The 538805-nt window shown below is 40.1% G+C and overlaps 24 protein-coding genes across 36 annotated transcripts; 10 read left to right on the forward strand and 14 right to left on the reverse strand.

Annotated features, from left to right (window-relative positions):
* The first annotated feature begins 12377 nt into the window (after nucleotides 1-12377).
* On the forward strand, nucleotides 12378-13177 carry LOC147325936 (ATP-dependent RNA helicase DDX54-like). Its single transcript, XM_086302539.1, has 3 exons — nucleotides 12378-12571; nucleotides 12662-12775; nucleotides 12865-13177. Exons 1-3 carry the CDS (start codon nucleotides 12378-12380, stop codon nucleotides 13094-13096), a joined length of 540 nt encoding a protein of 179 aa, XP_086158665.1. The 3' UTR covers nucleotides 13097-13177.
* A 7158-nt stretch (nucleotides 13178-20335) lies between these two features.
* On the reverse strand, nucleotides 20336-23750 carry LOC147325937 (G2/M phase-specific E3 ubiquitin-protein ligase-like). Its single transcript, XM_086302540.1, has 6 exons — nucleotides 23607-23750; nucleotides 23302-23516; nucleotides 22915-23182; nucleotides 22616-22770; nucleotides 22161-22399; nucleotides 20336-20913 (listed from the first exon to the last, which is right to left on the reverse strand). Exons 1-6 carry the CDS (start codon nucleotides 23730-23732, stop codon nucleotides 20708-20710), a joined length of 1209 nt encoding a protein of 402 aa, XP_086158666.1. The 5' UTR covers nucleotides 23733-23750; the 3' UTR covers nucleotides 20336-20707.
* Nucleotides 23751-24392: 642 nt separating this feature from the next.
* Nucleotides 24393-26570, reverse strand: LOC147325938 (uncharacterized; the record flags this gene model as incomplete). Its single annotated transcript, XM_086297765.1, has 5 exons — nucleotides 24393-24650; nucleotides 24856-24921; nucleotides 25004-25062; nucleotides 25946-26160; nucleotides 26390-26570. Coding segments are annotated over 5 exons (609 nt in total), but the record flags the coding sequence as incomplete, so codon positions are not given.
* A 1982-nt stretch (nucleotides 26571-28552) lies between these two features.
* On the forward strand, nucleotides 28553-31400 carry LOC147325939 (uncharacterized). Its single transcript, XM_086302541.1, has 5 exons — nucleotides 28553-28672; nucleotides 28789-28922; nucleotides 29029-29194; nucleotides 29382-29675; nucleotides 29976-31400. The coding sequence occupies exons 1-5, from the start codon at nucleotides 28563-28565 to the stop codon at nucleotides 30829-30831; spliced, it is 1560 nt and encodes a 519-aa protein (XP_086158667.1). The 5' UTR covers nucleotides 28553-28562; the 3' UTR covers nucleotides 30832-31400.
* A 4043-nt stretch (nucleotides 31401-35443) lies between these two features.
* Nucleotides 35444-41992, forward strand: LOC147325940 (uncharacterized). The gene is made up of 7 exons (XM_086300732.1): nucleotides 35444-35603; nucleotides 35686-35874; nucleotides 38206-38349; nucleotides 38442-39443; nucleotides 40810-40968; nucleotides 41430-41525; nucleotides 41604-41992. The coding sequence occupies exons 3-7, from the start codon at nucleotides 38347-38349 to the stop codon at nucleotides 41922-41924; spliced, it is 1581 nt and encodes a 526-aa protein (XP_086156858.1). The 5' UTR covers nucleotides 35444-35603; nucleotides 35686-35874; nucleotides 38206-38346; the 3' UTR covers nucleotides 41925-41992.
* Nucleotides 41993-43590: 1598 nt separating this feature from the next.
* LOC147325941 (uncharacterized) lies at nucleotides 43591-44799 on the reverse strand. The gene has a single exon (XM_086302543.1). It carries the CDS (start codon nucleotides 44797-44799, stop codon nucleotides 43591-43593), a length of 1209 nt encoding a protein of 402 aa, XP_086158669.1.
* A 5198-nt stretch (nucleotides 44800-49997) lies between these two features.
* On the reverse strand, nucleotides 49998-51327 carry LOC147325942 (uncharacterized). The gene has a single exon (XM_086302544.1). It carries the CDS (start codon nucleotides 51204-51206, stop codon nucleotides 49998-50000), a length of 1209 nt encoding a protein of 402 aa, XP_086158670.1. The 5' UTR covers nucleotides 51207-51327.
* A 12035-nt stretch (nucleotides 51328-63362) lies between these two features.
* On the reverse strand, nucleotides 63363-64661 carry LOC147325943 (uncharacterized). The gene has a single exon (XM_086302545.1). It carries the CDS (start codon nucleotides 64569-64571, stop codon nucleotides 63363-63365), a length of 1209 nt encoding a protein of 402 aa, XP_086158671.1. The 5' UTR covers nucleotides 64572-64661.
* A 4208-nt stretch (nucleotides 64662-68869) lies between these two features.
* Nucleotides 68870-70214, forward strand: LOC147325944 (ATP-dependent RNA helicase DDX54-like). Its single transcript, XM_086302546.1, has 5 exons — nucleotides 68870-69063; nucleotides 69154-69267; nucleotides 69357-69467; nucleotides 69583-69674; nucleotides 69830-70214. Exons 1-5 carry the CDS (start codon nucleotides 68870-68872, stop codon nucleotides 70069-70071), a joined length of 753 nt encoding a protein of 250 aa, XP_086158672.1. The 3' UTR covers nucleotides 70072-70214.
* Nucleotides 70215-76563: 6349 nt separating this feature from the next.
* LOC147325945 (uncharacterized) lies at nucleotides 76564-78122 on the reverse strand. Its single transcript, XM_086302547.1, has one exon. The coding sequence runs from the start codon at nucleotides 78060-78062 to the stop codon at nucleotides 76863-76865; it is 1200 nt and encodes a 399-aa protein (XP_086158673.1). The 5' UTR covers nucleotides 78063-78122; the 3' UTR covers nucleotides 76564-76862.
* An 8374-nt stretch (nucleotides 78123-86496) lies between these two features.
* LOC147325946 (uncharacterized) lies at nucleotides 86497-88066 on the reverse strand. Its single transcript, XM_086302548.1, has one exon. It carries the CDS (start codon nucleotides 88064-88066, stop codon nucleotides 86858-86860), a length of 1209 nt encoding a protein of 402 aa, XP_086158674.1. The 3' UTR covers nucleotides 86497-86857.
* A 6970-nt stretch (nucleotides 88067-95036) lies between these two features.
* Nucleotides 95037-97360, reverse strand: LOC147325947 (uncharacterized). The gene is made up of 3 exons (XM_086302549.1): nucleotides 96902-97360; nucleotides 95896-96862; nucleotides 95037-95829 (listed from the first exon to the last, which is right to left on the reverse strand). The coding sequence occupies exons 1-3, from the start codon at nucleotides 97358-97360 to the stop codon at nucleotides 95111-95113; spliced, it is 2145 nt and encodes a 714-aa protein (XP_086158675.1). The 3' UTR covers nucleotides 95037-95110.
* Nucleotides 97361-100434: 3074 nt separating this feature from the next.
* On the forward strand, nucleotides 100435-111797 carry opn4xa (opsin 4xa). 2 transcript variants are annotated; one of them, XM_086302551.1, is made up of 10 exons: nucleotides 100435-100679; nucleotides 103200-103341; nucleotides 105315-105448; nucleotides 107023-107226; nucleotides 107303-107474; nucleotides 108227-108388; nucleotides 108551-108658; nucleotides 108747-108915; nucleotides 109126-109274; nucleotides 109397-111797. In XM_086302551.1, the coding sequence occupies exons 1-10, from the start codon at nucleotides 100466-100468 to the stop codon at nucleotides 109419-109421; spliced, it is 1479 nt and encodes a 492-aa protein (XP_086158677.1). In that variant the 5' UTR covers nucleotides 100435-100465; the 3' UTR covers nucleotides 109422-111797. The 2 variants fall into 2 exon arrangements, with proteins under 2 accessions (XP_086158677.1, XP_086158678.1); XM_086302552.1 differs by having other exon boundaries at nucleotides 103206-103341.
* A 3011-nt stretch (nucleotides 111798-114808) lies between these two features.
* Nucleotides 114809-149492, forward strand: pdlim5b (PDZ and LIM domain 5b). 4 transcript variants are annotated; one of them, XM_086300735.1, is made up of 14 exons: nucleotides 115766-115941; nucleotides 119007-119112; nucleotides 128961-129112; nucleotides 139506-139542; nucleotides 141160-141182; nucleotides 142123-142149; nucleotides 142461-142615; nucleotides 143420-143447; nucleotides 145748-145911; nucleotides 147147-147327; nucleotides 147513-147693; nucleotides 148061-148181; nucleotides 148255-148370; nucleotides 148484-149492. In XM_086300735.1, coding segments are annotated over exons 1-14 (1383 nt in total). In that variant the 5' UTR covers nucleotides 115766-115939; the 3' UTR covers nucleotides 148574-149492. The 4 variants fall into 4 exon arrangements, with proteins under 4 accessions (XP_086156860.1, XP_086156859.1, XP_086156862.1 ...); XM_086300734.1 differs by lacking the exons at nucleotides 115766-115941; nucleotides 141160-141182; nucleotides 142123-142149 and adding exons at nucleotides 114809-115060; nucleotides 139864-140381; XM_086300733.1 differs by lacking the exons at nucleotides 141160-141182; nucleotides 142123-142149 and adding an exon at nucleotides 139864-140381 and having other exon boundaries at nucleotides 115755-115941.
* Nucleotides 149493-149936: 444 nt separating this feature from the next.
* bmpr1bb (bone morphogenetic protein receptor, type IBb) lies at nucleotides 149937-205006 on the forward strand. Of its 3 annotated transcripts, none has more exons than XM_086300737.1 (16): nucleotides 149962-150058; nucleotides 152306-152387; nucleotides 152625-152686; nucleotides 153248-153317; nucleotides 156623-156776; nucleotides 187190-187518; nucleotides 196332-196491; nucleotides 197339-197441; nucleotides 197698-197800; nucleotides 199041-199131; nucleotides 199212-199356; nucleotides 199665-199857; nucleotides 202278-202575; nucleotides 202672-202847; nucleotides 202935-203065; nucleotides 204024-205006. In XM_086300737.1, exons 6-16 carry the CDS (start codon nucleotides 187431-187433, stop codon nucleotides 204147-204149), a joined length of 1614 nt encoding a protein of 537 aa, XP_086156863.1. In that variant the 5' UTR covers nucleotides 149962-150058; nucleotides 152306-152387; nucleotides 152625-152686; nucleotides 153248-153317; nucleotides 156623-156776; nucleotides 187190-187430; the 3' UTR covers nucleotides 204150-205006. The 3 variants fall into 3 exon arrangements, with proteins under 3 accessions (XP_086156865.1, XP_086156863.1, XP_086156864.1); XM_086300738.1 differs by having other exon boundaries at nucleotides 156626-156776; XM_086300739.1 differs by lacking the exon at nucleotides 152306-152387 and having other exon boundaries at nucleotides 149937-150058.
* A 522-nt stretch (nucleotides 205007-205528) lies between these two features.
* Nucleotides 205529-331399, reverse strand: unc5cb (unc-5 netrin receptor Cb). 3 transcript variants are annotated; one of them, XM_086300740.1, is made up of 17 exons: nucleotides 330855-331399; nucleotides 266699-266929; nucleotides 257935-258078; nucleotides 250063-250166; nucleotides 235439-235619; nucleotides 232604-232771; nucleotides 232214-232378; nucleotides 228264-228320; nucleotides 224968-225159; nucleotides 221225-221587; nucleotides 217653-217740; nucleotides 217357-217528; nucleotides 213033-213266; nucleotides 212222-212371; nucleotides 211953-212117; nucleotides 210575-210753; nucleotides 205529-207340 (listed from the first exon to the last, which is right to left on the reverse strand). In XM_086300740.1, the coding sequence occupies exons 1-17, from the start codon at nucleotides 330970-330972 to the stop codon at nucleotides 207181-207183; spliced, it is 2871 nt and encodes a 956-aa protein (XP_086156866.1). In that variant the 5' UTR covers nucleotides 330973-331399; the 3' UTR covers nucleotides 205529-207180. The 3 variants fall into 3 exon arrangements, with proteins under 3 accessions (XP_086156866.1, XP_086156867.1, XP_086156868.1); XM_086300741.1 differs by lacking the exon at nucleotides 228264-228320; XM_086300742.1 differs by lacking the exons at nucleotides 228264-228320; nucleotides 232214-232378.
* Nucleotides 331400-413685: 82286 nt separating this feature from the next.
* glis3 (GLIS family zinc finger 3) lies at nucleotides 413686-428419 on the forward strand. The gene is made up of 9 exons (XM_086302553.1): nucleotides 413686-414091; nucleotides 414723-414897; nucleotides 414978-416124; nucleotides 423041-423202; nucleotides 423304-423414; nucleotides 424757-424898; nucleotides 425096-425174; nucleotides 426878-427035; nucleotides 427662-428419. Exons 1-9 carry the CDS (start codon nucleotides 413725-413727, stop codon nucleotides 427781-427783), a joined length of 2463 nt encoding a protein of 820 aa, XP_086158679.1. The 5' UTR covers nucleotides 413686-413724; the 3' UTR covers nucleotides 427784-428419.
* A 2686-nt stretch (nucleotides 428420-431105) lies between these two features.
* rfx3 (regulatory factor X, 3 (influences HLA class II expression)) lies at nucleotides 431106-451932 on the forward strand. Of its 2 annotated transcripts, none has more exons than XM_086300744.1 (17): nucleotides 431106-431240; nucleotides 436783-436895; nucleotides 437015-437103; nucleotides 439901-440159; nucleotides 442423-442497; nucleotides 442812-442993; nucleotides 443128-443247; nucleotides 443370-443494; nucleotides 443587-443702; nucleotides 444927-445042; nucleotides 445201-445355; nucleotides 445470-445567; nucleotides 445991-446140; nucleotides 446252-446460; nucleotides 446566-446719; nucleotides 446883-446925; nucleotides 447058-451932. In XM_086300744.1, the coding sequence occupies exons 2-17, from the start codon at nucleotides 436788-436790 to the stop codon at nucleotides 447336-447338; spliced, it is 2280 nt and encodes a 759-aa protein (XP_086156870.1). In that variant the 5' UTR covers nucleotides 431106-431240; nucleotides 436783-436787; the 3' UTR covers nucleotides 447339-451932. The 2 variants fall into 2 exon arrangements, with proteins under 2 accessions (XP_086156870.1, XP_086156871.1); XM_086300745.1 differs by lacking the exon at nucleotides 431106-431240 and adding an exon at nucleotides 435650-435660.
* A 25-nt stretch (nucleotides 451933-451957) lies between these two features.
* Nucleotides 451958-459193, reverse strand: smad4a (SMAD family member 4a). Its single transcript, XM_086300746.1, has 11 exons — nucleotides 458825-459193; nucleotides 457197-457489; nucleotides 456917-457091; nucleotides 456652-456681; nucleotides 456369-456572; nucleotides 456030-456137; nucleotides 455531-455581; nucleotides 455236-455419; nucleotides 454967-455135; nucleotides 454667-454805; nucleotides 451958-453921 (listed from the first exon to the last, which is right to left on the reverse strand). The coding sequence occupies exons 2-11, from the start codon at nucleotides 457434-457436 to the stop codon at nucleotides 453710-453712; spliced, it is 1512 nt and encodes a 503-aa protein (XP_086156872.1). The 5' UTR covers nucleotides 457437-457489; nucleotides 458825-459193; the 3' UTR covers nucleotides 451958-453709.
* Nucleotides 459194-465535: 6342 nt separating this feature from the next.
* On the reverse strand, nucleotides 465536-468098 carry LOC147325955 (bone morphogenetic protein 10-like). The gene is made up of 2 exons (XM_086300747.1): nucleotides 467582-468098; nucleotides 465536-467335 (listed from the first exon to the last, which is right to left on the reverse strand). Exons 1-2 carry the CDS (start codon nucleotides 467907-467909, stop codon nucleotides 466287-466289), a joined length of 1377 nt encoding a protein of 458 aa, XP_086156873.1. The 5' UTR covers nucleotides 467910-468098; the 3' UTR covers nucleotides 465536-466286.
* Nucleotides 468099-469553: 1455 nt separating this feature from the next.
* arvcfa (ARVCF delta catenin family member a) lies at nucleotides 469554-492272 on the reverse strand. 3 transcript variants are annotated; one of them, XM_086300748.1, is made up of 16 exons: nucleotides 492028-492272; nucleotides 483078-483254; nucleotides 481844-482460; nucleotides 480030-480508; nucleotides 479774-479957; nucleotides 479557-479674; nucleotides 477805-477970; nucleotides 476997-477014; nucleotides 476799-476870; nucleotides 475860-475987; nucleotides 474385-474535; nucleotides 474107-474299; nucleotides 473726-473837; nucleotides 473308-473395; nucleotides 472170-472249; nucleotides 469554-470489 (listed from the first exon to the last, which is right to left on the reverse strand). In XM_086300748.1, the coding sequence occupies exons 1-16, from the start codon at nucleotides 492046-492048 to the stop codon at nucleotides 470397-470399; spliced, it is 2697 nt and encodes an 898-aa protein (XP_086156874.1). In that variant the 5' UTR covers nucleotides 492049-492272; the 3' UTR covers nucleotides 469554-470396. The 3 variants fall into 3 exon arrangements, with proteins under 3 accessions (XP_086156874.1, XP_086156876.1, XP_086156875.1); XM_086300750.1 differs by lacking the exon at nucleotides 492028-492272 and adding an exon at nucleotides 491803-492006; XM_086300749.1 differs by lacking the exon at nucleotides 476799-476870 and having other exon boundaries at nucleotides 492028-492271.
* Nucleotides 492273-506654: 14382 nt separating this feature from the next.
* Nucleotides 506655-519288, reverse strand: zdhhc8a (zDHHC palmitoyltransferase 8a). 2 transcript variants are annotated; one of them, XM_086300752.1, is made up of 10 exons: nucleotides 518785-519288; nucleotides 512346-512467; nucleotides 512083-512236; nucleotides 511247-511419; nucleotides 511030-511132; nucleotides 509649-509740; nucleotides 509435-509558; nucleotides 509221-509335; nucleotides 508526-508638; nucleotides 506655-508432 (listed from the first exon to the last, which is right to left on the reverse strand). In XM_086300752.1, the coding sequence occupies exons 2-10, from the start codon at nucleotides 512423-512425 to the stop codon at nucleotides 507128-507130; spliced, it is 2259 nt and encodes a 752-aa protein (XP_086156878.1). In that variant the 5' UTR covers nucleotides 512426-512467; nucleotides 518785-519288; the 3' UTR covers nucleotides 506655-507127. The 2 variants fall into 2 exon arrangements, with proteins under 2 accessions (XP_086156878.1, XP_086156877.1); XM_086300751.1 differs by having other exon boundaries at nucleotides 506656-508432; nucleotides 512083-512240.
* A 1294-nt stretch (nucleotides 519289-520582) lies between these two features.
* ora5 (olfactory receptor class A related 5) lies at nucleotides 520583-521707 on the forward strand. The gene has a single exon (XM_086302555.1). It carries the CDS (start codon nucleotides 520583-520585, stop codon nucleotides 521705-521707), a length of 1125 nt encoding a protein of 374 aa, XP_086158681.1.
* A 745-nt stretch (nucleotides 521708-522452) lies between these two features.
* Nucleotides 522453-536940, reverse strand: nup155 (nucleoporin 155). Its single transcript, XM_086300753.1, has 34 exons — nucleotides 536777-536940; nucleotides 536353-536524; nucleotides 534538-534675; nucleotides 534313-534409; nucleotides 534079-534149; nucleotides 533909-534001; nucleotides 533299-533562; nucleotides 533137-533210; nucleotides 532936-533027; nucleotides 532721-532818; nucleotides 532465-532632; nucleotides 532250-532350; nucleotides 531961-532131; nucleotides 531740-531850; nucleotides 531486-531580; nucleotides 531309-531394; nucleotides 531022-531163; nucleotides 530797-530863; nucleotides 530080-530195; nucleotides 529512-529609; nucleotides 529254-529387; nucleotides 528941-529132; nucleotides 528574-528712; nucleotides 528113-528248; nucleotides 527879-528032; nucleotides 527695-527799; nucleotides 526512-526666; nucleotides 526217-526346; nucleotides 526008-526121; nucleotides 525748-525868; nucleotides 525490-525600; nucleotides 525011-525147; nucleotides 524780-524886; nucleotides 522453-523628 (listed from the first exon to the last, which is right to left on the reverse strand). Exons 2-34 carry the CDS (start codon nucleotides 536492-536494, stop codon nucleotides 523490-523492), a joined length of 4098 nt encoding a protein of 1365 aa, XP_086156879.1. The 5' UTR covers nucleotides 536495-536524; nucleotides 536777-536940; the 3' UTR covers nucleotides 522453-523489.
* Nucleotides 536941-538805: the final 1865 nt, after the last annotated feature.

Here is a 538805-nt window from a genome sequence, read left to right on the forward strand (position 1 = left end):
CTAATGATAAAGATCTCCCTTAAATTAATGTGAATAATAAAAAAATGAGAAGAAGGGTGTTTAACACTGATCATCACAAGCATGAAGTTAAAACAAATAATGTTAAAATAACGCCTGACTCACTGTGTTTTAGACAAATTTATGTTTTCAGTGCATGTTTGACAGATGAAATTTATTATTGGGTTCATGAGAACACTTTGCCAGGATGAACATCAGTATTTGGCAGCTACCCCAGAGACTGAATTACAGCTTTTTCCCCCCTTTTTTTATTGATGCACAGCAAACAGGGAAATATACCCTGAAACAAACAGCGTGTTTAAGAAAGACAGGCTGCAGAGTAGGTGACCAAAATGACCAACTTTAGCTTGCGTTTGAATTCCGTGTTTGTGCAGAAAAATCTGATTTGTAACAGAACTTTCTGCAATTCATTACTGCAAGAGTACAAATGTCTTATGTTCCCTTTTACTGTCGCCGCCCTTTGCACATTAGCTCAGACTGGATATCGTTGTACTTCGGGCTCTTGTGTTGATCTGTATTCCGAATGTAGTGTGCAGAAGTGCCAGTTATCTGCCAGAGTAAGCTTATCTGTCAGCGGGCACAGAGGCCCGGTCACCCTTGGCACAGAGACAGAGAGACAGGGAGCAGGTAGTCAGGGCAGATATGGAGGGATTCGCATGGCTTTTAGCTTATCCATTAGGACATGCTACAATTCCGATATGGCCCCCCGCCAAATACCCAGCCATTGTGGCACTCAGCGCAGTATTTCCATCTGTTTCACTCATTGCTCAAACATTGTACGAGTATTTGTTGGCATCGTTCACAGATAGATTGTATGCATGCAAAAATATGTGCTAGCATGAGTGTGTGTGTGTATGTGAGTGCGTGTGTGTAAATGAGATCACTTGGTACTATCAAAGTGCAAGCAGGCCTATGACACGGTTATAAATAGAAGGGAGGAAGTAAGGAAGGTTAAATCTCTCAGACACAGTTACTAAACGAGGAGCCATTTAAAAACCCGCATGTCCTGTTAGACCTTTTTTTATTTATTTTTATAGCTAAATATTCAGCTAAATAGTCTGGCCACGGCCACACAAGAATCCAGTAAGAGGGAATTTATTGAGCCATGACATAAACAATTAAGTCTAGGTCCTTAGAGTGCAGCAGAGAGCAGTGAAAGTTGTTGATGTGTAAGCATTTACAACACTGCATCCCACAAATCTTTAACCACCTACTCTATTTTTTTCTGCGAGTCAAGGCTGGACAGATGGGGTACATAGATGCACTTCTTGGCTAGGACCCAAACCAATGATACTCGCCAGGAGCATCTGCATTCAGCTGTCTTTGCTACAAATGCAGAAAGGAGAAAGAACTGTGTGTATTATGTATTGTACGATCTGCCATATGTGCAAACATATGGGGCAGCAAGGATGTCTCAGTTAGGCTGATAGAGTTTCTCAGCTCTTTCATTTCTGCCCTCGATCATCCTCCTTTCTTGCTGTAATCCTGATTGCTGATATTTACCTGGCATGACTTTGACCCCTGACTTTCGGCAGCTGTCGGTGGCGCCCCTCTTCGAAGAGGGGGCATGTGGAATACTAGCAGTCCTCCCTAAGGTGGCACGGTGTCAGACTCTATGCTGGCTTTACGGTTTTTAGTATTCAAAGAGCGTCCGCCGGAGCCTCCTCAGACTACATTACTAAATAAACAGGGCAGGCTAAGTGTTGATCATAACCACTGAGCAAACATAAAGCTCCCCGGGGAAGGGACACTATTACATTGCTTGTTGTCCATTTGTTTAATGTGTCTGTATCAGTTTACAGATTCGAACTGAGCTATTTTGTTTATAACCTCAGGCCTCCGTGTCCGCTCCTTTGGCCGCTGTGCTAAAAGTGTGCTGCATGCAACTTGTTCTTGACTTACACGAGACCCACAGACGTATCTCAATGAAACAAGGTCACACTAATTGGAGGAGGAAGTGTTGAAGATGTCTTTGGGAAGTGGCAGCAGGGTTAGAGAATGATACCAGAGAGAGTCAGATCCTGTATCTGCTCTGGTTCCCTGTTCTAATCCAGCCTGGTATGTGTTGAGATCAGAACAGGTCCCTTTCACCGCAGCCATCCGGCGGCTGTGCAGTGGGAGTTGCTACGTCTGCAGTTCCCTTACTGCTGTGCACTAAGTAACAGACAACAGTCTGGTAGACACTTGAACTAACAATCAAGTTTGCTAAAAGAAACTGAGGACTAAGAGACCCAACAGAAACATTCCCACAGTCCATTTCAAGGTACTAAACCCCAGGAAACATGGCACTAGACAGCTGTGTGTTCCCCTTGATGTATTTATATGTCAGCCGCTTACATAAATACTCTGTGTCACACATTCACACTCATACATACAGGCCTGTGTAACTGCACACATTCACAGTGAACACACACCGACACACAGGCATACAGTGAGGCACAGACACTAACACACACACGTATCATGCTCCCTGTCAGTAAAACCTCAAGGATATTATGTCTCTCTAGGCAGACGAGACAGTTGATCACAGCAGCACAACCACATGATCACTTTGATGTAAATCACGCAGCACCGTCAGCTTGAAAACTGCTCAAAACTAAAGCACAAGAGAGAAATCTTGTCCACCATCAGCAGCCATAACATTAAAATCAGGGATGATGGTTAGGACACAGATGACGTGAATAACTGCAAAACCTTACATCCTGAAATTCATTCTGTGGCTGCTACATTGGCACTTTCAAACAAATTTTTTCCTGATGTTACTGCACTTCCCCAGCAGGATAATGCACCACACCACACAGCAAAAACTACTACCTCAGTAACACCTCAGGGAACACATTGGAGAGCCCATTGCACTGACCTAGCATCCAAACTCCCCAGATCCCAAACCAATCAAGAACCTGCAGGATGTGCCCGAACAAGCTAGCCACATAGGTCCCACACCACAACTCAGAAACCATCACAAAGACCCATATCTATGCCTCAGCAGGCCACAGCTGTCAGTAAGGCACAAAGGAGAACTATACAATATTATTATGCATGTAGTTCTATTGATTGTTATTGTCATTTTTAACATGTATGCTTCATGTATGCTACTTAGCACAGTTAAAATGCATGGAAGGATTTCTCTGAGTGAAAATGCCTTGTTGATGCCAGAGTTTGAAGGGAAATGGTTAGATTGCTTAGCTATGATACGAAGGCAACGGTAACTTGAAGCAGGTGAGTTACAACCGCAGAAGACCACACCAGGTGCCACTCCTGTCAGCTAAGAACAGAAATCTGAAGCTGTAGTTCACCCAGGCTCACCATTATTGGACAACAGAAGACTGGAAACATGTTACCTGTTTCTGCTGAAAAATTCAGATAGCAGGTTTCGGAACTTGGTGTACGCAACATGAAAGAGTGTGGGGGATATTTTCTTGAGACACTTTGGGTCACTTAGTAGCAACTAAATGCCACAGCCTACCTGAGTATTGTGGCTGACCATGTCCATACCTTTATGACCGTGCACGTACCCATCTTCTGAAAGCTGCTTCCAGCACCATGTTGAATCTATGCCATGAAGAATTGAGCCAGCTCTGAAGGAGACTCATCTTTTATCACTCTTTTTTTAAACACACTGCTCACGATGCTTTAAAATGAGCCAACGCTCTGCTTTATGACAAGGCAAGTAATGAAAAGAGTTTGAAGTTTTCTCTCATCCTTAGATGACTCACTGCCGTGTATGATCCACCCCATTCTTGGCCTTGAAGTTAAACACTTTAGTGATTACCAAATAAGCCTGACCTTCATATTCTCATTCCAATTTTTATAATTATGCATGATCATCCCAATATGGTAATGGCAAGGTTTAACTAATGGAGCGAAGTAGCCAGTGAGTGTATTTAAAATCAACTTACTAAAAGGGGAAAAAAGCAGAAAAAATATTTTAACATATAAAAACATATGCACAGTAACAAGGCCATAACACAATCAAGCAGATCAGTCAGTGGGCCACCCTGCTGATGTTCTAACTGCTTCTGATTCTGAAAAGAATCATCCATAGTTAAATGTTGCCTTTTTTTGTACATTTAACTGCATATTCTGCAAATACATGCAGACTCCTTCTGCATTTACAGGTTTACCACTTCTCAACTATGTAATACACTTTGTCAGCAAATGATTCTGAGTGACTTCCCATTATATGCATCAATTTGTAAATAACTTTTTTTTTAAAATCACAAATTGTCCCATAACACAATCGGGTCATTTCAATACTGAAAGTCGAAAACTACACCCACACACTGCAAACCTTCACTTAACGAGGCTCTCACACTGCAAATGTTAGAAGTTCAGATTTTAACTGGACCACCCATGTGAACACGTATAAACTCCTGGTGCTGCCAGGCAGTCGAAATCCATTAAGGACACATGCTGGCAAAAAGGAGGTGAACCTTTCCAGACCTAAAAAATATGACTCAGGATCATGCTAAACAGGATGTGGCATTTCCCGGTCCTTTGTATTCTGCTACTATTACATTACATTACCACTTTAACACCTAACAGACGCAACGATAAGGAGAATTAGCAAACGCTGTTACTCACTGTTGTTATTCTTGTGATGATATGAAAGATGAGCGAAATGTGGCAGCAACCTTGAACTTTGCTTCATAACAAGTGGCTTCCAGTAACAAACTAAATGGAGCATACGGAGAGACAAGTGAATATAATGCCATGATAATCTAATCAGATCACTTGGGTGTAGAGATTATGGGAAAGAAGACTTGCAGTGTCAATGTCCTTCCAAGGTTAAATAAATTAGTAATAGCTATGGGCTGCCTGTATGGATCTTTGGATCCTGGACTGAATCAGATGTAAAGTACTACTAAATATCAGAATCAGAATACGTTATTGATCCCTAGGAGAAATTATGTTAGTTGCAGTGCTCGAGTTCAAACAGTAACAAAACAGACAATACAAGAAGTAACAAGTAGCACAATATATACAATATATACATACATGTAAGTCACTTACTAATAAATATCTGAAAAAGAAAGAAGAGCATGTGCAAAAAGGGTGTAGCTATTGCAGTATACAGTGTGTTAGGTGGATGAGTTGTACAGGGAGATGGCCACAGGCAGGAATGATTTCATGTGTTGTTCAGTGGTGCTTTTTGGTAACTCACTCACTGAACGTGCTCCTGTGGCTAGCCAGCATGTCATGAAGTGGGTGGGAGGAATTATCCAACATTGTCTTTATCTTGGACAACATTCGCCTCTCCGTCACCACCCTAAGAGAGTTCAACTCCATCCCCACAACATTGCTGGCCTTGCGGATTAGTTTATTGAGTCTGTTAGCATCAGCAACCCTATGAATTAAAGAGTATGTTGTAACCAACTGGAAAACACTGATCGACAGAGTTTGGCTCAAAGATCTGGAGTGATAATGCATAGTAACAAGAATAGGAATCAGAATATGACAGTCGGGTTTATTTGGTATTATTTACGAAGGTTTCGAGCTTCAAGGCCAAGAATGGGTTGGATCATACAAGACAGTGAGTAATCTAAGGATGAGAGAAAAGTTCAAACTCTTTTCATTAGTAGCTTCGAGTCTACCCGATAGCTGGAGTAGCGGCAGGCTTATCCTTGAGTTCACAGGTCATGCTTCAGGTGTCACATGCTGAATGGCTCTGGGCACAGGTTTGCCTATCATCCAGCTTTCAAAAAGTCAAGTTCGTAAAACACAGCATGGACTCATTTCGAATCATCGTGAACAGTCTGTTGGTAAGTGTGATAAAAAGATCGAAGGTTTGTGGGACACATGACAACTTGTGAACTTTATCATGACTGAAACAAGATAATCTGGCATCGTATCGCACATCGCTCCCATTCCAAGACACTTTATCAGCTTAAGCCCAAATCTGAAAGCGCTACAGCTGTCTCTTTGACCTGTGACAGGTGATCTCACTGCAGGTTAGGATGCTGCGCCGGCTCGTGTTACTAACAATTGGCATGCGCGGGTTTGTGCGTGGAATCACGAGCAACGCCGCTGACACGCTGAAACAGCTGAGAACACTATCGATGAACGACAGCCTCTTTAATGGATGATAGACAGATAAACGTATACAGAGAGAGCCAGGAGGGTGATAGATAGACACACACTACATGCATCTCAAGGCACAAGTAAGATGTTTGAGTAAAAGAAAAAGCTTGCTAGTTGGATCTTTTGTGGTGGATTGTCGTTGAAGCAAAGGATCACTTATCCAGTTCTTGCTGGGGATCAACACACTCATGAATTCCTTTAGAAATGTTTTTCTGTTGTTTAAAAAAAAATTTCACCAAAGGCATAAGAGTGCAAAGGGCAAAGCTTTGAAAAGAGATGACTATCATCTTTCCAATACATTTCTACCGAGAACAGAAGAACTTCGGTACCTGTCGCATGTGCATAACAGAGAGGTGTCAAAACTGAAACGTGATCGGAACGTCTGACAAAGGGGAGGCTGCTATGAGGGATCAGTTCAGAGAGAGACAAGCCAGGGTCTCCACAGCAGATGGGCGCTTTATCGTGACCGCCGCAGGGGGGAAAGAGCCCGAGAAGGGAGAAACGAGACCACAAAAAAGGCTGGAGACATGGCTGGACCGTGACACATGTCCCACTGTGGAGGGGGGATTTTATTCACCTGGCCTTTGGTGTGTCATCGTGTTACCAGTCCTGTCATGAGCCTCCACCCTGTCCGCCTGCGCTGCATTGTTCTGTGCTGCACGTGGACAAGTGAATAAAAGAGGAAAGATAATGAAAAAGAGAGGAGGGTAGGCAGTGGGAGTGAGACACATTTTGGCCCATTGTTAGTGCTGTATTTTTTTTTAACACGACTAAAGTGAGGGATAATTCTGATCAAAGGCGTGTATATGATTGCTCTGGTAGGTTTTGAGGAGAGTGAATACAGTGGAGCGGGGGTGGGGGTGTGCGGCTGAGGTACCGTGGAGGAGTTAAAAAAAAATCATAGTGTAGAAACATTAATGTCATACTTCATCATGTAGCTCTTGAAAAGGCATGCCTGAGGAGAGCTCACTGTGTACCGCACCTGGGGTATGTTTTTAATATCATCCAATGTCTGTCACCATCTGTTTCGCTCAAACTAGGTACGCAGTGTCTCCTGCTTGTATCTGGGACATCAAGACATCTTGTAGCCTTTGTTATAAGTTTTGATGTGCTTTCACACAATCATAAAAAAAGAGAGAGAGAATAAGTCAGTGATGATCTTAGGAGAAGAGAGTGCCTTATTCGTAACACACCCCAGATGTGCTTAATCCCAGAATAAGCAATAGGTAAAGCCAGTTTTGCTGTGCTGAATCCTTTTTGACACTGACGTAAAGACGAACCTTCGCTTGCACTGTTGAGAATCGTCATCCTTGGAATTAAAAAGATCAGACGGCAAAGGTGAAACACGAGTCAGCCGAGCAGATCCGCGCTGCAAACATAAAACAGAGGAAAACCATAATACGCAGAATTTACACAGCACTGCATGTGCTTCAACTTTGAGTCTGACCTTGTTTTGACTGAGATATTTATAATATAAACAAACTCTGTTACAAACATATTACAAGTAATGAGTAAGAACACAGTCCCAGAGAGCTCCATGTCAAATAGCTTTGTAATAGAGCTGTTTTTCTAGGAAGGACCCAAAACACGGACACACACGCACACAGACGCACGCACGCACACACTCACAAACACACACATACACAGGTACTGTACTTGACTGTTTGTGCACAATAAATACACCTAGAGGTTCTTTACGGGGAAACAGAGAGTGAGCTCTGTGCCAGCCTCCTGGAGGTGCTGTGAGATCAAGAACAGCCTACCTCCAGGTGGTAAAGCTAAGCTTTCAGGGGTGAGAGGTCACCAACACTGGAGTGGTCACACACGTGTTGGAACACTATTTACAGCTGCAGAGGCCCACCTCAGACCACCTACAAGTGCTCTTTCACTATAATACTGTAGGTACCGAGGAGGCTATGTACCTCATGGTCCACCAGGTGGTAGTAAAGGTCCGCGCGGAGCATCTTTTTTTATCTGACATCCTAAAACGAATGACTTCCATCAGCCATCAGCCACATGACAGTGTAGCTGTGGTATCTCTGAACTCTGATCCTTGACTATATAAGCAAAAAGCCAGTCAGGACTGCACAGACACTGATTTCCCTGCAAAATGAAACCACAGCGTAGCTGGATGTAACTATAAATGCGTAAATGGGAATGCACGTGTATGCATAACTACGACTTTAATTTTAAACAGGGTCCGTAACCTTTGGGCTCTTGTTCAAGGTCGCTGAGAAGTCCAGGTCAGAGTCAGAGTGTGGCTAACAGTATTGGAATGCCTGCTGGTTGTCTTGAGCAATGAGGCACACTTACTAAATTTATTATTCAAATAGTTAAAATAGAACTAAACTACGCAACATGAGAGCATCATCTCCTGTTCCAGTGCCGTGAATAACCTTCGATCCTTGATCTGTAACCACTGATCATACTCAATTACACTCCTTCAGGTCCTCAAATTCCAGGTTTGATGAAAAGATATGCAATGAATTACATATTAGCTACAGCTAAATGTAGCGCAGATGACACAGAAATTATTTATATGACAAAAAAAAGTACAGTGTGTATTTTAACTGATCCTTTTATCACTTTTTATTTTTTGTTCAATAAAACATATAGCATATAGTAAAGAATGAATCTGTAAACGACAGCTGTTGACATTTTTTAAAAATGAATGAAAAAGCATATTTAAATAATCAACATACATGATTTAAATATAAACACACACGTGACAAGAGACAGAACGTGTAGAAGATATATGCAGAAAGAGCTTTCAGTGGTCAGCTGATAACATGATATCTAAAAAATACATAGCTCATTTTCCTGTCTGTTAGTTGGACATGCTAACCTGTTAACAAGCTCCTATATTCACCCATACAGTTTGTAGATCATTTTGCTAAAATAGGTAAAATCTCCACTCTTTCAGGGCACTAATAGGCTAAAGGCATATTACAAAAGGTCATTCATGTATTCACAGATTCTCTGTAGTTATTCTGCTGCTCATTCACCTGTAAAAACCACACCAATCATTATTTCAACAGCCTTTTTATTTTGGAACAAAAGCATTTGACGATATGACTTACAGGACGTTACCAAATTCATGAAGCTATATTTGTGAGTTTATTTATCAATATCAGTTTAATGTAAACAGACTGATGTAGTAATAGACAGTAAAATGTTGGTGCCTGTGTAATATATGAGCGTTTATGTTTCTCTACATGGGTAAAAGTACTCCATGTCGCCCTCTGGTGGTAGCAACCAACTATGAAAAGAATGGATGTTGGATCTTAACTAAATGATAAAAAGTTTTATTACTTTGTATTACTTTCTTTAGTTTGGTAAAATTTACAGTTTTAATCCCGTAAGAAAATAAATCACTATCATAGAGAGGGATATTAGTAATTCGTTTGTTAATAACACTTTGTTTGTGTTTGCTAATGTTTCGACAGGAAAATGGTTTTCTACAAAGTTGTTTCATGTACAGAGTAACACACACACACACACACACACACACACACACACACACACACACACACACGTATGACTTTGCCGGTTTCAGCTGAAACAATTTCAGTGTTTCAAACCATGTTCCAGGATTTTTCCTTCACCATTTATGAGGTTTCAAGAAGAAGATAAACGACAGATATGAATGTTTGAAAAAGTTATAGATGAAAAGATGAAAAATACTCAAAGGATAAATTCAATTGGTTTATTGTTTTATGAATAAGTTGAAAAAGAAAAAGTTAAACAAGTAAATAATGAAACAAGGTAAAATGAAGTAAGAACAAAACGTTAACAAGTAAATAATGAAACAAGGTAAAATGAAGTAAGAACAAAACGTTAACAAGTAAATAATGAAACAAGGTAAAATGAAGTAAGAACAAAACGTTAACAAGTAAATAATGAAACAAGGTAAAATGAAGTAAGCACAAAAAGTTAAGTAAATAATGAAACAAGGTAAAATGAAGTAAGCACAAAAAGTTAAGTAAATAATGAAACAAGGTAGAGGAGAGAAAACCCCAACAATCCCCTCTGAGCACGCACTAGGCGACAGTGGGGAGGAAAAACTGCCTTTAAACGGGCAGAAACCTCCGGCAGAACCAGGCTCAGGAGGGGACAGTCAACTGCCGGGACTGGTTGGGGAGGTGAACAGAGGTGGAGCAAGACGAGGCTACACCTGCTGAGGAAGCAGTAGAGTTCCTCCTCCAGGGCCAGCGGAAGCGTTTGTTCTTCTTTTTCATGCAGTTTTCTACAAGAGCTTTTTTTTCCAGGATGAGGGTTCTCAACTCATCGATGGTTTCTTTGTTTTGTTTCTCAAGCTTCTTGCACGTTTTCTCCACCTCTTCCAACGTTGCTTGTTTTTCTTCAAGCTTTTCCCTGAGCTCTTTGGATGTTTCCTCCTGCATTATCTTGTCCTTGTGCATGTCTGCGTTTCTCTGTTGTACTTCTTTGTACATGTCTTGTAGCTCCTCATTTCTTTTGTGGATATCTTGGAGCGTACGCTGCAGGTCGTCATGTATGTTGTCTTGTTCTTGCTTTTGCGCCTGCATTTCAGTGTGTTTGCGCTTCAAGTTGTTGTATTCCAACAATATCCCCTTAGTGAGCTCGGCGTTGTTTCTCGCCATTTGCTCCATCCTTTTCTGCATGTGCGAGCATTGTTTGTCCAGTTTTTCTTTTTCCCCTTCTAGTTGCTTTTTCTCGTGAAGGTGGTCTTTATTTTGGCGCAGAGTATCATCCACCTTCTCTTTCAGCATTCTGTATTTTTCCTCCGTGACTTTGAGTTTGTGCTCCATGTCTCTTTGCCTTTTCTCCTGTTCTTCCTTCTGTTGGAGGATTTCTTTATTTTTTTTCACAGCTTCATCGAAGTTTGTTTGGAGCAGCCGATTCATTTGGTCCATATATTGGAGATCCCATTCTGTCTTCTCAACAGTAGCTTTGCTGTCTTTAAGCTGGTTGGACATCTCCTTTAGTTCCACGCTCTTTTGCTTGTTTTCCTTAATTAGGAAGACAATCTGCTCTCGGGCTTGTCCAAACTTGATTCCCCAACCCTCATTAATAATATTTATGTCGGGCTGGCGTTTTTGTCTTTCTTCCAGGTTCTTATTTTGCGCTTCCATCTGTCTACACTTCTCCTCCAGTTGAAGTTTCTCTTCTTCAATCTGTTGAATTTTATTCTGGAGGTGGTAGTTTTCCTTCTTACTGTCATGTAATGCCCTTTGGACGGCTAAGAGGTCATTTGGGGAAATTGGCCGGCCACGACAGGAAGGAGAAGCGGCGTAATCTTTTTGCCTTGGTTGGTGTCTTGTTGGATACATGTTGAAGGTTGTACACGACAACAACGAAAAGGTTTCCAAAAGTTTCTGTGGTGAACGCGTGAAGGCTGCAAACACAAATGCTGCGAAGACACGAACTAAAAAACTGCTGTGTGTCACCCCTGTTTAAGGAAAAACTTCAAAGGATCGTGTAGTGACATCATAACTCCGTGAGCCAATGAGATTGTCATGTGACATTTTGGAATGGGGATATTTTTTTTTAAACCGTTTTCAAATTTAACTTAATATTTGACTGTTTCTTAACTGACCTGTTTAGCTGATTAAGAAATGAATTGAAACGAGCATCACTAACGTTATATAACAGACAACAGAAAAAAAACAGTTTTTTTCTAAGTAATAGAGGTATAATACATTTTTAAAAAAATTTTTTTTAATTATCCTACTTTTTATAAGAGGGAACATTATTTAAAGAATATGTATTTAATTGGAAAACTCTCTATTCGTCTAAAGGCTATAACAAGAAAGGTGAGCTTCCTGCTCAAAAATGAAATGACCAAAATAAATGGAGCATTTCTCTGCAATTACAAACTCTGTGTAAACAATCTTGGTTTCAAAATAAGGCTAATGCTGGTGAGATGTCATCACAGGTGTAAATATTACTGCAGATGTTACTATGTCAAAGTTTCACAACTGTCTTATGTTTATTTATGTAGGCAAGACCTACTTTTCACTTTTTTGCTTTGCTATATGTTCTTGAGTGTATTAGTTTGCCAGCAGCACGAACATGTACTAGTGTCAATAATAATAGTACGGTGGATTAGAAAACCTGCTCACAAGTTGAATAAACACCCAGGATTGTTTCATCATTTTCATTCAAAACCAATATTTGAGTCAAAATGAGAAAGTTGTTTGTGCTGTCTGATGAAGAAGAAGCAAAATAAAGTGCAGTTTTGATGTAGATGATGTTGTATACAAACTAGAAGAGGAAGATAGTAGGATCTCTGTATCATGCTTTGTCACTTTGTACCATGTAATTCTTTCTATTTCCACCAGGGGGTGTTTTCAGAAGTGGTAGGTGGTAAAAGAAGAGGTCAGCAGGAAGATGGCGAAGAGCGACCAAAGACCAAGAAAAAGAGGCAGTCAGGCAAAGATGAAGAGTATTATATCCCTTACAGACCTAAAGACTTTGACTCTGAGAGAGGGTGAGGCATTAAACTGTTGCATCTGTTTCTTTAAAAAATGTGAATGGCTTTGTGTTTTATGCTGTTTTGTCCTGTGTTATGCATCGACAGGTTGAGTCTCGGTGGAGAGGGCAGTGCTTTTGAACAGCAGGCCTCTTCAGCTGTCCTTGATCTCATGGGAGATGAAGGCGATCGCCTTAACCAGCAGAAGAAAATGATGAAATGGTACAAATTTCCCTATGTTTGACTCAGTATCCACCAAATGGTCATTTCAAACTATAATTTAAAGTCTTTTTTCCCCCTTCTTTTTTTAGGGACCGTAAGAGGAAGCGTTTTGTGAGAGAAACGGGAAAAGAAGACCAGAAGAAGAAGATCAAAACAGACAGCGGTCAGGTTATCAGTAACAAGAAGAACAGGAAGAACTTGTATCCTTCCAACAAAAAGCTTCTCTGTGTGCTGCTCTCAATGACTCTCTTCTCTACTCCTATGACAATATTAAGCTGTACTGTGAAGATGTTGTATCACTTGACAACATGTCAGTTATGAGGAGTGAAGGAAAAAATACAAGATTGATGATACAGGATCTGGATCAGATGGAGAAACAGGCGGAGGAGGCAGGAAGCCAGCAAGAGGTAGGAAGGCATCAAAATGAATAGCACAAACATGTCTGCCTGTTAAATATAGAACATCAGCCACCATGTTTTAACTCAACTCTAAAGGTAAATACTTCAAGTCCCTCTTCCAGCCTTGCGAGCTATAACCTCCAACCTCTTTGTTGTGTCGTGCCTCTCCCAGGTCGTGGCCGTGGCCGACGAGGTCCAAACGTACAGAGCTCCGGTGACCACAAAGCACGCTCGGAGCTGAAAACAAAGGATCAGATCATGAAGCAGCGCAAGAAAAAGCAGAAGCACCAGTTCCTGCAGGGCGGAGGGATGAGGAAGCTCCGCTCCAAGAACAAAAAGTGGCTCGGAGAAGTTAAAAAGTCAGGTTTTGGAAGGGGTGGCCATAAGAAAGGCAAGCTGAGGAAGAAACTGTGAGGAGGACAGAGGGTTGATGGTGTGGAGGACATCACGAGGAACTGGGTGATAAGCGTCAGAATCATCTGAGAACATCACCAAAGATTTTCCTGGCGCTTTGTGTGACTGTAGATTAAGGAGAAAATCATTTGTGCATCTTTGCACTGCAGAAATGCACGTCACTTCTTCCTTGATGGCCTGCTGAACTCTGCGTTTGCCACAGAGTTATGTTTAATTATGATCCACTAACCTGGATTTACTACTTGTAAGCATGTTGGCAGTCTAATAAAAGTGTTTTGGAGTACTGAAATATGTCTTATCAAAATGGTAAAATACAGATATTAAATATTGTGTGCTTAATTTGCAGTTAGTTTCAAAAATCGTCTCGCCCATCTTTTCTTAAAATAAGAGGTGCTCTATAAAAATGACATTAAATTCTGTAAACATGCTCTATTTGCAATTATTTATCATTACTGTTGTCCAAGTGGTCTCATTTCAAAGTTGAAAGCGAGCATCGGAACGGGCAAGAAAGGCGACTTTTAATTGACTTTGAATGTGTTGTGGTTACTGATATCAGATGGGCTGGGTTGAGAAACTGGCTTAGAATTCCTCTTGCCTTCAGCATGGCCACGCCCCTCTGACTTCTGCAATCAACAAGGCATTTTTACCCAGGGAAATGTTTATTTCGCTTTTCAGTTTGGACTGTTCTCTGTAAATTCCTGAGAAAATTTGAGAAGATCAGGAGTGTCTGAAAAACGTAAAACAGCCCATCTGTCACCAACAGCAATGCTGCCTTCAAAGTCACTTAAATCACCCTTTTTTTTTTCTGGCATGTGATTGGCTGATTAGATATTTGCATTCACAAGCAGCTGAATAGGTTAGTGCAGGGGTCAGCAACCTGCGGCTCTTTAGTCCTTTTAGTGCGGCTCTGCGTGGTTTGGGAAAATAAATTATTTTTTTAAGTAATTAGCTGAAGTGTATTTTATTTGTGTTAGTTCTTTTTTAACTTGTAGTTCTAAATTGGAAGATTACTGTGATATTGAAATGAAATATAAATATAAAATTATATTCTATTAGTTTTTGAACGCTCAAAATAAGCGTCACACTTGCGGAAGCCGATATACCCGCCGAAACGCCGTGCATTTATCGAGACTTTCAACCCCAGGTAGGCTAATTATCAATCTTCGGATCCACATTATGTCAGCAGCTCCACCGTGAACTATGTTAAAAACAAACACCGCTCACGCCTCACAGATGACAGCTTACAGTCCTGCGTAAAGATGAAAGTGACTTCATACAGCTCCGATTTGCAGACGCTGTGCGCAGAGATTCAGGAGCAGAAGTCCCATTGTAAACATATCACGGCAGACCCAACGATGTTTCCATGAACACGCTTTACAGCTTCTCTTTATTGACCACTTTTCACACACGGTTGCTGTATGCATACAGCCGGTGTTAAAGCTCACAGCCCGACACATACCAACACAACAGCATAGAGAGCACAGACGTTAAGGCGCCGAGGCGTGATCGCGGGTGCCGCTCAGGTGCGTCCGCCTCCCCTGCAGCGGCGCTGCAGACCACGCCCCGCCACACACATTAACCAGGTAAAATACATATTGTCAGGGTTCCTGGGTCGGTGACCCAGTGTTTTCAGTTTTGTTCATGTTCATATATATATATAGCATATAGTAAACAATGAATCTGTAAACGACAGCTGTTGACATTTTTAAAAAATGAATGAAAAAGCATATTTAAATAATCAACATACATGATTTAAATATAAACACACACGTGACAAGAGACAGAACGTGTAGAAGATATATGCAGAAAGAGCTTTCAGTGGTCAGCTGATAACATGATATCTAAAAAATACATAGCTCATTTTCCTGTCTGTTAGTTGGACATGCTAACCTGTTAACAAGCTCCTATATTCACCCATACAGTTTGTAGATCATTTTGCTAAAATAGGTAAAATCTCCACTCTTTCAGGGCACTAATAGGCTAAAGGCATATTACAAAAGGTCATTCATGTATTCACAGATTCTCTGTAGTTATTCTGCTGCTCATTCACCTGTAAAAACCACACCAATCATTATTTCAACAGCCTTTTTATTTTGGAACAAAAGCATTTGACGATATGACTTACAGGACGTTACCAAATTCATGAAGCTATATTTGTGAGTTTATTTATCAATATCAGTTTAATGTAAACAGACTGATGTAGTAATAGACAGTAAAATGTTGGTGCCTGTGTAATATATGAGCGTTTATGTTTCTCTACATGGGTAAAAGTACTCCATGTCGCCCTCTGGTGGTAGCAACCAACTATGAAAAGAATGGATGTTGGATCTTAACTAAATGATAAAAAGTTTTATTACTTTGTATTACTTTCTTTAGTTTGGTAAAATTTACAGTTTTAATCCCGTAAGAAAATAAATCACTATCATAGAGAGGGATATTAGTAATTCGTTTGTTAATAACACTTTGTTTGTGTTTGCTAATGTTTCGACAGGAAAATGGTTTTCTACAAAGTTGTTTCATGTACAGAGTAACACACACACACACACACACACACACACACACACACACACGTATGACTTTGCCGGTTTCAGCTGAAACAATTTCAGTGTTTCAAACCATGTTCCAGGATTTTTCCTTCACCATTTATGAGGTTTCAAGAACACTGTAAAAAATCAAACTTGCAGTTGTTGAGCTTACAGTCATTTCTTTCACAATTCAACAATAAAAGTTCAGTTGGCCCATAAACTCAAATACATTAAGGGTTTCAACTAATCATTTAACGTTTTGGAGCAAAAGTTGGTCTCAGATGAAATTTATTGCTGGCAAAATGAATGAATTCAAGTTTTACATGAGTTGAAGCTGTTGGCGCCTTTCTGTGCCTGAGTACGCATGCGCATCTCATATTTTTGGATGCTACGGGGTCTACTTTGCGCTTTTGCAAGGACTGAAAGCCACCTGCCCGTCTGCCTTAATGAGAACGTGAGGCTAGGAGCTGTTCATCTCAAGTTTCTAAAGGCAAGTAATGTTTCTTTTATTATATCAGACAGTATATGTTTGAACAGTCTCAATTTGTCTGTTAGAAATATCACAACTGAAGTTCTTCGTATTTTTCCGAAACTTAGCATAGCATTACTTTCTTGGCTAAGAAGCCTTGTGGCTTATGGGTATGTGTTTACTATATCATTTAAGATTCCATGTCACAAACTACGTGCCATGTCACAAAACAATGAAAATCCGACAAACTTCGCTACTAAAGAGGCGCGCTCATATCTGACAAGCCTCCGCGACACCCCCTATGCGTATTTCATGAAGTGCAGTCTGTGGCCGCCATACCACCGAACGAAACAAAATAGGCTGGCTCACTCATGACCAACGGCAGCAACCCCCCGCCGCTATTTAAATAAAATAAAATAAAGTTCGGGGGCGCCTGCTGCCATGTCGTTTAATTTGTTCGAATCACATCTAGCCAATAAAATGTGTGCTTTAGTTTCTGTGTGAACGGGGTGGTGGAGTCCTCATGGCCAGCGAGCTCCACTAAATGAACTAAATGAAATATGAGATGTGACAATATAGTTTATATCGATATAGTCTACATTATCATTATACTCGTGGAGCCGCAAGTTTGCCTCTCTTTCGTCCACTTTTGTCTCTACACTGTGTTACTCCGCCTCTCTCCTTCACTGAACACAACTCCCCCTCCCCCATCGCTTCACCTGCAGGCAACGACAAGATGGACACGGCAGCTATCAAAGAGGAGCTGGTCGGTAAAAAGAAAACATTTGAAGATTACTATTTTAGTACTGTCAGCGTAAAGTTAATGCCATAACTGCATTAACGGGGCAAATCTCCGTTAACTAGTTACCGCGGATCACCCCGTGCGTGGGGCTGGGTGGCGTTATATGGCAAGCCATTAGTGCCAAAATTCGCCACTTTCCTAACCCGTTTGGTTAAGAAATGGCGTAAAAAACGCCGTTTAATTTTTCAAAACGCCGAAAAAAACGGCGTTCTGTTCCGACAAACGCCGCTTTTTCCGCCGCTCGGATGGCGCCCTGAACGCACCATCCGAGTGACTAAAAAGCGGCGTTCAAAGACAGACGGAAACGCCGTTTTTTACGCTACTCGGCACAAAACGCCGTTTTTATGCATCTTTGAACGGCGTTTTTTACGGCGTTCTCTGCCAGCTGTAACGGCGTTTAAAACGGCGTTTTATTGAAATTATGCAGGGCACTCCCCATGGTTCCCTCATCCAATTACTTTCAACTCATTTCACCCAATCAAAGAAGAGGAAGTGCAGACCACACTAATGCATCACCGATTCACCTTGCTGCTAAGTGATTGCCTATTCAGTACCAGTGCTTGTCACAGTATTCACTTGTATTATAATCCCACTATGCATTTTGATGTGTTTAAGGCATGATCGAGCAAACAAACGACAGAATACTTTTTCTGAAACCTTAACTGTGTTACCTGTTATGGCAGCTAACAGGTAATGAGCAGAGCTAGCTCTGCTCATTTCTGAGCTTCTTTCTTATTTTCCTCTTTACTTCTCTTAACCTTTAACTTATGTTTTAGCAATCAGATCCTGCCATCTTGCATTACCGCTTCGTGCTAGTTATGTTGACTTTTCTCTTCTTTTGTCTCCACTTTTTTCACCCGTGTTTGGACACTCGGCGCATGGCTCCTTTGTTTACATTAGGGATCAGCTGTTAGCGCTGCGCCCTGCAGCTGCGCTACCGGCAGACAGACCCTACATCCCCAGTGAGGGAAGAAACGGGGGTGATGTCTCCCGAGGACACCTCACACACCATCTCTCCTTCCTGTAATCACTTTAAATGTGAGATCGCTCCCTGATATGATTGAGGAGCTAATGACGCTAACCCGGTCACAGTGGCAGTATCCCGGCACTGCCCGGTACTCCCTCTGTGAGTAGGCTGCCCGGCTTCCAGCTGCTGCGGGCGGACAAGACGAGAGACAGCGGTGAGAGGAAAGGAGGGGGGCTGGCAGTGTTTGTTAAAGACGGTTGTGGTATCTCTGGGCACATCGCTGTGAAAGAACAACTCTGCAACACAGACATTGCGCTATTAGCCGTTAGCATCCGTGGAGGTAGCCTGTGACTCTCTGTGGTCCGCAGACTGCAAACGCAATCTCCGAGAGCTCTTCTTCTAATATCAGGGGACTTTAATCATGTCTCGCTGGACTCCACACTGCCCACCTTCACCCAGTATGTGACCTGCCCCCACCGTAGGCAATAAAACATTGTACTTAATGTATGCCAATGAAAAAGTGGCATACAGTTCATCACCTCCCCCTGCCCAGGGAAGATCCGATCGTAACCGAGTGCGTCTTGTCCCTGTGTGTGCAGCCCTTACTGTGCAGGGAGCCACTAATCACCCACGCAGTGCAGAGATGGTCCGCGGAGGGCATATAAATAAATAATAAAAGCAAGTAAATGACAGTATGCTCTTTCTGAAACAAACGGAGACCTTAACTTTTATCAAAATACCGTTTTACTCAGTTTAAAGTAATACCACTTTTTTCTTTTCGAAATAAGTGGAGACATTAACTTTGATCAAAATTCTTTCCCCCGCCATCTCCCTTAGTGGTTAAACTGTCACACTGCTAGACTGCAACTGCACTCTTTGGTATCAACTTCTGTAATCCTGTAATTTCTGTGTAAAAGAATTAGATTGTGTATTATATTGTTAGTTTATACACCTGTGTGCGTGTGTATTTATGTATGTCCATACACATATATGGATTGTGTTTTACTTTTTTGTGCTTGAAAGACGCCCTCAAATGGAACCAAATTCCTTGTATGTGTTTGCGCATATACTTTTCCAATAAATGCGATTCTGATTGAGATATTTCCCTCTGTATGGCACACACGAGTAAATTAAGTAGAAAAAATGTCATGTGTATAGCCTCTTTTAAAATTGTTTTTAGGCTTGTAGAGATGACAGTAGGCAAGCAGACAAGTTTCCTGAGGTTGGGCTGAATGAACCTATAACACAGAGATAAACCTAAACAAGCAGAAGGAACTTTAGCTAAATATATTTTCACGTACAGCCAAATGACTGTAATAAAGTAGGTAAGCCGTGACCATAGAAAAAGCAAAGCAATCACTGGATATACTGTCCAAATTGCTACACACTTTTTAAGCATCGTTCACCAACAAACTGAGTCTAACAAATCATTTTCTTTACTTTGGTAATTACAGTTATTGCCTTATGTATAAAATATAATTTTAATACCAGTGTTCATTATCTTGATGTGATTTTTTTTTTTTACAAAAAAGCTTTACAGCCTCTTACATAATTCTACCACAATTACATAATTGATTTTTAACCAGGTTATAGTGAAAGGCCAGGTGTCAATCTCAGAGTTAACGCCGGAGCTTAAAGTCAGTTTGTTAAAACTGCTTTGTTCTCGAAACCAGTAAAATTAATTCGTAACTTTTAATTCTGAGTTGAGATTGATTCTTCAGTTCTTGGTTTGAGAACAGATGAGGGTAAATTCATTTAACCTTTTACCTTGACTTAAGCACATAATTGTACTACATAGCCCTCGTCAATGGAACCCAATACCAGTATTTGACAGTAACAGGTAAGCCTCAAATTTAATTTTTAAATAGACAAGACACCATGAGAACTGACATTGAAATATTTTATTTTACAAAAGTCAGTGTCTTTTAGTTCAAAGTTTGTCTGGCATCTCTTGTACATCTTGAAAATAAAACACAAAAACCACTCTATGCAGTGTACTATAATTGAACATAAACAACAATATTTCAAAAGAATATTTCTAGATGAATTGTCATTTGAACTATTTCCTGGAAACTTTCTGAACACCACTTATTTTGCATAGCTTGATGCATGAATACCCTAGTTGTCTTAACTGGACTATAAATATAACTATATACACAATGAACAGTCATTTGTAAAAACACTTTTAAAATGTAAAATCTTTAAGAAGCCTGAGTGCCAGGAGCAATCCCCTTTAAGAACATTTACAATAAGAACTTCATCCCAAAAGCCCACATGTTTTAACCACAGCTTCCCAGCATCAGTTCATGTATGCAGCTACACCTTTCCAAATCCCAGGGATCCTTTTAAGGCATCATTCATAAGATCTTTGAATTGATCTTCATCTGCAACACCTCTTGGGAGATACAGGGATAAGCTGCACGTTGATGTGTACGGGATACGCCGCATCCCTCCTGATCGTAGAAGTCTATGTTGCAGGACTGTGGGAACCCCAGTGGTGGAAGTAAGTCAGCCCCAGTTATAAAGACGAGGAGCTCTTCAAATGTGTGGTCCACCTCTCGCTCTGTTAAAATACATACAAGTGTTAAATAAGGTGCAATGTGTAGATTTATAATCAGTTACACTGACTGCATAGTAGAACAGTTGCGTTAATGACTATTTTGGAGTCAAAAACAGGTTGTTAGGCAAAACAATTATTGCAAAGCATTGCATTAAAAAAAAAAAATTACTCAAAGCAATCCTGCCCTGCTAAGACAGGAAATTAATTTTGTCCTCCGAGTCAGACCTATATGTCAAGGACTGTTTATGCAATGTGTATTTTTTTTTAAAGAAGTTATTCATTCTGTCCTTGCAAGAGTACATTGGCTTTCTAGTGATGTCACATTTGCGTGGGTGTTGTCATTGCACCACTCGATTACTCTAAGACACTAATATACAGGAGGTTTCGTTATAGTCAACGTAATACCTGAAGGTTCTAGTTAGGCAGTGCATCTAATTAACAAATGACCTTTGTCTCAAAGGGAGACGGGTTTCAAATTGTGTTATTCTATCTTAAACACTGCAAAAACACTGGGGGTGATCGTGGCTCAAGAGTCTTGAGTCTTGTAATCGGAAGGTTGCCGGTTCGAGCCCCGGCTCGGACAGTCTCGGTCGTTGTGTCCTTGGGCGAGACACTTCACCCGTTGCCTACTGGTGGTGGTCAGAGGGCCCGGTGGCGCCAGTGCCCGGCAGCCTCACCTCTGTCAGTGTGGCTGTGGCTACAATGTAGCTGCCATCACCAGTGTGTGAATGTGTGGATGACTGCTTTAGTAAAGCGCTATACAAATACAGGCCATTTACCATTTACTTAATTCTCAGATGTGCTAATACAATTGAATCATAAATTTTACCATATTTTAAATACATGTATGTAATATAACTATTTAATATTTTAGTGTTAGAAGTTTTCGGTCATGTAATAAAATTAATGTTTTACCAGAAATCACAATGAAAATCAAATTACATCCTATCTATCAGTCTAAACAAGCAAGATCTGGTAGAGATGACAGAGGATAAAAGAAATAATCTTCCAAAAATATTTGTTGTAGGTGGTTTCCTTTCAAATACCTCACCTAAAAAGGTAAAATAATCAAAAACTTCCTCATATGCTCTAAGAAGGGGTGGATTTTGCAAAGTTCTAAGGTTTTATTGCACCCAAGTGTTGTTTCGATTTAGTTGTCTGTATTTTGTATTGTGGACACTGTATTTAACATGAAATGCCTGAAGCAATTCAAACAGAAACAAGACATGTGTTGTATTCTATGTACTCACCCTGAATGGCCATAAGCCACCATTCCCACTGAAAGATGGTTGCTTCCTCTTCTTCACGTCTGTTACTTCCAGCTGGACTCCATCCAATGGTGAAGAGATCCTGGAAGCTGTTCCTTGTAAGTTTATTTCCTGCATTTGTAAATACAGGAAGGAACTGCTTCCAGCATCTCTTCACCATTTGCCAGAACCGACCACATGAGTCCATACCGGCAACAAACTGCTGAATCATGCTGGCAACCCTGTTGACCACAGATTGTACTCTCAATTCATACAACATAGCAAAATTGTGAAACAAAACAAAAAGTTTTGTCAATTTAAACACCACCTTAACTGCAATACAGATATAAACTCAGCAGATTGATGATTTGTTTAAGTGTTAACTATTAGGGGGGAACACAATGGGAAGACGAGCACTGACCAGGAAAGTACTTTGTAATTTTCTAACAAATTCTCACCTGTGAAACGCAAAATGAGATACAATCTTGCCCCTTATCCTCTTAACATCAAGTAGTGTGGCAGTGTAGATGTCAGGGATACCACAGCCTGCAATCCAGTCCCCAAGGTGACTTTTCAAGTCTGCCAGGTCTTCTGGGGTGCTGCAGCTGGAAACCTTGAAAATTAGGCACCTCCATAAATACATACGTTTAAAGCATTCACTAAGTGTACTTACATTTTGAGACGTTCCACTGATGAGTTAAGCTATGCATTGTGTTTCACTGAATTTAATTACACCTCAGCATGCACACAGTTTTACCTTTTCTATGTTCTGTTTGACGTCTTCGTCCATGAAGACCTCTACATCAAAGTCATCAAGAGATGTCTTCTGGCCACACATCATACAGAACAGGTGTCTGTTGATACACCGTGGCCCTGGCCCATTGTGTGCTATCGACCAAGCAATCAGTTTACCAGCCGTATAAAACTTGTTGCTTGACAGCAACTGCTGGCTATAGCTGAACAACAGACTGCCAGGCTTCCCCTCAAAAATCCCTAGGGAATTCTGAGTTTCGACCATAAGTAATCTGCAGGAAAAGATAGTAAAAAATAAAAAAATTGAGTCAAATTGTGATTTCATCTTTGCAACAACAAAAAACACATTCATGCATTCTATTATTGTGTGGGAGAGATGGGAATGGGTTACCGAAAAAATTCCCGCCTTGGGCCTCCATAATCATCGGCCATTTCACCAACAAATTCAATATTTGGCAATTTATGCCAGGCAAAATATGACTTGGAAAGTGCCATGCAGGCACTATGTAGGATTTTCCTACGTCGGGCTATTATTGCACAATAATTGCTGGTGTCAAGATGCGTTTCCTGGAAATCTTTCATCACAGTCGCAAGGTCCATCTCGTCCTGAAGAAGGGGGGAGGGGGGAGAGAGAAGGGTCATGACTACATGAAACACATACACAGCAGTTCTGGCAGTGTTGTTCATGAGACATACATGAGAGTCATTTTGTTCAGGGGAAGCCAGGACAGCCTCATCCAGGTCTGATACTTCTGACTCTGCAGAGTCGATGTAAAACTCTTCCCTAAACAGAACAAATGCATTTGATTTTTTTAATATCATGTATACATACTGAAATGGAATGACTCATCTGATAAAAGAATCTGATTTCACATTATTTGGTCCTTGATTGCATCTGTTGGAGCCATTTGGATTTAAACAAATTTCAAAATATTAAAATATAAAGTTTGTTGTTAGTTTACTTCTATTTCTGGGTTAATCATTTTTTTATTTGTAGGTTAATGCTCACTTCATTGTTTTGTTGTTTATCTTATCAAGTCAGCCAGGAAGAATTTCAGGGCTATTTTTGATAACTTAAGAGACTGGTATAAGACCAGCATGCACTGAGATGGGCCTTTTGTTTTGTTTGTTTGTTTTTTAATTTGAGAGACAAGCAGCATGAAGGAACAAAAATGGATCTTGTTATTGGTTGCCAAAATGGATCAATAAACTATAAAATGCAACTTTCAAGTTTTGACAGTGCAGTTTTCCTGCGCACAAAAGATTATCACAGGCCAGCAGTGTCTTCTTTTCCTTTTTTTGTGAAACATAAGGAACTGCCCATTTACTGGGAATAGTTTGGGTGATTTGTAGTTCCAAGTGTCTGAATGGTCAGGCTGACTAAAGTGTTATCGATGCATTTTCAGCAATTAAAAATACCTATATCATGACATCAACAAATCTGAAAAACATGAAAAAGCAAAACAGAAACCGAATGAGGCAATTAAACCATTGGTCTATATTCAGAGCACATAAATGTTATCAGTTCAATACATGCAACCTTTCAAATTTTAATATTCGCTGGTCTCACCCCGTATATTGTACTTATTGAGTGTCTATTTACCTATAGTGTGTGCTTTATAAGTTCCAGTTTACACTTAAGTTTTGGCATGTTATTCAACAACTACCACTTGCCTGTTAACCTCTGGTTCCTGGAGACCATGCCTACTAGAATGAGCTGTATGGTTTTCATGCAGACCACTGCAAAGGAATAGCAGAAATATTTCATAGCAGGAAGAGGACCCCAATGCAGATATTTATTGATCTAGACTACACAAAATGATCCAAGTTATAATAATGATATAATTAGTTTGTACCAAACTAGTTTTTACCAAAAAAATAAATGAAATTGTGCAATAGTTTAAGATTAAAATTCCAACTCATAAACAAACAGAGTGCCATTTACCTGATAACCTCTGGCTCCTGTACATTGTGCCTGCTATGGTCAGGTGTCTCGGTGTCATGCAGCACACTGCAATATGGTAAATATTGTTGATGAGAGGGTGTAATGCATTTACAGTGCTACAGTCCAAAGGCAGTTGTCAAAGACTTACATTGCCATCTCAGACTGCACAACTTCTCCACCAGTTGAGTCCTCATTGGCCTCTGTAATCTAAAACACCAGATTATTAAAATATAAAAGAAATGGCACAACAAACAAGAACAGAGGACAACGCGCCAACTGGCAGGGAAACACACAAGGCTTAAATACATACTGAGGTGATTAGGGAATGTGAAACAGGAGGAGAGCACAGCTGGGACTCATCAGACATGACGAGGCAAAACTCAACACATTGACATAGTACACAGACTTTCAAAGTAAAACAGGAAACTGAACAGACGTGGACTAACCTAGGGGATACGGTGACAGAACAAGAGACACACTGACAGAGACGACTGTATACTAACAGAACACAGAACCACGACCTAAGAAGGAGAACACAAGAAATGCCCAGGACCTAGGAAGTTAGGAATACTAGCGACAGAAATCAAACCCAAGAGAATCAAAACACATCATGAAATCAAAGCTAACTAATACAAACAGAAAAACACCGAGTCCACAGACTCAGGACCGTGACACTTTGGGTAGGTAGAACTTAGGATAACTGAGGGGGAAAAAAATAAATAAATAAATAAAGGAAAGGTTAAGGACATTAACAAAAGACAATGAAAAAGCCAGAACCCAGGAAACTAAGATTACAAGAACAAAATGACCCTAACCCTAAAATACTGTTAGACCACAGTTGAAGCTTGCTCTACTGCATTTCTGTTATTAACAGTGAATCAATTGGCGGGGCATTATTTAAGCATAGCCATCTGGCATAGTGATCAGATGAATGTCTCAAATCCTTTGGGGAAAATCACAGCATTTATTATTCTGAGCAGTAACATGTTAAAGATGTCTTATACAATACTAGGGTGACTGGAGCGCCACTGAGTTACAGTAATAGTGACAATTATGCCATATCAGCCACCCGAGTGGAACATTTGAATACCTTTGGACGGATATAAAGATTGGAGCGACCCAGTAGGTTTCTTGCTCTAATTTCTTGGGGCGTCTCCTCTTCAAGAGGAAGAATGAGCCGCTGTCCATTCACTTTGCATAGATCGAACTGCAAGGGTATGTCTGCAATATTGTCCCGTAGTGCCTGCCTGAATTCAGCTGCATTTAGGTTTACAGGAACGACCACCCGAGTAGCAGGAGTGGCATCTGTAATCAAATTTAAACCAAATTAGCTTTCCCTAAAAACGGAAAAGGGTAAATTGTCACATTGTAGTGTCTCAACATCAACTTATTGGTGCAAGGAAATAAAGATTACAAAGGTGCTAAAAATCGAATGCCAAATTCTACAATTTGTAAACAACTGACACCATGATGTAGTTCTCATTTTTCAAACCCATCACTCCAAATAATTAATATTAATATAAATATTGATTACCCCTATGAGATCGGTAGTGTGTCAGTGTGGGATTCCTTAGTACTGACACCTTAAACGTTAACTGGCGATGTCTGGTTCTCCCGCCTCTTGGTCTGCGCACTGGCCCACCTCCGTGCTGTTGGCGGAAAACTCCAAAGCTATCATTAGACCATGAGATAATTTTAGTGAAACTAATCACACAGAGACACCCCCCCCCCCCCCCCCCCCCCAAGAAAAAAAAGAAAAGAAAAAAAAACCACCCAACACACTCAGAGTAAGGAATGAGTGTTCAATCGGTGTTTATTGCATGCATTTTTCGATTGTCTCGCAAATTAAATGCTCCCTGAAAATATGGGATATGCTACATTTATAAACTAAAATCTTTATGCATAAATGCACATAACAGGGATTAAAATGACTGTCATTTGAAGTCGTCAATCTAGGATAGACATTTATGATTACAGAATTTGTTGTTGAATTGTAACAGATAATTAGTAAACGAGCCATTTATTATTTAAAAATGTAAAAGTTATTTCCTTTTGCAAAAACAAAAAAGGCGCAAAGCTAAAAGCTTGCCAATAGAGTAACCACCACCAAAGCATTTCACCTTTGTAGAAGAGATGTCCCCTCTTCACTGTCATGACTGTTCCCAAAAAGTCCGCCAAAAGGCTTGGCAGAAATATATATATAGCATCCCTAAAATTCAAAGTACGGCGGGAGAAGGTACATTGTTTGTGATTGGATAAGCAAGACTGAAGGTTGTGTTTTTTTTTTAATCCACCCCTTACCACAACCTGTGATCAGAATTTGTGTTAACCAATCACAGTCAACCTCATATTTGTGTTGTCTCAATCAAGCTATGTGCGACAAACTACATACAGATGAATGCATGCGAAATCTCTGCGCCAACAAAAAACACCGTAAGTACCCTAGTTAATCTCAATTATTGTTCGTCTTTGCTAACTAAAAGCTAAGCGATGATTCAAAAACATTGCTTTGTCCTTTTAAGCACATGTTATATGTTAGCTTTGTATTGTAGTAAGCGAAAAAAAAGTCATGCTGAGAACCTTCACAGACAAGTCATGCTAACCTTTGTCCGTTAGGAATGTTGCCAACATGCCATTTTAGGTGAGGCATGTTAATAAGGTTTTTAATATGGTACTCCGTTTAGCCACTTTATATTATTTAAAATACGGTTTTATATCACTTGTTACATTAGCCGGATTAGGCTACACGTTACTGCACTGCCATCCCAGATAGCAAGACGACATTGAATTGATGTTGATTTTTTTTCTATAAAGTACCGGAGAACGTAGATTGAATGTTCTTTTGTTATCACTGATTTATGGTCTAGTTACAGTTCACTAGCTATGTCGACGTGCAATTTAGGTATATCTGACCGGTAAATTAAAGCAGCGATCACCTGGACTGTTCCGTATCACCCCTCTCACAGTGGTACATCCCTCCAGGTAACCATTCACAAGTCTTGTACAGTAGAGCGGGAATTAATCTCAGCGGAATTGAGAGGAGAAAGTGGATGCAAGCTGCCGTTAAACTTGACTGAAGAAGAAGAGAGGAGAAAGTAGAGAAATGAATAAAGAACAGTCAGTATATGCAGAAAAGAAATAATAAAGTTAAAAGACAGCATGGTCTTCATGAACCCAGGGTACAATACAAAAATGTCGTTTTATTTAAGTGAGCAAAACAATGTAGACCATGTTCATTTTGGTAATTAGTTGGAAAAAAAAACTAATGACAGCATTTAAAATAAACAAAGATGAATAACATGGATGGGAACATTTGACAATGGAATCGGAACATTATCAAAAATGATTTTTCAGATCTGCTGAGTAGAAGATGCGGAGATTCAAATTTTTAACTTGGGTGTGTGTTTGAAATATGAAAATATTGGTTGACATCATTGACATACTGCTATTAAAGATAGGAATATGTATGAAACGTAGATTCAAAAGCTCTATTAACAGAACTATAACCTGTTAGAATGTGACATTTATTTCAGATGCATTCTGTAACTGTTCACAGTCCCAATACTTAGTGATGACATAGTGTTTCCAAAAGTGCTCAGTCACAATTTTCAGAAGACTAACATGAAATTTTTTGATTTATTTAAATATATAAACCTGTTGAAAGCAATAATTTAAATTTTTGTCTTTGTAGAATCACAGTACAAAGTATGGCCTGGAGGATTTTCATCTCAAGGTGCAAGAACATTCATAATGACTGTACACGGCGGCTGCTGATGGACGATGTTGGGCCAGATGTGCTACAGTTAGCGTTAAGGAGGTATGATGAAAGCATGATGGAAAACATTTAACATTTTAACTTGCATAAAATGTTTAAGGGGAATATGGCCTGAAAATATAACATGAATTAAGAAGTAATTTTTTGATGTCTTTGAGGTTGGAGACAATGCAGAGAAGCCTTCGGTGGGCAAGAGGAAGACTGATCAGTGTAACTGCAGCAGATCAACTTCTGCGTGACTTGGCTGAATTGATTCAGGAGGTCGAACTGTCTACTCAGCATGGCCAACAAGGTAAGCATATATTGTGTCGATTCCTTGACTGATCAAAAGTGTGAAATAAATTATGACTCTGTCTTAACCTATTTTCCAAATACACCAAACGCTTATATATTTTCAGGCTCTTTTGGATACCAGGCACCAGTGGTTTTCAACAGAGGTAGAGGCAGATCCCTTTACCTTATCACTCGGGAACAGCTTTCATTCCTGAAGTCATGTGGATTCACTGCACCTCAGATGGCTGATATTTTGAATGTTTCACTTCGTACAATTCGAAGACGTCTGCGGTCAGTGACTTTTGAAACCAGTGTGACTTTCAGTTCTTTTGTGACACACACCCACTGTTTATTCAAATTAAATGGTATTGTGAAATTGTAAAAATTAGTATATTTGAATGTGCACTAACTAGTCAAGTAATGATGTGTGTTGTTATGGCAGTGATAAAATACTCGTGTTCTTTTTGTCTGATTTCAGACAGTATCATTTCACCCGTGCATCAATGTATGCGGAACTGACTGACAGTGCGCTGGATGAACATGTGCAGGACATTGTCGCTGGCAATGAACAAATTGGTCCTGAGGCTGTCAGAGCCTCCCTGCGAGTACGTGGACTACGTGTACAGCGAAGGAGGGTTCGAGCAAGCATGCTACGGATAAATCCTGGAGCAGCTGCCATAAGAGCAGTTTTGCGGAGACCAGAACGAAGAACATATCAGGTTGCAGGTCCAAACTCATTGTGGCACATTGATGGAAATCACAAGCTGATAAGGTAACCAAGCACACTGATTTGTTGAACACCTATTTTGACCAAAGTGAAATTCAGCATTACATCAAATATAACTGTTGAACAGTAAGACACATCCAATAGAGCCAGGCCCTGTGATGGGCAGTCCTCTAACACAACTGGTTATGTTTAAAGGGGAAAATGAGAGAACACAGACATCGCAAGCAACGTACAGACAAACTTGACATGCAATAGTGCCATGTAAATCAATTAAGAGTGTGTGTTTCCATTGTTTCAATAACAAAGCAGAAATAAGATTTTTCTTCTTATGGACCACTGTTTTAGGTGGAGGATAGTCATTCATGGGGCTATTGATGGATACAGTCGTCTTGTGGTCTTCCTTCATGCCTCAAACAACAACCGTAGCAGTACTGTTTTATCAAGTTTCATCAGAGCCGTGGTATCCTATGGTGTACCCTCGAGGGTCCGGACAGACAGAGGAGGGGAAAACAATGCTGTCTGCCTGATGATGAACATTTTCAGAGGCTTTGATCGTGGAAGTGCCCTAAGAGGAAGGAGTACCCATAATCAGAGAATTGAGAGGCTCTGGGGTGATCTGTGGCGAGGAATGACCAATGTGTACTGTGATTTATTTCACCACCTGGAGGAGGAAGGCATCATTGACATTGACAATGAAATGCACCTTTGGGCTCTCCATTACATCTATCTCCCAAGGATCAACAGAGATTTGAAAGACTTCACTCAACAGTGGAACAATCATGGCTTGCGGACAGAGAGACACTTGAGCCCATTACAGATTTTTGTCCGAGGCAGCCTCCAGCAACAGGGCCGAGCCTCAACTGCCATGCAGGACATCTTTCAGACCAGAGCAGCTGCTGCTGATGGGACTATTGGTGGGACAGCTGATGGTGGTGTGACAGCCACTGAGAGTGAGACGACTGCTGCTCAGGGCTCAGGTGCAGATTCTGGTGGTGGTGCTGCTGCTCATGGTACAGATGAGCTGGGATTGCTGGTCGACTGGCCTGAGAGGATTACTGTGCCAGACATTGAATTTACTCTGGACGGAATGGTGATGGAGCAAGTGGTAGAACTGTTTAATCCACTAAGTGGCACCAGAGGGAGTCATGGTATTGAGCTCATCACTGGCTTAATATACTTTCTGGACTCCACATATCACTGAGACAGTTCAATTAATGACTGAAACATAATAGCAGCAAGTGGAAAGACTTCAAAATATCTAGGTGACTGGATACATATAATGTGAAAAGTTATGATACGTGTTTACTATGTACCATTGAGTAGTGGTGTAAATGCTGTTAAAATGTTCTGTGTGGATTTCATGATGTAGATGACTGATTTATAATAAGTTACATAATATCATGAATATATATATAGTTTGTGTTGAAATGTCTTTATTTGAAATGTACATGTGTAAAGTGTAAGAGCTAGTGTCTCGTGAGAATACCCTTAACGAGAGTACACGAGACTTTGCATGGACTGCGAGGGAGCAGATGTCTCTCATGAAGCGATTTTAAGTTAAAAGTTTACTAAAAGAAAAAGCAACACAAGGACTTAAGGACCTCTTTTCAGGACAAGCAGCCAACGAGGTATTTGTCATTTGAGAAATGTTGTTATTTGTGTTTGGACTTAATATGTGTACTCTAAAGTTGCTAATTGATTTGTACTGTTCGCTTGTGACCAGTTCTCATGGTGTATCGGCGTACTGGTGATGGTGAAGCCAAGGAGAGAAGGCCCAAGTAATAAACGCCCGTTTCAAAGAACCGACCTGTGTCTGTGTTGTTGTGAATTCTGTCATGGAAATCAGTGCATTTCCTGAAAGAAATCTCTCCTTCCGGGTCATCCGTGGATCGAGTTTCCTTCGAGACGTGGGCAGCAATAAGCAGAGTTTTGTATAAGATTAATTATTCAAAGTAAGCTCAGGTATGCCGTTCAGCGGGTTAGTTACAGCGCCGGGAGTAGCCTGGGAGAACAAAATGATACAGAGACTGCTTCAGGTTGCTTTCCCAAAATCAACTCAAAGTTTATTCTTCTGTGCAGGGTTTTTATAGGCAGAAGGGTAAAAGTGTGTCAACAAGTTTCAAGTTACAAGTTACAACCATATAAGGAAGTTCCCCCTAGCTCTGAAAGGGGCCTTCTATAATCTCAACATACTTTTGACAGGTCCATTAAACACTAGACAGTTAGAATCCTTTAGTGATATAAGTTTGCACATGGTAGAATACTGCATGTAGTTATTTGCATTAGGAAATGTTTAACCATATATACCTAAAGGCACATAATCAATGGTGTGTGATCTTTAGCAGGCTGCAAACTTGATGTGCACTCGAGGAATGCACTGTCCCACTATACCACAGCAGGATCAACGCAGCTATGCCTGTTCCAGTTTAAGTGCCTTCTTTACATATAGATGAACTGTTGGATTTTCCAGACCAGCAGGCCAAAGGAAGTTGCCCGTGGGGTCGCAGCAAGAGGAGATGAAGTTCAAACAAAGGGCATTGCAGAAACAGGGTCCTTTGTATAATATCATCAAAAAAGGTATTCAGTACATGCTCCCAAAATACTAAAATATCTAACATTTCCTGTATCCTTTGGGGCAACAGACCTGAGTCACACTTTTAGAGAAGTACCTGGTGAGGTGGATTGAGAGGAATATCCATGATGCATGGCAGTTTGTTCACTCACTTCCTCTCCACCACAGCTTCCGAAGTGCAGCCAATCACAGAGCTTGCTCTCCTGATCCAAGAAGAACACATCAAAGTGCGCTGCACAAGCTTGCTCACAAAAAATAGCCTGCCCATACACTGCTTGTGTACAGCTTCTGTTTTGATCTTCCAGTTCAGCAAATGTATATATGTGGGTGTCCAGGTATTTGTGCTCCTCCACCACATCATATCAGTGGGTTCAGTATCTTATACTTTTGTCAAGATAATGCACACTGCAGCCGACAGTTATCAGAAAGAAGCCATTACCAAGTTACATGGATTCTTTTTTTTTTTTATAACTTCATGTCATATAAACTAGTTATGTTATGTGCAACACTGTCATGTGCCACTCTGGTTTTATGTTTCAAATTCGTGTAAGACATCCACAGTACTCTGATGACATTGACAAGGACATCTCCAGTTTACGTGGGAAACTATTATTTCAGGTTCTTGAGATTACTTATTTACGTCAATTTTGAGAAAACGTACATACAGGTCTGATTCAAAACTGTATATCTATTTTTTTAATGCATGTTGAAAGGGCAAAAATATTCCTGAGATACTGTTAACATTATTAAATTTGAAGGCTATTATACAGTGGTATTACTTTAAACTGAGTAAAACGGTATTTTGATAAAAGTTAAGGTCTCCGTTTGTTTCAGAAAGAGCATACTGTCATTTACTTGCTTTTATTATTTATTTATATGCCCTCCGCGGACCATCTCTGCACTGCGTGGGTGATTAGTGGCTCCCTGCACAGTAAGGGCTGCACACACAGGGACAAGACGCACTCGGTTACGATCGGATCTTCCCTGGGCAGGGGGAGGTGATGAACTGTATGCCACTTTTTCATTGGCATACATTAAGTACAATGTTTTATTGCCTACGGTGGGGGCAGGTCACATACTGGGTGAAGGTGGGCAGTGTGGAGTCCAGCGAGACATGATTAAAGTCCCCTGATATTAGAAGAAGAGCTCTCGGAGATTGCGTTTGCAGTCTGCGGACCACAGAGAGTCACAGGCTACCTCCACGGATGCTAACGGCTAATAGCGCAATGTCTGTGTTGCAGAGTTGTTCTTTCACAGCGATGTGCCCAGAGATACCACAACCGTCTTTAACAAACACTGCCAGCCCCCCTCCTTTCCTCTCACCGCTGTCTCTCGTCTTGTCCGCCCGCAGCAGCTGGAAGCCGGGCAGCCTACTCACAGAGGGAGTACCGGGCAGTGCCGGGATACTGCCACTGTGACCGGGTTAGCGTCATTAGCTCCTCAATCATATCAGGGAGCGATCTCACATTTAAAGTGATTACAGGAAGGAGAGATGGTGTGTGAGGTGTCCTCGGGAGACATCACCCCCGTTTCTTCCCTCACTGGGGATGTAGGGTCTGTCTGCCGGTAGCGCAGCTGCAGGGCGCAGCGCTAACAGCTGATCCCTAATGTAAACAAAGGAGCCATGCGCCGAGTGTCCAAACACGGGTGAAAAAAGTGGAGACAAAAGAAGAGAAAAGTCAACATAACTAGCACGAAGCGGTAATGCAAGATGGCAGGATCTGATTGCTAAAACATAAGTTAAAGGTTAAGAGAAGTAAAGAGGAAAATAAGAAAGAAGCTCAGAAATGAGCAGAGCTAGCTCTGCTCATTACCTGTTAGCTGCCATAACAGGTAACACAGTTAAGGTTTCAGAAAAAGTATTCTGTCGTTTGTTTGCTCGATCATGCCTTAAACACATCAAAATGCATAGTGGGATTATAATACAAGTGAATACTGTGACAAGCACTGGTACTGAATAGGCAATCACTTAGCAGCAAGGTGAATCGGTGATGCATTAGTGTGGTCTGCACTTCCTCTTCTTTGATTGGGTGAAATGAGTTGAAAGTAATTGGATGAGGGAACCATGGGGAGTGCCCTGCATAATTTCAATAAAACGCCGTTTTAAACGCCGTTACAGCTGGCAGAGAACGCCGTAAAAAACGCCGTTCAAAGATGCATAAAAGCGGCGTTTTGTGCCGAGTAGCGTAAAAAACGGCGTTTCCGTCTGTCTTTGAACGCCGCTTTTTACGTCACTCGGATGGTGCGTTCAGGGCGCCATCCGAGCGGCGGAAAAAGCGGCGTTTGTCGGAACAGAACGCCGTTTTTTTCGGCGTTTTGAAAAATTAAACGGCGTTTTTTACGCCATTTCTTAACCAAACGGGTTAGGAAAGTGGCGAATTTTGGCACTAATGGCTTGCCATAGCGTTAGTGAGCTAACCGGGCTAACGCGTTGACGCACGGCCTAAAATCCTTTCATCTCAAAAATCGACAGTCTGCCTTATGTATGAATTCTGGTTGTGCTTACTGACCTCGAACCAATTTTATGTGGTACACAGCTTAAAAAAATATGTCAAAAAATGTTTTGGTACGACTTTGGTAAGCTATGAAGCTGCACTGCTTGATGGATTGTTGGAGCATTACGGCTACCGAGGAGCCTCGCAGAGTGATACGTACTCTGCTTCAACGTAATATTACCATATTATGCGTGTAAGGACCATAAATGGCGCCTGTAAGAGACACGGTTACAAAGAGGATTTCAAACTCCAGGCTGTCAGTTGCGCAGTAGAACTTGGAAACAGAGCAGCTGCAAAATCTGTCTTTGTTATTATGCTCAGCATCTTTTATTTTACATTTTGACTGCACAATTGTGAGCTTTTTGTTATGCACAAAACAACATTGTTTTGGTTTATTTATGGAGCACCATTAATAAATGCACTGATAATTTAAACAGATGCTTCAGGAGTTTTATCCCACTCATACTCTCAATCCAATGTTTGTCATTCTAAGTTGTAAAACCAATCACACAAAATTATCCTTGGCTTACATAATACATCCCAGTATACTGTTGGTGCATTCCATGTAGAATACAATTTGTTAATAATAAATTAAATAAATTAAACATTTGATGTAATGTATGTTTTGTAAATTATTTGTTTTACTGTGTTTCACATGGCATTTTACAAGGCAGAATCAGCTCACTTTAGTGAGCCAAAAAAATTAGGACAGGAGAAAAAAATTCTTAAGTATTGTCAGGAAGCTGGTATTTTATTTTAAAACTAATTGCTATTTTTATTTATTTAGAGAATTAAAAGCCAACTCCAGACCACTGCTTGTCCTGATTTATGAGGGACTGATGAGGAGTTGGTAAGGAGAGGAATCAGAACAGGAGTGCCTGCCCCCCGCCCCAAACGCATTATCAGGTAATGTAACTTTGGTAATTTGAGATTAATTCAGGTTTCTTTTGAATTGTTGACACTGTCCTCTCCTCTCTTCTCATTATAGCTTTTGTATGCAGTGCCAGTTCTGCTCTTTTGTCTGTTCAAGCCAAGAAGTACTCTTAAGACATCACCAGTTACGACATAGAAGAGGATTTCATTTGCCCTGTGTTTACAGTGACTGCGTCTGTTCGTTCAGGACACGAGGGGCATTGAAGTCTCACCTCAGCAGATCACACAACAGGGCTAAGAAAAGGCAGGAGATCTCAACATTTTTTTGTGATTTTTGTGAATTTAAGGAAAACTGCTCACAGCATACATTTATTTCACATATTTTAAGGCACTTAAAAAAAAATCAGACTGTATCCTGTCCTTTCCAAAAATGTGACTATGCTACCAACAATTTAACAACCTTTACGTCACACACAAGCAGAAAGCACAAAAACTCAAAAGATATAAAAAACTGTATTAGACTGATTTCTCATGCAAATGCATGTCCTAGTGAAAGTAGCTCCCCTGATAAATCCTTAAATACCTCTCAGGAGCCAGAGACATTACCAAGTGGTTCAGGTGTAGCATCAAGTGATAAAGAGGACAATGAGTTTGTAGATTACCAATGTCTTGAACATAAAATAGCTAGACTTTTTCTATGCATGCAAACATTGTTACATGTTTCTAAAAGTGCTTTGCAGAGAATTATTGAGGAAATTAGTGACATTTTAAAATTTTCTCAGGTTCATTCATTTCAAAGAATCAAACAGGTGCTTGCTGAACAGAACATTGAGGCAGATGATGATGTAATTAAAAATATAAATGATGCACTTTTCAAAACCAACCCATTAATTATCTCAACAGAACCAAAAGGTGCATTATCTACTGATTACAAGAGAAATATTTATTTCAAGAATAATTTTCATGTAATTGAGCCTACAGAGTACATCTACAAAGCGAGAACTAGAAATACATTTGTTTATGTCTCAGTAAACCAGGTCTTGGAGAACTTATTGAAAGAGAAAAGTTTCTTTGAAAAGTTAGCATTTGATAAAGAAATTAGTGAAGGTTACAGATCATTTAGAGATGGGCAGTATTTCAAAAACAACAAGCTTTTAGGATTGCAAGATACTTGCATTAGTTTAGCTTTGTATATTGACGACTTTGAAATATGCAACCCTTTAGGAACATCTCGAAAAATTCATAAAATAACTGCTGTCTATTGGGTTGTACTCAACTTATCTGCAAGGTTTCGTTCTACATTACACTCAATACAGCTTGCTCTTCTTGGTAAAAGTGTAGACGTTAAACAGTTTGGGTATGATGCTTTTCTTTATCCACTCATTGAGGATTTAAAATGTCTTGAAAGCACAGGGGTGTATGTTGAATCTTTAAATAGTTTTTTAAAGGGAACTGTATTTTGTGTCTGTGCAGATAACCTTGGGGCTCACAGCCTTGCAGGCTTTTTGGAGTCCTTTAATGTCGACAAATTTTGTCGATTTTGTAGTATTGATAAACATCAGATTGCAGCTCTTGATCCTACAGAATTTCCATTAAGAACTGTGGAACAGCATAACATTTTTCTAGAAGAGCTTGAGGATGGTCAAAGACAAAGTGTGTGTGGTGTCAAAGGTTCCTGTGCCTTAAGTGCGTTGTCCTATTTTCATCCAGTCACTGGATTTCCTCCAGATATATTACATGATTTCTTTGAAGGTGTTGTCCCTGTGGAATTGTGTTTGTGTCTTCAAGATTTAATCAGAAAGGGTTTTATTACATTTGAAGGATTAAACAAACGTATAAAATCATTTCCATATAAATTCTCTGATAATCTCAACAAGCCACAACAAATTACAAAAGCCAGTTTTGGAACAGGAAGAGTGAGTGGCAATGGACATGAAAACTGGACACTTTTGCGTTTGCTGCCTTTTATCATTGGGACCCGTATACCAGAACATGAGCCATCATGGGAAGTATTGATGGACCTTAAGGAGCTTGTTGAAATTGTTGTCTCGACAACTCTATCAGAAGAAATATTGTCATACTTGGACACCAAAATATTGGATCATCGACGATTACTGATAGAGACTTTTCCTGGTTTTAATTTGAAGCCAAAACACCACTATATTGAACATTATAGTCATCTTGTGCGTTGTTTTGGTCCCTTAGTTGATTTGTGGACTATTCGATTTGAATCTAAGCACAACTTTTTCAAGAAAACTGTGCATGATGTCCAATGTTTTAAGAATATACTACTAACACTTTCTTCAAAGCATCAACAAATGATGGCATACTTGTTAGATGGTCACAGTCTTTTTAAACCAAGTCTGCATGTTGATAATATTGACACAGTTGACATCTGTTTCTTGAATGAAAATCTTCAGAAGTGCTTGAAACTGAAATATCCACAGGTAAAAGCTGTGTCATTTGCTAAATGTGTTTATCTGTATGGGACCCAGTATGTTAAAGGCATGATCATTTCATCAGGACAACTGAGTGGACTACCTGAATTCTACAAGATACTGAACATTTTGGTAGACTCTGGGAAAGTGTCATTTGTTGCTACAAAGCTCTCCTCTTGGTTTATGGAACACTACAGATCATATCGGCTTGACAGCAGCTACAAAGATCTGGAAATACTTGACCCAGAAGATTTGAATGATTACCACCCTTTAGCTGAATACTGCGTAGATGGACAACTGATGGTGACACCTGTTACGTGCCTCCTGCATTGAAAGTGATGGTATGTATTATTCATAAATAGTTTTCAGTTGATTACTTTGAATTTGTCAATTATTTAGAATTGCGCCCTTTTTTTTTGGTTTGTCTTCACAGGCCCTGTTACTGCGAGTCCACGTCAGTCCAAAACTTATCAGAAAAATCCAACTGTCCACTGTTCCAGAATCTGTGAAGCAGCTTCAAGATGAACTACAAGCAAAGCTTGGACTTGAAGGTGACTTTGCAATACAATATGAAGACCCAGATTTTGGGAACGCACTTTGCAACCTGATGGATATTAAGGAGCTACCTGCTGGACGGGCAGTGTTGCACCTCATTTGGGAGGAAAATGCATCAGCCTCGCCACCACAGACTCCATCTGATCATAGCGCTATCTCATCTATTGATACAGCCAGTGTGAGTTCAGCATCTTCTTTCAGCCCATCCTCATCCACAAAGACCTACATGCGTAGCACTTCACAGTGGCCAAATCCATTTCCTATCCCAACCTTTTCCTATGATGTAGCGTTAAAACTTCGCAAGGGCAATGAGGTATATGAGAAAGCAGGGGCAAATTTAAGTGTAACAAGAGACATCAAGATGGAAATTCTAGACAAGTTGGCACAAGAAATGTTTGCAATCAAAGCGTACCCTGACAAGAATGAAATAACATCTGTTGCACAGGAGCTAGTTTCCAAACATCCCTGCCTCAAAGAGCCTGGCAATGGCACAGGATATGATGGTTGGGCAACAAGCATTAAGTTCAAGCTTGGCAACTACCGTTCCAAGCTAAGTAAAGCTGGATGTAGTGAAGTTGCAGTCAATCGAAAAAGAAGAGGGGAAGAAGATGACAGTGGCTCAAATAGATTTTCCTTAAAGAAACCAAAGCGAGGTGAAGTCAACTTTATCCCTGATGGCCCAGAAAACTACAATGATGAGTCTCTTGAAAATGAAAGATGCATTTTGGAAGATGAAATGAAGAAGAGGGATAAGAACATGGCACTCATCACCCAAAAGATGGACATCACATTCTCTCTCAGGAGGAAAGAAGTTGTGGAGATGCAGCCCTTGGTCAAGGAAATGCAGCTCAGATGGCCAGCTCTCTTCTTGAAAGAACAGGTAAGATAATCTCTTAAATATTTAAAGGAAAACTTCCGTTTTTTTTTTTTTCTTCTTCCCTTTTTCCCCAGTGTGGTCTTATTTCTAAAATGGAAAACGTTCATTTATTCACCCAGAAAAATTTCAAGGCATTTGGAGTTGTTAGAAAGAAATTTTAATCCCAATGTTACGAGTCAGTCGTTTTGCAAGAGAGAGCTGAGCCAAGGTTATGGGGAAAGGATTCACTGAGACAACTAAGAAATGCCTGAATTAAGCCAAAAACCACTCTGGAGGGTTTTTAATCTAAGGAAATAACATTAAAATGTGTTTAAAAGCTCCAAAAAGTTGATTTTACATGATATAGGACCTTTAAAAGCATCTGTTTGTATCACTCCAATATCTTGTAGAAAAGGTTGAAGGCTCGCGATGAGCTAACAATGCTAGTGGTAAAATATAAAAAAAATACTTGGCTCTAAAAATATGAAGCTAATTTTGGTATTACCAACAACTATTGAAGTGAAATCTATTTACTTGTCAACTTGCTGTGTATAATAACGGATTGCTTTTATTTCGCTCTTCTCTGGGCACCCAAAGCGCTTTACAATTCCACTACTCACTCACTCTCACATTCACACATCGGTGCAGGGAAACCACAGTTGTAGCCACAGCTGCCCTGGGGTAGACTGACAGAAGTGACGCTGCCATATCGCGCCTCTGGCCAACACCAGTAAGCGGTAGGGTAAAGGGTCTTGCCCAAGGACACAACGACCAGGACAGAGAGAGCTGGGGATAGAACCAGCATCCTTCCGGTTACAGATGAGCTTCCCAACCCCCTGAACCACGGTCGCCGCAATGACGTGTCTTCACTGGGCATCTAGAATCTTTTGGTGCTGACCCTTAGCAGGCAACAGCCATGAAACTCACAGAACAGGATTGAGAAAGTCACTTACGTGTTATGAAAGTATACAAATTTGACCACAGGATGTTATTCTTACTTCATTCCTACATAACTATAAAATTAATGGAATTTTTTCAATGAATTTAAAATACAATTTATTGATTTCTTTTCTGCAATGAATCCTGTAACAATTGAAACCATTATTTTGTCTTATCAACATTTGATTAGGTATTCTATAGACTTACTGTAAGATCTGCCGATCAGATTTTTCTTGGGTTTTTTTTTTTTTTTTTTTTTAATACGTCAGTTATAATTTGTACCACCACTACCACTAAAGGAAAAAAAAAATCCAATCAAGGCCTGACCAATAGATCAACCGAGACTAAATGTTTTGAAATTAAGCTCTTTTAACCAAATTTGAAAACAATGTGATTTTTATATAATGTACCTTTAAAAGTTTTCTTCTATATTTTTTTTGTTGCTTTGTAGATTTGTGCGGAATTCTCACGCATTACCACCAAGGATCTCATGGGGACCTTCTTGACTGCCCTCGACACTTACTCACTTCGGCTGATTAAGCTGTATCGAATTAGAAAAGCTGCTTTCCGCAATGACATGGATTCCCTGTTGCAGAAGTTTGATGAACAGGTAATATATAAAAATGTATTTGTGTCTGGTTTATGAGGAACCTGAAGTTCCCACTGTAACGAAAGATACTTTATTAAATATTTACTAAATTGATGTAAAAATTGTTAGTTTTCAAAAAGTGTGTCCTGAATGGGATTATAAGCTAACAAGCAGCGCTGTGTTTGGCAGATTGCAGGTCATGACAGACAGTTCAACTCTCATCCCACTCATGGCACTTTTTGTTATAAATGTTGTAATAAGTGTGCTACATTTGTTGCACATCAAAATTACTTAAAAAATAAATAAATAAAAAAAATCTGACAAAAACATGACCAATAATAATAATAATAAAATCTGTAATAACTCATTTCAACATCTTATTTCTTAAGGCTGTATTTTGAGCAACAACACTTAATGTGTTTTAAAAACAAAATGGTAGGTTTATAAATGAGACTGAGTCTTATTTGATTTCCTTGTTTTAGGTCTCAAACATAGTCCAGCATCGACGAACCATCAGTTTGGAAGGGTTACCGATATTTGTTCGCGACGACGAGACCAAACTCTTCTTAACATGTCTGGTGAGTATGCAAATCTACTCAATCTTCAGTTTTGGTTTTCAGAGACTTATATGTACTGTTGTTTTTTATTTTGCATAGGATACAGATCCAGTTGAGAGGGCAACCCGAGGTGTTACGGTGGGCATCCTCACTGTTCTGGAGGACTACGTGGGACCCAACTCGCAGTCCACAGTGGTCAACACTGCCATTGTTTTGGAAGAGGACATTATTCTTGATGATCTGCCAGACCTTCCCACTGCCTTTGCCTACTTGTTTGGCCTACTTTATGGGCTCAACATGGAGTTTCCCAAAGAACTCAAGTACACATTTGAAGCTGTGCAACACATTTTTATGGAGTTGACATCTACCTGTTCCCAGAGGATAAGAAGCTTCAAAACCAAGCTCTTAACCAAAGTCTAACCTATTTGACAACATGTTCAACTCAAATACAACTTGTGTAAAACAGAATGGCAATTTGTTTTGATTTAGTTTTTGGGTTTCGTGGCAAGTTGCTCTGAAAAAAGTTCATTTCTGTCTTTAAGAAAACTAAGGTGCAGAAAGTTCTGAATCAATGTCTTCTGTTCTAACTTTACTTAATGTGGCTTGCATGACTGATTGCAGATTTCATGTATAACATGTTATTATAAAATGTTGAAAGGTTTTATTCTAACTTGAGCTGTTTTAAACAATTTTTATAATCTGGTTTTAGGTACATTTGTACTAGTTTTATAACAAATGTGGCGCGATACTGAACTTCACAGGAAATTGGAGTGTTGATTACTATTAAAAGACAAGTGGTGGAAAAATTTGTTTGAAAGTTGTTTGCTGTATGGAAACCAGATAGAAGTTGTTCACATCCTGCCATCTGATGTTTTGAATCCGTTTGTTAGTGACTATCTATCAAGATAGGTTTGATATTCTGTCTGACAACACCACCTTTAAAATTGGATGAGTAACATTTGTTACAAAAATTTGACTTTTTTTGTGTTTTTGGAAGGACTTTATTTGTGGCTGAATGTTGTCAGTATGTTAAAAATGGCTGATCTCAAAAGTCAACATTGTCAGTGGTGCAGTTGTGTTTGAACACAAAGTTATTTGAAAATCAACTGTGTAAACATTCATTGGTACAACAGGGAGCACCTCATGAAAACTATGAAAGATACTTTTTCTAAACTTTAGGAAATTGATTGGCAAAACAAAAAAAAATATGTTGTGTAAACTTTAGGAAATACGTTGCCGAAACTAAAACTAATACCTTGTGTAAACTTTAGGAAATACGTTGCCGAAACTAAAACTAATACCTTGTGTAAACTTTAGGAAATACGTTGCCGAAACTAAAACTAATACCTTGTGTAAACTTTAGGAAATACGTTGCAAAAACAATAAAATATGAGTTGAGAAAAAGGACAATTATTAATTTTGTCAACACAAAAACATTAGCTAAAGCAACTTATCTCCTAAACTTGAAATTATAAGTTATCCATCAGAACCTAAAAACGTAAATGCAGTCGGTTGCCTTGAGTTTTTAAGTTTTAGCAACGTTTTTTTTTTTACAGTGAAGAAGATAAACGACAGATATGAATGTTTGAAAAAGTTATAGATGAAAAGATGAAAAATACTCAAAGGATAAATTCAATTGGTTTATTGTTTTATGAATAAGTTGAAAAAGAAAAAGTTAAACAAGTAAATAATGAAACAAGGTAAAATGAAGTAAGAACAAAACGTTAACAAGTAAATAATGAAACAAGGTAAAATGAAGTAAGAACAAAACGTTAACAAGTAAATAATGAAACAAGGTAAAATGAAGTAAGAACAAAACGTTAACAAGTAAATAATGAAACAAGGTAAAATGAAGTAAGAACAAAACGTTAACAAGTAAATAATGAAACAAGGTAAAATGAAGTAAGAACAAAAAGTTAAGTAAATAATGAAACAAGGTAAAATGAAGTAAGCACAAAAAGTTAAGTAAATAATGAAACAAGGTAGAGGAGAGAAAACCCCAACAATCCCCTCTGAGCACGCACTAGGCGACAGTGGGGAGGAAAAACTGCCTTTAAACGGGCAGAAACCTCCGGCAGAACCAGGCTCAGGAGGGGACAGTCAACTGCCGGGACTGGTTGGGGAGGTGAACAGAGGTGGAGCAAGACGAGGCTACACCTGCTGAGGAAGCAGTAGAGTTCCTCCTCCAGGGCCAGCGGAAGCGTTTGTTCTTCTTTTTCATGCAGTTTTCTACAAGAGCTTTTTTTTCCAGGATGAGGGTTCTCAACTCATCGATGGTTTCTTTGTTTTGTTTCTCAAGCTTCTTGCACGTTTTCTCCACCTCTTCCAACGTTGCTTGTTTTTCTTCAAGCTTTTCCCTGAGCTCTTTGGATGTTTCCTCCTGCATTATCTTGTCCTTGTGCATGTCTGCGTTTCTTTGTTGTACTTCTTTGTACATGTCTTGTAGCTCCTCATTTCTTTTGTGGATATCTTGGAGCGTACGCTGCAGGTCGTCATGTATGTTGTCTTGTTCTTGCTTTTGCGCCTGCATTTCAGTGTGTTTGCGCTTCAAGTTGTTGTATTCCAACAATATCCCCTTAGTGAGCTCGGAGTTGTTTCTTGCCATTTGCTCCATCCTTTTCTGCATGTGCGAGCATTGTTTGTCCAGTTTTTCTTTTTCCCCTTCTAGTTGCTTTTTCTCGTGAAGAAGGTCTTTGTTTTGGCGCAGAGTATCATCCACCTTCTCTTTCAGCATTCTGTATTTTTCCTCCGTGACTTTGAGTTTGTGCTCCATGTCTCTTTGCCTTTTCTCCTGTTCTTCCTTCTGTTGGAGGATTTCTTTATTTTTTTTCACAGCTTCATCGAAGTTTGTTTGGAGCAGCCGATTCATTTGGTCCATATATTGGAGATCCCATTCTGTCTTCTCAACAGTAGCTTTGCTGTCTTTAAGCTGGTTGGACATCTCCTTTAGTTCCACGCTCTTTTGCTTGTTTTCCTTAATTAGGAAGACAATCTGCTCTCGGGCTTGTCCAAACTTGATTCCCCAACCCTCATTAATAATATTTATGTCGGGCTGGCGTTTTTGTCTTTCTTCCAGGTTCTTATTTTGCGCTTCCATCTGTCTACACTTCTCCTCCAGTTGAAGTTTCTCTTCTTCAATCTGTTGAATTTTATTCTGGAGATGGTAGTTTTCCTTCTTACTGTCATGTAATGCCCTTTGGACGGCTAAGAGGTCATTTGGGGAAATTGGCCGGCCACGACAGGAAGGAGAAGCGGCGTAATCTTTTTGCCTTGGTTGGTGTCTTGTTGGATACATGTTGAAGGTTGTACACGACAACAACGAAAAGGTTTCCAAAAGTTTCTGTGGTGAACGCGTGAAGGCTGCAAACACAAATGCTGCGAAGACACGAACTAAAAAACTGCTGTGTGTCACCCCTGTTTAAGGAAAAACTTCAAAGGATCGTGTAGTGACATCATAACTCCGTGAGCCAATGAGATTGTCATGTGACATTTTGGAATGGGGATATTTTTTTTTAAACCGTTTTCAAATTTAACTTAATATTTGACTGTTTCTTAACTGACCTGTTTAGCTGATTAAGAAATGAATTGAAACGAGCATCACTAACGTTATATAACAGACAACAGAAAAAAAACAGTTTTTTTTTCTAAGTAATAGAGGTATAATACATTTTTTAAAATTTTTTTTTTAATTATCCTACTTTTTATAAGAGGGAACATTATTTAAAGAATATGTATTTAATTGGAAAACTCTCTATTCGTCTAAAGGCTATAACAAGAAAGGTGAGCTTCCTGCTCAAAAATGAAATGACCAAAATAAATGGAGCATTTCTCTGCAATTACAAAGTCTGTGTAAACAATCTTGGTTTCAAAATAAGGCTAATGCTGGTGAGATGTCATCACAGGTGTAAATATTACTGCAGATGTTACTATGTCAAAGTTTCACAACTGTCTTATGTTTATTTATGTAGGCAAGACCTACTTTTCACTTTTTTGCTTTGCTATATGTTCTTGAGTGTATTAGTTTGCCAGCAGCACGAACATGTACTAGTGTCAATAATAATAGTACGGTGGATTAGAAAACCTGCTCACAAGTTGAATAAACACCCAGGATTGTTTCATCATTTTCATTCAAAACCAATATTTGAGTCAAAATGAGAAAGTTGTTTGTGCTGTCTGATGAAGAAGAAGCAAAATAAAGTGCAGTTTTGATGTAGATGATGTTGTATACAAACTAGAAGAGGAAGATAGTAGGATCTCTGTATCATGCTTTGTCACTTTGTACCATGTAATTCTTTCTATTTCCACCAGGGGGTGTTTTCAGAGGTGGTAGGTGGTAAAAGAAGAAGTGTAATATATGAGCGTTTATGTTTCTCTACATGGGTAAAAGTACTCCATGTCGCCCTCTGGTGGTAGCAACCAACTATGAAAAGAATGGATGTTGGATCTTAACTAAATGATAAAAAGTTTTATTACTTTGTATTACTTTCTTTAGTTTGGTAAAATTTACAGTTTTAATCCCGTAAGAAAATAAATCACTATCATAGAGAGGGATATTAGTAATTCGTTTGTTAATAACACTTTGTTTGTGTTTGCTAATGTTTCGACAGGAAAATGGTTTTCTACAAAGTTGTTTCATGTACAGAGTAACACACACACACACACACACACACACACACACACACACACACACACACACACACACACACGTATGACTTTGCCGGTTTCAGCTGAAACAATTTCAGTGTTTCAAACCATGTTCCAGGATTTTTCCTTCACCATTTATGAGGTTTCAAGAAGAAGATAAACGACAGATATGAATGTTTGAAAAAGTTATAGATGAAAAGATGAAAAATACTCAAAGGATAAATTCAATTGGTTTATTGTTTTATGAATAAGTTGAAAAAGAAAAAGTTAAACAAGTAAATAATGAAACAAGGTAAAATGAAGTAAGAACAAAACGTTAACAAGTAAATAATGAAACAAGGTAAAATGAAGTAAGAACAAAACGTTAACAAGTAAATAATGAAACAAGGTAAAATGAAGTAAGAACAAAACGTTAACAAGTAAATAATGAAACAAGGTAAAATGAAGTAAGAACAAAACGTCAACAAGTAAATAATGAAACAAGGTAGAGGAGAGAAAACCCCAACAATCCCCTCTGAGCACGCACTAGGCGACAGTGGGGAGGAAAAACTGCCTTTAAACGGGCAGAAACCTCCGGCAGAACCAGGCTCAGGAGGGGACAGTCAACTGCCGGGACTGGTTGGGGAGGTGAACAGAGGTGGAGCAAGACGAGGCTACACCTGCTGAGGAAGCAGTAGAGTTCCTCCTCCAGGGCCAGCGGAAGCGTTTGTTCTTCTTTTTCATGCAGTTTTCTACAAGAGCTTTTTTTTCCAGGATGAGGGTTCTCAACTCATCGATGGTTTCTTTGTTTTGTTTCTCAAGCTTCTTGCACGTTTTCTCCACCTCTTCCAACGTTGCTTGTTTTTCTTCAAGCTTTTCCCTGAGCTCTTTGGATGTTTCCTCCTGCATTATCTTGTCCTTGTGCATGTCTGCGTTTCTCTGTTGTACTTCTTTGTACATGTCTTGTAGCTCCTCATTTCTTTTGTGGATATCTTGGAGCGTACGCTGCAGGTCGTCATGTATGTTGTCTTGTTCTTGCTTTTGCGCCTGCATTTCAGTGTGTTTGCGCTTCAAGTTGTTGTATTCCAACAATATCCCCTTAGTGAGCTCGGAGTTGTTTCTCGCCATTTGCTCCATCCTTTTCTGCATGTGCGAGCATTGTTTGTCCAGTTTTTCTTTTTCCCCTTCTAGTTGCTTTTTCTCGTGAAGGTGGTCTTTATTTTGGCGCAGAGTATCATCCACCTTCTCTTTCAGCATTCTGTATTTTTCCTCCGTGACTTTGAGTTTGTGCTCCATGTCTCTTTGCCTTTTCTCCTGTTCTTCCTTCTGTTGGAGGATTTCTTTATTTTTTTTCACAGCTTCATCGAAGTTTGTTTGGAGCAGCCGATTCATTTGGTCCATATATTGGAGATCCCATTCTGTCTTCTCAACAGTAGCTTTGCTGTCTTTAAGCTGGTTGGACATCTCCTTTAGTTCCACGCTCTTTTGCTTGTTTTCCTTAATTAGGAAGACAATCTGCTCTCGGGCTTGTCCAAACTTGATTCCCCAACCCTCATTAATAATATTTATGTCGGGCTGGCGTTTTTGTCTTTCTTCCAGGTTCTTATTTTGCGCTTCCATCTGTCTACACTTCTCCTCCAGTTGAAGTTTCTCTTCTTCAATCTGTTGAATTTTATTCTGGAGGTGGTAGTTTTCCTTCTTACTGTCATGTAATGCCCTTTGGACGGCTAAGAGGTCATTTGGGGAAATTGGCCGGCCACGACAGGAAGGAGAAGCGGCGTAATCTTTTTGCCTTGGTTGGTGTCTTGTTGGATACATGTTGAAGGTTGTACACGACAACTCTGAAAAGGTTTCCAAAAGTTTCTGTGGTGAACGTGTGAAGGCTGCAAACACAAATGCTGCGAAGACACGAACTAAAAAACTGCTGTGTGTCACCCCTGTTTAAGGAAAAACTTCAAAGGATCGTGTAGTGACATCATAACTCCGTGAGCCAATGAGATTGTCATGTGACATTTTGGAATGGGGATATTTTTTTTTAAACCGTTTTCAAATTTAACTTAATATTTGACTGTTTCTTAACTGACCTGTTTAGCTGATTAAGAAATGAATTGAAACGAGCATCACTAACGTTATATAACAGACAACAGAAAAAAAACAGTTTTTTTTTCTAAGTAATAGAGGTATAATACATTTTTTAAAATTTTTTTTTTAATTATCCTACTTTTTATAAGAGGGAACATTATTTAAAGAATATGTATTTAATTGGAAAACTCTCTATTCGTCTAAAGGCTATAACAAGAAAGGTGAGCTTCCTGCTCAAAAATGAAATGACCAAAATAAATGGAGCATTTCTCTGCAATTACAAAGTCTGTGTAAACAATCTTGGTTTCAAAATAAGGCTAATGCTGGTGAGATGTCATCACAGGTGTAAATATTACTGCAGATGTTACTATGTCAAAGTTTCACAACTGTCTTATGTTTATTTATGTAGGCAAGACCTACTTTTCACTTTTTTGCTTTGCTATATGTTCTTGAGTGTATTAGTTTGCCAGCAGCACGAACATGTACTAGTGTCAATAATAATAGTACGGTGGATTAGAAAACCTGCTCACAAGTTGAATAAACACCCAGGATTGTTTCATCATTTTCATTCAAAACCAATATTTGAGTCAAAATGAGAAAGTTGTTTGTGCTGTCTGATGAAGAAGAAGCAAAATAAAGTGCAGTTTTGATGTAGATGATGTTGTATACAAACTAGAAGAGGAAGATAGTAGGATCTCTGTATCATGCTTTGTCACTTTGTACCATGTAATTCTTTCTATTTCCACCAGGGGGTGTTTTCAGAGGTGGTAGGTGGTAAAAGAAGAAGTGTAATATATGAGCGTTTATGTTTCTCTACATGGGTAAAAGTACTCCATGTCGCCCTCTGGTGGTAGCAACCAACTATGAAAAGAATGGATGTTGGATCTTAACTAAATGATAAAAAGTTTTATTACTTTGTATTACTTTCTTTAGTTTGGTAAAATTTACAGTTTTAATCCCGTAAGAAAATAAATCACTATCATAGAGAGGGATATTAGTAATTCGTTTGTTAATAACACTTTGTTTGTGTTTGCTAATGTTTCGACAGGAAAATGGTTTTCTACAAAGTTGTTTCATGTACAGAGTAACACACACACACACACACACACACACACACACACACACACACACACACACACACACACACACACACACACACACACACACACGTATGACTTTGCCGGTTTCAGCTGAAACAATTTCAGTGTTTCAAACCATGTTCCAGGATTTTTCCTTCACCATTTATGAGGTTTCAAGAAGAAGATAAACGACAGATATGAATGTTTGAAAAAGTTATAGATGAAAAGATGAAAAATACTCAAAGGATAAATTCAATTGGTTTATTGTTTTATGAATAAGTTGAAAAAGAAAAAGTTAAACAAGTAAATAATGAAACAAGGTAAAATGAAGTAAGAACAAAACGTTAACAAGTAAATAATGAAACAAGGTAAAATGAAGTAAGAACAAAACGTTAACAAGTAAATAATGAAACAAGGTAAAATGAAGTAAGAACAAAACGTTAACAAGTAAATAATGAAACAAGGTAAAATGAAGTAAGAACAAAACGTCAACAAGTAAATAATGAAACAAGGTAAAATGAAGTAAGAACAAAACGTTAACAAGTAAATAATGAAACAAGGTAAAATGAAGTAAGCACAAAAAGTTAAGTAAATATTGAAACAAGGTAGAGGAGAGAAAACCCCAACAATCCCCTCTGAGCACGCACTAGGCGACAGTGGGGAGGAAAAACTGCCTTTAAACGGGCAGAAACCTCCGGCAGAACCAGGCTCAGGAGGGGACAGTCAACTGCCGGGACTGGTTGGGGAGGTGAACAGAGGTGGAGCAAGACGAGGCTACACCTGCTGAGGAAGCAGTAGAGTTCCTCCTCCAGGGCCAGCGGAAGCGTTTGTTCTTCTTTTTCATGCAGTTTTCTACAAGAGCTTTTTTTTCCAGGATGAGGGTTCTCAACTCATCGATGGTTTCTTTGTTTTGTTTCTCAAGCTTCTTGCACGTTTTCTCCACCTCTTCCAACGTTGCTTGTTTTTCTTCAAGCTTTTCCCTGAGCTCTTTGGATGTTTCCTCCTGCATTATCTTGTCCTTGTGCATGTCTGCGTTTCTCTGTTGTACTTCTTTGTACATGTCTTGTAGCTCCTCATTTCTTTTGTGGATATCTTGGAGCGTACGCTGCAGGTCGTCATGTATGTTGTCTTGTTCTTGCTTTTGCGCCTGCATTTCAGTGTGTTTGCGCTTCAAGTTGTTGTATTCCAACAATATCCCCTTAGTGAGCTCGGAGTTGTTTCTCGCCATTTGCTCCATCCTTTTCTGCATGTGCGAGCATTGTTTGTCCAGTTTTTCTTTTTCCCCTTCTAGTTGCTTTTTCTCGTGAAGAAGGTCTTTATTTTGGCGCAGAGTATCATCCACCTTCTCTTTCAGCATTCTGTATTTTTCCTCCGTGACTTTGAGTTTGTGCTCCATGTCTCTTTGCCTTTTCTCCTGTTCTTCCTTCTGTTGGAGGATTTCTTTATTTTTTTTCACAGCTTCATCGAAGTTTGTTTGGAGCAGCCGATTCATTTGGTCCATATATTGGAGATCCCATTCTGTCTTCTCAACAGTAGCTTTGCTGTCTTTAAGCTGGTTGGACATCTCCTTTAGTTCCACGCTCTTTTGCTTGTTTTCCTTAATTAGGAAGACAATCTGCTCTCGGGCTTGTCCAAACTTGATTCCCCAACCCTCATTAATAATATTTATGTCGGGCTGGCGTTTTTGTCTTTCTTCCAGGTTCTTATTTTGCGCTTCCATCTGTCTACACTTCTCCTCCAGTTGAAGTTTCTCTTCTTCAATCTGTTGAATTTTATTCTGGAGGTGGTAGTTTTCCTTCTTACTGTCATGTAATGCCCTTTGGACGGCTAAGAGGTCATTTGGGGAAATTGGCCGGCCACGACAGGAAGGAGAAGCGGCGTAATCTTTTTGCCTTGGTTGGTGTCTTGTTGGATACATGTTGAAGGTTGTACACGACAACTCTGAAAAGGTTTCCAAAAGTTTCTGTGGTGAACGTGTGAAGGCTGCAAACACAAATGCTGCGAAGACACGAACTAAAAAACTGCTGTGTGTCACCCCTGTTTAAGGAAAAACTTCAAAGGATCGTGTAGTGACATCATAACTCCGTGAGCCAATGAGATTGTCATGTGACATTTTGGAATGGGGATATTTTTTTTTAAACCGTTTTCAAATTTAACTTAATATTTGACTGTTTCTTAACTGACCTGTTTAGCTGATTAAGAAATGAATTGAAACGAGCATCACTAACGTTATATAACAGACAACAGAAAAAAAACAGTTTTTTTTTCTAAGTAATAGAGGTATAATACATTTTTAAAAAATTTTTTTTTAATTATCCTACTTTTTATAAGAGGGAACATTATTTAAAGAATATGTATTTAATTGGAAAACTCTCTATTCGTCTAAAGGCTATAACAAGAAAGGTGAGCTTCCTGCTCAAAAATGAAATGACCAAAATAAATGGAGCATTTCTCTGCAATTACAAACTCTGTGTAAACAATCTTGGTTTCAAAATAAGGCTAATGCTGGTGAGATGTCATCACAGGTGTAAATATTACTGCAGATGTTACTATGTCAAAGTTTCACAACTGTCTTATGTTTATTTATGTAGGCAAGACCTACTTTTCACTTTTTTGCTTTGCTATATGTTCTTGAGTGTATTAGTTTGCCAGCAGCACGAACATGTACTAGTGTCAATAATAATAGTACGGTGGATTAGAAAACCTGCTCACAAGTTGAATAAACACCCAGGATTGTTTCATCATTTTCATTCAAAACCAATATTTGAGTCAAAATGAGAAAGTTGTTTGTGCTGTCTGATGAAGAAGAAGCAAAATAAAGTGCAGTTTTGATGTAGATGATGTTGTATACAAACTAGAAGAGGAAGATAGTAGGATCTCTGTATCATGCTTTGTCACTTTGTACCATGTAATTCTTTCTATTTCCACCAGGGGGTGTTTTCAGAGGTGGTAGGTGGTAAAAGAAGAGGTCAGCAGGAAGATGGCGAAGAGCGACCAAAGACCAAGAAAAAGAGGCAGTCAGGCAAAGATGAAGAGTATTATATCCCTTACAGACCTAAAGACTTTGACTCTGAGAGAGGGTGAGGCATTAAACTGTTGCATCTGTTTCTTTAAAAAATGTGAATGGCTTTGTGTTTTATGCTGTTTTGTCCTGTGTTATGCATCGACAGGTTGAGTCTCGGTGGAGAGGGCAGTGCTTTTGAACAGCAGGCCTCTTCAGCTGTCCTTGATCTCATGGGAGATGAAGGCGATCGCCTTAACCAGCAGAAGAAAATGATGAAATGGTACAAATTTCCCTATGTTTGACTCAGTATCCACCAAATGGTCATTTCAAACTATAATTTAAAGTCTTTTTTCCCCCTTCTTTTTTTAGGGACCGTAAGAGGAAGCGTTTTGTGAGAGAAACGGGAAAAGAAGACCAGAAGAAGAAGATCAAAACAGACAGCGGTCAGGTTATCAGTAACAAGAAGAACAGGAAGAACTTGTATCCTTCCAACAAAAAGCTTCTCTGTGTGCTGCTCTCAATGACTCTCTTCTCTACTCCTATGACAATATTAAGCTGTACTGTGAAGATGTTGTATCACTTGACAACATGTCAGTTATGAGGAGTGAAGGAAAAAATACAAGATTGATGATACAGGATCTGGATCAGATGGAGAAACAGGCGGAGGAGGCAGGAAGCCAGCAAGAGGTAGGAAGGCATCAAAATGAATAGCACAAACATGTCTGCCTGTTAAATATAGAACATCAGCCACCATGTTTTAACTCAACTCTAAAGGTAAATACTTCAAGTCCCTCTTCCAGCCTTGCGAGCTATAACCTCCAACCTCTTTGTTGTGTCGTGCCTCTCCCAGGTCGTGGCCGTGGCCGACGAGGTCCAAACGTACAGAGCTCCGGTGACCACAAAGCACGCTCGGAGCTGAAAACAAAGGATCAGATCATGAAGCAGCGCAAGAAAAAGCAGAAGCACCAGTTCCTGCAGGGCGGAGGGATGAGGAAGCTCCGCTCCAAGAACAAAAAGTGGCTCGGAGAAGTTAAAAAGTCAGGTTTTGGAAGGGGTGGCCATAAGAAAGGCAAGCTGAGGAAGAAACTGTGAGGAGGACAGAGGGTTGATGGTGTGGAGGACATCACGAGGAACTGGGTGATAAGCGTCAGAATCATCTGAGAACATCACCAAAGATTTTCCTGGCGCTTTGTGTGACTGTAGATTAAGGAGAAAATCATTTGTGCATCTTTGCACTGCAGAAATGCACGTCACTTCTTCCTTGATGGCCTGCTGAACTCTGCGTTTGCCACAGAGTTATGTTTAATTATGATCCACTAACCTGGATTTACTACTTGTAAGCATGTTGGCAGTCTAATAAAAGTGTTTTGGAGTACTGAAATATGTCTTATCAAAATGGTAAAATACAGATATTAAATATTGTGTGCTTAATTTGCAGTTAGTTTCAAAAATCGTCTCGCCCATCTTTTCTTAAAATAAGAGGTGCTCTATAAAAATGACATTAAATTCTGTAAACGTGCTCTATTTGCAATTATTTATCATTACTGTTGTCCAAGTGGTCTCATTTCAAAGTTGAAAGCGAGCATCGGAACGGGCAAGAAAGGCGACTTTTAATTGACTTTGAATGTGTTGTGGTTACTGATATCAGATGGGCTGGGTTGAGAAACTGGCTTAGAATTCCTCTTGCCTTCAGCATGGCCACGCCCCTCTGACTTCTGCAATCAACAAGGCATTTTTACCCAGGGAAATGTTTATTTCGCTTTTCAGTTTGGACTGTTCTCTGTAAATTCCTGAGAAAATTTGAGAAGATCAGGAGTGTCTGAAAAACGTAAAACAGCCCATCTGTCACCAACAGCAATGCTGCCTTCAAAGTCACTTAAATCACCCTTTTTTTTTTCTGGCATGTGATTGGCTGATTAGATATTTGCATTCACAAGCAGCTGAATAGGTTAGTGCAGGGGTCAGCAACCTGCGGCTCTTTAGTCCTTTTAGTGCGGCTCTGCGTGGTTTGGGAAAATAAATTATTTTTTTAAGTAATTAGCTGAAGTGTATTTTATTTGTGTTAGTTCTTTTTTAACTTGTAGTTCTAAATTGGAAGATTACTGTGATATTGAAATGAAATATAAATATAAAATTATATTCTATTAGTTTTTGAACGCTCAAAATAAGCGTCACACTTGCGGAAGCCGATATACCCGCCGAAACGCCGTGCATTTATCGAGACTTTCAACCCCAGGTAGGCTAATTATCAATCTTCGGATCCACATTATGTCAGCAGCTCCACCGTGAACTATGTTAAAAACAAACACCGCTCACGCCTCACAGATGACAGCTTACAGTCCTGCGTAAAGATGAAAGTGACTTCATACAGCTCCGATTTGCAGACGCTGTGCGCAGAGATTCAGGAGCAGAAGTCCCATTGTAAACATATCACGGCAGACCCAACGATGTTTCCATGAACACGCTTTACAGCTTCTCTTTATTGACCACTTTTCACACACGGTTGCTGTATGCATACAGCCGGTGTTAAAGCTCACAGCCCGACACATACCAACACAACAGCATAGAGAGCACAGACGTTAAGGCGCCGAGGCGTGATCGCGGGTGCCGCTCAGGTGCGTCCGCCTCCCCTGCAGCGGCGCTGCAGACCACGCCCCGCCACACACATTAACCAGGTAAAATACATATTGTCAGGGTTCCTGGGTCGGTGACCCAGTGTTTTCAGTTTTGTTCATGTTCATATATATATATAGCATATAGTAAACAATGAATCTGTAAACGACAGCTGTTGACATTTTTTAAAAATGAATGAAAAAGCATATTTAAATAATCAACATACATGATTTAAATATAAACACACACGTGACAAGAGACAGAACGTGTAGAAGATATATGCAGAAAGAGCTTTCAGTGGTCAGCTGATAACATGATATCTAAAAAATACATAGCTCATTTTCCTGTCTGTTAGTTGGACATGCTAACCTGTTAACAAGCTCCTATATTCACCCATACAGTTTGTAGATCATTTTGCTAAAATAGGTAAAATCTCCACTCTTTCAGGGCACTAATAGGCTAAAGGCATATTACAAAAGGTCATTCATGTATTCACAGATTCTCTGTAGTTATTCTGCTGCTCATTCACCTGTAAAAACCACACCAATCATTATTTCAACAGCCTTTTTATTTTGGAACAAAAGCATTTGACGATATGACTTACAGGACGTTACCAAATTCATGAAGCTATATTTGTGAGTTTATTTATCAATATCAGTTTAATGTAAACAGACTGATGTAGTAATAGACAGTAAAATGTTGGTGCGTGTGTAATATATGAGCGTTTATGTTTCTCTACATGGGTAAAAGTACTCCATGTCGCCCTCTGGTGGTAGCAACCAACTATGAAAAGAATGGATGTTGGATCTTAACTAAATGATAAAAAGTTTTATTACTTTGTATTACTTTCTTTAGTTTGGTAAAATTTACAGTTTTAATCCCGTAAGAAAATAAATCACTATCATAGAGAGGGATATTAGTAATTCGTTTGTTAATAACACTTTGTTTGTGTTTGCTAATGTTTCGACAGGAAAATGGTTTTCTACAAAGTTGTTTCATGTACAGAGTAACACACACACACACACACACACACACACACACACACACACACACACACACACACGTACGTATGACTTTGCCGGTTTCAGCTGAAACAATTTCAGTGTTTCAAACCATGTTCCAGGATTTTTCCTTCACCATTTATGAGGTTTCAAGAAGAAGATAAACGACAGATATGAATGTTTGAAAAAGTTATAGATGAAAAGATGAAAAATACTCAAAGGATAAATTCAATTGGTTTATTGTTTTATGAATAAGTTGAAAAAGAAAAAGTTAAACAAGTAAATAATGAAACAAGGTAAAATGAAGTAAGAACAAAACGTTAACAAGTAAATAATGAAACAAGGTAAAATGAAGTAAGAACAAAACGTTAACAAGTAAATAATGAAACAAGGTAAAATGAAGTAAGAACAAAATGTTAAGAAGTAAATAATGAAACAAGGTAAAATGAAGTAAGAACAAAACGTCAACAAGTAAATAATGAAACAAGGTAAAATGAAGTAAGCACAAAAAGTTAAGTAAATAATGAAACAAGGTAAAATGAAGTAAGAACAAAACGTTAACAAGTAAATAATGAAACAAGGTAAAATGAAGTAAGAACAAAAAGTTAAGTAAATAATGAAACAAGGTAAAATGAAGTAAGAACAAAAAGTTAAGTAAATAATGAAACAAGGTAAAATGAAGTAAGCACAAAAAGTTAAGTAAATAATGAAACAAGGTAGAGGAGAGAAAACCCCAACAATCCCCTCTGAGCACGCACTAGGCGACAGTGGGGAGGAAAAACTGCCTTTAAACGGGCAGAAACCTCCGGCAGAACCAGGCTCAGGAGGGGACAGTCAACTGCCGGGACTGGTTGGGGTGGTGAACAGAGGTGGAGCAAGACGAGGCTACACCTGCTGAGGAAGCAGTAGAGTTCCTCCTCCAGGGCCAGCGGAAGCGTTTGTTCTTCTTTTTCATGCAGTTTTCTACAAGAGCTTTTTTTTCCAGGATGAGGGTTCTCAACTCATCGATGGTTTCTTTGTTTTGTTTCTCAAGCTTCTTGCACGTTTTCTCCACCTCTTCCAACGTTGCTTGTTTTTCTTCAAGCTTTTCCCTGAGCTCTTTGGATGTTTCCTCCTGCATTATCTTGTCCTTGTGCATGTCTGCGTTTCTCTGTTGTACTTCTTTGTACATGTCTTGTAGCTCCTCATTTCTTTTGTGGATATCTTGGAGCGTACGCTGCAGGTCGTCATGTATGTTGTCTTGTTCTTGCTTTTGCGCCTGCATTTCAGTGTGTTTGCGCTTCAAGTTGTTGTATTCCAACAATATCCCCTTAGTGAGCTCGGAGTTGTTTCTCGCCATTTGCTCCATCCTTTTCTGCATGTGCGAGCATTGTTTGTCCAGTTTTTCTTTTTCCCCTTCTAGTTGCTTTTTCTCGTGAAGGTGGTCTTTATTTTGGCGCAGAGTATCATCCACCTTCTCTTTCAGCATTCTGTATTTTTCCTCCGTGACTTTGAGTTTGTGCTCCATGTCTCTTTGCCTTTTCTCCTGTTCTTCCTTCTGTTGGAGGATTTCTTTATTTTTTTTCACAGCTTCATCGAAGTTTGTTTGGAGCAGCCGATTCATTTGGTCCATATATTGGAGATCCCATTCTGTCTTCTCAACAGTAGCTTTGCTGTCTTTAAGCTGGTTGGACATCTCCTTTAGTTCCACGCTCTTTTGCTTGTTTTCCTTAATTAGGAAGACAATCTGCTCTCGGGCTTGTCCAAACTTGATTCCCCAACCCTCATTAATAATATTTATGTCGGGCTGGCGTTTTTGTCTTTCTTCCAGGTTCTTATTTTGCGCTTCCATCTGTCTACACTTCTCCTCCAGTTGAAGTTTCTCTTCTTCAATCTGTTGAATTTTATTCTGGAGGTGGTAGTTTTCCTTCTTACTGTCATGTAATGCCCTTTGGACGGCTAAGAGGTCATTTGGGGAAATTGGCCGGCCACGACAGGAAGGAGAAGCGGCGTAATCTTTTTGCCTTGGTTGGTGTCTTGTTGGATACATGTTGAAGGTTGTACACGACAACTCTGAAAAGGTTTCCAAAAGTTTCTGTGGTGAACGTGTGAAGGCTGCAAACACAAATGCTGCGAAGACACGAACTAAAAAACTGCTGTGTGTCACCCCTGTTTAAGGAAAAACTTCAAAGGATCGTGTAGTGACATCATAACTCCGTGAGCCAATGAGATTGTCATGTGACATTTTGGAATGGGGATATTTTTTTTTAAACCGTTTTCAAATTTAACTTAATATTTGACTGTTTCTTAACTGACCTGTTTAACTGATTAAGAAATGAATTGAAACGAGCATCACTAACGTTATATAACAGACAACAGAAAAAAAACAGTTTTTTTTTCTAAGTAATAGAGGTATAATACATTTTTTAAAATTTTTTTTTTAATTATCCTACTTTTTATAAGAGGGAACATTATTTAAAGAATATGTATTTAATTGGAAAACTCTCTATTCGTCTAAAGGCTATAACAAGAAAGGTGAGCTTCCTGCTCAAAAATGAAATGACCAAAATAAATGGAGCATTTCTCTGCAATTACAAACTCTGTGTAAACAATCTTGGTTTCAAAATAAGGCTAATGCTGGTGAGATGTCATCACAGGTGTAAATATTACTGCAGATGTTACTATGTCAAAGTTTCACAACTGTCTTATGTTTATTTATGTAGGCAAGACCTACTTTTCACTTTTTTGCTTTGCTATATGTTCTTGAGTGTATTAGTTTGCCAGCAGCACGAACATGTACTAGTGTCAATAATAATAGTACGGTGGATTAGAAAACCTGCTCACAAGTTGAATAAACACCCAGGATTGTTTCATCATTTTCATTCAAAACCAATATTTGAGTCAAAATGAGAAAGTTGTTTGTGCTGTCTGATGAAGAAGAAGCAAAATAAAGTGCAGTTTTGATGTAGATGATGTTGTATACAAACTAGAAGAGGAAGATAGTAGGATCTCTGTATCATGCTTTGTCACTTTGTACCATGTAATTCTTTCTATTTCCACCAGGGGGTGTTTTCAGAGGTGGTAGGTGGTAAAAGAAGAGGTCAGCAGGAAGATGGCGAAGAGCGACCAAAGACCAAGAAAAAGAGGCAGTCAGGCAAAGATGAAGAGTATTATATCCCTTACAGACCTAAAGACTTTGACTCTGAGAGAGGGTGAGGCATTAAACTGTTGCATCTGTTTCTTTAAAAAATGTGAATGGCTTTGTGTTTTATGCTGTTTTGTCCTGTGTTATGCATCGACAGGTTGAGTCTCGGTGGAGAGGGCAGTGCTTTTGAACAGCAGGCCTCTTCAGCTGTCCTTGATCTCATGGGAGATGAAGGCGATCGCCTTAACCAGCAGAAGAAAATGATGAAATGGTACAAATTTCCCTATGTTTGACTCAGTATCCACCAAATGGTCATTTCAAACTATAATTTAAAGTCTTTTTTCCCCCTTCTTTTTTTAGGGACCGTAAGAGGAAGCGTTTTGTGAGAGAAACGGGAAAAGAAGACCAGAAGAAGAAGATCAAAACAGACAGCGGTCAGGTTATCAGTAACAAGAAGAACAGGAAGAACTTGTATCCTTCCAACAAAAAGCTTCTCTGTGTGCTGCTCTCAATGACCCTCTTCTCTACTCCTATGACAATATTAAGCTGTACTGTGAAGATGTTGTATCACTTGACAACATGTCAGTTATGAGGAGTGAAGGAAAAAATACAAGATTGATGATACAGGATCTGGATCAGATGGAGAAACAGGCGGAGGAGGCAGGAAGCCAGCAAGAGGTAGGAAGGCATCAAAATGAATAGCACAAACATGTCTGCCTGTTAAATATAGAACATCAGCCACCATGTTTTAACTCAACTCTAAAGGTAAATACTTCAAGTCCCTCTTCCAGCCTTGCGAGCTATAACCTCCAACCTCTTTGTTGTGTCGTGCCTCTCCCAGGTCGTGGCCGTGGCCGACGAGGTCCAAACGTACAGAGCTCCGGTGACCACAAAGCACGCTCGGAGCTGAAAACAAAGGATCAGATCATGAAGCAGCGCAAGAAAAAGCAGAAGCACCAGTTCCTGCAGGGCGGAGGGATGAGGAAGCTCCGCTCCAAGAACAAAAAGTGGCTCGGAGAAGTTAAAAAGTCAGGTTTTGGAAGGGGTGGCCATAAGAAAGGCAAGCTGAGGAAGAAACTGTGAGGAGGACAGAGGGTTGATGGTGTGGAGGACATCACGAGGAACTGGGTGATAAGCGTCAGAATCATCTGAGAACATCACCAAAGATTTTCCTGGCGCTTTGTGTGACTGTAGATTAAGGAGAAAATCATTTGTGCATCTTTGCACTGCAGAAATGCACGTCACTTCTTCCTTGATGGCCTGCTGAACTCTGCGTTTGCCACAGAGTTATGTTTAATTATGATCCACTAACCTGGATTTACTACTTGTAAGCATGTTGGCAGTCTAATAAAAGTGTTTTGGAGTACTGAAATATGTCTTATCAAAATGGTAAAATACAGATATTAAATATTGTGTGCTTAATTTGCAGTTAGTTTCAAAAATCGTCTCGCCCATCTTTTCTTAAAATAAGAGGTGCTCTATAAAAATGACATTAAATTCTGTAAACGTGCTCTATTTGCAATTATTTATCATTACTGTTGTCCAAGTGGTCTCATTTCAAAGTTGAAAGCGAGCATCGGAACGGGCAAGAAAGGCGACTTTTAATTGACTTTGAATGTGTTGTGGTTACTGATATCAGATGGGCTGGGTTGAGAAACTGGCTTAGAATTCCTCTTGCCTTCAGCATGGCCACGCCCCTCTGACTTCTGCAATCAACAAGGCATTTTTACCCAGGGAAATGTTTATTTCGCTTTTCAGTTTGGACTGTTCTCTGTAAATTCCTGAGAAAATTTGAGAAGATCAGGAGTGTCTGAAAAACGTAAAACAGCCCATCTGTCACCAACAGCAATGCTGCCTTCAAAGTCACTTAAATCACCCTTTTTTTTTTCTGGCATGTGATTGGCTGATTAGATATTTGCATTCACAAGCAGCTGAATAGGTTAGTGCAGGGGTCAGCAACCTGCGGCTCTTTAGTCCTTTTAGTGCGGCTCTGCGTGGTTTGGGAAAATAAATTATTTTTTTAAGTAATTAGCTGAAGTGTATTTTATTTGTGTTAGTTCTTTTTTAACTTGTAGTTCTAAATTGGAAGATTACTGTGATATTGAAATGAAATATAAATATAAAATTATATTCTATTAGTTTTTGAACGCTCAAAATAAGCGTCACACTTGCGGAAGCCGATATACCCGCCGAAACGCCGTGCATTTATCGAGACTTTCAACCCCAGGTAGGCTAATTATCAATCTTCGGATCCACATTATGTCAGCAGCTCCACCGTGAACTATGTTAAAAACAAACACCGCTCACGCCTCACAGATGACAGCTTACAGTCCTGCGTAAAGATGAAAGTGACTTCATACAGCTCCGATTTGCAGACGCTGTGCGCAGAGATTCAGGAGCAGAAGTCCCATTGTAAACATATCACGGCAGACCCAACGATGTTTCCATGAACACGCTTTACAGCTTCTCTTTATTGACCACTTTTCACACACGGTTGCTGTATGCATACAGCCGGTGTTAAAGCTCACAGCCCGACACATACCAACACAACAGCATAGAGAGCACAGACGTTAAGGCGCCGAGGCGTGATCGCGGGTGCCGCTCAGGTGCGTCCGCCTCCCCTGCAGCGGCGCTGCAGACCACGCCCCGCCACACACATTAACCAGGTAAAATACATATTGTCAGGGTTCCTGGGTCGGTGACCCAGTGTTTTCAGTTTTGTTCATGTTCATATATATATATAGCATATAGTAAACAATGAATCTGTAAACGACAGCTGTTGACATTTTTTAAAAATGAATGAAAAAGCATATTTAAATAATCAACATACATGATTTAAATATAAACACACACGTGACAAGAGACAGAACGTGTAGAAGATATATGCAGAAAGAGCTTTCAGTGGTCAGCTGATAACATGATATCTAAAAAATACATAGCTCATTTTCCTGTCTGTTAGTTGGACATGCTAACCTGTTAACAAGCTCCTATATTCACCCATACAGTTTGTAGATCATTTTGCTAAAATAGGTAAAATCTCCACTCTTTCAGGGCACTAATAGGCTAAAGGCATATTACAAAAGGTCATTCATGTATTCACAGATTCTCTGTAGTTATTCTGCTGCTCATTCACCTGTAAAAACCACACCAATCATTATTTCAACAGCCTTTTTATTTTGGAACAAAAGCATTTGACGATATGACTTACAGGACGTTACCAAATTCATGAAGCTATATTTGTGAGTTTATTTATCAATATCAGTTTAATGTAAACAGACTGATGTAGTAATAGACAGTAAAATGTTGGTGCGTGTGTAATATATGAGCGTTTATGTTTCTCTACATGGGTAAAAGTACTCCATGTCGCCCTCTGGTGGTAGCAACCAACTATGAAAAGAATGGATGTTGGATCTTAACTAAATGATAAAAAGTTTTATTACTTTGTATTACTTTCTTTAGTTTGGTAAAATTTACAGTTTTAATCCCGTAAGAAAATAAATCACTATCATAGAGAGGGATATTAGTAATTCGTTTGTTAATAACACTTTGTTTGTGTTTGCTAATGTTTCGACAGGAAAATGGTTTTCTACAAAGTTGTTTCATGTACAGAGTAACACACACACACACACACACACACACACACACACACACACACACACACACACACGTACGTATGACTTTGCCGGTTTCAGCTGAAACAATTTCAGTGTTTCAAACCATGTTCCAGGATTTTTCCTTCACCATTTATGAGGTTTCAAGAAGAAGATAAACGACAGATATGAATGTTTGAAAAAGTTATAGATGAAAAGATGAAAAATACTCAAAGGATAAATTCAATTGGTTTATTGTTTTATGAATAAGTTGAAAAAGAAAAAGTTAAACAAGTAAATAATGAAACAAGGTAAAATGAAGTAAGAACAAAACGTTAACAAGTAAATAATGAAACAAGGTAAAATGAAGTAAGAACAAAATGTTAAGAAGTAAATAATGAAACAAGGTAAAATGAAGTAAGAACAAAACGTCAACAAGTAAATAATGAAACAAGGTAAAATGAAGTAAGCACAAAAAGTTAAGTAAATAATGAAACAAGGTAAAATGAAGTAAGAACAAAACGTTAACAAGTAAATAATGAAACAAGGTAAAATGAAGTAAGAACAAAAAGTTAAGTAAATAATGAAACAAGGTAAAATGAAGTAAGCACAAAAAGTTAAGTAAATAATGAAACAAGGTAGAGGAGAGAAAACCCCAACAATCCCCTCTGAGCACGCACTAGGCGACAGTGGGGAGGAAAAACTGCCTTTAAACGGGCAGAAACCTCCGGCAGAACCAGGCTCAGGAGGGGACAGTCAACTGCCGGGACTGGTTGGGGAGGTGAACAGAGGTGGAGCAAGACGAGGCTACACCTGCTGAGGAAGCAGTAGAGTTCCTCCTCCAGGGCCAGCGGAAGCGTTTGTTCTTCTTTTTCATGCAGTTTTCTACAAGAGCTTTTTTTTCCAGGATGAGGGTTCTCAACTCATCGATGGTTTCTTTGTTTTGTTTCTCAAGCTTCTTGCACGTTTTCTCCACCTCTTCCAACGTTGCTTGTTTTTCTTCAAGCTTTTCCCTGAGCTCTTTGGATGTTTCCTCCTGCATTATCTTGTCCTTGTGCATGTCTGCGTTTCTTTGTTGTACTTCTTTGTACATGTCTTGTAGCTCCTCATTTCTTTTGTGGATATCTTGGAGCGTACGCTGCAGGTCGTCATGTATGTTGTCTTGTTCTTGCTTTTGCGCCTGCATTTCAGTGTGTTTGCGCTTCAAGTTGTTGTATTCCAACAATATCCCCTTAGTGAGCTCGGAGTTGTTTCTCGCCATTTGCTCCATCCTTTTCTGCATGTGCGAGCATTGTTTGTCCAGTTTTTCTTTTTCCCCTTCTAGTTGCTTTTTCTCGTGAAGAAGGTCTTTATTTTGGCGCAGAGTATCATCCACCTTCTCTTTCAGCATTCTGTATTTTTCCTCCGTGACTTTGAGTTTGTGCTCCATGTCTCTTTGCCTTTTCTCCTGTTCTTCTTTCTGTTGGAGGATTTCTTTATTTTTTTTCACAGCTTCATCGAAGTTTGTTTGGAGCAGCCGATTCATTTGGTCCATATATTGGAGATCCCATTCTGTCTTCTCAACAGTAGCTTTGCTGTCTTTAAGCTGGTTGGACATCTCCTTTAGTTCCACGCTCTTTTGCTTGTTTTCCTTAATTAGGAAGACAATCTGCTCTCGGGCTTGTCCAAACTTGATTCCCCAACCCTCATTAATAATATTTATGTCGGGCTGGCGTTTTTGTCTTTCTTCCAGGTTCTTATTTTGCGCTTCCATCTGTCTACACTTCTCCTCCAGTTGAAGTTTCTCTTCTTCAATCTGTTGAATTTTATTCTGGAGATGGTAGTTTTCCTTCTTACTGTCATGTAATGCCCTTTGGACGGCTAAGAGGTCATTTGGGGAAATTGGCCGGCCACGACAGGAAGGAGAAGCGGCGTAATCTTTTTGCCTTGGTTGGTGTCTTGTTGGATACATGTTGAAGGTTGTACACGACAACAACGAAAAGGTTTCCAAAAGTTTCTGTGGTGAACGTGTGAAGGCTGCAAACACAAATGCTGCAAGGACACGAACTAAAAAACTGCTGTGTGTCACCCCTGTTTAAGGAAAAACTTCAAAGGATCGTGTAGTGACATCATAACTCCGTGAGCCAATGAGATTGTCATGTGACATTTTGGAATGGAGATATTTTTTTTTAAACCGTTTTCAAATTTAACTTAATATTTGACTGTTTCTTAACTGACCTGTTTAGCTGATTAAGAAATGAATTGAAACGAGCATCACTAACGTTATATAACAGACAACAGAAAAAAAACAGTTTTTTTTCTAAGTAATAGAGGTATAATACATTTTTTAAAAATTTTTTTTAAATTATCCTACTTTTTATAAGAGGGAACATTATTTAAAGAATATGTATTTAATTGGAAAACTCTCTATTCGTCTAAAGGCTATAACAAGAAAGGTGAGCTTCCTGCTCAAAAATGAAATGACCAAAATAAATGGAGCATTTCTCTGCAATTACAAACTCTGTGTAAACAATCTTGGTTTCAAAATAAGGCTAATGCTGGTGAGATGTCATCACAGGTGTAAATATTACTGCAGATGTTACTATGTCAAAGTTTCACAACTGTCTTATGTTTATTTATGTAGGCAAGACCTACTTTTCACTTTTTTGCTTTGCTATATGTTCTTGAGTGTATTAGTTTGCCAGCAGCACGAACATGTACTAGTGTCAATAATAATAGTACGGTGGATTAGAAAACCTGCTCACAAGTTGAATAAACACCCAGGATTGTTTCATCATTTTCATTCAAAACCAATATTTGAGTCAAAATGAGAAAGTTGTTTGTGCTGTCTGATGAAGAAGAAGCAAAATAAAGTGCAGTTTTGATGTAGATGATGTTGTATACAAACTAGAAGAGGAAGATAGTAGGATCTCTGTATCATGCTTTGTCACTTTGTACCATGTAATTCTTTCCATTTCCACCAGGGGGTGTTTTCAGAAGTGGTAGGTGGTAAAAGAAGAAGTGTAATATATGAGCGTTTATGTTTCTCTACATGGGTAAAAGTACTCCATGTCGCCCTCTGGTGGTAGCAACCAACTATGAAAAGAATGGATGTTGGATCTTAACTAAATGATAAAAAGTTTTATTACTTTGTATTACTTTCTTTAGTTTGGTAAAATTTACAGTTTTAATCCCGTAAGAAAATAAATCACTATCATAGAGAGGGATATTAGTAATTCGTTTGTTAATAACACTTTGTTTGTGTTTGCTAATGTTTCGACAGGAAAATGGTTTTCTACAAAGTTGTTTCATGTACAGAGTAACACACACACACACACACACACACACACACACACACACACACACACACACACACACACACACACACACGTACGTATGACTTTGCCGGTTTCAGCTGAAACAATTTCAGTGTTTCAAACCATGTTCCAGGATTTTTCCTTCACCATTTATGAGGTTTCAAGAAGAAGATAAACGACAGATATGAATGTTTGAAAAAGTTATAGATGAAAAGATGAAAAATACTCAAAGGATAAATTCAATTGGTTTATTGTTTTATGAATAAGTTGAAAAAGAAAAAGTTAAACAAGTAAATAATGAAACAAGGTAAAATGAAGTAAGAACAAAACGTTAACAAGTAAATAATGAAACAAGGTAAAATGAAGTAAGAACAAAACGTTAACAAGTAAATAATGAAACAAGGTAAAATGAAGTAAGAACAAAACGTTAACAAGTAAATAATGAAACAAGGTAAAATGAAGTAAGAACAAAATGTTAAGAAGTAAATAATGAAACAAGGTAAAATGAAGTAAGAACAAAACGTCAACAAGTAAATAATGAAACAAGGTAAAATGAAGTAAGAACAAAAAGTTAAGTAAATAATGAAACAAGGTAAAATGAAGTAAGCACAAAAAGTTAAGTAAATAATGAAACAAGGTAAAATGAAGTAAGCACAAAAAGTTAAGTAAATAATGAAACAAGGTAGAGGAGAGAAAACCCCAACAATCCCCTCTGAGCACGCACTAGGCGACAGTGGGGAGGAAAAACTGCCTTTAAACGGGCAGAAACCTCCGGCAGAACCAGGCTCAGGAGGGGACAGTCAACTGCCGGGACTGGTTGGGGAGGTGAACAGAGGTGGAGCAAAACGAGGCTACACCTGCTGAGGAAGCAGTAGAGTTCCTCCTCCAGGGCCAGCGGAAGCGTTTGTTCTTCTTTTTCATGCAGTTTTCTACAAGAGCTTTTTTTTCCAGGATGAGGGTTCTCAACTCATCGATGGTTTCTTTGTTTTGTTTCTCAAGCTTCTTGCACGTTTTCTCCACCTCTTCCAACGTTGCTTGTTTTTCTTCAAGCTTTTCCCTGAGCTCTTTGGATGTTTCCTCCTGCATTATCTTGTCCTTGTGCATGTCTGCGTTTCTTTGTTGTACTTCTTTGTACATGTCTTGTAGCTCCTCATTTCTTTTGTGGATATCTTGGAGCGTACGCTGCAGGTCGTCATGTATGTTGTCTTGTTCTTGCTTTTGCGCCTGCATTTCAGTGTGTTTGCGCTTCAAGTTGTTGTATTCCAACAATATCCCCTTAGTGAGCTCGGAGTTGTTTCTCGCCATTTGCTCCATCCTTTTCTGCATGTGCGAGCATTGTTTGTCCAGTTTTTCTTTTTCCCCTTCTAGTTGCTTTTTCTCGTGAAGAAGGTCTTTATTTTGGCGCAGAGTATCATCCACCTTCTCTTTCAGCATTCTGTATTTTTCCTCCGTGACTTTGAGTTTGTGCTCCATGTCTCTTTGCTTTTTCTCCTGTTCTTCCTTCTGTTGGAGGATTTCTTCATTTTTTTTCACAGCTTCATCGAAGTTTGTTTGGAGCAGCCGATTCATTTGGTCCATATATTGGAGATCCCATTCTGTCTTCTCAACAGTAGCTTTGCTGTCTTTAAGCTGGTTGGACATCTCCTTTAGTTCCACGCTCTTTTGCTTGTTTTCCTTAATTAGGAAGACAATCTGCTCTCGGGCTTGTCCAAACTTGATTCCCCAACCCTCATTAATAATATTTATGTCGGGCTGGCGTTTTTGTCTTTCTTCCAGGTTCTTATTTTGCGCTTCCATCTGTCTACACTTCTCCTCCAGTTGAAGTTTCTCTTCTTCAATCTGTTGAATTTTATTCTGGAGATGGTAGTTTTCCTTCCTACTGTCATGTAATGCCCTTTGGACGGCTAAGAGGTCACTTGGCTGGCCACGACAGGAAGGAGAAGCGGCGTAATCTTTTTGCCTTGGTTGGTGTCTTGTTGGATACATGTTGAAGGTTGTACACGACAACAACGAAAAGGTTTCCAAAAGTTTCTGTGGTGAACGCGTGAAGGCTGCAAACACAAATGCTGCGAAGACACGAACTAAAAAACTGCTGTGTGTCACCCCTGTTTAAGGAAAAACTTCAAAGGATCGTGTGGTGACATCATAACTCCGTGAGCCAATGAGATTGTCATGTGACATTTTGGAATGGAGATATTTTTTTTTAAACCGTTTTCAAATTTAACTTAATATTTGACTGTTTCTTAACTGACCTGTTTAGCTGATTAAGAAATGAATTGAAACGAGCATCACTAACGTTATATAACAGACAACAGAAAAAAAACAGTTTTTTTTCTAAGTAATAGAGGTATAATACATTTTTTTAAATTTTTTTTTAAATTATCCTACTTTTTATAAGAGGGAACATTATTTAAAGAATATGTATTTAATTGGAAAACTCTCTATTCGTCTAAAGGCTATAACAAGAAAGGTGAGCTTCCTGCTCAAAAATGAAATGACCAAAATAAATGGAGCATTTCTCTGCAATTACAAAGTCTGTGTAAACAATCTTGGTTTCAAAATAAGGCTAATGCTGGTGAGATGTCATCACAGGTGTAAATATTACTGCAGATGTTACTATGTCAAAGTTTCACAACTGTCTTATGTTTATTTATGTAGGCAAGACCTACTTTTCACTTTTTTGCTTTGCTATATGTTCTTGAGTGTATTAGTTTGCCAGCAGCACGAACATGTACTAGTGTCAATAATAATCGTACGGTGGATTAGAAAACCTGCTCACAAGTTGAATAAACACCCAGGATTGTTGCAGAATTTTCATTCAAAACCAATATTTGAGTCAAAATGAGAAAGTTGTTTGTGCTGTCTGATGAAGAAGAAGCAAAATAAAGTGCAGTTTTGATGTAGATGATGTTGTATACAAACTAGAAGAGGAAGATAGTAGGATCTCTGTATCATGCTTTGTCACTTTGTACCATGTAATTCTTTCTATTTCCACCAGGGGGTGTTTTCAGAGGTGGTAGGTGGTAAAAGAAGAGGTCAGCAGGAAGATGGCGAAGAGCGACCAAAGACCAAGAAAAAGAGGCAGTCAGGCAAAGATGAAGAGTATTATATCCCTTACAGACCTAAAGACTTTGACTCTGAGAGAGGGTGAGGCATTAAACTGTTGCATCTGTTTCTTTAAAAAATGTGAATGGCTTTGTGTTTTATGCTGTTTTGTCCTGTGTTATGCGTCGACAGGTTGAGTCTCGGTGGAGAGGGCAGTGCTTTTGAACAGCAGGCCTCTTCAGCTGTCCTTGATCTCATGGGAGATGAAGGCGATCGCCTTAACCAGCAGAAGAAAATGATGAAATGGTACAAATTTCCCTATGTTTGACTCAGTATCCACCAAATGGTCATTTCAAACTATAATTTAAAGTCTTTTTTCCCCCTTCTTTTTTTAGGGACCGTAAGAGGAAGCGTTTTGTGAGAGAAACGGGAAAAGAAGACCAGAAGAAGAAGATCAAAACAGACAGCGGTCAGGTTATCAGTAACAAGAAGAACAGGAAGAACTTGTATCCTTCCAACAAAAAGCTTCTCTGTGTGCTGCTCTCAATGACCCTCTTCTCTACTCCTATGACAATATTAAGCTGTACTGTGAAGATGTTGTATCACTTGACAACATGTCAGTTATGAGGAGTGGAAGAAAAAATACAAGATTGATGATACAGGATCTGGATCAGATGGAGAAACAGGCGGAGGAGGCAGGAAGCCAGCAAGAGGTAGGAAGGCATCAAAATGAATAGCACAAACATGTTAAATATAGACCATCAGCCACCATGTTTTAACTCAACTCTAAAGGTAAATACTTCAAGTCCCTCTTCCAGCCTTGCGAGCTATAACCTCCAACCTCTTTGTTGTGTCGTGCCTCTCCCAGGTCGTGGCCGTGGCCGACGAGGTCCAAACGTACAGAGCTCCGGTGACCACAAAGCACGCTCGGAGCTGAAAACAAAGGATCAGATCATGAAGCAGCGCAAGAAAAAGCAGAAGCACCAGTTCCTGCAGGGCGGAGGGATGAGGAAGCTCCGCTCCAAGAACAAAAAGTGGCTCGGAGAAGTTAAAAAGTCAGGTTTTGGAAGGGGTGGCCATAAGAAAGGCAAGCTGAGGAAGAAACTGTGAGGAGGACAGAGGGTTGATGGTGTGGAGGACATCACGAGGAACTGGGTGATAAGCGTCAGAATCATCTGAGAACATCACCAAAGATTTTCCTGGCGCTTTGTGTGACTGTAGATTAAGGAGAAAATCATTTGTGCATCTTTGCACTGCAGAAATGCACGTCACTTCTTCCTTGATGGCCTGCTGAACTCTGCGTTTGCCACAGAGTTATGTTTAATTATGATCCACTAACCTGGATTTACTACTTGTAAGCATGTTGGCAGTCTAATAAAAGTGTTTTGGAGTACTGAAATATGTCTTATCAAAATGGTAAAATACAGATATTAAATATTGTGTGCTTAATTTGCAGTTAGTTTCAAAAATCGTCTCGCCCATCTTTTCTTAAAATAAGAGGTGCTCTATAAAAATGACATTAAATTCTGTAAACGTGCTCTATTTGCAATTATTTATCATTACTGTTGTCCAAGTGGTCTCATTTCAAAGTTGAAAGCGAGCATCGGAACGGGCAAGAAAGGCGACTTTTAATTGACTTTGAATGTGTTGTGGTTACTGATATCAGATGGGCTGGGTTGAGAAACTGGCTTAGAATTCCTCTTGCCTTCAGCATGGCCACGCCCCTCTGACTTCTGCAATCAACAAGGCATTTTTACCCAGGGAAATGTTTATTTCGCTTTTCAGTTTGGACTGTTCTCTGTAAATTCCTGAGAAAATTTGAGAAGATCAGGAGTGTCTGAAAAACGTAAAACAGCCCATCTGTCACCAACAGCAATGCTGCCTTCAAAGTCACTTAAATCACCCTTTTTTTTTTCTGGCATGTGATTGGCTGATTAGATATTTGCATTCACAAGCAGCTGAATAGGTTAGTGCAGGGGTCAGCAACCTGCGGCTCTTTAGTCCTTTTAGTGCGGCTCTGCGTGGTTTGGGAAAATAAATTATTTTTTTAAGTAATTAGCTGAAGTGTATTTTATTTGTGTTAGTTCTTTTTTAACTTGTAGTTCTAAATTGGAAGATTACTGTGATATTGAAATGAAATATAAATATAAAATTATATTCTATTAGTTTTTGAACGCTCAAAATAAGCGTCACACTTGCGGAAGCCGATATACCCGCCGAAACGCCGTGCATTTATCGAGACTTTCAACCCCAGGTAGGCTAATTATCAATCTTCGGATCCACATTATGTCAGCAGCTCCACCGTGAACTATGTTAAAAACAAACACCGCTCACGCCTCACAGATGACAGCTTACAGTCCTGCGTAAAGATGAAAGTGACTTCATACAGCTCCGATTTGCAGACGCTGTGCGCAGAGATTCAGGAGCAGAAGTCCCATTGTAAACATATCACGGCAGACCCAACGATGTTTCCATGAACACGCTTTACAGCTTCTCTTTATTGACCACTTTTCACACACGGTTGCTGTATGCATACAGCCGGTGTTAAAGCTCACAGCCCGACACATACCAACACAACAGCATAGAGAGCACAGACGTTAAGGCGCCGAGGCGTGATCGCGGGTGCCGCTCAGGTGCGTCCGCCTCCCCTGCAGCGGCGCTGCAGACCACGCCCCGCCACACACATTAACCAGGTAAAATACATATTGTCAGGGTTCCTGGGTCGGTGACCCAGTGTTTTCAGTTTTGTTCATGTTCATATATATATATAGCATATAGTAAACAATGAATCTGTAAACGACAGCTGTTGACATTTTTTAAAAATGAATGAAAAAGCATATTTAAATAATCAACATACATGATTTAAATATAAACACACACGTGACAAGAGACAGAACGTGTAGAAGATATATGCAGAAAGAGCTTTCAGTGGTCAGCTGATAACATGATATCTAAAAAATACATAGCTCATTTTCCTGTCTGTTAGTTGGACATGCTAACCTGTTAACAAGCTCCTATATTCACCCATACAGTTTGTAGATCATTTTGCTAAAATAGGTAAAATCTCCACTCTTTCAGGGCACTAATAGGCTAAAGGCATATTACAAAAGGTCATTCATGTATTCACAGATTCTCTGTAGTTATTCTGCTGCTCATTCACCTGTAAAAACCACACCAATCATTATTTCAACAGCCTTTTTATTTTGGAACAAAAGCATTTGACGATATGACTTACAGGACGTTACCAAATTCATGAAGCTATATTTGTGAGTTTATTTATCAATATCAGTTTAATGTAAACAGACTGATGTAGTAATAGACAGTAAAATGTTGGTGCGTGTGTAATATATGAGCGTTTATGTTTCTCTACATGGGTAAAAGTACTCCATGTCGCCCTCTGGTGGTAGCAACCAACTATGAAAAGAATGGATGTTGGATCTTAACTAAATGATAAAAAGTTTTATTACTTTGTATTACTTTCTTTAGTTTGGTAAAATTTACAGTTTTAATCCCGTAAGAAAATAAATCACTATCATAGAGAGGGATATTAGTAATTCGTTTGTTAATAACACTTTGTTTGTGTTTGCTAATGTTTCGACAGGAAAATGGTTTTCTACAAAGTTGTTTCATGTACAGAGTAACACACACACACACACACACACACACACACACACACACACACACACACACACACACACACACACACACACACACACACACGTACGTATGACTTTGCCGGTTTCAGCTGAAACAATTTCAGTGTTTCAAACCATGTTCCAGGATTTTTCCTTCACCATTTATGAGGTTTCAAGAAGAAGATAAACGACAGATATGAATGTTTGAAAAAGTTATAGATGAAAAGATGAAAAATACTCAAAGGATAAATTCAATTGGTTTATTGTTTTATGAATAAGTTGAAAAAGAAAAAGTTAAACAAGTAAATAATGAAACAAGGTAAAATGAAGTAAGAACAAAACGTTAACAAGTAAATAATGAAACAAGGTAAAATGAAGTAAGAACAAAACGTTAACAAGTAAATAATGAAACAAGGTAAAATGAAGTAAGAACAAAATGTTAACAAGTAAATAATGAAACAAGGTAAAATGAAGTAAGAACAAAACGTTAACAAGTAAATAATGAAACAAGGTAAAATGAAGTAAGAACAAAATGTTAAGAAGTAAATAATGAAACAAGGTAAAATGAAGTAAGAACAAAACGTTAACAAGTAAATAATGAAACAAGGTAAAATGAAGTAAGAACAAAATGTTAAGAAGTAAATAATGAAACAAGGTAAAATGAAGTAAGAACAAAACGTCAACAAGTAAATAATGAAACAAGGTAAAATGAAGTAAGCACAAAAAGTTAAGTAAATAATGAAACAAGGTAAAATGAAGTAAGAACAAAACGTTAACAAGTAAATAATGAAACAAGGTAAAATGAAGTAAGCACAAAAAGTTAAGTAAATAATGAAACAAGGTAGAGGAGAGAAAACCCCAACAATCCCCTCTGAGCACGCACTAGGCGACAGTGGGGAGGAAAAACTGCCTTTAAACGGGCAGAAACCTCCGGCAGAACCAGGCTCAGGAGGGGACAGTCAACTGCCGGGACTGGTTGGGGAGGTGAACAGAGGTGGAGCAAGACGAGGCTACACCTGCTGAGGAAGCAGTAGAGTTCCTCCTCCAGGGCCAGCGGAAGCGTTTGTTCTTCTTTTTCATGCAGTTTTCTACAAGAGCTTTTTTTTCCAGGATGAGGGTTCTCAACTCATCGATGGTTTCTTTGTTTTGTTTCTCAAGCTTCTTGCACGTTTTCTCCACCTCTTCCAACGTTGCTTGTTTTTCTTCAAGCTTTTCCCTGAGCTCTTTGGATGTTTCCTCCTGCATTATCTTGTCCTTGTGCATGTCTGCGTTTCTTTGTTGTACTTCTTTGTACATGTCTTGTAGCTCCTCATTTCTTTTGTGGATATCTTGGAGCGTACGCTGCAGGTCGTCATGTATGTTGTCTTGTTCTTGCTTTTGCGCCTGCATTTCAGTGTGTTTGCGCTTCAAGTTGTTGTATTCCAACAATATCCCCTTAGTGAGCTCGAAGTTGTTTCTCGCCATTTGCTCCATCCTTTTCTGCATGTGCGAGCATTGTTTGTCCAGTTTTTCTTTTTCCCCTTCTAGTTGCTTTTTCTCGTGAAGAAGGTCTTTATTTTGGCGCAGAGTATCATCCACCTTCTCTTTCAGCATTCTGTATTTTTCCTCCGTGACTTTGAGTTTGTGCTCCATGTCTCTTTGCTTTTTCTCCTGTTCTTCCTTCTGTTGGAGGATTTCTTCATTTTTTTTCACAGCTTCATCGAAGTTTGTTTGGAGCAGCCGATTCATTTGGTCCATATATTGGAGATCCCATTCTGTCTTCTCAACAGTAGCTTTGCTGTCTTTAAGCTGGTTGGACATCTCCTTTAGTTCCACGCTCTTTTGCTTGTTTTCCTTAATTAGGAAGACAATCTGCTCTCGGGCTTGTCCAAACTTGATTCCCCAACCCTCATTAATAATATTTATGTCGGGCTGGCGTTTTTGTCTTTCTTCCAGGTTCTTATTTTGCGCTTCCATCTGTCTACACTTCTCCTCCAGTTGAAGTTTCTCTTCTTCAATCTGTTGAATTTTATTCTGGAGATGGTAGTTTTCCTTCTTACTGTCATGTAATGCCCTTTGGACGGCTAAGAGGTCATTTGGGGAAATTGGCCGGCCACGACAGGAAGGAGAAGCGGCGTAATCTTTTTGCCTTGGTTGGTGTCTTGTTGGATACATGTTGAAGGTTGTACACGACAACAACGAAAAGGTTTCCAAAAGTTTCTGTGGTGAACGTGTGAAGGCTGCAAACACAAATGCTGCAAGGACACGAACTAAAAAACTGCTGTGTGTCACCCCTGTTTAAGGAAAAACTTCAAAGGATCGTGTAGTGACATCATAACTCCGTGAGCCAATGAGATTGTCATGTGACATTTTGGAATGGGGATATTTTTTTTTAAACCGTTTTCAAATTTAACTTAATATTTGACTGTTTCTTAACTGACCTGTTTAGCTGATTAAGAAATGAATTGAAACGAGCATCACTAACGTTATATAACAGACAACAGAAAAAAAACAGTTTTTTTTCTAAGTAATAGAGGTATAATACATTTTTTAAATTTTTTTTAAAATTATCCTACTTTTTATAAGAGGGAACATTATTTAAAGAATATGTATTTAATTGGAAAACTCTCTATTCGTCTAAAGGCTATAACAAGAAAGGTGAGCTTCCTGCTCAAAAATGAAATGACCAAAATAAATGGAGCATTTCTCTGCAATTACAAACTCTGTGTAAACAATCTTGGTTTCAAAATAAGGCTAATGCTGGTGAGATGTCATCACAGGTGTAAATATTACTGCAGATGTTACTATGTCAAAGTTTCACAACTGTCTTATGTTTATTTATGTAGGCAAGACCTACTTTTCACTTTTTTGCTTTGCTATATGTTCTTGAGTGTATTAGTTTGCCAGCAGCACGAACATGTACTAGTGTCAATAATAATAGTACGGTGGATTAGAAAACCTGCTCACAAGTTGAATAAACACCCAGGATTGTTTCATCATTTTCATTCAAAACCAATATTTGAGTCAAAATGAGAAAGTTGTTTGTGCTGTCTGATGAAGAAGAAGCAAAATAAAGTGCAGTTTTGATGTAGATGATGTTGTATACAAACTAGAAGAGGAAGATAGTAGGATCTCTGTATCATGCTTTGTCACTTTGTACCATGTAATTCTTTCTATTTCCACCAGGGGGTGTTTTCAGAAGTGGTAGGTGGTAAAAGAAGAAGTGTAATATATGAGCGTTTATGTTTCTCTACATGGGTAAAAGTACTCCATGTCGCCCTCTGGTGGTAGCAACCAACTATGAAAAGAATGGATGTTGGATCTTAACTAAATGATAAAAAGTTTTATTACTTTGTATTACTTTCTTTAGTTTGGTAAAATTTACAGTTTTAATCCCGTAAGAAAATAAATCACTATCATAGAGAGGGATATTAGTAATTCGTTTGTTAATAACACTTTGTGTTTGCTAATGTTTCGACAGGAAAATGGTTTTCTACAAAGTTGTTTCATGTACAGAGTAACACACACACACACACACACACACACACACACACACACACACACACACACACACGTACGTATGACTTTGCCGGTTTCAGCTGAAACAATTTCAGTGTTTCAAACCATGTTCCAGGATTTTTCCTTCACCATTTATGAGGTTTCAAGAAGAAGATAAACGACAGATATGAATGTTTGAAAAAGTTATAGATGAAAAGATGAAAAATACTCAAAGGATAAATTCAATTGGTTTATTGTTTTATGAATAAGTTGAAAAAGAAAAAGTTAAACAAGTAAATAATGAAACAAGGTAAAATGAAGTAAGAACAAAACGTTAACAAGTAAATAATGAAACAAGGTAAAATGAAGTAAGAACAAAACGTTAACAAGTAAATAATGAAACAAGGTAAAATGAAGTAAGAACAAAACGTTAACAAGTAAATAATGAAACAAGGTAAAATGAAGTAAGAACAAAATGTTAAGAAGTAAATAATGAAACAAGGTAAAATGAAGTAAGAACAAAACGTTAACAAGTAAATAATGAAACAAGGTAAAATGAAGTAAGAACAAAAAGTTAAGTAAATAATGAAACAAGGTAAAATGAAGTAAGCACAAAAAGTTAAGTAAATAATGAAACAAGGTAAAATGAAGTAAGCACAAAAAGTTAAGTAAATAATGAAACAAGGTAGAGGAGAGAAAACCCCAACAATCCCCTCTGAGCACGCACTAGGCGACAGTGGGGAGGAAAAACTGCCTTTAAACGGGCAGAAACCTCCGGCAGAACCAGGCTCAGGAGGGGACAGTCAACTGCCGGGACTGGTTGGGGAGGTGAACAGAGGTGGAGCAAGACGAGGCTACACCTGCTGAGGAAGCAGTAGAGTTCCTCCTCCAGGGCCAGCGGAAGCGTTTGTTCTTCTTTTTCATGCAGTTTTCTACAAGAGCTTTTTTTTCCAGGATGAGGGTTCTCAACTCATCGATGGTTTCTTTGTTTTGTTTCTCAAGCTTCTTGCACGTTTTCTCCACCTCTTCCAACGTTGCTTGTTTTTCTTCAAGCTTTTCCCTGAGCTCTTTGGATGTTTCCTCCTGCATTATCTTGTCCTTGTGCATGTCTGCGTTTCTTTGTTGTACTTCTTTGTACATGTCTTGTAGCTCCTCATTTCTTTTGTGGATATCTTGGAGCGTACGCTGCAGGTCGTCATGTATGTTGTCTTGTTCTTGCTTTTGCGCCTGCATTTCAGTGTGTTTGCGCTTCAAGTTGTTGTATTCCAACAATATCCCCTTAGTGAGCTCGGAGTTGTTTCTCGCCATTTGCTCCATCCTTTTCTGCATGTGCGAGCATTGTTTGTCCAGTTTTTCTTTTTCCCCTTCTAGTTGCTTTTTCTCGTGAAGAAGGTCTTTATTTTGGCGCAGAGTATCATCCACCTTCTCTTTCAGCATTCTGTATTTTTCCTCCGTGACTTTGAGTTTGTGCTCCATGTCTCTTTGCTTTTTCTCCTGTTCTTCCTTCTGTTGGAGGATTTCTTCATTTTTTTTCACAGCTTCATCGAAGTTTGTTTGGAGCAGCCGATTCATTTGGTCCATATATTGGAGATCCCATTCTGTCTTCTCAACAGTAGCTTTGCTGTCTTTAAGCTGGTTGGACATCTCCTTTAGTTCCACGCTCTTTTGCTTGTTTTCCTTAATTAGGAAGACAATCTGCTCTCGGGCTTGTCCAAACTTGATTCCCCAACCCTCATTAATAATATTTATGTCGGGCTGGCGTTTTTGTCTTTCTTCCAGGTTCTTATTTTGCGCTTCCATCTGTCTACACTTCTCCTCCAGTTGAAGTTTCTCTTCTTCAATCTGTTGAATTTTATTCTGGAGATGGTAGTTTTCCTTCCTACTGTCATGTAATGCCCTTTGGACGGCTAAGAGGTCACTTGGCTGGCCACGACAGGAAGGAGAAGCGGCGTAATCTTTTTGCCTTGGTTGGTGTCTTGTTGGATACATGTTGAAGGTTGTACACGACAACAACGAAAAGGTTTCCAAAAGTTTCTGTGGTGAACGCGTGAAGGCTGCAAACACAAATGCTGCGAAGACACGAACTAAAAAACTGCTGTGTGTCACCCCTGTTTAAGGAAAAACTTCAAAGGATCGTGTAGTGACATCATAACTCCGTGAGCCAATGAGATTGTCATGTGACATTTTGGAATGGGGATATTTTTTTTTAAACCGTTTTCAAATTTAACTTAATATTTGACTGTTTCTTAACTGACCTGTTTAGCTGATTAAGAAATGAATTGAAACGAGCATCACTAACGTTATATAACAGACAACAGAAAAAAAACAGTTTTTTTTCTAAGTAATAGAGGTATAATACATTTTTTAAATTTTTTTTTTAAATTATCCTACTTTTTATAAGAGGGAACATTATTTAAAGAATATGTATTTAATTGGAAAACTCTCTATTCGTCTAAAGGCTATAACAAGAAAGGTGAGCTTCCTGCTCAAAAATGAAATGACCAAAATAAATGGAGCATTTCTCTGCAATTACAAACTCTGTGTAAACAATCTTGGTTTCAAAATAAGGCTAATGCTGGTGAGATGTCATCACAGGTGTAAATATTACTGCAGATGTTACTATGTCAAAGTTTCACAACTGTCTTATGTTTATTTATGTAGGCAAGACCTACTTTTCACTTTTTTGCTTTGCTATATGTTCTTGAGTGTATTAGTTTGCCAGCAGCACGAACATGTACTAGTGTCAATAATAATAGTACGGTGGATTAGAAAACCTGCTCACAAGTTGAATAAACACCCAGGATTGTTTCATCATTTTCATTCAAAACCAATATTTGAGTCAAAATGAGAAAGTTGTTTGTGCTGTCTGATGAAGAAGAAGCAAAATAAAGTGCAGTTTTGATGTAGATGATGTTGTATACAAACTAGAAGAGGAAGATAGTAGGATCTCTGTATCATGCTTTGTCACTTTGTACCATGTAATTCTTTCTATTTCCACCAGGGGGTGTTTTCAGAAGTGGTAGGTGGTAAAAGAAGAAGTGTAATATATGAGCGTTTATGTTTCTCTACATGGGTAAAAGTACTCCATGTCGCCCTCTGGTGGTAGCAACCAACTATGAAAAGAATGGATGTTGGATCTTAACTAAATGATAAAAAGTTTTATTACTTTGTATTACTTTCTTTAGTTTGGTAAAATTTACAGTTTTAATCCCGTAAGAAAATAAATCACTATCATAGAGAGGGATATTAGTAATTCGTTTGTTAATAACACTTTGTTTGTGTTTGCTAATGTTTCGACAGGAAAATGGTTTTCTACAAAGTTGTTTCATGTACAGAGTAACACACACACACACACACACACACACACACACACACACACACACACACACACACACACACACACACACACGTACGTATGACTTTGCCGGTTTCAGCTGAAACAATTTCAGTGTTTCAAACCATGTTCCAGGATTTTTCCTTCACCATTTATGAGGTTTCAAGAAGAAGATAAACGACAGATATGAATGTTTGAAAAAGTTATAGATGAAAAGATGAAAAATACTCAAAGGATAAATTCAATTGGTTTATTGTTTTATGAATAAGTTGAAAAAGAAAAAGTTAAACAAGTAAATAATGAAACAAGGTAAAATGAAGTAAGAACAAAACGTTAACAAGTAAATAATGAAACAAGGTAAAATGAAGTAAGAACAAAACGTTAACAAGTAAATAATGAAACAAGGTAAAATGAAGTAAGAACAAAATGTTAAGAAGTAAATAATGAAACAAGGTAAAATGAAGTAAGAACAAAACGTCAACAAGTAAATAATGAAACAAGGTAAAATGAAGTAAGAACAAAAAGTTAAGTAAATAATGAAACAAGGTAAAATGAAGTAAGCACAAAAAGTTAAGTAAATAATGAAACAAGGTAAAATGAAGTAAGCACAAAAAGTTAAGTAAATAATGAAACAAGGTAGAGGAGAGAAAACCCCAACAATCCCCTCTGAGCACGCACTAGGCGACAGTGGGGAGGAAAAACTGCCTTTAAACGGGCAGAAACCTCCGGCAGAACCAGGCTCAGGAGGGGACAGTCAACTGCCGGGACTGGTTGGGGAGGTGAACAGAGGTGGAGCAAGACGAGGCTACACCTGCTGAGGAAGCAGTAGAGTTCCTCCTCCAGGGCCAGCGGAAGCGTTTGTTCTTCTTTTTCATGCAGTTTTCTACAAGAGCTTTTTTTTCCAGGATGAGGGTTCTCAACTCATCGATGGTTTCTTTGTTTTGTTTCTCAAGCTTCTTGCACGTTTTCTCCACCTCTTCCAACGTTGCTTGTTTTTCTTCAAGCTTTTCCCTGAGCTCTTTGGATGTTTCCTCCTGCATTATCTTGTCCTTGTGCATGTCTGCGTTTCTTTGTTGTACTTCTTTGTACATGTCTTGTAGCTCCTCATTTCTTTTGTGGATATCTTGGAGCGTACGCTGCAGGTCGTCATGTATGTTGTCTTGTTCTTGCTTTTGCGCCTGCATTTCAGTGTGTTTGCGCTTCAAGTTGTTGTATTCCAACAATATCCCCTTAGTGAGCTCGGAGTTGTTTCTCGCCATTTGCTCCATCCTTTTCTGCATGTGCGAGCATTGTTTGTCCAGTTTTTCTTTTTCCCCTTCTAGTTGCTTTTTCTCGTGAAGAAGGTCTTTATTTTGGCGCAGAGTATCATCCACCTTCTCTTTCAGCATTCTGTATTTTTCCTCCGTGACTTTGAGTTTGTGCTCCATGTCTCTTTGCCTTTTCTCCTGTTCTTCCTTCTGTTGGAGGATTTCTTTATTTTTTTTCACAGCTTCATCGAAGTTTGTTTGGAGCAGCCGATTCATTTGGTCCATATATTGGAGATCCCATTCTGTCTTCTCAACAGTAGCTTTGCTGTCTTTAAGCTGGTTGGACATCTCCTTTAGTTCCACGCTCTTTTGCTTGTTTTCCTTAATTAGGAAGACAATCTGCTCTCGGGCTTGTCCAAACTTGATTCCCCAACCCTCATTAATAATATTTATGTCGGGCTGGCGTTTTTGTCTTTCTTCCAGGTTCTTATTTTGCGCTTCCATCTGTCTACACTTCTCCTCCAGTTGAAGTTTCTCTTCTTCAATCTGTTGAATTTTATTCTGGAGATGGTAGTTTTCCTTCCTACTGTCATGTAATGCCCTTTGGACGGCTAAGAGGTCACTTGGCTGGCCACGACAGGAAGGAGAAGCGGCGTAATCTTTTTGCCTTTTTGTTGGATACATGTTGAAGGTTGTACACGACAACAACGAAAAGGTTTCCAAAAGTTTCTGTGGTGAACGCGTGAAGGCTGCAAACACAAATGCTGCGAAGACACGAACTAAAAAACTGCTGTGTGTCACCCCTGTTTAAGGACAAACTTCAAAGGATCAAAGTGTAGTGACATCATAACTCCGTGAGCCAATGAGATTGTCATGTGACATTTTGGAATGGGGATATTTTTTTTTAAACCGTTTTCAAATTTAACTTAATATTTGACTGTTTCTTAACTGACCTGTTTAGCTGATTAAGAAATGAATTGAAACGAGCATCACTAACGTTATATAACAGACAACAGAAAAAAAAACAGTTTTTTTTTCTAAGTAATAGAGGTATAATACATTTTTTTAAATTTTTAAAAATAATTATCCTACTTTTTATAAGAGGGAACATTATTTAAAGAATATGTATTTAATTGGAAAACTCTCTATTCGTCTAAAGGCTATAACAAGAAAGGTGAGCTTCCTGCTCAAAAATGAAATGACCAAAATAAATGGAGCATTTCTCTGCAATTACAAACTCTGTGTAAACAATCTTGGTTTCAAAATAAGGCTAATGCTGGTGAGATGTCATCACAGGTGTAAATATTACTGCAGATGTTACTATGTCAAAGTTTCACAACTGTCTTATGTTTATTTATGTAGGCAAGACCTACTTTTCACTTTTTTGCTTTGCTATATGTTCTTGAGTGTATTAGTTTGCCAGCAGCACGAACATGTACTAGTGTCAATAATAATCGTACGGTGGATTAGAAAACCTGCTCACAAGTTGAATAAACACCCAGGATTGTTGCAGAATTTTCATTCAAAACCAATATTTGAGTCAAAATGAGAAAGTTGTTTGTGCTGTCTGATGAAGAAGAAGCAAAATAAAGTGCAGTTTTGATGTAGATGATGTTGTATACAAACTAGAAGAGGAAGATAGTAGGATCTCTGTATCATGCTTTGTCACTTTGTACCATGTAATTCTTTCTATTTCCACCAGGGGGTGTTTTCAGAGGTGGTAGGTGGTAAAAGAAGAGGTCAGCAGGAAGATGGCGAAGAGCGACCAAAGACCAAGAAAAAGAGGCAGTCAGGCAAAGATGAAGAGTATTATATCCCTTACAGACCTAAAGACTTTGACTCTGAGAGAGGGTGAGGCATTAAACTGTTGCATCTGTTTCTTTAAAAAATGTGAATGGCTTTGTGTTTTATGCTGTTTTGTCCTGTGTTATGCGTCGACAGGTTGAGTCTCGGTGGAGAGGGCAGTGCTTTTGAACAGCAGGCCTCTTCAGCTGTCCTTGATCTCATGGGAGATGAAGGCGATCGCCTTAACCAGCAGAAGAAAATGATGAAATGGTACAAATTTCCCTATGTTTGACTCAGTATCCACCAAATGGTCATTTCAAACTATAATTTAAAGTCTTTTTTCCCCCTTCTTTTTTTAGGGACCGTAAGAGGAAGCGTTTTGTGAGAGAAACGGGAAAGGAAGACCAGAAGAAGAAGATCAAAACAGACAGCGGTCAGGTTATCAGTAACAAGAAGAACAGGAAGAACTTGTATCCTTCCAACAAAAAGCTTCTCTGTGTGCTGCTCTCAATGACCCTCTTCTCTACTCCTATGACAATATTAAGCTGTACTGTGAAGATGTTGTATCACTTGACAACATGTCAGTTATGAGGAGTGAAGGAAAAAATACAAGATTGATGATACAGGATCTGGATCAGATGGAGAAACAGGCGGAGGAGGCAGGAAGCCAGCAAGAGGTAGGAAGGCATCAAAATGAATAGCACAAACATGTTAAATATAGACCATCAGCCACCATGTTTTAACTCAACTCTAAAGGTAAATACTTCAAGTCCCTCTTCCAGCCTTGCGAGCTATAACCTCCAACCTCTTTGTTGTGTCGTGCCTCTCCCAGGTCGTGGCCGTGGCCGACGAGGTCCAAACGTACAGAGCTCCGGTGACCACAAAGCACGCTCGGAGCTGAAAACAAAGGATCAGATCATGAAGCAGCGCAAGAAAAAGCAGAAGCACCAGTTCCTGCAGGGCGGGGGGATGAGGAAGCTCCGCTCCAAGAACAAAAAGTGGCTCGGATAAGTTAAAAAGTCAGGTTTTGGAAGGGGTGGCCATAAGAAAGGCAAGCTGAGGAAGAAACTGTGAGGAGGACAGAGGGTTGATGGTGTGGAGGACATCACGAGGAACTGGGTGATAAGCGTCAGAATCATCTGAGAACATCACCAAAGATTTTCCTGGTGCTTTGTGTGACTGTAGATTAAGGAGAAAATCATTTGTGCATCTTTACACTGCAGAAATGCACGTCACTTCTTCCTTGATGGCCTGCTGAACTCTGCGTTTGCCACAGAGTTATGTTTAATTATGATCCACTAACCTGGATTTACTACTTGTAAGCATGTTGGCAGTCTAATAAAAGTGTTTTGGAGTACTGAAATATGTCTTATCAAAATGGTAAAATACAGATATTAAATATTGTGTGCTTAATTTGCAGTTAGTTTCAAAAATCGTCTCGCCCATCTTTTCTTAAAATAAGAGGTGCTCTATAAAAATGACATTAAATTCTGTAAACGTGCTCTATTTGCAATTATTTATCATTACTGTTGTCCAAGTGGTCTCATTTCAAAGTTGAAAGCGAGCATCGGAACGGGCAAGAAAGGCGACTTTTAATTGACTTTGAATGTGTTGTGGTTACTGATATCAGATGGGCTGGGTTGAGAAACTGGCTTAGAATTCCTCTTGCCTTCAGCATGGCCACGCCCCTCTGACTTCTGCAATCAACAAGGCATTTTTACCCAGGGAAATGTTTATTTCGCTTTTCAGTTTGGACTGTTCTCTGTAAATTCCTGAGAAAATTTGAGAAGATCAGGAGTGTCTGAAAAACGTAAAACAGCCCATCTGTCACCAACAGCAATGCTGCCTTCAAAGTCACTTAAATCACCCTTTTTTTTTTTCTGGCATGTGATTGGCTGATTAGATATTTGCATTCACAAGCAGCTGAATAGGTTAGTGCAGGGGTCAGCAACCTGCGGCTCTTTAGTCCTTTTAGTGCGGCTCTGCGTGGTTTGGGAAAATAAATTATTTTTTTAAGTAATTAGCTGAAGTGTATTTTATTTGTGTTAGTTCTTTTTTAACTTGTAGTTCTAAATTGGAAGATTACTGTGATATTGAAATGAAATATAAATATAAAATTATATTCTATTAGTTTTTGAACGCTCAAAATAAGCGTCACACTTGCGGAAGCCGATATACCCGCCGAAACGCCGTGCATTTATCGAGACTTTCAACCCCAGGTAGGCTAATTATCAATCTTCGGATCCACATTATGTCAGCAGCTCCACCGTGAACTATGTTAAAAACAAACACCGCTCACGCCTCACAGATGACAGCTTACAGTCCTGCGTAAAGATGAAAGTGACTTCATACAGCTCCGATTTGCAGACGCTGTGCGCAGAGATTCAGGAGCAGAAGTCCCATTGTAAACATATCACGGCAGACCCAACGATGTTTCCATGAACACGCTTTACAGCTTCTCTTTATTGACCACTTTTCACACACGGTTGCTGTATGCATACAGCCGGTGTTAAAGCTCACAGCCCGACACATACCAACACAACAGCATAGAGAGCACAGACGTTAAGGCGCCGAGGCGTGATCGCGGGTGCCGCTCAGGTGCGTCCGCCTCCCCTGCAGCGGCGCTGCAGACCACGCCCCGCCACACACATTAACCAGGTAAAATACATATTGTCAGGGTTCGGGTCGGTGACCCAGTGTTTTCAGTTTTGTTCATGTTCATATATATATATAGCATATAGTAAACAATGAATCTGTAAACGACAGCTGTTGACATTTTTTAAAAATGAATGAAAAAGCATATTTAAATAATCAACATACATGATTTAAATATAAACACACACGTGACAAGAGACAGAACGTGTAGAAGATATATGCAGAAAGAGCTTTCAGTGGTCAGCTGATAACATGATATCTAAAAAATACATAGCTCATTTTCCTGTCTGTTAGTTGGACATGCTAACCTGTTAACAAGCTCCTATATTCACCCATACAGTTTGTAGATCATTTTGCTAAAATAGGTAAAATCTCCACTCTTTCAGGGCACTAATAGGCTAAAGGCATATTACAAAAGGTCATTCATGTATTCACAGATTCTCTGTAGTTATTCTGCTGCTCATTCACCTGTAAAAACCACACCAATCATTATTTCAACAGCCTTTTTATTTTGGAACAAAAGCATTTGACGATATGACTTACAGGACGTTACCAAATTCATGAAGCTATATTTGTGAGTTTATTTATCAATATCAGTTTAATGTAAACAGACTGATGTAGTAATAGACAGTAAAATGTTGGTGCGTGTGTAATATATGAGCGTTTATGTTTCTCTACATGGGTAAAAGTACTCCATGTCGCCCTCTGGTGGTAGCAACCAACTATGAAAAGAATGGATGTTGGATCTTAACTAAATGATAAAAAGTTTTATTACTTTGTATTACTTTCTTTAGTTTGGTAAAATTTACAGTTTTAATCCCGTAAGAAAATAAATCACTATCATAGAGAGGGATATTAGTAATTCGTTTGTTAATAACACTTTGTTTGTGTTTGCTAATGTTTCGACAGGAAAATGGTTTTCTACAAAGTTGTTTCATGTACAGAGTAACACACACACACACACACACACACACACACACACACACACACACACACACACACACACACGTACGTATGACTTTGCCGGTTTCAGCTGAAACAATTTCAGTGTTTCAAACCATGTTCCAGGATTTTTCCTTCACCATTTATGAGGTTTCAAGAAGAAGATAAACGACAGATATGAATGTTTGAAAAAGTTATAGATGAAAAGATGAAAAATACTCAAAGGATAAATTCAATTGGTTTATTGTTTTATGAATAAGTTGAAAAAGAAAAAGTTAAACAAGTAAATAATGAAACAAGGTAAAATGAAGTAAGAACAAAACGTTAACAAGTAAATAATGAAACAAGGTAAAATGAAGTAAGAACAAAATGTTAAGAAGTAAATAATGAAACAAGGTAAAATGAAGTAAGAACAAAACGTCAACAAGTAAATAATGAAACAAGGTAAAATGAAGTAAGAACAAAAAGTTAAGTAAATAATGAAACAAGGTAAAATGAAGTAAGCACAAAAAGTTAAGTAAATAATGAAACAAGGTAAAATGAAGTAAGAACAAAACGTTAACAAGTAAATAATGAAACAAGGTAAAATGAAGTAAGAACAAAAAGTTAAGTAAATAATGAAACAAGGTAAAATGAAGTAAGCACAAAAAGTTAAGTAAATAATGAAACAAGGTAAAATGAAGTAAGCACAAAAAGTTAAGTAAATAATGAAACAAGGTAGAGGAGAGAAAACCCCAACAATCCCCTCTGAGCACGCACTAGGCGACAGTGGGGAGGAAAAACTGCCTTTAAACGGGCAGAAACCTCCGGCAGAACCAGGCTCAGGAGGGGACAGTCAACTGCCGGGACTGGTTGGGGAGGTGAACAGAGGTGGAGCAAGACGAGGCTACACCTGCTGAGGAAGCAGTAGAGTTCCTCCTCCAGGGCCAGCGGAAGCGTTTGTTCTTCTTTTTCATGCAGTTTTCTACAAGAGCTTTTTTTTCCAGGATGAGGGTTCTCAACTCATCGATGGTTTCTTTGTTTTGTTTCTCAAGCTTCTTGCACGTTTTCTCCACCTCTTCCAACGTTGCTTGTTTTTCTTCAAGCTTTTCCCTGAGCTCTTTGGATGTTTCCTCCTGCATTATCTTGTCCTTGTGCATGTCTGCGTTTCTTTGTTGTACTTCTTTGTACATGTCTTGTAGCTCCTCATTTCTTTTGTGGATATCTTGGAGCGTACGCTGCAGGTCGTCATGTATGTTGTCTTGTTCTTGCTTTTGCGCCTGCATTTCAGTGTGTTTGCGCTTCAAGTTGTTGTATTCCAACAATATCCCCTTAGTGAGCTCGGAGTTGTTTCTCGCCATTTGCTCCATCCTTTTCTGCATGTGCGAGCATTGTTTGTCCAGTTTTTCTTTTTCCCCTTCTAGTTGCTTTTTCTCGTGAAGAAGGTCTTTATTTTGGCGCAGAGTATCATCCACCTTCTCTTTCAGCATTCTGTATTTTTCCTCCGTGACTTTGAGTTTGTGCTCCATGTCTCTTTGCTTTTTCTCCTGTTCTTCCTTCTGTTGGAGGATTTCTTCATTTTTTTTCACAGCTTCATCGAAGTTTGTTTGGAGCAGCCGATTCATTTGGTCCATATATTGGAGATCCCATTCTGTCTTCTCAACAGTAGCTTTGCTGTCTTTAAGCTGGTTGGACATCTCCTTTAGTTCCACGCTCTTTTGCTTGTTTTCCTTAATTAGGAAGACAATCTGCTCTCGGGCTTGTCCAAACTTGATTCCCCAACCCTCATTAATAATATTTATGTCGGGCTGGCGTTTTTGTCTTTCTTCCAGGTTCTTATTTTGCGCTTCCATCTGTCTACACTTCTCCTCCAGTTGAAGTTTCTCTTCTTCAATCTGTTGAATTTTATTCTGGAGATGGTAGTTTTCCTTCTTACTGTCATGTAATGCCCTTTGGACGGCTAAGAGGTCATTTGGGGAAATTGGCCGGCCACGACAGGAAGGAGAAGCGGCGTAATCTTTTTGCCTTGGTTGGTGTCTTGTTGGATACATGTTGAAGGTTGTACACGACAACAACGAAAAGGTTTCCAAAAGTTTCTGTGGTGAACGTGTGAAGGCTGCAAACACAAATGCTGCGAAGACACGAACTAAAAAACTGCTGTGTGTCACCCCTGTTTAAGGAAAAACTTCAAAGGATCAAAGTGTAGTGACATCATAACTCCGTGAGCCAATGAGATTGTCATGTGACATTTTGGAATGGGGATATTTTTTTTTAAACCGTTTTCAAATTTAACTTAATATTTGACTGTTTCTTAACTGACCTGTTTAGCTGATTAAGAAATGAATTGAAACGAGCATCACTAACGTTATATAACAGACAACAGAAAAAAAACAGTTTTTTTTCTAAGTAATAGAGGTATAATACATTTTTTAAATTTTTTTTTTAAATTATCCTACTTTTTATAAGAGGGAACATTATTTAAAGAATATGTATTTAATTGGAAAACTCTCTATTCGTCTAAAGGCTATAACAAGAAAGGTGAGCTTCCTGCTCAAAAATGAAATGACCAAAATAAATGGAGCATTTCTCTGCAATTACAAACTCTGTGTAAACAATCTTGGTTTCAAAATAAGGCTAATGCTGGTGAGATGTCATCACAGGTGTAAATATTACTGCAGATGTTACTATGTCAAAGTTTCACAACTGTCTTATGTTTATTTATGTAGGCAAGACCTACTTTTCACTTTTTTGCTTTGCTATATGTTCTTGAGTGTATTAGTTTGCCAGCAGCACGAACATGTACTAGTGTCAATAATAATAGTACGGTGGATTAGAAAACCTGCTCACAAGTTGAATAAACACCCAGGATTGTTTCATCATTTTCATTCAAAACCAATATTTGAGTCAAAATGAGAAAGTTGTTTGTGCTGTCTGATGAAGAAGAAGCAAAATAAAGTGCAGTTTTGATGTAGATGATGTTGTATACAAACTAGAAGAGGAAGATAGTAGGATCTCTGTATCATGCTTTGTCACTTTGTACCATGTAATTCTTTCTATTTCCACCAGGGGGTGTTTTCAGAAGTGGTAGGTGGTAAAAGAAGAAGTGTAATATATGAGCGTTTATGTTTCTCTACATGGGTAAAAGTACTCCATGTCGCCCTCTGGTGGTAGCAACCAACTATGAAAAGAATGGATGTTGGATCTTAACTAAATGATAAAAAGTTTTATTACTTTGTATTACTTTCTTTAGTTTGGTAAAATTTACAGTTTTAATCCCGTAAGAAAATAAATCACTATCATAGAGAGGGATATTAGTAATTCGTTTGTTAATAACACTTTGTTTGTGTTTGCTAATGTTTCGACAGGAAAATGGTTTTCTACAAAGTTGTTTCATGTACAGAGTAACACACACACACACACACACACACACACACACACACACACACACACACACACACACACACACACACACACACACACACACACACACGTACGTATGACTTTGCCGGTTTCAGCTGAAACAATTTCAGTGTTTCAAACCATGTTCCAGGATTTTTCCTTCACCATTTATGAGGTTTCAAGAAGAAGATAAACGACAGATATGAATGTTTGAAAAAGTTATAGATGAAAAGATGAAAAATACTCAAAGGATAAATTCAATTGGTTTATTGTTTTATGAATAAGTTGAAAAAGAAAAAGTTAAACAAGTAAATAATGAAACAAGGTAAAATGAAGTAAGAACAAAACGTTAACAAGTAAATAATGAAACAAGGTAAAATGAAGTAAGAACAAAATGTTAAGAAGTAAATAATGAAACAAGGTAAAATGAAGTAAGCACAAAAAGTTAAGTAAATAATGAAACAAGGTAAAATGAAGTAAGCACAAAAAGTTAAGTAAATAATGAAACAAGGTAGAGGAGAGAAAACCCCAACAATCCCCTCTGAGCACGCACTAGGCGACAGTGGGGAGGAAAAACTGCCTTTAAACGGGCAGAAACCTCCGGCAGAACCAGGCTCAGGAGGGGACAGTCAACTGCCGGGACTGGTTGGGGAGGTGAACAGAGGTGGAGCAAGACGAGGCTACACCTGCTGAGGAAGCAGTAGAGTTCCTCCTCCAGGGCCAGCGGAAGCGTTTGTTCTTCTTTTTCATGCAGTTTTCTACAAGAGCTTTTTTTTCCAGGATGAGGGTTCTCAACTCATCGATGGTTTCTTTGTTTTGTTTCTCAAGCTTCTTGCACGTTTTCTCCACCTCTTCCAACGTTGCTTGTTTTTCTTCAAGCTTTTCCCTGAGCTCTTTGGATGTTTCCTCCTGCATTATCTTGTCCTTGTGCATGTCTGCGTTTCTTTGTTGTACTTCTTTGTACATGTCTTGTAGCTCCTCATTTCTTTTGTGGATATCTTGGAGCGTACGCTGCAGGTCGTCATGTATGTTGTCTTGTTCTTGCTTTTGCGCCTGCATTTCAGAGTGTTTGCGCTTCAAGTTGTTGTATTCCAACAATATCCCCTTAGTGAGCTCGGAGTTGTTTCTCGCCATTTGCTCCATCCTTTTCTGCATGTGCGAGCATTGTTTGTCCAGTTTTTCTTTTTCCCCTTCTAGTTGCTTTTTCTCGTGAAGAAGGTCTTTATTTTGGCGCAGAGTATCATCCACCTTCTCTTTCAGCATTCTGTATTTTTCCTCCGTGACTTTGAGTTTGTGCTCCATGTCTCTTTGCTTTTTCTCCTGTTCTTCCTTCTGTTGGAGGATTTCTTCATTTTTTTTCACAGCTTCATCGAAGTTTGTTTGGAGCAGCCGATTCATTTGGTCCATATATTGGAGATCCCATTCTGTCTTCTCAACAGTAGCTTTGCTGTCTTTAAGCTGGTTGGACATCTCCTTTAGTTCCACGCTCTTTTGCTTGTTTTCCTTAATTAGGAAGACAATCTGCTCTCGGGCTTGTCCAAACTTGATTCCCCAACCCTCATTAATAATATTTATGTCGGGCTGGCGTTTTTGTCTTTCTTCCAGGTTCTTATTTTGCGCTTCCATCTGTCTACACTTCTCCTCCAGTTGAAGTTTCTCTTCTTCAATCTGTTGAATTTTATTCTGGAGATGGTAGTTTTCCTTCTTACTGTCATGTAATGCCCTTTGGACGGCTAAGAGGTCATTTGGGGAAATTGGCCGGCCACGACAGGAAGGAGAAGCGGCGTAATCTTTTTGCCTTGGTTGGTGTCTTGTTGGATACATGTTGAAGGTTGTACACGACAACTCTGAAACGGTTTCCAAAAGTTTCTGTGGTGAACGCGTGAAGGCTGCAAACACAAATGCTGCGAGGACACGAACTAAAAAACTGCTGTGTGTCACCCCTGTTTAAGGAAAAACTTCAAAGGATCGTGTAGTGACATCATAACTCCGTGAGCCAATGAGATTGTCATGTGACATTTTGGAATGGGGATATTTTTTTTTAAACCGTTTTCAAATTTAACTTAATATTTGACTGTTTCTTAACTGACCTGTTTAGCTGATTAAGAAATGAATTGAAACGAGCATCACTAACGTTATATAACAGACAACAGAAAAAAACAGGGTTTTTTTCTAAGTAATAGAGGTATAATACATTTTTTAATTTTTTTTTTTTAAATTATCCTACTTTTTATAAGAGGGAACATTATTTAAAGAATATGTATTTAATTGGAAAACTCTATTCATCTAAAGGCTATAACAAGAAAGGTGAACTTCCTGCTCAAAAATGAAATGACCAAAATAAATGGAGCATTTCTCTGCAATTACAAACTCTGTGTAAACAATCTTGGTTTCAAAATAAGGCTAATGCTTGTGAGATCTCATCACAGGTGTAAATATTACTGCAGATGTTACTATGTCAAAGTTTCACAACTGTCTTATGTTTATTTATGTAGGCAAGACCTACTTTTCACTTCTTTCCTTTGCTATATGTTCTTGAGTGTATTAGTTTGCCAGCAGCACGAACATGTACTAGTGTCAATAATAATCGTACGGTGGATTAGAAAACCTGCTCACAAGTTGAATAAACACCCAGGATTGTTGCAGAATTTTCATTCAAAACCAATATTTGAGTCAAAATGAGAAAGTTGTTTGTGCTGTCTGATGAAGAAGAAGCAAAATAAAGTGCAGTTTTGATGTAGATGATGTTGTATACAAACTAGAAGAGGAAGATAGTAGGATCTCTGTATCATGCTTTGTCACTTTGTGCCATGTAATTCTTTCTATTTCCACCAGGGGGTGTTTTCAGAGGTGGTAGGTGGTAAAAGAAGAGGTCAGCAGGAAGATGGCGAAGAGCGACCAAAGACCAAGAAAAAGAGGCAGTCAGGCAAAGATGAAGAGTATTATATCCCTTACAGACCTAAAGACTTTGACTCTGAGAGAGGGTGAGGCATTAAACTGTTGCATCTGTTTCTTTAAAAAATGTGAATGGCTTTGTGTTTTATGCTGTTTTGTCCTGTGTTATGCGTCGACAGGTTGAGTCTCGGTGGAGAGGGCAGTGCTTTTGAACAGCAGGCCTCTTCAGCTGTCCTTGATCTCATGGGAGATGAAGGCGATCGCCTTAACCAGCAGAAGAAAATGATGAAATGGTACAAATTTCCCTATGTTTGACTCAGTATCCACCAAATGGTCATTTCAAACTATAATTTAAAGTCTTTTTTCCCCCTTCTTTTTTTAGGGACCGTAAGAGGAAGCGTTTTGTGAGAGAAACGGGAAAAGAAGACCAGAAGAAGAAGATCAAAACAGACAGCGGTCAGGTTATCAGTAACAAGAAGAACAGGAAGAACTTGTATCCTTCCAACAAAAAGCTTCTCTGTGTGCTGCTCTCAATGACTCTCTTCTCTACTCCTATGACAATATTAAGCTGTACTGTGAAGATGTTGTATCACTTGACAACATGTCAGTTATGAGGAGTGGAAGAAAAAATACAAGATTGATGATACAGGATCTGGATCAGATGGAGAAACAGGCGGAGGAGGCAGGAAGCCAGCAAGAGGTAGGAAGGCATCAAAATGAATAGCACAAACATGTCTGCCTGTTAAATATAGACCATCAGCCACCATGTTTTAACTCAACTCTAAAGGTAAATACTTCAAGTCCCTCTTCCAGCCTTGCGAGCTATAACCTCCAACCTCTTTGTTGTGTCGTGCTTCTCCCAGGTCGTGGCCGTGGCCGACGAGGTCCAAACGTACAGAGCTCCGGTGACCACAAAGCACGCTCGGAGCTGAAAACAAAGGATCAGATCATGAAGCAGCGCAAGAAAAAGCAGAAGCACCAGTTCCTGCAGGGCGGAGGGATGAGGAAGCTCCGCTCCAAGAACAAAAAGTGGCTCGGAGAAGTTAAAAAGTCAGGTTTTGGAAGGGGTGGCCATAAGAAAGGCAAGCTGAGGAAGAAACTGTGAGGAGGACAGAGGGTTGATGGTGTGGAGGACATCACGAGGAACTGGGTGATAAGCGTCAGAATCATCTGAGAACATCACCAAAGATTTTCCTGGTGCTTTGTGTGACTGTAGATTAAGGAGAAAATCATTTGTGCATCTTTGCACTGCAGAAATGCACGTCACTTCTTCCTTGATGGCCTGCTGAACTCTGCGTTTGCCACAGAGTTATGTTTAATTATGATCCACTAACCTGGATTTACTAGTTGTAAGCATGTTGGCTGTCTAATAAAAGTGTTTTGGAGTACTGAAATATGTCTTATCAAAATGGTAAAATACAGATATTAAATATTGTGTGCTTAATTTGCAGTTAGTTTCAAAAATCGTCTCACCTATCTCTCTCTCTCATATATATATATATATATATATATATATATATATATATATATATATATATATATATATTTGATGCAGACACATCGCAGCGCTGCATTATCTGGTAAAAAGTGTTCTAGTAAGCAAAGAAACATATAATTCTCTCCTGAAATAGACCATCTTCGAAATCAATTCCAGTAATTGTTGCAAAAAGTTCTAATACCAATGGATGAAGCAGGCATCAGGAGCGACATGGGAGGCTTTGTATTATCTAGACTGTGACCATCAGCTAACAGGAAGAGAAAGAGGATATGGAGCAAATGCATCACAGCAAGGAAGCAGAAAGTTAAAGCCCCGTTCACACAGGCCTAGAGACTGTTGACCTCCCAGAGAACCTCTGTGCATTCCCAAACGCTGACCAATGAAAACTTTAATTTTAGCACCTTACATATCTTGTGTTTCTAGTAGTTTCAGATAAAATGTCTACAACATATTACATTAAACTATTAATGCGATCTTGATAATACCTCATCGAGACATGGCATTCCCCACATAGTGTCTGGCGTCCTCTATGATAATGTTTACCCCATTAATAGAATTAATTGCTTACTGTATGTTGTTGGCAACCTGCTATGTAAAGAAGTCCAATGCAAACAGCCCCTTCTGAACAAAACATATTATTCTAACTACAGCAGAACTGATTTTAAAATTATTAGTACCATATGTGTCCATGCTTTTTTATCCACATGCTCTCTTGTATAGACAATCTAAAAGCGTGCTATAAAATATCTATAAATACATCATTGTGTTCTCATGAGCTGCATGGTCTTCACTGCAAATGACATTAGGTAAAACAATCAATACCTACAATTTATTGATTTCTCATTGCAGCTCATTAAAGAGTCCTTTGTGCCACTGGGTTTATTAATAACATCTCATTCCTATGAGTTCTTAACAACAGGACTACTGTCACAGTCCGGGGCAGCGGCCGTGTGAAGAGTGGAAAGGAGGACTCAGATGCAGCACTTACTCAGATGTGAAGGTGATTTATTGACAATACTGAACATAAAGTGGAGATGGCAAACAGAACTAAGGATGAACTAAACTGGGAGAAACTACACAAAGGGAGTGGCAAACCTGAACATGAAGGGAGAACAGCAGGGAGAGCACGCAGGGGATTCACGGAGAAATGCAGAGTACGCAGGGTAACACAGAGGATGAACACAGACGACGCGACCAGGAGCAGAGGAAATCACACACTATAAGTACACAAAGAGACACTGGGAAATCACACACAGGTGGGGGAAACAGCTGGACCTGATTAACCTGACGAGACAGGGGAACACTAACACCAGGGACCAACAGAGGGAGCACAAACCCAGAACCCAGTGTCTAAAATCCCAAACACAAACCATCCCAAAACAGCCATGAATAATAATGAAAGTAATAACAATAAAGAACATAAACATAAAGTCACTGAGTCATGGTCGCAGGACCATGACAGTACCCCCCCCTCAAGGGCTGGCCCCCGACAGCCACAGAAACACACCACCAGATCCGGGCGGGCGGCAGGGGGCCCAGGACGGAGGGACCGGGCCAAGACCAAAGACGGAGGCCCCAGAGTCCCAAACAAATGTTCACAAAAAAAAAACCTCACAGGGGAGCAGAGTCCAAAACACAGTTCAGGTGGCCGGCCAGGGGCCCGATAACACAGGAGGCCAGGATGGGACAGTTCAGGAGGCCGGCCACGAAGAAGGCCGTGGAGGCGCACAAAAGGTTCAGGAGGCCGGCCGTGCGGAAGGCAACGGCGGCCGCTCAGGCGAAGAGGGTCCGGGGGCCGGCCGTGCGGAAGGCAACGGCGGCCGCTCAGGCGAAGAGGGTCCGGGGACCGGCCGTGCGGAAGGCAACGGCGGCCGCTCAGGTGACGGCGCCTGGCCAGTAGCCTAGCCAGCGGTCCAGAAAACGGCCGTTTAGCTCCAGACCCAAACGAGGCTGGGCCAGGCGAGGCTGAGGGCACGGAAGCCGGGACCGCAGCAGGCGGAGATGATGATGCAGACACGGAGGCTGGACCAGACGATGATGCAGACACGGAGGCTGGACCAGACGATGATGCAGACACGGAGGCTGGACCAGACGAGGATGCAGACACGGAGGCTGGACCAGACGAGGATGCAGACACGGAGGCTGGACCAGGCGATGCTGAAGCAGAAGCCGAAGCCGGACCAGGCGTGGATGAAGCTGGAGATGAAACCGGGCCAGGCGTGGATGAAACCGGGCCAGGCGTGGATGAAACCGGGCCAGGCGTGGATGAAACCGGGCCAGGCGTGGATGAAACCGGGCCAGGCGATGAAGAAGCTGTAGCTGAAGCCGGGCCGGGCGAGGACGAAGCTGTAGCTGAAGCTGGGCTAGGCGAAGCTGACGCTGTAGCTGAAGCTGGGAAAGGTGAGGATGAAGCTGGACCAGAATCAGGCGAGGATGGAACCGGGCCAGGCGTGGATGAAGCCGGACCAGGCGTGGATGAAACCGGGCCAGGCGAGGATGAAGCCGGACCAGGCGATGAAGAAGCTGTAGCCGAAGCTGGGCCAGGCGAAGCTGACGCTGTAGCTGAAGCTGGGCCAGGCGAGGATGAAGCTGTAGCCGAAGCTGGACCAGACGAGGCTGAAGCTGAAGCTGAAGCTGGGCCAGGTGAGGATGAAGCTGGACCAGAACCAGGCGAGGCTGAAGCTTCAGACTGAGGCGTGGCAGTAGCAGGTGGTAGCGCTGCAGGTGATGATACTGCAGGAGGCGGCGCTGCAGCCACAGGTGGAGAAGCAGCCACAGGTGGCCGGACGGGATCCTCGGGCCCCCCAGCCGACGTGGCAGTCAGTGTGGCATGAGGCTGGACGGGCTCCTCGGGCCCCCCAGCAGGCGAAGCAGGAGGCTGGACGGGCTCCTCGGGCCCCCCAGCGAAAACAGCCGCAGAACCAGTGGGCACCGGGGCCCCCGGCACACATGAAACAAAACCAGTAGGCACGTGGGCCTCTGGCACACATGAAACAAAACCAGTAGGCACGTGGGCCTCTGGCACATATGAAACAAAACCAGTAGGCACGTGGGCCTCTGGCACATATGAAACAAAACCAGTAGGCACGTGGGCCTCCGGCACACATAAGGAGGGCTGCAGCTGCGCAGAGCACTGACCCTGCTCAGGCAGTGACAGCCCGGTGCAGTTCACAGCTGGCATCTTGGCCTCCAGGGGTCCAGAGTAAGCTGAGGGCAGAAACCCAGCCTCTGGGGAAGCCCCGGAGTGAGCAATAGTCTCTAATGTAGCCAGCTTTTGAGGAACAGATCCGTAGTGAAACAGTTTGTCTCCCTGCTCAGAAACAGCGGTGGAAAAACAGTGTGAAAATTGTGGCTTAAGGGAGGCTAATGGTTGAGCTACAGACTGGGAAGCTTGTGGCTGGACACAGAACTGAGCCGGAGAATGGCAATGAAGTCCTGGCTCAGAAGGAGTGGCAGAGACACAGTCTGCCAGTTTTGCAGCGGGTTTGTACACGCCCACTTGGGAAGGATCCGTTACCACGAAGGTAGGTAAGCGATCCATACAGTCTCCCATCCCGCTCTGAATAGCCCCAGAAAACAAAGTCCCGGAAACTGGGGAAAGCAATGCATCCCGCTGACTCACCGCATCGGGCTGCTCGAAAGTGAATGCAGACGGGGGGTGTAGTCCAAGGTCCAAAAGGAGAAACTCCCGCTCCCACGGACATAGCGAGCCTAGAAGCCATGGGAGACCGGTCACCAGACGCTGTAGCCGCCTCTCTATAGGCCCGGGTTTTCCAGCCACAGGTCAATAAGCTCCTGTGTGGCATCGATTAGATTCTCCCGTAGCTCCTTGGACGGGTTAAGCGCTGCTGGGTCCATGTTGTGGTCGCGTCGTACTGTCACGGTCCGGGGCAGCGGCCGTGTGAAGAGTGGAAAGGAGGACTCAGATGCAGCACTTACTCAGATGTGAAGGTGATTTATTGACAATACTGAACATAAAGTGGAGATGGCAAACAGAACTAAGGATGAACTAAACTGGGAGAAACTACACAAAGGGAGTGGCAAACCTGAACATGAAGGGAGAACAGCAGGGAGAGCACGCAGGGGATTCACGGAGAAATGCAGAGTACGCAGGGTAACACAGAGGATGAACACAGACGACGCGACCAGGAGCAGAGGAAATCACACACTATAAGTACACAAAGAGACACTGGGAAATCACACACAGGTGGGGGAAACAGCTGGACCTGATTAACCTGATGAGACAGGGGAACACTAACACCAGGGACCAACAGAGGGAGCACAAACCCAGAACCCAGTGTCTAAAATCCCAAACACAAACCATCCCAAAACAGCCATGAATAATAATGAAAGTAATAACAATAAAGAACATAAACATAAAGTCACTGAGTCATGGTCGCAGGACCATGACAACTACAGAGCTTATCCAAATCTGGAGTAACTCTGACAAGTGTTACGTTATGGGTTCCCAGTGGGAGAACACATTACATCTAGATAACAACTCCCTAATTCAGATTCATACATGTCAAAGTACATGTCAATACTTGTTAGTGTTACTGAATACTAAAGAAAGATACTTGTTCAAAGCAACAGTTAATGGGCAAAGCTGACTACACAGAGTGAAAAAAATAAAATAAAATTCAGCTAAAATTCAGCCTGGTAGAAAATCTAATGCAGTAACAATAGTTCAAGCAATCCTGCAACAACTGCCAGCCATAAAGGCAACATTGAAAAAGTACTGTGAACAGACACCACAGAGTGCACCTTTTAAAAGCATTTATAAGCAGGAGAACTTAAGACTTTTATAGCAATAAATTTAAGGCAATGTTCTCAAGACTGAGAAGCTAGTTTGATTAAACATTTTGACATTATTAGCTTAACTTCATCTTATTATTTAAAAATTTTGATTTTCATGTTAACTTTAACCTATTTGTTACAATCACATTGTAGCTCATTCTAGTTTTAACATTCCATTTGGATCCTGCATGGTCTATTTTCATAGGTTTACTTTGATTTTTGTGATTCTGATTTTTATAAGTGCCATACAACTAAACGGTTCATTGTTATTAAGTGAGTACTTCATTTAATATCTTTTTTAGACCTATTTAAGGAGACCTCTTACACGCACATCTTGAATTTCATTCTACCGCTTATCTCGGGCACATTAAATCTCAAGTACAAGCTACCTCATTGAAGTGTACAGTGCCGGACGTGCTTGTCTTTTTCGCACGTTAGACGGGGTGACGTAGGTGACAGACTGCTTTGACAGTAATTAGATGTTTGATAGTTGTGGCAGGGTGACCAGAGGCAAAAGTGGCAAACAACAGCTATTTCATCAGCTCTTCTAGAATGACTTTGACAAGTGCTTTGTTATTTTTTGGGTTTTTATTTATTTATTTATTATTATTTAATATCAACAATGCAGTTTAACTACTACTACTTCCAATACGGACAGTTTACAGCTATTGCTAATTTCCAACCCTTGACCTCAGTTGGACTCTTACATCCACAGTTCACAGGCAGAATTTTACAGTGTAAGTATGTGTTGGTGTTGGTAAACCAAGGCACTTACTTATGTATAATACTATCCTCCTGGTCTAAACAGTGTTAGTGATCAACACATCTGCTACTCACAAAGTGCAGCGTCTTCCTTGTGCCATAGAGAAGTCGGACAATATGGCAGCACATTAGAGTCTCCCAGCTTAAAATAGTTGTGCTCATGCTCTGGACAAAAATAACCTTAAAACTTTCCAGTTAACAATGAGGTTGTGTTTGCTTCGACGGACTGAATGTTTACACTAAGTTGCCCTCCTGGAAAACCATCTCTTGGAAACATTAATGTTTTCCTTTCTGATTAACAGAACAGAATTGCTGAAAGCTTTCTTTGTCTCATCTACATGCTGAGAACAGTGAAGCCTTGTACCCAAGACGCTAAAAGCATTTCCAGTGAATCAGCTGGTCATCACAACTGTATCGTTTGACCTAGAAAATCATGGAAAAAACGCCAAAGAATGCCCCCAAAACAAATAAATAAATAACAAAAAACCCCAACAAAAGTGCATGAAACAACTAACATCTGCCTCCCTGAGGTATTATGTCAGGGGTTATTATTAGTGAGGCTAAGTGGTTGGAAATTGGCACATATTGCTAGGTTTCGCTAGGAAGTGCAGTGACCCAGAAGTGTGAAAGGCTTAGCCTCCTCTGGCTAGAATGTAACCATACTGAGTCTCAACAGAGAAGAAAAGGGGGTATAGACGAGGATGGGCTACAATTGGCAGCATGAGGTAAACACTGAGAGGCTTTTACCTGAGCATTTTCTCTTTACACAAGGATGAGCAGGAAACATGTATGACACTTTGTAAATGGTCTGCTGCTTTTCAAAAACCCCAATCTGTCTCTCCCTAATTCTCAAAGCACCCAATGGGATGCAGCAGAGAGCTGGGGTGTGTCATTTCCTCACTTCCTCTGAAAGCAGCTTTAGATGTTGTGCTCCAGCAATGGGTATCAGACATGCAGTTATTAATGTGCATAAGAGGAAAACAAAATTTGGAAAAGACACAAAAATCTGTCACGTGTAATGTCTTGACTTGACCGCGCCGGCCACATGAACAGCTGCACATGGACACCCTCATGCACGCATCACACACCAGCTTGATCGATGTGTTTTGCCATAAGAGAGCTGTGTGTGATGGGAAGCTTGCTGGGGAGGTTGGGTCAGTGCGTTGCTTGCTTGCTTTCTGCCCTTCTGAGTATTCTCATCTTCTATCCAGCACTGGCAGCAGCAGAAGCCTGCATTTGGATTTGGGGGGGTTCACTATTATACGCTGTGCAGCTTCACTGCCGCAGAACAAAGGGGCTTTCTGGAGAAAACGGTAAAGTAATGTTCTGTTAATTTAGCAAGTTTTGCATGAGTAGTATGGAGCAAACTCCTCTGAAGTTTATTTAAAGAAATTATTACTGTTATTACAGGGAGACTCTTATTTAGGATTTAAATAAATACTTATGAGCAGTAATTGAATTAGGACAGATGCATACCATGTCAGCAAGGAGCACTACGTGAAGCAGACAATGCAAGTTCAGCAGTGACATTGATTAGATGTGCATGCAATTTATGTGACTTGAGCCTTTCATATGAAACAATGCTTTGATGCCTAATGTGGGGAAGTAAGTGGTCATTTTAAGTTCCTTTGACGCACAAAGGCTTTGCTGAGAGGATAGCAAGAGATCAACCTGTTGGTTTCGTACCGTGAATGTCTATGTGTACTCCACCCACTCTGTGGCATGTCTATGTGTACTCCACCCACTCTGTGGCATGTCTATGTGTATGATCATGGTTAATAGCACAAAAGAAAATTCAGCTCCATCATTTCAAAAACATAAACACATTTAGTGGATTTTAAAAGGTGTGCAAAAAAAAAAACATTGCAAAGACAATTTATGCAATATCAATAAGACTCAGCACAGCTGTGACTGATTAAATATCGTGCTATCACTTAGCTTAATTTTCAATGAGTCAGACTCATTGTTCTTGTTCTTAAACAATCAAATTATTAATGCAGTAAAGTGTCAGATTTACTGGTAGCTAACTTCTTCTTATTCTGAAGATGTAGTTAATATTACATGGTATTAACTCCAACATATTAACAAAACATAACCCTGTTTAATCAGAAATTCCTGGACTTCATCTATGCCATCTGTGTAATAAACATTTCTTATTTACAGAAAAAACTATAATTTGACATTTAAACAAAATGCTGTTATGCTTCCATAAACCTCAGCTCCCAAAGAGACATCAATTTTGAAATATGTGTCTTGAGAATGACCGGATTTATGAAAGCCCTGAACTGTATAGAAGATTTTTGTGGTGCATATATATTAACAGACATGAGTTCTTATTCCACTGCATAGGGAAGCGTGTGCGTCCCAACACTGAGGAGACCCTGAGCTAATGGTCAATTTCTCCTGTCATTAAATCTTAAATCAAAGAAATTAAGAAATTTAAAGAGGATTAAAAAGTTTCAGAATGTACAAAGAAAACAAAATCAGAGCAACCTGAACAAAATAAAGCGAGATGCCAGATGTAAATTTTTAGTGTCTGATTTCTTACCCCATCCAATGATGTCAACCTCAGATCCTTCTATAAACTTGTATACATCTGCTCAGTAACCCTGAGAAAGAAAAGCTCCCCTCACTATTTTTTTTGTTTGTTTTTTGAGCAGCATTGTTGGTAATACACATGGCCCCATGATATACCCATAAGATTAAAAGTGTACAGACATGCTCTCTAAAGTAGTTTTCAAATGTGCTTTCAGCTCTGAGCTTTTCTATAGATTAACTAACAAAGATGCAAGCGGGAAAGGAAATCTCCAAAGCAGCTAGATTATAGAGTTTTTAATCTAGATACTTCCTAGTGCACTGGTTTTACCCAGTGTCACAACACAACGGTGTCCTCTCCTAAACAGTTTTCAGTGGGAATGCAGCTGGTGCTAACTACTCCCTACTGCGTGCTAAATGTAAGAAACGACAGCTATGAACAGGAATTGTGAAAACATTTAAAGCTACCCCCAAATCAGTGTAGCTTTAAGCTATATGCTAACACCTGCTGTTTACAAAATCAACTTGCACATACACTGATGTTCAGCAATTATTGCAGTGATCTTTACCTTACAATATAAAGTGTCTAGAGGCCACTGTTGTTGTGATTTGGTGCTTTATAAATAAAACTGAACTAGACTGAAAAACTGAATTTACCATCACAGTTTACTGCAGTGTTTTTAAAATGAGGGATCTAATTTTAAAAGAAATTAAAAAGGGATTCAAGTTGACTATTATTTTTTAATTGACATAAAACAGTCACTCGAAATCATTCAGGACCATTATAGTCAGAAGAATTATAGTATGTGGAAAACCAAGAGCAGCAGCATATAACAAAGCAGGCAGATGACAGATCGTGTTGTCGAGTTGACTAAATAAGACTCGGCATGAAAGGAAGAGCAGGGTCTGAGGTGAGTCACGAAGCTGGCTGGAGATGCGCAATAGTTTTGAGCAGCCTAAACAGCATGTGAGATGGACGTGGGCTGCCATTGGGATCAGCTGACATGAAGAACTGAGGCTGAGGATGATTTCATGGCCTGATCAAACTCTAAGCTCAATTTGTAAAAGTATGTGGACAATTTAATCCACAAAAATCAAATGCAGTGAACAGAAACAGTAACTAAGTAAAGTGTTGCAGTCTTGCAGTCTGTTTTCAGCCTCTCATGCAGTATTATAGTTGTTGATCATAATATTTTTTGTTGGGGAGTTAAGCAGCTCAAAGCTGAATATTGTGTGTATGTCTGAAAAAAAACGTTGTGCACAAAGATCCACTGATGCTGACGTCTGTGTGGTTGAAGTCACAGAAATGGACGTGGAGCGTGGCTTCTATCAGCTGGTGGAGGTCCAGGACCACATTCACTACATCTTTGCTTTCGTTGTTTCTGTGATTGGAACAGTGGGCGTTACCGGGAACGCCTTGGTCATGTATGCCTTTTACTGGTAAGCCACTCTACACATGGAAATGATCATGGGAACAAATATGCTTATCTTTTAGAGCTGCATCTTTGCGGACCTGAAAATAAGTTTGGAATATTTTAATATTTGATACATTTTTTTGTGTTCTATAAAATATGTGTCTTATTTACTTTTCACACGGCACCCTGAGTGTTTTTAAATTGTGGTTACACAAAAAATGTGATGGACGGATGAATTTTCTGCTATTCATTCGGATTTGATGATGCTCATAACATTTCAAATAATTTCAGTGAGCCATTTGAGGTGGCTCTATTCTGAGCCCTGGCTGACTGACCAAGCTCCTCATTCTGTCTGTAAGGGAGAGGCCAGGCAGAGGAAGGTCATTTCTGTCAATTACGTATATCAGGGTGGGATTGTAGATCAACTGGTATATTTAAGTCTTTGCTTTCAGATTTCTCTTGACCACAGCTGCCCAGTACAGCATTCGCATTACTGCAGATGTAGACTGTACCAATCTGTTAGAATTCAGTTCTATTCAATTCACTTTTATTTATGTAGCCTCAATTTCCAACAACAGTCACATCAAGGTGCTTAATATTGTAAAGCAAAGACCCTAAAATAATATAGACAAACCCCAACAATGATGGGAATCCCCCAGCAGCCTAAATCTATTGCAGCATAACTAAGGGAGGATTCAGTGTCACCTGATCCAGCCCTAACTATAAACTTTGTCAAAAAGGAAAGTTTGAAGCCTAATCTTAAAAGTAATGTGGGAGCTGGTTCAACAGAAGATGGGCCAGAAAACTGAAGGCGCTTCCTGCCATTCTACTTTTAAATATGCTCATTGCACCAGAACCCTACAGACCCTCCTGGAGGCGGTGGATCCACAGGAGGACAAGGCCACAGTGTGCAAATTTTCTCAAGCATCTTCAATCTCCAGTTCTAGCATCCCTGTTTTGAAGTTCACTCAGGCCAGATACTGAGCCTGAAGTACCCTCTGATACGTCCATCTTTATGTGTGTGGGTGTGTGAGCATTAAAAAATATATCTGTGGATGCAGGTTGCAGTGAAAAAAAGACATCGAGATTAAAGTGTTGTTAGATGAGTTATGAGTTAGCCAGTATAACAAATATCTGGGCAGCACAGTGGCGCTTTAGTAACCTTAAAGCAAGTTCTAGATTTGAACCCGTCCAAAGACATGCTTGTCAGGTTTTGATTTTGTGATTACTGTGCAGCTACAGCTATCATTTAAGCACTAGATAACATGTAGCATATAGTCCATTACAATTGTTGTATTTTACTTGAAATAAAGAAGCTGTGGAGAAGTTTTTTAATGTATAAATTTTACTTACTTATAGTCAAAAATCACAAAAATCATGTGGAAAACCTCTGAAATATATACAAGTGGTTGAAATTCTAATGACAAAAGCGAAAATAATATTTTCCATTGAAGAAAAGTTTGTTTTTGTTTGCATATTCTTAGTTTTATAAAGTCAAACTTCTGAATCAGGCAAAATTGTAACTGGTGCATCTCTAGTTATGACAGATAAAATAAAATATAATTACATCCTATTAACATGTAATGTAGTTAACAATAAAATGTATTAATAATAATAATGCAAGTGACTTTTAACGAATACTTACATGTGGTAACTGATTGATTTAGTCCTTAGGCTGTAACAAGGTAGTCATTAAAAAAATCAATTGTTATTGAAGTTGTGCTAGCATTTCATCTAAAATGTATTTGACACTGTTATTTGGTGTTATTAGTACTTTGTAATTCCTTTGTTGAGTGGGACTATAACATACAAACTATTGGATGAACACTGAATTGACCATGTCTACAAACAACTCCAGGGCAAACAAAAGCTCTCATGATGAACACACAATGAGCACTGTGGTGGAGTAATAATGTCCCTGCTGGTCATGTTACAATGAAGAGTAGTGTGACAGTAAAACTGGCTTGTGGGATACTAATCGCTTTTAATGTGTTTCAGCAACAAGAAGCTGCGGACGCCCCCCAACTTCTTCATCATTAACCTGGCAGTCAGTGACTTCCTCATGGCAATTACACAATCACCCATCTTCTTTGTCAATTCCCTTTACAAGGGTTGGATTTTTGGAGAAACAGGTATTTTCCTACATCCAAGGTTTTGCATATCAGAGGATAATACAAATAATTATATCAGGTCTTAGAATGAGATAAATAGAACCTGACAACAAAATGTGAGCCGACATGAAGAAGCAGTGTGTGAAAGGCTATATCCCCGTGACTCAGTAGCTCATGCAACCAACAATAACTTAAAGTAGTAGTTTTCAGTATCAGTGTTTTTCTGTATATCTTTCTGGAGGAATTTTGGCCCACTCTTCTTTACAATGTTGCTTTAGTTCACTGAGGTTTCTGGGCATTTGTTTATGTGCAGCTCTCTTAAGGTCCCACCACAGCATTTCAGGCAGACTGAGGTCTGGGCTTTGACTGGGTCATGGGAACTCCTTGATTCTTTTTTAGGCATGCTGCTGTACATTTAATCATTCACTGATGTGCTCGGGATCATTGTCGGCATGACACAATTTCTGCCAAGCTTTAGCTTCATACTTGACTCTAGAACACTTTGGTTAACAGAGGAGTTCGTGGTTGGCTCAGTGAGTGCAAGGTTCCCAGGTCCTGTGGCTGCAAAACGAGCCCAAATCATCACTTCTCCACCACCACAGCTGGTATGAGGATTATGCTAATTTGCTGTGTTTAGCTTTTACTGATCATTGTGACCAAACACTTTGGTCGTGTCTCTCCAAAGGACATTGTTCCACAAGTTTTGCGGTTTGTTCAGATTCAACAGGGGAAGACACACAGACTTGAAACCAGGAGGCTTGTACTGGCAATCCTTCCGAATAAGTCTCGCTTGTTCAGTCTTTTTCTAATTGTATTGTCATGAACTTTAACATTTAATGTTCTAACTGAGGCCTACATAGTTAGAAATGTAGTTCATGAGATATTTGCGAATTCTGCAAGCATTGCATGGCCTAACCTTGGGGCAATGTCGGGTTCTGGGAAGATTGTGGGAAACCTGAATGCTGCAGACCAGCAAATTATCACAAACTTGTGGTTTTATAGAGGTGCTCACATTAGCTGATGAGCAGCTAATCAAGTTCATGTGATTAACAGTGCCTGGCTGATACTTTCCCTTTTAGTTCATATCGAAGCAACAAGGATGTGCTTAGTATTTCACACACTGCATTTTCTGTTTCAGTTCTGCATTTTGGCTCAGTTTCTTATTAAATAAATGATGTCCTTGCAGCTTATATGAGGTTGTATCTACCTAATGATAAGGACCAGATTGTATTTATTATGTCCTGATATGTAAAACCTTAGAGTTGTGCTTGTCATTTTACTATGACTGTATAAATAATTTACATTTAATATTAAATATCTTTATCCTTTACACATATTTCTACGTAAACGTTGTTCATATTGTAATCATATTGAAATCTCTTATTGAGCTACATACTATAACTTAATTTTAACTGCTGTAACGAAGACATTTCCCAACCAATGGATAAATAAAGTATGCGCTTTCTTACTTTATATAGCACCTTTTTTTAGTTAGAATCTGTTGATGGTGGAACAGTGTTTAGTGGAGATGTGTTCACCAGTCTAACAGAGAACAAAAATAAATAAATGCGTACTTTTTTCCTTTCCCCCTGCAGGATGTAAAATATATGCCTTCTGTGGTGCTTTATTTGGAATCGCCTCAATGATAAACCTTCTGGCCATCTCTATAGACCGCTATGTTGTTATCACCAAACCTCTGCAGGCATTACAATGGACCTCCGCGAGACGCACTTACCTCATTATTGCCCTCGTGTGGCTATATTCATTAGCCTGGAGCCTCGCACCACTCTTAGGATGGAGTAAGTGACTTAATTTTTCCCTCCTTACCAATTTTTAAGTAAGCGTCTACCTTATCATACTTTTTTTTCTCTTAAGGTTCATATATACCAGAAGGTCTGATGACCTCGTGCACATGGGACTATGTGACCTCCACTCCAGCCAATAAAAGTTACACTTTGATGTTGTGCTGCTTCATATTCTTCATCCCTCTTGGCATTATATCCTACTGTTACCTCCGCATGTTCCTAGCAATTCGCCAAGCAAGCAGGTACATCTAGATAAATAGATTTATAATATTCAATATTATAAATATTACTTTTTTTCTGAATATGCATAATTTAATATTGTTTTTAGGAAGTCATTTTAATACATGTTTGCTGGAAGTCCCATTCTGGCCGCTTGCATGTAAGCCAGTAAAAAAAAGGGGAAAAAAATACCTTTTCCAATAAACAGTACTCACCTTTATGGCGGGTACTGCAAGAAGTGATGAAAGTCGGGTTTTTGGATACAACCCAGGGACCAAGCATCAGTTTTTAGTGGACTAAACTCAAGTTTTTAAGTCTGAGGTCATCAGGGCAGGATCATGCATCTCAATGTTTCTGTACATAGTCAATTTGTTCTATAGGACAATTAGTGCAGTTCTACTGCAAGCTCGTGAGACATCTAACTAATAACCTTTCCCTTTGCCTGCCTGGGCTGTAAAGCATTCCAGCACATGCCTGCTTCAGCATAATTTAAAAGGAGATTTGCGGCCATCAACATAATTCAGATCATAGGGTCGGTGCACACTGTAAATGCTCACATGCACCTGGTCAGTTTGGGACTTCAAATTAAACTAAGTGTATGCATGTGCAATGATGTTTAAAAAGGTGGTAAATGTCAAAGTGAGATCCCAGTTTCCCAGTAGATCGCTGTATGTGCTGCTTTTAAAGATCCCCTTACCCACACCTCTGGCCTTCATTTCACCCTCTAAAGTCTTATAATTTGTTACTGACCACAAAATTCTTTGTCTTCTTATAGAGATGTGGAGCAGTTGGGCAATCAAGTGAGAAAGTCAACACCGATCCAACAGCACTCCATCAAAACTGAATGGAAGCTAGCCAAGATTGCTTTTGTGGTCATCATAGTGTTTGTGCTTTCTTGGTCCCCCTATGCATGTGTCACCCTCATAGCATGGGCTGGGTAAATATGATACGTTAGCACTTAATGCTATGATATGTAAAAATAGCTTGGTAGACCCTGGTTTGCAGGGAGTTGCAGGTAGTAGAACACCCTTACTTAAAGCATTTCAAGCTACAGTATAAGTATGATCATCTCTTATCATGTTTCATCTCTGTCCATCAGATATGGAGGCATTCTCAGCCCTTATTCCAAAGCCGTCCCAGCTGTTATAGCCAAGTCATCAGCCATATACAATCCTGTAATCTATGCCATAATTCACTCAAAATACAGGTAACTGTGATCATCTAATTAACTGACAAACTAATCCTGAAATGTAATGGCACAATTTGTTAAAAGATCATGTTTTTTTTTTCAACAGGATCACCCTTGCAGAAAAAGTACCTTGCTTGCACTTCCTAGCCCATGCTCGCAGGAAAGACTGCATATCAGTATCGCTCAGCGAATCCTCCTTAAGGGACTCCGTGCTGAGTAGACAGTCATCAGACTCCAAGCTGCACATAGTTTCCTCCATTACAACAACTGACACGGTGAGTACTGGATGCTGCACTAGTCTTTGAAAGTGAGAAAAATCCTGAGCATGTTAACTGTTTACAGCAGTATACAATTACCGTCCCATTCATATAACGTGGGTTTAGTTAGATATGTCAGTAGTTGTAGTAGTTTTACCATAAGAGCAGTTGCATGTTGTAAATATGCAGATGTAAATTCTTATCTTGATATACATACGTGTCTTGTAGCATGTTTGGAATGATGTGGAGCTGAATCCTATTGATCAGAGTCATACTTTGGGATCCAGCTATTCCCTTGGAACTCTGAGGGATAGAGAGTGTCAGTCATTGACTAAACACACAAAAAGAAAGAAAAGCCGAAGCCAGGAACAGCTAAGGTAGGCCCTAATCATTTGAACTGTTGATTTCCAATTCATATTACTGGCAAGTCAAACGCTTTGAAGATAAAACATGTCTTTCCCACAAAACACTTACATTTATATTTCATTTTAATTCTCAGAGCAAGGTTCAGTGAACAGTTGTGATCACAATCTATTGACTGAGTCAGTTAAAAGACTTCTATTGCATATTGGAAGGAAGAGGAATACGGACAATCTGGAATCAGCCAAAGAAATGTAAAGATGGGTATGATATGAGTTTAGACAAGAAGAAAAAAAAGCACAAAAAATATGAAGTCCTCATCCAGCCACACTTTGGATAAATGTCGAGCAAGAAAAATCCAGTGTAATCTTCACATTCAATTTCAAAGACTGATGTTTGGAGGAAGGCTGTTTTGAGAAAAATAAATGGAGTTACACAAAGCAGACGGAGAGAACTGTGAATTGACTTATGGTTCAGCAACACTAGCGTAAAAATAGGATGTCAACCTTCTTGCAACTAACTTGCAAAACTCAACAGTTACCCAGTAACTGCAAAGCAAAGAAACAATTGCAAGTAGTTACAGTCACTAGCTAGTCAACCAGAGGTTGAGTGCTTAACAGTCTTAACCTCTGGGCAACCAGTTTTGACCACAAGGCGATTACACAGGTCACATTGTAGGAGGAACCTGTCTCCAAACAACTGTGGTCTGACTTGAATTGACTGCAATCGTCAAGGTTTGCAAATAACTGCCGTGTCATTTATAAATGCAAACAGATCGCCAACGTGCTGCAATCAAGTCTGTGCTGATGAGCACAACTTGTATGTGATGCGTTTTTTTGCAACAGTGGACACCAACTAAAATGGGTGCCAAATGGTTGTATTCTGGCTATTTTCCAATAACAAAGTTGCAGAGCACCAAAGACATTTTACAGTTAAATTACAGTCACAATTTTGCAACCATGTTCAGTTAATTAATGTGCGAAGATTTCTTTCAAAAACACTAGCTTGTTAAATGTTAAAGAGATGCACCAATCCAGTGCTTGGATCAGATATTTGTCCGATCACGATTCAAAAAGCTGGAGCAGAAATAAGTGGCACGATTCAATTGATTTGATTTGATTTGATTTGATTCAGTGTTGTACTGCCATAACCATGCCACTACTCAATAGCAGGCCAAAGGTTGCTAGCGGTTGCAGCAACATGTTTTCTTTGTATGTTTGCACTATTTCTTGACAAAATGTGGTCAAGTGAAATACCACAATTGTAGGTCTTTGACATCGTTGCTTTCCCTGTTGGTGTCTCTCTGTCTCTTGCTTTCACATTATATTCAATGTAACACTCGTTGGGTAGCTTTCATTGCAGGCTCAGTCACTTAATATTATCTCAGCCTCTTGCCAGCTCCACTCCACAACTGACACACAAGTGCACAGTTAGAGCAAGAAAATGAGAACCTTGTGCAACTCTGAATAACAGCAGCATATAACAATGCCTCTCACACTAAGCTAAAATAAGACAAGACCATATATGTAAAAACAAACAAACAAACAAACAAAACAAAAAAACTTACTTTGTTTCCCATTGCCATTTAATAAGCTGTTAATATATGCATTACATTACATTTAGAGCCAGGATATATCATTTTAATAAAAAATGTAATAATATTTCTCAATCTCTTTCTCAGAGTGAGTAATACAGCTTGTCAATTTAACATCAGCATCAGATATTTGGTATATTTGGCATCAGTAGATATCCAAAGCCACTGTGCTGGTATTGTATTCAAACTGGGAAAACGCTGGATAGGTGCATAGTTAAGGATCTTCTTTGTCTGCGTGTGTGTGTTTGTGTGTGCGCGTGTATGTGTGTGTGTGTCCGAGGACTTGTTTATTATCGTCTTGTTGTAAGGACGCTGAGAATTCTCTTTTTAAAACAGCACTGAATGAGGAAGCTAATTGTATCCATTTGTTTACATTATAACTAAGGCTACATGTATTTATATGCCTCAGTAAAATATGATCACTGCTGTATTTCATGTAAAAGTCTGTTCTATATTGTATTATTTAGAAGGTTAAATATATTTGTTTATAACGAGTGTTGCTCATCGATGAACTGATTTGATTGCATTAAAGACACTGAATAACAAGAATACATTTTGTATTTGTTGACACGTGCTCTAAGTTTTTGTGATCCCGCAGATTAGGATTTTTACAGCCTAAGACTGGGAAGACAGTGACATGGTTAGTCTGCAACTCAACATTTATCTGAAACAGAAAGCATTCTGATCCAACTTGGATCACAGTCAGATCAAAATGTTTTTGTACCGCTTTTATTCACTGGAAGTATTTTGGGAACTATTTTTATTATGAAGCATTGTGCAAGTCAAAGTATGTGAATTTATGTGCAAAAGACACAACAAACGCACCGTTTTGTCAATACGTGTTCTCGGGCATAGAACTGTCACAATCACTAACATGCATTGAGTCTTTGTTCACATACTTATGTGTGTATTTGCTGCCATAAATAAAGGTTTCCATATGCTCTTTTGCAAATGATTTTCAGTATCTTTATTTTAATCTAAAGCAAAAATACATCCAAAATAAATCAGTTCTACTATTTTACTTTAAAGCGATTTATTACTGAAGAATTTTTCTTTTTCTTTTTGCATATAACAGTCGACACTTTTGCATATAATGCATGAGAGCGAGAGGAAGCAGACATTCAGAGCAGGTAGAAAGGTAATTACTTTTAACAGTTTTCTGCTTCCTCCAGCTGAAAAAAGTAACAACTCCCTGATTCATTCAATTACAGTTAAAGATATAGCGGCGCAGTACACTAGACCTTTTAATCCTCCCAGATATGGCTGACGTGAAGAAATGTAACAGTTAGCGCCCCGGTGTTCAAAAAATTCACACTGCCACAAAAATGACTGATTACAAAATACACTGGATAAAGGTATCACCTGCCCTTTCACCAGGATGCTGGGAAATAAAGGCTACATCCTACATTTATTACATTACTGGACTACTGTCTCAAACTTATCTCCCTAACAGGTTTGTGTCAGTAAATAAATGAGTGGTTTTGTAATTATTGCGTTTTGTGTGATTTTTTTTCCTGTGATGTCATCAGCTGTGTGTTATCCTTAAACTCCTACCCTAAAATCCAAGCATGAGATGACATGCAGTTTCACAGGATGTGAAGATCAAAGCTTTGCCTCTAGAAATGGTAACATAGATGTGTATCTAACTAAATATTACAGTATAAAAATAAAATACTGCAATCTAAATCATATTGTAATCTGTTTCATGCTTATCAAAAGTAAGATTAAGACAATAGGTAATTTTTATTTGTGCTAAAAACGTGAGACACATACAATGATAGACATGCATACTGTAGGCTTGTGAAACAGTAATCGGATCATTGTGGATAACAAAATAAAATACTGGCACACTTCTGTCCTGTCTGAAACTTTAGCTCTGGGTATACTGATACTAACTGCTTAAGGGCCTTTAAGTAACAAACAAGTATAGGTCTAGGCAAATCCCTTCTGCTTTCATTTTCAAATGACATTGCACCCTCTGAAATAGATTTCTACCCTGAGGGCATAAATCACGTGGTATCTTCAGTCAAAGTCCACAGTGCCTGTGGATGTGAAGCATTTTTCTGACCACTAGAGGGCACACTAACACTAAAACCTAAATCACTGCCATATTACAGCAGCCACATGATAACAAAAATCTAATTTATAAATGAGAAAAGGCTTTATTGGTTATACAATCCAAATCAATGCAAAAAGAGGCCTTAAACTCACACAAAGGAATTTGTGTGGGCTTCCTCTGTGAATATTTTACATGTATTTTACATGTATTTTAAATTTTAAACATTAATGCAGTTTTTTTTTAAAATTCCCACCACAAATGCAAAGCAGGGATCAGTGATGTCTCCGCTGATAATTCAAAATGTATTACAGCATGTCTGACCTGCACACTGGTACGCCACACGTTAGTGGAAAACATGATGACATCGCTCAGTGATGCAACAGGGGAAGTCAGTGCCCTGTCAGATGCTTAAATATTTCTTTCATAAGATCATGCAAAAGTATCAGCCTCATACCTTCCAGTAACCACTGACAATCAGCTACTGCTGAATGACTAACTTTCCTTGGCTCAAAAATGCCAGTGAGACTATTTTAACTTCTTCATTTTTACTGCAGGCCTAAATCTACTGCTGTGCGATACTGCAAAGTTTGGCATTAATCTAATACCAAGTAAATACAGGGGCAGTATTGCTGATACCAATACTGATACAGATACAAAGGCAGTTTATAGGGGAGCTTGTCATGACTTGTGACATGACTCACTGTTCATTTGCAATTCCTGACCACATTTTAATGATCATTTTTTAATATTACACAATAATTAGTTAACACAACAAAACACACCTTTTAGCTTTTCATGTATTTTTTTTCTCTGTAATGTAAATGTATCTGTCTCCAAAACACTTTGGATCAACTTCTTTTGTTTAAGTGTGTTACAGGCTATACATAAAATAGACATAACGGTAAACACAAAAAGACATTTCACGATGTGAAAGTTTGAGGTTCTTCTTTTTCATTCCTAAAAAGAAAATTAATTTAACACAATTCAACGGGCTACACACATTACTGAATTTAAATGACAGAAACAAAGTATTGATTCTGTCAATATCAATCTGGTATCGATACTATTGATATTTTGATAGCATTCACTTGTGACTAAATCCACCACAGAGGTAAAATTATTGTTAATTAGACCGTTACATCAGGCAAAATGTTAACAGGTTGTAAATGAACCAATTTAAGAAGCTATGGACACAAATTTAAGTGATACTATTATTTTGGGTCCTTTAAAAAAAAAAAAGAATTCATTTTTTAAGCTTTCATACAACACAAGCTAGATACTGTCTATTTGTCAAAAGTGACTAAAAACAAAACAAACAAACAAAAAAACTGTGAAGATGGAACAGTTTGGGGTTTTTGTGGTTGTAGTAGGCTCTTTCACGAGTTTGAACTCTGTTGTAACTGCAGAGGTGGAGGATTTGATCTAAATATCGTGTCAATACCAGCGTTGGTACTGGTATCGGACAGGATCAATACTTACTTAGGATCGATACTTAGCTTCTAGGAAGTTTCTAGGAAGTTCAGTATGTAGCTCACTGAAAAGTCCAAAACTTTTTGTGTTGACTGTTCTATCTAATTTATTTATAGCCACTTAAACAACAGAAGTTGAGCCAAAGTGCTTTAGAGACAGACACGTTTACATTCCAGGGAGAAAAAAAAGAAACATTTCAAAATACATAAAAAGAAAAACCCCTGAAAAGCCTCTTATCTTAAGTCGTGGTCATTAAAATGTGTTCAGAACTTGTGACGATTCATGTCATAAATCATGACGCACTACATAAGCTGCTTTTTTACGGTATTGGTAATAGTATTGGTGACACCGGCCCTGTATTTACTTGGTATCAGCACCGAGTTTTGCAGTATCGCATACCACCAGTTATCAAGTGTGCACTTGCAGTCTCATCCACTGTGCTTTTTATTCACCACCACTCACCTGCACTGCCCCAGCACTAAACAAGCCCACGCCTGCAGGCAGCCGCGTCGCCCCCAGTGAACCGCCTGGCGCGCTAAAGCCCTCCTACCCGGTAGCCACATAGGTTTGGCTTTAACGCGGAAGTTTCAGTTCCGCTCAGTCCAGTTGTTCAAAACTGAGAAGGGACTAAACACACTGCTGCTTCTCTCTCACCACCAAACCCGGCTCCACACAGCAAGGTGAGTTCTGCGCGGCACATCTCGCCAGTTTTCCTAGTAACAATTCAGAGAAAGTTACGCTCGCTATTTTACAGCTTCATGTTTCCGTTACAAAGCATTTCCAAGAAGAATAACCGTATTTAAATTTTCAGTCCTGCAAACGGAGTAACGCATTTGTTTTACCCAGTTTGCGTGAGAACGGTTTCAAGCAGGCTAAAAGTCCATGTGGAAATATTCACCATTATATTAAACATGTGCTTTATTGTGTCTGAGAGCTGCTAAGAGACTTTTGGTTCGGCTTCATTTCGCTTCTCTTACCTCCTTCAGAGGGGACACATGGGTGCAAACAACCGTAGCTGTTACTACTAGTGCACTCATCGCGCACTGTGAGGCAGCACGCTAAATTAAAAGGGTGCATGTTGAAAAGCAGGCTAGAATGTTGCATGTTTGATAAGAAGTAGCTTTTAATTTTGACATTGTCATTTATTTATGCAAAATGCAATCATTTGAGTATGAACAATTTCATGTGATCACCATTGCCTGGGTGTGACAATGCAAACATACTCAAATTAAGTGAGTCAACATATCTTGCAGTAACTGCACAGGACAAGCGTTTGACGTGCAGACCGTTTAAAGTTTCCTTCTTCAGACCGCGTTACCTGGAGATCACATGTAGGAAACCAGACTTGACACAGCTGTAGTTTGACATGCTGGGAAAGCAGTTTGTGAATGCTATTTACATTCAATGTGTGTGATTCGTAACTGAGACTGCTTTCCTACCATGAATGGAATTTTCATTTTGAGCTTTTTATTTTGAAGCATCTGCCATGTTTTTTTTTTTTTCTTTTTTAAATCTTGCTACAAGCAGGAACTAACGTTTGGAGTTACATATAGATCTAAATGTAAGTCAAAGTGTGATTTGGCTCACAGGTTTTGTGAGGCCACATGTGCAGTAACATACAAGTTTTACTGTTTAATGTAAATCCAGGAACTTTTGAGTTCAGACTGTGTGGTTAAGATCCAGGAAGTTAAATGACATCTAAGTACATTCAATTGCCTGAGCCATAACTTGATAGCGTGATTGTGCTGAAATGTTTATCAGACCGAAAGCAGCATTGTGATAGGAACTTGAACGATTAAAAAAAAAAAAAAAAGGCTCAAATTTGTCCCCTAACCAGTTTAGAGAAGGTTTGACGTTAGTCTTGTTAATACTTTCTCATGCCTAACTCAATTGCTTTTCTATGAAGACATTAAAAGGTGTGTCTGCTCATGTCTATGCATGATATCACTGCAGACTGCAAAACAAGCAGCAACATGAGATGAGCGTAATGTTTGTTCTCTCCATATTAGGTAATGTGACTTCAGTCAGCGTGAACCAGTTTTGCAGTATTTTTGCTTTCTTGAGACTGCTGAAAACTCACACTGAATGAATAAGTTAAACAACTGAGAAACTTCAGGCCTGCGTGTGTGCACGTGTGTTGCCAAGACATCATTTTCTGGGTCAAAGATCTTCCCGTAGCACAGACGGTATTTGTTTGTTGTGTCCTGTCACTATCCATAAAATGATTTCTTTGTCAGCGTTGGAGGTTTAGCGAAGTGAACTCAAGTGGGATAGTAAACAAAGCTTCTGGCAGTGTCAAAGGTGTGGTTGAGTTCCTTATTTTGAGGTTAGGAAGCTAGACGCTTTCATGTTCTTGTTTTTGGAGCTCTGTTGGTTTGTGTAGCTCTGCTGCGTTACAATAAATTGTTAAAGAATAAGACAAACATTTGTATTTGTGCTGAAAGAATGATTTATTAGAATATTTATCAAATATGTTTCTCATGTGATGCTGTACTTTGACAAACTGAATTGGGTGAATGCAGTTTATGGAGTTTATATTTAGGAAGGGATTTTTCATTTTAGCCAAAAATACACTTCCTGGCTCACAACTCAGCCTTAGGTCACCCTGAGCAGGCAGACAGCTGTTTTCAATCAGTTTGAGTCTTAATATAGACTTGCATATTTTTCCTGTTGATTAGTTTGGCGTGATAATATTATGTTCTACAAATAACAGAGCTATGGCCACATACCCAAAAAGTAAGTAGATAGATAGATAGATAGATATAGTAAAACTCAATTCACGTACCTTTAATTTCTCACAGTTGCCACTACAGCAATGACTACGAGTGTGTTTTAATAAGTTCACCAAGTTGACAGTCAATGTTTTTCATTGTCATGTAAAAATGTAGCCTAATGTTTTGTAAAAACACAACCCAGTCATATATTTTAGAAGAAAAATTACATTTAGAATGGCGTTAAAAGAGGTTAAAATGCCGTTTTTTCTTTCAAGTCACCCTGTTTACCTCATGGAGGTTTTGTGACAGCTTGCCTTACCTGTCCTAAATACTGCACACTACTGCTGTGTGTGTGCTTTGTGTTATTCAGGTGTTCACCTTCTCCATATCACTTTCACACATGATTTTAAGGCTCCCACCCCTCCCAAAGGTCTTTTGTGTCCTCTTCTTTTAAGGGCTCGTTCCCCTCTGGGCGTGATGATGAGATGATGTGCGCAGGCCAACACTCTGATCTGATTTATGTCTAGTACAACTAACCAGGTGACGGGTTCTAACAGGTGCTGCTTTGGCCCTTAGGGAACTTGTAATGGTAGCATGAATTATGACACCAAAAAGGCATAGCTCTGGGATGACAAGGCATTATTATTCATGAAATACCCATTGGGGAAAAAATGCAAAAAATGTGAGAATATATATTTTTTTATGCCTCTTTTTCACACCAGGCAATGAAATTGTACACAGTACGAGTTACATTCTCTGATGTGTTTCAGCTGCCAGGTTATGTCCTTAAAGGGAAATCTTCTCCATGAAAACCAGTAATAAAAGAGAAAGTTATTCAAGTACAAAGAATGGTTACGGATCTCATGTCAGACCCTTAGTTGGTTAGAAAACCGTAGCTTTTTGGGTTTAGATGTTTTTGAAGTTATTTGCTAAAAAATGTGCTTCCATATTTCATTTTCTTGTAATTAAAACATACAGTGTGTGACATATAATGGTTGTGGGCTAGGCTTTAATGCCATATTTTTGTGTCAGCCTGTTGGCTCGGGTAGAGATTAAATGTTTCTTACATGATTTGTGGTTTTTCAGACTTGCCCGATCTGACAGGCACAGTGACAGATTCACTGCTGTTGACAGAGTTGCAGTGATTTTGTCTCTCTCACACACACACACACACACACACACACACGCTAGAAAAGCATATTTTGCAAACATTCCAGTTTCCTCAAAAATCAGTCTAATGAATTTTATGAAGCGCTACATCGTAACATGTCACTGGATTTAACCTCAGTCTCACTTCCAATAAATGTTTGCCGCTTCAGTCTTTTAGGGGAAAAGGAATGCATGACAGGCAGGGCTTAAACCAGTGAAACTTAATAGTGCGTGAACTACATGACTTGCACCAAGTAAGTTTTGCTCAATTAAGTCCTACTTTCTTACTAATTTCCATGTACAAAATTCACATAAAATAGCACATTTGGCCCAAACGGTGATGTAGGTGGTGTCTCATTTAGCCAAAAAGGATGGCGGTGCAAAAAAGAAAATCAAACTGTTGCCAGTGAATTGAAGCTGATGTCTAACAAGTCTCTGGCAGTGCAGGGTATGCCTTTTATTAACTCCCTTCGCAGGCTTAGTACACTCATTCTGTTACACACCACACTTGGGATTAAAACAAGTTTTTAGCAAGATGTGAATGCAGATGGGGTATTTCATCCCTCATCTGTCGATCCTTACAGCCCTAAACCCCAGGAATGAAAAATTTGACCAGTCTTTCTATTAGAAAAAGAGTGGTGCATTTATAAAAATGCTTCTTTGTTGGATCATGTGTAGATGAAAGTGTGATTATAATATAACAGCCCCAAAGTGAAGCTTCAGAATATTGATTTGAGATTGGTATGTGTTGTTCTGTTTCTAGGTACATCATGAACACCAACTACAATGTCACCCTGGATGGCCCCGCCCCTTGGGGCTTCAGACTGCAGGGAGGGAAGGACTTCTGTCTGCCCCTCACCATCTCACGGGTGAGTGGGACGGACACACACACACACACACACACACACACACACACACACACACACACACACAAGTTATGCATGCTTCACTTCATGACAGTCACTTCAGAGGAATTCTGGTCATTCCTATTATGCCATTTGCCTTGTCACTGACAAAAGTGTGTGTGTCATTTGTCTCATATGTGGCACTCAGTGCTGCATTTAGACACTTTTGTTAACACTTCATGCCCCTGTCACTCTATCTCCAATGACCTTTACATGCGTCACAGCAAGGTCATGGCTATTGTGAAAATAATGTGACGGGACATTATTTTCACAACATTTGTCAATTGGAAAAAGTCCCTTGAACCTCACGTGGTTGCTCTGGAAAGATTTGGGGGACGCGGCGTATAGGTGTTAACGGCTGATGAGCGATAGTGCTAAGTGTGCTGACCTTTGCTGACCGTCTGCTGTGGACGCATAAGAACCTGTCTTCAAATGTCTTAACTGAGTGAAACTCTAGAAAGCCACAATGGATCTGTAATAACTATTTAGGACTCGAAGTCACATAAATTCAGAAGTTGAGTGGCCGTATCCTTTCAAGTCCTGAGCTGGCTGATGGATGGCCCGCTGTTTAAAAAGTATGATTGTTTATGAGGTCTGGGCCTCAGCCTACACACAGACATACTGTTTAGGTACACAGTGTGAGAGGATTGTGTGCAAATTGCTGTGGTTGCTGCAAAAATTAAAGGAAGCCTTCAGTGCAGCTCACTGTTTGCAAAGTCAGAATCTATTTCTTCCCAAGGACATCTGAGTTGTCTTTATTATAGTAGCCTTTGCTGTTGTAAAGTAGGATGATAAGGAAGCAACTTGTCCTCTGTGTTTTGAGTGCAGCTGTGCTTCTGTGGGCAGTATCATTTAGTCCCCACTATATCCTGTTTTGAAACTGTAATCTCAACTCTATGACAAAGGTCAGTCACTTTGTTTATTTGTTAGTGGCAGGATCAGTTACAGAACTTTGAATATCATGTGAGGAGAGAAATGACTTTTCTTCTGTGTTTGACAATGTAACTCTGAGAGCATTTAAAAGGCCAGCATAGCTTCCCCGTCTATTTTTAGGTTTTGCAGCTATGATAATAACGGCATGCAGGACATAACGGCGTTGTTGTCAGCAAACCTTCTTGTCATCACATCTTATAGTACAAAACGCATCCACACAATAGCATTTTTCTGTCTATCCGCCGGAGAAGCGCCCGATAAGACATCGTGAACGCTTCCTGACCATCCAGCGTAGATGTCAGTGAAACTGTTGGGAAGACAACGTTGGAGAAACGTGAACATTCACACTAGAGCACGTTTGCTGTCGCATTTTATTTGTAGTGTGAACAAGCAGACAAAAAAACGGATTTGATCCAAAAATCGGAATTGAGCATTAAGACCTGCAGTGTGAATGTACCCTTAGTGTCATTCCTGTGACACATTTTTGTCCCACCACATGACCAGTGAATGGCTTAGATTCTTTTTTTTGTTATTTTTAAGGCACCAGGAATAAGCTTAATCCTCTTCTTTGATTATCTTAGTCAGAATCTTGTGGTCACAAATGGCACTGCCTATAAATGATTGTGTGTACGGTAGTAGAGCGGTATGCCATCCGTAAAATTGTCAGAGCTATCAGCTCAGTTTCCAGGTTAGTAAAGGTCACTGTTAAGTTGGTAGGCAGTACATATGTTGAAACATCTGCCAACAGTTTAATCATTACTTCAGTTCCTTCATTAGATGAGTGATGAGAAAATTGCGTTGACCTTGAGCTCATTTTAAGGTTCATTACAGATCCACAATGTTAAACAGACTTAATTTGGAGTGAGACTTACTTTGTTGACATCACATTATAGCGTGCATGTATTTTTGCTTGAATGGATGAGATTGCTGTGGAATAATGATGTAATCACTTTACATATGTTTACCATATGCACATAATTCAAAGATTATACAAAGAAAATGAGGGTGGTCACAAGAACACAGCAGCCTGTTGTTCTGATGCCTTTTTGAAATTTTGCTCTTTGAATGAGTGTTGAAAAGATATATGCTCTACATGAACATTTTCTGTTTTTTAAAAAAGGCAGGATTGATGTGCACCTCAGGTGTTAGAAAAATTTGAGTGAGTGGATATGTAATTGTTTACGTAACCTTCCAACAAGGCTGCGCACTGTGAAGAGTGGATCACTTAATACTGTATGGCTGATTTATGGAGCAGGGATCCAGTTGTGCATATTACTTGTGTGCGTGTCTCTGTTTCTCCATCCATGGCAGTCTGTGTTTGTTCACTTTTTAGGCATATCTTCACAGGCTTTTGAATCTTTAAAAGACAGAAGAAAAGTGCAATTATATCATTACAGTCTAAATGTGTTGAGTCACCACTCATTGCTTTATTCTTTGCTTCCAAGGACCCAGACTTTTTTGTATTTTTTTTTTCAAAGTAGTCTTGATCAATAGTTCTTCAGGCTTTCTGAAGGTTTTTCAAAGGTTTCCTTTGGACATTGGCTGCTTTTTCACCCATTTTCAACTCAGTCCTTGTATCTAAACATTTTTACAGGAATATTTGGGGGTTTTTCCCAATTTGTTGAACCACTTAACACTGACCTATGGAGTGAGGAGTGAATTAATCTTGTGTCTACATATAACAGGCAACTTGGCAGTGCATTTTAAATTGTATCTTTGGGTACTTTATTGCTAGCATCCAGATCATCGGTGTATATACGAAGAGATCTGGAGAGAGGTACAACAGTTAGTGTCTACAGCCATCTGTAAAACACAGTGGAAGTACACATTTTGATCCACAGTGTAATACCATCTGGAAAACATTTGATTGGCAATGGCTTCATTCTTCAGCACGACAAGGATCCCAAACACACTACCAGTGCAGTGAAAGCACACCTGGATAGACAAACACACAGTGGAACACTATCAGTCATTGACTGGCTTCCTCAGTGTGGGATCATCCTGACAGAGAACGGAACGTAAGGCAGCCAATATCCAAAGAAGAGCTTTGAATGTCCTTCAAGAAGCCTGGAGAGCTATTCCTGAAGACTACTTAAAGACATGACAAGGAAGCTTGACTAAGTGAGTTCAGGCTGTGTTGAAGAATATATGACTTTCAAGCTTATTAGAACAATCTCAAATTTTTGCCTCTTATTGTATATTCATGTATGTTTATGTGTGTTTCAATACATTGCTGCACTTATTTCTCATTTTCCTAACAGAATATAAAAAAACAGGAAGGTTGACTCAAGACTTTTGCACAGTACTGTAATTCTGTTATGCATGTCTGCATCTATCATGCCTGCTTGCTGGGTCATTTGAGGGTCACCACAATGATTTTTTTTTCCCCTTTCTTTTTCCTTTCTTTCCCCCCTGACCCCTCACTTCCTCCTCTTGTTTTGCATGTTTTTTGTTATTGTTGTTTTAGTGGGTTGTGATGCTTTAAGGGAAAATAATAGAAACTCATTTTGGCCCTGTGTTTACTTTGAGCGTTTCCACCCCAGCCAAGAGTACGTGTATTGTCAAGCACCACTGGCATATCACATTTATGTTTTTGTTATGGTAATGCTACTTTGACACTGAAAGGAGCAGAATCTGATGGCGTAGTATATCTGGGCAAAAACTTCAACAACACAGTAGGTACATTTTACAGTTTGTGCATTCACGTTAGGGAGGGGAAGTTTTCTTATGGTACGATAATACTGTTCATGTATTAATAGAAAACTCCCCATCGAGTAATATATGAACGTTCGTGTTTTGAGTCTTCAGTAAGAAACTGTTAAACTATTGCTCTTTTTGCAAGTATTGTGAATATTTTTGGTTTCCAGCACCCTTCACTGCGCTCTTTAATTTAACTTTAAACATGTTCTTCACTCGCCAAACATTCCTCTTCACAAACATTTTTCTTAGCCACTTTAAAAATCCAGTGTTTCAAAGGCTAACCAAAACTGCAGTTTAACTGCATCATACTTGTCACACCTCTATAAAACATTGTGAAATGGTGAGCATAAGCTCCAGTGACAAAGAGCTGCTTAAAATGTTTTCTCTGGAGTCAAAAGAAGAAACATTTCTCAACTAAAATGCAGGTGGTTCAGAAAAGACACTTATTTGAGGGTGTTGTATTATTTTTGGCCACATAAGGATCAACTTTAGATATTGTTCTCAAAATGTTCATGTGAACTTGTCATGGCATATTTACAGCAACTGTTGAAGTCCAAGTAACAGGACAAAAAACAATTCTCCTGGTTGCATAGTATGCAACCAGGAGAATTGTTTTTTTTTTTTTGTTATTGCTACACAGTATTTGAATCTTGTTAAGCTCTTTGGATAAAGGATATTCTTGCTGTCTGACTATAAGCCATAATTTATGGCTCAGCCCAGGCCCAGAAAACATAAAAGCAAGCATTTCAGGAAACCATTGAGACCGATAGCTTGTGGCCTTTGTTGCAAAGCACTAAACATTGTTTTGCATTTTTTCTTTGTATAAAATCTCTTGAGCTTTATTACATAGAAACTAAAATGTAGAAAGCAATTAAATCTACCCAATATCGCTCAGTTTCATGATAAATACATGAACCTAAATGCTACAAAGTTCTTTTAACATTATGTGCTATATGCTGTTGTGTTTTCTGTCAGTCCTATTCCAGTGAATGTGAAATCTCTATAATGCCTTGGGGGAATTTCTTCATATTTGGAACTAGTTTCTACTTGAACTTGAAGTTAAATCAGAATTTCGCAGTCAAACCATTTTTCTTGGCCGTCCTTGAAACTTTTATACACTAAAATGCTGAACAGTAAACTGGTAACGTTTTAAAAAGTCCAAGCTTAACTTGCACTGTGGTATTATAGCTCATGCAAAACCACATTTCCTGCCATTACTCAATGTTATGATTCAGCAACAGAGAAGCAGATTGTGACCATATTTCACATTTATTTGGATACTTAATGGGTGACACGAGTCTTTGGTCCCCACATATATACATATAACTGCAAGGTCTTAATTCTGGTTTAAACAGTCTTTCAATATGTGCCTGTTCAGGTTACATATGGGTTTGTTGGAAACCGTTATTTGTAGTATGTGTTTGATCTCTCCGGTGTCTGTCTTGAGTTGTATTGCGAGCATCTGCTTCCAGTCTCCCTAACGTTACATGGCAAAGCTATAAAGGATAACTAAGCTGTCACTTGATTTTGATTTAGATCACTCACACTTTTTTGGATAAAGTATATTTAAAAGTAAATCTACTTCTTTGATTTGACTTGCCAGTTTCCATGAACTAGAATAAGCACATATGCAATAAATGTATTGAAATGTTAGGTGACTACACATTTTTAATTTTTATTTTATTTTTTTGCCAATTCTGCCATTAATGCGTTAATGTAGCAGAGCAGTAGGTAAAAACTGAAAATGACCGTGCCACTTAGTTCAATAAAAGTCCAAAAAAATCCCCTTTTTATTAATTCATGTAAGAGTTGCACAAATCATAGATAAAGGTAGAAACGGGCACTTGGCTTAATCCTCACCATGTCTAAAAGCCTTTTCATATCATCTGGCTCAGCAGTGTTAGTCAGCCGGGTTTGTTTTTGACCTGACTGGAGAGCATTCAGTATTCAGTGCAGGGTTGGTACTGCTTTGTGTGTTTTGTTTGCGTTGCCATGGTGATTTGACTAAGACCTCCTTGTAGGTCTGCTTGGCATCTCGTGCTTTCTAGCAGCCAGACTGATGCAGAGCGAGACCGGGGTCAAACCATGACAACCGCTTTCTACCTCTGTTCAAGTGCCCTTAATTGGGATGTTTGGCTTAAAGGAGAAAGAGTAGCTACAATGTGGTCCCCTCCCAATGTATGCTTCCTCTCCAATGATGCATACTCTTCCGCTTTACTGTTTGAACAGTTTGTGCAAGGTGTTGCAGGTGTGCCATCTTATTAAAGATGACGTCTTGACAATGAGCTGTACTGTACGTGTTAGTTCAGCAGGTTGCTGCACACTGTGCTGTCAAATAGAAGAGACTGTGCTGTAAATATTTACCTTTTGGGGAGCTTTAAAAGTAAAAATTTTTTATGTGGAATTGTTTTCTATCACTCCTATGGACTGTTAACCTTAGGGCTGTATTGTATTTTTGGCATCTTTTCAAATAAAATCTCAAACATGTATTTAGGCTCTTTAAGGTTTTCTATTTGGTGTTCCCAAATCTACAGAAGGAGGTCGACACACTGTATTATTTGCAGGAAAGAATAACACAGGAGTTTGAAAGCATGCTCGTCTAAGGCCACTTTAATAGTAAGTACCAGTAAGAGGAGGTCAGTTTGCTTCATCATGTGCGTTTGTGATGGTATAATTTTAGGTCTCGGTCTTTTCCATATAAGGTACTCTATCTTACACTATCCTATAGAGACGTGACATTCATCTCTCAAGCCTGCCAGCTCTTACCACAAGACACTTCCTCCAACATGACTTCCCAGATGAAAAATGACCGCAACCTTCTTCCTTACTCCATAATTTCCTTAAAGCCAGGAAACTAGACACTGACCAGCCAGGGGGATGATTGCTAACCCCATAAAATTGGAGTGTGATCTTAAATGCGTTGTATTATCATAAACACACCCAGTTTATTCAATTTATTATTGACAGAAGAAGTGCCTTCCTCTTCTTCTAGGAAGAGTTTTGCCTGAACTTAAGAAAAAAAAAAAGGTGGTGTAACAATGAAATCATAAATCAGTGGTATAAAAATACAGCATTGAGTTTAGTAAAGAATCCAAGAGTATTAAGACATTTGGCACCAACAGACTCCAGAGAGGGAACGCATGTGTCATAAATTTAGCTGTAAAAACAGAATCTCTTTTTTTTTTTTTTTTTCCCCCCACCAAAATAAATCTTATAAATGTGTTTTCTTTGTCTTTGTTTGCATATCACTATATTAAGGATACATTAATAATTGTGAACAATTAAATGTGCACTCAATCTTTTAAAAGAAACTTTTTCCCTTTTTTCTTTGTGTCTCTATTTGATTATGACTTTACAATAGATGAAGACACATGGAAGCAATGGACATTTTGGAAACAGTGTTACTTTTTCTTGACTTCTGTTCCACTTGTGAGGTTTCGTAGGTGTCCTTTTTTGGTTTTGGTTTGTTTGAATATAGAGTTCTTAAAATGCTTTTTGTACCAGGAATGAATTTGGCGATCCCTGCACAAATCTGCCATGTATTGGTGAATTTAACTGCAGGCAGGATGTAGTACTGCTGGAGTTAATACATGTTTAGTTGTAGTGTGGAACAACCAGTTATTATCAGTAACTCCACAGCAGTAAAATCACCAGTGTGGGAGGACCGCTGTAGCGCCACAGTCACACCATTATGCGGCTGGAATCCCATTCATGTAAACAAAGTTGGAAAAAGATGTCATTAACTTGGAAAGCACCAAATTTTTCAGATTTTTTTTACTCCAAGTTATGCTGTGTGAAACCCTTTTGGATGATTTTATAGCAACATTTGAAAAGAGGTTTTTGATTCCACACATTATGTAATATGGCCTGGATAATTGGATTTGGCGTAACACTTTGCTAAAACATGTTGATCTTTTGAGAGAACTGGAGAAGCACAGCCAAAGTTCCTGTTCATTACTTATCTCCGTTCCATCACGAGTGTCTCAGGCCTCTCCATTTATATTTATAGACCACACATGCCAGGGATTCTTACTGTGACGCCTATTTGTTTCGTGGCCACATGGGAAAGACGGTGTTTGAGTGAAGGTTATCTCTCTGCTCTCTACAGACTAAAGCCCATCCGACAACGCATTTCTTTTTCTCAGAATATTACAAGAGCCTGTTTCTTCTTGTCTTGAGGTGCTGCATTTCTGAGAGCTTTCCATGTAAAGAGCAGTAGCAATCGCATCCTTACAAGGAGAGAACTTCCGATCTTGTTTTCCACCCTTTCTCTCTGCCTGACACTCACAGGCACAGGAAAAAAGAGACTCTGTTTAGTGGAGAGCAATGTCTCACGGTTGTGTGCATTCACAACCCCTCAGCAGCTCTTTGCTGTTGGCCTCCGGAGCTGTGCAGCAGATTTAGACATAGCTGGCAGATGTCAGTAATCTCTGAACAGTGCTTACATCACTTTTATTGCCCCGAAGAGCTACAAGTTACTTTGCTGAAAGTAAATGTGTCACGGGAGACTCAGAGGCACACCTGCCATCATTTACGTAGTCTGGTCTGTGTCATACATTGAGTCAGTTGAAGCTATGATTGTGTTGTGGCTAGTGTAGTGAGCGCTCTGCCTTTTGTTAGTCGTACTTCGCATGTGACAGCGCTATAGTTTTTCCTGGACGCTGGTATGGGTAGATCCATCTAAGCTGGGCATTTGACACTTCCTGCTATTGAACTAGTGGGAAACATGAGGAATGCACAGCTCCAGAGAAATGTGTCGGTCAATTCAAACCACTGTTGTCATTTCCTCATTCTTTCTGCCCCCCTCTTTCCCACTGTTTCCCCCTCCTTTTGTTACTATGAGAGCTCACACAATGGCACTTTCATTACGTTCAACTGGCTGCTTTTAGTGTTACTGATAACCTAAAGGTATTATCTAGCAGTGGCGAAAGTAAACACCTTGTTTGTCTTTTTCCCTTTTAAATCAGCTTTAAAATGATTAACTTAAAAGATAACTTGATGTTGAGAGATGAAAAACACGTGCATTTGGATACATGTAAATTTTATAGGTTAATACGGAGTTTTATGTACAAAGCTGGTACATTTCATTCAATAATCCACTGAATCGATCGACAAAATCCCTTCCTCAGGCTTCACACCCTCTTCGCTTGCATGTGCTGACACTTTCTGAGTTTTGCTCTTTCACAACATTAAGAGACCTTAGCAAGGCCAGCACAGGATGAGTACGCAGAATCCCTTTTCTGCCTAAACATGGCTGTACAGGTTTTGAGTGTGTTAAGAGTGTGCTGAGTGATTGATGAAGTGTACTCGCCCTTCTAATCACTGATCAGTCACCGCACCAGTCATGTCGTCATCATCATGTTTTTTTGTTTTGTTTTTTTCAATGTTGATTCCAAAAAAGTCCAGCATGATAGCAAGGGATAGAAAACCTAATAAAACTCAATTTAAATAAAAATAAGTGGATACTACATAAACAGCAGTAGCTGTGTTACACAGCAGGTAAACACGCGGATTGTGTGATGCACCCACAATTTTAATGAATGGAAGGTTGAATCAAGCCAAGAAGTGGAACCAAATAAAATTAACTTCTACAAGAGAGAACACAATCTGTGCATCAGCACCTTTTACCATCACAATAACAAATTACGCAAAAGGGAGAAAAAAGGCCTGGAGGGGCTCCAGGAATGCTTCTGGAAGTCCCTGCCTGACCAGGCGGGGACTTTTATTTTTATTTTTTAATTTTTTTTTTATTATTTTTGTTTTTTTTTTAATGATTAAAATGAAAACTTTCAAACCATATGGTTTTGATTTGTGGTCATTTGTCATTTGGTCATGTGAGTCATCTTTGTGGGAAAGTTTTGGCTTTTTTATGGGCAGATGGTTTTGGGTAGATTTAGAGTCCTCTCGCTGATGTTGTGATGTTGATGCTGTGAGGAGAATAAGATGACTATCTTATCTGACAACGGTTACATAACACAGGAAGTGGAAAGGAATTCACAATAGTTAGTGATTACAAGGGGAAAAAATGAGCACAGTATACATGCATCATAATTACTGGTTAACATTCTTTTGCAGAGTTGTTTAAACTTAAATGCTATGTGAATAGCATTAATTTGAGTGCATAATGATCATACTTTTCTTACTGGTATTTTTTTTTTTTTTTTTCTGCGTCTTTGCAGCTGACTGATGGAGGCAAGGCCACCAAAGCCAAGATGAGTGTTGGAGACATCATTCTGTCAATTAATGGGATTTCCACAGACAGCATGAATCACCTCGAGGCCCAGAACAAGATTAAGGCCTGCACAGGCAATCTCAGCCTCACTCTACAGAGGTAACTGCATGAAAATCACATCACTCACACATCTTGGGACTTCTTCAGGACAACCTATGAATTTCACTTACTTATGTGACTAGACAGACTTCCCTGGGACTCCTGTCAACATTTAGATTTTTATTAATATGCTGTTATAGCTGGTTTAACACAGCTTCAAAAGCACTATGAAGTGATTTTTCCTACTTGTGTGTATTGAAGCAAATTAAAAGTATTTTGACAAAAGTTGTAGTAAATATTTTAAGGTACTTTTTGTAGGACAGAAAGGCTGACAACTGCAAGAAGCAGCTTGATTTTTAGAACTTTACTTTATTTGTGCTTTATTTAATTAGACATTTTTATTATTTAAAGCAGATGAAGTCTTGCTGTGCTAATTAAAACAGTTCAGTGTTTTTGCATTGAGCTGCAGTAAAATCAGTGGAAACTGGTTTTATTGGCATAATATTTTATTATATTTTTTATTTTAATCATGTAAAAGCCTTATTTATAGTCAACTATAGCATATAATAAATCATTTTATAGACTAACTTGACCTTGAATGCATTGGTATAAACATAAAATAATATACCTAAATAAATAATAATCAGTAATAAAAAAAAGTATTGTTTTATGGCTGGTTCATTACAGAAAAGTTTGTAAACAATAGTCTACAGATGTTTTTTTTTTTTTTTTTTTTTCTGGCTGGTGTAACGTGTGGCACCAAATCTGCAGGAGGCATCCAGCTTTGTATCTGATCATGCTGAGTTCATCAACTGTTTTTCCACTAATTTCATTAGGAAAGTATAAAATTCTGAGACCCACGAGGATATAAAAGTGTGGTGTTAGTGTTTGTTTTGTTTGCTTTTTTTACCAATATTTTTATTGATTTGTCTCATAAGCTAACAAAAGAAACAGATGAAAACAATATGATCCACAAACTGATAGTTTCCATTCCACACATGGCAAAACACATGACGGTGAAAAAGAAATGCTTAAAAATCACTTAAAAAGCAGCTTTCATGTAGTTCAAAAAGAGTCCATTAATCTTTGAAAACTTCAATTTTTTTGACATTGAGCAACTATTTTCTTTCTTTTTTCCCTCCATATACTTCTTCATTTCTAATGGGTTATCAGTCAGAATGCATGCTGAGGCAGGACGGACACACTATAGACACATTTCCCTGCACAACACATGTTAATCATCCTCTGTTCTCATAGCTGAGAGCAAACAAGCCTAACTCTATGGGAAAACACCCATAAACACACATTTGGAGTAGAAATGTACTGATGTTTAGAGGAATAAACTTATAAATAGAGAAAAATGTGGCTTTTCTGCCAAATGCTTGGCAACCATATCGCCACATCAGTGAGAAAAAGTGGCCTCTATCAGTTTCCTGACTGAACAGTCAAATTTGCTGTTTATCTTAATGGGAGCCATTCAGTTAATCTTCTGGAAGAGGAATGGAGTTGACCAGGGAAAGAATAGAATCCCAGGTTTTATGAAACTACTATGCTAATATAGAAGTGTAGGAACAGCATTAAAATCAATTTGAATTGTTGTAAATATCTCAATGTACTTATTGAACACAGAATTGCATTTAAAATATACAATACAATTTAATGTAGATAAGTACATTTATTGTAATGATCAAGATATTGGTAAATATATTAGATATCAGCAGATATTTTTGCATCCAGTTTGTGATACAGTAGGGAAAAAGAGGAGGGATTAAAATTAGCAATAGTGAAACTCTGTACTATTTTTATTGGCGAGTCTTTTGTCTGAATGAGATGAAGTGGTGAATCTAACAGTGCATACGAATCCAGCGAAGAGCGACTTTACTGTCACATAAACAAAGAGAGCCAAAGCAAGCACGCACACTTTCCAAACTATAAAATTTGTTGACAGAAAACTTAAGCCTGGTTTGCTTGTACTGTCATTCCATCACCACATCAAAGGAGAAAGGAGCCTCTGTGCTTTAATCGTGGGAAAACTGTCTGAAAATAACCCCGTCCTGCAGCTGTATGTAATCTAGTGCGGGTAATGGATGCGCAATGAAACATCAAACATTGCCATTTCAGAGTATACGTAAATGCACTCAATAAACAACAAAAGCCTTCCCTTTGCAAATATTACATTACATTACATATGCTGCTTATTACTTATCTTGTTGAGTGACAGAGTATTTGAAATACTCTGTGCTTAAATACATTATTTATAGTGTACAGGGTGCATTATATTGGTTTGTATAAAAACTCTTAAGAATACTACAGTACATAAACCGATTAGTACTTTTATGTTGCTATTTTCTGAAATGCTTCAAACCCAGTGTGCATAACTGACACTTGGTGTGAAGCTTTACAATCTCCAATTATGTGCTACGATTTGATTGACAGTTTTGATCCTTGCTGATAAGACTGTTTGTGCCATAGCAACATTACAAGACTACCAAGAGATGATTAATATGGCAGTTAAAAGATTCCTATATTATGTCACTCTGAAGAATGTGAGCTATGAAAAACAGTTCACATTGAAGATTTGTGACCATCCAAATAGCATTATTCATCTGACAACATTTAACAGTACATTTTCTAGACGGCATATGTGTATTGATTTTCTATCAGGAGTTTGATATGAAAGAATATTATGGTCATTAATATCAAAGTCTAAAAAAATGACACTTTAAGTACGTTTAATCTTGCATGAAAATGGCGGTAAAGTTACTCTGACACGGTGACGCTGCATAGAAAATAGTTTAGTTTCTATTCTGGTAGGAGTGGTCTCTTCTAGGATGACAATGGCTCCCTTCATAAGACACCAGGTGTTACTGAAAGGTTCAGTGACTATGAAAATGATGTCGGTCATATGTTCTGACTGCTTAGAAGCATTCTCAGTCATTTAAAATGCCAAATTCCAGTCATCCAGTAGAATAACACAGACTTCTAAAACCATTGTCAGTGTCTTTTCTGGAAATGTGTAATGGCCCAACATTGTCTTAAGACACTTGTCAGGTATGGCATGCAAACTAATGATGGTGTTTAAAGACGCCAATTCCAAAAAAAGTTGGGATGTAAATGAATATCAGAATGCAGTGATGAATCTTATGAATCTGTATTTTGCTCAAAGTAGAACACAGAAAATGAATGACATATTTAAACTGAGAATATGTAACATTTTTAAGTTTCAAGTTTGAATTTAATGCCATCACAAATGTTGTGACACAACCAAATTTACCACTGTGTAGCATCTCGTCGTCTTTTAAAGGTCTGGAGACCAGTTGCTGGAGTTTTGAGAAAGGAACGTTGTCTCATTCTTGTCTGATAGTCCCGGGTTGTCTTTGTCATATTTTTTTGTTTCATGATGTTTCAATTGGTTTCAGTTGGTGAAAGGTCTGGTTTGCAGGCAGACACCCAGCACCCAAGTTCTTGTCCTACGAAGCCGAGCCATAAAGCCAATAGATGGAATACGTGGTTTAGCACTGTCTTTCTGAAATACGCAAGACCTTCCCTGAACAAGATGTCTGGGAACATGTGATGCTCTAAAACCTGTATATACCTTTCAGTACTGATGGCGCCTTCCCAGATTTACAAACTGCCAACTCCACATGTACTATACGTGCAATAAATAATGAGATTTTTAATCAACAATTTGTATACAGTTTTTTGCTTTTTCATAAAGTTCTGCCGATATATGGCCATCAAATTCAAACCTAACTAGTATATGACCTTTACTGTTACATTTTCTCAGTGGTACATTTTATATCTTTTCTGTTTTGTGAAGAAAATACTGGTTTATGAAATGTAAAAAATCATTTATTGTCCATTCTTCTTTTATTTACACTTAACGGTGTCCCAACCTTTTTGTATAGCTACCAATGTGGAAAAAATAGGTGATCACTGAAGTGAATTTACATAAGGGCCCGGAGGAATTTGAAGTCAAATTGCACAACTTGCTTCTACCACACATACACCGATTTCAATGCATTAATATTATTTTATTGTTGCTAGGTGAGGATAAACATGTTATCATCAGAAAGGAAATGAACCTTGGAAGTGCCCTTCCTATCCTGTTGTTGCGTTATATAGTAAGTCATAACAAATGACTAGGTGAGGGTGAGCTGTCATGGAGTTTCTGGCAAATGGATAAAACCGGTTTTATTTTCCAAGACTGTAGTATGAGAAAAGAAATTTAAGCATCTCTGTTTGCTCATTGTCAGAATGTCATTAATCCGAGTGGAATATATATTATTTAGTTTTGCGGTTTCGTGTTTTGAATTGGAATCACAACCAGGAAGACTCAGTATAATTATATTTAGTTTGGCTGTTTTTGTGGTGAATCCAGTCGCTTCTATGGTTTAGTTTTACTGGCATGCACATTTACACACAAGACAGCATTTGCTGAAAATGGTCATTTTTAATGACCTCAAAACACTGGCTGTCTAAATGTTTCAGACTGAGATCTTCCACATCATCTTTGTTGATGTGCACAGAGTAAACATGAAGAGTGGGCTTGAGTGAATTTTATCCTTTTTTTTTTTTTTTTTTTTTTTTTTTTTTGTTCCAGTTTCATGGAAATCTTGTTGCTGACCAGCTAACATTGGCAGCTGTGGAAAGAAGTCTTAGGAAAGTATGATAATTGATGTTTATTTATTGTCACTGAAATATGCAGCACGGTGTAATAAAACACCATTTCCGAAAGCTTGTGGCAGGGTGCACCTGGTTCCAAAACCTCAAAGATAATACAGATCAGCACAGCCAGCCCCCGTGAACCACTCTTTTTGGATTTTCTTTTCCACATTTAACACTAACAGCGTGAGAATCCTTTTGAAAGGTGTTAATTGTGCAACTGCTATATTAATGATCCGATACAGAAAGTTTGCTGCCCAGAAGAACCGATCATTGTGCTTTTGATTGTTTTCAAAAAGTCAAAAGAAACCAATAAATGGGAGGGAGAAAGTAGAAAATTGCAAAAATATCCTCTTCTAACCAGAATCCTATGAATTTGGCATCACTTTTGCTATCATTAGATTTGTATCTGCAGCCTGTGCTTTAGCTGCGGTCTGTGTTTTTTAGCTAAACAGTAGTCACCTGCTAGGCTGCTCTGGAGTCTGTCTGCAGACACATCTATATATAGCCAATGTACACCCAACCTGTCTTACGCTGTTTATATCACAGGGAGATACAGAACAATCCAATGCAGTCCAAAGCCCTCACTTACTGCTGGCTTAGTCAGATGTGGTGTGGTGGTTGGAAGAAACGTAAGAAAGGATGAGGGTTTATTAAATTGCTTGGACACTGCTTTCAAAAAATACATTAACTAGAATCTGTTTATTCTGTTGTGGGTTCAGTGATTCATCCTTAAGGAAAATTCATTTTCCAGCATAAATCAACCTGGTCTGGATGTGACTTGGGTTTGCTGAATATAATCAAACTGAAATCTGAATATCTTGTTATGATGCTGTAGTTCACTTTTTTTGCATATTGCAATTTTCTTGCCAAGACAAGCGCACGCGATCAGTGAGTATCACTTTCACGTGTGGAGGAGCTGTAATATTCAGAGTGATGCACGTGCGAATGGTATGAATGTCCTCTATCAATCTAACACACGTGACAGCTGATACGGACAAGAGCGCAGGGTTCTGGCTCGGCAAATATACACACACCGGACGTGCAGAGACAGGAGATTACTATGTTAGTTAGTATCCACGCAACTGACTAGTTACATGCTGATAAGCTTTACCTCAGTGAGCAGCATGTGTGTGTCACCTATTTAAACCTCCGTCCCCACTCTTGTCTGTTGTAACATTCACTATTTCCTCTTCAGAGATGCGCATTCATATTGAAATATGAAGGGGGAGGGCGCATGGACAGACAGGAAAAGCATTGTGCCAAACACATGCCGAGTTTTGCCATTGACCGGATAAGCTGGCTGCATAAAAACACAAATACAAAAAAAATGTTTTTTCCACCACATCCCCTAATGTCTCATATCTGTTGAACTTAGTTGTTTTCTTTCACTTTTTGTTTTTGTTCATCTTCTTTCTTCCATGTCTGACAAAACACATTGTGATTTCCACATCAGCTACAAAGTTCCAACAGTTTTGCACAAGTTAAACATAACAGGGCAGACTTCGTTCAGCAGAGGTTTTGGAATAATGTAACCTTTTGTATGCATGAATTATCCTCAGCCCTATCTTCCCATGTGTCATATCTGAGCTTTAATCAGACAGATGTTGCTATAGATTCTTTCCAACATCAGAAAATGCATGTGAAACGCGTATGGGGAAAATTAACGGCCACTCCTATGTGAGCAGTTTTTCCTCTCCATCAAAAAGTGGGTATGCGGGTCTGCAGGCTGGTAAGGCACATGTCTGTGTTGAGAAAGCTGTGTCTCTCCATCATTCAGTCAAATGCCATATGCCAGACTGTTTCTCTTGGCCCTCAAAGAGACGCAGGCAGAGTGGAAATACGTCACATTGCTTTGCCCTCAGGCTGATTCCTCCTGTTGCCTCCTCATTCTCGTGTTCTGGATCTGTGGGTGTGTTGGTGTGTGACAGAGTGGGCACACTGAGAACTCTATGTTGATGAAAACTATGCTCTGCTTTTTTTCCTCTGAAGAAATCTTTTTGATGTCTAATTTAGAAGTCAACCAGATGTAATATTTATTATTCATCATTTCATTTGGTGCATAATCTAGAATTTTGTGCACATAACACGTAAATCTTTGCCTGTGACACACGATTAGACAAATACTAAAGGTGGAACTATGTCTTCATGAGTATATACAGTAATACAAGTAGTGGTGCTTTGATACAGAAGGAAAACAGTCCAGTAATCTTATATAATATATAAAATAATAGTTAGTTTCCATAAATTATAATGAGAGAATACTTCTCAACAGAAACCAGCTTCATAATGAAAAGTAGAACACAGATAGTTGTCACGATACCCTTGACACTCTTAGGTCTGAATATCTAGTTAAACTGAGCTTAACCAACACATACAGCTGGACTTTGAACCTTAAATACACACTTGTGGGCCCGTTGTGTTACGCAGTGTCTGTCTCTTTGTCGTAGGAGAACAAAAGCAGGTCCAGCTAGGATAGCAGAGGGGCTGAGCGGACCAGATGTTCACGGGACCACCCTGTCAAGTGTTTGTTCAGTTTGCTCTGGGAAAAGGCTGACAGAGTGAATCCGCCCAGCTGCCCCAGTCTGCGACACTGATATCGGATACATGCTGCCTCATTTTAGGCTGGTTTCTGTTTTTCATGGACTGTGCTGTTTGATCTCTAGACCTTTTGCTGTTTTCCTTGGCACAGTGTGGTGTTTCCTTCATAAGCAACTATAGCCTAATGGTGCAATGGAATAGTACACTGGAAAATAAGCATACTGTATATTAACTGTTAAGTGGAAAACCGTCAATGCAAGTAAGGGCACAGATGACATCAACATCTGGTTGAAGGGTGGGGCTCTTTAATAACCTGGTTTTGGCTCAGTTATTGCACTTCAGCACAGTCAGAAAGGAAATGCGTGAATTTGTTGACTATTTTCCTTATAAGGGATGGCAGCGAAAGGAAGCGAGCCAGAGGACATACCATAGCTCCTGGTCCGGAACCAGCCTTGCTGACTCACTGTCTGTCTTTTTTGTTTTATCTTAATGAGGCATAAGAGGCACATTGTCTTCATGTTCAGACCAAATATAGGACACATTGTTAACGAATGCCTCTGTCTGTATTTGAATCTTAAGAGATCACTAAGCGTGTTTTGTGCTTGTCATTATTTATATATGCTGTTACAGTGGTGGTGGCTCAAGATAGCCAAGCATCAAATTATGAAATTAAGAAGGATATGTACAAGTAATCACTTTAGACTGCTCTAAGAGTCTTTGTATGATGTCAGTGAGAGCATATATCCCTCATATGATGATCGCAGCCGTACACCTCTGGTTTATGAGGGACAGCCAATCACAAGAAAGTAATAGAAAGATGCATAAAACAGTTTCTTTCAGACAGAGAATGAGCTGAAGGGCTGCAGCAAGGCTCAGCATAAGATCAGTAAAGACTATTGTGAATTGTAAAACATGCAAGGTTATTGATGTAGACTCTAAAAATGTATATGCGTAAAGAAAAGAGCTTAGTAGGGTCCACTTTTAAAAGCCTTAAATTTACCTAACAAGGGCTTACAATTGGTTAGTTTTGTTTGACGCTAAGAACTGTGCTGGTTATGATATTTGTACATACATGATGCAGATTTCAATGTTTTCCTAAACATCTTGAGAAAAAGAGATTACTCTCTTCTCCCACAGCAGCTAAAATTATGGCAGCTGCTTTGGTCATAAGTACAAATCAAATCTATCCCACACTTCAACAGCAGGCTGCAGAAGAAAACATGCTTTAAATTACAGTGAGTTCACACATACTGCAGGTTTTGCTTGTTGCTTCACTTACACATGATATATATTTGTTGTTAATCACTGTGTTGAATATTTCCTCCTCCAGGCTGCTATTTCTTTGTATCTATTTGAATACATAAAAAGCATGTTTAGGTGCCAAAGACATTATGTTATCACACATTGTGATTATTATCATTAATACCTTTACTCTGAATTGGTGCAAAGTGATCTTTGTTTTTAAAGAATATCGTTTGGGTTTTGAAGAGTTTACAGCTTGGGCAGTAAATTACAAAACTTTTTTTAAATTAAATTTTCCATGCAGCCATTAAGTTTCTACATTTAGGCCTGTATAAAATTCTGTGTAAGCCTTTGTTTAATTAAATTCCCTATGTTATGGTTTATTTGTTTCTCTGCATTAACTCTATTCAGCAGGTACACTTTAACTGCAAACTGTTCTCAAACCGTGTGCTGAAACATGACGTAATCTGATGTGCACTTCCTTAGAAATGTAACAACACACCACATCAACACAGTCTGTTAGAGGGATAAATGTTTGCACTGGCGTCAGCCACGTGCGTAGGCTGCATAATAGGCTCTACATAGAGAAACTCTAAATTAGGGTTTAGCAGTAATCAAATTCAAATTTTATTTGTCACGTACACAGTCATACACAGTACGATATGTAGTGAAATGCTTGGACAACTGCTCGTGACCTAAAGAAAACAAAAAAGGAAAAGGCTATGAATAAGATAGGAAATAAATATGAAAAATTAAAAAGGGTAAATTTAACTAGGAAGGAATAAAATATAAATTAAGGTTAAAAATGAAATAACTGTACAACACAAATTAGAATGAAGGGTAAATTTAACTGGGAAAGAATAAGATAAAATATATAAATTAAAGTTGAAAATAAAATAACTGTACAACAAAATACACAATATACTGTAGAACTATATAAGAATGTATGAAGAAATATAAATAAATATATACACAATAACAGCAGCTGTACAAGTATTAACCGGAAATGAAGAATATAATGTCCAGTGTTGTGCAATCCACATTATGTCTTGTGCAGTGCAAATATGCTTAAAGTGATTTAAGTGATGAAGTGAAAACAATGTCCAGAATGTCCAGTGTGTGTGTGTAAGAACTGTATGTGTGGGTCAGTACTGTGTGGTGGTGTGATTGAGAGACCGTATCGCCTGCGGGAAGAAGCTCCTCCTCGGTCTCTCTGTGTTGGTCTTCAGGGAGCGGAATCGCTTTCCTGACCTCAGCAGAGAGAACAGTCTGTTGTTGGGATGGCTGAGGTCCTTCACGATCTTCCTGGCCTTGGTCCAGCACCGCCTGCTGTAGATTGAGTGCAGGTCAGGGAGCTCGGAGCGGATGGTGCGCTCAGCTGACCGCACAACCCTCTGTAGAGCTCGTCTGTCCTGCATGGTGCTGTTCCCGAACCAGGTTAAGATGTTTCCCGCCAGGATGCTCTCTATGGTGCACGAGTAAAAGTTCCTGAGCACCTTGGAGGGTCATATTCAGCTTGTAAATATTCAGTAGCGGTCATATTCATGCTTGTAAATCGCGCTATTTTTAGTGAACTTTATGGTTGAGAGTTGTACATGAGATGTCTATACCGGATGTGCATTTTGCATTAAATTGAAGCATGTGGATAAAGTGCATATGTCTGTCCTTTGAAGTGATTCTCTTTTCCCACCGTGGCCTTTGTGGAAATTGATATTGATTATGCTTTTACACCTTCTCCAGAAATTCTTAGGAAATCCTCTCTAATCCTAAGAACAGGTCTGAGAATAGGGCCTTTGGAAAAAGACAGAGACGTGAAACATAAGACCGGTGTTCGGCAGCTCATAATGAAACCTATTAATTGTCCACAAACAAATTAAGCCCCGACTTGAACCATGTTTTTCTATTACACATTTAGTAGGTCTAGTGAAACCAAGTCAATTGCAAAATGATGCTGAAAAGATGTTTAATGAGCACTGATTAAATAATCTTCTTTCTGTCTTTTCAGGCCCTCTGCTGCCCCTTCTAAAGATGGAGTACCCAAGGTATGAAGGAAAATATTTGCTATATAAAATAGATTAGCTTAAGCTATTTTCATCTCTATTTATTTATGAAATAGTATAGGTTTACATGCAAGTAAGCATCCTCGCTGTGCCCTTCTGAGATTATGTTGATCCACAGTTTTGGTTTGGCATGTCCAATGGCCCAGAGCACCATTTTTAACCTATATGACACAAACAAAGTGTGTGAAAACAGTTTATTTACATGTTGTGCTGTGCTGTTGGGAATGCTGTTTCAGAGTACATGCATGGGATGTTTTGTTGTGAACTTGTTTGTGCATGTTGTTTGTCTTCACTTTCATGCAGGATGAACCTCAAGAAATCATTAAGCCCGTTCCAATCACTCACCCTTCCCCAAGCACCACATACACCAAGCCAATAAGTCAGGCCACTCCTGCATACAACAAGACCGCTCGTCCATTTGGCGGCAGCAGCAGTGGGGCTTCCTCCTCACCGGCTGCTCCTAAAGTCGCTTCTATACCCTCTGAGTCATCTGCTTTTACACCAGCTGCCCCTTCCCAACTGCCGCAACCTCCGTTTCCGCTCAGGTCGAGCCAAGCTGCCACAGACTCTGCTCCAGCCAGTTCAGTTCCCAAACCCAGCCCTGGTCGCTCCACCTTCACGTCCTCATCCACCTCTTCCTCCTCATCCAACTCCTCCTCTCCTGCCAGAATGACAACCACCTCCTCCCATCCTAACGTCCCACAGCCCTCTGTCTATAACACACCTATTAACCTTTACTCCAATGCCAATGCTTGTGAGGTGGCTGTCGGACAGAGGCGAGGTCTTTTGGAGAGCCAGGGAGTGTCAGAGCATGTTAATGGGTATGTACCATTTATCAATCTAAAAGGAACTAAAGGTGGAAACTATTATTTACAAATATAAACACAATATGTGCTTCAGTAAACCACAGACATCGTAGTGTCTCAAATTTCCTAAAATATTGCCTTGAATGAATATGAAATATCTTAATCTGATTTTCCGCTCTTACCTCACTGGCAGCGGGAGCTCGTTTACACTTTACAGCTGTCGAACAGATACTCTATCTAAACTGCAGTACTTGCATCAACATTTGTTTTTAATTAGCTTAAATCCTTGCAGCTATGTACTTCTAAAGACCACAGAGGAAGCAGTTTGGCTGGATTGGTCTTCATCAGCAGGTTTTTGGATCAGTAGCCGGGCTACAGTAGCCTGATCTACGTTTACCACTCATTATTTTTTTCTGTCAAGTGAAAAAATATGTCATAGCGATGTGATTTATGTTACCAGAGTGCATACATTGGTGAATTTATTTTTTAGTATATAAACTATGGAAAATAACACACATTGAGGGCCATGATACTGAAGTACAAAATCCTTTACATGTAAAACTGCTTTCTTTACCATCTCGTCAGTCTTTTCTTTGCCTGCAATCTTGGACTGTTGGCCTCTAGAAGGTGTGTGTGTGTTAACCTGCATGTCTTCTTGTTGTGGTTTCTGTGGTTTCCTCAATGCACATTCTCTCAGAAGGGTGTTTTGAACTATACTTGTTCTTTCCGACTGGTCTATTTATGTTCCTTATGGGCTTCAATTATTTTCCATATACCCTTTCTTTACCCACAGGAGGAAGAAGAGACAGATACCAAGTTAGTGCAGTGAATGATAAAGTAGCTTTCTAACCATGTGGAATGTGATTATAGCCTTTACATCTCTCTACTTTATGATTACCGAAGGCATGCTGCTTGCACCTCTTTGACCTAATCCTCACAAACCTTATGTTTCTATTCATTAAATTACCATACTTGCTTATTTCAAGGTCCAAGGAACTGTGAAACCCTGTAAATAACCAATCTCTGATTCTAACCCCCACACGACACCCAGCCAGGAGGTCACTTCATACTGTTAATTATTATTTTTTTTAGTAGCATCAGGCTCTGTGCTGGTTAATACCGTGTTTACACCCAGTGAAGTCTGGCCTGTCATCACACTGGGCCTCTTAAGTCACTCAGCTCTGCATCTGTCTGGCTCCATCTGCTACTGTGTTTATTCAAGGCCAATCAAATCACAGCCAGTGTATTGTGTTTTGGTTGAGAATAGCCTGTTTTGTGCGCTTTTTGATCGCACCGTGTCTCCTCTCTCTTGAAACAAACACATAGTGGAGCAGCTTACATAAACTTGGGCTTTTGACATTCAATCGACCCAAAGCTTAGACCAGTACTCGAACACTACACTTATTGTATTCCAGAGTGCGGTAAAATTAGTTTGGGTGGAAAAGACGAGCCCTTAATTCGAGAGCACATCACTCCCATCTTGTGGTGAATTGTGGTCATTGTCGTTTCTCAGTCACTCCCTGCTGTTAACATGCAGCCCGTGTGTTGAATTAAACTGTTTTTGGCTTCTCTTAACTCGTGTCATCAAGCATTAGACATTAAGCAGAGTTTTTAAGGACGTTTCATAGATTTTATTCACTGGCTGACTTTTACTCCAATAGTGAAATGTAGAAAAATCTGGGCAGTGCTTTAACTTTCAGATCATTTCTGTCCTTGTTCCTTTTCTCCTCTGTACATTCTCATTGCTCGCCTGCAGAACTTCACCTCCAGCTAGACCTCGGAGGTAAAAATCGAATAGCTTTTAGGTCACAGTGTGAAACCTGCATCTACAAGCTGCACCTTCTATTGATACTGACTCAGTACTGAGCTTTTTGCACATGTGTGCACAGCGTGTGTGTTGGTTGCCGTGATGGCAAGAGTGTTACACCTCAAGTGTGCATTTAAAATGGTTTGACTGTGTTAAATATTCGAACTTGTACTAAATTCATTATTTGTGTTATGTCGGGCAGAGATTATCCTCCTTGATGCATGTTTAAAGCACAAAAGTTTACCACGTCCTTAATATGATTTCTTCTTATTTGTTTAATTATAAAGGAAAGCCGCTGTGCAGCCTGAGAATCATTCATCCCCACTAAGTGATGCCAGCAAGAAGCGTCTGATTGAGGACACAGAGGACTGGCACCCACGAACAGGCACCTCCCAGTCACGCTCCTTCCGTATCCTGGCCCAGATGACTGGCACTGAGAACGGTGTGTACCAAAATAAAATGCTGAAACTAGCCGGACATTATTTTAGGAACCAGGAAATACTGTAAGGATCAGTTCAGTGTTAAATTCCAGTTTCTAAACCACTGCTTGTAATTGCAATTTAATTAATTGTATTATATTTATATTATATAGTATATTTATACTTTCTTTCAAGCTAACTTCTAGTATAATATTTCAAATAACAGCATTTTTATACTCGGACTTCTATTGCTGGTGTAGATTATAGTGATTTTGCAGCTTCCTCAAATAATAGAAAAAAGCTTTCATCACCATATGATTGATTTATTATTTCATATTACAGTTTTGACTGTAAGTGACATTTGATGTTACATGAGCAGGCTGTGGTTTGGGCTTTTCCTCCAGCTCTAAGGGTAGTGCGTGCAAGTGTTTGTGGATCACTTCAGATGCATGATGACATTTACAGTGGCTCACTTCAGTGAAGTAAGATCAGATGTCTTTTCCCTCTAATTTTGTCAGGCACACTTACCAGACTGGTGTGAAACACATGTGATTTGTTGTGTGTGGTGTGTCTGCAGCTGAGCAACTGGAGAATAGTTCAGGAAGTCTTATCACAAAATGAGCCTAAAATAGGTTCGAGTAGAGGTAAAGCTACAACCTTTAGAAAGCTGAGCGTAAAACCTGGCCTTGCCTTCCTTCAGAAGCTGATAAACTTTATGTCCACAGCCCCTAAATTATAAAAGCATGTGTCTTCATATATGTTCGCTGACTATTTAATCCACATTCAGCTTCATTTTCATTGGTGTTTTTGGTTATTTTCTGTTGCAGAACAAACCCCAGACAACAGTGGAAAGAAGTAAGTACTGTAATCTTATTTGGTGTATGTTTGAGGGTTCCCCCCCCCCCCCTTGTCTGGTTTCATTTTTCTCACTGTCTGGGTGTCTGCGTTTTGAGTACTTTTGCAGGAAGAAATGCATCTGCTTTGGCAGTTGTACTGTTATAAGAAGTTCTTGATCACAGAGGTTTTGGATTCAGAATTGGCCCTCAGAATAATTGTATAAGCATACGGACGAGCCTGTGATTTAAAGTAAAGCACTGATTTCCTGATCTTAACGCTCGAATTATTCTTAATTTGGAGAAGCCAGTTTCAAAGCTCTTGGGGGGGAAGATGGGTGAGTGGAGACAGCCACTGGCTTAGCGTAGGCCGTGATTTCTACGGCTTTTCTCATGTTGAAGTTGAGTTAATCCACAGTAAACACAGTCTGCCCGCTGTACCAGAACCCCAACCAACCAGTGTGTCATTCACTCTGCGCGTTGTGGGTTGTTAAATGGTACGTGGGTAAAAGCACCTCTGCCAAGAAGAGATTCTTGCTCTCCTTCTGTTAGTGACATTTAATTCAGAGAACTTTTCTTAAGGGAGAAGTGACTATTACACATCTGCTTTGTTTAGTTAATAAAAGTTTATAAAGAGTAGGTTTTCTATACTTCCTTAATTCATGCCTTTGCTTCCTTGCTTGCATGTGTTATCTTTACTTAACTTAACCTTTCAACCTTTCCCTGTTCTCTTCTTTTCTTTAATCCTTTCTCGCGGGGCAAATCAGATTGAACAAGTTGGACCCAGAAGTTATAGGACACAAGTACAACAAGCTGAGAGACTGGCATCATGGCGTTTCAGCACGAGTGCTAAATGTGTAGTAGAAAAGGGTTTGTTTTGCTTAATGCTTTATTTAATTTTGATTTTTGATTAAATTTACATTGTCGGCCTTTGCGCAGCAGCATAGTTGCACCTTTCATTTGGCAAACTCTTTTAAAATGTCCAATTCTAAAGTAACACGAAAACACACTATGTTGCAAAAATAGTTTTAAAGTATATTTTTTTCTGGTGACATGTAATTTAAATATGTAAATGATTCATGCATGGAAGTACATGTGTTTGACTGAACATGAAGCACAGCACGATTCTGTAGTGTATAGTATGCGTTTCTGTAGTGAGTTGTTCATATCTGAGCCTCCACTCTTAATCTTATTCCGTATCATTCTGAGCATTTTCTGTGTCTTTTTCATGTATTTTCTATACTAACCTAAGTGATATTTGTCCACCTTGTATGATTTTACCTCAATAAACTTCTTTCTGTATTGCTCTTGATCTTTTTCCACTCTTTTCTTCTTTTATTCTTCTGTGATGGAAAAAGGCACTTTGCCAGTAAGAAATTTCCAGTTTTTGAATGTGTGTGATGTGAAAGAATTTTCTGTACATGAAGAATTTAAATTAAAATTTCCAGTCATGTAATAAAAACTCCACAATTCTGCACCTTGTAGGGCATTAGTTTAAGCACAACACAAATGCTAAATGCTCCAAACCAGTAAAATGACAAAACTTATGCTGCTCACACTCAATCATTTGGAAGTAGCTACGCAGCCTCTTAATTCCTATGGAAGCAGTAAGGATGTTTTGTTTTCTGCAGAACTGTATTGCATTACATTATTCAAAATGGCATCCAGTTTGAAACAGTTAACTATTCTTCATGATGCTTGTCACTAGAAGAACTTCTCGGTGTAGTTTTACTTGGATTGTTTTTTATGAGTTACTGGTCATTCAAACGGTAACACATTACAGACAGCATAAGACGGAGAAAACACATTGGATTATGATCAAAACTACAGATAAACATAAAACCTCAAGTCTGTTGTAACACATAGACCTAGTTGTTTGATAAGATTCAATGTGATCTGGCTGAAAAATAATCCAGATGTACAAATTGTTAACCTGTTGGAGCAAAGCTGGTCTGCCGAGTGATCGCTAACTGGGATCCCTTGCCGTCTGTCACTGTCTCTCCAACGGTTGCAAGTTTTCTTACATCAAGGTAGACGTGGTTAAAATGGTTCCGTACACACATTCATTTTCAGGTCAAAGAAGACGGTTGATTATGCAAATGTGAGCCAGTGACTCATCATACTGCTAGTCATTAAAGCTTAAGGTGAAAACATGGTTCAGGTCTAACTATAGGTTAGGGCCAAACAAGTAGTAGTTATGGGTTTATACTGCATCAAAAAGTCAATGTAATGTCCTCTGAAGTCATGGAGAAATTACCGTGCACACATGCGTGCGTGTGTTTGTGTGTTGCTGAATTATGACATATGTATATCTGTTTTTAGTGAGTCTGTTGAGAAAACCAATCCCACTGTGCACACCTCACCTGCAGCGAAAACATACTCCAAACCTGCAGTGGCACCCACAAATGGCAAGGTTGTCCCTGCTTCCTCATTTAAAAGTCCTGCAGCCCAGAACAAAGCCCCCTATCAGCCTGGAGCTCCATCAGGTAGAGTAACATCCTGTACAGAAATCCTCCCCTTTCTCTTCCTACTTCTGTTGTTTACAGCCACTTACACGGTTCTGCTTCTGCCTTGAACATAGATCACGTGATGTAGTTGTTGCTTCTAGCCTACAGATGGCAGCACCCATTCATCTTATCTGACACCAAGCTATTTAAGATTATGAGATCCATAACAGCCAGAGTTATTCAGTTAATGTGCTTAGATTATTGGCTTTTCCTAAGATCCCCTTAGTCAAATAGATTGTGAAAGTGATGTTTTATAGGTTTTAGAGGTTTTATTCTGCTCTTTAAATACAGAAAACCCTGGCATGAAAACTTTAGGAAGTAATGCAAATTTTCTTTTTGTTGAAAGGAATCAGCCTGTGATCATTATTATCAATCCAGCTGTATGATAAAAGCATGCTGTCGCACATGAACAGATGCACTGTGCATCCAAAAGTATTTCCCTGGAAGCCTTTAAAAACATCTGCTGAAAGGTTCCTCAGAGGGAGAGAGAGCAGGAGGCGACACAGTGAGGTCTTTGTTGACTGTTATTTATCAGATTAACAAGTGCCTGAGTTCAAGTAAACAAGCACATATCTGTGAAAGGGGGCCGAGTATGTGGAATGTGCCATGCATCATTCAGATTTACAGTGTTTATAAGTTAAATTTATCATTTTCACAATTTAAATTTCTGCACATCATCATCATCACATCAGAATCATTTTTCATTGTGTTTGGATTAAAAGCTTTTCTATGCCTGTTTTCTAAAGCTGTGAGGAGGGCAGAGATAAAATCACAGCCACAAAAACAGACTGAGGTGAAAGAGCTGCTGCCTAAAAGGAAAATAGCATTTGCTACACGGGAAAATATTTTCCCCAGCTTTAAAAGTCTCACTGTCCTTTGTGTTTAAAGACCTAAAAATCTCTTCCAGTAAGAATCAGTTTCTGTTAAAAACCGTTCTGTTTTTCCAGGTGTCTTGGAATTTGTTTGCCTCAGTAGGAAAATCACAGTTGGGTGGCTCTGTCCAAGCCTGATCTGTCATGGTTCAGGCACTGAAGTCATTAAAAAATTCCCATTCCTCATCCGACCACACACACCCCTAACCTCTTCTTTTCTGTTAACTGCATCTAGTAACTACTAGTTGTTTGTTCACTTTCATTTTGAAACATAAACCAGGACTTTATCTTTTTTCTTTTCGTTTTCTTCAGTCATCTGACCCATAGCTTTTTCTCATTTAGGTTTTCCTAAGGGTGGAGCACTTCCTTCATTTGGCAAAATCACCAATCCTGCTCCAAAAGGACCAGACCGCCCCACCCCGCGGCCACATCCTGAGGACCTCAACTCTCTGGTACAGCGTGCTGAGCACATCCCAGCTGGTATGCGGACCCCAATGTGCTGCAAGTGCAACAATATCATCAGGTACGTCAGAAAAACTGCATTCGGCAAAGGAGCTTTGGAACAGTAAAACATTCTTCATCAGCTACATTTACATTTAAATAAGTCTAAAGGTCTGTACAGCCTACAGCTTATTATGCAGAATGTTTATGTAAAACTCCTCAAGTGGTGCTTTGCTTATGTTTATGATCTGTGCTCAATCCCACCAGGGGACCATTCCTTGTGGCCATGGGTATGGCATGGCACCCTGAGGAGTTCAACTGCGCTCACTGCCGCTCCTCCCTGGCAGACCATGGATTTGTAGAGGAGGGGAACAAGGTGTACTGTGTGCAGTGCTATGAGCAGTTCTTTGCTCCCACCTGCGCCCGCTGCCAGCAGAAGATTCTGGGGGTGGGTTAAAGTGTCTTTGTCCGCTTTAACTAGAAACTCATATTACCCTCCACTCTATTCCAGGAAATGAAGCAAACACTGATCAAATCCACTAAAGTGTGTGTGATTGCACATTTAAAAATATACAGCACATACTGTGTGTTGACATATATTCAAAAAAAGAGCTGTAATATGATTGTAGCACATATACATATGTAAGCTGTAGCTAACTTTCCTTAATATTGTTAACTGTGTACAATCATGTGTTTATAGCAGGAGCTGCTATCCATCTGCTAACACTGAAATAGTCACTTTATTTTAATTCATTTTGTCGTGATAAATACAAAAATGATTCAAAAGTGTTTAATTTGATATCTTTTCTCCACAGGAGATCATGAATGCCCTGAAACAGACCTGGCACGTGTCCTGTTTCGTCTGCTCGGCCTGCCACCTCCCAATCAGAGGCAACACGTTTCACATGGAGGACGGACAGCCATACTGTGAAAAAGGTTAAGCGATGTTTTGTAAAGAAAATAAAGACAATGTCTCGTTCAAACAGACTAACATTTGCTGTTCACTCAGACTACTACAACCTGTTTGGGACCAACTGTCATGGCTGCGACTTCCCCATTGAGGCAGGGGACAAGTTCTTGGAGGCTCTAGGATTCACCTGGCACGACACCTGTTTTGTGTGCACGGTATGTTCAGGAGATTAATTCTCTGTGCAACAAGAGCTGGAAATCCACATAAGTAAATACTGCCAATGTCGCATTAAGTAAACCAACTATATCATGTTTGTTTCTCTCTACAGGTGTGCTCTACTAACCTGGAGGGTCAGGCATTCTTCTCCAAGAAAGACAAACCTTTGTGCAAGAAACACGCCCACACCGTCAACATCTGAGCTGACCTTCTGTGAATATACATAAGAGAGAGAGGGGGCATCAGTTTGCAGCAAGTTATATTTCAAGCAAATGTTAAATATGTTCTTGATTTAAACAAAAATAAATAAATAAACTGGATTACTGGCATTCTTTAATAATAATAATATTTGGTCAGAGATTCCACTGTAAGCTTCATTCTGTGCTCTAGTATTGGTATTAGCTATTATCATTAGTTATGTCACATAACTTTTAATAGAATATGCAAGAGTAAATTCAGTGCACTGTTGACTTCTTTGTCAGTTCCGTATCTACACCGATGCATTTTTAATACCCGTGTGGTGGTGGTGGTGTGCTGAAGATGAGAAAAAATTAGTTTACAGGGTTTAAAAATTAAGCTTATTTAACTTTAAATAATTATAAAAACAAAGTATATTTTAGACAGGGATCACTCAGTCTGGCAAAACAATGGGAAATATTATTAATAGTAATTTTTAGTAAAATCTTTAAATGATGTGCTGTTTAGTTATCACAGTGAAATGAAAAAACCAGGCAGTAACCTATTAAAATGTGCAATTTATATATTGTGCGTGCATTTTATTATTGATGCATCCAGGAGTATTTTGAAAAGACTTCCTAATGTCAAGTGAATAAAGTAGGGACATCCAGCTGTTTCTGTTCATGTTGTAAAGTCTATACTTCAGTAGTTAAATGTTTGAATGAGCATGCTTCCAGTGGTATTGAACCAGCTCCTGGCATTAAAACGCATTTTATTTTTCCTATTTTGTGCTAAACCATTCAATCACAGTTTTGTGGGATTTTCAGGTTACCAAAAAACAATTTTAAAATATATTTTCAAAAGTGGAGTTCTGCTGTCAGGTTTTGGTTTGTTTGTTTTGCACACCTTCTATGCATTCATTGAAATAAAACAGTCCAACATTGGCTGCCATGCATCATTTCAAAACCATGTTATTCAATTCTTTTGCACCGGACGCTAGATCAAAACTGTTGTTGTTTATGCTCTGTTTATGAGACGTTAGATGGACAGAAAGCATTGAGACGAGTGTGTGATGTATCACTGCTTGATATGTGTCTGCTATAACTATTATTATGAGGGGAAGCTTAAGAGGCAGGCAGACGGGCACCATGCACTTAAACTTCAGTAAGAAATTTAAGTAGCTTACAAATGTCTGTATAAGAATTAAAGAAACTATACTTGGTCTTCTGTCTTGTAACTGCTATAGGCTATAAAGTGTGAGAGATTCAGGAATAACTGAAAACATATCCAGTGATATTCAAATAACTGCAGGAGCTCAGGTTATTGCCATTCTCCAAGACGTCAGAGGTGGGAGCTGTGGGACACGAGATTTAAGCAGCCTCCAAAAACTATCGGTAGCCTACACTTGGAAAACTCCAGACGTAGAGGCGCATGGGCACAAATAAGAGACCAGAGTAGATCTGAAATCAGGACCGGCTGGGATTTTATTGTGCAGCTTTAAGAAGAGACGGTAAGTATACTTTTGTTGTCTCTGTGGGAGCGCAGTTTCAGCTGCACTGGAAAGTACTCGTGCAGTGGATGTCCAGACTTTCGTCAGTGAAACCCGGAGGAGTCCGTGATTTGTTTTCCGTGCTGCTGTTCAAATGAATTCAGCCGAAATGCTTATTTGGCTCCCTACGAGGGGGGTTATTTAGTGGCAGCAGCTGCGGGCGATCTGCGCGACGCCGGACAGCGTTATTGGTGGAGTCTGTGACGGTGCTGATGATGCTTAAATTGATCGCGGCGGTACATCTTTGATGCCTGATCAGATGGACAATGGCCTCGGAGTTGCGTTATGATAAGAGACAGCTGTTTTAATCCACTGAGTAAAGTTGTTATCAAGGTCTCCCCTGTTAAATTCGACAATTTGGCCAATTTTGCGAAAGATATTCAAAGTTGTTTTCATTGCATTGATTATGACGGTCATCTTCATCACCAGATAAGGTTAGCCCAGTAGTTCACTTATAATATATTATTGGTGCTTAATCTGACTTATTAAACTGATTACATATCAAAATCAAATTGGGTCAACTCCATCAGCTGATAAAGATCATATGATATAATCAAAGTCTATGTAATAATGTAATCACTGTGACTGATTTGATTTGCCACTGTTGTACTTATTGATCAGCTGGGATGTAGATAATGCAAGGGGAATAAAATACGTAGATTTACACTGCCTCTATGACTAGAGGTAGATTGAAGGTATTAACAGTTCAATGCAATTTTACTTATATGCCACGAAATCACAACGACAGTTGCCTCAAGGTGCTTGATATTGTAATGTAAAGACCCTTCAATCAGATAACCAGCTATGAGCAAGCACTTGGCGACAGTGGGAAGAAAAAACTCCCTTTCAACAGGAAGAAACCTCAGGCAGAACTAGGCTCAGGGAGGGGCGTCCATCTGTAGCTGAGGGGAGGAAGACAGGACAAATGACGAGCTGTGGAAGAGAGTCAGAGATAAATAATCACTAATGATTAAATGCAGAGTGGTGTATAAAGACCTAATGAGTAAAGAAGAAATACTCATGGGAATCCCCCAGAAGCCTATACCTATTGCAGCATAACTAAAGGATGATTCAGGGGCACTTGATCCAGCCCTAACTATAAGCTTTATTAAAAAGGAAAGTTTTAAGCCTAGCCTTGAGAGTAGAGTAATGAGAGTGGCTGTCTCCTGAATCCAAACTAAGAGCTGGTTCCAGAGAAAAGGGCCCTGAAACCTGAAGGCTGTGCCTCCCATTCTAATTTTAAATATACCATGAACCACAATTAAGCCAGCAAATCTGAGAGTGAAGTGCTGTGTTGGGATGATATGGTACCATGAGGTCTTTAAGACATGATGGGGCCTGATTATTCAGGAGCTTGTATGTGGGGGGCTGTTCTCTCTGTGAGAGTTCAGTGGCATAGGGTTGATGGAAATACTTGACCACTGAACGGATGACACAAAGTAAACTGTCTATGACATCGTCTCATGTTTACACGACTATCTCTGAGCCCGGTGGGAGCAATACACCTCATTCAGGCCTGTGGTGTAGTCTTGGAACACAGCAGCCCCTCTAACTCTCTACAAGACAGAGAGGCTCTTTGAGGCACAACAGAGTGAGTGTTTATTGGTAATATTAAACTCACTGAGAGTGATCAAACCACCGCCCACCACCCGGTTCTTGCCCTGGCTCTGCCCCTGGCAGGAGTCACGCCTGTCCTTAGGCATGATGGCATGTCAAGTGAGGGTGGCTGGCAAGGCAGCCCTTTGTGGTCTACCGCAGACTCCTGCTACAAGTGTTTCAGTGTGGTGGACTCTCTGGCACTGATGACTAACACAGTGTGTGTATATTCTACTTGTTAGGCCTGTTATGCAGCAGCATGAGGGCTGCCCTGTCTGTGAAAAATGTCAGGTGGAGTTCCCACAGAGCTCTGTATGGACTGCAGTGTTGACTAAGAGTAATTAACCAATAGATTTCTTCATCTGGTTGATTGAAACCTTCACGGGTGGAAATGTGTAGCAATGATGAGGAATCACAAGTGATGGATATGTGGCTTTAGACAAATCAGAATTTTAAATCAAATAGCATCATATTTACGTGTGTGGTGCACATAAATGCACAAACACTCCTAATCACTGTGGTTAGATACTGGCCTATGTCTGGATTTGTCCACAGGGCTAAACTTAGCAAGCTGCGACCTTTCACCTCAAGTTTCCTCCCTTATAATTACAGGAAGCAAGGACAGCCAATCCAGGCAGAGATCACTGCCGCATATTAACAAGCTTAATAGGAGCAGTATTTGAGGACCGCACAGGTAATGACCGAATATGTGGGAGGAGGGAGAAGTTTTTACCTATAAAGTTTTGTCAGGACTGCAGAAGAAAAGCAATAATGAAGACTTTAGCTCATCACCTCACACTCATGTAACATGAGCACAGAGACAAATGGAGTATATCGAGATACAAACTTTCAGAGATCCAGTTACAGACAGGCTTTGCTCAATGCCTTTTCCAGCTGCCAGGACTTTATATGTTTTCATCATTTCTTTTAGCTTCTTCTCCTCTGTGTGCACTCCCTGAAGGAAGAGCATCTCACATCAAGAATTTTCCACAGGTATGGCTTTTCCATCTGCCATTCATTCACTCATATTTTGTCCGCTATTGTCTGTCTTCCCATCCTAAAATCTCCGTACTAAGCTTCTCTTTGAAACAGGAACAGTATTTAACATAGGTGGCACCTGGGAAGCTTTTCTCTCAGAAATCTTATCCTGCCTTAGTTAAATTCTTTATTTTAAATGATAAGTTTCTGTCGTCATTACCATTTGTAGATTTTTCCTATTACTCCTCTCTGGATATAATTAACCTGGAAGCACAGGTTACATGTTCCAATCTGAAATAGTCGATCTTGTTTCAGTTAGCTTAGATTCCCCTGGGACTTTGACAATTAATGCTAATTCACAAACACATAAGTACAAATGACCCACTCATCGTTTTATGTAGGGTTGCTGATGAAAGACTAATGAAGATGATGGGAGGTTGCCTGTAAGTTCATATTACTGGAGAAAAATAGGATTGTATTAAAAAAAAAAGAGCTGACCTGAGTTTGAAATTTAGTCTGCAGTTTTATGACAGACATATGAGCTTCTTCCAGTATTTCCACTTTTATTTCTTCCAGAGAAGGACAAGTGCTGAAGCTCTGGCTGGGCATGGTGACAGGATGCTTTCTGATGCCCTGGGTTTGGATGGTGAGTCAAACTCTCATGCACTCTCTATCCATGTGCCTGAGAACATTTCTTATAAATGGAATGACATAGTATCTGTTTATATGCACATGACTGACTGTAAAACCGAGCTCTTTTGTTAAATGGGAACTCACAAATGTAAAGTTGAGTGGTCTCACTTGAAGCTCCACACCGATAATATTGTGAAGAAAATGTAATCCAAAACTAAAAGCTGTATTGATCACGATAGGCTGTTTTCCTGGAGTTAGAGGTAGTATTTGACAAAGCTCATCGTGTGTGTGTGTGTGTGTGTGTGTGTGTGTGTGTGTGTGTGTGTGTGTGTGTGTGTGTGTGTGTGTGTGTGTGTGTGTGTGTGTGTGTGTGTGCAGTTAGCCTCCAAAGTGGCAGGCTAATTGACTTTCTGCTCGGCCTGTTGATAGGCTATGTAAAATAAACCGCTCTGACTATAATAGAATCCTGTTTTCTCCACTCAAGTTTTGGGTCAGGCTCAGACTCCCTCTACTGACCTGTCTAACTGAAATGAAGATCAACATCTGATATAGTGTAGTAAATTTTAGACACTCTCAGAAACACACCTGAGTAAATTACTAGAGCACTGTATTTATGAATGTACCTTCTCATAAAAATAAGACAAACAAAAAAAAAAGAAAGAAATTTAATTATGGTAACGTTAAGACAATGCTGAAACAAGGAAATAGACACAGAAATCCAAAAATGCCAAATGTAAGTATAAATGAATACCAGAAGAATTCATCAAATCCAATTCAAACAAGTGTATGTCATGTTATTTTCACCCTTTGATTCTGTCTTTGTGTAACCTGCTGTAGCCACAGCTGTAGTCTGAGTTCTTTGGCAGTTGTTTGTCTGTATCACAACTGTGAAAGACACAGTCACAAAACCTTACAGGTGGTTAGTAAAAATGAAGGTGTGAAGATAGCCATGGTCTGACTGATGAGACAAGAGGACCCCTTTTCCACATTCCTTTTTAACTGTGAAGTACAATTTTTACCTCCCAGTATGATTTATCTTTATCCGGTTTACATTCAGCAGCCGCTTTGTTAGGTACACCTGTTCAACTGTTCGTTAATAGATAACAGTTTGTTCTCTACGCACTTTGTTCAGTGCATTTAGGCACTGTGTGTGTGCTTAAATGCACTGAGCTGCAGGTCAAGGCAACCTGCAAGCTGAGCATCAGAATGGGGAAGAAAGGTGATTTAAGCGAGTTTGACCATGCATGGCTGTTAGTGCCAGACTGGCTGGTCTAAGTGTTTCAGAAACTGCAGATCTAGTGGGATTTTCCCATCACTAGGGTTTACAGAGAATGTTCCACAAAAAAGAAAATAGTTAGTGTCAGTTCTCTGTGCAAAAGTACCTTGTTCATGCCACAGGTAAGAGGAGAATGTTCAAACTGGAGCAAGCTGATAGGATAGCAAGAGTTGAAATAACCACTCATTACAACCAAGGTTTGCAGAAGATCATCTCTGAATGCACAAAACATCAAACCTTTAAGCAGTTGGGCTACAGCAGCAGAAACCACTCTGGGTGTCACTCACTGAGGTGGTGCCCTCAGTACCAACTGAGAACAATATAAAACCCACAATTTACTTGAGCAGATGCTGACCATGCCCATCCTTTTATTACCACAGTGTACTCATCTTCTGATGGATGCTTCCAGCAGGATAATGTGCCATGTCATCAAGCTCAAATCATCTCAAACTGGTTTCTTGAACACGACAATGACTTCACTGTACTCAAATCTCTCCATCGTCACCAGATCTCAATCTAATAGAGTGCCTTTTGGATGGAACAGGAGATTCACGTCTTGCACGTGCAACTAACAAATCTGCAGCAACTGTGTGATTCTGTCATGTCAATATGGACCAAAATCTCTGATGAATGTTTCCAGCAACATCTTGAATCTATGATGCAAAGAATTTTAGCAGTTCTCAAGACAAAAGGGAGGTGTACCTAATAAAGTGTCCGGTGAGTGTATAAAAACATGTAATACTCTTTCAGGATGGATGCGGTCTGAGAGCTCAGTGGCATTATGGAAGGTCATCTTGTGATTGATACTTCTACATATTTTCCTGCATAAAAAATATTTCTTGCATAGTGCATTTCAGCAATATAAACATATAGTAGCTCATGAATACATTTTTATATCTTTGCATCTTGGTTTCAGCCCTGAGTTGGCTTGTTGCATCGTTTAATTAGCATTCCTTTTACATTAAGCAACATTGAGCGTGCCACTGCAAGACCCGTCATACACAGCAAAATATGCTGATGCAGCTCCAAACCTGGAGTCCTTGTTTCAAGTGGTGTTCAGTCAGGGAGCTGAACCTGTGCAAGACTGTGAAAAATGGACTTCCTGCATGTAGAGAGGTCAATAATAGCCTGTATATGTGGGAAAGGATTGCTTGAACTCCTTCTGCGACAGTGACCTGCTGTCCGGAAAGAAAAGCGTCCTGAAGCCAAACGCCAGTTTGAGTTGGAGAGTAACTCACACCCATAAAGAATGTCAAGAATCTGTGTGTTAAAGTTCACAATGTATCACCATTTGCTGCTGGATCCTGGCAAATAAAAGACAGCTGTGTGAGTCTGCGTGGGTGGAAAAAAAGATGATACTAAAACAAAAAAATTACAGTTATGCAAATATTTTCTCCATTTTTGTGTGTATATGGTTCACATGTAAGTTCACACAGCTGATATGACACTGTCAGCACTTTCACCCACACATACAAGTCTGACACGCTGGCAGCTCGACAGCCTATAATTACACCCTAACTTACTGGTTTATTAAGAAAATACAGGTCAGCCGAGACCACCCAGAAACACAGTACGAGTCACCTGTTTCCATCGTGAGGGAACTTCGCTGTTTCACTTCAGCACCCAGCTGTGGCTCACTGTAATTTTGCTCATACAATATTGTCTCAAGGTCTCTGAAATATGTTTCATGGCGCTTGCCTTCTTTTCCTGAGAAGTTCATATTTCCTTATATGTGTATAAAGAGCGGGCTCTGCCTTTCACCTCGTTCAAAACATGTCACCCTGATCTCATTTGACAGTTTGATCTTTCAACATACTAATCTGAAAAGCTTTGTTCTACGGTCCTCAGCATGTCTGCTCTGCTGTCGACCTTTTTCTGCACCGCGTCTGATTAATAGGAAGCGACAGTGAGTGCCAGTCAGACTGCGAGAGGAGATGGAGAAACACATGAAATCAATTTCTGTCTCGTGCGTATTTTTCCTGCTTCCCAGCCCTTGATGACAGATTGCAAAATGGGTTTTGTGTGTGTCTTTTGTTTTCCAGCAGGTTTGGGAGAGGGCAGAGGGTATTCAGAGTCATACCTGTGAGGCAGTCTGCGAGGAAATGTGCTGACATCAGAGATTTGCATTTTAAAGCCAGGGGATAGAAGAGGAGGATACTTCAGCAGAAGAAGCTGAGTTTGCATAGATCAGATCAGGTGAGTCTGTATTCAGAATGACATCTCATATCAATGCTAATCTGTTAATTAAAGACCCAGTCTCATCCTGGAACATACGGTGAAGAATGAAGCGCTCTGTGTGCCGATGATTAAAAATAGCATTACCTTGAACCACACGAGAAGATCCTGCCAAGATAAAGTGTTCCGCATTTGTCAGTCGCGTTCACAGCGTTTGGAGATTAATTGTTCACTTCACCATGTCGTCAGCTTCTGTTGTGATGTTTGGATCCCAGCTGCTCGCTCTGCTTTATTTGGAAACAAGCACACACATACATTGTCAGACACGACACACGGTGGATTCCCTGACAGGGTTTGGGATTAGTCGTGAGATTAGGGAATGAGCCAAAAGAGGTAACAGGTGACAAACTCGTGTCAACACTTCATGAAAAGCACTATAACCTCAGATTAAATAAACTACTGCAGCAAACAAAAGGTGAGTCAAGTTACTGTATGTTGCATGAGAGCAGGTACAAGCTGCCAAGCCTCGTTTGCTGAATATGTCTCTGGTGGACAGTTACACTTCAATGACACCTGTTGTCCTTTGTTAAAACTGTTTGCATTTGTGTTGAGCTGATATGGTTTTCAAGGCTTTCCCAACTTTTTTTCTTTTTTTTTTTTGTGATCTGTTTTCCAGAAGAGATTATTTGTTCTGTGTGGAAGTTTATCGTGTATCACGTTACTCTGGAAATCTTGAAATTTTAACCGTTAAACCTTTTACAGCTACTCGCTGGCATTCAGCCTAATTTGACTCACCCAGGTAGTGGTGTTTGCAATTGCGATTAAGTTACTTGTTTTCTGTATTTGCGGCAAAGATGACTGATGACATCAGTGAAAGAAAAGCTCCAGGCTCCTCTAAATAAATTAGTTCAAGTTGCGTTGGGTCTGCCCTCAAGTGACGATATGGGAAACAACTAAAGCGACGCCTTTGGAAGACTCGTTGTTTTAAATGTGACTGCTTAGTAATATCAGCATATTTATTTTAGCCACCCAGCCTCACTGGAAACTCTGTGTGTATTTCAGTTCCAACTGTGGTCTAAAAAAAGACTTGATACAGACTCAGTGGAGAGTATGTCCTGCTTTCTAAATTAACGTCCAAGGGAAACACATTTTGGCCACATCAATCTTTCATTATTCTTTCATCTTTACTTACGGTTGTATCCAGACTCAGAAGAGACCGGCCTCTCTGCTTTGCTTTCCAAACCTCTTCTGTAGCTCTGAGAATTTTACGTAGGGCAGAGGCTGGATCAAATGACAATGCAAAGAAAGAGAGGGAGAGCAGAGAAGCTAGCTAACCTGCTACACGCTGGATTGTTATTGCAGGTGTTTAAGAGAAGTTACAGCTGTTAATTTATTCTGTGTGGTGACACATGTGGAGCTGCACGCACCAATGTTGCTGTGCCACAATGCACAGATCACATTTTAAGGATCAGGAGACGGTTACTTGGTTTCTGTACTCTACTGCTTCAACCTTTTTACTGACCTTGTTACTGTATGCATGTAGACGTATAAGGAATTCATGGTTAGTTTCTTTCTTGCTGTCAAATTCACTCATAGGCAAGATACTTTGCATCTGTTTGTAAAGCATTGAAAATGTGCAATCTGGGACATTTTGTGCGGTCTGAAAGCATGTTGGATCCACACACTCGTATGTGGGTCTGATTTTGTTAACTCGATTAACTTTTTTTCTGTTTAAAGAACCTAACATTTATACCTGATCTTTGTCTGATTTCAGCATCAGCTGCTTCAGTTTAGGGTTATGCAAAAGATGAAATAACTAGTTAAGTTTGAGTGACTAACCTGCAAGACTGTATCATGAAACAAGTGCAACAGTTATGTGTTTTAAACAACCACCTACATGATTGGTCATTTTTTCATAGGATCAAACCGAAAGCTCATGTTTTGAGAATAAAACATGAAGAAATTGGAAAGTCAGTAACTTTTTTCTCTCTGATGCCAACGTAAAAGGTAAGCTGAAAATGCCCGATTTTAAAAACGCTAATAATGTAGGCACACACACAGGCCTTTTTACTTCATTACATAAAGTGGTCAAGATGCTGGGTGGTGCCCACTGTTTTTTTTTTTAAAACCTATGTTTGTTTTACTTTTTGGAAGTGCTACAAATTAAGCAGTTAGAAGCTTTGGGTGGACAATTCTATGGGAGTACAAGTGGGTGAGAGGGAAGGCGGAGGTGGGGGAGCTTAAAGAAAAACCTCAAATGTGAAAACGACTGGAACTCCCAGGGTTTTCAAAACAGAACTCAAGATTTCGTTACACATACCTGGACAACTGAGGGCATGGAAAAAAAAAACCCCTTCCATATGCACTCGACAGCTGTGCTGGTCAGAGAAATAAGACGAATAATGTAAACAAAATAGAACAGAGAGGACTCCCGGCCAACAGAGGCAGCACGTGTCAGCTTCAGAAATATGCAGAGCCACGGTCATCAATCACGGACAGGAGTGCCACAGTCACATTGACAGCTTTGGACAGAGAGGAGACAGAGTTTTTTTGGCCACTGTCTGTGTGTGGACTGAACTGTGGTCGCTGTTTCCCAGATCTGCCTCCAGCTTCATGATTCAGGTCTGACTGGGATTCATCCAAAGCACTCAAGACTGACTGATGATGGGGCATCGCGGCAAAACAGTGTCAACAAGCGAATAAAGTTAATGGTCTTAACTTGTCAATAAGGCCTGTTGGCAAAGCTCGTAGAGGTCCTCCTCAGTGTTGTTTTACTAGGTTTCAGTGTTGGTGTAAGCTGCACATCAGGACTGTACTGTGGGAATATTCTCTCGCTCTTGTGGGAATATGGTGGCTTGACAGTGGTAATAGTATAACTGCAAGCAGTAAATTGGCCTAAACCAAGCAAAACAGAGCAAAGGGAGAGAGACAGTCTTTAGGGGCAAAGCTGGAGTTTAGTCCCTAAAATTGAACCTTCCCCAGGGTTTCATCAGAAGGATGAAGGATGTTGGGATAGAAGATGGGGGTTGAGAGATGCTCTGGCAAGGACAAAGCCCTTAGGGTTTTCACTCAGAACAAACTTTGTCTGTTCCAACATGTTTGGAATGGTGCATTCTGTTGTTTGCGTGCATGTTTGTCAAGTTTAGTACAAGGGGTTAGTACAAGTGAAGTCCACTACATGAATAAATTTGAAAAAAAGAAGGAGGATCATCATTGCAACTTAGTGCTGAACATATGTTGCGTTTGCTGCTGCTTTTTTGTAGCATACTAAATGTTTTGTAGCTTCTGTTTGTCCCTTCTATAATAGGTACAGTTTTAATTACCAGGTTGATGATTGAAAGGATCGCTTGCATGTGCATCTGTAGAGATAGCTGTCTAATGGCAGTAGTCATCAATACATTCCAACTACTCTGGTTATGTGATTTAGTGGCAAACTGTAATTCAAACTCAAGATATGAAGCATCATACCTGTCTTTTATCATCTGACAAGGGTTCCCCTTCACCAAAGAAGCGAAAACGCGAAGGAAAAAGAAAACGTGATGCACATCTGGAGAAAATATCATCCTTTTCCTACTCAAGTTAACCCTCATGTCCTGAACTGAAATCATGGCACCGACACACAAAAACATGCATAAACATGCTCATTTGGTCCCAATATTGTAACAGTTACTTCTTGTCAGCAGATTTGACATGCAACCTCCTGTCTGATAGCTGACAGTGAGCTAGCTTAAGATCAACAGCAGAGGGATTTAAGCTAACATTATAATGTTAGGCTTGAGTGTCCAAAAAAATATCTCATGCTCCCTCTGATAAACAATTTCATCATATTCTCCCATCTTATACAAGTTTATTTGCAAATTGTCTGAGCCCAACAATGTTAGGTTCACTATAAATGAAGTTTCACTAATGCCAACATAGCAAGCAGGTCTGGCCCGGATCTGGTATCAAGCCAGCACTGCTGGCTGACTTCTGGCATGATAAGACGTATGTCATCCTGATATGGGCCAGGCCTGGCATAGATGGCACTGTCTATGTGATGGCATGCCACATCTGGCTCGATTGTGGTTTGGTTTATGTGGCCCAGGCCCATAGAAAACAGGTCTGGCGGGATCCGGCATCAAGCTGGCACTTCTGACTGACCGGTGTTATGGCAGAGTGTATGTCAACCAGATGTAGGCCAGGTCTGGCAATGATGCACTATTTATGTTCCTATTTTCCTATTTTAGTTAGAAGACCCAAATGCCATGTTGCAATCCTATACTGCTATGGTAGCCAACGTTTCAAATGCAGGTTTGACGGGTTTGTGAGTTTACACTATATCCAAAACCTAGTGAGGGTTTACTCATCTTTGCCAGTGGGTGGCCGTAGCTCAGGCGTAGAGCAGGTCACCTATTGATTGGAAGGTTAGTGGTTTGATCCCTGGCTTATCCAGTCTGCATGTCAAGAGTGTGAGTATGAATGTAGTTAGAAAGCACTCAGTTAAGAGAAAGTGTGTGATTGGGTGACTGTGGCATGTTGTATAGAGCACTTTGAGTAATCTGGTAGAGTTGAAAAACACTATATAAGAATCAGTCCATTCACTGTCTAAACAGAGTTTTGTCATGTGTGTCTGCAACTGGCCCGTGGCTGCACACAACTTACACGTGGCCCACATACTGCAAAGAATGACGGCCCTTTGGTGGCCCAGACCAGGTTTGCCAGAGATAATCCACACATGGGCCAGCAAAGGACCACCAGTGTGTCTGCAACTGGCCTTGTGCTGGCCCATGTGTGGCCCACCATTGGCAAACCAGATCTGGGCCACCAAAGGGCCGTCATTCTTTGCGGTATGCGGGCCATGTGTAAGCACATTGTGTGGGCCAGATCTGGGCCATACCAATTTTGCTGACTAACAGCAGCTAACAGAGGCTAAGGGCAGGAAAAACAGCAGCGCTTACCATAAGAAAAGTTCAGGATATCCTCAGCAAGCGGACAAGAATTTGTCAGAGCCTTATTAACTCTTCGACTTGTTTTGGACTCTTTTAACTAAGTTTGACAGTCTCCTCCAGAGTAAATAAACACTGACACATACTGATAGGCAGCTGAGGTAAACAGAAGATTGATATCCTACACTAACAGAAACCACCATAGCTACGATTATTCCCTTGAAATGGGAGGGGTAAGAAAACAGATCTCAGATGACCGCACATCTAGTGGTGATATTTTACACAATGTAAATCGAAGCTATTTTTCCAGTCACACCATGATTTAATTCATTCATGTGATGGTAAATTCATACATAATACTTAAAATCAGACTTTGAAGATTAAGTTCTTGCTATAGATCTCTTGTTTCACTTTATATGTTGCTGCAGAAACCTAATCAGGCTGTAATTGTCTTACGCAGATGCGCAAGTTTATATTGGGGACCCAGTACAAATAGAGTTCATGGCCATCTCAGTCCCCTGTGAATTCAAAGGATGGATCACTGCGTCCAATCGTTTCTTTACCCACTGTCTGTCTTCATTAGATACGGAGTGACAGGACAGCTGTTTCTATGTCTGGCATGTATAACTCAGTGTGCCGTCTCCTTGCTTTGACATTGAACCATAAAGAAGAATCATCACCAGTGAATCCGACAGACTTTGATCACAAGCCAGTCCAATGAAGGTGCAGGATTGATGCCTCGTGTGAAGGAGAAAGTATGCCATGCTGAAAACTGTGCAGTGTGTGACACAATTGTACAAAACATATCTGCACAGTGGACTATGAATTGGCTGATGTAAAATAGCTTACAGTATTACAGTAAATTGCCAATCAAAACCAAGGACACTGCTTTTCTGCAGTGACACACACACACACACACACACAAATACAGCAGCAATTATGACTTCATCCTGAAGGCCAACAACCACAGATTAGTGTCATAAACAAACAGAAGCCATAATGAGACTGAAGTTGGTCACCATGATTGTTTACATTCCTTTACACAGAGCCTTCAAATGCAAACTGCAGAGATCATAAGAAAGCCATAACTGCTGATTAGCATCCAATAAACAATGATAACATACTGCAGAGGATCATCGTGACATTTCAGTGACTTTTTACCCACTTCACTCTCAAACAGGATGTAGTTAGTCCTTAAAACAGGCCACCCCAATCTCCATGATGAATACGTTGTTGTCTCCATAGGATTAAGTACATGAGAGCTAGTTATGGGTTGCAGCGCTGAAAAGATTAAATTAGTTGATGGTTGAAAACACTGCAGCAAGCTAATGATATTGATGGAGTAAAGCCCATCAGTTAAGAGTGATATAGTCTGCAGTGGCCTGAGGTTTCATTTTCTGTGTTAGACGGACACTTCAGATGAAAACCCTTGTGGTTGTCACCCTTGGATACCATTAAGCTGAACAGCAGTAGGAGTCCTTTACATAAACTTCTGGAGAAGGCGGAAACTGCCATCCATCATGTGTAGCATGTGATGACATGTTTGACCGTTTGTCCTCTCCCACTCTACACACACACGCACACGCACACACACACTAAAATACTGCCTGTTTGGGTCTCCACTGACATTGCCATGCCTTTCCCCATTTGAAGACATTTATCACTACATCTCAGTGTAAAAAAAAAAAAGAGAAAAAAAAGTATGTGTTTTTATCTGTATTTTCCACTAACCTTTTCATTTTCAGACAAGTGCAGCTCAGAGGCTACTTTCTGGAAGAGGGATTAAATGGAGGGGAATTCTGAAATGAATTTGGACTGATACAAATCAGTGTGACTGTCTGATTTGCTTTACAAAGCATGCATTTGTGTAATATGGAAATTGTTTTTTAAAGTTATTTTCTTTGTATTGGCTCAAACCCAGGCTGGATATAATTATAAAAGAATACCAGACCACTCGCTTAACAATACATTTCTTCATGTTGAGTCATCTGTAGACTCACAGAAACTTTAATCCCCCCTTTTTAAACAAACACGATTTAAATAAGTTAATTCATGCAACCAGTAATTTATTGCAGCAGTAATAAGATACACAGCATGATAGTTATCTGAGTTTCATTCAAGTTATTTCTTTAGGTTCTCTGCTTTAAAATGTATTAAATCTGAAAAATAAGCATAAAGGTTGAAAGTTTCCTTTTAATATGAGTTGGCGTTGTCTTTTTGTAAGGGGTGAGAATAGGTGGGTATGACAGTGAAAAGGTCATGAAGCTAAAAAAAGGAGCAATCAGAGATATATCAGCTAGAAAATGGAAACCAAGACCACGTTAAGGACAAGATATGTGGGTGATAAGAAAGATGTTCATATTGCAAAGGAAACCCTCTATTTGACTGCACAGGAAGTGCAGTGCATGTTTCCATTTACTGTAGGTGTACATGTTTCTATGTTAGCAATCAAGACGAGGTTTTGTGAATGCAACCTCATAAGATGCGAACCATCATCAAGCAGAACAAGCAGAAAGAAAGGACTGCAGTTTCTGAACAAAAATCAAAAAGAAACCAGCAGATTTCTTGATCAAAGATTTATCGACTGATTAAAAAGATTTTAATCATATATATTTAGCATAAAATGACTAATGACTATTAATGACCCAAATCTCTTCACCTCATCTTTTGAAAGTGGTGTTTCAGTTATGGCTTGCAGAAGCAACAAATGAGGCATGAAAGAGAATTTTTTATGCCTGTTTTCAGTCAAAGCTCAAAGACATCATCTCTCTTAAGGATAGCAATCGTAAATATATACCCAAAACTTATCTGGCATTTGACCTTTGCCATTGCTAAACGTGAACCCAATTAGAAGAGAGGTTAAGTTATCAGCTACCACTGTTTAACTAGAATAGCATCCATACACTGTATAGGTACTGTGATAGACTGTATATAAAGGATGGACAGAGGTTCAAATTTAAAATGTGACATGACTTAAACCTGCATTCTCTGTGGTTCTGACAATTCAAATGCACCAGCAAATAGAAAAAATGCTTCAAAAGCTAAAAAAAAAATCACTAAACAAAATGAAATCTTGTCTGGTTTCAGAATACCAAGATGGCAAAAAGCTCAAACTGAGTCTCTAATGCCATCTTTTATATACAGTGTATAATTGTGTTACTAAGACCCAAAACCTGATAATTATGGCAACAACTAATGGATTCAATAATAATAGTATTACTGAATGCCCCCACCAACAATAAATAAATAAAGACAAACAAACTGGTACACAGATTTCTTGGACAGTCTGTGGGTACAGTTAGCTACAGAGAAAACCATTTTATTTTTCAGAAAACTGTATTCAGAAAGACAACAATGCCAGCATAGTATGCTCAAGAAGTCCAGTTCAGGGACTCGTTAGCAAAGGTGAAACCTAGCAGACATCTAGTGGTTCTAGCATGTCCACAGTTTCAGGACCCACTTGTAAGTCAACACCTGACCACGCCAATAAGCAAAAAAGGGGCTTGGCTCATTTTTGGAGCCAGCTTCAAGTGGCTATTTGAAGGTAGTGCATTTTATGTTGTTGCAACAAAGGTTGCCACTAGAGCCAGTGTAGAATTTATAAGTCAGCCAGATTTCGAGAGATTTTGCATGTTGTCACACAGGTACAATACTTTACTGGTGAACCTCTTAATTTCCTACAGCTGCTCCTCTTTAAATACAATTAAACCGAGCAAATGTGTGATGTTGACTTTGGGTTTGGTACACTTTCTCTCTGGTCCTGGTAGCTCGTGCTTTCTGAGGATGACATCATGGGTTTCAGGTTGCCCGTTGTGGCTTTAGTTCCCAGGGGGTTGGGCAGACTGAGTGTAGGCCTGGTGAGCATGCAGTGAATAGACACTCATTCTCTCCTCTCCTTCTGCTCAGTCCACTGACCTTTCTGCTACCTCACTCGGAGCTCAGGGTTTGTTATTGGCTCTGCTGGGATGTGTTGACAGATGAGGCAGATGTGTGTTCCCCTCTTGTTGATAGTTTGGCAGTGTTGCTTTCAAAGTTTAAAAGCTTTCGGAATTAGCTAAGTAAATACAGTAATTTGGCTCAGTGCCATTGTGGTTTGATATGTTTAAAATATCCGTGTTATAATTAAGAAATACTGTTTGGTCTATCATTTGTTTGAAGGGTGGAGAGTGGTTATGTTTTATTTGGGCATACGCAGCATGTGTGGGTCTGCTTTGATTTTTACTTACATGATTTGCATTAAAGCCAGTAGTTCCCTTTAAAAAATGTGATTGTTGTAAGTGGGTAACATTTGCATTTTGTGGATAATCAACAACGTTTTTACAATAGATTTCATTTTAAAACTGCTGGAGTGATGATGTATTTGTTAGTCTTTAAAATGACCAAGCAAGTATAAGTTTTTACTCAAGGTTTTTTTTGTCAGCTGCCACCAGTAACCGGGTTATCAGCGTGATTAATATAAAATATTTTGTAAGTCTGGCTGTTGTATCTCTTATTTCTTTTCATTGATTGGTCTGCTCTCTTTTGGTAAAGAGCTATGTTGATCACATGATTTAGCATCATTAGCCGTGGTACCATTTCTCTCTGCTTCATTTTCATAGTTGCTCTGGTAAGTTGAACACATTTGAACGACGGCTGCAGGTTCAAGTGTTAAATTATCCGCTAACAGTTGATAGCTTGGTTAGTGTGGTGCGTCACACAGACACGGATAGCTTCTAAATATTGCTATAAATATAAAAACAAAATATTAGCCATAAATGCAGTTCATGTAAAATACATTAAACCATAATATTGTTGGTTATTTTCATTAAAAATGCTCCAAAACACAACCCCACGGGATACTAGTACATGTTGGGTAGGTCAGCGACTTAGATAAGATGATCACGCTGCTAATAGTCTGTAAATTTAAATCTTTTTAGAGTTTAAAAAACAGCTTACATAGTTTTAGGGTCAAATTTGACACATTTTGACAATTGAAAGCAATAAAAAATACTATAATTGTCATCTTTTTAGTGCAAAATTGAGATACGTTTTATTTGTATTTTTGGGTTCTAAGTGTTAATTAAATATTTAATTAAAATTTGACAATTATAAATTAATTTATTACAATATAGCAGTGAGCATGGTGTTTAATAGTCGTAATGTTTATACATGATTTATACATCCCAGTTCTAACTTGCAGTAGATATATAAGTAAATAATATATTTAAATCTAAGGAACTTGGAAAGAAAAGCGTCTGGACTTCTTTAAGTTGCTTGAAGACGTTTCACCTCTCATCTGAGAAGCTTCTTCATCATCATGACTGCTTTGATTTCATGTCTTGATACAGTACACAAAAAGTGTCAGATCATTATAGCATTATGATGTGTGATAACATGTGTTTTTCTCCAAATACAACACACTCTTCCTGCTCTATGAAACATTAATTAAGGATTAATCATTCATTCGTTTATTAACCCTTTAAAGCCGGTCTTTTTTTTGCATAACTAATTTTTAAATCCCCGTAGAACCGGAACCATGTAAGCTAGCGCAATAATTTTTTTTGCATATGAAACCGGAGGAGTTGTACTTACATCTTATGCCATGAACTTGGGTCACAGTTTCCTTTCACATATAGCTTTGCAAAAATTGCATTAAAAGCGCTTGCAGGAAGAAAAACATAATATTCCAGAAACAGGCTTTGCCGATCCGATCAGCTGTTCATAACACTTCCTACATTGAAATAGATGTCAGCGGGAACCATCGCACGTTCGCCATTACCTGCCCAAAACCAGAAGTGACATAATTTTCGCGGAAAATTTAGTTTTTTACTTGTAGACCTTATAAGCCTATACTGGTGTTTTTAAAATAGTTTCTGGGATGCTTAGAACTCAAACTGCACTGCTTTAAATAGTTTGATGCACATGCTGTTTTCTTTGCAAATTTGTATTATAGGATTGTTTTTCGTTTCTTCTGCAGTATATAAAAAATGGTGTATCTCAAAAATAAAACTATGAAGACGCTCAAAATAAATTTCCTGTTGTTGTAAACTATGTTTTGCAACTTTTTTGTATTTAAAGTTTTGAGGGATAAACCTCTTAAATTTCTCCAAGTAGAAATATATGTAAAAAAAAACAAAAACGATTTAATGCATACCTATTATTAAAATTTGGGCTATAACGGTTGTATTGATGTATAGCAACTTGAAATGCTCCCAAAAATGGCACTACAGCATGTAAAAATATAAAGTAAGCTCTGGCGGACTGGGTTCTATGGTAGGTTTTAAAGGGTTAATGTCAGTAGATGTGTGTAGTTCAACATTTTGGAAAGACACTTGCTGTGTGTGTGACGGCCTAAAATATGCACAGTGTGTAAGGGATGAACTCATCCCTCTGTGCAGTAGTCACAGATGGGAATGGGGTAATTGAGTGTGTAGACTGACAGTCACTTTAGCGTTTTATTCTTACTTTAAAGGTTAGACATTTTTATAGGAGGAAGCTATGGGTATTGACTTTTGTTTTTGGAGCCAGCCTAAAGTGGACATTTTCAAAACTGCAGTTTTTGGCACTTGTGCAATGGCTTCATTTTACAGCCTCAGAGGGTGATGTTTGCTCAGGATCTGACATTTTTTGTGTACTGTATTAAGTGCTGCCTGACCAGTTGTTATTGGTTGATTTTATGGATATTTTACAGGCAACATAGAACCCAACGTCCTAGTTGATTTCCACGAGTGTCAGTCACTCTGTCAATCATCTGTTTTAGTTATTCATAGAACCCTGCAAAGTGAGCCTCGTCCACTGTGGGGTCAAACAGTGTGAGCCAGCTTTCCTCTGTTTCCTTTTTTCCTCTCCCTGCATGGACACACATGGTGATGGCAATCACACACACACACACACACACACACACACACACACACACACACACACACACGCACACACACACACAGTTATCTTGAGATTTTGTGAAAACGAATATTTTGAAGAAGTTTTCTTGTTTTGTGTAAAATAGAGAAGCAGAAGGCTGATGTAGTTGCCTGTCTGGACAATTCAAGAAGCTTTGCAAGGGAAAACTTAACACTTCACGATTGTGCATAATTGAAATCAAGGTCTGAAGGGAGGGATTTGTCTGTAATCTTGTATTGATCCTTCCTAGACAGCTTGTCTGGTGGACTGACAATCTGCTGTACCTATGGGCACTTAGCCACACAGGCTGCATGCCTTGCCACATCTAACTATAGCAGCAAGTACAAGCTGAGCCCAATTTGTGGTAGATTTAATGGCTCATAGTGGAGTCATTATGTTAGGGCGAAAAAAGGCAAACTTGCGTAGTTTGTTTTCCAGTTTAAATGTCTGTCCCAGAAGTCTTTTCATTATTAGTTGTCGTATGTGCTTTTAATTCTTCATTCCTCCTGACTAACACACTGTGTTCATCTATCCTAATTAAGCTAAAGTGCACTAGAGGGAGTCCGCTCCACTCAAAAAAGTTGCCAGCCAAAGTTCAGGCTTGGAGGAGTCTTAAACCCTGTGCATGTTAGTGAACGAGCAAACAGATAGAATTTGTTGTGTATGATTATTTCTCATTACACAGGAATAATAAAGAGCATTTTTTTAACTCAGCCAAAATCATAAAAATAAAAAAGCTCCAGTTTTATTATGTCAAAATACTTTGTTTAATAATAAAATGTTTTTGTCTCGCAAACAAGCCTGCAGGGCTCAACTATACTCATGTAATTACCAAATATGAGATTATTATCATGCTATTTTTGTTAATATTGTAGTATTTTGATGTAGTAATGTGAAATTAAACCAGTGCCCTGGTTTAACTCCTGCAGCGACCGTGTCTCCTCTCATATTTTTTTCATATTTGAGCTGTTAATTATCAAATGAACTATGTGCATTTGGAGGAAAAACAAGGGACTGACTGCAGAAATGTATATCCTGTTTATACACCACAATAGCTTGTCAGTGTAGGGACCCTTAACCCTGCTCTGTTTAAACATCATCTGTTAAAAACCCCCAAAACAAAACACAAAAACAAAACTTTTTTGCCTGTGGGTATGTGAAAATTTTTTTACCTTTCTAAGACACAAATACTCTGACAGAGCATCGAATAGTCTGACAAATCCCTTCCGCTCTTGTGTAGTAAAGAGATGCAGCTACGAAGGGAGCAGTGTTCAGGTGTGCTTTCAAGAGCTGCTGTCAACACTTCATTGAGAAAATGTCAAAGAGCTTGGAAATATCTATGAATAAGAATTTTAATGAGTCGGATAGAAATCTTTGTTTGAAATTTCTCAGACATTAATGCTGTACGTACACTTCTGGGGAATGAAAGGAATTAAAGTGTCATTGGCAGTAGATCAACTTCAAATGCGCAGAAATGCTGCTAATGATCCACATCTTGCTCTTAGGTCATGATTCTGTCCAAGAAGAACTGATAACAACCATCATTAATAGGAAACAATGATAACTGGTTCACTGAGAGGTCCAGGAGTTTTGTGTAACAGTGTTATAAACTAGCGTCTTGCTGTCGCTCTGATTGGATAAAAATATTCTTTAGTTATTAATCCAATCTTACTCATATTATTTTACAACATATTTTGCATAATTTGTTTTTAAACATTTCTGTGAGACACCTAACTTCATAATTGTACATTATTTAATGCACCCCTCTGTTAATAGGAGCAGCCAGACCACTGTAGATGATAATAGCAGGCATGGCTAAATTGGTAGCTACAGTCTGTCTGATGCGTCTGTCTTTGGGACACTAGTTACTCAAACCCCCCTGATCGGTCAGTTGGAAGAACCCAAGCAGTGGCCTTGGTGACCAACTGGGTGCACCACTGCTTTACAGGATAAGTGTGTGAAGTGGGGGTGAAAGATGTTATATACAGTGAAGTGTGCGAGCATAAAAATACCAGGCGGAGAAATTGCTGATGATAGATTGAAAATGTTAGAAAAATATCCATGCCATCAGTTGACATAAGAAGAGAAGGTAGACAGAAAGAGAGAGAGTGACAGGGACAATGGCTGGAGTGTGACTGAACAGCCAGTCGAACCGTGTGGTTGCATTCTCGCTTTGTTCCATGAAATCACAGTTGTGGCAGATGCAGGATAGACTGGGAGCAGCTGTTTTGCTCTCTGTTCTCCAGTTACAGACGCTGGCACTGCCTGCACTCTGGGGATGGGCAGAGGGGCACATTGTCGAGTCTTAATAGTGTTTGTTCTCTGAGGGTGGGCACAAAGAGTCCTCAGACCAGTACTCCATCAGTATTCTTGGCATCGGAAGAGAGAGATGTGGCTGAAGGTGTCAAACAGATTGGGACTGGTGACAAGACATAACATGCAGCTGGTCCCACTCTCATAGGACCCATGGCGCCATTAATTACTATGACTGGGGAGGCTACAGTGAACTCAAAATATTATTGGAATATGCACTTTTATTGTTGCTGTCAGTGGAAGTTAGATCAGATAAGAAGTGGGTATAAATTACATGACAAACACGGGGAAAGTGTAGAAATTTGTCACAGTTAACTAATTCAGACATACTGAGACAGTAACCTTTATTCCAGTAAAGAGTGACAAATGCACTATAACAAGGGCTTGTTTCCTTGGACAGGGAAATAAAAAATAAAAGCACTAATGAGGTATGAAAAGTGTACCCAGCTGCCTGACTCAGTTTTGAGAACCAAGCCAACAGCAGTGTCAGTGTTTACATTGTAAGGAGATTTTCTTGTTCTGTAGGATTCGCTTGTTTGTGTGCTGTCATTTTAATAGGATTTGGCATCTAGAAGCTCAGTTAACTGTATGTATGTATTACTTTGAACAGATGCCTCCCACATTTGTCATCTTGTTCTCAGTAGCAGGGGCATGTGGTGGTTTTGTTGCCCCTGTAGTCTCCTCTGGTGCCCCCATCAAAGCCACTGCATGAGAGTACTGTTAACAACAACAATCTAGCAACAGTAGATTCATTGGCACTTGAGTATTTTACTGTACCAAAGTACAGGCTCAGTGTATTTCTACTTTAAATATATACTTTAAATATATATACGACTACTTTCAATGATATAGGGAAAAGCAGACAATTAAATGACCCCTTTATGAAAATATTTGGTGAAAGTGGGAAGGAAAAACTCCCTTTTAAAAGGAAGAAACATCCAGCAGAACCAGACAAAGGGAGGAAAACAGCACTATTATATTTAAATTCTTGAGCAGCCACTTTTCATGTAATAAACTTGTCCAATGACATAAGGCAGCCCTCAAGTGCATAAATCACACCCAATGTGTTGTAGGACACTGATTTTCTCTCTGATTAAATATTCCAATGACCTGTGGAACAAAAAAACACCCCAAAGCTCCCAAATCCCAGGAAACACCCCTGCAAAGAGAACTAATAGCTATATTTTTAAGTGTATTCAAATACATTAGATGTAGCTGTATAATTTTTTTGCTCGAAACCTAATAAAAACACCATGTACTGAATTCACAACAGTAATAATACGGTCTGTGGGCAACTCAAGCATTGGGTGATTTGGCCTTGAAATTTTCTTCACACTCTCCACATCTTAATGGTGCCATTTGACATTGCATATACCTTTATGTGTGTAATAGTTTCCCAAGCTTGATGTATCACAATAACCAAAACCAGGTGTATGAATACCTTGTGAAAAATATGGAAAGCAGAAGGTTTTAAAGTGGAACAGTCTAATAAGAAGCTTCTGCCAACAACTTTCCAGTCTTCACAGCCAACACCAAGAGTCAAGAGAGTAGAAAACAACCAGATACAATCATTTGAAGAAATCAACACTTTTCCATGAAGTCAGAGTGGATTTTACTAGTGTGTTCTGACTGCAGACACTTTCTGCTTCTGCAAGAGAAAACGTAGGCCTCATCTTATGGTCCTGTTCACAAGTAAAAAATAGATATTTGGCAGAAACTGCTGCTATATGCCCCCTAAATGCTTTTTAACAATACAAATCAATGTAACCCCATTTGTTAATTTAACCCCCCCCCAAAAATGCAACTATTTAACCCATGTTAAACGGACAATACATCATACGAACAATTTCATCGGCCCATTGAAACCCAGACACAAAAGGGAAAATACTATTGAATGGTCCAGAGACAAGCACAGTTACTTTCATTTCATTTAAATGATAATGAAGAATCCACAATTACAAATATAGTCTAACATGCAAAGATAAAAAAATATACGCGAATATATGAAATTGTGGCCTACTGACTAATCCATCACCATCCTTGGATCTCTGTGCACTGACAGTAGGAGGATCTAGTTTTTCATTTGTATCTAATGCCTTTGCATTTCTCTGACGTTTATTAAGAAACATGTAAACATTATTACTGGATTTTTTACAGCATCCTATCCTCTCTGGAAATGCCGTTATACATCAGCCAGACTGACTTACTAGTTGGTCTTTGCAATCATTATATATCATATCACAAAAAGTTATGTTTGTACCTAATATCAGGAGTTGTTTAGACTCTTTTTTTAGTTGTTTTTTTTTCCTTCATTATTTTATATGGCTCAGTTGCCAGTGTGCAGCAATTATGGATTTTGTTGCCCAGAACTCATAAAAGTCAACATTAAAGCCAAGAAGTATCAAAGGACATAAGAACAGAGCTGCACATTATCATACTCCATTCCCAGCGACGTCTTTTTTAAAGTATCTCTTACTCCTGGAATGATGTGAAATACAGGCTCATATCTTAAAATAAGAGCCCAATTTAGACACGTAGTCTATACACTGCAATTTTAGTAGTAAAAACTATGTCTGTGGTTGCATATGATGATGCTCTGTCATGGCTGGGGCCGCCTGGTGTAGTCTTCCTCCTTGTCAGCACTGTGGGGATGGTGCCCTCTGTGATGTGCACTTACAGTAAGTGAAGGAGTGATGTTTCAAAGATGGGTAGCATTTCCAGTATATATCGACTGATGCGAGACGCGCTGGATGACACTGCATTCAGGTACATTAGTGGTTGAGGGAAGCTTGACGGGCTATCACAGGGAAAGAGAGGTTTGAGAAGTGAGGAAGGCAGCTGTTAAGACATCACCTAGCTTATAGTTGGACACAGAGACATCGATCGCAGGCCCCGCGCTCTCGAGGCTACTTCCTGTGTTTTCATTGTGCTATCATTGGAAGAGAGCAAACAACACTGTCAGGGGGAAAGGGTACTGATAGCTCCGGATCTAATGCACTCAGACCTCAAGGGAGAAAGATTTACATGGAATACAATGCCCAGTAATTTACTGCACGTCTGGACGCCACAAAATAAGCTATTGCTGATGGAGATATATATATATATATGCGTTTCTCATAATTTCTTTAACTAGTTTTCAGAAAAGTTCTCCATGCTTCTTGAAAAATCAAGCCACCGCTAGTCAGGTTCTTTCCATGATTGATCAAAACCTGGCACTTTTTTTGTTTATAATTCTGTAAATTTTGATAAAGTCTCCAACACCTCTGGTTGAAATGCAGCCGAACACCTAGCTGCCACCGTGTTTTACAGATGGCTGTAGATAGTCACTGTTGTACTTCTCTCCTGACTCCCTCCATAAATTAGATGACACACTGGTGAAATATGCAAAGTATCTTTTTAGGAATCACCTTGATGCTGTAAAATATTATTTTATGCCTGTCAAACTGTCATTTATGACATTTTTCATAGCTTCAACAAAAAAAATGAAGCAAAAATAAAAATAACCAACAACAAAAGCTTCTACCCTTGTCCCTCCTTTAATATTTTGGAGATGCAACTACAATGAAATTGCTTAAGTACAATTTTATGACAACTTCTTTTGGGCTTACCAATCTGTTTTCAGTTTCTTCTGAAAGCTGATTTTGCATTTGCACTCCATTTTGTTTGCATTTTGAAGTTGTTGGAATTTTTATAGCTGCGATTCCCCGGCATTCTTAGAAAGTAATATTAAAGTGTGCATTATCAAGTATGGCTTTATTGTTAGGGTTTTTAGTGAAAAATAAAATAATAAATCCCATTGATTGTTAAATAATTGCAGAAGGAGAGGGTTCTTTATGATAATATATCAAATTGTTTGAGACGTACAACTCAGTTATGGCTTCATAATGTCACACAGATGTTAGATATTCAAAGAAACTAGTGAGTCTCTGATGTGGCTCTCTCTCACAGACGGTCCATCATGAACATCTCACATGTCTTTTATTACTCCCACACTGAGGATATGAATATTTCTCTGTGTATTAGACTTGTAGTGTACTGCATATTTGTCTAAAAACAAATGGGATGCCTAAAATTATAAATATGCTACATTTTTTTGTGAAATTACACTATGTGTGTGTGTATATATATATATATATATATATATATATATATATATATATATATATATATATACGTGTGTGTGTGTGTGTGTGTGTGTGTGTGTGTGTGTGTGTGTGTAAAATAAAATGATTCAGTGTGTTTTGTTTTTTTTCATTTTCATCTAAAGCTGCTGAAATCTGTTTTTCATAAGACAAAAAACAGGTGTCCATATTTTCCACCATGTGTAGGGACTGACAGATTTGAGGGAACGCAGACTATGAAGAAGAGTATTATAAAGCAAATTACCTTTCCCACTGAAATAAGTCTTTCAGTGGCGCCTCAATCTAAGCTGATGGACTGTTTCTTCTAATTAAGGCCAAAGTTGTCTGATTGATAAATGAACTGTGGGTCAACCAGGCAACCAGAGACAGGATTTTGCTGCCAAGACTGCAAAGCCCCTGGGTTTCCCATCAGCCACAGGAGCAGATGGTTTAACACTCACTCAAAACTTCCTGGAGGAAAACAGGAATGTCTCATCTGCTTTTGTTAGAGCACGGGGATTATTATGGGCAGCCCCTTGAGTGCAAGGAGGCGAAGCCAGTGACATTAGAATAAATAAATGGAAAAGTGTGTTTTGTGGTTGTTGTATTGGACACTATAATTTGTTGTTGTTCGCCAAGTGGATAAGAATTTGATTTTGGAGTCAAATTAAACTTCATACTTGACCTTCAGTGACTTCAAATTTAACCCCTGAATGCTGACATATTTACATGTGTTTGTAATTGGATTGCATGGCTGCAGAATTTGCATATTGGATTGTTTTGGGGGTTTTTTGTGCTCCCTAACTATGTCACAAACAGCAGGGATTACCTATGGCTTTACTATTTTATGATAACAGAGTAAAATTGAGACTTTGTTGATGGAGTTTGGTAATTAAGGAAATTTAATATGTTGATGTGTAAATAAATGGGAAAAATTGGCATGGCATATTTTACCAGCAGTTTAGTCTGACAGACAAGAATAAATGATGTAACTCAGTACTATCTTCTAAATTCTGACTTATCAAAAAAAAGGTTGTAGGTTTTTAAGTTTAGTAAGAGCCATATCAAAAATACCTTTGATCTTGAAGTGTGTTTTAGCACGCTAAAACTCCAGTGCACCACCCGTAACTTTACTGCTCTTTTAGGCATTACCAAACTGCCTCTGATGGAAAAAAAATCTACTTTAGCAAAAGGTCAGTGTCCTTGATTTGCTCCAGCATGGAAGTGAGAATTTTACTGAGTAAGTCCAGCTGTGAGATTCACACATTTCAGCTACTGTGTGTCCTTGTCTGGTCAGAAAACGTACACCTTATTCCATTTACTCATTTAGTTAATTTAATTAGGCAGCCATGTGCTCAGGGAGGAATCACGGTAACTGAATCTTTTCATCTCTTCTTCCATTCAGTGTCTTTGCTATGTTAGTGAACGGATAGCCTCTCAGTCTTATATTTGCTGATTTCGTGCTTATTTGATGTTAGAGAATCGAAATGTTTTAAAGAGTTAAGAGTTTGTTTGTTTGTCTTTTAAATAAAAGGACTTTTTTTTTTAAAAAGGACTTTTAAAGCCTCACCTTAATTTGCAATGACAAAGAAGCTACTAAGTTAAGCACAAATTTAATATTAAAAGTTGCTAGTGACCGTGCACGTTAAACTTCTGTGGTGAATACTTTATCACTGTAGCCTTCACACCACTCACAAACACACAAAAGAGCTTTCAGCACCGCAGTCGAGGGAGGGGTGTGGCCGCACATGGAAAATATGTGCTGAAGACTCCCTCCCTCTCTCTCCCTCCTGCTCTCACCCCGCAGCCCGTCTCAATCACACTCCAACAACACAGAGCAGGTAGTTTGAGCAGAGGCAGCGGGCCGGCTCCTTCTGTTAATTCCCTCTGATTTATATAAAGCTGTAAAACGAAAATTTGTCCAGACACCATTAATCACAAAGGCTCAGAGCGTCTAGGCGTAGTGAAGAGATTCTTTCTGGGGGCATCTACGGGCAGTTAATTTGCCATTTAAACCCCACCTGTCTGTGTCAACTAGTCCGTAGAGAGGTGCATGAATGAAGCCCAATAACTGTTCCAAGGGTTGGGCTGTATCCTTTCCTTCTTGCGTTACCGCAGCCAGGGGCAGGGACCACGTAAAAGGGGATTCAGTGGGCAAATAAATAACACAGGCTTGTTGTTTGTCTAAATAGGCTGTCAGCACAGGGGCCAATTGTTCTGAAAATTTCTTGTGCAGTCTTTGTATTAAGACTGTTGCTTAAAAAAAAAAAGAAAAGAAAGAAAAAAATATTTAAGGTTCAAAAAATAGAGAGGAAAAACATCAATATTATAATAATTTAATAATTTAGACAATTCTTCCAACTGTGTTATGTTTTCTTAAATAAATCTGTGTTATCCTGACAGCTTTGTTTGCTCTGAATTACAGCAGACCGTATCCTCTGGCAGCTGAAAATGGAACAAGATTAAAGACATTTGTTTGTTTACCAACTAAAATGTTAATTGGCTTTTGTTTTATTTCACAGTGTGGTAGTTTGGGCTCACACTTTCCACTTCTTATTATTCTTGACAGATTTGACACATTATATGTTGCCCGAGCTGGTCTCTCTATTAAATGTCCCCCTGCTGCTTAGGAATGACATTCAGTGGGCACACACTCTATTAGAGCTCGTTAAAGAGCACGCGATATGGGAAACATTACATATTCACAGCATCACAGTCTTGGGTGAACCTTAAAGGAAGCAGGTGCTTTGGTTGACTCGTTTCACCTTGCCCTTTGCTGCTTTTTAAAGTAAAACTGAAAGACAACTACTGTGTCTTTTCATCCTTTGTTTTCCCTACACAAATGGACATGTAGTTATGTTTCACGCTGGCTACATTTTCTTTAGTTTTTTTTTGAGGGGGGGGGGGGGCTTTTCAGTTTCTTCGGCCCTATTTTGCAATATGTCTCTGCAGTGGCTGGAACAACTAATTGGAGTGAGAGACAGGTGGAGCCACTGTGTAACAATCAGTCCTATTAGTGGCAGAGCCTTAGCTCACACTAGGCAGTCTTTTTGTTTTTCCAGGGTGTACACTGAAAAGAGGGCATGAACTTTTGACGCTCTCGCCTACGGGGGCCCTAGAAGCTTGTAAGACTTCACTTACTGCGGTTAATATTAAAGTATCTATATTATAGGGCTAGTTGGTCAAAGCACCTCTTTGCACACATATAGGAAGGGAAACAGATTACACAGATGCCTCTGATACTCTGAAAAGATGATCTTCATTATAACTCCTTTGATGTTTCAGATTTGTGTGTGTGCAAATACAGACCTCAGGATTATACTTCTCTGCACTGATCAACACTTCCATGGCTGGATTTTTTTTCCTAAATTCATCATCACACATTTAAGTGTAATTACTTACCTATAGGTCTGGTTAGCTCTTGCCTCATTCTAAAATTTTGTCTCAGCTTGTGTGTGTGTGTGTGTGTGTGTGTGTGTGTGTGTGTGTGTGTGTGTGTGGGTGGGTGGGTGGGTGGTTTGTATGAGTACCAGTTCCATAGTGATGTGTCGGTAGGAGCCTGTCCAATGTGTGCAGGCATGTTGCAGTGTAATGGAAGCAGGCAGGTGTGAGGGTCACGGCCAGTTTGTGAGCCAGCGTCTTAACCCCTGCTGTCTGCTTTGTCTGACCGTCAGAGGAACCCCTTAATTAGACCCTTTAGTTAGTAACGTCCGCCCGATGCAGCCCAGCAGACATGCTGCAACAATCCTTTCATTAAATGCTCCTGGATGACTTGACAAGGAGAGATTTGGTTTCCCAGTTTCTGCTGCACAAAGGCCATGTTAAGGAAATTTCCTCTCATTTCTCAGTTTGAGAAATGAGAGCACTTTTTGTTCCCTTTACTGAAAAACGAGCATGTGTAAGCCTTAGTTTGTAGACTATTTATATTCATCTAGTTGCTAGGTAAAAAGACCCCCCCCCCCCCCCCCCCCCGTCCTTTTTGCAAAGGAAAATAGTTACAAAGCAATAAGATTCACAACATACCTTGGGTGATAGTGACATTATGTGCCTAACTGTTTATTAGTCTATTTCAAAGCTGTAAAATCTTGCTTTTTTGTCATGAGCCATTAATTATAGGTTTACACACTGCTGCATAGTGTTATTTCAGCAAACTGCTGCTTTTGGTCAGTGTATGTTTGCAATATGAGTTATGTAACTTGCCAAACTAAAGAGATCCAAGTGGCCAGAAAATGATTGGAAACAGAGCTGTGAGGGAATTAGCTAAAGTGTGGCTCAGTGGCAGCCAAGTTCGCTGACAAAGACAACAGGTCTCACTCTGTAGAGATCCAGGACCACAACCTGGTCCAGTGACCTTCAGAGGCAGACACAGAGAACGAGAGTGAGGCAAAGGATTTTATTCTGCTGTTCTTGGCCAGTCTGCGTTGTTGCCTTGGCCATGAAAAATCACCTTCCTAATGGCACCTTCAGAGCCAGATGGACATCTCGGAGTGTTGTGCAGCTGTTTGTGCCAGTGCTTGAAATCTGAGCCACAGGTGTGTTTCAGGTGCAGCTACCAGTTTGTCAACAGAAAGGACCTTGTGCTTTGTTGTAACTGTAGGCTGAGCTGGACTCCAGTGCTGGTGGTTATTTCTAAAGAGATTACGACATTGCTGAAGCTTTAATAAGGTTCTCACGAAGAAGCTACATACACAAAGAAAAGTATATATTTTAGTAGGAAATCTGATCATGTTGACATGCACTGCAGCTGTAGATTTTGAGTAGCAGATTGAGAATAAAGAAAAAAAAATCCCCTCACAGGTATATCAGTTAACATCTCAGAACAGGAGGATGTAGAGTTTGCATGTTAGTTGTGAAATGAACGGTATTAGATAAACTGGATTACAGAAATATATATATATATATATATATATATATATATATATATATATATATATATATATATATATATATATGAATGTTGCAATTATTAAATTAAAATTAATATATTTGCCATCTTGGGTGGCACAGTGGTTAGCACACTCACCTCACAGCAAGAAGATACTGGGCTCGAATCCAGATTCTTCCAGCTGACGCCTTCCTGTGTGGAGTTTGGAACTTGTGCCTACATGTGCTCTTTGACTTCCTGCTACAGCCCAGACTTTAAAACCAGACCTTAGTAAGCCAATGACGGACTGATGTGCTTCTTTGCCAGAAAGTTTAACAATCGCCAGTCTAAAAGCTTCCAAAATTAAACAACAATGTAGTGTAGTTATAGTTAGCTTTATCCTGAAGCTACTGCTTCATCCCATCATTTGACTCTTAATAAACAAATCATATTAATTATTGAATATTTCTGTTTTTATAGAAGATAATGTAGTCTAGTGGAGCGGGGTCAAAGACAGGCAGGCTGCCTTAGCATGCATTCTAAAAATACAAAGTCCATGAGGCCAAAGCAAAATACTTTCCAACAAAACTTTAACCAGACAGGAACAACTAAGGGGAGATTAACAGAAACACTGAGAAAGAACACAGGAGAGACACACTGAGGGTTAATCAGGGGAATAAGACAAGGTACAGGTAAAACCAATCAATTAGATGGAGGACAGAAAAGCAGCGCAAAGGTAAAACAGACAAAAGACTACTAAAAAAAAACAAGTAGTAACAGGAAAGCAGACACCAACTTAACAAAAAAAAAAAATGCAAGCAGACACAATGTGGGCCAAACTAAAGAAATACAAAAATAAAATGCCCAAGCCTGAATGAAATCAAAACAGAATAATCCCTCTAACCAAATTCAGAAAACTAGAATAATCATAAAAACCAAAAGACAGCAAAATGTATTCCTAAACAAAACTAGGGCTCAAAAGTAACAAAATATGCAGATTAGCTAGGAAATCCAAAATAACCCCAAAAAAACCATGACCCTCAGTGGCTAAACATGTAATTGAATTAAAACCACAGCCAAAGAACAAAAACTGAATGTTGTCACAAAATAAGCTGCATGGCCATGATGAAAAGGGACAAGCATACAAATTAAAAAGAAAAAAAAGTTTAACTCTGCCTTGTATCAACAGTTCAAGCTGGGCTGGTGATGTAATGGTGAGGGCGGTATGTTGTCGGCACACCATCATTAAAATACAACAGTCCCTGAGTGTTGTTGCTGACCATGTCTATTATGACCACATTGTCTCTCATTATCTCTCATTATTATTAAATGTTTATTTACTTTAAATGAAAGAAACAAGGAAAGAACTTCAGATAGCCCTGATGTGTAGCATAATCAGAGGTGTAAATTAGAGCATGCTTGAAGAAATTTAGTGTGTAATGTTGTTTAGTGCAAAATAAAAGGGCAACAAGAAAAGAACATTGTGTAAAAAAAAAAAAAGAAGAAGAAGAAAACAGGTGTCTGAGGGAAGAGAGCCACACAGGAGCTGAGCTCTGAGGGCTTTTATTGAGCTGGCACACTGGTCCCAAGTGCTGCTGGTGTCACTGGAAACGAGCCACACCAGCCCAATAAGGGCCGCAGATGAGACACAAACAGGGCTAAAGAAGCTAGAGTGGAGTGGGTATTCACCTTATTTATGTCATAAAAACAGGCAGAACTGGATTACATTTTAAGATTTTAATTTGATTACACAGGCAATTAAGCAAGTACTGGGTTTCGTAAGATCTCAGATTGTGGGAATTTGCATTTTACAATTGAAATATATGTAGGGGTATGACATTAAAAAATGTTTCCGTCATGATAAAATAACTTATTCACAATGCACTATAAAATGCAAATACAGCTTTACATGTCCTCTCTGCATTCATTTTACTTGACTAGCTGGAGGCAGTGTGCAGTGAAAAGTTTATGAGGTTCACAAACTTTTGACATTTATAGTCTGATGAAGAAAGTGCACGGTTGCGACAGACTTAATTATTACTTGCGAACCGTGCATTTAATGGTCGTCTTGATGCCGTAAATGCTAGTACGTGGATACGTGTTCCCAGAGAATTTCAGAGGAGTTTACAAGCATTGTTATTTTCCATCAGACAGGTCAGATCCCGAATCAAACATAATTGCATTACATATTCTATCACAAGCTTTTTAGTTTCAGTTTGAAACTTCAGATGAGCATTTAACAGCCAGCACGAACCCTCCAGCGTTTTGTCATTAACAACAATAATATTGGCTGAGAAAAGTGATTCAACAGAAGTGTGATCATGTTTCAGTGCTCTCCGTTGTCACGTCGTAGTGTCATGAAGAAAGAGACGGTGAGACGGACTGAGTGAGAGAATGAGACAGCATGACAGACAGAGGGAGGGGAAGGAGGGAGAATCTGGCTGTGACAGCCTTTTCACTCTTTATGAATGGAGTTTTTCTTCCCACTCAGCATTCTAAAAAGTATTCGTCAATCTCAGCGCAGTGATTTGGCCCTACTATTGTGGGAATCTTTAATATTCATGAAGATCTTTCTTTTACTTGAAGGTTGAGGCTTTGCTGGGGATATTCACATTCTCCCAATATAGTTACTGTATATATTTATATTCTGAATTATCCTTAGAGATTCAGTAGAGAAGGTGTCCTGTCTACACATGGGCATTGTTAAGTCTTAGCATTGTAGGCCTATTTGGAAATAAAAAAAAATCCAAAACAAATACATATAAAACAATAGAATGGAACATGGTCTTCGCATTATTTTAATGCCTCACGCAGGAGTAAAGTGACGGAGAGTTAAGGTGCAGATGAGACACCAAAAGAGTGACCAAGGTTCTGTTCTATTCAGTTTAGATTTAGTTATGCAGCACTAATCAAAAGCTGCCCCAAGGTGCTTTAGACCTCCTACAATATAGTATTCTGGAGAAAACCCCAACAATCAAATGAACCCCTATGAGCGAGCACTACGCAATGGTGGCAAGGAAAAAACATTTCTATGCTGATGACATTCAGTTGTATGTCTTTTAATCCTCACCAGCTGGATAGGCTGTTTAACCTTGATTTGTGCTTGGCCCTTCAGTTACCTTGACCTGAGCTTGAACAAAACTGAGGCCAAGATCATAGCGCCTCCCGATTTACATTCTGAAATCAGTCAGACTCTTACTGCTTTTTGTTCAGCTGCTAAATCCAGTGTTCAGAATCTTAATGCAATATTTGATTCCTTCCTCTTGCATGTAAAGTCTCTTTTTATCTCAGCTTCTTACCAAATGCACTGCTGCGCGCAGTGTTCAATCACATGCTCAGAATCTGCTGTTCCACCTACAAAACTGAAGACCAGGCGATAGAGCTTGTCAGTCTGGGCACCAAGGCTTTGAAAGAGTCTGCCACTAAAATTACATTTAGCTGACTCTGTGGAGTCTTTTGAAAACCAGTTAAAAACCTTTTTGTTTAACCAGGTACCTTCATTAATTTTTAATTAATTACATATCTTAACTTGTTTTTGTAATTTTTATGGCATTAAATTTTCTTATTTATTTTACACTTTTTTGCGTACATTACTTATCTATATTAAAATACACACAGGCAGGCACGCACACGCACACACACACCTACACACACACACACACACACACACTCAACATATTGAATGCTTGTTTGATGAAGACTGTCAGATTGATAGAGTTTGTGAGTATTGTTAAGTTGCTAATTCTCATCTTCACGTTTATATAAGACCACTAATTTCACTGTTGATTAGACAAAAGCTGTGATCTCAGCGATGTCACCTGGATCTCTGAAAACTAAAAGACAGAGCAGTAGTTCAGCTCCATTGTATCAAATGTGGTTAATAATCTTTTCTTATAACTCAATGAAGAAAGGAAGCTAATCTTTGTCCTGCTGGATGATGAAGATAGTGTCACGCTTTCCTGACTCTCGCACCCCGATTGGACCATTTGGTCTAGACAGCTGTGTTGTCACGGTAATAAAGTGCTTTCCAGGATTCGGTGACAGCCGTTTTAACGCTGAGCTGCTGAAAATCCTCCTAATTTCACAGAGCTGAGGGTCAGTTTGGCCCCAGCTGAAAAATCGTTCAAGACACGCATTCCATCTTCTGAGAGTAATTTCATCATCTGTGTTCTGCCATGGCTTTTTGTTTCACAGGTTAGCGGTGATTTTTCACAGTCATCTATCCCGTTCCTCTTGCTGTGTGATGAAATGCGTGCCCGCTTCTTTAAAGTCACTTTCTGAAACAAAAAACATGGCTCATTTTCATGGTGCATTGCAATGCTAGTGCGGGTATTAAAGTAGGGTCTCTGTTTCAAAAGAAAATGTTTACTTTATGAAATGGAGACAGATTATTACAAACAATGCAATAATTGATCTCTGACTGCTAGAGGGCAGAATGTGAAGCACATAAAATCTGCAAAACGAAGTGACAATAATCTCTGAGCTAATCTACTCTCCACACAAGCCCTCCAAGTAGCACAGCACCCAGTTTACTAAGCCAGAGCTATGGTAGAGCAGCACCAAAGAAGTTACTGTACCTAAAATGGCAAGTGAAAGGGGCTCATACAAGTATGTGGTTTATAGAAGAAACAAAAAACAAGAATTTTTTTATTTTATTCAGGTAAAAGCAGTAATTTGTTCTTTTCAAATAGCTTAGTGTAGTGCAATTTCCCTCATGTCATTTTGCTATTTTACCCATGCTATTGTACTGCTATTTTACTGCTCCTTTTCATGCTTACTGGAATCATTTGGGATTTATTGGAACTGTCCTGAATTTTTTAAGTTACAGCATACAGCAATAAAGCAACAATATTGTCAGAAAAGAGCAGTGAGAAGAGGGTTTTTGCAATGCATCGATGAGCTCTAATCAGAACCAACAGGGAGAAGGAAAAATCTTTAGTCTGATGAAGAAATTTTGAGCAGACATAAAAATAAAATGAGGTTATAAAAAGATATGTCCCAGGATGGTCACCCAACCATTCTAATAAAAGTGTCTCACTGGGGACATGTGCATGCACGCTTTTTTGGCTATGTATTTTTTGGCCCATGAAAGCCCTTCTTCGGCTTTGTGACCTTTTGATAACTCTGCATAATATTGTGCACAGGAAAGTACATCTGAATCAGTGGGTGTCTTTTGACCTAAACCCACCCTGTGGTCAGAGCATATTTCATCGCAAACAAACTAGACAGTAATAGTTGTTGCACATTATATTTCACACTGTAAGCAATAGTCATTAAATGAGTTCTTCATTTATTTAGGTCTGCAGCTTCTTAAAGGTGCAAGGCTGCAAGGCCTGCAAGAGAACAATTTATTAAGGAAAGATCAAGCCAGTACAAGCTGAAATATTCAATCCGTGATATTGACCAAGGTGTAATTCATACATTTAGAACAAAAAAATGGTTAAGATTATCATAGATTTTATTTTCCTAGAAAGACAGAGCCACGTAGGGAATTCCCATTTATTTTGAATTGATGATTGATCCTACAGCTGACTATGAGACAAACAATTTCTCAAGCAGTATAAATCATCTCTAAATATGTGTGATAGCAGATGTGCTATCACACAGGAAAGGAAGAATTAATTTAACTGAAAATAGCTCTTGCAACCAGTCTGCCCCACTTTGAACCCCTTTGTTTGGTGGAGTGACGCCCACCTACGGAGCTGCTTACTCCACTGGGCCCCCCATCACTGGCCTTTGGGCCCAAGTAGGCTGTGTGAGAGTCCAGAGAGGCTCCACGCTGGGCATTTGATGGAGCGCAGTAGGGTGTGTAAGGTGCAATGACCCATTCACATTGCTCCCCACGCGTTCATGCTCCAGAATAGTCTGACTTATCACATGTAATACACAGAGATGCACAAATCAGGAGTGACAGCTTTAAGGCTGGAGCACTAAAAAGACGAAGAGGCTTCTGGGAGCCGATGTTCCCACCCAGTGAGACTTTCGGAGGGGACAGTTGTGGGTGGAGAAGCCCATTTGGCTGTTGTTGTTTTTGCCTTCTTTTAGCACCACATTTGCTTTTGTTTGTGTCCCCTTGAACCATTTGGAATGAATGAAACTCCACCCAGAAGACCCATACATACGGCATGTGATTGTGGAAATTCTTCCCTCTCGGAAATGTTTATGATTTCTATAGGCGCTCTTGTAGAGTTGACGCAATTTGGCACACGGCTTAGTCAATCCTCTTGACTTTTGCTGTGCAGTGTGTCCCTATTATTATTCATGTTTCTTCTGTTCGGTTGTAAGTTTGCAAGTGTGCTGGATTAGTGTGAAGTTGCAAAGTTGTGGCGGTGCCTGGAGGTGTGAGCTCTAATCGCCTCTAATCACCTGACGTGTGATGGGCTGATCCCTGCTGAAGCTCTTCGCGTGGTTGTGTTTTCACCCCTTTAACACACAGGCTCACTGGAGCAACTGAACAAGATTGAGCCTTCATCTGCACTTTAATACCATACTGTTAGTTACAGATTAATGCCTGCGCGATTTTTGCCATTCACACAACACCTGCGTCTGCAGCTGTAGCTCAACACACTTTAGGTCAAGATGGGGTTGTGGAAAGGTCGGTTTCTTTTCCTTTTTCCCTCTGATGATTATTGTGGAATGCGTCGCCTTTCTTCTTCAACTATCAAACAAATGAAAGGTGCAGATGAAAGCCTTTTATTTTATAATCTTTCTTAAGATTTTCTAATTGTTAAGTGGGAGACTTAGATGCCATTAAATAACCTCTGCGGTGAGAAAGACGTAAATGTCATGTCTGGAGCACTGGTGCCGAGCCAAGATGGATAACCTGCAATAACCTATTTGTATTAACAACAAATGCAAATTTTCCTCTAGATTCTTGCTTTAGTTGTTCATACTCTCTCTGCCTTGCATGATTTGATATCAGTTTGCTTTACCATAGTATATATACACATGTCCTCTGTAAGTTTATAGTCTTGAGTTCACTCTGTAGCTTCTGTGTCTCTCTTGGCATGCTGTGTGTTTGCACCAGTTCATAATGGCTTCACTGCTACCTTTCACACCTCACGGAGCCTCATGCTTGCATCCATCGCCCCGGTTCACCCCCGAATGCCCCCTCTGCACTGCTGTCTTTTCTGGGTATGAGGGATGAGAAAATTTGCACCGTGTGCCTGTGTTGTAGCAGCACCTCGGGGATGTGTAGATATACTCAGCTGTTCCCTCTGCGGTGGACATCGAAAGGGCTGGACAAATAGCACAGTGAGAGAGCAACAAAGTAACACCCTCCTCCCTCTCTTTTGCTCCCCCCCCCCCCCCCCCCCCCCCCTCTTTTCTCAGTGTCTGTCTCTCCCAGGCTGTCAGTGTGGAGTAGTGCTGGAGGCTGCAAGGCGACTGTGCTGTGGGAAGTTGCTGAGAGTGCTGAGGGGGAAGTCACTCACAGAGAAACACTTGTACAGAAAAAAGCACTGAGCCTCTTTCACCAGAAGGATATAAAGTGCACTCTCGCACCTCCTCCTTGTTGCGCGGGGTGTGTTCGCTGTGCCAGGACCTCAGGGGCTTGAGGAAAGTTAATGCTGGCATGATGGTGGTGTTGCTGCCTCAGGAGTGGGCCTGGCAGGCTGTTCTCCTGGTGACTGGACTAGCATCACTGAGGCCTGGGTCTGATGGTGAGTGTTTTGATGTTTCTGCTGTCCTGCTGTCTTTATGTTTTGATTAACCATTTGGCTTATATCATAGGCATGTTTTCTTCCTGTGTATGTTGAGACTAGACTGGTTATGCACTTCTTTTACTGGTTGAGTTAGAAGCAAGTTTTCACATGTTTTATAGGCGATATCATACGCTGACAGGTTGATCGTGCTAGCTGTGCACTAGTCGGTCTATTTTTTGCCCTGGGGTATTTATGATGAAAAGCTATTATGATCTCCACAGGGGCTGCCATGAAAACCGGTGTGCATTTATCTCCGCTGTCCTGTCCACCCCCCCACCCCCCCCAACCCTCATGTCCCCAAATCCCCGTTCATGTTTTGAATTGTTTGAAGATGGACAGCCAGTTGTCTTTTATTATGAATGCCAGCAATGTCACAGTGCCCCGTAAGGTTGTGACAAGCTGAACTCCCAGTCTCAAGAAAATGACGCTTGGTTGGAGTAGGTCAGTATGGGTATTACCATGTTTAGGTGGTTTTCAGTTTTTATTGCTATTTGCAGATATTATGACACATAAATCAACACTTAAATTATTTGTTTAAAATCTAAAAATTTCAAAATTAATCAATGAATTCTGCAATTTTTCATGTTGCATTTTCTTTTTCTTAAAACCTTTTACACCAACTATTACAGATAATTAAAAAAAAAAAAGTTAGTCCTAATATTAAAAAACAGAAACATTAAAAAAATCATTAGTTGCACCTTGACTTTCATACTTCGTAACAACAGAGTTTGGTGTCAAGCTATAAAACCAGCATCTGCTTGCACACAGTAACATGCAGTGTTTATAAATTCTGCCATAAAGAGATGGTCTGGAAAATTTCAGCATGACTCTTAGCTGTGAGTGGATTTCCCTTAAGTGATAGATGGCATGCCACTTCTCTCATTTGTTCACCCAGTGCTGTGTTGGCCTCATCTTGCTCTCCGTTAGTTAAATTGTTTTCTTAGTATAGGATAGGGGCTCATTGGAAAACGGAAGGCTTCAGAAAAAAAGTTGCTCTTGCTGATGAATCCTTTTTAGTGAATTAGCCCAACTCAGATCTAAACTATGCGGGTTACTGGAGCAAAACTCATCAAAAATGCCTCCGAAGAGCAACATTGATTTTCACTCTTCCAAAACTGCAGCGTTAACTAACTGGAGGCAAAGTGTCTGCTTATTCCTGTCAGCACAGACTGATAAATACTTCCCGAAATGAAGCTGAAGAGCTTCTTGGAAAAGTTTTATACTAAGGTTATTCTTGAGCTTCCTTAGTTTCACTCCCCTATGCTCAGCCTTTTCCCCCACTAACTTTTATCAATACCTTTTCTGTTTCCCCTGTGATTTGATCTTTTAAAGGTCACCCAAATGAGTTTAACATGTGGGAGGTAGCCCATAAATCTAAGTAGCACAGCCAGTTTGCCACCTGTTTCCCTAGGCTGGTAAGGTTCACAGAGAATAGATGAGTCCAAACACTGTTCATCCTGTGGCAATGCAGTGGAAATATAAAAAATATGGTCGGTTATATCATAATAAGTTAGGCTTTTTTGAAACTGATACATTGATATGTGTTAATTTCCTCCTAGCTATATTTTGGGTTAGGTTTTCCCCATGTTTGTCACTGATCGATAAAATATCTGTGGTATCGCTGCTGTTTCAGCTACTACCATTCAAGGAAAAAATGAACAAAAGTTGACGCGGGAGAAGTTGACATGGTATGTGTTTGGCTTAGTGACGTGAAAATATAAAAGGTCTGAAAGCTTGCTTGAGTACACTGGAGGAATTCTCTTGAAAGATGTTTATAATCAGGAGTCTTCACTGAAGAGCTGCTACTAAAGTAACTTGCCATTTATATTTTACTTCCAGCGATCTTCACATATTTGAAAAATGTGCATTGAACATGCAGTGGTTTAGACAGCCTGCAGGAAAACCTGAATAAGTTTAATGTTCTGTAGGTAGTGTTACATTTTTACTGCAATTAATAATTATGTTATTTATACGAGACAAAAGTCTTGACTAATGCACGTACTGCATACATTATTTGAAGTTATCTTAAATGGAGATCGAGCGTTCTTGGATGCTCAAGGAGGATGATGCCTAACTCAAAATCTTCCAGACAAACATGCAGAGGTTTTTGCTCAGTACTTTGCAAGGACAAAAATTATATGCAACAATAATATACCTTTCCTTTGGAACATGTTTGTGAAGCTAAGCGATGCACAGTAAGGTCAGAGTGTAGCGTGGTGTAGCGGTCCAGCAGTACAAAACAGCAGCAGTTGGTCCTCAGCAGGACCGAGCTCCTTCAGCGTTCTGTGTGCTGCTTCCTGTCAGGATGTGGATACGGTTCCCCCACACAGAATTTGATCCCCAGGCAGATGTGCTGCTCTAGCGGTCAAGCCTGGGAATAAAAACTCTATATGTGTGTGTCTGTGTGTGTGTGTCTATTAGTCCTTCATGTGAACCATGTTAATATATCTGCTTTGTGAGGTTTGGAAACTTGGGACTATTTTTGTGAGTTTTAAGAACGTACTGAAGGGACTACTAAACCCTAGTTGAATCCTTTTGAAATATGAAATTATATAAAAAGGCCCTGTTGTCTAACAATTAGTTAACAAAGTTAACTATGTTTGCAGGCTTCAGCTGGGATTCTTACTAGACTTTAGAGGTGGCAGCAGGTGGATTTTGTGATTGTGCAAAAGTCCTTAGTCAAAGGCAAACATACTTGAAAATGGAATATATAAGGCAAAAAGAGAGTTTGTGTAATTTTAATGAGCTTCAAATTTAGAATTGGGTATGAGCACCTTTATTATTCCCCACAGCCTAAACTATATTAGCCAAGCTTTCTTTAGGTATCCTTCAGTAATAGTTGTCCAGGGTTTTTGGAGGACATTCAAAGCTCTTCTTTAGGTGCTGCGTGCTTCTTCTTTTTTTTTCATTTTCTGCCAAGATGATTCCACACTGTTTTTGTCTATCCGGTTATGCTTTTAGCACACAGACAGTGTGTTTGAGAACATTGTCACTGCTGAAAAATAAAGCTGTTGCAACCAGATGTTGTCTAGATGGTATTACATGGTTGATCAAAATATGATTTGATAAGATCCCATCAACACTGTCTGAAATGTAGTTTTTGACAGCCACCCTTCCACTGAGTGCTACTGAGGCTTCAGTGAACGGTAGACTGATGAACTGAACGGTCAGATTTATCTCTCAGGTCCTGCATCAGGTGCATTTGGTGGATTTTTTCCTATGTCTTATCAACATGATTTTCAGATATCTGCTGGAGATGGTTTCTTAAGACTGCCACTTTTCCCCTCAACTAGACCAGTTTGCTCAATTTTCTTAAGGACACTCTGTACAGGATACTGAGAAGTTTTTAGCTAATAGCTCTTTGGGAATCATGTTGTTGGTGCAAAAATACTTTTTATACTGTCAAACTGTGTTATTTTTGTCATTTTCCATAGAGTCAACTAAAGAAATGGGAAGAAACTATGTTTTTTAGACATGCTGCTAGTAACAAAGAGCCTAAAGATGCATTTTAAAATTGGTTCCTGTAATGTCTAGACACAACACTGATTCATCCCTTCATTAAGGTGTCCTTTTATGCTTGACTGCACTGAACTGGGCTGAAAAAGCATCCAATGTTCATAGAAAAACTTTGAAAGACCTTCAAAAAGCTTGGAGAGCTATTGTTGAAGACCCCTTTAAAACTTTACATGGAAGTCTGTAAAGCTCCTTGAAAGCAAAACATACGTAATGTAGGGGTGGCTCAAGATTTTTGCGCTATCCTGTATGTCTTCAAGTTTTTCACCCTAAGATACTACTCTCCTGGCTGTACTTTCATATTTAACATATAGACATGTGAGTGTACTATGCTATACTTACAATATACAGTACTTACATAGATTAAACAACCTTAAGTACAAAAGAGAAGCGTCTGCCCACATTTCCTTTTTTTGGGGGGTGCAGAATGGCTAAGGTGACATATTGTGGTGGCGCTATGGCTGCAGTCTGTAATGAACCCCAGAATTTTTCAGTCGCTTGTGGCTTTTTCCAGTAAGTCCAGACCACATGAATAGATAGACGAGCAGTGAGACGCGTTGATGGGAATTGTGGGCAGATAATGTTAAAAAAAAAAAAAGAGAAAATGGGTTTGAGATGAGACAGATACACTTGTGGTGTCAGCACCTACACCTGTTTCTTGTCTATCAATGTGTGTGTTCGTCAGCCAGTGTGTGTCTGTCTGCAAACATTTTGCAAGATTCATACAATTATATGCAAGATTAAGAAGTTTAGTGCATCTGCGCACCCTATATATAGGCCTCTGTGTCTCTGTCTCTTTATGTTGCCGGCATCTGTTGTGAATAGAGCAGTTATTTCGTCTGTCTGTGTGTACATCTGCCTGTGTTTGAGTATTTGCATGTGGATATAGCAGCTCTTTGCTGTATTCACACCCATATGTAGAATTTAGTTTCTGACAGTGGAGCTATTTTTTTTTTTCGAGGGTGGGATTTGAGAAAAATGCAGGGCAGGGTCAACTCCATAAATTTGTCGTGGCATTATTGCTCTGTCTGGTGGGAGCCCCTGTCAGTCCTTCAGAAAGGCAGCCGATAAAGAGAAAACAGGTTGGTGGAAGCTGTGCGCTGGAAACCGATGACCTGATGTGGGTGTAGCAGCAGCAGAGAAGAAGAAGCGAAGAGTGTGGAATGTGCTCCTCGGACACTTTCTTGTGTGTGCGTGTCTCATGTGGCACAGGCCTTTGAAGCCTGTAGGGGGTTAAGAGGAATGAGAGTGCAGTGGCAGGGTGGAGGAGGATGTATGGGCCCTTTGCAGGTTGGTTGTGACCCCCTCAGGGTCAGAGTGCACCCGGCAGACAAGGGGGAAGATGCCTCTTTTTGAGAAGGTGATTTATCATGGCCACCTGGAGTAACTTATCCTCCTCTGCACCCATGACGAACAGTTAACAGTCTGTGCAGTGGTCACAGCTCACAGATTCAATGCCTGTTGTCTAGTCTGTGAAGTCTGCTCCTGTTATACAGCTCTGTTAATTGGAGTGCTTATTTTTCAAGGCATGCAAACCCCGTCACATCCCATTGTTGTTACTGTTTTTATTAAAATCTTTTATTTGTAATAAAGAAAAAGGAAAGTAAAAAAAGTTCAATGAAACAACAATGTAGCACCTCAAACTGACTCAACTTAAAACAATCAGTAAAAGTCGAACATTTGGTTAGAATAAGGAAAAATGGAAGCACGTCTTCCATTAGAACTGGCAAAAATAAAGACGTTCATTTAAAAAAATGCATGTCTTAAAAAACGTTTAAAAAAAACACACCCAAAAAACCTAACAAACAGAACATGTTATCAAGTGGGAATTTCCATGATTCTTCCATGATGGCTCCCATTTGTCATTGCTGCCATTATAAGATTGTTACAGAGGTCATAGTCATGCTTCGCTTAGCACTATAAAAAAGGAAGGAGGTTGTGTCACAAACAAGGCCAATATTGCTCAGTCACAGCCTTCAGAAATGAACAGAAATGAGAAACATGGTCATAAAGGTGGCAGATAAACTACCGTCAATAATGCAGACATGTTTGGAAAAGTTCAATCCAGTGTGGAAGCGCTCGCATTTACAGTGCCACTGATGGTGATGAGCTGTGACTGAAGGCTCTCCAGCTGGAGTAATTCACCATAATTACACTTCGCTTGCTCAGAGGGTGTGTGTGTGTGTAATATTGTGTCAGAGACAGAGGAGCTGCCTGTGGAATGTGTGAGGGATGCAGATCAGGTTTCTGGGTGACCTTCAGCGTGCTACGTCGCTGACAATGCAAGTTTGTGTGAGGGTCCATGTAAGCTTATGCATCTCCAAGACGAGAGTAAATATAAGGAGGAAACGAAACGAAAGGTGGGCAGTATATATATGTGCATACATGGGTGACAGTGCACTGGTGTAGTAGTTTAAAGTAGTTCATAGTAATGAGTCAAACTTAATGTGATTTCCAGTCACATTAAGTTATAGGACACAGAATATTAGTAGAATTTGATGCCACTCTCCTGCAAATACAAATAATGAGGCGATAATGAGTAAATAAATAAACCTCCAGGGTCTGCAGATGGAAGTTGGGATGTTGAAAGGCTGGAAACAGCAGGAAATGATGAAAGGTGGTATTGGCAGTGAGATGTAAGAGAGTGAGGGATGAGACATTCTGCAGCTAGACCACCTAATTGGGAGAATGCATGTGACACATTATGTGAGAGTCAGTGTGAAGAAAATGTCACATCTTGGTTATTTTCCTGTCTTTAGTTTAAGAGAGGTAGTTTCTCTTTGATTTTTTTCTTCCCATCATTGAGGCTTTTTAGTAATTTGTTGAACATCAGTGACTGTGCAGTAAAATTACTCATATGTACAGCAGGCTTTAAAACTTGTTGGATAAATACTTTCATTATGACTTCCATAACAGACAGTTTGTATTGTAGTGAGGTTGAGGGCCCATCCAATAGTGATTTTTGGCCTTATCTATATCCTCAATTTCAAATTGATGGCAGCAACATAACTATATTTTTAATGAGATACCACAATGTCTCTGTTTAAACACTTGATACATTTTCTGTGTTCTACTGTGAATAAAATGTGAGTTTATAGAGCTTGCAGATCATGTTCTGTTGTTTAAAATTTTTACACAGCCTCCCAACATTTGTTTAATTGGAATTATATATTGGTCCATCAGTCAATGAACTGGCGGATACGATAGAATCTGCATACTTTGTACAGCAAGCTATAAAACTTATTGCCTTCATGTCAAACAATATGTGTAATCAAGCAAGTTTATTTATAAGTACAAATTGTTTGAGACTAATCTGTTCATAGCCAAATGAACTGTTTAGAAAATATGTAATCCATGTGCTGCTCTACGTAATGCTCATTTTTGTGTTTATGTCATTGCAGTTAAGTGCTGTCATGGTACAACGTGCACCTTGTTTACCAAAAGATTAAGTGACTCAGAGCTCTTCAAGACAGAAAGTTCCTTACAGACTCGTGAAACATTCCATTCTTGTGTCCTTGTTTTGAATATTTGCAAAACAGATGTGATAAAGAGACCAAGGCCACTGTGAGGGAGGATCTGAACACCTCCACAAACTTCCCCTCTGACAGAAACCGCAACACAGAGTGAAAGGACACAGTCCCACTTAAAGAATAGTCACTGTATTTGGTATTGCAATCTGATTTAGCCTTTTCATCACGTACTCCTCTGGAGGATTAATCATGTCTCCCTTTTGATGCCTGGTTGGCTTTCTGGCTGTTTCTGCCCTTTAGATCTTGTTGCATCTATCAGGGGGAAACTTTTCTTGGATTTGACTAACACTGAGCGCTAACATGGAAATGGGCATTCTTGATGTCTTGAAAGCCTTGACTTTGGCTTCACTGTGTATAATCTGTTAAACAGGTTAATTTTTTTAATATATATATATACATACATACATACATACAAGGAAAATAATGTGAAGGTAAAAGGAAAAGTGAGAATCGGACAGAGAGCAAGAGAAAGACATCCATCTAGTGTGGCACAATGCTGTTCCGCTCTTTGACCACAGTGGTCTTTGGGGATTATCTGCTGTCATGACTGATTTTACACTGAAAGACTTTATGCAGCTTCAGCTACTTTACAGTAAGAGTGAAAAAAAAGCGCATAAGCTGCACAGTTACTTTTAATTGAAAAATGTTTCTATACCAATGAGCAGGGTTATTATAGTGTGTCATACTGGTTTAAATAATTATACGTCTTTTGGAGATTTCAGCTTGCATTCTTTTTTAGCCCAAATATTTGTTACACGTGTTTTATTAATTTTACAATGTACGATTACAGGTCATATATCTGGCATTATTCACAGTCTAAAAACAATTAAATAACTCCTTTCCATCCATGTTTTCCAAAAAAGGATTTCAAATTTTGATTTGTTGGACCACAGAATAGTTTTCCAGTTTCAGGCCAGAGAGGACAGCAGCCTTTCTGGATCTTGCTCATTTGTGGCTGCTTCTTAGCATGGTAAAGATTTAACCTGCATTTGTGGCTGGCAAGCTGAACTGTGTTCACCCACAAAGATTTCTGGTCTGGTTCTGGTGTTTCTGATGTCCATGACAGAGCCATGCTTGTTTTGAGTTCGGTGAGGATGAGAGGAACATCGAATACTGATTTTCTGACAAAGCTAAAAATACTGATTTCCAGCTTTGTCCCTTGCACACAGAGCTTTTTCCAGATTCTTTGAAATTTTGATGCTATTATGTACTGTAGATGATGATATATTCAAAGTCAATTAAACAATTTTGCATTACAGAACATTATTCCTAAATTGTTCTGCAATTTATAGACACAGTTTGTTTGCAGGTTGCTAAACCTCTCCCCTTTGTTTCTGAAAACTCTTCCCCAGCTGTTTCCTTTTAGTACCGCTTCCTTTTTTCACTCTTTTCCTCCCCTCCCCTATGAGTTTATGAAGTTTGCAAATCGGTCCATTGATCAGTGACGTGGGAGATGCAATAGATCCGCATACTTCATATTATGTTTTCACTTGTTTCCTTAATCAGCTCCTTTATCAGCTCTGCTAAACTCTGACCACTTGGAGTTAAATTCAGAACAGCAGGGTTTCTTTCAGCAGCACACTGTTAAACTCCAAACAATGCTAAGCTAGGAAGACAATTGACAGGCTTTGAAAAAGGGGATGTGTTATTATTATTGATCACTGATCACTGATTTTCCTGAGGTGCAGTGTACTAAAGTTTTCTGTCTCCTGTGTCTTCACTGTACAGCTAATATGTTGGACACTATGCTCCTGAAGAACGGGGGGAAGGGGGCATCGGATCGAAGGGTGGAGGAGAGCAGCAGCGCAGCCACAGTTTTAGCTCAGAACATGCTTTGGTGCCACTGCTACCATCACTGTCCTGAAGACTCTGTCAACAACACTTGCATGTATGCTGGACTACACACTTGCATGCTCACAAAACAGACACATACAAACTTTTAAAAAACACTGTGTTAAGCTCATTAAAAGACAACGCAAACATTTACCCGGTGTAATTAGCCAAAAGACTCATAATTGCGTGATTAGATCAGAAGCACACAAATGTTTTAATTCAGCTCCATTCTTCTGAAACCCCTGAAGCTTCGTGAGGCACAGCTTATTTCTACTCTCATTATCCATTTCAGTTGTTTGTTTCTTTGTTTCTTTGTTTTGTTTCAGAGATTACATTTTAATACTTAGTGGTACAAGGTCTATATGTGCTTAGATGCAGTTATTTAATATATAAGGATATGAATGTACTATTTGTCATCTTTGCTATCTATTTGTTTTGTGTCATTATTACTTCATCTCAATTTTTTGACTATATTTAAAGGTAAAAAATGTACTCATAAATACACGTCATTTAGTGTGTAATTACATCTTCCTACAAATTGATGGATTCTCATAAGCTTAGACTGAATCCATTAAAAATATATAGACGTTAATTTGTGGAAGCCACCATGTTGCGCTTCCACGAATACAGCGGCCACGATCACCACCGCTCTCTGTCCTTCCTCATTTCCATTTCATCCTCATCGTCCTCACCTCAAGCCTCATCTCCTGAACTGAAGTCAGGGCTCTTTCACATTCAAAACATTCATAAATGTGCTAGTGTATTCCTGGTATTGTCACAATTACTCATGCCACTAGATTAGACACGCGACTAACATGCTGACAGTCAATAAAAATGATCTTCAGATCTAAATATTTATTTGGATTTCTGTGATGGTGAAATTGTGTGCATATTCTTTGTAGGACTGATGGTTACTGCTTCACTATGGTGGAGGAGGAGGAGGGGGGGATTGCTGTACTCACTGCAGGTTGCCTGGGACTGGCTGGCTCTGAGTTTCAATGCAGAGTAAGTCTGCTGCATGTGAATGCTGCATGTGAATGTGCGTGTGTCACCCGTGAAATCTTTTTAAACCTTTATAAGCTTTACTTGACTTACTGAAGCTGTTGATGAGACCCATTTGAATAAGAATTGTCCAGTCCATTGTGTTTACTTTATACACAGTAGAAGAGCTTTTGTTATATTACAAAATGCTAACTAGCCCCCTCTCATTAGTGTTACATAGACATGCACAGTTCTGACATTTTGTTTGTGTACATGAAAGGACACGTGGAACGCACGTTCAAGGAGAGCTCTCGAGTGTTGCACGGATCAAGACTTCTGCAACAGAGACTTGCGTCCCACCCTTCCTCCACTGATGACATCAAGTAAGACAAACACACACACACATCCACTCTTTCACACATTTTTTTTTTCACATAATGAAATCCGGCCCCCTTTAAAGTGTGAGTGGCTTTCAAAACTGGCTCTTTTAGGCCACGCTGGGTTGGTGATGGGTAGTGACAGTTTAAGCTGTTACAAACCACAGTGTGGTGCTGGAGTGAAGTGGCACATAGAGAGACAGAGAGAGAGAAGGAGAGAGAGATGAAACGGAGCCTGCAGATTTGGCTTGTTCTCTCACCCTCTAATGAAAAGGACAGCCTCTCCCCAGGGCCTGCTTGAGTTTCTTGCCTCAGGACGGATGTGAGATATCTGTCCATCTGTCATGCCACAACCCACTAACTAACACACACATACACACACTTTCTCTCTCCCTCTGGCACATACACTAACCTATGTGTATTTTTTATACATTCAAGCTACCTCTGCTGTTTTGTTATTTGACTCTTTTTTTCGTAGTTTGAGCTTCATTCTTATCAGTTTTAATAACAAGGAACAGTTCTTACTATGATCTGAGGATAGGATAGAACAAAATCTCAATGGGCCAGAAAGGAGTGTTAAAAAAAAGTTGCAACGCGGCTTTATCACCAAGTGAAAGATTAGCACAAGAAAACAGCAAGCGCTGCTCTCACGTCTGAGGATGAAGTCAGTTTTTAAACAGTAACAATGGACAGTTATGGTAGTAATTTACTCTATGCATTATGTTTTCCTTTAAATGTAGGTTCATTTGAAACATTACTTATCATCAGTTAATTTGCAGTGACCTTATAAGAAGTTCTTTCTCCACGAATTCTTATTGTGTTTGTGTGTGTTATTTTTTCCCCACCATGAAGTATCACTGTTCAGCCATTCGTGTTTCTGTGCTTCTGATTGACAGTGCAGAAAGTCTAGAGCCCCAGAGCTGCTTCAGACCTCTGGGGTTTCTGTAGATGTCCGTGTGACATCTGATATGTGAGATTTGGGAGCGGGATGTGATCGATAAGGCAGTAGGAAAAGGGGGTGCAGGGAAGAAATAGAGAGATGGAAGGGGGAAAACTTGTCCCTGCCAATGAGAGATATTTGGAATGACGCCCATGAACAACTGACTGTCACCTCCATTTATCAGTAGTTGTTCTGTTGACTTTCCATCTTGACCAGACCAGGATTTTTTTTTTTGTTGTTTCAAAATCGCTAAATTAAAAAAAATTAAAAACTCTAATTTACATCTTCTCATCATTACATTTTTAGATTACCACAGTATCCAGTACATGGCTCTCTTAATTTCAGTCACAGTTTGCAGCATCATCCTTGGCATCATCCTCATATTTTGTTACCTAAGGTAAGAAGGTCGTCTCATACACACATAATTTAAACACTTTCACACCTCTGGATGTTCACTCAGCAAACTTTCTGCGCCAGATATAAACGACAGGAGTCACGGCCACGCTACAGTATCGATCTGGAGCAGGATGAGACCTACATTCCCCCTGGGGAATCTCTGAAGGACTTGATAGAGCATTCCCGTAGCATTGGGTCTGGCTCTGGGTCAGGACTCCCTCTACTGGTAAGCAAAACTCTCTACACCTCTGCGTCACCTCAAGGTGAGATTAACTGTGATAAAATAATCACTGTGTCACTCCATTGTTTATAAATATATGCAGAATATGCAGAAGAAAATGTCACACAATGATTTTTAGTGCAGTAAAATATCTGAATTACATCAACCTGTTCGCTCGTATAAAACTTAAACAGAGCAAGATGCTCAGAAGGAAGTTTTTCTATATTTATAATGAAAAAAATGGATTTTAAAGAGACTTGTCTTTGTAAAAATGGAATTTATTTTGTTTTGTTGTTTCAATAATTTGTTTCCAGGTGCAGCGCACCATCGCCAAGCAGATTCAGATGGTTAAGCAGATTGGAAAAGGACGATATGGAGAAGTCTGGATGGGCAAGTGGAGAGGAGAGAGAGTGGCTGTCAAAGTCTTCTTCACCACTGAGGAAGAAAGCTGGTTCAGAGAGACTGAAATCTATCAGACCTTCCTGATGAGACACGACAACATACTGGGTAAGGTCCTGAAAACTGCGAAGTGAGTGTAAAAGAATGAATGCACTTAGTTAACAGTGAGCAGCGGTTGCAATCAGCACAATTAAGGTTTGTTTTTGTTTTTCTTCTCAGAGGTCAGTTAGGGTCAGGAAAGTAGTTACTCTGCAGAATGTGTTAATGTTGCAAATGTAATGGTAAAGACAAAAATCCAAGAAAGAACAGTCAGTTGCTGTATTAAATGTATGAAAGTTAATTTAAGAAGAAAAAGGTGAACTTCCAAATGGTACATCCATGAATACAGGAATAAGGCCATAAAATAACTAATACCAAAAGGAAACCTAAAGTCCAAGTTTGATATGCAATTTTATGCAAGTGCATAAAAGGATCGACAGTTCCAAAAATAATTTCCCATTCCAAGTTGGTGTCCCATGGAGCCCTGGCACCCCCATCTGTTGCCATCCTGGGCAGGCGTACCACGTGACTTCCACAGACGACCATTCTAACATTTCCATCGCTATCAAAGTCGTTTTTTTGGTGGGTTATTTTGGAGTTTTGATAGGGGACCATCTTGTTTGTGCCACACATTTGTTTTTCTCGAAGTATCTTGATGCATGTCCTCAGATTCAGCAAAGACTGATTTATATCACCTGCTTCAGGTATACTAGTGCCTTCTGCTCCTGTCCTGCCAGGTCGCTCACTTCATGCCAAGTCCACCAGGCACAGCTGCCTGACACTTATCTGGTTCTTATCCTGGAGAACATTCTTGCCTTTTGCATCAAGAGGGGCCTGAGCCAGTTTAATAATGAACACACTGTGGGAGCGATTGGACTTTCTGTTCAGCCAAGTGTTTGCAACCTTCCTCTTTTTTTTAACCTCTCCAGAACACTTGAAAAGCCTCCTCTGCAGATTTGACTTCCACCTCCAGACAACCAGCCACGTACATGATGTGGGCTTGATTGCATCTTTCCTCCAGGAGATCGTAGATGTTGTAGTTGTAGATTTCTACATAGGAGATGAAGCTGCTGTAGCTGCTGTCATCATCCACGCCATCTGATTTAGAGGCCTCATGGCAGCAATTTCAGGATCAACCTTATAGGAACAGACAAGTTGTTGTCCCGTCTTTGGCGCTCCAACAAAGCATCTACTTCAGTCTGAATCTCCATACCATTTTTATCATCAGTCTTAAATACATATCTCTTGGCCTAGTAAGGACCTAAACTGTTCAAGATCATGTCAACGAATAGTAATATAAGAAAAAAAAGAAAAATCTCCACAGTTCTTTCACATGTTAGAGGAATGCTGCTGTAATGAATGAAAGGAATCTGTCAGCATGACTCTTTGGCAAATGTGTAAAATTACTTTAATAGTTATTGTATAATCATATTTTCTTTTCTTTCTTTTTTTTATGTGGATCTATTGTTAAAAAAAACAGAAATTTCTGCAGTAGTGAGTGATAAAATATGATCTCTTCTGGTATTTATTTGCTTTTTATTACTTCATTACTTTGGTATGGTATGAATAGCCACAGGGGAGGACTTTATCAGAAGGAAAAGCTGTAACACTTTTGAAAATTCAGGTAAAAGTCCAAAATTTATGCTGTCATTCCAATATAGAGGGCTGGATTGGAGTGTCTCAAGCCAATTCTGGCCCCCAGGCCTTAATTTTGACACCCCTGGTTTAGGCTCTTCTTGGAACTCATTGACTGGACTGCTGACTTAGCCTCTGGGGTTAACGACTAATTTCTGGAGTTTCAGAGGGCTCTGGAAGTTTTGATAACTGAGTGCCAATGTCAAAAGCCCGGGAATGATTGATGGTTGCACATTTAGTATTTATGCATCTGCTCAAAGGGCTATATTTATATTTATGTAGGTTTTATAGGTTTTTCAGGTTTATTAACATTTGATTTCTATGTTAATGTTAAGACGATTTAGATTTAAAACTAAAAAGGTCTCATTTTGTTCTGCTTCCACACTCTGACATTAACTGTGGATGCCAGTTGCATGCGGGTCAGACTTTGAAATCTCTAGATTTAGAGGAAAGGAGTGTTGGGTTTCTCAGAACTCATTGTTAACAAGTGTAGCAATTAAAGTCTGAACAGCAAGCTGTCATAGACAAAGACAAAAAAAATATGAAATATCTGTAAAGATACACATTTTTTCAACATGTTTCCAGGGAGATATAGCGATACACTGGGTTTTGCATTTCAAAAGCAGAGGTAATAGCTGACTAACAAATGGAAAATGAGTATTAGAAAGAAAAAATACAGTGCATGGTTCCTACTTCCATGCACTATGTTTGATTGTTTTGGAAGTTACACACACAAATGGATGTTCAGTGACTGAGCACAAGTTGGTGAAATGTCCCCAAAAGTGAATGAAACCATGCGCATTGATTTCTGTGTGTATATTTTAATCCCCTCACACCAGCTATCTAATCCCCAGGATTCATTGCAGCCGACATCAAAGGAACCGGCTCGTGGACTCAGCTGTACTTAATTACAGACTACCACGAGAATGGCTCTTTATACGACTACCTCAAGTCCAACAGCTTAGACGTCAAGGCTCTTCTGAAGCTTTCGTATTCCTCCATATCAGGCCTTTGTCATCTCCACACTGAGATCTACGGCACACAGGGCAAACCAGCTATTGCACACAGAGACCTGAAGAGCAAAAACATCTTGGTTAAAAAGAATGGATCCTGCTGTATTGCAGACCTCGGTCTGGCTGTCAAGTTTAATAGGTACACAAGACATTTTGAGTCTTTTGAGCGTTTACATTAATACTGGACGATGCTAAAAATTCTTTGACTCGTTCCTTTTTTTCCTCCCTGTCTCAGTGACACCAATGAAGTGGATATCCCTCCTAACCTACGCGTTGGAACAAAGCGCTACATGCCACCTGAAGTACTGGATGAGACCCTCAACAGGAGCCACTTCCAGTCTTTTATAACAGCTGACATGTATAGTTTTGGCCTTATTATCTGGGAGATGGCCCGGCGATGCATCTCTGGAGGTGAGGAAGATGTGTTTATTTTGACTTGAAGTGTCTTAATATTTTATTAATGATAATTAATGGACATTTTCTTTCATTAAACTCCAGGTATTGTGGAGGAACATCAGCTTCCCTATTATGACCTCGTCCCGTCCGATCCTTCATATGAGGACATGAGAGAAGTGGTTTGCATAAAAAAACAAAGACCTTCTTTTGCTAATCGATGGAGCAATGATGAGGTACTCTTATCTTTATCCATTTTTAAAACTTAAACTTAATGGCGTTTATGTGTGAACGTCATTACATCAACATGGTTACTTACATTAAAATAAATCCATGTAAATATGCATTAATCTGCATTCTAAGTGGAGATTTCTGCCTCATAGTATGAGAGAAATGATGCATTGAAACAGCTGTTATTGGCACAACAGCTGTTAATCATACACTTTTCCAGAGTATTCTTTAGTGCGTATCATTCTTCCTGTCTGTAAACATGATGCCTCGAAATGTCTTGAATGGATTCTGATGAATCTTTGTAGCAGTGTAGATCATCCACAAAGGTCATTCAAGGTCAAGTTTATGATTTATTGGTCGGAAATTGAGAAAAAGGCTTATAACTTAGAAACTATGATGAAGTGTGGTGTGTATTGTCAAAATATAGAAAGCTTTGTATAAGGATTTAAAATAGCATTTCATATTTCACCTTTGAAGTGATTCTACATTGGCCTTTTTAAACTATGTTATTTCTACAACATATAGAGGGAGCATACAGGGAATGATATATGGGGTTTCTTAATATCACTTTTTTTTATTTCTGTGTTATGTGCATTACAGTTATTGATTATAACCGCTTTTTCTAATTGATATTTATTATTAAATGCTACCCATTTATTATATCCACATAAAAAAAAAAAAAAATTATACTCAAAATGATATCAAGTATATTAAAATGGGTTTCAGCTTGGCAAATAATAAAAAGCCTGCACTTTGCACATAAACACAACGCTATTCCCTTTAAAAAAACAAAGTACAGCCCTGTTTCTAAGTTATAGGTTGACCTTGTAGGTCTCGGTGGATGTAAGGTACATTTTTGCTAAACATGTTTTTGCATGCCCATAAATAATTAGTAATCATGGATTAAACCATTTGCCTAAAATGTGCTTGTATTCTTATGCATATGGTCGTGTGTGTCTTTAGTGTCTACGACAGATGGGGAAACTCATGTCGGAGTGCTGGGCTCACAATCCAACTTGTCGTCTCACAGCCCTAAGGGTGAAGAAGACTCTTGCAAAGATGTTAGAGTCCCAAGATATCAAACTGTGACAGAGAGTCCACAGAAAAGATATCATCTCCCAGAGTCTCATCATTACCACTGGCACAGGCCACTCAAGCTGGCCAGAAGAAAGGGAAGAAGAAAAGAGAGACTGTGAATAATAGAACAAATATAACTGACAGGGAGGATGAGTGATAGAGATAATGGTCACCGTAGGGCCAGAATAATGATATATACCAAAAAATTTATTATATCAGGGGACATCTGCTCTACCATTGTCTGAGGCGCCTCTCCCTCAGTGTTCAGACTGTGCTTTCTGTGAAAGCTAAGTGGTTTCTGGTTCCAGACTGTTCAGGGGACCTTGCAGGACTAAAATCTGGAGGATGCTCTTGCGCTGCTCCTCTAAAGCCATATAGCAGTATTCTACGGGCAGTCTTTTGTACTGTCAAAGCTGCTTTGTGTGTGTGTGTTTTGCTGTTTTGTTTTTTTCTGAGTCAGCCGCTGCATGCTGTGATATCACAGTGGACTTATGACGATGATAGTCATCCATTGACCTCAGTGTAGAAGATGTGGATTCATACCATTATTATTATTGCTGAACAAACAGAAACATGATTAATATATATATATATATATATATATAGATATATTAAACAAATATACATGCATACACACACACACACACTCAAGGTGAATCAAAAAAGAATCATCTGATTTCTGATTTCAGTGTGCTTTAATTCAACAGCCGGAGACAACAGAGACAATTTGTGAGGTTCATGTGGTTGTTTTTGTAGTTTGACTATCGTATGGATATATACCATCCGTCCATATTTAGCCTTTTAGTTTAAAATGTACAGGATGGCTTTTGAAACCAGATGATTCTTTATAACCTGTGTGTGTGTGTGTGTGTGTGTGTATATATATATATATATATATATATATATATATATATATATATATATATATATATATATATATATATATAGATATATATATATATATAGATATATATATATATATATACACACACACATTTGTGTGTGTGTGTGTATGTATGTGCATATATATATACATACAACCTCTTTTTAGATCTGGGCTTTGCTATCCTGCATCGTCTCATCTTTCTGGTCACGTTTTTTTTTTTTTTTATCCATATGAAGCTGATCTGAAATCTATGTATTATTGCCTTGTTGGATGGTAAAATGCATTTTTGATCAGTGTCTATACATATATATATGTGTGTCTCATCCACTCTGCCACTGTAGCACGTGCCTTATTTAATCTGTACATATGCAAGTAATGAAGGTGTATGAGTGGATCTGCAGAACATTCCCTATTAAAAAAAATATTTGAAAAATATATCTTGAAAGCCCATAAGGTTTTTTTTTTTTTTTAAACACAGTCTCACAAGTCAAATGGTCGCACTCCATTTTCAATGTTGCATATAAATATAATTTATTATTAGTCTTAAAAATTCTTTCTTACAGTTTGTACAATAACTTGACAGATGAAATGCAAGCCGTTGCGAGGAACATCATGAGTGCAAGAAACAGACAGGCTACATTCTCACTATACACAATATTAATCATGAAGCTGAAGAACAACTAGGGAATGCAAAGGCTAGCCCACTGAGAATGTAGAGATTGTTTCAAAGGGATGCAAAGTTTGCATAGACGGCTTCAAGAAAACTGGGACAACTGCCATTCAAAAAAACAAAACCAACCAAGAACACTTGTATGGGCGCAACTGCTGCTCCATCAAAGGAATGTCACATTTACAGATCATTTTTATGCACAGAATCAGTGTCATCGTGATATTGATGGCTTCTGTAGTGAATGTACAAACATCGTTGTCTGAGTTAAAATCTCTTATCCTCCAAAAGTACGCATGAACGTCGGTTGATTGAGACAATATTTAGATGATCACCTTACATGTCAGGTATTTGGTAAAAAGCAGTTGTTTTCAGTTGGACTGGTCCTACAAAAATATACTGGTTTGATTTCCCTTTCTGCACCATCTCCCTCTTCGCTCTGCCTGGTATCTTATGTGAACGCGACATCATCATGAACGTCACACAAATTTGCATCACTCATGACTTTTTTTTCAGTCTGGCTAATTTCCCATATCCTTTTGTTAACAGGATATACGATATGTAGAGATATGTAGTTAGCCAAATGATCCTGCTAAAAAAAGAAAAGAAAAAGAAAAGCAAAAGCAAAATAATCACCAATGCAACTCAAAAATATCACCCATAATAGAAAAGCAATAATTATACATAACATGACTAAAAGTATTAATAGTAGTTATAACAACACTTAAAAAACGGTGTAATGATTATGATCGTTGAGTTCCCTCTGTGTTATAAATGTGGCCGACAGAAAGAATAGTTACAGCGCCAGGTGTCCACCAGGTGGTGCTGTAATACAGTCAAACGCAATGAAAGAAGAAACGAAATACGGTTCAGTAACAGACAGCATAAGATACAAAAAAAGACATGTATAAATAGGCATATCATTAAATACTATGTTGTCACAGAACACATACTTTTCCATGGAGTTGCCATGGAGACTGATTTTTGGAGAATGAGACGTTCTTTCGCCGATCTTCCTCCTTTGATCCATTGACCTGTCACTGTTGTGAGGGCATCATCCACATCTGCACAGTCCATCCGAATAAACCGGAAACATGTTTCCAAGGAAACCATAGCCAAAAATATCAAATCATTCTTACAAGAGAGGGAGAGAGAGAGAGAAAGAACGAGGAGAGAAACAGCCTGAAAATGACTGGCAGAGATTCTTGTTTACTCTCCAAGTTTTCACAACCTTTGTTGCCAATATTTAACTGGGTCATGGCAGGGTAGACCTGGCTGTGACTATCTCCTTACTTCTTTGAGTGTACACACAGGCAGCTTCTGTGAGTGTGTGTGCGTGCATTTGTCATCGAGAATGACTTTTCCTGCTTTTTTTTGTTGTTGTTTTTTGGGGTGTGTGTGGGGTGTGTTTGAGGGGGTCCACCCTCTTTTCATATTCACTTTGTGTCTTCTTCCTCCCTGGAATGTCACTTGTCCCTGGCAGGCAGATGTCAGTGTTCAGTCACCGCGGGAACAAGGCTGTCATGGCGTCCCATCTCCTCCAGTACTTGGGCAAGGCGACTGAGGTTGCCGTCAGGAAAATGCTGGGCCTCCCACAAGTCCAGGATCACTCCAGTGGGGCTGGATTTGGTGGCAAAGTAGTTAAGATACCTAAAAGAGTGATCATGTGAAACCAGAGAGAGGTAGGTTAGAAAAGCAGACAAATGGTTAATAGAGAGGAATGAGTTTGCTTATTAGTAATAAAAAACTCGTTGGTGTGCTGCAATAATCTTTTCATCATCAAATACTTTAATTCTTACTTTCTATTTTTTCCTTCTATACACAGTAACCTTTCTGGTCAGTAATGAGATACTGTGGGCATGAGAGGAAAGCAAAGTGAGCACTGATATACATCCTTAAATGTATTTGCAGTCTATGCAGAACTAATGATCGCTTTGTTTTCTTTTAATGACTTTTGCTTTGGCTTTGAATTGATATATATATATATATATATATATATATATATATATATTCATTCATTCATTCGAGTCTCTCGCCTTCACCCTTTGTCCTTCATGCCAAAGTCTGCCAGTGGTCTCGTCAATCTGCAGCTGCTGTCTGTGATAAGGCTGCCCTGCTGAGCTGGGACCTTAAAAATGGGTGCGCATTGTACGTCCATCACAAACAGAAGACTATCAAAGACACGGGGATGATGTTTTAAAAAGAGGAACGTCACTCTGTCTCCATTGTTTCTTTCATCTTTCCTCAGCTCTGATGTTTATCAGAATGAGTCACATTCCCACAGATCACTCACAATCAAATTAAAAATAGATCACTTATCAACAGTTTGAGTCCCCATGGACTCTTAATGTTTACTTCTAATGAAAAAACAGCCGTTCTTTCTTTACTGGTACCACGCTATAAAAACCACTATGAATAAACAGAAAATTGACAGTTAATTAAACTGTAGTTAGAAGCTATTTAGGTGTTAGAGCCACTTAGACCCTATCCTAGGACACATTGGGTGAGGGGTGCGGTACACTGCAGACAGTTGGCCAGTCCCATCACAGCAACTAACACAGCAACTCAGACGATTCATGCTCACATATGCATCTAAGGACAATGTGGAATCATTAATTAACCCAAGGGATTCCATGCAGCCACAAGGAAAACACACAACCTTCATGACAAAAGGCCCAAGCTGTGAAATGACAAATAAATATGTTGATAACTGGTTTTTTAAACCAACCGATGAACATTATCAGTGTGGCTATTTTAAAGTTGCATCTGATATTTCTAATACTTGTGTTTCAGCGGACAGTCCAGGTCCCAGTAGGAGAAAAAAAACCTTTAAACCTGGAGCTGCGGTTTATGTTCTGTTCATTATGTATGTGTTCACTGGTTGTTTAGTTAGGTTAATAAATCAAAACTATGCCTGTTCAAAACATTAATCTTGCAGGCTGAAAAGTGACACTTAATGTTTTCCAAGTGAGACCACAGATCAGTAATTAAACCTGTATGACTAAACAACAACCTCTAGTAATATGAATGAATGCATAATGTAATATATAAAAGGCTTATGGGTCATCTCCTCTTGTTAGCTATGATTCAATACATAATATGTAATACAGGGAGTGCAGAATTATTAGGCAAATGAGTATTTTGTCCACATCATCCTCTTCATGCATGTTGTCTTACTCCAAGCTGTATAGTCTTGAAAGCCTACTACCAATTAAGCATATTAGGTGATGTGCATCTCTGTAATGAGAAGGGGTGTGGTCTAATGACATCAACACCCTATATCAGGTGTGCATAATTATTAGGCAACGTCCTTTCCTTTGGCAAAATGGGTCAAAAGAAGGACTTGACAGGCTCAGAAAAGTCAAAAATAGTGAGATATCTTGCAGAGGGATGCAGCAGTCTCAAAATTGCAAAGCTTCTGAAGCGTGATCATCGAACAATCAAGCGTTTCATTCAAAATAGTCAACAGGGTCGCAAGAAGCGTGTGGAAAAACCAAGGCGCCAAATAACTGCCCATGAACTGAGAAAAGTCAAGCGTGCAGCTGCCAACATGCCACTTGCCACCAGTTTGGCCATATTTCAGAGCTGCAACATCACTGGAATGCCCAAAAGCACAAGGTGTGCAATACTCAGAGACATGGCCAAGGTAAGAAAGGCTGAAAGACGACCACCACTGAACAAGACACACAAGCTGAAACGTCAAGACTGGGCATAGAAATATCTCAAGACTGGTTTTTCTAAGGTTTTATGGACTGATGAAATGAGAGTGAGTCTTGATGGGCCAGATGGATGGGCCCGTGGCTGGATTGGTAAAGGGCAGAGAGCTCCAGTCCGACTCAGACGCCAGCAAGGTGGAGGTGGAGTACTGGTTTGGGCTGGTATCATCAAAGATGAGCTTGTGGGGCCTTTTCGGGTTGAGGATGGAGACAAGCTCAACTCCCAGTCCTACTGCCAGTTTCTGGAAGACACCTTCTTCAAGCAGTGGTACAGGAAGAAGTCTGCATCCTTCAAGAAAAACATGATTTTCATGCAGGACAATGCTCCATCACACGCGTCCAAGTACTCCACAGCGTGGCTGGCAAGAAAGGGTATAAAAGAAGAAAAACTAATGACATGGCCACCTTGTTCACCTGATCTGAACCCCATTGAGAACCTGTGGTCCATCATCAAATGTGAGATTTACAAGGAGGGAAAACAGTACACCTCTCTGAACAGTGTCTGGGAGGCTGTGGTTGCTGCTGCACGCAATGTTGATGGTGAACAGATCAAAACACTGACAGAATCCATGGATGGCAGGCTTTTGAGTGTCCTTGCAAAGAAAGGTGGCTATATTGGTCGCTGATTTGTTTTTGTTTTGTTTTTGAATGTCAGAAATGTATATTTGTGAATGTGGAGATGTTATATTGGTTTCACTGGTAAAAATAAATAATTGAAATGGGTATATATTTGTTTTTTGTTAAGTTGCCTAATAATTATGCACAGTAATAGTCACCTGCACACACAGATATCCCCCTAAAATAGCTCAAACTAAAAACTACTTCCAAAAACATTCAGCTTTGATATTAATGAGTTTTTTGGGTTCATTGAGAACATGGTTGTTGTTCAATAATAAAATGATTCCTCAAAAATACAACTTGCCTAATAATTCTGCACTCCCTGTATATAAGATGTACAGATGGCTGGCCTGCTGGATGGATAAATGAATAATTACTTTTTAAAAACAAATTCTAATATATTTCATTTTAGTTGTCTATATTAACAGAAAAATAGTTTTGTTTAAACTATTTAACTTTAAAGTAAAGGCTGTTTCTGTGGCCAGACTGTGATCCCAGAGGTCCTAAATGTAAGTTACCATTTCACCCTTTTCATTGTTTGTCAACCCACCTGTCAAGATTGAGTTTGTGGGCCAACATCCTCCAGTCATTGCCTCTGGTCTGCGGTGCGTCCAGGCTGCCGCACAGCTTCTGACGGATAGAAACAGGGATGCGAAAGGCATTTGGCCCTACCAGTGTCGTGATGTTGCTGGCAGGATCCAGCAGAGATGTGTCAATACTCTGGGAATCCTGTAAAGAGAGAATGAGAGGGATTAAAGCAGAGACACAGACTGTAGCTGTGGTTTTTTCCCCCCTAGTTTGCAGACTGCCTGGACATAATTCAACACCTCGCAAAATGAAACATAATGTAGTTCAAATGGATTTGTAGCACAGGAAATTTCTTTTTCCAGGTGCCATAAAAAAAATTGAAAACCCTTCGTTGCGTCGCCATCCATTTACTGATGCAAGCTGAGTGATTTTCTTTTAAATATACTGCATCTGGAGGATTAAGCACTGGATGTCTGGCTACAGAAACCAGATCAAGACCCAGAGACAAATGAACCAAGGCCAGGCAGTAACACAGCTCTGCACTGTATGTACTGTAATTTATCTCATTACTGAGCACAAAGCATGAGTGCTCCTCCATCCCTCAAGCTCTATTCTCCTAGCCAGATGGCCTTTGTAAAGCAAGTGCAGCATGACTGGGGGGGGGGGGGGGGGGGACACAGGCTTATTATACCCTCCTGTGCTCCTCTCTTGTCGTAAGCAAGACTCTATGTAGGCGGCATGGTTGAAACTCCCCTGTCTCACACCTTGCCAGTTTTTGTGAACGTTGCAAAAAGTGGGAAGAGGAAATGGAAACGAGGTTAAATTCATTCTGAGCGTCTGGCTCGGTGGAAGGACAATGAGGGCGAGGTGGAGGGGAAGAGTCAAAACAGCTCTGGATGCAAAATTCATGTGAAAGCAGAGCACAAAAGTCGCACAGACCTTTGAGGTTTCCATTATAATTTCGAAGGCTATGCCCCGTATCCAGTCAAGGTGAATAATTACTTTAAGCCTTTATAAATCAAGTGAAAGCATTAGGAGGGAAACAGTTCATTACAAAATCAAATACAAGCATTTTTCCTCAGCCTGTAGTGCTAGTCGTGTAGTGCTCTTTTATGTGAATATAATGAAATCAGATGGTATTTAATTTGTTATACTTAAAGGTCTGGCATCCAACTTGAGCCTGACTGTCCTACACATTTACATGCTTCACTCTCCTCGTGTCATACACCGTCCCCACCCAATTTATTGTTATTTTTAGGCTCCAAAATCTCCAATCTCCCTCTGACAAGTCAGTGGTGCTGATGCCCTGCATCACTGCCTGCTGCTTCAACCCCTCCACCGGCCCAGCATCCACCTGCAGGGGCCGGGGGGGGATGTTTACTCCAAGTATCAAACGCTACCTCCGACAGTGTAGTGTCCAGCTGAAAAATCTGTCCTTCTCCTTCCACTTGGCGCACACATATTTTGCAGGTCAGGTCCACCGTGCTGGAAGAGAAGCGCTCCAGGGTAAAGCAGCAGTGGAGGTTCCTTTGTGAGCCGCTCCACACCTGCTGAAAGGAAAGCTCCTGCAGAGAAGTGGAAAGTGTAGAGGAGTTACATCGGTGGGAGAAACCATGTGGCACACTGTGCATGGCCTTTTACTGAAAAAGGAGTAAAATGAGCAGTTTACCTGGTACTTGGCTAGCAGTTTGCTCTTCCATAATGTGTGGGGAACATCATGGATGGAAAGCCTCAGGTTGTGGGTGCTGTCCTTAAAGATGAGAGTCTTTGGTTCATCCAACAGTTTCCCACCCATCTGCTTCTCCATTTGAAGGACTTCCTAAATAAACAAAAGCAAGCTTGATTAGCAAGGACACCATCTATACCGACCTCAAAAAGCTTCTTCTTTATACCAGTTGAAAAGCAGACAAACTGCTGCTATATTCCTGTGATAATAGTCTCTGAGGAATTCTCACAAGTACATTTACAAATGATTAGTTTTTAATAAAATATTACGTTATAATCATCCGCAGGGCTTTACAAACTTAAATCTAGACATGCAAACCTGAAATCAACTTCTGTGTCCTTGCAGCAGGATCACTATCACTTCTCATTACTCATTCCCAAACTTAATAACTGTGTTCAATATCCCTCCTCAGTACAATAATCCTTCCTTATCTTTCCTTCATGCAGGCGCATGAAGGTATTAAACAGAATTGAGGTGATGAGACAACAGTAGAGAAGGAGGGATATATGTGGCTTATTTTGTGTTGTTGCAGCAGCTACGTTATTCAAATACAGGCGCTTGTATCTCCTTATTGTGACACACCAACACAAAGATTTCTCATTCTGCCTCCCACACATCATCTGCTGGCTGTGCTTGCGCATAAACAATTCAGTTACAGTGGGGAAAAAAAAAATCACAATTATATTCATTTCAGTGATACAAATAATGAGACAAAGGCTATGCACACATTCAGTACAGCGTGCTGCGCATTTACCTTGAGTGCGTCCTGTGTGTCGTCCAGGCAGTAGACTCTGATGTGATACTCCATGGCTGGGCAGGTGACGGGGCCAAAGATGGCTAGTTTGAGGCGCTTAGTGGTGGCAGCGCTGAGAGATTGACCCACGAGGCAGTAGGTGCCCAGCGTCTCTGTCAGGATGTGGCAAGCCTCGTCATCCATTTGGATATAGCAAGGTGTGGTGAAATTCTCTTCTCCTACTACCACTATATCCTAGAGCGTGGACAAGGAGAAAGGGGGTAAAAAGAGGAATGTTGAAGAATAAGCCTGGGTTTTGTTATGTATGTATCAAGCAAAAAATAGAAGTGGGGCATGGTTAATACGATTTTTGACTAGAGCAAAATATGCCATATCCAATTTTCCCTACATATCTCCATTTGCTCGCACAATACTGCTACAGCTGTCAGTTCTATTTGGTTGTATTGATCTGTTTCGTGAAGCAGATAACTTCACATTGCAGCAAAAATGTAGATAGATACAAGTACCAAAACTGGCATGTATGCTCTCTTTTGATTACTTTTTTGATCGAGCCCATTAGCCATTTGAAAACTGCAGTCATTTTCGTGATGGCTGATGAGAAAGGCGGAAAATATAAATTTTCTTTACATAAAGTAAGCAAGACTTGCATTTATGAATGATTTTAGTGTCAAATTGTGCATGTTCAACTATTTAGAAGTCGACTTTAGTACTCTGAAGTTGCTTTTTCATTTGCACAGGTAATGCTTCTTGTTTCAATTACATTTCATAGATGGACCTGCACATTGCTCAGTGGTTACCCATGACCTCCCAAAAACCTTGTTGTTTTTAATGGCATAGGGCTGATTGTGGTCGGTGGTTTAATCCCCAACTCCTGCATACAATGCTGAAGTGTCCTTGGATAATTCAAGATATTAAACCCCAAGTAGCCTGTAGTGCTGCGTTTGCATACGCGCATAAACCTTAACATTGTGTCCATGTTGCAGTGTAGAAAGTGCTATAGATGTCACAGTTCTGTTTATATATATGCATATGCATATGTATATATACACGCACATGACAGGGCGTGCCAGCATGACATGCATCATGGATCAAATATATGAAATTCACTGAACTGAGGAATACATTGGCAAAGGAAGAATGTTGAATGCCTGAGCCTACAGTGCTATGAGAGGGATAAATCCCTCGACCTGCACAGCACTGTGTAGCTACATTTGTCATTGGACCACTGGAGCAAAATATAAGATTGACGTAATTTGAATTATTTTCTTTCACGTGAAATGAAGAAGCTCACATGAAGTTTTGAAGTCATAAATTTGACTTACTCAGTCAAAAGCATATAAATCAAGAGTAAAGCCTCTGAAATGCATCCAGTGGTTGAAATAATTCCCCAGCTGTTTCCCAAGATAGAAATGACCCAGAGTAGACCTCAACAAACATCACCCCGATTACCTCAAACACAGCATGAAAAGGAGGTGACGGTACAGAGGAGGGTTGCAAAGGGGCTTTCAGGAGAACAGCAACTGTAAACGGTTTAATGCATGTTGTCCAGGGAAACTTATGTGAGAACCATATTCTTGCATTATTTGTACATCTGCAGAAAAACTGGAAAATATGCAGCAATTTTATCAAAAGAATAGAAAATGTCACAGCTTGTTGCTGAATTCCATGTTTGAAACCGATTAGATAAATAATCGGTACAGTGTCTTCTTTTTCTTTCAGCTGCCTCTTTATTAAAGGGTCACCACAGATTTTTCTTGTGGATGCACTTCCTGTTACAGCCCTTCCTGGGATTTGTGTCTGCTCCTGGTCTTGAACTACTGTGTGATCTTTTACATGTTATTGTTAACCGCTAGACTACAGAGTTACTGTATAGTATATTGCGTGGAGTTATGGATATATTAACTGGCCTACAGTAGTGAGTCTGTGTATTTAAAAGAGTATATTTAAAAGCCTCAAGTGTGGATTTGTAAACGTTAAATTGGATTGGCTAATTAGTGAAAACCACATATTTTTACATGAAGTCTTTGCCACTGGGTAATTAATAGCTAAACTTGTACATGTGTTGCTTTTTTGCCACACAGAAATGTGCTCAGTCACATTTAACTGAAACAGAATGAATTTAAATTGCATTTTAATGTAGAAAGCACAATTAATGTCCTGACCTTTTCACAGAAGCCGTGTACTCTCGAAGTAACAGTTAGTGTGTGTGTGTATTACTAATATTTGAGACTGTCTCACGCGGAAAATGGAAGCATAAGTATCCCGACTATTTGCAGTTGACCCCTGTAACGACACCAATGCCAGGACACATTTCTCTTTCATTAGGATTGCAAGGTCTGAGGAGCCTCCTGCGACTCTCCCTCTTTTTCTTTAACCCTCTCTTCATTTCTCTTCATCTCGCTTATTCTTTCTCTTCCTCTCTCCGTCGTTCTCGCTCTAATCCAAACACTCTCACAGAGTGGCACACTGGTATTAATTCAGCCTATTATGAGAGACAGAAGAGGAATTACAGCATTTTATTGTGAGCTAGGCCGTTTAACAGCAGTATTATGGCAGATCATTAGACTCTTAACTGCTCCTGTGGGATGGCACTAGGGATCCTTATTGGGGGATAATTGGAACGCACAGTGAAAAAGTGGCCCTGCTTCATATGTAGTACTGTGTGCAGGCAGAAACAATTAAACATACAAACATACAAACGTTAATTTAGTCAAAAATTCATCAGCCGGCTTTTTTCCCCCTCCCATGTAGACGTGGGAGGATTTTAAGTAGGAGAGTTACTGAAGCAGAAATCCCCACATGTTCCTCATTATATGACACGCCATCTTCATCATCATCACAACACCATGAGATTGTGTGTGAATCGGTGTGTGCGTGCGTGCATCAACTGGGGAGGGCTGCGGGCTCCCAGACGCCAACGGAACTGATTATTCTCAATATAAATATCCGTGAAAAACTCCTTTGGAGGAGCTCATCTCTCCTGTATCCACTGCAGTGATGAAAACACATTTTGACAGAGCATGTCATATAAAGCAATATTTCACTCATGCAGCGCCGAGGCTGGCCTCAGAGGGAAAAGGAAACTCATACGAAGGAAGCCGCCGTCACATCACATATTACCATCTGCGTTTGTGGCAGGACGGAGATGTAATCAGGAATCATTTCTTCTTTAAAAATCCTCAGTTTACACTGAGCTTTATTGGTTGTGTCCAAGTAATTCATCAATGTCACGAAGGCATGTGGGGGCCAGTTGGGCAGTTTTTCCTCGGCTCTGTAAGTAATGCCATCGCATCAGCAAGAGGAAATTATGCAAGGGCTTGCTGAAAATTACATTATTTAAGTCACTTTTTAATGATGATCTGACAGAAGGCCTTATTATTGGGTATAAACTGATGCTATATATTTGGACATGGCCTTCCTGAGAGTAATGTGCATTTTGATTATCATCTTATCATTTATGCAATAAGCCTGGATAGACTGGAGTCGTGTTACGTATCACTAAAGCATTGCCTTTCATTATGCTTCCTGTACTGCGCCCTGCTCCTGCTAACCTTTATTAAATGCTTTTATCTTTAAGGGAGCCTTTCTCCTTAAAAAGGTTTGAGTAGAAAGTTAATTAAAAACCACAAGGAAGGAAGACTTTTTTTCTTTTGACAGCTAAGAAAAAGATGCTGATAGCTGCCCGCAAGAAGGTCGGCCACGTCAGGTGAGGTGCTGAGAGATATGTTTTGGAGGTAAGCTGACCACCTGGCACATTTCTAACAAAGTTCCCTCCTAACAAGCAGATTTGTTTCAAGTTTCTCTGCAAATGATCCCTTGGTAATTGGTCCATTTCTGCATCAGTGTGTGTGACAAAAACAGCAAAAGGGAAGACTTGAAAAAAAAAGCAACACGAACAGAAAAACCCCCATACATGTTCACACCTGATGAAAAACCTGCCGTTATAAAGGTACAAGGAAACAGCCTGGGCAAGAAAACAGTCCCAGTCCATTCCCTGCTATTAGAGATGTACTATTTCAGCTCCTAGGTGCAGCAGGGGTTTACTTTGAGTACTACTATGAGTTGGACAAACAATGCAGGGGACGTTGATCCCTTTCACCTCCTCCATCCTATCAGTTCTCCCATGCCATATCATGGATTTATTTCTCACAGCATCTTTTCTTTTTTACTGCTCGCTGACACACTGAGCAGAGATTCGCTTGTAAACACATAATTTCAATTCTTGTGTGCATGCGACCGTCAGAAACCCATTTTTGAAACTCGAGCGCAGTCGATAGATACAGCCTACTGTAGCACAAATTTCTCTGTGAATCTCACATCTCACCTCCCACTGATTCTGCGGCGACTGGCTTTTGAGCTGGATCAGCCAGTCCTGCTGGCCATCGCACACGGCACAGTGATGCATGGTGATGATGACCGGACGAGTCAACAGGGTCCCCGGGGGTCCGCAGCTCACCATGGGGCTGAGCACCGTTTGGCCATCTTCCACCGAGGGCCTGGAGGCGCACAGGGATAGCATACATACAATATTTAGCCACAATCTGATGGCACTCTCAGTATGTATGTGTGACACGGAGCGGTTGACAGCAGCAAATAAGGTTCTGGGGCGTCGTCGCATACCTCATGTTGTCCTTCCTGTGAACTGTCACATACATCTCATACACTCTGCCCTGAGGAATAGCCCCTGCAGGAATTAGCAGACTAACCCCTGGGAAGCAAAAAGCAAAAAAAAAAGATAAGTTGACAGAGGTGTCTTTATACTGTCAGTGCTTGTTATGAGACTTTTGTAAGAATGTGAGAGTATAGAGAGTGAGACCAACAGGCTGGTGAATCCTGGCTACTCCAAATATAGAAAGGTAAATTATAATTTTACATTTAACTAGTGTGTCTTCATGCAGTGCTGCACAACTACAGAGATATGAATCGATTTTTTTTTTCATTTTATTCAAATGAATATTTTTCCTGGATAAACACAATAATAATTGCACTGCCGTTCAGTCCCACACACAGCAACTATGTAATTTTACCACCTTCTTTTATGGTATCAGGAAATGATGTGGAATTTCATTTCTAAAAATCAATGATCTCTTTGCTCGTCACAGCCTTGGCATATTGCTGCAGCAGGCGCGATTTACATTTTTCCATCTCAGATTTATTCGATAAGATGTCCTATCCGATACGCGCGTGTGCGTTTTTTAGAAGCCTAACCCCCAATTTCCATCATGCATACGCACACACAAACACACACATGGCTTCTCTCTGGAGTGGTGGTGGGGGAGGGATCTCAGATAGCTCATTGATTTCCCATGTCCTTGTACTGAACTTTTCAAAAGGTGACAGACAGCTTCTCCAGCTAGCTAGCGAGGCAATCACAACTCTGCCAAGGGAACGTCTCGCGCGCTGCTACTCTGCCTCACAGCAAAGCTTCAAAGAGATGAGAAATGCATTTTAAGATGCAAAATACCAAACAGCCACAGTGACAGCACCACAAAATATTTCATTACCCAGACTCACAAACAGATCAAATATCAAATGTGCTCTTTCCTCTCCCTATTCCTATGTAACATGATGAGGTGGCTGAGCGCAGCCAACGGCTGAGAACATTTTACAGTTATCAAAATGAAAAAAAAGAGAGAAATTTAAGAAATGTGAGAAGTCTGCGTATCCTTTAATGTCACTGCTAGTTTGCTTCTGCCTGTCAGCATGCATCTGCGGCGCGTTACAAACAGTCTGCATGTGTTTGAAGTGAGGACAGCATGGCTAATGTAAGCTGCCTGAAACGGGACACCTCCAGCACTTCTGGTGCACACACCTTGGGTATCCATCAACTCTTGTCATACTACGTGCAGTCAATATGCTGATGGGCTGCACATGGCTTAGCTTATTTCAAAGTCGCAGATCATCAGGGATATACTGCTACAGACAGCAAAGTATTGAATGATACTGCACATGCTTTAAAAAGAATTCTTTTATTTTTACTGAGAGGTTTGCTTGGGGTTTGCAAAGATTAACAATTCTTAAGTTAACATTTATGGTTGATTTGAACTGCCGTGTCTACTGAGAGCTGCAATGGTTTTGTATTTTTCACTTTACTGAAGAGCTCTTTATATTTAAGCTCTCACATACTGAAATCTTCATATTGCACTGACAGCGAGAGCAAGTGTAACAAGTTTGGAAGCTTGTTTGAGCCCCAGAAAAAAATAAAATAAAATTTGCCATTAAAATCCAATTTTGAGGTTTTTTTCCTCTTGCTTCTTGCTTAAGTCAGAAAGTCACAATTTTGAGATACCCAACTTGAAATCTAGAGATAATAAACTGAAAATTTGACTTATGGGTGGCAAGTCTTTTTTCCAGGGGAGAAAACGAGCTTCTATTAACAACTGAAATGAAGCTAAGCTTTGAGTAAAAGCAATCTCTAAACAGGAAGCACTCAGGGAGCATAAACCTTCACCGAGGCATACATTCTTATATAGTTCCATACTGTGTATTGTGTATTTTGTTGTACAGTTATTTTATTTTCAACTTTAATTTATATATTTTATCTTATTCTTTCCCAGTTAAATTTACCCTTCATTCTAATTTGTGTTGTACAGTTATTTCATTTTTAACCTTAATTCTTTTTATATTTTATTCTTTCCTAGTTAAATTTACCCTTTTTAATTTTTCATATTTATTTCCTATCTTATTCATAGCCTTTTCCTTTTTTTTTCTTTAGGTCACGAGCAGTTGTCTAAGCATTTCACTGCATATCGTACTGTGTATGACTGTGTACGTGACAAATAAAATTTGAATTTGAATTTGAATTCATTCTCTTTCTCTTGACAATACTTTCTTTAAAGATGTCACACATTTTGGGGTCAATTTGAAAAAGTGAGGGCAGAGGTCACATGTCATATGAAGTTTGGATGCAAACTATAACGTGATATTTAGAATCCCCATATATCATTCGCTATATGCTTATACGATGTCAATACCAACCATGGTGGTAAGGAACATAGTTTTAAATAGCTCTATATAGCATTATTATCACTTTGACCTTTCAAATCAGTCTATTGACCTTGAAGGAGAGGTCAGAGGTCAAATATGCCATAATATTTGAAATCTTTCTAGAGGTTGACAGTACACACCGGATTTGTAAGAATCAGTTTATAGTTAAAAGGCTTTCTGTCAATTTTGAACCAATAAATCATGAAGTTGACTTTGAAGACCTTGGCACACGTAAGCCAAATTTGAATGGATTGCTAAGTTGACCCCACTATACACTCCTGCAAAGTTTTATCAGAATTCAGACAGAATGACACGCATGCATGCAAACCCTACCAAAAACATAACCTCCTTGGTGGAGGTAGCAACTTTCTGAAATGTATTTTCTTGCAGAGAGTTGATGGCAAGATTGATATCACTATCAAACATGTTAACTAAATCTAAATCAAAGAAAATCTGCAGCCAGTAAACTTTTCCCAGCATAAAGACAGGAGGAGACGGCCAGCCTGGCTCTACCACAACCTCTAATGTTCACTAATCAAAATAAATAATGTAAACTTGCACTTTTATGAGGAGGGTATTATGTGCCAGATCATTTCCTGGTCAGACATAGTGACTTCCCGGAGTCTTGTCATCACTATGAGACTGGCAGAAATCCAGTGGAGACACCAGCAAGTTTTGTGTTTGAAGTTTCTTTTAATGTTTTTTTAAAATGGGATCTTTAAGGGAAACGTGGGCCGAGATCATCATCACCAGCACATTATTAAGTGAAACAAGAGTAGAGATTTAAGGACACGATGAGAAAAGCTGATGGTATATTTCATTTCCTATCAGGCTATACAATGAGAGGAGTTTCCTTTCAGTATGTGCACACATATAGACATTCACACATGCACATCCACACAAGTGGAGGTGCTATTACTAAATGCTGATGTGCCACTGAGTGAATGAAAAACGTGGCTCCAATCATAACTCACAAAAGACAGCTAATGAGTTTTAAGACGAACACTGATAGAATCTGCTGGAAGTAGCAGATGCTGCTTTTCATGAACCTAAGCTCGTTTATTCATTTTTTAAACTATTTCTTTTTTACATTCCTGCATACTTTGAAATATGCAACATTTTTTCTTGATATCCAACTGAATCACCTATAAAATAAAAATATATAAATATGGAAAATCACTACCTATCTTTGGCTAGTATAGTACCTGAGTTGGGCACAATAAGCTGTCCTCCCTGGGAGCTGAACGAGCCCAGAGCAGTGCATGATGGATCCCTGGTGCGGAGCAACGTCTGGGTCTGTGTGCGCCGGCCCATTGTGTTGTCACCGTTGTCCAGTAGGCAGTGCGGCAGCTTAGGTGACAGTTTAGAGGAAAATTCTCCTCCTAGGTCATCCTGTGGAGTCACTAAGCCTGAAGAATTGTACACCTTAATCTTCAAGTTAGGGAGCGGGTCAAGCAGAGGAGAATTGGTCATGGGTATTTTGTCACCCACGTCATGGAGAGCGTAAACTGGGCCGCGGTACATGGCAGCTGCTGAGGTCAGGTCAGGGGGTGCTGATAGGAGATCAGCTGAAAAGGAAAGAAAACAACATGGGTAAAGCAGAATAAATGTCTTAACACATGTATTGGGAAAGGAATCAGGAAGAAACTAACTTGAAGCCTATATATCCATGAGGAAATGAACTGCTGGCAGCAATCAGTGAGACTGGAGCACGGCTTTTTTGTTTTTTACTCATTAGGGAGGTCCACTTCACCACCAAGAAACATTACTCAGTCAGAGAAGTTATAGGTGCAGCTGTGATTTATGAGTAACAGATGGCATCGTGAATGTTCGGTTTACCCAGTAGGATAAATGTTCAATAGCTGGACTGAGTGGGTGGAGCGAGGGTCAGTGGGGGCCTCTCTGTCCTCCAGCTTCTCCACTGTCTCCACCCCCTCACAAGTTTCTAAATGATGCAAATGTTAATGAGAGTCAGAAAAGTTGTTCCAGTAATAAACTAGAAGTAGTGCAAGTACTAGTGTGTCACTGGAGGGCATGTTTTGCAACATCCATCTCCAAGAATGTATGGCCCATATTTTCACAATCTGTATTAGGAAATTAAACAAAATATGCTTCAGCTCTCATTCATATAAAACTGTATATTTTCCTCAGGTTTCCCCCAAAACCAGGTTTCAGATAACCCCCCTCCCCCCTCTTTTGTTAATTAGATTGCACAGGTGCCACGGACTGCAGGATGAAACTGAGACCTACTTAACAAGGGATAATCTCAGCTAAGTGTCGCATTAACGTGGCTTGCAGGCTTAAGCTCAAGTCAAAATGTCATGACCAGCAAACAAGATTTGAGCAAAATATCACAGAAACTCAAATTGCACCACTTCTTGGTAATTAAAGCTAACACAATCATCTCCTAGCACATCATTAATGCCTGTGTCTAGCACCATAAAACGCAAAATCTCAATGATTCCCTTAACTGGTTCTTCTATTCAAACACCAGTTCCTACACCATCTTTCCTACTGTGTATTTGACACAGAGACATGAGAATTTGTTACACACTGCCACATTTCAGAGCAGAGAGCTGTCAGCGGAGATCAGACCTTGTTATAGTTCACATACTCTGTCAAATTAGATCAATCACGCTAATTTTTCTTTGCATGTAGGGATATTTCCCCTGTCACTGTTGCTCCTGCACACAGCACGCGCACCGATGGCAACACTGAAATAAGAGACCCCCCCCCCCCAACATTACAAATTCCAATTTAACCCTTGTTTGCACTGAGCACTGTGGTGGATGTGACATTTCCACCCATGAATTATCTTCTTCACAGCAAATTGTGTGTGATGTGCTTTATGCATGCTTCATACAGTATATAGAACATAAATTACAGCTTTTAGTAGGCTACTTTAGGAAAGACAGAGATAAGGTGGAAGTAAAGTGGATCAGCTTATATGATTCCTCCAACACCACTGTTTTTTAAATCACCACCAATTGTTTCTGTCATGATCAGGTGGTTCAAACATATGAAATATGAATAACCCCACAGTAACATCGATCTATATTATAATACTTAATATATTAACTATATCTGTAAAGGTGAAGGATAATGTTAAGGATATATAATCAACAGAAAGTAAAATGATTTAAATATAATGTTATTCATATAAATTCAGCTTCATTATACAGTTTCAGAGTTTGGATTTCTTTTAGAAAATAATAAATAAATGAAAAAGCTTGAATATTGGTAGATTCTTTAACCAAAGTGCCTTCTGCTCGGGAGCTGTTTTAAATAGGCTTGGCTTCAAATTATCCTTTACTTTATAAGAGCGGTGACAGAAGCAGCACCTTTAACAAGGGTTGTTGTTCGATGGTGTTTATCTTTTTGAATTGTCCCACATTAAAAAGCTTCGTCTCTAGTCTCTTCATTGTATTTTTATCTCTTCTGCTTTTATTTATTTATTTATTTCCTCTTTCCAAAAGCTCACACTAATCATTTACAACACAGTTACATATTTCTGTCTCTCTCCCTGCTGTCTTTTTGGCCAGTTCACAGTGACCTGTCCTCATGCATGTAACTTACTTTAAGTCCTGCATCAACAGTCCAAATCTAATTACACAGAGACTGGCCTTATTGTGCTTTAATGACTGGGCATAATGTGGCCTCCCATCACAACAGCAAGCATTTTAATAGTTTCACCACGGCTGACGCACGTGCCTCCAGAGTCAGACGTGTCTCAGTGGGTTAAGGTAATGTTTTGAAGATAATGAAGCTATTATTAATGCCAGCACTAATGAAAGTCATTCCATATGCCTGACAACACAGGTGTGTCTAAGGTCGAGTATTACATTTCTTTTAATCTGCTGAACTGAGTCTGTACCATTAAGTAGCAACACCTTTACTATAAGAGGATTGAATTGTGCTTAAGCTTCAACAATACACGGAGCCACTTTCTGTATCTTAATTTTATGGAAACAAAATATTCAGTTTTTAACACGGTTTTTGGGCAGGTTTTGAGGAAACATTTGGCACATTAGGTTCTTTCAAAACTTTGTGCATTTAAGTTTTGCCTCATTTGTTAAATTTATTACACTTCTTGGTAAAATAATAGCTATTTCCATGTGTGGGAACAGCTGCCACAGCAAAAGCAGACTGTCTGATGCAAAAAAGAAGTCATCAAGGAATGCTTGAAAACTTGATCCCATGATTTGTGGGTTTATTTTGCAACTGTTGGGATGCAAGTGCTTGAATATACAACCAAAAAATCTTAAAATCTGACGTGCATGAGAGGCGTTCCAGGAAAAAGTTGAAAAGTTGTCCAAAAAGAACATTAGAGCAAAATCACAGCTGGCCAGTGAACATACAGGTACGAACCAGACGTCTTGGAATAATGTGATGTAGACAGGCAAATCGAGGGCAGAACTGTTTGGTCAGAATACATAAAAATGTTTGGCGCAGACCAAAAACAGCTCACCAAATGTAATGGATTAGGGTTAGCTGCATCTGGGACCGGGCAGCTTGCAGTGACTGATTTAACAATTAATTCTTCATGATATCAAAGAGCAAATGAAGATATTGTGAGACAATTTGCCCAAAAGCTGAAACTAACAGGATAATTATACTAGCGACAAAAGGAAATCCACTAATAATGGGCTCAAAAAGAACAAATGGAGGGCTATAGAATCCCATTCAAATGGCCTTTTCTTCAAATATCTTGCAACTGAAGGGATTTTTACTTGGAAAAAATGGTAACATTTTTAAGCCAGTGACACAGTTACGGATCTAAAAGTTCCTTGGATTAAAGGGGGCAACTCTAGGACAGCAAAGGTGCACTTACCTTTCACACAGAAGAAAGTTTAATCTATTTATGTACCGATTTGAGATGCAGTTACATTTTGATATATAGAAAAACCAACGCTCAAACACTCACACACGCCTCTCTCGTATAACTCACCTTTGCGAGCGGTCTTAATGCTGACCGGCTGGAACCCTCCGTTGAGGGCAGAGGAATCAATGATGTCAGAGCTGAAGTCCCGGTGGTTCTTCCTGTAGATGAAGAGTGCCACGACGACGGAGATAACCAGGCACATGATCACTGCTATCACAATACCCACATAAAGAGCTACATCATCAGTAGTGGGGGCCACTGGAGAAGGAGTTTGGGGACGAAAGACAAAAAACACAGACAGAAAAAAAAAATAGTCTTTTAAGATCTCGTAATGCTTCCATTTATGACATAAAGCCTTTTTCTCTCAGTATGCAGGACTTGTGATGAAGCCATTATCAGCAGGGTAATATCCTGGTTTACGATTGAGCCGGATATTAATAACTATCTACTGAGAAATAAATGCACGAAGTATAGCTCCAGTCTTTTTTGATTAATGCTGACCTGCTGTGGGAAACACAGTTCATGAAAAAAAACACGAGGCTCTCTTGATTGTTAAAACTGAGGCGAGATAATGATGCAGGCAACTTAGTTTGACACACATCATCTGGCCTTTTTTCACTGTTTGCTTGGACATGTGCGACACACTAAAAGGCACGCCAACATCTGTTCACTATCTTGTATGCGAATGTTAAAAATGGCCTCAGAATTCTTGAAATAATACATACTGCACTGTGTCATGTGCAAGACCTTGATAAAATAACAATGTAATAACCATATAATAAAGTAAATGGTGACAAAAATTCATTTAAACAGCACAATTAATAAAGAAGGCTGTTCCACCGCGGTCCAGTGACACAAAGATTTCTGCTCAGAACCAAGATCAAAAGTTCTGAAGACAGAGATGTCGATGTTTTCATCTTCAAATTACCATGCTCTGTGCTGAAGTTCAGAGTCTGTCTCTGTTTTTGTTCTTACACACTGCAGATAAGATCTAGACATGGCTCACATTTCTCAAATTGTCTTTCATCTCCGTCTCCCTCCCAGAGACTTTCTGTCCACTATCCAGCTGGAGAAGCCTCAGTGATTAGTAGGCCTGGCATGGATATATGTGCCTTTTAGAAATACAGACTCAGACGGGCTCTCATTAAAGATCAAACCTTTTAATGGATGCCTACTGACAGTCTGAACTCTCTTTGGTGTTTGATAAGGAATGTCCTTCACTGTCACCAAGTTGACAAATGGGGGTGAAGCTCTTATGTGGAGGACACGAAATGTCAAAAAGGCATGTATGAGCATGTATGCACGTATTGTTCAACACATGCATGGACATTGCACAAGTGAAGTCATTGTCCAAAGAAAGACAAACGCCAAAGCAAATGCTTACAAACACACTCTTATCAACAGGAGAACAAAAAGGTGTTGTGATCGGGCAGACACAACAATTTTTGAGATGATGTGTGTGTTGAAATTGCACAATATCTGCACCAGTAGATGGCAGTGTCACCCATAAATCCATACAGGGCGCTTTGAAGACGTGCATGATGGCCGAGCATTTGTGTCTCAGGGATACAGAAGGCACTCAGTCTGTGTCTCTTGTGTTCTCGCGCACAAAGGAGGATAAAGGAGCGGAGCGAAAGGAAACCAAGAGCAGAGTGCTTTCGTGACAAGTGAAAGTCACGCGTTGTGTCATTTTAATCACATACTTCCTTTCTGGCTTCATTTCCAGTAACTTATGGTTTGATTTTTATTCCATAAAAAGGATTTCAATGTAATTAAATAAGTCCACTATTCAACACTTATTTAAATCATATTACATTTAATTTCTTGATGAATCCCTATTGAATAATATTTAGAGTGACCTCCATTTCAATTAAAGATCATTTCTGTAATTTTTATTGAAAGACTACAATTTAAGTGGGGAAAAAGGGTATTAATATTGTAGTGCTCCCATAGATGTTTTCTGTGAGGAAGGACATGCATGTCCCAGCCATGACTTTTCAGCCTGGAGTGAGACATCGCATTAAAGATACATCCTCTAATCCTTCTTCTAGCACAGACACAAACAGAAAACAGAGCAGGGAGTCAGTGATGAAAGTTTGAAAATGTAATTTCACTGCGTTCCCTCTGCCAAGCTTCCCCGCAGTTATTTAACATATATCCCCTCAGTCGAATAATCTTCTATTCATGCTTTGATGATAAAGGCAGCAACCTGCTAAGTGTACGCATTAAAACGTATCACTTAGATTAATACATCGCTTTGAACATGAGCCATTGTTGGAAAGTACAAGAAATGAAACTGAAAGGGATTATTTGAACACTTCATTCTCAGCGAGGTTGCAAAAATTTACAAAGGGATGGGTGAGAGATGGAAAATAATACCCCCACCCCCCAAAGAAAATCAGCATAGATGTGCAAATTCTTAACCATAGCACATACCAACAAATGGGCTCTTTGAAAAGGTCACATTTAAACTAACAACAACCCAAAAACAGACAGATTTACAAAGACCTTTAAAACCAAGAAGCAACAGTCTTACAGAGCCTCGCCCCTCACTCCGACCAGAACATTGAGTCAGCCCTAAATTATACATGAAGAGACAAAAATCTTAAAGCAGCCGAAATCCACAGAAGAACTGTGCAAGAACAACCTACAAAAATTCTTCTAGCTGAGAATTTTGAAATATATATATATATATATATATATATATGATATGCACACACACATACTGAGGATATTTCTATGAGAACTGGTGATATTTTAAAGCAAATGGAGGTCACAGCAAATATTATTTTGAGTTTATGCTCTTGCCTGGTAACTGATCAATAAACAATGTTCATTTCCGAAAGCTTTACTATCTGGTAGGTTAAAATGTCTGCTTGACACAGTGCATGAGCTGCTGGTGAGGCAAAGTTCGGCAGGGTAAAGAGCAGGGTCAGCTCTTACTTCGAGAATAGTAGCGTGGCTGTAAACAAGCAGCCTGCTAGCACAGACACATTACGAGGAAAGGGTTAGGGCGATCAAAACGGATCATATCCTGAGGTGGTTATGAAGTAAAAAACAGAAGAGCAACAATAACTCGCTGGTGGACACAGAAGAACATTCGCAAACATTGTTTTTCATTTTACTTATGGACACGTTGTTGTGTTTTGTTTTATGCTTTTAGTGCAAAATGGCTATTTCTGAAATGTTGCTTTTTGCTAAAAAGGAAAATCTGTATGTAAGACTGCAAATTCAGGTCGTGCACATTAAAGCATTAAAGATGCCTTAAAAAAAAACAAAACAAAGGCAGACGTGACAAGAATGCAGAAATAATGAAAAAAGAACTAAATGGGGGGAAAAAACAAAACAAAACAATAACTCACATGAATTTCCAATATCACTCTTGTCTTTTGCCTCAGAGGACTTCTGATATAAGGAACCTTGAAGAGAGAAGCGGATATGGATAGTAGAGCGAGAGGTATGGAGAAGGGGAGGGAAGAGAGAAAGATGAGGGTGGGGGGGAGGAGAGGGATGATGAAAATCAAATTTCCAACAGAAAAACAAACTCAACAAATGAGACAGCAACAAACTCATGAGTAGGAGTGATGGCACGGGGAAGCGATCTTTCTTGATTTGGCCCCTCCTCTCTATATCTGTGTATGGAGATGGATGAGGAGAGCAGGGGAAACATGGAGGTTCTGTAAGAGAGTGGCGCGATCCATCAACTGGGCTTAGTGCCTTAGCAGCAGCAGGACTGATGCTGGCAGGTGAGGGGGATGGTGGGGCTGATAAAGTGTGGGCTCCAGCCGAGTCGGCAGAACCTACAGCCTTTCATCTGTCACTGGAAGGTGGATGGAGAGGGTAGTGCGCGAGATAAAAGGAATGATTATGTTAGGGAAGCAGGAAGTGGAAAAGGGCTGAAGGACAGTGATGTGGAAAGTTGAAGACATGCGATTGAGAGATTAGAAAAATCTTCAGCTAAGATAGGTTGTTGTTTTTTATGTGTGTATGTGTGTGTGTGTGTGTTTTTTGGCCCAAACTGGGGTCTTGGTTGTTTTTTGTTGTGGCCAGGTTTTTTACTGAAATGAAGTGCAAAGCAGGCTAGAAAGACAGAGCCAGGAATAGTGCACAAGCACACATAATATTCAGTCTCCCTGGGACATCCATAAACAACTATACAAACAATGAAGTCCTTATTGGAAAAGGGAGAGAGCCACAGGCAGACAAGTGGACTGACAGGAAAATCAATGGCCTGATAGATGGGATTGGTGTGTACATGTAATCAGGCAACCGGGATGCCGGGACGGAGCAGGGGGAGGTCGGCTGTTGCATTCAGTCTAACTGATGGCCCATTTGAACCCATCCTGTGGAGTTTCTATTCAGCCCAACCGAGTCTACAGCACAGCCGACATAAAGGCATGCTTCAGTGGGTGGGCTCATAAGGAAACGTCAGATCGCCGAAGTTTATTCTTTATTGGCAACACAGAGCTGGGAGAGGAAGAGGGAAGCATAGTACAGGAAATCATTGTCTGTGTTTTAACAATTACTCCTTTGAATGTGACAGATTTCCAATCTCTGGGAAATACACTGTCATTTGGGGAAGAGAAAGTCATTTGTCACGTTATTTAAAGGCTCCTTACTCTTCTATGTTTAATGAAATTGCTAATTACATGACAAATAATATTTATTGACATTTTAACTAATCTTTGAAACCGCATATAAAACACAGAGGATATAACTTTATGGTGTTTGGAGGCTGAACTGAAACTTAAGAGTCTGAACTGAAGCTTAGGAGTCACGGCTGTCCTGCCTCTGGTGTTCGATAGCAATGAAGCGTGTCCCCTTGCTGGAGTTGGTGTTCCCCTCTCTCTAGATCAATATGTCAGAGAAAATGTCATGTCAGAGAGCAGGGTTACCAAAGGCTTGAAAAACAACATCAGTATCAAGAGCTGCAGACCACAGGGAGAGTGCAAAAAAGAGATTTAGACAGGTCAGGCTAAGTGAACAGTGAAAACTCTACATGTGTAAGAGTTGGGAACTTCTCTCTAAACACGCAGAGTGCAACCTTTCTAGATCAATTTAAAGACACATAACTTTGTTAAATCCAACCCCTCCCACCCAGAAAACTCCCTGACAGTCTAAATGTGATAAACAAGCTGCAAAGTTAATTATAACAACTCTTTTTGATGCGAGTCAGTTGTATTTCTGCAGGAGGCAGTGATGGAGCTGAGCACCACGTTCTATTTCAAGGTCTGGTCTATCAAATTCCTTCGGTGGATTTTGGTGATGGACTGCAATTGAAATGATTTAAATAAATTCAAACAACAGAAAATAAGATCAAGCTGCAATGGAATCCACAGACACGTGTTTGCTCAGATCACGGCCCTGCACTAGAGGGAGCAGACCAGCGGTCCAAGGTGAGTTCAGATTGCACACAACTTCCATTCCCAATCATATTTGCCATAACATGAGCTTTCAGATAATGGGCCGTTCTCCTAAATGCTTGTGGAAATGGTCATTAGCATTGACATAAGTGGCTTCACCCTTTTAGCTTCCCCAAAAAAAAGAAAAGAAAGAAAATCAATCTCTGAAATGATCCTAAATCTATATCATTATGGCTTTATATTCTCTGAAAACTAGCCATCAATCTACCAAGAACTAATGCTTTTGGTGTAGGCTGAGTTGCAAAGGGTGTACAGAAGGGCAGGGAAGTGTGGGGTGAACATATGTTGTGTTGCAGAGGGAAATAAAACAAGACGAAGAGAGACAAATAACAGCACATCTGTCACGGCCTTCTTATTGATTTTTTTTCTCTCTCTCTCTCGTGCTTCTATATGCCGTTTACATATGTGCTCCCTCTCGTAATGAGCTAATGCAACCTCTCTCTGATGTTAAAACGTTTCCTGAACACCGTCCTTAGCACATATAGAACATGCGTGTGACGGCAGGCATCTACTTCAGAGGCATACAGATCCACCAGCCATCTGCATCTGAAGATGTAACCTACGCTACACCACATCAACAGGTAGCAGTTTACAACCTTATGGTGCAGCAAAAACTCAGATCTGCTGCACACAGCAGTCGCTAGCTGTCTCAAATTTTATACATCTAGCAGCTGAGCTGCTCTTATATTATTAGTGTCACATCACCATCTGTAATAGGTTATACACACGACAGAGGCATTTGTGACAGCGATTGGGTCCTACACCTACAGAGATGTTTATTAAATAGGAATTTTATGCAACTAGACACAGAGTTTAATTCACTTACTCTGCGATGCTCTCTCCCTTTCACAGACTCTCTCTTTTTATTAAAGGCACAGAATCACTACTAGCACTTTTGGTTTAGTTTTGATGTTTTAGGATGTAGGTGTTTCACCCTGTAACAACATAATACTGCGGCACGCATGCAAACACATACACACAAACGTGCATCAAAGCAACTGCGGCTCGATTCTAATCTGTGAATGTGTTATAAGGCAGAGGAAGCAGGATTGTTGGCTTCACTGGAGTGCGTGGCTGTTTTTAACTTCACTGGAACAAAGAGGAGAAGAAAACAATTCTCTGCCTGCAGAAAAATATCTGGCTGCACCACAAACTGGCTTTAGTTTGCTACTTGAAAGACAAAGTAAAAGCAAAGAAAAAAAAAATGCTGGTGCATCTGGATGTCTTTTGTGTTTTTTTTTTAATTTATTGTAATACCAAATGATATGTATTTGTTCACTTTACAGTGAACATAAAGGCCAGCTCGGAAAAGAGGGCGAGTCCAAACACGTGCTACTTTGTGGCCTTGTGTTTCCTATCGTTGGACGCAGGAATCCAGAGTTTTTCAGTAAAGGTAGTAATCAAAGCAGTTTAGTCGTTGTGCCCCCTCCCCTTTGTGTAATTAGTGCATAATGACTTATTATTTTCAAATATACCTCCCAAATTCTTAGCTTATGACAAGGATAATTAGTTAGATTGCTTCCTCTTGCGGCCAAGTACTTTTTTTTTTTAAACGTGTACTTATGCTTGCAATAGAACTGACACAGGAAGATGTGTGGTGGTTTTTGATTTTATGTTGCTTTGATCAAAAACGCTTTTGTCTGTTGTGTACATAAAAATAAAGAGAAACAGATCAAGTGCAGAGGACAGAGAGGCGTTTCGGCTTGTCTTATTGTTTATGTATGAGCGAAGTGAAACAGACTGGGTGAGGACAGGGTGAGCGTGTTATGTGAGGATGTGAAACACAGCGCGCAGTGATGAAAGAGCACAGTGAAAGTCCCGGTCAAAGGGTGAAGAGATTTCTTTTGTTGGCAGGTCAGACAGTCGCAGAGGATTAATCGGGTACTCACTCTGCATGCACAGCCCATCGGTGCAGTTCTTAGACTGGAGCACCATGCCCTCACAGTCCTTTCCCCCGTTTTTGGGTGCTGGGTCGCTGCATTCTCTCCTCCTCCAGTGGGTGCACTCTGTCCCACAGGTGGACCACTTACTCCACTCTGTCCACAGGCCATCCACTATCACATAATAGACAGGACAGATGAGGGTCGAGCGAACGAGATGACAAATGAGAAGATGAAGATGAATTTAGCGCGCGAGCAGGTGGAGTGGGTGCGGTGGACGCACGAACTGGGCGGAATTTGTGCAAACGTACAGAGTCGCATCAAATTGAATGCATTTCGTTTATGTGCACCTGAACTCAACACGCCCACGTACACATGGGCGTGTTATCATTTTAATACCTGGGCAGAGAGGATTACACGGTAGCTTCTGGATGCCTTGCCCTTCACAGATGGCACCGCCATTGAGTGGCGCTGGGTTAGTACAGCTCCGTGTGCGTTTCTGGTAACCACGGCCACAGCGGCTGTTACACACTGACCACTCTGTCCATGTCGACCATCCACCATTCACTGGAAACACACGGTGGTAAAACATGTTAAGTATAACTTGATTATGGTCTGTGAAACTGTTAAATTGAATAATAAAATAAAACACAAATGTGTGTGAATTAGAGTGAAAGAACTAAACCCATGAAATTAAAAACTCTGCATGTTTGTTTTCAGTGACCAGCTCATTAATTTGACTGTCTAAGAAAGCCCAGCTCAGAGGTTCAAGTGATTTGCCTACTATATAATGTACCAATATTGTTCATTTTGTTTTGCATTTTGACCTTAAACTATCGGGCAATTACTTTGCACTGCAGACAGACAGTAAATTCTGGTCAGACTGCTGCATTTTCCATTCACTGATTCCCTCTAATGCCTCTCTTCCCTCTCTCATCCATCTCTGTCAGCGACTAAATCCAGCACGGAGTGACATCAGGGCTTGTGGCTGAGAACAAGTCTGTGGCATTTCAGATGGTGGAACCAGGCCCCTTGGAGTCTCAGACCTTCAAATGTGACATGCTTATGAGTGAAGCCCAAAATATTGGACTCTGGGGGAAGACCCACATTTATTTACTGTCTGCTTTGTCTCCTCCATGATTAAAGGCTCTATCTTCTGTCTTTCGCGCCTCTTTTCTTCTTCTCTCCCTGCCATTTTCTTCTTATCAACTTACTGTTTCTAGTATCTTTGTCTGGGATTTTGCTGGAAACCTCTGGGATATAAACATGCTCCCTTTCCTTCTAATTTATATATCACTAGTATTAGGCATAGCCCTTATTCTCTAGGTTTTCTCACACTTCTTTGCAGGGAAATGTGTATACTTTCATGTACAGTAATATTGTACAATAGCACTGTCAACTTATGCTTCCCCTTTCCAAAAGAGACTTATTTCCAAAACAGCTGAACGACTGTGTAAAATGCAAAAGATTTGCAAAACTATTTTTGTTTCACATTGAAACAAATGTTTCCAACAGGTCTGAACCAAAGGCAGGCCAGTTTAGCACCTGGACTACAGACTTACTACAGACCCATATCCAAAACATGTACATACTGTTTAGCATCAACAATGCAGGTCACATATACCATGTGCACTAATGTTCCCCCCATACCATTTCTGATACTGATACTCTTAAGCTGTGCACCGGCCACAAGACCACCATCCTTCTCACCTTCAGCTCATCGCCCACAGGATGAGGCAGAGAGAAATCTGCAGCGTTTCTGGATCTTATTTTTATACCATTTGTTTTTATTTGCAGAGGTTTTCAGAAGTGTTTCTGAACTCAAGCTGTGTTTTCCACTTTTCCACTACAGAATCATATCTGGTGCCACATGAGCAGCCAAAGGACACAGCCATTCGATAACAATTTGCAGACTTTACCCTGGTGTGCTGAGATTTATCCAAATTCTCTGAATCCTTTAATGATATTACAGTATATACAACAAATGATACAATCCCCAAACTGAAACACTGCAGATTAACTGAACAGATTGTAAGAGGTTACTCCAGGGGGTCCTGATTCTCTTTTTAGCAGCATTAAACAACTGTTTTTTGTTGGCCTATCCAATATTTTGACATGTTCAGCTTTTTCTTTTAGATGAATATAGTGTTTAACTGATTTATAGGTCAGTGCAATCTCTTTCACACTTAAGACAGAGTCCCAGCCTTTTTAGGAAATCAGGGTATACACGAATGCTTGTGTAGTCCTCTTTGGAAAGGAAAAGGACAGGCTGACATCAAAGTGCTTTTTTGACACTTGGCTCTAATATACTCTGCTAGTAACATGAAATTCTTGAGGAGACACTTGTCTCACTGCCTTCCTATTATAATACTAACCATGCAGTAAGTCCAGGGAAGAGATAAGGGAACAGGATGAGAAAATTCTGGCTTTGAAGCTAAACTCTGATAATGGTATCAGACATCTGGTCACCTTTATGGTATGTGCACTATATGCACATCTGTATTTATACGCCACCTTCATTTAGAAATATGCATTACACTGTTCGTGCAAAGTGAATAAAATCTGTAAGCACTTCTGCACCTGAAAGAGGGCAGTTGTTTTATTATTCCCTTTTAGAGTTAAATTGGCAAAGCCATGAAAAGTTCTATCAAGCACAGGATGAACTCTGCTGGCCTCAGTTAAATGAGCTATCAAGCCAGTAGTCATTTCTACAGAAAAAAAGAACAATGTCTGAGGTTCAAAGGAACATTTGCTTCACGTGTCATTTGTTCTGTCTTAAGTAGGCTCCAGCAGCTGTTGAAGTTTAACGTCAGAACCGTGCTGTGCAATAACAGTCATGTTAGCTGATGTTAGAGAGACAGTGCGCGAGGCTGCGTGAAACCACAGCAGGGGTCTCTTTAAGTACAGCTCAGCCACATCAGCACCTCTGCAGATCAAAAAAGAGAAAAAAAAACAAATCTTCCATTCCTTGCACACCTTCTGGCAGGAACAAAATGAGTGAATGTTACACGCTGCAGGAGAGAGAGAGGGGGAGATTTAAAGTATGCAGAGTGACTTTGAAATTTGTTTTTACTTTGAGCCGAGCTGAACTTCATAAAGGAAGTTTCCTCAACACCAGTGTCTCACTTTACTAATCAGCCGTGTGGTTGGTAAGAACAATGAGCTGGTCAGACACATGTAAACTACTTTGAATCGAATTGTATTAACGTGTAGAAAGGTAAGACTGTAGGTTACCATAGACAATAACTGTGGCAGTTGTGCTGCGTCTTTTCGCCACAATGTTCTTTGCCACACAGGTGTAGTTGGCCGTGTCAGAGAGGCGAGCCTGTTTAATAATGAGGTTGTGGTCGATGGTGATGTAGAAGTTTCTGTCGTCTGCAGGGTCGATAACCTCCTCGTTCTTAAGCCACTCCACCTACAAAAAAAACCAAACAAAGGAAATCAGGAATGTGAAAGTGAGAAAGAAAACTGCGAGCTTGGAGGCAACAGAAATGCATTTTTTTTTTAAAAAAAAAGGAGGATGTGAAAGGAGATATAAGACAGTTTGACCTCATTAAATTGTACCAAAAATCAAAGTGAAGTGTTTAAACAGTGATGGTTTTTGTGTAGTTTCTGTCTAACCTCTCAAATAACTGTGAGTGCCAGGATTACTATGTTTACTCTGAGGTCCTGCTACAAAAAGTCAATAGCTATCATGCTCTTTTTATTCTCCCCCTAGAACAAAGCTTAAAGCTGTCAGACAACAGAGACAAGAAAACTCTCCAGAATTCCTCAGGCTGAGAAGCTCTCTGACCTTTTCTTTTGAGTTTCATTTTTCCAAATGAAACTGATATTGCACTCCAGGCACTATCGCGGAACAGAAGATCATTTGGAGGCTTTATTTGCTGTAATTCACCGAGATCCCTTTTCTCTCTTCAAGAAGAGAGAAAAGAAAAACATGTGCCGCCTCACAGTCCGCAGCCAGTTTGATTCAAAATATTTCCTGGTTCTCTGGTTTTCTTCAAAGAAACTGTCCAGTGATGAAGAGGCCTGGCAAACAGCTAACTTCCTGTGCATTGTGATAGCCCATGAGTAACAGGGCCTGATAAGAGATAAGACACCAAGGAGGACTACAGAGAAAGATAAGCAGGATGTTTATAAAGGGGCTTTCTCATGAGAGATAGAATATCGCAAAAAGTAGGGCAATAACCTGATATGAGACTGGCCAAGACAAAACAGTCACTGTTGTTTTTGAATTTCTTAGGCAACAACACAGAAACAGCATTTTGTGCTGTGAAAACGTAGAATACACTGGCCATTGTTGTAAGACCGGCATTGTTAGGAGTTTCTCAAAAGAGAATACAGACCCACTATGACATGCACTGGGATATCAGCATCACCGGCATCGCACCTCAGCAAGACTACCTGCTCTTTCTTTTTCTAGTTTTTGCTATGTAAAGTTTATCTTATCTTAAAATACAGACTTTAAATACTTCCTTTCACAGTTAATTCTCAGTAAACAAGTCCCAAATTGTTGCATACAACACATCAACAGGCACTTATCCCCATCACACACTTACATCGGAAAAAAGACGGGGTTTAAAACACAATATCAACTGAGCATTTCAGTGAACCACTGTAAGCTTAATGTATATTCACTGTTCATTTGGTGCTTATGAATTTCTTCCTCTATAAACACGTATCAGTCGAATCAATCTCACAGAGCCACGAGGGACGCAGTTCCATCACTTGCCGTCTATTAAATATAACTAAACATTTCTCTCCCTTGAGAACAAAGTGCAGCATGACAGACTGTATATTGCAATATATAGGAGATAGATCATTCACAGATACATCATTATTTAAAAAATAATAATTTCTGCAAGGAACTCATGCAAAAAGAAATGTTTTATGTTAACCTAGTTCATTAGACTTCTGTCTAGATCATTAATAAAAACAGAGTTTACATATAGATATACACACGCACACACGCAGAGTAACACATCATGTCATTCAGATCCATTCATGTGTTCACTCTATTCAAATGTCCTTTACAATCACCAGATCTCAATCCAATAGATCACCTTTGCAATGTGGTAGAACAGCAGATTTACATCATGGATGTACAGCTGCTGAATCTGCAGGAACTGTGCAAGAATTAGGACAGATTGAGGGTAAAAAGGGGTCCAATCTGGTACTAGCAAGGTGTACCTAATCAAGTGGCTGGTGAGTGTTTATAGTTAGTTGTTTCCTGCTATTGAGCTGTCTTCTTTAAATTATTTTGACAGCAGCTCAGGTGTCAGTCAGACATCTTCTACAAAGTTTCTCTTATTTTATACCGACACAACTAAGTCACATATGCTGTGTACATTACCACGATTTCACTACAAAGAAGGCAATAACAAACTGTAACTGTAAAAATATAACAAGAAGGTTTATATTCTATACATATGTATAGAATTCTACGTATATTTATATATGTAGAACTGACTAATTTAAGTGCAGGCATCAGGAGAGTTACTGAGTACGGGTCCCATACATTTTCTGTACATGTGTGTGTCACCCTCAGTCTTTAATAATGAATAAAACATTTCGAGCACTACCAGAAAGAAGGACCCCTATGTTCAGAGAACAAAGATTTGACAGTGATCTGATTGCCACTTTTTGTCTTTTGTTCCCACACACAAGCAATACCAAAAGCAAACAATCTAATGATGCAAACAGGAGAAACAATGGCTGGTTTTTTTTTCGTTGTTGTTGTTGTTGTTTTTGACATAAATATTTTCTCTTTTGGTGCCTGCATCAGTGTGTGTTGGGCACAGGGAATTAAAAAGTGAAAGGTCTCTTCTTAGAATAGAGATTGACAGTTGATACAAAGAGGTGGTTATCCAATTTTGCACCAATCACAGAGGCTGCCTCTTCAAATTTGCTGTGTTCAGATGTCAAGAGCACTTTTATATGAGAAGGTAATTAAAAATTGAACAAAAGCGCTTTTCAGTGCAGATGGAGGGGTGGGAGGGAGACAGAGTGACAAGAAATATAAAGTGGTAGAAACTCATGTCAAAAGGGGGAAACGTGTGAGAGAGCTAAACTGAGCAATGGTTCACCGATTATTTTGTACTGACTATATTTAGGACTCATTTATAAAAGGTTGTTTGGCTACAGGGCTGTGACTGATGGTTTCTTTGTCAGGCAACTGATAATGCTCCGGACATTCGAAACGATCACAAAAGTTTTAGACTTGGCTGAAAATGCATGTTTAATGTTGTTGGTTTTTTGGTTTTTTTTTAATTGAGGTTTGCTGCTGACAGGTAGCTTAAGCAGGTTTTATTATCAAACTTCTTAAAAGTAAAAGCAGCAAATTTGCACATTTAAAGGATGAAACCATTATTTTTTGGCATGTTCCTTCATGTGATAGGGTTTCTTTGTACAATATCACATATGCTCCGTTAATTTGAAACGTACTTTGAACAGGTAAAGCTACATGTTGCAGAAGAAGATTAGGGCCACTGAAATTCATACACACACACAGTCACACACACACACACACACACACACACACACACACACACACACACACACACACACACACACACACACACATAAATTTTGTAAAATTCAAAGTGCAACATGCAAGCATCAAAAACGGTAATATTGTGTATGTATATGTATAGTGTGTATTGTGTAATATTGTGTGTAAGTTGTATATGTCGTGAAAGAATACTTTTAGCATGACCTGTGCTTTTTCAGGTGGAAGTGTTTTTACAGACTCTTCTTTGCAGACTGTCTGTTTATGCATATGTGGTGTAATAAGTGTGGCGTATCAGGTGACCCTGAATCCTTCCTCAGTTATGTTACAATAGGCGTAGGCTGCTGGGGGCTTCTCATCATGCACTGGGTGTTTCTCCTTCACTCACCTTTTTTCACTTACTATGTGTTTGTTTATATGTATATCATTAGTTATTATTAATCTCTGGCTCAGCTCAACAGTGCATCTTTTGTCCTGTGTCCCTCTTTTCCTTCCCACTGGTGACAAGTTCTTGCTCATAGGGTGTCATCTGATTGTTGGAGATTTCTCTGTATCATTATAGGTTCTTTACCTTACAATAATACAGTGCCTTGAGGCAACTACTGTTGTGAATTGGCGTTATATAGATAAACCTGAACTGAACAGAATCCCAATCACAGCACGGCATACTTCTGTATGATCTAATCTAGTACCAGTCTTTAAAGGAACTAAGCTACACAGTCTGTATACTAATTGCATATGTGCAGAAAACTTCATGTCACATTGAACTTGTTCAGGTTTCTTTCATGCCAACAGATTCAAAAGACATAAACACAGATACACAAAGTTATACACACACATCCAAATGCTCATGCTCACAGCTCGTTAGCGTCTGATTGGCAGTAAAACATCCGGAGAGGTAATTGGCACATTTCTTGTCATTAACGAAAGGAAATTGCCACATGTCAGCTGCCATAAAGAAAAAGCCTGTCTGGCTGAAGACAGCCAAGTGACACACAGTGAGAGAGTGAGCGAGAGAGGGAAAGTGAGTGTAGGGTGGGGGGGGCACGTAGAACTAGGAATGGAGGGGGACAGGTAAATGAGAGATGGTAAGACAAAGAGGAGAAAGACAGATGAGTGAGAAGGAGAGCAGGTGCACATCCAGGAGGGCAGTCACTAGTGTTCCAAAATATATCTAATACATCATCACCGAGAGGCAAGGACGGACAAGAAAGAAGAAAGATGGACGATTGGGGGGAAAATGTTACAAACAAGTGACTTTGGCTTGAAGAAAGGAAGATTTAAGATGAACGAGAAGGGACAAAGTCTAAAGCATGAGGTTAACAAAGAAAAATCACATCGATATTCACAGATCAACATACTGAATTGTATTTACACAAATAATACGGATCGATTAAGAAAATTAAAGACATTGAAGCCAATAAAAGTCCATTGACTTCTTGTGCACGGACTAGACTAAATTATTTCAGAGGTGGGATCATCTGAAGTTTGCAAATCTCGTGCAAATATAAAATGCTGGGTTATTCCACTGGAAAGACAAATTTGTTCAAGAAATTTAGCTTGTAGAAATTTGCATGGAACAAATGAAATGGTGAATTGGTCAGTTTTTGATTAATTTAATGTATTTTTTAGCCTTTACTTAAGACAGATAGAGGAGAGAAGACGGTAAAGCAGGCCAAAGGCATGCAGTAAATGGCCTTGGAGCAGATTTGAACCAAGGCCTCAGCAACTGCTTTAAAGTACATGGGTTACCTGTTCAATCAGATGAATTATACCAGAACCCTTTATTTCATTTTTAAATGAAAATCGCAGAAAACGTATTTATAAACCACACCGTGATAATGTCACATGAAGATGCAAACACAAAAAGCTAGGTTTGTATACTAACGTTTGTTCCCATTATTACTGAAAAATAAAGAGTTCATGGAAGGTTTTTTACGCAATAAGTTGTTTGGGGCAGAGTATTAGACATTGAGAACCAAAAGTTTGTTGCACTGGTAAACACTGGAGGATGAGCTCATGCTGAGCTGCTCTTGGTATCAAAGCATGCAAATGTTTGAGAAGTTTCGTGAACCACAGTGCCACCTTATGGCATTAAGAAAGTGCAGTCAGTGGTAGTGGGGCATGGCAGAGCACATGGTGTGACTAGCTTGTTCTGCTATGGATGATGGGTTTATGTTGTTGCCTTGGAAACTGTCCGTGAGTATTCTCAGTTATTGTGTTTTAAATGTTGGTACAATGACATTTTAAGTTTGGTCAAATTTAACTGAAGCCAAATAACTGATTTTGGTATGGAGTGACTCTATATCCTTTTGCATTCCTGTCAGTGTTAGGGCTTTACACAAAGTGGAGTCACAGTAATGTTAGTATGGGTTTATGCTTTTCTGCAGTTTTACTCATGAAAAGCTTTAATAAAGTCAAGAAAAGTTACACCTTGTTTTATATTGGAAAGGTTCATGAGCTTTGAAGATGGAGTCTCATCACAAGGAGGGACTGAAGGGTGTACTCCCCTCAGATAGGCTACAGCCCCTAATTTTGATAGAGTAAGATAAGCAGCTAAAGAATAATGAGTGGAATTTGATGTGATAAAACAGACAGCAGTATTCTTCACAGAATCGGTGAGAATCTACTCAACACGTGAAGTCTCCACTAAAGATGCAGTTCTCCAGGAAGGAACATACCTGATGTTTAATTTCTGCTTTTGTACATCCATCCATCCATCCAACCACCCACTTATCCATCCATCATTGAAACATCTATCCATCCATCCACTCATCCATGCATCCAACATAATTTGTTTTTTTAGCACGACCACTTGGGGTCAGCAGACATGAGCGCTAAACAAGACTGACATATTGAGATCTCATGGAGTTCATAAGGTAAACCTTTACAGTGTTTTATAGCTGCTAAATGCATTGATATGTTGCGTTATTTTATTTTACATGTAACTCCACGACCTTAGCCTGAATGTCTAAAATCAAAACTTAATAAATGGAGCTGTAGCCCCTCGGTGCACCATTAGTTTTGCTCTCAGTGAGGCATAGCTCTATTTTGAATGACTACCCAGGTGGCCTACGTCCTTTAAACCACCCAGCTTTCAAATAAGAGTGCAGCTTCGGTGCGCCTCCACTGTCACTTCTTCTCCCACTAGCAAACATTACTGGCTGAAGACCTGGTTAGAGCAGCAATGTAGGAGTAGCCACTGAGTGTGATGTTTCTGCCTGGGTGTGCCAGCAAAACACTAATTAGCCCAATAGACAGAACACACTGTATACAATCCTCTCACTTGTTAAGAACCACTGCAAAGCAAAACCATTCATTACTCATCGCTGTTGTGTCAGAAATAGAGTGTACAGAAGAGTGTGGGGGTGGAAAGGGGTGTGAAAATAAAGAACGGGGAGAGAAAAAAAATATTCCACAGCAAAGTGCAAGACTTCTACGGAGAAGTCATTATGAGCTCTTCTGCTTTTCCACATGCACTATAACTATCTATCAGATGTAATTTATTCATTTCCCTTTTTTCACAGTATATATCCGCTCCAGGCTTGAATGACACACCTGGAGAATGAGCCACTAAAGGTTATAAACTGATTATTCAATCATTCACTTACAGACAACAAGCCATATGCTCTGCATCTGCCTGCATGACAAGTATGGAAATGTGAGCTGTATAAATATTAACAAGCCCAAATGCTCAAACGTGTGATATCTTGAGATGTGATGGGAAAAATGTTAGTGTGAGCGTTAATGCCGGTATTGCTTGTTGTAGCCGAACCAGTATATTTGTCTGTGAGGGTGTTTGTGGAGGAGCTGGAATGGGACAGGTTAGGGAGGAGGAGGAGAGAGGGCAAATTTAGATAACAGTAGTGGAGTTGGAGCGGTTACTACTGTAGGTGTCCATAGAGGAGATGGATCGCTAAGACTCGAGCCAGGAATAATGACCTCTCCCAGTTCATTTCCACCTTTAGTTCACCTCTACAGTCTGCTGAGGGAACACAGGCATTTCTTAAACTGGCTCCAAGGATAGCGAGGCACTGCTTACTCTGTTTTCCCCTTTCCCAGTACATTTACCTCATACGTGTGGCAAAACGATACTCTTTTACCAATGTGTGTTTGTTGGGAAACTACCTTAAGAATCCATAGTTTAAAAATGTCTCTATAAATCCTCCTTCTGTCACTAAATGGATGATTAAATTCTGACAGTGATGATGTGATTATGGGATTTCTGCCAATACTTTTTTTTTTTTAATAAATTCACCACATGTGGGTGGATAAGTGCAAGTTGGCTATTGAGAGGCATGGCACACATGTTATTTCATTAGAATTTTTAAATAACAACCTAACACAAACCATTACTGAGGCTCTGGCTTTCCCAGTCAGAGAACTGTTTAATACACTCTCTGCATTCAGTGCTTGGTTTCCCTGAGACTGCCCTGACTTTTAACAAAGCTTAGATGATAACTCCATCAAGGGAGAGGGTTTCTTTGCTGCTCAAGAGGTCAGATCTCACTTGGTATACAGAATGCAACCTTCAGGAATATGAATAAACTGAAACAGCACAAGCCCAGTGCAAACAGCTTAAAAGCGGTAAGGAGGTTTTTGGGTTTTTTTAGGTGATACAGAAATAATTTTCCCACCAAATAAAAACAGTCGCACTATGTTGTATTCTTTGCTTGGGAAAATGTGTGGTTTTAGTTATTCTTTTACTATATGATCTGTAACAAACGTTATTTGTTTGCTAAAAAAGGGCTTGTGAAAAATATGCTTCCAGATGGCCAAAGTTTCAAAATCTTACAAATGGCGAGTGGGACTTTAATACATAATGTTGGTTTGGTTTTGTCTTCCAGAATCAGTTTCTTGCATGCAGATTAAAGTAAACAATGTCTTAAGGGGCGTTCACACAGGAAGCGATTTGATTCGCTCGTCATGTTTTGCTTTTTTGTTTGGTTGTTTGTTTATGGTCAGTTGCTCGCGGACATGGCCATAGCAATTCTCTGATTCATTTGCCATCCAGTCATACCACTTGTAGCCTTTATTCTTACCAGCAGCTGCTTCAGTTGCTCGCAAGTCGAGAAGAGTTTAACTCGGGACTCACCCACTTCATGTTGGCAGTGGTTATTTCACCTGTCATCATAATGTTGCTAAATGTCACTTTCTATGATCTCTGGTAAGAACGTTGCTGCAAATTGCTTCCGGTGGACGAGATGCTGGACTGCTAGGATATCAGCTGACACAAGCACGGTTGGTTACCGAAGAGCACTTATAGACTTTAAAAGTGCATCAGAGAGACACATGGGCACCTGCTAATTATTTCAAGAAAGTAATATCCAAATAGAGTTCCCCCACAAAAACTGGAGCACAGTCCCTTTGGATGAGCTGTTAATACAATTAAGCAATCCACTTAGTGATTCAAATGAGCAACTACTGGCTACAGCTGCTGTGTCAGCATCCACCTGTCACTAAAAGCAGCCACAACTATAATAATGTATAACTAATCTTTAATATAAGTGGGTGAGTTGTAGAATACATTCATGGATGGATGCTGTTCATTTAATTATGGAAGTCTATGGGGTCAGTGATTCTACAAGTTCTTCTGTCTTTACTATACAGATAGATTCCACATGCTGTTGCTTGTTATGAAACTGTACTTTATGATCCACATCATTTTTAGAATTAACTTACTCGGTGACCTCTTATACCGCAAAAAGAGACACAGAAATATTTTCTGATAGAATAAAGTCACTCACAACACCTTTATATTGATCAGAGACCCAAAATACTTCCCTCACTGTAACACAACCACCACACACTGTTACTATAGGGAGCAGGGATTCAATTTTTTTTTCTACAACAGTTTCTTTCCTTTCTCAGCAGAAGTCTGACTTAATATATGCAGGGAAAATCATCTTCAGAATGAAATACATTTGACAAATAAACCTTACCCACCCAACAGTAGAAAGGGCTGTGCGGGCAGCAGACCTCACAAATGCGGGGCTACTAGGATTAATCGCAGTCTTTTCACGGGAAACCTGCAATGATTGACAGGTGAGTGCCTGAAGGGCAATCTTTAGTTGGTTGCCACAGGGATTTAGACTGGCCTTGTGACTCTTTCTTCCCATGGGTTACCTTAATGAAAATGCCCTCCCTGTTCCACTGGGCACTAAAGTGTTTTTCTCTTGACATTCTTGGCACTCTCATAACGCAACTATGCAGCATTTTTACAGCAGTAAAAGCACTCAGCTATTTTCTGACAAGGTGAACATATGGGCAACCGGTCGCAGCATGCCTTCATATCACTAATTAAGTAAAAGTGGGCTAAAAAAAACACTAATCGCTTACATGCTCTATGTGTAAAATGGGGTTGATGATGAAGCTTGATAAGTGCCAGATATAAGAACTATACTGGATTTTATATAATAATGAAGCATTTTGAACATATTTTTAAATTAGCAATGACATCTGTCATGAACTGAAACGGATTGAATTTTGTGTCTCAGCTGTTTTAATTCATCTGCATTAGTTTTCTCCCCTCTCTGGATGAGAAAGTGTGAAGTAAAGATCTTTGTGTTTCCCATCTTTCTTCTTACTAAGCCAATGGACTTAATCATGGCAGCAGGGCCCATACCCTGCAGAGCATCAATGACTCGTTACCCGTGATAACACGGCAGGACCCCGACCGACTGAGGAGATGCCTGAATTAAAATCCTGCTTCCATGGAAATAGGCACAGTGCCTCCCGGTCCTGCGTAACCTCTGAACTCTTGTCTTTGTCTCAGGACTGTGACAAGCGCTCCGAAATGGAGACGGAGGGAATGGGCGAAGAAAAGAAACAATTCTTTTTGCTGTCGAGTTTATAAGGCTGCCACATATTAAGTATAAAAAGAGGCCGCTGCTGCTTGTCGAGAGGTCCTTTAGATGTGGATGAAAGAGCCTCCTGAGGGTTTTCAAAGGGAAGGATCTGCATTGAGCTGGTGAGAAGCTCTCAGTTCCCATCTTTACCTTTATTACTATAACTACGGATAGCACTCAGCCACTAAGCTGATATAACAGTGAAACAGTGCACAGAGCCTTTGTGCCAAATCACTCCGATTCTACTGTTCCTAGAATAGCCTCAACAGTTAGATTTTCCTTCTGCTCTTCATTAAGTACATATCAAATATTCATGGCTATGGAAAGGTGTAACAATGGCTTTAAGGGAGCCTGTTGAGTGTCTAATTTATTCAGACCATACAAGACATTCAGATGACTTAATCCCTGTGCTATTCCAGAAACCCAACTCGCTGTATTTCAGCTCTCAAAGGCCAAAGTTCCATTGGTAATGGTCACAGGGAGAGCCAAGATAAATGCCTGCTGCTTGTTTTCTTTGTGTGTGCAAAACTGCGTGTGTGTGTGTGTGTGTGTGTGTGTGTGTGTGTGTGTGTGTGTGTGTGTGTGTGTGTGTGTGTGTGTGTGTGTGTGTGTTCCACAACTAATTGTGCTTCAGTAAAAATAAGTTAAGTAAACATGAAAATGGCTTAGATTGAACTTCAAGTACCAAAACCTCTGAGATGTTTCATGTGTTTTTTTATGAAAACTTGCTGCATCATCACAGAAGCAATCCAAGCTATTCAGCATAATGTTTAGTTTTCAGGGCAACAGCCCACGCAGAAAGCCAAGAAAAACTCAAAACCACTTAAAAAGAATCACAGGATGTCATTACTATGGTAAACCATCATGACAGCTTATAATGTAAATCATCTGAAGAAGTGGGAAGACAAAGACGAACCAGGAGATAGATAATAGCTCGCATCAAACAGTGCAGTTCTTTGTAATCTGAGATCAAAACTAATTAGGATTGACTTACTTTGATTCTGCAAAATGTGGGCTTCTTTCTTCTTTGAATGTGCAAGTATGTATTTGGTTGGGAGGACGCTGAAATACTTTGGTAACTAACCGTTTCAAACAGCTGAAACACTTTTGGCATTATAGCTGATCTCGACAGAACGCCTTTTTGAAAGCTTAACTAAAACTATTCACCTTGAAGTAACACAAACTATCAGTGCTTTCAGTTCTAATGACAGCTCAGAATCTTTTCTAAAGCGAAACAACAGAGCAATATGTTACTACCTGTGGAACAATGTTTTTAGACACCAATCAACAGTAGCAATAGACAAGGTTATTACAGTTAAGTAAAAGTTAACCGGTAAAAAAACTACACACAGAAAATAACAAAATCTAGCAAGAACAATATTATGCACTTAAGATAATAATATACTACATTGACAAAGTTACTGTTTTATCTACACATTAAACATAGAGAAGCTGCTGGGTCATCGAAACCCATGTCACAAAGCTCCCGGTGAACAGTTTTTGTGCTGATGTTAATGCAAGAGGAGGTTTGGAGCAGTTATTGAGTCAGCAGACTGTTGGTGAATCACGCATTATGTTCCTCAACACTCGGCAATCCTGCTCTGTAACTTTAAATGGTCTTCCATCTTGTGACTGTGGTTCCTAAATGCTTCCACTTCCACTAGCAGGTAAGACATTTCCAAACCTGACCTGTTGCAATGGTAGCATCCCATAACAGCAAAATCTTCAGTGACCTCTTTATAGAATGACCCATTATTTTTTAAAAGGAAGACTGCTTACCTAGTTACTTGATTTTACACACCTGTGGTAATGGGACTGAAAACACCCCAATCTGTAGACCAGTGCTTGTTTGTATATTGTATATGTATGTGTAGGAAATGTCCCACTTTGTTAGTTTTAGTCTGTTAACACAACCAGCTTTGGGTGGCTTTACTTCATCTTACGTGAAACTGGGGTGTCTACGTGAGTGTGATCTAAGTGTTTATACTGTAATGCCTCCTGTGTGTGTCTTAAATTTCCCTCTGAAATAAATCCATCTATGCTCTTTCTCTACTACTTTTGGAGGCTGTGGCTTATCCCAGTAGTCATTGGATGAAGGAAACTAGCAGAAACTAACACTGAAAAAAATAAGTAGATAAACTAAAGCCGAACACTTTTGAGCAGTCAAAACTGAAACATGCAAATATTTAAAATGAAACCAAACTGTAAAAGAAAAACTGCTAAATAAAACAAATATGCAGAGCCATGTATACAGAAGAAACTGAAAGTAGATTAAAAACTATTTAAAAATCAAGACAATAAGAAGATGATAAGTGTATTTTGTAATACATAATGAATGAAATGCTAGATTTTCTTTAATATATATATATATATACTCAACTGAAAAGAGGAAGCACAGAATTCAGATTCTTCCTTGTCATTTATTAGTGGTGAATCTATTTTGCAGTCCATGTGAATTAATTTTGGCTGGTGAGCCAGGAATCACACCGGTAATTACATGGAACGGACGAACAGTCTTTTGGCAGCAAGTTCTCTGTATGCAGGCAAATTAATGTCCTTGCTGGTACACTGTCATGGGAACATGTCAGTGGAAGTTAAAACATATGACAATGCAGTACATGGACAGTCAGCAGATGTGCATGCCTTACTTGTACTTTTTTATGACAGAGAAGCCACACGGCACATGATTTAAAAAAAAAAAGTGCTGTGAGAGTATGGGGTTTTTATGGCTCCGCCACAGCTCTGCCATCCTGCCAGCCTCTTGCTCTCTGGGCAAAGGCCTGCAAAGGAACCACAGAGTGAGCTGACAGCTCATTGGAGGCCTGACAACAACTCAGTGGATCCAATCCCCGACAAACCTTAACAGCTCTCCTCCTTCTGCCTTCATCCTCTCTATATTTTTTTGTGTCTTGAGCCGGTGAAATATGACAGATCTTTCTCTCAACAGCGGCTGCTACATATTTCTCCAGATTCATATGTAACCACAGACTTAGCCCATCTGCTTTTTCCAAGGTTTTTTCTCTGGCGAGCTTATGTGAGAAGAGGCCTGACAAACACAGATGAAAAAGCAGCATTCGGTTTTGTCCTTTTTCCCTCCGAGGCAGCTGAGTTTGAGTTCAGAAGAAAAGGGTGGGGGAACTATCTAGTAAAATGGGACTGTTGTCTTTTTTAGCAGCCATGAGGTAAGAGGGACTAGTTAAAAGAGCTGGAAGTGTGCCTCTGTACACACACTGAAAAGTCAGGTAGATCATGGAAAGAAAAGTAAATAGAAAGCAATTACTGACTTTAGTCTGAATACAAGTGAAGGGAAATCTGAAAAGACTATAATGTTTTTAAAAGAGGTCAATTACTACAATAGCTAAACATCGTATGAGTGCTCTGTTTTCTCAATTGATGGTATCTACACTAAAACAACAGCGGCTCCTTTACTCCAGGCGAACAGAATCTCCTGTTTACTCTTCACTGTACATCTGGATTGCCACAGCAATTCAGAAGGATGTGGTATGATTGTAATCAAGCTAGGTCTTTGATCGCTACACTGAGCTAATCCAGGGCTTACAGTAACCTCAGACAGGCTGTAGAAATCACCATTACTATACAGCTGTTACAGGAAAACTATCTGACTAAAGCCTGGCTTGTATGAGGAGAGTCTGCGGAGTGCTACTCCTAAACTTTCGTCCATTGAGCTTGTCAGCACTTTCAGCAGGGATAAATGCTGTGCAGTTCCACTCACTTAACTCAGCTTTTCCAGGTCATTCATAAGCTTTTACAGAGTTCAGTCCCTACAACTCACAACTGGTCCTGCAATCTCAACTGAGCCTTTTCAAATACAGTCCTAATAGGGTTCTACTGTCGGGCAGGGAGAAAGAACGGCAGGGAGGAGATACTGGCCAAGCTAAGGTAGCAAAGTCACACAACTGAATGTATTTTTTTTTTTATCCCTCGGCAGATAATTACAATTTTCTCTCCTCCAAATTGCAGTGACAGGCCGATGTTCAGGAAATACCCAAAGAACTTTAATAACCCGGGCAGTGGTGAAAAATGTCCTTATCTGCGCAGTGTGGCGTGTCAGATTTATTCAGTGTTATTTTATTTGAAACCTCTGAAATAGGCAAGTTTAAAACTGAGGCAAATTCTGTAATCAACACACAGTTTCTACCTGAATTATTTAGAGAATAGAAGAACAGAATCAGTGACTGACACTACCAAAATTACAATATATGCTAAAAAATGCATGAGCTCACTATGCAGTACAATATTGTAGGTGATATTTTAACATTTTATATACTTAACAAAAAATAATGCCAAGAATAATGATGGCATATCTCCAAAAACCCATCCCAAAAGTCAGTGAAAATTACCTCTTTTTAAAGAAGTCAGTTGGGTGGATTTGAGGTGAGAGCATTTTGCCTTCATTTCCCTGAAAAGTACTTACCTGTTCAAACATATTATCCTAACAACAAACGTGCACTGGCTTCATGAAACACCCTTTTGGACCTTACCTCAGCAGCTGGGATGCCTTCGGGTGGGCGACATTGAAGTAACACTTCCTGTTCAAGTGACACTTCTTTTCCAAGAGGTTCCTGGTCAAATGTCTTTCTCAAGTCTGAAAAAACACATAAAAGACATTGTGTATTAGTGCTAAATGAAAGTGTATCATACTGGAAGATCGACAGTATATCCTGAAATATGTTTAAGATTAAACACAAAGCCGACCAGTGTTAATGTCACAAACTATAAAAACAATTAAAAGAAAAGAAAGGTTAAGTTGTCAATAAGACCTGCCTATGTAAAAGCAGTATATATAAAACAGACTATAGGTGAGTGTTATGTCTCCAAGCTCATCTTCAACACACACACACACACACACACACACACACACACACACACACACACACACACACACACACACACACAGATTGCTTGAAATAGATGGATGGAAAATATGGAGAAGGGGCTCACTTGCGCTCCATCAGAAAACCAACATTTTCTTGGCGTGAGAGCCCTTATGGATTAGTGCAGGGAAGGTATAGTGGAGCTGACAGGCTAGGATTACTGAAGGTGTCATGCTACACTGGAACCTGAAGCCCATTAGACATATATCATGCTGCACAGACTGAGACAGTAGCAGTGGGCATCAACTGACGAGAAGGGGCGAGGAGAGGAGAGGAGGTACAGTAGTACTTAGCAACGTTAGAGGCACTGAAGCATCATGTCTACAATCAATCCTCCAAACCCCAGTGATACCATTTTCACAAGCATTGCAAAATTCTCGTCATACACACTTTTATTGACACATTCGGTTTGGGGGTGAATAACTTCATTCAGCAAAGCACAAAAACATATTTTATTCCAGACAACAATTCTACATAACTTTGTTCCCTTTCCTGAGGAGACAAATGTACAAAATGTGGCACCTATACTGTATGTGGATGAGGAAACGCGCACAGTCAAGAATGACTGAAGGGTAAAACAAACCAAAAGGCTCTATCACCAGCTGTCTCTTTCTTTGTGTGCGTCCGTGCGTCCGTGTGTGTGTGTGTGTGTGTGTGTGTGTGTGTGTGTGTGTGTGTGTGAGTGAGAGAGAGAGAGAGAGTGTGAGTGTTTGTGTGCATGCGTGCGTGCCATCACAGCAAACTGCAGCAAGAAGTACCACAAAGGTGGCCTTGAGTAGTTGGTAGATATTTATACATCTGTCAGTCAATCGGAAATATGACAACTTACCAATGTCGAGAATGCAAGCTTTATAATCTAACAGATGTCACTGGTTATTCTACCAAAAATGCATTTTGAAATGTAATGTAATGTAATGTATTGTAATGTATGTTAATTTTTCATCAAAATATTGAAAAATAATGTCATCTACTGTATTTTATTTTACCAGGAAGTCTAACTGAGATGAGCTGCTCAGAGGAGAGACTTGGACATGATTGCACCCATTAGAGCTCTTTTCTCTAGAAAAACAACCACATGCCACATGTTACTTACTACATTTAATTCGTTTTACATTGCGCTTCAAAAAAAAACAAAAAACCCAGTTATAAAACTGTATTTTGCATTACACCAACTTCCTGTAGCTTTTGATGTTGGCAGCACTGAACTATACAAGCTATAGAATGAAGGCTGACCTGAAGATCCTATTTTTGATAAGCCAACATGGGCTCTTAATTAACATTAAAAAAAGTTCACCCATCCCTTCTCTATTTTTTTAAATGCTTAACCAACCAGAGTTGTGACACTGGGGACAGAGAAGCGGGGCAGAGACAGAAGAGGTTGCCTGTCCATCACACAGCTAACAAACACACAGAGATTTGCATGATGACATCCACCCTTATGGCCAATTTAGAAAGTCCGGCTAACCTAACCTGCATGTCATTGGACTGTTGAAGCCGAAGTACCTGAAGGAACCCTAAAAGCAGAGGGACCACATGGAAAGTCCACAGCAAGCAGATATATTAGTTTCTTCTTCAACCCACACCTAACTGTGTCCATGAAAACAAATCCTGCAGTGACCTTCATTCAGGGACTCGATCTTTTAAAAGGATACAGCTGTTCTTCTTCAGAGAACGCTGCTAATACAGAAATGTACAGCTACTGACATTGTGTACCAACATAAGGCACAGATTTATTATATTTTATAGTCCTAGAATAGCACATGGACTTTAGATGTGGGCATACAGTCTGAAGTGACACAGATCGTATGGCAGGATTTGCACTTGAAAAGTCAAAGCAAACTGCGTGTAAATCTCTAAAGACTCTCAAGACTCTTAGGCACAGTGTGTAACAGGATACACTTTCCTTATCTATCATAGTAAAGAAATGCTTTTCAGTGTCTGGGGAGATGGTGTATGAATGGATACAGAATGAAAAGAGCATTACCACCTGTAATAAAACGAGAGATCTCCAAAGACTGATCACAACAGATTTTTTTTTTTTTGTTTCTTCATTTGCTTTCATTTCATTCAATAGCTATTAGGTTTAGAGACATTATTTTAAAATAGACATGTTTCACTGTTTAGAATGAACTGGTCTGCATCCCCGAAGGGAAGAAGACAGATCATGTTCCTATTACAGAATACATGATGATGCAGCACCTGGAAACACTAAAGAATACCTATAGTCATTTTACGGTTAATTTTTTATTTGGAAAAATGATCCTTAAAATAACAAATTCATGAGGTATCCTTGTTCCAGTTCAACCCGTGAGTACCCGTGTCTTCAGGGGAATATGTTATAATTCAGCACATTTCAATGTATTGTAATGGCTGAAAGGGTGACTGCTGAATTGAAAGTAATTTCCGTAAAAGTCTGGTATGAAATTAAAAGAAAGAATGACTGCAGGGGTATATTCTTTGACAGAGGTTTTTCCAATTCAATCCAAGGACACACAAGCTGTTTGGTTTCCTTAAGATAAAGTGGGCAGGAGGAAAGGAAAGGAGATACATCAGAACTATTCTATAGCGATGGATGCTACCTTAACGATAAAATAATTAGAAGTCACGGTATGACAGGTACACACTGATAACTTTATGATTTATAAAATTTGCACTACAGTCAAATCTAACAAATTAAATTATCTGTCCAGGTACTCTGGCTTCCCCCACAGTCCAAAAACATGCATGTGTCAGGTTAACTAACAGCTGGCCATAGGTGTGAATGTGAGCGTGAATGGTTTCTGTCTAAACTCTGCATTGGACGGGCGACCTGTCCGAGGTGTTTTGGCACCCCCGCCCCTGATCCTGAATAAAGTGAAAACACCCAAAAAAGAGAAAATATCTATTGAGCAACAGTTTCTGAAATACCAGACTTGCTGATGCCAGGTGTCAGAGGAGAATGGCTAGACTGCTTTATGTTGAAAGGAACGGAAAAGTAACTCAAATAACCGTTTGACATGTCAAACCTTGAAGCAGATGGGCTAAAGCAGCCACGCGAGGCGCCACTGCTATCAGCTAAGAATAGGAAACTGCAGCTAAAGCTCGCATGGGCTCAGAAGATTGGAAAAATGCTGCCTGGTCTGACAAGTCTTGATTTCTGCTGTGACATTCAGATGGTAGGGTCAGAATTTTGCATAAACAAAACTCAAATCATCTCCAGCTGGTTTCATGAATATGACAGTAAGTTCACTGTATACAAAGAACTCCCATGGCCACAACATCTCATCTCACATCATGTACATGCAGGCGATGAATGGGCTACAAATGTGTCAATATGGACCAAAATCTCTCACGAATGTTTCCAGCACCTTGTTGAATCTGTGCCATGAAGAACTGAGGCAGTTCTGAATGCAAAAAAAAAGTCCAACCTGCTATTAGCAAATTGTTCCTAATGAAGTGGCCGGTGGGTTCCTATTACATATTTTATTCTCTTTTTGTTTGGAACAAAACCCAATTCTTTTTCTTCCTTTCATTTCATAGCTCTTCTTAGTTAAATTATGCATTTACTATTCAGAGCATAAATTCGCTTAACAGGCAACACTGTTACTATCAGTGGCAAAGGCCAGTGTTTGTGTGTTTATGTGGAATATTCACACTTTTAGTCCTCAGCCTTCTTATTCAACTAAAAATTGAACACCCGCTGCTTTTGTAGTTCACTAATCAAAATGTACCTGTGATGAAACAGTAAGTAGCATACGAGCGATTATTTTGCAATATAGATTTTTATTGGATGTCGGTTTAAATTACACCTCCCTGCTGGAGTCTCTCCTTTCCTCACTTCTCGTAACCCTGAGCGGTACTGCGGAATAGAGGGTGTGGGAGCAGCTGAGTAGACATTCCTGCGGGAGACACACCATTCTCCCCTCAGCAAGCAAACACTTCCAGCCTCGCAGGCCCACAGAAAGATACACATATGACAACCATTACCTTAAGTGGCTACTTGTCAGGCAAAATTACACCAGCACTGCGGACTTCAGAAATTATTACTTTTCTTGCTTAGTAAATCATTAGCTACTGGTGCAATCCGATATCAGGAGGCCTACTCTGAGAGTTTTAATCCCGAGGAAAGTCACATGCAATGCTGCTTTGGTTTTACCTGCTCCAAAAGTCCACAAACAGACAAGAAAATCAATTTGCTCTCTCTGTGTATGATTCCCCTCCGCCAGTCCTGAAAGCCATTTCTTCTGATTTGATTAATTTATTAGTGTGAATGCTTGAAAAGCATTCACAGTATTGTTCTTCTAATCTTTATTATTATATTTTATTCTGTATTCCGTACGTTTTTTGAAAGCCTACTCCTTCAAAACCGTTCAACTTAGAAAAACCATTCAAACATCGTTAGATTCCTATTATTTTGGACAACATTGCTTCTATTTTTCTCATTTTTAACATTTATATTTTTAATTTTATTCAACTTTATTCAACAAAAATTTCCCATGTATTTCAATGGGGAGACCCTTCAAATTCTCATTCAACTTACTCATTTTTAAACTCTTACTACTTCCACATACGTTGACATAGAGCCACCATTCAAACTTTAAAACGAAGACAAGACATTCAACTATTCAACTTGTATTTATCTTTTCAATATCTATTATACTTTTTCTTCAGTTCCAGTTTAAGTTTCATGATGTTTTTTCACCCGTTTCAGAGTTTATAATGGGTGTGTATGGGACGGAATGTTGGGGCTAGAGTGAGGCAGCTCAACTGCTAGAGTGAGAGGAGCAAAAAAATTAATCTTAAAATATTTTTTAAAACTGCTGCTGTGTCCGCAGCGTTTGCTCTACAGGTATGATTTTACCCTCAAAACGTAGCCATCGTTGTCCTCTTTCATCCAATGTGTTTACTATTGTCCTAGGTGTTATGGTTCTTTCATAAATGTCACCAATGCACAGCCTCCTCCCTCCAACTCTTCCATAGACTCTAATGTTAAAATGGCTCAGAAGGTTCGTTTGAAAATCAGAAGAGCATGGTGTCTTTCCACTGTCACCACGTCCATATAATAAGCTCCACAGGCATGAAAACTGAGAATTAGGTAGACTAGACATTGCTGTCGCTCACGGTGAAAGAATTTTGTCAATACGACTTTTACTTTTCATTTGGGAGCGATTTGTTTCGGCCTGACTTTTCTGTTCATTTTAAGCAGCAAAAGTGAGGCGCATGTCTGTGTACGTGTGTATGGAGCCATTGGGTGCGGTCACTATAGCAACCAGGCTCACACCTGCCTGCTTAACGAGCTCTGCCTGCCACTGTACCAAGATTCATCTTAAGCACTTCTCTTTCAACTGCTGCTGTGTCCACAGTGTTACAGCCATCATTTTACCCTCAAATTGTCGCCATTATTGTTCTCTTTCCAACACCGTATCTTTCAAAGCTCAGGCATTTAAACTTTTTAAACTGTGTGGATCAAAGTGGAGGGATCACATTTGAGTCATTCAGTGATTCAAAGAATATGACCTTTTAATATTCATTCAGATGTTTTCTGACTCTAAATGTTCTTTTCTCATTTCTTAGGGTTTTCTAATTTACATTTAAAACATTTTCAGTTTTTTTCCAACTCCTTCTTCTGTGTAACCTTCAGCTTTTAGCAGTTCAGCACCTTTGTTTTCAGGTTAAATTCGTTTTTTTTTTTTTTTTGGTTTTTTTTATCTCATTCAATATTTTTAACTCAAAATTCAGCAATTAATTCATTTCAGTGCATACATTCAGATTCAAGCATTCACACTGCAGTTTCTTCAGAAAATGCACTTTCTAGTTTAATTTGCTTCTGTGAAAATACTTTCATTACCCCTCGGTGGCAAGCAATAACTGCACCCCAAAAATAGAGGCCAATTAAAACGGTTCTGTGGAGGTCACATGAAGGGAAGGACACACAAGAAATGCACACGTTCTCTCTTCCTCTGACAGGCTCTCACAATAATTTCAGCCGAACTTCCAGCAAGTCTGAAAGCTCCTTCTTCAACACGGCAGCCTCTTAACTCATCTGCGCTAGATGTGACTCACCGTCTGATTAAACAGTATATGTTTAGATGATGGGAGAGGAGAGGAAAACAACCCCAGTTTCCATTAGCCTAACGGGATAGAGTCTGGCTCTGACAAGAAGCATGCCTGGAGAGAAAGCCCAGTAGAGGAGCTAATCCATTCAGCAGAAGCTAATGGGAGGGGAAGAGGGGTCCATTGTGATTTGAGGGATAGGTTAGTGCTGGCAGGCTGCTCATCACGGGTGATTATAGGAGGTGGAGCAGCGGGAGTGGACTCAGTGGGAGACTGAGAGGCGTGATTCGGATTCACCAGGCTAGTATAATAGAAGCAGTAATAGGAAGAGATACTGGTGTTGGAAATAAAGGGGAATGCACTAAATTCAGAGACAAACTGTGCAGAATATGGAGCAAATACAGAGTTAGTAATACAAAGAAGTGGAGATGATCGAATAAAAATAGGGAGAGACAGCTCCATCACTGCTAAGTTGCTTTTAATTGAGCGGTTCAGGTGAAATCCTGGATATTGACTTTGCGAGGTGCTTTCTGATGCACTGTATAGCAAAGATGAAATCATTCTGACAGTTCCCCACCAAACATCAACAGCTCAAGTCATATCCTTATCCAGTTTTGACAATATATTTGACATAAACTACAATACACTCTCCAAGTGTGTATTGCAGGGTTTTTTTTCCCCAGTTTGCCACAAGTCTAAAGAGAAACAGTGAAGATGGGAAAGATGCATCAGTCACGGTGCCTTGAAACTACTTGACAGGAGGTGGAAGTGCAATGATCTAGCCGATACTATAATAGGATTTCCTTCAGGTGGAATTTTGACAAAAACGTGTAAGTAGTTGTGTCACGTAATAGCTGTGTTGCAAAAATGTTGCCTTGATGTCACAGTCAGACTTAAGCAGCTCTTGCTTTCTGCATCATGTCTTCTGGGGTTTCATTACCCTTTTTTTCAGATTTTCTTTGCCACATCCTTTGGGGAAAACTGTTAAAAAATGAGCCCAAACTTTAGATCCAGTACAGAATGTTTCTCATTATTTAGAAACAATTGCGTGGTGCTTTTTCAGCAGGACGACAAACCGAGAACAAAGGAGGACCATACACAAATGAAGTCATAAACATGCACCACAGCTCTCCTAGTGCACAGACGCCACTTCAGCTCTTTTTCTCCCCCTCTGTGCTTCTTCTTCAGGTCTGTGCTGCCCGCAAGGAAACCACTGTACTGGCTTTTTACCAACTCAAGTTCAAAGGGACGCTTGAATCTCATGTTAGCAAAACCTCCTTTTCACTGCTACTATCTCCAGAATCTGTGAAGATACACAAGTCCATCGCTGAGATGCGTTTTCTTGGCAACCGAGAGGTTTTGTTTGGAGAGAAATACAAAGATGAGAGAGATGATAAGTGAATAATGGCCTGAAGAGAGGGATGAAAGGAGGGGGAGTATACTCACAGGCGATGCGGACATGAGCTTTGCGGCTCTTGGTGGTCCCAGCGGAGCTCCAGGCCACACACTGACACCAGAAGTCCTCTGGCCCAAACAATTCCTCCACTTGCTGCCGAGTGATCTCTATGCTGGCCTCCCTCACGACCAAACCTGGGAAAAAGAACATAAAGGATTTTTTTTTTAAATCACGGAGACGTGAAACAGTAAACAGAACAAAAAACAAAGAATTGACCGTGCAGGAAAATGACATTAATTTGAACACCAGAAAATATAAACAGATGGACAGCTGAAATGGTTAAAATAATGTGACATCATACACACCAAACTCAAACAACACATATCAAATCAAATCAAATCAAATCACTTTTATTGTCACATCACATGTGCAGGCACACTGGCACAGCACATGCGAGTGAAATTCTTGTGTCAGTCTGTCCTGATTCTAGAGCCAGAGCACTGAGCTGCTTGGGTCTGGGCCTTGTGGGGGAGGATTCTCAGCGTCATGGCTAACACAATCCTGTTTGCTAACTCCTCTGATTACTGCTCATCTGGGTGCCAGGGCCCAAACAAACAAATCATCCCCAAAACAAATGCCTCTACCCACAGCTGCCCCTCTAGAGCAGATTATGCTGCTACCATAGCGTGTGCACATCTCTGCATGTCTGTAAATGCCTATTTGTTGGAGCATTTGAGTTATGTACATGCAACCTAGGAACAGTCTATGTGTGCGTTATGTGACACACCGACGTTTATTGAAGTACAGTGCTTATTTCATTTCTCAATCCATAATATTTTTTCTGACAGGATGGGACATTTAAGAGGACAATGATGCATTCAAAAAGGCTAGGTTGAGAAAAAAATGCATTTGCAACAGACTGCGTTTTGCAGACATCATGAGAATCTCAACAAGTATCCGAACTAAACCGAGAGCACGCTTGTAACTAATAGAAGTAAAGTATTCCATATGTATGGAGATGGTCCCTATAACTGCATTTGGATGCTGCTGGGCACTGGAACATCTCGCATTTTGCATGCAGTCCTGCAACATTTGTGCAGATTTTTTAAAAAGAACTTTCACGCTGTGAATATCCCATGCCACCTCATCCCAACAGTGCTGCCCCATTAGGCTTAGATAAGGGGTTTGTGTATCCTACTGGAAAGAAATTAAGCTGATGTCATTTTCCTGGAACTCTCATGCTCATGTACCTGGTCAGCAATGATGTGAAAGTGGGACTATCAAATCGCTGCCAGTTGTTCTTGAATCGCCTTTTTGTATGCATTCCCCGCACCATTACACCATCAGCAGCTGCCTGTGCCATCAGCACCATGTTGTTTGTATACCAAATTCAGGCCCTGACATCAGTTCCAAAACACTGCCTGTCATTTGCTTCCCCCCCAGTCATTAGTCATCGAGTTTTAGTGCCTTGCCCTGTAGAAAGGTTTGTTGTTAGCTGAGACGATGACTAACTGTTTGTTGAATTGGTAACAAATCTATTTTAACTCAGCACTTATAGAGTGGTGCAAACTTTTTTTCTATTTTTTTCTGCAAAAATGTTCAAATCTTTGGGTCATTTTAATCCTATTGTTGAACATTAGGTTGTCTGCAACAACCCCCTATCATTGTCTGTTAATTCAAAAAGAATAGTGTGGCTGGGGTCTCTTGACAGGGCACAAATTAAAAGGGCTGTACAGAGTGCACGCTAATTTAAACAGTGGGCTGTGGTGGAATTAATGATTAATGCCTGTGTTGACAAAAGACTACAACTGTAAGGGAGTTTTTTTCTTCTTCAAAGTTAGAGTTACTGTATTAAATGAATAAATTACCTATTTGCAACTTTAAGGGTAGGTATTGATAGGTACCAGTTTTGAATTTTGCACTTTTTGTTTTTCTACTGTACCATTCTCCAAGTCATAGCTGTCAAAATCATTTTACATCTTGGGTCGGACCAGTGAAGCTGCCCTTTCTTTCAATGTAAAGAAGTTTAACAACATCCCGAATGAATCTCTGAGGTATCTTATTATAAGATAAAGAAGAGCAATTTCAACAGTACGTCTCAGGTTTCATACAAGATGAAGAAATGCTGCTCAAGTAAATGAAAAATCTGTCAGCACGACTCTTTGGACTTAAATTGTGAGAATTAATGTACAAAATAACTGAATGTTTTCTGGTATCTCATTGCTCAGAGTGTTTTGTAATAATAAAACAGACCTTTTTTTTTTTTAAACCAAAGACCCATATAAAAAAATAAATAAGTATTTCTATAGCAGATGGTGAAAAAAATGTTCCTGTCATGTCACTGTTTATCTCTATTACTTTGGTGCAGTGCGAATGGCCAGTGGGGGAGGTCTTATGAAAACAGTAAAAAATGTATGCCCTCCTTCACTTTTTCCACAGCCTGACTGGGCCGATTCTGGCCCATGGGCATTATGTTCGACACCCCTGCTCTAGATAATCAAGTTTGGAAATTTCCACAAAAAAAATAAAAAATAAATCACAAAGCAACAAAGCTTACAGTGTTTGGGCTAAGCCAATAAAGCAGAAAATATCATTATGTAGGTCTTACTGTATGTGTGCCTTATAGCAACCGCTGACAGTAGTACTGACCATTCTGTCAAATCATCATTGGTTTGTATTAGATGTGTTGACAGATCTCCAAAAACAGCTCTGTGGCATCTAAATCCAACATCAGCCAGAGCTCTAAACTGTATATCTGGGTGTTTCTAACTTAGCCATTATGCTAAAAATATCTTTTTAACTAAGCTTACCTAAGAGACACCATGTGCTGTCAATGTGGCATCGCTATTATGTACAGTCTCAAAACTGTGTCATAGATCATTGACTCATCTGTGCCGCAATGTGCATTTAATCAGTAATCTAATCTCTGACTGACATCCAGCTCTTTGCAGCGTGAATCACTGCCAACTGATTCAGATGATAAGCTAATTTGCAACAATTTGTTAATTTAGTTTGTGATGTGAAAACCGGAGAAGAAAAGAAAGAAGTAATCTGAATCAAGGCTCCTGGCTCAAATCAAACGTTGTGCCGGCTCAGTGTTACTTTAGTTTTACATATGTGCAGTCATCTCTGCCACTCATGTTAATGTAACAGCAGACTTTCTATCACTAATTATTATGTGAGAGATTATTGCCTGATAACTGCCTGAGACAGCATCTCAGGAGTGAATACTAATCCTGCTCTGCTGGTATGCCCATTAAAAACCATTATCTCTGTGTAAATCCTGAACCTTTTTCCTTAGATTATTAGAGCACAGCTCTGATTGGTTTATATGGTAGCTGTGTGACATTCTGGTTGAATGGAAAATGCAAAAGAAATTGGATGGTTAAAAAACGAACATGCCAATTTATTTCAGGTTCAGTGAATTCACACAGCCTCCTTGTTCTGGCACAGAGCAAGCATAGTGACATCCCACACACTAGCTTACCTCTCATGTAAAATTTACACAGTGTGCCAGCAGGCAGGGGTACAGCCACGTCTATTGTGTCACCGTTTGCTTCGGCGTGTATGGCTTTCAACACATATGTGCGAGTGCCAAAGAGTGCGCCTCTGGTCGTCGCTACTTGATGCCAGTATGCTCGCCTGAGAGGATGTTTTGTTAGTTTGAGAATGTGATGATGGATGTGCTTTTGTGGGAGCATCACATCCAGTCTAGCAGAGGGAAAATCAATAGTGGAAACAGTAAGTAGATTCTCATAATTCTCAGAAGGTCTAAAACGTGCGCAAGAATCAGTCATTTGTTTTTTTTCTGTCAGCGCTGCAGACATAAAGGGCTCTACAGTGATCAATTATCCGCCTGATGTTGTTAGCATACTCTATACCATTAGAGAATCGAAAATGATGACGATGCCTGCAGTGGTTATCAGTCTCCTTTAAGAGTCATTCATGACTTCACGGGGATTACTAAACCTGGATTAAACTCTTCCTTTCCTGTGTTGCACTTCAAACACATCTGAAGAATCACCCTGATGGAAAAATCAGAGCTCTGAAACGAGCCCGCTGACCTCATCCAGTGACTTCATGTGTGCTCAGCTAGAATTTCTAAGTGTGCTTTATATCAATACAATGATAACAAAATAAAACCGGCCATTCAATTTAAAATCAAGGTGTGTAAACTGTGTCAGGGCCAGTGAGGCGGGGCTACTATCTTCCTAAGCCATTAATAACTGGCTAAATTAGGGGCTTCATTTTGAGAGGATTCATTATTTATGTGGTTTTTAACATGAGCTAGCCTAGCAGCCTATTGTTAGCACCAGGAAACATTATTGATCAAACCAGTCAAGCAAAAACAGGCGCCATTGGTCACTGAAGGAGAGATGGAGGAGGTGGGAGGCATAAGTGCCCTGATATTCTTGTGAGATGAAGAGTGCATCTGTTAGATCTTTTAACGTATATCTCAGAGAAAGTGACAGGCTGTCTCCGGTGTACGTTACACTACCTGCACCTACATATAATTAATTTGCTACTCATTTGCACAGATCAATGCACTCTCCACTCACAGAGACTATGAAGTGCCTTTAAAAATGCTACAATGTTTTTGGGCCACGTTAAGCACCTACAAAATCTTCAAAAAGGTTTTGCATTCAATACCCAGTTATTTTGCTTGGGTGTTGTATCTGTCCAGGCTTACTTGCATGTCCTTTCTAGTTCTTTTTATACCCAACAAACAAAATTAAGTCCTATAGAAGCAGTAAAGGTGCACTTACTTTGTCACAGGACTGCACAAAATGCTCTGTTCTGTAAAAATGTTCTTTTCACATGATTGTAGATGCGCACATGAGCCAATTTCCTTTGACCTCATATTCAAGGTGGGTAGATTACAATCTAGTATTGCATTTATTCAACCATTTCCTAGTTGACATCCCTCGTTTGATCATTTTACACAATACCACAGGAAAGTTTTAACATAATCAGCAGAACATCACTCAGATATATTTATTGAAGCCATAATGTGCAATGATATTTTAGTAATGCAAGCTGGGTAGCTAATGCCTTGTTCTTACCTTTAAAATTATGAATGTTTTCTCAGTGGCTTTGGTTCTAAATGACCTGCCTTTCTTTGTGAAACACCTGCACATAAAGTGAAGCTCACAGTGATAAAAACATTTCAGACAGTACTTTTTAATTCGCTTCTTCTAATGCACCTTTATCTACCAGATTGTCAGAAGAGTTTGTCGTCACATACGGCAGACAACTGAATAACCAATCACAGCAAAGCAGCCCTCCTGCTGATCCAATCTAGCACCAACCAATTTGAAATGGTTTATGGCCACATGTCAGAATGACGCTTCCTTCTGGAAACTGTGTAAATATAAGTTCCCTTTTTCTTTTGGACTATTTTTCCTTTGCACAGGCAAATGCACATGCTGTTTTACTTTTATAACTGGCTGCTGATCAAAAGAAACTCTTCAAATGGCCCCTTTACTCTGCATGTAATCACCGGCTCCTTACAAAAAGATCATGTACAATCATGCCACTTGTTGAGGTGTTAATCGTTTTTATGCAGTGTATTTTTTTTTAATGCTCATGTGCTACTTGTGGTTTACAGCACCTTAGATTCATGGGAATAAAAAAACCTTTAGACATTACATATACCTGAAGCCACTTCAGCACCAGTGATGTAAGGCAGCAGGTAAGTTGGTTCATGCTGTGTACAGTGAATCAAGTCCTGTATTGCTGATTGCATTCCAGCTACTGATGACGCACACATTGTGCTTTCAGCCGGTAGGATTTCATGACGCAAACATCTTAAATTTTAAAATGAATGTCATTTGCGTCATTCAGTGCCTTTAAAAAGTATTCGCAACATTTACATTTATATGTTTTACTGCCTCACAGGATTGAGTCAAAGCTGATTTGTAGCCTTTTTAACAGAAGAAAAGTCCTTTTTGTAAGTAAAAAAAGAGAGAGAGAAAGAGAGATGTGTTTTTGAGGAAAGCTTTTAGTTGGCAGAATTACAGCTGTGTAATTCTCTTTCCATTTCTTAGAGGCTGATGTTCCTGTACTCCAAAGCATGTTCAGTGACAGGAAAATTGTGTCTTTTCCCTGACATGTGCTCATCAATCACATTTTCCCAAGTTTTTTTCTGGGATGTCCCTGTGTTTTTATTGTATGGTTTATGCTACAATACTGATCGAAGAAGGTGAAATCTTTTAAATAGAACCTAGTTTTATCTTTTTAACTATGTGCCCTTTAAAACCTTTGCACTATGTCTCTTCCCTTTGTTTGTGTATATTTGGGATAAAAGTCAAATATGTATACAGTGTTCCCCTGTATGTATAGCACTGTGCAAAAGTGCAAGGAGTAAAGAGTAAAAAATTTTAAGTTTTAACAATTTAATTGATTGTATTTAAAAGAAAAGTTGAATGGAATTTCTATCCTTTGTCTCATAAACATTTTTGATCTCGCAATCTCTTATTTTATGATCAGAACACCTTAACAGAGGTAAGACGAGAGAAAAAGAGAAAATGGGCTCAAGATTTACTCGTACAGAGGAAGATATCAGATTTCTTTAGGCTACACTGTCAGTGTTATTGACCATGCTGGCCGTATTCTATTGGTGCTTCTTTTTTGTCAATCTGTGGAAATCAGAGCGCAGTGGAGTGGGATGAGAAGGGCTACACACATCCACTGAGCTCTTGTGGTGTTGTGTGTGTTTGTGCTGGGTGCAAGAGCATAAATGAATGAATGTCTTTGCAGTAAATAGCCTGTGGATATGGCTATGTAGAGTGGGTGCGTGTATGATGTGTGGGTTGTTTTCCGTGTTGATGCTTTTAGCTAAAAACCTTCTGACATAAAGGCTAAGAGCCACTGATACCTCACCCTCTTCTTTGTCATAATCATAACTACGAAACACAAGCTCAGATCGGTGTATTCTACCTAAAGTACACTAGGTCACAAAATAAAAGTATTTCAGGTTGGAAAGCGTGTTGTTTTTCTTGTTTTTTTCCCCAATAACTCCTTTCATGTTTGTGCTCACTGCAAGAATCCTTTTGTCTGTGTATCTGCTTTTGTATCTTGTACCACTGCTGTAACACTTCTTTTGTATATGCTCTGGCTGTCATCTTTAACACTGCTATTTTTTCCCCCATACTGTATATTGCAGTAAAATGGAACTTCAGAGGTATTTTATATTAAATGCCAAAGTTAAAACACGCTTTCCGATGTTCAAAGTGTATGCATATGTGTGTGAATTCACGTTTAAGTAAAGGAGAAACTGTGTGTGTGTGTGTGTGTGTGTGTGTGTGTGTGTGTGTGTGTGTGTGTGTGTGTGTGTGTGTGTGTGTGTGTGTGTGTGTGTGTGTGTCAAAACAGTGGAATGAAAAGGGTAAATGCGATGTGATTGGTACCTGTGGGTGACAGAACGAACTCAATTTCCAATACAGCGGCTGAATGCAGCCAATCAGTGCTGGGCTGTTGTGTGTAATGGCTCTGGTGCCTTTGGGGACTGAATTCTTAAAAACAACCGTACCGGAGCTTCACTACCATCACTTCCTCTTGATGCTCAACAAAACAGGTACGTAAACAGACATATCCCAAAAAGTTGATTCTGTTCATCTATGCGCAACGTTTTCAGTGGAAGAAACGTTTCATCACTCACCCAAATGAACTCTTCAGTCTCAGCTGCATAATGACGGAAACTGGAACCACTGACTAACAACGAGGCACGAGCTCAGTTTAAAATGTAAATTGACAAGAACACTGATCCACAGTCAGGAATACTATTCACAGAAAATTGGGAAATGACTGCAATCACAGCACTGAAAGATCTACCCTTTTCTTAGTTCAGAGATGGCCGTTCTCTTTTCACATACGCAGCTTCCTTGACTTTCCCGCTCAAACCACCTTTTCTCCCCCGACAAGGATGTGACAACATCATCGCTAAAGGAGTGACATCTGGTCTGTAGGGGTTCAGGCCCAACAAGGCAGCTCTTCTGTGTTGTGCCAAAAGTTGCTTGGTATCCCCAAATTACGGCAATCTCCTCAGCACTTAATCGCGTACATCGTTTTGCTCTTGTGCCAGAGGACCCGATCCTCGGGGCAGAACAATTTTTGGTGTACTGTAGGGTGTTTTCAGGTTTGAAAGCCAGAAAAACATTGTGTTTTTGAGAAAAAAATGCATCTCAGCTGTTGCTAAAACTCCTGACACATAAAGGATCACTAATCTGTGTTGTTTATGAAGTTGAGGAAACCTGCAGAAACTGAAGAGGTCAGTTGAATGAGCGGCAAACTCTTTCTCCACTCCACAAACACTGTTTGAAAAACTTTCTGGAATATCCTTATCTGGATTATTGAGCAGGCACTGAAACAAAATATACACACTCAAATGCATAAACGTATGATTGTGATGGAAATGATGGTGCCAAATGAAAGATACCTCACCTACAGTCTGAGTGGCAAGGTCAGCAGTTAAATATGCTGGACAATAAGATTTATAAGCAGAGATTCACATTGAGCGTATGTTTGTAAAGACACTTTTGTCAGAACTCATACTCATACACTTGCTTTTGGGAAAATATGAAAACATCATATTGTGATTCAAGGTTACGTTTCCAACTTTTTATCAGAACAACAATCTTCTGCGAACCTTAACCAACTGCTTTGATTTTCTTAAACGATAATATAAAACCAAATCATGTTTTAGCTGTCAGGATGCATTTCTGTGAAGAAAACAATTTTTATTAATGCTCTGTGCAGCATGATGTCTTCTAAAACAGAGTTGCTAGTCAGCACGTAGCCGATCTTTCTACTGACCAGAGTTCTCGTCAACCCTCTCCTCCACAGTGTGCTCCTTCTGGTGAACCCACTCGCTGTTGCACTTGAAGTAGATTTGGGTGGCAGGTGTGGCCTTGCAGTACAGGTTAACAGGCTTGTTCTTGACTATGTAGGCCTCCTCTGGTTCCATTAAAAACACGGGCAGCGGCTCTGGGGGGTCTGAGGGGAACGTTTCTGGCAGCTCACCGAGACCAATGAAGTCATCCTCAACTGTGAAGAGAGAAACAAACGAAGAATGGTTAGAAGGAAAGAGAGGACGAAGTGGAGAACAGAAGCCAAAATCCCAAGACATAAAGTGGGAGGACGGGATGGAAGAGCGGAAAGCAGACAAGAGACAGTGGGACAGTATTATAACCACAGCCTTTGCATGGGATTATCCATGTGCACAGCACACAGTGAAATCCCTATCATTTGATATTTTGGAATGTTTACACAAGTGTATTTTAGAGCGCAGGAAATTCTGTGATTCCTCTCCGGCAATAAGACTGCCTCCTCGGTCTAACCACAATCAGCTACTGCTGAGAAGCAAGCACGGCAGAGCCAATAATGAGAAGCAGAGTTCAGAGGTCGACTCCGAGGAACTGAAATTATAAGCTGATCTATCCGTGTCTCCCATTTTCTCTCGCGCACACACGCTCTTTGCTTTTGTCACTTTCTCGCACACGGGCATGCGAGCACGCACACATGCTCCAGATCTAATGACCTCAGGCTTCTGGCCCATTTTATGCCATTCCTCGGATACTTCTGCAGTAGACAGATATGCTTCCCTGTAATTACAAGTCCCTTTCATCTCCCTGTCTTAAATCACATACACACAACTGCATGTGCATGCACACACAAACATGGAGGGAAGAAAAAAAAAAAGTGGCACAAATATATGGGTGTACACGCCCACCAAATGAGCCCAGCTAACTTTGTAACTCTTTGAAGAAGGAAGGATGAAGCCTATTGGCCATCCCATTTGTCACCTCCAGATCTGTTCTATTATTACCATCGAACCGGTAGACATTAATTATTCACAAGCGCGAAAGAAAGAAGGCAAAGTAATAGAGACAGAGTTACAGTGGGAAACATAAGGTGAGAGAGGGAGGAACACTGGGAGACACTCAAAGTAACTCAGCCAGACAGACATGGATTGAGTCATTGAAAGAGAGTTGCAGCAGACAGACAGTAACATAGCACAGGAGGACAGAAACAGGAAGGCAGACTGTTCAGATAACAAAATACTTTATCAGCCCATCAGTAATTCTTCCATGTCCTTCTATCTACCTATTTCTCTGTCCTGTGTGGACATGCTGGAGCCTGGTTGTCTGACAGAGGTTGCCTCTTGGATGCTTTGAGAGCACTAAATAATGTCTTGGCTGAGCAGATATCTCCCCATGATGTCTCCCTAATGTTATCTCTCCCTCCATACCTGCCACAGATTGAAGCTGATTGCTAGGAAATGAAAGGGCAGGAGGAGTCAACCAGAAAATGGCCAAAGCCACCTTCAGCAAGGCGGAGGAGGGGTCTGTCTCTGTCCTGTTATGATGCAGGTGAGGTCTTATAAGAACCTGTCCATTTACCATTTGCACATCCTGTTTTGTAGGTGTGTGATTGCATTTCATCAAAAAAGAGTAAGCTTGGATGTGTTTTTTATGGACTTCTAAGCTCCTGCTAATTGAATATAAGCTATAAGTGACCTTTGACCTTTGGGGTTTGTGTTTGTGTACGTGCAATAAAGAGCCACAACAAGACCATTAGTTGTTTTGATTAACTTCCATCATTCGCTATCAATTCAAGAAATAAGCTAAACATTGCGTGGCCTTTCCTCCCATGCATCTTTATGTACTGTAGGTGATGACTCTATAATGTACAAGTCTATTCAAGCAGACCTTGGCTTACACTGTTCTTTTCTGCTCTATCGTCCTCAGTCCACCCACATCCTCAGCCAGGGGACCCTGACCCAGAAACAGGCAAAGAGAGCCAAGGAAACTCATTAAAGACTGTGTTAGCCTTCTTTCACCCTCCATTCCTATTATCTCTCCATCTCTCCCTCTCGCTTCTGGCTCCGTCGCTCTGTCGAACTCTGAGGCAGCGAGATCTGAAACAGCCATGAAAGCGTGGCTCCCTTACACATAAAGAGACGCGTGTCTCATCTCCTCGCACACATACACCCAGCACAAGCGTTAATGTGCGCGAAGGCACGCACAAACTCGCTTACAGACATTGGACTTCATCAGCTTCCTCAGTGCAAGAAATAATAAATTCAAGTGAATGGAACTAGCCCTGCAGTGAAAAATCAGCCCAGAAATGGGGAAAAAAGAAACATGACAAAATGAAAGACCCTGACTCTTACCAATCATTCTGCTCCCCCTCAACACCCTGCATTAGTAGTTTTATGTTTGTGGCGTACATTTCCCGTATAAGAAACCTATACTCACATTCACTTCCCTGGACAGATTTGTTATTTTCGTTCTTTGAAATGTGACTGGAAAGCTTCTTCCTTGTCACCTACAGCCAGTGAAAGCTGGAAAGCAATGTGAGGCACCGTGCTGTAAGGCGCAAGTGGCTGGAAACTAGCATAGACCGAATGTACAGGTCTACAATGAGCAACCAGGGAAATTAAGAGGACGCATCCAGCGTCGGCCGAGTGCATAAACAAACTATGCACCTCAGTTCACAAAAAGTAGAAAATAAACAGACTGAACTGCAGGAACATTAATCAGGAACACTTGCTTTCTCTGATGTGCAAGGTTTGTTAAAAGGCAACATACAAGGGTCTATTTAAGCAACAACCTGTGTTGGGAGCAATCTGAAATTATATATAAGTGATAAAATTCTTCCTTTCATAAATGTGGGAGGACTTAGTTGGGTTGGGATTAGTCTGACTTGACAGTGTGGACTGATGCTAATTTGTTTTCATGCTTGCATAGTGGTGTGATGATTAGCACTGGTCACCTTGCAGCAAGAAGATCCTGGGTTTAAATCCAGTCTGGGGTCTTTCTATGTGGGCTTCTTCCCCAATTCCAAAGACATTCATTGGTCATTTTGGCTGTGTGTCTTTTTGTGTTAGTCCAGAAAGTGACCTGTCCAGGATGCATCTGCTTATGACAGCTGGGATGGGCATCCACCCACTATAACCCTGAATTGAAGAAGTGCAAGAAAATGGATAGATGGATTGTACTTGGAAGTTAGCCAGTTAATACGCCAGGTTTATTAACACCTCTAACCTGTTCATAGACACGATATGCTTGTGTGTTGATGTAAATTGTCCGTAATCTCTTTAAATACACTTTTTGAATCACGACTGTTTCATGATATAGCCAATTACTGATCCCTGTGTATCGCATTTTGTCAATCACTGCTTAACATCTCAGTACGTTCCACCTTTGCTCCCTCACCGAAACAATGCAGAGGGCAACAAAAGCTCAGACTTTTTCTTTTCCAGTTGGTGATAAAATAGTTTAGATGTTTAGGCACTGGCTTATTAAAAATAATGAGTGCTCGTGACAATGCACAGTTATGTTGTGTAATGGCAAATTGCATATTGCTTCTAAAGACCAAACATGCATTATGAAATACATTTTTAGTGTCACTGTCCTTTTAACAGGAACATTAATATGGCATGCCTCCAGTGTTTGATATGCAATATGGACTTTTCGAAGCATCTGCGATTCTGTAACTTGACTTTAATCAGAAAAAATCGAAATTGCTTTCATATCGAGTGTTTAAAATTTAATGAAATATGTCCTTGCAGCACTTTTATTCAAATTGTATTTTGCTCTGTAATTGGGGTAAGTTTTCCTAATGCATACTGTAACTCTTATTAGTGAATATTTTAAGACTCAAATTGAATATTACTTGAATTTTAGAACAATTTCACAACACAAGAACAAAAAGAATTTTGAAGACAAATGAGCTGCTAAAGAAAAAGAAAACCCTTAAAAATAAGTTTACTGGATGAATGGATACTGCCATTTTGCATCGTCAATGAATTTATTAGGTAGAAGGCACGCTGGTCTGGAAAATGGAAAGACAGATCAGAATTAATCGAATTAATCCGAGATTAGTGAGTGGGAGTGAAGCAAGATAAGAGAAGGTCTTGGCAGTGACTCTCTATTTTGGCTTGAGTTCACTCCAGTAACTGTGGGAGTGCAGCAATATTAAGGGATGTTTACATTTTGGACATGAACAAATCATAGTCAAAACAGGCTCATAGCACTGGCACAACAACATATATTAAGACAGAGTCCCTGAGATAAGAGGTACACTAAAAAAAGAAGTGTTGCATAAATAAATCACAGTTGCACAGAAAAGTGGGAAACCCACATCAGAGAAGAAAGAAAGAAATTCATAATAAATATGAGATCATATTTCGCAACTTCAATGTGGTCAACACTGAGATTTTGCAAACATGTGAGCACTAACCACGTGAAGTTGACCATTTTGGACATGTGATAATCACAATAACAATGTAGGATCAAGTGAATGCTTCAGTTACACAGGCCTAGAAAGCAGTTTACGACTTTATTCTTAGAACCATATCAGGTCCAATATGGCAAATGGTTCTAATGTAATAGAAGCACAACATAACAGGAGAAACCTCTATGCAGTAAGCGCTAAACAGATTGCAAAACCAGCTAAACCAAGAGTGACCAGTTTAATTAGCCAGTGTTTACTTTGCTGGTTATTATTTTGGCGAGTTGATACCGATATTGCCAATATTTTCTTTAACATTTTTTGGCTTAAAATCATGTTACATGAACATCAGTTGCTCATCCATTGCCCCTTTGACACACACGCACACAGACACACACACTGCAGGCACGTCATGGATTGACAGTTATATTGCAATGCTGCTATCAAACGTTGATGGATGCACTGGAAATGAGTTGGGGTCCAATATCTTGGGCAAGGGCAGTTAGCCATGGATCGAACCACCGACCTGACAGTGGATGACCTGCTCTCTCTCTCTTAAGCCACTGAAGTCACAAAAACTTGTAAAAGCTCTTGTTCTTTTAAATTTTGTGTTTAGGTGCCAGATGTAGCCAAAGTCAGTTCTTCGCAACAGACACTCTGGATATGTCCAAATCTGGAACCAGGGAGATTTGTGTGGATTTTCTACAGTGAGTAGAAGTAAATGGGATTTCAAAGTAAAACATTGAAACACAATATTACTACAAAATTTCTAGACTAGATGATAGGGCTTCAGTTTTCAAAAACCATTTCTGAAATGCTGAAAATACACTGAAAGGTGTTGTTTACTGATACAGGTGATACTTTTGAGTTTTACATAAAATAAATTCTCATTATACATCTAGAAAATAGCCTGTATTATGTACACTATGTTTGCTGCACATACTATAGAATGAACCGTTTTCCTGCACCGCATGCCTGGTGTGAATATTTGTAAGACCGTATATCTTATATCATATATTGCATGTGAGTGCTTCTGATAACAGCATTTCAATGCTGGGCTGTGACATCACCGTGCAAGATAAGCTGTCTCCATTTTATCTGTACTCAAGCTGATTTATTGTCCCAAAGAAAGCACTGTATCAGTTGGACAATGTTTCCCTTCCATCAGCGGTGAGTCAAGCATGAAAAAGAATGAACACCAACATAAACCTCCTCTCTGTTCATCCCCGTTTTATTCAGATTTGTCCACTCTGCTCTCCTCTCATTCCCTCTTGCCTTCTTCCTTTCACCTTCTTTTCACTCAGCCCTGTCATTCATGTATACATCCCTCGTCCAGATATAGAAAAAAGCTGGTTGGCTTGATCGCTGGACAAGGGTGGAGTTTTACTCGGCGGTGTTTTGCTACTTCGCTATGGGGAAGGACAAGAGGTGCTTTGCATCTGGGTGGTCAAGCAGAATAATAAACCATCCAGCTGTCAAGTCAAGTGAAGCAGGATAAGTAGACTGTCAATCAGATCTCCCAATAAATGTACTTTAAGCACACCTACCCATTATATTGAGTGAACATAAATCTATGGTAATGACTTTCCCCAGTCAATACTTGTTAGTATTGGATTAAGTAAAGACCCATACATCCCACTGGCTCAAAATCGATATGTATGGCTGTTGGTTTAAAAGCAAAATCCTTTAGAAGCTCCATGAGAAATGGGCAGAATAAGTACAGGCTTCCTTCCACTCTGATGTCTCTTTCCAGCTGAGTGCTTTATATACACTCGTGTGTCTACACACATTGTCTGCAGGGTCCCGTCTCACACTTGGCTGCGGCAGGTATTTATTGATTACTGTTAAGGGCCAGTGACCTCTCCCTCGCCCCGTCCTATCGGAGCCTCTCTGCTGAGGCATGCAAAGCACACTCATATATCATCTCTAGGGAATCCTACCATCACACAAACTAGCAGGGGAGGAGAAATGAAAAAAAAGAAAAAGAAAAACAACAACAAGAGATTCCCTAAAAGTCAGCATTGAGCTCAATCAGTTCACTGCACATAGTCATGTCACTGCAGGCTGAAATCACAGCGACCTGGAGGCAGAGTTCACGTATACCAAATAAACAGAATGAATAATTAAATGTGCTCAGTATAGCAAACCCCAATTCATGGGTTTTATCTTTACCGGCGCATGTGATGTAATTGGAAAAATTAATGCGCAAACTGAGTTCGGCCACTGTGGTAAAGTACAAACACGCAGCTGAAAAATACCGGAATATTAAAGAATGGGAGAAAAAGAGATGCACATGTAAAGTTTGCACAATAATCAGCTTCCTAAACTTTTCCACAGCTTCCTCTGTGACTTATAAGTGGCCAGATAGGTGGAGAATAAAAAAACAATATTAAAAAATGCAAAAAATAAATCAGCAAATGCTGATTGTGGTTTTTTTTTTTGTTGTTTGTTTGTTTTGTTTTTTGGGAGGACAGACCCACTTCTGTCTTTGTGACTTTGCACATGCAATCATGTCTTTCTCACTGTTGGCGTTTACATGTTCTCTCTGATCATTATCCCCGACCTTCACTTGGTTCTCTCTGGCTGCACTCTGGCAGGAAGCAGCTGGCGGTTGCCAGGGTCATGCTAGGCCTTGGTCACTGCCTGTCCAGTTGCATGATGGTGCCAGAAAAGACTAGGTCAAAGCATCATAATTATCAAGGTTCACCATTTCATTTTTTAAAGACATTTTCACTGCCCCAAAAACTATATTTTGATGGAATAGAAGACTAAATTGAAATTTTTAGATCAACACATTTTTAAATATTACTGCCTGTGGTTGAAAACACACTGTGTGCCAGTCAAGCAGTTAATCTGGTCAGACTAGCTGGTAATAGAAATGAAATGATGGATTGAAGACTAGAAACTGCTCTATGTTTCTCAAACCAAATGTAATTCTATTAATTAATAATTATTCAGTTACGTGATAGGAGACACTAAAGAGGTGAGAAGAAGCACGAGAGAAGCCAGAGACCTCGACAAACGAGATAGGTGAGCGATCTTTTTAAACTAAAGAAAGCAGTTTATTCAGTGTTCATCCAACGTCTGCTTATGAGATTTTTCCCTTTACAAGTGGGAACATGAACACTGAAAAGTAACTAGGAAAAAACAAGGAAAAAAACAAGACAATTAAAATTTATGTGTAAAGACCAATAGTTTCAATTCAGTGAGCAAGTGGTTGAATTGCTTTGATGCATAAACGAGTACGACTATTGGCAATTAAAGCCCATTTAGATGATTTATGTTTCTCCTCTTTATTCTTTTATAATGTTTGAGAATGTGTTTGCATTCACACTTGTTGTCTTACAACCTTAAAGTTGCCATTAACTTAATGCATGACCAACATTTTACATATTTAATTTCATTTTGGGGTGTTATTTTAGCTCCCCTATCCTTATGTGTCACATTCTCTGTTTTTCTATTGCTTTTTCTAAATGTTTTTTTCTCCTCAGTCTCCTGCAGTTACGATTACCTTCTCATTGGATACAATATGCTCCCCATCCACCCCCCTTTCCCTCCCGCATGTGCTCATGGATGAAAAGTCATTTCGGTGCTTGATTGGAGAATGATGCTGCTACTTAGAGAGTCAGTCCATCAGCACTGAGGGAGGAGAGCGCAAGGAGACAGAGAAAAGCTCTGGAGGAGAAGTGGCTCCCTGGGGCGTTGTAGCTGTGATGGGTGAGCTGTCAAACGCCCCATTGTCCAAATTACCCAGCAAGCACCATGCCGCCACCCAGGACTAATTTATGGTGCAGCAAGGCACGGCACATACATTGCTTTCTGAGTTTACGGGAGAGAAAAAGAGAGGAAAAAGGTGTAAGGAACAAGTGGGCTGTTCAACCTAACCCATTCCAAAGAGGTACAGCGGGGGTTCAAACACAGACAGTACAACACAAACCCCAATTAACTTCACACAGGATGGGTATTTGCCATCTTTATGCTTCAAGTCCTCAATGACAGGTGTCAATATGAATATGTGTCATGCTCCCGCACCTCCATGCCCACCCACAACTCGAGCACTTGCATTCACTGATGCACAAACACTTAAATGATGTTTTAAAGCAGCCATTGCATACATAAGCCCCATTGCTTGGCTTCACTTGCAGACATAACGACTGGTCCTTTTATCACAAAAATGGCAAGCCTATTCACTTGTCACATGTCACACCCCTGGGTGCCCGAAACCAGACAGGGCCATCACCCTACCCCATACTGACCAGCGGGCCATGGAGTGGAGCTGTGCTTGTCAGAAGGAGACGCGCTGCACTCTCTGACCCCTCACTGTGCCCAACGCCTTGATGCGATGCCTCTACTTGGCTAATTGGCCCATAGCAGTAGGCAGCCTGTTTCTGCCACTAGCAAAAGGCCAAAAGGGCAGACATACAAACAAAAGATGACAACAGATGCACAGGATCATCTCATTAAAAAAAAAAAACTATGATCAGAATAAGCTACACAACTTATCAACAACATAAACTCTGGAGAAATTAATTGTGCATGCAAGAAAGTGTCAGCAAAATAATCTCATTTACATTTGTTTTTGCATTTGACATTTGGGCATTTGTTTTAAACGTAGCCATAAAGCGGTTCAGAGGATTTCTCAAATACCTCACATCAGCTTTAGAAGTGGTTTACCAATGTACCCGTGTCTTCAGAAAGACAGTGAGAGAAATCTTACGCCTTTCACCACCAGTGTAGACTGTCTTCACACTGGAGAAGAGCTGCTCATCAAAGAAAATTAACAGTAACAAACTCATTTTCAGCACTAAATTAGACTCCTGAAAAGACATGAGTACCGACAAGTAGAAGCTGCCAATCTGCTCATGAGCTACACTTCAATATTTGTCCTGTGTATATCAAAACATACATACATCTGCTATACATGAATTAATTACTCTTATGGCCTTTTGTTACTTGCATGTAAAGCTCAAGAATTGTCCATTTTTCAAACTCCTTCAACCTTGCCTTAGTGTAAAGCCATTGATAATTTGGACATATGCATACAAAGAGATTAGTGTGATTTCAGCAGATTTTTGAAAGCAGAGTGTTTATTATACCATGTCTTTCTGCTTTGAATTACACCGCTCCTCTACTGTGCAGCAATCAGCCGAAGATGACACGTGACACTGCAAATACATTCAAAAGTTCTGAGTGGAGGACTTCTAAATGTAAATCATTTGTATTATATTATATAGACATTAAGACTCAAATTGAATTTTTGTGTATTTTTCTATGGATTCACAAAGCAATAGCGGTACCATTGATACAAGACAGCAAGGTTAGAGAAGACATAACAGCGATATACAGGTGTAGCGATGAGGATCGTAACTGCGTAACTACATAGAATCAAGACAAGGCAACCATCTCATCATTTCTCAGTGATGTGTTCTCATTTTATATGCCTTCCTCACACATATATTCTAAAGCACTCGAATGTCCAACCTCACAAAAATCCCTAGCAGCACTTTATCTGAAGGACATTACAGACTGGAAGTGTGTCAGAAAGTGTGAGACACCATCCCCAGAGCATAGTCTATTCTGCACGTCTGTCACAGAATCTGGCTGCCTGCTTATTCCTCTGAGATGCACGGGCACATAGAGCCCTCATGCCCACATCAACCTAAATCTTATTCTCACCATCTCGTCAATCAAACTGCAAAGTGAGAAACCATAAAGAGACATACGGTGCCTTGAAAAGTTCTCTCTCTCTCTTTTTTAATGTTCTCTCCACAATTGTGCCTTCTACTGTGTTCCCAGGCCTACCGCTGAGCTGAGGATTTGTGTATTTTGACCTGCAGCCATCTACTAAAGACCTCAGATATGATGGGAAATGAGAAGATCAGGATTTGTTATGCGCCGTAATATACCAAACATGGGTGTATGCTCTAATGCGGGCTTTGATAGTCTAACCATGGGTGTGTATGTGGGTGTGTTTGTGTGTGGAGGGGTGAAGTATGCGTTTGCATGTGTGTACATGTGTCTTTGTGTGATGGCTGAATTAATGTGACAAGGCAGATGTAATGCAGAATCATAAATCTTAGCCCCGGGATCACTAGAGGGAGAGCAGGAGGTGATATATTAAAGGGCAGAAACGCGCACACACCCACACGCACAAATGCCGCCGTTATGATGCTGATAATAAAAACAAGAAGCCGACCGCAATAGCCAGCTAATAGACATGACTCCGCATCTAGGCCTAAGGGCGATGACATGCACACACACATGCAAGTGACACCAGATACACACCGAGAGCACAAAACACAAACTCTATCCGCTTTTCCAGCAATTTATTATGCCGCTTTGGGCCTAACAGCTCAAGTGTTAGATATGGCTGTAATACTGTTAAAATCTTAATACTGTTACACAAGCTCGCTGTTGTACAACATGCTAATTCTTTATTTACAGTGCAGAGAGCATTAGATGGCAGTAAAAAAAAAAAATTGCAACAGTGCTTCTGTCGAGAAAACTGCAACCACTCACTTTATCAAAAACACAGATGAAGCCAGCAAGTGTTACTATAAGTTCTAAAAAGCCTCAGTCGCAAAAGAAGACTGACCAGCTGATCAGTTATCAGAGTGTGTCCCAACAGTCTGCTCAACAAAATCTGACAGCTGTCACCATCGACTCACTTGCTTTTATGCTGTAAAAAAGTATTAGCCACTACAAATCCATCTTGTGCTTCCAGATACATGACTGCCTGATCCAAAGACAATAAATGTCATTCACTTATAATATAAAGGCTGATTTTTCTATGTTTCAAGCTTTATTCCTATAGAAATATCTATAAACTATATAGATAAACTATCTATATTATGCACACATACAGTAGGCTGGTTTAGCTACGAACACAATCCCCCTCTGAATTTAAGCAATAATTAATGCATTTCTACTTTTCTTCAGCATTTCTGACAACAATTCATATTCAACTTGAATTTACAGTCAAAAACTTACATCTCAGCAGGCCTGCAGCATATTTGCTCTTCCACGTAGATTAAGCGTGTTATTTTAAAAATGCTGAATTCGTTCGAACAAGAGGAGCTGCACAGCAACACAGTCAGAATTGCAGCTTGTTTGGCTGCTTTACAAATAGTTCTGCGGTGCAGAATTTTTCCATTGTATTTCCGTACCGCTAGTGTGTCCTCCTGCATGCTTATTTAAGGGTAGCCAGGACGCTTGCTGGGCTTACGCCTAAAAAGAAAAGGGCTTTGTAAGCATTCGAGGGTAATTGCACCACGCTGGTTTCTGCACACAGGCTACATTACATACATGTGTAATTACTGTAGGATTGGTGACTGTGTAGTTTTTGGGTGTGCCAACACCCATTAGCTCACATGCACTTAGATCCATTTGGACTCCCTTACATGCAAAGCCCTGGCAAAATTGGTTTAAACAGCCCATGATGATTATGAAAATGAATCAGCCCATTTCATACTGTTCCATTCCCTTGCAATAACATCTTGAATGATCCTCTGTATCCTTGCTTACTCAAATATCAAGTAATGAATCATTTCTATACAATCCCTGCCTTATGATCCAATGAATGCTTCTATAGGTGGTAGAGCAGGCTTAAAGATGGAGTGACAGTGAGGAATCTGCAGTAATTATGGCGCTACTTCATTGTATAACAGACACAGACAAAAGTGGACATGTGATGCCAGTGCTGCACACTCATAAACCATGCCACTATGCTGCTATGACCCTGACCAAACCTGGTATCACAGGATCATATCCTGACTGCTTCCATATCCGGCTGAGATAGATTGCAGTTCACATCTGGAAACAGAGTGCATCTGAAATATATCTTGACTGACTACTTCAGATCAGATTCTGCTGCCCTGGTCAATTTTCATTTTGATTTATTTATTTATTTCACTGTGAGAAGAGAAACTGCATACGGATTCAAACCAACCCAGACAAGTTTCCATAAAGCCAGAAGGGAAAGTTTGAGGGAGAAATATGAGATTTCAAATCAAGATGTGAAAATAGAGAATGAAAAAAAGCTAACTAAACGCTAAGACTTTAGTTTCTCTGCTTGGGAACTATGTCTAATCACACAAATGTGACAAGACATCTCACAGAGATGAGACCCATCTCCATATGGTGGTCCCATGCACCTTCAACTATATGAGACTACATGTCGTATCTTGACAAGTATGCTTGTGTTTAGAGTCGTCCACTTTTGACTCGAGCTACAGATACAAACCCACAAGCGCGGAGACACATGTAAGTAAAACAAGAATAACGGCCAGAGGCTCACAGGTATTCGATACATGAAAATATTATGAGGCATTTGCTATTGCCTTCGGTTCTGAACCCAGTTGAACATCTATGGGGAATTTTGGACTGGCTTGTTAGCTTCGTCCTCCGCCGCCATCTAAACACCAAGCAGTACTTCACTAGAGCTCCAAAGACTGAAAGTGTTCTGCTGGCAGCAGAATAAGAAATGATCTATTCCACTGAAACACTGTACATAAACAAGAACACGTAACAGAAATAACACACTGCCCAGCAACCTGTGTTTCACACACGCGCGTGCACGCATACACACACACACATACACACACTCACTCACGCACAGACATCACACCTGTTAATGGATGTGTTAAGAGGAAAAGACAGTTGGTAGGAGGGCAGGCAGATATTTGGTGCGTGTTTGTTTCGTGTGAGTGTGTGTGTTTGCGTACGTGTATGTGTGTGCGATGGGTGGCGGTGATGGAGGTGGGGGGGTGACTCCATTAGGCAATCACACACCCTGCTCCGCTCACCAGGGGACTACTGTCAGCCTGTGATTTTGCCCTGTACCCCTCCCAGCTCTCTGCTGCTCACTGCTGAAATAGGTCAACCACATATAATGGAGGGGCAATGAGGAGTAAGTATGCACTCCCCCAAGCCTCCATCTCCCCATGTCCCTTTACACTACCCCACCCGTTGCTTCTGCCATGCCCGCAATAGAAAAGCAAGCCATGGCACCCCACAGACAAGCAGAAACCAGCTGGGGAGAGAAAGCCAAAGACAGCCACAACATGCCGACCTCGCAGCCACAACACTCGTTTACACAGCCACGCTTGAGCAGAGCAGATTCCTGGCATCTCATGTGGAATACGCACATTTACGAGACAAATCTGTAGCATTGGCTTAAAAAGTTAATCTCTGCAAAATTAAATGAGAACGGGGAGGGGAAATGGGGAAAAATCTAATAATGGATATTGTGTGTATTGTGTGGAAATGTTTGCAAACACAAGACGGTTCATCACTGTCACTCCCCAAGGAAGCACGAGACTGAAAAATATCTTTACAGGGACTGCATTATTTCAACATTAAGTTGGCAGTGAATTTAATGGTCATGGGGAGCTTGTGAAAAAGAAAACTTGAATAATGTCTTCTGTGGCTCTGGGGAGATTTTAGCCAAGTCTGAAAAAATAAATCAAGTGGAAGCATCCAGGTATCACAGCCTGGAAATTTACAGATAATGTCATTCAACATATGAGTTGAATTATGTGTTGAATTCATAGACTGTAGATAAAAGATGGATGTAGGCACTCTAAAGTCACTGACTGGATCTTGAAGTCTTTAAGCTGAGCATTTGGAAGCGTCTGCCCAAAGCATGTGGACTAAAACTGGTCAAATAATGCATCTCTAAGGCACCTCTGTACTGGCTTTACTTTTCAGATCAGGAAGCTACATCAGTCTTCTAATTCTTTATTACCAAACTCTCATTTGCAGATCTATTTCAAAAATGCTGGTAAAATTGAAACCAAATAAGTTAGAGCAATAATCCTTTTTACCATGCAAAACTGGATGAGTATATCACACATTCAATGTGTCCCAGACTGTTGTTTTCTTCTACTAACACAGAAATTTTGCAGAACTCAAGCGAAAAGTGAGAGCAACAACAAAAACTTCATAATCCAATTATAGGTGCTTTATTGATCTAATCAGCTGTTCACAGCAGATAAATTATACATCATCAGGTTGTCAGGATAGACCATCACGTGTTTTTGTGCGTACAACTAACTGTAACAACAGAAAAGTGATGTAATTTTCCCAGTAAAGTAATATTTAACTTTATACCTTTCAGTAAATACAGTTCCTGGGACACTATCAAAAATTGTACACAATATGCATTCTTCTTGCCATTTATAAAAACGAGAGTATGTCAAAAATGAAGCCATGCACATACTCAAAAAACAATTTCTGTGCTTTGAAGTGATTTTGTGCCATGTCCATTTACAATTTTGAGGGATACAACTTTGACATTTCTGTATCTAGAAGATATGTACAAAAGGAATTTTTCAATTTCTTTGAGGCTTTTTGCACTTTTCAGCAATATATTTAGTTACTATGGACGTATTACAGATGTACATGACTAACATTTGGGATACAAAGGTTGCATCGATGTATCGCAAGCTTTTTTTTAGAAAAGGATACTGAAGCAAGTAAAAATGTAAAGATAAGCTTTGGCAGACTTGGTATTTTGTAGGCTTAAATATCTATCCTGACACTTGTCACCTTGGCTTTTTAAAGCTGAACGTGATGAGTGAGAACCTGAGGACAATGCATGGCCCTACACGAGCAGGCTATGCAGTGACTTTGCACTGCTGTTAGTGAAATGGCATTTAAAAGAGAAGTTGGAGAGTCCAATTTTTAATGCATTATTGAATGTATTAAAAACAGACACGTATTAGTACAGTATACACTTGTGTCAAACTGAGACGTGGTGTGTGCTATTCCAGCCTGATAATGCATGCCAAATATCTCTTCGGGGAAAACATGTCAATGTGTGTTTTCCATTGTTATGCCATTAAAAACTACTCTCAAGTACAAACTTCCTCAGTGTTTATGTTTTTCCCCCTTTGGGAATGTTTTTGCATGCTTCACCATTAGAATCCACTCTGATGTAGACATAAAAGGAACTGCTTAAAACATTGTGTCTTTTGTGCAAAATCGTATTAAATGTGAGGATTTGCAGCTGAATACTGGAGTGGTGGGAAAAATCCCTGATAAGTAATCATAGCCTTCATATTGACAACCCAAGAAACCAGATTTATTAAAAACTGCCATGTTTAGACTAAATTCAATAATTTCCTTCTGCTGTACATATAAAATATAGCTATTGATTCAAAGGCAAATCAGATATACTGGGATCGCTTATCATAAAACATGCATGCATGCACAGGTAGTACAGTGTATGGACAAACCTGGATAAGTACACATACATTCATACATATATACAGTCAAACATAATACTGCCACACTAAGAATTCTTCTGCATGCTCTGGTTTTCTAGCCTCCTTCTCTTCTACCCCTTCTCTACCTCCCTTCTTACTTTGCATCTCCCTGCACCCTCAACTCATGTTGTCTTTCCTCTGCAGTCTCCATTGGCTGTGACCTTTTCTCCAGTGGAACAAGATACTGCCCATCTCCATCGCCCTCATGCATTAATGATCTGTGGTAAGCTGAGGGCATCTGTCTGACTCCCAGCCTGTCCGCTGCTCACCCCACTTCCAAGGACGGAGCTCAGCCAGAGCCGAGCTCAGCCACGTTCCCTGTCACCCGCAGGAGTATGCAAATAAATAGCCACAGATAGCAACAGCACAGTGGACTAAAAAGTAGGGGCTGCCTCTTCTCATCTCTACTGCATACATCTCTTTGACACTCCCCAATGGCAGATATCTAAAATACTAAAGGCAAGAAATGACAGTACACAGCAGACATAAAGAAACAGCCAATTATCCTGGTTTCAGACTGAACCTCACTGCAGACACAAGCAGCTGAGGTTCCTCCACAGGGCAGCGATGCAGAGTGTTGCAGTTCTTTAACTTTATTTGGCGGAACTTAAGAAACACGATGTAATAAATAATGAGAGCTAAAATATATGAAGATGCCCTTTTTTCAGTCTGGCCTCATGTCCCGTTTCTCAAACAACTCCCTGCAGCTTTTTGCTAAAAGATCCCTAAAGTGCTTTTTTGGCAAAAGCTGAGTCTTGTCAAGTTAACGGTGGCCTAAAAAAAACAAGAAAGAGGTAAATTGATTACGTAGAACAAGATGCGGCCCATTCAGCTGGCTGTACATTTGGAAGTGGTACCAGTGATCATTTCTCGTTTCCTCTAATGTGATTTAATTGGTCACAAATTCCCTCATAAAGCATGGACATTAACATTAAAATATTCATATGCAACATCTCCTTCGTGAATCCAGTAAACAAAGCAGGACTTTTTTCAGATGCTACAGTGAACTCCAGATCATTTGTAGTTCCTTCACTGTAATAATCTTCTCATACGGCTGCTGTGAGTACACTAATCCCGGGTTCCTCCCCGTCTCCGATGAATAAGACATCAAGATTCCTGAACTTGCCACTTCAGACACTAACAGTTAAAAGTGGTGCCTTACAGCGATGATACTGTTATTCCTTTACGGTGTGGTATTCAGTTCGTAGGTATCGTATGTTTCATTGCTTTTAAATTGTCTACACTAAAGGAAATTGCACCGCAGTCTCGTGGTGAAAATGTAAGTGCTTTTGCTCTCCCCTCTCAACGTTTTAGAGACAAAAAAAAAAAAAACTGCTGCCATGCCCTCGGGTGGACATTACAGAACTCTCGTATTCACTTTCATCAGGAAACTGGTGCTCCAGCAACAATAGATTGTGTGCCACTAAAAGTAACAATAGCAAAAATAATAAGTAAAAAAAAAAATCAGATAATAGATATTATTAAAGGTATCATTAAATAATACCATTGTCAAAATAAACACCTGGTTTCTACGTACCATAGGTGTTCTGCCAGTGTTTTTCCCATTTTACTCTGTTTTTCTAGTCAGTATTTCTCGGTCTAGCATTATTGTCTGCAGTAGCCAATCATGGCCTCTCTGGTACCAACAGAAGGAAGAGAGGTAAATCTTTGTTGACACAGACCAACGGTGGGATATACTGAAAGTATACCATACCATAAATTTAGCAATTTTGGGGGGGAATTCCAACAATAATGGTGAGCCACTTGTCATAACACAGCCATACTGCAATCACTAATCAGCTCACCCTGTCACCTGCCAGGACTCATTCCCCAAAACCCTCAGATGCATTCTGACAGCTGCAGAAATCCTCATCTGGGGGGAAGGGATGAAAAGATTTCTTCTATGCACCTCCCAGACACTCCATAGCCAAATATTTGACTTTGCCTGTGATCCACAGCCCTTGAAGGCTTCTGTTGGGCTTTTCCACGCGACTGATCTCTGTTTTCAAAGCAGGTGTTTAATGCACGTCAGACACAGAAGCCTCGCTCGCGAACCAGGACATAAAATAATATGGAGGGAGAAACAAAGAGTAATGAAGAAAGCTAAAAGTTAGATTTTTTTAAAAATGTGACAAACAAGCAATACGCATTTACGGACATGTATGGTCTTTGATTATGTGACTCAGACTAAGCTCAGAGGTTAAATTAGATGACACGCTTTAGATAGCTGTGAGCCTGCCTGTCGTGCTGATTCAACTCTCCGGGGTTTCTGTCCATGGCACGTCCTTGATGTCACTGCTAAAAACACACACGGCCTTCAGTCAAAAAAAAATACTAACTGGCATACTGCAAATGCATGTCCAACAAGGAGCATGCATTCAATGGAGACACACAGCATAAAGGGAGAAACCTCTCGGGGAAATCGTGCTGACAGATCAAAGAGTAGACATACAGGGATGAACCTTTAAGAATGTTTGAAAGTCTACCACAGAATGTTTTCCTTAAAGAAACCAATTATCCCCGCGGTTGTGTTAAAGGAATGACCACTGCTGCTTCCAGTTCATATCAAGACTTTGCAGATCAGAGGCTCTACCTTTTTTTTTTTTTTTGTTAAATTCCAGGCCTACGTGAGCTACACGCAGTGCACTTGACATTTAAAACCAAGTCAGAATGACAACGTTTCTAAAAAGTGTTTATTTAATGTTTTCAGTTGTCAGAAGGCGTAAGCGTTTATGTGACAACAAGTCGTGACTGACACGAGCTGTAATTTACAGTCTTGTTTTTAGCTTGATGACCATGGGTTTTGGGGGGTTTTATCTAATTGGTTTTGAAATGCTTTCGTGAATCATGGGCCTCTACAAATTTGTCATCCTATTAAGAAGCGTGCAATCCTTGGACTGAATTTAAAACATCAAAGGCTCGGCTGTGATGAAGAGGAGCTACAACGACATTTACTCTCAAATCATATTAGTCAGTAATCACAAAAAAAAGCTCCACACCTGACTACAGGGTGAACTTAATGCAACTGAGCTACAAGTGATGTCTTTACAGCATACCAACATTGGAAAGACACATTACTTTTTTATGTTATTATGATTCGATGGTCATTGGAACTCTAAATGCAACACTGAACACATATCTGTTAGTGAATAGGAAAAAGCACCCCTAAAATTTTGCCCCAAGTCAATCATTCATCTGCCATTGCTCTGTAAAGTTCTTCACTTTACCCGTATTCATCTGGCAACCGACACGCCACAAGGAGCCACAAATAAGTGACTGTGCAGGATCCACATAGAGAGGTTGCATGTTTAAAAAGTAAATGTATAAATTGTTGGTATATGCTTATTAGTTTATGTCAGCCCATGTACCTACAAAATACTGGGACATGCAAGTCTGGATGATATAGGCAAAAAACAAAACAAAAACAGGCATCTATTCAGTTCTGTTCAATTTTATTTAAACAGTGCCAAGTCACAACAACACTCTTTTCAAAGGTAAAGACCTCACACTTAATTTTGAAATCCTTTTTATCTGTTGAATAGTAGAAATGAAAATAATAATGGGTGTTTTGGTTGTCCAGGGTCAAAATGCCAACTATTAAACTGAGTTTTGTGGCATTTGAATAAACATCAGTGGTCCCCAGAGGTAATGAACCTGACGACTCCAATGATTCCCTAACCTAAATGTTGTAACTCACAGATCAAAATATATCATTTGTTGAGTAAAACTGAAGAGCTTGGATTTGTATCCAGTGCCAGCCTCAGAGCGAGATTTCTATCAGCACCAGTTTGATCATTTTGGATCACTGCACTTTACACATACAGAATAGAGAATACACTGTGTTAGTAATACTGCTCCCACGTTTAAAGCGTTACACACCCACATTTATGAACTCACACTCCGTGAACTCAATATATCCTATCACCATGTGATATGTGGGGCCTAGCACTCACAGCGCGTGAGTGACATTCGGGCCCAGGAGATACACACCGGGGGGTAAACACAGTGCCTTAATAGAGGGAATGAAAATGTGGCTGGTAAGATAGAAGAAGGTGACAGAGAAAAAGAGAGCGGAAGCTACTGAGGGAGAGATGGTGTGATATCGGGGGAGATTGAAGGGAGGGGGACTTCTCCGGCTCACATCACCTTGCCAAACTGTCACTGCCCCTCACACCCCACCCTTACAAACCACCCCGACCCCTCGCCCCGTGGCCCAGGCTCCCTCCCTCCTCGACAGAATGATTAATGGCGTATCTGGTCATGCGAGCACCCCTGTCCCCGACTACACTAAACAATATAACATAATATAAACATCATAACTTGTTTTTCTTTTCTTTGATCACAGAGACTACGTTAGATCCCAGGGTTCTCCATAAAACAGCGAATGGGACATCCTTACCAGAGACTTTTATTTAATCCATTTCTCTGCCGTTGTGTTAATAATAGGTGGAATAAACAATGCACACTCAGATTAATGGCACTGTTCAGTGGAGGAGACTGATAAAATCAGCATCATTTCACATCCTATCTCCAAAACAGCTGAATAATTTCAAACCATTAAAATCCCCCCCAAAAATGATCTTCCATCTACTTGCAAAGAAGGGGCTTGGTTCAGCAATCCACCTATCCCCGTGAGTGGGTCATATTATTTTAATGTCTTTTTAATATAGCCATGTCATAATCCTGCTGTTCCTCTAAACATTCTTGCCCATCATGCACCATACACAGAGTCAACCACACAATATTAAAGGCAATATACCACAAGAGTGGCCTACAAGTTTCATATCAGCTCTGTATTCCCGCTGGATCCATTACGGTTTATAGGACTGTACATTAGCCTCTGTCTAGTACCATTATCTCCTGGTGCTGGTGACACACTAGGATAACACACTTCACAGAGTGAGATTTTTACACTTTTCAGACATGCAAGCAAAAACACACAATACATCATCTAAAGAGGTATGAATTCGCACAGATACGTATGCACAGAGAATAGTGTATGGCACGCGCACACACAACAAAATCTCATTCCATACGGTGACAGTCCTCTCAGCATTCAGAGCACAAAAGTGGTGTGAAGTGTGTTCAGCTGCAATGTGTTGTGCAGTAAAAATGCAATTTGAATGTGTAGCCTTTCCAGACAGCCTGCAGAGATTTCTGCCTCTTTGGAGGAATCTGAGTTTGATCCCTGATGAGATTCGGTTTGGAGTTTTCATTCCTCCAGGAAGACAACGCACACGCACATGAGAAAGCCATGATTCTGAATTCTGTTTTTATTTATTGATTTACTTATAATTGTCCATTTGGTGCCACAATTCACTTTTACTAAATAGTGAAGTGACTGAATGAAAGTGAAACTGAGCTTTCATTTCTTGAAAGCACTAGTTAATAACACTAATTTGATGTTCACTCTATAATACAGCGTGGTAGGAAGAACTGAAAAGAGAAAGATGGAAAATATTTATAATATATAAATAAAAAGTATTATAATAATGACTGATACAAAAAAAACCAAGGAAAAAATTGTCCATATTATAACAATATACTGAAGATCATGCAAAGTAACATTATAATAATGTGACTCCATCTGAACATTTAAATGCAAAGACATCACTGCAGATAAATGTTATACTTGGACACGACATGTCTTTTTGTTCCGAATACCTTAAAGTTGATTTATTTCTGTGCTCCACACTGACAAAGGAGGCCATGTCATCTGCTGAGCTGTGACCTGCTCAAACACAACCTCAACACCCAGCACATTTCAGTGGCCTCCCAGGGTCTGATGCTAGAAGGCAAGTGCTAAAAGCTGCACACATAGAAAAGAGAAAAGAAGAAAAAGTGGGATCTACTGGACAAGTCTAAACACACACACAAATCAAGTCCTCAGTGCTCAATCACATCCACCGCAAATGCAAAAAACATCTGGTCTAAGGGAGGCGTTGTTACTGCATTAATACTAAATAATAATAATAGAAATTTTCAAATTTGAATAAAAGGCAACATGAAGTCTGAATTTGTTTATAGTCACAGCAATAACCTGACTAAAAAACGATGCCCTCTGATTAGAAACTCTTTAACAGCACCTGACCCAGCATGTGTTTACAGGCCATCCTGGTGAAGCCCAAGGCTTATTGCACTGAGCTCTGAGGTCGCTGCCTTCACCGAAGCCTTCAGGCATCACCACAGAGGGTCACGTAGAAGGTCAGCAAGCATGTCACCACTCTTCCTCTAGCAACAACAGATCCACCCCAATTTCTCACTAAAAACATCATCTTCTTCTTAACCTTTCCATGTATTTTTTATACAGGCTGGAACACACCCATATCAGTTACTCTTTATGCTTCCCGTGCTGAACCAAGCACACAGCGTAGGGCTCCTCTTTCCTTTTTTTCCCCTTCTTCTTGGAAAACTTGGCAGCTCTCTAACTGTGAAAGGGACATGCTCAAGATGCTGCATGTACGCCAAATGAAAAACAACAATTTTCCTCCTCAGCTCGCGCAGATGATGTACTCCACAACTTATAATTGTGCTACTGATTAGGCTCATCCCAGTGCATATCTCTGCCACTTCACAAAGCTCATCAGGCACATCTGTTCCCAACAGCACCAAACAAGAGGCACATTAACAAACAAATAGATAACAATTAGTCACGTTTGAAGTCTTCTGTTCCATTAGACACAAAGCCAGGACTGCTGGCTACAAGGAAGCACAAACGCCATGCTACAGTAGGGGGCTTCCTGGAGATAAACTTTCAGCATTTTGCATCATGGTGTCAATGCATGTGAAATCATTAGACTATGAAAAAACAAAAAACAGGTAGAATTTAGCAGCTATTTACAACCTAGCCATTGCAACTTTGGGTTTTTATTTATTTATTTTTCAGCAATCTGAGCTTTTCTTCTCTCCGCTGAGACACAAGAATGTGAAAAGGCTGCCAAGGTATCACTCATGCTACATTAAGAGACAACTCATGACACGGCGCAGGGTCATAGGTTAAAGTCATTACGAGCTGGGTGGCTACACTTTTTGACCTTTGACCCTCTATTCATAACGCCCTGTCTATCTATTCTGCTCAGTGCTTCAGGTTAAAACTGACCCACCATGAAAGCAGGTGTTACAAAAGCTGCTGAAACGCATACCTTCGTCTGCACTACCAAACCTTACTTTCATAATATGTTAACAGGGCTTTTAGTTTCATAATTGCCTTCATCTTTTATTTTGACAATTAATTTGCTTGTTTTTCGCTCATGCACTCGACCCTGCTACACACACACACACACACACACACACACACACACACACACACACACACACACACACACACACACACACACACAAACACCCCTAGCTGCTGTAAAACCCTCTCATCTCCCCCACTTCTTTTTCCATTTTTTAAAATACTTTGCTGTCCTTTTATTTTTGATGAGAAAGGGGAACAGAAGGTCTACCCCAGTGCACTCCCAGCCTTGTGTTTTAATTTTTAATGGGGTTGTGCAGCAATACTAGCACAAACACACACACGCATACACGCACACGCTCACACTGGTGGCTGGTTGCAAGCAGGTGTCGTTGGCAAATGCTAATTGAACTGATCCATGGGTCAGTGAGCCTTCCTGTTTTCCCTGTGCGCGGACACACTCAGGCAAAGCAGAAACGGTTGTTTCTGGAGGGCACTTCTGCCTCCCGCTGTATGACAACTGAGACACTCTCTGCGCTTTACGGTCAGCTAGAGAGGAGCCACTGAGCCCTACGATGGGGAGGATTACGGAGAGTAGCAACTTGATATTTTCTTTCAGCGGTGGATAAGAATGAGCTGGTGAAAAGACAGACGTCCACCTGAGGCACTCTAATCTGCTGTCTCGTTGTCATATCACAAGACCTACATAGGATCATTTATGTCTCATTCAGCCTGAGCAAACAAGGAAACTGAACAAAAAAATAAATAAATAAAAAAGGAAAGCTGATCCGTTTCACCTTCAAATGTGATTTGATTTGCAGTTAAGCACACATATACACACACACACACACACACACACACACACACACACACACACACACACACACACACACACACACACACACACAAGCACACATGTAAACAAGTTGCAGCCAACACAGCTATTCCTCTGAATAGAAGCACTGTGAATGGAACTGACTTAGTAATATAAATGAAAAAGTGCAGTAATGCAGAGTGACACATGCCGTGCAGGGGCAGGTTCATGTGGCTGATCCCTTTGGCCCATTAACTAAGTAGCCAGCCAGTGCTGATTAGTCTGGAATTACAGTTATGTAAGTTCATACGATAAGCATGCAAAAGCATTCTTAGACCACGCTTGTATAATTCGCACAAGCAAACTTTGAATCATTTGTAGCAATTCATAAAGTATTCAGATGAAAAGATAATAATGTGGTGGATTTTGTTTTTTTTCCTTACCTATATGCAGCAGAATCAGCAGGCACGGGGAAACGTGGACCGACAGGGGAGAGGGGAAAAAGAGAGAGAGAGAAAGAGAGAAACACATGAGTGCAGGAATACTTTTTTCAAGGGGCACAGAAATACACCGCAGTGCATTAAAACATTATTAAAGCATTACACAATCGCTTTTCACTCGCTGGTATCTCGGTTATATGCGAATTGGTCAAAATGTAAAGAAGCCGCGGTGCAGCCATACCCTGCCCCCTGTGCAGCCACACATGGCTCTGTTTCAGAGATGGAGGAATTCGGGAGGAACACATGTTTCCGGGAGCACTGTCAAGTATGTAGAACACAGCAGAATTCAGAGAGTAGGGGAACCGGCTTTAATTAGAGTTAAGCCGACCTGGCTCTATTTGTTTTCATTTGCGTGATTTATCCCCTTTGATTTGGCAGCTGGCTAACATGTCCCAGATCATCGGACCAACCCCGCCTGAGGTAAAAGGATACTGCTGGCCTTCGGAAAGGAGGGGCAGAAAGAAAAAAGGAAGCTAAACAGGCTTTCGGAGTTTATTGGGCCACAACTGAGGCCACCTTTTGTGTGGAGATGCTTGCATGCATACCAGCGGAGATGTCATGAGCCACATTTCCCTCAGCCAGGGCTTTCAAATGAAAACAGAGACACAAAAACTATTTGTGTCTCTGTATTACAAATAGTCAAGGAACACAAAGTGAGCATCTGTGAGGAGCTCTGTGGCAAGAAGGAAATCAATCAAAAGCTAACATCTGCCTCAGAAAATACGTTCTTTACTGCAGTAGAATCTACAAACCATAAACTCCAATATGGAAGGTGAAATGATCCGAGACGTATGATCTAGATGCCTGTCATTGTTCACTTACAACCGGCACTCTTACACACTTTTCTCTCTCTTCTCATTTTTTTTTCCCCATTTAACTTTCACTTATATTGCTGGAAATGGGCCTTGTAAGATTACAGCTAATGTGTATACATCTTAGCTTTGTGATCAGATTACCCATTGCCACTGAGGCTGATCCATTTGATGTAGAGACACATCTTACTTACAAGAGCTGAAGTCACCGATAACTTGTCACTGCCAGCTTGTCGTTGTGCGCACGCACGTACAAAAAACAAGCAAAAAGAAGCCTCGAGCTAAATTAGAGTCAGATATAGGAGTGCACCAGCTGAGTTGAGAACTTTTTCCTTGTTTTAACCGCCGTGTCACTGCGTAAATTGGCAAGCCACATAATGTTCAGCATGTCCCATCTCAAGTGGCAGCAGACACCAGAAGGCAACAGCCTTAAAGCAGAACTAAAGGCTCGCAGAGGAAACACACATATCACTGTTTAGTTTTTGACGAATGGCCATACTTAATTTTTTTTCTCCCCTTTTTGTCTAATGACCAAGTCTGCATTTACTCAAAGTCTCCCCGCGAGCAGGTGATCAAGCCCAGGTTGTAGATTTACAGGCTGGCCAGCCTGCAGGCAGCCGAGGGGTCTGGGAACATCAATAAAGGGTTAACCAGCACCGTAAAGATTTAAAGAGGCAGTAAGTGGCTCTATTAGCCCGGCTGACTGTAGCAGCCGTAGGGGTTGAGGTGGAGGTACAGTGGATGAAGGAGTGAGGGAGAGACAGGAGATGAGGTGCCCCTGAGACATCAGTCCAGGGTGGAGAAAGGAAAAGAACTGGAGGGCAAAGCTAAAGACCGCTGCACAGGCACCAAATCAAAGCTACTGCTTTACCTTCCAGCCCCAAGACAGAGGCAGTACAGTCATTGTAAGAAAAGAGCAGGAACTAGCACAGGAAAGGAGACGAGATGAAGAAGCGGTTTTATATATCGCTGGGCCTACACCAGTTTCAAAGGCTGCACATTCGAGTCTCATCAAAAGAATCAGTGTAGTCACTGTTCAAATTCTGGCAAATCTGTATTCAGATTTCATTAATCAGGAGCATTTCCTGCTCTACTGCCTCTCTAAACTTTGACACTGATGCATTTTAGTGGGGAGCTACTGAGCGATGCAATCACCAATGAAGGAATGTTTATAATGTTGGTTGTTGCCACTTATTTAATGCTCTGTCAAGGACGTTATTAACTAGCGGCCAGGGTGCCCAATGATTTAAACCTGCCCATGGCGTTTGAGCTTGTTCACCCTTCTTTTATGCAGGCAGTTTCTGTGGAATAGCTACATCCATTTACTTCACTTTAGCAAATGCCCCCCAACCTGTCAAAAGGCTAACATGCACATTCAACACGCTCAAGCATGATGGATTTGTTATCAGCGTCCCAAAATCTGCTAAAATTTGCAAGGACGTGCCAGCTTCAAATATACTCAACCGTCAAGTAGCTAGGGACAGCACAAAACAGCAAAACACACCTAAAGCATAGACACAACTTTAAGATGAAACCTTTTCTGTACCCTCAAACACCCTGATGTTAAACTCATTTTACATTGTGGGCCACGTACAGCCCACTTTGATCTTAAGTATTGGTATTACTTAAGTATTACTCTTATCTCATCTGATAAACATGTGAAATTACAGAAAAAAAGCAGAAGTGTCCTGTAATTACAAAGAAATTAAATTTGACCTTTTATAAAAATTATAAAATATAAAGTTCCTAATTCACATAGTTTTTTTTCTCCCTAATATCTATAGATAGAAAAGCCCCATTTTTATTGCTATCATGTAATTATATATCTATTACTTTACTTAATTTATTTATGTGTATTAATGGTTTAACTTTATTTTCATAAAATTTAAAGTTTAAAATCTTTGTACTCCCTAACATTTTCCAAAACCTTCCAGTGGCCTGGACTGGCTTCCTGAGCCTTATATTTGACACCCATGCTCTAACGTGTGCTTTTTTCCAATTTTCTCTGAAGTGACAAATCACACACGCTTCGTGTGTAACTGCAAAAATCTTGCAATAAACTACATAAAGAGAAATGGTCAAAGGCTATTAGATATTATCTCACAATGAGACTGCATCAGCCAGTCAGGTCTCGGACCACAGCAGTCATGTAAAAACACAATATGTTATTATGCTGGATGAAAATACTATACGAGGCAAACTGAATTAAAATGAGCTCATTGCAAATGTATAACTATGAAAATACAAACACTGTTTCTGTTGCTGTGCTCATTCCAATTATCTCTCTGGCCCTTGGTATAAATACACAGATGATAGGAGTGATGGTGCCACCTTTTAATTTTCCATCCTTTTAATTCAGCATTCATTTCAATTTGTGCTTGTACAAAAACACATAACACACAATCCCCGCTCAGCAGTTCTGCCCCGTAATAAGTGGAGGTCTCAACCCAGCACTTTAATAAATGTGTTAATTCAGAGCTCACCAGGCAGAAACAATGCCAGGATGGGAGATAAATTCCCCAGCGTTCATTTCCTCTGTCTGTCTTATGGCTGGTGCAGAGCTGGAGATGGCCCATAGGGGGGGGGGGGGGGGGGGGGAAATGAAGATCATACATCACACTGAGGCATTCCTGCAACTCTAACATGGCTCCTTCTCTCTCTGTCTATGCATCTGTTTGTGTATATTCCACGCTGTAATGATACCATTTGGACATTTGTAGTGCAAGATGTCGTTTAAAATCAAGGGATTTTCTAAACGAGAGTTGATCTTAGGTATACATCAAAGCCCAAGATACGACTGTGCCATTTAAAGACCGTGTGGGCATGAGTGTCCACTGCATGCTGACGGGTAGGGGGGCTTTTTATTTCTAAACAAAGCCCCTGTGGAAATGCTGCTTTTACTCAGCCTGAACGTGTCTATTATTAACTCTCGGTGCTACAAAATCCCCAAGGCGAGTGTTCTGCTGGTCTGTAAGGGAGAAAAAAAACCCGTCTTCGCAGGATAATAGCCCTCCATCTAATTACAATACGAGCAATCATGAAGACAGACAGACAGCCACAGCATAAAGGAGGCGGAAGAACAAGGTGATATGCACCACATATACAATTCGGTGAAGGTCTATGTGTATGGACCTTGTTAAGCTTAGCTTAATAATCGCTGTTGCAAATTCTGTGACTGCATCAAAAATAGCATGGTAAATGAAAATTAGTAGGCAGATTAGTGCGTGCACAGTATCAAGAAATATACTCATCCAGTGACTTGGGAGCAGAGACAAACTGCCTGATGAACTGGGTATGAGTGAAGCTGAATCATCAAGCTAAATGGAGTTAATAATAAAGCTGTGCCCTGAGCCCTTCCCTTAGGTATGTTTAGCTATCTATTTGACCCTTCTAAATTCTCTCCATCCTTTCTTTTAAGAACTCGTGCTTGCGACTTCTAATTAGACTCCATACGCAGGGGTCAACAGTTAAGTTGCTCACATCTGGGATTTCTCAGAAGCTTCTCATTCCTGACTAACCCGCGCTGTAAACACGGCGCTCCATAATCTTGTCTCCCATCACATAAACGCATACAGAGAGAAAAGACTCAGGTTCCTGGCCGTCAATAAACTGCGCAGCACCTCTTTTGTGTCACTTATCCCCCCCTCCCTGCTCCACTTTAATGGCTTTTTTGAAGACTGAAAGCTTTTCTCCTGACTCCCCCTCCCACTTTGTTTAAACAAGTTAATTAGTGCAGTTGATCTGATGGGACTCTGGTGCCTCTCAGATCTGTCACAGAGTCCGAGGTTCCAGTCAGTGGGACAAAGGGACACTAATCCTTTCTCAACTCGCTGGCTGGAGGTAAGTGGGGCAGCAGACAACTTGACGAAGCATACTTTCAAACTAAGAGAGGAACTAGATGGCTGAAAAGTACAAATCAAAGTTGAAAAGATCTGGGCAATAAAAGTCCAATTAGCACTGTTGGACTAACTTTGATAACTAATAAAGAAAAGTTATGATACAGCCTGCCCGACGAACATGGAAAAACAACCTTAAAATCTGCTTTTGAGCTGTGCCTCATGTCTTAATCAGGCTGCTCGATACCGGATCAATACTGAGATCTTTATTGTAAAACCGACTTTAAAGCTCTTCTTTTATGGATCAGAAGACTCATTAGTATGCATGAACTACTAGCTCAAATCAATGCATCACCAATGGAAACTATCTTCGCTTGTTGAGAGCACTAGTCATTGATCACAGCAGCAGTAAATATGGATTTGTAAGTCTGCTTCTTTGCTAAAGAACAGCGCTACTCCAGACTCAGGTTTTGAGTGGGCCAAGCGATGGGATCTGCAGGAATAAATGATAAAGGTTTTAAGGTTAAATTCATTTGCTGGAGGGCTGCTTGGGTGTTGTGTGCCATGTGCGCCGCACTCAGCCACAATGTAAAATTCATAGCCTTCCTTGTTAAGAGCGTCTCACTAATCAAAGTAGTCAAACAATAGACGTTTACCGTTTCTTGCAAGAGGCGAGAGGCTCACATGACCACAGAATTTCTTTGTTAATGAGCTCCTAAGTGACTCAGCTGAGAAGTGCAGGTACAAGAGCAATGAAGAGACACCATAGGGAGGGAGGGGAAAGAAAGAAGTACGCCGAGAGGTCACGTCTCTGGAGTGATGGAGCTGAATGAAAATGGCTCCATATGAGGAAAGGCTGTCTGACATCCTCTTCAAAGTAGAAGTGAGATACAGGGAGCCGGAGGAAATGCAGAATGCTGAGAAGCAGCTAGGGGGGTTATTGATTAAGAGACCACGAATGCGTGAGAGGAGACAGCCCAGCGAGGGAGGGGGGAAGAAAAAGGTAGGGATGAGAAGGTGGAATAAAAGGATATCTAAAATAGTAAGAGGAAGGGGAAACAAGGGGAGTTTAAAGCAGGTTCAGACTCAATCACCAGGTAAAGAGGACAGAGAGAGAGAAGAAGTGGGTATTGTGAGTAAGACACAATTATACCCTCACATCTCCCAAGTAAGCCTCTGGTGGCTGATGAGCGGATGAAAGTGGAGTAGAAGAGCAACCAAGAGAGATAGCGATACCGAGATAGTTAACATGTTCCCAGCTATCCCCAGCACCCCTGCTGTCCCTGCCAGTCAGCAGGCATTCTGCTCCCTGCCTAATGATTTGTTTACATCCAGAAGCAGAAGATCAAAACCTCACCTCCAAGTCATGGTTGGCAGCATCCTAAGATACATTAAGAATCTTTGGATTTTTGCAGCGACTCCTTATTTGAAAAACAGGGGCAAACACATCATTACAGTTATAAGCACTTCTTTTCCCGCAGTTCATCCCTAATTCCTATGACTCAGATGCCTGGGGATTGTGTATGAGTCTTCTTTAATGACCAAGATTAATGTTAAGTGGCATTATGGTAATGGAGGTACCAGGCCTATTCCACTTTATTAAATAAAGCTGCTTGAAAATGAATACGATTATGGATTCTGCTGTTGTTAATGGAGCGTGGCAGAGAACAATGTTGACTTTTCTCCTCATTATTGTTTTGATATGATGATCAGGGTGCATTCTGCTGTGCCGTATTCTGCTTCATGCGCACAAACTCATATACGCGAGGAGACACAGACATAGGTTTCAATCAGCATCTTGTAGCATACAATCTCACATCACAGCAGGGACTTGCTGTGCCTTATGTATGTGTGCGCCTGTGTGTGTGTGCTGGAGTGCACAGCAAGAGACAAAGCAAGAGGCAGCAAGAGCTACTGTGTGCTCTACTGCATCCCCAGCACTCCCTTCAAATTTCAGCAACAATAGAGTCATACGGCACTTTGAGATAAATCCAGTTGTGTAGTAATACCCCATGAAGATCTGCATTAGCCCAGATATCAAAACCACTGCTGTGCGAATTTTCTAAAAAAAAAAAAAAAAACAAACCCTAAAAACTTCATTGACAGTAACTGGAATATTATGCCTCCATCCTCTTCGGAGGGGAATAAGAGGATTTTTACAGAAAGAAACTCGTCCAGCTGCCTACTGAAAGCAAATGTTTCAAATCATTAGAGGAAGATTCAGCCCTGATTCTTTGAGTTGAGCATTTATTTTGTGGCAACTGGCGAGAGAACTTGAAATCAAAAGTTGAACGTTACTCTTGTTACTGACCCGATCTCCTCTTGAAAGAAACATCTGTGTTGGTGAGCAGTGGGTGATGTACTATTCTATTTATTTCTTCATATTTTGCTAGGAAAATTCAGATACTATATTTCTGTGTTTTTCTAAGGCAAAAACTGAGTTTTCATCATGCTAACAAGCTTGAAAATCAATATTTGGTGTGACTGCTTTTATTCAGTTTAGTTTTATCTAGATAGTGCCAAATCACAACAACATTTGTCTTAGGGTGCTTTATATTGTAAGGTAAAAACCCCTACAAGAAGACAGTTAAAACACCAGCAATCATATGACCCGCTATGAGCAAGTGCTTTGGTGACAGTGGGAAGGAAAAGGTCCTAGGACAGAACCCAGTGGAACTCCATAATTAACCTCTGTGTGTGAAGAGGACTCTCCATTTACATAAAGAAATTACAGTCTATTAGATAGATATGATTCAAATAAGCACTACAGTGCCGTGTTTATTCTTCAACACAGCCTGAATACTCTTTGACAAGCCTTCTTGTCAGTTCTTTAAGTAGTCTTCGGGAATAGTTCTCCCGGCTTCCTGAAGGACATTCAAGGCTCTACTTTGGATATTGACTGCCTTTTGTTCTGTTCACTATCAAGACCATCCCACACTGCCTCAGTAATGTTGAGATCTGAGCTCTGGGGAGGCCAATCCATGACAGATAGTTTTCCATTGTGTGTTTTATTATGCAGGTATGTTTTCACTACATTGGCAGTGTGTTTGAGATCATTATCATGCTGACAAAAGATGCAGTTGTCAATCAGATGCTTTCCAGATGGTACTGCATGGTGTATCAAAATCTGATGGCACTTTTCTGCATTTATAATTCCATCAGTTTTGACAAGATCTCCACCACCACTGGCATGACAGACCTAACGGAGTTTTACGGATGGTTGTAGAAATTCACTGTTGTACCTCTCTCCTAAACTTTTCATATTAACAATGATTTGAACCAACAATTTAAAAAAAATAGCATTCATCACTCCATACTTATTTATTTCCTGTAGCCTGGAAATAAAGAAATAAAGGAAATGACCACATTCCAACATGGAGTTGGTTCATATATTAAAGGTTATTAGCTTAAAAGTAACGTGATAATAAGATACAACAGCATTTTGAACTTGTAGGAGCCTTACAACTTAGATGCATCCAGTGTAAGCAAGAACTAGCATCATATTCAAGGTGAAACTTCCAGGAATAAAGCCAAAAACTGCAGTTCACAATATGGCCACTTGAGGTTAAAAATGACTCAACTTTAGAGGAGAAGTAAACATGTTTTTGGTCTCTGTAACCATTCCTCCAATTTCATAGGTTGGCTGTAGCTCAGAAGATAGAGCAGGTACTGCACCACAAGTTGCACTCCGATACATTCATTGGAGTGTGAATGCTAGATAGAAAGCACTTAGAAAAAAGTGCTTGGCAAATGAGGCAAGCTGTATAAAGCACTTTGAGTACTGGAGTGATTTTTTGCACGGCCTCTGGTATCATAACAACAACTTGAAATAGTAAGATATCAGTTAAATTTACCCGCTACAAAATAACTGGCATCTTACTATGTTAGTTGTCAATGAAATCCAGCTTCTCTTGCATACTTTTAAATCGCTTTAAAGAAAGTCCAAATGTACCGCCATAAAAAATAAAGCTATGAAATCACATTGTTTAAACTGATTAAAAATACACTGGAGAAGCTTGATTTAACTATATAAACAAGTATGTGTTGACCTGTGTAACATGTCTTATTTTAGCCAGACTTTAGAAAAATGAATGAATATTTGAATTGTTATAGTGAGCATTAAATATGAATGGACTCACAGAATTTTGGGGGCAGGGGTTGAAACATGAGAGCGGCCTGGATTAGGTGATCATTTGTTTCAGGCTCACCAGCTGTACGTCTGCTTGTCTGTATATGTCTGTGTAAGAACGCACAAGCTTCGAGTCTAAACTCATAAAATCTCACCCTAACTTTGAGGTCTCCCCTCATGGGATGATGTTCCCGTTGTTTTCCGCAACCCTTTTCTCTCACCTTCAGTTTCCCTCAAACTACACCCCTCCCTCTTTCTTCTCTTCATGTCCCCCAAGTCACAGACACCAGAGCACTTAACCTCAACAGGCCCTCCCCTCCTACTTAGACGGCCTCTGACACAGACGCAGTGTCACATCAACTCGGCTCATATTTAGCCCTGGATATAAAAGATTAATGGGAAGAGAGCGGGGGGGAAATCAGCATTTGGGCCTGCCAAATGCTCTCTGCTCATCCAGACAGGGAGCTCTCTCTTGTGTTATGGTGGAACTGTAGAGGGTCTGTAGTTTGAGCTGAAGCACTGAAAGGAAGACGGCATCATGCCGAGCCTTCCACCCTGGTGTCACTTTCAGTTTACCTTCCCCTGCTGAGAATCCTCCGCCAATTATTTGGGCTACAGCGCACACCGCTCTCCTTCCTGCAACAAACAATGACATCAAATACTGCGTCTTCTGGGATCTTTGAAAGTTAGAAAAATTTATATATATATATATATATATATATATATATATATATATATATATATATATATATATATATATATATATATATATATATATATGTGTGTGTGTGTGTGTGTGTGTGTGTGTGTGTGTGTGTGTGTGTGTATATATCTTTGGATTTTTAACAACTTTCCATGAAAAGAGGAAGCCCCAGCAGCAAATTCAAACACAGCAAGCGATGAAATTTATGTGATACCCACACTACAGAACCTACTGACTGCTTATTGAATATGCAGGGACTGTCGATAAACATTTCAGCGGGTGCAGCTTCATACTATGAAGAGATATAGCCCAGAGTAAGGTTACAAAAGGAAACACAATTGGATAAAAAGATAAATCAATGATATAAGTAGGTTACATAGCACCATCTGTTTCCTTAAGCATTCTAATGTCTCTTTACAATCGCTTACCTGAGACACCATGAGAGAGGCAGACTAAACGAAACAGCGATTGAAACACACGCCAAGCTCCTCTGAGTATCTCAAATATTAAAAGCTAAATTTTAACCCTATCTTTGTCATCCTATTGCCATTAACACCCTCGTGAGAGCCTGTGTGTGCGCTTCTGTGTCTATGTGTTTTTTCTTGTGTTACGAAGCAAAAGTAATGGGTACAGAAGCATTTGTGAGAGCAGCAGCTGTGAAAAAGGAGAGGTCATCCATAGGGCGTTGCTTTAACAAAACAAAAAAACAGAAAGAAGGAAAAAAAGAAAAAAGCTACTCCCACATTTTTGGGGTTGAGAGGTTTTTAAAATGCATATTTGTAGTGGCTAGGACATCGCTTAAGGAACTGACTTCATCCAGTACAGCGACATGATCCTACTGATGCATACGTTTTCACATATACTTTCTCCCCTCCCTCGCCAGAGTGATCTGTTAAATTTCACTTGCATGACTCAACGTGCAACATTTTTTCATTTTTTTAACCCACATGTCAATAAAGGATCCAAGCAAAACATCCCCTAAAAGCCAGCCAAGTGCAGTGGTGACAGGAAAACACTCTCAGAGGTTCAGAGTCACTTAATGGCAAGTATTTTGGGGGCTGCAAAATAACTTCTTGGTCTTTCAGCAGCAACAGTTAAGGTTACAGAGCGCTGCAAAGTTGTTTTGAGCTCACTCTCCCCGAGGACCTCGGTTCTCTTGTTTAGCACTTCCCCTTCTCCCCTCGCCAACACAACTGCTTCCATCAACCCCCGAGACCCCTCGAACACACTTTTCACAGAATGAAACAGAATATAAAATTACTGGGAGTACTAGCTGTTACTGGAGCAGCTAAAGCGGGGTTAGATAATGCAGAAAGTGAAGCAGCAATGTGGGATTCGCTCAGTGCAGGGTAGCATTAACTAAAGGTTGGGGGTTTGGCATGGGGCTAAGAGGTGTGGACCGCAATAACTGAAGTGCTGCAATATGCTACTCCCTGAAGTACTGTGCTAGGGAGGTCACATCATCCCGATTACAGCGACGAAGGCATGAGGCAGTCTTGGCCTATTTAAAGCAAATATCTTTTTTTAATCCATGCTACAGATATGTGCTGACACATACTGGATGAAATGAATTCTGGATGATTTTTGGTAATACTAAAATTCTTTCAAAACAAACCACAATCAGCTGCATTTATGTTACTTTGAGCTAATTTTTAGAATCAAGGCAGAGAATCACTAAACACAGGACAACTTCCACTCTCAAAACTTCCACTTTTACTAGGGGATATTTGCGAGCTAGGCCAGAATGAATCAGGCTCTCAGCCACATGAGCCACTTTATGGCATTTGCCATTTTGATTTCTCACAAAATCAAACGAGGAGCTGCAGAAAATTTCCAGCCGATAGCAGTCACCACCGAATCCATCCGCTTCCTCTCATACACACAAACAGCTTCTGTCTTGATTTATTAATATTCCTAACATTGGCTGTAGTTATTGTTATAAAACCGGTGCAATCAAGGGAGTGCGTCTTCTTGTAAATCCTTAACGGATCAATCAGCATACATTAGCGCTAATGTTTTATGGGCAGTTCTCTATAAGAAAAACAAAAGGGACATTAGTTTAATTCATATAATATTACCATAACATATAATCGATACCATATTTGTGAAAGCTAAAATAAAAGTTGGCCTTTTGTCTAAAAGTAAGTGTAATAACTTTTCTTTTGCCATTTATTGCCTATTTATTTAGGACTATCTCGCAAGAGCACTACTTGAAAAACAGCCAAGCTCAGTACAATGAGATTAATAGCAAGACAAATAGGTGGACAGGCTCTTAATTTGTATATAAGATTTAGAATATAGACCCGATTTTATCTTTAACAAAGTGGTGCTTATAGTCACATTCGCTAGAATCTTATTATAAGCACAAAAGTAAGCAGTTCAGGCCCAAACAAATTTCCATCTCTTCTTCTTCTGTCCACTTATAGCCCTTTAACCCAGGGACACAGCACCTTATTCATTATTCAGGTAACACGGGACCAAATCGATTTCCTGCCCTCACATCTCGCCTCTCACCTGCCTCCTCTTCCTCTTAGATCAACATTCCACGCTGAGTGCAAAGGGCCCAGCCACACGAGTGAGCATTCGGGGGTATTTGGCAGAATAGCCGGCATTTGAGCTGGTTTAGGGTTTCACATAAACACACCTTGATCCCTAAATCTCTGCTAAGCCTGTTTCAGTTTCAAACAGCAGGAAAGGAGCCTGTTCAAACACTTAGGCAGGCAGGCTGCTGAAATGATCATGTACAGTAAAAAGACTACATCTGGCTCAAAAGACCAACTGAATGTAAATGGACAGTGCCTTTTTTAAAGAAACATCCAAGTCTCTTTTTGTGCACTATTTGCGTGCCCGTGTGCGCAAATGCATGCATGCATGTGTGTTTGTGTATGCATGTGTGTGTTCATAACCCCATGCATGTATGCAGCTGCTCTCCCCGCAGGGATCTGCTCCTTCAGACACATTTTCACCTCATCTGCGTTTAAGAGCATTAATATTGCACCAGTCATGGTGGCAGGGTTAAATGGATGACTAGCGGGAAAGAGGGGGGCTGAATGTCAAATGCAGTCCCTCCGCCTCGGTTCCTTCCTCTTTCCACTTCTTTTCGCTCTTATCTGGTATGACATGATGAGTGCAGGGGGATGCTGTAGCTAGTTCTCCGCAGAGAGATGCTCCACAGGCCACAGCACCAGCATGTGTTCTCTGTTTAGGGAAATATATTGTCCTTTTCATCTACATTTACATTTGCACCGCCCGCTGTTCTAGCGCTTTCCCTCGTTGTTGCTCTTAAGCTCCCTATGCATTTGAAAAATCCAGCGCCAAGAAAAAAAGCGACAGAATATTAATGGGATGTGACGCACACTTTCAAAGGTAACTATTGCAATTTCAAATCCAACTTAATCACTGTTTATTATACATGTTATATTGTCTAATTAAGAAAATCCATTTACCAGCTTGTTAACGTCTTAAAAGGTGACCCTACAGCCCAGTATAGTACGCACAGTTTAATACATTATCTAAACCATCCTCATCAGCCCTGCTGGGACTACGGTGCTATGCAACCACCAAAGTCTTTTATGTTGGTTCTGTAATTAAGTCCCAATCCTACCATTGAATTAATCTCTGAGACATTTTGCGGGCTGGTTTAAAAGAAGAAGAAGAAAAAAAAAGAAAAGAAAGAAAGGGGCGAGGCATGGCAACCCAAGGAGACTGACATCAGCGAGGTCACTCTAAGGTTAAGTTAACAAGCATGAGCTTCTGAAAAATTAAAAGCCTGAGCTCACAAAAGCTTTGCTCCGAGCACAAGTGGCATGACCTGGAGGAGTTGTGAAAAGACTACAGTGAGAGACGGGCAGGCAGAGACCCCCCCACCCCACCATCCCAACCACCTCAAACACGTGTGTTAATTCATTCAGCGTGTTGATCTGCTTCCACATGGGTAACCTTGCAACACATGTATTGACACACACTCATTCCTCTGGCACAAAATTCACGCAGACCAGCCCCAGTGATTGAGTGCTCAGTGGAGTGAGCAGCCCCAGATACGCACCTACAGGACAGATGCACTGATAAAGGAGCTGACGGACAGATCGTATCTCCTTCTCTCTCTATTTCTTTCTTTTCTTCCTGTCTTTGTCCACACACACACACACACACACACAGACAAAGACACACACAGTGGATGCGCTTAGTGGAGTGTGATGTATAAGCGTTGCTATGCACGGTCACATGGGGCAAGGCGCTGGTACTTCATCTCTGAGGTGTTATAATGGCAATTACTAAGTGTTAGAATGCCAATATCTGAAGGTCTTAGTCCGCATCGCTGCAGAGTCACGCCCGAAGGTCAGGTGTCGGAGAAAAGAAGTAGTGGCATGGATATCTATTCCATAAAATAAAAAATAAAGAAATAAGTAATCTTTGATAAATCTTACTGCCAATATCAGCAGATAACATATTATAGATAGCACATTACAGTCCTTCTCTTCCATTTAGGTTTGCCAAATAGGAGAAAATCGCTTAAAACAAGATTTAAAACCTAAATCCTCCCCTTACCTTTAACGGCTCATTGTTAATCTGGTATGTTAAAGCTACATTAAACACTTCCAATGTTTCTCGCTTTATCCTCGATGGAAAATTGTGACTGCTATATTGCTTATTAAATGCCTTTCACATCTGTCAGCAGTGGCTCGTCTGTACACAAACATGTTTTGACAGCAGAGATTCAATGAGTTGATACAGAATAATGAGTCAGTTAGTCAGTTAGCAGGAAAAAAACAAAACTGCCGAGCCTGCGTTATTGACTGTCTGCTTGCACTGACAATAGAAGCACTTTTGTCCATCTCTAGACTGCACTTAGAAACAATTAGTTAATATAAAATTTGCTCTATAGAATCTCAGAGCGAATTTGTCTGAGACTTCTAAAGAAAATGAAAAATGCATCATCCCCACCACAAGAAAGCTTTATTTTCAAGTTCCAGGTATGGTGCATGCAGAATGTCCTTGGGGGCACACACTGAAAATGTTCAAAATCCAGCTTTTTCCAGACACGTTGAGCACTGGAGGATAAAAAGTGGCATTCATCACTCAAAACTAAAACCACGCTTCTCTTCTCCCAAACCGTATGCCACTTCATTTGGTTTCATGAGTCTTGTTAAAATGAATTAGATGCTACAGATATTCATCTCTTGTCACGCTATTTTTAGATTTTCAATAAAGCGCTTGTCGTCGTTGCTGAGGTTTGGAATTCTGCAGTGAGAGCCGAATCCCGCGTGGGTTCAGCGAGCACTGCAGTTTATGCGGCCAGATGTGACTGCGCACTGTCCCTTTTTCCGAATGCATGACACATTCGCAGACAGGCGCATCTACGCTGATGAACAGATGAAGATTTGACATGCACTGCTACAGATGCGGCACAAAGCATACCTAACACAGAGCAAATGAGGGCGAAAAGCCTATATTCATTTGTTTGATTCACTGAACTGGATGAAGCAAGCTTTTTTATGTCTGCTTTCATCAAGGTGCAAAATATGAGAGGAAAACAGTCCAGACAAGGAAATAGAAAGAGGGAGAACCCTATTTTTATTAGGACTTTATTGTATTAGGGTCACAGTGTTAGATTTTCATGACACAGTTAGAGTGGTAAAATGATTCATGATAATGATAATATCACAATGTGTTAAACAAAACACTGCTATCAGTTAAATTCCTCTTAAAATGTATTAATTGTAGTCTTGCATGCAAATGTGGCTGGTGAAAACTGTTACCAGTGTTTAATTCAGAAAGGCAGGTAGTAAAAAAATGATTTAGCTAAACTGGGATGATGAAATGTCACTGGTATGTGCAGTACTCAGCCTGTATTATATAAAAAAAAGACCCCAAAACAAAAAAACAGTAAGAAAGTAATACAGAGCACAAACCTGCAGTAACTCAATTAGACCAGCAACAAACTGCAGCTGAGAGCACTCGAAAAGCAGACAGGAACAGATGAGCAGACAACAGGACGGTAATGAAATGAAGAATTGAGTCCTCATCAGTTCACCTGTCTCCACTGCTTCACTCAACAAGGTAACAACAGCCTTGCTACACCTGTGCAAGCGACTCGGCATAACTTGGCACATTTGCCGTGGGGAAGCGAGTCTCTTCCGGTTTGCGACAATAAGTAACTGCTGCAATAGAAAAGAGGATCCTCTTGGAGGTGACCAGCGTACTTTAGTCGGTCACCAAGTGAAAGTCAGTCCACAAGCACACCTGCACATGTGCTTGACTGTTTGTGATTTTATCATATTTGTGTTAAAATACAACGGCGCTTGTTTAAAGACACCAAAAATCATAATAAACATTAAGTTGGTCGATAATCTTACCGAACTGAACACATCCATTCATTAACAAACATTGTGCATTTATTGAATTTAATAAAATCATGTCTTTATTTTATTTTTATTTTTTTTAAACGGGATTTTCTTGAACTTTAAATACTGTTCATATAATACTAAGAAAAGAGGTGAGCGTGGTGGGCACGCGGGATCATCCGACAGGGAGTTGGCTGCGGCTTTGACAGTAAAGCCTGTTCTCACAAGAGCACTGACAGGCTGGCAGGGAGGCAGTCTGCCTCCATTCTGCGGGGGCAGAGGGGGGCAGAGAGAGGCCCAGGCAGCAGCGGACTTATGTGCTTTGGGAGATGTTCACAGCAGGCACAGGATGTGTGACAGAAAATGGAAAACCAACAGGCACCTGTTAATATTCCTTCCACTCGTTCACCTACAGAAACCTTGTGATTTTACTTGGACTTTTTAGTAAGATGCAAAATCGAACTACTGTCAAAGGAAAGGGCTGCACTGGATTTACAATAACAACAAACAAAAAAGGAGAGAGAAAGCCTCATTTCTATTATGGCTGGGAGCCAAAATCGTAACAGAAAATTTAGTTTAATCACCCACATCCGTTTCTCATTTTTAGATAATACGGGTATTATCAATAGCGGTACATTCAATCGTGTAAAACAACAAAAAACTGCTTGGCTTTTTTTGTTTGGTTTTAAAGGAATTATACTTCATATAAGTTTTACTGTATTTTGCATGCTGTGACTTAACAAAAAAAAAGATCAGGGCTTTAAGTGAAATACAGCTCACTACGATTACAAGAATCTGAGGTTTTTGCCACTTTGCACATCATGACGGAATCAAAGAAAAGCAGACAGTTCAGCGGGGAAGAGCAACCTTGAAATTATCAGCAAAGTCAAATTTAAATACCTCCTGATTTTCAAAAACATACATCAGCCTCTCCCTCGCTCGGCTTTGCATTCATTTGGAAGCGGAAGAAAACAGGAGCCATGGTGAAACGGTGAAGGAGACAAGTGTGTCATTTATCCTTCCAGCTCCAGGTTAATTGACAAGATAATTACGAGACTGAGGCAAAGGATGAAAACTGACAGTGGTGCCTGTAAGTGCATTTTTAAGACTGAAGCATAGATGGGCTCTTGAACATGTGCACATGTTTTGAAGTACATTTCATTATGCCGGCAGCTGTATTTGTTTATTTGTAATGAGCAAGTACATTGCTAATTTTTTTTCATGGGAAACTTGGCTGCAGTAAAGCTACTCTTGTTATTTTCCCCTCAAAAACATTCCGGCAGTCTTTCACACAGTAGCCTCGCTAGCCAAATTGTTAAAAAGAAAAAAAAACACTGTACAAACATAATATGACAACAAGACCAGAAACCAAGCAGAAAAGTGAAACTTCTTACTTATCTTATGGATCGTGTTCAATCCATTGGAATGGAAAAAAAAAACTATTGTTCAAGATGCACTATAGTGATTATTTTCAGAAAGAGCTACTTAGAACTTTTTTTTTTGCTTTGTTAACAGACGTTCAGTCAGTAAAGACCAGTGTAGTCAAAAGATGATTGTTATTTCCATCCAAGCAGTTCAGATTTGGCGCTATGAGTCTCTTCTGAGACCTGTTTGAGCTTCCACATGCACATGAAAGCCAGAGGCATTGAGAGCAGCAGCACAACCCCTAAGAACAGAGCATTCAGTGATAACAGAGATTACATTGATTGAGTACAACATAGCATGAAAGGAATAGCACAAAAAAAGGTTGGTTGCAAAGCGGCTAGCAGATACTGATCCACCAACATTTCAGGCTAACCCTAAGTTTATATCCAATTCAGGACCAGAAGAGGCCAGGTACACCCTGGACAGATCTCCAGTCTGTTGCAGGATTAACATTGTAGCCTGATTGAACTAATGCTTTGCTCAATTTTGGCTGCATATAGAAGCAACAAAGCTATTAAGCTCTTCAAGGGAAAACAAATGGCAACAATGGGCTCAATCACTGGCTCAGTCCTCTCAAAGTAGGCCTTAAATAATATACATGTGGCAAAAAATGAACCTCAGTAATTACTATTCCATAGCAACACTCTTCAGCCACGCCTTATGAAAGCTTATTTCACAAATTGTAACATCATTTTTGTTGCGGCTGCAGTCGGTGAGCTATTACTGTAGCCCAGGTAATATAGAAGGAAGCCCTCAGAGAGTTAGTTTAACACAAATAACTGAATGATGAATGTGGCAATAAATGTCGTGGATTTTAACGTTTTCTTTTTCTAGCATTGTTCAGAAGGACTCGACATCGAAGGCAAGCCAAGCGGATGTCAGTGAGTCATTCATTTTGCCCTGGGGACTATGGTTTCTCACCTCTGGTGTCCATTCTCTCTGTGTCCCTCTGTTTCTGGTGCTGCAGCTTTCTTTTTTCTCTTGTTCAGCAGCTGTGGAGAAGGGTTAGGGTCGAGGGAATCTCATGCACACAAGGATGTGCTACTGTTAGGCTTGAATGCAGCTGAGGGTGTGGAGGCACTGGGCTGGGTTTTCCCATGCCAATAGTTAACTGTTGGCTGTATTGGAAACTGTGGGGAGACTTTCACTGCCCTCTGGATCCCTGCACTGGCCCCTGGCCCAGAGGCTGTGTCTTCTCTCCTGCTGGGACACTCAATGGACTCTGTGTGTGTGTGTTGTGTGTGTTACTGGCCAATCTCAGGAGGGGGTTCTGTTATTCAGTCATAAGCCATTCAGCCACCAGCCTCAACATCGCAGGCCGCCAGGCAAGTCATCTATCTTTAAAAGACAACAAACTAGAGCCTTTCCCATTCACACTTTAAACTATCCTCATTTTCCCCATCGCTTTTCTCTTCAAAAAACCCCCCTATTCATTTTCAGAGAACCATTTTTTCTTCCCCCATTTTGGATGACAAAATTACTGTTTGCCTTTGTCCCTCCCTCCTTCCGTCATCCATCTAGTTTTAGGGTTTGTGTAAGACATCTCCTGCAGAGGAAGTTGAAAGCATTCCTCTGCCTCCCCTGTCATCATGGCTTATTTAATAACTATCCCAATAAAGTCAACGATAAACCCCCACCTCTTTTGTATGTGAGACCCCCACCCCTCACCCGCAGGTCTGATGAATGGGGCCATCAGGCATGCCAGCTGCCCCGGAGGTGAGCAGGCTGCCCCCGCCGGGCAGCCAGGCCACCGAGCCAGGGGGAGGAAGTGGAGCAGAGTAGAAGAGGAGGCCAGGGCAGGGCCAGCATGCCAGAACTCACACCAGGCAAAGCTTGGACAGAAAGAACTAGTGGAAATATGGAGAAGCGTAGGGAGGGCTGTGAAGCAGAGGGGTACAGGATGCACACGCAAACAGGAGGCCAGCCTGGACGCCAGCAACGCAGTGGGCAGAATGGATACACTCACAACATGGTTTTGCTCACAGCTTGCTCATGACTTTCCACTTCTCTTGACAACAGTTGTTCCATATTTTACTAAGCATTACATTGACTTGGCAGCGTCTGAAAAAGACACATTTGCATTTGTCCAGTGATTTTTGCGTTAATTAGACAAAATGTAAATCTTTTAACTGATCGAGGTTACAGCTCGGGGTCACAGCGTATACCAAAACCTGCTACAGGAGCTCATTCTATGCAACGCAGTGCTTCCATCCATCCATCCATCCATCCATCCATGCATAAATTACAGAATGTTTAGTATATATTTTTTGCATTTAAAATAAGATGTTTAAGGTGTGCCTGTATGTGTGCTTGTGTAAGACAGCAACAGGGAAAATGGGGCATGGGTAAACAGCACTGTATGGATCCTAATTTGGGGAAACTGGACATGCTTGCATGTGAATAAATCTCCAAGGACACTCTCTCATGAATGAAAAATAGGTCAATAATTAGAGAAGGCTAAGCATGGTCAGAGAGCATAAACACATATGAGTGACAACTGCTCCACAGCTGGCTGTTTAATTCCAAACCAGAATTGTTCATTAAACATGATGAACGTCAGTTATTGGCAAGCCAAAGCTGTTTCCGTACTACCTGCCATATTTCTTGACTCTGCCCACTTATGTGACCCCCTCCCATCCACTTGGACTGCCAAATAGCCATGCCCTCTATTCATTACACCACAGTTTCTCTCTGTTCCACTCACACTGATGCTGCCAGCCTTGGGTCTGTTGTGCAGACACACAGAGATGGTAAATTGGACAAAGTAAAAAACTGGGTAAGAGAAATTTTGACTCAGTGAATAAAGAGGAGAGGCCAAATGTTTACCCAACACAAATCCTGAATCTCCAGATGAAATGCCCATGATGTGGGACTCATATTCAATGGAGGAATGTACATTAACCCTGCATAAGGCAAGGCCGACGCAAAAAAAACAACAACCCAAAAACCATCCAGTAAATGACATTCACACAAGCATTTTTCTTAATCCAACCTTCTAGGGAGAGACTGGCTAGATTTACTCAGGGAGAAATTGCCAGCTTGAACCCTCAGCCTACCTTTGATTTGCTGAGAAGTTGCTAGTATATTCCCTAGCAGCTGCTGGGTTAGCTGATTTGCTACCTGTTAAAAAAAATCTTTTATCTCCATCCAGCTCGCTTTCTCTCTTTACGTTCCCATCCCTTGCCACTGGGGAAATCTTCATTTTCATATCCAAGCAAACATTTTTATAAATGCAAACAGGCTCTCTAAAGACAGCTTCAGAGGCGAGACCTGCCCAGTACCTGAAAGCATAGCAGCACGTCTCTCCTGGCCCCTGCCCCCAGAGTAAGCACAGCTGTGTTGAATATTTCCCTCACTCTTCAGTTCATTTGAGGGTGATCTGAGCTCGGTTAGCCCCCAGGACATGGAGCGGTAAACAGGCCTGACTATCAAAGCAAACCACCTCTGTCAGAAAGACTTGAATATGAGCCTCTGACCACTGAAGCTGTGGATGCAGGCGCAGAGGCAACAGCGGGGTAAAGCTCAAAGGCTCCTTGACAGCAGCTGGTTTGACCTGGCGCTATACAGGCTGAAAAAACAAGATTCCCTAAACCATCAGTGGGCAGCAGGATTGTACATCTACTGTAGCCATTATGGTGATTACTGCAGTCTAAATCACGAGTGGCTCTAAACTAACTTAATAACCAGACACATTAAACTGGTCGGTTTCTTTTTCTGAGCTCTACAAGCTTAAGCTACAATTTCGTTTTGTACGGGTGGTTAAAACTGAACCAAGAAGAAGTAAAAATTCACACGATTCCTCTGAAATCTTCATATGCCTCCATACCCATTTTCAGGTTAGGCGTGTGGCTGAGCTTTCAGTAAAGAAATAAAAAAGACGAAAACAACAGATTTAATGGCCAATGTCCACGTGGCAGACCGGCAGGCAGTAAGGCACCAAAGCAGCCATACTGTGACTACCCACATCCTCAGGACGTCCCGTCACCTAAACACAGGCTCGTGCTCCAGGGGAAATGACTGGATGCATTTAGCCCGGCTCATCACAGAGTAGCATTCATCTTCAGGAAATAGCATGCTCTGTGAGATGTGTTTAACTGGAGACAGTCAGAGGAGAGAGAGAGAGAGCTAATGTCCTAACCGCTGGCCTGTTGTTGCTTTCTGCAGTAACATAAAACTAGGAAAGTGCTTCTTTCTTTTTGGATTTGGGGTATGCAACAACTTCTTGAAGAGTATCTACACTCAGTGAACTAAATCATACACTAGTCATTATTTCTCTCATTACTCTCATGTTATTATGGTGCGCAGAAGGCCACAGCCCAAAGGGCTGATCTTCACCTCTGTCAAGTTTTGTCAACCTCCATAAATTTCTTTTTACCCACAGCTGCACACTTTGGCAGTGTTACTGCAGAATTAATGCTAATTAATGCTAACAAGTCCATCACAGCCTGCCCAGAGTAAACACAGATTAACTTTAGAGAATTTATGCTCCTCTAGCCCAACACACATCTGAAAACATCATCTGCTGGGGCAATCACAGTCAATTCTTTTCACACATTGAGCATTAAAGAAACACATGTTTGATATAACCGTCTGCCTTTGTAAGCTGCTGAAAAGTATGGAGTAATAAAATCACATGGAAACACTGAGTTGATGTGTTTCTTTTACACACAGCTGGGCATGTTTTGCCGAACGTGTCACCGAAATTAGCAGAGATGTCAATGATGGATGTCCCCCGGCAGAGTGAACTTCAGAACCTCTTTTCAGAGGACTCTGAGTGTTTCAACATTTACCTGGAACAAACTCTTTAACCACAGCCATTGTGAGACAGCACTGAAATCCCTTTAATGCCAAAGGAATGACACGACTGGTAAAGGAGAAGACGGAACTGTTTTAAAGGGATGAGGAGGAAGGGGGAAAAAAAACACTGTGAGGGGGCACTTAAGAAATCCACTGCGATATAATGTGTCCCTCTGGCCCTGACCAATTCCACTGTTCACTCTTCCTCAATATCCTTTCATTTCTCTGGTGTTTACCATGTAATTTCTGCAGAGGACTTAACAAGATCTCTGAGCCTCATTGGTTCTGCTGGGGAATTTGCAGAATGACCATTTCTCACTGAGTCCAATGCTCTCTATTATTTACAGGGCTCATGTAAATACTTCCACCCCATTCCTTGGAATATTTTCTTTCTAGCTATTCCCTTGTGAACTACAAAAAAATAAACAAACAAAAAAACTAAATGGGAGAGTGACACAGAAAGAAAGACTCTGTACGTGTGTGTTCTTGGTAAGCTCCTCAGAGGTGGGTGGGGGCTGTGAAAGGCCACATTGTTGATGTCAAGGCCAGTCAGCATCAAAGGGCTGATTCAGGTTGCGAGAGGAGTCTCTCTTGCTCTCTTTCTCCTCCTCTCTACACGCACACATACCCTCACATGCTGTTCCACTCAGACCCCTGAAGACCCCAAAAGAAACATCATAGTTTACTGTTCCTGCTCGCAGTCAAAGAACAATATTTGGAGTTGACGTATAAATTTAGAGTGAGGGCGACAAGAGGGACTAACGTGCCTGAGTGAAAAATAAAGTGGATCTCTCTTTATTCCCCATCCGTCCACTTGACCAAAATGCCTTCCAAGGCTCAAGCACATCTTTCAATTGGATGCCTACCTGCTCACTCTTTCAGGGCTTGGACCATTTTTGAATTTCTATTATAAATGTTTATTTCTTTGATAATCCTTAGTTTTTTTTTAATGTCCAAGGTAAATGTTCCACAAAGTGCACCACATTGGGTAGTAATAACAACAATAAATAGAAGAAATAATAAGGTGGTTGAGTTTGGATTTTATTTTTCACCGAACCTGTGTTGTGTCACTTCTCTGTTTCTGTTCAAACTAAGCAGCTGGGAAAGCCACAGGGCTTACTGAGAGCTTTAATTACACTGAACAAAGTGCATTAGACCGGTGTGTGCAAGTGTGCAAATCTGTAACTGTTACTTCGTGTGTGTGTGTGTGTGTGTCTGTGTGTGTGTGTGTGTGTTGTAAGGGGTAGGGGTGGAGGGCATGTTTCTGTATGAATTTGTAAAGTTAGGCACCAGTAGCGGCGCTACCATGTCAGGATGAGATTTAACGAGCTTTAATAACAAGCTTTAATGAGCTTAATTAGGAATCCATGCGATCCCCATGGAAACGTCTCAACCCCACAGAACCCAGCTCAGGGTCTGAGGAGCTTTCAATTGGATTACTGTGGATAATGTCACTGGGACACAACAGTGGAAACAAACAGAGCCCAGTGGGGGTGTCAGTTTGGGAGGGGTGGCAGGTGACCTGAATGGCAATAAACATGGGATGGATGTCAGCGAGGGACTTTGGCAGTGGAGAAATACCTGCTGAGGGATCCAGGGGAGACCAAGGAGAAGAGATAACCAGAAGACCGAGCGGGATTAGTGTTGCTCAGAGATTTCGCTTCTGCACAGTAGGCACAGGAGAATGATTAGCTTCCTCGGCCTATAGACTCAAATTTATTTATTTCACCATTCATTCTCAGTATTTTCCATTCTTTATCACAATTTTCGAAAAAAAAACAACAACAATCGACTTTGTTGTGCTCGCAGAATTTGTTGACTACTCCGTGACGAGAAGTAGTAAAAATATGTAATTATTATACATACTTAAAAAGAAATAATGATTAAAAAAAAAAAAAACAAGGTCATAATATTGTTGCTTTTTATTAGTGCGTTGCAAAGGAGCGGAGGAGTAGGGCAGAGGCACTCATTTTAAAAAGACTGTGAGAGGATTTAAAGAGTGACTGAGCCTATACAAAGATATCACACATTTCATGACCTAACTGTTCCTGTTAATGCTGTCTATAAACTATTTACACAAAAAATACATACAATAAATAAGATGAAGAGACATCTGTTCCCATGTGAAAAAGAAACACAAAAACTTTTATGCTTCATCTGTTTTGCATGCCTCATGCGATTTACTCGTGAAAGGGGCATCTTTTGTATTTTTCCTCTTACGACGTGACTGTAAGACTAAATATGGACCAATAAAACTTTATACTGCATGAGAAAAATATGAAAGGAGAAGTAAAAGTAGAGGAATGAAAGAGGGGGGAAATTACTTTTAGGACATCCGACAATGTTGTGGGAACTCCTTTTTGCTTATTTTTGTTGTTTAATCTGTTTAATTTTAGATGAGAAGGAGCTGCTATTACCATTCATCATCACTACATACCAGCAATGTAACAGGACTATAATCTTGTTGTCCTGAACATAAGTGATGGGAATGCACATTCTTTCAAAGTGGTGCAACATTTCAAGGAACAGGCTGCGTCTTTCAGTCTTCTTCTGTCTCTCCCAGATCAGTTTGCCTTGCGGTGACCACGAGAAGGTTTTGTGAAGCGCGCTCCGACAATGACAGAGTGACCTTTCAGATAAGCATGATAAAGCTGCCCATCCCAGCTCTTACCTCTTCCTCCCATGTGTGTGTGTGCACAAAGAAATGTGAACGTGCACAGACGCAGAGGTGAACACACACAGGCATATCTGATGACCTACGCTCTAAGTAGATGAAAAGTCCTCCCTAAGGGATTTTTCCACAGGAGCACACATGGACACACACACACAACAGCTAGACTTCTTCCCAGACACAAGATCATGGGATGTCATCTGGCAACTAGGGTATCACTAGGCCCTGGGAGCTGTGCAGGTCACAGAAGTCTCACGGACAACAACGGGCATCTATACTCTGTCAGCCTCGACTTGGGCTGTGTGGCTCATCTTTCACTATCTGTCTGCTGAATTCTCTTGCGCCTGTAGTCCCTTCGTGGTAGCTCTATATATAGTCCCAATGCTTCCCAGGATTCTTTGTGATGTCCTGCTGTGGTGGAAAGAGTCTGGGACTCATCATTATAAATCAGCCTGTTAGAAGGAATAAAATTTTAAAGAGCTTCTCCTTGGATTCGAGCTGAACTCTCCATTAGTGGGACCAGAGCAAATGGTTGCTTGCATGACAACACGTAGCAAATCAACACAACAACCCCTTTAATCACCCTCTGAGTCCTTTTGTTCTGCTCCCTATCTTATTCTGCTCTCTGGGCTCCCAGCGATAAAGTCTAGCGACCTCTGTGAGGAGGATAATCATCACAGGTACGCATATACTGTACCACTGAGATCAAATATATGGTTTATTACATCTGCATCTCCTTAGTTCTTAGCCCTTATCTGCTGCATAATATAAAAATACTTCAGGAGATATATTTTTCTAACCTTGCATAGGTCCACATAAGGGGGATTAGTAGGGAGGAGAGTTTAAGCTCATCTTATCATGCTGTATTCTCTGGCAAGGGGTAGGACTGCTGACAGTATACAGATATCAGGCTTTAGGGATATAGGAATGCCAGAAACAGAAACAGGGCCACACAGCAGGAGTGCCCAAAAAGACAGTGATTAGAAGGCAGAGAAGCAGATACAACGAGTATGACAAAAGAGCAATAAAAACAAAAGAACATGCAGTGCAATATACCAGCTTCAGAGCACAAATGCACACAAACCCGCTCACACACACACACACACACACACACACACACACACACACACACACACACACACACACACACACAAACACTATGATTTCATGATTTCATTTCATGTCAGCCTTGAGGGAGAGCTGAACTCCTCGCCTCATCATCATCCCCCTTCCCGATCGCTCTGTTCTTGGCCTGCTGCACGCCTCCAGGGCCAGCGAAGGCAGCGATTAACGACAACAACGAGAGTGTGTATGAGTGTGTAAGTGTGTGTAAGGCCCGATCGTTAGAGCGGCCAACTTGTGTAATACAATTACAGAGGCTGCAGAGAAACTGCTAATGTGCACGCAGGCAGCTCCGTCAGATGGATCAGGTATTGAGTTTTCTATGCTTAATTCACTTTCCAGCACACACATGGGTGCATTAGTTAGATTAGAGTAGCGGGAGGGGACGGGAGCTGGGGTTGGTCTACCGCCGGGCCGAGCAGATTTGTTTAGTGGTGGCTGTCAATTACAACCCTGACCCTTGCACTAAATGGCTGCTCGTCCAGTGGAAAGTAGACAAAAGCCAGACAAGATTGGTCAAGACATGGCCATTTGCTGCAGACGATAACAAGTGGCATGTTGTGGAGTAAACAACGGTCAAAACACTGCGAATAATGCTCCGCCAATAAAACAGAGTGCTGGGGGCCCGAGCAGGCAATGTAACCATCAGTAAGATTAGTGGGGCAATGTTATCACTAGGACGTGGCAGTAATGGGACAATGCAAGGCCAGGGGTGGATGGGTACTTAAAAATATGAAATGGAAAACAAATTATTTAATTCACTCTTTTCAAAAGTCTCCTGCAATTTAAGAGACCGATTGTAGAGGCAATCACTTAAAAAATTTTAATCCAATTATTTATTCTCTTTGGTTTCATATTATGTTGTTATAATTTCTTTGGAACTTTATATTATTAAAAAATAGATTAAAAAAAAAACATTTTCGAGAATAAAACATCTCATTACTGATATTTTAATCTGCATATGCCTACAGAGCCGCATATGGCCTGTATATCCATTATATTATAATGCAACAAGAAACAAGCAAATGTGGGCACAGGCTGCATGAGCCGATGCTATAGATCCCCACGCACAAACATATGTTGTTTGAGGGGCCTTCTGTCTAATTAGAGGAATTAAATGTACAATGTACACATCAACTTCTTTCTTTTTTTTTTTACAGTAAAGCTGGAGCGGCTCATCTCAAGGGAATGTTACTCAGGAATATACAATCACAATGTTTGTCAGGAAATCATAACTCTCTTCACGTGATGATAAATATCATTAAATCTCACAGAAGCTCTTTTTTTTCTCTCCGGTAGCTAAATGAGCGTTGGCGGGTGGGTGGACAAAGTTTCCGCAGTAAACACCTCCTTCCCATGTAAACATATATAATCACAACAAGATGGGCAATGCAGAACAGCTCGTAATTGTATCAACGAAGTGAGATGATGAGTGAGTTTCGCAGAGGGGGGGGAGCGGAGGGAGGGGGGAGCATTGCAACTGATTGAATTTAAATGTCTGCTTCACTCCCAAGAGACCACCCCAATTCAAAGGACAGAGATTGTCTGCATGTAACTGGGGCCACGCAGTAACAAATAATCCTGTAAGCCTTCACAAAAACTCTCTTTGTGGGCACTGACAGTATTTTTTTTTCCCCTCGTCTTGACACGAAGCTTCTTCTAACAGAGCGCGAGAAGAGAGCCAACGGGAAAAAAGAAAAGAAATGAAATGAGTAAAGTTGGATGTGACAGGCTGAGCAGAGAAAACCTTTATCCACTGATAGATGTTAGACAGCTACATCCCCTCATTGTGACACATCCATCAAAGCGCTGATCACTTTTGTCCTCCCACATGTCCAACCCTTGTGTGTCAGAGCTGCTTTGATCAATCCAATTTGACTCCACGACTTCAGACAAAACAGTGTTAAAGGAGTGACCGCTGACACTCCTTGGATTCGACATGCCTGGTTTAAATTCCTTCAACAGTGTACTGCATTCTGTCAAGCTCTTATTAAAGCAAACTACAGTAACAGAAAGAGAATGGAAGCTACTGTGTAAATATTCCAGCGTGAGTTTGCATGCCCTTGTCCCCTAAATTCAATCTCTGTGTGAGCAACTGCCAACTAGAAAAATGGCAGTCAAAACCAAAAACAGGTTGCGCTGGTATCTGGTGTTCCACAGAGAAGAAACACAATAAGGTTCAGATTACTCAGCCAAATTTCCCAAGAAACTGCAGGGGAATGGAAATATGCAAGTGAGCTGGTAACGCTCAGAGCTGCCCAATCCTTACAAAACATTGGTTTGTTCGACACTGTTGTATTTGTTTACTAGATTTTTGCTTCTCTTCCACGAACAAAAAGCCACACAAAACAGCCCAGAATAGCTGAGGGTTAATGTGTCTGAATCCTGGATGCTCGCAGGCTGTTCATCCTGTGGGTAAAAGCCATGCAGCTTACGAGTGGCTCTTCTATTCCTGGCTCTGAGATCCTTGTATCCACCTCACCTCTTTTCTTTTTCCCTACTCTTCCTCTGGCCACATATTGTTACCTGGGTGTCATAATGAGCTGCTAAATAAAATATCTGGTAGAGAAAAGAAGTGATAATAAAAAAAAGTGGCTACCAGAAAGCAAGTTAGGCCTTCGTAGACTTCTAAAAAACAAAAATACTGTGATTTAGTAATGTGCAGCTTTCTAAATGCAAGAAGTAACGAACCCGGGCAACGACTACCGAGGAAACTCATCAGCAGGGATAATTTACTACGGTATTGCTCCTTCTTTTACACAGCAGAGGTTACCCCGCTCGCCCCCACCACATCTCCCCAGTGTAAACCTTTTTGCTTTTACCTGAAAGGATCAGCTTACCTCACGTCAGCCTAAAAACCATGGGAACCCCTATGCGTGGTGTGTCACCACTGAATTATCGGTTTCCGCTGCACATGCTCCTGCATATCTACAGCAAGCCATTATGGTGTATCGGTTTACAGTTAGTGTGCTGACTCCAGTGCAGCTGGTGTACTGTATGGAGTCATAGTTTATGGATGTCTGGAATTAGAGAAACAAGCCTGTTATCTTACTAAGCTCTGCCATTTTTTTCCCCCCCCTAACCGAGATTGCGCTTCTCCATCGATTTAACTCAAGGGAGAGCAGCTCTACAAACCCTTCAAGTGTGTTATGAGCAATTATCTTTAAAAAGTGATGGGTAGGTTGACAAACCCCTGATACCAGAGGGGCACTCCTGTGCCTTGGTGGTTAAAATGCTGACCATAAACCACATCATCCACTCCAGGCCAGAGGGAGAGCTTTGGTCCACGTCTCTCTCTCCCCCTCTCATTTCCTATATGCTTGTGTGTGACTAGAAGTATAAATGTTGCTAACCTTCCTAGTCAGCTAGAAATACTAGTCAGTAAAATGTATTCCCATTTTATTTTACTTAAAAACTGATAGTTACCAGATCAGAGATGGTAACTATAACAGACCCAGGTTTTACCATTATCTGCACTGGGCTATAGCAGCTAGCATGAAAGAGACCGAGGCTACTGTTACGAGCACTACTGAGGTTAGCAAAACAAACAAACTAATCTGACACTGTGCGTGCTTGCAAGGTTAGACACAGCCAAATGTTTCAACATGCTAACTAAAACATCATTTGACTCAAGAAGAAATTTTGATATAGCTCATAAAATACACACAAGATATTGGTTTTGGCCAATGGTAAACTTTGTCTGTTTCAAGCATGCTTAAATGTTCTCCATCTTTCAGTAAGTGCAACTAGTCCAGTTTTTTTTTCTTTTGTTTAAAAACCTAGCAAACTAGTTACCAGGAGCAATCCTATTCAAAATGGAAAATCGAATAGAATGTGTGATGTTCCAAAAATTCTACATTTAATACAATATTAAGGTATTATTGCCAATATTATAACTACCAGTAAAACTAAAGGCCTGACAGCGGGAAACTTTTTGCTACTTTTTGCTTGTCAAGTGAACGACTACACTATGAAGCCACAATGACATGCTAATGGTAAGCACTATTTGGCCATTATTGCACTGTACATCTTTTATAATGTATTATTGTAGGGCCTTGACCTTATAATATGAAGCATCTTAGGGCAACTGTTCTGATTTGGTGCTATATAAATAAAGCTGAACTGAATTGAACTGCATTGAATTGAAAGTACAGATGACTGATTGCAGAGCAGCTAGCTTTGTAAATAGGCAGTCAAATGCCATGATGTGAAACAAGTTCTAGCAAATAACTTTATACTGGTGGTAAAGGAAAGCTGCATCTATCCTTCTGGAAACACCGTAAACACATTTTAAAAACAGGTTGTCAAAGACCACACAGCAATCACCCAACTGACAGCTTCAGAACCACCAAGTTTAACTTTGAGCTATTCATGCATATTTCTAAACTGCAGAAAATTATCCTTTCAAAATGGAACAGTACTGGCGCTCCAATATGCATGTATCCCTAAGTCTGTAAAATGTACCAGCAGCATTTAAAACACAATAAACGTCTATTTTGTGTTCAAGCCTGGATGGACTAGGAGCTTGTGAAGGTTACACATCAAACAAGAGTTGTGTTGAATGCAGTAAAGCTCATCCTGTATACAAAATATATCCATTTCAGACATTTGACCTGGTTTGGGGGGAGGGGGCTGCCAACCCCCCTCGTATTTCTGAGAAATCATCACAACAACATCCATTATTCAATTTCTGCCTACTCTTTGGTTAAGTTCTTGAAAGGGGCAAAGGCAAAGCTGCAAGCTCTCCTCTACCACCAATTTATTATTGCACCGTACAACTTTTATACTGTATTAAAGTAAGCGCATTTAAACCAATGAATATATGAATGCAATGCCCTGCAGGAAAATATTGTGCTGCTTTTTTCAATCCTTTTGTCTTAGAGCATAATGTAATTCTGACATTTAGCTACAGAAGTGAACTTTCAGATTTGCTCATTTGCCTTCTGTTATTAGCAACCTCATCTCAATATCATTCATTAAAATAGGAATGCATACAAATCAAAAGACAACAGAGTAACTTATTAGCACCGCCTTTTGGTTTCCTGACAGATTCCAGAAGAACAACAATACAGTACATTTTGCCTGCTCTGGCAAGCCCACAAATTGCAGCAGCTTCAACGGTGTGCTTTACATGTTAGGAGTCATAAAATAACCTTTCACCGTGGGGCTTCTGTCTGGGCCCCCTTTAAATGAGACCCATTGAGCCTGCCCCAGTTAAACACTGTCTGCCATTACTTAAAACACCAGGGTCTGATCGTGGAGATATGGCACGCACACACACACAAACACACAGGAAAGTGCTGACACCCAAGTGCAACCTCAAACTATTACTGGACTTGCAGCAATAAAGCCTGAAATGCTGAAAACAGGTCAGGCACAAGGCTGTTTGAGCCTGTGGTGGTAGACATGATGGTGGTAGAGTGTGTAGTTAACGCTGCTTTTAAAGTCGTCTTCTTTTTTTACATTAAACCTGATGAATTCCGCAGTGTTTGCTGAGACACGCACAGTGTAATTACAGAAAAAAAAGACAAGACGAGCATGATTTCAAGAGACGTGTGTTTTTTTTAAATATCCCTCTCTTGCATTTTGACTCAACAGGAGTGTATGGAAGGTTGGGCGGGGGGATCAATCATCCAGCAGTACATAACAATTGTGAAGCTTTAATTTAGCACCTCATTTAACTCAGTAAAAACAACAACTTTACAGGCTGGCATTCTGACACACATTTAATTCTGCCCCCTGGTAATGGTCTGCTCTGTTTAAAAGTCTGTTTGGCAGCTCTGTAGATAACAGATGGAAGAAAAATGAGGGGAATTATGAGAAAGATTGATTTCCTAGGGATGAATGGTCTGGTATTCGCACAGATTTATCTGAAACAGACTTTCTCGGACTCTGTTATTATTGAATAAACATACACGTGCGCATGCACACACACTCTGTCACCATATGCAGGCAAACAACAATGTGCGCACACAAAGAGACGCACAGCACACAAAACACCATAGTCATGCAAGAAGGCTAAGAAAACAGAAGCACGGTGAATTTATGAGTGTACAGTACATGAACATTTCTAAAATGGTAAAAGAGTAGAGCGCAAAGGACATAGCTAGGAGTTAGGATTTTCAAAATATTACCAATTTTCACTGCCCAGATCTAAAGGATGCCAAATAATCTGTAGGTAGAAACAGATATATTTAACACAGTCAGCACAAATGTGGCTTTCCAGACAAAAAATACAACTTTTCCTAAGTCTCTTCCCCAATGTCTAGCAAAAATTTACTCTTTTTGAAGAACAAGAGCTCCCATTGTCCTTTTAGATGTCCCAAGCCTATCTTTAAGGAACCATAATATAAACCAGAGACTATAACTTCTCTTGTGGCATCTCAAAAGCAGACAGGAATGAGGCAAAAAAAGAGAGAGAGAGAATGAAGGAGGGGGACGGGCGGGTAAAGTACCTCATTTGAGCCCCATAAAAAAAACAAGACGGCACAAACATTTATCTGTGGTCGGGCTTTCATCAGATGCTTTAAGAGTGCAGGAATAACAAGAGAGCCGGATGCTGATAAAGTAAAGACAGGAAATGGGGAGCGTGGGTCTCCTACTCTCATGTTTCACACGGGACAAGGGGTCCTATAACCTCCACCCCCTTCCTCTCTGCTCTGCTGACATACGTAGACCACAGCCCTCCCCAACCAGACGTTAGCGCAGCAACTGGAAACCACCACCCCTCTAACAAATGCAGAGATGAGACAACAAAATGAGGAAAACGTTGAAGTCTGCAGGTATATAAAATGTGCGGCTGTTTCCACTTGATGGTTTAAGTCAATATAAGCCGGCTTCTCAAATCATTTATTACAGATGAGTGTTCTTCCTTTTCATTGTATATATCTGCTTTTGTCTCATTCCACGAGTGAGGCTCTGCCTCTGAGCACAAGACGGGGCAAAGCCGGGATTAAGGGTTTAGCTTTGTCAATCAGAGTCAGAACTGAGGGAGGGATAGCAGCTGCATCTCCATTCTGAGAGGAAGAGACTGAATTTCTATAGAAACACCAAAACCTGAGTGATTCTGTGCTATATTTGTGACTCAGGTCAGGTGTTATGAGTCACCACTGACATCATCTCGCTCATTACCGATTTCCTCATCAGAACTAAGCATTTAGTCTGGTTTTAGCAGAAATGATGGTAATGTGATGGTAACAGAGTAGAGCACTGAAAGAGTATGAAAGGATGATATCTGTGTTCAAGACTGTTTGTAGAGTCCCAATTATTTATCAATCAGCTACAATACGTTTGTTTTTGGGGAATTTCTTACATCTAACCAGGAATATTTAGTATGCATGTATGTAGGAGATACAAGCACACTAATGACAGTGTTAGGGTTCAAAAGTTGGTTGTCAACAATTTCCAATGACTGGTGAACATCAGTATTTTAAGCTACAATTATCGGCTGGCTAGCTGACTGAATATGTTATCCCTGCAACAGCATAGTGACCTGTCCAGGGTGTACCCTAAATTGGATAGGCATGAGAAAATAGAATATGGATTGATGATGGATTATTTTACCTTTAAACTTCCTACCACCCATCTTTGGCCTAGATTATTGAGCTATGCCACATCAGACCAGTGCTTGCTCTGTAGCAGTTACCGAGGCTGTTCATACTCCATGCTGGGCCAGGAAACTAAGACTACAGGGAACAACGTTAAAGGACATCAGGGAAATAACTGCATTCTGTCAGCCAGCACATTTTGCTTTTTATAGCGTCTGTGCGACTACATAAGATTAGCCACGTTCTAGGAGCTTCTCAAATCCCCCCTAATTCTGTTTATTTTGTATCCTAATCAACTTTACAAGAGTAAATAGCATGTCTGGAAACAGCAACAGCTCAATTATAGTAAAATGCAAATGGTTATTAAACAATTGTATTAAAAAAACACATCAGAAATATGGGATAAGAGTTAGTTTACTGTATAAAAAATATAATTTGTTATTGTGCATCTTTAACAAATCTTTAAGAAACACGTATTGATTAATTAATTGGTCTTCAGGCCTTTCTGTGTGGACTTTGCATTTTCTCCCTGTGCCTGCATGCCTGGCTTCCTCCCAAAGTCCAAACATGTGCACGTCGGGTTAATTGGTTATTCTAAATTGGCCACAGGTGTGGATGCAAGATAGATAAAGTGCTTAAGTCCATAAAACACAAGTGCTCTATGGATGTGTTTGAAAAGGTGCAGTGTAAGACTAGAAAAGCCCTACGTAAATGCCAGGCCGTTCCTTCCATTTTAAAAAACATGACGCACAAATACAGTGAGACTTCCTTTGAGTTCCTTCCACATATTTTTCCCCTCATTTACCTGCCTGTCCTTGGCTGATATCCTGTTAGGAACACAAAAATGCAGGAGGACATTAGTGGTTGAACATCAGGGGGGAGGCCATGATGCCAAATTAAAGGGCAGGAGTGGAGTGTGTACTTATACTCACTCATGATGTGCTCTGTCAGCCCTGCTGCTTATAATGGCATGAGAAGGGCCACTTAACTCATAATCACTTCTCTCTCTCCCTTTGGCTCTGTCCTCCTCTGTACCCCACCTCAACCCCTGATTTTCTGACTGCCGGCTCTGATCTTTAATCATAAATGAACTGTAGATCAAGAGCAGGGACAGTGGTCCACACCCCCTTCCCTCCCTTGCCGAGGCTCCTGTAATCACAGGGCTCTTGGCTAGTAAGAGGCCAACAAGCCTTTGAATGAGAAATGACTGTACCTCTAATGCATCAGCCATCTCAACTTTGGAGAGCCGCTTTCTGGCAAAGGGTGTACAGCAGGTAGGAAATCAGGTCACCACTATCGTCGTCTTCACAATCATTATCTCCGATCTCATCCAGCAGCGTAATTGAAAGTGGGACCTTTTATACAATTATTTTCATTTGCTGTCCGTAGCCTACAGTATGCGAGTAATTTCTGCCTTGTGGTGCACTCCAACTTACTGTACCCTAAAAAGAAAAATCATGCACGCCCGCAATCTAGGTGGTGCAGCATGCATTGTATTGAGACACAAGTCACCCTCCCTGGCAAAGGCCTGCTTGTCAAGTGCTGCTACTTGTGCCGAGTTCTGCTAATGGACTGCTAATAGGAGTGAATGTTGCACTGTGAAGCTCCCCTGTAGTTGAGAGTGTCACACAGGGTGATTAATGACACACTCTCTTCTCCTTCCAAGCCTGTCCCTGTCCTCACTCCATATCTTGCTTTCACCCTTTTCTCTCACCCACCCTCTCCTGCCTCGAGGTCCCTCTCCTCCTCCTCACCTCTAATCTTTCTGTCCCTCTCTGAAGTCCCCCCTCCCCAAATCTCTTTTCATTTACTTCAAGATTTTAGCACACGGCAATCTGAGAACATTATTATTCACCCCACAAATCAAGTATACTCGCAATGCTAAATTGTAAATTGCTTTAAAGGCATGCAGTATGAGCACAACACATCAAAACTGCATGGAAGCATTAACACAAAACTCAGTAGGAAAAAGAAAACGTTTAGGTTTAGTTTACAAGGAGCTTCAACTTTCTATTATGCTGATGATCAGGGATTACATTTTAACATAAGTTGAGAAAAACAAGGCAGAATTTATAGGAAATTTTAAGTTTTTAACTCTCTGATAAGGAATTTACATTCTAGTGGTTTTGAGGGGAGATTATGGTGGTCTTAATATGCTCATTTCCAGGTCCACAGTTTATCCAAGGATTCTACTGGAGCAGCTTTGCATGATTCAATCACATATTACTTATTAATCTTATAGCGTGCCTCGGTTTATCCACCGTCGGAAACAAAGCCGTATTAACTCCTCTCACATTCTTCAGATTGGCTGTCTCTAACAAACAGAAGGTTTGAATAGAAGGTGGGTGGGGCAGAGCTAAATATCCACTAACTGGGATTACTGTGTGTTGAACTTGTACAGTTTAAAGAGGTAATCCCAGTGAGCCATTATATATACACATTATTTGAAACATTAGCCAGTTTAATGTTTTTAGGCCCATTAGGAGGGAGAGAAAGAAAAATCCCAGTGGTCCCCTTGAGTTTAGGGATTTTAGGCTTAGTGTTACTCAAAATGTCGACTGGCTTGACTCTTGATGATGGAAGGCTAGCAAGCTGGCTAATGAGTATATAGCAGCAGGAATGGTTCCCCACACCCTAAGAGATGTGAGTGGTTTCATGAGAAACTGACATGATGTATCACAATGTCAGAGTTTCTTTTGGCTTTATTTTGATAATGGGGGAGGGAGTAATGGACACAATATTTTTGGTTGGCATAATATTTTTTGTTGACATAAATGGTCACCGACTGATCACATGCAGTTTTTAATGATATAGAACACTTCAGTTATTTATAGAAAATTATCCTTGGATATGGGTCACGTTCCCCGGGGGTCCCCAGACCCCACTTTGTGAACCATCTATAAAAATGTGACTGATTTAGACATCATTTGGTACTCTGCCATATTTGCATCATCAAACTGAGGTAAAAGTAACAGTTCAAGTGCTGTGGTAAGATTGGAAAAGAAAAGAAAAGGCACAAAATAATCAAACCGAGGCATTCTGATGAACTGGCCAAAAAATTCTTAGATAGAAGACTTGAACTAAAGGGGAATGTGAACACATAACCAAAGTAAATTAAAAAAATCTTCACGACAGGCCTGAGTGCAATGACAGACAGTATTCGTGTCCGCCGCCACAGCTGTTCCCGGCCCCAAAATAGCAACAGAGTATATTTTTTGCGTTCATAACAATAGCATATGACATCAAGTAGAGCAAGGAAGCAAACTCAGCAGCTACTTTTCACAGTAATTATCACTCACTACCAGGCTCCGTCTGGCTTAAATCGCAACCAGCATGCAACTGTGACCTCACACAGCCATACTGTGTACACACTTTTTTTTTTTTTTACTTTGCTCTCTTCGTTCACCTGTGCATATCACAGCTCAATCTTAATTTCCTTCACTTACACAAAATCCTTCAGTTACATAAATTTGCTTTAAATATCACGTACTGCGAGCTTGCATTGATGGCAAAGGCTATCACAGGAGGTCATTTATATGTACTGCTTCTTCGCACAATGCTCTCATTGTGCATGTAGACCCAGTTTATATAATGACCTCTATGGTTGTAATGTTAGCAGCCCCAGGGGAAGCCTCTTAGAATAATAATAGGCAGGGAAAAAAACAAAAAAAACAACATTCACATTTACCTGCATTCTTTACGAAGCACACAGAAGTAGCCTAAAAGCTGAACGAGTGTGTCGTACGAGGAAAACAAAGAAGCCTCACTGTGTATGAGTTACAATATATCTGAAACCATAGCTGTCCTTTAACCTTTTCTCTCCATAAACAATCCTCAGAGGACACATCATCAGAAAGTGGAGAGGCAGGAGAGACAGAAACATGGTGTGAGAGGCAGCACGAGAACAGCGCTGTGGAAAAACTGAACTAATCCCAGGAATGCCAGCGCCCATGTATCCACTGCCTAACACAAGAGGTACACTATATAAATGCCAGCGTTAAGGTCAGCCATGGAAATGAAAGGAAATCGAGAAAAAGGAAACACCTTAAAAAAGTGATTTTCCCTCCCTTATCATGCATGTAGCACAACACATGCATGTTACCCACTAAAGACTATTGAGCAGCATATATGGTTAATATGCATTTATTGATTTTTTTTTATTTTAATAAACCTGGATAAATAAATGTGAACTGGACTAAAATGAGCCACAGCCCAATGGTGAGGGAGTTTGGACTTTTAGGGCGGGGCAGAATGTGACGGAAAAGAGAAGATCCACTGCTAAATTGAATGCGGCACAATAACTGTTTAATCTCAGATGTCTTGGTTTTTTTCCAAGATTTAAAAAAATAATAATAATAATTAAAAATACAACCTGATTGCACACCTGCCAATAAATCTTTTATCAGAGCAGCTATTCCATATGTTCCCTGTAAGAACTTGACATCCTCCATCAGCTTTAACAGTACGGTGGAGCTCTGACACCTCCATGGAAAAAACTGAATTGTATCTTTTCTTGCACCAAGGGTTTCAAATCAAGCTGCTGTCAGAGCCCTCAGCTACTTTCCTGGCAGCTCATTGCATATATCTGTCTCAACTTGTCTCCTTTCTGAAGAGTCCAGCAGGTTAATGAGAAGGATCACTTCCCGGTGCTCGCCTCTGTCTAGAGGATTAGAAAGCACTCTCAAAAAATAAATAAAAACTGTAAACACATATTTACAGCCACAGAAAGTAGGTCTGAAGAGCTGCGAGTAGAAGCACAGCGTTACAGAGAGCGCCCGGGTAAGTGAGCCACTTTGATCACCAGTAGTTTTACACTGAAGAAGTGACTCTCCAGCGATTAGAAAATGTGTAGAGCTCATCAGTGCCCCAAAATAGCGAGGCCCATTAATTAGGCTCAAACAATGTTCTCCTAGTGTATCGACTTCTTAATGGACAGATAAGAACCTTGTTCGTATTCCCATCCAGTCAATGGCACAGGGCTCTCTGGGGTTTTGGAATGGGTATTATGTCATCTCACCATGCCCTTCAGAAACTGGACCTGTGCTGGGGTTTTTTCCCTCTCTCTTTCTTCCTCTTCCTCTTCTTGCTCATTAACTATGTAGGAGTGAGATGAAGGTCTGGAGCAGCTAGATAAGGTTGCTCACAGACCCTCTTCCCCTGTCTGGGATATGTGCTTAGACTTCAATTTGAGCTTGTAACACTTTTGCATGAACACTGAAGCCTCACAAAAAAAAACCCCTAACTGTTCATGATGTCACTGCAGAAGGGAGTATATCTGAAATGGTCAAACCTCCCCTCCCATCCCCTCCCCTCCATCTCATCATGTTATTCAGACAACAGTAGATTCCAGACAAGACAGACCACCTACCTTAATTCCACAGACATACACTCTTGGCGTCTGATACACATGCACAAACACATAGTGAACACTAAATCCTAACACAGATGGCTTTTTCTCAGCTCCCTTTGTTTGACAATCTTGCACGGTAGAAAGAAGATTAAGTAAATGGCTTCAGGTGTTGTGGCATTATCTCCAAGATTTCTGTGACTGACAGCCACTCTGCAGTTTACAGAAACATCTTTCACCAGGCAATTCTTTGAAGGAGAGGTTTTGTAAATCTGCTTACTGATTGAAACCAAGCATAATGACAAATTAAAGCTCGCTGCCGAGATATGTGTGTGTGTGTGGGGGGGGAAGGGGGGGGGTGTTGAAGATTTTCTTGGCAAACTTCACTTCACGACTGAAACTTCCTTATTTAATTAGACATTCTCCTGAGCAAAAAGTCAAGATCATTTAAGCATTACTAGCTTCACTGGGCTTTGAGATCATTCTTCATTCTTAGATGATCTGATTGTTTTCAAATAGTGGACCTCTAATTTGGGGATTACAGCAGTCATCAATCAACACTGAGTAAGATTGAATAATATGAGAATGAATGGAAGTTCAGCTTTCTTGATTTGATTAATAGCAGCCCGAACAGGAATATTCTAATATGACTGCAGGTAATGGTCTACATGTTATATTTTACCTGTAATAACTTGCTGTGATTCAGGGTTCTTGTGGCTAATTACAGTTTTCTAACACGTTTTTTTTATGTGTAATGCTATTTTTTTGTGTGCCTACACTAAAATCTTTAACGGTTTAGGAAGATTTAAAGCAACAGCCACAATATTAAGGGCATCTCTTGAGCTTCAAAGCAACACTTCTCCATTTCTTTCCTCGGAGAAACAGATGCAGGGCTGTGATGCTTTGGTTTCCAAGTGCAAAGCGTAGTTAATATAAATTATTGAATAAAAACTTTTTCCCCCCAGTGAAGGCTTCTTTGGATGTAGTATCTTCATATTTACCTCACATAAAACTGCTTAGCAGTAGGCAGCCTGCTTTAATGAAGGCTACAGCTTATTATTTCTAGTACAGCCGAACTTCGGGGGCATGAAGTGGCACACTGTATTCTTCTATTAGGAGTGTGACTAATTATGATTCCGTTTTGTCTTGCCCACCACAACAGCGCCACGAGAGTTCATAAAAGTTTTCCTGAGAGCAAAGCCAAAAGGTTCACTGGTGAAGAATACACTTTAAAGTTTACCTTGAGCTACACCGATGTCAACCAGAAGGAAAAGCAAAAGCCAGGATACGGTCGGCATCTCTGGACAGGATCTCGGCGATCTTCCTCCTTCTCTGTCAGTCCGCGCAGAGTACCCCATGATGAGGAGTCAAACTACGCTCTAAGGCGAGTCCCAGTCACTGAGAAATTGATATGAAATGCGCGCTGGTGTCCCTCGTTACGCTGCGCAGCACTCCACAAACCCTCACAACCCGGGCGTAAAAGAAAGAAAAAATAGCTTTCGACAAAATATATCCAGCGCAGTGTTTTTGCAAACATGTGACACTTTATGAAACAAGAGGTGGGTGCATCGCCCTCTGTCACAGAGGATGTTGCATTAAAATCTGTATCCGCTTGCTTTTCCCTCTAAAGGTTCACTTGCTAGAGGTGTGGATCGATGTTCTGACGGCAAATTCATGCTCCCACATGAAAGCAAAGTCCGTCCAGCAGAGTCCGAGTCTGTGCAGAACCCTTTTTCACTCGTGCAGTGAGAGAGCAGTGTGTGTGCGTGCACCGCGTCTCCAGCGCTCCACTGACGGCACTGAACGAACCAGGGCAAGGAGCCGTCTCTGCGGGCTACCTTGCTCCTTCAGCCAATCCAAGTGCTCCGGCAAGTGGCGGCGCTGCATCAAAACCTGGCCCGGACAGCAGCGAGGAATGGATGCTGATTTTTTTTTTTCAGCTGAGAATTTTAATCACGCATTCATCCAGGTTAGACTACGAGACAGAAATTAGATTAACAGAAATATGAGTGTATGCAGTGGAATCCGTTATGTAACGCTTGTACTTGCGCGTAAATTCCTGCATCCAAAACTAAAGTATCATTAGGGGAAATCCTTTTAAGCTGTTTAAGCCCATTTCAATATTGTTTTTTAAAAACGATTTTAAATACTCATTTATGTGTAGTAAGGCTTAGAGATGCGCAGTGAAAATGTTTTTACCTCCATTTGAACTTTAGAAATACAGATCAGCACCATAACATCAACAAACTCCCCCCTACATATATGATATAAGTCGTTAATTTAAGAGTACTTTGCAAAAATATTTAGTCACCCTTAATTTCTTTATATTTTGCAAGGAAAATGGGAAGGTTTACTGAAATGTGCAAACATACGTGGAAATACAGTATATAAGCTTAAAAGTCAATATGTTGATGCCAAACAGCTTCAGTAATGCTGAGGTCCGGGCTCTGGGGAGGACAATCCATGAGTGATAGTGTTCCATTGGGTGTTTTTCTAACCAGGTATGCTTTTACTGCCAGTGCGTTTGGGATCATTGTATTGCTAAAAAAAAAAAATAAAGCACTGGCCAATCAGACACTATAAGGTGGCTCAAAATCTCACTGTACTTTCTGCATTCATAATTCCATCAATATTGACAAGATCTCCAACACCACTGGCTGAAACGCAGCCCCAAACAATGACAGAGCCTCCACTGTGTTTTACAGATGCCTGTAGACACTCACCGTTGTACCTCTCTTCCATTCAAACTGACGATAAACTTCATACTGACCATATACTTCAAATTTCAATTCATCATTCCATCAGACATATCGCCATTGATTTTCACACCAGTTTTGGTGTAATTTGGAATACCTCAGTTTTTTCTCCCTGTTGCCCTTTCTTAAAAATGGCTTCTTGACAGCTACTTATCCTGCAAGACCACATCTGTCAGGTCCCGTGACAGCTCTGTGATCTGGATTTTTTCCTATTTCAGTTTCCTCAGGCTTTTGTTTTTTTTGTAAGGAAAAAAAAACAAAAAACAACACACCATGCTGAGATATGCTAATTCATAGGTGTCCTTATAGGTCAGTTTTAAGTTGTTGAACAAACAAACACATTGCTCTGAAAATAGTATGGTACAAGGACTGGACTGAAAATATGTGAAAAAGCAGCCAATGACCAAAGAAATTATTCAAGACTTTTAAAATAAATACAAGAACTTCTGGCTCCTTAAAAACAAAATATTTCCCCTGGTCTTCCACCGCACATTAAGAAAAACCTGAATACCCACTCCCTTATCCCCACTGCTCTCTGGCAAAGGGTCACAAAATAAGTACAAGCGGCTATGAGATGATTAACTGGAGAGGAAAGAAGAAAAAACAAAATAATTTTTTTCATACATCTAAATTTTGTTTGGTTTTCAGCGGGGAATGAGGATAACCACTTGAGAATTTAAAGTATCGCAGAAGTTGGTAAAAGGTTTGAGGGTTTTTGTTGATTAAAAGGAGACAACAACTCAGACATCTAAAACATGAAAATGATCCCCACATAGATACGGCCACTTTTTAGTCACAAGCATCCATCACCTATAACTGCACATTTCCTTGTTTACACAGCTACAACATAAAGTAGCAGAATAAATCAGAATAATTTTTTCCTGCACAGTAGAGCACAAAATGTTTCTTATATTCCCTACCAGTATAGTGCAAATAGGTGCTTCCATTTTCTGCTTTATTTAGAAGTAATAATAGCATGTCACAAAACCTGATCGATGATGAGCTCAGCCTCGCAGACTTTCAAACCCACACACAGAGACACACAGACATATACATGACTTTTGCTTTGCAGGGGGAAATTTGTTTCAGTCATTTCAATAAAAGCTGATAAGTAATTGCATATGCATCAGAGATGCCTAGGCAATGCTCCCGGCACTGTGATTAATGTGGCATGTGAACTTGACACTATCTCTGTACCAAAATTAAACTTTTCAAATATGAATCTAATTCAAGAAACACAGTATTCCCCCCTTCTCTGTAATCCTTTTTATGCACAGTGCTGTGAAAAAAGTATTTGTCCGCATCCTGAATTCTTAAGTTTTTGCACATTTGTCAGACTTAAATGTTTCACATCATCTAACAAACTGTAATATTAGATCAGGAAAACCCAAGTAAATACAAAATGCAGCTTTTAAATGATGATTTCATTTATTAAGGCAAAAAGCTATCCAACCCTACCTGGCTAAGTAATTGTCCCCCTTGTTAAATCAAAAATGAATTGTAATTAAGCACACTTTTTGGAAAGGTGAGGGTGAACTTCACTGGCCACACCCAGGCCTGATTACTGCCAGAGCTGCTGAATCAAGAAATCACTTAAGAAGAACCTGTCTGAAAAAGTAAAGTAGGCTAAAAGATCTCAAAAACCAACACATGTTACAATTTAAAGAAACTCAAAAACAGATGAGAAACAAAGTCATTGACATCTATCAGTTTAAAAAGGGCTACAACGCCATTTCTAAGGCTTTGGGACTCAAGTGAACCACAGATAGAGACATTATCCACAGATGGAGAAAACTTGGAACAGTGGCGAACCTTCCCAGGAGTGGCCAGCCTCATAAAACTACTCCAAGAGCACATCAACAACTCATCTAGGAGGTCACAAAAGAAAAATCCATGGGAGAGTTTCAAGGTGAAAAACTCTGCTGACCACACAGAACACAATCTTAAGCAGGTCTTTCATGCTCAACATGTTTCTGTGTGGCTGAATTAAACAACTATGCAAAGAAGATTGGGGCTCTTCTTCACTTAAATCATCATCATTTTAAAAAATCCCTTTTTAAAGTTTATTCAGGTTATGTTTGTTTATTAATAAAATGCATTTGATGACCTGATACATGTAAGTTTGACTAATATGCAAAAAATAAGAAATCAGGAAGGTGCTACATACTTTTTCACAGGACTGTATGGTGATGTCCACACGCACACACACACACACACACACACACACACACACATATATATATATATATATATATATATATATATATATATATATATATATATATACATATACATATACATATATACATATATATATATATATATATATGTATATGCATTTGAGTAATTCAGTCTTCTGAAAGGAATGATAGGTATATAGACGCGACCCTAAGCGACGGCCTCGAGGTAAAAGAGCCGGCATCAGGAACAGGCTACGGGCTCGCGCACACCGCGCACCCATGCCCAGTATCCTGCTAGCCAATGTTCAATCCATCGAGAACAAGCTTGATGACCTCAGAGCCAGAATCAAGTTCCAGAGAGACATTCGGGACTGCAACCTCCTCTGCTTCACCGAGACTTGGCTGAACCCAGCGATACCAGACCACGCCGTGCAGCCGACGGGGTTCTTTTCGGTTTACCGCATGGACAGGACAATGGAGTCGGGGAAGAAAAGAGGTGGTGGAGTGTGTTTGATGGTGAACAACAGATGGTGCGACAGCACAAACATCTCCCCACTCACACGCTCTTGCTCGCCCAATCTGGAGCTTTTGATCGTTAAGTGTCGCCCTTTCTATCTCCCTCGGGAATTCACTGCGGTCATTGCCTGCACTGTTTACATTCCGCCTCACGCGGACTCGGACACTGCCTTATGTGAGCTACATGAGGCTCTCACACATCAACAAACACTTCACCGAGATGCCGCACTCATTGTTATGGGAGATTTTAACAGAGTGAATCTCAAACGGACATTTCACAACCTTCACCAGCACATCAACTGTCCCACGCGGGGCACGAGGACATTAGACCACTGCTACACCCCGTTCAAGAACTGTTACAAGGCTCAGCCCCTGCCGGCATTTGGAAAATCGGACCATTCCGCCATCTTCCTCATACCTGCTTACAAACAAAGGCTAAAGCAGCAACCACCAATCAGGAGGGAGGTCGCTCGCTGGACGGACCAATCGGTGGCCGCGCTGCAGGACGCACTGGATGACGCAGACTGGGACATGTTTCGGCGCAGCTCTGATGACATCAACATGTTTACGGAAGCGGTTGTGGGATTTATCGGGAAACTAGCGGACGACACAGCAGAAAGAACTATCATCCGAACGTTTCCCAACCAGAAGCCGTGGGTGGATAAAAACATCCGCGACGCTCTGAGATCACGCACCGCTGCCTACAATGAAGGGCTCGTCTCCGGTAATATGGACCTATACAAGGCTGCGTCCTACAACGTGCGCAGCGCGGTCCGAAAGGCAAAGCAGAGCTACGGGGAAAAACTAGAGTCACAGCTACGACAGTGCGACTCTAGGAGCCTGTGGAAAGGACTGCGGACTATAACGGACTATAAACGACCAGCTTCTTCAATGATGAATGCCGATGCTTCACTGGCTGATGAGCTGAACACGTTTTATGCTCGCTTCGACGCCGCAGCAATTAAAACAACAAACGGCTGACTTCAATTGTGATGAAGTGTTTTGAAAGACTGATGAGAGATCACATCACTTCTTCACTTCCTCCCACCATCGACTCACTTCAGTTTGCTTACCGGACTAATCGTTCCACAGACGATGCCATATCTCACCTGCTCCACACATCCCTGAGTCACCTGGACACTGGCAGAGGGAATTATGTTAGGATGCTATTCGTGGACTACAGTTCAGCATTCAACACAATAATTCCCTCTAAGCTTTTCACCAAGTTGACGGATCTAGGACTCAGCTCATCACTGTGTCAGTGGATCCTCAACTTCCTCACAGACAGACCCCAATCAGTGAGGGTGGGAAAACAAGTCTCCCCCTCCATCTCACTCAGCACTGGAGTGCCTCAGGGCTGTGTTTTAAGCCCCCTGCTGTACTCACTGTACACTTATGACTGTGTAGCCACATCCGACACCACCTCCATTGTCAAGTTTGCTGACGACACTGCTGTTGTGGGCCTGATCTCCGACAACATCGAGACGGCCTACCTGGAGGAGATTAGGAACCTGGAGACCTGGTGCCAGGAGAATAACCTCCTCCTAAACATCAGCAAGACTAAGGAGCTGATCGTGGACTTCACTACAAAGCAGGCGAGGAATTACAAACCCCTCATCATCAGTGGCACGCCAGTGGAGAGAGTGGACAGTTTCCGATACCTGGGTGTCCACATCACTCAGGACCTGTCATGGTCCTGTCACATCAACACCCTGGTTAAGAAAGCCCGTCAGCGTCTTTTCTTCCTCAGAAGACTTAGAGACTTCCATCTGCCACTGAAGGTGCTCAAGAACTTCTACTCCTGCACCATCGAGAGCGTCCTGACGTCAAACATCTGCACCTGGTTTGGGAACAGCACCAAGCAGGACAGACGAGATCTGCAAAGGGTGGTGCGCTCGGCAGAACGCATCATTCAATCAGAGCTCCCTGACCTGCTGTCCATCTACACCAAGCGGTGCAAGTCCAAAGCTAGGAAGATTATGATGGACCTCTCCCATCCCAACAATGGACTCTTCTCACTGTTGAGGTCTGGGAAGCGCTTCCGCTCCCTTAAGGCCAAAACAGAGAGAATGAAGAGGAGCTTCTTCCCCCAGGCTATTCAGGGCCTGAACCAGGTGTAGGACTGGACTCTCCCAAACACGTCACTATAAGACTGGACTCTCACACACGTCACCACACGCACCACCACACATTTCCTATAATCCTATAATTCCTATAATTTATAATCCTTATCTTTATAATCTCTTCTGCTATTTGCACATTCTTTACTGTAAATTCCTAAGTTAATTTGTAAATTTTTGTAGTAAATTGTAAATATTGTAGAACTTTTCTTCTGTCATTTAATGGTCGGGCATTGTACAGCTACAAGCATTTCACCCCCATGTCATACTGTGTATGGTTGCGTGTGTGTGACAAATAAAATTTGAATTTGAATTTGAATAATCCGTTGAGTGTATTTGTTTTATTGAAAATCACTAAAGTGAATCAGAGGGGCTTTGAGGTTTTTGAATATAGACCTGAATATGTGGACTCTTTCCAACAACCTTTTGTCAATAGCATGGTTATATTAAGGCTAGGTGTTGCCCACTTTTAGCCTGAACATTATCACATACTCACCAAAACAAGTACAAGTGTTACACTTTGCGCAATATGAACTTATGAAATGGCAGATTGTTCTAAATTTTGACTGTGGTTAACGAAATAGATTATAAGCAAGATGAGACCTAGGAATAGACAAAACTCACTTCCTCACTTTTCAACCTGAAATTCAGGAAGGACAGGGCAGTTTCTTCTTTCACCTGTCAAAAGAGGACCAGCTAAACCAAGTCCAAGCAGTCTGCGTGTGTTTTGTAGAAATGTCTTATGACCTCAAGAAGTTTTGTAGGGGGCTACTAAGAAGCTGCAGCTGTATCTGTATTCTTGGCAGGAAGTGGCACTCCTAGTTGGTGTCAGCCTCCACCGGCGTCCTCCTTTATCACAGATTCTGTTTGTGATTTTCATGGACAAGCTTTAAAGGTGCAGCTGGGGAGGAATGGTGTGGTCTGATTTAGGAATATGTTGGCTTTATCACACACTGGAACGAGTTTTGAATAAAATGTGAAGCAACCAGTACCTTCAAGTTTTTGCCAATTGTTTTTATTTTGGTTGTGAGTTAGGGTAAAATGCAGGGTGAACCCTGTGGTGCTAAGAAAGCTGTGGATGTACCTGTTTGTTCTGGTTCCACCTATGGAGATGAAATATTGATAGTGAGCAAAAGAATGAAATTGCACATATAAGCAGATGATGCTACTTTAGGTGTTGTCATCCTCCGATATATCGAAGGGTGCTGCTCAGACAGTCGAGGTGGCGTCCAGTTGGTATCTAATCAGGATTCGCTGGAAGCTTTCCAGGCACATCCAACTGGTAGGAGGCACAGGGGAAGACCTAGAACATGCTGGAGAGATTATGTGTCTCATCTGGTCATGTATATCTCATGAACCCCCAGAAGGAGCTGAAAAAAACATTTGGAGAGGGACTTAAGTCCAATGCCGCTACAAAATAACTCAGAGTGAGCACTATAAAATAAATGAGTGCCAGTAAGCATTTCACAACAGCTTAGATTCAACAAGGTGATTTCTCATGTGGGGGGTGGTCCACGGTGACTTCTCAGTAATATATTCCTGTTGTTATCAACACCTTTCACATTGTCTCAAAGGTGGTCTGTATGCTTGAGATATGAAGAGTGAGCGAGTAATGTGAAGAAAACTGAGGCCACGGCCACATTCTTTAAATAATCTTGATTCAACGTGTGCACAAGAATGGCGTGTTATCTTGCCATGTATGTCCATTTGGGGGGGCGGTGCACTGTGACCATGAGGGCCATATCCCAAACCACTCATCAGTGTGTTAAAGTACAGGGTGGGCCATTTATATGGATACACTGTAATAAAATGGGAATGGTTGGTGATATTAAAGTCCTGTTTGTGGCACATTAGTATATGTGAGGGGGCAAACTCCTCAAGATGGGTGGTGACCATGGTGGCCATTTAGAAGTCGGCCATCTTGGATACAACTTTTGTTTTTTCAATAGGAAGAGGACCATGTGACACATCAAACTTATTGGTAATGTCACAAGAAAAACAATGGTGTGCTTGGTTTCAACGTAACTTTATTCTTTCATGAGTTATTTACAAGTTTCTCTTTGTTCACAGCCATTGACATGTTGAAGAGGTTAACACGTGAGGAGCGGATCGAAATTGTGTTGATATCTGGTGAACGCAGTAACCGGGTCATTGCAGCAGATTTCAATGCACGACACCCTACGAGACCACCCATCTCCCATGCTACAGTCAGCAAACTGCTTGCTAAGTTCCGTTAAACTGGTTCAGTGTTGGATTTGCCAAAATGCAAGAAAACTGTCACTAATGAAGAAACATCAGTGGCTGTCAAAGGAGCTTGCAAAGAAAAGCGTCTGGACTTCTTTAAGTTGCTTGAAGACGTTTCACCTCTCATCCGAGATGCTTCTTCAGTTCTAAGGTCAAATGGTGGAGAGTCCCAGATATAAACCTAGTGGGTCCCATTGCGTTGGATTGTCAATACAACCCTCTTCTCCCACTCTTCACACACTGAGAGCAACACCACAGGAGAAATGCCAGCACAGGCATCCAGTATCCGTAGTTTCAGGTGTTGCACATCTCGGATTTTCACACCATCGACAATTGCCTTCAGATGACCCCAAAGATAAAAGTCTAAGGGGGTCAGATCGGGAGACCTTGGGGGCCATTCAACTGGCCCATGACGACCAATCCACTTTCCAGGAAACTGTTCATCTAGGAATGCTCGGACCTGGCACCCATAATGTGGTGGTGCACCATCTTGCTGGAAAAACTCAGGGAACGTGCCAGCTTCAGTGCATAAAGAGGGAAACATCAACACAATGGGCAGCACATTGATGGACAGCCACTGATGTTTCTTCATTAGTGACAGTTTTCTTGCGTCCACATTTTGGCAAATCCAACACTGAACCAGTTTCACAAAACTTAGCAAGCAGTTTGCTAACTGTAGCATGGGAGATGGGTGGTCTCATAGGGTGTCGTGCATTGAAATCTGCTGCAATGACCGGGTTACTGCGTTCACCAGATATCCTCTTCGACATGTCAATGGCTGTGAACAAAGAGAAACTTGTAAATAACTCATGAAAGAATAAAGTTACATTGAAACCAAGCACACCATTGTTTTTCTTGTGACATTACCAATAAGTTTGATGTGTCACATGGTCCTCTTCCTATTGAAAAAACAAAAGTTGTATCCAAGATGGCCGACTTCTAAATGGCCACCATGGTCTCCACCCATCTTGAGGAGTTTGCCCCCTCACATATACTAATGTGCCACAAACAGGACTTTGATATCACCAACCATTCCCATTTTATTACAGTGTATCCATATAAATGGCCCACCCTGGACAATTGAGCTTTTTTATTTTTTTATTTTTCTTTAGATAGCACTTTATTTTTTTTATTTTTATTTTTTGCTCCTCAGTCATCCAGTCCTGGTCATGGTTCATAGCTTCATTTTCCTGTTCTTTGCTGACTGGAGTGGAAAGTGGCATAGCTCTCCGCTGCTGCAGCCAGTGCAATTCAAGGTTAAATGATGTGTGCTTTCTGAAACGTCCTTCTGCACACCGCTGCTGTACTGAGCTGTCATTTATTTGTGGCCTGTTAACTTGAACAAATTTTGACTTTCTCCGCTGACGTCTCTCGTGAGCCTCTGAGGTGCGTATCCTGAAAGCAGCAAGCGGCACCCTGTGTGAGTCAGTCGGCTTGAATTATAGCAGGCCTTCCAAGATATTCTGTAGTTGTTTAGTAAATCAGAAAATTATTAACAGCCTCTCAGTGCAGCTTAGCTGCCTTCTATTTGGCAACTACTGTATAGTGTAAAGAAGTGATGGAAGTCTTTCTTTGTGCATAATGAATAAGATAAATATTAAGGGACACATTCAAGCAAAGTGTCTTTTAACATTTGCCACAGACCTTTGGACCTTTTGAGAAGTGTCCCGTGTGTCAGGAGTGAAAAGCCAGTGTATTACAGAAACATTGACCCACAAATTCCTCTCAGCAAATAACTCTTTTCACTAGCATGCCTTTGCCAGAAATAAGTGCACAGAACTGTTGCTAAACGGATGTTTCAACATTGTAGGAAACATTCCTTAACCGTGCCTTTATTTTCTTGGGACCCACTAAGTAACTGCTTACACTGGAAAGCATGTCCAAAGATAGCTATATCTAAAAGGAAATTGAAACTACATGTTTACTTCATGTAAATGGCATTACATAATGAGAGTACACAGAAGAATATTTCTGGGAACCTGATGCTGTCACGGCCAGCGGGGGCAGACCGTGTGGAGAGTGTGTGCGGTGGACCCAGGCATGAACACAGGCGAGGAGACGGGAATGAACTTAAACTGAAAGCGAGCCTTTATTTGGGCTGATGCAGAGGGGAGTGGACAAAACATAACAGGGACAGAGACTGCAACTAACCAAAAACCTAAACTGGAAAAACACTAACCTAACTGAAAGGAATAACTATGATCACTGTGAACAGAACGCTGTGCAGATGCATGGAAACTGTGAACCAAATGGCGTGCCGAAACAGATATGAACATGACCTGCACGGAACCTCATCGTGTGGCTGCATGAAAAACAACACAAACCAAATGGCAAACATGAACTGCACAGAATCCTGAAAACCACTTAATTTGACCAGCGGTGAGGTACACAGACAAGACGACGACAACGACGAACAAAAGAAGACTGAGGACTTAAATACACACATGAGGTGATCAGGGGAAGTGGAGACACATGAGAACACAGCTGACTAGAATGAAACATAATGACAATACAGGGGAGAGTAACACTAACTACAACGAACAAAGAACATCAGACTCTTCCAAAATAAAACAGGAAACACGGAGACATAGACATGGAGATAAAACATGACATGAACTTAACATAACCGCATAGACATGAAACATGACACGAAGACACAGGAACCAGGGAGACTGAGTACAGGGGGAGATGACAGAAACAACTAAGAAATAAGGACTAAACAGCAACCTAGAAATTAACTAGATCAAAAATAAATCTAAAAATACATAAAACTCAAACACTGACCACCTTAGAAACTTGTAACTTGTATTTTTAGTGGTTAGTTTGTATGGGAAGGAGTGGGAAGTTGTGTATGATCCTTACAAGGATGCAAATTACCCCTGAGCGTGGGAGAACACACATGGTACAAACACTTATTAGATTTTGTTAGTTGACATTCCTTAAAATAATTCCAGTGACTATTGTGTCAGACCTTCATGCGTGAATTTCCGTTACATTACGTATAAACATTCACGTTCCCCAGAGGATTAGTAAGGCGGTCTTTGACGATCCTCCTGCTTCTAATCTGTAGGCACAAGTGGGTCAGTGCTGTCCTGTAAAACATCTGGAATACTACTTGATGAATGTTTTTATTTGTTTTCTAGAAGAGTTACCAGGGCCACGGTCCCCTGATGTTGAATCCCAATAGCTTTGATTCCCTGACCTTTTCTTGTAACGCCATGAAAATAGTGGCCATTGAACATTATAACAACGTTTTTTTAAATAACAGGGAACTTCACTTCATGGATGAGTTGCTATGGTTTCTAAATGCTTCCACTTTGGAATAATTCCACTTCCAGTTTGTGAAGTAAAAAGGAAGGAAGAAATATCACGAATTGGCTTGTTGCAATGGTGGCATCCAGTTACTGTGTTGCATTTTAATTCAGCAATCACTTTAGAATGACCAATTCTTTCATCTTTCTTGTTTCTTTTTGTTTTTTTAACCAGAGATAATGAGAATCGGAGCTTCCAAGAAGTTGAACATTTAACCCATCAATCCCATTTTCCCAACAGTCTTGGGGATTGTTAAGATGTTTTTTGGCAAATGTGAAATGAGCCCTTGCGTTCTTTTTGGTCAGCGGTGGTTTTCTCCTTGGAACTCTCCAATGGATGCCATTTTTGCCCAGTCTCTTTCTCGTTGTTGAATCATGAACTTTGACCTTTACTAATGCACTCCCCCTTGCTAAGCAAGCTCACTACTGTCATTTAAAATATGGAAAGAGCCACTACAATAGAACTGAGGCCTCCAAATTTATAAGAGATGTCACCTTGTCTATATCCATCTTTTGTACAAAAAATTATATTTAGCTTGACAATGTTGGCATCCAGTTAAAGCATCATGCCCAACTTTGCCTTACAGAGCTATCAGCATGGTTGCAGATTCTTAGCTTAGTTTCACACACCCTTCATGTGTTTTTTAGAGAGACACGGCTCTCTGGGCTGTTCATGTCAGACATCGCATACTCCTGCTGAGCACTCACAAAACCTCTGTCTCTCCCATCAGCCTGTGGATCAATTAGACCGACAGTGACAGACAGATTGATAGGCAGACAAACAAACAGAGATATGCAGGCAGACTGATGATAATGCAGAGGCAATGTAATGCAATTTCTATGTGGAAAGCCCATCCCCCTTTCCCACTGCAACACACATGCTCACAAATAGACCCTGGCTTCGCTCTAATTTCAAAGATAAACATCACTGAGTGAAAATGGAATTGGAAATTAATCACAGCTATAAATTAAGTCACCTTTAGGGGTATCCTTTATCCTCGTTAGAGTTAATGGTAGCTAGGTAAAGTCAACCTGTGTGCCAAGCTCCAGAATACTGAGGATTTTGAATTATGACAAATGGCACAATATGATTTGCAGACAAAGCAATGGTTAGCGGCTGATTTTTTTTTTTTAACTTTGCAACAGTGAGCCACGGTGAGACAGTGAATAGCGGCGACAGCAGTCATGTGCCACACAGTAAAGCTGCTTTCCATCGCTTTGGGCACACTTTACTGCTGCTCTTGATATCGGTATTAAAAGTGATTTGCTGCTCCGTATGTGGCAAGGAATCAAAACTTAATTTAGGCAGATAAAGATGCCATTTGGGAGGGAGATAAAGTGCTGCATCATGGGAGATGTGTTCCCCAGCTTGCTCTCAGCTCCTCACCCTTACAGCGTCCTCAGATTTACTAGCTCTTTTTTCTTGCTCCATAAAACAGCAAATCTGCTCGCCAGGCGACACGGCAAATGTTAATGGATTCATTTGTCAAGAACCTTCCACTTATTTACAGTCCTCTTCCATTACCGTCTCTCCTCCTGTAAGAGGAAATCTAGTGGACAAAGTCAAAATATCGATTTGCCTGTCCATCAGACTGTGAGTCATCCTGTAAAACACACCAAGCCGAAGACACTGCTGCCACCAGGAGTGTTTAAACATGACAGTTACACAATCAGTGCACACGGCTCCCCCCCCCCTCCTAAATTATGTAATGCAGTACAAGTGAGATGTGAAGCTGATCGCATTTGCAGCACATAAAAAATATCATTGCATTTTGATTCTGATCTTATCTATTTAATAATTTGCCGGTTCTCTGTCATTGATTATTTTGCAACCACCTGAACTTTGGGGGAAATCATTAGCATTTTTTTAGTATTTGAATTAAATATAATGTTGAGAGTTGGGGCTTCGGACACGTTGAATATCTGATTGTTGAGCATTTTTATTTATGAGTAAATGTCTCCCGAGTTTCAAGTAGATAAGCTAGAAAAACACTCAGTAGCTCTGTTTACCTATTTATCATGTATAGCTTACTCAAAGTGCTGGTGCTGATAATATTGGCTTCCTGTAGCTCCTTAGACCACCCAGGTGGCTTTAGTGTGACTGCTGATGCATGCCAGGCCTTGAGCCTGTACTATCAGTACCAGGTACTGATAGTTCAGACTTCTCATTTGAACACTCAAGCCTGGGGGAAGGTGAACGCCCTGCTGTGCCATCAGATATCCCCCTACCTCGACACATCTTATATCGTCTCCACTGTCCCGGTTTGATCAAAGCACCCAGCACCAGTCCAAACTTCCCAAGATCAGATCCATCTAAGCAGGTCACAATCTGATCAGAAAAAAAATGAACAAAAAAAGATTCATGGCAACTTATGTACAGTAATAGTAGCAGTAAGGCTTGATGGAGGGGGAATAGTGGCGCTTCATTAATTATTACCGAAACATCAAAAGCAATGCAAGACACAGTGGCAAACGTTAGCAGGTCACACACAAGCCAACAGCTCATAAATATACACAGCCAATTAACTGATTTTAGAACAGCATCCTGTGTGCCATGCAATAATGTTTGTGGAAAGTTCTGGGAAATAATCGCAATGCCACCACATGTTAACACACAGTGGGATGCATGCATTTTTTGTTCTTCTATGTTTAGTGTTCTTTGTCCCACTGATGTTTTTTACTGGAGACCTAAGCTCATTAAGACTCTTTAGACTGTTGTCCTTCAAAACCACATCACCTTAATTGCAGCCTGGACTGGTGGCATTTCAACAGAAGAGCATTACTGCAATATCCCCAAGGCAGAGACAGAATGTCTGTGATTCATTGTGGAATTAAATAAAATAAAAAACATCACTGGAAAAAAAAGGAGCCTCTTTTCACTACGTGTTATGATTCAGATCTGCAGAGGTTCCTGCATTTCTTTGACTATATAAAAGACCCCTATTATCCTTCGCTACCTTGGCTTAAAGGCCAGGCACATATGGCATGTTTAGCACTGTGGCATCTCACTGTCTGATTCTGTTTCGGCCCCTCTTCATTTCCTCTTCCATTCTTTTTTCTTTTCCTACAGTCCCCACCTCCCATGCAGGGAAATGGTTTGGCCTTTCTGAAGTAAACAGGCATTAATCACTTCTTGAGAGGGAATTGTCTGAGGGACAGCCCAAGGCATTTGAAAGGGGCCACACAAAGTCACATGGGACTGGGAGATAGATGCTGGAGGGGTGGTGGGTGTTATGGCTCCCTATGGGATGTGTACAGCACCAGCTGATGGGGTCAGCGTGTCCACCTTGGGTAAGTGTGTCAAGGACAGTGAGAGGAGGAGGTGAGACTTTGGCTATGGTTGAAAAATGCTGTTGCAAACTGGAGCAGTGGGCTAAGAGAAATTCTTTGTTTCCTCTCGTTTTTCCCCCTCCACCTCCTTTTTAGAAACAAGCGAGGAGTTTACGCCTGAACAAGTACAAAAGAGTTATGTGTTGTGAATGTCACAAAGTAACAAAAATAAGCCACATTTTCAATGTTAAATGTCAAAAATAAAAAACAAAATCTAGTCTGTACTGACATCTGTATATAAAATTAAGGTGTGTGTGCGTGAGGTGTTATTTTGGTATTTTGTAGTCTTTGATTTTTAGCACACAGCTTACTTGTTGTAGAATATTTATTTAGAGATTCAAGATAATCTCTTTGTATTCTTTGGGCTGTTCCTTCATTAGTTCCACAATAGTGAAATAACACAATCTAACACAATTCATGAAGCATGTAAGAAATAAAATAGTCATTTTAGTCATAATTACTAGTTCTTCTTGAGTGACCACATCAAATTGACTTTTTATGGGGCTTTATGAATCATTTTTTAAGAAAAAACTTTACAAATAAGCCTTTGTATTCAAATATCTACGGTAATCTGGATTTCATTTCAGACTTTTGTGCTAAAATAACAAAATAATATGTCACATATGTTTGGGGCAAGTACAAGTACATTGTTCCCCTGCCCTTAACCCTTGTATTGCTTTTTAAATAAACATTTTTACAGTTTTCCATAAAACAAACAAAAAAACATTAGTAATGCTCATGACATCTTTAATGATCCATTTTTGCATTAAAATGCCACTGAGTGACTGCAGACCACTGAGTGACTGCAGACCACTGAGTGACTGCAGACCACTGAGTGACTGCCATTGTAATAGAATCTCCAGTTAATTGCCAACAAACATGTACAGTTTGCAAGACACTATTATCCTGTCCACTAACTGTGATTGAATTCATGAAGTTATAGAGGGGTATATGTTGTGGACAAGAATATATTTTGTCAGCTAAAAAGTTGATCTTGATCCAAAGACAATCCAAATAAAAGATGGTTAATGTCAAGTCTGAATACAGAACACAGAGGCAGAGGAAAAAACACCTTTAATTGCCAAAAGAAAACTCAAAGAAACACAGGAGTCCAATAGATGCAGTAACTCGAAGGCACATATTTAAAAGCAGTAATGTACGAGGAGAGGAGAATTAAGACAAGATGTGGACTAAAACAGTGCCCACTACTGCATAACTATTAATTAACTAACTCTGAAGCACAAAGACTGACAAACCATAAAGGTAGAGACAGGGGAGCACAGAAGGTACAAGATGAAAATAGCACCAGCGACCATGGATACCATAGGCACCACAAGAATCGGAAATTATATTGGTTAATAATTTATCTTCTGAAGGATCCAGAAATACCGCAGCAATACTTTTCTCTTTTTTCAGTTCCCATTGATGGCAAGATGACTGCATACATCTGCTTAGTAGTTCCGAGCAGCTCTTCCAAAAACATTCTCATTTGCTAATTCAACAACTTATTTAATCCTCTTATAGCCTCATAAATATATGGTTAACCAATATTTAAAGACCATTTTAGGGGAACGTGAAGGAAAACAAATGTTTTTCTTTTTGTTGGTGTGTTTTTACTGCCGTAATGTTTTAATAAAAGTCCCCTAAATATATGTGGCACATTTATAAAACAAAGGGAGCTGACCAAAGTGTGTGCACATACTGGGAGAGGCAATGGAGCCTTATGGATGGCAGTGTCTCTCAGTCTGAGTTAGGCATCCAGAGCTGCCACAAGATGAAAAATGAATGAGAAAGACTGAACAGCTTTTGGGTGGCCTGATTAAAAAGTAGTAAGGTGGGGCTGATAAGGTGGTTAGAAAGATAAGTTTTGCAATTTGGCTCTACACATGTACAGTGTGAAGAATAGGGGGTTATTGTTTTTCCTCCAAAAATGGCTGAGTACTTGTCTGAAGCCCTTCAGGATCAGATTGACTTTGATATTTAGGATGATTATCCTGCTTTTTAATGTAGATTGTGCTGAGTCACAGATGAAGGACTCATACCCTGACATTAAAGATGCCTTGATAAACGTGGATAATAAAGGCAGTAGCCATATTATTGACAATGGGGGCAGGGACAAAAGGTCTAGGTCTGAGTGCATGAAAGCAGACTGTGATAAAAGCTGCTTGCACTTTAGTCAAACACGCAGTTATACAATACACCGCACAGTAATGAATATGCAATGAGTGAAAAGCTGCTGCTGTCTACTTAAATCTCACATGCAGCTCAACATAAAAGACACTTGACTTGGACTTGACATGGGATTTCTGACAAATATCGCCTAATAAAGACACGAATATTAGTTGAATATGCCCGTGAGCACCATTGAAGGTCTCTTGGTGAATGTGTGAATAGATAACTTTTAGGTAACTTATTGTGACAGCTAACTCTAGAGATGGCCGATTAATTTGCACTCACAAATGAGGCAGTTTTTTGTTTTTTTACCAAAAATGTCACTTTTTTTCCCCACTCGAGGCAATTACCGACACTTTTTAAGCAAAATATTATTTATTTCCCCCAATGTGCTTTGAACACAATTACATTCCCGGTGCAAAAATAACAGCCATTAACATTATCCTTTCATGCATGTACTGACAGGAGTGAAATGTGTTAATTGGTACGGCGTTAATAATAACAGCAGTATTAAAAATAATAATAACAGTAACAGGTGACCCATCAACAACTGATGGATTCAGGCTTTACACATTGCAATGCCTCTATTCCAGTTTCCCTACTCCTTTATTCAAAAGTAATGAAACAATGCTTGACTCCTGATTTTACCTACCCCAATGCACCCCAGCAGTCCATCAATGATCTGCTGGTGTGCATTTTAGTGATGAGAAGCGACGGAGAAAGAAATATGTTATTCTAAAATCCTGCTGAGGTTAATGTGCACGTAGGAAAATCAGGGGAATATCTTGTGAAACCGTAGTCCTGTTATTAATGAATTACTCATTTGTGATTCCTTGCGATACAGGAGCACAAAAATATAATTTTTTGCCACGAGGCTTTCACTTCAACTCTATCACCTCTATCCAAATAGCATTTTTTAAAGCAATCTCTCCTTGGCCACTGCAGACAGGAGGTGTAATTGCAGCCACCGGCAACACCCTCATTTGTACATTTTGTGTTATTTACATTGCACGTGTGGTTTGTCAAGTTTCCCTTTTTGGATGTGAATCAGACTCTTGCATGTCTTAAAGCCATTATACGGCTCGTGCTGGTCTCCAGCTTGTTACAGCCGCTCTGGGAGACAGCAGGGAGACATATGTTCCTCGTCCTAAGTGGTGCTTTAAAAGGTATTGATGGTTTAAAAGCAGCTAGTAAGTGATCAGTGAGGAGACTTCTCTGTCTGTTTCATTGTGATGGCCGTATCACGAACAATGCCCAACCAGACCAAAGGAAATGCTTAAAAAACTGTGTCAGATTACCCTCAATAAAACAGTTGCTGCACATATTGAATTGACCCGGTCCTAATGGTGTTCCTAATGCACTAGTTTTGCTGTAATTTTGGTTATAAATATGTATATGTCATTAGATCACATATCACACTTTTTTTTAAATTGCAGTTGGAGTAAGCGGCATTAAGGGTCCTTTGCTTTATGTGGAGTGACAGTTGGACAACAACTGGAGTCTTGGCAAAGCAGGAGCAACTCTCTGATTGCCAGATGGCTGCCAAGCAATGTTTGGATGCAATTGAGAAGGAGGGGAAAAAGCCATTTCTACACTTAAAGTTTATCTTTCATTTCTTCCATATAACCTAAAACTTCATAAAACTGTAATATTTTCAGTAATCTATGGTTTAGGACCTCTAAAGACTCTATGGCGTGTTTTCTGACCCCAAATAGTCACATGACTGCATGTAGTTGCAATATTCATTATAAACTACAGTAAATATGTTTTAAAAAGCAAACATTTTTAACGATATTTACTTTCCAGCTGCCTTTGCCCGTTCACCAGCATCGAATTAATAGTTTCCCAATAGTCTGAATCAGTCTCATTTAGCTGTCTCAGTTTGCCAGGATCACACACAAAAATTCAAATTCCTGTTAGATGAGAGAAAAAAGCTTGGCATAATGTTCCGAGGTGTAAGAGCTCTCCACTTTCTCTAAGATGCTTTCATCTCGCCCGTCTGAAAGTGAGGCCCGTTGTTCTTTGTTAGGGTGTGAGTTTCGTCTGCGTTATGAGCTGACATGACACGGCGAGGGGTGTTTGTACATCCAGTGTTTGAATTACTGAGGAGTAAAGGCTTGCGTGGTGATGTATGAGCAGGATGTCAGGTCTGTCTGTTAACAATGATTTATGAACGCTCGAGGGGGGTAGGGAGCAGCGGCGGGTTGCGGTAATGCAGTCAGACTGAAAAAGCTACTGTAAACACAGTGTATGACATGTAATGAAAGCTCACACAGGAATCCATTACACCCTTTCACATTCCACTCTTATGATCTCGCATGAAAAACAGTCTCGTTCCAGGGCAATGAACGGCCAAAGTACTTCATCTAAACATCTTAGAGAAATTGCTCTGCCGACGTATTACTTCCTGACTGCATAAGTGAACCGAGAAGGAAATCCTGCAGAAGAAAGATCTCAGTGACAAAGAAAATGTTGCCACAATAAACTTTCCAATCTGTCATCCACACTCTTATGATACTTAGACAAACATGACATGAGTCTTCCCCAGTCCTGTGGAGAGCACTACTGTAACCTGAAACTCGGGCTCATCAAAGAAATTCCAATAAGCAGTGGAGACATTTTCCAGAGAACGTCCTGTGGGGGTCTTGGTGGCAACCAGCACTGATGGGTGGGGTCAGCGTGTCAAACTCCAATCCTGCCCCATTAGTCAACACAGGTCCCATTAATGCATCAGCCATCAGATCTGCACAGCTGCAGAGGAAAGGGGGACGTGTAAACACAAAGGGAAGAACGGGGAGAAGGAGCTGGATGTGGAGAGCTGGGATTTACATCCTTGTTGCATAAAGTACAAGCTATTAGTGCGCCGCGCTGCTGCAGCGTAGGCTTACAAGCAAGCTGTGAGTGCGGGGTCAGATCAATCGCAGACCAGCTGGCAGGCCCTTTTCAAGCCACGGACAAGCTAAAAGAAAGGTTGAATAGTTGAAGTGTATTTCTGCACGTCGTATGTGTGTGTGTCCACTGAACAATAGAGGGCAAAAAACGTGTGTTTTTTTCATGAGTAGCTGTAGTACATGTAAGCATCCTTTTCAAGGAATGACCTGCTTGTCTCATTATTAGGTTGTCGCCAGAGGGGAGCAATATGCAAACCGAGAGGGGGGGAAATGTAAAATGAATATATATAATGTCTAACTCATTATAAACACTCAGAGTTATGGTGCATTAAATCATGCTGCTCGAAAAGCACTTGAAGTCCTGAAAGGTAAGGATTTTAATTTGTAAATAAACAGTTGCTTCCGAAGAAACAAGGGCTCATTTATTTAATATTTTATAAGCCCTTTATGCCAGTCCATTCATGTAAAACTATTAGCCATTAATATAAAATATATTGTATATATATATTGTATATTAGGCTGGCATTTACTTTCGCACCTTATAATATACCATTCTAAACATCTGCTTTAGTACCTTTAATGCCCAGTAAACAGTACACTTAGTAGCTGGGGCAATGTTCAAAGAAGAACAAGTAAAAAGCACATCAATTAAAATAAAAAGCTAATACAGACAACAATGTTATTGATCCCACTGCCCTAGGAGCAGAAACCAGACGTTTGAGGGAGGTGCTGATGAGAAAACAAAAGAAGGCCTTAATTCCAGTTTTGTTGCTCCACTGCACCAGATTGAAGCCCAGAGAGCTTTCCTCCACTCCCCTGCTGAGACAGGCTGTGGCAGAATAGCTGGGGCTTTCAGTCAGGCTTCACTTCAGGCTCAGAAACAGGGGAGTTGTGAGCTGGTGGGGTTCCTCCTGGGCAGGGGGCGGATGATCTTCCAGGACCCCTGTTCGGTTTCTGCTCCGGGTTACACTGGCGATAGTAGGGGGGTTCTTCATCTTTAAGTCCCTAAAGGGTGTCCTTACCCTCTGGTTGAACCTCAATTAAAAAGAGGCTGATATCAAACAGAACCATTCACCCCTTTAATCAGCCTTTAGAAGGACAATGGAGATGGAAAGAAAGAAAGAAAGAAAGAAAGAAAGAAAGAAAGAAAGAAAGAAAGAAAGAAAGAAAGAAAGAAATTTTGACTAATTTAGACTCAATATTAACTGATAGGAGAATTGAATCTATTTCTTTTTCTGACGTATGATATTTATCAAAGACGAAATGCATAAAATTACTTACTTTCTTTTTGAAAAAACATTTTCTGTTTTCTGTCTTACTGAGAAAACAGCCACAGCCAATTTTCAATTGCAAATAGAGCAACATCTTCTTGAAAAATCACATATTCTGAAACTGTAGATGAAAATAAATAAATGCAAATGTATCCTTGCTTGCAAGTTTGCCTGTCATTAACTTTCATTTCTTGACAGTCTGGAGTAAAATGAGAAACAACAACAAAATAAAGCAGTTTTAAACTTTGCTTTTGTCTCCCACACCTTTTTCTGCTCTTGGGGTTAGCTACCTTGTAGGTACAACACAAACACTGCTGGTCTCAATTACATCAACATTGTTGCTACACTTAAGTGCAGTAACCTAATCCCCTCTGAAACAGAAGGGTTTCAACCTTAGCCAGCGGGCTGGGAGGGGAGGAGAGAGCCGAGTACAAGTGGAGGAGGGTGTTGTCACCGCACTTTACACCATTATAGCATACTGTAGAAGTGGTGGGAGCTGGAGGGTCATTTAGATAGGGTTCCTCTACCCGAGGTGTTAAATTCAAAACCACATTTATTATGGCAAAAAAAAAAGCTTTTTCTTTCAGCATCTGCTCACTTAACTTTAATTATAGCTTCCTTTCAGGGAGCGTAGGCCATTAAGCTGGGCTTGGTCCTTAACTCTATTTCCTCTCAGCATATAGTGTGGAGCACTGTGTCATGGCTGGATACAGCTCTGATACGTGGAAAGGTAAAATTTATTCTTCCTCTTTTGCTGTGCCAGTAAACACTCCACTCGAGATCTACAATCTCATAGGACTGAGACAAACATTTTGAAGTAGATCTTTCAAAAAGGAAGAAAAAAACCAGCAGCAATATGAAAGCCTTGCTTGTAGTCACTGTAAACACAGTGGACTTATTTATGACTATGCCGCGTGTTTGAATGCCACTAAAGTACATACATGCACATTTGTTTGTGCACATATGTGTTTATCTTTCTATAGGCCTTGCACTTGGCCCATATTTTTCTTCATTGTGCTCCCAGTACCCCACTGGGGAGGAAGAAGAGGGAGATTAACTGTGTTTCCTGTTGGTGAGGCTTTGATGTTAAGTCCTGGGGGAAATGCTGTTCACTCACATTTTCCCTTCATCTACTGTGTGTCATTCAACGTGTACACCACCTCCAAAGTCACCAAGCCCTTCACGCTGTTAGCTACCTGCTTCTAGAGACATCAGTTGTGTTGTAAGCCATTACGTTTGACCTAAACTTGGGGGGAAAGTTTTTTTATTCTGCCTGAACTGTTTTCATTAAAAATAAGAGGGAGGTTTAAGGAAGAACAAACAATAAATGATGGCCTGTTGATAGATCTGTAGCACTTAATACACAACGCAGAAATGATCTATTATAAAATAGCCAAAGCTTATGACACAGCATTAATTAGTTGCTGTGAGGAGTGTTTGATGGACACTGGGTGTATTTATGGGTGTAGTTCAGGCAGCTTGGTGGTGCAGCACTCAGTACTGCCAACACATGGCAAGAAACTTACAGAGTTCAAGACATCCGTGTTATGTAAAGCACTTTTTTCCCACTACCCACACACAGGTCCACAACCAGGTTGTTTTGCAACAACCAGGTTGGGCCCCCTTTGCCTCTAGATCTGCCTTAAATTCTTCATGGCATAGATTCAACAAGGTGCTGCTAAGATTTTGGACCATATTGACATGATAGGATCAAAACGTTGGTGATGCAAATTTCATATTTCACTGGATTTGAGTACAGTGAAATCTAATATGTTGTCCGATCAGAGATCATCTTCTGCATACTTTGCTTGTAATTAGTAGTTATTTGAGTTACTGTTGCCATCCAAACAGCCTGAAGCAGTCTGGCCAGTCTCATCTGACATCTAACATCAAAAAAAGGCATTTTTGCCCAGAGAACTGCCGCTCACTGGATATTTTCTCTTTTTCAGAGCACTCTCTCAACAACCGTGCCTCATTCAAAGTCACTTAAATCACCTTTCTTCCCTATTGTGGTGCTCAGCTTGAAATTCAGCAGGTTATCATGACCGTGTCTACATGCCTAAATGCACGTAGTTCCAGCAATGTGATTGACTGTTTAGATATCTGTATTAACATGAAGATGAACAGGTTTAACTTAAGAATGTAGGTAATGAGTGTATGTAAGGCTTATTGTGTTCAAGTGTAATGAAATTTGTTATAAATGACCAGAATAACACTGAAGCACAATAAAACACTTTCATCACACACATTATTCTTACCAAAACCTCAAAATGTTACTGTGACCATCATATAGTTAGCCCATCAGCAGCCCGTGACTGGATCATATTACATCAGTAGCAATCAGACCTCACTTCAAACTGTTGACCCATAAATTAATACTCCTCCTTAAGACTTGTAAACAGACTTTGATGTAAAATCAGTGGCTACACTTTTAATGCAAGGTCTAACCACATTTAGCTTAGGGGCACCTACCTACTGGTTCCCCATGAATTTTCAAGTTACTCAGGCATTTCTGTATGACTCTAGTGATAGTAATTCCATTACATAACCAAAACTTAATTCGTATAGATCTTTAAAAAAAAAAGAAAAAAAAAGTATATATATATATATATATATATATATATATATATATATATATATATATATATATATATATATATATATATATATATATATATATATATATATATATATGTGTGTGTGTGTGTGTGTGTGTGTGTGTGTGTGTGTGTGTGTGCGCGCGTGTGTGTGTGTGTGTGTGTGTGTGTGTGTGTGTGTGTGTGTGTGATACAATATATTGTCACGGGCCATGATGTTTTTTTGAGTGTAACTTAAAAGCAGACATGTTTGTTATTTCCTACACTTCAGAGAATGTCGTTGCTGCCTTTTGTATGTCACCCATGCTGAGAGATCTTTATAGCCCACCTGTACACTGTCTGTGCACTGCCTCGCTGCTATTTACTGATATTTTAGTGAATTTTGCCAGCATCTATTAATGTTTTACTTCACTCACTCACATGCTGTATATCACATGTCTGCATGCTGTTTGGATGTGTTTGGGTGCAAAGGGGCAAATACATTTTAAACATAAAAAATGTGTATTTTATTATGGATTCATTCTCTGCCACTTTACTTGTACAGACTTATAAGCTTTTGTCCGTTAATGAGTTATATTCTCCAGTAAATAAAAAGAGCTATGAACAATATTCAGTGTGTGTGTGTGTGTGTGTGTGTGTGTGTGTGTGTGTGTGTGTGTGTGTGTGTGTGTGTGTGTGATACAATATATTCTTCTCATACTAAAGTAATTTCCCCAACAAATTTAATTATCAACTTGGCATTTGTGCATTTGCATTCAACAGCATTTCCTTGTCTTACTTCACCTTGATGACCAAGCGGCCTCTGGGTCCAATTTGTTGGGAGCATTTTTAAATATGCTGTTCTATCTGTTTAAGCAAATGTACTTCAAATAATGTGTTTTGACACTGCAGGATTTATGGTTTTGTGAAGCTACCGCATATCAGCTCTTGATATGCATACGCGGTATTACATCTGCAACCTTCTGAGGAACTTTTCTGCAAAGAGGGTATTTTAATACAGCATTTCAGCTTTTTGCACTCTGGTGATTAGGATGGGGACACTAGATGAGCTGCTGTTCTTTCATGTTGGAGACGACCGTGGAAAGCACAGTACTGCGGCTTTTATTATAAGCTCTGAATACTAGACCTGTCATGACACAGCATATTGAGATCAGAGTTTTAAGGTTAATATGGGAACCTCAAAAGCACAAAAAAGTGAGGAGACAGTTAACAATTTAGATGGTGGCACAGCTGCAAAGGCTTGGGACCAGGAATGTTACATATATGCATACATGTCTGTGTTTTCTCTACTTTAGGAAATTCTTTCTTCACTGAAAACTGAAGATAATGTATATTCAAATTAAATAATATATCCATATAAAATACAAGTTAGTCATTTTAGTCATAGATCCAGCTTAATAGGAATGCCACTTATTCTAATTGAAGCACTGTTTAGTGTTATAGGCAAACTATTAAGCCTTTGGTCTCTGTGGCAGCTGGAGCGCTCTTTCGAGCTGTCAGTGAGATTGACGATTGAGACAGTACATGAATTTCAAATCCTAGAGGAACATAAGGGGCTGGCAACATAAACAGGTATGAAACTCCAGTAAAAGGACTCAGAAGAAGGCAATTAAGAGCTCTAAATGTAAATCAGCTGCATGCACCATACTCCCACTTTTCCAGTCTGTGGATCGTGGTGAACTGAAGAGGCCCCCTCCTCTCATTTGTCCAGCCCTCCTGCTCAGTCATCAGGGACTGGCTCAAGAAAAAACAGGGTTCCTGGGCCTTGGCAATCAATTACAGGTCCTCTAACCCCAAAGTAAGAATAGAGGATGCCAGGATGGGGGGTAAATGCAAACAGATAGACATAAGCACGCATACACAAACACAAACAATATTTGTATATCTGAGCATTGAAGTGAAGCCAAGCATGGCTGTGATGACCCCTTTTCACACATCAACAAACACCATTTATCTTGGATGAGTACTGGTCTCATGTTGAGGAGCTTTTGTTGCCTTAAATATCAGTTGTTTATTAAGCGTGAGCGTGTATTTAATAGAGTCCCCTCTCTGTTTATTCACAGAGAATGACAAAAAACCCCAAAGGAATTAGATTTTTTTTTAATGCTGTTAATTTTCTATATAAAAATTTTCCTACCCTCTGGTCTGGTCAAGCTAGTGTATTGATGTCTTTTTTTTGTTTTCCTTCTTTTGAGAGAGAAGGAGACTCCAGATTGGACAGGGTTGATGAGAGGACTACGATTTACCAGATGGCACATTGTGTGTTCTTGTTTCTTGGCAGTCTGACCCTACTGAATATTGAGATGAGACACCAGCTTGGGTTTTCAGGAAAAAAGTGTGAAATTTCTTGGAGTCAGTGTATTGATCTGTCACCTTCTGCATTGGATTGGAGGAACGGTCTTAAAAACTGTCAGGGGAAAAAAAATGTAATGAAGCAAATATGAAATCCTTACGATTAAAATAGGCTGTTGAACAGCTACACGGACACGATTTAATGATTTGCTAAGCTACAGGTCTAAAAAGGGTCGCCGTTCTTTATTCATTCTGCATCCGCACATCAATCAAACACTTGCTGTTACTGAACTTTGTGTTTAAGGGGATAGTTTTGACTTCCTTCTCATACGCATTCCTCATTAAACAAAAAAACATATCTGGCTTGCAGACCTGCCTAAGGTTTTACAAAAGCTAACTTGAAAAGGCCTCGGCACAGGTCTTTTCATCAGGGGACCTGGACTCTTTCATTAACCTCTTACAACAGTGCAGGAGACAACAGGCAGCTGGACTGCATTTGGGCACAGATTGGGACCGACCATGTGTTTGGCTGGGAGCGCGGTGATGAGGTGAACTCGGATGTAGAAAAGGAAGTTTCCAAAAATAACGTCCTTGCCACTTAACTGGATCACTGACTCTCATTGCAAAGCAAGGGATGCTATATTGTATTAAATAATAACTCATCTAGTTTATGCTTGAGGATAATATATCTTTCAAAATCAGAAAGAAGAATAGATTTGGTCATGACATAAATATATATACCCCAAAAGCCCTGGTTAATATCAATGATGCAGTGTGTGTTGGCTGATGACGACATGGCTGTTTATGAGATGCTCTCAGTGGGAAGTAAGGCAGTGGCTGGGGTGCCACCTTGAGGTTTACAAATGTACTCATATTTAGTTTTTCATGTCTGATTGAAGAGTGGAAAAAGCACAGACTGCTAACTGTATTTCAAAAAATGAAAGAAATATTCTTATTTTAAACAGGTTTTAAAATATATTTTTGATTTTTGCATTGCACTAGAAAGGACTGATAGTGGATTAAAAGTGGGATGACTGAGTGAAACCTTTCATTGGGAAATTCTTTGGAAAGTGTTTTCTCCTCAACTTTAGCAACTCGGTGACTTTCCTTATTAGGACTCAAGACCGAGAACACCCAACATCACCCTGCACTACACAGTAGACGTACTGCACCCTCATTCTGTGCCAGACAAAGAAACGGGTGAACTGGAGAGCGCCCCGGCTGTACGTCACAGTCAGAGACAGTGAAAGTGCATCGACAATTCAGCTTCCAACTGCAGGACACATGCTGGTAAATTTATAGAAGTATTAAACATTAAATGCTCTGATGCAATTGCGATTTCATGACAGGGAAATGGGATACTTAATAACTCTCTGAGTGAACAACTTTCAAGCTTGATATGAGCTACAATTAGGTCAAACTGGCTGGTGCATTAGCAGAAGGACAAGAGGCAGTTTTAGGACTTTTCTTCTCTGGGATGGGTGAAACGCAGCATTAATCACAGTAATGTTGCTGCAGTGGCGCAAGAGACAGCCCATGACGCCTTCTCTGCATAATTTTCTAAAGCGAACACTGTGCTCTCCTATTAATTTATGTACTGCTACCGGGGCTGCACAGTAAAGCCTTCTGAAGATGCTTATAGAGATGTGCTTCACAGGCTGGATGATAATACATTTGGCTCACTGCAGAAACTTTGCTGTAGTGCTGCCATATATATATTCACGGACTTTTGTAAAGTCTTCAGTGCACCCAACTTCTGAGAGCACGGGACAAAGAGGAGATTATCCTGTCCACAATAACTTCAGAATGAAGAAAGAGGCACCAAGCTGTCTTTCTGTTTCTGTTCTGCAGCATCTCCCAGCTCATTAATCACTGTAGCATTTCTGTTTATTCACAGTATTACTGCTCATTCCCTCATTTATTTCAGTACTATTTAACAAACTACATTAAATAATGAAGTGTGCCTTTTAAAAAGAAAATTAACTGTCAGAGCCATTCATTTAACTCCCAAATCCCTGTAACTCCAGTGTTATACTAGCTGGGAGTGAAATAATGTGCAAAGTCAGTTTTATGGTGTTTTTTTCAATGCTGAAATATTTTTAATGGACTTAAATCAGCTGTCTCGACATAATAAAATAATAATAAAAAGTTTATGAATGTAGCAGTCCATGATGAAAAACAAGCAAACAAAACTGCCCTTCTAGAGTACATGATAGATAGATAGATAGATAGATAGATAGATAGATAGATAGATAGATAGATAGATAGATAGATAGATAGATAGATAGATAGATAGATAGATAGATAGATAGATAGATAGATAGATAGATAGATAGATAGATGCATTTAAAAATATTGTATATTTTAAATATGGCAATCTACAGGGCTCACTTGACTAAAGATATTGCATAACTATAGTCTTATTGCACTACTATATTCATGGATTATGAATGAGGTATCAGTGCAGCAGGATCAGTTCAAGTGCAGTCACTGCAGCACACTTCACAATGTGGTGATCCTATTCACATGTCCAGTGAAAACATTAATAAATAAAACAAAAGGAAGCACACTTTTTTTACAACTAAGATTCCGTCAAAATTAAAACAATGTTTGCTTTTATTTCCTCGTTAATAATAAGTTCGGCAAAGTTTCCTCACTTCATTTCTAGCAATTAAAATAATATTACCAAATGTTTCGTTTCTAACAACATGTGTCAGCAGAACAGGACAAAATGAACACAAGACAACGTAGACTGAAATACTAAATCCAATAAGCCATTCTGCATGTTACACAGAACTGAGCAGTTTAGGAAATAGCACACTGACAAAGATGCTCTCCTCTTCTGCATGTCTGCAATGCAGAAGTCCATACAGTTTGTGCTATCCATCGGATCTGCTGAAACAGCAGTGTACCTCTCAGTGCTTCCCATCTTCTGACAGTCAGCCTGATATGGAAGGCAGCATGGAAGAGAGAATCAATTAGAGGCCCATGCACTGGAATGACAGCAGGGATGGAGTAGGTTTGGAGAGCAAGGACTGGAATACTCTCTGGAAATTGTCAGTTAAGCAAAAATAATGACAATCAGATGTATCTTTATCTCTCCTCCAATCAGTCTCGAGATTCTTTTAGAAGTGCACACACAGCAGACTCGCATGCACTGACACACACGCACACACTTTTTTAAGGTACATCAAGTAACAGCATAAACGTGAAAAGCTTTAGAGTAGAAAGGCATTAAGGATTAAATTACAATGTTTAACCAGAATTAAAATACTTCAAGTGTACAGTTACCTATTTCTTTCTTTTTTCTTTTTTTAAATTTACAAATGTGTATATTCATCGATGCAATGGTGCCACACAAAATGCAAACAAAAAGTCAACAGAAAGCAAAAACTACTTGAACTTCTGACCCGGTACCTTGCGCATCACTGGATCACTTCACCTACCACCCTCTTGCCATACTATATAGACAAAAGTGCTAAGCTACCTACACATTACACCAACAGGAGCTGCTGATCCATGAAAAAAATACATGCCATGAAGCTCCCGGTTCACAGGTTTTGTGCTGATGTTAATGTCAGCGAAGGTTTGGAGCTCTGCAGTAACTAAATCAGCAGAGAGTTGACAGTTAGTATGCACTATACACCTCAGCATTCAGTTACTCTGCTATGAAACTTTATGTGGTTTGTTACTTTATGGCTGATTTGCTGTGGTTCCTAAACACTTCCACTTTGTGATAATACCACTTGCACTTAATAGTGGAATATTTAGGTCGGAAGAAATTTAACAAGCTGACTTGTTAAAACAACTGTGGCGTCCTACATCCAACAGTGGTTGTAGGATGCTACTGATCTTTACACTGTGGGTCACATACAGCCCACTTTGATGTGAAGTGGACCAGACCAGAAAAAGGGAAATTATATACGTGTAAAGTTACAGAACTGTCCCCTAATTATACATTTAGAATATAAGTTTTCCAAGTTCACAGAGAATGTCCTTGGACTTGATGGATGGATGGATGGATGGATGGATGGATGGATAGCAGTGAAGGATGGGGGTCTTCATCAATAGGAAAAGCTGTCAAAAATATTTAATTACCATTAAAAGTTCAAAATCTATGCACTCTTTAACATTTTAACTGCTTTCTTCCATTTGCGCAACATCTCTAAAATTAGAAATATCCTGTCTCAGAGTGACGCTGAAAAACTAGTTCATGCATTTATTACTTCCAGGCTGGACTACTGTAATTCATTATTATCAGGATGTCCAAAAAACTCGCTGAAAAGCCTTCAACTAATCCAAAATGCTGCAGCAACAGTACTGACAGGGACTAGAAAGAGAGAGCATATTTCTCCTGTTTTGGCTTCCCTTCATTGGCTTCCTGTTAAATCCAGAATTGAATTCAAAATCCTGCTCCTCACATACAAGGTCTTAAATAATCAGGCCCCATCTTATCTTAATGACCTTGTAGTACCATATCACCCTATTAGAGCACTTCGCTCTCGCTCTGCAGGCCTACTTGTTGTTCCTAGAGTATTTAAAAGTAGAATGGGAGGGAGAGCCTTCAGTTTTCGAGGCCCCTCTTCTGTGGAACCAGCTTCCAGTTTGGATTCGGGAGACAGACACTATCTCTACTTTCAAGATTAGGCTTAAAACTTTCCTTTTTGCTAAAGCATGTAGTTAGGGCTGGACCAGGTGATCCTGAATCCTCCCTTAGTTATGCTGCAATAGACTTAGGCTGCCGGGGGATTCCCATGATGCATTGAATTTTTCCTTTCCAGTCACCTTTCTCACTCACTATGTATTAATAGACCCCTCTGCATTGAATCATATCTGTTATTAACCTCTGTCTCTCTTCCACAGCATGTCTTTTATCCTGTCTTCCTTCTCTCACCCCAACCGGTCGCAGCAGATGGCCGCCCCTCCCTGAGCCTGGTTCTGCCGGAGGTTTCTTCCTGTTAAAAGGGAGTTTTTCCTTCCCACTGTCGCCAAAGTGCTTGCTCATAGGGGGTCATATGATTGTTGGGTTTTTCTCTGTATCTATGAAGCGCCTTGAGGCGACTTTTGTTGTGATTTGGCGCTATATAAATAAAATTGAATTGAATTGAATTGAATTGAATTTTCTAATGCTGCTGAGTGGTTCGGATTGGAGTTTTTGCCAGGGTAATTCTGGCCCCCAGGCCTAATGTTTGACACCCCTGTTTTAGCCCAACCCATTCTTTTGCAAAGTTTATACAGTAAAGACCAGTGTTGGGACTAACGCGTTATTAAGTAACGCGTTACAGTAACTACGTTATTATTGTGGTAACGAGCACGGTAACTAGTTATTATGCCAAAATCAGGAACGCGTTAGTCGTTACTGGGATTTAGATAGGGTCGTTACACGTTACTTCGTGTGGTGGCTATCGCGGAGCTTCCACAGATTCAGTAACATTAGCAAGTGGTGGAGGCCAGCAGGTGGAAGAAGGAAAGGGGACGCAGAAGGAAAAGAGACCCGAGGCGGCCGCCGGTCCAAGTGTGAACTGAACTTCAGGTAAGAAGTTATGACCTGCAGTCTCTCTGGGTCAGATATAAACCAAGTTTAGGTGGAGTTTATTTTCGTTATTCTGACTTTTTCCGTACTGCGTGCTAGCTAGCATGACGGAGTTTCTATACAGCTGGGTGGTGCTATGAAGTTAATGATGTTTAACTTTATTTTTTTCATAAGTTATTAGAGTTGCCAACCGTCCCGTCTGGTATTCAGAGAAAATATTAAACGCTTCTTATTGAGGTGAAAAGGAACAGTTTGTCCCGTAATTCAGCTACAATGGAAAAGACACAAAGCTGGAGTTATTCTGTCTTTGCTGCACAGCTGCCTCTTCTTCTTTCATTCTCCCCCCTCCCTCTCCCGTTTCTACTTCAATCATGAAAACTGATCAATGATCAGCTGATCAGCTCTCTTGTTTGTTTATCGCCCACTTTGCGCCAGAAAGAGGAAACCAGCGGATGTCGCGCTAAACAACAGCAGCACGTTTAAGCTTGATCAGCTGTTGTTAGAATTTATTTAATATTAATTTCTAGTATCAGCTGATGTTTGCTGGAGCCACAGCTGTAAACCTGCGGGTCATGATATGGTTTGGTTATGTGATGAGAGGGAAACATGAAGATGAAACCAGGAGATGTCCTTACTGGATCATCAGAGCTGAACAGGTGATGGAGAAACAGGTTTACCTTTTAGGTGACATGAATGAGTTGAAGGGAAGTTATGAACTGTTTCTGAGAGACAAATAACACCAGGATCCTTTTTTAGGTAGCTGACAGCTGGTAACTGTGCAGGGGCGGGTCTAGCAAAGTGTTGCCAGGGGTCCATGTAGGGCATTAACGGGGAAAGGGGGGCACAAAGAAATACTTTTCTTTCTTATTCTCATTTAAAATGTCTAGCTTTTAAAAAATAATTATCTGAATCTTACAACAAACGATTGATAGATTGATGCATATATACCATCAAAACAGTGTTCATCACTGTCACAACAGTGTTTATTTTCATTCAAAGGCTTTATGATTTTTCCTATAATGGTGGGCCAGTCTCTAGTCAAAATGCCCGGGCCAATTTTTTGTCCCAGTCCAGCCCTGTATGCAGCTCATCTGCAGTCTGGTGTTACCTACATCTTCCTATTCAGAAGGCAGAATTTCCGAGTTCTGAGTACAATCGAAAGCACCACGACTGCAGTTTTTGTGTTGGATGTAAAAGGCGCACATGACGCTGTGACGTAGGCTAGAATCATGGCAACAGTCAATGACGGTCCAGGTGTGGGATTTCTCTCGTGGAAATATGCACATTATCTTTTCCTTTCTATTGGTAGGTGGCACAGTGCACTTGTGGCAAGTAAGCAAGCTAGAAGACTGGCAAAGTTATGGAAGAAACACATTAACAAGAGAATTCTGAGTAAAACCAAAGTTACTTTCCCTAGTAACTAGTTACTTTGAAAGTAACGAGTAACTTGAAGTAACTGAGTTACTTTTGAGAGAAGTAACTAGTAATGTAACTAAGTTACTATTTTAAAGTAACTTACCCAACAATGGTAAAGACAGACTGCACGACTAGGCATTTGGTTTTGTACACCCGAGTCAATGGGACTGAAAACGCAAGAATTTTGGACGTGTGCAGTTAGTGCTTTTAGCTTGAATTTCATTTTGGGAATGATTCAGAGTTGCAGAGAGCCAAATCTGGCAAGTAGCCACATTGTTATTGAATAATGTGTTTGTGTGACTAAAAAAACGTATGATGTTCAAATGAGCTGTGAGAGTGTGCCAACACACATGCACCTGTTTGTGCATGTGTGTTGTTTGTGCCCTCAGACACTTCGGGGGCATGACAGTAGAGATCCTTGCTGACAGTTTTGGGGAATGAATTCTTGGTGCACAACCCTGTTAATGTTTTTTTTAGGTGATAAAAGTGCTCCTGTTTGTGCTTTTGACCTAATGCACCGCCTTTGGGTTTGGACACTCAGGACTATTCTGCTGGAGGCTGCTGATCTCTGGATCATAGCCAGTGAGACCCAGGTTTCACCACCAGTGGCTATCCTAAACTGAAAGGTTGGTCAGTTTGACCAAAAGGTTTGATGTCTGCTTTGTGCAACACTGAGATATATGGTAAAATCAAAGATGTGTACACAAAAGTGTTCTTTTAGAGAGTTCTCAAGGGGGGGAAACTGCTGAAAGTAATCCAGGGTGCACAAGGCGGTGAACAGTTCTACTTGTATATAATATATACATGCAGAAAAAGAGAGTTAACATTAAGTAAAAACAATTTAATAACCAATGTAACACCACAATCTAGAACACGATACATAAAGGCAACTTAATACATAGCAATTTATAATTTTTTTGTTAAGAAACTTACCTGCATAGCAAAACAACAGTTTTAGGAAACCTTTCTCATTCTGCTGAATTAAATAGATGCTGTGAGAACAATTCATTTATGTTACAATAACAGAAAATGCACTCAGTGGGTAAATTTTAAAAAACAAACAAATGAAATATAAAACCCTCTCTGACTTGCAGAAAAACAATTTATTTCATGACAAAGAGGGCGCTGAGATGGTACACAAGCCTTCAAAACCTATTTGTGTTGTACAAAAGGAGGCTAGAAGTCACTTCCCACACTCATTTAAATGGAAGTGAGTTCTGCTATAAGAATCTATCCAGTAAAAACAAGGCCATAGATGAACAGGCTTATTTGTGGCACTGAAATGCATACCTTCCACGTGGCACTGCTAAAGCACTCAATCACCTCCATGATTTTCTCTCTATTAGTCCCAAGTATAAGTCACTTAACCACTTTATATAAATTCAAACACTGTAACTTTTTATTTCCAAGTGATAAGAAAATACAGAAGTGTCGTCATACAATGCATTTAATGTTCTACCGCACAGGGCTCTAAAATGCATTTACTGCTCAGTAAATCTTTTTAATAAATGAAAAAGTAGGAAAAAATCAATACTAAACAAATAGAAATTAGAAAGCACCTGACAGCACACACACACACACACACACACACACACACACACACACACACACACACACACACACACTGAATATTGTTCATAGCTCTTTTATTTACTGGAGAATATAACTCATTAACGGACAAAAGCTTATAAGTCTGTACAAGTAAAGTGGCAGAGAATGAATCCATAATAAAATACACATTTTTTATGTTTAAAATGTATTTGCCCCTTTGCACCCAAACACATCCAAACAGCATGCAGACATGTGATATACAGCATGTGAGTGAGTGAAGTAAAACATTAATAGATGCTGGCAAAATTCACTAAAATATCAGTAAATAGCAGCGAGGCAGTGCACAGACAGTGTACAGGTGGGCTATAAAGATCTCTCAGCATGGGTGACATACAAAAGGCAGCAACGACATTCTCTGAAGTGTAGGAAATAACAAACATGTCTGCTTTTAAGTTACACTCAAAAAAACATCATGGCCCGTGACAATGACAGTTTAATTAATGAGTCGGGGTGCCAGTCAGATCCGATGAGTAAAATTAAACTTATACAAAAGAAACAAGATGATGAAAGTGATTTTTTCCTCTTTTTTGTGACTGGTTACAATAAAATGTAACGTTCATGTGGCTCAATAATATGAAATAAGTATCAAAGGTAACAACAAGACATTAACAGCATTTTTGTACACTTGTACATTTGCACATTACCCCCCAAAAAGCCCAAAAACGTCCGGCTGAATTGAGCTGGAGCATTACTGCCTGCATAACTAAGACACAGACCTCATGATGCACACAACACATAAGAGCAACTAAAACTGGGTCTATCAGTGCCGATCCTAGCTGCTCCCCTCAGATACACATTTTGAACTGTACTGATGCAGTTGTCTTTTGTGTTGTTTTCACAGTCACGGTCATTCAGACAGACACTCCTTTCTAGTCTGAGTCACAGACAAGATAAGGATGTTCTATTACAGTCATTTACTGACTTTCGACTCACCCCATCTTTTTTCCTTCTTTTTCTTTTTGCATTACTAAAATGAACAAATGCAACTCAGTTAAAATGAAGATGAAAGGAAATCACATTTAAAGAGAGAGAGTGAGTGTTTGTTCAGCTTGCTAATCATGAGGAAATAGCTGAGCATCATAAAGGGCCGTACCATTTACTACAAAGTGCAGTAGCTTACATTCATTTCCACCATACGCATGAGAAGTTGAACATCACAAGTGATACATTTCTTTTTAAAAACCTATGCAAAATATTAGTGTTTATTATAAAAGTATTTATCTGTGGTAATTGTGATCAGCTGTTGATTAACATTTGAAAAATCTACACCACACCTACACTGCACGGCAGTAATTTAACATGCAACAGTGAAGGTAATGATGTTCACAGTGATGAACTGTGAACCAGTTGTGGCAGTTCAATGAATGACTGACATATACTTTTATGTATTTAGTTGGGTTGATTAATTTCCCTCACTCATGGTTCCCTGTCAGAATCCACACATTCCCACACTGAGTGCTCGGGCTTTGGATTCCTCAAGAAAGTTCTTCTGGGAGCGAGGCAGCTCTACCAGGCTGGGGTGAAATCCACTAATCGGCTTTTGTGGTCAAACGTGATAAAGCTGTAGCCAGGATCAGGACAATTTGCAGTGCGCCAGTTTCTGCCTGTCCTGTGCGAGCTGCATATCCACAGAGCAGCAGCTCAGCATCTTCCTCTTTTACAAAAAAAAAAAAGTAAAAAGATTTCATTATTACCAGGGCTGGATTGGCAGACTCTTGTGGAATAACCCTGATGTGAAGAGCCCGCTTTGCTCATTTCTGCAGCTGGTGGCTCAGTGGAAGCGGAGAGCTAAGATGGAGCTTCTCAGTGTGGGGTCCTTCCAGCAGCTCCGCACACAAGAAAAGGCAGCTATTGCAGCACATCTGTGCAAACGGGGGTTTGTTATCATACAGACAACTGCGGATGGGAAAAGAAATGGTGTATATAAATTTTGAAGAAATGAGACACGAGTGAAACATATAAGTCGTGATATTAAGGCTTGAGTTATTTTTGTTAGCGTTATGATCACTTTCATGTTACTTTTTTATTTTTTCCCCCGAGAGCCAGGATACTGTGGCATTAACTTACAACAAAAATGTTGAAAATGCAAATTGAGTGACAGGAAATCTGACAGGAAGTCTTCTCAGGAACATCTCAAGCACTGATGAAAAAAAAGATAGAAATGGTCTCTTTCATTCAGGCCAAATGTTTTTATTACGGAGGAAATTTTGACGTGTCACGGTAGGGAAAGCAAAGTTTTAAATGGAAAATGGAAAAAAACAGGCTGACTTCGATTCTCTGTAACGGCTTCAGTTTCAACATGCGACTATTGTACATGATGGCTTTCGATAGACACCTGAAAAAACGAACTCATTAGAATGATGATCAAACTGTGCTTTTCTTTCCTTCTTTCCATCTTTCTCTTTTTTTCAGATTTACAGCTACAAACATTCGTTTTTGCAGCTTGCAGGTGTACTGAGCCAACTCTGGATCTGACTGAAATGCTCCAGCTTCTGTGTAACCTGAGATTTTATACAACTTTAGCCATGAAAGCAAAGACAGCTCTGAAGCCTTTCAAGTTTTTATTTTTGTAAAAGAAAAAAAATTTAATTAGACTTTGTACAATGTCAACAAAAGGTCTATTAAATACACAGCCCTTGCATGACCACAAACCTTCAATATTTGATCATTAACATTCCACATTCAGCTATCTCAGCTTTGTACAGACAAAGTTAGCCCGGCTTTGAAAAGACAGTGTCTGAATACCGTGCAGTATTCATTATTGAAATCAACCTCAGACCTGAAAGACTTTAAGTATTGACTTTCACTTTGGTTTAAAGCAGCTCTGGTGCAGCTTTTCCTCAACATCTCGATTAGTAATATGTTCTCCCTCTGAGGCTCATTATCAAGCCCAACACCTGACTTCCTTTTTGTACTTTAGGACCAGACGTGCCCCTTATCAAAGATACCACAAATGTTTCAGGCGCATTTTGTATCCTTATTTAATAAAAGGGAGAAATTTTGTCCAGTGCGGGGACACCTCGTGTTTTAATTAAGAAAGAACTTGTGGTTTAAAAAAATATATATTCACAAAACATAAACAGAGGGAAATTTAAATCCAGATTACAACAAATGAGTTTGTTACACTCTTGGGATCAGCAGCACAAGGTGCACATCAACAGAAAAAAGAGGGAGAAACACTTTATCTGGTTCTTAGACTGATTAATAGTTGCTGAATACTTCAACTCTGGACAGGTTTGCAGTGCAATTAATCACAAGTTTCATTGTAGGTCTTAAATCAAGAGGGGCAATTCTGGACTCAAGTAATTTTTAGAATATTGCTACCATTATTTTTGAACAGGTCCTACTTTCCCCAAAGCCCTTTCCTAGAGAGCAGTTATCTACTTATAGCAGCTGGAGTGTGCACTGAAGCATTTCTGGTGTTAGATCCAGGAAAAGGGAGAGTGCCTGCTCTGACTGTGACCAGAAGATGCTGTGACTCAGCTTGTTCAAAGACAATAAACTTGTGTCTCCAGTCAGTGTAAAATGCATAGAAATATACTTAATATTATTGTATTATTGTGTAGTTTTATTATCATAGGGTGGCAAAGTAAGTGGTCAGCACTGTCACCTCACAGCGAGACGCTCCCTGATTTATTCTGTTTTTCCCACTATGAAAACTGGGATAGGCTCCAGCCCCCCACAGCCTTATGGTGGATGGGCTTTTAGTAAGATGGATGGATTATTATTACAGCTGGTTTTAAAATACCCTTGATTTCTGCAAAGTCAAAGTGTTTTGTGCCCATAGGTGGATAATCTGGACATTATGTCAAAGTTCATAACAGCAGTGGACTAAACACAGTCAACGGTCACCACAGAAGTGAGGTGGGCAAACCGAATGGCTGGCAGCTGCTGGCCTAAATACCTAACCTTCACTGTTACTTTTAGGCTACCGTGAAAAATAAATCTTCAGCTCATACCTTTGGAAATCTATCACAGTATTGCCACGACTGTCATATTATATGATATAAATTTTTATGTTATATAATTTACAGGTTCAGGTCAATTCTTGTTTATACTCACAAAACTCACAACAGAAGTAATATCAGTGTTGTACACTACTGTCTAAAAGTCAGTCACCCTTCATATTTTGCTTCCAGACTTCCAGACTTCTTTTAAAGTGGTCCTGAGCAATAGTTCTCCAAGATTTCTTAAGGTCTTAAGGTAGCTGTCAAGAAGCCATCAAAAGTTATACTGAAAATGAATCCAAACTTGGAGGTTTTTGGTTCACAATAATGATCCAAAACACACTCGCAACGCAGTAAAAGCGTACTTGGATAGACAAACCCACAGTGGAACACTATCAGCCATGGATTGGCCTCCCCAGAGTCTGGACGACAACATTATTGAAGCAATGTGAGATCATCTTGACAGAGAATGGATAAAAAGCATCCAACACCGAAACAAGAGCTTTGAATATCCTTAAAGAAGCCTGCAGAAGTATTCCTGAAAACTGCTTAAGGAAATGACAAGAAAGCTCGTCTAAGAGAGTTCAGGCTGTGTTTAGGAAGGAAGGTGGTCAAAATGGACTTTGAATGTAAAGAGTGAGTATAAAATGTAAAGAGATGAGGAGTGACTAAAGACTGGAAAAGTACTGTATGTATCAGTTATGTTGTAAGGTGAAGACCCTACAAAATTATAGATAGCAGCTCAACAATCTGAAAATCACCTATGAGACCTCGCCAAAAGCAGGCTCACGGAGGGAAGCCATCTGCCATGCGTTGGGTAAGTGGAAAACAGGTGCAGCTTAGATTTTTAAAAGCGATTTTTTTAATAGCACAAAGTTCACACATTGTTGACAAACATGTAAAAATGTATTTTCTGCTTTTTTTAGCATGTTCTTTTTTCTTTTTTTTTAACTTTTGACTGTTGTGGTTCAGAACAAGAAGAGAAAATGTAAAGAAAAGGGTGGGAGGAAGAAACTTTAAAAGCAGTAAAAACAATAAACATAAAGTAAAAAATAGTTATTTGTGGCAGCGGAGAGGTCGACAGGATCCAGACTGGAGAAGAAAGGTTAATCTAAAAGGTAGATAACTCAATTTAATTATGGTTTAAGGTTAGGCTATTTATCATTTATCAGAGATAATGGCATAAGTGCTACTAAACAATAACAGTGATATAAAAACATCTTTTAATAAGTAAAGGTCAGCTATTACGCTGACTGTTACTACTATGGATCTGTGAAGAAATACTCCAGGTTGAGCTCACTTGAAAAGTAATTTGCTTCATAAAGCCTTCATCTGTTGAAATGTATTTATTCCGGGGGAGTACGTACACTCTCTGTGTCTGAGTAAGTGTTATGCAGTAAAGGAAGAAAAAAGCACAGCATCAACCTGGCATCTCTGGCATTTATTATTCTATCACACTACTACATAAACATCTCTCTGCTTATGCAATTAGTCTTTTATCTGTGGCCAGTCTAATCTGCACAGAAATTATTTATTTAAAGCCACGTCAAAGAAAGAAGGGCTTTAATATTAAAACAAAAAGACAGAAGAAAGGGAATACAAGTGTTTCGAAAAAGAAGAAGACGTTATGGCTGTGTGTACAGTATATGTGAACAGAAGGGGAGCGCCACGATTCTGACATCATTTTCGGATAGTGTGCCAGCTCTGCAGCCAGGCACAGATTTCTTGCCACAGCCCTCACACATCACATGTGTAGACGCAAGGACCCCATGCCCTTTGGGTAAATACATCGCAAGACCAGACTGCACGTTAATATCCACAACACATCGGGTAATATCCGCTCTCTGGTCCACCGGGAAAATAGTACTGTTGACTCTCTGTTTTTGAACTGGCTGTGAACCTTTGCCTCTTATTTTTTCTTTCACTTGCTCCTCCCTAATGTATGAATTTAGGTTTGCAGCGTGGTGTAAAGGGGCAATAACTGTTACATGCTTGTTTAGCAAACACGTCAGCACAAAAAGAAGGGAATGACCGATCTGAGAAGATTTTTTTTCTTCATCTACTCTGTGGTGAGCAAAATGAAATAAACATGGGAGTTTGTTTGGGCTTTTTTTTTCTGACTGGTTGCAGTTTTGAAGTAATGCTTCTTGGTCAGTGAGTCAGCTTTCTGCCTTTTAAAATGCAAACATCACAAATTTAATTACCCTAAATAAACACAAATTTCACATATTTGACACTCTGCAGTTAGCTGATGGCCATAACAATCAAATAAAAAGAAATTATGGTGGCCATAATAACTAGCCAAAATATTTCTGCTTCTTTTCTCCCCTCTGCTACTCATCCTGCTTAATGGAGTTAGTCCACTATTTTCCTTGTTTCTGTTAACTTCTTCACCGCTGTTGCTTCCTCATCACTAATTTTATTGCTCGTACTTTCTCCTTTGGTTTCATTGCCCCACGCCCTCTCTCGTGTCTACCTCCCCATTCAAAAAAGAAGAAGAAAGAAAACACGGGCTCCGAGGCGTCCTTTTTGTCATTGGCAGCGATGACCTCCACGTTCCCCCTGGCACAGGGTCAATTATTCACTGCTCGGGAAATACACCTGTGTCCCTCGTGAATCTCCCCGACAACCAGCCGCCAGAAAAAAATGAGTCTATTACCATGGTGGTGCCAGGTGATGGATTTCATGTTCACTAGTGGAGTGCAGGTAAAATCCTGGGGAAGCCACTCAAGGTGACCTTCACAGCTAAGGCAACTTTACTAGTCATGTGTGCAGACATACAGACTCCCATAGGGAAGTATCAGAGGAGTGGATTGGCGCATGTGAGGCTTGTTTGTTTATTGTGGGCATGCTGTAAACCTGAACGACCTTGAGCTGTGAATTCCTCTACAAGACATTCCCTAGTGGACTATGATGCCTGCGTAATAGCTATTAGACCAATAAAACCATAGTCCACAAGCCTTTTGCACTGAGCTGTGACTTAATAAAACCTGTATCACTAAATCTTTGAATTGTCCAGTATGAATGATTTCTGCTCCTTTTCAGCTCTAACTGTACAGCATCGCTCAGAATAATATGATAAAACTTTACGACTGCTGTAAAAGAGTATTGTGAAGTGTTAAAAAATTTATTCGAAAGCCGGGGTCTGCTAGGAGTAAAGTATCACCTTCGCTGCACATTCGCATTACCCACTAGTGAGGTGGCATCTGCAGTGCTCAAGGCAGGATGGCAGCAATGCAGGATAGCACCAAACCAAGCTGTTAGGCCTGCTGTCTGCTAATCCATTCCAGTGTGGCAGCACAGCCAGTGACCCCCCTCCCCATGCAAGCAGCACTTCAGGTCAACAGATATGGTCAATACATGTGGTCAGAACATGTGGTCAGGACAACAGTTGTATTGGACCATGTGAGACTCAGTAATAGGGTATTTGTTATGTGCGCGCATATGTGTGTGTGTGTCATTTTTTGGCTTTGTGTTCGTTCCCTCCCTCCCCTGCCTTCATGTCAGCAGCTATACGCCTTCATGTGTACGTTTAAGGCCGTATGTCCTTTTGTCTTTGTGCACGTATGCATGTTCACATGGAGCATGTTTCCAGGGGGACTTGGCTGAATACATGGACAGGTGAGAGATGTAGGGGGAACAGGCAGGTTTTTGGAACAGCCTCGCCTCTCTGTAACTTTGGACTGTAGATGTGTCTGTCTTAATACCAGCGTGTGTCAGCTGTCCTCAGCATGCAGAGGCACTGGAGTGTACAGCTCCAGTCTGCTGCTCCTCGGCCTCACTTGTTTCCCAGTCGCTCCTGGGCCCGCCAACCAGGCCAGACATGGCACAGGCAGAATACAAACGCCACACGACTCAGGCTTGGTCACCCAACTCTTGCTTTTGTTCAAAAACTAATCCTGTTATAGTTTTTGCTCAAAAATTAAGCTATTTTCCTGGATATGTTCTTACCTTTTTTCACATAAGGGTATTTATGTCCGCGACCCGGCCCCGGACAAAGATGGATGGATGGATGGATGGATGGTATTTAATTTATATGCAAAGCTTTCACAAAGCTTGAGAATAATAAAATAAGTTTGGCTTTTTATGGTCAAAATGCAGTTTACTCAATTTCTTCATTAGTTTGAGAGTTGATGTAAAAATGAGACCACCGAGTTTTGAACTACATACAGTGGAAGGGTTCAAGAAACACAAGTGTGAAACATTTATAGTACGCTTACAGTTTTATGGGAAGTTTTATTGCCCATCTGCCTTGGGCACAGCTGCAAGTGATTGAATTTACTCATACAGTATTTCTGAAATTCCTATAGAAAAATAATTAATTGCTCAGTTTATATATTTGAATACCTGCTTAATTTTAATCACCACAGAAATCAGAAGCATTAATGTGGTTTTATCTTTAATCTATATTTTACCCATGATTATTTTATATCCCTTTCAAACAGGCTTATAAAAGCATGCATAAGTCTGGCTAATAAATTCTCTTATATACTGTTACAAAAACCTCTTTATCTTCTAATCTTGTCATGGGTAATGGTGTCTATGAACATGTTGCTCATCATGACTAATAGGCATGTCAGCTAATGAGATATGAGACAATACGCTTATGCAGCACACTTCAGTATCTGTCATCAATCACTCAGGCCAAGGTCATGTGATTTGGTTTTATACTGACAAAAAAAGGTCCACACAGAGCACATGGTCAGATGCTCAGACCTCCTCAAATACAGATCAGTGCATGTTGATTTCTGTCAGTGTTGTTTAGTAGTCCAAAAGTGGGCAGTTTTTAAATCCATGATAACAATACCAATGTTTTTTTTTTCCAGCTAGGCCTAGCTGCAGTACAAATAGATGGATTATATTAAAATTTCATGGTTGCATGCATTTTTTTCTAATGAATGAAGCGCACATTTCTGAACTGCACTGGAGTCTGCTGTACTAGATTAGGGTGGATTTCGGACACAAAGCGAACAGCTCTCACTCGTGAGACTGCCAGGTTTGGATCCAGAGTCCCATCTGTGCTGGTTTGGAATGCATTTCCTATTGCAGCGCTGCTGCGTGAAACACACTGACTTTTCTAACATTTATACAATTCATTCAAATAAATAGTTTAAAAGATCTCTGCAGGAGGACGTGGAGGGGCACAAGTTAGGATTACAGAGTGATAGTGGCTAAAATAGCACCCCCTGAAGGCACGTGGATGAATTATGAATCTGCATGAAAAAGACAAAGCGTGTCTCCACACAAAAGCCCCTGCACACCCACCTACTGAGTATGATGAGCTCAAACAGCTGTTTATTGGTTTATTGGGTGCTTAATGACAATAGCCATAATAATGTTGTTGTTATCACTCTTTTGGTAACGAAAAATAGATTTTAATCCAGTGTTTTGAGGGTTGGTAGCCAGGGGAGGAGGGGAGGGCTCCCCTTTTATTTACATTTGTAACACAGAAGGGCATTTAAGCCTCGTCCTCAGAGTTCTGATAATGAACTCGTGTGTTACGACATTTAAACAGGCAGGTCTGAGCAGCTTCTCATAACTCAGAAAGGTTATTCTCTGGCAGCAGATAGAGATAAATGTCAGCAACATTGGTGAGGCTTTATACTGAAATGGAGCAGATATGATGCTGCCTGCTGATATTTACAAAGCCCAGTCTAGTGAAGAATTGGGGGAGATTTGGTTTGGTTCTCACAGTAATTCTTGTCCAGCCCTGGAGCTGATTTAAAGAAGAGGCCGAATGATCCCCTCAAATGTCAATCAAGGTGGGTATTTCTTTCTGTACGGCATGTAAATAAACACAACAGATTTGCTAAATCGGACAAATACAACATTTTGAGGATTCGGTTCATGTATCTGTTGCATTTGGTTAGGTTGTGTCCCCTCTAAGTGACATGGCTTGTAGACCAAAATTCATCTCAGTCTAGTGCCATTAATCCGGGGAGAACCTGAGGCATGTCTCTGCAAGAGGTTAACCCCAGAACTCAAATGAGGGATTGCAGGAGGGAAAAGGAGGAGAGAACAGAGGAAGGCCAATTTGTGCGTTAGCCCAGCAGCAGGAGAGGCAGGCACTTAATTCTGTGGAAGCGCATCATTATATGCACCATTTACCAGATGCCTATTTAACATGCAATAATTAGATCACTCAGTTTGGAGAGAGAGAAAAAAAAGAAAAGCAAGACATGGACTACTTAAATAGGGTCCCTTGCCATAACATTAGCAACCCCCCACAGGGTCACTTGTCAAAACTGCTTGCGAGATTAATTCTTTGGAGTGTTGAGGAGAAAAATGTATAGGCAGGCTCCTTTTTTGTCCTTTGTTCTTTGTTCTAAAGTTATACAATCAAATGAAAAATATCACACGATATAAAGTTTTTACAGTATCACTGACCCATATTTTTAGAAAATGAAAGTGAATTGCATTCAACAATCAATGTACAGCCTTCATAACAAATATTTTATGGTAATGATTGACAAAATGGTGAATAATGATTAAGACTGGATTCCATTTTTAGGATTTATGTTGATCAAAGACGCAGCAGAGGGAGGGCTCTAGAAATGCTCATTTTCCCCCCTCTGTGATTCATTTAAAATGATTTCTTGGAGTCGGTTTATATTTTTTTTTCACAATCATTGCCAGCTGGGAAAGACTCCAGCACCCTACCCAGACCTTCTACAGGATAAAGCAGGTAAAGCTAATAGACAGATAGATCTTTGTGTGTGTTTAACAAATCCCATAATTAGATTTTTAAAGGGGACCTAATATGCTTATCTCCAGCTCCAGATTTTTATTCTGTCACTCCACTAAAGCAGCTCCAGTAAGTAACTGCTAAAGTTCAATTTTATCATAATCGCTCCTAATCTCTCGTGAGATGTCTGCGGCTTCTGCAAACAAAATTTGGTGCTTGTCAGCGCCTCCTTCTTGGCTTGGCATTGCAGTGGTTCTGAAAACAGATTTGAAACCTATTATTTTAAAAAAAACAACAACAACAACATCATTTCTTATTTTCAAAACAAAATGTATACTTTGATGTGCACACTGCACTCATTCCAATCCCTTTTTCCACCCAAATGAAGGATCTAAAAAATAATGACTTTCTTATTTTATATTCTAATAAGAATATTTGAAATCATGTGTGCCCAGTATGTTTATCGACCAGTACGGGCTGGGCATATGGTTATGTGATATATGACCAACTGGGGAGTGACACATCTAAACTTAGATGTTCTTGGTACCTAAACAGGAAGAGTCCAAATTTGGGGTGATGTTTCAAGTTTTTCATCATCCAGTGTCACAAACCACCACTATGAAAGACACAATAAAAGATTATCATAACAAATAAGTTTAAAACTAAAAGTTGGAAGAAAAAAAACCCACATGACAGTGATTGAACCATAACAATAAACTGCTTACTGACTCATGTAACACACAAATAAAATGTCATAAATAATTGGTGGTTTAAAGCCATAGAGAGCGGAAGCAAAGAAAAAATATGCATTATAAAATTGATTGGAATGAGAGAAAGCTTCCCTCTTCTTACTAAAAGAATTAACATTACCCCAGTCTCCTGGGGTGAGGGGTGGGGCTGTCTGTAGGGAAAAAATAGCTTGTTAGACATGAGCTAAAACCCTTTTAAGTATGCTAATATAACCTCATTAGCCTGCTGTTACTGTTGACCGCTTTTACACTTTAGCCATTAAGTCAACATTGTTGGGGGGGCAAATCTAGGTCTAGGTGTCAGGGTTGTGAGGTCTGCGCTAGAGATGGCACGATACCACTTTTTTATGTCCGATACCGATACCATAAATTTGGATATCTGCCGATACCGATATGAATCCGATATAGTGTTTTTTAATCAACAAAACTGTTTTTTAAAATATCTTGCTGCATTTTGCAAGTCTGCAAGTTCATACTCAAGTTTAAAACAACAACTACACTAAAGCTATTCTGTTATACCTGTATGCAAAAAAAAATATTTCATAGTTCAGCAATACTGATCAATCTAATAAACTTAAACCTACACCATCCTCCCTATTCTGGTATTTTAAAGAGTACTTAGCATATATATTAAGCAACCTAACTAATAGAGTTCCAACTCCCAGCAACAATAAAAATAAATAAATAAAAAATAGGGAACCACCCCTCACGCTCCACCTCTTGATGCTTAATCGACATAATCAACCTTAATTTGATGCAGTGTGAAAAAAAAATGCACAGAAATCAATTATTTTTCAAGAAATATTAAATAGATTCAACATCTTTCTTCAACAAAATTGCAGACTGCACAGATGGTACCTTCCCAAAGGAAAAAGTACTATAGCTTACTAGGGTATATATATTAGACTTAATAGTTACTATATACAGTAATTGACTTCTATTCATTTTAGATCAAATTAAAACTTTGGGTGTCAGATAATTATTTATTAAAAGCTAGACATTTTAAATGAGAATAAGAAAGAAAAGTATGTCTTTGTGCCCCCTTTTCCCTGTTCATGCCCTATCGGCCCCCCTGGCTAAACTTTGCTAGATCCGCCCCTGCACAGTTACCAGCGTCAGCTACGTAGAAAAAGATCCTCGAGTAGAAAGTAATATTAAATACATTCTAACAACAGCTTATCAAGCTTAAACGTGCTGCTGTTGTTCAGCCGCTGGTTTCCTCTTTCTGGTGCAAAGTGGGCCAAAAGCAAACTAGAGTCACGGACTCGCGACAGAAAAGCCGATCAGCTGATCGTTAAGCAGTTTCATGATTGAAGTAGCAGCAAGAAGAGGCAGTCGTTTGTTAAGCTTAACGCAGGAATGCTTTACAAACATTCAGAGATGGACTTACACACTTGCTTTACTTCTCTCGGGATAACTTTATCGGAGATGAAATGCCGGGTTGCTAGCGAAGCTCCAAATGCTATCCAGACCACCACAGGTCCCGCATGCCACAGCCGCTCTATCACGTGATGCATACTGCTCCGACGTGCTAACGTTCTGAGGTGAGTTACGGCGTGTTGCAAGTTTTGTGAGGTGCTTTCGTGATATTTAATGGATCGGATTACATTTTTTATTTTTCTCCGATATCCGATCCAGTAATTTAGGTCAGTATCGGACCGATACGTAATATCGGATCGGTCCATCTCTAGTCTGCGCTCAAGACCTGCTACAACTGATAATGAACAGTGAAGTGGAGAGCACATTTAGCATGAAAATCTTTTAGCATGACTCTGCGCAAAAAGAAACATACTGATTTTTGGCTGTGTTTGGTTCCAAAAAATAGACTGTACTATTATTACGTTAAATTTATATTCCATGTCTTTTTTTTTCTTTTTTGCAACCAATAAAGCATTTTAAACAGCATTAAAACTTGAACACAGTCCTAAGCGGTGTCAAAATATTTGCAATTCCTGAAAAGTTGATTGATATCCATACATTACTTAAAAGCAGATTTCTGTTTGTGACTAAGATTTAAGGAAGATTCTGCCAGCCGTCGTGAATAGAGCTGGAAACACAGCAGACTAAAAATATGGAAACACATAAAAGGTCCACTCTGAACTCTTTCTGTTTTTGTTTTTTGTTTGTTTGTTGTTTTTTTGCCTGTCCCATTTGGTTCTTTTGCCATCAGAATTATTGTCTAAAGGCAAGGAAAGATGCCCAACGGATTTACTTTACCAAACTGACCATCCCAGCCTTGCCATAATGGTCTATTTGATTCACCTTTTATTGTTTATTTTATTTATTTTTTATTTTCACTTGCTAGATACGGGACAGACTTCAATGAGGAAAACAAAAGGGAGAAAGGAAGAGGGGGAAAACAGCGGAGAAGAGGGACGGGGATAAAGGGCAAAAAAACAAAAACCAACTAAATAAGCAGACAAAAAATACATATATTAATCACCTGGATCACCTGTTGAGAAAGAAAAAAGAAAACAAGCAGAAGAAAACAAGAGCAATACAATAAACAACATCACGATGATATATGGGAATATAACAGTAAATACTAAAAATTAAACATTATTGTGCAGCACGTAATATCGACAGCACACAGTGTGCTTTGAGGTAGGAGCCAAAAAGGGTGTCGTTTGTGTGTGTGAGCACCCGTGTGTACACCTGTGAGCGTGAGCGCGCTTGTTTTTAAAACTCTTTCTGTTTTATATGAATATTTAACTACGTACAGTCACAATTACCTGTTTTACCTCGAGCCTGTCGCTGAGTGCAATACTGTTACCTAATTAACACCTTACAACTTCCTACTGTTGTTATCGGCTTGTTTGTGTGACGTGTCGCGGTCCTCTTCATGTCTCCAATTTCCTCTTTTCCCCCTACCTTCTGTGCTCCCCTGTCTCAGTCTTATTTGTCTTGTAGTACTTCCTGTTTTGCTTTGCAGGTTACTTGGGGTTTTTTGCCCTCCTTGTTCCTGATTGTATGTCCAGCTTTAAATTGTTTCTGCCTGTACTGCGTTTCCACCAGTGTCTCATTTCCTAATCCCTCTGTGCATATTTAGTCTTGTTTTTTATTTGTCGCTTTTGACATTGATCAGTTGCTTTTCCTTTGATGTCCATCAGCTGTGTTCCTGTGCTTCTCACTCTGTCCCCTGTGTTTAGGTTTAGTTTTTGCATTTTTAATGTCATTTTGTCAGGCTGTGGTAAATCAGCTTTAATTTTAAGAAGAAAGCTCACCTTGGCTGCTTTTCATTGAGTTTTTCATGTGCCTTTGGGTCCTATTCTGAGTAATACTTGATGAGCCAAAACTCGTGCTTTCTGCAAGTCCTAAGAAGCAGATGTTGAGTGCTGTGCCTTTATTGGTCCTGTTATGCAGACATTAATGAAGTAACCTATGGAAGGGAGAAGCCGAAATAGGTCATCATAAACTTTTAGCCCTTTTTGTGGGTGGTCTGTGCTTATTTTAGCCCAGGAGAGCCATGGAGTGCTAGGAACACCCCCTGGGCTGAGGAGAGTGAGTGATATCTGAGGAGGAAATGGCCCGAGGACGACAGTGTCCACCATGCCTATATTCTGTAAAGCTCTATAGAATAGACTAATGCATTAACAGAGGACGGGGCGCGCTTCATTTAGGAGCTGGAAAAGTGTAAAGTGAGCCTGTAGTCATTCACTGAAACCTGAGATGTACAGTAGTGTACATACAGTATATATTAAAATGAAAAACAGTTTTACATCATAAACCTCTGTAATGATCAAAGTAAGATGTTTGGGGGAAAGAATCAGCCAGCCTGAAACTTCACTTCTTTGTCCCAAAAGTCTGCAGTTGAACATTGGCTCCATACCACAACATAAAATATCACTAATTATAACGTGTGATTATAATGCCTAATAATAAATTCTAAGCGTTGCTGTTAGCAAAGTCAACAGACAACTTGATTACTTAAACAAATCCGGTTGTTTTCTGGAAACATCACCAAGCAGTAAGTCAACTCTTCTTTATGTAGAAGTTAAAGGTGTTTTGTTGTTAATGCAGCCATTGTCATCTGAACTGTCAGTGTCAACCTGAAAAGATTTACTCATTTAATAATAGAAAGAGCCTTTATATGACCGTGTCCCTGGGATTGGCCCACTTTGATTGGCCATTTCGCCTTGCAGATAAAATGAAACTACCTTCAACATAATTTATTGATGCAATTTTGTTGGACAGTCCAAAAGCTCATATTTGATTTGACAGTTTGATGTGGGTGTGTGCACGCGCATGTGTGCACATGTAAAAGTGTAATAAATACAGACATTACATTTGAAGCCAGCTGTAATTTGTACAGTTCCTGAAAGTCTGCTGACTTCAAACAAAGTGTTTCAAGCTGATAAAGTTACAATATTGTCACACAACAAAAACTACATCCCCATGAAGCGCTGCCTCGGGTTGTTTAATTTACCGACAACTGACATTAATAAGATTACATACCAAAAACAGACATTATTTAACAAATTAAAAATGGATTTTCCTATTTTCTTGTGGCTTTTAGTACAACATTTTACCGTATGAGAGCTTCCCACATGTAGCAATAACAGCCACTTTTTTGTGTAAACCTTGCTAACATTGGGTTGGACTCAGTGTTACCTCAATTCTGCATGGCACAGATTCAACAATGTGCTGGAAATATTCCTCGGTTATTTTATCCCTTATTGACATGATAGCATCACACAGTTCCTGCAGATTTGCCGATTTCCATGAAGCGATTCCCAAAAGTGCACTATTGGAATTAGATCTGGTGATTGTGGAGACCATTTAAGTACAGTAAGGTCATTGTTGTGTTCAGGGAACAACTTCTGGGGTATTTTTAGCTCTGTGACATGGCGTATTATCCTGTTGGAAGCAGTTATCAGAATATGGTCAAAAAGGCAGTACATGGTCAGCAAGAACTGGTAATAAGAGACCTAAAGTGCGCCACACCCTTACACCTCCATCAGCCCGAGCTGTTATGACTCCAAGCTTTCATGTTGTTTACGCTGAATTCTACCTTACGATCTGAATGTTGCAGCAGATTTTGAGAATCCAAGTTTATCATCCAAGTTTGGTGAGCGCTTGTGGCCTCAGTTTCTTGTTCTTAGCTGACCGGAGAAGGTTTGAAGTGTTGTACTTTCAGACATGCCTTCATTGTAATGAACTTTTTTTTTTTTTTTTTTTTTTTTTTTTGAGTTAATGTTGTCTTCCTGTCAGTTCAAATCAGTTTTTTCATTCTCCTCTGACCTCTGGGATCATTCAGAGAATTGTGGCTGCTGTTTCTGGACCATTCTCTTAAACCCTAGAGATGGTTTTGTGGGAAAATCCCAGTAGATCAGCAGTTTCTGAAATATTCAGACCACAGCTTCTGACACCAACAACCACATTCAAAGTCACCTAAAATCACCTTTTTCTCCAGTTCCGATACCCAGTTTGAACTGCAGCAGGTTGTCTCAAACACATCACCATGTCTAAGTGTGCTGAGCTGCTACCATGTGAATAGCTGATCAGATATTTGGGGTGTACCTAATGAAGTGGCTGCAAGTGAATAAGGAAGAAACTGATGAAAACATCAGCGAATTTAAAAAAAATGTTTTCACCATCTAAGACATAATTATTTCAGTATTATCAGTGTCTTGTTCGCAGTACCATGGCTGCAGGTCACCGGAGTGATTAGCATGTGACCTCTCTATAATTCCACGCATCTTTATATAATCAGTACATTATGAAAAGGGCAATGCTGGCTTTTCAACTTGCAGAGACCTTGGAAAGTTAAACCGCTTTCTAGCATGTAAACAGAGTCTATAAATGATGAGCTATGTGAGCATTAAACAGAAAATTACGTATATCTCACACCAACACGCTGCTCTTGGACGCGATGTGACAGCATGGTTTGCGCGGGGTTATCTTTACAGACCGAGGGGTCCTATTACTTAAATGAGCGCTATTAGTGTCTCTGTGGGGACTGCTGCATCCACCAAACTCGCAAACCTGCTCACAGACTGAAAAACAGCTTTTGTTATCCCACCCCTCTATTGCCCCGCAGTTTCTTACTGATTTACATACAAATTGATCTTGAGGTAAATCAGATGTCACTTTTCTCCGGGTCACAGAGAACACGCTGAGATAATGAAATCAGGGTCCGCTGAGTGCTACACTTGCACAAGCTACCAGATGGGACTCTCCTTTAATGCAATGCCTCGGTTTCGGTGTGTGCATATGGGTGAGTGCACACACATGTTGGTGCAAATGCACGTGTGTTTGCTTAGGGAAGAAATTGTTTAACAAATTCTATTTATTTTGCCAATAAAAAGGAAATGTGTGTGCTCATGTGTGATCATTTCCTTGACAGCTCTGTATAGAATACATGCTTCCCCTGTGACTTTGAAGATTGCTCTGATTTGCTCCCTGATTAAATTCGGTGCTTTCTGTCTGCTCTTGCTTGAGATAAAAATTATAAAATCAAAACATTCTGTGATTTTTGTGCTGCTTGATGGCTCCTTTTTTAATATACAGCAGATGGATAGTGTAAAGTTCTTTTTTATCAGCACAGTTAATCGCCCCCTCAGTGGATTCCTCTAGGCTTACCTCAGAAAACTAAATGACAGTCTTTTATGAAGATGGAAGGACCAATGAGGTGACAATTATAAGGAAAAGAACCTGACTAATCATCATACTGCATTAATGCAGAGATAGCAAAGAGCAAACCATTATGCCCCACGTTTTAGGAAATGATAAGTGTTGATAAAAGGCACTGTATCTCCTTAACACAACTTTGGCTCATTTTGGCTATAAATATGCTCAAAAAATTTTTAAAGGGAGGTTTGATCATCTCGGTTTAACACCAAATTAGTTAAATTCAAGGATACCAATTTGTCCAGTAAGGAAGTATTGTTTTTACTGTGAAGTCATTGCACCTGATGTATCTCCCAGCAGTGTCATGAGTGTGGAGGAGACGCCGGGAGACAGAGGTGTAGAAGGATGTCAACTTCAAAGCAGGACCAATATCTGTTCCTCTGTGCCAGGAGAAACAGGAGGAGCACCACCAGAGCCCTACAGCTAAACTGTCAAAATCAGACTCTGTGAGGGCCTGAGATCCTTCAGGGAGACTCATCACATTCTGTGATGATCAGTGTTAGGGCCATTACTCAAAACAAGTAATGCTTTACACATTAGGCTTCACTTTTCTGGAATGGAAAGCAGTGTATATATTTTATTTAATTAGAGTAATTAGAGACCTAAAACGCATTGTCGCATATTACCAATTAACAAGGCTAGATCCCATATGCCAATACTACTGTATCCTAACAAAGACACATAAAATCTTTCTAGTGTTTAAATTTGAAGACAAAGAAGCACAAAGAAGAACCATCAAGAGCTTGTCCTACTGTAGTAACATTTACAGGTAGAAATTGAGGCTACGGTGCTTCAGGCCTGACTGCTCATCACTGCTCTCAATACCAGCTGAATTTCAGGTTGTAACTGCTGGGCTGCGCTCAGATTTATCGTCACTCTGGGCTCTTTGCTCATGTATTAGCATGCTGTCTGTACAAATGCTAGCAAAGTTGTGTTAGCAATGTTATTCAGTTACATTTGTCAGTTACTTTGGAACTTATTACCCCCACGATTGGTGTTAGCACATATGGGTGCCAACCTGGGCTGTCTGTGCAATCTGAATGGGCTGCAGGTACATTTTTTTTTTTGGAACCAGCAGCAACAACAATGCTAGCGAAAAGCAAAACTAGAGAAAACTCAGTAAGCAAGTAATAAGGAGTAACCAGTGGTCTGCAGCCACCACCTGTAAAAGCATTCTTTTTTGTGCTTTATTGCGCTGTTGCCTCTCCAGTTTACCTGTTCTCACTTTCATTCACACCAAAGCAGGTGAAACAGCTTCACGTGCTTGCTAACTGGACAGATTGGTATCCCTGAAGTTTAACTAACTTTTTGTTACACTTTGATGATCGAGTGTCCTCATAGATTTTTTTGACCAGTTTAGAATTTCTAACAACATTGGACAATATTTTTGATTAATGCACTCTTTTCAGCCTTCCAGCAACAAGCATCAGTTCATTTCTGTACGGTCAGAAAACTTGGTGAAACCCATTTGAGTTTTGTCATTTATCATAGTAGACACTATATATATATTACACCTGTCAAAGTTCTGTTTCTCTTATAATCACGTGAAGACTGGTTTCAAGACTTTCAATGCATTGTGTAAGCAATTTAAAACATATTCCCAAGGTTTTCTTTTTCCTCTTTAAAAACACTAAATGTTTGGGTTATTTTATCTAGGTCGCCATAGCTTTAAAAAAAAAAAAAAAGCTCTTTAATAGACAAATCAAAGACTTCAGAGCTTCCAAAAGTGAATCCATTTCGCTGCAAACCTTTATAATCAATGCATAGCCACACCGAGATAATGGACTTTTGAAAAAAAAAGGGGGTGAAAAAAGTAGAAGAAAAAAGGAAAAACTAGGCACAGTTCATTGGAATGGATTTAGCTATCTCAAGCAAGTTTCAAGTCTTTCGATTTCCATGCAGCATCTTTGCATGAAAAGCATGAATAGCTGTCTGGAGGGCAGGGACCAAATTTAAAACACTGTGTGTGCTTTGAAAAATGGTTGAAAATTGCATTAAGCCAGCACAAAACAGGTTACTTCTATAGATCTTGTACATGTTTTCATATTGTTTAAATGCGTATGTCCTTTAGAGGAAAAAGTAACTACAGCTGCAGTTGACAGACAAATGAAGATTTAAAATAAATGAAGGGACTCTGCAGGCCTCCTGTGTTGTAATTCCTCTGCTTCAAATCATAAATACAATGAAAAGAAAGAGAGGAATGATGTAAGGCCTAGAAGTCATCAGTCAGACTGACAACCTTGAAATGGAACAATACCGTTGTCTCCACCCCTCCTGAGCTGCAGATTGTTTTAGTATTTGTTAAATAACTCTTGCATTCATGAGGCTGCTTCCGAGTGCTCGTATACTGTGGCAATCAGGGGAATGTTAAAAATTACTGTTAATCTGTTCGTTTCAGACCACAGCGCTCGCTCATTACAATCAAGGTTCCGAGTAGAATAAATGCAAAAAACAATGATGTGCCCTTTATGCTAATGCATCTTTATCTCACAGCAAAACAAATATTTAATGTTTGAGATATTATAATATAATGACTCATTATACCTGAAGTCATGCTAAAAATAAAGTACATCTTCTTTAAATTCTAGAGTTTTACTAATGAAGACATAATAAAAAGTTATATGTCCTTAGCAGCTCTTAATATGAGATAAATACAACCTCAGGTGGGCTACAACACTTGAAATATTATACTGTGTTGTTATTTACTAAACTGTGATTAAGCAAAAAGGGAGAAGTAATGAAGTGCAGCCTTAGTCCTTCCACAGGAAATAAAAGGGTAGGTAGCTAATCAAATGCACTTGATTCATTAACTGTCAGCAAGTATGTGGACTTCTATAATAACAGGAGTTTTGGCAGTTTTCTTTTCTCAATTATTCAGGGACCAGCAAACACCAGCAATCCGTTAACAGAATACCAGTTTTCCCAGGAGTGGACATCCCAGCTAGTTCATGTTAAGATCATAATGCTCAGAGGAACTGCAAAAACCCACAAGTTACATCTCACACTCTACATGCCTCAGTTAGTATGTTAAAAGTTAAACGTTTTGGGCAGAACAATTCAAAATAAGACCAATGAAGTATGGCTTGTTTGAAAGGATGTTTCAGGACAGCTTAGCTTTGCTGCATTGCATCTGAATGAACAGCAAGACTTCTGGAACAATATCCTTTGGACAGATGAGGCCTGTCATGGTTACTGATGCTGGACTTATTAGGCAGGACTCTGTACTGTGCAGTCAAACAGTTTATGTACAGCACTGGTGGATAATATACATATATACAGTGATGAAGGGAGAAAAGGTGCCAGGGATTCCAAGGGCAAGTCCGGGGCGGAGAAAGAGGGGTTTGGGTTTGTTTTGCAGCCACAGCAAACTGGTCACCTTGCAGTCAATTCCTCTGGATACCAAAGTATTCTAGAGTTGAATGTGAGGTCATTTGACATCTGACAACTAAACCTTGGCCAAAATTGGGTCATGAAATAAGACTACGATCCCAAGTACACCAACAAGCCTGCAACAGAATGATTTAACAGGAAAAGAATGAATGTGTTGCAATGGCCCGGCCAAAGTTCAGACCCCAAACTGATTGAAATGCTGCGCAGGAGATGTGCATAAATTTACAAACCACAGTGAACTAATGCAATGTTGTAAATAAGTGTGAGCAGACCACAACAATGTGAGAGTGAAAAAGTCCTTCAAAAAATAGTTACTTCAAATCACTGCTACTGCTAAAAGTGGCTCTGCAAGACATCGAATCATGGGGTGTACTTACTTTTCACAGTTCTTTGGCTTTTTTTTTCATGTGTAGTTTGTCTCAGGTCCTGTTTACCTTATTTTAAAACCTGTTAAGGACTAGAGTTTTTTTTTTTTAGTTTTTCCAGATATGTAAAACCTGAGAGTGCACTTTCATTTTACCATGGCTGTAACTGAGTTTAAAAAAATTTAATATTATTTAACGTGATGTCATGGTCAATTGGGATAAAATGTGATGAGCGAAGACATTTGAACGACTCAGCATTGATTCCCTCTACATACTGCTGCCAGTATATGAGTACAGTCTAGTTTAAGAGAGTTCATAATGAAGCAGTAGTTTATTTTACTCTCAGTGGGCAGTGAGGGCAGTATCTGGCCAGTTTCTCTGCTATGAGGAAGATAAATCAAAGGAACAATAACAAAAATGACCACAGACCTCTCTGGGACCAGGCTGAACTGCTAAATGTGATAAAGGTGAGGCCTGACGAGCTCTGAGCCAATGGCAGTGCAGTTCTCGGCGTAATAAATTTAACACAAATTGCTTGCTTTAATTGGGTTCGTGATCTGTGGACTACAGTGTCAGGAGCCTCCAGTAAAAAGGGCTGACAAATGAGACACACCGATTTCTAGCACCGTTTAGTGTCGTTATAAAGACTGGGAAAATATTGGAGATGTCTGCAGAAAGAGAAAGGCTTTGTATCACCTGGATGGGGAAAACCGGGCAGGAAATACTTTGATTTGTAATAAAGACATGTGGACCCGGAAAAAGATCCTGAATTAGTCTAACAAACTTAACTAGCGGTAATAAAACTGTTTGTGTTCTCATTATCTGCAACATTATTGTATGTTGTAGATAATGATGTCAGCGAGAGACCAGAAATGCAATTAAGAGTTCTGCAAGCAAGTATAGTACAGTCATTCTTCTGGATCTTTTCTATTTAGCTGTGAGCAAGGCACCACAATAGAGCTTCCTGCACTCCATCCTTGTATTTTGAAGCACAGTTGATTATGTTATTGACTTCTTATATTACATCTTGAGCAGAGCTGATACTCAGTATGAGTTCTAGACATAATTTTAAGGTACTCTGTGAAGTTTCTGGCCTCTAGTAGAGATGTCAACCAAAGTTTTACGAAGATTTATATTTAGCCATTCGACTGTGCCGATGGTGTGAAGGCTTCAGACTATTCCTTTGATCTACAACTGAAGGTAATGTAGCAAGAAATATAGCAAGGAGTGAGCAAAGGCAATAAAAAGGAGGACAGCAAAGTCTAGTGCATAAATATGGAAGCAAACACTGCATGTAAAATAATGTTTTTGTAAAGCTTTTACAAAGTTTCATGAAGAAAGAGTGCACAGTGCACCTTTGCCTTTAAGTCCAGTGATTGCTCTAAGCGATTATCAGCATTCAAAGCAGTTCAAACAAAGAACCTGTAATCCTGTAGATTAGTTTCATAAGATGTGGTAGATTATTTTTACAAGATGACGGTATAATCATAGTCTGAAAAAGTGCATAATTTTAGAAAAGCTTACTCTTTGTGTGTTTTTTTATGAAAGAAGAATGAAAACATTTCTGAAAAGTCAGTGTGGCGAGACCTAGAATAGCAAGCAGGAGCTACGTCGGGGACATAATGACACGCACCAGCTGGGGTTGCGGAAAACAGCTTGTACTCCTACATCCAGAATCAGCGCGGCCACAGTGTGACAGACACAGGATCACACAGATGAGAAATTCAGTCAGATGTTGAGGAAAGTTGTGAAACTTTTGTGTCATTTTGTGTCACTCCAGACTTTAAAAGTTTGTCTTTGGACACTTGCTGTTTTTTTTTTACTCATTTTCAGTTCAGTCCTAGTACCTGACTGTTTTAAGCCTCTTAAATCTTTTTTTTTTTTTAATCTATGAACAAAGAAAAAGCCTAGTTTGACAGGCATACTACAGCATAAAAATAATAGTGCTATTAGCAAAAAGCCTGACATATCTTGCATGGTGTGGAGCACATCCTTAAAAAATTTGACGAAAGTAGACAAGTGAAGGAAAAGCAAAAAATGTCAGACCTAAAACCTATCTACAGCAGATGAACAGTATCAGAAAGTCATGTTCATAAAAAATAGGGAAAAAATCCAACACGGGAGACCTGACACAGGACCTGAGAGAAGCCTCTGACCCTTCACGCATCTACTGTTCAGCAAAGCATAATCAGAAATGGTCTCAGTGGAGGGGTGTCTGTCAAGAAGCCACGTGTAGGGAATATGTCTGTGAAGGTTCTCAGTCATCCAGATCATCGTAGTCAAGGGAGCTTTCAACGAAAAGCGTCTGGACTTCTTTAAGTTGCTTGAAAACGTTTCACCTCTCATCCAAGAAGCTTCCGAACTGAAGAAGCTTCTTGGGCTGGGTTATGCCAAATTACACAAGAACTGGACCGAAAACCAGTGGCAGCAGATGGAGTGATGTGAAAATCTTAATCATCAAAATCATCATCAATACATATGCAGCACTGTGAAGCACTGTCAGGGTTTTGCTCTAAACTGGGTCTAAACTTCAGTAGTGATCGGGATCTTACTGGTAGAATCATGAAGCCAGCAAAGTAACCTCTGTGCAATGTTCCACCATGCAATACCATATGGGAAACATCTGATTGGAAATAAGGGGTGCCTTGAGACTGTTGCAAACGACCGTATGATATTTCTAGTCTTTGTGCACCAGATATGAAAGTGTATTCAGTGTATAGACCCTTTTTCCCCAAAACCCGTAAACCTGCATAAGCTGTATATAAAAATGTATGGTGATGATTTGTAAACTATATAAACCTTCCCTATGCTCAGCTGAAATTAAATAAGCCTAATGGAACTACTGTGGTGCTGTAGTAGCAGCAAAAGTGTCCAAACTTTCAATATGGCATGACGCACTGGGTCAAGTTAGTTTCATTCAGTCAATCATTCATTCATTGGTAGTAAAATAAAGGGGAAATAAAAGGTACTGGCCATTATTGTCCCAACACGAAGACATGGTATTACAAGCAAGACAGACCCACAAGTGGAACCAGCAAGTAAAAAGAAGTGTTCCTCCGCCCTGAGGCCCAGCTCAATGTCAGTTTTATACAACAACACACACTTGCACACCTGCACACAGACATGCATACGGAGTCTAGACTGGGTCCTGGGGCAACGAGGGATGCGATAAAGAAATCTCTGTCCAATGATATCTTCCACTGATAACTATGTGTGAAGGTCATTTGTCCCCTGCGTTGGCAAGACTCTCAATAAATCACAGTGGAATTGGCATGATGGGTATTCGCGTAGGCAGCTACTGCCTCCCAGTCTTTCCACCCTTCCATCTTCTCCTTGTCGCCAGTAACCCAAGCAGATGTGTACGATAAATAATGACACATCTGGGCAATTTCATCTGTTACAGTATAGTTGGAGCAGACATTCCATGGTCACTATCCTGTGAGACGACTTCATTTTTTTCTGCCTTCCAGTATTTTGACATTTCAGTGTAGTGAGTTATGGGAACCTACCTTTATTCTGGCTACAGTTCTTTACTTGGCTTTTGACATTGTAGATAATAATAATTGTTCATTTGATGATTATTCCCACATTCACTTCTTATTCATGCTTGTTTAGAATCAATTGCAAAACGTTTGACTGTTTATAAATATTGCAGGGAAAAGTTAATACACCTAAAATGTATTTTAGACATCACTTGATAGCAATTTCTTGTATGTATACAGCACACATATGCCTTTCCTTCTATTTCTTGGCTACAGGCAGTTGCCAGGAAACCAGCAGAGACTCTGGGAGGTTACTGATGCCGGCCAAGAAAAAGTTGCACACTGAGCATTGGAGGTCCTACTAACCAGAATTTTGAAACTAAGCTAAACTAACTGGCTGCTTGCTGCAGCTCCGTTTTTTAACAGCCAGAGAGCAGTTAAGCATATTTCCCAAATGTCAAAGTATTTCATTAACAACTGATGTCAGATGCTTGCTAAAATTAATATGCTTCTCCACAAGTTGTCATGCCAAATGTGACATCTGTTATTGCAGTTTTGGAAACCAGTGGTGAGACATTTTCGTGCGAACCAGGGGATATGATGCGTTTTGACAGCGAGCACTGATGTTAGGACTTACACTTCACTGAGCAGAAGGCCAAAAAATAAAAAAATCACGATTCCAGGCTCAAGGATGATCTAAAACATTAATGCATTTCACTAAATGAGCTGCTCATTGTAAAGAATCGCTTTCTAGATTATCTATTAATAAGGTTGAATCTTAAATCAGTCCTTTATTTAACCTCTTCACTGTGATGCTTTTGCTGCGTTTCACATAGAGGACAAAGACACGCCAAAGGCATGAAACCAGGCTGAACCAAAATTGTTTTCTCACATTCTTATGCAGATTGCAGTTACATGCGTGTGTGTGTGTGCGTTGTGCATACACATGTGCACACATCTGCTTGTGCATGTGTGTATGAGTGTGTCCCTGTGCGCGCCCAGGCACAACACTCATAACAAGTGAGCGTGCGTGTGTGTGCATGGGGTGTACTTATAAGAGCAGCAGGTTTGGCCCCCGAGGCGATGACAAAGCGATCAAACTCTATGTGTCACATATAAATTGCTTTGACCTTTTTTTCCTCTCAGACTCATGGCTCGATGGCAACAAGGGACATTTTACCCAACTGGAAAGAGTGCTCAAGTCTGCAAAACATGAGGAAATGGCAAGCGAGGAAATTAACAGTGGTAAGTGTTTGTCCTCTACGGGGTCAAAACGCACCACTTTGTTCCCTTGTGTTTATGCTTTGCCAATTTTTCAAGAAGACATCTGAAAAAGCTTACACGTTGATTTCAACACTGTGTTCTGAGAGAAAATTAAATTAGTATACAGACTGCATGATTGTGGACAACAAAATGTTCCTCTGTATTTCAAACTCTTGCTGTTGCCAAGCAGACAGGTCAGCAGTGTTCATTCATTTGCAACAGAGCTGCCCACTTATGTAGCATTTGCTATTATACCACTTAAACCCATTAAGCAGAGTAGCCATTTTGTTTTGGAGCCCATGGTTGTCACACTCTTGACCACTTTCATACATTTCAATTCTTGATGGCCGCATAAGTAGCCTTCAGAAATGAACTTGTTGTCTATGGTGGCCATCTGGCCAAAAGTCATGTATATAAATGGACCTGGAGACACTTGACTTCTGTAGCTATCAGCCGTGATTACTCTCTTGGCCTAATACAATATTCATGCATTAGAGAGGGCTTGCATTACTTTCTTTCTCCTCCTCACGCTGCCATCGGTAATTGAAATTTCTGAAGTGCGGCATGTTTAATAATGGAATTAATTTCCCGTGCAATGTGTATGTGATTGGCCATGCACAAGGAGCTGGGAGAGCCGGCTCCATTTCAAGGAGAAAAAGGCAGACTGTGCCATATTGCTAGATTTATGAATTTATGACAGAAGGAATGATAGTCACATTATTTAAGATTACATTTATGATGATCATATTTAATTCTTTGCTATATAATACTGTCATGAGGACACACGTCTAATACAATTTGACTTTATTTTTTATTCCAGCAGCATAAACAGCTATTATAGGCAAAGGCAGCAGTGTGTGACCGCTGCTGTTTCGGACGGGTTTTGTTTTGGGGGTTTTTTGCTTTTTTTCACCCCCAATACAACAAACATCAATTGCGTGAGGAAAGAAAATGAAAAACAAGCTATAAAGGAGAACATGAAGAAACTAGAAGAAAGGCACAAAGTTATGAGGAGCACTTTAAAATAAATGTAGCAGATGTGGGCGAGAGACCGAGCCTCGTGTGAAGGCTAATGATCAAGCTGGTTTGACTTTTCAAGCAGTTAATGTGGAACAGACTGTTTCTGGCAAGACAAGTCCAAATGACAGGCCATCACAGCAAAAAGAACAAAGGAGGAGCTCTCCTAAGAAAAGTGTTCATGTGGGAATAGTCATGTTTGGAATCTGTTTGGAAGATTTTCTGGATACCTTTGTTCCCCACCCACACTCTGATTGGAAACCTCTTGTCCTTAAGGCAGCTCCTCCCTGTTTGCTAGTTAAACCACAAATAAGATGAGCGCTTCTAAATATCACAGTATAACATAATGATTTTCATGCATTGATTTGTTAGGAAAACACTGGACAAGCGCACAATTAATTTTCCTGCTTTACAGTTGACAGCAAGGGTTGAGGCTGGCACAAGGGGAGGGGTCAGTGCAATGAGAGTGTAATGGAAACAGTGTGCTCAGCACAATAATGCTGTATGTCCCGGCCTGGGCATATTAGACTAATGAAATGTTCACAGGCTGTAATTGGTGTAATGAGAGGGCAGACTGCGACGAAGGGTGAGAAACATAGGGCCGCAATTAAGGGCTGCAGAGCAGAAAGTAGAGAAGGTATAATTTAAGAAATTAGAAAAGTTGGAACTTTATATTTCCACAAAAGAAAATAGGTTCAGTAGCTGAGAAAAATAGTACAAAATGTCCTTTGGAGAACAATTTTGTACTTCAATCAATGATCAGACGTGAACATTACTCAAATTAGCCAGAGGTGATTATTCGATATGGGAACATCTGATAATTGAATTTTCCAAATTCCCACAAAAAACTGCTGCACTTCTTTATAATTTTGTCATTCAATGGCTTTCACTAAACATGTCCTGAGTACTTCATTAAAGCACGAAAATTGTGGTTTTTGAGGCAAAAAACAAGACATTTCTGCTCGTGAAACAGAAAAAGTCATATGGTCGTACAGTCGTATTTTGTCATGCGCCGTGGTGCGCGGGCACGAAAGGATCCAGGCGCAGACTCCGAGCTAACAAAAAGACACTTTATTAAAACAACGAAAGGCGACCCGGGGAAAGTAGAGAGCAAAACAGAAACTAAAAATCCGGGGAAACAATGACACGAGGAAGCCGGGATCGGGACGGCGGGGGGCTGCAATAGAAAGGGGAGATGATTACTAGGGAGCCAGGAAGCGGGGAGAACATATCAGGACTGAGTTAGAGTAGGGGCTTACGATAGAACGGAACCGTGGGAGCTCGGGAGGGAAGTGTGGCAGTCCGTGGGGGCAGGAAGTCCGTGGAATGGCGAGTGGGCCAGGTGAGCGCCGCGAGATCCAGTTGAGCCGGAGGACAGGCAGGTAGCAGACGCCGAGTAGAAATCTGGACAGAAGTAGGCAGGTTAAACAAAGTTCCAAGCAGAAGAGAATGCACACTTTTCGTGGAAGTCTGGTTACCACTGTGGGGATGACTACGGACTGGCGTGGAGCATCCGTCAGCGCCGGATTAAGTGGATCTCCGTGTAATCACCGGGATGGAGAGCAGGTGTGCTAGTGATGGCCCAGCCCGGGGGTGTGGCTACCCGAGCATCACGCATTCCACAGACCATGACAGTATTTAGCGACTTGAAGCTACAGCATAGTAATTTCCACCAAATAACCACAAATCTTGCAACTATAAAAGGTACTGCCCACACGCTCTCTGACAATTTCACAGTTCGGGAATGAATATAGACTACCAACAAACACTAACAAATCATAAAATGCAAGGATGCCGTGAGGAACACAAATAATTTAGTACCAGAATGAGTGGGAGGAGGAGAGCAAGAGCAAGAACAAAACGAGAAAGACAAAAGGTGAGAAAGCATCAAAGAATGACGAGACTGGGAGAGAGCGAGTTAAACCGAGACGTTTGTGGGCAAAGTGAGTTCAATTCAAATACCCAATGATTACGTCTCCTAACATGTCAAGTACATTTCCATTTAAAGTGCTTGCTTAAACACCCATGAAGAGGTGCTCTACGGGCGTGCCGCACACAGTAATAGCTGGAGGTCTCCTAAGACCCTCAAGCCTTGTAATGGCCATGTTCTTCCTCAGCACCTTGCCTCTCTGTCACAAACAAGCAGTGTTGGGACTAACGCGTTATTAAGTAACACGTTACAGTAACTACGTTATTATTGTGGTAACGAGCACGGTAACTAGTTATTATGCCAAAACCAGTAACGCGTTACTTGTAATCCGATTATTTTTTTCAAGTAACGAGTAAAGTAAGGGATTACTATTGCAAAAACGGTAATTAGATTACCGTTACTTTCCTGTAGGAACGCTGCGTTACTGCGTTACTAAAACCGTGATTTTTTTTGCAAGAATGTCTCATGACAGTGACGTAAGCAAGGAAAAGGGAGGCAAGAGGAGAGACCCGAAGTGGCTGCTGGTCCGAGAGTGTCAGGTGAACTGAACTTCAGGTAAGAAGTTATAACCTGCAGTCCATCTGGGTCAGATATGAACCAAGTTTAGGTGGAGTTTATTTATGCTGACTTTTTCGTACTGCGTGCTAGCTAGCATGACGGAGTTTCTATACAGCTGGGTGGTGCTATGTTACTGGTGTTGAACTTTATTTTGTTCATAAGGTTAATTATTAGAGTTTCCAACCGTCCCATAAAAAACAGAATTTCTCGTATTCAGAGAAAATATTACGGGTTTCTTATTGAGGTGAAAAGGAACATTTTGTCCCAGACTTCAGCTACAATGAAAAAGACACAAAGCTGGAGTTATTCTGTGTTTACGCTGCACAGCTGCCTCTTCTTCTCTCATCCTCTCACCCTCCCTCTCCTGTTTCTACTATATCATGAAACTGATCAATGATCAGCTGATCAGCTTTTCTCTCTTGTGGGTGACTGTAGCTCAGGTGGCAGAGCAGGTCAGCCACTAATCAGAAGGTCGGTGGTTCGATCCCAGGCTGCCTCCTGGCTGCATGCCAAATATCCTTGGGCAAGATACTAACCCCATGTTTGCCGCCTACTGGTGGTGGTCAGAGGGCCCGGTGGCGCCAGTGTCCGGCAGCCTCGCCTCTGTCAGTGCGCCCCAGGGCAGCTGTGGCTACAATGTAGCTTGCCATCGCCAGTGTGTGAATGTGTGTGTGAATGGGTGAATGACTGAATGTAGTGTGAAGCGCTTTGGGGTCCTTAGGGACTAGAAAAGCGCTATACAAATGCAGGCCATTTACCATTTTATTTATCGCCCACTTTGCGCCAGAAAGAGGAAACCAGCGGATGTTGCGGTAAACAACAGCAGCACGTTTAAGCTTGATCAGCTGTTGTTAGAATTTATTTAATATTAATTTCTACTATCAGCTGATGTTTGCTGGAGCCACAGCTGTAAACCTGCTGGTCATGATATCGGTTTGAATATGTGGTGAGAGGGAAACATGAAGATAAAACCAGGAGATGTCCTTACTGGATCATCAGAGCTGTGATGGAGAAACAGGTTTACCTTTTAGGTGACCTGAATGAGTTGAAGGGAAGTTATGAACTGTTTCTGAGAGACAAATAACACCAGGATCCTTTTCTAAGTAGCTGACAGCTGGTAACTGTGCAGGGGCGGGTCTAGCAAAGTGTTGCCAGGGGTCCATGTAGGGCATTAAAAGGGAAAGGGGGGGACAAGGAAATACTTTCTTATTCTCATTTAAAATGTCTCACTTTTAAAAAAGATTGATACATATATACCATCAGGACAGTGTACATCACTGTCACAACAGTGTTTATTTTCATTCAAAGGCTTTATGATTTTTCCTATAATGGTGGGCCGGTCTCTAGTCAAAATGCCTGGGCCAATTTTTTGTCCCAGTCCAGCTCTGTATGCAGCTCATCTGCAGTCTGGTGTTACCTACATCTTCCTATTCAGAAGGCAGAATTTCCAAGTTCTGAGTACAATCGAAAGCACCACGACTGCAGTTTTTGTGTTGGATGTAAAAAGCAGGCTAGGATAGAATCAGGCGTGGGATTTCTCTCGTGGAAATGTGCACATTATTTTTTCCTTTCTATTGGTAGGTGGCACAGTGCACTTGTGGCAAGTAAGCAAGCTAGAAGACTGGCAATCTTGCTGGGTATCCAGTTATGGAAGCAACACATTAACAAGAGAATTCTGAGTAAAACCAAAGTTACTTTCCCTAGTAACTAGTTACTCTGAAAGTAACGAGTAACTTGAAGTAACTGAGTTACTTTTGATAGAAGTAACTAGTAATGTAACTAAGTTACTAATTTAAAGTAACTTACCCAACACTGCAAACAAGGATGCAGTGGACTCAAGAGCAGACTCAATTGCTCGAACTATGTGCAATTTATTGAAAGGAAAAAGAACTTAAACAAGACTAGGTCTAACAGAAATCATTCGCAGGAGCTGAGGGAGGCCCGAGGGCGGAGAAACAGACGTTGAACACAAGGAGAACACGGGTGGGAACTTCTGCAAACACAGGAGAAGGGTTTAACTGAATGGGAAACAATTAAAGGGCAGAGGTGAGTGGTACTAGTGGAGAGTCTTGTGCTTACTTGAAAACACGGGCTAAGGGGTTGCCGTGGGAGCGTCCCAGGGATGGTTGAGAGTGTGGGGAAGCTGGTCCAGGTTCCAAGGTGTCCAGGGAAGTTGTAGTACGGGCTGGAGGGCAGGCTGAGGAGAAGGTGAGTGGGTGGTCCTAGGGTTCTAGGCAGACTGGAGAACGGGATGGAAACAGAACCAGCGCTGCTGATAACGGGTGATGAATCACGGGTGGTAGCAGGACGAACTGGCGAGGAGTGGCAGGCAGTGCCGGCTTAAAAACCCTCTAGATGGAGCCCCGGAAATTGGAAGCAGGTGATGAGCTGTCCAACTCCACCCCAGGGGACGGACAACAGGAACCTGGACCACACCCGACCAGACACTCCCACAGCATATGACACTCTCTAGCTCTGCTTTAAACAGTGTAATGTGTCTGTGCAAATGTAAGTCCAAAATTCCCTTTTCATTATCTTGGTTTAGTTCTCCATCATGCCCTTAAAGGCAAATGGAATAAAATCATCATTTTACTGAGCTCCCCCTTAAGGTGGTCTTCTTTAGCAGCACTGCAACGTTTCCAGTCATTGTTATTTTTTTGTGATTCATGAAAGTCCAGTTCTGACCACTTGCATTTGGGAGTCCATGATCCATGCCGGACCCCCTCTGCTGTGACAAACAGACAATGCCACCCTTCAAATCGCTGGGGTGAGCAAAGATTGTATTTGTGCGGCTTTTCAGCGTCAGCTTTTTTTTCTCTAAATGTACTTCGTCAGAAGCCTCATGGGGGAGATTTTGTGCAAACCACACTGTCACAGGCATTCATGTGCTTACACTAATGACCCAGTGCAATTTAACACTGCTGTTTGATCCATGGGTTGAAGCTACAGTTATGTTCCCCTAATGAAAGTTGGGTGAGTTTTATATTTGCTTGCTTTACTTATTCTCTGAGGAAGTTTGAGGTCCGTGCAAATGGTCAAAAAAGGAGTTTCAGTGACCCTGCTGGCCATCACAATATGCCTGATAGGCTGAGTCTTTATTGTTTCTGTTGTATCTGCTCCCTCTTCAGCACATTTTGAGCATTTTAAGGACATTTCCTATCACTGTTACACAGATGACATTCAGTTGTTTATCTCTTTTAAGTCCCAAGAGGTCACACATTCATGCATACTGTAGGTGCTTAGACTCAGTTAAAAAGTGGATGGCTGATAATATTCTCCAGTTTAATGAAAAGAAAAGAAAAGTCCTTGTTTGTGTCTCCAAAAGATTTCTGTCTGAGATCATAGAAAATCAAGGTCCCCTTGTCATGTTTTGGTAAATCTTCCATCAGCAACCTTGGAGTGACTCTTGATGCTGCTCTCACTTTAGATGCTCACATTAAACCTCTGGTTCACTCTTACTTTTATCACATAAGAAATATTGCCAAGTTGAGTTCCTCTGTGTCACACACCGACTTGGAGATTGTTATTCATGCCCCATCATGTCTGGATTACTGTAATTCATTGTTCACTTGTCTTAACAAAACCCCACTGGAATGTCTGCAGGTTGTTCAGAACTTCAATAATTCAGCGAGTAAATGGTAAAAAGGTAAATGGCCTGTATTTGTATAGCGCTTTACTTAGTCCCTAAGGACCCCAACGCGCTTTACACTACATTCAGTCATCCACCCATTCACACACACATTCACACACTGGTGATGGCAAGCTACATTGTAGCCACAGCTGCTAATCCAGCAGTAGCTAATCCAGTTTCACCGGCTCCCCATCAAGATCACTTTAAGATTCTGGTTTTGACTTTGAGAGCTCTGCATGGACAAGCACCAGCATACATCAGTGATCTTTTACATCCATACAGCCTGAGCAGGACCCTGAGGTCACATGATCAAGGCCTGCTGGCTGTGCATCATTCAAGGCTGAAAACTAAAGGACACTGAGCTTTAAAACTGGAAGAGTTCCAGGATTTCACAGGAGCATTACCCTGATGTGGGCATCAGCAAAATTCAAATCAGGTATGTTTCTTTTGATTTTTTTTAATGGAGAAGATGAGGAACTTAATGATTGAACCTTTTATATTTACTCCACTACAGTATGCTGACTAGCCATTTGCTGACTTTGTTTGTATTTGTTGTTGTTGTAAAGATTGTGTGAAGCAGATCAGAGCTTTTGTTCCCCAAACAGGTGAAAGTGATGCTGAACACAAACAGGAAAACTTGCAGACCATTAAACCAAAACAATGAGGCGAACGATACTAAAACAGAGGTAAAATGCAGTGTTAGGTACTATTTCTCTAATTAGATATATTACGCATAACATAACTCGGACTTTAACGTAGTATGATGTGTCTCTACATAGAAAGGACCCACATGGCTTGTAGTATAAAGTGTTTTCAGTGACACTAGTGCCACCCTGCATCTCAGTGTGGGCAGAGGTTGGTGTAAAGACATAAAAATGTTGGTATCTCTGATATAGTTTTGATTCTTGATTGCAATGGGTGACCAAACCCTAGAGGAACAACTGACACATGCTGACCCAAACAGATCTCAAACCTAGGAATGGTTTTAGCTCACTGAGTCCACCTGAAAGGGGCAATGCTCGTTTGACCCACTTGTAACAGAAAGGAAACACTGACAGATGCAGATTTAAAGCGAGAGAGTTAATGCACTGGGAAAACCAGCTGACATCTTCTCAGGTGACGGCTACAAGAAATGTGAATCAGCCTCAGCCACCTGATTTCTAAGAAAATTTAGCTTTGCCAGTGTTTCTTATTAATGTTATCCATCTCCAGTATTTAGGTTGTCACATTAACACATCATACATATTGACTTGTCACAGCAACAAAAGCAGAGCAGGTGGCCTGAGGAAAGGTGACACCAACATTAGCTGCTATTAGTGGTCACACCAGATCTAGTGAAAAAAACTGCATTAAAAAAAAGCAGAAAATGCCTTGTTAATTGTCTTATGGTGCATTATCCTTTCTTTTTAGAGAGGTTTATATGAAAATTATATAAGAAAAATTTGCAAAAATTAAAAACCATGAATTGCTTTATTTTCGATTTTTTTTTAACTGTACACAGGTGTGGAACCACTAAGTGGATTTACCTGACCAAGGATCTGCTTTATTGCCTAGATAAAGTTTCCATTTGCAGTGAAAAACATTACTTTTTTTAAAAAGTTGAGGGAAAAAAACCCAAAATAACCAAATTTACATTAGCATGCCACATTACTGTTCATTATTTATTTGTAAACTTAATGAAACATGAAAGTTTCTTAATCCTGAAGCACATTCACACCAGCGTTCCTGCTGGCTGCATTCAGCATTGATAATCCTGGCACTCCCTGCAGGTCCGTGTATTAAAATGCACCGCTGATGTTTGCCTTTGTGGAAAGGCCTTTATTATTAAAGTGCCCTCACCTGCTAACACATTACAGCCCGTAAACAACATGAATGATGTGCTGAGCACTGCAGCCTAACACACATTTATTAAATTACACTTTTCAGCCACACATCAGCTTTCTCCTTTGATTCATTTCCATTAATGAGTTTGCTGATGTAGACTGGCATGCTGTAATGAAAAGGTAAAGACAAGCAAGCAGGAGAGCCATAAATAAGTCTCAGAGCATGAGGAATAATGACAGGAGTTTAATGTCCAATTAGATTAAAAGGCTCTCTGACACAAAAGCGGGATGCTGAGTGCACTGCTCAATGAGCCTGTGAGCGACATTGATTAACGCTAAACGGATCTATTACTCTCATCCATGGACCTGATCAACAGCTCTACCTGGCACTTCTCTAACACTATAAATGTGTGTACAGTTGTACCTGCAGCTTCGTCTTCTGCTACCTCTTCTTCCTTTGGCTGCTTCCTTTAGGGGTCGCCACAGTAGACTGTCTGCCTCCATACGGGCCTTGTATGGATTATCCTGATCCACGTGTTTGATTTAGTAAATATTTTATTCGAGATACACTTAGTGAGACAATTCTCCTTATTTATCCTGTTTCAGGACAACCAAGATGACAAGCTTCCTGTAATCTTGTAGCTGGGTTGTATACTTGTACCCATATATTTCTGCAGGAAAAGTTTTCTACCTATCAGTTGGGCAGATGAACTGGCAACTAATATAAAAAGAATTGTTTGTGCATTTTTCCAAAGACATGCGGGGGATTTTTTTCCCTTAATAATTCTGATGCTTGCAAAAGCAAGGTGGTTTTGGCGTCTATTTCTGCAGATATAAGAGGCAAGAGAGTTTTCTTCTTGTGAAGCCGAGCAGAGGCCTGATAACATTCCACTTTATTCTAGCTGAAAAAACATGATACTCTGTCTATCATCATATTTGTTTTCAGACACTTGTCAGCCTCAGCTTGCATCTTCTGTTTGAGCTGAACATGAGAGAGAGGGTTGCAGAGGTGTTAAATCTGCTTTGCTGCAGGGGAAGAAAACTACCTTGTAGTTGTGGCTCCTCATTATTCTGCCAGCAGAGCTTTGCTCTGTTGAGGAGAGATAGATGGAAAGATGACAGATGCCCTCCTGTGGAGGAGTATGTCAGCACCTTTGACATAAAACACAGTCTGCATTAACATACACAGTTACCATTGTGTGATGTGCACTGCACCACGGAGATCAAAAAGGCAATATTATATAACAAAAGGCATTGTACGCGTCTAACGTTTGAGGTTTCTCTCTAGGATCTCTACAGTATTTATTATAGGTCAGAAACCATGTGTGAGTCATTAATAATATACTTGAGAGAATGTTAGATGCCTGCTGCCTGACTTTACTTTTTTATTACAATGCAAATGCGCTCTAAATCTTTTTAGAATGACATAATCATCATTGTTCTAAGGTTGATTTTCTAATAAATACAACATGTGTCATGTCCCATTTCCACAATTCATGCATTGTGGGATTATTTTTCCCCCTGCCTACTGTTACACTAAACAGCAAGGAAGAAAAATTGCACTATGCTTGTGCCAAATTCAAAAAAACGAGGACTCGAAATAGAGAAGCAAAGTGATTCACAATGGGACGAACCACGCTGTGATGATAGAAAATTACAAGGAATAATATGAAGTCACTACAATGCAGACTTGCTGTTAGAGATTTTTCAGGCAACAAAACAAAACCATTTTATAAAATCACTGATTATAATTTCTAGCTCCTTGTTTTGTGTTTTGTTGGCTCGCAGCATCATTTGCAAGACTGTATTAACATTGCAATTTACAATATCATTTGTAACCATCAAATGTTTGGCATTCTGAGATGTTTTTTTCCAGTAATTGGTGGTCATATGTAAAAGGAAATATCTTCCTATTCAAATCAACATCATTAAGTGTGTTGCAGCACAGTGACAAAAAATGGTTGTTATCCGTGGAGGTTGGGAGACACTGACCCTAGTCTTCTCGGCAAGCATCTCATCAGTGATATTCCAGGTAAGTCAGAAATTCTTGTTACGTGGTTTGTAACTGTGAAAATCCATTTCACATTAAAAATGTATACAGAGTAGGCACGAACAAACCACCTCTCCGAGATAATTTATAATAAACACAGCCTGTATTCAAATTCAGATCATGTGCACTCATTTGCATATGTTATTGGTTAATTACAACATGCCAGTCACATAATGTTTTCATTACATATTTGTATCTGAAATTGCTGCTGCCACATTTTAGACTCAGAAGCCTGAAGTCATATTTGCATCAAACAGCACTGAAGAAAATTTTGTTTGGGGACAAAAATGCATTTTGTCTGGTGGTCCGTAGCACAGATAGTCTATCACACCTTTCTCCATTATTTGTGAACCAATCTAATGTCTTCATTTTTTTTAAAAATGCCCCAAGAATGTGTCTAAATAATTTTTCCTTTATAATGGCCAGCTTTGTCTTATTCCATTACACACTGCACAGCAGATAGGATTATGTCTCAGCCCAAAAGGATCCCTGTGCCTCCCCACCTCTGCCTGCAATATATTTAAGCACAGTAACATCCATTAGATTGCCGGGACCCTGAGTTTTCTAGCTGAACATTGTAGTGTAATCACATGGTCTCGTGACTCATTTCACCAGTGGTATTAATGTTGTGCCCCGTCGCTCTAGTTGCTGCAATAACTAGGGCAACTGAGACAAAGTAATCCATTTGTAACTAACAGCTACACAGTCCTAAAATATAAAAGTCTTATAAATAGCTTTGCCTAGTAAATACCTGGGTTATATTTTCACCTCCATCAGTTCTTCAGAAGGGACAATTTAGAGCTGGGAGACACAATCTCTCATCCTGGTCTACCCCGGGGTCTCATCTCAGTAGGACATGCCCTAGAAATCTCACCAAGGAGGTTTTCTAGAGGCGTCCAAGTCAAATGCCCTAACTACATCAAATGGCTCCTTTTGATGGAGAGGAGCTGTGACTTCTCCTCCTCACCCTATTTCTAAGTCTGAGCTCAGACACCTTTTGGAGGAAGTTCATTTCTGTCACTTGTATCTATAATGTTGTTCTTTTAGTCATTAGCCACAGTTCCTGGCCATAGGTAAGGGTGGGAACATAAATAAATCACTGCCTTCGCCTTAACACTCTGCTTCTTCTCCAGCACAGCAGATGGCCCAGCATCCATATCACTGCACATCCTGCACCAACTTGTCTGTCAATCTTTTGCTCCACTTTCCCCCCCACATGTGAACAAGGCCTGAAGATATTGAAACTCCTCCACCCACCTGGAGTAGGTGGGTGGAGGATACACGGTATCAGTTGTTTTGGGGTTTTTGTTACTTTCTCAGTGTCCTCTTTCCTGGTAATGGGACAAGTCATCCCCCTCCTCCCCAGACTCTGTGGAGATCATAAATGTATTCCCTCCAACCCCTGACTATGTCCCCAGCTGAGGTCAGCAACACTTCATTGTCACTGCATATACTATTCGGCAGAACACTGCTTCCCCCTCCTGAGTCATCAGACACTTTGCCAGAGTCATTTCAATGCCAGTAGAAAGTCTTTCTCCATGGTCTAGTGTTTTTGCATCAGCCATTGCCAAAGCCACACTCCACTTGGCCCGACTCTGTCAACTGTCTCCACAGTCTCACAAGCTAACCAAGTTTGAATTAATATTCGACCTCAGGCTCCCTTCACCTCTGGTGTCCACTCTGTGGTTCAGGGCGTGCTGACCATCTGCAGATCTGCGCAGCAACCCCAGCAGTACATCTGCAAAACTCAACGAACCAAATTTCACTCAAAATGCTTTTGAAATGATAGTAGTTGAAGATTTTTCAGACCACATTACACCCAAGCCCTAGGGCCCTTTCCATAGGTTGAACACAGACCCGTGTAGTGCTGTCCTTAGGGGATAAGACCAGCAAATAATCAACCATGAGCCCCTCTAGGCTTTGCTCTCAGCCTCTCATGGGCAAGGTGATGTGCTCTGTTAATTTTCTCTTTATAGGGGTCTCGTGGCCCCGCACCTAGGAGTAATTTGCCTTGGAAGACCCTACCAGGGGGGAACTGCCCCTAACGTCATAGTCACTGAGATCACTTGGACACAGAAACCCTTCAACCACAGTAAGATGGTAATTGGTGGAGGAGCACAGAGGGGTTTTTCAGGTCTTATTCTGAACATTCCTGATTTCTGTAGCCCCAAAAAACAGGTTGATAAATTCAGTAAAAGCTATTTATTAATGAGGAGAAAAAACAAGCTAAAATATTCCTGGCTTCAGAGGTTTGTGATAATTATACATCTTCTTGTATGTCTTACCTGGACATCAAATGTTGGAATGTCTTTAAAAAATGCCAAAAAAAAAATCATGAAATTTTAATGAATATAATTTGTGTTCTTCCTTATCCTATTAGTTTTGTTCATCTGAGAAAGCAACAAAACACTGCGGTTTAATGAGTTCTTAATGCTTTGAAAACATTTTGCAAGGCCATGCTTTTCACCTTCTGAAGACTAAATATTGAGCTTTTTTTTTTTTTTAATCCCTTCCCTACCGTCTGCTCAAGGGGTGCAGAAAATAGTGCACTATTAGCACTGGTGGAGCAGAAAACCATTCAGCTGCACTTTTTCCACATAGGTTTGAATCAATTTGTTTTCTCGCTCTTCATAAGTGCCTCACCTAGCCAATGTTATTGCTTAATTTATTTCTTGGCAGTGGATAAAGTCACATACACACCCACACGTTTCTATATCTGGAGCTTCCTTTCCACCTCTTCATAGCATTCAAACTTCATATCACCAAGACAACGCCACTGCATAGTTGTGTGTATCTAGTTATGTGCACATAGTGTACTCAGAGAAGTTTCTTTCACTTTCTTCAGTTTTTCTTCTGCTTTTGTTTTTGCAAGAATGTAAATCTCTGACTTAAGAAATATACAACTGAAGTAAGAGTTATATCTTGCACGTTATTGGCGTGTATCGAGTCACAACACAATGTTTTTGCTGGTGGTATATTCCACTTAGAGCATCGTTGCAGAGAAGACGTAACATCCATCAAGTCTTACCTCAGCAGCGGAAGAGAAGTGGCTTTGTGAAGCAGTAAAATTACAAGTTACATTGTTCTAATATCAGAAAAACTTAATTAACTAGGTGAGCCTTAGGGGATCATTCAAAATGCCTCCCCAAGCAACAGCAGAGAGCACGAATGACCCCAAGCTACGACAGACCTGCTTACTGATACAGAAAATGTGATTGCTTTTCATATTCCAGTGAATTTTCAACATTTCCCATTTTACCTCGGGATACTCAGACTCCAAACGCATCAGAATAGGTACGGTGCAGCACGAAGGGGCCGCACGCATGGGCGTTATTAGCTAAATGAATTTTAATAAATAACACCCGAGACATAATGAAACATAAGACAATATGAAAGATGAGATTAAATGCTTGTTGAAATATGTGAGACAGATAATGGGATACGGCGGTGAAACAGATGAGTTTAAGGAGGTGCGTAATACTGCGTGTTCAATTTATATGTAAATCAAACCTCCTAATAGAATGACCTCAACCAGGTGCCAGAGGATAGGAAAACGATCCCACCCAAAAGCATTTCTGAATTTTGAAATCTCGTGAGCTTCCACTGGAACACGGTGTCAACCTGGTGCTACAATAACCCATTAGAGAGTAGGCTGATTAGATGATTTATTTTTGTTACCACACCGCACCTACAACAATCTGCACGACACATATCAGTGACAGTCTCTGCTGGGTGTACGTGTACAGGTACTTTCAGCGGGAAGCAGGTTGCTCTCTACACCTATATATGTGTATGTGTAAGGTGAATGGATATGTGACAGACATACCACCACTCTCTCCAAGTGATCTCTGTCACCTTTTTGTCCTGTGCTCATCTCAAACACAGATCATATATGTCTGTCATACCGACCCTCTTTGTTAAGGAGACGGGAGAGGATAATCAGGAGAGGACAAATGATGTGCTGCAAATCCCCTGCTGCGTGACATTTGACCGTGCATGCACTGTAGACAAGCTAGCCTGTCCTCAGACGCTGCATAGCTACAGCCTAAAATGAAAAATAGATCTGAAATTATCAGAAAAAATAGTATGCATATCTCAGCAATTTATTTAAATTAAGAGTTCTTTTAAATTATTTTATTGTGGGTGTTTTCTGTGAAGTCATTATAGTATCTCTGTCTATCAGTCACTAATGGCATGGAGCAGTGGGAGGCCAGGACACCTGCGTCTGCTGCCTGATAATGAATATGATGAAGATGGATAATACTTTACCCTGTCTGAAACCACGCTCTCAGCTAGGGAGTGATTACTCTAGTAATTGGGATCCGTGGTGGCTGCCACTGGAGATGCTTGTGATGAGGCTGTCTCAACTGCAATGTAGATAACATTTACATTATTAAAACCCAGAGACACAACACCACAAATCAGCGCTAACAACCTCAAAATCAGATTTGTGAACTTTCATTGTAGATTTATATGTATAGTATAAGAAATTCTTCCTAGAGTGAGCTTTCAGGGACTCGGTTAAGATATGTTCACATCAGGTTCAAAAAGCTTCAGAATTGATGGGCTCAGTGAAGCAAAAGAACCTAACTGATTCTGACATGCTTCACCTGGGATTTCTCTAAACTTCTCACACAGGAATCCTCTGCCACACCTGTCTGGACACAAGTGCATGCTAAAAACAACACTGATATGCTAGTCATATAAAACAGACTGGAACAAAACAAAATACTTTTTTGGCCATTTGTATTAGTTGTGTTAGTCAGACAGATTGTACACGATAAACAGATATAGCCTCAATTTGATCAATTATGGGTTTGTGAAGTCTCATTTTGAGGCTCAAATCATTAGCTAATGCATCGTCAGCTAATGCTAGCAAGCCTGTTTAGCAAGCTATACACTACTAACTGGTGCAAAGTAACCTTTGAGTAAAATACAGTATTACACTCTAACAAACTAGTATAGATCTAATGGGCAGGCCCTTTTCTGTGACTCAAATTAACCGTGGTGAGCCGTGGTGAGACATATAACAGTTACAGCCACCTTTGACAGCACACCTGTCACTCACAGTGGCAATACTACTAATAATGCAAAACTTTAACTCCTGATCAAATTTGAATGGGTGAAAATCACCCCCTGTACAAATTTCATGTAGGGAGGAGTTACAGATGCTAGACTCAAAGTATGTTTATTTCTGCATTGCATTTTATATTTTAAAATGTACCTTGTGAATAAGGGAGTCGTCGAAATTAGCTTTTTTTTTTTTTAACTGCAGCTTTGGCTAACTTTTGGGGTTAGCCTCAGGTAGCCATTTGAGGAACTGCTATTAGTGCACTGCGTCATTGGCTTCATTTTATTCTTTGTTGTCTCAGAGTATGAGCTTCTAGTTCATCTAAGAAACCCAGAGACACAACAACACAAATCAGTGTTGACCAGTTTGTGACCTTTCATTGTGTATTTGTGTGACCGCTCCACCTTAGTTTACCACAGTGAACATTCAGCTACATTAGAGCTCCATGGGTATTCTGTTATTTCTGGGGTAAAAAAAAAAAAAAAGAGAGAGAGATTTATGAAGATCCCAGAGTGGTCATTACCAACTGGCACCACTTTTTTTTCCATTCTAGTGCAGTTTCCCATAATTCCCAAGAGACACTGGGTGCCCTCTAGGAAGTGTCCAAGTGCATAGTGGGTGCCGAGACTAAAGAGGGGGGTGCTGTTAATGACCATCTGCTCAGAGAGCAACCTTTTTAATGAAGACGGATGTTGGGAGGATCTGACCAGGGGGCTACAGGCAGGGGTCTAATGACACATCCTTCTATGTCTGGACCTTCTAGGTTGTCTTACATGACCTGACAGCCCTCACAATCGCACTTGTACCAAAGACTTCAAACAAGCTTCCTGAAACTGCAAGTACTCACACACACTTACAAGCTTGCACTGTGTCACTTAATGGTGAATGGTGAGGACACACATCTTAAGCAGTTTAAAACTATAGTAAACTTAGACCCTATAAAGCATACATGATGAAAAAAACAACTGCTATTCAAAGCTTTTCAAAAGTAAAATGTGAGTAGAAATGCATGCTTGTATCTTGTTGTATGCTTTCATGCTGAGAAGATCAGAGGGGTCACTACAAATGTGCCCACATGAAGAGGCTCTAGGTCTGGTGCACAAAAGTATTACAAGTAAAAAGAAAGCATTAGGCTTTGTGAATGAGCCACATCATGTAATGGTTGACTAACACAGATTTAATTGGATTTCTGTTACTTAAATTAAATTCCTTTTCGCTTTTGATCCACATCTTCTGTTGCCTGATCTTCTTTTCACTCTTTGTGTTTGTATTGAAGCCTTGGGAAATGTTTCTGTTGATTGGGCAGTGTCAGAGTGAACCCTGTGATTGTGCTCGAAAGCTCAGGCCTCTTCGTCCTAGATGTGATTCCAGAGCTTCGGTGGTAATAACATCCAAAAAGGAAGGAGAGAGCTTATAGCACCAACACCCTTAGGCTTCACCCTGAATGTACGCTCAAATTAAAAACAAGCCCATGGCCTTAACAGCACTTCTAAACATGGGGGCTGATGTGTCAGCAGTCTTTTATTAGAGTCATCCTGTTCAGAAACACAGCAGGGAGGGAGGGAAAAAGATGGAGCCCGGCGGAGAAAACATGGAGGCCTACATTCCCTGCTGTCCTTTATTTTATTTCATCAGTCATCACTTTTCTGTAAAGATTATTAGACTAGTCAACTAAGATTGATGGATGGAGATGAAAGATGCTCAGAAGCCCATCTCTTTCACACTCATCTTCATCTGGGTGCTGGTTCTGACAGCAGAGGAGCAGAGGAGGAGATGGATGGATGGGTCTTATCTTCCTACTGTACTTCATGTGCAGCAAAAGGTGCTGCTGCTCTTAAGAGCACACTATTAATAGTTCTTTTTGTTGTTTAGACATCTAACAAAACATTAATTTAACACTTTTGGCTATATAACAACATAAATAATGCTAATTTTTATGGGAAACTTTTAACGCAGTCTCGGTTATGAATACTGTACTCAAGATTTAATATCCTGAGAGAAAGCATGTGAGGTGCCGCAGGCTAATAGGAGCCGTTATAATGAGGGATGATACCAATAAATTGATATCTCCTACACTCGCTACTGTACACCCTCCTGCTGCAGTTAAAAGGATTGACTCAGTCTTCACTAACCTTGTATTTGACTTGAACTGTCATTAGCGAATCAAAAGTAGATTAATTAATCGCGGGTCCACTGGGGTGTACATTACCTTAAGTGACTATTGTAATATAACTTAAAGAGAAATCACCCATGATTTCTCATCTTGACACCAGAATGAATGCTTTGCTACTTCCAGGAGTGCTGATGCTGTCATCAAGAGGCAGAAAATGGATTCTGTAAGTGGTGGAGAGTCTATTACTGCATTAATTCTGCAACAAATGGGAGCTCTTCAGAAATGGTCAACACTTAAATCTCATCAGACCTTTTTTTCATTGTATTGCATTAAGTCCCCTTTCCTTATTCTCCTCCTAACACTTTCTTAAAACCTCCAGAAAGATGTCATGTTTGACACAAGGTGCTCTAACCTGTAAATATCATCCATTATGTGCATATGTCAGAGCACTTGTTGACTGCTCCAAGTGGCAGCATTTGGTGCTGAAAAGAACAGTAAGTGCATATCTCTGTTGTTTCTCTGCCTCTGGCTCAGGTGTTTTGCCATCCTGTTACACAATGACTTTTTGTAAACACACTGTGACTTGCTCACTCGAGAGAAGAATAAGCCAAATCGGTGCTCAAAGCAAACAAGATCCCTGAAAGACGGGTATATTTGATATAATTATGCAAAGAAGCAGCAGTCTCTTTCTTTGTGACCTTCGTAAACATCATTCTTTGTCCTTTGTTGCATGCCCTTTTTTCCCCCATATTCTTCTTACTGCATCTGAGAATCTGTGGAGCTATCATCACAACAAGATTTGATCCACTCATTAGTGTACTAACAGTATCCCCTGCTGGCAAAAGAGGGAACACATACACAGCGACCTGTTCTGCACTCACTGTTGTTATTGAAAAGATGGAAATAAAATGTTTGTGAAGGCATCGTGATGTGAAAAATATGTAAAGTGGTCGAGTAAAAGGCAACACTGTGATGAATACATGCAGGGCCTAGTTTGCTTTTACAGATTGAAGTGCAGCAATTAGATATTTTCCCTTTAGAGACCCTGAAGTTAGGCAGGCTACTCGAGTGATCAGCCTCATTCATCAACATCATCAACCAGTTCATAATCAGCTGCTTTCCTGGTGCAAACTTAAAAGTTTTGATGCATGCAGTTTAATTAAAATGAAAAAACTAAGAACAAAACAAAGACCAAGCAACATAGCCGCCTAATTGCTTTATTTGGATAATACAGTGAAAAGCTGATAAGACATAAGGAATTAATGGCTCTTATACAACCCACCATTCTGATCGATGGATTCACAGCAGTGATTATGAGTGACTGTCGACTCCAACTATTCAAGCAGCACTCAGTCTGTGTGCTGTATTTGCTCTTGCATTTTCAGTAAGTCCATGCTGTCTGTCTGACAATAAGTTCATCATTACTACAGATTGCGAATCAGACACCCCCCCCCCCCCCCCCCCCCCCCCACCTCTTAATTTATCTTCCCCTAAAGGGGGGGGGGGGGGGGGCAGCCACCTGCCCTCCTTCTATAAACATTCTGGTTTCCATGACAGCCTGGAGCAGGATCCACAGAGCAAACACTGCAGCAGCCAGCAGAAAAGAGCCCAACAATGTGGAGGACTGGAGAAGGAGAAGGAAGAGAAGGAAAGCGTAAGAGGGCGGGTGGGTGTGTGTTTGTGGGGGGGGCAAGCAGGTACAGCAGGTCCATGCAACACAAAGCAACGTACAAATTATGACTTGTGCTGAATGGCAACCAAGCAAAGGATTTGTAGAGTCAAACTTATAATTAAATCAATATAATTAAATTAATTAAATCTGGAGAGGTCCGTCAGGAGAAACGAACGAATTTCTGCAATTTGGATTGAGCAAAGTATGAGTTGCAGTAATTGCACTGGAAAAGATTTTTGATTGAATTTTCCTCCTTCCCGGAGCAAACTTAAAAGATTTTTTCAGATCCTCGGCGTAAGCGTGCAATAAAAACATAAATAAATCACCTTTAAAAAGAAAAAAAGTAGGCCACTGAGCTGGCTCACACTCTTTCCCTTACTCACAGCTGATGATTTACCTCAAAGTCTTTCACATGACACCAAAGATTACCTGAAGCCATATTAAAATGTGAAATCGGTGCGCGAGGTGGATGTTTAAAAATCTTTCTGCGCTGAAAAAAAATTGAAACGACTTTAGAAAAATAAATACATAGTTGAGAGTTTTTCTGTAACAAGTACATATTTAAATATATATGTGATAAAGAATATGTGTTAAAAATTTATCACGGTGGCGCGTGCGCTCACCTGAACGCGTTGCCTCGCGTGCACGCTCACAAGCACATTAAGGGCTACAAAAAAAATTTAATTATTGACTCTTAAGGTGCACTCAGTCTGAAATGACGTCGCTGATATAATGCCGTGTCAAGGGCAAAAGAGTAATCGGGAAAGTTCCTGGAAACGGAGTGAGCTGGGACGCCGCGGATTCCGCAGAGGGTTCGCTGCCCTGCTCCGCGCACACCGAGAGAAACGCGACAGTTGATCACCCGGTAGTTACCCGGATTACAGTCACAGCGGAGGACTGGAGGAGCCATTCATCCTGACATGAAACTTGAGGGGAAAGTATTTGCGACAACAACAACAGCAGCAGCCGCAGGTAAATTCATGCGTCATGAATTATAGCGAACCCAAAACTTCACTGCAGAGGTCATAGTTTTAACCAGTTTGAGCACTTTCTTAGATGAGTAGATGCTTTCAGTATAGAAAAGTGAAAACACTATAGGCTTACGTTACGTGTAAGAAAGTTCCTGTTTATGGTCCTGAATACATTAACACTTACTGATCATGTTTTTATTTGAATTCTAGGATAGCTTTGCTTGATGATCAATATGCTTTTAGGTTTTCAAGAGGAAACATTGTAATCTTATTACAAATATACAGAGCTAGTTATGGTTGAGTGGTTCTGTGCCAAAGTACACAGACTATACATTGTTGGTTTACTTTTAAAATGCTTTATTTAGATATGTTATTGCACACATACAGTATGTTTTATGTTTTGTTGTGCTTGGGTTATTTCCTAGGTGTGAGCCTTGGTTTACCAGTTTCTGTATAAAGCAAACACAACTACTTGAATCAGCTTCCTTCTGCACTCCAGACTTTTGGGAAATCTGTCATAGCCATGAGCGGGAAAGGGTGTCAGCTCCTGGTGTCACCTTGTAGTGTGTCCCCATCGCTAAGTGTGATCAGAGGACACCAGTCCCAGTCCATCAGGATGCCTGTATCTTCCTCTCAGCAGAGCAACCTTAGTTCCTCTTCTGGGAGAATGCAGAAAGTGAAAAGAGGGACGGTTCATTCCTTTGCCTCTGAAGAACAGGGTGAAACTCATGTTATGCTGCCAAGCCTGAGTCTTCGCAGACAGGTGTTGACCAATGGAAAACATCTCAACATGCCGAGTAGATCCCCACACCAGCAACCACCTACTCAACATCCTATAAACACAAAAGGGGCAACTGCCATACAGACAAGACTCTCTGACAGCTTTAAAGGTAAAAAAAAAAAAAAAAGTCTACCCAACTGTAACTAACCCACTTGTGTGAGGAAAATGTAAATGAGACTTTCTAGCTTTAAAACAGTGCAATACTCTGAAAGCCCAGCTCAGCACACAATCTGTCTCAATTTTAACTGAGAAATCAGGGTGCACATATCCCATAAAAAAATAAAAAATAAAACAATAGCAATAATGTTTTCAAACTTCTTCCCTTCCCTGGAGCCAAAGGTGTACTTTTCCTCTGCATTCTTGACATCTTCTGTATTTTTTTTCCTTTTGTTAGACATCTTGTTCTCATATTTACTAACAATTTACCAAGCACAGGGCCTAAAAGTGCAGTTTTCCACAGAAAAGTGCAAGCAGATGAAGAGCTCATTAGTGATTAACAGAGCAGATAGTGTCTCTGTCCTGGTTGGTGAGGGAAATAATCTGCTCTATAATATTAGTTAAAGAACAGCCCACTTAATGTGCGGTATTTCAGTTTGAATTATTGTTTTCAGTGGCTTTTCCTGACAGTGGCGTAATGTTATTGCAAAGCTTTAAACTGATTTGTGAACATTTGTTTTTGCTTAGCTTGCATATCCCTTGTGGATATTTTGCTTATTTAATTCTGGGCTTGTGTCCAGCAGATTGCTCTCTGTCTGGGCCTACCATGGATGTATTTGGTCAAGCAGCTGCTGTTAATGTAACAGTGACCAGCAGTCCCATGGCTCTTGTCAAAGGCCAGCCATATACTGCAGGACCCGCAGTGCCTCACCCTCCTCTGCAGTCTCACAGTGTGCCGGTTCCCTACTCTGACACCAGGTGAGTGATATCAGTAAATGTTATGTGCCGATAAAAGAGTTAAGAGTGTTGCTCAAGTGAATCACAACCGTTTTTTTCAGGTCCTTACTGTCCAGAGAATCCTTGGCATCCACCACCCTCAGTCTGTTTGAAACACAGTCAATGTTTAGTGGCAGACATGACTGGCCATATGGTTACCGTGTGCTTCCTCCTCTGGGATTACCTCAGTGCTCTGCCCAAGCCAGCGAGGGCGGCGAGCAGCTCAGCCTTTCTCCTGGCACAGCCATGTCGGGCACGACCATATCCGGTGGCACAAGCACTTCTGCCTCCTTGCCTTCATACCTCTTTGCAGGTGAGGCCGGAAGCCCCAGACAGACACGCGCTAAGAAGAGAGCACTCTCCATGTCGCCTTTGTCAGATGTCATGGGTATAGATTTTAACTCCATTATACGCACATCACCTACCTCACTTGTAGCATATATCAACGGTTATACCTCTCCAGCCTCCCACCCCACACTCTCACCTGTTCAGTCCGAGAGTTACGGTCACTTCCTGGGCGTGAGAGGCCGCTGCATCCCACAGAGCCATCTGTACAGCATGACAGGCTCTTCACAAGCTCTGGCCCCGCAGTCGACATGTGGAAATATGCAGATGCTTGAGGAGGGAATGGGCCTGGAAAGCCAGATGGCTAACATGGTGGTGGAACAGCAGTGCCTCCCAGATGAAGAAGGGGTGCTGGAGAAGACCTCAGACAGCTGCAGCCCAGCCGCCAATAAAATGCTGCTACCTCTACAGTTAGACCCATCGCTGTTGACTCCTGTCTCAGAATCCACTCCTCCACATGGGCCTCCACCACCCTACTACTCACACCAGCACATTCACCTCTCCAGACATCAGTGCAAAAAAAAGCCCCTTACTCAGGAGCCTGTCACAAAGGGTGCCATTCCCCCAGTCCATCCCAGGCACGGGGTCAGTTTTTTACCCCAGATTCCAATGCTGGAGGAAGAAGAAGGAGAACTGGAGGAGTATGGGGCTCACTGCTGCAGGTGGTTGGACTGCAATGCAGTTTATGACCAAAAGGAGGAGTTGGTAAGGCACATAGAAAAGCTGCATGTGGACCAGCGGAAGGCTGAGGATTTCACATGTTACTGGGCAGCCTGTCCACGCAACTTCAAGCCATTCAATGCACGATACAAGCTTCTTATCCACATGAGGGTCCATTCAGGAGAAAAACCCAACAAATGCTCGGTATATCTTGCAGACATTTCTATATTCATTCAAGTTTTCATGCAACTAAATTCAATATTTTACTTTTTTTTTCATTGCCTTTTGAAAAAACAAAAATGCTGCACGCTATCTCACTTGAAACAACACGCAGATAGCAAAGCTTGCTTTTAATCAGATGAATATTTATTTTACTCAACTGGTGAAAAAAACTGAGTAAATACAGTCAAAGCAAGTAGACAATGAATGTCAAGGCTCGCTGCTTTCAGTTCGGATTGTTGCTTCAAAGCCACCGTGCCTAGTTTCCAGCAAATTCCTTCATGTGCTCTGAGTTTATAGCCAGTGTTTAGATCAGAAATATAGGGTCCCTCTCTTCTTCTAACTTAAGCCATGGAATAATTAGCACAGCTCTGTGATAATTGACATGGGAGTTAACTCCATTATATCCGTATTATATCAGCACAAAGGAGGCACAGAACAGAACTTTAGATCTGGCATGGCACCACAGCCCTCTCGTAGCGACTCTGCCTGTCAGCTGCCAGGAGTTTGCCAGGTCACCATCTGACAAACTTGGCGGTGGTTCTGGGGAGGTTGATGCCCTGTAGTCAGGAGCTGTTTGGCTAGTGAGACAGACTTTATCCATCCATGATTATTGATTGAAGATTTGTGTCTCCGAGATAAGTGATGTAATTCTCTTAGATCTGTTGCGGTTTAATAATCTATTTACTGGTTGTTTTTTTCCATCCTAGAGTCAAAATCCAATGTAAAAAAGAGTCTATGAGTCCATATTCACATTGTTGCACCAAATTCCTTCTAGAAGTAAGTCACAAAACTTGGCAGCCATCATTTACCAGTAAAAAATTATACTTCTACCACCATCTTTGCCGTTGTTGTATTCACTCAGAGATTTCAATTCAGGCTGTGCTTTGAGCTAAATGATAACATGTAAATATTAAGCAGATATTATCTTTTCATAAGCTTTTAACAGAAAAATTGTAATACAAAAATTTGTGATAACATCTTCTAGTTTCTTCTAAAATGGCCTGTTGGGATAATGGTAGTTACAAGTCATCCTCATAAGACCACAAAACCCTCTGAAAATATTATAATAAGGTTAGGTCTAAAGATACTTTAAAATTTTTAATGTCTGGCAGTACAGGAGAAAAAGGTTGATGATCAATAACAATAGCCAATATGTCTAGTTATATCAAGTTTTATGTTGCCTTTTCAGTGGACAATTTCCTGTAGTAAACAGCTTGAGTCACCCTGCATTTCTTTATATTTTGCTTGGAAAATTGGAAACAGGCGCAGTGACTAATTTAAACATGCTCAGACATACATGGAAAATTAGTTCATGAGGCAAAAAGACAGTTTATACAATTCTGATGAGCTTGAAAATCAATATTTGGTATGATCGCTGTTATTCACCTTTATTCTTCATAATGGATTGAACTCTCTTAGGCAGCTTTCATGTGATTTATTTAAGTAGTCTTTGTAATAGTTCTACAGAGTTCTTGGAGGACGTTCAATGCGTTTTACTTTTTGTTCTGTTCACTTTCACAATGATCCCAAAGTGCTTCAATAATGTCGAGCTCCGGGCACTGCGGAGGCCAATCCATGACTGATAGTTTGGGCATGCATTCATTGAACTGGCAGTGTGTTTGCCATCAGAGTCATGCTGGAATATGAAGCCACTGGCAGTCAGTTCCTTTCCATATAGCACTGCATGGTGGATTAAAATCTGGTACTTGGTGATAGTATTTTTTGTGTTGACACTGTGACCATCACCAACACCATAACAGAGACAGATGACTATAGGCACTAACTGTTGTACCTGTCTCCTGACATTTTTCATATTGGTGAGGAAAATAATTTAATTTAAAGTATGGAGCAATTTCTTCACAAGACTTGTTGCTACTGATTTTCAGGCCAGTTCTTGTGTAATTTGGCATACTTCACCCTTTTCTCCCTTCCTTAAGAATTTCTGATCAGGCTTCAATGAACAGTAGATGGACCAACTGAAGGGCCAGATGGATCTCTTAGGTCCTATGCCCGGTTTTTGCTGGAAATTTTTTCTGTTTTTTAAGGACGTGACTTTTAGATACTGTTCTGCTTTAGAGTTTGGCCTTTTTTTTTTAAGTTTGCAACTTTTTCTTTTGTCCTTCACATCAGAAAAAAAATACAATTTTATTTTTTGGCATTTTCCATGGACTTATCTTTTTCAGTTATTCAGTTTTACTAAAGAAATGGGAACAAATTACATGTTTTTGTGACAGGCTGCTAGTAAAGAAGTTCACAAAGATACAATTTAAAATTTGTTCTTTGTTGAGTACAACCTGTTCATCCCTTGAGTAAGGTCGCTATTTAGTCTTGTATGATTCATAAATCGATGTCAAGTGGCTTAAGAAACAGGTACAAGGATTAAAACTGAAAATGAGTTTTTAAAAAAGCAATTAATGTCCAAAGAAAACTTTGAAAGCCTGGAGAACTATTACTCAAGACCACTTTAAAAAAAAATTACAACAAAGTCTGGCAAAATATAAAGAAATGAGGGTTGGTTCAAGGGGATCGCTGAAGTAGTGAGGACTCATTGCCTGGATAATGTGGCTCTCTTCAGCCACTATTTGTTGAGATGTTTTATGAAAAGACATAAATGTCAAACTACTAAAATCAGTAGAATATGTTACCTCGGACCATTAAATGTCTGGACCCAACACGTTTGGTAATTGTTGAAATATTAAATTTTAAACCAAAGTAATAAAAAGGTTGATACTATCAACACTTCTTCACTTTTACTTATAGTCAGGCAGGTAAAATAAAATGTTTGAATTGTATTATCTGCTTTGCTTTGTCATCACTCTCGCTGTGAAAATACCAAAGTAAGTTGATTAATTAACAAACCACCGGCCAAACATGCTTCATGTTGCTGCTTTCATCAAGTTAATTTTTAACAGCGTGCATGCCTGCTGTCGACCTTTTGATCCAAAATACTCACTTATTAGTTGAAACCAGGTCTGTTGCCATGGGGCTGCAATCATTGGATGGGTTTGCATTCCCTGTAATCATTCAATAATGATTCAATCCAGTGGGTACAGCCTACTTCCTAAAAGCAGAACTGATACGACGTCTGCAACAGAATAATTCTAAGAATATGGAGAAAACACATTTAAACGTATTGCGCATGTGCCTTAATAAGATATTTTTATTTAAGGTCATGGCTAAACATTATTGCTGTAATTCATTCTTTTTTTTCTCTGCTTATATGAACATATTCATTAACCAGAAAACAATTCAAAGGTTATTAATAAGGTTTTTGCTAGATATTAGAACAAAGTGAGAAAAGTTAGGAGAGCAACTGATACATTTATATTTAGAGAAACTGACATCCAGGATGTAGAGCCTTGCTTTTCTCAGGGAATTACTGGCAGGTAAAAAAAATGCTTTATAGGTTTATGAAATGTTCAAGCCCGCAACACAACAAAGAGGTAGCTCTTGTTACACAGTAAAGATAGGGCAGGCCCAGACTTGCACCTGATATCTGACAGTCTGTTTAATGATGATTGATGAGTTTGTTAATGTATGCCTGGGTTTGTGCGTCTCTATGATTTAAGCATGTAAGGTTTTAAAGGGATAGTTTGAGTCCAAACAACAGATTTTCACAGCAATGATGTGGCAGCAGGATTATTTTTATTTATTTGTTTTTTTATATATATTCTGTGCTGTTTGCACAGATTGCATGGCTCCTCAGGTGGTAGAGACATGCCTCGTTCTCTGGTATGAGTCGCTTGTACATTGTGGAAGCAGTGTTTTCTAATATCACCACAACTCTGAACGTAATAATTTAAAAAATATATCCATCTTACTTACCTTACCTAATTTTCATTAATCAGAATTTGAAATATGACAGATTGATAATAGTGTATATCAAGTAAAAAAAAGAATTACTTTTTCTTGCTTTTCCTTCAATATCAGCCAGTGTCTTTTTTCGATGTATGATGATGAAATTGGAGTTTCTTCACTTTAAATGTCCTTACATGAGCCACTTGTAACCTGATCACTTGCCAATGCCACTAAAGGCATGCCTGATGAGATTTCAGGTCTGGCAACATTTTAAGAGCCATTTTTACAATAGTTCAGAGTGATCTAACTCAGTCATCACTTCACAATAATTCATATTATTTTTGTTTGTTTGTGTTTTTCTGAGAGGCTGCAGAGTCTCACTTAAAATGTTAAATTCCATGTGAAATTTAGAAGTAAGTGACAGCAGAGAGAGAAAAAACAATAGTAGTCAATACGATCAAGAAAGGAGCAGAAATATCACTTGTGAAACAGCGAAGAGTGGATTCCAGAGTGAATTGACCTCAGAGTAACACTGGGCACCGGGCAGAGTCTGCTGGCACAGACTGGAGCTGTCATTGTTCAGCCAGGGCATTAGTACCTGCCAGGGCCTGTCAGAAGCTGGCTGTAACACTCATCAACACTGAGGAGCCATACTGCTTTCTTTTCAGGCCAAATGTCCCTTGTTACAGACTAAAAAGCCCCCTATGCTTTATGAGAGCTTCGTGAGACAGACAGAAAGAAAGAGAGTTACACAGTTACCTTCCCTTCAGATAGTCCTGGAGTCCTGGCAGGGATTCAGCTGCATGCTGGTTCTCACTTGTCTGTCCACTGTGGCTCTGAGAGACTATTTATCTCTGTCTGTGCTGTTTTTTTTTCTAGAGGCAATTTGGTTTGGGGGTATTTTGTTAATTCTTTTCTTTACCGTGTATTTAGGATTGGTCTATTTTGCCAATGCAACCCTTTGTAAGGGAACAATCAGAATTGGAAAGAGTGCTCCATTATTCTCATGCACTGAAAGAGGTTATGTAAAGCATTTGATTGGTTGTTCCATTGTACCGTTTTGTTACGTTTTTAATGCAGTGAATTTGCCTGAAGAAATTATTACGAATTCTTTGTATCCGGTCTTCGGCAGCCTGGACCAAATGCGTTTTCCAGCTTCCGTGCAACGTGCAAAAAATGATCGGCATAACAGCGAGTTGGAACAATAGTTTTGCTGGAAACATTTAGCAAACTGTGATGTGAAAAATATGTTGTTGTGAGGTTAATTGCAAACAGTATGTGCTCGTTAGTGTTCTAGAGAATAGATGTTGATAATAATTAGCAGTCGTGATGAAAAAAGATTAGCAATTAATTTAGCCTCGGCAGTGATGACTGAGAGGTATCAGTATGTGAGGAATTCAGTGTTGGAGGAAAAATAACAATATCAGACATGGTCTATGTGTTTTGTCCATGAGGCTTACTAAAGACATTCCAAACCCCCCTGTGAGCAGGAAGAAGGAGAGTAAGGTCCTGGCCTTACCAAAGACAAGCTTTGATGAGTCACATATTTCCACAATGAAGTCAGTGTGGTCACATTATACTGCAGAAGTAGTTGTTTTCTTCGTTGGAATTACCAGGGCATTAGTATTTTCCAGAAACTCCAGCCACTGAGCATGTGGGAGGTCATGTGTATGATGCTGTTGCAGTGTATTTCTTTAATTTTTAGTCATCAGATTTACAGTAAATCTATCAAGTCTACTAAAAAGTCAACTTTTTTCTTTTACTTTTTTCTTTTTTTTTTGTTGCAACCAACTGCTGTCAAGGTGATACAAGGCAGAAGATTGAAAACACACAAGAACAAAAACAATAGATGTATGAGTGTAGAAACACTGACCCCTGCTGGTGTTGCTACCAGCATCAAAGGTATTAATTTACCTCAAATTTTGTATTTGTGAGAAATGTAAACCGGGGGGGGGGGGACTATGATGCAGAGCTTCAGAGGAGAAGGGTTTATTTAAAAAAAAAAAAAAAGTTTATTTTAACAAAGAATGATCTTTTCAAGAGCTTTTACTGTTTCCCAAGGTTGAGCATAGAGAGCGAGGGCTTGTTGAATGGATTACCATTCTGTTATTATTATTAATTATATTTTTATATATAATTATATATAATTATTCCTCTTAATTTCTAGTACTTTTGCAAATTTGTCACACCTAAATATTTCAGATTATCTTAATATTAGGAAAGATTACCTGAGTAAATACAAAATGCTATATAAATCATGCTTTTATGATTTATTTTGTTAAGGAAAAAAGCTATCCAGGGCTACCAGGTCCTATATATGTGAAAAAGGTCACTATACTCAGCTTTCCCCCCAAAAAAATGTGGTTAAGCAGTTAACTCGGAGGGGAGGGGCAGTTACTTTTTCACACAGGGCCAGGTAGGTTTGGATAGTTTTTTTTCCCTTAATAACCAAAATCATTATTTAAAACCATTTTTATTCACTTGGGTTATATTTGTCTAATATTAAAATTTGTTTGATTATCTGAAACACTCAAGAGTGACAAATGTGCAAAAACTAAGAAATGAAAAAGGGATCAAATACTTTTTCAGTGGACTGTAGTTGTATGTGCCTTTTTTCCAACAAAAATAAATCCTAACGCTTTCCAAACACTCAAGACCATTTTTCAAAACATTTGATTTATATGTACAATTCCACACAATGATTACAACCTTTGTACGTAGATGACAGTGTTCTTGCATGATATTAAAAACTGAACTTGCTGTTCACTACAGCAAGTTCTAATTCTGATTACATAACAAACTTGCTGTAAAATCACCTCAGTCTCCCCCAAGTATTTGTCCATTCTGAGGTGTTACTGATTCAGAGCTCATCTCCAGTCATCCATGAAACTAGCAGTGAACAGTAAGGCTTACTTGAATGTCAGCTAAAAATAATGGACAGTAAATTTTCTGTTCAGTATTTCTTCGCTCTCTTAGGTCAGCTGCCTTTTGTCAGACACTGATATGCCAAACACATACTCAACAACACATTGGACTATTTTTTTTAAAGTGCTATTTAAAATGCTGCTAATCTGTGAAAACACTTTTACTGTATTTTCAGTTCGAAGGTTGCAACAAGGCTTTCTCTCGGCTCGAAAATCTAAAGATCCACCTGCGTAGCCACACGGGGGAAAAACCTTACCTTTGTCAGCACCCAGGCTGCCACAAGGCTTTCAGCAACTCGAGTGACAGAGCTAAGCACCAGCGTACACACCTGGACACAGTGAGTGGCAACCCAGCAACAACATATGTACAATTATGCATGGTATTTCAGTAATTTGCATCATCGCGGGCTTACGTGTGTGTTTATACGTGCTTGTGCAGAAGCCATATGCATGCCAGGTGCCTGGCTGTGCAAAGCGTTACACTGATCCCAGCTCCTTGAGGAAACATATGAAATCCCACTCAACAAAAGAACGACACTTACGAAAGAAGGCAAGTACCATGTCTCCATAACACTGCAAAGAGAGTTGTTCTTGCCAATACATTACCTACAATGCAGAGTATTAATACCCAGAAACATCACACTGAGTGAACAACGTACCGATCACTGACTGAAAAATTAAACTGGATTAATAAAAGACCTTATGTGAACCTCAGTGAGTGAGGACTACCACACTTTTTTTCAATTGTTAAATTATGAAGAGAGAAGAGACCACGTTAATGAGAGAGCTACACGTTTCATTTCATTGTGCTTTCTTTTATCTTAATTAACTCAATGTGAAGTGCCTTCCATCCCACTCTGTTTACTCTGCAACTTAAACGTACGCAGAAAAATGTACTTCACTTCAACTTGACTTTTATTAACTTACATGTAGGTGTGCAAGCTGTTAAATAAAAATAACTAGCAATATACTTATGTTAACATTGGCATAACGTGCACAAAAGCTACATGCAGTTTTGTAGTTTGTTCTATTTCGCAGCCTTTATTTTACACTTAAGGCCACTCCATTATATAGTTTCTCTTTAGAGCCCACAAGTGTTGCAGTTTGGATTTTGCCACGAATGGGAGCGATGCTCTTTAGCACCCAAAGTTTCTGTCGCCATAGATACGGACAAAAGAAGATAAGTTGTTACTAAAAAAAGGTGACACTTTATAAAAGTCTTGCATCTTCTCAACTTTTTTCATTTAGAAGTTAAATAACGAATCTTTGTTGTACATGTGATTTTCAAGAACAGCTGGATTTTATATTTGTTTGAGATTAACGACACGTGCAGAATCTTTGCCATATACAATATAGCAACACTCACGAGGATCTTATAGCCTTTTTTTTCTCCGTCTTTGTGAATTTATGAAGGCCGTAAATGGGCTTGAGTCCAAAGTACAATTAAAAGGGCTTTCTCAGATACTGAAGTGATGAAACTAGGTCCAGAATGGTTTGGCATGCGTCATATCTTGGCCGGATTCCCACTGAAGATGCTTTGAATTAACCTTAATATAGCTTTTGTTTATTTTCATAGAAAATAATAGCTAAACTTCACTCTGTATGACTGACTTTCCATGTTAGCATTTAAACATTCAAAAAATAACAAGTGCTCAATGTGACCTGTCACATCAGGCATGAAAATAATGTCAAATATGAGAGACTTGAAGGTGTTTTACTCACACATAAAAAGAAAACTAAAGCTCATCACACATTATTTCATAACATTTCAAAACTATTCATTATAAATGTTTAATAGCTGTAGAACTAGACACTAACTATTACAACAATGCCAATACTGAACTGTTATCATCACTCCTTATGTTGTTTGTGTTTACTTTTTATTTGTATAGATAAAATCCACTGCTGATGTGACCCAGGACACCCTGACAGACTGTTTAACCATCCACCCTCTGCAGCCAAGCCTCTCTCCTCTCGCAAAGCTAGACAACAACTTGAGCCTATCGCCTGGTGCCTCCCATGAGTCATACTCCGGTATGTGTAAGCTGTAGCTCTTTGCATTAATGCAAAGTTATATATATATATATATCTCTATCTTTGCATTAAAGGGGGGGGGGGGGGGGGTGTAAAGTAAGCATATGTCCCTGCAACCATGTGCACATAATAGGTTTATCCATTAGATTTAGGCTGTGGTGGACAGCCCTGAAGTGTCTGTCATCCCTGTTCCTCAGCTGCTCCACAGGGAGAAGACTCCTGCAGCAATCCTCACCTGGGTCTGTTGATCTCCTCCTCCTTGCAAGATAATTATAGGTACTGCTCCATCTAGATTTTGTTTAATGTCATTATAATCATCTCACTGTTATAGGAATAGCTTCATTTTCATGTTTTATATTTAATACTGTGAAATTAAAACACATTAGCTTCAGTATTGGTGTCGTCTTTTCATTTTGTATTCCCACTGGCACAGTTAGAAGTCTAACCATGACTGATTTAAATTCTTCACAAACCTTTCTCTCTCTCTGTTTCTCTCTCTTGATTAACTGAAACAGTCGACTTAAACATTGGTTGTCATGGATTCAAGACTCTAAGCTCATAATCAGAATAAGTTTAAAAGAAACCACCCTGATGAAGGAGTCCAAAGGCTAGTTGTTTTTTGTTCTTGTTGTTGCCGTTCTTTTTTTATTTGGTGTGTGGGTGGATCATATGGCAGAGGAGAGGCTTCTTTCTTTTTTTTCTTTTTTTTCTTTTTTTTTTGGGGGGGGGGGGATGACCAGCAACACATTTTACTTGTGGACCCATAGGAAAACATCCCTTCATCTATACACTTCAATGCATGTGATAAAGGATTTCTGTCGTCCCGAGCAGCCAGATGCTCACGACTCCTTGCTGGCATTTATTGTCCTAATATCAGCGGTAGGCCGAAGCATTCACTGCAGGACGCGGTGTGGACATTCAGCATGTGAAAGAAAACCTTACTTTGCCTCATTGGTCTCAACTGCTAGCATTAATGGATGCTATAGCCACCGACAAGAGTAGCTGAGGAATTCAATAAGTGAATCATAAAATCCCCAAAAATACAATTTAAGGTTGAATGGGAGGAGAGGGTGCTGTAATTACCTTTTAGACGTTAAATCAATTGTAAAATCCTGGTTGCCATTTTTGTACACTTTTCTGTGTTTCCTTTCAGTTTCCACTCAGTCTGTGGATTGTCTGCAAGCTTTGGCCTGTTTATACTTGATAAACTTGATAGACACAAGCAGACATGCTAATGTGTTACTTGGCCCAAATAAAAGCAGAGGAGTAGACTGCAGTGGGCCTTGGATGATATTTAAATGTACTCTTTCTGCAATTACAAAAAACCCTGTATATTTATAAAAGTAATGTTGATGACTATTTCTGACTGGTAGAAAGTAATATATGAAGATTAAAAGAAAATGCACGTTGCCTGGAGTAAAGCAGGCAGACTGTTTTGCTTACACTGTGATGGTTGATAATAGCATGAATGAGCTTGTGCTGCACAGATTGCAGTGTGTAGATGGCATGGTGTAATACATCATTAGGTACCGACAGAGTACATATGTTATGCTTAGACGAACTACCAATCACAGCGAATGAATCTGCATGAACTCTGTAACTTAAAAACCTGAGATTAGCAGCATTGCACATGCTTTTCCATTCAGAGCAGAAAATAAAGAGCGCACGTGTCTTCACTGGCGAACAAAAGTTATGTTAGGCAGAGAATTAAAAAGAGAAAAAGGTGAAGCCAGCTGCATGGGAAGTCGTGCCACATATGAAGTGAAAGCTGTAATTCTTCATTCATTACATGAATGTAGCAAAGATTGAGTTTGAGATGACAGCAGGAGATGTTCTCCATTCTTTTAAGTGGTTTGTAAAATACAAGCAATATATAAAAAATAAAATAAAATTTAAAAAAAAGCTAAGCTAAGCTAATTTATATAAAATGATCTTAATTCTACAAACAAGAGTATTCATTTTACTGTGAAATATTTCAGGTTTGTTGATCCTTCCCCTTGCCAGCTCTTCCCTGGGGACCAGTGCAGACCTTGTTCTTCCACCTGCCTCCCGCATCCTCCCCGTGGGACATCCCTGCAGAACAGCTGTGATTTGAAGCAGGTTAGCCAGCCTCCTGACATGGCAAATCGCAGCCCAGGTTTGAAATCACATTATTCTTCAAGTTTGTCAAAATACTCATGTAAACGCAGTTACGCCCGAAGGGAGGTTTTTTTTTGTTGTTGTTGTTTTTTCTGAGAATGTGAAGAGCCTATTAGCAAATGTGTGGGCGGTTTGACAGTCTGTTTAAATGGATTTTCTCACATGCACAATAATCGTGCAGTTTATCTTTATTTTTATGATGTGTAGCAGGTGGCTGGTGATTTTTCTAGTTAGACATAATCAGGCAGCTTCACTTTGTGTACCTTTAAATAGATATCACCTTACCTCTCCCCCCCTCCCAGTCTTAACAACGACGGTGTTGTTTACAAGGTGTTCAGAAACTGTTTTTTAGGTTTAATGCTGCTTTTCTATTGGATTATAGCATTATAGTATCTAAAAACTACATTCTTAAATTGTGCTCTTTGTCATAGTAAGAATGAAAGGGTGATGTGGCTTGTTCTCTAATGGAATATTTGCTTATGACCGTATGCACATTCATACCTTTAATGACGGCCTCTCTTCAGCTCGTAATCATCCTAACAATGTGAATCAAGCAAATCTTTAAATAACCTCTACATAAATGCATGTATTTTTATATTTCCGTGTGTGTGTGTGTGTGTGCAGGATTTGGTGTCCACTATCAAGCAGAAACTTTAGCTGCTAATCAAGAATTACATGGAGGGGATTTCTTCAGTGTGATGGACCAGGACACAAGTCACATCTCCTGCATCTATACAGAGGGATGATCTGGCTCACGTGTGGGTTCCTTTCCTTTTGAACCGCTCTGTGTTTAATGAGAAGAAGACATACGTGACACTGGAACCTGGAGGAAGCTTCTTTTACAAAAGAACATTGGATCATAAAACAGCTCCCCTAGTTAAGTCAAAATTGAGGAATTGACTCTTACACCCAACTGCGACTAAATTCCTGTAAATGTACCGTACTGTCTGACTCAACACCCAGGCTCCTATTCCCAGTAATCAATGTAAATTAATGTCTGTGCCTCGAAGATTTTTATGTTTAGAGTAATTTAGGTTATTTCCTCACTTGTGTGCAACAAGTAGTGAGCACTTTGAGTAGTTTATGTTGGCATTTTGCATAATATTGAACACTGCGATCAAAGTATGCAAGGAACCGTTTATTAAGGTTTTTTCTTAGAATCATGGCTGTGTAACTACGTAGCAAGAATGCCTTTGACTATGATGTTCATGAGCTGTTGTTTGAGCTGTGAGTGAACAATGATTTTAAATGTTTTTAAATATTTTTTATTAAGCTTTTTCCTTACTACAGTTTGTGTCCACACAGCAAGAAAATGACATTGTGGAACCCACAACTGGTAAATGAGCCTGTGTGCCAGAATTTGTGAAAATGATGACCTTACTATTTGTGATAAACCATGTGGATCACTTCAGAAGATTCTTTGGTGTGTATCAAACACTAACACCTTCATCTACACCACTGATTTTAAATGGACATCTAAAAACATGTTGTTGGGTTTTGTTTTTTTTTTGGGGGGGGGGGGGGGGTTGCTTTGGGTTGAGCTGGTAGTGGAAGGGTTTTTAAGTTTTATTACCACGCAAACAAGCAAGCACAAAAATATATTGTATTCGCAATTGACATAAAGGTACTTTTTAAATCTGCAGCAACCCATATGATTTCAAAATCAGTTAACATCTTGCATGCAAAACCACCGACGTGGTGTTTATGTGTTTTGTTGTTTGGAGGATTGCTTGTTTTAGGAACAGTGGAGAGTAATTAACACGAGTGCTTGGGTCAAATGTGTAAATGATTTGAATGAACAGGCTAATTTTCATCTGCAGTCTAAGGCAGGTTTATGGCATGTATATACATTAAAAGAAAACTCAAAAACAAATGCATGCGAGCACAGATCAAACCTATAAGCATTTATATTATAGAACATGAAAGTGGCACACCAATGGAGAATTTAAAACATTGGTGGTTATGATAACTTACAAAAGCAATGGCACATAAATGCAATCATTACACTGGGAGCAGTTTGTGAAAGAGAAGGTAAATCAAACGTTCTCTTGCTAGGCAGCTCTCAAACACTGTGTGAGTCAGTTCATTCAAGTTTCTGACTGACTTTTTTTTTTTTTTTGAAAACTTACCACACTGATCATTTACAAGGACACACGCTTGCTTTTACATATTCAATATCACATTACTCATATAATACAAAATTAAAGGTACGAGTTGTTGAGTTTTTGTGGCTCACGAAACCATGTGAAAAAGTACGAATAGTGAATTTATAAAACTGCTTTAAATAACAGCGATGAATCTTATTCAAAGGAAAACTCATGTAACAGTTCTTATGTGTTTGACTCTGTTAGATTATTAACTATACCTAGATTCATTTGCATTATGCAAAACAAGACAAAGTTAAAAGGAACAAGAGATCGACTCCTTTGTGATAAGTATTACAAGGAAATTATGAAGGCAATAAGCTAATGTAAATTACAAAAATAATTAACTGCCAACTGCCGTGCTTCAGTATAAAAAGCGTGCAAGGGTCCATTTGGCTAAAGTCTTCACAGCAGTGCTTTCTTCTTGTTTGAAATTGAAAGAACAAACTGTTTTACTTGAAAATAATTTTTAGCAAGAGAGTCATGCTTCAGATGGGGGTTTCAGTAGTTGCTTAGCAACAACAACAACAGCTTTTCTAAAAAGCATCTGTTTAGTACTGTAAATCAAAAAAAAAAAAGCAGTGCAGTGTGCAGTGGGCACAGGTGGTTGGTTAAGCTTTCTACACTGTAGGAAGCCTCTTAACAATGCTGTCTTTTGTTTGTTCACTTGTCCCAGTTTTAAAGTTGTGCAGGTATTACCAAAATGCTCCTCGTAAAATTAAGGGAGCAATTAAATCAGAACACTTGAATCAAACATCTGATCTTAGTGAATAACATGTTTCAAGTTGAAAATTTTTACTAGCATAGGCCCTGTGATTTGTTGACGATAAAATAAAAAACAGCCTATGGCCTTTTAACTAAAACAACCAATTGTTTTGCAGCATGTCAGAAAGGTCATAACCAAAGACCACGAGGTAGCACAGTAACAATATGCATCACTACAACATATCTGTTCACAAAGTGAGATGCAATGGATAGTAAGAATTTTGGCAGAAATGCTAAATTGTGGTCAGTAAATAGTAAGGAGAACAGTGGAGAATGGCTGTCAAGTAGTGAGTAAGACACACAAAGCATCGACTGTGGACAATTATGAATACAAATCTGCACCCATTGCAGTTTATTAACAGGTTAATAAATTGAGTGATTCACTCAGTTTTAATTTTACAAAAAATCCCCCATTATATCCCAGCACTTGATTATCCTAACAAACACGTTTTATTATATTTTGTTAGTTTTGTTTTTGTTTTTGTTGTTTTGTCAGTATAAATGGTCCCAAAAGGATCATGGCCTGTTCTAAACATAAAACAGTGACAAGCATTTCTTCTCTAAATTCTGAGTCTGATTAAACACAATAGCAAAAGGAAAAACATGTATCTGTAGAAAACTAAACACATTCAATGAGAGAGAAAAGGACTCGAGCCCTTACGAGAGAACTTTGATTCTTGCTGTAACAAATAATAGTTACTGGGATTATTAAAATTTACAATTAACCATATATTAATCTATCTCTATCAATGCAAATAATAACAATAATATCTTGCAAATTGCAAAATTGCTTACAACAGAATTACACGCTGGAATCACCATCAGCATATGGCCAGATCATAATTATGATAGTACAGAAACGAAGTAATGAAGTCACACTATTAGCGTTATTATGGAGGTCCTAAATCGTGGTTGGATATCCTCATAAAATTTGCCTGAGAGAAACAAAAATCTTAGTTAAAGACTTATATTAAAAGAATACAACATCGTCTTTGCACCTGAAACTAATTGTTAGTAATCTCTTGGTTTCTTTTTTTATTTAACATCCTTATATATAATATGAAGAAATAAATGATTAGATGGTTTTGTGTTTAATTAAGTTTTAGGTGCGCTATAATCTCCTCCCACCTGCCTGTAATGTTGCGCGCTGCAGTTTTATAGCAACTGTTGCCCAGTGAGGCAGCGCCATAGTCACCGTAGTCCTGGCGACTGTAACCCACCAACAACAACCTCTCTCTCCATCATTACCACCTCCTCCACCATCCTCATCTTCATCAACTAGTCCACAGCTCAGGTTTGCTTAAACTCTTTACTATTTTTAGCCAACGCACAGTTCTCTTCTGGCGTCACGTTGTAGTTTGTTTGGTTCTTTTGAAGAAAATATTATCGCTCGGGTTTATGTTTGTCTGCTGATGAATGAAGGCTCGATGAATCGCTGGGGTAGTTTGCTAGCGAGGGTGTTTCTTTGTAACGTGTTAGCCTGCTTGCTAACGTTGCCTGTAATGCCCACTGCTGTGAGAGGTCCTGTTCGCTACCGTTAGCTAGCTACGGCCTCTTACTGCGTTGTGTGAGGCTAAAACTGGCCGAAACGCGTCCAGCTGGACTGGAAATTGTGTTTTCTGCGTAACTTATTTGTTTAAACTTGTCATGCTGAATGGTAGCGTAGGTCTTGGCTAGTCAGTGATGCTAACTGGTCAGCTGGAGCAGGAGCAGGTGTCTGTTGCTAACGCCACCGATGCCTTCTGACAATGCCTGTTGGTATCTCTCTCTTTTTTTTTTTTTTTTTTTTTTGGGGGGGGGGGGAGGGGGTAACGTTATGGGGATATTGCAAGTTTGTGTTTCGGGTGGTTCAGCTGTTTGCTCATACAAGATCAGTGCGTCGATTAGCAATGGAAAGTGCTGTGAGCTAGCCTTCCACACACACACTTACTGCTATTGACAATAGCTAAGCCATTACTTTCCCTTTTGTCTTAGGGAGCAAGATAGCTTCGCTAGCTCTCCATCTGCCCTCTTTGTGGCATCAGATGGCAATGATAAGCTGACTGATAACGCAAGGCTAAGTTTTGCAGTGGGCAGCTTTGAGGAAAACAACACTTAACGGATTATCCTTTAAACAGCGTGATGTTTTCTTGACTCGTTTTGTTAATCTGTATTATTGATTCAGCAAATGGACCGGTAACAGTTAATACACCCCATCCTCACAATAAGAATAATGCAGAATTATTGATTCCGTGTTAAAGACAGAAATTCATTTTTGTATTTCTATAATTCATCTTTTTGTACCCTGAGTATCAAAGAATTGAAGGAGGGTTAAGTGTGTTGTTTTTATTATGGCACTCAACAGAAAGGAGGTTGTTTGGGGGTTTGTTTGTTTGTGGGCATTCCAGGCTGCTTTTGAGTTGAGTAAAACTATTCTGTTTTTGTATTTCATTCACGTTTTGAACATTCCTTAATCTGATTGCAGATTTTTCTTATAAAAAAGTAGGTTTCTTAACGTTGCATCACAATTACTCTCGAGTCCACCTGTTCACCGGCAACCTCTGATTTCCCTTAGGCAAGAGAACAGGTGTGTGTGTGTGTGTGTGTGTGTGTGCGCGCGCGCGCGCTGAGAAGGGAAAGATGGGCACATCTGCAGCATTGTGGGGACTCTTTACCATCTTCATTTATTTGTATGCATCCGTCATAGAGAGGGCATCCAGAAACAATACACAACAACTGTTGGTCATCTTTGGCTTTTTCACTGTGATTGCTTATGTATTTTGTACGAGAAACGCCTGTCTCTCACCTGCAGCTGGACCTCACTGCACCAGAGTAATTCATACCACCTGTAAAATAAAAGCTAAAGCTCAAAATAATGTTAATGTATTCATCTGTTTGCATATACAACCCAAAATAGGTCATCCCTCCCACCAAATGCACACACACATAAACAGGATGTTGGAGACTGCTAGTTATAAGATCATGTTACCACTTACCTGTAGTCCACTAGGGCAGAAATAGTACCATGCCACCTGCTGCCTGGATCCTGTTGCATTTCCAATCACTTAAAGAGGGGCTGATTAATTCAATTATTCAGTCAGCCATTTTCATCGCTCGGCAGCACGTTTGTTTTCTTATTTGCCACAGCTTTTCAATAGTAATGTAAAAAGGGGGACACGTAAAGATTATAAAGGATGCATTTAGATTTTAGATGACCATAGTTATCAGCACTTAATTTTCCAGCTATGCGTTTTTGGGCATATCAGTGTTTTAATGTTTAATGCTTGCCTTTTATTTATGCAGGTTTTTCACATCAAAATCAGAATCGGCAGTCCTTACAAACAACTCCTGCTTTACAATCTTAGAACACAGCTCCTAAACAAACGTGCTACTTTGCATACCCCCTACCCCCTCCCTTTTCAGCTCCCAATTACATCTCACAGGTGCTGTATGAGCGGTGATCGTGGTGCTGTGTTTGTGTGAGAAAGAGAAAGAGCGATAGAAAGCGAGACTTTGAGTGTGGTGTACTTTTCAAGCTTGTTCACCTGTTCTTATGTCTTGGCTTAATGCATAAGAACTCCAACTTTGTCATACATAATCATTAGAGAGACAAATTATAGTTCTTTGTATTTTCTGGTAGCTGTGACTGTGAACCTTTCCTGCTTTACTATTTGTTGCCTGTGGCATTAGCGGGAGAAACTGAGGAGGGGAAAAAAACTCTGAGCAAAATGTTGCACTCCTTGGTGGCTTTTGTTCCTCTGAGTCTTTGTAGGGCTTGCACTTGCTCAGTGGAGCACAGCATTTAAGTGGGCCACAAGGGAGTGACTGAATGGTGTGGCAGGAGGTGTGTGTGTGTGTGTGTGTGTGTGTGTGTGTGTGTGTGTGTGTGTCTCTTTATGGAGGGGGCTGAGGTGAGGCAGCAAGAGTGTGCTGCGGTGCAGGGTCTATTTTCCTACGATTAGGTGGGATCAGTTGTACTTGAGATTTCCACCTGCATTGTGGAATATAACCCTACGTCCTCTCTCAAAGTAGTTCCTTTCTCAGCATTCATATGCAGATGGTTGACAGATTAAAGGAAAAACCTAAACCCTTGACCCTTGTTATGCTGTGGGGGACATTCTGCTGATGCGGTTTGGGTCCGCTTGCCCCCTTAGATGGAAAGGTCACTACAAATCAATACAAAGTTATTCCAAGTGGTCACCTTTATCTTATGATGAAACATTTCTATTTTGAAGGGAGTGGTGTTTTCTAATATCAGACTCCCCTTTGCACAAGGGCAAACAAGTTTACCAAATAGATCAGCGGGTATGAAAACAATGTGAATTATTAACTGCGGCTTGCCATAACCAGATCATTTGAACATCTATTGTAGATTTCTGATGGACAGTGTTAGACAGTCTGTGCCACCATGACCAAAACAGCAAATGAGGGAAGAATGCCAGTCCTAGAGATACAGAGTCTTGCAGGAATAAAATCAAGACACAATGAAGCCGTGTGAGGAAATGGTGGCTAAACACCTGTGATAGACACCATCATGGTTTTTCCTATGAACTCAAAGCTGAAGTTTGTGAGGTGTGGCCCTTTAATAGGGTTGGTAGCTTGGATTCACCGGCTTTTAAACCAAGTTACTGGTTTGTTGTAGCATGCATGTAAAGGTTTAATCCTGTTGTTAGAATGTCAGCGTATTGTCCTAACTTTCAGTGTCTTAAGGAGATTTTCCTTTTGCCCTGCTATTTCTTTCATTTTCATTGCACCTACTACTGTTGACTCTACCCGGTTGTTTTCATTTGAGGTTGGTCACCTCAACAAGAATCAAGTGATAATTTTTGTCTAAAGAGAGGAGCCAGTGTCAGGTGAAGGGACAGATCGAGCTGTCCCTGCAGAGATTTGAAGCTGTTGGGAGACCCAGCTTAATTAACCAAGAGAGGCTTGTTCATGGAAACTGTGGTGGGAAGGAGGTGGCCTTTCCCTAGAAAGGAAAGGAATGGAGCCGAGCGTAGCCATACTATTATTAACTCACAAACACAGGTTCACCATCGGGTTTGTTCTCCCTATTGTCCTTAATTTCACAAAGTCTGTCTTAGTAGGTATATAAATGCAGTCTTAAATTTAAGATGTAGAATATAGATGTAGAATATAGGTCTCTGGTTAGTACTAAACCCATCTGGTAAAGATCTGTAATGAGGTATTTTGTTCTTGGCAGTTTTTTTGTTTTGTTTTGTTTTGGGGGTTTTTGTTAATACTATTTCATGCAAGTCTTAAGTAACATAAACCTGTAAAAGTAGTGCCGGTTAGAGAAATGAGAAGCAGCATCTGTTTGGAGTTTGTTAAATATTAACTTGGTTTATGGCTGTGAACATGGAGACAGGATCATGCGTCACTGAAGCATGAGGCTCTCGGCACACTGAGTACCAGAGGGCAGAAACAGGTGTTTCCGTAGGATTGGTCTAGAGCTGTTTTATTAGCATTGATTTCAGTAGAACATACAAGGCTCTGTGATGGTACCTAAGGTTTCCTACATTTTATGTCGTGGCCTAACCAAATCATGTGGATTGGGTGGTGCATCAAAAGTATTTGCCTATTAGAACTGGTGTTCATTGATCTTTGATTGCACACTAGTATTAGCTGTGTGCTACACTGATAATTACAAGTAATATAAACCCCCTATTTAGCTGTGAATAGAGTATTACATTTTTTGTTTTTTCGGGGTGGGCAGAAGCATGATGAACACTAAGGTACAGTACCTTTTCTTTTAACAACAATCTATACATGTTGACTGAAAAGTCAGTCGTTAAATTTGAGGAGCAAGCAAAACAGGTATTCCATTCTTGATGTAGGCTTTTTTTTAGCTACTCAAACAGTTTGGGGCCTTATTTGTCATATTTTGCTTTCGTAATGGTCCAGATGATCGAGTCACCAGGTCCAGACTACAGACAGGCCAGTTTAGCAGATTTGAACTCATAACCATGCTATTATGATGCACAATGTGGTTAGGCAGGAAATAAACCCTTTTCTGTAAAAAGATTCCCCAAATCGCAACATATTTTCCCCTCAAAGTTATATATATCACTCAGCATTAATGTGTATTCCATAGATGTGCATTACACTGCCATATTGGCATGCTTGGCTTTTGAAGTGTTTGCATTTAAAAAGCTGAATGGTCTGTTTCTTTTTTTCACTCCAGAGGTGTTTGCTGTTTCCAAAAATCATTTTCCCTGGTCAAACCTCTTTCCACTTTACCTCAATCCGTCCTCCCATACAGAAAACACTATGATTATACAGGGTCTCTTGTTTGTTTTGTTCTTTTTTTATTTGTGTTTTTTTCTTTTTTAAATACATCAACAAACTGTGTTCAAGGACATTAAATTTTCATGAGTCCATGATTTCATTTTCTCAACTGAGCTGTCCCTGTCCTCAATGCAGTACTTCACAAGGCCTTGAAGGTCTTGTCTGTTCAGCCTTATATCACAGATGATGAAACTCCCCCCAGTTTCCTTGTACTTTTACATTGATGAGCTTTAACCTGTACCTATTTGTCCATAAAAGTCTTTCACGCTCAAGGATTCCTCTATGCTGCTGGTGAAGTGACACAATTCACCAGGTTTTATCTTTACATAACTTACCAAGTCTCTTGTTGCTCTGGTCGCAACTTTTTCTAAATGTGTTGCTGGTGCCAAATTCAAAATTTGCACACATTTTTGAGCATAGCTTTTCTTATATTCAGCACTATATTAGATTAAATACATTGTAATTAACAAAACGTTGTCCTGTGTTAATTTTAAACTTCTGTAAAAAGCTGCTTTACAGGTTAGACCATCTGGTCTACAATGATTTAGTGTTTTCCCTTTCTTATTTAGGCGCCATGCAGACCCCTGAAGCAGGCGCTGACTCCACCTCCACTGTCCCTCTTCAGACCACTGTGCCTGTCCAGCCTACTGGCTCCACCCAGCAGGTCCCCGTCCAGCAGCAGGTATGTCCAGCCTGCCTGGTGCCAGTGCACATGAAATGGATGTTTGTATTACTTAGTTCAATATAGAAGTGTAGTAAACAAGTTGATTAATTAATAACCTTTGCGATTTATCTTTCCAGGCCCAGACTGTTCAACAGGTTCAGCATGTTTACCCAGCACAGGTGCAGTATGTCGAGGAAAACAGTGGCGTCTTCACCAATGGCACCATGTGAGTCACTTAGCCAGACTTCTCATACACCACTCCACAGATATTAACGTAAAATCTCTGAAGCCTGTTCTTTCTCCTCCCTGGTCTCTTCACACCATCATTCATGTCACAAGCACATGATGTTGGTGGGAGTGCATGGTTGTTTTTGTGTTAGATTTCTTTTCTTTGTGGTGTGGAGACCTGTGTTTGATGGTGCTTAGTCACCTGAAAATGACCTGAAGTAGTCTTTTCTTTTAAATTGTGAGGCTTTCCAAGAGTCTCTTGAGTCTAGGGAATAGAGTTAGATCCACACTCAATAACAAGCCCAAGCCGATATGTGACGCAAACAAAATGCAGAAGTACGGCTATGCCGTGTTATATCAGCTGCGATAATACAGGATATAAAAGTGTCTTATCATGACATCGTCGCTGTAGCAACTACATGCTTTAATGTTCCCTAGCATGTACAGCAGTGACACAAGCACAGTCATGTCATTGCGTGAGGCCCATCTCAGCGTCCGATGTCGATTTATCTCTAACACAATACTTTGCAAAATATGCAAAAAAAACCTTTTCCACTCAAAGTTTAAACAACAAACATGATTCACCGTTTGACGGAAAAACATACTGTTGAGCACAACCAGGCTGTTCCAGAGGATGTTAGCAGCTGGTCATGTGCAACCCAAAAGTAAACAAATGACTCAAGAAAGCATCAGTATCTGCACTCTTTAGTTGCACTACATGGAACAGGAAGAACAAAGTGTGGATGGACATTATTGATTCGGTTTCATGGTAGAAAAGCATGACTTTAAGCGGCTGGTTAAAAAGCTCAACCCAAGATAGAACATCCCAAATAGAAAATATTTTTCAGTATATAATGTGACAATCAGTGTTGAGCCTTTTTTTCCTATTTTACTTCTAATGTCCAGGGAAAATCTTGCTTAGTCTACTTTTGTGCTTACTTGACTTATGCTATGTCACTGTATACAGTGGGGCAAAAAAGTATTTAGTCAGCCACCGATTGTGCAAGTTCCCCCACCTAAAATGATGACAGAGGTCAGTAATTTGCACCAGAGCTACACTTCAACTGTGAGAGACAGAATGTGAAAAAAAAATCCATGAATCCACATGGTAGGATTTGTAAAGAATTTATTCGTAAATCAGGGTGGAAAATAAGTATTTGGTCAATAACAAAAATACAACTCAATACTTTGTAACATAACCTTTGTTGGCAATAACAGAGGTCAAACGGTTACTATAGGTCTTTACCAGGTTTGCACACACAGTAGCTGGTATTTTGGCCCATTCCTCCATGCAGATCTTCTCGAGAGCAGTGATGTTTTGGGGCTGTCGCCGAGCAACACGGACTTTCAACTCCCGCCACAGATTTTCTATGGGGTTGAGGTCTGGAGACTGGCTAGGCCACTCCAGGACTTTCAAATGCTTCTTACGGAGCCACTCCTTTGTTGCCCGGGCGGTGTGTTTTGGATCATTGTCATGTTGGAAGACCCAGCCTCGTTTCATCTTCAAAGTTCTCACTGATGGAAGGAGGTTTTGGCTCAAAATCTCACGATACATGGCCCCATTCATTCTGTCCTTAACACGGATCAGGCGTCCTGTCCCCTTGGCAGAAAAACAGCCCCATAGCATGATGTTTCCACCCCCATGCTTCACAGTAGGTATGGTGTTCTTGGGATGCAACTCAGTATTCTTCTTCCTCCAAACACGACGAGTTGAGTTTATACCAAAAAGTTCTACTTTGGTTTCATCTGACCACATGACATTCTCCCAATCCTCTGCTGTATCATCCATGTGCTCTCTGGCAAACTTCAGACGGGCCTGGACATGCACTGGCTTCAGCAGCGGAACACGTCTGGCACTGCGGGATTTGATTCCCTGCCGTTGTAGTGTGTTACTGATGGTGACCTTTGTTACTTTGGTCCCAGCTCTCTGCAGGTCATTCACCAGGTCCCCCCGTGTGGTTCTGGGATCTTTGCTCACCGTTCTCATGATCATTTTGACCCCACGGGATGAGATCTTGCGTGGAGCCCCAGATCGAGGGAGATTATCAGTGGTCTTGTATGTCTTCCATTTTCTGATGATTGCTCACACAGTTGGTTTTTTCACACCAAGCTGCTTGCCTATTGTAGATTCACTCTTCCCAGTCTGGTGCAGGTCTACAATACTTTTCCTGGTGTCCTTCGAAAGCTCTTTGGTCTTGGCCATGGCGGAGTTTGGAGTCTGACTGTTTGAGGCTGTGGACAGGTGTCTTTTATACAGATGATGAGTTCAAACAGGTGCCATTCATACAGGTAACGAGTGGGGGACAGAAAAGCTTCTTACAGAAGACGTTACAGGTCTGTGAGAGCCAGAGATTTTCCTTGTCTGAGGTGACCAAATACTTATTTTCCACCCTGATTTACGAATAAATTCTTTACAAATCCTACCATGTGAATTCATGGATTTTTTTTTCACATTCTGTCTCTCACAGTTGAAGTGTACCTCTGGTGCAAATTACTGACCTCTGTCATCATTTTAAGTGGGGGAACTTGCACAATTGGTGGCTGACTAAATACTTTTTTGCCCCACTGTATCATGCTGGTGGTTGATGTTTCAATAGAGTCACATTTCAAATTAGGTAGTGTGTAGTGCTAACCAGTGCACCACTGTCGCACTTAATTATCTTAAAAGCACAAAATCCACAATAACACCTATTTTTAAATTGTCTGTTAAATAAATTTACCATGTATAAACGTTTGTAGTTTTTATATACTTACTTTGGGCACACTGGCTGATTGTTGTCATCTCTTCTAAACAGAAGAACCTACTCCTACTCAGAGCCAGCGCTATACAGCCAGAACAGTGGAGGGAACTACTTTGACACACAGGGCAGCTCAGCACAGGTGTCCACTGTGGTGACGTCACATGGCATGACCAACAATGGAGGAGGGGGCACTGGAGGAATGAGCATGGGTCTGGCGGGGGGTCAGGTAATCAGCAGCAGTTCTGGGGCTTACCTCATGGACAGTGCTGGACCCCACCCTGCAACCCAGACCGCACGAGCTTCACCAGCTACTGTAAGTTGCATAGCATCGACTGTGTGGGTCCTCGGTCTACCTTTCCCTCTTTGCATTTGTGTGTTTGTTTCTTGATCTGAGTAGTGTTATGTAGTTTGTTGTGATTTGGTAACTTATAAATTTTGCCTGGTAAGATCCAGGCCAGTAATAGTTTGCTTGGAATCTCCCTATTAGCATAAATGCTGTTTCTGTCATGCTTCATCTATCTATGCACGAGTTTGATCCGAAATGTGGATCGGCCATTTCTTAATTAGAGTTCCAAATTTAAACTTTGAAGTTATGTCATGTGTGCAAAATTTTCATGTGTGCACATATTGTACCATATCATACATAGACAATTTTAGCGTGCTACTTTTCCTTCATTGTGTGGCGTGTGCTTTATCTCTGGTCATTATGTGGTGCTAATGTATGAAATGCACTGTGTAGGCTGGGAGTTTCTGGAGTGATGTAACTTCTACCGGCAGTGTTCACTATCATCTTTAATGTTATTTGAGCAATATAGGGGTTTGTTTTTATCCCTTATTTTATATGTCTACTATTCCCAATCTTTGAGGAAGAAGACAGGGAAGTGATAAGAGCTAAGAGACAGGTGCAGTAAGGAGGGGAAATTAGGGCATGCTTATGGAAAATCGTAGCCTTTTTATTTTGCTATGATGATCTGAATTCACTGTAAGAAAATATTTTGCATTTTAGAAAATATCTACTCATAAAACAACATGTGCAGTCAGGTTTCACAGGACTATGCAAGTCTATGAAGACCTGCGTGCACCCTTATTGCTTTGCATAGGAATTAAGAGGCTAAGTAGCAGCCAGGTGCCGCTAATTATACGTTATTAATTGATCATCAGCAAGTGTGAGCACCTCTATAAAAGCAGAAGTTTGCTGGTTTGGAGCATTCAGGTGTGGGTTAACACAATGTCACAATCTTTCCAGCAATTTACCCCAAGACTGTGCAATAATTGGAGAAATTGCAAAAAAGAAGAAGAAAATTCATTACCACACAATTAGAAAAAGATTGAAGAAGTATGGTTTGTTGGGAAGGGTCGCCAGGAGAAAGCCTCTTCTCTTTAAAAAGAAGAACATGGTGGCTAGTTTTCAGTTTGCAAAGTTGTATCCGAACAAACCAGAAGACTTCTTCATCACTATCTTTTGGATGGACGATACCAGAGTGGAGATGTTTGACCATATAGCACAGCCCCACATCTGGCAAAAGCCAAACACAGCATATCAGCACAATCACCTCATACCAGCTGTTAGGCACGGTGGTGGAGGGCTGAGAATTCGGGCTTGTTTTGCAGTTTGTAGTGATCGACTTCACCATGAACTCCTCTGTAGACCAAAATACTCTAGAATCAAGTGTCAGGCCATCTGTCCAACAGCTAAAGCTTGCCCAAACTGAGTCATGCAACACAATGATGAGCCCAAGCCCAGCACCAGATCTATAACAGAATGGCTGAAAAAGAAAAGAATGGAGGTGTTACAGTGGCCTAGTCAAAGTCCAGCCCTCAGTCTAAATGAGATCTGGACTTTTATGCAAGAGAGCTGTGCATAACTAAATATCTGCAAACCAGAAAGAACTAAACCAACTCTGTACAGAAGAGTGTGCCAAAATTTTTCCATAACATTGAGAGACACTGATAGTCATACTGAAAAGCTGTTGCTGCTAAAAATGTTTCTACAAGGTGTTGAATCACTGGGTCTATTTACTTTTTTTCCTGGACTGTTATGTACACTTCATCTAAATTATTAGCTTTCAAACAGTCTTTTAAGAGTCATATTTCCAACTACTGCATATCTCACTTTGGAAGTAAATGTTCTTGCACTACAATGACCTGCTGAGAACTAAGAGCCAGGCGTACATACTATGCAATCACCCTCACTTGAGCTAAGTGTTTGGTTTTTACTTTAATTTATACTATTGGAATCACGCTGAGACACAGCACATATTTACCAGAAGAGCACTAAATAGTTTTGAACTGAGAATGGTTAACTTTATGCCTCGTGTTCATGCCTCCCCTCTCTGTAAAATAAGAGCCAGTCTGGTATTACAGAGTCATTGTCATCTCGAAAGGTTTTCCTGAATGACAGGTTGTCCTGCTCTGCTTGGGTTTAGCGGTGCTTGCTTTGGAGTCTTTTCTAGATTGCCTTTTTTTATTTTCGCTTGTGGCCTATTCATGTGTGTACATCAACTCTTTATTTTTCTTGCTTTTGTTTTCATTTTCCCCTCTTACATTTTGTTGTCCTGTGCTTCGTGGTTTATCAGATTGAAATGGCGATTGAGACTCTCCAAAAATCTGAGGGTTTATCCAGTCAGAGAAGCTCGCTGCTCAACAGCCATGTAAGTTGCTTTTATGAACGCTCGCCCACGTCTAACCTTAACTTTTGCTAAACTCGCTCTCTTGCTGCCTCCCTCCAGTCTCTGTACATTTAAGTTCAGTGTGGTGCCTGCTATTTTCGTTGCTGGTTTTAATTATTACCGCTTTAAATTTTCTGGCTGCTATAGAAGCTTTTGCAGAGCAGTGATGGAGCAGTATTATATTTACTAACTGTTGGCCTAAGGTTTTTGTAAGGACCAACATGGAAGTCTGTTAAGTTAAAAAGGAAGATAAAAAAAAAAATGTCATGAAAAACAATTCTTTCTTGCTGTTGTAGCTCCAGTGGCTGTTGGACAACTACGAGACAGCAGAGGGAGTAAGTCTGCCACGATCTACTCTCTACAATCATTATCTGCGCCATTGCCAGGAGCAGAAATTGGACCCTGTAAATGCAGCTTCTTTTGGCAAACTCATCCGCTCCATCTTCATGGGTCTCCGTACAAGACGCCTCGGGACAAGGTTAGCGCCTTTTATCTTCTTAAGTAAAGAAAAGCTGTTACATTAGGGATTTGACATTTTAATCTATTAGAAATATGCCCGCCTCCTCACTGTGAGTCTATCAGTGTGTTTTAACTTTGGGGTTTGTGTTGCAGAGGGAACTCCAAATATCATTACTATGGTATACGTGTGAAACCAGATTCCCCACTCAACAGACTCCAAGAAGACATGCAGTACATGGCACTCAGACAGCAGCCTGTTCAGCAGAAACAGAGGTAGAGCACACACAGCCTGGACTGAAATATTAGCAAGTTGTAGTTTTAGTAGGTAGGAAGCAATGTGATTTTGGTATTGGGGGGTTTTTGTTATTGTTTTGTTTTTGTTTTGTTTTTTTAAGGTTCAAGCCAGTGCAGAAGTTTGATGGTGGCTCTGGGGAGAATTACTCAGGTGGAGGGCAGCACCATCCTGGTGCTGCAGAGCAGACAGTTATAGCACAGAGCCAGCACCACCAGCAGTTCCTAGGTCAGCGGCTTTTCTTTTTATCCAAAAGTCTGAACTGACATATACTGGCTATTATGTCTTTTAGATGATTCTGTTGTGTTCACTTCCAACAGATGCGTCGCGGGCACTCCCCGACTTTGTAGAGCTGGACCTTGGACAGAGCAATACAGAGAACATCAGCCTAGATGATGTGAAAGCTCTCCAGTCCCTTTACAGAGAGCACTGTGAGGTTAGACAAAGTGCTTTTTATATTCAATGCAGCGTCTCACACACACACGGCACACTGGGCACTTAAGTTGATGTCACAAAGGAAACGGGTCAGGATCCTCTTTCATGCTAAAAGATGGCTGAGTAATCCCTTTCAATGTTATCACCTTCATTGATGCGTCATCGTGTGTGTGTGTGTGTGTGTGTGTGTGTGTGTGTGTGTGTGTGTGTGTGTGTGTGTGTGTGAGACTATTAACCTGGGCTTAACTTAATTTCTGCAGGGCCCATATTATGTTTTCCACTTATTTTCTAATAAGACTGTTTTTCTCTGTCAAAGTAAGGTCAGTTTTGTTCTCTTTATCAATCATAACACCATCTTTTTTTTCTTAATCAAGAACTACAGTAAATGGGCTCTTACTTACATGGTGCTTTTCTACTCACTTTGAGCAGCTAAAGCACTTTCTCACTACAAGTCTCATTCACCCAATCTCAGACACAATCATACAGTGCTTTTTTTTCTTCTTCTTCTTTCTTTCTTTCGATCTGTGTGTAAGCACTTTTTGAAATGTTTTTTTTTTTTTAAATCTGACATTCGCACTTACGCTCTGATGGATGTATCATGCCCAAGGATACTTCGACACACAGACTAGAGTAGCCAGGGATCGATCCACCAACCTTCAAATGTGTATACCTGCTCTCCCATCTGAGCCACGGCCGCCCCACAAAAAGCTGCTAATACTAAAAATACAGTAAAGTACAGTTTTGCTTAATTTAAAGAAGTCTGTGAATTTAAAGTTTTGTTGGGTTTTTTTGGATTGAGAGTGGGGGAACTTTCGAAAAGATCAGGTGTGACAGATCTGTAAATGCCAGCAGCTGACATTTTGAAACAGAACATTCTCCTCAACTCTGATAATGACCCAGAAATTAGGGATCAAATCATCCACAAGTGTTGACCACAGCTCTAACTTTTCATTTTATCCAAATTAAAAAAGTTAAACAAAAAAAAAAAATGTCCTTACAAACCCATAGTAGTGTGTAACCTTGCAGATAGTTTGGTATTTTAATGTCCGTGTTAAAGGTTTCCGCTTGTTAATACAAAAGGAATGGAATTTCATTTTAGCACTAAGTGCAATGGAAAAAAAACTGACAATATAACAGAATTGACTAGCAATAGTTTTTAGAAGTCATTATTTTCAAAAGAACAAAGAAAGCAGTATCAGTCATGAATGTTCTCTTTTCATTTCAGGCTATCCTGGATGTGGTTGTCAACCTCCAGTTCAGTCTGATTGAGAAGCTGTGGCAGACATTCTGGCGTTATTCTCCCCCGGACACTGTAGAGGGTGCTACTGTCACAGAAAACAGGTGAGGTCAAGTAAATGATATACATGCAGTATGTTGTGTCTGAAGGATAAATATTAAAATATTTAATGTCAGAAATTTAAAAAAAAAACAAAAAAAAAAAAACAGGTTAATCTGGGGGGGTTTTTTTGTTTTGTTGTGTTTTGTTTTTCATTTTGTAGCAGCATAAGTGAGATTGAAGCGCGGCTCCCCAAATCACAGCTATTGGTGCTGTGCAGAAACGAAACGGTACTCAAGTGGATGAGCACCTGCGACCATTTAATGTACCAGGCCCTTGTGGAGATCCTTATTCCTGATGTCCTGAGACCCATTCCCAGTGAGCCACAGTCACACATGACTCATGCTTTATTTGTTTGTTTGTGTTAATGTTGATGACAGCTCAATCATTAATGCAGTGTTGTCAGATTTGCCTTTCTGTATCATTTGTCAGGTGCCTTGACTCAAGCCATTCGCAATTTTGCCAAAAGCCTGGAAAGTTGGCTCACTAATGCCATGAATGCCATTCCACAGAGAATGATCCAGACCAAGGTATGTTATTGCTGATGTTTGTATTTGGCTGTATGGTTTTCAGATCACATACTTAGAAAGCATGAGTGTGTTCCTCACCCTTAAGTATGCATACATCGAAACCTAAAGACTGAGATCAACAGCAAGGAGATGGTTTGTAAAGTGGCTTGCAGATGTATAGCAATTGTGTGCAGGCTAACTAAGGTGAAGTAGTTCTAACAAAGTAAGATTTGCAGTAGGATGCATTAAAGCTTATCAGGTACATAAATAAAACTTAATTGAATTATGGTGGCTGGCACTGAGCGTAACTTCAAGGCCTGGCTGTAATAACACTACGGTTTAATAATAGATAACATGAATACCTAGAGCAGACTAATGTGTTTACGATACGTATGCATGTGTACTTAAAAAAGATAACATCTGGGCTCTTGTTTCTTTTAACAGATTGCCGCTGTTAGTGCCTTTGCGCAAACATTGCGCAGATATACATCTCTGAACCACCTGGCTCAGGCGGCACGTGCTGTGTTGCAAAACACATCACAGATCAACCAGATGCTCAGCGATCTCAATCGTGTTGACTTTGCCAATGTACAGGTAAGAACTAAAGATCTTAACTACTGTGTCAAAGAATAGACACTTATTCATTTTTTTGTCGATTGTTTTCTGAAAATGTCCAAATACAACCCCTGTGTGACTGTTGCATAGGAGCAGGCATCGTGGGTGTGCCAGTGTGAGGAAGGAATGGTTCAGCACTTGGAGCAGGACTTCAAGGCCACATTACAGCAGCAAAGCTCTCTGGAGCAATGGGCAGCGTGGCTAGACAATGTGGTCACTCAGGTCCTCAAGCCCTACGAGCACCGGCCCAGCTTCCCCAGGGCAGCTCGACAGTTCCTGCTAAAATGGTCCTTCTACAGGTCTGTGGTAGAGGGTGGGAAATAAGTGTATTCTGAGACACACATGAGAGTGTGCAGCATTGTTTTGAAAAGACAAAAACACTTTGGTGTTTTATATTTCTGCAGCTCGATGGTGATCAGGGACCTGACCCTACGCAGTGCTGCCAGCTTTGGTTCCTTCCACCTGATTCGACTGCTGTATGACGAATACATGTTTTACCTGGTGGAACATCGTGTGGCTCAAGCTACTGGAGAGACACCTATTGGTGTCATGGGGGAGGTAAAGATGTTGCATATCTTGTTTTCTCTTTACTCTCTCTGACTTTTTAAAATGATGTTTCATAGTTAGTGCCGTTGTCATACACTATATTAAATAACAACCTGTAAAATCATAGAAAACAACTAAACAGAAAATTCTTTATGATAATTGTTTGTCTTTGCAGTTTGACAGTCTCAACACCTTATCCCTTACTAACATTGACAAAGGTATGTAAAATGATAATATTTGCTACAAATATTGTGAGATTTTTTTATGTCATTGAATTGTGATGATTTCTGCATCTTCAGTCGTCTCTAAAGCTTCCTTTTAATGCTTGTTTGCTGTTTTCTCCTGTCTAGATGAAACAAGTGGGATGGACAGTGACTTAGAAGAGGACACAGAGGAGTCCGGGGAGCCTCTTGCCAAGCGGGAGAAGTCGGAGCACGAGGTAATCCAGGTGATCCAGGTCGGGGCACTAGAAGATGGGTCCCACCCTGTGGTGGGTGTTGTCCAGCCTGGTGTACTTCACTCTTTGCCGCAGCCCCCACAGGACCACACTGAGCACATCCTTACCCCCTCTGTTGGTACTCCGACCATCCGCCACTGCAGCACCACGGGCAACACCTATGCCTCTGTTTGAGGGTCTGGGGGCACAGCTGACCTTGTCTGGCCTCTTTTTGCCCTGTTACTCTTCACATATCTTTCTCTTTGTAAGTCTTGGTGTTTGTGTCCTTTTTCACACATTGTCTCTGTTTGCACCGGTGTGGATGTGCTCTCCTCTTCCAGCCGGGTCAGTGGAGGAGCAATGAAGTGCTGATACACCGGCCACGCTGTTCTGTCCTTGTCTTACTGCTTAGATTCTGGATGTGCTCGTTAAGTCTGTGCTCGGCAGCTGATGGAAGGGACCTGAAGGAAAAGGACTAATTCGACCCGTTAAATGTTTCCCGTTTCTGCCTCTGTCTGTGTATGCAGATGGGTTTTATCCCGAAGACAAATTACTACTGATAACTACTGATGTCTCAGAGCTCAAATCCATGTCACTAGTCCCAGTGGAGCAAAGGCATTGATTGACTCAAGACCTTACCTATTGTACATAATAGTTTTGCTATAATTTCAATTAATATTACATAAAAAAGAAATCATGGTGCTATCATTGTGTTTTGGGTTTTTGTTTAGTTTTTCCTTAATTTTCTAGTTAATCCTCCTAATTTTAGTATGATTTCATGTTGTCACACATTCCAACTGCTGATACACTTTTGGTTGAACAAAAATGTTTCTGTATGTAGCTAACAAAACTTTATATATGATTTTAAATTAAGGATCATGGGGCAGTTTTTTTCCGTTCCCTTTGAAAATGATTTAGTAGCCACTCAACGATAGACACTTATAGCTTTTAGCCACATAAAAACTAAGGAAAAAAACCCTAAAGAGATGTCACTGCTGCTACTCTTGTATATAGGAAATTGAGAAGAAAGGCTGTTAAAAAGGAAAAAAAAAAAGTCTCTAATGCTAGCTTTTCTATGCACTCTGTGCATAACGCTTGCCTTCGTTAATTTTAGATGCTCTGTAATTCTGTTTATGTGACAAGCTGTAATCTTGAAAACAACTCACCCGACACGTTCCCCTGTTTTTGCAATTTCTGTCTTAATGAAATTCCTTAAGTTTGCAGTGGACCAAAAACTAACGCAAGGAAACTGAAGAGTGAGCCAACTGGGGCCGCACAGAAGTTGTTTCCTGTCCAACAGTGCCATGTTGCAGAGCAGAAGGAATGTCAGGGATTTAATGTACCTCGGCTTTATCATAGTGCCTTATCTTTAAATGCAGCTGCCCGTGTAGTCATGACTGTGTGCTGTAGAGAGCCTACAGCCCTTCTGCATTGTCCAAGCCACAGATTTGGCTTTTCTGGTGACTCGTGGCTGGATTTGGGCTGGCTCATCAGTGTTGAGACCAAGGGATGCAGGCGCAGACACGCCCGTTGTTTCCTCCAGCTCAGCTCTACTTAGCCCGCTACTTATCTGAATCGTGGTCTGTAGCCTCTCCCCTGCCCTCACTCTGCCCTCTCAAGGCCTATTCTTGCATTATTAGCCTTCGTTTTTGTGTGAAGTGTGTGAACGTGCGTGTTTGTGAACATGGATGCTTATGTGTGCGCTGCGTTTTTATGTACGCATGTGTGTGTTTATGCCTGTGCGTCTGTGTGCTTGTGTGTATTTGTTGGAACACATCCATCAGTCACCCTACCTCAAACCAGTGGTGCCAGCCCTTTGACGCGTGCAGCACAGTCACCTAACCTTATTGCACACACACCACTGTACTGCACAAATCTCAACGCGATAGAGAAAGTCTGCATTGCTTTTCTCTCACCTCTGACACACGTTCCTTTCAATTTTTAGCCCGTGACATGCTTCATTCTTTGTTCCCTGTTTAAAGATCATCTTTGTACAGTGGACCAAAAGTAGATATTTTCTGATATTCAAAGAGATATAGAGAGATATATATGTATAGTATATATAATGATGATACACTACATATATTTGTTGTTGGAGTTTTTTTTGTTTTGTTTTTTTAACGTGGTTGATCTGATTGTTTCTATGTGAATGTTTCTTATGGTAGCTCATCTGTAATTAGTTCATAGACTGTGAAATGGGAAAGGCATGGTGACTAACTTCTGATTCCTTAGACTACATCTATACTTGAACTGTTATAGCCTTCTATGTTGTGGAGAATATTGAGATTAATCCTCTAAATAGGAACATTTTGTTACTAAAATAAATCTGTTCTTATTTTTTCATGCTTGTTGAAATGCTCTGTACAATTTCTCTGCAAAAATGTTTATTTATTGATATTTATTGTGATTTTTTTTTTTCTTTTTGTTAAATTGCTTATGCATATGTTATAATGGGTACTAATGATAACTCTTGATTATTCCGCTGAAAAAAGAGCAGACCTGTACAGAAAGGCTGGATTTTCTTTTCTTTTCTATTTTTTTTTCTTTTTTTGTCATTTATGTTGATTTAAGGGTAAAGAAAAAAAATGCTGTTATCACAGCCCTTCAGCGGCTATCTTTAGATGCTAGCAGTACACTGGTACTTTTTGTTTTTAGCCTTGCTTGTGTGCCTGTGTAGAAAACATGCTTAACATTAGGGAAGTGTGGGAAAGTGCAAATGTCTTTTCAGCTATTGGGTCAGTGGACTCTACTTGATGTTCAGCCTTTTGGGGATGAGGATATCTGAAAAGTAAATTCTGACATTTCCAAACCTAGCTTCCTCACCAATTAAACCTATGCTACATCTGTAACACTAGCCCTGCTTGCCCTGCCAACGTGTAACACTAGCCGCACTTGTCCTGCTGGCTTAAGAAAAAAAAAAGTCACTGATCGTATTGTAGAACTAGGCTCACATAAATCCAAGATTTTAACTGTATTGAATAGGAACAGCTTGAAAAGTCTCCAAAAAGAGCCAAGCAAACAGAGCGTCGGACGAGACACTGACGCCCTGGCTCTCAATATTAAACTGAGTGCAACTTAAGAGAACAGAGAAAGTAATGAAAAATGTCCAATAAATGGAGAATTTATTAATCTCTTTTATATTGTGGAAATCCTTATATAAATATGTGTTCACGTAATTGAAAAAATGAAATGCACCATTCCCACAGGCTCCTTTCATGGGGTTGTGTCTATAAAATGTCCAAATTTGTTGTAAATCTGGGTGTACTGTTAGGAATAAAAGTTTTGCAGAATACTTTTCTTCTTTGCTTGGCAATGGCATTTTTACCTTTCTCCAGCTGGATTATGTTATCACTCAGAGATGAAAAGTTATTTTGTGCATTCGAAGTGAAAATGGCTTAAAATGAATTTACTGGTTTTCCTTTAGGATCAAAAGTGCTTTCTGGTCTTGCACACCCTGCCATGTGCTGCTAGAAGCTTCTTATTTTTGTATCTCTCTCACTAAGTTTAGCTCTTTACCCAGTTTACTTTTACCAGATTGTGCCAGATGCTGATTTGGCTTTCTCAATCTCAAAGCCTGCCTCTTTCCCAAAAGCTGGACCAATGTTAATGCAGCCAACACTATTATACTTTATTTCTGAGTGTCTTTGAGATTGATGAAGATTGTTTTTGTAACCACTGTTTGCAAATTTCCAAATAAGACCCTGGTGAAAGCTGAGAATTGCCTCTTCAGCTGAACAATATGGCAGCTTCACTGACCCATAGCGGACTCCAGTGCCTTTAATTTCACCCTGGCCAGAGCAGTGGGCCTTGGTGACTATTGGGTCTCTGGTGGGCTACAGATAGAGGCTACAGAGCAGACATTTCCTTGCACAGGTGCTGCCACTAAGAATGCTGAGGAAGCATAAAGACGTCCTCAGACTGGACTCCTGATTATTTACTGGATTTGACACACACACACGCGCGCTCATGTTGCTCATGGTAGATTGCCTGCATTTTATTGTACAGAACTGGTTAATGAACCATGATAAAAACTGTAAGTAAAATGCTCTCTCATTAATTTTTTTTTTCTCATGATCGTGATTTGTTTTGAATATTTTCTGAATGCTGTGACCCGTTTTGAGATTTGTAATTTTCTTTTTTCTTTTTTTCTTTCTAAGTGCCATTTGACAGTCTAGTGAGTCGTGGCCATCTGTAGCACCCTCTAATGCAAGCACAAGCATTTGGGAGTGGCGTTTAGGGAAGGTTTCTATTTGGCTTCACCCTAGACAAAAGTGTGTATATATCAAAAACAGAAAAGGTATATTTATTTGTGTCTTAACTATTTCATTTGTTCTTTTGGTGAACATTTTATCTGATATGTTGGCTCAAAGTGCTTTTGTGATTACTTTTCCCTTCTTTTTTTGGATAATGTATAGTATCTGATATAATATATACACACAAACTTCATGTGACTTTCCTTTTGTGTGCTGTTAAGTTTTCTTCATATAATGTATATTTTTCAAAATTGGCAAAGCAAACCAACATGTGTAGGATGATTTGTATCGTGTATTTTGCATTAAAAAAAAAAAAAAAGCAAAAAAAAAAAGGATGATTCGGGGGCTTTTATATTTACGACATTATCATTTAGTGTGTCGTATTGATGATCATAGAAACTATTAAAGACACATGTAGTTTGTTTTTCTGAATATTTCAGATCTCAGCTCAGGCTAGCTTTAGTGTTGTTTTTCTTAAAATTTGTGACTTGTCTTTGCAGTAATAAACGTTTTCTTGTTCAAAGCCGGCGTCCTTTTTAACAAGCTTGATCCACTCACCGAGCGATGCCCATTAAATTTTATTCAACCATATGCATACATATAAACATCAATAGCATTCGAACTCTGTATGTATTCAGATTGTATGGCAGAATTGTAAAGAAAAGCATGAAGTTGCATTTCTTGAAAATTGTACAGCATTTTTTTTTTTTTTTTTTTAGAACGGGTGGTTCATCACTGTAAAAGTAGCAAAAAGAGTATAAAATACTGCAACAGCTGTAGGTAAACAGAGCTCCAGATAACAAAAATATTGTTTGATCAATAATGCTGAACAAAACTAGACTGGTTCTGATAATTTAAACCGAGCTTGTACAAGCGACATAATACTGAAATGACTACGGTCCAATAACCTTTTCGCTTTTTGGCATCAATATGGCTTACACTTCCTCTCACAGTTCACCCCTCAGTTACTCAGCTAGAATACGTTAAAATAAAAATGGGTAATTGTGAGCCATCTTAAAGAAATACTCCACCTAAAGTGTCTCTAAAGTATTGAAGTCAGCCAAATACACCATTCAAACCTGCTGCGGGTGAGTGTTTGAAAGTAAAAACAGATTTTGGGCAGATAGCACATAAACCGCAAGTAGTTTGAAATGAAAACCCTTCAGCTATGCTAACATTATATGATTACGACAAGTAACCACAAATGAGACTATGAAAAAGACAAATTAATTACAAATTAATAAAAGTGCTAAAAGACACTAAGCTAGTAAAAGAAATACAGTAACATATCAACACCGGCGTGAGATTTTTATTTTTACTATTTCCTAATTTCAATGAAAATTTGGCTTTTTCAGTCCAAGCCATTACTTTCTCAGGGTTAGAACAGCCTTGACTGGTTGTTAAAAAAAGGAAAGTTTTATGGCGTTGAAAGAGAAACAGAGTTCATCTAAGATGGGCTTTTCAAAATGCTCTGTTATTACAAAAAAAAAAAAAAATTCAAAAGGAGAATATAAATCATAGCACATCAAACAAGGACTGCCAGCACTGGAAAAATAAGCAAGATTACAGTTTACGAGAGCATGGGTAATGTAGAACATAATTTTACATTAATGTCCAGATCTGTGAGGGGGAAATAACTCCAGGTACATGAAGCCGTATAAGAGAGCCATAAGAGGAGGACTGGACCGGCCGTATACTCCAGCTGAAATCACATTTAGGATGAGTTGGGATCAAACACCTAAATTGTTTGAGAGCCGAATATTTCACTAAATAATTTACGCAAGAAAATGGATGGATTGGCTTCGCACAGCATCAACACTAAAGCTGCACTAATATTCTCAGTGAAAATATTTTCTTTAATTCTTATCATTGTACCTTGAGTGTTTTTGTAACCTCAGCCTTGAGGTTAGAGAGGCACAGGCCGTGTTCGTTTGATGTTAAGCAGCCTCACTTAGTAAACAATCAGCCTCCTTTTTCATGGCCGTCGTCTTCCACTGCGCTGCGAGTCCTCCCAGTGTGACTCACATGTTCCTCCAGCTGTTTAGAAGTCACTGAAACTGCAAACCTGGAGTCTCTCAGAATTCTGGAAACTGCTTGCAGTGCTGGATTTTAAAGAAGTGTGTTTTGGAGTATACTGCTGGCCTTCATGTCCTCCTTCCTACTCCTTTGCAGTCCTCCTTTGGCACTCCAGGCTTATAGTTGGAGTTTTTCTCTTAAGAGTAGAGTCAGATTTTTTTTTGTTCTGTTTTTAACTGTTATTTTTCATTTATTTATTTTTTTAGTTTTTTCCTAATACAGTTCTTATGCTTTAACTCAGTCAAGAGGTTGAGGGTCAGCTATGGGCATGGTGTGCAGAACTTCATCCAGTAGTTGCAGGGCTCGGTGTAAATGGATCTCAATCCAACAGGGTGTCTCTTTAATGCTTTGCCGTGGGTAGTCCGGCCCCCAGCCCTTCACGAAGCTCATCCGGAGGATGCACAGCCTGCGCAGGTCATCGACCCCAATGCCTGCAGCAGCTGACAGACCTGCAGGGGAAATTACAAGCGGCAATTTTTAGATCGACGTGGCACTACAGGCCAAACCAAAGCAGAGAAACGTGAGGCAACTGAATCCGTGTGTCTGTGTGGAACATACTAAGTAGGTACAGTTACCACACAGAGACTATTACTAATATACTCGTTCGTCCCACTCACATCAGGTTGCATATTGTACTGCATTTCCACTAAATTTAATTTAGCCTTCTAGCCTTACTGACTACTCAAAGCACTGCAGACTAAAGGTCATCCATTCATACAGTGCTTTACTCTACACCCTTCAAGCACTTTTTCTACCTTTCATCCATGCACAATTGAGCTAAATTTGCATGTAGCCAGATGAAGCCCACACAGGCACAGGAAGAACATGCAAGACGCACACAGAAAAGACTCAGTCTACCCACTGCACCACCGGTCAGCTATAAAGACGTTTCTTTCATTATCATCATTATCATTGACAGTTAAAGAAAATGAAGTTGTTTTTAAAAAGTCTCACAAAACAGTCTGACAAAACCAACAAATAAAGGAAGGAAAACATTGTTTGCTTTAATGCATAAAAAGACGAACTGTGCATAACAGGTTATGAATAAATACATTTTAGCTCAAAAGTGCTTTGGTCAGAGTTTCTTATCTGATATTTAACATTTACCAAACAAAAATAGAGCTTGTCATAAAAACACAAGTAATCATAACAATATACTTGTTCAAGGCTAAGAGTGGTAGTAAGAAGACTCACTGATTGCAGGGGCGATGCCTCCCACGGAGCCTGGACCTGGAATATTCCCAGCGACTGCAGCTGCTTGCGCTGCAGCTGCTGCCTGAGCCGTCGCTGCCTGCTGCTGCATCTGCCTGTGGCACTGACGCAAGTCAAACACCTGGCAGGGGACAAGGCAAATGCTAAAAATCTGTCTACAAATATTGAGAGACTCCGTGTATATATGGTTAAAATTCTCTACCAGTACAACGAAAAAGGGACACTTCACATAATCTACTGAGATTATCATTAGTCCAAATCTCATAATTATGCTATTCGCACCTTAATGTAAGCACTGGGGTAGATCTTGTGAACTGCGTCGCCAGGTGCACGTCCAGCCTCTCGGTCCAGATAATAGCTCTGCACAAACACTGCGTGATCACTCAGACAGCGCACCCAGACATCTCCTTCACCTTTGCACTCCAGCTGCACGCCTTTGCCGATGTGGAGCCTAACGACATGAAGGACAGGAAGTAAATAGTAACCATATTTGACATGAATTTCTTCACTAAACAATATCATGATATATTTTAAAGTGTGTGACATAGTACCTGGCTCTCTCTATGTTCTCCGTCCTGTGGACATTGCTCAGTTGACCCAAGCAGAAGCGATCCCCTCCTGATGGATCGACATAGCCATCCACAGTCACTATTGGACATGTGGATGGAACTTTAAACGTCTCCCCAACTTGGACATCCATCTCAAAGTATGCAATCGAACACCAGTATTCTGGAGCTGAAACAACCAGCAAGCAACCAGAGGTCAATCAAGTTCACTCATAGCACAATTAGGGATAAAAAAAAATTTAAAAAGCAAACTGTCTTTGATCTTCTTCTTAGTACTTACCAGGGTGGTTGGATATGGGTGGCTGGAATGCAATTTCATTGGTAACAGGCCCTGTAAATCATGTTGAAAATAATTACACGTGTATTTAAACAGAGACATTTTATTTAGAAATGAGTATTGAACACATAGCAGCTAGAAATGACCAAAAGAGGCTAACTCATAAACATAATGCACTGACCAGACATCGATGGTGAAGACTATTTTACTAATTTTCAAATCAACTTTTAAATTTGATAAGCTTAACTCCACTCACACAGAAGTATTATCTCTAATATCTTCAATAACTCATAAATAAACCATCACCTATTTGGCTTCACGTCTCTGTAGAATACTGTGTTCTGCTACAGCAGCCAGTCTTTAACTAAACTACTTAACAGGGTTAATTAGCCTAAAAGCACATTTGTCTCCACTGGCTTGAACGCAGAAAATTACAGATGAATTTATCAGATTTGACTTGTCCAAGCTGTGCAGAACTTGTGCATGTTTTATATTCACTCACAGTAATGCCCTGTGTGAGGCATGGGCGGATGATGCTGTAGGTGCCCATTCTGGTGCTGAGGCCCCGCTGGGGTGAAGCTGGGGTTTCTGTTCCAGTTCGGGGTAGGATCTGTAAGCATACATTTAAAACAGCTCCATTAATAAATAGCTTAAAACAAAAGACTAAATAAAAGTAACTTTGGCTAAATAAGTAATCAAATTAATTCATTTCCTTAAAAAATGCTTATTTAAATCTAACAAACCCCAAGTGTAAAACAGCAACATTTAGATTCACAGTGTTTTTAAAGTAGCTGCATTATTTTAATTTTGCAGAAGGTGCTGACACTGTTTCGTGACTTACTTGAGGGTCCGGCACTAATGGTCGAGAAAGCAGAAGTAGAAGCTGAACTGCTGCCCTCTGATGGGGGAAGTAGAGCAGGGCTGTTGAATGTTTCCTGTGGGCCCGGCCTCGACGGTGGATGCTGGATCGTCGGCAGGTGATTTTCAGAGCTGGAGTGAGATGGCTGGTTATCGTAGTCATACTCATCCTTTACTAAGAGTGGACCTAGCAGAACAGGACATGGTTAGAACTGAAGAACATTCACAGAAATCTATGTTGAGCAAACAGAAAATGCTCACCCTACCTGAACTTGAGAGGGTCAGTCCTGATAAGTCTGCAAACACATTTAACAGCGAGACATTTTAATCAGCATCACTCTAAGTGTGGCTTAATAATCAAGAGTAAAAATTAGGCAAGAAACTTGGATATTTTAACTAAATATTATGTATAAATATGAGATATGACATCAAAGAAAATGATCACGTTGAATAAACCGTAACATTCTTATATAAGCCCTTTATTAGTACTCTATATATATATTAATAACTCAAAAATTAAAATCTACTCACCAATTCCAGGAGAGACAACCCTCTCGTAGTGGTATGGGTTGACACAAACATTGTCACACTTCAGGTCAAACGCATACTGGCAATATTTCACGTGTTTTAACTCATTCTTGTGTAGATCAGGCCATCGCCATAATCTGGCATAGACAACGTGGGGAAACCCTTTCCGCCCCGCCACCTAGAGCAAAGAGGTGCATCACATTAGACAGGTCCTTAAGTTTTCCAATTTACAATCACAGGGTGTAACACCAACAAACACAGAAGTATGAATTTGCTACTTTACCTGTAGGCGTCCATCCAGAGTCCGCTGTATGGTGACACACTTGCTAGGATGAGCTCCATTTGTAGTGATGGCTGTAATAAGGGAATCCAGCTCATCTTTCTTCTCCTTGAGCTTCTTGACGAGGCTCTCGATAGCTCGCTTAGCGAAGCTTTCGCTCTCTCCTCCCTGACGGTGGCACATGAGGCTGTGCACAATGCTCAAGCAGGCATCATTACTCGTGGGGGTGCTTGTGATTGACATCTTGCTCCTTAGGTTTCAACCTTGGGGAGGCTTTCCAGCTGTATCCTCTTTACCTTTACCAGAAGAAATGAGAAGGTAAAATTACCGTCGAGTCACTGTTGCCCAAATTTAGCAACCTAAAGCAGGAGGAGAACTGTCTTCAGTGAGAGTTGAGATGATAATCAGGATTTCACACCACAATTCATAAAGTAAAAATCAATCTGTGAATCACCTCAGGTGGGGAAGAAAACTAACTGACATAATACTCAATGTACTGGCCACAGAAAGAAGAGTTTTTCTGGCAACTTTTCCAAAGAAGACTGCTCAAGGTTGTCTCTGTATCTTTGATTCAAAACTTTATGCACATATGAACAGGTGCTGATAACAATGTTGTCATTCTGACATCTGAGTTGTAAGGCACATAATTAATTTGTAACCATTGCTTCAAAGTTCCCATTCATCCATTAGCAACACTGCATTGACAAATACAGTGTGTTGTACGGGGAGCAAAATAACTTCAATTTCTGAAAAAATAAATTGATACTCAGTTAAAGTTTTACTTATTACTACAGTCTCACAAAAAAAATGTAACTAGCCTTTGTCCTAATAAAGTCATTCCATCTTAAATCAGTGTAAACATTCTGATTGACCACTTTGTAAAATTTGAACTTAAATGTTTATATATGTTTTTCTTTGAACTCTGGGGCCATGCTCGAGATACGAGCATGAAATTTTCTTACCATAAAAGCCAATCAGAGTCTGCAATTTGGGACTAAGATAAAAGAAAAGTTCACATTTCTAATTGTCTGTTTTTGGTATCGGTCACAAATTACAACCCCTAGTTCCCTATAACGCTAAAAGAGGCTAGTGATAATTTCAGGCTTTTATCTTTAATAGTTTTTGAGATATTCGTGTTCAAACAAGGCCTCAAATTTCAAAGTGGGGAAAACGTGCTGAAAGTTGACAGATTTTTGAAAAATATGTGTCTTTAAAAGTATTACACATATTTAGCTAAAACTTCACACCCACAATTATACCTGTACAAACTATGGATCATTACATTTTTAGGCATATCGGAGAGGAATGAGCAAAAAAATGTTTTGTTTTGTTGTTGTTTTTAAAACTGGTGATTTAAGATGAAATCACCATATAGCTAATGGAAGCGGGTAACTTTATATTTCCTCTATCCCTTATACCCCAGTATGATGCAGCCCAGCCTGGTCGGTACTACACTGCTCGTGATCATGAATAACTGCACGTTTAGCAAATGAACAATTAATGAACAGAATAAGGAGAGCCAGCAATTTCCAGTTCATCCTCTGTTAGCATTAGCTAACACTGGGTTACTCGTCAACTAATTCTATATATAAATCACAACACAAATCAAAGAGGAAATGTTGCGCACTTACAGTGATACCACCGAGCTGTAGCCTTGTTCCTGGATGCAGGAGATAATATATGGTTTACTTTATCTACGAAGTGGCAGCGTTAACTAGCTCGCCTTAGCGTTATTTCGGCTAGCTTGCTAGCACACGCTAACATTCATCAACTTCACGCCTAGCTCGCGAGGGTCTCCTGTGATGGACCCAAACCTAAAAACCTCGTCAAACGTTTCAGTGTAATACTCGCTAAACTCGCACTCGTTTATATGTTCGACTTCTTATACTTCACTGATAATGTGAGGGGGAATATATATGCTAACAACAACGCGTTTTACTAGCTAGTTAGCCACGAAAATAAACAAAAAAAAATCTCCACCCACCACGCTCCATCTGCGCATGCCCACGCAGGAGATGACAGGCGTGCCGCTGCGGTGCTGTTTGTTTATTTTACAGTAAAGACAGTGAAAATCGCCGCGCTGCTGTGAGCTTAAAGCTCATATCTGAGAGCGAAAAGTGACTAAATTGTCACAGCGAACCTATTCATTTTTCAAGTATCAAAGTCTCAGTGAGTTCTAGGATATTCTACGTGTACACTGCACCAAATATTAAAAAAAAATTTAAAAAGAGATGTGTTCCTCTGTACTTGATCAGATATTATTTATGTTATTCATACCATGACTTCCTGTCATAAGGCTTTCTTTTGTTACCCCTAGCAAACCAATGTTTTGAACAGCATGGCTTTGTGATCAAAGCCACAATTAACTGTTCCTGAGAGATGCATAGAATACATATAAGCATAGAAAAAAACATTAGTCTTGGGGTTTATTTGTATGCTACATATGCTGGCTTTATTTTGTGAAATTGCTTTATGTCTAACATTAATATCTGTCATTGCTACATATATAAGTTTAAGTATTTAACATTTTTTCAGATGCAGAGTTAAACTGGAGACAATGAGTCATGTCTCAATCTGGGACTGTGAAAAATGACCTTTGGTTGGGGGTAAATTAAATGGGCTACACAGAGAGATCATTTAATTGTATCTACTCACATTTACTTTATGTCTCCAGCTATTTTCAGTTATGGTGGATCAAACTATAATCATTAAACAAAAGCTATGATTTCAAATAATTGATTAAAAATAACTGGGACACTTAAACACTAGTTTTTCCAGGAAGATCTTTTCTGGTTCTGCATACAAATAAACATTTATTTCCTGTTGCATGCCACTAGTTTCTACCTTGCAGAGGCGACCGTGGCTCAGGGGGTTGGGAATCGCATCTGTAACCGGAAGGTCGCCGGTTCGATCCCTGGGCTCTCTGTCCTGGTCGTTGTGTCCTTGGGCAAGACCCTTTACCCTACTTGCCTACTGGTGTTGGCTAGAGGGGCCGATGGCGAGTTATGGCAGCCTCGCTTCTGTCAGTCTGCCCCAGGGCAGCTGTGGCTACAACTGTAGCTGCCTCCACCAGTGTGTGAATGAATAGTGGCATTGTAAAGCGCTTTGGGTGCCTTGAAAAGCGCTATATAAATCCAATCCACTATTATTGTAAATGCATGACCAATCATGTCCCAGTCAGCTTTAACATGAAGCTAATTCCCACTATTAACAGAGCAGTGTTTTAGTGATGTTTTTCTCAGTTGTTTTGATTCATATGAATAGTTTTACCCTCCCAAATTAGACATCATCAATTGTGTAAGTCAGGTGATCTAAATGACAAAAATCAATCAATATGCTAACAACTCAAATGTGTATTGTAAAACATTTTACAGTAGTAACAATATACTTTTCCTAAAACAGCTCATACATGCAGCATAGCACTATGTATATATAAACTGCAAAAGACCATAACTCATCTCAAATCTGTGATTCATGTGTCAAAATCAAGATTTTTGCATGAGCGTATAAGTCTGTGCAGCCAAAATAAAAAATTCCTTTGGCACAGTGCAAACCAGGGGGGTGGGAACGGTTAGCTATTTTGTCACAATGACTCTTGAAGTGTGTTACTCATTGTCTAATTTCCTAAGAGTTTTGTTCTGCAACGCTTCACTGACATTGAACTCCTGCTGTGCCACACTATTAATTTTCTGAGTATAACAGACTGACATTTTGTAGTAGTTATGAAATGTTGCATTCAAAAGCAAGGTTGGAAAGGAAAAAAAAAATTAGCTTTCATGTCAAAAAGAACGTTTTCACAGGACTCAATGCAATTCTGTGAATAACTAAGGAGATTTTTATTGCTTCTTTTAGTGCTGCTAATCAAATACAAATACTGTACACTCTATGATCATCAGAACGTGTGAGCATCTTTATAAAAGAAGAAGTTTGAGCACATTCAGCTGTGTGCTAACCCAAAGCCAAGGAGGAAAGAGATCAACAATGACCTTGGAGAAGCAGGAAGGGTTATTTATTATTATTATTATTATCATTATTATTATTATTATTATTATTATTATTATTATTATTATTATTATTATTAACCTTTATTTAACCGGGGGAAAAAACTCTTGAGACTAAAAATGTCCTGGCCAAGCAGGACAGCAGTGCCATCACAGTTTCCATAAATTAATAGCACATACACAAACAAATCCATACACCAGCTAAGTGTGTATGGATACATGATCCTAAACACACCAACAAATCTAACAAAGAAATCTGAAAAAGAAACAAATCAAGATGTCCCAGACAAGTCCTCAACCTGGCTGAAGTCCTGTGGCACAACCTTAAAGGAGCTGAGCATAAACAGTTGCCAAGAAAATCTTAATGAACTGAAGCAATATTAAAAATGATGTGGGCCAGAATTCCTCCATAACAGTGTGAAAATTGATACAGTCATACAGAAAACAATCATCTCGAGTTATTAATACTAAAGGTGGTTTTACAATAACAGGCCATACTTAGCTTTTCATAGAAATCCTGGTAAAACCTTTTTACATGGATGGAAACGACAGACACAGTAAGAAAAAGACAGAAATTGTACAGAGCACAGAACAAAATCCTAATGATCTGCAACATGTAAGGCATGGCTGTCGACACAAAGCCTACTGTGTACAATAGTACGTTATAGTAACAACTGGAAATTGAGGGTGATCCTGACGCTTGCCTGGGCAGCAGATTTTCATCCACGATCTTTTCTCCTACATCTTCCTTTATACTGTTGTGCTCTGTTTTTACTTTCCTTTACATTGCTATATCATCACATATCCTTATTCTTATGGGCAGGCTGTTGCCTGCATTAAATGTTTATCTTAGCAGCTCCTCCAACACCACAAATTACTGTAACTCTGCTGCGCTCAAGCTCTATAAAAATGCTTTACAGTCTTCATACTCATGACTTCTAATGTGCGTGTTTGGCAGATTTTGACAAATAAACAGGCTATTCTGAATATGATGACTCACACAATGCGATAGTGCTGCATTAATTTGGACGATTAAAGTATTGAACTGATATAAATGTCTGTTTCGCTCACAGAGACATAAGCAGGCTGTAACTCTTCACACTGTAAACAATTGCACTTAGTCATTTGCCTTATTATTTATTATGAGCACATGTTTAGGGGGATTTTACATATTTTGAAAACTTCAGCAGAAATATTCGAAAGCAACTCGATCAAAAGAATATATAGAAACTTGCAGATGATGTTTGAAGCACACAGTGCTGTTAGGCCAGCATTACACTGAACGAGAGAACGATGTGTCCTTTACATTATATGCAAATATAATGGCAGAATAAAGCAGAATGCAGAACCACGTGTTCTTGAAGAGTATTTCTTTGAGTACAATACAATAAAAAACACAACAGCAGTCAGCTATCATCACAACATTAATAGTCTGTAATAGCAGCTACTCAGTGTCAGTCAACATATGCAGCACACAATTATTATGGAATTAGAAGGTGAAGAATACACCTACACAGTCCACTATTGTTCTGAAAGAATATGCATTTTTACAACCCTGGTTTTATACAGCATCAAAGTAATTCTGTGACTGAGCGGGTAAAATTTCACTTTGACAGTTAAAACATTTTGGAGGTTAATAGTGTTTTGTTTCATGAATGAACTGTTGTGGAAAGTGCATGTTCAGTACTGAGAAATCTAAAAAGGGGGCCAAGAAACGTGCCAAAGCAGCTGAGAGCAAACATAAAAGAAATGGTCTAACATGAACAGAAAGCTTTTCAAATGTCACGTTCTGTACCTTTAATCTGCAACTGCTGTAACAGCGAGCTTGACCTTTTATGGGTTTCGCTGCCTTGGAAGAAAGGAAAGCCTATTTAATGAATGTTTCGTAGATATTTTAGGCTGAGTAGAAAGTGTTTACATGTAAAATGTTTAACCTTAATGAGATTATGTTTATAATTTAAAAAAAAACACTTTGCAGAAATGAAAGTTCTTAATGATAAGAAAAACAAACAGTAAGACTTTTTCTTGTCATGAATTTTCATTGAAGCTCTCCTGTTGGCTTCATTCTTGGTATATATTTGTGGCTCATGCTTTATGCTTACAGTTTTTCTCAGTCACTTTGGTGCTTTTCTCAGATCAAAATGAAAATTCTCAAAACTATTAATGCAACCTCCGCAACTTTTAGTCATTTGTGCAATTTCTCCTTCCTCTGAACAAATTGCAAATGCTCTTGGACATGTATCAGGTGCTTTCATACAATTCTCTGCCATCGACAACATTATCATTTGCTTATGTCATGTCAGTCAAAATGAACTATACTTTTGGATGCTAAATAGTAGTTTCCAATAAAACTAATAGTCTTTATTTCATTGCTTGAGTCATTACATATAAAATTGGTGAATTCGTTTTCAAATGCTGTCAAGCAAATGCTATACCTTTTTTTCATTATTTTTTCCTGTCCTTGAAATTGAACAATTTCTCTCATGCCATACTCCCTGAGAATGAGAGGGGTGGATGTCAACTCAACAAGTATTTTGTTGTGTGGGATAATGTCCCTTTTCACTACTCACATCTGGTCAGACAGTGGTTTGCAGCACATGACAGAATACCTGTTGAATATCTCCCTCCCTACTCCCCATTCCTTAATCCGACGGAGGAGTTTTTGTCTGCCTGGAGGTGGAAGGTTTATGACCGGCACTCACATGCACAAATGGCCATGGATGCAGCATGTGACGACATCACAGCAGAGTCATGCAGAGGGTGGATTCACCACTCCAGGAGATACTTTCCTCGCTGCATTGCAAGGGATGATATGCGTTGTGATGTAGATGAGAATATGTGGCCAGACAGACAGGAACGTCTGAATGTGCCAGAATGATTTACGTATGTTCAGTTACAATATGTACTGTTATATTGTTCACATTTGTGCACAGCTCTACCAAAAGGGTGTTTCTCACGTTTTTTCTAAATACGTGACTGTAGAGTATTTTTCTTTTGCACAATGTTGTAGAATTACAAAAATCCTACACAGTAAAAATGTGAAACATACGTATTCAGTGTCTTGTACTCACTTACTTCCATAACTACAGGAATGTCTAACTTTACTGTATATTTTACTGTACATGGCTGTGCAAAAAATGTATAGTGCTCTCTTGAGCATTTTTAGGTAGTGTCACCGAGTTCTGACCTTTTTTTGCATTGGAAGACACTGAGAGACTACTGTACACTGTCCTAATGAAAACATGACAAAGCCATTTGATTATCTTGTTCATCAAGATGGTGTCAAGACTTCTCATTTTGATGACACTGACAGTTTCATTGACATGAATACTTGCTTTTGAGGAATGGATCATCGATTTTGAGCAAGTGACCTGCTTTTGCAGGTTATCCACTAGGTTTTGCAGTTTGCACTAATTGTTTTGAGAACTACACTAACTGCTGTGCAAATGTTAATAGTGATGTGAGAAAAGCACCAAAGCGACTGAGAAAAACTGTAAAATAAAATATTTCTCACATCCATTTTAAATACTGTAAGTTCCACAATGATAAATTAATCCATTCACTGCCGGTCCGTATCTCTGCCCTGCACACTTGGCCCATGTAAATCTGTTCATTGCGTGAGGATCCTATTAAGTTCCACAGTGTTATTCCATTATTGTTATCTACTTCCGACTGTTAACAGCAAAAGCTAGGTGATGATGTGACATGTATTTTTTCCATTTGTACCGTTGCCTTGGCCTTGATAAGAGTGTAAGCATGCCAGTGTCAAAAAAGGGAAGTGGGAGGGTTCAGAGGGCAGCAGGGAACCTGATGGCAGAATTGTCATTAGGACAAGCTGGCGCTCGAGACCAGGAATCTGACACCACCTTCTCACAAATGCTACCACTTGGAGTGGCGTCTCATCCTGAGTGATGGCCTACAAGACTCCAGGCTCTGACACCTCTTTATCACTCTGGTATGGAAGCAGGCAGAGTGAGGCCCGCCAGGCATGTGGCGCTAGAGGGACGGGGATTACGGCTGACTGATGGGGAGTGCGGTGATTACCTGACAATGAAATATGTTGCACAAGCTCAAAAACTGCTCAGTGAACATATTTGTTTTCAGATATTTTATTTATTTTTTCCCAACCGTATTAGCATTTATGTCGAAAGCCAAAAAGCAAGATATGAATGGTTGGTATAAAGCATGATTTCACAGCAGTCAACTGCAAGAGAAATAACATTTTTCAGACAAGAAGCCCCCGAAGAGCTCCAACATACCGTAAAATCCTCTCCTGGTCAAAAGCCATCGAAAATACATTTTCTGCAAGTATGGCAAGCAAATAGGAGAAAAAATGTCAGTCTTTAAATCATCTGGCTGGCTCCAACATGCCACAGGGCAAAGAAGTAAATTATGTCATTTAGAAATTTGTGGCTGAATATCTCAATATAAAGCATTTCAGCAGGATTGCTATTCAAATAACACATAAGGCTTTTCATAATTTAAAAAAATACGCATTACAGTTTATGTAGTGCATAAAATATGTATAAATTATTGAAATAAATATAGATATTGAAGAAAATGTGGAGACTTACAAAGGAAGTTTTTTGTTTAATTTCTCTAAGAATCCCAAAATATTCAGAAGGTTATTGCTGTTGTCTGCATTATTTAGCTTTTTGGCTCACTCCTCATGATGTGGCATGAGACGGGAACAACATTTATACTTTGATTTTCAGATATTTGCTGTCAGACAATCATTTCCTCTCTCTTGTTTTGACTAATAGATGTTTGTGGTTAATGATTTGCAGCATTATATCGAAAGGCTTATAGTCTACATTAATATAAGGATTATTGATTTATCTTTATACAATTGCAAATTTACATCATGTGTTCATTTCTAATTTACAACTAAGTCCTGACCTGTGCTTTTTACACACCAATGCATAAGATCTTAGATAGATAGATAGATAGATAGATAGATAGATAGATAGATAGATAGATAGATAGATAGATAGATAGATAGATAGATAGATAGATAGATAGAGATGTTTCTAAGATGATGACTTTTAGATCCATCACAACACAGTCTTAGTAATAAGTAATACTCTGAGGACTATCTGCAGCCACACTCTGCCACCACCATTCCTTCATACTTGTGGTTGAAAGTAATCGCACCATTATCGTGATAAAGTAGTGAGATTGGCTCCAACTTTGTGGGTACACAGCAGGCACGCGGTGCTCTATCTGGATTCTTTATACTCAGCAGCGTCTGCACTATGGCATGTTTGGTGGGGGAGACCTCAGAAGTCATAGGCGGGTTGCATACGCCATTGCACTTGTACGCTTCGTAGCCCAGAGGTTGGATGATCCATGAATCCCAGCCAATGTCTTTAAAATCCACAAAGAGAGGTGTTCTTTTGCATGACTCGCTCTTAACATTGCGACGGATTCGAGGAGGTGCGTCATAGATAAGGTTGGACCGCGGTCGCATGAGAGACTGCTGGTTTAGCTCGTCCTGTTTAGCATGGCTGTTCTTGTGATTAACATGCTCCCAGAAGGGTTCTTGGCCCCTGCCCATGTTCTCAGGAAGGTCATTCTCGTGGTTAATCATTTGGATGAGCTCTTGTTTGTCCTGTTTGCGGTCTCTGCTCTGATCATCTGAGAACACAATCATTATTGTATTTTGTTTCCCGTCCAAGCTCCTGTCAATGTCCACCAAGGTTTCTGCCTCCTCTGTGGCCTCTTGTGTGGCCCCTTCATCCTCTGACCCCATACATGCAAGATGAACCTCGAGTCTGTGAGTTGCACACCCTGACTTCCGCCAGAGTGTAACCACATGCGTCAGTTCAAATGACACCCAGCTATTATCTTTTGCATGGATATGCTTTGTCACCAGTTCCTCCAGATCCTTCATCTCCAACACCTCCTCTTTACCCCTCCTTCTTCCTTCTTTCCCCACCTCTTTAGTCCAAACAACTCCCTCATGTATTTTGTAAATTGTCACCTTGCAATCAAAGCCAGCAGATGGTCTTTGGGCCTTCCAGACCAAAGTGAAAAGTCGAAGTTCAGCTAATGTTATTCGTTCGTGGTGAGGCAAGGAGATATTAAACAGCAAGGGATATATCCTTATACCCCTGGGTGTTATACCGTAGGGGGATGAATCTGAAATTAAAGGATGAAAAAGCGTGCTTCAAACTTTTTGTATGAATGTGCGTGATCAGACTTAAGGCACTCTCACTCATAAACTGTCAGGATGAAATAAAACAATGATAATTAGCATTTACAGTACATCACTTTCTCCTCCATAAGTCAAACTGTTGAATAATTTAAATTCCTGAACACAACATTAAACGTGACAAGAGTGTGCAGAAAGAAAAAATGTAAGTGGTAATATTTAGAAGCTTGTACCTTCATTATTGAAGCTGCGCACAATGTTGGCTGATGGCACAGCAGTCCGGTCATTAGCAAATCGGTTGTACAGCTCAAGCATGTACTCTGGCGGCTCTTTGTGAGCAGCAATTTGCCGGGTCTGGGGCCTCAGCTTTGTGAGGTTCAGCGTAGACAGAAACTGGCTTAGAAAGTCCCGTGCATCAACCAGTGGATTATCAACCACAACACTACCAAGTGATGCCCTGTGATGGTTCTCAGCGGGGTTGATAGGACTGCTCAAGCTCAGATGAATGATCACCAGAAGCAAGTAGATAAACCCAAGGTTGGAGAAAAGTGAAGTGATCATGGCTGAATGGAGGAAATGCTTAATTCCAAAGAGTAGACATCAGAAAGGAAGATGAGAGCCTTTGGAGAAAACACCTTGTTCCAGAGGTTTCTCTGTTAAAGGCCAACAGGTTGCAGTTGGGGACAAAGGGAAAACAGCTTTGCCCTTGTTGAGCTGGTGGTTAGGTTCTGAGGGCAGGGCTGTGCTGACCAATGTGCTGTGCATGTTTGGAGATCGCTAAAGCATGGGCTGCCCTCTCTCTCTGCACAAGGATTTTATGACATTTAGTCCACTGATATTCTCATTTACATGCAGTGAATTTAGGCCAAAAAAAGTTGTAAAATCAGAGCAGAATGTTCCATTTTGAAATCAAATAATCTTCCGTGTGATTTGGGTGGTTTTGCATATTTTTTAACCACAAATTGAATTTTACATATAGCACATAGGCTTTCATATAACTGACGCAACCCATATTTATACTTGATACTTATTATAATCTCATAGATGTCTTGTATTTATTTATTCAAGCTTTACCCCCTGGGTTGCGTGAAACATTTCAATTCGTTGTACATTCTGTACGTATTGCAGAAGTAAGAGAAAAGTGGAATTTGACTTTGACTGCACTTGCAAAACGAATTAAAAATAAAATATACTGGAAATGACTTCAGTTTTTGCCTTTGAGAGTTTTTATCCCCACTTCCTGCCTGATGTTGAGACTGATCTCAACATGACTGTGACCCACTAAATGCAGGTAATAGATTACAAATTGACTGATGTATTGACAGTTATTTTTATTGTGTCTTCCTACTGTTATTTTATCTGTGCTGTGATTTTGTTCTTGAAGTCCTTGTAAGGTGTCCTTGAGTGTGGTGAAAGGCACCTATATATAAATTCGATTATTGTTATTAATATTAAATAAAAAGTATCAGCATTTTATGGTTTGCAATCTTCACAAAATGTCTCAATTTTGATTTGCCCTTTTAAATAAGATTAAACATTTTTACAAGGGTGATGAAATCATAATCCTTTTTGTGCATGGTTTTATTTGATTTTTGTATCCACAGCGGAGTAGTTTTGTGAATTAGCCCTGCTCCGGAACACATGTGAAAAAATTCAAAATACTGTTTGTATGTAGGCTGGTTTATGAGATATTTTAAAGACTAATGTCTATATTATATATTACTTTCATCTGTTACCTGTCTAATACAGCTATTAATGGGCTTGTTTAAATAATCTTTGATGTCTTTGACACTATCTTTGAAACTATAGGCACTCTTTTTTTGCTTAAATTATTCTCCTAGCTTTCCTCAAGGAAAACCAAAGCCAAATGTCATTCCCATCATATGTAATGATATCTTGAGGCAGATTATAAGCGTCGCCTGGAGTGCTGCTGTGTTCAAAGTTCTGTAGAAAAGAGTGTCGCAAAATTGCAAACTGAGTGCAAAGCAGACAATGAGCATTCAGTTTCGGCATGCTTGGTAAACAAATTAGTGTCATAGTGTGAATGCTTTCAGAAAGACGGCTTCAATAATCACTGTTTAAGCATTCGGGAAAAAAATCCGTCTGACTAGTGGGAGGTGTTTAATCTAACAGGTGCACACTGATAAAACCGAACACGGCATAAACTTCAGTCTGGAAAATAAAAAGAAAAGCAGAAATGAGAAATTATGCACATAATTTATTTTCATTTTCATTCAACATCGCAATGCAAAAAGGAACACTGCTAAGCAGAGTTGTATTGAATGTAGGATCGCTTACTGGTCTTTGCTAATACACATAAATAACTTTTAATTAATAACATGAGTATTACAATAAACATTACAATATAAATGCCTAAATTTAGAATATTAACAGTCCTTTGTTACACATGTACAATCCCATTTTTCCTCTCATGAAACAAATGGAATAGAGACACAGAGATTGGCAAATAGCCATACAGTTTACTCAGATTAATCGAGAAAAACAAAATTCCAAGTATATTTTTGATGGTTAGGTCAGTGATAGCCTTAATCCTCCTACATGTCTCAAACACTTAACAAAAATAGTTCGGAAATGAACTTAGATCAGAATCTATTGTAACCCCAAAACCTACTGATGTGAACAACATCAAATCCACATTATTTTAGAATTGAATAGCTTGAGAAACAAGAAGTATACTGTAGCTAAGGAGTAAAATACAAATTGCACATGTCATATTCTTTGGAGTTATGATTCACCGCAGTTTGCATATTTGGGCTATTTCATATGTCATACTTAATCCCTCGTAAATTTCAGGAATCCAGTACACCTATAGCATCCCAAAAAGCCATAAAATCTATCAGCAAATAAACAAGGATACATGTAGGCGTTTGGCACATCTTATTATTATTATGTAAACAAAGGAAATCATTTTTAAGTGGATCTGTTTGTTTCTCTGTACAAGAATGTTCAGGTGGCACGAGTCCAGGTATCCTCAGTGGAAAATGTCTCTGCAGGATTTGACTGGTTTGATTGGCCGTGCTGTTACGTTTACACCCAGGAGTCCAGTGGTGGAGGTTTGTTATCCATGAGGCCCACAGCAGGCCTGCCAGCTCTGATGAAGTGCTTTCTTTCACTTATCGCCTAGGCCGATTTGCATGAGAAAAACAAGCCACAAGAAAGAAATCCTTCAAAACAAAATTCTGTAACCAAGTTTCAATCTGCTAATCCTACATGCTGTAGCAGTTACTCTGTTAAATTACAGTAAAATGGCAGATATATTTGTCAGTTTTCAGCTGCAACCGTTTGTTTTGTTTTTTTCAGTGCACTGACTGCATAAAGCACCGTTCACACAAGTAGCCCAGCCCACAGCCCAGAAGGCTTCCAGGCATCACATGACAGAAAGTGCACACGAGAATGCAAATGTCTGGTGCTGAGATCTCAAACATTAGCACGTCTTTAACCTGTCAGCTACCTAATAATAAAAAATAATGTGATATTGGAGTGTGCCAATGTGCAATTACTGCAGACATATTTTATATTGTCACGTGGTCAGCCTCCTGAATGGTCTATGCAAACGGCCGATTGAGCACAAACAGCATTTCAAAGAGTATGAATGTCCATGAAGCTGTGTGTTACATGTGAGAAAGGACAACTATATAAACTATCCTGATGAGATTCTTCCTAAAATGTCCAAAGTGCATTTGTGAAAGTTTCTTACTGTAAAAGAAAAATGACTGCACTGTGCTCTGTTGAATACAAGATTTACTGTAAGGTGCTGTAAACTGGTTGGTTGTCATATATTGTTCCTACTGTAATCTCCATAAACAGTTTATCACAATAAAACTGACTGTGTGCACCTGACTCGAGTAACCTGAATTTATTTTCGTGTCTTTTTTCAAACTATGATGATATATCCTTCTCTTTTTCGCTTTATTAAACATTTCATCAGCTACCCTGAGAATGAGAGCAGGGCTCAAAGACATAACATTCGCATAACTGATTTAATAACTGATTAGTAACTACAGGACTCACATAGTTCTCAAAAAATGGAAAAACCGAACCTGCATCCAGAGCAAGGTTTTAATAATGCTTTTTTCTTTAAAGCATCAGAAAAGCATTAAATGAAAGCATTAAAATGAGTAGAACTTAAACATTTAGGCTTTGTGCACTGTTATCCTGTAAAGATGCACAGCCCAGTATCATTTAAAGCTCTTCTTCGGATGTTAGCTGCCTTTTGTTCTGTTCTCTGTCAGATAGATCAAACTTCAATAACGTTGATGTCGGGGCTCTGGGGTGGCCAATCCACGACTGATAGGGTGTCATTGTTGTTGTTTTTCTATGCACGTATGTGTTTTTACTGCGTTGCGAGTGTGTTGGCTAGATGAAACCGAAATTTCCAATTCAGAGTTGAGACTCCATAACTTCTGTTTCCACTGACTTTCAGGCAACTGTTTCTGTTTCCCCAACTACTTTTCTGTAGTTGGGAAATACTTCATTGTTTCCCTTCCTTAAGAAAAGCATCCTGACAGTTATCCTTCCATAGAGACCATTTCTGATGAAGGGCCAAATAAAAACCTTGTGAAAATGGTCAGGTACAAGGACTGGACTAGAAACGAGTGAGAAAGCAGCCAATGTCCAAAGAAAAACTATGAAGGCCCTTCGGAAAGCCCAGAGAACTATTGCTCAAGACCCCTGTGGCTCTTTGGAAGCAAAATATAATGAAATTAACAGGTTACTCAAGACTTCTGCACAATACTACATCTATTTAGCACCAGAAGGGTCCAAGCAAAGTCAGTGTTAAATGTTAAAAAGCCGGATTACCTGAAGAGTGTCTCTTTCCACAACAATGGGCGCCTTTCCATCTCCAATTCTATCATTTGGCTCCAAGCTTGAATAAACATCTGCAAGAGAAAAATCCTATTATATCAATAGTATCATTTCTTGAAACTGATACTGATCAGCTTCGTTTTGCATCTCCAGTGACAGCTGTAATCATTATGGTGCTGTGAGCATTATAATAACACCATCTATCCATTTTATTCCACTCCAGGGTCACTGAGGGGCTCGAGCCTCTCCCAGTAGTAACAAGGACAAGGCTATTACACAAACACTAGAATTTAACCTCACCTTAGACATTTTGGGGGCCACTAAAGTGAAGATAATTGCACACTTAGACATGATGATGTGATAATAAGAGTTTATGAGTAGCCTAAAAATCTATAACCATTAATCAGACACGTTTTCAGTCAGTGTGTGGCAGTCTTAATCTAAAAAAATCCCATCTTAAATGCATAAATCTTCACTCAACAGGATTTTTTTTACTAATAAGCAATTAAGATAAACTATATTCATGTCAATTTCTATGCATGTTATTCATTTATTTAGTATGTGTTTAGGGGGGGGGGGGCACATACACGCTAAAAGGTGTGTAACTTTTACCTTACAAATTTGCTTTGTGCCATTTAAAACCAAAAAGCTCAGAGAAAAACATTTAAATGCAATCATTCACTGAGAAGATTGCCCAAAATCCTCCACCCTTCACCAACCCCTAAAGGATGTTTAAGTGGTGTTTATGTTTTGCAAAACAGCCCTGAGAGAGAACAGAGTAAACCTGTTTAAGGGGAAGCTAGAGGTCGCTCTTGACGTGGGAAAGTGGGTGTCCTTCTGAAATCAAATGTGACTGGTGATGCATGAGCCTGTCCTGCCTCCAGGAGAGACTGTTCAGGCTAATAAGCCGAGTCTGTGCACTGATAACCTTGGCGGCACATCACTGGTTTGGGGGCAGTGTTTAAGAAGAATGTAGTCCAGGACTGCGAATGTTATGTCTTTGTCCGTGACATGAGAAGAACCTCAGTGTGTTTGACAGCTTTTTTACTCCCAGAGCTAGAGGACACTTTTCTCATTTAGATGATGATTTAATAAAAATTCACTGAAGGAATGCACGCTGCAATTTTCTGACCTTGAGTTTTGTCCATGAGAGGCAAAGTGATGTCATCACTTCCTTGCTTTCCGCTCTTGGGTTTTTTTGGCACTCCGGTAGTTGTGGGCTTTGAAAGACGACAAATGTAACATTACTGGATGACAGATGGTTTGCTTTTTGTGATGTTCTAATTTTATAAAGTGGCACGACACTGAAATCCTCTGCTAAGTGGCTTAAAGCTTACTATAAACACTGCTTTTCTGCATATAAATCAAGGCCAAAAATACACTCTCAACCTTTCTTTCTTTACTTTTTTTCCACACAGATCTTCTTGTTTCTTCCTTATAACTATTTGGCAGCATGCATTGCCATGTGTAAAAAGGTCTGAATGATCATGCTTGTGTTAAAATCAATCTTTTATTGAAGTTTTAAATTGGCACAAAATCAACACAGATACCTTAAAGTGGCTCTTGTTCCAGCCGGCTTTGTTCAGAGTGTTTCTCAAGTCCTTGTAGGCCCATATTGTCTGAAGCACATGGGAGGCTGCCTTTGTCTCCCGCGCTGATTGGCTGACAACGGATCATATTAGATATTGTATAAAATAAGCAGAGGAAATCTCTAAGACAGTAACGTCTCAATGATTAAACTCTAAATGCACTGGAACACGGCGAGACGATGCACTGAGGCAGAAGTCTAAGAAGATATTACGGCCAATAAAACTACGATGATACTATCTTTTTTCTGTTTTATCTATAAAAATGTTAGTTGATCAGCCTTTTTTTATTATTTAAGCTTATATATTTAAAAATGTGTAGATGTATAAGATTCGGTTTTTAACCTTGACTTATTGATGGCCACCAGCTTCTGCACAGCATGACCCTGAATGAGCAGCCGCGCGTTCTCTGGGTTATCTGTGATGATCTCGTGAATCGTGTTCAGTATGGACACCACCGTATCCCCCTCGAGATTCTTCGCTGGATGCTGCTGCCCACACGGCAGATTACCGACGAGGTCCCTCAGAGCATAGTTCCCTGCAACCAGAGACAGACAAAGATGAAAATGTTAGCTCGGCTATGCGAATAGAGCCAAACGTATACAGGCGTTAGAAACCTGTACCTATTAAATCTTTGTTTCTTCTGTCCATAGCCAGGTTGCGAAGAGCAATGGCCACAGCTCGCACAGCTTTGTCCACGTCTGAGCGCAGGAGCTCGACCAGAATAGGCAGACCTTTCTCTTTTCTCACTGTCGCCCGGATATAGCTGGACCACTTCAGATGGAAACACAGAAATGAAAAATAGCAGAGGGAAGACGTCGTGGTTTTTGATTGTTTGGTCAGTCTTAATTCTTAGCCCTCATAAACATGAAGCAATATTTTCCAGTGAAATTCCACTGAAATATAAAAAATAAATGTTTGTTTATTCAAATAATGACTGAATAAGGAAAATATGCTTGGTATAAACTGAATGGGTTTAACCAGATTTTTAAGTGTATAAATTTTGAAACTGTAAGGTAGAATACAGCTTTGGCTGCTCCCTTCACAAGGGGGTCACCACAGCGGGTAGCTCCACATACATGATTTGGCAAATGTTTTACACTGGATGCCCTTCCTGAAGGGATTTGCATCTCCAGCTGGGATCAACATGGTTAGGCGAATGTGCCAACCACTACACTGGTAAAATCTAAAAATAAATACATAAATGAATAAGAAATCCAATTATGCACTTTTATCTGCTCTCTTTTGACATGATTAGCTGTAAAAAAAAAAAAAAAAAAAAAAAAAAAAAAAGTCATTTTATTTTTGGAGTGGCCTTCTTCTTAAATGGTAGTGACATTCATGGTGCACTATATGTTACAAAGCACATTAGTTAGAAGACCTATGGACCCACTTGGGGGCGGGGGACACAGCGGCAAAAGCTATTTTGGATGCCGATGACACGGTCAGACTAGAGAGTAAGCTGCGTAATGATGTCGCCTGAAAAAACAAAGCCAACCAGTCAAGAAAAGAAAGCTTCGCATATCCCCAAGGAAGGACTTGAAGAGGTTGTCTCTTTTGATTGTGATTGCTGCAGTGATTGGAATAGAGGGTAAATCGATCGCTCCAGTTTAATTCACTTACGGTATTTCTTTAGGATAGAACTTTATTTTAAGCATCTTCTTCTCTTCTCCTAATACACGTGCATTTATTTAGTGACTTTGTAATCTTACTGACCACTCAAAGCATTTCAGACAGCAAGTCACGTTTGAAGCATTACAGTCACGCAGTACTTCATCTAACCCAGATCCACAGCACACAAATCAACCTAACATGCATGTCTTTGGAGCATGCACAATGGAGAGCAAACTCCACACAGAAAGGTTCCAGCTGGGATATGAACCAAGAGCTGTCTTGCTGCGAAGCGACAGTGCCAACCTCTTCAACACCCCTTTTTAAGGCTCTTCTTTAGCTATATTCTTTATAGCTTCTCTATAACAATAGAGAGTATAATCAAAGCAAGTGTCACATTAAAACTGCATTCATTTAAAGTTTAAACACTTCACAACAGCAACCCAGGTAGTTGTGCGTATAAGAGATAACTCTTCTATCTACTCACAGCCCAGTGTCCCGCAGCGAGGTTCTGCAGCGCTCCTGCAGCTGCCTCCAGGGTGTTGTGGTTGTGACTGCAGGTGAGAAGAGAGAGGTAAAGCCTCACCACCTCCGGCTGGTACAGCAGCTCCAACCCTTGAACACAAAGTCAGAGAAATATTACTCTAAAAAACAAAAAGAAGAAGAAGATCCCAAACCAGTTTGCAAATATATGTTTGTGTTCAAGACGTTTGTCTATGTAGGTCAGTTCAGGTCAGCAGGTTGGTAGGTCAGGGGCTAAATATATATTGTTTAATGGAAGAGTGTGGTAGAAAATTACTACTCCAGCTGACTCCCTACTGCAGAGACTTTTTTTTCTGTACTAAGCCAGGGGAGCGGAGGCTGCTGGATGCCTGACAAGTATAATAAAGCTGACCCTGAACCATAACATGCTTGTCATTCTGATTTGCATTCACAGACTGCAGCGTGGGAGGCATAAGCTGTTCTCTGATCTCTTTCCTAATGACAGCCAGATCCACATATACAGTATTCAAGCATACGGTACAATAGCGATTTCTGTTCTTTTCTCTTTTTTTTATCTTATACAATACCACATAAAGACATGTGGGTCATCCAGTGTTTTGAGCAAACGCCAGATAAAACGTTCAGTCTTTGAGTTGATGGGCTATTTTGTTTTAGTAATGAAATTTTCTACAAGTGGCACAGGTGCTGATGTGTGGCTTTGCATTTCAATGAATTCTCTTTGAGGCCATGCCAAAATCATGCTCGCACAGCAAATAATGTAACGCAGAAAGCAGGTACTGATGACTGATAATAATGATAGACAGTGGAAGTCCTTCTCAATACAGTTACCTTTCAGCTATTTACAGTAAGCCTGATGCAAAGGTACTCTACTTTTGTTGTATTTAAAGTGCAGTGTGAGGCTTATTACTGTATTATTGGATACCTTTCATTAGCTCTGTACATTTTGGCAAATCCAATGTACTGTATTTTCTGTCCATAAATCCATTTTTCCAACCTGCACATCACAGATACACACATGCACACAAACACCGGTTTTTAGTCAGAGATAATGTCAACAAATTGATCATGGTATCACAACATCACCGCTACGGAAAGATTCTGGAGGAATAAGCAGACTGACCTTGATTGAACCACTCTTCTGATTAATGTGATTTGAAGGGAAAGAAGAAAGAACAATGTCAGAACAATGTAATTATGCCGCAAAAACGGACACATCAGCAGAAAACACATGGCTCCTCCGTGTAGCGAGACACTGAGCAACTCATCAGGCTAATGTTTTGCTCACAGGGGTATTTGTCAGCTTTAGCATTGCTGAGAACCATAAAACTTTAAATCACTGTTAACTCAAACCCTAATGGTTCCCCATTAAGTTGTTTCCTTCTCCACAGAGTGCTGCAGCCTATTAATTCTCAGCAACATGTCTAATTTTTATTTAGGTATATAATGTTAAAAATAATGGTCCAGCCTTTGCTGTCCTTATTGTTGCATCAGTGGCATGGTGCAAAAATTGCATAACTGATGTAACAAAACATATCTAGGCGTTTTCCAATTTCTGAACCTTGCATTCCAGCCAAAAAGTAAAATCTATTATCAGCTCCTCTGTCTGCAGGAATATGAAATATTCAGACTCTGAGAGGCATAAAGGGATAATAAAGAAATGTGAGGCCTAACAGCAAAAAAGGCAAAACGAACGATCTGGTCAGAGATTACAGCTGTAAAGTGTAAACAAACAAAATGTATCCCGCTGAATATTAGTACAGAAAATGTGTGCCAAGCACTGAAAAGGGAGGAAGAAGAGAATAAACATTTTGATAGTAAACTGTCCATCCCTCATAAAATTACTGCGGATATGTTTTAGACATTTTCACCTTGTATACAGCATAGAGTCCTAGTTTTGAGTCACACGTGCTATGATGTATCTTACCAACCTTTGGGTCTTTTTCCTGAAAAACAGTCCGTTTCATTTTTCTTTGGATGCCCGATGGATCTCATGAGATGATTTCCGTGGGGCTCCTGAAATCGCTCCGCTCCGGGTATTTCTTTGTGAACGTGATAGGACAGGTTCCGAAGAATGCAGACGCAGTTCTCCACCGACTACGTGAAGAGCAGTGATGAAAGATTGCAGTTTAAAAAAGGATGTATAGAAAAATTATTCTTTAAATACCACATCAGAGACATTAGATTAGAGTCTCCTTATAAAAAGGAGAATTTTGAGAAAATCTCAAGAGCTTTGAAGAACCTCATCCATACCTAGATTTGATGACGTTTAATAACCGTCTGAATCTGGTGCTGTTTCCAATATTAACTTAAATTTGAGACTAAAGCAACTTGACTTTCAGTGGATTTTCTATTTCAAGTACTTTATAGTTAAAGTACTTCAATAAATATACTCACAAACCATCCCTAAACTCTAAAAGACAGAACATTTAAAAAAAATAAAATAAAAGCAGAACTTCCACTTAAACAGTAAGAGAGACTAAACACGGGTTTAATTAGAAAGACAGACACTAATAAAGCATTTTTTACCCCTAAACAATGAGCTCAAGTAATAAGCCAACATGACCGGGGTTTAAAGATTTTATGCTCCGGTCTCCCAATAGCAGGATCAGAGAAAAAAAAATCTGTGGCCCGGAGCAATACATCCCGATATACCCCATCCATCACCTGTCCACTGACACTGAAACGAACAAACTGAGAGCAACACAAACAGTTTTCCCTAAGTGGAATTTCTACAAACTGTTGTTTAGAGCAGCACTTGAAATCCCCCTTGTTAAGTTTTATGGGCATTTCATAAAGAGGGGTATTTATACCCATGGTGTACTTGTTGTGCTGTGCAGGTTCAAAATAACTCAAAATACTTTACTAACTGTAATAGTCAAGTAGTAGATAAATATTTTATAAATGAACACTATAGATAGCTATGTTTATTCTACTGCTAAAAGTCATGAAAAGTCGTTTTAAAAGGAAAAGGGCATAGAATTTAAAAGTCAAAATTATGCGGCTAAAACTGTACAAAGATTGGGAGAGCTGTGGAAAAAATAGTTCAATATTTAGTTACATTTCTTGGGTACATGGCTGAGACGTTTAGGTTCTGTGTCCAAATGGTGGAGTAAATGTGAAGTTTACCAAACTGGCCCAAGCACTGACAGGTCAGCTGGGTAAAATGAATTGCAACAATACTAAAGGCCATTTTAAATAAGTTTGGAGCATGACTCGTAGTGTTGAAGAGTTACTGAAGTTCATCTGTCGGGCACGTTTGTTGGGCATGTCCAGTACATCTTTTCATCCCAAGAGCGATACAAGCAATTAATCATTCCATCAAGTGACTCCCACAGACCTGTTTGGATTCACAATTATAAGTACCTCACTACTTTGTTAAAGGGTTGATAAACAGTGGTTGATAAAAATGTATATGACTGTATAGTAGAGGTGTAAGTAGCTATAGGGGTTATTAAGGTAAAAAACTATATGGTGTATAAACATGCAGTCAGTGATAATGTCACAAATATGCAGCTACACTGTTGTATATTAGGAGTCACCAGCATCACCAGTTATGATGTCACAATTTTAAGCATGGTTACATTTCTCTGCAGCTTTGAGAAATAATTGTCATCATTAGAAGCTACATTTAGATTTTTATTTATTCTTAAACTTGAAATAAGAGTAGTGACTGCAGCGACCTTATTGTCTGTGTCCTTGTTGACAACAGCTGACTGAAGGGCATGAAGGAGCGCAGCCACCAACCCCTCACACTCTCTCAGTCTCTGTCGAGCCTCGGCCCCATCTGAGCTGACGTTCCTGCAGAAACAACTTTGTTTGCAAAGCTGCACAAACTCCATCACAAGTGAGCTTTTACCGGCTGTTTGTCATATGTTCCACAACGGCCGGCAGGGTTACCTCAGACACCCAGAGGTGTTCTTGAAGACTGTGGTCCACTCGGCGCTCTGCAGTTTCGAGGGGTCTACTAAGTCTCTCTTCCAGCCTGAGTGTGGGATGATGATTTCATCAGTCAGTGTTTGAAGTCCGTGGTTGATTACCATCATCTTTAGTGGCTCGTGTGATGAGAGGTTCCACAGGGTGCCTGCAGTGATAGAATACAATTATGAATAAAGAATAAAGTTGAAGAAGTAGCTTTAAAAAAAATCAGCAATACCTGTCACTAACTCTTTGACCTCCATGCTGCTGGTCTTCCTCAACAGCCTAACTAAAGCTTGGATTCCATCACAGTTCTTGATGGCCATCTTATTATTGTGGTCTTTCCCGAAAGATATGTTGCGCAGTGCACCGCAGGCCTTGCGGTGGACTTCTGCCTTAGGATGGTCTAATAGTCCCACCAGAATTGGCACTCCATTCAGGTGGCGGACCTCTTGCTTTATTCGGTCATTCTCATAACACAGGTGCTGCAGATAGGCTGCTGCGTTGGACTTGACCGGGTCCATTGGGTGGCTGAGCATGGAGATCACCTCATGCAGGTTGGGATCTCTCCAACGCGGGTCTCTTCGGATACTGTCCAGGCTGACCATGCTGCTTCGTTTGTGGGGTAACTGCAGGGTCTGCGCTCGACACATGGCCTGAAAGAAAGGATTCAGGTTCCCCTCCAGCTGTGCCATGAAGGCGTCGTCGTAGCCACTTCTATAGAGACAGATTTACACACACACATTCATGTGTGTATCAGGATTGATAAAAAATACATCTCATTTATCAAGTCATCTGGAACATGTGTTTACTTCCTTGCTAAAAGTGGAGATTATTAATAAGCGTTTTTTTAGCTAGTACCAGTACCAAAATTAGCCAGTAGCTGCTTACCTCTTCCTCTGTAGCTTAATAAACAATGTGCCTAAATTTGCTTGTGCCTTTTGATTGTGTAGTGGTCACAAATTTAAAACTTTAGCTTTTTTTTTTTCACCTTTGAACAAAAGCCAGGTTATCTCTTTGCTCCTGCATACAGAATTTATGCTTAGCTATGCTAACAATCACATAGCTTCAGACTCATAGTACTGTATGTGAGGTGCCATCTTTCGTCTGCATATTCTCAACAAGAAAGTGAACCATTTCCCAAAAACTATCATATTCTTTAAAATTCAACAGCCTTAATTAAGCAGATTCACATTACAATCACTGTGTCTAATAGATTGAGCTTCAGTAAATTTACAAGTGTTGTATCTTTGGTAAACAGTTCTGTCTGTCTGCGCGAGCGAAGGAAAAGCTTCTGGCAGCCAATAACAGGTGAAACCTCCTTATTTATCAACTTTGCAGCAGGCTGCCATCACCGATTGATACCAGCTGCTACTTAACTGCTGTCCATCTGTCTTTCTATTATCCAGGCTGACTCGAGACTGGAGCAAAGACAGAATCTGGATGTTTGTGCAGGTAAATAATTTAGTATATAGTATTATCATTGATAAAAGATTAGATGTACATATTTAAAATGTTAGGTTGTGAGATTTATAATATTTTTTTCGGAAATTGTCAGGAATTTTTCTAGAAAACGTGTCAATAACCTTTTGCTTTAATCATGCTAGAAAAACTAATCAGTTGTAGTGTGGATATATGCTTGCTATGAATGTCAAAGGTCAACTGGCTTTTCAGATTAGCTTCAGTTTGTAGAGGCCATTTGTAAAAGGTGAACTCTTTACCAGAGACCTTCTTGATATTTCAATAAACCAAACTGCTCCTTCACCTCCGACTAGCCCCTCCTCAAAACACACACATAAATTGCCCTAAATAAACTCACTCCACACCAAACCCGCTCAACTGCTTCACTTAAGAATGTCCTGTTAAATCTTCACCTCTATAGTGTAGAGACTGACTGACAAACCAACACGAACATATTACAAATTACAAATTCTCCCCTCAAATTATCTACATAAGGACTGATCTGTATTTGTCCCCATCTGTAGGCCACAATGCAAAAATAGAAACACACTGTGGGATCCGTAACATGTCATCTAATGTATCATTACCTACCTGGTTCTCGAGGGCTCCCTGAGAAGCTCCATGGTGGTGATTGGCCTAAACTGGTGGATTCCCCCCAGTGTTGGGTAATTTAGAGGTGGGTGGTTGGTCTTCATATCCACAGGGTTTTCTCCCCGTTCACTGTGGCCGTCCTGTTCTGGCTGGCTGCTCAGGCCTGCAGAGGCGTAGCTGTCTCTGAGGAAGGGTAAGGTGTAGTGAGCCCCTGACTGGAAGTTTTTGGCGGACCAGTAGCCATGGAGGTTAATTCGGGACAGGCTTCCATATCCTGCACATAAGTCACCACCGATACCTCTGTAGGCATCAGGTAGGGCGTACACTGCGCTCTGACTGTCTGGGTTAGCTGACTGAGGCTCAGAAGGCTGCACTATCAGCTGGGGTTGTGGGGGTGCCATGGTAGTGCTGATGGTTGTTGTGGTTGGTGTAACAGCCTCAGAGGGCTGAGTGCTTGTTTCAGGAGTAGGTTGTTCAGTGGTAGCGTCATCTCGAACCACTGATGGTGATGTGAGATCAGGTGAGGCTGATGTCTGCAGGTTCTCCTGCTGTATCTCTGTAGATTCTTGGGTCTCACTCGTGGCCTTTTCACCCTCTTGTTCCACAGCCTTGGACTCCTACAAAGATAGACGCGGCTGTTATCCCAGTCTTTTCAGAATCTGTGTTAATCTTCCCACTTTTCTCTCTTTCCTTTTAATCCCAGAAAACTGATGTTTACAGTGACATCGGGAGGTATTTGGTCTGGATGTACTGCAGTTGCACAAAATTGTTTCTGTTACCTGCAGTGTGTTAATCATTTTGTTTTTAACTCTACGGCATATCCCATTTCTTATAGTGATGATCAATCATCATCTTTTTAGCACATCCCTGGCTTAGTGAGCCTACAGTAAATAATGACTTCTTTGTTTCTGCCAAAGGATAATGAATTCCCCTTATTTGAAAATGAGTTCAGATTGGAATCCAGCAAAAGAAGTTGAGGCCCAGCCACTGTTTGGAAGCAGAGTCAATTGCTGGAAATTTAATTGTCTGGTGTAGTAAATTGATTTTTACTTTAACTCTTGGATTGTACAGTGTACGATAACTTATTGTCAAATTAAACTAACCATATTCAATTCAATGACCAATGATTAATACACCTTTTAAGTCTGTGGACTTGCCAATCAATCAAAATCTACATTAACAAGGTGCATTAAGTTACCAGGTGGTGGCAAAGTGTGACCTTAAAGTCATTAACCTCAGTGTCTGTCTGCTGTGGGGTGTCGGTTTCTGTGGAGCTTTCATTGGTCGAGGTCATCACAGAGGCAATGGAAGTGGGCGTGTCCAGTTCGTCACTGGCTGATGGGTTATCCAGAGCTCCTTCTTTGGCTTCCTGGGACAAAGACAGTGGAGGAGGCCCCTCTGCACTCTGCTCCTAAATAATTTAAAAAAAAGAACCACGTAAAGCTTTGTCAGTGATCACATTAATGGTGTGTATTGTGTACAACCCGACCCAATCAATTAGTCAGCTTTACTAGGAAATGCATTGATTAATATGAAAAATGGGGGAAAAATACATAACATTATTCAGAAAAAGTAATTTAGAATAGGTTTTGTGAAACAGTTTGTCCAGCAGCACATGCAGCAGTGTATCAACACAGCTGAGCAGATGATGGTGGGGAGCCAGGCAGTGGCTGTTTTATGAATTGTTAAACAATTGCCCATCATTTTGCTTTGTCACTATACTAACTATAGCGCATTCTATCTTTATATATAGTTGTGGTCAAAAGCTTAAATACACTCATCATAGACAAATGTCATGCTAAAAAAACAAGAATTAAGTGCAGAAGTTTCTGTGGAATCCATAAAGGTTAAAATCATACATACTTGCCAATCAATCAAAAGTATGTACTACAGTGCAACTGTAGTACATCCAGACCAAATTGTCCTTAATAAGGCTACGTTCACACTGCAGGCGAAAGCGCATCAAATCCGATTTTTTGACCCTATGCGACCCATATCCGATCATGCTATGACAGTGTGAACGGCGCAAATCCGATATTTTCAAATCCGATCTGGGTCACTTTCGTATGTGGTACTGAATCCGATACATATCCGATGTTTTAGAAAGCGACTGCTGTTTGAACGGTCAAGTCGCATTAAATCCGCCTTTTACGTCACCGACACAAGACTGAAGCCAATTATCAGCGCCAGAGAAGCGCCCGAGAAGACATCGCGAACGCTTCCTGGCCATCCAGTGTGGATGTCAGTGAAACTGTTGGGAAGACAACGTAAACATTTTATTTGTACTGTATAATCTGCAGATTCTGACAGAAATCTACAGCTATCCTTTGAAGCACCGCTCCTCTCTTAAACGGCAATAAGGATCATTATTAGGTTATTTACATTATTATGTAAATAACAAAATAACTTAAAGCAAAAATTGGGAAACGTGAAGACCGAAGTCTTTATATTAAGGGCCATCAGTCAAACAATACTGTTGCTCTGGGTCTAAACAGAGCGCGTTGTGTGTGACATCTTCTTTTGCGCATGCGGGCCGCTTTGAGCGTTCACACTAGAGAGCGTTTGCTGTCGCATTTTATTTGTAGTGTGAACGAGCAGACAAAAAAATCGGATTTGATCAAAAAATCGGAATTGAGCATTAAGACCTGCAGTGTGAACGTAGCCTAAGTTGCACTTCAACCAGATGCTTTTGGCAGCTAACGACAAGCTTCTGGGATCGTTCTAGGTGGATATTTGATCACTCTCTTCTTGGCAGAATTGTGTTAGAATTCATTTACAGTGGGGCAAAAAAGTATTTAGTCAGCCACCGATTGTGCAAGTTCCCCCACCTAAAATGATGACAGAGGTCAGTAATTTGCACCAGAGGTACACTTCAACTGTGAGAGACAGAATGTGAAAAAAAAAATATCCATGAATCCACATGGTAGGATTTGTAAAGAATTTATTCGTAAATTAGGGTGGAAAATAAGTATTTGGTCACCTCAAACAAGGAAAATCTCTGGCTCTCACAGACCTGTAACGTCTTCTGTAAGAAGCTTTTCTGTCCCCCACCCGTTACCTGTATGAATGGCACCTGTTTGAACTCATCATCATCAGTATAAAAGACACCTGTCCACAGCCTCAAACAGTCAGACTCCAAACTCCGCCATGGCCAAGACCAAAGAGCTTTCGAAGGACACCAGGAAAAGTATTGTAGACCTGCACCAGACTGGGAAGAGTGAATCTACAATAGGCAAGCAGCTTGGTGTGAAAAAATCAACTGTGGGAGCAATCATCAGAAAATGGAAGACATACAAGACCACTGATAATCTCCCTCGATCTGGGGCTCCACGCAAGATCTCATCCCGTGGGGTCAAAATGATCATGAGAACGGTGAGCAAAGATCCCAGAACCACACGGGGGGACCTGGTGAATGACCTGCAGAGAGCTGGGACCAAAGTAACAAAGGTCACCATCAGTAACACACTACAACGGCAGGGAATCAAATCCCGCAGTGCCAGACGTGTTCCGCTGCTGAAGCCAGTGCATGTCCAGGCCCGTCTGAAGTTTGCCAGAGAGCACATGGATGATACAGCAGAGGATTGGGAGAATGTCATGTGGTCAGATGAAACCAAAGTAGAACTTTTTGGTATAAACTCAACTCGTCGTGTTTGGAGGAAGAAGAATACTGAGTTGCATCCCAAGAACACCATACCTACTGTGAAGCATGGGGGTGGAAACATCATGCTATGGGGCTGTTTTTCTACCAAGGGGACAGGACGCCTGATCCGTGTTAAGGACAGAATGAATGGGGCCATGTATCGTGAGATTTTGAGCCAAAACCTCCTTCCATCAGTGAGAACTTTGAAGATGAAACGAGGCTGGGTCTTCCAACATGACAATGATCCAAAACACACCGCCCGGGCAACAAAGGAGTGGCTCCGTAAGAAGCATTTGAAAGTCCTGGAGTGGCCTAGCCAGTCTCCAGACCTCAACCCCATAGAAAATCTGTGGCGGGAGTTGAAAGTCCGTGTTGCTCGGCGACAGCCCCAAAACATCACTGCTCTCGAGAAGATCTGCATGGAGGAATGGGCCAAAATACCAGCTACTGTGTGTGCAAACCTGGTAAAGACCTATAGTAAACGTTTGACCTCTGTTATTGCCAACAAAGGTTATGTTACAAAGTATTGAGTTGTATTTTTGTTATTGACCAAATACTTATTTTCCACCCTAATTTACGAATAAATTCTTTACAAATCCTACCATGTGGATTCATGGATTTTTTTTTCACATTCTGTCTCTCACAGTTGAAGTGTACCTCTGGTGCAAATTACTGACCTCTGTCATCATTTTAGGTGGGGGAACTTGCACAATCGGTGGCTGACTAAATACTTTTTTGCCCCACTGTAAATTGTTTGGTCCAGCTTTCAAGCGTAGTCCATACATTTTTGTAGTTTCAAGTTAGGGTTTGAGTTTGTAATTCTTGGTCCTTTTTTAAGAATTTCCATATTTATGATTTGCTATGTTCTTGTAATGTTGTTTTGGATTATGTGCTGGAGTTTATAGTTTGTTTGTTTTTTTGGAAGGTTATATTTTGGTTCTTGAGTTCTAATTATCATGTCTTTCCTATGTCTTTTTGTCAGCTCTCCATCTTTAATCACTTGGTGTTTAGTACTTACTGTGGTTGGGTCCCTGGGCCTAGGACCCAGTGTTTTCAATGTTATCTTGTTTGTGCATTTCCTGTCTTATCTTTATATTGCTGTACCACCTGATTCTGTTCACCTGTGTCTTCTTTTTCTCATCTGTGTCTTCTCTCCCTAATTACCTTGTGTGTGTATATAAGCCCTCAGTTTTCCTTAGTTCCTTGTCGTGTCATACTGTTGTGTGTCCTCCACATCATTATTCCAATATCTGGACTCTAGCCATGTGAATTTCCTGCCTCAGCCCCAATAAAAGCTCCACTTTGTTTTAGTTAAGTCCTCGAAGTCTGCTTTCTCCACCTTCACACTCCTTATGACAGGTTGAGGTCAAGACTTTGACAAGGCTATTCCAGAGCTTTATGCTAACCTGCTCTATCTATTCCAAAGCCTGTTTTTTGGGAGGATCGTTTCCTGCTGGAACACCAAACTAAAGTGCTATTAGCTATCTAGCTGTTGGTTTAAGGTGAAGTTGAAGAATTTGGAGATAGTCCTAGTCCACTGGGATCAAAACTGTCCAACAGTATAAGGCTCTCACCACCATGTTTGTCAGCTAGTATCGTGTTTTTAGGTTTGAAAGCTTCATCTGTACTCCTCCAAATATACGTCTTGTCAAATAGCTCATCCATTGTCTCTTGACCATAAAACTTCACTTGAGTCTTGGCTATTCCTGAACATCTAACCAATTTCCTTAGATGGGTCTTCTTCCAGACCTTGGGAAAGTGGTGACACATCCAAATGTTTTAAGTACAATTGTCTGCACTAACGATCTTGGAATAAGCAGTTTTTTAGAAATGGCTCCTTCCTAACTTGCATAAATCTCCAGTTTTTCATCTTAGATCTTCACTGAGTTCCTTGGGATTTCTCATTGTTCTGATTATTGGTCAGTCCAGTGAGAGCTATCAAACAAATCATTTTTATGCTGGCAAAGAGAAACTCACTCATGAAAATCATGATCACTAATGAGAATTTAATAAGCCCTGGCCTTGTCCATTTAAAAGACTTAGAACCTTGTGCACTTGTGCAGCCTATTCTTGTATTGTAAAGTGATTAAAGATATGTGCTGTCATTCCACCCTGGAAAAGGAACAACTTGAAGATATCATTTAACACCCCAAATTATCATGACACTCATGCCCATGACGACAGTGTGTAGACGTCTGACCAAAATTCAACCGTATGCATAAGAATATATAGGATATATTTACATATACATATTTGATAGTATATAATTAAATCCAACTGCCTAAAATTGAGAAATATATTGCTGTCCATGCTCTAATGTACATAATTCTTACAATACATTAAAAGGGACATTGCAATTTAGTAAACAACATTATGATAGCATACTGTGTCATTAAAGCAATTGCACATAATAAGGAAGCTGCACTTAATGTTGGGTTGTGAGCAGAGTCAGTGATGAGAGCTCATCTCCTTTCAATTATCATGTAATTTATGTAATTCAAAACACAAACTGTGAATTCCTGATGAAAAATATACTCACTTTTTAAATTAGACTAATATAAATAATAATAATATAAGTCTGGAGGAAAAAAAACACAACAATCTCTCTGTGTATGAGCTTTTTTGTGAACTGTAATCTAATTGGGCAAAATGTCCACTGGGAAAACAATGACTCAAGCTGGTTCAGGGCAGTTCTGTCCATGATCATGCCCATCATGCACAAAAGAGAGAGAGAGAGAAAGTAAAAGAAACGTAGCGACATAATAAGGAACCCTAAAAGGAAGCCTTATATGCATACTAGAGTGCACAATACAGAATCAGTTGGCTTGTTTCTGCCATCTTGTAATCTAATCAAAAATATCTAGAATCCCTGGATATATGCATAATTGCTTTCTTACTTATGTGCACTGGAGTGTGCTTCCATTTGTTTTAGCTGTAATTCCTGAACTTTCACACTCAATTCCCGTTAAAATTGAGAAACTACTCCCCTTATTTAAACTGATAAAGTTATCAGCCAACTTTCTCGGCACTTGTGAAAACTTAAAACATTATGACTTCAGGGAGCTAAATTATCTTTCAATATTAAAAAAATATATATTTGACAGTAATTTTACAAGGAAGCTTTCAAAGACTAAGCAAAGAGAGTGCTGTGAAAAAGTATTTGCCCTTGATTTCTTAGTTTTTCGCATACTAGTCACACTCAAATGTTTCAGATCATCAGACTATTTTTATTATTAGACAAAGATAACCTGGGGAAACACAATCTAAAGAAACCAAAGAGCCGCTAGGAAACAAAGTCGTGACATCTATCAGTCTAGAAAGCGTTGCAAAGCCATTTCTAAGGCTTTGGGACTTCCCGAACCACCTAATCAAAGCCGTAATCAAAAAAATGGAAAAAACAAGTTATGAACTTTTCTAGGAGTGGCCAGCCTACCAAAATGACTCCAGGACAGCTCATCCAGGAGGTCACAGAAGAACCCAGAATAACATCTAGGCCTCGCTCACATTGGCTAAGTTCAGAGTTAACGATTCAGCAATAAGAAAGAGACTGAGGAAAAGTGGGATCCATGGAAGAGTTTCAAGGAGAAACCACTGCTGACCAAAAAGATCACAAAGGTTTGTCCCAAATTTTCCAAAAAACATCTTGATGATCCCCAAGACTGATTTGAAAATATTAAAAATAATATACAGTGATGGTCTAGGGCTGTGTTGGTGCTTCAGGATCTGGATAATATGCTATAATTGATGGACCCATGAATTTTTCTCTCTACCAGGAAATCCTGAAGGAGAATCACCAGCCATCAGTTCAAGAGCTTACTAAAGTTATTTTAGTCTAATGTTAATTAGACTAAATGTATTCTTAACTATTTTTTCTATGATATTCTGAATCTTGAAAGTGTGAGAAATATGCAGCAAATAAATAAATCAGAAAATGAGGAAGGGGGCAAAAAGCTTTTTTACAGCACTGTATATTTATTACTGCCCCATCTTCGGTGCTTGCAAACTGAAGTGGATGGGATAATGCTGAGTTCCCCAGAATTAAGTATGCATCAGATCAGCTCCACTGGCTGAAACATCATGCAGGTAATACTGGTTCCTCTGTGTTGTTAAAAACTGTATCTACCTTATTCACAATGTGTTAAGTAAGAATTTCTTGAAATGGCCCATTAGCAAAACTCTGAGCAGAGCGACACTGTAATGGCACTGTACGAGTCTCAGACAGTTAATTACTTAAAACAAATCGGTGAAACGTGGTTTAGCATCTCTGAGCCCTGAGCTGTGCTACTGCTCTGGTACAAAATGTGGATATTTCCATAATTTAATCTTGTTTATTTCAGGCAGAAGTTAAATTTCCTCTCCAATTTAACAAAACTGGTTTCATTAAGCAGAGTGGATTAATTATTGAACATCTTGGTCTGAGAAATAACTGGAGGAACTTTTTGACTGTAAACACATTTTCAGCTGACTTTAAACTTCACATTTATTTCAGTATGTGTCTGCAGAAATTTGATTAGCGGCTCTGCTCATTGTAATAAATGGCTAATGTACATCCTTGAGTCTTCAAGACCCTCTGAGTGAAGAGTTAAAATTATACAGGCAATAATGAAAGCGCCCAATCAAAACAGTAGAGTACAATTAAAATCTTTTATAATGAAGAAAATCATTCAACTGCATCATCAGTGAACCATCCTCAACAAGTCCTCCGACTAATCGAAATCAATTTTCCCCGTGATCACTCAACGGCACATGCACAATATACTGAGATAAAACAAAATAAACTGTTAAATCTCCCCAAGCTTTCCTCTTTCTGAGGCTGCGGCATTAAACTGAACAAGAGGCGAGAACTAAAACCCACTGCATTAAATCAGGCTGCAGTGAGCAGCTAACTGAATGTGTGGAGAGGGCGAAAGAGAGCCTGATTCGCTTTCAAACACCTCACCTCACAAGAGCCCCTCATATCCATGTGCAAAATGTGTCAGTGGGGAGTGGAGATGAAAGGGTCACCCAGGAGAAACTGGCAGTGAGGGGATGATCCTAGCCTGAACACCTCTGGGGGAGGCTGATTGGATATTGTTAGGCAGCATTAAATGAAGGCCTGGCCAAAAGACAGAAGGGGTACTACTGTCCTCTACAGAAGGCTTGATTAAGGATTTGCAGGATGTTAATAGGCTGGACAGTGGCCTGTGTGCTGTCTCTGTCTGATTCAAGCTCCAGGGAAGGCCAGGCCCCTGTGAGTCAAAGCTCATTTAAATAACTCACTGCACCATCACTAAGTATGCTCGCAGAGCCAAATAGGTCAAGATGATGATTCTGAATCCGACTGAGATTTAAAGGGGGAAAAAAACGAGTTATAGTATATAGATGTTAGGTGCAGTGGTGCAGGGACAGAATGACATGATTAGAATCTTGTTCCCATCAACTCTCAGAATCGAGGCCAGCAGCAGCAGCACTCAGGGTTTTATTTTGGGAGGAAGAGGCTGATCTAATGCTGACTAAGTTCAGATTTTGGTGACCAGCTCAAGGGCATGACAGACACAAGCCATGATTCAATCTGGTCTCAGGTCTATTTCAAAAAAAGAACAACAGGCATTCTTGATTGCATTTACATGTGAGGGTCAAAGTCATTTAGGAGTGATCAAACTGAGGTATAAATTTGCTTAAACAGACAGCTTGTCTTTATCCGAACGGAGGATTGAAACAGTAATGCTGCCACGGGATAATAAAACATGACATCAGCCTGCTGATGTCAGAAGACATTAGTCACAACTTTGTCACAACTCATCTGCCCTCTACTATCTGTTGAATCAGTGATGCTTAAGCGCAAATGTGCAGAATAATTGCACTGAAATGGCAGACGCTTTAATAAACTCCTCTTATTTGTGGCCAGTTTCCTGCAGAAGGGCCATTATGCAATGCATCATGTTTAAGCTTGATGTAGCCACGCTTCTCTGTTTGAAAGAAATACTGATTCAAAATGACAATCCAGAGTGAAAAAAATGGGGAGAGGAAATTCTTCCTCAACATTTCCATCAGAAGCCAGATTTCACTCCTGATCACAGGCTGATCCTCAAATAGTTAAATGCTGCATGGTCAGATTTAATGTCTCACTGATACAGTACATCATGGCAATGCACTTAGCAGTGTGCAGCATCACTCCCCCCCCCCCCCCCCGCCACCCCCCACACCCCTCAAGAGGAACAACCTTTCCTCTTAATGCAATCAGATATGATCCTCCTCATGATATTGCCAACAACAACAACAAAAAAGCATGCATGTTCACACGAGCACACTCACAAACATGCGCACACTTGATGAAGACCTTAGCGTCATGTCCCCATGCACGCAAGGAGACCGCACCGACCAGCAGCGAGAGGTAAGGAGGTGAAGCTACTGATGCCTCTTTCATTCATCATGACAGAGGCAGAATGCAAAGCTGTGGATTGCTACAGTTTTCTCTCTGCAGGAAGAAAAAAAACTGATGGGCAAAAAAAAAAAAAGAGGGAGGGTACAGAGCAAATAGAGCCATTCCACCACACACACTTACCTCTTTCACTTCAGCAGGCATTGCCAAACCTTTTCTGCTTCCCCACAAATGATGAACAAGATGCGTCCCCCAGTGAGACTTCTGTTTCTCTGCCTCTGCTGAATATTGCCTTGACTCTCTTTCAGCATCTGAGGCAGTTCAGACATGAGCAGCCATCCTTCCTCCCTGCTTGCACTAACACACGTCCGCGCACTCTCTCTCTCTCTCTCCCTCTCTCCCTCCCGCTCTCCCTCTCTCTGCCTCTATTACTCTTTCTCTCACAAACACACACTAGACGCACCATGCACACATTTGCTCAACACAGACGTTCCCTCGCATGCGCTCTCTCTCTCACACACACACACACAAATGCACGCACACATGCTCTGAGCAAGAATGAACGCGGGGCTCTCTCTCATTACTGCACTCCTCCTCTGATCTGTACTGCAGTTAATGTGTGTGCTATTAGCGAGGTGCTGAATCAACTGTGTGATGCCGAGCTTAGGTAAGTGCAGAGCCCCGCAATCCCTGTGCTCTCCCCAATATTTTCTGCCAGCTCTGGTCCAAGGAAACACGTGTACACACATGCACTCACACTTACAAGTGTGTATTATGCACACACATGCAGCTACACACCATTCCCTGTGGGCTCACAAGCTGATGCAGCTGGAGCAGAGCAGCCCGCACTAGTTCAGTACTATGTCACCCATGTGCAGCATAACAAGGAACAAGGGGGATTTGAGCAGTGGAGGGATGGTAGCATGGCTAAACACTGCATGCAGCACTGGACAGAGGAACAGGCTCCGTGATTAGTGAACTAAAAGATTAGCTCAGAAAAGTGAAACAAACAAATCAAGCCCCTTTTCACAGCCTATCACTGTCTGCCAGCAAAGCCACCCCATTCTTTACCTGCTCAATTCATTATCATTTAGTTTATATGCCCCCCCCCCTCCCCCCACAAAAAAAAAGAAAAAGCACACTAAAACAGCAGGTGAGGTAAATGCTGCACCTTTTTTAGGTGTCATCGCCATAAAATTTTGAGTTACTCATTGCAGATGTCCTTTGTGAATATCACAGCTGATCTGAGGCATAATCCACCACTCGACTAGATCATGATAAAGTCCTCTGTCTTACTTACTTTCTCAGATGAAAAAAAAAAAAAGCAGTCCAGGACATCTTCCAATTTTCCACCAGACCACTTGTACTGAGACAGCAGTAATTCACATAAAAAATGATTTGCTATCATCCACAGACCAGTGCTCTCCAGCTGTCTGTCTTATTGATTTAAGAGAACCCCTCGCTATCATTGATCTTTCATATTGCATAGTCTTTCACAGTCTACAGCTTGTCCTTCTCTAATCTAACACATCTGCATCTTTGAAGTGTGTTTCTTTTAACAGTAAGGCAATCATCCTTGCCTCGTTGTCATTTCACGTAATCCTTTGTTAGTGAAAAACCTGTCGTGTGCAATTTCATTTAAAATATACACATCAGTGGAGTATCTACTGAAATCACTCATGTGGCTCTTCCAGAGGAGCCTTCGTTTTTATGTCTCAGAGATCAACAGATTATGCTTAATACAACATTTTCATGAAATTTAAAAAAAAAAAGCAAAAGAAAATCAAAGCAACATCCATATATATATATATATATATATATATATATACATACACGTACATACATATATCCCTCTCATTTTTGTAAATATTTTGTTATATCTTTTAATGGGACAATATTGAATATATGACACTTTGATACAATGTAAAGCAGTCAGTGTGCAGCTTGTTTAACAGTGTAAATTTGGTGTCCCCTCTAAATAACTCAACACACAGCCATTACTGCCTAAACCGCTGTCAACAAAAGTGAGTACACCCCTTAGTGAAAATGCCCAAATTGTGCCCAATTAGCCATTTTCCCTCCTTCGTGTCATGTGACAAGTTAGTTTTACAAGGTCTCAGGTGTAAATGGGGAACAGGTGTGTTGAATTTGGTGTTATTGCTCTCACACACTCTCATACTGGTCTCTGGAAGTCTAACATGGCACATCATGGCAAAGAATTCTCTGAGGATCTGAAAAAAACAGAATTGTTACTCTACATAAAGATGGCCTAGGCTATAAGAAGTTTGCCAACACCCTGAAACTGAGCTGCAGCACGGTGGTCGAGACCATACAGCAGTTTAACGGGACAGGTTCCACTCAGAATAAACCTCGCCATGATCGACCAAAGAAGTTGAGTGCACGTGCTCAGTGTCATATCCAGAGGTTGTGTTTTGAAAATAGATGTATGAGTGCTGCCAGCATTGCTGCAGAGGTTGAAGATGTGGAGGGTCAGCCTGTCAGTGCTCAGACCGTACGCCACTCACTGCATCACATGGCTGTCCTCCAAGAAGGAAGCCTCTTCTAAAGATAATGCATAAGAAAGCCTGCAAACAGTTTGCTGAAGACAAGCAGACTAAGGACATGGATTACCTGTGGTCTGATGAGACCAAGACAAACCTATTTGGTTCAGATGGGTCAGGGGTGTGTGGCAGCAACCAGGTGAGGAGTACAAAGACAAGTGTGTCTTGCCTACAGTCAAGCACGGTGGTAGGATGTCATTGTTTGGGCTGCATGAGTGCTGCTGGCACTGGGGAGCTACAGTAAATTGAGGGAATGGATTTGTGGATGGCAACATGTACTGTGACATATTGAAGCAGAGCATGATCCCCTCCCTTCAGAAACCTGGCCACAGGACAGTATTCCAACATGATAACGACCCGAAACACGCCTCCATAAAGACCAGTGTCTTGCTAAATAAACTGAGGGTAAAGGTACTTGACTGCCCAAGCATGTCTCCAGACTTAAACCCTATTGAGCATCTGTGGGGCATCCTCAAATGGAAAGTGGGGGAGCGCAAGGTCTCTAACATCCACCAGCTCCATGATGTCATCAGGGAGGAGTGGAAGAGGATTCCAGTGGCACCCTGTGAAACTCTAGTGAACTCCATGCCCTTGTTGCCAATTTTTTTCCCCCTAAAATAATCTTCACTATCACTATCCACTGTAGATATGAAAACTATTACAGCTGTTGAGTCTGGATAGGAGTGCAAAGAGGCAGACTGATATAAACGTACAAGTCAATCAATGTGGATTTTGCAAAATCCATGAACAAAACTAAAGAAGTCCTACACACAGTTTAATAAAGTAAAGAACATAAAACCAAGTAAGCAAACAGAATGGTAACCATATGACAAGACAAATTCTCGGGGGAAGGACTATTTATACACATGAGATAATCAAGGAATTGAAATACTAAGGAATGAATGAGAATCAGAATCAAAATATTAAACAAAACTAAGAACCAAATAGTAAACAAAAATTCAAGCCATAAAAACACAAGATCCTGGTACCACGTCAGGGATCATGACAAAGAAAAGTATGGTGCAGGATTTCAGAGAGGGTTTGGTCACAAATCCAAACATGATTATTAGTCAGTTAGCAGATGGCGCAAAACTTTGTGAATGGGACGGAGATGGATTTTTTTAAAAGCTCACAAACCTAGAGAGTGCTCTTTAAACCAAACACCTATTAAATCTTAATCTTACATCTTGACCAAACCTTGTCTCAATTTGTTCCAGTTTGTTTAAAAAAAAACATGAATATATGCAGGCCTATTTCAAGTTATAAGTGACCTGATTTAATATTTGATACTGACAGATGAATTTGAGTTAGTGTGAGAGAATGACGCTGCTGAGCTCTTTAAATGTGAATTATGATGGATGAGGCCTTTTAATGTTTAAAATGAATTTGATGACATTTATTGACATTTACAAGGTTGTGAATTTTGGGAAATTACTTTGACTTTACTACACTTAAGGGTACAGAATGCCAGCTGTATTAATCTGTGAGCCAAGACTAATCTGTCTTTTTCTGTGGGCTTCTTTCCATATTTCAGATCTTAAACTTGCAACAGATTGCACATAAGCATTAAATAAGTCTAAACCGCAAATTTCACTCAAGGAGTTTTTTCTGTATTTTGTCTACAGGCTGAATAGAGAAATTGCTTCACTGCTGAATGACAGTAAGAGCTGCTGTGGCACAAAGAGTCTGTACCCACCTGATATACACACATCTTTTCAGTGTGACAGCATGTGTTGCCTGCAGGCTCCTTCATTTTTACTGAACTGCTTTTAACTTCCAGCCGTTAACTTCAGCCTGAATTAACCCTCCTACAGTGAACTCATTACTCAGTCCGTCCACTTAAGTGGCCTTTCTGGATTCAAACCCCAAGTGACCATTTACCCTCTCTCACCCATTTGAGCCTCAGCACACCAACTACCATAGACATTTTCAGTGTTTGGAGACCTTCCTCCGCTGGGTTTGCCACATGTTTAATCATCAGGTGTCATTCATCTACCATGACATTCATTTGAAAATAAGCACCAAATAAATATCCAGTACTACAGCAAAACATAATGACAGTAGCAGCAAAAGAAAAAAAAAGAGGATGAGGATGTAATAAATAAGCCACATCAGCTAAATAAATTAGTTTTCTCTGCTTTGACCCAGACAGCAAAGTCCAGCTCAAACATGTGCAGACGTCAATACTTCAGCAGCTGTTGATAAAACAGCACGTGGGGGTGTGAAATGGTGTTGCTGAAAGATTTCATGTGTAGGAAATAAATCACCTACTTAAGAATAACATCAAAATAAAAGTATTTCCTGTAGTCCAGGTACACTGAAAAGGGACATGAATTTATTGATTCTAAAAGAAATATTACCAAATTCCTCGATAACATCAGCAAAGTCTTGATGCTGCTCTGCATTTTTATTTGTTTAATCAATTAGTGAACAGATCATAAACGCTGTAGAGTGCCATTAAATATTAGAGAGTGCGGGGGTGTGGGGACATTAACATTCAGGAATTTTCCATGATGTTGCTGCTGTAATCACTGCAAAATGCGTGCAACACACCTAAGACTGCTTGCAGATTTTTGAAGAAAATACTTTCAATTTGTCAGTTTTTAAAGAAATTTTATATTAATATTATGTTTTTTCTTGGGTACTTTTATTCAAGACTTTTATTTGTGACAAGAAAAAAAGAAATCAAGGTCTGATCAACAGGGGAACAGGTGCATGAAGATGGGGTGTGACACCATCAAAGGAGACTGTACTGTCAAAAATGACATCAAGACTTACAATTTGCTTGAAAACAGCTGGTAGAGAGAGGAGAGCAGCATTTGGCTTTAAATGGATATAAACCTGGGTGTCATCAGCATAGCAGAGCTGCCCCTAATTAGTGCCTCACTCTGGCCAGCTTGGACTGATCATTTTTTGCTTAAATAAACATTTTTCATTTAATCAGAGAGGACGTGAACCAGTTAAGCACAACCTGAATCAACAGCTTACTAGTGTTGTTTCCATTCCTGTTACTTATTTGGTATTATTTTTGAAAAGCATTAATAATATACAATCCTGCATCTCATGATTTGAGTGATGATTCATTGTTTTACTTATTATTCAATAGATATACAGTACCGTCAAGGGTTTTAAACACACCCATCAATGGGTGGGTTTGTTTTGTGTTGTGTGGTAAAACCACCGCCTGGATTTAACTAAATAACTGAAAGTATACCACTGAATAATGACTGGAGTTATTAATATACATTGCTGACAACAGATTATTTAATTATGTTTGAATGCATACCTGGTGGGTTGAAAAAGATTTTACTCGATTTCAGGAGGGCCACATTATTAGCCTGCATCAAGTAAATGGAAAATCGAAGGAGGGTGCTGAACTAAATATTGGATTAAGAGCTTATCAGTGCATTATTAAAACTTGGAAGAATCATTTTGAACTGGCAGATTAAAAGAAGAGATGTGCTCTGGAAAAAAATCTTGAAATTGTAAAAAGTCAACTGTAAAAATCACAGCGAAGTCACAGCCAAGCGAAGAGACTCAGAGGATTGGAAATTTGAGAATATCTGGGATGTGCTGGAGAAGACTTTACACAGCGGCCCAATTCTCCAATCGCGATGGCAGATCTTGGTGAAACAAGCTTGTGACATTGCATCAGCTAATTGAAACGATGCCACAGCGAATGTGTGCCACCATGAAAGCTAAAGTCTGTCTAATGAAATATTCAAGTGTACAACTTTTATTGACAGGTCAGTGTATTTATATTAGATATTATGCAAATAAAAAGTCAAAAAAGGAGGGAAAAGTAGGTTATTGTGCCATGCTAAAATAAAATTATAAGTATAATCCCCCATTTTCCATAGACTTCCATAAACATTGCATATGCCTTACACAAGTATATATATATTAGGGGTGCAACGATACACAAAATTCACGGTTCGGTTCGGTTCGATACTTTGGTGTCACGGTTCGATATTTTTTCGATACAAAAAAAATGTTCATGCATTTTTTATTTGTCATTTATTAAAATTATAAATATATATTTTAACTCAAAAGTACAGTTTTTAAATTTAACCCTAACCCTTGTGCGTGTTTTTTATTTTGACAGCGAATGCGCACCTGCGGACCACTTATGTGCAGCCCTGGTTATTTAGCTCATCATATTGCAGCCACAGAAATTCTTTTGTCCATGAAACCATAAAGCTGCACTTTCTTTTTGCCTTATAGTCTGATTTGTCATAACTTCTCCGTTTTGTGGTAAGCTTTTCTTTGGCTGTCACTTCTTCACCCTGACCTGTCTTATTTGGCTCAGCAGAACTGAAATGCTTTTACACGCGCACTCACATAAGCTCAGCTGCGGGAGATTTCACTTGTCATGTTTGCATAGTAAGCTAACGATTAATAAGACGATGTCAGAGGAATTGGTGCACAAATTATCATCACTCACAGATCAGTGCTGTCACTCTCTATACACAGTTTGCAGGATTGCAAAGTGAAAGCAAAAAAACAAGCGCAAATTCAAACGCGATTTCAATATGTCACATATTGACAGTGGCTCACCGATGCCAATGACATAATTACCCAGCTACATTTCTGAAAGAATGCAAAAGCATTGACCTTTATTTTTCCTACAATAGCCCGACGGGCAGGGAAGAGATAGATTTTGGTAGCCCGACTGAAAAAATCGCTAGCTCCTGGACGTTGGGCTAGCGATATTGCGAGCCCTGTATCTGATTGAGGAATCACTCATCTTTGGAAAAGAGAGTTTATTACAGAGAAATGGCTCTTTCCAAAATAAAAGCTATACTATCCACTTCTTCTGGGCTATATTCTCAGCAGCATAAGGAGAATCATGTGCTAACAGCTGTCTAAATGACTCGGCTAAAGTTAGTAGCATGCTTGTTGTTTTTGTTTTTGCACTAGGATGATGTCGGCGTAAATGTGCAGTGCTTTCAGGTTAATCTCGTTGAAATGACCTTAACGCCACAACACGGCAAATCTCCGTTAACGAGCTACCGCCGATCGCTCCGTGCATGGGGCTAGACGGCCAACACTTAACGAGCTAACTGCGCTAACACACTAGTTCACACCAATGTAATTGAGCATTGCATGGCACATCCAACATACTGTTTTACTTTAGTCCATGACTCGCTTACCTTCAGGGTCATACGTCACATGAAAACCAAAATAATTCCAAACGCCAGATCTGAATGAGGTTCAATTTGCCTGTTACAAGGAGAGCTTAACTTCTGTCTCGCTAGCTTGCCCTGCGCTCTTCCTTCTGACTATGCTGTCTGTGTTGAGCGCTCAGTGAATCTGCATTCGACTACTCCACCTAGGCTGCACTGTCGAGCCTAGGCGGAGTAGTCGAATGCAGATTCACTGAGCGCTCAACACAGACAGCATCGTCAGAAGGAAAATTGATAAAATAAATTACAAATGTTGTATTGCTCGATACATATGCGTACCGAACCGAAAGCACTGTATCGAACGGTTCAATATCGATACGAATATCGTTGCACCCCTAATATATATATACATAAAAACTGAATACTGTGTTAGTCCATGGACTAGATATAAATTTTCACTGTCCTCCCTCGCCATATTTATTCATGTGTCTTTGGTACTTTGCAAACGCTTTTTGCATTTTTTCCCATGTTTTATGTTTATACTTCTTTATTCAGTGACCCTGATTAATGCAATAACAGCCGCATTATTTTAACGTTCATCAACCTGTCTCGCAGTATCCCCTCAGGGTCTGTGGATCATGGTGGAAAACTGCACCATGCATCTAGACAAGAATTCAGCTATCAGTGTGGTTTTGTATTCAGTGACTCTACTTTAGTTTCCAAGGGATACACTGCTCTTAAACCTGAAGCACATCTCAGATCATAATAGCAAGACTACAGTACATTTATGAGAGTTTAAATAATCCATCATTTTGCTGTGTTGTTTAGAAATACGAGAACTGACTTTCTGAGATAAATAGGAGATTTCTCTCTTCTTTGTTTCCATGGTCTCCAATATTTCTTTATTCAATGAGTGCAATTGGGAACAGAATGTAAAACTGGACTCTATCGTTGCTAAAAATACAACAGCCAGCACTATATGCAGAAATTTGTATCCAGTTTGCACATCTATCAGACAAAGACAAATCACTGAAAACTGGGGCAATCTGTGTTTATAGGTAAATGCGTTATTTTACATACTCGGGTCAGATAAATAGATGTTTCTACTGAGCTGCATTGTTTTATAACACTACCACTGCACTATGACAAATCAGAAACCTTTTTAATTCTACCCGTTGCAGCTTTGTGCACAAACAGGCCATTCAAACAAGTCCCTCTTTGAGAATCGCAACATGAAAGGGTTAAAACTTTCCACAGATTCAAGGTTTAACGATTTTTTTTCACGCCTTTTATGATAGTTTAATAGTCTAACAAGTGCAATTTATTCTTTTGTCACAAACTGATGAATTACAAGACTTTCCTTGAAACTCAGAAAGCCGGGACCCTTTGTGGCGAATACAAAGTATCAGTTAAGGTCATTGTTGAGTGCTTAGAATCTATTTAATATATGAGCATTTGCCAAGACTCTGACCAACTGTTATACCAGGAAATATCTTCATCTCATAGATTTTCTCACATCTTTTATTAATTTCCCACACCTTTACACAAATATGCACATGAAACTATGTTTTCTAAAGTAAAGAGTGAATAGTAACCCTGTTCTGCACTGTTTATTACTTCATCTGAAACACACACGCACACTTCTGCGGTCACACACACCACCTTTAAGTGCATGTGATGAAGGCTACTAAATTGCTTCTAGTATGGCAGAGATGAATGTAATTATTGCTGCCCATAATCTATACACACAAACACACTGAGGCTGAGCAGTACAGTGCAGCAAGAAGGGTCTGCTGACAAACACCCACAGAGAAGAAAACATATTACATTACATTGTGTATTGTGATACATTAATTGCAATGAAATGCCCACACAGTCTTTGGTGCTCAGCGGGGCATTTCACAACCTTTTCCTGCAGCCGCACAGAGGCACACGTTCAACGCAGACTTCTGTCCTAATTAAACCCCCGCACTACCCACCTCTGCTCTGTTCAGCTGGCATGTGCAGCTGAGGCTAATTCATTTCAATACCGAGACAAAACATCTATAAGAGTTTACAAAAAAGAAAAAAAAAAGCACAGGAAATTGGTGCCAGCAGTGTTGAATGCTGCTCATATTTCAGATGGTGGTGCCACCCAGAGCGCATAATAACGCTGGAAATACCAGAAAAGGTCACCGATTCGGCTCCAGGAGAGAAAGGTCAGCTTTCATATTTTCATATTCAAATATTTAAAGATGATCTACACATTTATTTTCAGCGAGTGAAACTTAAGAAGAAGAAAAAATCTGTGCAAATCCTGCTGCTTCTAGAGGGGCTCCTGTCAGACTGAGAGTCTGTCTTCAGACTATAGATGGCAAAGCTTTACCTTGTGTCCTGACTTTTCACTTTGACTAAATGCTGCGCCCCGTTGGCAGCCTGTAGAAACAGCAATAGCTGCCTCCCAGCATCACCTGCACGGAGAGCAACTTTGCTTCAAGCGGTGCTACGTGGCATCCCCTTCCCAGTGACTTTATAAATAATGTAAATATTATAAAATGTGCCCCCGTCTGACAAAGAAAAAGAGCAAGTGCTGCTATTAATCCAAATCCTCCTTGTCGAGTGTCACTGCAGCGACTTCTTAATCACACCAACAGAGAGCCCGGGGAGGGAAATGAAATGCATCAGTGCCACTGCAGCTGAAAATGACAATCAGCTAGTTCAGCGATGCCTCTGATCATCAGGCATATCAATGAGGTGGAAAGAAATAGAGAGAGAGGGAGGAAGATACCGCTCCACAGTCATTGGCACGAATGTAGGTCAGTCAGCTGCAATTGAAGAAGTTTCATCAAAGATTTAGGCGACTTCCGGATTGATTGGGATCAAATCAGATCATGTAAAGAGGTTAGCACGAGTCCCCATAACATGTATGTGAGAAGACCAGCAGCACTGCAGAAAAGAAGCATTTATCCAGAGGCACAAAGCATATATTACAGAGTACAGCTCAATAGTTTAAGTACTGAATATTAATTGTTATATAATTAGGGTTTTTCTTTTGATTAACACAGAAGCGGTGCTCGGGACACTAAAAAGTGAAGCTACTGCTGCTTTGACTGACACAAAAATAAGACCGAAACATTTCTGATAAGAAAGCCGAGGAAGCACAAAGGAGAAAAAGCCTGCGCTCAAAAACCCGGCGTGGTGGGTTGTGCGTCTCTTCACTCTACAGGGGAAACAATTACAGAAACAAATAACTCTTTCAACGCGCACACAAACCCTTTAATGACTGTTTAAAGTTGGATGTGTCATTTAAATCCGCCAGCATGCATATTTGGGGTTTATGTTTTTATTTTTTTGCACAGCAACCAAGCTGCAATAGTTTCGCACTTTGAGATTAAAGCTGAGACAATGTAGATTAGACAGACATGTTTGTAATGGACGGTAAAAATAGCATGATGTAAGATGGAGGGCTTTCCAGACAACACAGCCTGCACAGAATACTTTTGATCCCTTTCCTCTAACTCAACAACCTGCAATCCCGTCTTTGCACAGCATCCCTGTCATTACCATCATTATCACTTTACCCCCGGCTAGAAAAAAAAAGGAGGCTGGAGATGGGGAGACGGGGGAGGAGGGCGAGACAGCAAGAAAACAACAGAGCGAAGGAGGAAAAAACATCACATCATGGCATCCAAATGCATTTCATTAAAGTGAGTGATTTCTACAGCACACGCATGAGTAAGATTTGAAGTCGAAAGGGTGAAAAGTGGAAAATATGAAAACCACAAGAATGATGTATGCTTCTGGATATGTAGCCTCAAATGAAATGCATAGCACATGCATGTGATGTGATGTGTGGGTTTCTGCTACTGTGTTGTGTGCTCATCTGTCACAATGGGATTGTGATGCTTCATTGTGTCCCTGATGTACATTTGAACAAGTACAAGGCATTAGCGCTTTAAATTAAACCACCCTTAAGAAGAAAACCTGACCAAGTGTGAAAATCGTCGCCGAGATTTGTTCGTGTGTTGATTGATGCCATTGTTTTAAGTTTCAATGGAGCAGAAACAGAAACGTTTTCTCCCTTTTAAGCCCGTGGCATCCGTCTCAGCGCTGAGCTGTCTTATTTTTTAAAAACATGTGATGTTTGCCCACGCTGTTTCCCAGACATTTTCATAACGATCATCTGTCCAGAGTGGAAAGAAAAATCTCAATTCAGCCACAAAAATTTTATTTGTTTTCTTTTTCATCTTCTTTGCATTTGGCAAACAAAACTATGCATCACAGCCTACATCTGCCGAGTGGAACAGACAAGGCAGCAACTCAATTACTGTCATTTTAAAAATCTTGACATTATCCAATTAAAGTCTACACTCACTGGCCACTTTATTAGGTACAACTTGTACCTTACTTTTTGGCTAATTTTTCATGGGACCGATTCAACAAGGTGCTAAAAACATTCCTCAACCAACTGTTGTCATAAAAGGATGGACGTGGTCAGCAACAACACTCAGGTAGGCTGTGCATGGCATTAAAACGAGGCTCAGTTGGGCCCAAAGTGTTACAAGAAACTATCCTCCGTACCATTACGCCACCAGCAACCTGAAATTTGTGTGGTTGATACAAGGCAGGATGGATCCATGCTTTGATGTTGTTTACACCAGATTCTGGCCCTATGATCCAAATATCACAGCAGAAACCAAGTCTTAGCTGAACAATTGTCCAATTTTGGTGAACCGGCGCAAATTGTAGCCTCTGTTTCCTGTTCTTAGCTGACATCAGTGGGATCTGTGTGGTCTTTGCTTGCTGTAGCCTTCAAGATGCTTCAAGAGATGCTCTTCTGCATGCTGTGATTGTAACACGTGGTTACCTGATTTACTGCTCCCTTCCTTACGCTCAAAGCAGTCTGATCGTTTTCCTCTGCTATCAGCAAGACATTTTCACCCAGAGGACTGCTGCTCGCTGGATATTTTCTCTTTTTCAGATCATTCTCTGTAAACCCTAGAGGTGGTTGTGTGGTGAAAATCTGAAACACTCACACCAGCCCGTCTGACATCAACAACTATGCTATGTTCAAAATCACTTAAACCATATTTCTTCCCCATTCTGATGCTCTGTTTGAACTTCAGCAGGTCGTCTTGATCATGTCTGCATCTTTAACTGCTTTGAGGTGCTGCCAAGGAAGCTCTTTTTTTCCTACTGCTACACATCCAACCAGTCCTCACTGGGTTGTTTTACTTTACGTACTCTGAAGCTTCACCTTTTTAAACTTTAGCCAGCTCAGTGTTTACATATTAAAAGAGCGCTGCCTACTAGCTCTTACATTAGTAGCCAAGGAAACAGCAAGTATAAACCTGAATCAGAGCTTTAGAGAAGAAATGTGCCTGTTATCTTAAAAAAGTGATATTTAATAACCCGATCCTTTTACATTTAAGCTGAAAAGGCTTTTAAAGAGGAATTGGAAATGCCTCGTCACGATTGACCTGATTGAGTCTTTTATGGCTTTTTACGACTGTAGTGTTAGGCTTTGCAACGTTTCACTGCTGCACATTTGTTGCTACTGCAAATAAATAAAAGCGCACTTCTAAAAAAGTGGCATGGAGCACTGGTTCGCAGCTCCTTGACAAGAATATGTCAGTGACTCGTATAATTTGCAGCTTATTCATATTCCTCCTGGATTCTCGCATTGCTTTTAAGGTCCCGACATTGTCTGTCATCCTCCCCCCTCTGAGTTTCTCACTGTCATCTTCACAGTCTTCACAGAAAAGGCTGTGTAATGCAATCTGTAAACGTGTTAGACATTTTTGCCAATAACAAGCACTCTGATGACTGCCTAACAATGTTGTTTACATTTTAATTGTTGCACTCTGGCACCGTAATGGAGAGGCTTCCTTTTTGTGTGTGTATGTGTCATGTTTCACGTCTTTTGTTGTCAGGTCTTTAACTAAGCTGCGAAGCGTGCGCTTTTTTGAATTTACCACACTGGTGAGAGATCTGTCAGCAGTGCTGGAAGTTCCTGCCAGCACTTTAAATCATTCAAGCCTTTCAAGACTTTCTGTCATCTTTGCACTTCTGTCCGCCCTGAGGTCAAACGCAACAATAACTCACCTGCAAACTTGGCCTCAGAGCGTTGAATCTTGTCATTTATTGCCTAAACAAAGACAGTCTATCCGGGCTCGACGTAGTAAAAGTTCCTGTTATCAGAAATATTTCTGCCAGAAACACTGAGTTAGTCATAAGTTTGCTCTGGCGCTGAAGGTCGACCAGAAGAACGGACCCGTTTAAGCTGTCGGAAGCAGAAAAAAATAGAAAAATCTGTCACTTGATTCTTCATCTGATGCTTGTGAAGCATTAACACCACCTCTTGTAGATGAATGAAGTCTTGGTGACATTTCTTTTTTCTTTCTAATTAACTTAATGTGACCCACTCGTACTATGTAATAAAACTGCATTTGAGCTAGAGCCTCCTATGGTCTTTTCCATTACTCGTAGCCCCTGACATAGACATCATCATGCTGTTTTCTGGCATTTTACCCAAAACTGCATCATCTGCTGGATCATGCTGCTCTAGCTGAACATTATGCCTCCTTCTGAAATTGTTCACTAGAGGGTGCCGTGCACAAATTTGGTGCAGAGAGTGGCAGTATGGAGCCACTACCTATCGCACTCCTTACGGACTCATGATATAAATATTTTTATCCACTTGTATTATCATCATTGCTAAACAAATATGTGTTCTAGCAATTTCTATTAAAGCCTGAGGTTTTTTATTATTATTATCTTTATTTATTTTGCCTTTTTCAGTTTTATTACACACTCTGCAGGCTTTCATTTATAGCAGGTGTGGTTAAACTTTACATAGAAGGGAAGTAAAGCACTTTATTCTCACGTCCTGCTGGAAATACTGTTATTTTGCTTGTGACGTGATGTGTCGCAGTCATATCAGAGTTTCGATTGGCCCAAACATGGCTGGCAGTAGAGACACAACTGCTCATTTTATAGGTTCCTATGAGTATATCCACAGTTTGTTTGTTTTTTGGTATTATAGAAGAATTTTATAATTTATAGCGAAATATTATTGTGAGACCCTTTATACTGAATGAACTGCTGGAACCCTGGATGGTGTTTTAGTGGCAATTCACATCACAAATAAATAACATAAGTGGAAATTACAAAATAGGTTTATTCATATAAACAGCTACAAAATTCTACTAAACAGGGAGTTTTCTTTTTTTGTTGTTCAGGAGGAGGCAAAGTGTATTGTTACACTGTTTCACAAAAGTATTATCAAATGACATACAAACAAATAAGTTAATCTGTATTCTTCACAAAGCTCTTCTGAGTTTATAGAGCTCCCTCTGTCTGTAAGAGGAGGCACAGCTATCCTGAGATTCACAGGGTTGTTTTTTTTTTATTTGTTCAAACTTACATGACCTTCCAAGAATATAGTTTCTATGTGTATCCATCATTGTGTATTTATTTGTCCCACACCCTCCTACAAAGGGAAGTCCCAAATGGCTTCTTATTTACACGCTGCGGAGCTGTGAAGACTGAGACTAACGCTGCATAGATGAGTCATTCACACCACCAGAAACATGACTCTTTTCTTCTTTTCTTTTTTCATTTCAGGGCTCCCAAAGTGACAGAGTCTTTCCCCTCGCCGGAGTATGGGAGAGAGGAACGTTTCGTGTTGGCATAGGAGGCGTACAGGGGGGCAGAGGAGGTTGAGGAAGAGGAAAAGCGGGGCAGGGTGGACGTAGAGGAAGGGAAGCCTGGGGCCGGCCTCTCGGGAGGGTAACAGGCCGGAGAGGAAGACCTGCCCCTGCTTTGTAGGCTGCTGCTGCTATTCTGCAGAGGAGAGCTGGAGGTTTTTGGACCATGTGTGAGAGAAGATGTTGACGAGCTGGAGAGAGGTGAGGTCCTGATGTTGTAACCTAGGACGCCCGTACTCATGAGAAACTCCCTGGAGCCGTAGGCTGGCGGAGTTGGTCCCCGGGAGCCCAGAGGTCGAATGTTGTCCGGTGGTAAACTTCTCCTGCTTGGGATGTCATAGATCCCCATATCAGGGCTGAAGAGCGCCTGGGTCCTCACCTGGCGACGGAGCATCCTCTCCCGCTCCTCCAGCTCCCGTCTCTCATGAATAGAAGCCATGATGGCTTTTGAAAAGTTATCATAGCGCGCAGCAGCAGACAGCGGAGGTGTCATGTCTGGAGGAATGAGATCCCGAAGACTACCTCGAGGACTCTGAGAAGCAGCATCTCGCATCGCCAAACCCAAAGGTGGGACATCTCGCGACATTACGCTTTGGGATGCAAGGTCTCTTGGCAACAGCCCTTGGAAAGCAGGAGAAGGGACTCTTTGAATAAAACCTTGGAAAGAAGGCGAGGCATCCCTGGAGGTTAGACCCTGCAAAGAAGGTGAGGGATCTCGAGGCTGAGGAGACTGTCTGCTGATGCCCATAAACACGGGACTGTATGTGCGAGGATGCGACCGCTGCAGGTTCCCGTCTGTGCCCAGGGTCATAAAGTGATGGGGGTAGCTGACTGGAGGGGCCCCTCTCTGAGCCATGGCCTGAGGGTCTGTAGGAATGACATTATCATAGGAGATGCTGCTGCTGCTGGTGTTGTGGTTGGCCAGCAGGCTGGAAGAGGACAGGATGCCAGGCCGGGGACTGGATTCCAAATTGTCAGCATGCATGGCTGGCAGCTGGGATTTGCTGCCACTGCGACTGGTGTGTTTCAGGGTGAGAGAACGGGAGTTCAGCGGCAGAGAGTTGAGCTGCAGCGAGCTGGAGACAGCGCTGGTCTGGAGGGAAGGCTGGACAGGCAGGCTGGCCTGTTGGCTGCATCTCACAGGGCTTCCTTTAGACTCAGAGTGGAGGTCAGGACCTTTGTTGCTCCCTTGCTGATCTGACGTCTTCAGCAACTTAAGCACAACAATACAAAACAGACAGCAGAGTCTTTCAGACACAAATCAAAACCAAAACTTATATACTGAGGAATAAACTCTGAAAGTCACCTGTTCTGGAGGAACAGGCGATGATCCTCTGGATATAGCCTCAAGGACAGGTCGTAGCTGTGGCACGGTGGGAATAGATGCAGGAAGGACGGTTTTATTATGATGCCCCGGATCTAAAAAAGAAGTCAGCTTCAGATTAATGGCATGCAACAGCAAACGTATGGAATAAAACCGCCAATGCATCTGAGCAAAGATGGCTTAAAGGAGTTCTTGGTTTTTCATCATCAACAAATCCCATGGAAAAAAATAAAAAACAAACCAACAGTGCATTAGTTTGTCTCTAAATACTTTCCATAATCTCTCTAAAGCACACACGCCAAAAGCCCTCTGATAGATAATATAGATGTAAACCTATGAAAAGTGGGTCACAAGTTTCCATTTTACCGATTTCGAAAACCAAAAGTACTTCCAATAACAGAAGATGTATCTTTTTAAAAAAGACTTGATAAAAAAAAAACCTTTTAAGATGTAATTATTGCACATTTGGTGCAGTAATCATTGCAGTTTGCACAGGAAGAAGAGTATGAGCCCACAATCCAACAGTACATGTTTATTTATCAAATTATAATTAAGTCCTCAAAGTGTCCCTCTTTTCTCTTACTTAATTAAAAAAAATGTTACAAAAAATGTGGCCGCTTCACTTTACAGATGCATGCTTATCACAGGATATAAGCATATGTGTCATTTTAAATTACCATCCATGGCAGCTACTTGGCTCTTCAACAGACCGTGGTCTGGTTTCGGAGGCAGCGGCGGTGGAGTTTTCGGTTGTTTGATGTCTGACAGCTTGACAGCTCCGGTTGAGGTTTGCTGGCAGAAGAAAAAAAAAGCCAGAGACATGAGAGATATAGCTCATACATCATATATCACTTGATAAGTGTGTGAAAATATTAAGCTCTTCGTGCTTACCTTATTCTGGAGACTCTGTATCCCGTTGCCTCTGACTTTCACTGGCATCTGCCTTTCAATTTCTGGCCTCAAAAACGGAGGCTGAATGTGGATGACTGCTTTCCTACAGGGCCTTGCTGTGTACCTGGTGTCCCAGGACAAAGACAGACAGCAAAACAAAGTTAGTTTAAAGGTTTAAATTAAGCAGAAGATGTAGGAGGAGAACATTTCTTACTTTGGAGAAATGGGACTGCAAACTAGATGCTCCAAGTTGTTACAGCAGCCACGTGTAAAAGGGTTTACTCCTCCCTGAAACTTTCCAGTTACCTGTGAAAATATGAGGAAGTATATTAGAGTTTTTACGTGTATACATACAGTACTGTGCAAAAGTCATACATTTTGCTATGAAAATGGGAAATAGCTACAGTGATTTATTGAAATGTGCAAACCTACATGGAAGCACAGTCTTCAGTAATAGTTCCCCAGGACTCTGAAGGACATCAAAGCTTTTGTTCTGCTCTCTGTCAACATGATCCCACACTGCTTCAGTAATGTTGAGGTCCACTGAAGAGGCCGATCCATAACTGATAGCGTTCAGTTGTGTGCTTTTATATCAAGCTATACTTTTATAGTAATAGCAGTGTGTTTTTGTCATGCTGAACAGTAAAGATTATTCCCAACACCAGCAACTGAAATACAGCCCAAACCATGACAGAGCCTCCACCGTGTTTTGCAGACAGCTGTAGACACTCAGTCTTGTTCCTCTCTCCTGACCTCCACACATATTGACAATTTAAACAACTTCTCATGTGGATTCATCACTCCATCAGCCACTGATTTCTAGTCTAGTTCTTGTGTAATTTGGCATACCTCAGCCTTTTCACCTTGTTTCTCTTCCTTAAGAATGGCTTCTTGAAAGCCAGCCTTGCACTGAGACCATTTCTGATGAGGCTTCAGTGAACAGCAAATGGATCAGCTGAAGGGTCAGATGCATCTCTCAGGTCCTGTGTCAGTGCTTTGCTATATTTTCACCTATTTCATACGGACCTGACTTTATGATACTTAATACTCCATCTGCTGTAAGTAGTTTTTAGACTTGCCTCTTCTGTACTTCTATACTATTTTATGCTTGTCAAACTGTGTTATCTTTGGCATTTTTCATAGACTCGGCTAAAGAAATGGGAACAAATGATGTGCATTTGCCACAAGCTGCTAGTAACAAAGCACAGATACAGTTTAAAACTGATTCTTTGCCAAGTTGTCTGTCTTATGTAGATAGTTAGGTGCTTTTTTACACTTGGACAATTTATAGGTCATTGTTCAGTGGCTTAACAATATTTTTTAAAAGAAACATTCCTCTGGAAATAGTCAGTTAAAAGCCCTGGACTGAAAATAACTGAAGACAATCAGCCCTTGTCCAAAGGGAAAGTTTGAAAGACCCTCAGAAAACATGGAGAACTATTGCTTCAAGACAACTTTAAAAATTAAAATTCTGGCTCCTTGGAAGTAAATGACTTTTGCACAGAATTGTACAATACAACATCATTAAGTCCTTCAGTTTCATTCATATGCTTCTATGTTCCCAACAGTAATGTACATGTATGGAAAAAACTGACTTGTTCATTGGTGGTTCGTCCTCTGGATACCAGATACAAGTGGAATCCAGTGAGACCGAGGACAGGGATCAGAAACAGCCCCGATATACTGATCACTACCAAACTGGGAAAAGCAATGATAAGGAAAACTACTTCTAGTTAGAATCAGTTAGACAAAATAGTCAAAATATGCAAGCAAAGATAGCTGCACACATATATTGAGTGTGCATAAGGATACGTGACAGTGCAGTGCAGCTTCCATAATTCATCCATGTGGTGCAGCACGTATATGAGGCCAAAAGTGAAGACACCAATCATGTGAAAAGTCAGTGACAAGAGAAACAGAAAGAAGTAGCGGTAGTTTCGCCTCCCGATGCAGTTGTTCACCCAGGGACAGTGATGATCAAAGTCCTGAAAGATTGAGAAAGGGGGAAAAATACTAAAAATCAGTTTTTCGCTGGTATGGTGTAGAACAGTTTGTATGTATGTAGCATGAAACAGTATCCCGTACTGCAGCATTTATGGCTTAAGCTAATTTGCGATGCTGATTCAAAACAGGGCCTTTAAAATGCAAAAAGCACACAAGTACACCGAAAATTCTATAAAACACGAGCTACACAACAGAAATATAAAGACACAAAGCTCACAGCACAATAAAAACACAGAAAATGAGAGAAAAAATAAAAAAGGCAGCTATAGAACAGTAATACCTGCTGTGCTTTGTAAACACATACTTTTCAGTAGATGCTGTCTGAGCCCGTTTTTCAAATTGTATTTCTACTGAGTCCACAAAGGATCTGAGGAAAGGATTAACCTGATTAATGAGATCTCTCCCTCTCTCTCTCCAACACCCTCTGGCCATCATTCACCCTGCAGAAATCCCCCTTATTGACTTTCCTCCCAACACACTGCTACACTCACTCAGAAGCAACAACTCATTTTCCTTCTTGATCTGTCCCTCCGTGCCTTCCACACCCTTATCACACAATTCCTCCATTTCAATTTCCCACCGCATTTGTTTTTGTGTTTTTTGGTTTTTTACCCTCTCAATCATCTAGTTTTTCTTCCGCTCACCTCCACACAGTGATCACAGATGCTGCAGTGGGAGCAGCGTGGAGGTCTGTAGAAATGGCAGGACGCGCACCACTTCATCCGCACCTGGACGCCCTTCACGTTCACGTTCTTGTACAGCGGAGCGCGGAACTCATCATCCTTGTCTTCATCCTCGCTGGCTGGGAAACAAGATGTGAAGTTGCTAAAATAAAACTCCCAAATAAACTAGTGATCTAGTCTGCTGTAAACATAATAAACATGACCCCTTCGCTTTGATTACTAACCCACTGGGAGCACGCCGGCATCCATAAAGGTTGCCATGGTAAAGTTGGCCAGCACGAAAAGGAAAAGGACGGCACAGCATGGCGGCACCGCAGGGCAGATGGTCAGAGCCAGCCACGGGCACCTGAACACAAACACACACATGAGAATATTCATAAACACAATTTCCTGCAGTTGCACTTATGCAAATCCAAATTCCAGCTGTAATAACTGGATGGGTGTTTTTGAGCCCTGCAAGCATGCAACACTTAGAGGTTAATTTTAACGCAGCTATCAAAATTTAAAAAAAAAGAAAACGATTGTAAGGGATCATCTTCATCCCATTTATTGTGATGAGAGCTGTGGATTCCAAAAGTAATTGTTTACAGTGACAGATAAGCATGTATTAGCGTGTGCTCAGCAGTGCCCACAACAGGAGATTAAACGATGGAGGTCTCTCCTTGCACAGAATCCTTCTGCACCTTGTGCCTCGTTACACAGCAGGGTTTGAACGATAGATAACTTTCATTACCGAATAATCTGTCGATGACTTTTGAATCGTTTACTCTTTAAAAAGTCAGAAAATAGAACGACAGCCACCGCGACATCCCTGATCCCAGCACAATGATGTGAAAGTTAGTGTCTATGTGATGAGGCAAAACAAAAAAAGCTGCAGATAATTACCCTACTAACTCATTAAATGTTCAGCCCTCTAACAACAGCCTGCACACTGCTACTAGACAGAGAACTACAATAAAGGGTGGCTCATATGGATATAACTATTAATATTATAACTATAATAAGCAATTAAATGGACAGAAAAAATGTCAAAAGAAGATTTGGCGGATTTAACGTTAAGTTGGATTTTGATCTGTTTAATTGCATAAAATGTTGCAAACTATGAGCGCTACTAACTAATTAAAACCGTTGTGAATGATTCTACTCTACTGCATGAGATTAGAGCGAGAGAGAGACTAATATCCACTGGATTATGTTAGCAGTGTTTGATTGAACATCAGTTGATTGGACTATCTACTCTATGAGTCTTTTGCTTATGGATTTATCAGTATGGGTTCAGATCAATAATAAAATACTATAACATGATGTATCTTTTAGGACTGAAAGGGAAAACGTGTCAAAACAGGTTACGTGATTTATTTATTTATTTCGAACATGACTTCATGGAACATAGTTGATTAAAAACGAAGTCTGATTTAAAGTGAAAACGCCACAAAATTAAGAGTCCTCCAATCCCCAAACCCCCCTCTCAAACCTACCCACCAAACCCACACCCAGGCTGGTTTTAGGGCAGGGGTGGGGGAGGGGTCTCGCCCCGCAGGAGGAATGCCTGCTGATGCCATGCCAGCTGCAAACACAGTAATCCCTGGATTATGAACTCTGGATTACAGACAATTTCTGTCAGTCCAGTTCATTGTGGATTCCTCACATCAGATGCTTAACACACAGAATACGCAGTCAAGGCGACCATATATCACACAACATGATACTATATATTCTATAACATGGCATAAAGCCACTACATTTATTGTTGTGAGGGAACTTCTCACAAAACTTGCAATCCTTGTTCAGCGCTTTCAGAGCAAAACACGTCTTTTGAGATATGAAAAAATGCCGCACAATGAAAAGATTTGAATCTTAAAATATAAAAATATGTGAGAAAAACATTAAGGAGCAGAATACGAGCCTCCAGCCCACATAGTTTTTTAGGGATTTGTGTCCAAGTTCTTCTCACATAGTGTGGTCATGTTTCACGTCCTTAAACTGTCATAGTTTATTGGTTACGTTAAGCAGAGTAACACTGCTCATTGTCATTTGCAGTTATCTCTTAAATTACAAGCACAAACCACGTTTTAACCGAAGAGAAGCTAGATATGGACCAGACTGTAATGTGGATGCATCCACCAATTGATCTGAGACCATCTGGACCGCAGGGAGGGACAGTTCATTACGCCGCAGGCCCTACCTAATGAAACAGTCTGGGCAGGGGCGCTATTAAATCACGCAGAACAGTAAGCTGCTCTGCAATCTGCACACTGCACTCATCCCTGCAGTGGGTCAGTGGCACGGCAGACACCACTCAGTCGGTCAAGCTGCAATTTCACTACTGCCAGTAGCCAGGGCTCCTTTTGTGAGCGCTGCAGTTACATAAATGACATCATAATCTGTCAGATTTCTAGAGACAATAGCCGTGCAGAAAATGCCGCTCGTGAATACATTCTCCACACGCAGTGTGAATGCATTTTTGCACCTTTAGCTTGGTGTTTTGAATTTCAGTGAAAAACTTAAAATAGCAATTTATCAATAAAATGTCAGATTAATGGGATCAGTACACTCAAAGGTTTTGGTAGTGCAGCATAAACTTGGTCTAGTATGACCGTGAGAGGCTGAAGGTGATCAGCCAACTTTGAAAAGTCTTTACTGTGTAAGTTATTTAAGCGTTAAGCATATTATAACTGTCTTCGTTTGACTATTGTGAAATAGTCAACTGCTGCTAATAAGCAGATCACATGCAAGATCTTGAGAAATTTAAAACCAGGATTTTTGGAGTTAGGGGCCCATTTAAGCAACTGTAGCTTTTTTAAATGTCAGTATTTGTCAATGCAAAAATGCTTGCATCCTAGCAGACTGGAACACAGCACAAGGGGGATTTCTGCTGCTCTTTCTCATTTCTGCTCTTTGTTGGTGGTCTGGCAGTGTTCAACAATGCACCACACCTTAAACACTGACCCAAACAAAAGTTCACGGTCAGAGGAACAAAAGCAGGAAACCGGTTAACTGGTGAATTTTATCAGGCAAAGGAAGACAAAGGAGCCGCCACGGATATAAAGGTCGTCCTCTGACATTCCCAAAGCCCGACTGGAAACAGAAATGAATGTATGCATGCTGGTACTGCTAATGCTCATAGAGAGCTGCTGACGCTGATAATTGCATGAATATTAGCAGATGAAAGGAGATGTGGCTGCAGGGTAACTGCGATTTCTGGAGAGGAATTTTCATGTCACCTTGCTCTGGTTTAAAAGCTAAAAACACTTTAAAAACATGAACAATGATACTGTGAATGTGCACGTGAGCACACACAAAGGACATAACTTCAAGGGTGCAAGGCCGTCCTGGCTGGTATTCTCTAACTACTGTGTGTTTCCATGATTCACAGGAACCAAAACGATGATGTTATGGCAGATGACAACGATGTCCCTTTGATTCAGTGTTACAGGGGACGGGCTGAACAGAGTGCAGCACCTGTCCATCTCTGCTTTTCGAGGAAAAAATATATGATAAACAAGCTATTTAACCGGCAGTCCACAAAACTCAGTGTCTGCTGTTTATTCCTCAAACAAGATGTTTCTGCTTAAGGCAGTTGTGAGTGACCTTTAAGTCTGCTTTAGCTGCATGCAGTATGTACGACCGCACAGCTAGAAGAGCATTTTAGACACTTACATTAAATTGCACAAATAATAACAAAATTTTATACTGTTGGTCGGTAAGACAGACATATTGTTTTGTTGTTTATCTAAAGATTGGGATACAGTCTGTGGGATTCAGAGGTCCTGTGGTCAGAATATGTCGATCTCTGTTCTGCAGAAATGTGATAATTAATTAAAAGTGTATGTTATAAGGTCGCTTCAGCTGACTTGCACTCACTTTCAATCACTTGCAGTGTCCTAGTTTTGCTGGTTTGGCATTGCAGTCCCAATTAAGCAGTCTCTTTTCAATCTATCATGTCAGGAGTTCATCGACTTCTTTTTTCTCTCATAGGATATAGATGGTCTGCAGGGATGCTCAAGAGTTTCTGGCCTATGAGCTCTATGTCTCTATACGTCTCAGGCCTGAAGAGTTTTCCCCGTTTGCAACATCTCTGTATTCTAACATTTAAAAACTTCTGAATAAAGGAAATCATTCCACATTAAAACACTCCATAATAAGAATGCAATACAGAGACAATGATCAGCCCCAGCATCAAAAAACACTGAGCATTGCAGTTGATTTTACTTTGATATGCAGCACCCACTTAAACACTGTTGCACCCCACCCACCAATGGGAATGATGCTCCAACAGCACCAACCTCACACAGCTGTACAATGTGACCATAGACTGTATATAAAAGAAGGACATGGCTTCCGTGTGTGAGAGGTGAAGCCAATGCATTTCCCACATCCCATGATGCACTGAATGTTTCTTCTTCACTCAGCTCTTTTCACTGTGTGTGTGTTAATAAAAAACTTTGCATTTAATCATTAGTTATTATTAATCTCTGACTCTCTTCCACAGTGTGTCTTTTGTCCTGTTTTCCTCCCCTCACCCCCAGATGGGAGAGTTGAGGCTGAAATTTATGGTTTTCGGGGGGGTTTTATGGTTAACTCAGTCTTTTCCCGTGTTGTAGTTGTGTGTCTTATTTTGAAAGAAATATTTACGCGTTACCATAGCGACCAGAGAGCATTAAGGGGCAGAGAGGAGGATGTTACTCTCAATGTTGTTGGTGCATTTCAGGAGGACGCTGCTAATAAAGTTACACAATTACACAGTGAATTTGCATTTACTATTATATTTACAAAATACCACAGTGTTTTTCTAGGTCGTATCATTTTATTTAGTTCTATTTATCCGCGACACCTTAATCACCAGTCCGTGAAAATTTTGTCGGACATTAAACCACTCCACGGTGCAAAAAAGGTTGGGGACCGCTGCTTTAAAGAGGGCCTAACTTGTGGGTGACATGGTGCCACTGTATGCCCCTTGTTTTTTAAGTTAGATCTGAGCTAACACACCAAGGCCAAAATGCTCGGCTTGAGGCTTAAAAGCTGGACTTCACAAACCAGTGGGTGGCCTAATGGCAGCTGTGTCTATGTATGTGTATAGACAAATCTCAAAAATTACTCAAGAGCAGAGCCCAGTCTCCTCAACCTCCAACAATCCCAAATCCAATCCAACTGACCATCCACAAGGTGTACCAAAACAAACCAGAGACTCCACTCCTCAACACACATGACCCAAAGGTTCAGCTGTCAATGTTCTGGTGCCAGCACCACAGGATACCCCTAAAGGTCACTTATTCATGCCCTAAATAATTAGATCTCCTTCAGAAGTACAGGAAGAACCGAAAATATTAGGCAGATGGTTTTAATGTTGTGGCTGATCCACCCACACGGATTTCTACAGCTACATCTCTGCAGATTAACCAGATTAAAGGTGCATAGTTTTAAACAGGAGAGCAAGAATTTAATTTTCACATTCTTCTAAAGCAGGGATATTTAAAACATTTCAGTCACATACACAGGAAAAATATTGCAGGAAACTATCAAAGAAAAAGGAATTGCAAAACTATCCCTTCGCATTTACAGTAAACATTTTCACTTATTCGGACTCTTATCTCCAAATAACCTATTGTGAACTCAAAGATTGCAGACTTGGTTTTCCCAGATGGGGGATGACATGACATCAACCAGAGGAATCTAATCCCATACCCCCAATCTGGTGTCAGATTCCAGTGGAAACAGTGCACAGCCTGAGAATAGAGAGAAAAACTAGGGCAGATATGGCTACAGAGATTGAGGGGTCAGAAGGCTGACATATAGCCTATGATGTGGGAGCCTGCAGAAAGTCAATGATGAATATGGAAAAGCTTTATTATTTAGTGCATTAGTATTACTTTGTAGTTCTCTGTGTAGCTTTGAAATGTTTGGACAAATTACACAAATTTATAGTCATCGTTTAAATTGGATTCTCAGGGTATTATAGAATATTATATTCAAATTTGGCTTGGGTGGAGTCTTTTCAGTCTTGGACATAACCTCAATTTCCTCACAAATAGGTCAAAGCCAGTATGACTGAAACATCATCTCTAACATCTCTATTGCATATTTAAAACTATATTTTCTTTAGTTTGTCACATATTGCGAGAAACCTTGCAGTGAATTTCCAGGGCTTTTGCAAGAGGGGTAGCCTCTTTTGATTTCCTTTAGCTAAATTTATGACACATATGGGTCACGGTGACACACTGAGACATGCTGATTGTGGGTGGCTTATCCCGTAAAGTAACTGTGCTCACACTTGGGTCCTTAGGGTGCACCGGGCAGGCGCCCAGACCCAAGTCCAAACTGCCAGCTAACCAGGTCAGATGTTAGCAGCCCCGGCGGGTCTGCCAGCAGAGTGAAGACAGTGCAAAGGAGAGGAAATTTTGCTCTTTTTTTAACAGCTTCTTGGATTTTCAAAATAAAATGTTAATTTAAAAACGGGAGAATAAAAGTGGAGTAAATTGCATTCAGTTTAATAATCTTTAGCTGTGCCAGAGAGGACACTGGGGGTATGTGTGATATTTTTCTAACGCTTAAACAGATCTATTTGATATTTAGTAGCTGTGGATGACAGGTGTCTGAATGCATGGCTCAGCTGAATGATCCGTGCAGTAAAACACCAGTTTCCCGTGACTCTTTCGTACTTACGTGAAGACGAAGAACAGGGAGGAAGAGCCGACCAGGAGGCAGGCGGCCGTGCACACCGGGATGAAGGCGCTGGGTTTCAGCGAGTCGGCGCCGCTGGCGGGCATCCTGTCCTCTCCACGCTCATCAGTGTCTCATACCGACGAAACGCACGGCGAATACACCGCAAAAGTCCCTGCTGGTTTGTTTGCAAAGCCCTTCATAAATCGCAAAACGCCGAGAAACGACAATCATAGTTAAGGGGTGAGGAAGAAGAAAAAAAGCCCGAAAGCTCAAAAAAACAAAATACAAATAAAAGCCCGCAGAGCCGCTCCTCACTCCTGCGTCCCGGTTGGTCTGTCCCGGCCGCCAGCAGCGCACAGATGCCGCCTCTCGTCTGTCCCAAAGGTGGTGCTTTTACTCATCAATGACGTGAAGCACTACTACACTTGGCCGACTGAGACCCCCTGCTGTGATCTCATGAACTACTTCTTTTCCTCCAGTTCTCCCACCATTGTTGCACATGACCACTGCTGCTCATACCAGTGCTTAATAACACCACTGAAATAAGATCGGTGAAGGGTTTGCAGTGATGAAGTTAGTAAGTTATTTACTGGTGCGTGTAAGAAATTCGTTCATTTTCACTTAAAAAATTCACTAAAAAATTCTTTGCCTTGTCTTGAAGGCTTTTCAGGGGTGTTTCCACTAGGCAGGAGAGGGCGTGAGGGAGGGGGTCCCGGAAATCGCAATAATCAGAAATTAATTGTGCCCTGTGTCCTTTTACAGATTTATTACGTTAAAGTGGCAATCATTTTGTATTGATTTGTAAAGTGAAAAAAACAGCATTTAGTCGTTATATCTACGATAAAAATTTGTTTAAAGGACCACATGCGCAAAAGTGTCATTCCACATAATGAGTATGTGTAGGGGCAATTTTCAAAATCGTGCACACTGTATTATTTTAGCTTTGTAACCAATTATCTTAGTTTCTTGCTGAGTAATTTGAGCTATAATAATGCAATTTATCAGCAGATTAATAAAAAAAATACATCTTTAAAAACTGGGGGGAGGGGCTGGTGCCACCTCTACCCCACCAGACACGCCCCTGCTGTGGTTTAACCAGGAAGACCAAGGGATTAGAAGATTTAAGGATGCACAACAGTTATATTTTCAAGATTTAGCAGGCAGAGGCAGAAACTTTGTAAAATTAAAAGGACAATGTTCCTTCTCTAATCGTTAAAAAAAATCATGGAGAAAATCACAAAGTCTAGCTACAGTACAAAAGATGATAATTAGGACACTTTTGTCATGATTTCCTACGCACCAAAGATTAGTGCCGATAAACTCTCAACTGCTGGCAGGAATTCGTTCGGTCAGAGCTCCATTCACATGTCTTTGAACAAGCTTTACTTGGATAGTTGGGAAATTATGCATTTGGTGCCCGGGGATGACTGAGTGTTTCTGTTCTTTGTCTCCATACATGTCAATTATCAGAGGACTCACAGCTTTGGCTGCTGGCCCTTTAATCTCACTGTTTGTTCACTGAACTTTCAGATTTGGCTTTGGATTTACCTCTTTCTGTGTTTTACTCAGATGGCAGTTTCTATAATCTACCAGGGGAAGTTTCCTGGGAAGGCATGACATGAGAAACACACGTCCATCTCAGTGGGACTGCACAATGAAAGCTCCATGGGGTTGGGCCATTTCTCCCCTCCTCTATAAATGTCTAAAGCTAACAGCATCCTCCTCAGATTATATAAAGGTTGTGAAGCTCCCACACTGATCTAAAGGCTGACAAGTTGTTGCCTGATCTTGTGAAACAATGGAAGAGTTGATTGAAGCCATCATCAGAGCACTCATGTTTATTGCAGGGATCCTGGGAAACAACTGGCTGGCTATATGCTCCCTGCCCAGGCACAAATCCAGCATCCGCACAAACGAGGTCCTTTTCATCAATCTGGCCATCTCCAACCTCATCACCAACTACCTGGTGGACCTGCCTGACACCATGGCAGATTTTGCTGGGCGGTGGTTCCTGGGGAAGACCTACTGTGGAGTGTTTTGCTTCTGTGCTGGCCTCTCTGAAACCAGCAGCATCTTTACAACCTTCTTCATCAGTGTTTTCTGGCACCAGAAGCTGGTCGGCTCCCTGAAACGAGGCGGCGCACCGGTGCAGATGGACAGCCTGTGTCTCGTGGGCTGTCTGCTTGCTGGGAGCTGGACGGTGGCTGTGGTCTTCAGCGTCCCACACTTCTTCTTCTTCACACTGGAGGTGGCAAATGACAGCCACGAAGATTGCATAGAGATCTTCCCTAATCCAAATGCTAGGCAAATATATGAAGCAATTTATTTAACCCTGGCTAACGCTTTACCTATGGCTGGGATTGTATTCGCCAGTGCCCAGATTGTCATCACTCTGCTTCAAAACCACCAACGTATAAGGAGTCATAACTCTGATCAAACCAAGGAGATGGTTAAAGAGGAACGAAAGAGATTTGAGAGCAAACGCAACAAGGCATCGGTCAGCATCATCTCTGGTCCAACCACCTCAAAAGATCTCAGAGATTCTACATCTACAAACCACATTTATACAGGTGTGCCTGCTCCTTCCTCTCCAAACCGACAGCCATCGGGCCATAGTCTCCACAATGCTCCCCAGAACTGCAGCGTTGGAGCTCAGCCAAATCTCTCGAGGCCCTCTCAGATACCATCTAAACCCCATCCGAACTCAAGCACTCAGGTGAGAGCGGCCAAGAGCGTGGTGGCTGTAGCCAGCGTGGTGCTGGTATGCTGGCTGACTCATTTGCTTCTGCACATTACTAACAACATCCACACTTCATCAATAGTAGTGGAGGTGTCCAGCTACATCGCAGCCTCCTACACGTGCATCATTCCCTACATCTTCCTGCACGGAGTGAAAAAACTCACTTGCTCATCCAAAAGATAAAAAGACACCCAGCTCTTTCTCTTGAGCCTCAGTGTACTCTCTTTTTACTCAGCTGTCCAACACATTATATCAAACCGCTTCACTGTTTATTCATCTGCATTTATTTATACATTTTATTTCTCCTGCACTATAAAAGGCTAGATCCAAATAGGTCAGCACACCGTTTTACAAAGAGGACAGAGGAGTCAGAACTCAGACCTATTTTAAGCAAATTTTTCGAAGGCTTTGCAATGCCCACAGTTGCCTCTAAACCTCTGAGAGAAGCACGATATCTTCAAGACCTCCTGACTATCATTTAAAGAGCAGAAAATTCAATATGAAAAGTGGCCCTCACCTACTTAGAACAAGCTCTCTGGTCATTTCAGAGTGACAGAGTGTGAATAGTTTCACTGTGACTGGTTGTACGCTTAACAGAAGGTACTGTCATCTTTATTGTATCTGAGATTACATCGTCACAAATAAAAGATGGCTTTTTGCTTGTACCAACAGTTTGCCATATGTTCAGTTTGCTACTTTTCAGCTATAAAAACACATATCTGACAATCATGGGTCTAAAACAATCAAATGGAAAATGTTTACACATACTCCAGGAAAACCCTGTATTTGTTCTGGCTTAGGTTTCTACAAAAACATTCAAGCATTAGGAAAACAGATGCAAACCTTCAGACATTTTCCCTCACAGACATTATGCATGGCTTACTATACTGGAGCGTGTGCAAGTATACCAACAAAAATAAACCCAACATCAGGTCAAAATCTGTTTATTTCTCATGAGGCTAAGAATCAAAACACAATTGTGTACTCCAACACACAGCTAATTGTAATTTAGCAATTACTGCCTTGTAGGGTTGATGTTTCTAAGAAAGCATGAGTGAGGGAGTCAATTAAAGATAATTATGTAAACAGTGTCACATCCACCCAAAGCAATTAAATGCCCCTTTCTGCTGATCATTTGTAGAGTTTCACACAGATATATCTCAACCAAGAACACGTGTGTGTCTAGTTCACAGACAACACCTAGTTTCTGTGTAGTGTTTTGAAAACATCCTCAAAAGTTCTGTTTTATTTCATTAAAAATGAGTTTTATTTATTTTTCTTCCAAGTGGGCCAAAGTTTGCAGAGTTAAAAAATCGTTCTGCTTTCAAAACAATCACAAAAAAAGCACTCACACACAATGGCACCGTTAAATCTAACGCCCAAGCAGACAAAACATTCATTGTAAATAATAAAATGAAATGTGTAAATGACTTGTGGCAGAAACGACGGCATTATGGCCAAGTTATGTACATAATTACAACATATAAAACTAAACTGTTTGCAGACAGGCAATAGAACAATCAAAATCATTCCCCTGTGAAGAAATGGCTTCAGTTGGGGACATTTTACCAGAAAAATCAACCATCACATAACTGCATTTCCACTATAACCAATAAGCTGTAAAATTTAAAGGGATTTCATATTTGTGATGAAAAAAGTGTCTTCTCATCTTTAGATATATGACTGTTATTTGCACACAATGCAAATAACAGTCATTCTTTCCAAGGTTGTATTTCTGCATAATGTTTAAACTAACAAAATGTATCAAATAAGTTATAAAAACCTGTCTCTCCAAGCTGCAAAACAAACTGGAGGGGAAAAAAGAGCCAAACTCTACTTTGTAATACAAACGTCATCATCATATTGTCCTTTGCTGACAATGTAAACACACTTTAAATCAGCAGTTTTCACTTAAGGCCAACAGGGCAACACCCACAAGTCACCCGTCTCTTGACCACAGTTACATCAGTGGAGTTTCTCCAGCTTTGCCTGCAGGGACTTGAAGTTGCCGATGGTTTGTTGAAGGACAGAGTTTGGGCTCAGGGACTGCAGCTCCACGAGGTAACCGCAGATGTTGTCAAGACACACGTTAGTGAAGCGACGTCTGCAAAAAACAAAACAAAAACAACTTTGCAATGTTTGGAAATGGGATGCTTCATATAGTCTTAGTGAACTCTGACCTGAATAAATCACAGAGAAATGATCAAAGTGCAAACTAAACATCACACGTGGCCAAACGAGGTGAGGTTTTACATGTTTGTCCACGGTATCTGACTGCCTGCTGGGAGCTGGCATGATGGGCATGATCTGTTGCTTAGAAACAGCAAAAATGCATCACACTGAAGAGGGGGGGGGTAACAAAAAACACTAGTGTGATCAAGATAAGACCTGTATTTAAAGCGTGATCATTTTGCTCCTTTTATGGAACATTTAATACATTTTCTATTTTTGGTGTAAAATTAGAAAATGTATTCACTTACTTAAAAAAAAATGTTCAGCGTCATTACTCTCTGTTACGCTTTTTAAGTACTTTCTTCCTGTGCTCACAGCATTTAAAATTTAGCTTAAGATTTTATCTAAAGTCTTGAAAATAAACCAAGATCATACTTTCCGGTGTAAATGTCTCGCCAGACTCGTCCCTGGAGAATTTATATTTTAACGTACCAACTACACATGTGCATAGCCAGCAGACTACCAGAAGGAAGACTACAGGAATGCCTGCTCGTGCATTGGATCTGCAGCTGTCCTTGTCCAAAATGGAGAATAATCTGGGCCTGAGAGGTTCTCAGTTCTGATCTTCACCCCCAATGAGTAAACAAAAGCATGCCTCTTATGACTTCTTTGTATGTAATCTCGGTTAAAGTTTCACAGGTTCATCTGTAGTACAAGAGAGATTAAGGGATTGTGTTTTAACTGCCTCTGCGCAAACTTAAACTCCCTATTCCAGTACTATTTAATATTAGTGGTTTTTATTGTATATGGTTCATTTTCATGGACTTTTAAATTTAAACAGTGTGCTTTTTTTCCTTTCAACATCTGTCCAGGGGACAAAAGTTCAACAGAGATTTAACCAACACTGGCACATGTACAGTAATGTTGATGAATGTGTATCGTCTCTAAAAGAAATAAAATAATCAGCTTACACACTGACTGATGGCAACAGTTGTGATAGTAATGCTCACTGGGGACCTTAGGTTAATGCTGTGAACACTACCGCAGCCACTACAGGCCAGGAGCTGAACAGACCGTAATTACCTGTCATAAGTTGGTACCCTGCTGGGGTCTTCTACATATCCTGAGAGAAGTACATGGATACACTCCACTAAATGAAGCGGTTTCCTCAGACGTTGCCAGCAAGGATCCTATGAAAAATTTAGAAACAAACAAACAAAGGGTTGGTTTTTTTGATTCATTGAGATAGGTGGATCATTACTGAACAGACTAAAAGAAAGTTCAGCTTAAAAAGTCACAGGGTACTGCATGTACCCGAGTTTTGAAGAGCTGGTCATAGACTTCCAACAGACGTGGCAACTGCACTCCAATCTCCTGCATAGTGGATGTAACGAATCCCACATCCCAGTTGAGCCGGCAAACCTCCTGCTCCAGGAACTTTACTAGAAACTCTGCAATCACAGGACACATCAGCTCCTTAGCATCGCATACTCAGCAATATGTTCACTCCCGGGTACGTAATTGATTATGTGCATGCATGCAAGTACCGATGATTTATATAAAATTAATAAATGCCTCCATAGGCATGACAAGCTTGAACATGCTGGTTATAAAAAGGAGGATAATTAAACAATTGCCTTAATCACCAACATGACCCTACAGACCTGCACACCAGAGACATGCTGACATAAATGATGCTAAAGGGAACTCCAATTATATTACTGTTGACAAAATTTTAAAGTGCAAGCTGGCAAATTTTAATCAGACTAAAACTCAATGTAATTACAGCTTACCCAAAGGGAAATATCTCGGTGTTCCAGCATAAATCTTTCCAAGCGATACCAGCTTCAGATTAAGAGACCTCATTCTATCTACTGGACTCATGGCCACAGTATCTTCCAGTTCTGAAAGAGAGAAGAGGCATAAGTGAGATATAAAGCATGCAAAAAAATACATAAATATAAAGCAGAAAGGGTGTGTGTGGGTGTGAGAGGGGGGGGGGGGGGTGTGTCCCAGGTTGCATTTTTGCAGGATCTTGACATTTCGCTCACCTTTCTCCAAAATCTCCTGCCACAGCGAGTGCACCAGGATCGGGTCAGAGTGTCCAGCGCAGTGAATGATGGCCAGTTTGCATTCAGACAATTTGAAATGATCGGCAAACTCTCCATAGAGCTATGCAACAAAAACAGTTCCACAAACAAATTTCTATTCACTGTAAAAACAAAACTCTTTATCCATCACCTTTAAATTAGGGCTAGCGTGTTAAAATACTCCTAAAAACACTCTTCTCTGTTCCACAGTTGCACGTTACCTTTGTGATGTCCATTAGTTCCGAGTCCAACTGAGAGATGACATTTTTCACAGAGGGATGATGGGAGTACTGTCTGATCAAGGTTTCCTGTATCTGTACTTGGATACGCACAAGCTATGGCAGACAGGAAGTAGACAGAGCGTGAGCAGAATGTGCTGAATTTCAGGCTAGGATTTCTTTCACTGTAAGCGTTACAACGTCAGGGTTACCTCCATCTTCTCCTCCAGCTCATGGAGGAACTCTCCGTCAGATGCCTGAGCTGAGATAGAGGATGAACTCTTCGCAGACAGGATGGCTCGAGCGATGTACTCCAAACGCTGCTTCAGTGAGATCTCCGTGCTACATGATCAGAGTGCAAACATCAAGGTACTTTTTCTAAATTGTTTTTTAATAAGTTGAATATAACGTATACACTTGCTGAAGGAGTCAGTGTTGGAGGTGGCCAATTTTCCATGTAAATGTGTTGCATGTTGTGGCGTTGGCATTGCACTGCTGTGTCCGAACCTGTGCATGTCGGCGAGGCGGGCCAGTACGCGGGCAGCTTTGCCAAAGTTACGATTCTTCTCGTAGTAGCGCCACAGGAGGTCCATATTATGAACTTTACTCTGGTCCTGCTTGATCATATGCAGCAGATGTTCTTCCAAGTATGGAGAATTCACCTGGACCGCAGAGCACAGGGACAAACACGGGTATCATATACTGGTGTGCAATCACCATGACAATGCCAAAAGGCATCTTCAATTTGTTCATACACAAATGTGTGGAGGTGTAAAAAATAAAACTGCAAGAATCAGAGTAAAACAACACTGAATATGCAGTAAAATGTTAGATTTAAACATTTTTCTATTCATTTTTTTATTATTTTAGGGGAGTTTTTACGTCAAGTGAAAGACATTTTAGGAATCAAACATTTTTTATTTTTTTAAAAAAAATGTAGTTTCAACTTGCCTTGATAAGTATTTAAATCGGTTTTAATTCTCCTAGTTTTTTTTACACACCAGTTGATTTTTATACATCTTCATTTATATATTTTTTTCATAAAACAATTTCTTTGAATGAAATTGAGGTGCAAAAGCTTTGGATGAATCAATAAAAAGGAGATGTGAAACATTCATGAATAAATAGAAAGGTCATTTGGGAAAGCAAATAAATGAGGAGCTTTATTTAAAAATCTAAATAATAATCTACAAACAAATTAAAACTAGAAATTAATTCATTACTTGATTAATTTGAATTTAAAGAAACTATTTTTTCCTTTCATTTGTTCTCTTATAAATTTCAGATTTTCTCAGCACCTGTCTTCCATGTATATTAGCTGTTATGTTTGGGGCAATAAAATCTGGTTGAAAATAGAATCTAAACCATGGGTGGGCAACTCCAGGCCTCGAGGGCCGGTGTCCCAGCAGGTTTTAGATGTGTCCTTGAACCAACACAGCTGATTTAAATGGCTAAATTAGCTCCTGAGGTTCTCCAGAGGCCTGGTAATGAACTAATCATGTGATTCAGGTGTGTTGACCCAAGGTGAGATCTAAAACCTGCAGGACACCGGCCCTCGAGGCCTGGAATTGCCTACCCCTGATCTAAACTGATGTAAGAACCGATGTCTGCCAACTAAAAAGAGAAAGAAAAATGAAAAGGTAAAACAAGCTTTACTGAAACAAAACATTTACGAGCAAGCAGACAGTACCTCGAGCAGCTTGTCAGTCAGGTCGGCCTGAATCAGCCAGTTGTAGAGCGCGATGTGAAACAGCTCGTCCTGAGACCTCTGGGCCAAACCCAGCATCTGCTCAAACTACACAGGAACAGATTTTTATTAGAAATGAAGATGATACACAGTGCAGCAGAAAGAAATGAGAGAAACTCCTACTCACATGAGCTGTCGCTTCCTCATTGCTGAGCATGTTGGGGTCCGAGGTCATGACAGGAGGACCGGGCTGTTTAGGGACACTGGGGGACTGTGGGGCAGCTTTGCTCTGGTTCACCAGCTCCTGCATGGTGTCTGTGATGCACTTATAACATGAAAGTCTGGAGGTTTAAAAAGCAAAGATAAAGAACGGTGATGACTACATCTCTGATGTGGGTGATTTGTTTAAGGCTTCTTCTACCTTTCCTGGAAGGCCTGCTGTCCCACTCTGTCCTGCTCAGGTTCTCCATTCTTGTAGAAATGAGGCCCTAGCCTCTGTGGATCCTTCTTCTCTGCCGCAGTGAGACACAACTCCAGGATTCCCTCGTAGAAACGCACTGAGAAGATAAGCAGCGTTAGAAAATAAATCTCACGAACAGTATGTATATATATACATATATATATATATATACATATACATACATATATACATATATATACATATATATACATATATATACATATATACATATATATACATATATATACATATATATACATATATATACATATATATATATATATATACATATACATATACATATATATATATATATATATATATATATATATATATATATATATATATATATATATATATATATATATATACATACATACACATATACACAGAGATAGTGGAGATGTCTTGCATCTCCTTACCCTGTCTGTACTGGGAGCAAACAAGTGGGAGGTCTGTGTGCTGGCTGATCTGTTGGTAGAGCCGTAAAGACTCTCTCAGTGTTCTCTCTTTATCTGCTTTATTCTGGATCTGCTTGGAGCTCTGCAGCAACTCATTAGCCTGAGTGGGGGACAAGAGCAAATTCAGTGCTGAGACACATGAATCGATGTGGATAAATCAATAACCTCTTAGTACAAGACCTCATTGCCTTAAAAAATACCATGATTATAAGAAATGTGAAAACAAGACGCACACATCAATAAAGTAAGAATGTGATACCCCTGAAGCAGCAATAATTGTAACTATACTTAACACAGAGGTGGAAAAAAAAAAGGTGTGTGTACGAACCTTGGAGCAAACGCTGTCATCGCTGCTGTACAGCAGCGGACAGATGTCGCGCAGGTGATTGCTGATAGCATCCACGGAGGCGTTATCTTTGATATAGACATTAATGAGTCCTGTGATGAGCGCTCCAGATAACTCCTTGCCCCTTATCACAACATCTTTAAAACTTGCTCCCTTCATCTGCTCTTGAAACTCCTGCAAATAACAAGAAATGGCAGAATGACAAAGGAGCACTCCAAAAACAACGGGGAGCTTCAATTGAATACCAGGTTTTACTGCAGGGGTATGAGCATCTGTTTGCAGTGCACATATGCACCTTTGGCAGCTCAGACATAATGAGGCTGAACTGATGATCACAGAGAAGCTTCCAGAGGGCCAGAGTCTGATATGAGCGATGCACTAACTGCTGGATGGCCTGCAGGGACACTTTCTCATAGACTTGAGCCTTGGCTGGAAACGGAAATGACAAAGGAAAAAAAAAAAAACTTACACTGTGTTTCCTTTCCCACATTTATATATAGTGTAATAAAAAAAATATTCAGGGGAAAAAATGAAGCCTGTATTCATGACTCACTGTGATATTTCCTCTGGAGTTCCTGCTGAACCTGCTGAGAGCTGGCTCCATCAGGACGCATGAATCCCAGCAGCCTTTGCTGCAGGTTGGCAGGGGAGCTGAAGATAAGAGGAAACAACACAGATGTTATACAAGAGAGATAGGAAACAAGAGTCTGTTGAAGTATATTTTTATCTTTTTAGCATCTACAGATCCTGTTTTGTGCATTAACATCAAAAAGGAAAGTGTTTTGGTTTTTTGAGGGTTTTGAACAGAAGCTAGTTTGAGGGGACGTCTCATCTAAACAGAACTTCATTTGATACCTTTTTCAGTCCTTAATCACCTGAGCTGAACTGTTCTCCGCAGACTAAAACATTCAGCAAAGTTAAACCATCTGTTCATATCCCAGCTGGTGTTACATCATGTATTCTGCTCACTGAACTGAAGGAAATCTTTAATTCTTTTTACATTTATATTATTCTACTCCTTTAATTTGAAGGCAATGTTGCAAAAGATCTAACAACTTTCTGAGGTATCAATACAGCTATTAACTCAAAATAAGAATAAACAAATCTGTAAGGAGCTTCACCTTGCAGCACCGAGAGAGGAGGGACTGAACTGAGAGTTTTTATCCAGAAACTCCTGCAAGCCGCAGAGCTCGTGAAGGACTGACTCCACATCAAATGAATTAACACTGCTTTCCAACTGTGGGGGTAAAGGATGAAAGCTAGTGTTAATTATTAACAACATGTAAGAGATAGGAATAGTTTTATTTACTTAGCGCCATTCAAAATAAAAATCACAAGGAGCTTCACATCAAATAAAAACCACAAAAGAACGACAATAAGGACAAATAAAATGCTAAATGAATCCACTGAGCTCACAGATTGAATTCTAAACTTGATTGGGAGCAATGAGATCAGTAGAGGTATGACATGGGAACGTTTGGGAGGATCTTCTGTAGATCATCCAAACTGCAGACGATCTACCTGCCTCAGTAAAAGCTCGTTAAAGAGTGAATTACAGGACAGATTTAGAAATAAAACTAATATTTCTCAGCTGACGAAAGCAAGAACAAACCAGGTCCTTAACATGCAAATCCAGTGGCAAGCACCAATCAAGTGTCAAAGACAAGATCTCTAATAAAAGGAAAGCTAATCCAGATTTCGAATGAACCAGGGGGACGGGCTGACAGGGGCACAAATTTTATTTCCATTCAACCGGAGAAAATTATCTTGACATCCAAGATTTTTTTTACAATCCAAACAATTCTGCTGTGAGTAAATGTAACTGTAATGTTACTTACAATACTGACAGTCTGATTCCCTTTGCTGATAGTTTTCTCGACAGCAAGGCTGCCATCCCAAATATTTCTGTTCAGAGTCAGCAGGAAAACAGGAGAGGAAGACATGTGACTCAGCAGTTTAAGGACAACATCAACACACATCAGCAACCAAAGCTTTGAATCAGAGGCTGAGTATTTAAGCTGTGACCCAGAAAAATGTGACAAATGATGACAGGCTTTACTAACCCGAGAATGCGTGCAAAGTAGATGCAAATGCCGTTGTGCTTCCCGGAGAAAATCACCTCAGGGCCAGCTGACATAGGTGTGATGGGGGCAGAGCCAGACTGCATTGATGCAAAGGGTGTGGCCAGTGCTGGGGGTATAATACCTGAAGGGGGCATTAATAATGCACGATGGTAAATATTATAGTTAGCGATTAAAATGATTGTTTTCTTCACGTACAGATCTTGTTTTGCATGATCTGGTCACATCCCACCAGCCAGGTGGACACAGCAAAATGTTTGTTCATTTACCCGGTGCTGGAGAGCTCATCACAGGCCCAACAGTACTGGGTGACGCCAAGGCTGCAGGAAATCTCATCTGTGCTTCTCCTCCATATCTGATCAAAATAGTAAAAAACAGCACTGACTTTAGTTTGTGCACACTGTGAACGACTGGAAATATTTACATATATCAAACCATTAACTGACCTGAAGAAGGCTCTGGTAGCCCATTGTGAAACCTCTCTGTCGCAAGCAGCACTGGAGCAAGCGAGGATTAAGGCTGTGGCACAAGCCTGCTCCTCCTGTACAGAAAACAGTAATGATTCAAAAATATGTTGCATGTGATGAAGGTGTCTGTGTGTCACAAAGGCTGCTAGCTAGTCACATGCATAGGCTTACTGCTACATGGTATGATAAGGGGATTATAAAACATTACACAGTGATTGTCATTGTGATTTTACCCGGTGGAGCTTGAAGAAGCGTTCAATTTCTTCACTTTCCCCTCCAGCACAGCTCACCAGGAGGTGACGGAGCTGATCTACTGGTCTCAGCTTTTGAAAAATATGACTCCCCTGAAGGAGATTTGACACTTTTAGTTGTACAGTTATGATAATGTCTTGTCACACTGTAACAAGATTAAGTTTACGTATGCAACATGAAGCATCATGACAACAATTTTAACCTTTGCAGAGAGGAGGACAAACTTCTGTGGAGGGATGTTGTGCTGCTGGACCACCACAGGAGAACTGGTGATGGGGATATGGTCCTTGTTCAGCGGAGTAAAAAAATTGGCCGGTCGCTCCTCATTAATGGCACAAAGAGCCCAAGAGTGTCCATCTACATTAGACATCATCTGCAATGCAACATGTGCAGCGAACATGACAGATAAACTGATCAGTATCTAACAAAGTGCCAAAGAAAGGGAAAACATACATTTAATTTATTCATTGCATGACTTTTTTTGTGCTAACCTGCGTCTCCATTAAGGGCTTCTTGAATGGAAAGGAGTCGTGATTGATGCACCACAGAATGTCACTGTCCTCTGTCTCAGAAGCAGCCATAAGAAGAACACCTGATAGATTTCAAATGTATTAAAGACAGATGTGGTTCCTTGCCAACGAAGCCCCGGTACGTTACTGAACGAACAAATAAATGATTCAGGATCTGAGTGCCATTTGCTTATTACCTTTGCTGTGTAGTGCCTTATGTACTTTGGAGGGTTTCTGGAGGGTAGAGGAGGCAGAAAAACCTGGAGGAAGGCGAACGTGTACCATAGCTAGTAGGCTAGGTCGCACTGCAACGTTCTTCTGGTGCGGAGGTGCAAAAGGTGTAGTGCTGAAGTAGAGACGCACACCTGCAGAAACACAGTATCAGTACAGACCGATACATAATGCATGTATTCTAGTATTTCATCTCATACTGATTAATATTTCATAACATACCTGCGTGGGTGACGGCAAGAAGATGGCAATCTGAGGACTCTGATCTGTCAATCACAGAGATCTGTACGATGGGTTTGAAGACCGAACGATCTATTGTCCTGAAAATGGAAAAACTGAATTTTTCAAATAGGCAGAGAAAAAAAAGAAATACTCTCCTCTGAGCGGATAACAACACAAAAAGAAGCTTGATTGATGTTTATTAAACTAAAACATGCCTCGCAATGTTTCCAGCAGCCGCAACAATTGAACTCTGTGACATTGTTGCCACGCGACTCATTCCTTGTCCGTCAGCACCCAGGTCATACACCTGAAAAATATGAAAGTATTTCATTATTTAAAACGACAGGTGATTACTGCACATTTATTGCTTTCCGGGCCGATCAGAAAGATATGTACGCACAAAATGTGCCTCATACCTGAAGGACACCTTTTTCTGAGCGTGTGAAAAGTGTGTTACGAGAGTTATCTATTGCAATCTGCACAATGGGATCTGTGGAGAGAAGCAACAAAATGTTCCAGTCAGCTTTAATCAGGCAGATATATTTCACTCCACCTGGAAACGTGAACCTGCTCCTTACCATCTTCAGAGAAGGAGAACTGAAGAACAGAAGGGATTAGGAAGGACAGAGAGCTCTTAGAGTGGTTGATTTTTCTGCAGCGTTGGCTCAGCCAGCCTGCCTCAGCCTGGTAAGCGATCTCATAGAGGCAGCCGTCCTTCCCCGCCATAAAGATGCGTCCCAGATCTGTGGAGGTGATGGATAGGATGTAGGTGTTGTCTGTGGGGATTGAGAACAGAGGGTCTGGTAGCAGCTGCATCCCACCAGACATGCTGTCATTCAACCCTGAAACAAGAGAGAGACACAAATATGACCCAGATAAACCAGCGTAAGCACATCATGATATCATAGGCACTACTCCCATTACCCAACTCTGACATCCATACAAATATCCTCACACCGATTCTTAAAAGTGTGCTTTTCTGGCATTTGTTGTTATATAGCTGACAATGTAAATGGTAACAAACTGAATACATGCCTTTAAAACAGCTGGATATAATTTAATGTACTGCTGCTTAATACCAGGGTTGCTGCAGGATTTGAGATGGAATGTGTAACTATTAATGTTAAAAGGAAAACCTTTTCTTTTACCTACAAAATATTACAAAAATTCTGATGAGGAATCACTTACCAGCTTGACCTTTGGGGAAACTGAGCCCAAGGATGACCACGTCCACAGAAGTGGCCAATACTAAGAGGTAGTGAATGTGTGGCTGTAAAATCCCTGAGAAAAGAAAAACAGAACCCATAAGAATTACTCAAACAAAAGATGACAAATGCTTTGCGAGTGCCTAGGCGTACCTTGTTTTGGTTTTACTAGGCCGACTGCCAAAATAGTTTCAATCAGGCCATCAAAATAGGCCACGTCTCCTCTGCAAGGAATAAAAAAAGAGAAAAAAAATGCCTCAACTCCTGGTTTTATCATCAATAAAGACTCTCAACAAAAATATTATTACTAATAATATTAGCAGAGTTTGTGCACTCGACTTGGTTTGTAAAAGTCAGTCAGTCCTGTTTTATCCAAGAGGTACGCACCCATCTTCGTAATTCCACATAAAGATGTCATTGTCGATTGTAAGCCACGCTCGAGAAATTTCAGGGAAAACTCCCATCATGCAGTTGAACTGCATGTCTACAAGTTGGTTAAGCTGAAACTCGTATTACTTGTGGAACAAACACAAGTGCAATGAACATATTTTCTACTCGATATGTCAGATGAAAATCATTGCATTTGTTTTTCCTGAATGAACGAAAGGATACGGCTGAATTGCTCCACGAGCTCAGGTGGCAGAGGGACTCGGCGGACTGCACTGAGCTCTGGCAGGTTAGGCACACTGAGTAAACCAGGCCCCTGGAGTGGGTAGTCCATATCTGACACCCCAGAGAGGGACGGCATATCTGTGAAGAACAACAGGAAGTCTGTTTATAGTATTAAGTTTTTCTCCATCACTGTAAAATAAGGTAAGCAATATAGTTGTTGAAATATATAAAGATGTTACACTGAAAGGTGTTAAGACAATGGTTCATTCTATATCAACTGACCAAATGCATCAAGCTTGGCCGTCTCTGGTTTTCCTGAAGAAAATTCCAGGACTACACTTCCAAATAAGGAAGCTGACAGGCTTTAGCTTTTAGCCTAGTGCATGACACTCACATTGTGAAATTTAAGCTCTCTTAAATACCATCTGTAAAAATATATATTTTTTAAAAGTCATGCTGAGAAAGTGAGGCTGAAGTTATAAACAAAGACACCAAATCTTTGCAAAAAAAAGAAAAAAGAAGAAGAAGTAACAATTAAGTTGTTACGGTGATGTTTTGGCGGGTTTTCTGGGGGGCGGGTCTGGAATATCAACGAACCATTCATCTGATATGAGTAATTTGGTAGTACAGAAAACACCTCATATACGGAAATCTGTGTTCCAAAAACTATTACAATTTTCATCAAAATTCACGCTGTCAGAAATATATGTTGAACTTCAGCTACACTTTTGAAATTGCATATTCCTTCAGTCACATCAGCAGATATTTGGCCTAAAATATTTGAACGACTACTTAGCTACTAGGAGAACTACCTACAATATATGAAAATGGCTCCACAGAAAATGGTGTCTTAAAAATGCCCCCTAAACACAAAAACAAACTGATAATAAGGAGCGCAGTTAGCACTGTTGTCTCACAGCAAGAAGGCACCGGGTTCAAATCCAGTGTGGCGTTTGCATGTTCTCCCAGTGTCCCCTGGTACTCCAGCTTCCTCCCACAGTCCAAAGACATGCATGGGGTTAGGTTAATAGGTGATTGCCTAAACTTCTAAAGGTGTAAATGTGAGAGTTAATGGTTGCCTGTCACTATCTGCTAGCCCTTCAACAGACTGGAAACATGTCAAAGGTGTACCCTGGCTTTCGAATTTTTGTCAGGAAAATCAGAGATGGTTAGGCTGAGAATTTTATCCAAAACTTGGTCAAGTGATATGAAATAATTCCAATGTGAACTTTGCATTTCCCTTATCTATCTTTTTAACTACTGAGCAACAGAATAATTTAGCCCCTTAAAATAAAATACCATGATGCAAGCGTAACATAGAGATGCTTCATTTGCTTATAAATCTGTGGAGCAGATTTCGCTTTCCTCCTTTTACAGTTAAATAAAATAATAATAATAACCAAACAAAAAAAGAATCACATATGGAGAATACATTCTTACAATGAGATGATCTACGGGAGTTTAACCACATATTTTGATAAAGCTTTTTGCCTTAAATCATTTAATTAAAAAAAAAAACCCTAAGTGCTAAACCTTCACATTTTCATGCTTTTCAACACATCACCCTGAACTTTTTAAACTGTCTCTCTTCACCCAAACACATCCATATTTCCCACAGTCACTCCTGAAATCTGTATTTTACACACACATGAGCAACAACTGCTGCTCAGATCCTCTGTAGGAAAGTTTTGTCCAAAACCTCCTGCAACATTTGCTTTCACCGACATTATCCATCCCAGTTTTTCCTCTACTCTTAGTGTTGCATGAGCTGTAAACAAACAGCTATCATTAGGTCTTTCCTTCGCCTTAGCTTACTGTGTGAGGGGACTCCGAGCAGTTCTGACAGGTCGGGAAAGCATCGGTCATCCTGCAGGTGTCTGTCGATGAGCCGTGAGGAGTTCTCCAGGGCTTCAGCGAGCGCAGCGGCGGGGCTGCTGGGTCCAGCGGGGGACGGCATGGCTGGGCAACCACCGCTCACCTATCCTATCTGCACAAAAAGCAGTTCACAATTAATCGACTGCACAATTTGGCCAGATGCCCTCCGTAAATACCCGAGAGAAATAATCAAGCGATACACCAAAAACTTTAACTTTTTTTTCCAGTTGCTGCTAGCTAATGTTAGCTAGTTGACAGAACACCGGTTAGCTTTCTGCTGCCACTAAGAACCTATTATTTAGCATACAGCTAACTGCCAGCTAAGAGTGAAATAAAGCATTTAAAAGTGCGGTCATTGCTTTACCCAAATGAAACGATTCCGCGTGTTTCTGGTGTGTTAGGTCAACGAGTTGAGTTGATCAGTTGAGCAGCAAAATTCAAAGAATTACCCCCAATACACATATACAGCTAGCAGCCCGCCAACCTCATGCACAGGAGTAGAGAAAGGGTTATTTCCGGTGTAACTTCTTCTTCGTCTCCTTCAGAGTGTGTTGTACTGCCATCCACCAAAGATACACAAGAAGAGCTGTAAAATATTCCGTAAAATAACCACTTAAACCATTGAAAGACGTGCTGTATTCTGTTTCATCTGCAGTGCTGTTTCAATTAACGATGTTTTCAAATCTACGTATTCAATTGTTCTTGTAAATTTGATTTTTTTTTTAAACGTGAGACGCTCATTCTACAAAGGTCAGCAGTTTTAGTTTCTCAAGCAGAAACGCAACTTTTATGTTTTATTATGCATTCAAAAAAGGTTTGCAATCAAAAATTAAACCTTCGAGTGTAACATAATGTTTTATTGCAAAAAATAGTGATTAATTATGAATATGTGTAATGTGTGCTGAATCTCATGATACAACGATAAACTAATGACAGATACTAAGTATGGTTTTATTTCAAACAGATCAACATCACTGGCATTATTAAACTAAACACGTCACAAACTCCCTAGACAAAACAAACAAACAAAAAAAAAACCCAGTGTGTTTGGGCTATCAAGAAAGGCGTTTTATACAATAGATCATGATATTTTAATAACAAATAATTGATTCAGTGGCATTACGGTGTAGTTTTAAATTTGGTTGGGAGTTAGTTAAGAAACAAACAATAGTTTGTGAAGTTAAATGATTGTTACTCCGTATGTATGGACATTGCTTGTGGCCTCCCCCAGGGGTCAGTGTTGGGCCCCAATTGTTGTTCAAAAGTTACACAGTACATCAATGTGAGGTGTCCACCGTGTTAAAAATGCTAGTTTTTGTTGATGACACTAATATGTTCTTCTCTTGTATTGATTTGTAATATGTACTGGATGAGATGATGATAAATATTTTTGATAAAAACAAATTATCATTCAATTTGATCAAAACTAAATTAATGTGATTTGGAAATAGTAGATTCAATACAAATGTAAAGACTCAGAAAAATTGGGCTGATTGTAAGAGTCAAAAACAGATTGCTTGGGATAACAATGTTATTGTACAGTACGATCTACTGTACAATATAAAGCGCCTTGAGGCGACTGCTGTTGTGATTTGGCGCTATATAAATAAAATTGAATTGAATTGACACATGGCATGTATCTCATGCATGGATTTTGTGGGATTTTCCCACACAACCATCTCTAGGGTTTACAGAGAATGGTCCAAAAAAGACAAAAAAAATCCAGCAAGCGGCAGTTCTCGGGGCAAAAATGCCTTGTTGATCCCAGAGGTCAGATGACAGGCTAGACTGCTTTGAGTCGAAAACAAGGCAACAGTCACCGTAATAGCAACTCCTTACAACCAAGCTGTGCAGAAGAAGATCTCTGAATTCACTGAAATCTGAAGCAGATGAACAGTGGCAGAAGATCACACCAGGTGCCACTCCTGCCAGCTAAACACAGAAAACTGATACTACACTTCACCACAACTCGACAAAAGAAGACTGAAAACATGTTACCTGGTCTGATTAGTTTCAATTTCTTATGGTAAGAATTTAGGGTAAACAACATAAATAAACACCCATCCTGCACTGTATCAACAGTTCAGCCTGCTGGTGCTGTAATGGTGTGAGGGATATTTTCTTGGTACACTTTAGGTCCCTTAGTATCAACTGAGCATAATTTAAGCACCACAGCCTACCTGATTATTGTTGCTGACCATCTATCTCTTTATTGTCACAGTGTACCCATCTTTTGATGGCTGCTTTCGCCAGAATAACACAACAGGCCACAAAGCTCAAATAATCTCAAACTGGTTTCTTGAACATGACAGTGAGTTTACTGTACTAAAACGGCCTTCACAGTCACCAGATCTCAATCCAATAGGGCACCTTTGGGATGCAGTGCCAAGAAA

The sequence above is a fragment of the Aulonocara sp. 'chitande type north' Nkhata Bay genome, linkage group LG7 (genome assembly GCF_057382095.1).
Source record: "Aulonocara sp. 'chitande type north' Nkhata Bay isolate Kocher_YH1m ecotype deep benthic linkage group LG7, A_spYH_male_GT1.1, whole genome shotgun sequence".
Classification (NCBI taxonomy): domain Eukaryota; kingdom Metazoa; phylum Chordata; class Actinopteri; order Cichliformes; family Cichlidae; genus Aulonocara; species Aulonocara sp. 'chitande type north' Nkhata Bay.

Bases quoted from the DNA above. Each gene is read 5' to 3' on its own strand.
- ora5 (XM_086302555.1), top strand. From the start codon at position 520,583: ATGGAAGAGTTGATTGAAGCCATCATCAGAGCACTCATGTTTATTGCA.
- unc5cb (XM_086300740.1), bottom strand. From the start codon at position 330,972: ATGGGGTACTCTGCGCGGACTGACAGAGAAGGAGGAAGATCGCCGAGA. The intron at 212,372-213,032 runs GTAAATGCGCAG...TTGTTTATTTAG, and splicing joins ACACACAGGACGCACTCAAG to GAAGTCCTTCAAATGGAGAA. The intron at 210,754-211,952 runs GTAGCGTTTGAT...CTCTCTTTACAG, and splicing joins TGGACACTACACTGTCGGAG to GATTCCCAGAGTATTGACAC.
- LOC147325939 (XM_086302541.1), top strand. From the start codon at position 28,563: ATGGCCTGGAGGATTTTCATCTCAAGGTGCAAGAACATTCATAATGAC. The intron at 28,673-28,788 runs GTATGATGAAAG...GATGTCTTTGAG, and splicing joins CTACAGTTAGCGTTAAGGAG to GTTGGAGACAATGCAGAGAA. The intron at 28,923-29,028 runs GTAAGCATATAT...ATATATTTTCAG, and splicing joins TACTCAGCATGGCCAACAAG to GCTCTTTTGGATACCAGGCA.
- LOC147325942 (XM_086302544.1), bottom strand. From the start codon at position 51,206: ATGTATCCAACAAGACACCAACCAAGGCAAAAAGATTACGCCGCTTCT.
- LOC147325947 (XM_086302549.1), bottom strand. From the start codon at position 97,360: ATGGGAGACTGTATGGATCGCTTACCTACCTTCGTGGTAACGGATCCT. The intron at 96,863-96,901 runs GCCCACGTGCCT...TATGTGCCAGAG, and splicing joins CCTCCTTATGTGTGCCGGAG to GCCCACGTGCCTACTGGTTT. The intron at 95,830-95,895 runs GTCCAGCCTCCG...CGTCTGGTCCAG, and splicing joins CGTGTCTGCATCCTCGTCTG to CCTCCGTGTCTGCATCATCA.
- LOC147325936 (XM_086302539.1), top strand. From the start codon at position 12,378: ATGCTTTGTCACTTTGTACCATGTAATTCTTTCTATTTCCACCAGGGG. The intron at 12,572-12,661 runs GTGAGGCATTAA...ATGCATCGACAG, and splicing joins GACTTTGACTCTGAGAGAGG to GTTGAGTCTCGGTGGAGAGG. The intron at 12,776-12,864 runs GTACAAATTTCC...TTCTTTTTTTAG, and splicing joins CAGAAGAAAATGATGAAATG to GGACCGTAAGAGGAAGCGTT.
- LOC147325943 (XM_086302545.1), bottom strand. From the start codon at position 64,571: ATGTATCCAACAAGACACCAACCAAGGCAAAAAGATTACGCCGCTTCT.
- zdhhc8a (XM_086300751.1), bottom strand. From the start codon at position 518,888: ATGCCCGCCAGCGGCGCCGACTCGCTGAAACCCAGCGCCTTCATCCCG. The intron at 512,241-512,345 runs GTTAGTAATCAA...CTTGTTTCCCAG, and splicing joins TGCCGGCGTGCTCCCAGTGG to CCAGCGAGGATGAAGACAAG. The intron at 511,420-512,082 runs GTGAGCGGAAGA...TCAATCTTTCAG, and splicing joins TCTGTGATCACTGTGTGGAG to GACTTTGATCATCACTGTCC.
- opn4xa (XM_086302551.1), top strand. From the start codon at position 100,466: ATGTGTTTTGCCATAAGAGAGCTGTGTGTGATGGGAAGCTTGCTGGGG. The intron at 105,449-107,022 runs GTATTTTCCTAC...TTCCCCCTGCAG, and splicing joins TTGGATTTTTGGAGAAACAG to GATGTAAAATATATGCCTTC. The intron at 108,659-108,746 runs GTAACTGTGATC...TTTTTTCAACAG, and splicing joins ATAATTCACTCAAAATACAG to GATCACCCTTGCAGAAAAAG.
- nup155 (XM_086300753.1), bottom strand. From the start codon at position 536,494: ATGCCGTCCCCCGCTGGACCCAGCAGCCCCGCCGCTGCGCTCGCTGAA. The intron at 532,132-532,249 runs GTTAGCACAAAA...GTTGCATTGCAG, and splicing joins AGCCCTTAATGGAGACGCAG to ATGATGTCTAATGTAGATGG. The intron at 531,581-531,739 runs GTAAAATCACAA...TTTTCTGTACAG, and splicing joins GCTTCTTCAAGCTCCACCGG to GAGGAGCAGGCTTGTGCCAC.
- LOC147325946 (XM_086302548.1), bottom strand. From the start codon at position 88,066: ATGTATCCAACAAGACACCAACCAAGGCAAAAAGATTACGCCGCTTCT.
- LOC147325940 (XM_086300732.1), top strand. The intron at 40,969-41,429 runs GTAATATATAAA...TCCTTGTTTTAG, and splicing joins TGCAGAAGTTTGATGAACAG to GTCTCAAACATAGTCCAGCA. The intron at 41,526-41,603 runs GTGAGTATGCAA...TATTTTGCATAG, and splicing joins AACTCTTCTTAACATGTCTG to GATACAGATCCAGTTGAGAG.
- LOC147325941 (XM_086302543.1), bottom strand. From the start codon at position 44,799: ATGTATCCAACAAGACACCAACCAAGGCAAAAAGATTACGCCGCTTCT.
- smad4a (XM_086300746.1), bottom strand. From the start codon at position 457,436: ATGTCAATCACAAGCACCCCCACGAGTAATGATGCCTGCTTGAGCATT. The intron at 457,092-457,196 runs GTAAAGTAGCAA...TCTTTGCTCTAG, and splicing joins CTCTGGATGGACGCCTACAG to GTGGCGGGGCGGAAAGGGTT. The intron at 456,682-456,916 runs GTGAGTAGATTT...ATGTGTTTGCAG, and splicing joins GGTTGTCTCTCCTGGAATTG to ACTTATCAGGACTGACCCTC.
- LOC147325937 (XM_086302540.1), bottom strand. From the start codon at position 23,732: ATGATATTAAAAAAATCAAATGCATTTGTTCTGTTTAGGGAAGAGTTT. The intron at 23,183-23,301 runs GTAACCCATTCC...CTTTTCCTGCAG, and splicing joins CCAAGGCGGGAATTTTTTCG to ATTACTTATGGTCGAAACTC. The intron at 22,771-22,914 runs GTAAAACTGTGT...CTAATTTTCAAG, and splicing joins TCAAACAGAACATAGAAAAG to GTTTCCAGCTGCAGCACCCC.
- bmpr1bb (XM_086300739.1), top strand. From the start codon at position 187,431: ATGATGGTGGTGTTGCTGCCTCAGGAGTGGGCCTGGCAGGCTGTTCTC. The intron at 187,519-196,331 runs GTGAGTGTTTTG...TTCACTGTACAG, and splicing joins ACTGAGGCCTGGGTCTGATG to CTAATATGTTGGACACTATG. The intron at 202,576-202,671 runs GTACACAAGACA...TCCCTGTCTCAG, and splicing joins CTGGCTGTCAAGTTTAATAG to TGACACCAATGAAGTGGATA.
- arvcfa (XM_086300750.1), bottom strand. From the start codon at position 491,889: ATGAAAGAGGCATCAGTAGCTTCACCTCCTTACCTCTCGCTGCTGGTC. The intron at 482,461-483,077 runs GTTAATGACTTT...CTATCTTTGTAG, and splicing joins CACAGCAGACAGACACTGAG to GAGTCCAAGGCTGTGGAACA. The intron at 475,988-476,798 runs GTATCCAATAAT...TTTGTGTTCAAG, and splicing joins ATGTACAGAGCTAATGAAAG to GGTTGGAGCTGCTGTACCAG.
- pdlim5b (XM_086300733.1), top strand. The intron at 145,912-147,146 runs GTAGAGTAACAT...TTTCTCATTTAG, and splicing joins TCAGCCTGGAGCTCCATCAG to GTTTTCCTAAGGGTGGAGCA. The intron at 147,328-147,512 runs GTACGTCAGAAA...CAATCCCACCAG, and splicing joins AAGTGCAACAATATCATCAG to GGGACCATTCCTTGTGGCCA.
- LOC147325955 (XM_086300747.1), bottom strand. From the start codon at position 467,909: ATGATCACTTCACTTTTCTCCAACCTTGGGTTTATCTACTTGCTTCTG. The intron at 467,336-467,581 runs GTACAAGCTTCT...CTTTAATTTCAG, and splicing joins GCGCAGCTTCAATAATGAAG to ATTCATCCCCCTACGGTATA.
- LOC147325945 (XM_086302547.1), bottom strand. From the start codon at position 78,062: ATGTATCCAACAAGACACCAACCAAGGCAAAAAGATTACGCCGCTTCT.
- LOC147325944 (XM_086302546.1), top strand. From the start codon at position 68,870: ATGCTTTGTCACTTTGTACCATGTAATTCTTTCTATTTCCACCAGGGG. The intron at 69,268-69,356 runs GTACAAATTTCC...TTCTTTTTTTAG, and splicing joins CAGAAGAAAATGATGAAATG to GGACCGTAAGAGGAAGCGTT. The intron at 69,468-69,582 runs GTATCCTTCCAA...ACAACATGTCAG, and splicing joins AAGAAGAACAGGAAGAACTT to TTATGAGGAGTGGAAGAAAA.
- glis3 (XM_086302553.1), top strand. From the start codon at position 413,725: ATGAGCGGGAAAGGGTGTCAGCTCCTGGTGTCACCTTGTAGTGTGTCC. The intron at 423,203-423,303 runs GTGAGTGGCAAC...GTGCTTGTGCAG, and splicing joins AGCGTACACACCTGGACACA to AAGCCATATGCATGCCAGGT. The intron at 425,175-426,877 runs GTACTGCTCCAT...GAAATATTTCAG, and splicing joins TCCTTGCAAGATAATTATAG to GTTTGTTGATCCTTCCCCTT.
- rfx3 (XM_086300744.1), top strand. From the start codon at position 436,788: ATGCAGACCCCTGAAGCAGGCGCTGACTCCACCTCCACTGTCCCTCTT. The intron at 443,703-444,926 runs GTTAGACAAAGT...TTTTCATTTCAG, and splicing joins TTTACAGAGAGCACTGTGAG to GCTATCCTGGATGTGGTTGT. The intron at 445,568-445,990 runs GTATGTTATTGC...TTCTTTTAACAG, and splicing joins AGAGAATGATCCAGACCAAG to ATTGCCGCTGTTAGTGCCTT.